The sequence below is a fragment of the Martes martes genome, assembly GCF_963455335.1.
Source record: "Martes martes genome assembly, chromosome: 7".
Lineage (NCBI taxonomy): Eukaryota > Metazoa > Chordata > Mammalia > Carnivora > Mustelidae > Martes > Martes martes.
Genome location: NC_137894.1, coordinates 68,197,262 through 68,773,977, shown reverse-complemented (window position 1 = coordinate 68,773,977; position 576,716 = coordinate 68,197,262). Strand labels below are relative to the sequence as shown.

General features: G+C 39.0%; 8 protein-coding genes across 13 annotated transcripts; 6 read left to right on the top strand and 2 right to left on the bottom strand.

The window, feature by feature from the left end:
• Positions 1-59,657: 59,657 nt before the first annotated feature.
• Positions 59,658-109,856, top strand: SPPL2A (signal peptide peptidase like 2A). Of its 2 annotated transcripts, XM_080807888.1 has the most exons (16): positions 59,658-59,891; positions 76,117-76,236; positions 76,554-76,736; positions 77,391-77,480; positions 77,954-78,087; positions 86,878-87,029; positions 89,983-90,079; positions 90,518-90,619; positions 91,555-91,636; positions 92,375-92,449; positions 96,172-96,228; positions 96,424-96,477; positions 96,906-97,008; positions 99,887-99,964; positions 101,451-101,611; positions 109,556-109,856. In XM_080807888.1, the coding sequence occupies exons 1-16, from the start codon at positions 59,826-59,828 to the stop codon at positions 109,628-109,630; spliced, it is 1,629 nt and encodes a 542-aa protein (XP_080664014.1). In that variant the 5' UTR covers positions 59,658-59,825; the 3' UTR covers positions 109,631-109,856. The 2 variants fall into 2 exon arrangements, with proteins under 2 accessions (XP_080664014.1, XP_080664015.1); XM_080807889.1 differs by lacking the exon at positions 96,424-96,477 and having other exon boundaries at positions 59,661-59,891.
• A 19,785-nt stretch (positions 109,857-129,641) lies between these two features.
• Positions 129,642-242,702, top strand: TRPM7 (transient receptor potential cation channel subfamily M member 7). Its single transcript, XM_080807310.1, has 39 exons — positions 129,642-129,899; positions 149,601-149,680; positions 157,233-157,271; positions 160,674-160,872; positions 163,365-163,578; positions 166,656-166,780; positions 167,698-167,869; positions 170,051-170,225; positions 171,188-171,311; positions 173,225-173,297; positions 175,080-175,180; positions 181,836-181,970; positions 184,593-184,646; positions 188,503-188,643; positions 188,954-189,088; positions 189,665-189,945; positions 191,639-191,867; positions 192,920-193,075; positions 193,152-193,295; positions 195,320-195,448; positions 198,085-198,363; positions 204,078-204,252; positions 206,160-206,286; positions 207,368-207,552; positions 208,364-208,496; positions 209,128-209,843; positions 212,115-212,185; positions 216,605-216,701; positions 219,356-219,426; positions 221,784-221,818; positions 223,903-223,928; positions 226,255-226,305; positions 226,387-226,452; positions 227,034-227,317; positions 227,451-227,533; positions 227,825-228,030; positions 232,697-232,748; positions 232,857-232,963; positions 241,212-242,702. Exons 1-39 carry the CDS (start codon positions 129,897-129,899, stop codon positions 241,340-241,342), a joined length of 5,604 nt encoding a protein of 1,867 aa, XP_080663436.1. The 5' UTR covers positions 129,642-129,896; the 3' UTR covers positions 241,343-242,702.
• Positions 242,703-255,310: 12,608 nt separating this feature from the next.
• Positions 255,311-288,939, top strand: USP50 (ubiquitin specific peptidase 50; the record flags this gene model as incomplete). The annotated part of the gene is made up of 7 exons (XM_080809586.1): positions 255,311-255,363; positions 256,546-256,740; positions 257,026-257,221; positions 259,372-259,581; positions 261,350-261,492; positions 266,359-266,491; positions 288,748-288,939. 7 exons carry the CDS (start codon positions 255,311-255,313, stop codon positions 288,937-288,939), a joined length of 1,122 nt encoding a protein of 373 aa, XP_080665712.1.
• Positions 288,940-289,879: 940 nt separating this feature from the next.
• USP8 (ubiquitin specific peptidase 8) lies at positions 289,880-364,338 on the bottom strand. Its single transcript, XM_080809585.1, has 20 exons — positions 364,178-364,338; positions 343,411-343,579; positions 340,411-340,555; positions 334,914-334,999; positions 333,480-333,642; positions 331,174-331,216; positions 328,725-328,869; positions 324,294-324,456; positions 321,031-321,175; positions 320,508-320,731; positions 303,614-304,195; positions 300,804-300,890; positions 298,939-299,016; positions 298,262-298,524; positions 296,028-296,240; positions 295,368-295,578; positions 293,900-294,136; positions 293,113-293,255; positions 290,909-291,041; positions 289,880-290,723 (listed from the first exon to the last, which is right to left on the bottom strand). Exons 2-20 carry the CDS (start codon positions 343,512-343,514, stop codon positions 290,538-290,540), a joined length of 3,351 nt encoding a protein of 1,116 aa, XP_080665711.1. The 5' UTR covers positions 343,515-343,579; positions 364,178-364,338; the 3' UTR covers positions 289,880-290,537.
• A 22,949-nt stretch (positions 364,339-387,287) lies between these two features.
• On the top strand, positions 387,288-387,722 carry LOC308346676 (peptidyl-prolyl cis-trans isomerase A-like; the record flags this gene model as incomplete). The annotated part of the gene is made up of 1 exon (XM_080809725.1): positions 387,288-387,722. One exon carries the CDS (start codon positions 387,288-387,290, stop codon positions 387,720-387,722), a length of 435 nt encoding a protein of 144 aa, XP_080665851.1.
• Positions 387,723-401,406: 13,684 nt separating this feature from the next.
• On the top strand, positions 401,407-466,662 carry GABPB1 (GA binding protein transcription factor subunit beta 1). Of its 4 annotated transcripts, none has more exons than XM_080808794.1 (9): positions 401,407-401,601; positions 438,582-438,689; positions 443,804-443,971; positions 445,296-445,490; positions 446,752-446,863; positions 447,246-447,359; positions 454,985-455,170; positions 457,959-458,074; positions 465,153-466,662. In XM_080808794.1, exons 2-9 carry the CDS (start codon positions 438,582-438,584, stop codon positions 465,303-465,305), a joined length of 1,152 nt encoding a protein of 383 aa, XP_080664920.1. In that variant the 5' UTR covers positions 401,407-401,601; the 3' UTR covers positions 465,306-466,662. The 4 variants fall into 4 exon arrangements, with proteins under 4 accessions (XP_080664920.1, XP_080664919.1, XP_080664922.1 ...); XM_080808793.1 differs by having other exon boundaries at positions 446,752-446,899; XM_080808796.1 differs by having other exon boundaries at positions 457,959-458,093; positions 465,153-466,658.
• Positions 466,663-488,685: 22,023 nt separating this feature from the next.
• HDC (histidine decarboxylase) lies at positions 488,686-512,581 on the top strand. 2 transcript variants are annotated; one of them, XM_080808635.1, is made up of 12 exons: positions 488,686-488,760; positions 491,298-491,470; positions 495,080-495,193; positions 496,158-496,280; positions 498,634-498,768; positions 499,023-499,166; positions 500,064-500,130; positions 500,955-501,117; positions 501,209-501,299; positions 505,582-505,680; positions 510,981-511,082; positions 511,226-512,581. In XM_080808635.1, exons 1-12 carry the CDS (start codon positions 488,730-488,732, stop codon positions 511,973-511,975), a joined length of 1,992 nt encoding a protein of 663 aa, XP_080664761.1. In that variant the 5' UTR covers positions 488,686-488,729; the 3' UTR covers positions 511,976-512,581. The 2 variants fall into 2 exon arrangements, with proteins under 2 accessions (XP_080664761.1, XP_080664762.1); XM_080808636.1 differs by lacking the exon at positions 505,582-505,680.
• A 3,580-nt stretch (positions 512,582-516,161) lies between these two features.
• On the bottom strand, positions 516,162-559,728 carry SLC27A2 (solute carrier family 27 member 2). Its single transcript, XM_080809406.1, has 10 exons — positions 559,069-559,728; positions 550,142-550,351; positions 545,956-546,114; positions 543,356-543,480; positions 529,446-529,640; positions 526,404-526,494; positions 523,757-523,955; positions 521,871-521,968; positions 517,672-517,802; positions 516,162-516,625 (listed from the first exon to the last, which is right to left on the bottom strand). The coding sequence occupies exons 1-10, from the start codon at positions 559,544-559,546 to the stop codon at positions 516,449-516,451; spliced, it is 1,863 nt and encodes a 620-aa protein (XP_080665532.1). The 5' UTR covers positions 559,547-559,728; the 3' UTR covers positions 516,162-516,448.
• Between the last annotated feature and the right edge of the window lie 16,988 nt (positions 559,729-576,716).

Genomic DNA, 576,716 nt, shown 5'->3' with positions numbered 1-576,716 from the left:
AAAGGGATTCAAAGAAGCAAAGGATATTGGGATTTTTTTTCCCTCTTAGACTCTTTACAGCTGTGCTACATGTATGTTGCACAACTACAGGGGGCACCATTCACCCTACAGTCATGAGATTTATGTAGTGTAATAACAATTTTCCAGCAGATGGCGGTAAAGTATCTGGAGGAGTAAGGTCCTTTCCTAACTCACACAAAGTCATATAGGCTAGTAAAAGCTCTGCTCTTTTTCCTTCTCCTCCACACTCCCTCAAGTCAAGTACACAGAATTCCAGAACAATCTTCACAGATGTTGGAATTGCCTGAAACAGATGAGACTACCATCTCATTCCTTGGTTGAAAGCTGGCTGAGTTACAGAAACTCTTGGGCCTACCCCAGGGTACTTACTACCAGAGCAGAGCAGAGAGGCCTGAGAGAGCTTGACAAGGATCCCAGAAGTCTTAGACTTAATGCCTGTTCTTATCTGGAGAAGTTTGAAGGCAGGAAACTGGCTAGAACTACTATGACATCAAGACAAGGAGAGGGGAGTTAGAGTTAGTTGCACTGCACTACAACCACTTGACATGTCAAAAGTGCATGAATTCCTTGAGCCAAATGGACACCCTGGCTATAGGTAGCCAGGTGTGAACTCTCTGAAAGAACCTTGTCTGAGGTAACTACCTCTGACTGACAGCCGCCACACCCTCTCACCCCCTCATCCCCCACCTCCACCATCCCAAAAAGAGATGTACAACTAGAGGACAGAAAAGGTGAGGGGAGATCACCAAAGGTTACCCAGAGGAAAGATTACCTTTGGCATAAAAAGATATGTGGAAGTCCACCACAGTTTTGCCAAAGAACTCATAAAAGTGTTCCACAAAGGAGAGACATTTCCACAACTATAAGAAGACTATAAATTGCACCAGCCTTTGCCCATTTACCTGTTATCCATTCATCCCTCCCAACCCCGGAACAGCCAGAAGCTGAAAAAAAAAAAAAAAAAAAAAAAAAGCAGGCAGAGAAGGAAAAGTAAAAATGAAAAAACATGTTCTACCTCCCTTTCCTCAATGTGGGTTCCCAATTTACCAATCAAGCCTAAGGAATTGCTACTCCCATATACACTTTTGTTCTGTCTGAAGAGAACCTAGATTTTTATGTGGTCTTCTCTCTCCCATGCAACTCATGTGCATTAGGGGAAGTGAAACATCTGAACAACAGCAACCCACTCTGTACCACCCCAACACTAGTTCTTATACTCTGACAACTATTAAACATAGTTCAAAGAAACTTTTAAAGATCTAAATAAATGGAAAGACATCTCACGCTCATGGATCAGGAGGCTTAATATTGTTAAAAGAAAGCAATTCTCCTCAAATTGATCTACACCTTTAACACAATTCCTGTCAAAATCCAAGCTGGCTCTTTTGTAGAAATTGACAAGTTGATCCTAAATTTCATGTAGAAATATAAGGAACCCAGAATCACCAAAACAAGCTTAAAGGAGAATAAAGTTGGAGGACTCACTCTGATTTCAAAATTTGCTACAAAGCTACAGAAACCAAGACAGTGTGGTGCTAGTACAAGAAGAAGCATATTGATCAGTGAGGTAGAACTGAAAGCCCAGCAATAAAACCCTCACATTCACAGTCAATTGATTTCCTCCAGGATGCCAAAACAATCCAACCTATTCTTGGAAAAGAATAATCTCTTCAGCAAACCGTGTTGGGATAACTGGATATTCTCATGGAAAGAAGTAAACTGGATCCCTTCCTCACACCATACACAAAATTTAGTTTAAATAGATCAGAGACACAATTACAAGAGCTAAAATTATAAATTTCTTAGAATAAAACACAGAGGGGCACCTGGATGGCTCAGTCAGTTAGGCATCCAACTCTTGATTTCAGCTCAGGTCATGATCTCAGTGTCATGAGATTGAGCCCTATGTTGGGTTCCACACTGGCTGTGGAGCCTGCTTAAGAATCTCTCTCTCCCTCTGTGTCTGCCCCTCCGACCCCTCTCTCCCTCCCTCTAAAAAAAGTGACAACATGGGGTAAATCTCCATGACCTCAGATTTGGCGATGATTTCCTAGATATGATACCAAAGCACACATGACAAAAGAGAAAAATAAATAAATTGGAATTCATCAAGATTATAAACCTTTGTGCCTCAAAGGATATCATCAAGAAACTGAAAAGACAACCCACAAAATGGGGGAAAGTATTAGCAAATTCTGTATTTGATAAGGAACTTGTGTCAAATATATAAAGAACTCTCAACAACTTAATAAGAAGAAAACCCAATTTTAAAATGGACAAATAATAAGCTTTGTGCAGTGGCAGTATCGTAGCCAATGAGGTTTATCTGAGGTGTGATTATTGCTAATTAAAATGGACAAATAATATTAATAAACATTTCTCCAAAGAAGACAAAATGATCCATAAATACATGAAAAGATGCTCAATATCATTAGCTTTGTGGAATTGCAATTTGCATATGGGAATCCAAATCAAAACCACAATGAAATACCACTTCGAATATTAGCCATTAGGGAGGCGCCTGGGTGGCTTAGTTAAGCGTCTGCCTTTGGCTCTGATGGTACTCTTGGGGTCCTGGGGATTGAGTCCCACATTGGGCTCCCTGCTTGGCCAGAAGTCTGTTTGTCCCCCTGCTCCTCCCTCCAGCTTGTTCTCTCTCTCTCTCAAATAAATAAATAAAACCTTTTTTAAAAATAGCCATTAGAGGGCGCCTGGGTGCCTCCGTTGAACATCCGACTCTGTCTTGGCTCAGGTCATGATCTCCCGCGTGTGGGATCCAGACCTGGGACTCTGTGCTTAGCCAGAGTCTTTTTGGGTTTTTCTCTCCCTCTGCCCCTCCTCCCTTAAATGGATGAATAAATCTTAAAAAAAGAAAAATAGCCAGTAGGATGACTGTCGGGACACCTGCATGGCTCAGTCAGTTAATTGTCTGGCTTCCGTTAAGGTCATGATTGTGGGTCCTGGGATGGAGTCCCGTGTTGGGCTCCCTGCTCCGAGAGTAGTCTGCTTCCCCTCTTCCTCTGCCCCTCTTCCCCTCTCATTCTCTTTCTCTCTCTCAAATAAATGAATAAAAATCTTTTTTTTTAAAGGATGATTACAATGACTATAATTTTTAAAAGACATGATGAATGAGGATGCAGAGAAATTGCAAACTTCATTCATTATGCATGAGAACATAAAATGGTACAGACACTTCAGAAAACAATCGGACAGTTCTTCAAAAGATCAAGCACAGAATTCTCACATGACCCACCAATTCCATTGCTGTGTATACACTCAAAAGAAATGAAAAATATATCCACAGGAAACTCATGCATAAATGCTCCTAGCAGCATTATCTACAATAAGCAAAAAGCAGATAAAACCGAAATGTCCATTAACTGATGAATAGATAAATAAGCTGCTGCCTTTGGCTCAGGTCCTGATCCCAGTGTCCGGGGATCAAGTCCCACATCGGGTTCCTTGCTCCGCAGGGAGCCTGCTTCTCTCACTGCCTCTGCCTGCAACTCTGCCTGCTTGTGTGTACTCTCTCTCTCTGACAAATAAATAAATAAAATCTTAAAAAAGAAATATCCAGATTAAGAAAATCTATAGAGATAGAAAGTAGATTAGTGGTTGCCTGGGATGGAGGTCCCTAGGGGGAAATGAGAATAGGGTTTTTAGCAGTGATGAAAATGCTCTTAAAACTGACCTTGGTGATGGTTACACAAGTTGCACTACTAAGAACCACTTAATTCTTCACTTTATTTTATTGTTTAAAGATTTTGTTTATTTGAGAGAGAGAGAATGAGCAAGAGAGAGAGAAGGGGGGCAGAGGGAGCGGGAGAAACAGACTCCTCTTGGGACTTTGATCCCTGTTATGCCCCAATAACGGGTCCGTGATTAAAGGAGCGAGACTGATATAAAGCGAAGGTCAAGCAAAGCTTTATTTCACGCCAAGCATCAAGAATCTAACCGAACGTTCGGGGACGCACCTCTTACGAGAGAGGGCAACCCTTCTCTGTTTCGCAGACTAGCTTTTAAGGGCAAAGGCCATGCGGTCGGGCCTGGCCATGCACAGGTGGCCAATGAGATTGTAACACACACAGGAAACTCCACAGTGATGCTGGGTGACCAAATGAATTACAATTTACCCTAGTAGACATTTGAACCAACCTATTATACCTTGATTAGGATTGGCCCCAAAAAGGTTCCCAAAGGGCGGGGGCCCTTACTCCTTGGTAGCTAGGGAGACAGTATGCAACCCCCTACTGATCGATGTCTCCACCTGGCCTGACCCACCCTTGTATCTGGGCTTTGTTACCTGAGCTGGTTTCTGGGACTTGTTTTTAAGTGAATCCCCTGGGGGAAGGGGAGCAGGGACAGTTTAAGGGTAAAACAACAAGGTTTTTGTTTAACCTCAATGAAAGCCTCTTGCTAAAATATAAAAATATATAAAATAGGTCCTTACAATCCCAAGACTCTGGGATCATGAACTGAGCCAAAGGCAGATGCTTAACCGACTGAGCCACCAAGGTACCCCAACTGTTTACTTTAAATAGGTGAATTATATATTAATTACATCTCCATAAAGCTGTTTCATATATATTTTAATTTTGAGGTCCATCCCTAGAGATTACAATTTAATTGTATTGGAGCATCAGGATTTTAAAAAATTTCTCAGGTGACCCAAATGTGCAGCAAAGCTTGAGAACCACGGATGTTAACTAATCATGGTTAGTAACTTACTGAGATTGGTTTAGGTTTGGGCATATATACAACTCTTGACAACGAGATATAAGAAGTTGGCTTGGATTTCTTGGAAAGCTATCTATGAGAGTTAAAGGAGAAGAAACCTCCTTTTTTGAACATTATGTTTGGAACTGCAGCAGCTGTCTTGTAACCATGAAAGGAGTTAATTCAAGGACAAATCTGACATACTAAGGATGGCAGAGAAGAAATATGTAAAAGTAACTGGGACCTTGATTACTTAATTCAGCTGCTGAATTATATTGTTTCTATGTCATTTACTTCTGTTCTAATCTTTATTATTTCCTTCCTTCTGCTGGATTTTGGTTTTGCTTGTTCTTCTTTTTCTCGCTCCTTTAGGTGAAAAGTTAGATTGGTTGTTTTGTTTTGTTTTGTTTTAAAGATTTTATTTATTTATTTATTTGACAGAGAGAGATCACAAGTAGGCAGAGAGGTAGGCAGAGAGAGGGGAAGGGAAGCAGGCTCCCTGCGGAGCAGAGTCCGATGCAGGACTCAATCCCAGGACCCTGAGATCATGACCCAAGCCGAAGGCAGAGGCTTAATCCACTGAGCCACCCAGGTGCCCAAAAGTTTGATTGTTTATTTGAGATTTCTCCTGCTTCTTCAGATAGGCCTGTATTGCTATAAACTTCCCTCTTAGAACAGCTTTTGCTGCATCCCAAAGGTTTTGGACCATTGTATTTTCATTTTCATTTGTTTTCCTGTAATTTTTTATTTCTTCTCTGATTCCTTGGTTGACCAATTCACTGTTTAGTAACATGTTATTTAACCATCATGTATTTGTGGTCTTTCCAGATTTTGTGCGTGTGTGTGTGTGGTTGATTTCCAGTTTCATAGCATTGTGGTCAGAAAAAATGCATGGTATGACTTCAGTCTTTTTGAATTTACTGTTTCGTGGCCTAATATGTGATCTATTCTGGAGAATGTTCCATGTGCACTTGAAAAGAATGTGTTTTCTGATTTAGAGGAATGTTCTGAATATATCTGCTAAATCCATCTGGTTAAGTGTATCAATCAAAGCTACTGTTTGCTTATTGATTTCCTGTTTGGATGATCTGTCCTTTGATATAAGTGGGGTGTTAAAGTTCCCTCTGTTATTGTATTACTATCAATTAGTTCCTTTATGTTTGTTATTAACTATTTTATGTATTTTGGTGCTCCCATGTTGTTTGTATAAATATGTATAATTGTTACGTGCTCTTGTTGGATTGTCCCCTTTATTATTATATAGGATCCTTCTTTGTCTCTTGTTATAGTCTTTGTTTTAAAGTCTATTTTGTCTGCTGTAAATATTGCTACTCTGGCTTTCTTTTGACATCAATTTGCTTGATAAATGTTTCTCCATCCCCTCACTTTTAATCTGCAGAAGTCTTTAGGTCTGAAATGAGTCTCTTCTTAGGTAGCATATAGATGCATCTTTTTTTAATCCACTCTATCACCCTATGTCTTTTAATTGGAGTGTTTAGTCCATTTACATTCAAAGTAGTTACTGACAGATAATGTCTTCATTGTCATTTCATTACTTGTTGTGTGGTTGTTGTTGTTTTTAAGATTTTATTTATTTATTTGACAGAGAGAGCACAAGCAGGGAGAGCAGCAGACATAGGGAGAGGCAGAAGCAGACTCCTTCCCGAGCAGGGAGCCCAGTGTGGGGCTGGATCTCCGGACCCCGAGATCACAGCAGATGCTTAACTGACTGAGCCTCCCCTGTTCTTTACTCCTCTCCCCTTCCACCATGTTTTAGGTATATAGTGTTATATTTTAACATTCAATGGACATTTGGGCTCTTTCCACAGTTTGGCTATTGTGGACATTTCTGCTATGAACACTGGGGAAAGAATCCCTTTTAATATTTCTTGTAGGGTTAGGTTAGTGCTCATGAACTCCTTTAGTTTTTGTTGGTATGAGACACTCCTATTCTGAATGATAACCTTGCTGGGTATTCTTGGCTGCAGATTTTTCCTTTCAGCACATGCCACTCCTGTCTGGCCTACAAAGCTTCTGATGCAAAATCTGCTTTTGTCCTTATGGAGTTTCCTTTATATATAACTGTCTTCTCTTGCTGCTTTAAATTTTTTTTCTTTATTACTATTTTTTGCCATTTTAAACACTTTGTGTCTTGGTGTGGACCTTCTAGGGCTGAATTTGGGAGGAGGAATCTCTGTGCCTTCTGGATCTTGTTATCTGTTTCCTTCCCCAGATCAGGAAGTTTTCAGCTATTATTTCTTCAAATAAACTTTCTGTCCCCTTTTCTCTCTCTCCTTCTGGGATCACTATAATGTGAATAGCATTCCACTTGATGGAATCACTGAAAAGACTATTTTCAATTCACATAATTTTTTTTCCCTTTCATTTGCACAGTTTGGTTCTTTCCATTACTCTGTCTCCAGGTCATTAATTCATTCCTCTGCTTCCTCTAGCCTGTTATTTTATTCTCTCAAATGTACTTTTAATTTTATTTATTTTGTTCTTGATGTCTGATTGATTCTTCTCTTTTTGTTAAGTCTCATAGATGTTCTCCACTCATTTCTCAAGTCCAGTGAGTATCTTTATGATCATTACTTTAAAGATTTTTTAAAAGATTTTATTTATTTATTTGAGAGAGAGAGAGGAGGGGCAGAGGGAGAGAAGGAATCTCAAGCAGACTTTTTGCTGAGCACGAACCCAACATGGGGCTCAACTTCACAACCCTGAGATCATAACCTGCACCAAAACCAAGAGTAGGATGGTTAACTGACTGAGCCACCCAGATGTCCCTTCATGAACCTTACTTTAAATTCTCTGTCAGGCACATTATATCCATTTTTGCTTAAGTCTCTTGTTGTGGTTTGGTCCTGATCTTTCATTTGGGACATATTCATCTGTCTCCTCATTTTTTCTAACCCTCTGTGTCTATTTTTGTGTGTTAGAAAGTCAGTTACATCTCTTGCTCTTGAGAGTAACACCCTTATGAAGATAAGGTCCTATAGTGCCTTGCAGTGCAGTGGCACCTGTTTCCCTGGGCCTGATGCTTCAGAGAATATCTCCTATGTGTGTGTTGTATATACTCTGCTTTTAAGTCTTAGCATCATTTTCCTCCTTTCCAGTTGTTTGCAGGGGTTCTCTTTGCTTGTTGTGGGGAATGTTTTGTCCCCAGCAGGAGTAGGGCACTTTTTAACAAAGTGTGTGCTGGTCTGCCTGTGAAATAAGACATGCCACTGCACCCTGAACTGAGGTCCCACAAAACACATGGGTTTGGAGTCAAGGTGTTATTTATTCACATGCTAGTTTGTAAAAATTCGTAAATACCATAATTATTTCTCCCTTATTAAGCTACCTGTTTAATTTTTCTTTTTTCTACCTATCTTGATTTTATCTTGGGGGCTATTGGTTTCTGTCAGTTTTTTTTTTTTTCTGTTTGTATTCATTGCCTTTGTTTCTTGCTATTTTGTGCCTTTATGTTTCAGAGGTATTTTCTTTCCAGTGTGGGAAGAAGTCATACACAGTACCTATCTGGAGATAGTAATATTTTAAGATGTTCCTTTAAATCTATAATGTTTATGGAAGTAAAATCCAGGGTATTTTCTTGTCCTTGGTATCTGTGAGTGACCATTCATCCAGAGTAATCAAAGGTCTGAAAGTTTCTCAATTCTTTTTGGTGTTGATAACAAGAATAACAAACTTGCTTGAAGGGTTACTTTAAGTATAGAGTGACTTCAACCCACTCAACATGTACCCTCCAAGGTGTTGGCTCCTAGTTAAAAAATATCCTCTAAATGGAGACCATGCTTGCTAAGGGCTATTCTGAAATTCATAGTATGGATTTGAGCCCAAAGTCTAAAACCCCAGAACTATAAGCAGGAACCGAACTGGAATGAGTTACTGCATTAGCCCTGAAGGTGAACATGGAGTAAAACAGGACTTGTGGAGGCTCTGGAAATGACACGTGCCCTCTTCTCTAGAAAGATTGCACAGCAACCTCCCTGAGTCTTCCTGACACTAATGGCTATTGTCTACTCAAAAGATCAAATCAAATAGAATTTCCCTTAGGAAGAAAATCTTGATTTTACACTATGTGATACTTCCTTTTTATTTCTTCCCTCCATCCCCAAAATAGAGGCTTTTTTTGTTGTTGTTTCCTATCTCTGTTTGTTGACTGCTAAACCTTCTCGTACCTGCCAGGCTAGCTGATCAACAAACATCTATGTATGTGGTCCTATGCTGGGAGGATGGCCAAGAATTCAAGGAGTTGGAAACCCTTCTGATAGGGGTGGCAAACTTTCGGGAAAGGGGGAAATGTTTCTTCCCAGAAACCCAGCAAAGCTTAACTACAATGTCACAATTCAGGTTGCCCTCCCACTCCATGGTTCTTAACCCTGATTGCATATTAGAATCATCTGAGAAGCTTCCCACTTCCAGACAATTGAGTCAGACTCTCTGGAGTTTGAAGTCCCCAGGATGGTTATTTTATTAAAGCTCTCCAAGTGATTCCAGTGTGCAGACAGAGTTAAGAATCCCAGCCTTAAATTTAAGGATGTAAGTTCATATGCATGCTATGACTGTGTCTACTGCCTAAGCAGAAATCATTGATCACCCTAAGAAGCACATGGAGAGATTTTCATTCTCTTTGTTTCTTACCATATAAAAAAAACTACCCAAACCAACACTGCTCAGCACGACACCACTGGCTGATGCAGCACATTCCTGACAACCATTATCCCGAGGTCCCTGTGAATCACTACACAGGTTTTTTTAGTTAGCCCTATTCTCCCACATGGGAGTAGGAAGTAGCTGTCTCCTGCTGCAATAAGCAGCAGACTACCCAGGACACAGAAGGCTTGGATTCTAATCTCATTCTTCCCCTAACTAGTTGTAAGGCACAAGGCAGATCATTTTAATATCTCTGAGAGTTTATAAAATGGGATGACTTAACTGTCTGGCCTATTTCACAGACTTTCATGAATATCAAATAAAATGAAAACAATCATAAACGATAAATTGCCATGTCATGATAACAACATGACTATGCTTAAGATCCCCTGGGACAAAGCAGAGTTCCTTCTTCCCTTATTTTCTCTAGGTAGTTCCCAATGCAGTGTCGCCTTTACTCTTAAGGGAGAGCATGTAGAAAAAGAGGTGGAGAAAGAGGGGCACATGTATAAAAAGGCATTTTTGCATAGTTTAGGAAAGAATACCATGTACCCATTGAGAAAATGAGATTGTTCTTTATGACACACACAGAATGATGTTAATGATACATTGTTAGGTGAAAAAACTAAGTTGCAATATAGTACGTAGAGTATGATCTCATTCAAAACTTATATAAGAAAAAGTTTGTTAGTGCATGAACCACATCTAGAAGTATACATTCCAATCTGTCGACACCAGGATTTTTTGAGAGGGAGATTTTTATTTTTTCTTTGTTTATTTCTGTTATATTTGAAGAGTTTGATGATGAGTGTATTTCATTTTCATAATCTTCAAATACATACTGAAATGCAAATCAAGGGGAAAGAGAGGTGGTGAGGATTTTACAGCCTAAGGTTAGTAAAGAGTCAGAGAAAATGTAATTGCCTTAAAATTGTGCTCATGTTGTGTCCAGACAAAGCATGTTCCAAAATTGTCCAATTCTCACAGTCCATTTAATCAACAACTTTTAGAATTCGCAGAGAAGATAAGAGGGGGCAGAAGGCTGAAAATGGTCAAGAGTTCTGCTTTTCAAGAAGGAGGAAAGTATACATTCTGGAAATCACAAACTACAAAGCTTGAGACTGATCAGGAAAAATCTAGAATGGATTATTAAACAATTGGTGAACATTTAAAAGGGCATATGGTGATCATCAGCTGACATGGATTCACTAGGAACAAACCAAGACAAAATAACCCATTTCTTTTTGGTAGATTGACTAGATTATCATAGTAGCTCAGGGGAATATCACAGACTTAGTATATCTTGATTTCAGCAAAGCTTTTCACAAAATCTCTTACATCATTTTGGAAAATATGTGAAATGCAAATTATTAAGTGATTCATAGCTAGTTAAATATCATATCCATATATGGGGGTATATGTATCCAAGAGAGTGCTGGTGTTTGGTCCCATTTTCTTTTGCATTTTTATCAACAAAATAGACATTGATGACACAAAGATGGGAGAACTAGCTCACTAGTTAAACCTATATTCAAGATATTCTTAGTTTATTTGAATGTCAAGCTGAAACCAGTGAAGAAACTAATGGGTTATAGGATGAGAAATTTCCATTCCATGTAAGTAAGACTTCTTAACTACAGTTGTCCAACAATGGATTAGGCATAGGTTTTCAGTCAAAAAAATCAGGAGGGTGAGGGAGATGGGCCTATCAAATGTTCTGCAAATGCAAAATTGTGTGATTCCAACTAGAAAATTAATAACAGACACTAAGTACCAACAGACTGCAAAGATAATGAAAGACAATATAGGGCATAATGTTTGTTTTCATAGACAAAATAAATCTTGAATGGAACCCTGAAGAATCAGTAAATGGGTATAGATACATGGAACAGGGTATGTTCCATGTATCTATACATAGATAAAGCATAGAAGCAAGACTAACATGGCATTTTCCAGAATTGGGAAATGACTGACCTGGCTATGGCTTTGGTGAATAAGAGAAAATAAGGCTGGGACTAGATAGAGAAGATCTGAAACCAGGAAAGAAGTTTATTCTTTGTACAATGGAGAAGGGATCAGTCAGGCTCTGCTTTCAAGCATCAGAAACCAAATCAGACAAACTTCAAAAAAGGAGTTTACTGGAAAAATATCAGGAGCTCAAACAATCAATGGGAAGGTTTGGAAACATTAGAAAGCAAAGTAACCTCCGAGGGCTAAAAAGCAGGAACCAGAGGAGTGGCCTTGAGGCAGGCCATGTTAAGGGTAAATGAATACCCAATAATGTTTGATCTCTTTATCACACTACTAAGGATTCAAATAGATGGATAGAGGGCCCCTGGGTGGCTCAGTCAGTTAAGTGGTTGTCTTTGTCTCAGGTCATGATCCCAGGGTCCTGGGTTCGAGCCCTGTATCAGGCTCCTGGCTTGGCAGGGAGCCTGCTTCTTCCTCTCCCTCTGCCCCTCCTGCTTGGTCTCTCTCTAATAAATAAATAAAAGCTTTAAAAAAGAAACCGAATAAATGGATAGAGAGTTTCAAAGTCCTAGCTTGGGTCACATGCGCTTCTCATTGCTGAGGAAGATGAGTACTGAATTAAAAGTTTTTCCAGACTACATCCAATGACAGATAATTCCCCTGAAGGGAAATGAGGCATGAAGGAGAAATAAGTGCTGAGCAGCTAAAGACAATAAAATCTCACTACTGGCACCATCGGCAGCTTTGAGCAAGGTAGCAATGCTTTGAAAATAGTGCTATTGGGAGATTTGGCAATTTGCAAATGGACTAGAGTAATGGAAACCAAAAAATGGGGGGTAGAGGCTAAATAGGTGGAGCACAGAGGATTTTTAAAGCAGTGAAACTGCTCCACATGATACTGTAATGATGAATACATGTCATTGTACATTCATCCAAACCTCTGGAATATACACCATCAAGAGTGAACTCTAATGTGAACTATGAACCTTGAGGGGTTATGATGTGTTGGTGTAGGTTCATCAGTTTTAACAAATGTGAGACCCTGGTTGGGGATATTGATAATGTGAGAGGCTATGTATGAGTGGAGGCAGGGAGTATACAGGAAGTCTCAATACATTCCTCTCAATTTTGCTGTGAACCTGAAACTGCTGTTAATAAATAGTCTTTTTATTAAAAAAAAAAAAGAAAGTGAAGGCAGATAGTGAGTTCTCTAGGTTTAGAGGCTCGCGATGAGAATAAGATAACAATGACGTTAAACGTAAAAACAGTAAGTCTTAATAACTACCTAGATGTTCAGGACAGGAGAGGTACGTGTTGAAAATAAGAGGAATGGAGGACTGGAGGAATGATGAGTCTTGAGACTGGAGGAATGATGGTGGTAGATGTAAGAAAACCTGAAAAGACAGCAGTATCTAGGGTGGTGCTCACGGTGTTGAGTTTTGCCAATGGTGAAAATGTGCAGTAGGAAGTAAGAAAACAGGGTATCCATGAGGACTTGTTTGGAGATACAGTTGTAGGACAATTTGGCATACAGAAGATAATTTAAGTCAAATGAAGCTATCTTAAAAATATGTAAAATGGTGAACAGAAATAGTGACAATCCTCCCTCTAAAATGTGAAAAAGAAAGAAAGAAAGAAACAGTGAACCCCCCCCCAAAAAAAAAGGAATCAGTAGAAAAGGTTTTGGGAATTTAGAATGAGAACTTTAACTTTTTACCATGAGCAGTATTACATTTTTCCATTTTTATTCCTTATTCCATTTTCTCCCTCTACCCCAAACACCCAGTCTAATTATATGTCCATATGCATGCATATATTCCTGTAAAATATGTGGGGCTTTGTGACATTTTTGTGTTTGAATGTAAGTAAGTGGAATTTGCTGAAGAACTCGTTGTGTTATTTCTTCAATCACCACGTCATGTTGCTCTAGGGACAAGAAAGCCAAATTGCTCTTAGACATAGCTGTAAAGCTCACATTTCTATCAGCAGATTATGGGAGCTCCCATTTCTACACGTTTCTGCCAATAGTTAGTAATATCTAATTTTTTGGTGTCTATAAAGTTGTAACTTGTTGATCAAAGTTAATTTTTTTTTCCTAATGAGTTTGAATATCTCTTAAGATTTCAAGTTTCTCCTTTAATAAACTGCTTCATTTTATCCTTTCCTTATTTTTTTCTAAGTTTGTTTGTATTTGTTGATTTCCATTGGTATTGTTTATGTTCCAGGGCTGTGTATTTCAAAATAGTAGCTACTAGCCATTGACCATTAACTATTCAGACATGAGCTCTTGGGTACATGAAGTATGGCTAGTCCAAGTTGACATGTACTGTAAGTGTAAAATACACACCAAGTTTCCAAGAGTCAATACAAAAACAATGTAAATTATTTCATTACTAATTTTTGTAATGATTGTGTGTTATAGTTGTAATATTTTAGATATATTGTGTTAAATTAATTTTATGTTTATTTTTACTTTTTATAACATGGCTATTAGAAAATTTAAAATTATATAAGTGGCTGGCATCTGTGGCTTGCATTGTATTATGTTGGACATAATGTTCTAGATACTCTTAGTTGGTTTTAGATGTTGAAATATCTTCTCTTACTCTGTCTTCCATCTCAAGTTCATTTACTGTCTTTCATGAAATCCATCCTTTTTTCACTGGACCACCACATTACACACTCTGGGGGAAGCATTCACGCCAGGATCTATGTAAATGGGCCCCTGGAGTTCTGCAGTGGGTAACATGTGTAGGCATACATAGCCCTGATGTTTTTTGTGAATTGCACTTTGTGTCTCTTGTTTAAGAACTCCTTCCCCACAATCTGATCACAATGATATTTTCTTTGTATTATTTGTATAATTTAAAAAGAAACATAGTATGGTGTTGTATCATAAAGAAGCCATTAAAGAGAGTGGTTTATAATGCTAAAAATATGCAGAGTTCAGCCAAAAAGGATGACGGTAGAGGAAATAATTATGTTGGATTTTATGATTTTGACAGCAATGTTATCTTTCTAATTATGTTTTGTATAGGCAAGTGTTAAAATTTGCATTCCAAAGAACATGTTAACAGATGGTGGGGAAGGCAGGCCACAAGCATGCTGAATGACAGGCTAATTCCAGTTTTTAGTCTAAATATCTGCTGAAGTTAATTGTCACAATAAACAAATAAGCTTGATATGGATCATAAAGACTTGGTTGTAATTATGAAGCTTATAAGATAATGATTGGATTTCCACTTATATCATTCTGAAACATCATTTGGGAGTTACTCAAATCTGTCAGTAGAAACACCTATAAACTGGCACCATCCTGTTTCCCATGTCTCATCTCCCAAACAGATTGTATATTTGACGCAGTTGGTACCATGTATTACACTCATACTTCCTCATCAACAACCTGGGAGATGTCATGGTTAAAAACTGCAGCATCAGGCAAATAGGACACTATGCTTCTTAAGTTAACTAAAATTCACTAAACTATTTGAGTAAATGCTTTGTGCTTAGCATGAAATGGCAAAATTTATTTGAGCAACTGTCTTCACCTTGAAGTAACTCACCTGACCTCATACAAAGAAAAATGCTAATGGCATAAGCGAGTAGAAAATAACATGTTCAAAATGAGATATCAAATGATAAGGTATTAAAAGGTTGAGGTCAACCTCAGAACTGCTAATATGCCCATTACAACCACAGAAATACAGGTTTACAGTAAAAAGATTGTAGTCTTCTTTAAACCCTTTAATTCAAGAAAGAGGCTGAAAGGTTACAAAAATGCCAAAGGTAGTGAGGATAGACTCACATCAGACCAAGTTTAGGATGTTTAGGAATTGAGGTCATTTATTCTTGATTAATACTGGGAATTCCATCTCACTTTAGGTATTAGCACTTACTGGAATTTATAACAGTGACGTCCACATTAAAAGCTGACCTTTCTTTTTACTCAGCCCCCAGCTATAGGCTTAATTATGATTGTGTGAATGTATAATTTTCATTTTGAAGGGTTTATGATACTTGTGGTACAAGTCTGGGCATTATGTTAAGAAAACCAAATGTTTTTTATCTGTCTCATGACAGTTATAACTTCAGTGTCTACAGAAAAAAAATGTGCAGAGACAAGAATTTGTCTATCAATATTATATCTGACATTGAATAGAAATGCATTTCCAAAAGCAAAATTAAAATTTACACATTTTTAAAAATTGAGCTGTGATTTTTTCCCCCAAGTTCAGTGATGTTTCTCCAGGTCCACTCTTCCTTCTGGATTCATTCATTTTTTTTTTCAAGATTTTATTTATTTTTTTGAGAAAGAGAATTAGAGAGAAAAAGAGAGAGCCTGAGAGGGAGGAGGGTCTGAGGAGGGAGAAGCAGACTCCCTGCTGAGCAGGGAGCCCAATGCGGGACTGGATCCTGGAACTCCAGGATCATGACCTGAGCTGAAAGCAGTTGCTTAACCAACTGAGCCACCCAGGCACCACTCTGGATTCATTCTTCTTGCTAAAATACATTTTCTGATTTTTTTTTCATCAAGTACCTATGGATAATAAATCCTCTTAGTATTTGTGTATCTGAAAAAGTCTTTTGCCTTACTCTTCAATGATAATCATGGTATAGACTTTTATTTTGATAATCACTCAAAACAAAAGTATACATTCACATACATTCACACAGCCATAATGAAGCCTCATCACATTGAAGATACTAGTCTGTTTTCTGGCATTTATATTTGCTGATAAGGAACCCAATTGGTTTTCCTCTCTAGTCAATCTTCTATTAGTTTTAAAAGACTTTTTCATTGATATTCTCCCATTTCACTAGGAGGTAATTAGGTGTTAATTTTTAAAAATGTAGCTCAAACATAAATGTATTCTTTATGGATTTTATATTTTTTGTCTGAGAGTTTCTCTTTAGATAGAAATATATGGTGTCCCATGAGCAGCAGGGTGTTGGAAGCTTTGTATGAGATGGTTTCATTGTTACTTATTTCTGAGCTCTATGGGTTTCACACATTTTTTTATTTGTTTCTTGGCTTGAGACAGTCCTCGTTTAGGATAACTCCCACTCTGAGTAGTCCCTGAGGTCTCCTTCACTTGCACGCCATCCTATTTCCATCCATGACAAATTGGCTCACATTTGCAATGACTCTCAGCCATTGGGCTTTCCTGATCCCCACTCTTGGACAGCGTAATAATATCACAGCTCCCTACAGGCCCAGCACCTCGGGTCCCATACCTAGATTTGTCCAACCCAAAGGCAAATGTCAGTTTGTTTCCTCCTCAGAATGGCAAGGCTTCAGCTCCTTTTCCCTACTATGTAGGTTTCTGGAGGAGCTTTTTTTCCCTTTCTTTTGAGCTTGGCTATATAGATTCCTCAAATTAGTATGTTTTTTAATCCAGCATTTCTGTGTGTGAAGTAGGGCAAAAAAGATTCTATTCAGTTCACCATCTTGGCTAAATCTTTCCACATTACCTTTTCCACTGTGGTACAGATAATCTTGAGAAACCATAGCGTAGATCCAAGAACAAATGTTAACTGGGACTTTCTGTCTGTCTGCCTTAGCCATCAAAGCCATCAAAACAAAATTGGAAGACTTTTCCTTTACAGGACCACCATAAAATCTGAAGACATCTTATTAAAAGTGACAACTGTATGATAGTAGAAGCATTCAAAGCATTTTTTTTGGCAATTATAGATGTGTTCAAGTGCAAAATGTGTCTAAGGAGCAAAAAGTTTCTGAGATCAATCATTTCATTCTGATTAGTTGTTAGTTAAGACCAAAATAGAAGAGAATAAAAGCTAATCCTCACATCAAAATTAATGCAATGAAGAGTAGTCTTTTGTTGAAGCACTGATGAGATCATGTCTAGTCCAAGCAGAAGCCTGTCAATCTCATACTGTGGTTTATGTTTAATCAGGTCTTTGTTTTCAAGTGCACAAATAATAGAATTCAGTCTAAAGATTTACACATTGCTGACTCAAATTTCATTAACTTGCAGCTTTAATGTTGTGTCTGCTTGTCCATGGAGCATGTGGACTTACAGTCTGCATAAAGTTGATCAAAATTTTTCTTGGAGTGCCTGGGTGGCTCAGTCATTGGGTGTCTGCCTTCAGCTCAGGTCATGATCCCGGAGTCCTGGGGTCAGTCTCCGCAACAGGCTCCCTGCTCGGCAGGAAGCCTGCTTCTCTCTCTCCCACTCACTCTGCTTGTGTTCCCTCTCTCACTGTGTCTCTCTCTGTCAAAGAAATGAATAAAATCTTTTTTAAAAAATTTCTTGATGATATGTATAAATCAAAGAAATACAAACTAAGAAGGCTTTTTTAAAAGAAATGTTTTTATTTCAGGGGCGCCTGGTTGGCTCAGTGGGTTAAAGCTCTGCCTTCAGCTCAGGTCTTGATCCCAGGGTCCTAGGATAGAGCCCCACATCAGGGCTCTCTGCTCAGCAGGGAGCCTGCTTCCCCTCCTCTCTCTCTGCCTACCTCTCTGCCTACTTGTGATCTCTGTCTGTCAAATAAATAAATAAAATCTTTAAAAAAATGTTTTTATTTCGGGGCGCCTGGGTGGCTCAGTTGGTTAAGCGACTGCCTTCGGCTCAGGTCAAGATCCTGGAGTCCCGGGATCGAGTCCGGCATCGGGCTCCCTGCTTGAAAGGGAGTCTGCTTTCCCGTTGACTTCTCTCCTCTCATGCTCTCTTTCTCACTCTCAAATAATAGATAAATAAAATCTTTAGGAAAAAAAGTGTTTTTATTTCAAATAATACTAACTAATATTATTGAATGCTTACAACACGCCAGGTGCTATATTCTGTAGAAGGCTTTGGTGTACAATTATATACCTATAAAATTGCACAAAGAAATTAACACATGAGACTAATAAAGTATATATTCAAATCTTGTTAATAAATTCCTACACCTCTTTTGGAAAATAATATGGCAACATAGGTAGCAAAAAGCATAATGTTTATTTTTTTAAATCATTAAGAACACTTCTGAGAGTATATGCTATGGAAATAATTCAACAGAAGATTACAACTATGTGCATAAAACTGTTTGTATATAATAACAAACAATCAGAAACAAGTTATGAGTTACACTCTTTTAAGTTTCAAGCCATGTTAAGTAATGGTGGGGTTTTTTTTTTTTTTTAGATTTCATTTATTTATTTGATAGAGAGAGATCACAAGCAGGCAGAGAGGCAGACAGAGAGAGAGAGGAGGAAGCAGGCTCCCTGTCAAGCAGAGAGCCTGATGCAAGACTCCATCCCAGGACCCTGAGATCATGACCTGAGCCGAAGGCAGAGGCTTAACTCACTGAGCCACCCAGGCGCCCTAACGGTGGTTTACTGAAAGTTAACAACATGGCTTATAGGAACAGCACACAGTTACAAAACTGGAAGGTCTTAAAATATAAGACATTTAGTTATATTGCCTTCATCAGCACACCATTAACCTCTCAATACTCTGGTACTCTGCTTTTAAGGAGACTTGGATACTATTTAACTCTATTTCTGCTATTCCACTACTACCGCATTATATCTGTGAGTTCTCAAATTCAAATGCCCTCAAAAAGACTATCTGATTGTTTTGGATATTCACTATGCAATATTGGGGGTCTTTTTTGGGTAGAGCTTTTACAAAAGTCTATACCATAGACCTCTGACCAGGGTCCAGTATCATAGTCCTGATCCAATTAGGAGTAGTAAGGTTAGTAAGGTCGTATGATACACTTTTTTCCTTTAATCTTGAAGTTACATTATTTTTGTAAACTAAAAGATAAAATAAAAAGTTTCTTATGGAACATTATTTAGTTATATACCTAATACAAGTTGCCCTTAATTGTTCATTTTAAAATAAAAGTATGATCATACTCTGTTCAGCATGATTCATATTTGTAGAGAGACTTCTGAAATTAGGAAAGGTCATAGCCCAGCAGAGAGAGACTTCATTATATAACAATTACTGAGATTCTATAACAAGAAAATATAGTGCATTCATTTCTCATCTCACGGACCTTAATAAATCTGTTCCTGATATGAATCCTCAAACTGTAATTAGAGGAAAAGACAAACTCTTGTTAGATAGAAGAAAGAATGCTAAGCGAGATTTACTCGTACCGTATCAGAGTAAAATATGTCTAGAAAAGACTTGACCATGTCATGGAAGGGCAAGATGAAAAGAAAATTTATGAAAAATACCAAGCATGAGCAAGCTAAAAGAAAACACAAAGCGAGTGTACTCAGCAAAGAAAACAGTAATAAGCAGAGGATCGTGGCATACCAAATGAGGTCTGGAAAACATAAAGAACAGAAAAAGTGCAAGAGTTCTCTGTGCTGGCATGTTTATGATAAGATAAGAACTTATTATAAAATGAAATAACAAACAAAATGAGATCTGTAAAAGAGAATTTGTAAAACAAATTAAGACAGTATCAGTCAGTATTCAATTACAAGCCAGAAACCATTAGTTATTCTAACCAAAAGAGTTAAAGAATTATTAACTAATTACTGAAATGTTAAAAAAGAAAAGGAGAACACAGAGATTATATGTAAGATATATATTAGAACAAAATATAGATACAGATATGTAGATACGCATACATTGCAAGAAGGAGTTTCCACCCCAGAGCTGGGGAATAGAGGGAAGAAGTTAGAATAATTAAAACTTAGAAGCTTTGAGAAGGGGCCCCAAGGAACTTAATACCAGACCTCTGAGATGGGAGTGTTACCTAGCTGGTGCTGGGATCTCTTAGCTCTCAGAGGGGCTCCATAGAACCGGGACCCAGAATTCTAAGAGGGGGTACTGGCCAGCTGGCCCTGGGGTCTCTGAGGGACTGTGATGAGGCTGGTTCCACAATGTTAAACAAACTCTGACTATAAATGGGACTGTGTAACTGGCTAGGCTCTTCCTAGAGCAAAGTGACACACCCAGGGTGGATAAATGAAGCAAGGGTACCATGAAAAAGAGCAAGAGGGGCGCCAGGGTGGTTCATCATTTGAGTGTCTGCCTTTGGCTCAGGTCATGATCCCGGGGTCCTAGGATTGAGCCCCAAATTGGGCTCCCTGCTCAGCGGAGAGTCTGCTCCTCCCACTCCCTCCCCCCCACAAATAAATCAATAAAATCTTAAGAAGAAAAAAAAAACAGAAAAGAAAAAGGACAAGAAGTCAACAGGGAAGAAGGAGGAAATCCCTTCTCCTCTTTCGGACTTTAATTCTCTCTCCGATACTTCCTATAAGAAGCACCTAACAGAGAGAAACTGACAAAGCAGAAATGTGGTTTCCATGGTCCCAGCCCTGGCCTCACAAAACAAGAGTATAGAAGGGTGGGTGGGGAGGTGAGAGACAGTATTTAGTAACTGGCACAAGGGCCAAACCAATATCATTACAGAATTAATAAAATTGGAACAGCTAAGGACGGTTTATCTTGTTGACCACTGTACACCCAGTGCCTAGCACAGTGCCTGGCCCATACCAGGCACCCAATAAATATTGAAAAATAATGAATGTAGACCTGGACCCAACTCACATGTTTTTTTGGTTTTGTTTTTTAAGGCACAATTGATTCTAACACTAAATTGCTTGAACTACATTTTCACTCTTCTGTGAGAATGGCTTCTCCTACAATGCTGGGGGATATAATAGCCAGCAGAATTTCCATCAGTTATAGACTGACCTTGAATAACCAAAACAGACCATATCAGAACCTTAGAATCATCCTCTGTATCAAGAGAGACCAAAAAAAAGGGGGGGGGGAATGCATAGTCTCTAACAGTAACTTATGAAGGTCTCACATTCTATATTGTCAGTCATGAATCTTACTGATACTGTAGAATGTATTTCAAAATTTTTTCCTGTGGTGTTCTTTACATTCATTCTAATATAATACTATTCTTTGTTTTTCCTGCAGTGTGATTTGCAATGTTTATTACTATCAGTGTTACCTTCTTCTTCTTCTATGTAACATTTTTTTTAAAAGATCCTACTTATTTATTTGACAGACAGATATCACAAGTATGCAGAGAGGCAGGCAGAGAGAGGGGGAAGCAGGCTCCCCGCTGAGCAGAGAGCCAGATGCGGGGCTTGATCCCAGGACCCCGGAGATCATGACCTGAGCCGAAGGCAGAGGCCCAACCCACTGAGCCACCCAGGTGCACCTCTTCTATGTAACATTAATCTACAGTCCAGGAGAAAAAATAAGTAATCAAGGGCTTGTTTTATGGATTTTTAAAATTATTATTATTATTTATTTATTTATATTTTATGGATTTTTACGTGTATTTTTAAGCCTTGGGAAGTTTTTGTGTCATTCCAATGTTGAACCCTGTGTTCAGGTTCAAAACTGAATTTCACTGGAGTGTATAAACTGTCACAGTTAAAGGAGTGCTTCATTGTTTTTTAATGATAACTTTCATAGCATAGAATCGAATGTTGGAATCTGTTTCCTTACCTGTTCAGATGACTACCAAATCAGAAATCATAGTTTTCGTATTTGACAATTTTTCACCTTCCCGGAATTCATATAAACCGTGCTGACTTTGTACATAAAAGAAACAAATGTAAATGGATCTTATTTTTTTTTTAATTTAAAGTTCTCCTGTGGCAGTCTGTTTTTTTTTTTTTTTAAGATTTTATTTATTATTTATTTGACAGACAGAGATCACAAGAAGGCAGAGAGGCAGGCAGAGAGAGAGAGGAGAAAGCAGGCTCCCTGCAGTGCAGAGAGCCCGATGTGGGGCTCGATCCCAGGACCCTGGGATCATGACCTGAGCCGAAGGCAGAGGCTTTAACCCACTGAGCCACCCAGGTGCCCCCAGTCTGTTTTGAACAGATATTTTGAACAGGATATTTTGCCATAGGTAATTACTGCAGAATATTTGCAACAAAAAAAATCACCCTCAAATATGCAGCTGCATATTAGCGAGTGACAATTTGAGAGGAAAGGAAGGCTAGTAAGAGAAGAAGAATGGGGTGGAGCAGGGAGGAAGAAATATCTGGATAATTTTAACACCTTCTACGACAATTACCAGATAAAGACGAATTTCTGCTGTGAATCACTTTGCTACTTAGCCATGGAGCTCCTTCCATCTGCCCGGATCTTTGAGGGTATGTCACAGCCCAGATTCACTTATAAGGACCAACAAGTTTAGAGCTTCAAAGTAGAGGGAGCACAAATATATCTAGAACCACTGCCTACTCCTTCCCTCTGACAAGCTTTCTCTTTTCTTTATCCTTTCCTGTTCCTCTATTCTTTCTAGAAAGAAACTCTAGAAACTTCTTTTCTGGCCCTTGGAGTTCTGGGTGTTGGCAGATACAGGTATTTAGCATTTTATGGATATTTCTCCCTAAATTCTTGAGTGGACAGGGATACAGTCTACTGGAGCTGTGTCTCAAGACTGTCCAATGTTGTACCACTGGTGAGAATAAACCCTGGGACAGTAAGGGACTGTTGATTTTTCTGACAGTGCAGAAAGCCCTCAGACCATCTGAAGATTACCATTTCAGAACTTTTATGATAAGTTATAGCTCATCTTTGAGGGCAATGATTCCATTATGTTCACTGCTATATCCCCAATACTTAGAATAATGCCTGGAATATACTCAGTGCCCAACGGATATTATTTCTTCTCTCTTAACTTTATTCTTTTTCTAGTAGAATTTAACTTGTATGATCTACTTTGGTTTGAGAACTTCTAAAAGCTAGGGCTATGAGAAAGCTATTATTCAGAGAACTCATAATTCTTTACATCATATATCAAATCCATGAGCTATTCATTGAACTTTTTTGTCAGTTATTGAAAAAATTCCAAGGAAAGGGGCACCTGAGTGGCTCAGTGGGTTAAGCCTCTGCCTTAGGCTCAGGTCATGATCTCAGGGTCCTGGGATCGAGTCCCGCATGGGGCTCTCTGCTCAGCGGGGAGCCTGCTTCCTCCTCTCTCTCTCTGCCTGCCTCTCTGCCTGCTTGTGATCTCTGTCTGTCAAATAAATAAATAAATGAAATCTTAAAAAAAAAACCCAAAACTTAAAAAATAAATTCCAAGGAAAACAAAAAAAATTTCAGTATTGTGAATAATGTATTTTAAAAGTTTCAGTGTCAAAAAAAAAAATAAAAAAAAAATAAATAAAAGTTTCAGTGTCAATTATACTCAAATAAAAAATTTTAAACAAGCAATAACAAAAAACTTTTAGCAAGAAATTAGTGGTAAAAATGTTGAAAAAAGAAAACTATATGGCAGTTCCTCAAAATACTAAACAGAGAGTTTAGCATATGATCTAGCAATTGCCCTTCTGGGTAGATATCCAAAAGAACTGCAAGCAGAGATGTGAAGAGATATTTGTATATTCCTTTTTCATAGCAACATTATTCACAATAGCCCAAAGGTAGAAGCAACCCAAACATCCGTAAAAAGATAAATGGATTTTTAAAATATGGTATACACATACAATGGAATATTATTCAATTAAAAGGAATGAAATTGTGACACATGCTATAGCATGGATCAACCTTAAAGAAGCCAGTTACAAAGAGACAAATGCTATATGGTTCCACCTGTAGTTATAGGTATAACATACCACCTATGGGGTACCTACAAATAGTCAAATTTATAAAGACAGAAATAGAAGGTGGTTGCCTGAGACTTGAGCAAAGAGGGAAGGGGAGTTATTGTTTAATGAGTATAAATTTCAGTTTGGGAAGATGAGAAAGTTCTGGATATGGGTGGTGATGATGGTTCATAACAATGTGAATACATTTAATACCACGGAGCTGTACACTTAAAAATGGTCAATTTTATGTCATATATATATATATTTTTTTTAAAGATTTTATTTATTTGACAGACAGAGATCACAAGTAGGCAGAGAGGCAGGCAGAGAGAGGGGAGGAAGCAGGCTCCCTGATGAGCAGAGAGCCAGATGTGGGGCGGGGGGCCAGATCCCAGGACCCCCTCTGAGTCACCCAGGCGCCCCTGTCATATATATTTTACCACAATAAAAAAATGTTGACAAAAACTCTTAAAGAATATTGGTCATTAGAAAGTATCTTATCTGATATAATTTTAGCTCTTTATTTGTAGCTTTGGACTATGAATAACCCATTTTTCCAGTTCAGTAGTCCTCAAAGTGTGGTCTGGGGACTCTTAAAGGTCTTCAATATCTTTACAGGAAGTTCATGAAGTCAAAACTATTTTCATAATAATACTAAGATGTTTTGCCTTTTTTTACCTTCATTTTCCTACGAGTGAATATTAAAGTTCTGCAGAGGTCATATGATACATATTATCACAAAAGACTGCAGAAGCAAATATGAGAATTCAGCTGTCTTCTTTTATGCCAGGTATTAAAGAGATTTTTTTTTAATGTGAAGCAACGCCACTCTTCTCATAATTTTTTTTTGTTTTGGAAAATACAGTTATTTCATAAAATATGTTATTTATGTTAATGGAGTTATTATCATTATTTCAAATGAATTAATAAATACTTTTAAAATTTCTCTGCTTGAATTGCTAATATGGAAAACAGTGATAGATAAAACCAACATAAACAAAAGCTTGGGCGCCTGTGTGGCTCAGTTGTTAAGCGTCTGCCTTTGGCTCAGGTCATGATCCCAGGGTCCTGGGATCGAGCCCCACATCTGGCTCCCTGCTCTATGGGAAAGCCTGCTTCTCCCTCTCCCACTCCCCCTGCTTGTGTTCCCTCTCTTGCTGTGTTTCTCCTTATCAAATAAATAAATAAATAAAATCTTAAAAAAAAAAAAAAACACCACACACACACAAAAACAAAAGCTCTTTGGGGTCCTCAATTTTTTTTTTAAAGATTTTATTTATTTATTTGACAGACAGAGATCTCAAGTAGGCAGAGAGAGGAAGGGAAGCAGGCTCCCCGCTCAGCAGAGAGCCCGATGCAATGCTGGGCTCCATTCCAGGACTCTGGGATAACGACCTGAGCCAAAAGCAGAGGCTTTAACCCACTGAGCCACCCAGGCGCTCGGTATTTTTTAAGAGTATAAATATGTCCTGGGGCACCTGGGTGGCTCAGGTGTTAGTCGTCTGCTTTTGGCTCAGGTCATGATCCCAGGGTCCTGGGATGGAGCCCTACATTGGGCTCCCTGTTCAGCAGGAAGCCTGCTTCTCCCTCTCCCACTTCCCCTGCTCGTGTTCCCTCTCTTGCTGTGTCTCTCTCTGCCAAATGAATAAATAAAATCTTTTTTTAAAAAGAGTATAAAGAGGTCCTGAGGGGCGCCTGGGTCACTCAGTCCGTTAAGTGTCTGCCTTTGGCTCAGGTAATGATCCCTGCTTCTCCCTTTCCCTGTCCCTCTGTATCTCCCCCTGCTTGTGCTCTCTCACTCTCTGTCAAATAAATAGATAAATAAATAAATAAAATCTTTTTTTTAAAGGGGGGGTGGTCCTGAGACCCAACAGTTTAAGAATCGCTGGTCTAGTTTATAAGGTGATTAAACTAACCCCATTAAGATGCTAGCAAACTGACATTTCTATCCCAAAATTCTATTACTTCAGATTTATCAAAGTTTAGTCAACCTCTTCTAAATTCAGATACCTAAAATTGACTGTGAACGTAAACAGTTGTGTCAAATGTGGGTTAAGTACTACTTGCTGGTAAATAATTCTGAACCTGCAGACTTCTGGGCCTGACTTCATTGCTACTAGATCAAAATTCATGCCTGCACATAGAGAATGGTAATTTAATATCCTAACACAAATTAGGGGTTTGGAAGGAATGTGCTCTTTAATTGTGCACCTTATCTATTCTGTGGTTGCTTAAATATAACCCACTAACTATAGAGTTCTTAGTCTACTTAGACGTGCAATTTAAAATTCATTATCCAGCAGTATAATTCGCAAGGACTGTGTAAAGACTGGTTATGCAAGAGTGACATCAGAAAAAGAGTCATAATTTAAGGTGGGTCACTCGGTCTTCTCTTTAGTTGGTATGACCATGTTTTGCTTTCTGAAAGATCCCTAAGAAAAGATGTTACAAGTAAATGCTGACTGCAATGAAATATCTTTTCTTCCTTTGTAGGAAATCAGGTCTTATCAAATCACCTACTGACATAGTGGTTAAAAACATAACCTTGGGAAGTAAACAGACCTGTATCCCAGTCTCAACTGACATACTTAGCATGTGTGACCTCATGCAAATTATTTACCTTCTTTAAATCTCAGTTTACCTATCAGTAAATTAGATACACTAATACCTTTATCCAATGGATTAAGAAAGAATTAAATTAAGTAATAAGTATAAAGAAATAGTCCAGTGCTGAATTTATACTAAACATCTGATCAATATTAGCTACCACTTCAAATATGATTATTGGCCTCCATTACTCTATTGAGCTAGTTCTTTTAGAGTAAGATAGAAACCCAAGTCCTTTCTGTTACCATTTTTCCTTTTCCCTTAGGAAGTGCAGAGACTGACAGGACTCAGTACTATAGAAGGGAACAAGTGGGTACTCTTCTGTCTGTCCTGTAAAAGCAAAAGACAGCCAGAGGAAAGGATTAAGCCAAATCATGTTTCTTGCAGTCCCATTTCTTCAATTCTAAAATGAACACTTATTTCACATTGCAACACCTCTGCAATTTGGGTTATGTCTTACAATTGAAGGTATTGCATTGCTTTACTGGAAGTGTTTTTTCTTTCTCAATGCTGAATAAAACAATGGCAAATTTTATAATTCATGGCATCTGAGATTTAATGAAATATAGTAATTGAGCTTTCTACTAAAAAATACTAAAATCACCCTAATAATCCCCCAAAGTGCACCCTTTATCATTGTACTTATCACACTATCTTCTGATCTGTTCTGTCAGCCCTCAACCCTTACAAGCTTGTCATCTGGCACACCCAGATTGTTTGAATGACTGCATGCAAGGGCTTGATCTGACCTTATTCATCACTCATACTCTGAGTCTTTGAAAAAGTATAGCCAAAGGGAGTCTATTTCTCTTTTACCGGAATCCAACAGTCTCTAATTATATAGTGTTGCTCATACTTGTTTCACACATGTGAATTTCATCTAACCAACTACAGTGTAAGCATCTCAAGATAAGGACTGAGTCAGATAAGCATTTTTGTCTTCCCTATAGTCCCGGTGAAATAGTGTATATTTTTAGCAACCAATTGCCTGAAGGTTTTTTATTCTACATAAGGACCCACGACCATATTCCTACCAGTCTGACTCCCCTAGAATCTTGAGTCGGGCGTTCTTTAAATTTCATAGGCTATTCTAACAATTCAAATCACCAAGACCCTCTTCCTCCACCACCACTGGGTGTTGGAAACGTTTTGTCTGTTCATCAGAAGAGTCAAACGTACAGTGAAAGAGTTACAAACTATAGATCATCTCTGGCAAAGCTGACGCTCTCTGTGTAACACTCACAGCCCTCTGATCCTTTTTGATCAATTCTGGGGGCCATCTCCCAGCTTCTGTTTGCTTTGCTTCTAATGAAACTGCTTTGCCAGTATTGGGAGAAATTCAGAATTGCCCCAGGGGAAACATAGCTATTGATCGATGCCTAAATATGAAAGCCCAACTTTTTCTACTGAAGGCTGGATAAACCCTGAGGTGTAAGTTATGCTGCAGAGCTCCCCATAGGATCAGACAAAGGCCAGGATCTCATGAAATTGCTTGGCGCCTTTCCCCTCTTCCCTAGTTTATTTCCCCTATTCACTTTTTGTTTTAAATTTTTTATTAACACATAATGTATTATTAGCCTCAGGGGTACAGGTCTGTGAATCGCCAGGTTTACACACTTCACAGCACTCACCATAGCACTGTCCATAACCCAACCACCCTCCCCAATGTCCATAACCCAAAGACCTCCCCTCCCCCCCCCACTACTCCGCCCCACCAACCCTCAGTTTGTTTTGTGAGATTAAGAGTCCCTTATTCACTTTTTAAGTGTGTCAGCAAGGCAACTAGGATCTGGATTTGGTGGTGTCTGAATTTTAACATAAAAATAGTGGGGAAAAAAGTTTTGTGTTCCAAGACTTAGAAGTTTACAGTATAGTGAACCCTTGTTCTTTGCCCTGGGTGATTATTCTTGAAACTCACAATGAACATTATAAAACCACCAACAAAACAAGACCTGGGAGTCATTCTGCCCTGCCCTTTAGGAGAACACAGCTGCCCTGAGCAGGACAATAGGAATAAGGAAACAAGAAGATGGCAAATAATAAGAACTGACCAAGCAACATTTTTGTAATCAATTCTACTTTATTTACAAATTATGTTTATTTAACTTTATGTTTGACAATGTCTGGCTTTTTTTGCTGAACATTTTAGTGACTTTTTGGAACTAAAACAGTAATGCAAAATGAGTTGATTAATTCCCTAGTGCTGTCCAGCATACAGTCCATATCTTGGTAAAATGCTGCAAGATCATATAATAGAAATGTGTCCTTTAACGGGCCCCAATCCCTCTCTCATTGCATCTTCTGTAATGCTCTGGAATCTCAAAACACAAATCTCAGGATCTATTCTAATGAATGGAACAGGTACACAGATTATACTCTTTTGGCTGACAGTTTCATAAATTTTTTGTAAATTTCTTTAAGGCTCTTAGGTGTAGCAGATGGTAGTGTGGATAGGGAAAGAGCACGGCCCTTGAAGTGAGAGAACTCTGAATTCTTATTCTTCTCTCTCTTTTATCGCCTTCGGTATCATTTTCCCAGTAAGACTGTTGTAAAGAAATGAATAAGACAATACATATAAGCATACCTCATTTTATTGCACTTTGCCTTCTTTGTCTTGCAGAAACTGTGTTTTTTACAAATTGAAGGTTTGTGGCAACCTTCTGTCAAGCAAGTCTATTTGAGCCATTTTTCCAACAGCATTTGTTCACTTTATATTTCTGTTTAATATTTTGATCATTGTCACAATATTTTCAAGTGTTTTCATTATTATTGTATTTGTTGTGCTAATCTGTTATCGGTGATCTTTAATGTTATTACTGGAATTTTCTTCAGGCATCATGAACGCACCTGTAGAGGACAGCGAATTTAATTGATAAAAGCTGTGTGTATTCTGACTGTTCCACCGAACCTGACATTCATCCATTTCTCTCCCTGTCGTTGGGCCTCCTTATTCCCTGAGATGACAATATTAAAATTAAGCCAATAAATAACCCTTTAGGGGTTCTTTGGCCTCTCAGTGTTCAAGTGAAAGGAAGAGTCTCACATCTCTCACTTTGAATCAAAAGCTGGAAATGATTAAACTTAATGAGAAAGGCGCATCAGAAGCCCAGATAGGCTGAAAGCTAGGCCTCTTGTGCCAAACAACCAAGTTGTGGATGCAAAGGAAGAGTTCTTGAAGGAAATTACAAGTGCTACTCTAGTGAACACATAAATGATGATGAGGGCAAACAGCCTTATTGCTGGTATGGAGAAAGTTTTAGTGGTCTGAATAGAAAAACAAACCAGCCATAACATTCCCTTGAACCAAAGCCTAATCCAGAGCAAGATCCTAACTCTCTTTAATTCTATGAAGGCTGGGAGAGGTGAGGGAAATTTTGAAGCTAGCAGATGTTGGGTCATGAGGTTTAAAGAAAGAAGCTGTTTCATAACATAAATCTGCAAAGTGAAGCAGCAAGTGCTGATGTAGAAGCTGCAGCAAGTTATCTACAAGATCTAGCTAAGGTCATTAATGAAGGTGGCTATACTAAAAAGATATTCAGTGTAGACAGCCTTCTATTGGAAGAAGATGTCAGGGAGGGCTTTCCTAGCTGGAGGGAAGTCCGTGCTGGGCCTCAAAGTTTCAAAGGACAAGTGACTCTCTTGTTAGGAGGTAATGCAGCTGGTGACTTTAAGCTGAAGTCAGTGCTCCATTGACCATTCCAAAAATCCTAGGGCCCTTAAGAATTGGGCTAAATCTACTCTTCCTGTACTCTATCAGTGAAACAACAAAGCCTGGATGACAGCACATCTGTTCGCAACATGGTTCACTAAATATTTTAAGTCCACCACTGAGACCTACTACTCAGAAAAAAAGATTCTTTCCAAAAATATTACCGCTAACTGACAATGCATGTAGTCACCTGAGTTCTGACTGAGATGAACAATTAGTGTTGTTTTTGTGCCTGCTAACATGACATCCATTCTGCAGCCCAAGGATCAAGGAATAATTTCAACTTTCAACACCTTATTATTTAAGAAATATATTTCATAAGTCTATAGCTGCCATAGGTAATAATTCCACTGATAGACCTGGGCAAAATAAATTGAAAACCTTCTGGAAGGTGCTCACTATTCTAAATGCCCATAAGAACATTAGTGATTCATGGTATTCATGACCTATTCATGGTAATAGGTCAAAATATTGACATTAATGGGAGTTTGGAAGAAGTTGATTGCAGACTTCATGGATGACCCTGAGGGGTTCAAGACTTCAGTGGAGGAAGTAACTGCAGGTGTGGTGGAAATGGCAAGAGAAGTAGAATTAGAAGTGGGGCCTGAAGACATGGCTGAATTGCTGCAATCTCATGATGAAACTTTAATGGAGGATGAGTTACTTCATACAGATGAGCAAAGAAAGTGGTTTTTTATAATAGAATCTGATGGAGACGCTGTGAAGATTGTTGAAATGACAAAAGAAGATTTAGAATATTACATAAATTAGTTGATAATGCAGCAGCCGGGTTTGAGAGGATGGAATCCAATTTTGAAAGATGTTTCACCATCAGTGAAGGGCTATCAAACAGCATCACATCCTGCAGAGAAATTGTTGGTGAAAGGAACAGTCAGTGGATTTAGCAACTTCGTTATTGTCCTATTTTAAGAAATTACCAGAACCTCCAGCAACCACCACTTTGTACAGTCAGCAACCATCAGTATCGAGACAAGACCCTCACCGCAAAATTTTATAACTCACCAAAATCTCAGATGATGGTTACATTTTTTAGCAATAAAGAACTAGGCAAAGTACATTGTTTTTTAGACATAATGCTATTTCAGACTTAATGGACTACAGAATAGTGTAAACATAACTTTATATGCACTGGGGAACCAAAAACTTCATTTGAGTTGCTTCATTACAGTATTTGCTTTATTGTAGTCACCTAGAACCGAACCCACAATATCTGCATGAATATCACCTATATTTGGTTGGGCAGCTGTTTGAGATGTTAATCTGTATCTTGCTCTGGGGGCAGTAGGTGTTTTTGTCTCCCTCACCCAAGGGAAAGTAGCCAAGTCTGCCTCAGAGAGTGCCTAATGGCTTTAATGTTGCAGGACCAAAATTAAAATTTGCCTGACACTCAGAACACAACTCAGTCTTAGAGATGATACAGTCTTAGAGATGTTCCAGGAGCTAGGAGATACCAAGTGTTAGAAGAAAAAGAAGTGGACAAACATTAGAGAGAAAATGATTTGGGGAACAGCTCCCTGACTTTAGGGGGATGTGTTTATGGGTTCAAGAGACTCAGGGACATGTGTCCTACTCCCACACAGTAGTTGGATCCAGGGCCTCTGATGATGCTGGCTGACTTGGCAGTGTGCTCCATCTCAGGGGGCAAGTCTCCCAGTTGTAGACTGAGACTTCAAGTCTCCCAGTTGTAGATCCCTGGATCAAGCCTTGCTTAAAGTAGTGGAATCACTCACCCACAGGACAGTATCATGTGTAGATCTGGATGAGACAAGCTCCCACCCTGCCTCCAACACTTTTGAGGGCCCCATTTTTGCCTTCCATGGGCTGCATCCCTCCTTAGGGGCAGGAGGTCTTCAAGGGACATGTACATGCAGACCCCCCACCTCACTCTTTTAGACCATGTTCCACATACCCCAGAATTTCCAGGCCCACTTACCCTGAACTATGTCCAAGCTCTGCACCAGCATCTTTGCAGGGTCCATCTGCCTAATGGCAGCCATGGACCTGTATGTACACCCTCACTCGAGAGATAGTTAAAATGTGACCTTTTGGCAGAGGTAGGGATTGGCAAACAGAATTCATATATGCAGGCTGGACAATACACACACACACACACACACACACGCACATGCAAGTTCCTTTATTGTGCAGGACAGAGCGGGGGTAGGAAGCGAAAGAGAGCAGGCCACAGCTAGGGCCAGGAGCCACCTTTCCTACATCACAAGAAGTCCCCAATTTTTTAATTCAAACCAGACCTTCTAACTTGTTACAAAATTATATTTATCAAGGTAGAATTATAGAATCTATTTTACTTAACAGTTTTTCAGGTTGATTTATAACTTTAAAATATTTAATACATGCTATGTGAACCTCTATTTGTACTCTTGTTCTAAGCCCTATAACTTTTAGGGGTGGCCTGGGACCATAAGAATTTGGATGACAAATACCCCTAACATAGTCTGAAGACCAGAGGGCATGTCTCATAATATTCCAGAGTATGTAGCACCTGGAAGAGGTACAGACACCCCTAATGAATCCCCTCTCCTAAAAATAAACGTGGCAAATCCTGGATTTCTCATCTCCCTTGACCAGGGTGGCTTAGAGCTAGATTTAACTTCATTTAGAATAAAATAGGATAGGGATTTGTCTGTCTTGTTCACTGCTTTATCACTAGCACCTAGAATACTGCCATCACAGATGTTGAATGAATGGATTCTTGCTCCCAGCGCAAAGACCAAACTCATGTCTGCCACATGAATAAAGTACCTGGTTTTATGAATGCCATCACAGAGTAAGTGTCAGTGTTGGATACTCAGTTTTTGCCAAACACATATAGTACTTATTTGTATGTAATTTGTCAGAAAAGCCTAGAATACCCTGTTGGTTTACTAAATTGTTTTACCACTGTTAGCACCATCTGCTAGGCCTGTACTCCTATGTGTACCTTGCCTGCTGAGTTTCCTCACTTCCTTATTGTTGTAAGTCCTCATCCCATTTTCTGGCAAAGCCCCTATCTATTAAAAATTCAGAGCTTCTTGGGTCCTGAATGTGAAACCAATTCTGTTTCATAGACTACGGATTTAAGGTTCTAGATCCTTTTCCATCTATATGTGACTTTTCTGCCCTTCATAGTACAGTTTTATTCATTGGCCATACCCACATCTAACAGAGTACCTGCCTCCTCTCTCATCCTAGATGCAATCTGAGAGTTAGAAACCCCACTTACCAACACCACCAGCAGCAGACACACTCATTGATCTCTGGGCCAGAAAATGATAGTCCAATTGTCACCCTTCAGGACACTTTATTCAGGGAAAGGTTATAGAAAGAACAAGTTTGTTTACAAGTTATCTCCTTTCTTAGCAGCCTGAGGACTGAAGGATATTGGTTTTTAAAAATTCTTTATTTAAATTCAATTTAGGAACACAGAGTATATTACTAGCTTCAGAGGTAGAATTTGGTGATTCATCAGTTGACTATTAACACCCAGTGCTCATTATATCAAGTGCTCTCCTTACTGCCCATCACCCAGTTATCCCTTCTCCCCACCCTCCCCTCCAGTAACTGAAGGGTGCTGTTTTAAAGCCTTTTTAAAGTCTCCATGTACTTCTGCGTTTCTCACCTCCTGCAATTTGTAGAAGGTATGCCTATTCTCAGACCGTAAAAACCATAGTCTCTACCCTTTTGGTGGACCGTAATCACAACTGTGGCTACAGTTTTATTAGTCTGAGTTTGACCTTCCTTCATGTTCACCAGCTTAGTGATTTAGCTATGCTGAAATTTTAGTAATACCAAGCTCAGTAAGCTCCCAGCCTGGACACCGGAGGCTCCTTGCTGGCAAGAACGGTGCCTTTTGGTTTTGTATTCCTAGCACCTAGCATCCTGCTTGTTATGTAGTATTGTTCAGTGAAATCACCCTAGAGAGAGGCTCTATTAAGAACTGCAGAGGGTCTGAGTTTTGCCCTACTTGCAAGTTAACAACTTAGCCTGTCGCTGTTTCATGGATGGGAGAAGATAAGAGACTCCTGGGTCAGAGACAAAAATAGTTTTTTACTCACAGTGATAGTAGTTGCTACAGTATCTGCATTTTGTAAAAAAGATTTTATTTATTTATTTGACAGAGAGACAGATAGAGAGGGAACACAAGCAGGCAGGGGGAGTGGGAGAGGGCAAAGCAGGCTTCCCACCAAAGCAGGAAGCCCGATGCGAGGCTCGATCCCAGGACCCTGGGGTCATGATCTGAGCAGAAGGCAGACGCTTAACGACTGAGCCAGCCAGGTGCCACAGTATCTGCATTTTTTAAAGCCAGTTCCCCCCAAACTTAGTTTCTACCAGGCAATGTGAATACGGCCAGTTAACACTGGTTAACATGAAAAACTGAGGGACGCCTGGGTGGCTCAGTTGGTTGAACGGCTGCCTTTGGCTCAGGTCATGATCCCAGCGTCCTGGGATCGAGTCCCGCATCGGGCTCCTTGCTCAGCGGGGAGCCTGCTTCTCCCTCTGCCTCTGCCTGCCACTCTATCTGCAGATCTGGCACTTGAATCTTTTCTATACCCTGTTGTCAATGCCTCTGGGTTTCTGCCAGTTATGCTTAATTTGACATATGAGTCTGATGGTGCCAGATGAACTTTTTGGTCTTCTTTTTGACAATGTTGGGCTTCGTGAGGGGTCTGAAAACAGTCATGATGCTGGGTTGGAGGTGGCTGCTACCTCTCTTCAATCTTTTATAATGGGCAGTCAGCATGCCTGTCCTTTGCTCCCGAGGGACACACTAACACTATCAATCATCCTCGAAAAGTTAGTCTGAAACAAAATTTAACCAGTGCCTTATCTGCAAGATATGCAGAGATGTGAGTGGCCCACAGAGAAATGTCTCAACAGGAGCTGACAGGAGGCAGAGGTGACAACAGCCTGAACACTTGCCCTGCCCACCTCAAGGAAAAGCAGTTTTCTCAGTGCTTCACAAGCACACTGCTTCTTCCAGCTTCTACTTGACTGATGGTCCATTACTCCCTGCTTTGAATGCCCTTTCTCTACTACTCTTATTGTGGAAACACTATTCATTCTTCCAGGTAAGATTCAAATTCCACCTCTCCCACAAAACATTCCCTGACCAGCCCAACTCACAGTGATTTCTTCTTCTCTAATATTATTATCTATACCAATCCTATTGATACTTAAGAAGTAATAATAGTAACAACAAGAACCACCTCTGACATTCGTAACTTATTTTACTTTCTACAAAATGTCTTTACATTAAATATTTCCTTTGGGGGCGCCTGGGTGGCTCAGTGGGTTAAGCCTCTGCTTTGGCTCAGGTCATGATCTCAGGGTCCTGGGATCGAGCCCCACATTGGGCTCTCTGCTCAGCGGGGAGCCTGCCTCTCTGCCTACTTGTGATCTCTTTCTCTCTCTCTCTCTCTCTCTCTCAAATAAATAAATAAAATCTTTAAAAAATAAAATATTTCCTTTGGCCCTCACAGGAATCCATGAGACAGACAAAGGAAAGTATTATTATTCTCTATGTATAGATGAAGAAAAGCAGAGATTTAGAAATTTGCTCAAGGTCTCCTAGTTCATAAATAGGTCATCAGGTTTAGAGTTAGTTCCTGAACTCACAGTGGCTGCACTATACTATTTCTTATTGCTACTTAAACTCCCAAATGGGTTTGTGTCATGTGATATTAAGTATCAGACTTGATACTTTCTCTCTGGTCAAAGATTAGGGAAGGAGAGTAAAGTTACAGCAGAGTCTAGCGGTTATGAGTCCTGCATCAGGCAAACCTGCTGTGGAGAGATTTTTTGGGTTCACCAATATGCGGATTGCCTCTTCTTCTGGAACACAGAGCTAAACCAAATTTTACAAGTTCCCTTGCAGCTAGGTGAAATCATGTGACTGAGACCCACCTATGGAATATGTGCAAAAATCATGTCGCTTCTTCCAGGTGTAGCCATGAAACATCCTATTCAGTTTTCCATGCTCTTTCCATCACTCCATCAGGCTGGTTGATGATAGGAAGGTCTTAAAGCTACAACATGCTCAAGCCATGAAATGGAAGGGGCCTGGGTACATGAGTCACTGCTTACAGGTGAGTTGCCTAAGAAAGCCACCTGACGAGGTCCATCGATGCTGCATGTTGCCCCAGAAAGAAACAAATTTTACTGTGTTACATCACTGTGATTTTGGGATTGTTAAACTAGTTCTCTTACCCTAAAACACTCAAGATTAAATCTCAGCACTGCAATTTACCTGTGTGATGTAACCTTCTGCATGACACTTAGCCTCTATCCATTTGTAAAATGGGAATAATAATAATATCTATCTCACAGGATGCTTGTGAGTATTCAGTGAAACAAATTATGGAAAGGGCTTAGCATATGTGCCAATATACAAAGTGTCTAGTACATAGTATAAATGCTATTTAATCAATAAATATTAACCTTTCATGTTATTGCTTCCAACACATTTTCTGCTGGTTCCAAACAGAATTTCAAAATTCTGCTTTTCCAACTTGTGTTGGAGGAGTAAGGAGGGTGCTTTCTCCTACTCTGATTACTTTATGACAATGAGAAGGCTCAGAACTAGTCAGGACTAGAATCAGTCTGCACACAGACCTTGTTTTTTGGACACTCTGCCAATCTATCCTTTCCTGCTCCTGTGAATTTTTAAATTTCAATGAGAAATAACCAAGGAGGGAAAAAAAACCCTCAAAAAGTGTAAGGCTGTTTCCATTGGTGGGGGTGGGGGGATGGAATACCCTATTAAAATCTTTGGAAACTCTCTGCATATCATTCTAGAAATACATATCTCTAACTAAAGGCTATATATTTGATAATACTTAGTCTGAATATTCACAACAAATGCATCGGTTGTGTGGTTGGGTCATTTGGAGTCAGACAACTAGATCTTTCAAGCCAAAAAAACTCTATTCTTTGAGTGATAAGGATTTGTCTGTTAGGTCCACCAATCATGACAAATGTACCACTTTGATGGGGGTTATCGATAATGCGAGAGGCTATGCATGGACGGGGGCTAGGAGGTATATGGAAATGCTCTCTACTTTCCACTCAATTTTGCTGTAAACCTAAAACGGCCCTAAGAAATGAAGTCTCTTTAAAATAAAATTCTGTTCACCATTACCGGATTGAACTTCCCATTACAAACAGTCTAATGGGATAATTATGTTATTAAAAAGAAATTAAGGGGGGTGCCTGGGTGGCTCAGTGGGTTAAGCCTCTGCCTTCAGCTCAGGTCATGATCTCAGGGTCCTGGGATTGAGTCCCGCATCCGGCTCTCTGCTCAGCAGGGAGCCTGCTTCCTCCCCATCCCTCTCTGCCTACTTGTGATCTCTCTCTCTCTCTCTCAAATAAATAAATAAAATTGGGACGCCTGGGTGGCTCAGTTGGTTGAGCAGCTGCCTTCGGCTCAGGTCATGATCCCAGCGTCCTGGGATCGAGTCCCACATCGGGCTCCTTGCTCCGCGGGGAGCCTGCTTCTCCCTCTGCCTCTGCCTACCACTCTGTCTGCCTGTGCTCGCTCGCTCTCTCTCTAACAAATAAATAAATTTAAAAAAAAAATAAATAAATAAATAAATAAATAAATAAAATCTTTAAAAAAAAAAAAGAAATTAAGGTGGTTTCGTCTTTAAATAATTGGCAGTCTGTTCCCAGTACTTTATTTTTTCTCTAGTTGGTGGCAACACACACTTGAAGCACAGATTGAGCCACATCTCTGGCACTTGGGAGGCTGATGACAGGGCACAGAAAGGCCTGTCACAGCTGATTTCATGTTAGGACTTGTTAATGTGTCCAGCCCACCCACTCTTGCAGTGGTTCAGGGAACTAATTAAAAAAAAAAAAAAAAAAAGAATCCCCAAGGGTATGCAGCAAGAACATTTCGTGCATGAGCAGATCAGGAAAATACAGAATGTTTCTTTGAAGTTTTTGCTTGATGGCCCAGATTTAAATATACACTAGAAGGTAAAGAATAACTTTCATTCACCCTCTTGTCAATTATTGTGCTGCTGACTCTCACTTTTGTCCACTGAATAAGTAAGCCTGGAAAAAGCTATGGGCCCTGAAATCAGTGAGCCTTAGTTTAAATTCCAGCTTGATGCCTTGGCTAGGTTATTTAACTTTTCAGAGATTTGCTTTCCTGTTTGTGAAACAAGAGTATTATAGCACTGATCAATGGTGAGTACCTAGGAATTGTGTTGTGGCTTTGTTGTTTTTAAAGTAAGATTAAGATTACAAACTTCCACACAAACTTGGAATAAGGAAAACACACTACCAAAAAAACTCCTGAGGGATTAATCACAAGACCAGAAAAAGGAGATTTTAATACAGATATTAATTTGTAAATAAAATATTGTAAATAAAATAAAATAAAATCTATTTATTAATCTCTTCAACCTCTTGCTAACCCTTCACCCTTCTAACACTAAAAGTTATACACAAAATTTTGGAATGTAGAACACTTTATCAAATATACAACTTCATCATATTACTAAGGAACTCTGATCATGGAATTACTTGCATTTTTTCTAATCGTTACCTTTAAACAGTCTATTGAGAGATTTATAAACACATGAAAATCAAAGACCATTTCTATTTTCATTTTAAAGCTGATTTACCACACAGCATTTTATGAAAAAAACTTTCAGGGGCGCCTGCGTGGCTCAGTGGGTTAAAGCCTCTGCCTTCGGCTCAGGTCATGATCCCAGGGTCCTGGGACTGAGCCCCGCATTGGGCTCTCTGCTCGGCAGGAAGCCTGCTTCCTCCTCTCTCTCTCTCTGCCTCTCTTGTGATCTCTGTCTGTCAAATAAATAAATAAAATCTTTAAAAAAAAAAACTTTCAGTGAAATGATATAAAATACCCCAAATTTATCATTTTATCTGGTCTAAGTGTTGTCCTAGTCCAAGTTAACCTATGTTTCACAGAGCACAGTGATTCGGTTCCAGACCTCCTTAAGGTTTGGTCTGAAAGTTTGGTCCTCTCTACAGGCTCAGAGAGACTATTACAACTTTGGTTTGGCCTGGAACTGATCTCTACTCTCCAGAAATCCTCCAATAAGAATTTACTTGAGATAAGTTAAAATCAGAACAGTCTCCAAGGTTTAGATCAGGAATCAGAATTTTTTACTTTGTTACATTCGACCTTCATTTAAACAAATAAGCTAAAATATTATTTTGTGCAGAAATGCAAAATGCCGCAGACGGTAACACCACAACACTTTCTCCCATACTCTGCCTAGTCCATAGCCATTGGTTAGAGCCCTGTGACTAGCTCTGGTCAGTGTGCTGTGTGGGGACTTGATGTGTGTCCCTTCTGGGCTGAGGCAGAAAAAGGCTGACTGATGCCTGATTCTCTCCTTTTTCTTCTTTTCCACTCTGACTTGAGTGGCCTCATAGGTCCCTAATTGACTATGTGGAGGAAAACCCACTGCAGCCCTGCCTGGAACAATGTATCAGTGAGAAGGCAATTTCTGTTGTGTTAAGCCACTGAGATTTGGGAGTTGCTTTTTATAACTTAATTTAGTCTGTCCTAATTCACAACAGTTTCCTCAACGCAACATGTTCTTTTACTGTTCGTGCTTTTGCACACACTGTTCGCAATGCCTAAAAGGTCTTTGCACCTTATTCATCATTCCAACTCCTGTTTATACTCTGAGATCCAGCCCCGATATCTTCTCCTGTCAATGCATCTACCATAGAGAGGGAAGAGTGTGGGTTTCAGAATTTGCTAGGCTCAGGTTCAAACGTAGGTTCCAATCTCTTATAAACTAAGCAACTTTAGGAAAGTAATTTAATCTCTTTCTGCTTGAGTGTCCTCATCCATAAAGTGAGAATTATAACTTCATTGGATTTGGCACCTAGGAAAAAAAATCAACAAATACTAGCTGTGTTCTCAGGCCACTATAACCCCAGCTAAATTCGGATGTATTTTCCTCTGGGTTCCCATACCACCTCTATTATAACACTTTACCATCTTCCAGTATGTTTTTTTGTTTTGTTTTGCTTTTTAGTTCAAGCCCCACTTTGGGTGTAGAGCTTACCTTAAAAATGAATGATTAAAATATTTTTTAAAGATTTTATTTACTTATTTGTCAGAGAGAGAGAGAGAGAGCGTGAGCACAAGCGGAGGAGTGGCAGGCAGAGGGAGAAGCAGACTCCCTGAAGAGCAGGGAGCCCGAAGCAAGACCCAATCCCAGGACCCTGGGATCATGACCTGAGCTGGAGGCAGATGTTTAACCCACTGAGCCACCCAGACGCCCCAATGAATAAAATATTTTTAAAAAATAAAATAAGGGACACTTGGGTGACTCAGTGGGTTAAGCGTCTGCCTTCAGCTCAGGTCATGATCTCGGGGTCTTGGGATTGAGAAGCCCTGAGATGGCCTCCCTGCTCAGTGGAGAGCCTTCTTCTCCTTCTCCCTCTATTCCTCCCCCTACACTATATGCTCTCTCTCTCAAATAAATATAAATAACATCTTTTTTTAAAATTGAAAGAGACAGGGTGCCTGGGTGGCTCAGTGGGTTAAAGCCTCTGTCTTTGGCTCAGGTCATGATCCCAGGGTCCTGGGATGGAGCCCTGCATTGGACTCTGCTCAGCAGGGAGCCTGCTTCCCCCTCCCTCTCTGCCTGCCTCTCTGCCTACTTGTGATCTCTGTCAAATAAATAAATAAAATCTTTTTTTAAAAATTGAAAGAGAAAAGAAAAGAAGAAAAGAAAAAATTTAACCTACTTGCTTTAAGACATCTCATTCCTGCTGCAGCCTCTGCCTCCTTCTCTTATGTCAGACAAGTTATCTTTTCATCACTATTTGTGTTCTCTGCTATAGCACACTTCTGGAAAACATTTATCAGTTCCCTTGCAACTAGAAAGAGCTTCATGATTAATTCTCACCAATAGAAAGTAAACAGAAATGATGTACCTGCTTCCAAGCCTAGCCCAAGCCTATACCTGTCTTAAGGTTCTCCCTCACTCTTTCCGTCCCTTCAGTTGGATGCAGAGGAATCAGTGGAGAATTCCAAGGCCCAAGAAGATGCTGGAACTATAGATGGGAAATCCTTGGAGCTTCAGTCCCTGAATGACTGTGTAAGCTTCCACTCACCTGATCCCAAACAATTCATGTTGGACTGTGACATGAATAAGAAATTATTGTGTTTAGCTATTGAATTTGGATTCTTAGTAACACTCAAAGCCTTTTATTCACTCATCCAAGGGCTAGGATAAGAAGCACTTAGGCAGCTTGGTGCACTTCAGTCCTCACCCCGCATCTATAAGGACCTATACCAGCAGTCCTCTGGTAGTGCCAACCACTGGGCTCTTGTGTTGCCCACCACTTCCTCCTTGACACAGATCTAACCTGGGACCTGGACGGTGCTGCCCAGGAAAGAACTAAGGGGTTGTATTTCTTCATGCACCTGAGCTGCCCTGTTCTGGTAATGGGTACTGCTTCTTGAGTCTGAGTTTCACTACTTTCTGTGATGCTTAGTCCTGCTTTTAGAGTTTGTAGCTTAATATTCCAGTAATAGACCTCGCTTTGCTTTTGCTGGGTCCTGTGTGAGAGCTATAAACCCTTCTCCAGAGACCATCCCATGCTGATTAACCACTGTAAGCAGAATAAACCAGCTTCCTGCCCATTTGGAATCTTGAGTCTCACCTACCTTCTCCATACCCTGCCTCCCCCAGTTACGATGGGAAACTGTTCTACCTTGGTGCTCTAGTTGGCAGACCAAGTATTTAGTTCAACTATGTCTATTTTGCCTGCATTTCACTGGGCCCCTTTGCCCTTTTGAGCGCCAGGGTCTTTACCTTCAGCTGGACCCACACCTACCTTTTACCAAGTATCTTCCTGACCTTTCTCTCCAGCCTACATAAATCCATGGGGCCTCACAGAGGAGTTCCAAGATAGCACAGTTTAGAGGTCATCAGGGTATTTTGTTTTTCTTTGGCCATTTAGTATTTTCTTGATGCTTTTTGTGATTAAAGTGTTTTAATCATAGAATATCACAAATACATTAATGGTTTAGGGCCTTATGCTTTTATAAGATAGAAATACCCTGCATTTTAGTGCATGCCTGCATACCCACATTATTTTATTGTCCTAAATAAAACCTACCAGGACCTCAGGCTAACATCTGATTACTCAATATGCAAGTTTACAAAAGTCCCAGCCAGCCGTCCTACTGCACAGACACCACAAACACAAGCTTTTAAAGTGTCTTCCTTCTTTAATCTCACTTTTTTCCTTCCTTCCTTCCTGATATGCCTTGCTTTCATTAGCTAGCCTGTATCTTTACCCTCCAGCCAAATAGACCTGGTTGTTTCTAAACAATACCTTCTATTACTGAGCTCAAGGAAGTTAAAAAATAAAATCAAACCTTGCTCTCTGTAGGTGCAAATTGTCAATTGCCAATTCTTAGGAAAACAGCTGCTAGAAGGAAGAGTCTGTCCTACACTCTTGGCTACAAAAAAGACAATAAAAGCCTCACCCTGCAGAGGTCCTGGAAACACCCAGTTCCCATCCTGGAAGGGCAGAGCACTGCACCTGCACTCAGACTTCACTCCCTACACTAAGGATGTTCACAGACTCCAGTAAAGGTAGGGCACACTGAGGACTAAACATGTGCCAGACGCTGCAGCGCCCATTTTATGTCCTCACTACTCACAGCAGCATTTTTACAAGGCAAGTACTAGTCATAGCACTCCTATTTCACAGATAAGGAAACTGAGGTTTAGATGCCTTACATAACTTGGTCAATGTCACAATGTGTCAATTAGGATGAACTCAGCTACAAGAAATAAAAATTTGTGACATGTGGCTTATACCAGTGCTTCTTAAATTTTAATGTGCATAAGAATTATTGGGGATCTTGTTTAACAATTCCAGTTCAGTAGTTTGGGGTGGGAGTGGGATTCTTCATTTTTAAGAAGCAACCAAGTGATGCCAGTGCCACCCAGCAGACCATATTCATGTAGCAAGTGTTTAATCACGAGAACATTTGCTGTTTCCTTAATGAGAGGTTTGGAGGTAGGCGGTTCGAGGACTGATTCAGCAGCTCCACAACATCCTTCAGCACACAAACTCTTTCCATCTTTCTGATGTGCCGTCATAAATAAGGTGACTTTTTTTTTTATCTGAGGCTATTTCCTCATGGTCACAGGATGGCCATCACTGCACCAAATGTCACACCTGCATGTGGCTACAGACACAATTCATTCCTTGAGACTGGACATGTTGCCAGCTCAAAAATATGTAGCAAGGAAGACATGGGGGTGGGTGTGGCTGGAAGTGGGGAAATTGGAGATGGGTAGGCATTATAAAGGGTCTGCCTTGGCCAGGAAATAGTATAACCAGGATTCAAACCTATCTGTGACCAAAGCAATACTACCTTCCATCTGCTTAATTAAGTGTAGCGGAGGGGGCTTAGAGTCCTCTCAGAAGGCAGGCCTGGAATGTGATTGTTCTAAACACGCTCAGTTCTGATGACTTGTACCATGCCAGCCTGAAGAATGAATGCAGAATCAAAAAAAAAAAAAGAAAGAAAGAAAGAAAGGAATAGATCTGTTTGGAGTCTAGAGGTGAAGAGCCAAATGAGCACTATGTAGTTATAAAGATTTTGCTCAGCAGACAACTGTTCTTCTATGGGTTGGAGATTTTCAGCTGAATTAGACATACACTTTAAAATGATTTATCTTGCCTCCATGTTCACGAGGAAAATTTCTGATTTATTATTTGATCTGCCAGGTGGTCAGACACCAGGAAGAGGGAGTGGTTCCCTGGTGAGTCTACACAAGTTACTGTTTCTCTGAGAATATGTGGTTTTCGCTGAAAATAAGTATTTGGACAAAGAGAAGAGCTCAGAGATGTACCCAAGGCCAAACTGAAACTGAAGCAATGAAAGTGGAACCACAAATCACTATACAAGGAACATACTGTTTAGGAAATGTTGGGAAAACTTGCTCCCCATTTGGGAGAAACTTTTTAAACAAAATTTCAAAAAGACAATGAGATATCAGTCTCCATCAGTTAGACCAGTCTCTCAGGGAACATGGAAGAGGGTGTTCACTGCAATGTTGTTTATGGTGCTGGGGAGTCGGAGGCAACGTGAGTTGCCATTACTGAGAGAGAGACTAGATGCAACGGACTATACATAACACATAACAATAAGAATAGGTCTTTAAAACACAGTAATGATGACAAATAGAATGTAATAGAATGTAATGTGAACTAAAAATACAAGCACATAAAGTAATACACAATTTGCATAACACATTCAAATAAAAAGTTACGCATAAAATATATTAAGGTGCCTATGGGTATAGAGTATGATGATCAAAAGGAATGGAGGGATGAATGGTTGGGTGGATATAAATAGGACAGCACGGTCTTGGAGGGACCAATAATGATAACATGCCAATAACTGAAGACTGGCATTAACTCAACCTTAAAATCCCAACAAATAAATCAGCACATTCAGGCAAATACATACACAGATATATATTTATCTATATAGTATCCATATATAGATAGAAATTTTTAAAATCTAAAAATCAATCCATGGAGATTTTGTTTATTCATTAGTTTTCTTGTGACTTCCTATAGATGTCCTGACAAAAGAAGGTCTCAGGGCCTGCAAAGCTGTGTCAGAACCCAGACCAGGCTCGAAGACCCAGTGAAGTCAACTTCCCTGAGTAATCTACCTTCCTGGTCTACAACCATTATGTCTCTAACTACAACCATAAATCTGGGAGGTTTTTTGCTTTTGTTTTAAGATTTTTTTTTTTTTAATTTTAGAGAGTGTGTGAATGAGCACGAGTGGGAAGGGCAGAGAGGAAGGGAGAGAAAATCTCGAGCACACTCCATGTTGAGCATTGAACCCAACGAGGGACTCAATCTCATGACCCTGAGATCACAACCTGAGCCGAAACCAAGAGTCAGGAGCTTAACTGACTGCTCCACTCAGGCACCCCTAGGAGATTTTAATTAGTAAAGTAGAATATCATCTTTCTGTCTAGTTAGAATATATCTTTCCTTCCCTCCAGGGGATATACTATTCATTTTTATTTTTACTCAGTTACCATTTCTTTGTCTAAGTTCTTCAGTTAATGGAAAAGGGCAGACTGTTAATATCTTCTCATTTGCACTAATACATTGTTTTCATATTGCTTTTACTGCTATAGGTAATTTTCCTGGCCTATGTAGTTTGTTTGTTTGTTTGTTTGTTTGTTTGTTTGTTTTTGGTATAATGGTAGATGTAGTTTCATGTTTTAGAAATAACTGCTGGTATTTAAGGGATAACATTTAAGGCAAAGACGCTATAAATAGAAAACTAGCTCACTGAATTGTAAACTGGCATTTGGAATGGAAAAAAAAAATGAGTGTGTCCTTAAGTGGACGAGAATGTTTGCACGGGAGGCCAACTGTTGTTTTAAATTAACCTTGATGCTAGGATTTAACCCTTTGCTCCAGAAAACATTAAATAGGTTAATTTCTAACCAATTGGAACCAAAGGGTTACAGGAGCAAAATTATGAAAATTCCTCGGTTGTGCTTGAATTTGGAAATTCTGTAATCTAAGGTGCTAAGCAAAATGTCACGACAAATGCTTTTTGGCCCAGCTTTTTACAAAAGTAAGTTGTAAGATGTATACCAATATATTTAAGAGAAACTGCTGCACAAGCAAAGAGAACTGTTAAAATATCTCCTTAATACAAAAATCCAAATGCATGTGCATATACTTTCAAAACAGCCAACAGAGAACTTAGAATAGCTAAAAATATAAGTGCTTGCATGGTGTGCTTCTTCTAGCTTCAGTCCCTCTCTAAAATAACATCTTGACTTTGTGGCTTTATGCTTTCTTCTTCTTAAAATGCCATTTATATGCATGCAGGCGTAGCTCACTGCTACTGACTGGTGTTCCAGTTTGCCTTTAGGCTAGTCTAGCTGGGAATGAGCTTTACAGAAGCCAGATACTCCAGGCTCTTATCTCAGATAAGATATAGAGTGAAACGGCAAGATCGTAACATTCTCATTGCGTGCCCTTTGGACAAAAATCTGTGACCAAAGTCACTGTAGTTCTAGAAATAAAAAATGGAATCAATCTGATCAAAATGCCAGTGTGAGGAAATAATGCAATAAAGGGTAGAGGAAGTATGTTTTCCTAGACAAACATAAAGAGAAATATTTGAACCCAGGACTATTAAGTTGATAAGGAGTAGCCTGAGAAAGAGGCACATCTTTAGGATTTTATTCAAAGACCAAAATTGATTATGTTAACCAACTGCTGAGAAAAAGAATATGCCAGGTACCATCATTTGTCTTTAGTGCTCTCTAAGTTGAGAATGAAATTTGAAAGGAAGGGAAAGGTATAGAAATCATTAGGGGAAGCTACCTCTAGGAAGTAAGTTTGAAAAGATTATGCCTTATACCTACTCTCCAGACTTTAGGCAAAGAAAGGGCTATTAACAAGGTGACCATTTAATTTATCATCCAGATATTTTGAGAGTGAAAGGGAACACAGTAAATATGCAAGAGTATTAGGTATAAACCAAGACTGTCCCAGCCAAACTATATATAGGTGTACTCTGACTATAAACATGGTGTTACCTCAGAGGCACTAGAAAGATGCTTAGCCAGTACCTGAATTTCTACAATTAGATCTCTATTCCTTTGACTTATACCAACAAGGGGATTATCTCAATTTCCATAAAATTACTTCTGGGAAAAGTAATCACTAAGTCATTTATATTTTAATAATTAATATAAAATATAAATATATTTATAATATTACTATATAAAACATTAATATTAATGGGAAATATATAAAATATATGTTTATTTATATAAATATATGATATAGGGGCGCCTGAGTGGCTCAGTTGGTTAAGTGACTGCCTTCAGCTCAGGTCATGATCTTGGGGGTCCCGGGATCAAGTCCCACATCCCTGCTCAGGTGGGAGCTTGCATCTCCCTCTTCCACTCTCCCTGCTTGTGTGCTCTCTCTCTCTGTCAAATAAATAAATGAAATCTTTTTTAAAAATAAATAAATAGGGACACCTGGGTGGTTCAGTTGGTTAAGCCGCTGCCTTCAGCTCAGGTCATGATCCCAGGGTCCTGGGATCGAGTCCCACTTTGGGCTCCTTGCTCAGCAGGGAGCCTGCTTTTCTCTCTGCCTCTGCCTGCCGCTCTGCCTGCTTGTGTTCTCCCTCTCTGTCTCTCTCTGACAAATAAATAAATTAAATCTTTTTAAAAATAAAATAAAATAATAAAATAATAATATAATATATTAATAATTAATAAATAAACTCTTCAGATTCTTCCCAAAGGGCAAGTATGGAGGGAGGGGAAAGCCAGAATGTAGAACTCTGCACTTTTTGTTCAGTTGAGGGAAGAGGAAAAAAAATACTGCATGTGAGAATAGCCCTCCCATAAGACCCAGCCTCGACCCTGAGAAATACCCAAGGAACCGCAGGGGCCAGCAGAGCCTCCTCAGCCCAAGGATCTATGCTTATCCAAGCCAAGGGGACACATGTTCCCCTAAAGATCCCATCTCTCACAGGATATAAAGAACGCTCACAAATCATTCTGCTCCAAGTAACCCAGCTTGGAAGCTCACGGTATAACTGCCATTTTTATGATGTTCAGAGAGATTGCTTTCCCTCTACCACACAGAACCAGCTAGAGAAATGTCGCTGGTCGATCAAGTTTTGAGGGTGCCACACTCCATACAGAGTGGGAGTACTGGGGAAGCATGGGGTGAAGAACCCTGAGTTAACCCTACAAATCATCCTTTCTCATGGAAAAGAGTAAGGGATTGTTTAGCATTTCTTGACTCTGATCAGTTTATATCTCAGATTTAATCACTATTTAATGTGAATCCGTAGTACTGAAAACAACCACAAAATAAATAAATAAATAAAGTCTCTAGGCTGTAATTTGAGCTGTTTTTGACCAGTAATTTGCATCAACCCCATCCTTGCTTTTCACAACAACAGGTTATACAAGCAAGGTAATAGCCAGTGACCATTCACTTTTTATGAATATATAATTGAACTGAAGGATGTCTCTGGAGAAGATTACAGGTTTTATGTAAAGCTACTTTCCGAAATAAGGTCCTGAAATAGAAACTTACAATCTGAGCAGAAATCAAATGGCTCCAGAATGCCTGTACTAAGGTGTTCTTGTCAAAAGGGCTGCTAGGGTAATCGCACCATCCACAGAGGTGAAGAACCAGAGCCCAGACTATACTAAACCCCAGCAAGATTTGCTGCTTAAAGCAGCACTGTCCAATAGAAACTTCGGCAGTGATGGGAATATTCTATATCTGTGCTGCCCAACATGGTAGCTATTAGACTCACGTGGGTATTGAACCACCAAATTACAACTGAAGAAATGAATTTTTTTCAAAGATTTTCTGTATTTATTTGAGAGAGAGAGTGAGCACATGAGTTGGGGGGGGAGGGGCTGAGGGAAAGGGAGAAGCCCCGACATGGGGCTCGATCCCAGAACCCCAGAATCATGACCTGAGTTGAAGGCAGATGCTTAACAGACTGAGTCATCCAGGTGCCCCAAGAACTGAATTTTTAATTTTATTTTAATACTTTAATTTTATTTAAATTTAATTAGTTTTTTTATTTTATTTGAGGGTAGACACACCATTACATTAATTTCAAGTGTACAACATAGTGATTTGATAATTTTACCCATTATGTTGTTCTTATCACAAGGATAGATACCATGTGTCACCATATAACACTACTATGATATTTTTTACTATATTCCTTATGCTATGCCTTTTATTCCCATGTCTTATTCATTCCACAACTGGAAACCTGTATTTCCCACCCACCTTCATCTATTTTGCCCATCCCACCATGACCCTCCTCTCCAGCAACCATCAGTTTTGTTCTCTTATTTACAGTTCTGATTCTGCTTTTTGTTTATTCATTTGGATTTTTAAAAATTCCACATATAAGTAAAATCATATGGTATTTGTCTTTCTCAATCTGACTTATTTCACTTAACATAGTATCCTCTGGGTCCATCCATGTTGTCACAAATAGCACAGTTTCATCCTTTTTGTAGCTGTGTAATATTCTATCATACATATACCACATCTTTCTTATTGATGGACTCTTAGGTTGCTTCCATACCTTGGCTATTGTAAATAATGTTTCTGTAAAAATAGGGGTGCATATATCTTTTTTATTTAGTGTTTTTATTTTCTTTGGGTAAATACCCAGTAGTGGAATTTTTGGATCATAGGATATTTCTATACATAATTTTTTGAGGAATCTCCATTCTGTTTTCCACAGTGGTTGCACCAATTTACATTCCCACTGACATTATGCAAGGATTCCTTTCTGTCCACATCCTCACCAACACTTGATATTTCTTATGGTTTCAATTTTAGCCATTCTGACAAGTGTAAGGTAAGATCTCATTGTGGTTTCAATTTTCATTTCACTGATATGAAATTTCATTGATTTAAATTCAAATACTTACCTGTGGCTAGTGCAACCAACTCAAGTCTAGAAGTTAAACCAGTGTAAAGTAAGCAATTAGGACACTACCTTTAAATTCAGCAAGAAGGGGCAGTTGGGTGGCTCAGTTGGTTAAGAGCCTAACTCTTTATTTTGGCTCAGGTCATGACCTCAGGGTCGTGAGATGGAATCCACGCCCAGCACGGAGCCTGCTTGGGATTCTATCTCTCTCCATTTGTTCCTCTCTCACATCCCCTCCTGCAACATGCATGCACACATGCACTCATACTCCCTCTCTCTAAATAATAATAATCATAATCATAATAATAATAATTCATCAAGGGATCTGGCAAGTTACTATTTGATACCTTTACATTTTAACTCTGTAAAAACTGCAATTGCCCTTATTAAGTTCTCTCAATTCTTCACAGTGGCCTTCTAGGCCTTTCATTATCTGGTCTTCCACCCTTCCCCACCTTCACCCATTACCACTAAGATCTCCGCTCTTACTACTCTTCCCCTTCCTGGCTTGCAACATTCCTGACTCAGGGTCTTTGTGCTTACTCTTCTCTCTGCATAGACCATTCCTCTCTTAGCTACCTGCATGGGTTACTCCTTCCTCTCTTTAAAATTAATGCTCAAAAATATTATGTCCTCAATGAGACCTTTCCTGACCACTTTATGAAGAACTGCAATGCTCACCACCCCCACAACACACACTTCTTCTCTTTGCCCAATTTTTGTCTCTTTAGTGTTTATCCCTTTCTGACATACTTCTAACATAATTCACTTACTTCTCTTGTCTCTCTTCTCAATTAGAATGTGAGCTCCATGAAGGCAAGGATTTTCATTTGTTTGGTTCACTTCTGTAGATGGTGATGTGCTCAAAATTTCTAACAATCAGCTCTTTGGAGGATGAGGAATGCCTTGATTTGTAGCATTTGCCAATTTTTGTGGTATAAATTTTCCTACTATAACAAACTTCAAGCTACAAGCAAGAAGTTATCAAACATGGAGCTGGGAAGAGATCTGTACAATCAGCTGCAATTCAGTACAGCTCCAGCACACCAGCAGCTGTAGCTCAAGCTTCTAAAACACTTCAGATTTCCCAGTAGCCTTTCCCACACTTTGCTCTTGATAACAATCACCTGGGGCTCGCAAAACTTAGCCAGGCTAAAACCTAGAAAATCCTCTCTGCTGGGCATTCTGACTAAGAGGATCTGGGATGGCAACAGAGAATTTATATTTTTAAACTAATATACTAAGTGCTTCTTACATTAACTTAGTCCAGTTCATATCCATATTTCAACTCAAGTTAGTCCATCCAAACCTGAAGAGCAGACTTGGGTCAAAGGAGATGGAGAAACCAGTCTATTATCCAAACAAAGGTAGATAGACTCAGGTGGGGAAACCCCTGAGGTCCGTTAGCACAACTGTTTTTTCCTCTCCTCCCAGAGGACTTGGAGATGGGGGACACACTGCAGACATGTTTTGAACCTGGCCTCACAATGGTCCCACTTCTCTAATCCAACAAATATAAAATCTCACTGAAACAGCAAGATACTATGTTTCAAGAATGATGTTGAAAAAGAAACATTTTCCAGGGTGCCTGGGTGGCTCAGTCAGCTAAGTGTCTGCCTTCAGCTCAGGTCATGATCCCAGTGTCCTGGGGTTGAGCCCCCCACTGGGCTCTCTGTTCAGCAGGGAATCTGCTTCTCCCTCTCCCCACTGCTCGTGATCGCTCTCTCTCTAAAAAAACTGAGTAAAATATTTTAAAAGATAAATGTTTACATTCAATTTCTGTATTTATTAAAATTGAGGAAAAATTGCATAATGACCATATCGTGTCCTGTGTCTGTAAAAGTTCACCGGGTCTTAAAATGATGCATGTCTATCATGGATTAATTAATTATTGGTTTGTAAAAAAAAAATAAATATATTCAACGAAACCTCTATTCACACTGGGGATGGTATACACAGTAAGACACATCCTCTGCCCACAGTCTCCTGGGGACACATGCAAGTAAATGGGCAATGCAGAAAGATAACCTATACTAGCAGTTTAGGGGAAGGGAGTAGCTTTCTGGAAGAAGTGGCATCCAAACTGAGGCCCAAAGGAGGAGTGGGTATTATCCAGGTTAAGGCATAGGTGGTGGCAAATACAGATATTCCAGAATGTGCAGAGGCCGGGACCGACTGGAACTTTCAGTGAGATTGGGAAATGACAAGACCTGAAATTGGAGGAACAAGTTCAGGTCAAGTTTTTCATTATTTAAAACTCAGGCTTTTCCTTTTTGAATTAATGAAAAGTAGAGGATTACCCAAATGCTCATAAACAGAGAATGGATAATAAATTGTAGTATATTCACTAAATGGAATACAGCAATTGAATCAAGTGATCCACAACCATATGCAACAAGATGGATGAATTTCACAAACGTAATGTTGAGAGAAAAGCAAGACACAAAAGAACACAAGTTATATGATTACAAATTATGCGAAGTTTAAGAAGAGACAAAATATGTGGTGATAGAAGTCAGAAAGCCATTCCCACAGACACATAAAAAGGTGCTCAACGTCAAGAATTATCAAGGAAATGCAAATCAAAACCACAACAAAATACCACCTAACTCCTGCTAGAATGGCTATTATCAAGAAGACAAAAGGAACAGCTGGGTGGCTCAGTCAGTCAAGCCTCTGCATTCAGCTCAGGTCATGATCCCAGAGTCCTAGGATGGAGTCCTGCATCAGGGTCCTTTCTGGGTGGCGCACCTGCTTCTCTCTCTGCCTGCTGTTCTCCCGCTTGTGCTCTCTGACTCTCTCACTCTTTCTGTCTCTCTGTCAAGTAAATAAATAAATAAATCTAAAAAAAAAAAAAAAAAAACTAGAGATAAGTGTTGGCAAGGAGAAAAGGGAACCTTTGTGCACTCTTGGTGGGAATGTAAATTGGTGCAGCCACTGTAGAAAACAACAATCCCACTTCAGGGCATATAACTGAGGGAAGTACATTATTAACTCGAAGAGCTATCAGCACCCCATGTCCAGTGCAGCACTATTCACAATAGCCAAGATATGAAGACAACCTAAGTACCTGTCAATAAATGAATGGATAAAGAAAATGTGTGTGTGTATATACACCTATATGCACGAAATATTTTTCAACCATAAAAAAGAAGATCTTAGCATGGAGAACATGGATGAAACTTGAGGACATCGTGCTAAGTGAGTATAAGTCAGAGAAAGACAAATACTATATGAATTCATTTATATACAGAATCTAAAAAAGCTGAACTCACAGAAACTGTAGATGGTAGTTGCCAGAGCCTGGGAGATGGAGGAAATGGGGAGATGTGAGTCAACGGCACAAACTTCCATTTATAAAATGTCTAAATTCTGGGGATCAAATAAATGTACAGTATGGTGACCATAGTTAACAACACCGTTCTTTATACACGAAAGCTGCTCAGAGAGTAAAGTAGTAGTTCTCACCACACACACACATAAAAGATAACTATATGAGGTAATGTATGTGCTAACTAACCTTATTGTGGCAATCATTTCACAATATATATGTATATTGAATCATCATTTTGTAGACCTTAAATTTACACAATGTTATATGTCAGTTACATCTTAATAACACTGGGGGGAAACAGAAGTCAATATATAGTTACTCTTGGGTGCAAATAGTAGCTAGAAGGAAATACAATAGGGACTTCGGAGGAGCTATAATGCTAGTTTCTGATCACGTTCTGCGTACACAGACATGTGGAGTTTGTGAGAGCTCATCACAGTGAACGTTTACAATATGTGCCCTTTCCTGGGAGTATAGTATAATTCCAGAAAAAGTTAAAGAACATACAGTGTTCTTTTATCTTTGCAAATTGTAAAATACCTCTCTCACTCTTCTCTATTTCCTATGCTCTTCTCTTTCATTATTGAATTTTAAAGCCATGACCTTTAAGTCTCTATCTCGTGACAGTGGGTCACCAGCCTCATTTAAATTGGTGTTCCCATGTCAGCTGATCTGAGTGGCTGGAAATGACCAGCTGTAGTTACTGACTGGGTTGCACACTAATGCCTAGACTGGGCTGGCGATGTCTCGTGGCCCTATCACCGCGATCTCCAGCATGTACACCTGACATAGAATGACAGGTGTAGGTTAATGAAAAACATGGAAAAGAAGGCGAAAGCCTAATACTGTCAAGGCTCTGTTAATGAGAAGACATAATTATATGCTTTATATTTAAGGCAAAGAATTCTTGGCGATCAGCCTACACATTGTTGTGAATGTAACATTCCTGCCAAAGCAGACAGTTCATTAAATGTTGACTTAAGATATTAATTTATTTTTATTAATCGTTGTCAGCACTGAACTGGGGAAAGCAGAGCACTGGTTAACAAATGTAAATTTTCCTTATTTACCTGGCACATAATAGGAGATCAATATAATTTCCTGAATTATACTGTTAGTCGGAAGTCCTGAGTCTGTCCCCTTGAGCAGCTAATAGTTCATAGATTCATAGCAAAATAGAGCCAGAAAGGTCCTGTGGAAACTATTCTGTTGTATAATGAATGGCACCTTAGAAGCTTGCAAATATCCTTGTGTGGCAAGATCTGATTGCATTTACTTGCTGTAGATGACAGTTTATTAATCTGGAAGCTCCTGTAATAAAGTGACTCGGTTTTAAAAGCCTAGAGCAGTCTCAACATGCCAAGAGATAATACTGTAGTGCCCAAGCTAGAAAACCACGTCAATTAATTCATCTAAAGCCAGAAAGGGATTTTAGTAACATGTGATTTCAATCTGCTCTGCCTGGGAAGCTTGGAAATGCTCTACACTTTGCCATTCCCAGCAACATCTAAAAATCAACCACTGCTTCAAAGTCACACTGATTTATATAGACAATAGCACCTCTTGTTATGCCCCAACACCAGGAATGATATAACTCTAGCTTACAGTACATTTGCTTTCAGAAATTTTTTTGTAAAACAATTTATTCATTTAAAGAATTCATAAGTATTCTACCTATAATGTTATCATACATACATATCAAGTTATCTTTATTCATTTTTAGTGTAAAATATAACCTGGAAGGAAAAAATCTGCTATTATCAGGCACTAGCTTGGTAAATTCAAGCTGTTCGAAAAGTTACATTACTTTAAAATACATGTATTTCTGGGTTTAATAATCTTATGGCCCAAAAGAATCATCTTAATATTGATTCTGCTACTTAAATTTTTCCTCCTTATTCCCAATAAGAAGACTTTCAGATTTTTTTAAGCAAATCAAAATAAAAGAACTGGGGGCATCTGGGTGGCTCACTCAGTTGAGCATCTCTTGGTTTCGGCTCAGGTCATGACCTTGGGGTCAAATACCATGTCAGGCTCCAAGCTTAGCAGGGAGTTTGCTTAAGATTCTCTCTCTCCCTCTCACTCTGCTCACACCTCTCTCTCTTTTTCTCCTCTCTCTTTCAAATAAATAAATAAATCTTTGAAAAATTTTTAAAAATAAAAGAACTGACTTAAAAAAATTAGTCCCAGTGGTTCCTCAAAATCTAGTTCTATTTAAGCTTTAGAAGACACTTTAGAAGTAATTTAGTTGAACCTAAAAATACTCAAAACAGCAACACAGGCTTCTTAATTATTGGCAAAAGTTCTTAATTAAGCAAACATTTATTGAGCACCTATAGTGATACAAAGGGGAATCTAATTTACAGATTCTGGATGCTCCCTACAGCTCTGTCTTTCCAGAATCCTATCTCATTGGATTTAAATTCCTGCTCCATATCTTGTGGAAGATTTCTTTTTTTTTTTTTTAAGATTTTATTTATTTATTTGACAGATCACAAGCAGGCAGAGAGGCAGGCAAAGAGAGAGGGGGAAGCAGGCTCCCCACTGAGCAGAGAGCCCAATGCGGGACTCGATCCCAGGACCCTGGGATCATGACCTGAGCTGAAGGCAGAGGCTTTAACCCACTGAGCCACCCAGGTATCCCTGTGGAAGATTTCATATGAGTGTTTGACCTCTATACTTCCTCATCTGCAAAATGAAAGTAATAAGTTATCTCATAAAATTGCTTTAAATGAATTAGATAATGTATGCAAAGAACACTGGTATAAATGTGAGCTTTAAAATAATAATAATAATAATAGCTTATAAGACAATTTTATTAAATTTTGCATGACGTTGCATTCAAGAAGTTCCTTGTTGAGGAGCCTAAGTGGTGCAGTCAGTTAAGCACACGATTCTTGGTTTCATCTCAGGTCGTGATCTCAGGGCCCTGATCTCAGGATCGTGAAATGGAGCCCCATGGCTCCATTGGGCTCCCTGCTCAGTGCAGGGTCTGCTTCAGACTCTCTCTCCCTCTGCCCCTCTCCACTGTGGGTGCGCTCTCTTTCTCTCTCTTTCAAATAAATAAATCTTTTTAAAAAGAACAAGAAGAAGAAGGAAGAGGAGGAGGAGGAAGAGGAATTTCCATTGTTTCCAGTTTACAAGATTTCCTAAGAGAAGTGACCAGAGCTTGAATTTTGGTCTATCACCTTGGGTCACATGCTGCTCCACAACTGTGAGCTTTAGGAAATTTTTTCTCTCAATATTTTCAACTACTGAATACCCTTCTGCCCTCCCTAAGATTCAAGTTAAATTTCAAGTCGCCTCTTATGTAGGAAGTGGCAACTATATTTGACTAATTGACATAACTCCAATGGGAAGGGATTCTGTCAATAACAGAAATAAAAAATGTGAACAGGTGAAGAGAAGATCTAGTGATGAAACCATAGCTGTTGGCTCGCCTCTCTGGTCCTAGTCACCTCTTGTGAACCAGGAACCATTTAAGTCACATGTTCTCTCAAGGAGAAATGCCTCATAAACAGGTACTAGAGAGGAAAGCATTTAACCAAAGCCAGGTAGTCTTTACAGAAAAGCAATACCAGGAAACTCTAAGCAGCTTTTTAATCTGTGGACAAGATAATTACTGAGACTGAGGTGGTAATCGTTATTCCCATTAAAAGAGTGATAAGCACAAAAATCAACTCAAAATGCTCTAAAGACTTAAAACATAGACCACAAACTATAAAACACTTAGAAGAGGGACGCCTCGGTGGCTCAGTGGGTTAAAGTCTCTGCCTTCGGCTCAGGTCATGATCCCAGGATTCTGGGATCGAGCCCTGCATCCGGCCCCGCATCCAGCCCCGGCCATCTGGCCTCACATTGGGCAGGGAGCCCGATGCAGGGCTTGATCCCAGGACCCTGGGATCATGACCTGAGCCAAAGGCAGATAGTTAATGACTGAGTCATCTAGGCACCCCTGTAATTGGATTTTTATACATAGTTTATTTGTGGAAGAAAAATATTGGCTAAAACTTATGCTGGTATTCTTTATCATACCTAATACTTGCAGGGAAATTCATGTGTTACAGTGGTGTCCTCCAAATAACTGTTAATAGCCCTACCAGTAGTCGAATCATTACACAAGAATCTTTTCATCTTCCATTAACTCTCCCAGTTTCCTTCACCTCATCCTGCATAGGGACTTTGACCAAAGAGATACCATCTGTCAGGGGAATTATGACAAACAATGCTGATACTTCAGATGACAGCAATAACACAGCCTTCTATCAGTCTTTTCTTTCTCTTTGACTCCTTCTCCTCCTCCTGCTTAAAAAAAATTATTTTTCAGAGTAATTTTACCCACATTACAAATCAGATAATTTTTACAAAAATCATGCAAGGCAGGCAGTACAGGTATTACTGTCCATATCTTTCAGCTGAGAAAACTAAAGCAGGCAAAGAGAGATTGTACAAGGAACTAGCCTAAAATAGTTTCTTTGGCTGCAAGCAAAAAATTTTCTCCAATTGAGAAGGAAAAGTGGGCATAAATATAGACAGGAAAACCAGAGATCTTCAGACAGCCTCAGGAGCCACGCTGGAGATTCACTAGGCAAAGTGCCACTATGGGCAGGAGGCAATATTTAGAGATGAAGTCATCTAGTCCAACACAGCTATTTTACTGAAGTGGAAACTTGCTTGCCCTCAGCAGCCAGAAAGGGTGAAAAAGAGTCTATGATATACAGGCAGGAGACCTATTTCCTGGCCTCATTGTGCCACGAACCTTAGGACCAACCTTCCTAGCTATCAACCTGGAGACATTTGACTTGGATGTCCTACAAGAATTTCAAAACATGTCCAAAATATTTCCCTCTGCATGCCTGCCCACCCAACCCCAACTCTTGTGGTGATCATCTCAATAAACGGCCCAGGACAGGATCCTAGCAATCATCCCTCTCCTCCTCTCCTTCATCTCCCATGTCCTCTCAGTGACCAAATTCTACTACAAATCTTTCAAGTCCATCTCCTCCTCCCCATTTCTCCTGTCACTGTCTCGGTTCAGGCCCTCACTATCCCTGGCCCGGGTTAGGTTACCACAGCTGTCCAAGAGGTTTCCTGGCTCCCACTCTCGCCCTGTTTCAAACCAGCTGCCACCCCGCCTGCCACCAAGAGAGCTTTCTAAACCAGAAATTGTCACTGCTCTAATGATTAATCGGTTTTCCACCAACAATTGGATGCAGCCTAAAGTTCTAAGCAGGACGTCCTAATCTGTTTGTGATTTGGCCTCTGCCCTCTTCTCTCACTTCATCTTTCACCACTCATAACTTCAGCCAAGCCCAAGTTTTGCAGTTCCTCCAATGTCACCTTTGGCTTTGACACTAATGGTTCACTCTTCCTGGAAGTCTCCCCCCTTCCCCTGCCCATTGCCTGGCTAAAATTAATTCACCCTTCTCGACTCAGCTTAGGTTGGAATTTTTTTTGGCACCCCTTTTACATGTTCCCTTGATACTCCCACGGCATCTTGTGCAAACGAAAGAGTCGCTATTTATCCTGAACTATGTTTGTTCACACATCTGTGTCCCTTGCTAAACTCAGCTGTGGGATGGCAGGTACAGTATCCTATTCAGTGTTTAGAATTACATATCAATCCAACAAACATTTGAGGACCTACTTTAGGCCAGGTATTATAGATATGAGAGATATGGCAGTGAACAAAGCAAAGACACTCCTTGCTATTAAGTGGGAGGAGACATCACAGATAAATGAACTCATAAATAAGAGAACAGTAGAGTGAAAAGTGCTTTACAGAGTAAATAAGCCACGTGGTGAAGAAAGTGACTGGATGGCTCCTTTAGATGGGTTTGTCTGGAAGTTCCCTCTGGGGGAGTGACATTTAAGCTGATGAGGGAATGCCAATGAACCGGTATTGAGAAAGAAAAACCTTCCAGGAGGAAGGACTACCAGTACAAAAGAACCAGAGGGTGGCCATGTGGGTGTTACAAAAGCGTGGGAAATAGTGAAGACGGGGTCAGAGAAGAAGACTGGGACCATATATATACACTTTGCAGCCAGAGTAGATTTTTGATTTTGTGCTAAGTGTGATGGAGAGTGACATGATCTGATTTATATCCAGAACTGGTATGTGGATAATGGGCCGCCCGGAGTCTTAAACACATTAGTCTGGAGGAGAGAAACGTCTGGGTACAGAGGCGCAGCAGTTTGGGACCCAATGGACGTATCTGGGATATACGTGTGAGTGACCGGGACCTGCCGGTGGACAGATGAATTAAGGCTCAGCGCACGCAGATTTTCCGCCCGCACGCCCAGGCCGGTACTGCAGTACAGGGCAGGCGCCCGAGGACTCCTAGGAGGAAGAGGGTATTGAAAAAGTTGCTCTGGGCGGGCCCCCCCCACCCTCTGGACTCTGGGGAGAGTTCGGGTCAGGCAGCTAGAAAGAGCAAGACACGCCCAGTCCCACAGTCCTCCGCCTGCCAGCGCCGGGACCACACTGCACCGAGCACCCGCCTGACTGGCGGCGCGCGCCGACCTGGCCTCCACGTGCCCCGCGCGGGGGTTTCCGCGTCCTCTGGGCGGAGCCGGAAGAGGAAGTCGGCGCTACAGCGGCAGCCCCAACAGCAGCGGCGGCCCGCGCCTGCCCGCGCCGTCCGCGCCCGTCTGACCCGGCCACTGAGGCAGCGCCGCGGCGGGACCCGGAACCTGTGCCCGCCGAGAAGCGCCGCGCAGCCGAGCGCCCAGCAGTCCGATGGGGCCGCAGCGGCCGCTGCTCACGGCCGCGACCGTCCTGCTCTGGAGCTTCCTGCTCCCGCTGGTAAGGGGGACGGCCGGGCGCTCGGGCCTCCCCGGGGCGGGGCCGGGGCTCCCTGCCCCTTTTCCTCCCCACCCCCGGGCTCCCGCCCGGCGACTCCTTTTCCAGCCCACTACCGGCCTGCCCCCTTCCCGTTTCTCCATTTCCTTCCAGCCGCCCTTTCTTCGCCCTCTCTCCTCCAGTCTTCCCACCCCACCCCCATTCCCGGCCTTTGAAGTCCTCGAAGTACCCACCCCGAGCAAGCTCTCTGCGGAGCCCCTCTTGCTGCATTGACCTTGAGCATTCACCATAGTTTTTCATGGTTCCGGGCGTTCTAAATTGACCTAAGTTCTATCGTCAACCCTTTCTTAAGACATCTTGATTTCTTCCACCGTCCGGAAGAAGAAAAAAATTATACGTGCCCCCCGGGTGTTTAGCGGTTCAAAGACTGCGCTTTAGTTTAATTGCTCGAATACAGGTGTTTGTTTGTTTGTTTTTTTCTTATTGTTTTTTTGTGGTTGGTTGGTTGGTTTGCTTCCTCTAATGTAGTTCCTGCTTCCCCGTAGGGCTCATTCGATTTCATTGTGTGTGTGTGGGGGGGGGGGGTTGATAATAGTAATAATTTCAAGTAATTTTTAAAAAGACTTCACACTGTATACTCTGGTTTTCAGTTCTCCACCTAGTTTAATGAGGAGGGGAGTCTGTTAAGTAACAGTAGCAAATAATGTGTTCAGAAGTGTGTTTCCATAATTAGGAAAAGCAGTAATGTTTTAAAATTCAGCATCAACAGGGCACCTGGGTGGCTCAGTCGGTTAAGCGTCTGCCTTCGGGTCTTGATCCCAGGGTCCTGGGATGGGCTTCCTGCTCAGCGGGACCCCTGTTTCTCCCTCCGTCCCCCAGCTTGTGCGCTCTCTTTTTCTCCCTCACTGTCTCTCTCAAGTAAATAAAATCTTTTTTAAAAGTTAAACATTAAGCAACCGGAGCTTCAGCGAATGGCCAGGACACTAGTGTTCCGTGTTTCAGTTTTTATTTCTTGGGAATTTCATTAGGGAGTTTGAGGTCAGAAACTCGTGAGCTCTATCTACACGGAACTGAGCTCTATCTACACGGAATTTGATACCGGTGTATTCCTGTCTAGTTCTTTCCATTAGAATATATAACTTCCCTGAAAGAGTATATTTTGCATCCTCTGCTATTAAAAGGTTTAGTGTTAGTGAATATATTTAATATAAAGGTGTCTTTGACATTTTTTAAGAAACCAGAATCAAAATCCAAAATGGTTAAGTGCCTATGGTGTACTCCTAACTTTGCTAGGCAACATTAGGAACATGAACGAGATGATGTGTCTAAAAATTGCTTTTGTGGGATGAAAGGGAAGTACAATATTAAAGAGAACAACAAAGTCACAGTGTTAGTCTGAATCTTTGAAGTGTAGTTTACCATGTATCATATGTCTAAAGAATAACAATTCAGGTGGTATGTAAATACACATGAAACTGTAACCTAGATATATAGATAGATAGATAGATAGATACATCTCTATATATATCCTATTCATCATATTCCCAATAATCTTTTGCCAACACAGTAATTGATTTAATAATATATCAATTGCTGATAACTCACACTGGAATTATAATCAAAAGCCCTGAACGCTCTTGCTAAAAAATGTGAGCAAAGTGATTTCAAGGGCTTCACAAATCTAAAGGTCACCCCTGTTCTAAATCATAGCTAGCGTATATCTCCCACAGTGTAGATTTTATTCTTTTTATATTGCACATTTATATTTTGTTGTATCTCACTGTGCTAATTCTTGGGAAGATCTTCTCAGGGCTATTGTGGAACTCAGTAAGGTGTTTTTTCCTCTGCAAATATGTAGTGTGCATCTATTATATGCCAGGCACTGTTCCAGTGAGCATGAGTAAAATGGCAAGATCTTTTTGATTTGTAGAGTTCTTTTTCAGGGCCAACCACTGTTAAAGATTTTTCTGTTGTTGGTTTCTCAGTGGGTCTCTTTTCTTCTTGACCCTTCCTGAAATGATCGCTTTCCTTTTCTGAGGAACTCAAATCTGGTGTACCTTTCCTCAGCAGTCGCATTATTTCTCCCTTCAGCCTACTTACTGGATACCTACTTCCTTTGTCTGGAGTCTTTTGACTTTTTTTTTTTTCTTTTTACCATTTTGTCCCTGAAGCCCTTGCTTGTTCCTCTTCCTTAATCTTATAGCTCTAAGTGGCCTCTCTGTGTTCATTTGAATGAATAATGGCAGTTTAATCATTTCATTTCTCCTTTCTGGGCTCTTGAAGCTGGCACTGATACCAGCTTTCCCTTTAGTTATGTAAGAACAAGGCTACTTTCTTCATGTAGAAGCAGCACACTCCAGAAACCACTGCCTCATCTTTTAGAAAAGGAAGAGGGATTAAGTATTGGAAAGGCCCTTTAGCATCATGTAGCCTACCCTCTTCATCTTGTCCTCCTCACACCAGTTGACCTCCTGTTAAACTCAAGCTATAGTACATCTGGCTATTTTGATGATTTCTAAACCCATTAAACATTTAAGTCTAGAAATAAAAAAGAGTGTGTGGCACATAGTTAGTGCTCTCTTGGCCTTGCCATGATTCCATTTCAGTCTTCCTTCCCCAGTCCAATCCCCATCCCTAGCTGCGACTGTTAGGGCTTTATTTCATGGTGGTATTTGGACCCAGTCACAGAGTTCTGTTTCAAAAACAATGAGTAAAGTTTAGCCTGGGTCTGTTTTCTAAAATTGCTTCAAAGTTCTCTGAAGAATCCTGAATCTTTCCCATAATGTTTTTACAAAAGTTCTGTTCGTTTTTTTTTTTTTCATTACTTCAAAGAATTTGATGTGTTACATAGTTACATCTTGAACTTATTACAGTGAAGTGATAATCAGGATCCCCAGCAGAGAAATCTCTTGCTGAAATCTGCATTCCTTTGGTATAATACACCAACTCAAAGAATCTTCTCTAATTCCCTCTCTTCTGTGCTCCTCTCTCATCCTCTTGGGGAAAGAATGTATGTTCTGCTACCCGAGCTGTCAGGGACGTGCTGAGTTGCTGTGTTGTAGACTGAATTGTGTGTTCCCAAAATTCATATGTTGAAACCCTGGCCCCCAGTGTGATGGTGTTTGGAAAGGGCTTCTCTAGGAGGTAAGTAGGTTTAGAGAGGTCAGAGGATAGATCCCTTGTTATGGATTGATGCCTTGTAAGAAAAGACACCAAAGAGCTTATTCTCTCTCCCCTAATACCCATCCCCCCACACACATACCATGTGATGACCCAGTGAGAAAGTGTCCATCCACAAGCCAAAAAGAAAACTCTTACCAGAAACCAACCATGCTGGCACCTTTATCTTAGACTTCTAGTTTCTAGAACTGTGAGAAAATAAATTTCTGCTTAAGCTACCCACCATTTGGTATTCTGTTGTGGCAGCTCAAGCTGACTAAGGCAGATTTGGGCAGGAGAACAGTGCTGCAACAGCGAATACCTAAGCATGTGGTAGCGGCTTTGTAACTGGGTAGAGGCCAGAAGAGGTTTGAGATGCATGCCAGAAATACGGACATTAAGGACAGTTCTGGTGAAGTCCCGGAAATGCGGAACATGTTATTAGAAAGTGAAGGAAGCACAGTCCTTATTCTAAAATGGCGAAGAACTTGGCTCGACTGTGATGTAGTGTAGTGTTGTGTAGAAGGAAGAATTGTGAGCAGAGCAGTTAGATACTTAGCTGAGGCGATTTCTAAGCAAAGTGTTGATGGAGCAGTGTGAGTCCTCCTGACTGCGTATAGTAAAGTGTAAATGAAGGAAGGCTCTTGGGCTTCTTGGATTTGACGGGTGGGATGGTGGAGCTCTGTGGCTCTAGACGCGTGGATTATTCTTCAGGACGGAGGAGAAATGAACCCAAAGGCAAAATCAGAGATCAGGCCACTGCCTCAGTTTCAGCAGGTCTTATGGCCTCTGCTTGGAGCCTTGGGGGACTCGGTGGGCTTGACTACCAATGTGCCTGGAAGGTGGGGCGTTGAACCAAAAAGGATTATTCTTGATCCTTAAGATCTAATGGAATTTATTTTGCTACGTTTTAGACTTGTTTGGGTCCTGTCACCACTTTCTTCCTTCTGATTTCCCACACATACACACCTTTTTTTTTTTTTTTTTTTCCAAGAGAGAGGAAGTGTCGGGGATGGGACAGAAGACGGGGGCAGAGAGATAGAGAGAGAATCTTAAGCAGGTTCCATGCCCAGCACAGAGCCCAACTTGGGGCTTAGTCTTCAGTCTCAGGACCCTGAAATTATGACCTGAGTGGAAATCAAGAGTCTGATGATTGAGCCACCCTGGCGCCCCTCCCTTTTGGAATGCAAATGTCTACCCTGTGTCTGTCCTACCATTGTATTTTGGAAGCGTATAACTTATCTGGTTCTGCAGGTTCATAGCTGGAGAGGAATTTTGCCTCAGAATGAACTGTATCTTGAGTTTTACCCATATTTGACTTAGATGATATTAGATGAAACTTTGGACTTCGGAGCTAATGCTGGAATGAGTTAATAAGCCTTTGGGCGCTGTTGGGATGAAATGAGTGTATTTTATGTGTGAGAAGAAAATGAATTTGGGTGCCAGGGGCAAAAACGCTATGGACTGAATTGCCCTCAAACTCAGGTTGAAGCCCTAACCCCCGGTGTGACGGTATTTGGAGACTGGCCTTTGGGAGATAATTAGGTTTAGATGAGGTCATCAGCTCAGGGCCCTTATGATGGGATTGTTGCCTTGTTCTCTTTCCCAACCATGTGAAGAAAGCAGCCATCTACAAGCTAAGAAAAGATCCCTTACCAGAAATCAATTAAGGACAAGTATGTTTGCACCTTGATCTTGAACTTCTAGGTTCCAGACTATGAGAAAATAAATTTCTTTTGTTTAAGCCACTCAGTCTGTGGTATTTTGTTACAACAGCATGATATTAGACATACTGGTTCTGTCACATTCCTTCCTTAACTCTTAGATTCTTCACAAAATTTTTTTTAACCTTCTCTCCTCTAGCCTACCTCTGAGGATTCTGCATCCCATTGTCTGCTTTATCAGTCACTGATGGCTGTGCTATCTCTTTCCCAAAATGTAACCTACATCTCCTCTCAAAATAATCCTGAAAAGGTTCAGGAAGATTATGACTTGTCCTAGATCATACAGAAAGGCATGAAAAAGAGAACTAGAACCCAGGGTTTCTAAACATTCCTTGATATTTTTCCACTAAGTTGTGCAATAATGTTTTCTTGTGCATCAAGAATACGTCAGAAGACTAATTGGAGGGGCGTCTGGGTGGCTCAGTGGGTTAATCCTCTGCCTTCAGCTCAGGTCATGATCTCAGGGTACTAGGATGGAGCTCAGGATCCTAGCTTGATGGAGTCCGCATCAGGCTGTCTGCTTAGCAGGGAGCCTACTTCCCCCCTCTCTGCCTGCTACTCTACCAACTTGTGATATCTCTCTCTCTCTCTCTCTCTCTCTGTCAAATAAATAAATAAAATCTTTAAAAAAAAAAAAAGGAAAACTAACTGGGTAAACTTGTGAATTTATTCGTATGAAAGAGTTTAAAGATAGAAGTTATGTATATTATATATTTGATAACTTTGGCTAAAAATCACCTGAAATTGGGTCTGTTTATAGAACTCTAGACCATAAAGTCTCCAGATACAGATCCTTACTCCAAAACACTAAGATTTTGTTAAAAATTTTATTGTTTTTAGGTCAGAATTTGCGAAACATCACTATGCACTATAATCTTAAATCAACTTTTTATGTTGCCTGGCCTTGTAGTCATTTGAATTTGTGAATTCTGGTATAAATCACAAATTCTCTAACAGTTGAGATATATCATTAAGTAGTAAGATTACTTACGGAAAACCAAGAAGAAGGATAGATCTAAGTAACTAGTAAAAAAAGGAGCCCCTTGAAGGGGAAACTTCACCAGCCTCATTCTCTGCTGTCTCCCCTAGCATCTCATAGACTGCAGAATACTGAATAAATGAATGTCTTCTCCCCACACCGTAATACCTCTTTGCCTGTATGTTACAATCCCCAGATTTTCTGAGTGCAAGGATGATGCTGGCTCGGCTTTTCCCATGGCCCACAGACTCCTGATTCCCTGTAAATACCTGTTCGATGCCTTAGCACCCGCTGAGCCACTAATTAAATGGTTAAGATCACACTTAATCTTTATGGGTCTGGGTCTAGTCACTTTGAGTACATCATTTCCATCAACCTTGAATCCTGGAGGTAGGAGTAGAAACAATGCAGGTTGTTAATTATATAACTTATTAGGAAATAGGCATAGAAAATACATAATAATGAATGATCAGAAAGTTACCTAGGGGGCACCTGGGTGGCTTAGTCGTTAAGCGTCTGCCTTCAGCTCAGGTCATGGTCCCAGGGTCCTGGGATCGAGTCCCACATTGGGCTCCCTGCTCATCGGGGAGCCTGCTTCTCCCTTTCCCTCTCTCCCTGCTTGTGTTCCTCTTTCACTCTCTCTCTGTCAAATAAATAAATAAAATCTTAAAAAAAAAAAAAAGTCAGTTACTTAAGCCTAACTTTGGAATGTGTCGTTCAAGACATACAACCTCAACTCTTGTCTTTCCTATAGAGGCCCCCTCCTGCTCTTACTGTATTGCTATTAACTCTAGCTGTGTAAAGGGAAAGATGTCTATAAAGAAAGGGATGCTTCCTACATTGCTAGGATATAAGGGTGATGGGGTAGGTGACTATTGCTCCTGTTGCATTTAGCATTCATGATTGCATTGCAACTTTTTATCTTCTGGTTTAGGAATATAGCATCTTTAGTTGTTTATTTATTTATTTTGCATATAGTGTCTTTTTTTTTTCATTTTAATTTTTTAAAAATTTTTATTTATTTGACAGAAATCACAAGTAGGCAGAGAGGCAGGCAAAGAAAGGGGGGGAGGCAGGCTCCCTGCCAAGCAGAGAGCCTGATGTGGGGCTCAATCCCAGGAGCCTGGGATCATGACCCGAGCCGAAGGCAGAGGTTTAACCCACTGAGCCACTCAGGCGCCCCTGGAATATAGCATATTTTTAATTGCTGGTTTTTGTTTATTAACAAAATTTATCCCTAAGCCCCAGTTCTTGTATTTGGTGTCTAAACATGCAGAAATAACTTAGTCTGTAGTTTTCATGAGGAAAGATTGCTGGGGGGTTAATTGGAGAGAGAATTATAGTCACATTTGTACATTGCCCCTTGAAACTAAAGGATGTTGTATGTCTAATGGATAGCAATACAAATAACATGAATCTGGTTTGATTGATAGACTGTGAAGGGGTTGGGGGAAGCTGGGACCCAGGGATGCATATACTGAAGAGTTTTGAAGGAACTCATGGGTGAGTGGAACTCCTGGCCAAAAATATGACTATTGGCTATGCCAGCAGAAGACTGCAGGTACAGTGTGACTCACTTCTTGAGAAAATTCCTGGGAGGACCCCAGTAATATCTAGAAGACTTGTTAGTTTCACCACTATTCATGATGCAGTGCATAACCATGTACTCCGTATAACCAGAGCCTATATAACCATAACTCTGTATAACCAGAGTCTCACCTGGAAGCTTATTCAAAATGCATGATCATAAGCTCCACCCAAGAGCTGCCAGATCAGAATCTGCATTTAACGAAAACGTTAAAGTTCAAGAGGCACTGATCTATAATAACAGCTAAGAAATTGCTGTACAGAGCATTGAGCATAATCTCTAGGAGGAAAGAAGAACCATGCTTAACAAATCTGTTGTGGGTTTTATTTTTATTTTATTTTTTTTTTAATTTTATTTATTTATTTGACAGAGATCACAAGTAGGCAGAGAGACAGGCGGAGAGAGAGGAAGGGAAGCAGGCTCCCCGCCAAGCAGAGAGCCTGACACGGGGCTCGATCCCAGGACCCTGGGACCATGACCCAAGCTGAAGGCAGAGGCTTTAACCCACTGAGCCACCCAGGCGCCCCCTGTTGTGGCTTTTAAAGGGAATTAAATGTACACATGGGAAGAGGTTAACATTGTGTTACTCAGAGTTTTACTTCATCAGGTGAAAACGAGCCAAGATACAGAGTTCTGGCAGACCCGAAGGGTTGCATGTATACAGGATAGGAGGGAGCACAGTAGAGATTTTTTAGTAGAGATTTGTTCTTTTCGAGAAGAATATGTGAAGACTTCAATTTGGGAAAGAGATCTGCTAGAAGATACTGTTTGAAGAAGAAAGAAGGGTAGAAGGCAAACCAAACCTGTGAACCAGGGTCAAAGAAGAATCCTTGAACTGTGCTATTAGCTTGGGCAGGAGTAGAGCAGTCCTGTTCTCACGAGGTTAACATTGGGCTGGTGAGTCAGCATCAGGAGGCTGTTGGAACAGAGGCCTGTAATTCACATGCCCAGGAAGACGAGCAGGTACAGCATGGCCGTACTCCCAAAAGACAAGGACATGAAGGTCAGTGCAAGGCTTATTCCCCGTAAGTATACAGACGTGGTCAGGCTCCTCCTATACGTGTCCCTTTAGTTTACGGTCCGATGGTCTGAGAAGATGGGGAGCTAGTACGTGTGCAGGCATGGGAGTGTAGTAGACATCATTGCACGTGTTCCTTTTTAGGCTTTTGGTAATCATTTGACACCTGTCATACCGAAAACTGTTGAGAAAAATGAGCAAAGGCATAAGTCACTGTAACATTAAGATAGATTTAGACACCAATATTTTTGGTTTGAAAAGAAGATGATAGGGAATATGACTGAAGTCAAGTGATCTAGATAAAGTAAATTCGGAACTGTTTGTGAGCAACAGACATCCCATGAAGTTTTAAGGAGGTAAACTTGGGGCAGAAAAGGAAGTACTACTTCACTACCATGGGCTAGTCAAGTTATCTTGTCTATGAGGATCAAGTAAGATGTGAATATGAAGGCACCGCTATAAAACTGATGATTTGATGATCCTGGAGAAAGCCTGATACCACAGTCAGTACTTGTAGGACCTGGTGTGAAGAGGGAAGATGTGGGGGAGCAGTAAGGCGTTGTCCTAGGAAAGGATATTGCGTGAAGCTCTAGAGACCTAGAGTTGGGAGTATTTAGAAGAGTGTAAGGAAAAGATGTGGGAGGAACTAATTGGGTATTAGAGGAATTTGGGGTAGGAGATCTACACCGGTATCACAGATGAGGGAGTGAATAGCCAATGTAGAGATCCATGTGACCAGTATAAAACTGGAGGGTGCTGGTTGGGCACTAAGAGTTGCTTGAGGATGAAACTGCAGGAAGCAACTTCAAATGGTAGCAGAGTTGAAAGAGTGCTGGTCTAGGTTTTGGAGAGCTGAGTTCTAATCTTGGCCCCTGAGACCACTTCATTTTGGTCGTTTTGGACCTGTTAGAGCTATGAAATAAAGGGCCTAGAGTATTATCTCTAAATCTGTTTAAGCCCTTGATACTAAGCTTTTTACTAAGAGAATATTTCCATTACTGACTGAAAATGCAAACATAATTTTTAAAGGTTGCATAAAGTCATGGAAGACCGGACCACAGTTGATTACAAAGGAAAACCCAGTTGGTGTGCAGCATGTCTCTAACTTGGAAGATGTGAAGGAAGATATCCTGTGCTTCCATCGTAGGATCTTCGTCAAATGATCTAACACTGACATGTGGGTGGACCACAAGCCTCACCTAATTTGGTGTTTGTAATGCTTGAAGGGTCACTGAGTTTCAAGCCTTTTCTTTATGCTTCCCTACTAATTGACCCACAGTAATGTGCTTTCCACTACTCTGTTCTCTTAGGGCCTTGCTACTCAAGGTGTGGTCCGTACACCAGCAGCATCAACATCACCTAGGAGCTAGTTAAAAATGCAGAATCTCACACTCCACGCAGACCTACTGAGTCAAAATCTGCATTTTAATATGATTGCTAAATGATTTGTATGCACACTAAATCTTGAGATGCTCTGCTTCTCAAACACACGTAACAGAATCTCCAGAAGGACTTGTAAAAATAAACTGCCTGCCGATTTCTGATTCAGTAGATCTGGAATAGGGCCCAAGAATTTGCATTTCTAACACCATAAGAATTATCACAGTTTCTATTAGAGATTCTGACTTTAATCACATTCTGTTTCTGATTATTTCAGGTTGGTTTTTAATCTTCATAGTAAGACTGTAATTTCTTGTGTAGTGTTTCTCCGGGGGAAGGCAGGTTTATTGAGATGTAATTCACATAGTATGTAGTTTACCTATTTGAAATGTACAATGCACTGGCTTTTAGTATATTCACAGATCTGTGCAACTGTTAACACAGTCCATTTTAAAACATTTACATCACCCCAGAAAGAAGCAAATAGGTGGAACACGGAGGTTGTTTACAGCAGTGAAACTATTCCTTACTCTGCAGGTTACTGTGATGGTGGGTACATGTCAAAATGTATGGAATGTCCTCCCTTCTCTCTGCCTGCCTCTCTGCCTACTTGTGATCTGTCTGTCAAATGAATAAATAAAATCTTTAAAAAAAAAAAAAAAAGGGGGCGCCTGGGTGGCTCAGTGGGTTAAAGCCTCTGCCTTCGGCTCAGGTCATGATCCCAGCGTCCTGGGATCGAGCCCCGCATCGGGCTCTCTGCTCAGCAGGGAGCCTGCTTCCTCCCTTCTCTCTGCCTGCCTCTCTGCCTACTTGTGATCTGTCTGTCAAATGAATAAATAAAATCTTTAAAAAAAAAAAAAAATGTATGGAATGTACAACACCCAAGAGTGAATCCTAAATGTCAGCTATGGGCTGTGGGTGGTAATGACCAATGTAAGTTCGCTTATTGTAACAGATATACCCCTCTGGTGCAGATGTTGATAATGGGGGAAGCTGTGCATGTGTGTGTCAGGGGGTACGTGGGTAAAGAAAGAAATCCACATTCTTTAGCTATCACCTCGTATCCCCATTTCCCACCAAACCCTAAACAACCATTAATCACCTCATATTTTTTGTGCATAATACAAGTACTTGGCAGGTTGCTAGATGTCTTATTAATAATAATAATAGTTACCATTTTCTAAGAGCTTAATATGTGCAAATATTTGCGTTACCTCAGTCTTCATGACAACTGTGTGTCAAAGCTGAGGATGTTGAAGCTTAAAACAGGTCAGGTAACTTGGAACATGGGCAGTAAATGGTGAAACCATTCTGTCCCAGGGCTCTTAATTCCAAAGCTCATGATATCTGTTGTTAATAAACTAAATTTTTTTAATTTTTTTTAAGAATTTATTTATTTATTTGACAGAGAAAGATCACAAGTAGGCAGAGAGGCAGGCAGAGAGAGAGGAGGAAGCAGGCTCCCTGCTGAGCAGAGAGCCCGATGCGGGACTCGATCCCAGGACCCTGAGATCATGACCTGAGCCGAAGGCAGAGGCTTTAACCCACTGAGCCACCCAGGCGCCCGATAAACTAAATTTTTGAAGCTATACAATCTCCGTAAGAAATTTACTAAGATATTTTTTAAAATATAGTGGTGGTTCGCCAGGGTGACTCAGTCGGATGAGCGGCTGCCTTCTGCTCAGGTCATGATCCCAGGGTGCTGGGATCAAGCCCCACATCGGGCTCCCTGCTTGTGCTTGTGCTCTCTTTCTCTCTCTCTCTCTCTCTGTGTCATCTAAACAAATAAAATTTTTAAAGTGTTTTAAAAAATATAGTGGAAATGCTGAAGTTGTTCAAGCATGGTAGTTTGCTAATGAAATTTGCGGCATGTTTCACATCGAATACTAATTATTCTACAGTTGTGTTTGGTTCTACTTTTTTAATACTAATCTTCCACTGAAATTTATGTTTTGCCTTCGTAATTCCAATATCAATGAGTTTCGCTTTATTCAGGGTTGAATTTTCTTCAGTTGTAGGGATGATTATAATCACTTTTTTAAAAAAAAGGCAATAAATCTTACCTTTTTGAATATCTTTGTACTTCCTTGAACATTTAAGCTTTTTAAAAATCTCTTAGTTTTAGTAATTATAAAAGTAACACTGAATGTTATATATTGTGTAGAAGAAGGCAGTGTGTGTCAATATGGAAAATCTATTTTATAAATTTAGGAATGTATAGAAAAGCCACAGAGCTGTATAGTTTGACCTCATGTATAAAACTATACATATTTGAGATATGTATCCATGTATTCATATATATATATATATTCATGTATATTAAATGTATATGGGTAGTGTCTGGAAACATATGAAAGAAATTCCTGTGTAAATATGTGACTGAGAGCCAGGATAAGAGGAGAGGGACTTCATACTTTTCTGTTTTTGAATGTTTTTCCTTTTTAGTTTCTCCAGTCTTTTCACACTATTACCTTTGCCTTTTTCTCTCTCTCTCTTTTTTTTGAAAATAGCCTGGTGTGTGTCTCTCTCCACATCTTTAAGCTCACATAAATGTACAGATACATATAGGGAACTTGGGGTGGGAGATCACTTTTTTTTATAATAAAAATTGGTTACATTGGGGTGCCGACTGAGTCAGTGGAGCGTGTGACTTGATCTTTGGTGAGTTCAGGCCCCACGTTGGGCATAGAGCTTACTTAAAAACGATCATGCTGTAAGTATCTGTCTGGGACATGCTTTTCTCACTGTGAACATCTGTTCCTGGATCTAGTTCTTTTTTTTTTTTTTTTAAGATTTTATTTATTTATTTGACAGCCAGAGACACAGTGAGAGAGGGAACACAAGCAGGGTGGGTGGGAGAGGAAGAAGCAGGCTTCCCGCCGAGCAGGGAGCCCGATGCGGGACTCGATCCCAAGACCCTGGGATCATGACCTGAGCCGAAGGCAGATGCTTAACAACTGAGCCACCCAGGCTCCCCTAGTTCTTTCTTTTTAATGGCTATGTACTGTGCATATCATAATGGAATGGGCTCCTTATTAGTGAAAGTTGTTGACTTTTTTTTTCCTGTAACAAATGATATTGTGAATATCCTTACACATTTTTCTGTGTGCATTTGGTTTTTTTTTTTAATATATTTTTATTTATTTATTTGACAGAGAGAGATCACAAGTAGGCAGAGAGGCAGGCAGAGGGAGAGGGGGAAGCAGGCTTCCTGCTGAGCAGAGAGCCCAATGCGGGGCTTGATCCCAGGACCCTGAGATCATGACCTGAGCCGAAGGCAGAGGCTTAACCTGCTGAGCCACCCAGGTGCCCCATTTCTTTTTTTAAATTAAAGTGTCATTAACATACAATGTTGTATTAGTTTCAGATATATAATATAATTATTCAGCATTTCTGTACATTGCTCAGTGCTCAGCAAGATAAGTGTACTCTTACTCGTACCCTTTATTTCACCCATCCTCCTACCCCTGGCAACCTCCAGTTTGTTCTCTGTATTTAAGAGTTTTGGTGTTTTTTTTTTTTTTACTTTGTTCATTTATTTCTTAAATTTTTACATATGAATGAAATTATATGATATTTGTCTTTTTCTGATTGACTTATTTTGGTTGCATAACACAGTCTAGCTCCATCTACATCACTGAAATGGCAAGATTTCATCCTTTCTGATGGCTGAGTAATATTCCATTGTATATGTGCGACATCTTTATCCATTCATCAGTTGAGGGACATTAGGGCTCTTTGTATAATTTCGCTGTTGTTGATAATGCTGCTATAGACATTGGGGTGCATGTGCCCTTTTGAATCAGTATTCTTTTGTCCTTTGGGTAAATACCTAGTAGTGCAGTTGCTGGGTCGTAGGTAGCTCTATTTTTAACTTTTTGAGGAACCTCCATACTGTTTTCCAGAGTGGCTATACTAGTTTGCATTCCCACCAACAGTGTAAGAGGGTTCCCATTTTTCCACGTGCACGTCAACATCTTTTATTTCCTTTGTTTTTTATTTTAGCCATTCCTACTGGCATGAGATGATACCTCATTGTAGTTTTGATTTTTATTTCCCTGATGATGAGAGATGTTGAGCATCTTTGCATGTGTCTGTTAGCCACCTGGATGTCTTTTTTGGAAAAATGTCTATACATGTCTTCTGCCCATTTCCTAATTGGATTATTTGGTTTTTTGGGGTGTTGAGTTTGATAAGTTCTAATAGGTTTTAGATACCCTTTATCAGATATGTCATTTGCAAATATCGTCTCCCATTCAGTAGGGTGCCTTTTAGTTTTGTTTTTCCTTTAATGTGCCAAAACTTTTTATCTTGATGAAGTCCTTTTTTTTTTTTTTTTAAGATTTTATTTTTAACTAATCTCTACATCCACAGTGGGGCTCAAACTCACAATCATGAGATCAAAAGTTGCATGCTCTACTGACTGACCATCTAGGCGCCTCTTGATAAAGTCATAGTTCATTTTTGGTTCTGTTTCCCTTGCCTCTGGAGCTGCATCTAGTAAGAAGTTGCTATAGCCAGTGTCAAAGAAGTTGCTGCTTGTGTTCTCCTCAAGGATTTTGATGGGTTTCTTGTGTCACATTTAGGTCTTTCATCAATTTTTAATTTATTTTTGTGTATAGTTTAAGAAAGTAGTCCAGTTTCATTCTTCTGCATGTTTTTGTCCGGTTTTCCCAATATCATATGTTGAAGAGACTTTTTTCCATTGGATATTCTTTCCTGTTTTGTTTTTTGTTTTTGTTTTTTGAAGATTTTATTTTTATATTTGAGAGAGAGCACAAGTAGGAGGAGAGGCAGAGAGAGAGGAAGAAGCAGACTCCCTGCTAAGCAGAGAGCCCTATGCAACATGGAGCTCCATTCTAAGACCCTGAGATCATGACCTGAGCCAAAGGCAGACTCTTAACCCACTGAGCTACCCAGGTGTCCCTCTTCCGTGCTTTGTTGAAGATTAGTTGACCATATAGCTGTGGGCCCATTTCTGGGTTTTCTGTTTTGTTCCATTGATGTGTGTGTATTTTTGGGCCAGTACCATACTGTATTGATGACTGTAGATTTGTAATAGAGCTTAAAATCCATCATTGTAATGCATTCAGCTTTGCTTTTCTTTTTCAAGATTGCTTTGGCTATTCAGGATCTTTTGTAGTTCCATACAAATTTTAGGATTGTTTGTTCTAGCTCTGTGAAAAATGGTGTATTTTGATAGGGATTACACTGATTCTGTAGATTGCTTTGGGTACTATGGACATTTTAACAATATTTGTTCTTCCAACCCATGAGCATGGAATATTTTTCCATATCCTTGTGTCCTCTTCAATTTCTTTCATTAGTGTTTTATAGTTTGCAGAATATAGTTTTTTCACCTCTTTGGTTAGATTTATTCCTAGGTACCTTATGATTTTTGGTGCAATTGTAAGTGGGATCAATTCCTTGATTTCTCTTTCTGCTCCTTTATGACTGGTGTATAGAAAGACAACAGATGGGACACCTGGGTGGCTCAGTTGGTTAGGCATCTGCCTTTGGCTTAGGTCATGATCCCAGGGTCCTTGGACGGAGTCCTGCATCCGACTCCTTGCTCACCAGGGAGCCTGCTTCTCTCTCTCCATTTCCATCTGCCTGCTGCTCCTCCTGCTTGTGCTCTTTCTCTAAATAAAATCTTAAAAAAAAAAAAAAGCAACAGATTTCTGTGTATTAATTTTGTATCCTGTGACTTTATCGTTCTGGCAACTTTTTGGTGGAGTCTTTTGGGTTTTCTACATAGAGTATCATGTTGTCTGGGAATAGTGGAGATTTGACTTCTCTGCTGATTTGGATACCTTTTATTTCTTTTTTGTTGTCTGATTGCTGAGGCTAGGACTTCCAGTGCTATTTTAAATAACAATGGTGAGAGTGGACATGCAAGGCAAGTTGAGGGATTTCAAGTGCATTTTCTTTTATGCTACGTAAACAATGAAGTAATAACTCATAAGAGATTGGGAAGGAAAGTTTCAGGGTGTGAAGAGAATATTGAAGTTATTGCATAGCAACAGTCCTCTGTAGGATACAGCCCTTTTAACAAGGACCATAATTGTGTCCCCATAAGAAAGTGACTTAATACATAAGTCACTTAACACTTAACACATAAAATAATACTTAACACGTAAAATACTTAACACATGTGTTACTTAACACATGTGTTAATAATACTTAACACATAAAAGAATGTGTTCTGGGTGAATGTATATAATTTCAATATTTCCTCAAACAAGAAGAAATAAATTCATTGGAAGACCTTCCCTCTTAAGGAACTGTGGTCAAACCTATATATGAATAGCATTATTAAAATCCTTAGTTATTGACAAAGCAAATTATTACCAATGTGAAAATTATCGTTCATGTCCTAGACAGCTGCTCAGGAAGCAATCCTGCATGCGTCTGGAAATGGCAAACCTTTACCGTCTAAGGACTACTGCATGCTGTATAACCCTCATTGGACGGCTCTTCCAAATACCCTAGAAAATGCAGTAAGTAAATCACAGTTATTATTTATTTGTAAACATAAAATTATTGAAAGGTGAGAATGAGTGATAATTATGTTTTAGTGTGTGAACTAGTTGTAATATAAAATGATCAATAAACAGTAACTTTTATTGTTTTGGCTTAAGTATTTTTCTCTCTGTGGGAAAAACAAATTAGGGAATTTTAAAATACCTCAAAGCCTGGTTGTCATAAAATACTTATAATTTAAAAGAACCTGGTATTAAACCAATATTGATACTTTGTCACTGAATGCATTTTTGTGAAATATGTTTATTATGTTAAAGACATTTCTTCTTCCCAGACTTCCATCAGTTTGATGAATCTGACTACCACACCACTATGCAACCTCTCTGATATTCCACCTGATGGAATAAAGAGCAAAGCAGTTGTAGTACAGTGGGGAACCTGCCATATTCTTGAAAAAGCCAGAATTGCACAAACAGGAGGTGCTGAAGCATTGTTGGTTGCCAATAACAGTGTCCTAGTAAGTTTTAAAACTTTACTAACTTTTGAGCTCATGAAAAGTATCAAATTTCATAAATATTGAACTATCTTTTTGGTGTGTAGTTTAGGGGCTGAGTTTTGAATAATCTGATGGTAGGGTTCTTTTAAAATAAACATTCTGGGGGCACCTGGGTGGCTCAGTCAGTTAAGCATCTGACTCTAGATCTCAGCTCAGGTGTTGATCTCAGGGTTGTGAGTTCAAGCTGCGTGTTGGGCTCCATGCTGTGTGTAGAGACCACTTAAAAAAATAATTGTAATAAAAATTTAAAAATAAATAAAATAAACATTCTGGCTTTGATAGGCATTTAGTTGGAAAACTTTTTAATGTCTTTTCTGTTCCTAAAGTGGACAAGACTTTGTTAGGAATAAATGTGTTCAAGTTTAATTAAACTTCAGTGTAATCACGCACACACACATGTTTGAAATACCAGTATAAAAATCAGTTTAAGTTTATGCTAAAAGGATTCCCATTTGAGGACTCTTACTATATAATATCAAGGCAGAAGATAGGAAACTTTGTTTTGGAATTTTAAAAAGATACAATACTTAAATTTAAAGGAATAATTTGTATTTTATTCTGTAAATATATTAGTAGCTCATAAGTTTTCATAATATGTTTCTTTTTTTCTTTTAGTTTCCTCCCTCAGGGAACAAATCCGAATTTCATGATGTGAAAATACTGATTGCATTTATAAGCCGCAAAGACTTTATAGATATGAAGCAGGTAAATTAGTAATTACATACTAGACAAAGTTTATACATAGTACAATTCTTTACTTTTAATCACTGGTATTTAATTTAAATTATGTATGCTCCATTTGCTAACAAGAAGCTATAAAGTCCTATCAAGTCTTTGTTTGAGAAGCATTCACCTCTCAGCACAGGGTGTTTCTGAGCCCTGACTTTAGAAAGGATATTTATTTGTTTTGACTTCTTTAATAGTCTCCATGTTATGTCATTTATCTTATCCTTAAATCCCTGAACAGGATATGACTAGGTGAAACACCAAACTTTGAGGATTTAATAAACCAAAGCATAGTCTCATAATTCTGACAAGAGAATACATCATGTAGTCAAAAAGGATTCTAGTGTTCTTGACTCTGTCTTATCCGTTTCAGAGTGAAATTGTAATATTGCTACCATACACTGGAAGAGAAAGAAAACTAATTCTGGTTTTATTGTTATTTTGTCTTTCAGACTCTTGGAGATAACATTACTGTAAAAATGTATTCTCCATCATGGCCTAACTTTGACTATACTATGGTGGTTATTTTTGTAATTGCTGTGTTCACTGTGGCATTAGGAGGATACTGGAGTGGACTAATTGAATTGTAAGTTTAATTAAACTTCAGTGTTTTTGTGATAAGTGGCTAAAAAATTGTCTGATACTCAGTTTAATCATGTAACAATAATTAAAATACACCTGACCTCAGAGTATAGTGCTGTTATGATCAGATTGCAGGTTTGTCCTCCTGTAGGTCATTTAACTTCTCACTGAGAAGAGTTAGCTTCTGCTAAGTCTCCTGCTGGGGGCTAAGATTCCATATTTTAAGAAGCTCCCAAGTGTTTTTGCTGGCCTACAGACCACACTTTGAGTTAGCCAGGCAAGCTTTTCCTTAAGAAAACTGGAGATGGGAGAGGAGTACATAAAAGCTTTTTTACTCACAAAACAGGATGATGGACAAAAACAGAGAATGTGTTACCTTCATAGCCAAGTTGGAAGAGAAGGAGTTCTTTACCTGCAGGAATACGGAATTTAAAATTTTTTACTTTAATTCCAGTATAGTTAACATATTGTGTTATATTGGTTTTAGGTGTGCAGTACAATTCAGTGCATTACTTAGTGCTCATCAAAATAAATGTACTCTTAATCCCCTTTATCTGTTTTGCCCATCCTTGCACCTTCCTCCCCTCTGGCAACCACCAGTTTGCTTTCTGTATTTACAAGCCTGTTTTTTTTTGTTTTTTCTTTTTTTTTACTTTGTTCATTTGTTTCTTAAAATTTTATGTGTGAGTGTAATTATATGGTATCTATCTTTTTTCTGACTTATTTCATTTAACATTATACTCTCTAGGATCCATCCATATTGTTGCAAATGACATTAGCATTCATTTTTAGGGCTAAGTAATATCCTATCCTATTGTGTGTGTGTGTGTGTGTATGTATGTATGTGTGTGTGTATGTATATATATACATATACATATATACATATACATATATATACACACACACATATATGTATGTGTATACACACACACACACACACACATATACATATATATATACACACCACTTTTTCTTATCCATTCATCTGTGGATGGAAACTGAGGTTGATTGTTTCCATGTCTTGGCTAGTGTGAATAATGCTATAATAGACATTTTTAAAATAAATATTTTCATTTTCTTTGGATAATTTCTGGATCATATGGTAATTCTATTTTTAATTTTCTTTAAAGATTTTATTTATTTATTTGAGAGCAGAGGCAAGAGACAGAGAGCGAGCATGAGCGGGGGTGGGTTGTGGGATAAGGTCCTGTGTCCATCTAGGACCCTGAGATTATGACTTGAGCCAAAGGCAGATGCTTAACCGACTGAGCCACCGAATCACCCCTCTATTTTTTAATTTTTTAAGGAACCTTCGTGTTATTTTCCACAGTGGTTGCAACAAAGTGCATTTCCACCGACACTGCACAAGCGTTCGTTTTTCTCCACATCCTCACCAAACTTGATAGTTCTTGTCTTTTGATCTAACCCTTCTGACAGATGTAAGGTAACATTTTGAGTTTATTTTTGTGTATGGTGTGAGAAAATGGCTCTGTTTCATTCTTTTCCATGGAGCTGTTCAGTTTTTCTGGCACCGTTTGTTGAGGAGACTTTTTCTCGTTGCATATTCTTGCCTCTTTTGTCAAAGGTTAATTGACCATGTAATTGTGGATTTATTTCTGGGCTCTCTCTTCTATTGATCTATGTGTCCTCTTTTGTGCCAGCACCATACTGTTTTGATTACTATAGTTTTGTAGTATATCTTCAAATCTAAGATTATGATATCTTCAGTTTTGTTCTTTTTCAAGATTGCTTTGCCTATTCAGGGTCTTGTGTGATTCCATACAAATTTTAGGATTGTTTGTTCTAGTTCTGTGAAGAATGTTGGTGATATTTTGATAGGAATTACACAAATCTGTACATTGCTTTGGGTGGTATGAACATTTTAGCAATATTTTTTCTTCTAATCTGTGAGCACGGAATATCTTCCCATTTGTGTTGTCCTCAATTTCATTTATCAGTGTTTTATAGTTTTCAGAGTATAGGTTTTTGACCTTTTTGGTTAAGTGTATTGCCTGGTATTTTATTATTTTTGGTATAATTGTAAATGGAACTGTTTTCTTAATTTCTCTTTCTACTACTTCATTTTTTTTTTTTTTTTAGTGATTTTATTTATTTGAGAGAGAGAGTGAGTGCATGGGGAGAAGCAGAGAGGGAGAGAGAGGGACAAGCAGACTCCATGCTGAGTATAGAGCTTGATGGGAGGCCCAGTCTCAGGACCCTGAGATCATGACCTGAGCCCAAACCAAGTGTTGGATGCTTAACCAACTGAGCCATCCAGGCACCCCTCTCCTACTTCATTATTAGTATATAGAAATGCAGTGGATTTCTGTAAATTGGTTTTGTATCCTGCAACCTTAACTGTACTGTTTTCAGTACTAAGTTTTTCAGGATTTTTTATATTTGATATCATGTCATCTGCAAATAATGAAAGTTTTACTTCCTCCTTACCAATTTGGATACCTTTTACTACTTTTTCTTGTCTGACTGCTGTGGCTAGGACTTCCAGTACTATGTTGAATAAAAATAGTGCAAGTGGACATCTTTGTCTTGTTCCTGACTTTGGGGAAAAACTTTCAGTTTTTCACTATCAAGTATGATTATGGCCTTGATTATGTTGAGGTATGTTCCCTCTAGACCTACCTTGCTGAGAGTTTTTATCACAAATGGATGTTTTACTTTGTCAAATGCTTTTTCTGTGTCTATTGATCATATAGTTCTTATCCTTTCTCTTACTGATGTGATGTGTCATGTTGATTGATTTGCAAGTATTAAACTGCCCTTGCATCCTGGAGATAAATCCCACTTGATCATGGTGAATGATTTTTTAAAAATTTATTGTTGGATTTGGTTTGCTAATATTTCATTGAGGATTTTTGGATTTATGTTCATCAGAGATACTGGCCTATAGTTCTCTTTTTTTAAATAGAGTCTTTATCTGGTTTTGGTGTCATAGGCTGAATTTGGAAGCTTTCCTTCCTCTTCTGTTTTTTAGAATAGTTTGAGAAGAATAGATATTTACTCCTCTTTAAATATTTGGTAGAGTTCACCTGTGAAGCCTTCTGTCCTGGACATTTGTTTGTTGGGAATTTTTTGATTACTGATTCAATTTCATTGCTGGTAATCAGTCTGTTCAGATTTTCTCTTCCTGATTCAGTTATAGGAGGTTATATGTTTCTAGGAATTTATCCATTTCTTCTCGGCTGTCCAGTTTGTTGCCATGTAATTTTTTATGGTATTCTCTTACAATCCTTTGTATTTCTGTGGTGTTGGTTGTTACTTTTACTCTTTCATTTGTGATTTTGTTTGAGTTCTTTTTTTTATGAGTCTGACTAAAGATTTACCAATTTTGTTGGTCTTTCCAAAGAACCAGCCACTGGTTTCTTTAATCTTTAATCTTTAATTGGGGTTTTTTTAGTTTCTATTTCCTTTATTTCTGTTTCGATCTTTATTATTTCCTTCCTTCTACTGGTTTTTGGTTTGTGTCTTCTTTTCCTATCTCTCCTGCTTCTTGAGGCAGGCCTGTATTGCTAAAAACTGCCCTCATAGAACAACTTTTGATGCATCCAAATGATTTTGGACCGTTCTGTTTTCATTTTCATTTGTTTCCATGTAATTTTGTATTTTTTCTTTGATTTCTTAGATGACCCATTTGTTGTTTAGTAGCATGTTCTTTAACCTCCATGTTATTTGTAGTCTTTCCAGATTTTTTCTTGTGGTTGATTTCCGGTTTCATAGTTTTGTGGTCAGAAAAGATGTGTGTGATATGACTACAATCTTTTTGAATTTATTGAGACTTGTGGCCTAATATGTGATCTCTTCTGGAGAATGTTCCATGTGCACCTGAAAAGAATGTGTATTCTGCTCTTTTAGGATGCAGTGTTCTGAATATATCAGTTAAATCTATCTGATTCAGTGCATCATTCAAAGCCACTGTTTCCTTGTTGATTTCGTGTTTGGATGATCTGTCCTATGAGTAATTGGGATGTTAAAGTCCCCTGCTATTACCATATTACTATCACTTATTTATATTTGTTTTTAACTATTTTATGTATTTGGGTGCTTCCATATTGGCCTCATAAATATGTACAATTGTTACAGCTTATTACTGAATCCCCTTTATTACTATAGAATGTCCTTCTTTGTCTCTTGTTACAGTCGTTATTTTAAAGTCCATTTTTATTGCTATCCTGGCTTTCTTTTGATACCATTTGCATGATAAATGGTTTTTCTTCCCTTCACTTTCAATCTATGTGTGTCTTTAGGTCTGAAATGAGTCTCTTGTTAGGCAGCATATAGATGGATCTTGTTTTTTTAATCCATTCTCTCACCCTGTGTCTTTTGATTGGAGCATTTCATCCATTTACATTCAAAGTAATTATTGATAGACATGTACTTAATGTCATTTTGTTACTTGTTTTATTTTTGTTGTTGTTCTTTTTCTAGTTCTCTGTTTCTCACAATTAGTTGGCTTTCTTTAGAGATATACTTGGATTCCTTTCTCTTTATATCTTGTATATATTTCACTGGTTTTTGATTTATGGTTACCATTAGGTTTGTATACAACATCTGCATATAGCAATCTATATTGAGTTGATGGTTGCTTAAGTTTGAACTCATTCTTTACTCCTCTATTTCCCATGTTTTAGGTATGTGGTATCATACTTTACATCTTTTTATTTTGTGTCTTAACTGATATTTTTATATATACTTATTTTTATTGCTCTTGTGCTTCCTACTTTTCTTCTACTTATGGTTTTTCCTTTCCGCTCAAAGAGTCCTCTTTAACATTTCTTGTAGAACAGGTTTAGTGGTGATGAATTCCTTTAACTTTTGTTTGGGAACTTCTTTTTCTTTCCTTCTTTCCTGAATGATGGCCTTGCTGGACGGAGTATTCTTGGCTGCACAGTTTTTCCTTTCAGTACTCTGAATATATCATGTCATCCATTTCTGGCCTGCAGAGTTTCTGTTGAAAATCAGCTGATAGGGGTGCCTGGGTGGCTCAATTGTTAAGCATCTGCCTTTGGCTCAGGTCATGATTTCAGAATCCTGGAATCGATCCCCGCATCAGGCTCCCTGCTCGGCGGGAAGCCTACTTCTCCCTCTCCCACTCCCCCTGCTTGTGTTCCCTCTCTCACTATGTCTCTCTTTGTCAAATAAATAAACAAAATCTTAAAAAAAAAAATCAGCTGATAACCTTAAGGAGTTTTCCTTATATGTAACTGTTTTCTCTTGCTTTTATTTATTTTTTTTAAGATTTTATTTATTTATTTGACAGAGATCACAAGTAGGCAGAGAGGCAGGCAGGTGGTGGGGGGGAGCAGGCTTCCCGCTAAGCAGAGAGCCTGATGTGGGTCTCGATCCCCAGGATGCTGGGATCATGACTGGAGCCAAAGGCAGAGGCTATAATCCACTGAGCCACCCAGGCGCCCCTCTTGCTGCTTTTAAAATTCTCTCTTTCAGGATTATGGATTTTGAAATTGAGGTGACTGATTCTAAAAGTAGGATAAAGGTAGAACTAAGTGTATGTGTGGAGATGGTTGGGGCGGGATTTATATATAATATACATCCGCGGTGGCTGAGAGAGAGCATGCATGTGGGGGGATGGGGGAACAGGAAGAGGGAGAAGCAAACTGCTTGCTACAGCTGGACTTGGGGCTCTATCCCAGGACTCCAGGTTCACAACCTGAGCCAAAGGCAGCTGCTTAACAACTGAGCCACCTGAGTGTCCCAACAAATAGGAGGGACACCTGAGTGGCTCAGTTGGTTAAGCGTCTGCCTTTGACTCAGGTCATGATCCCAGGGTCTTGGGATCAAGTCCTGCATTGGGCTCCTTGCTCAGCTGGGAGTCTGCTTCTCCCTCTGCCTTCCGCTCTTCCTGCTTGTGCTCTCTCTCTTTCTCTGTCAAATAAATAAAAATCTTTAAGGAAAAAAAAAAAGGAAGAAAGAAAGAAAAAGAGAAGGGGAAAGAAAATAAGGCTTAGGAAAGGGAAAATTTGCCAGAATCAGAACTCATATAACTCAGAATTACCCTGCCAAATGAAAAATGTACCTTATGCAAAAGGGAAAGATGTCTTGGTTCCATAGAAAACTTCTTAGTAGAAAGTTAAAGTCTTACTATAATGAAATCATTGGTCCTCAAGCTTCATAAACTCAAGATAGCATGAAAGAAAGCTTAGCTTTCCAGAGCTACCCTGTGACCCAGCAATTGCACTACTGGGTATTTACCCTAAAGATACAAATATAGTGATCCAAAGGGGCTCGTGCACCTGAATGTTTATAGCAGCGATGTCCCCAATAGCCAAACTATGGAAAGAACCTAGATGTCCATCAACAGATGAATGGATAAAGAAGATGTGGTGGGTGTGTGTATACACACACACACCCCGGAATACTATGCAGCCATCAAAAGAAATGAAATCTTGCCATTTGCAACGATGTGGATGGAACTAGAGGGTATTATGCTGAGCGAAATAAGTCAATCAGAGAAAGAATTATCATATGATCTCCCTGATATATGAGGAATTTGAAAGGCAAAGTGGGGGGTTTGGGAGGTAGGGAAGGAAAAAATGAAAGAAGGTGGGATCGGGAGGGAGACAAACCATAAGAGACTCTTTTTTTTTTTTTTTAAGATTTTATTTATTTTTTTGGAAGACAGAGATCAGAAGTAGGCAAGAGGCAGGCAGAGAGAGAGGAGGAAGCAGGCTCCCTGCTGAGCAGAGAGCCTGATGCGGGGCTTGATCCCAGGACTCTGGGATCATGACTTGAGCCTAAGGCAGAGGCTTTAACCCACTGAGCCACCCAGGTGCCCCCCATAAGAGACTCTTAATCTCACAAAACAAACTGAGGGTTGCCTGGGGGAGGGGGGTAGGGAAATGGTGGGAGGGTTCTGGACACTGGGGAAGGTATGTGCTATGGTGAGTGCTGTGAAGTGTGTAAGCCTGATGATTCACAGACCTGTACCGCTGGGGCAAATAATACATTATATGTTAATAAAAAATGAAAAAAGAAAAAAAGAAAACTTAGCTTTCCATTATATGTGGCTCTTGAGCTGATTAGGGGTACAATGTTTTAAAAAGATGATTGTAGTATTTTTATGTGATACAAATCTAGTACATTTCCTTTCCAAAAATTGCCTGTGCTTCTTCCTTTGCCAGATTTATCTTTTCCTTTACTTATTTTTTAAAAGTTTTTATTTATTTACATGAGAGAGTATAAGCAGGGGGAGCAGCAGAGGCAGAGGGAGAAGAAGGCTCCCACTGAGCAGGGAGCCTGACCTGGGCTCAATCCCAGGACCCTGGGATCATGACCCGAGTCGAAGGCAGATGCATAACCAGCTGAGCCACCCAGGCGCCCTTATCTTTTCCTTTAGAGGAATCTACCTGGAGAACTGGTGTACTAAATAAGAATATATAAATCTTTCATTATGACCTATATGAATTTATAAATTTTTCACTACAATAAAAATAATTTTATTGTTTTTATTTTTTAAAGATTTTATTTATTTATTTGAGAGTGAGAATGAGAGAGAGCATGAGAGGGGAGAGGTCAGAGGGAGAAGCAGACTGCCTGCAGAGCGGGGAGCCCAATGTGGGACTCGATTCCGGGACTCGGGATCATGACCTGAGCCGAAGGCAGTTGCTTAACCAACTGAGCCACCCTGGAACCCCATAATAAAAATAATTTTAAATGTATCTGTTTGCAATGACAAATACCAAAAGTTGGCACCTTTTTCCACTCAGATACTACTTTCATTGACACTTCTGTTTAATATTCTGTCATCCAGCTGTGCAGTTGCTCGAATGTGCTAGTGTGACTGTCCCCAAACCTTCTCCATGCTCTTTGCCCAGGCAGCCTCCCTAGAGTCAGAGATGCTTAATACAGTGACCATCCCATTTAACAGTTTTCTAGTAAGAAAGTGGTATGTTGGTAAATAAGCAGTCTGGCAAATGTACAGTTTGATAGAAATAAACTTTTTTTAACCTAATGTTTATATTAAGCCCAGACCTGGTGAGAAAGGTCAAGGTGTATGCCATGGGAAGAATTTAGTTGGTCAGAGTTGAAGGGACTGGAGGTGGAAGAGTATGTAGTAGGCTCCATGTAGCTGGGAGGAGACAACAAGATGACAGAACAGAGACTGCTCAACAAAGAACACTACTGACTCTTTGCTCTTCAACTTTTGTCTCTGCCTTTTTTTAGCTGTGTGACTTAAGAAGGGTTGTTGAGAGAATTAAAAACAGTATTTTGCTATCTTAACTCAAGGTAGATAAAGCTATGTCTTGAACTTCTTTTGAATCCTTTGTAATACACTGATAAGCACAGAACAGGCATCCAGTTAGTGCTGAGTTGATTGAAAGAATTTTGTGTTTACATGTAAGAAAAGCTAATTTTAGGAGTACTTTGCTCTCTGTAAGTTGGTAATAAGTGTTGAAAAGAAACTGGTTATCATCTGAAATTTGTTACATCAATATAAGTTTTCAAATTAGATCATATAAACATCTGCAGACATTAATTACTTCATTTATATGATAAATGTTCTCTGTTTCAGCAGTTTCACTTCCAGAAAAAAATGCTTTTTCAAAAGTTAGTGGTTAATAACAGATCATCTCTGGAGGGTGGAATTATAGGGACCTTTTACTTTCTAGATTAAGTTATTTTCTGTTATGTGTGCCGGTTTTTTTTTTTTAAGTATATTACTTTGTAGTCAGAAACAAATTTAGGTCGGTATTGGAGATAGATTTTAAAAATAACCGTTCTTGGCAGAGATTTGCTGAAGTTCCTGTGTATGTTTATACAGGGAGAGCATGAAGGCAGTGACAAACACTGAAGACAGAGAAATGAGGAGAAAGAAGGAAGAATATTTAACTTTTAGTCCTCTAACAGTTGTAATATTTGTGGTCGTGTGCTGTGTTATGATGGTCTTACTTTATTTCTTCTACAAATGGCTGGGTAAGAAGTCGTACTTTATATTTGCTACTTTCAGCCTACAAGTTTTTCATTTATTTTATTAGATTGAAGGTATTATACCCAGAAAGCTTAAACAAATGATTGAAAAGTAATGTTAACTCTCTAAACTGTCAGAAGTGCTAGATCCCCATCACTCTAGGATAAAAAATATAAAAATATTCAGATTAAAAATATCCTGTGTCTTTGAGATAAGAACACTTCTTCATGGATGACTTGAAAGAACTGCTTTGGCCCCTAAATTTCCATCTCTGCAGATAAAGCTGGAGAGCCCAGTATCTAAGCAGCAGACTAAGGACTTCTTGGTGACTGTATTTAGTTACACGAAATAGAAGATTATTCAAATTACTGATTTATTGCCTCTGCTTACCCCTAAAGTGTGCTTTGTTCTTTTGTCAGGGTCCAAATCAAGACGTATTGCTCAAATTTTGTTTTACTTGTGTTAACAGTCAAGATTGTACTACATCTAAAGACACACAAGTACTTGCCTGTGGTCTAAATAATAACAGGTACTTTTCCTTTAAGAAGGTAGGGGTAGAAATTGTAAGGGCTTGCCCATCCCCTGAGCAATCGTGTTGGTGGTCTGAAAGAATGGAAATTTGCCATCTCTGGGCAATGCACAGCACAAAGAGGAGGAGACCAGGGAAAAGGGAAGTGCCCTGGTAAGAACTAGCAAAAATCCTTCGTGAAAACCACCACAGGCTCCAGTGCTTATTTGGAGAACAGTAGCACAATTTTCTGGACTAGAAAACTGAGGTACTCAGGTTGGTTTCAGCTTATTGTCCAATATTTCCTGTCCTGTGGCAGCATTAAAAACTAGACCTCTGACCTATATTTCCAATTAGAAAAAGAATTATTTGAATGTCACTCATATTTCAATGTCGTGCTGGGGGAGTAGATGTTAGGATAGTTATTTGTATTTACATTGTCATTGTGCAACTGATTTTTCTAATTTAATACTTAGCCTTCACTCATTTGTGTCTGACCCTCAGTCAATTAATTAGTGGTCTTTGATCGAAAAAAGATTCCTCTACCCTACCCTAAAGCATGCTTTCATTTGTGGTGAGAAATTTCCTTAAACGTACGGGTATTTAAAAAGTTGACATTGCTTATCAATGTAATTTTTTATGTAGGAGGCAGATCATTAAACCTCCTGGTTATCCTAGGGCATGGGAGTTAATTATGACTTTTACAAAATCGATGTGGTATTGCAAGACATAATGTACCTCCAAATGGTTCCTAATGGCTAAAGTTGCTGCCATTTTTAATTTACAAAATATATCAAATTGGTAAGGTTCCCCTTACCATTTTATGTTAAATCATGCTCAAGAAAGTAAAGATGGTTATATTAATCAGATGCTTTCTCATACCTAATCATTTTCCTAGTATACTATGACATTGAATGAAATAAAACTCTGTTAGGGTCTCAAGAACATGCTTTCTACCTAAGTTTTAAAACTTGGGTTGGCAGCCTTTGGTGGATAACTCACCAAACATAACTTGGCAGTCTTTGACTGTCTTTCTTTTACTGCTCACATTACCATATGTAACTAGTAATAACAAATAAATAATGACAAGAGACTAAAAAAGTAAATTCTAGGGAGGGTATGTGCTATGGTGAGCACTGTGAATTGTGTAAGACTAATGAATCACATCCTGTACCCCTGAAACAAATAATATATATTAATTTTAAAGTAATTTGTCCAAGTTCACCAATTAGAAAGTGGCCAGCAGCTAAAAACAAGGATATCAGAAAATTTTTGAATGGTATCCGTGTTTCTGAAAAAGGAAGATTTCTGGAGACTCATGAATAAGATCTAAGTTGTCCACCTACATAAACAGCAAGATGCCGGATGATTTTTCACACTCTGCTGTGACATTTTAAAGATATAATAAAAGCTGTATTGATTTAAAAAAGAAGAAGAGAGAAAGTGGCTATCCCTGATTTATTATCTCTAGATTACTCTTCCTTTCTCACCTACAGGACAGTTATAATTTTCTGAAATTTAGTGGAATTTGAAAAATTCAGATAAAATTCATACTATATTTATATACTAAATTCATACTAAATTCATACTATAAAATAGTTTATTTTATAGTATAATAATTTCTATCCCTTCTTAAGAATAAGATTAGATGTAATTTTAAGTAATTTTCAAAAAAGTATAGCTAATATAGAAAAATATTTGTGAACATTAACTTAGTTTCATATCATAATAGAGTGGTTTGTTTAAATGGATTTGGTTTTACCACAGGTCAAATAATTGGAGATAAATTCCACCATAGGAAATATAGATAACTTGTCTAAGCTAGATGTCAGTTCTCATCCCTAAGGTGCATGTTTGTTTGTTTTTTTAAGATTTTATTTATTTATTTGACAGACAGAGAACACAAGTAGGCAGAGAGGCAGAGAGAGAGAGACAGGAAGGGAAGCAGGCTCCCTGCTAAGCAGAGAGCCCAATGCGGGGCTCGATCCCAGGACCCTCGGATCATGACCTGAGCCGAAGGCAAAGGCTTTACCCACTGAGCCACCCAGGCATCCCCCTAAGGTGCATTTTTTAAAACATTTCTACTGTTTACTTAATTCGTCCATTCCTTACATTTAAGTTCTTACAAGTGTCTGTATCTCACTTCATAGACATCTTCAATAGACATGTGAGTTTGAATCATTGAATGAGAAAATGTAGAGCCAGCCTTAGCCCTTAAGCAGTCCTACCAATGTGTAATGGAACCGAAACAACACATTAAATACTCGCATTTCAATAAAACTCAGGATCTAAATATTTTCAGCTTAGTAACCAATTCATATTATAATATGGTCACTGCACTGAAAGTATCATGATGCAGTAAGAAAGTTAGATTACTATTGCGTGTATAAATATTTTCTAATCACATTTCCTTCTGTTCGCATATAATTTAGTGTCTTCTTTTTTTCTAGTGTATGTTATGATAGCAATCTTCTGCATAGCATCAGCAATGAGTCTGTACAACTGTCTAGCTGCACTCATTTGTAAGATACCATGTGGGCGATGCACGTATGTATCTCTTACAAGGAATCCTGTAATGTTGGTATTTGTATTTTAAAACAATACAGGGAAAAGTAGGAATGGTATTTTAACTCTGTGTAGGCCAGCATACATGTGACTATGAAAACTTAAATTAACTAAAATTAAATAAATTTTAAAATTCAGTTCTACACTCTCATTAGCTACATTTCAAATGCTAACTAACCACATGTAGCTACTACTGGCTACTGTACTGGGCAGCGCAAATATCGGACATTTTCATCATGGACAGTTTTGTTGAACTAATGAATATTTTTGATGTATCATTTGTTGTACTTAAATTTAGGGCTTTTAAATTGATATTTTAGTAGCTTTCTTGTGACTATGGCTAACATTTGTCATTTCTCATGTTTAAGTGAACATTGTATTTCATCTGCAGAATAGATTAACCTATTTCTATTTTTTTAGGATTACATTTCGCGGCAAAAGCATTGAAGTGCGACTTATTTTTCTCTCTGGACTATGCATAGCAGTAGCTGTTGTTTGGGCTGTATTTAGAAATGAAGATAGGTATGAGTACTCAGTGTATTTGCTTTTAGAGTAAGGATGCATGATTTTGTATCTTGCTTGGTAGTTATGCATTATCATTATTATGGATTTTTTTTTTTTTGCTTTTATCCCAGAACACCATAGTCTTGAAATAAGCTAAATAAGACTCATAAGCAGATCTTGTGCTAATGGGTTCAAGGTCATATAGATAAGAAAATATGTACTATGGTTTAAATATCTAAGCCTATTTTGAAAGAGGCTTCAAAAATGTACTTATGGTGATATATCCACACAATGAAGTACAATGTGGCTATAAAGGATGAAGAAGATCTCTGTAAACTGATATGCAATGATTTCCAGGATGTATTTTTAAGTGAAAAAAGAATATATAGAGTATGCTACCTTTTCTGTAAGAAAGGAAAAATAATATACAAGTATCTGTCCATTTGCAGGAAGGATGACCAGAAAAAGATCTTAACTTTTTAATGGTTTATTAATAAAATTACTAAAGCCCAAAGCCACTTGTAGCCTAAAATTTGGAAGCAAGGATTTACAATTTAAGGTGGCTTCAGTTGATAAATATATGTATCAGTTCCTAGTAGATTATGTTACATAGTTCTCATTTCCTTTAGATTCCAGCTATCTGGACATACGTTAACACCAATATCTTTTGTTATGAGCTACCTTTCTAAAAGAAACATGTATATGTTCAAAGATTAAAGATAAGATGTATGTTCTGAGGTAGCCTTTCAGTTTTTCCTTAGTTATAGTAGTAGTCATTATTCTACTAGGACAGCAAATTAATATGGAGTATATGAGAGGTTTTATATTATAATTGCTGCTTAATCAAATAGTCAAATCATAACAATTGAATGATACTTTAATGATCTATTTCTTTTGAAAAGTCCCATCTAAGCATAACTACATAAACCAGTAGAGTATTCTTTTGATTTTAGGTGGGCTTGGATTTTACAGGATATCTTGGGGATCGCTTTCTGTCTGAATTTAATTAAAACACTCAAGTTACCCAACTTCAAGGTAAAGTGTACTGCTTTGCAAGCTGAAATAATTTTTTCTTTTTCCTTTTTTTTTTTTAAAGATTTTCATTTATTTATTTGACAGAGAGAGACACAGCGAGAGAGGGAACACAAGCAGGGGGAGTGGGAGAGGGAGAAGCAGGCATCCCGCTAAGTAGGGACCCTGATGTGGGGCTCAATCCCAGGACCCGGGAACCATGACTTGAGCCGCCCAGGCACCCCAATAATTTTTTCTTTTTAAAACAACTTTATTCAAGTATAATTTACATGTGGCAAAATGCACCCATCTTAAGTGTACAGTTTATTGAAGCTGTACAAATGAATAACTTTGTAGCCACCGTCTCAATCAATTATAGAAGATTTCTCATCTCTTTGAAAGCTCTGTCCTGTCCTTTTGCAGTCAAAACTAATCATCAGCTGTAGCAAACTACTGGTTTGCTAGCTAAAATATTTTTAATTATTTCTATAATATGCCAAATTCATAAAATCCTTACAGACAAAATATCAACAAAGAACATTTCTTTGATTTAGTGATTCTTTTTTTTTAAAGAATGGGTTAAAAAAGATAAAATTTTTAATGTGATTTGTAGAATAAAACTACAAATAGTAATAATTGTTAAATGCCTTAAAAAAAGTGTTCAAATGAAATTTCATTATGTTTATTTGTATTTGCAAAACCATATAATTTCTTCATTTACAGGGAAGTTTGACCTTTGAATTTTTTCTTTTTTTTCAACAGTCATGTGTGATACTTCTAGGTCTTCTCCTCCTCTATGATGTGTTTTTTGTTTTCATAACACCATTCATCACAAAGGTATGATATTTTTGAAATCCATGAGAAAGACGTTATAAGAAGAGAATCTTAAACCTATTCTTAGATAACTGATTTTGCAGATATTTACCATGGAGTGTGTGCTATTCTCTTTTGAAAATTGTCATTGAAGTTGGCCTTTTTTTTTCCTAATTATTTTTATTACCATATAATGTATTTTTTGCCCCGGGGGTATAGGTCTGTGATTCATCAGGCTTACACATTTCACAGCACTCACCATAGCCCATACCCTCCCCAATGTCCATAACCCAACCACCCTATCCCTACCTCCTCACCCCCCATGAAGCTGGCCTTCTAATAGATGATTTTTTTAAGCTTTTAATTCATTCTGCTAAATGAAAAATGTCTCCTGGCTGATCATGAGACTATCTATAAATTTTCTTCCTATCCATTTTAAAGTAACTTTTCTTTTTATAAAACAGTAGATACTTGCTATAGACAATATGAACAACAAAAAGAAGGAAAGTGCATCATTGCTGCTTTCATTTCTGTACCCCTAGTTTGAGACTAAGAAAGAGCTCCACACTAGAAGTCTGATGGCATGAAGTGTAGCTCTGTAACTGCTACCCTGGCAAGTCACTCACACTTTGTGCTTCCGGTTCCTAATCCATTGTGTGAGGGAGTATTGCTAGCATTCCAGCCTCCCTCTGCCATCAGTAGAATTCTTCCGGTTGAAACTGACAGAACCCGATCTAACCTTTCTAGACCACAAAAGCCCTTCTATCCAACCTGTGTATAGAAGCCAAGGTGGAGCTGGCCTCAGAAGAAACTAGACCCCGGGGCACATACTCTCCCTTTCCACTTCTGTCCATTTTGTTCATTGTCCCAGACTGGCTTTTTCTATGAAGTTAGAGTAATAGCAGCTAACAGGTCCTTGTTCACCTGTCCCCCACCCCTGCCATTAGCTCTTCCATAAAATAGTGATGCTGTTCCCAGAGTAAGGGAGAGGTGTTAGGTGAGTGTGCTCGTCCTTCATTATTTGCCCAGCTTTTCTGCTTGTCCCTATTTCAATCTCCTGAGTATTTTATTTTATTTTATTTTATTGCTCAGTTCTCCTGCTTTCCCCATTTTATGTTGAGTCTTATTTTGACTCAGTATTTACTGTTATAATCACTGCATTTTTTCCCCATTAGTTCTTTATCTCTTCTTTTAGCCCCTGCCATGTGTGAAAGAAATCACTGTAAAACTGCACTTCTAATATTTGCTATAAGGGCATAAACATGTGGCACAAAGATGTGCCCCACTGGGGAGCTAAAATGCAAGTAGGAGTTAATGTAGTTAACTGTCCCATATTACAGCTAACCAGACCATTTTACTAGCATCTTTCTGTGCCTTAATGATGATCCATTTGAGTCACTGACTTTGTTGAGCAAAAGTAACCTTTTTAAAGCATAGAATTAATATTATAGATTATAACAAAAAATGTCAGTTAATGAAAGCTTTCTATCTAAAGCCATCCCAGTTTGTATCAGTTTATTTAGTTAAAAAAAAAAAAAAGTTTCTGTAAGTCACTCCAGAGGGGTACCATAATGAAAGTAAAACATTCTGTGTACAAAACCATTCTCTAAGTGAGCAGATAGTCATAGCATATGGCCCATATAGTACACGGGGGCTATAGGTATGAACTGTATCCAAACCCTTTAAAATTTTTTTTCCATTCATTGTTTTTTTTGTTTATTTGTTGTTTGTTTTTTAGTGGGAGAGAGGTCAGGAAAAGGACAAAGGGAGAGGGAGAGCAAGAATCTTAAGCAGGCTCCATGCCCAGCACAGTGTAGAGATCATGACCTGAGCCAAAATCAAGTCAAATGGTTAACTAAGTTTCCCACGCACCCCTCCAGTTTTAACACTAGTGTCACTTTGTAAATGTTAACTGTCTGCTACAAACTATTTACAATCCCTACACATAAAAAGTTGCAGAATTTTAAAGATACAGGATAATAGTAAAGATGTCTTTGAGGCTCTTTGTTCTCTGCCTAGAGAATTTTTCATCTTTTTTTCCATATTTGTTCCCAGTGACTAATCTGATCTGGTAGAAAAGATTCGAAGTGCTCTTTAGAGTTCACTAGTGAAGATTTTCTTGAACACCTTCTTCTCAGTCTGGTTTGTTTTTTATTAAGACTATAGACTTAGTAAGTAACTCAATATGTAATACTTTAACTGAAAATTTTAAGGATTAAACATTGGACATTTTAAACATGTCTTTCAACTGGTGTTAGCAGAGTTTTAATGAATAAGCAGAGGAGGTAGCCACAGGAGTACAGGCAGTAAGGGGCACCTGGGTGGTTCCATCAATTAAGCTTCCAACCCTTGATTTCTGGCTTGGGTCATAATCTCAGGGTCATGAGATTGAGCCCTTTGTCGAGCTCCGCACTGGACCTGGAGCCTGCTTGGGATCCCCAACCCATCTCCTGCTCTTTGTCTCTCTCTTTCTCTCTCTCTGTCTCTGTAAAAAAAACCAAAACCAAAACCAAAAAACCTGTCTTCATTTATTTTCCATCCACCCCTGTAAATTCATATAGTAATTGCAAATAGTAGTTACTCAGATGTAGGAGAGGATGTCAGTGATGGCCTTCAGTTAAGTGTTTGAAATAACAATTAGAAAATGAACTACAATGAACTCTGTCTGGAAATTAAATCACATTATGGGAGTTTGCTGTGAGGAATTATATTTAATATTAGTCTATTTTCCTAAACTGCTGTGACTTAACCCTTCTGTAACCCGAAGCGCAACATGAGGGAAAGATTTCTGTAACTGGAGATTATCTCCTCCTTTCTACTCAGCTCAGATCATCAGTGAAGTCCTCTTAAAAACACCAAAGTGATTTTTGCTATGCTTCCCACCCACATGGGAAATGCTATAGATACTTGATCAAATTCTCCTTAAATTCAGCATTTATTTATCTTCCCACTACCTGTTTGATGATATATTCATCAGAATATAAAGCATAGATGGCATTCATGTAGTCTTCATTTGCTACCTCCAAATGTTTCCCCTTCACAACAGACTTGGCTATCAGGAAAGAATTATATTAAGGGGCTCCTCACACAGCCCACATAAAAAGACCTTAGTCAGACACAGTAAATTAAATTCAGCTGAGGTTAGTGTTTCGATTGGGACATAAAAAGCTGGCAGGGCTGAAACCGGATAGGAGACAGGGTAGAGAAGCTTCTCAGGTTCTTTAGAGCTGGGTCTTTTCAAGTTTGGCTTCATTCTTATGATGGTGAGTCGCTAGATCAAAGGTATCTTCATTTAAATAAAGTTACCAATATTTATTACAAATCTAAATACAAAAGATTTTAGTATTGTGTCTCTATTCATTGTTATTGCTAAAAATGACTAAGGACACATAGTACATGGCACAATGTAACTACAAGCACTTAAAATTTGTAGTCTATTAAAAAGGCTAGCTATTAGTTCTCAGTATAGATCAGTGCCCAAAGCTTCAGTTGAATAATCTGCATTTGGTTTATGTGCTAGTTAGTGATCATTGTTGACCTGTAATAGAATGGACCAAAGTGCTTGGTGAATTTTGTTTTGGATGGCTCCAATTATCATTAGACTTTTTAAGGAACACTGTCTACAGCCCATTTTTCACCAGTTTTCTGTAGGCCATTAGCCAGGGGATCAAATCATTCTTAAATACTGATAGATTGTTCTCTTTAAATGATTGGGCAATTTCTTTCATCTTCCTCCTGAATTTTAGAATGGCGAGAGTATCATGGTTGAACTTGCAGCTGGACCTTTTGGAAACAATGAAAAGGTAAGGATGTCAATTAAATAGAAATGGCTGTCAGTGTATATATGTGTGTCCAGTTAATAATTTTGCCTTCCTGTGTAATCCATTGGTCATGTAGTGCATGTTAAGGTATTGTAAAACTTTATTTCTCACAAAATATAGCCCTTTTCTTAGTTATTCTAAATTATTAAACACCTATTGACTTGGGTTTCATCCTAGAATGATGGAAACTTGGTGGAAGCCACTGCTCAACCCTCAGCTCCCCATGAGAAAGTAAGGATTGTATTTCAGATATGTTCATTGGACTTTAAATCATACCCTCTGAGACAAGACTCTTCTTTGGGGGAAAAAAATCCAGATTTAAAAAATTTTAAAAAAGTCTGTTTCAAGGCCAGGGTCCTATTTTTGGTAAAAAGGAAAAAAAAAAAAGGTTAGATATGGGGATACTGGACTAATACTGTTAACCCTCATTTGTTTTGGGTTTCATTTTTCCAAAACTATATCTATTTCTTTCAAGCTTTCTGTGCATTCAGAGTGTATATGTGTGTAGCTTAGGTTCTCTGATTTCAAGTTCTTCTAAAATGTCTATTTAAAAATGTTAAAACAATTATTCTCATATCAATCCTTCCCTTTCTAAGAGATATGGGTAAAGATTCGTAAGAGGTTTATTAGTGCCTTTTTTTTCCCCCCCATAATTACAGTTACCAGTAGTCATCAGGGTACCAAAGCTGGCCTATTTCTCAGTAATGAGTGTGTGCCTCATGCCAGTTTCAATACTGGGTTTTGGAGACATTATTGTACCAGGTAAGCCGTTGTTTGTAACAATTCAGTAAGAATATACTGATGGTTTAAAATTGCCAAATGTGGGGCACCTGGGTGGCTCAGTCATTAAGCATCTGCCTTCAGCTCAGTTCATGATCCCAGGGTCCCGGGATCGAGCCTTGCATTGGGCTCCCTGCTTAGCAGGGAGTCTCCTGCTCCCTCTCTCACTCCCCCTGCTTGTGTTCCCTATCTCACTGTCTCTCTCTCTGTCAAATAAATAAATAAAATCTGGGGCACCTGGGTGGCTCAGTGGGTTAAGCCGCTGCCTTCGGCTCAGGTCGTGGTCTCAGGGTCCTGGGATCGAGCCCCGCGTCGGGCTCTCTGCTTGGCGGGGAGCCTGCTTCCCTTCCTCACTCTCTGCCTGCCTCTCTGCCTACTTCTGATCTCTCTCTGTCAAATAAATAAATAAAATCTTTAAAAAAAAATAAAAAATAAAAAATAAATAAATAAAATCTTTTAAAATAAATAAAAATTGCCAAATATTTAGTATCTATTAAAAGTTACCTATTCTGTATTAAGTATTTGTGGCTATTGCTAGAGCTTGGATCAGTGATGAAAATAGAAAAAAAAAAAAAGCATTTCAAGGGGTAGAAGATAAAGCCCAAATCTCCCATGGCTCAAAAAATGTCTTAGAGGAAGTACCTAGGATCAATTCAACCTAATTCCCCAAGAAAGTACGTAACAAAACTCTTTAAAAGTTGAATTTAAGGGGCGCCTGGGTGGCTCAGTGGGTTAAGGCCTCTGCCTTCGGCTCGGGTCATGATCCCAGGGTCCTGGGATGGAGCCCCGCATCTGGCTCTCTGCTCAGCAGGGAGCCTGCTTCCCTTCCTCTCTCTCTTCCTGCCTCTCTGCCTACTTGTGATCTCTGTCCGTCAAATAAATAAATAAAATCTTTTAAAAAATAAGTTGAATTTAATAATACTAAATGTATTGCACTTTCTATGACTTCTATTTTAAAATAATAGTTATGTGTTAGGAAAAGTGGTTTATGATTACCAGGCAAAGTCATGATCAAGAGAAGAAACATAATAGAATGCCAGCTTGTAGGAAATTATGAATACAGCATATAGCATATCTTCTCTGACAGTTGCATTATTCTCATTGGGCTACCTATAGGATAAACTTAATCCCAGCCCAGGAATAATATAGCCTAGAAGTATTTACTAGTCTTTCTTAATCAGCCGAGAGTTTGTCCTTCTTCACTTTTCTTACAGTCTCTTTGTACTAACTGCCTGTGAAGGGGTAAAAAGTATGGGCTCATCTGCAAAAGCCCTTTCATTTACATAGTAAAGCCAGGCAGAGAGAGAAAAGCCAACAGCTTTGCCTTGTGAGTTGGCATGGCAAAGTCCAGTGTAGCAACTCTCTTAGTTCATTTTCTAGGATAGATCACGGGTTAGGCCACAGAGCAAATCTTAGCAAATTTAAGAAGATCGAAATTACATACCAAGTATATTTTCTGACCACAGTGGTATGAAACTAGAAATCAATAACAGGAAGAAAACTGGGAAATTCACAAATACATAGAAATTAAACAAAATAGTTTTGAACAACCAGTGCATCAAAGAAAAAATTAAAATAGAAATTTAAAAATATTTTGACAAGAATGAAAAGAGAAACAATATCCAAACACTTACAGGATGCAGCAAAAGGAGTTCCAAGAGGGGCGTTTATAGTGATAAGCACATATATCAAGAAAATAGAAAAGCAGAGAAGTACCCTAACTTTATATGTAAGGAACTGGAAAAGGAAGAACAAACTAAGCCCAAAGTTAGCAGAAAGAGGGAAATAGGATTCAGCAGAAATGGAGAACAGGAGAACAGTAGAAAAGATGAATAAAACCAAGAGTTGGTTATTTTATTTTATATATAGATTTTTAAAAATTTATTTGAGAGAGAGAGAACACGGGAGAAGAGGGGGGAAAGAGCAGAGAGAGAGGGAGAAGCAGACTCCCTGCTGAGCAGGGAGCTAACTTGGGGCTTGATCCCAGGACTCTGGGATCATAACCTGAGTTGAAGAGAGATGCTTAACTGCCTGAGCCACCCAGGTGCCCCAGAGTTGTTTTTTAAAAAGATAAACAAGGGGCACCTGGTTGGCTCAGTCATTAGGTGTCTGCCTTTGGCTCAGGTCAGATCTAGCCCCGCATCGGGCTCCCTGCTTAGCGGGAGGCCTGTTTCTCCCTCTCCTACTTCCCCTGCCTGTGTTCTCTCTCTCGCTGTGTCTCTGTCAAATAAATAAAATCTTTAAAAAATAATAATAAATAGGGACGCCTGGGTGGCTCAGATGGTTAAGCGTCTGCTTTTGGCTCAGGTTATGATCCCAGAGTCCTGGGATCTAGTCCTGAATGGGGCTCCTGGCTCAGCGAGAGCCTGTCTCTCCTTCTGCCCCTCCCCCTGCTCATCATGCTCATGTGCACTTTCGCGCTCTCTCTCTTTCACAAGTAAATTAATAAATAAAATCTTTAAATAAATAGAGACATAAACAAAAATGACAAACCTTCAACTAGACAAACCAAGAAAAAAAAAAGAGCCCAAATTCATCAAATCATAAATGAAAGAGGAGATATAACCACAGAAATATAAAAAATTTTCTCCATGTTGTGGAATATTAAGCAGCTAAAAAAAATCATGCTTTTAAACACTGTTAAATGGTTTGGGAAAATGTTTAGAAATGGCATTAAGTTAAAAAATATATATAAAATTTTGTCCAGAATTTGAGGTACCTTAATGTTCTCACGGTGTGAAAATGAGTGTTAAATACAAGGCAGCATGTACTGTTGCCATAGTTAATAGTTGAATTTGCATTGCTGTTACTGTTTTAAGAAAGTAATGTGTTTGGTGGGTTTTTTTTTTTTTTTTTTTAGGCCTGTTGGTTGCATATTGTAGAAGATTTGATGTTCAGACTGGTTCTTCTTCTATATACTATGTTTCCTCCACAATTGGTAAATTTTTGTTTTGTCTTCCTATTATGTTGAATTGTACTGTCTGTAGGAAAAGGTCGAGGTCTAAAAGTATGGAGTCCTGGACTCTGATTCTTCAGCATTAATTACTAAGTTTTCCCATCAAAAGGAATATTTTACTACCTATAGCATACGGTTTTGAGGTTTAAAAAATTATATGTGAAAGAAAATAATTGGATTTTCTATCTTAAATGCTTATTAGAGCATCTGGCACGTGACTAGTCAATAAATTATATAATACTAGATTTTCTTAAAATACTATATGAATGACAATGTATTTATATAAATGAATTTATGACACAATAACATCTCACCTGGGACAGCAGAAATAATTGTCATTTATCCCTCTATTTCTCTTACTGAGAATAGGAAGCAAGCCAAAAAATACTTTACTTCTAAACATATCAAACAGATATCTCAAAGTCCATACACCAGAGTTCTTTACTCTTAGGTAAGTGGCTTGCTCCAGAGCCATTTAGGTACTGTTCTGGCAAAGTTTTCAATTCCACAGTGGAGTAAAATGCAGTAAATTAAAAGTGTATACTAGTAGGAGAGAAGGTTATTATTAGGAATAGGAACCTGACAGCAAGAAAGAACAGCTAAGTGAATGAAAAGCTGATAAAAAGAAAAAAAAAAAACTATAAGGAAATAAGAAAAGCAGTTCAAGGCTACTGAGAATGGTATTATCAGAGGGCATGGATGTATTAAAGTCCAGCACCAGTCAGTGTGATAGAGTACAAGAACACTCAATGCAAAGGCAGGTAAGAGGGCTCTGTCAATTGTGCTGTATAACTTCAGCAGTTCACTTAACTTCCCTGGTCCTCCATTGCCTTGCCCGTCCTTAAAACCAGGAGGTAAACTGAGCTATCTATAAAGGCTCTGTTCTGAGATCCTGTGTTCATGGTGAGACGCTGAGTCATTAAGGAGAGATCAGATGATGTTTTGTGTGCCCTTGTTGAAGAAGTCCAGGAAGTATATAATCAGAATGAAGATTTTCCAAAGGAAATTTTGGTACCTACAGGTACAAATTTTAGTTATCTAAAATGTGCAAGAAACAACTCATTATCCTTAATGGTGACAGTTAATGGAGATTTCTTGAACTATTGTCTTTGTCAACGATTAATGATTAGGGTAATTATAATTGAAACACTAACCAGTTTCCAAACTTTCAAAAACAATGAGGTATGTCTCTGCTAATGGCTGTCTAGGAAAATAACAAAATAAGGGAAAAAGTCATAGGGCAAAAATTGTTCTCAGAAATATTTGAAAACACCACTTCAGTAAAGGAGTCAGAATCCACTTTGGTAGCTGCAGGTCTAAAGTCAGCTGCCGCCCCTCTGCTTCCATTCTCCTGAAGCTGACTTGTTTGTGCCTCATTCTTCCGTGTGCCATTGGGAAGTGGCAAGTGGTCATTGGAAAGCAGCAAGTAACATGTAGAAATGACTGATAATTGGTGTTCTTCTTACAGCCTATGCTGTTGGCATGATACTCACATTTGTTGTTCTGGTGCTGATGAAGAAGGGGCAGCCTGCCCTCCTCTATTTAGTTCCTTGCACACTTCTTACTGCCTCAGTTGTTGCCTGGAGACGTAAGGAAATGAAAAAGTTCTGGAAAGGTAGCAGCTATCAGGTATGTGCTTCTATCTCAGTTACCAAGCTATGACATAATTCACTGACTAACTTCAGCTGGGACCCACCTATATATAGCACAGCTTTTATGTGCCCTAGAGTTTCCTTGGATCTGTCAGGACGTCCCAGGTTTTTTCCACCATTACCACCTCACTGTCCACCAGCTGCTCAGCAGTTCTCATCCCTACGGTGGTCTGATGCCAAAACCCTGGTGATTCAAGCCAAAGCTACCAAGAAGCAGTGGGAGGGCATCAGGGAAAACCAGAATAGCATTTCAACATGAGTTTTCAAATCCACACACAAACAGATTTCACAAAAAATAATACTGTGTCAAGTCTGAGAGACTGCTGCTCTTTATAGTAAGAGTCCTGAGGTTTTGCAGATAAAAAGCATGTACTCTCGGGGCACCTGGGTGGCTCAGTGGGTTGAGGCCTCTGCCTTCAGCTCGGGTCGTGGTCCCGGGGTCCTGGGATCAAGCCCCGTGTCAGGCTCTCTGCTCGGGAGGGAGCCTGCTTCCCCTCCCCTGTGTCTCTGCCTACTTCGGATCTCACTGTCAAATAAATAAATAAAATCTTTAAAAAAAAAAAAAAAAAAAGCATGCACTCTCTTCAGCACCTAATTGGGTCTACCTAAATTAAATAGGGTACCTATTTCAGATTTAAATGGATCAAGACTGACTTCCCTGGAACAGAGAAAATCGTGATAGCAGAATCTTTGGTGTTTGAGTTTTTTCTTCATTGAAGTTAAAACCCTTTCTTTTCCTGAATGTTCTTGATATTCCAGTTAAATTTGTTTCCATTGAAATTAAAGAGCATTGGGAAACTCCAGCCTGTTAAAGGTCAGGGCTGTGGCATCGATCCCTTCATGAGGCAGTTAGCTCTGCTTTGCCCTATTACAACAAACTACCTTCCTCCATCTGCCCTCGTACATGCATGTTAGTGGTCACGTGAACAAAAACAGAAGTACTTTGGGTGGATGCCTGCAATTCTGTTAGTAGATAAGCAGTTCAAAGTTCACATCCATCTTGGATGGTTGGTCTGTAGCATCATCTTTATTTAACAAGAGATGATAAACATACAAAGTTATGTTTGGAAGAAGCACTGTCTAGAATTCTTTTGGGTAAATCTTGTAATTCCTTTGAAATTTGGTTAAAATAATAATACCTGCTCTGTCTACCTCACAGTGCCATTGTCTCAACTTACATATTGTGCACAAAGAAGTATGGCTACAAGGCTCTTAACTAAATGAGTAAGATAGCTCATAACTTTTATATGAAAAGGACACCAACATAGAGTTTTTTATTTATTTTAGATTTTTAAAAATTAAAGTGTGTTCTACAACACACCTTTGAAAGTCACATCCCAAAAAGTACTCTTCACAATCATTTTCTTAAAATAGTGTTGTATTTCTTCATTTAGCAAATGTTAGTTGAGCAGTTCTGTGAGCCAGGTGCTATTTTAGGTGCTGTTGATAAAAGATGTTGAGAAAAGGCTTACTCTCACGGCCTCTTGAAAGTTAGAGGCAAGTGGAGGATGCAGATAGTCACTGACAAAGTGTGATAAATGTATTTATTAGTTATGGTAGGGTGCCATGAAAGCTAGCAACAGGACACCCAGTGCTTGTCATTTTGTGACAATCAAAGGTGATTTAGGGAAGACTGCTTTTTTTTGTTTGTTTGTTTAAGATTTTTATTTATTTGAGGGGCACCTGGGTGGCTCAGTGGGTTAAGCCTCTGCCTTCGGCTCAGGTCATGATCTCGGGGTCCTGGGATCAAGCCCCACATTGGGCTCTGCTTTGTGGGGAGCCTGCTTTCCCCTGCCTCTCTGCCTACTTGTGATCTCTTTCTGTCAAATAAATAAATAAAATCTTTACCAAAAAACAAACAAACCAACCAAAAACTTAAAAAAAAAAAAAGGTTTTTATTTATTTGAGAGAGAAATGAATGGGAGGAGGGGCAGAGGTGGAAGCAGAAGGAGACTTCCTACTGAGCCAGAATCATGACCTGGCACTTAACAGACACTTAACTAACTGAAACACCCAGGCACCCCTTAGGCAAGTCTTCATAAAGAATGTTAAATTTATGTTGAAACTTTAAGATTGAGCCATGTGTTCCATATGGAGGGAACCATGTCTTGAAATGCTCAGAGGAAAGAGATCATGGCACATATAAGAACTAAATGAAGGGGCACCTGGGTGGCTCAGTGGGTTAAAGCCTATGCCTTCGGCTCAGGTCGTGGTTCTAGGGTCCTGAGATCGAGCCCCGCATCGGGCTCTCTGCTCAGCAGGGAGCCTGCTTCCCCTCCTTCTCTCTCTGCCTGCCTGCCTCTCTGCCTACTTGTGATCTCTGTCTGTCAAATAAATAAATAAAATATTAAAAAAAAAAAAAACTAAATGAAGTTTAGGATGACTGTAATGTTGAGTAACAGCAGGAAATGAAAACTGGAGAAGGATACTAAATAAAGCAATTGATGGTAAGAATTCATTTTAAAATATCTGAAAAGTTAAGACAACTTTAGTTATACACTTCTCACTTTTGTAGTGTGGTCTCATAATTTTATTAGGTAAAGACATTCAAAATATAAAATAACACCTAGTAATAAAAAGTGTGCCGTCTGGTACCATACTGCCTAAGTTTAAGTCTTGTTTTGTTATTAGCCACATAACCTTAGGCAAGTTACTGGCATCTTGGTGCCTCAGTTTCTTTTAATGTAAAAAGGAATAATCATCATCCTATTTCAGAGGGTTGTTGTAGAATATGCAAATTGCTTAGAATGGTGCGTGGCACATCATAAACACTGTGCATTTGCTATTATTTATAGGAATCAGGGTTTTTTGTTTTGGTTTGTTGGCGTGGTTGTTATTTTTCAGTTCATTAACTAGGTTTCCATTTTCCCAGTTTGAATATTAAAACTTCAGGTCTTTGTTAAATCTGATTTTTTTAACTTATTTGCAGAAAGATTTGATAGCCATCACAAGCCTCAGGGGGAAAAAATCTGTTAAATGCAGCCATTTTCCCACTGTACACTAGATTTTTTAAAACATGAAGAACAGACACATGCTGAAATTTAAGGCAAGTTAGTTGCAGAATATTATAAACTACTGCCAGGAGAGATTTTTTTTTTTTTAAAGAAAATTAGCATTTTCAGAAGTCATAGAATGTAATGCCTTCACAAAATTATTCCCCTGTTACTGTGAAAAAGGAAATCTCATTGCTTCTGTCCAATCTTCAAAGTCAAAAAATCAATTTAGCTCTAATGTTGCCATTTGTGGGAGATAGTATCTTTTAGGCTTTGGAATCCGTTCTGGCAAGTCACTTGGTCTGTTAAGACTGTCTCCTCGGGCGCTTGGGTGGCTCAGTGGGTTAAGCCTCTGCCTTTGGCTCAGGTCATGATCCCATAGTCCTGGGATCGAGTCCCGCATCGGACTCTTTGCTCGGCAGGAAGCCTGCTTCCTCCTCTCTCTCTCTCACTCTCTCTCTCTGCCTACTTGTGATCTCTCTCTGTCAAATAAATAAATAAAATCTTAAAAAAAAAAAAAAAGACTCTGTCTCCTCATCCATAAAATGAGGTTGGATCTATAGGCAGTTAGAATCTGTAATTAATAGTGGTGGGTTACCACAGGGCTTGGTAGGGCAGGGGGATGAGATCAGGTAAGTCTAGGCTGAGGCTTTGAAAGTGTAACTTGGAACCTCAACAAGTGTGGTAAAGGAGAGGGAGACTAGGTATCAACCCAGTGTAAGGACGGCCTGGAGTCTGGCCTCAGGCCATTCTCATTCATCTCATCTCTCAGGGTAATGTGTTATAACCTTTTCCCTCCTTTCCCCTGCCTCCATTATGTTCATAGTATTGCCAGACTGTTTCCAAAATATGCCTTATATTATTCCCAACTCAGAATCTTCCTTCTCCAAGCAGATATCTAAGAGTTCTTCAGTTGAAATTAGGTTCACCTTTCCCCATATTTTTTATGGACTTTGTACTTTTTTTTTTTTTTTTAAGAGTATTTATTTATTTATTTGACAGAGAGAGAGAGAGAGATCACAAGTAGGCAGAGAGGCAGGCAGAGAGAGAGAGAGGAGGGGAAGCAGGCTCCCTGTTGAGCAGAGAACCTGATGTGGGGCTCGATCCCAGGACCCTGAGATCATGACCTGAGCCGAAGGCAGAGGCTTAACCCACTGAGCCACCCAGGCGCCCCGGACTTTGTACTTTTAATACTTACTAATAACATCTGCCTTGTAGTGTAGACATTTATGTCTGCCTCCCTCAGTAAGTTGTTATCTTCTAGGTATTAGGAACCTACAGTGCTGATAACAGTGTTTTATGTACTATAAATTCTCAGTTAATGTTAGGGAAATTTTTCATGCAAAGCAACTTTAATGTTCAGTCCTTAATCCACTGACCTTTAGTCACTTCTGTGTGTATGTGGATAAGCTTGTGTTTTAGTAGCCCTCATAGAATTACCAAAATTATTACAAGGTTTGTAAAAGTGAGGCCCTTTTAAAGCATTAAACCAGACTTGTGTCTTTACAGTCTTTATATATAATCATTTTTTTCGCAAGTGCCAAAAGTTTTTGCTACTATTTGATAAATCAAATATAAAACAGATAATACAAAATAAAACCAGAATCTAAGGTGATGGCACACTTGTTTATGCTGCTCATCATTTGGTTCATTCCAATGCCTGGTATTGGAGTGAATGCAAGAATAGTGGTAGCAGGCCTTTGCACTAAACACTTTTTAAATGTCATGGTTTAGCCCTGATAGCCTTTTTATGCTTTTTTCAAAGGGGAAATTATACCCCATTTGTTGCTGAAACATAGAGACTTTGTGAAAGAACTTTAGTATTTTATTTAGTCTTTCAGCCCTTTCCATGAATTTTTCTGATCAAAAGAAGTAATATTTCTATAGGATTTCACTGAAATAGTACTGATTTGGAAATCCTAGTTGTATATTCTATAACTTAAAGCTACTAACACTATTACTTGCTATGAACTTTTTTTCTTGACTGCTTCAGGAGCTATGATACTCAGTTCCATATGATTCTACCCAAAGTCTTAAGTTCTGATTACTGTAGAATAAATAAAGATGTTTCTTCTCTAGAGAGAAAAATCAAGCAGTAGCCTAATTACTTTGGCATAAAGAACAACTAGGAGACATCATCATTTTAGGGGATTTTTTTGTTTGTTTCTAATACTAAATCAGAGGAGTTAGATTTATGTAACAACCTCCAGTGGGCTATTTTACTCTGGGTAGGAAGTAAGTGTTCAGTTTGTTGATAGCCAGTAAACAGTGGGTTTGTCTCTGTTAAATGTCACTAGTGCTTCTAATTATTTTTAGAAGTCACAAGCTGTAACTGACAAGTCAGAATACAGAGATACTTAGAACAACGCTGCTTTAATATCAACAACTCTCCAGTTACTCCCCTTTAATGAGAGTTTTAATAGAGTGTTTCTGGAGATTGGTCCAATTATAAATAAGCAGAACTATCAGAAAATGCCAGGCAAGCCAACCCAGTATCAGAGGACATCTTTCCAAACTGAGCTTGCTTATTTACAAATGTTATAAAAAAACTATACCAATTTTGCCAGTCAATTTTATTATCTATATTAATTTTGTTACGTTTTTAAAAACCTAGTCCAAGGTTGCACTTCATGTTTCTGTATTGCTTTTCTTGAAAAGTCAGTAAAGAGGGCCGCCTGGGTGGCTCAGTGGGTTAAAGCCTCTGCCTTCGGCTCAGGTCATGATCCCAGGGTCCTGGGATCAAGTCCCACATCGGGCTCTCTGCTCAGCAGGGAGCCTGCTTCCTCCTCTCTCTGCCTGCTTCTCTGCCTACTTGTGAACTGTCTGTCAAATAAATAAATAAAATCTTTAAAAAAAAAAGAAAAGTCAGTAAAGAAATGTAAATACAGAGTATAGATCTTCTTAATAAGTTGATTTTGAAAGTTTTTTTTTTTTTTAACAACTACATTCACATTTATGGTTAGGGATTAGATTATAGTGGCTGAAGTCCTGGAGGATTAGGAAAGAGAGGTCCCGGAGGATTAGAAAAGTCAAGTCCCTGAGGATTAGGAAAGAAAAGGTATGTGATAACTTAGGGGGTGGAAGCTGTGAATTCAGTAGGGTACAGGTGCCAGGGCAAGAGGCTTTCCCCACCATCCATTCTGCTGAGGCTGCCTCCATTCTCTTTCCCCACAGCTCCAACCTCTCACACCCAGAATTTCTAAACTGCTAGAAGAAAAGGGACCTAAACATATCTTACATGCTTTTCCATGCTCTCCCTCATTTAAATGGTGACTATAATCAACTCTTCAACAACATTCATATGTTTTGTGTGGGAAAGTGTTTGATAAATGTGTTAATCTGTCTCAACTGGGCTTTTGTCTCCTCCTCCCCACCAAAGTGGTACAAACATGTAACTATCTTAATCTTGGGGATATGTTTGGCAAATACAGGACCTCAGAATTGATTTTGAGGGGACTTGAGATGACTCATAGAGTCCTGGCAGGATTGGGCTTTATAAGCTGTCTCCGTTTCTTAGGACAGTTGTCAGCTAAAAGCCTCAGCTCTTGTGGTATTCTTGTCTGGCGAGGTCAGAGACCCCATTTGGGTATGATCCCGCTGTCTGCTTCCTTTTCCAAAAAACACTAAAGCTTTTAGAATCACTTTACAAAAATGGGAACATTTATCTTGCTGGTCTTTCTTCTAATTCTTGATAAAGAAGGAAAAATGTGCATCACAGTACTGAAAATCACTCATCTAAAAATCTTTGACAATCTTCACAAAGACATTAGGTAGATACTTTTTTCTAAGTAATTTTATGTGAAGAACACAATGAAAACATGTAAGCAGTTTCTTCTTCCTTCTGCCTTCATCCCAAATGTAAAAAAATTTATACAGGACTATGGATGAGCAGAGCTGAAGTGACTAAAAAAAGTTTAACTGGTAATTCCTCTAGAGTAGTCTATAGCAAATGTATTCTTGATTTTATTTTCAGAGGATCATTTGACCTTAAGTTCCTTCCATTTATTTGGTTTTGGTAGAAATATTTGTTACACAGTATTTCCAAAATTTCATGTATCATTCTGAAATTATTTTACAGTCCGTTTAAGGTGTCAACCAGGTTACACTGTCCCCAAACTAGCAGGTATTCTCACAATGACTTGTGGGGTCATTTTTAGTTTTTTCACCTTTAACAGTGAATAGTGAACACGGCCTGGAATCACATCCTAGAATGAGCATCAGGAATATCTTCCTTTGGTGGTAGAGTTTCCACTGCCATGAAGGGCAGTTCATATTGGGAAATAGAAATAGTGGAAGATTCAGAGAAAGCGTTTATCAGATTGACCCTGAGTCAAATGATTAGGCTTCTCATGTCACCCTGACCATATCCTCAGGAACGTGGATATTAAACCAGTGCATTGCTGTAAAGGGAATGCCCAGTTCCATGGAGTGCTCCCTTGTCTCTTTAAGATTTATTTACTTATTTATTTGAGAGAGAGCCAGCATGAGTGGGAGGAGCTGGAGAGGGAGAAGCAGACTCCCCACAGAGCAGGGAGTCAGACGTGGGGCTCCATCCCAGGACCCCAGGATCATGACCTGAGCCACAGGCAGACACCTAACCCACTCAACCACCCAGGCGTCCCCTCCCTGTCTTTTCTAAAAAGTGGGAATCCGGGCGCCTGGGTGGCTCAGTTGGTTAAGCGACTGCTTTCAGCTCGGGTCATGATCCCAGAGTCCTGGGATCGAGTCCCGCATCAGGCTCCCTGCTCCATGGGGAGTCTGCTCCCTCTGACCTTCTCCCCTCTCATGCTCTCTCTCACTGTCTCTCTCTCAAATAAATAAATAAATAAATAAATAAATAAAAAAAGTGGGAATCCTTTGGCCAAATTAGTAAATATTGAGGGCAAGTTGAAATTTTGCATTTCCTGACATTTTTTATTTATGCCTAGGTGATGGACCATCTGGACTATGCAACAAATGAAGAAAACCCTGTGACTGCTGGGGAACAGATTGTTCAACAATAATATTATGTAGACCTGCAATAATGTGTCAGTTGATTTTCTATGAATAGTTTGACTATTTAAATTGACTTTTGAATTGACAATCTTAATGAATCTTCAATGATACGCTTGCAAATATATATTTTTAAGAGCTGGTACTGACAATTACATCAAATAATTGAAACACATTTGCTTTTAACTATGTTAAAGTTGTGCCTTCACATTAAATAAAAGCATATGGTCTGTGTAATTTTGAAGATCTGTTATATACAGTATATTTTTCTAAAGAACTGTCTTGACCCACCCCATACTTTCTTACTGAAATGTTTCTTTCAACTCCTAGTAATAGATAAAAGTATTTCTGTCAGAGTGAGTTTCTGAACAGATTTTACTGTCAAGAATTATGCAAATTTTATGCTCTGTAGAAATAACTGCTTAAGACCATGTTAGAAAGCAGTTCAGTGATGAAATTTTGGACCTTTTCACTGCAGAGGTTAGAAAAATATAATTGGGGAATATATATAAATGGATATTTTTATAGCTTAAGTTTTTTTTAAGTCCCAGTCTTTTTTAAACTTGAAAATCTAAATTAATTTAGTCTGCCTATGTATTATATTAAAATATTTTTCAGATGTAAAGAAACATAATATATAGAACTAGTCATTAAAAGGACACAGAAACTGAAATCCGCAGTTTTCAGTGGTCTGTTTCTCTTGAAGAGGTAGCTTAAATTTCTGCACTAACATTCAGTTTTGTCATGGTATTTCTTATCTCTGAAATTTGGTTCTGTTGATGTTCAGGCTTGAAATTTGTAAAAAGTATTTATCAACTTCTGTGTTAACACGTGTGGCTCATTGTGGGAGTACAGCAGCCCTAACAGTCTCTCCTCACCCCCTCAACCACCACCTTTTTTTTCCCTAATTCCCATCCTTCCCCTGTAAGAAACCAATGTTAATCTTTTAATATTTTGATGAAGGATGATTTAATATGCAAAGTGTGCTTCAGAGGAAAGAATTGGAGACAAATAGGAGACTGGGTTAGTCCCAATTTACTGATAATACAAGAATCTGAGTAAATTATTTTAGCTCAAAACCCTTGTATCTCAATTTTCCTATCTGCAAAATGAGTAAGTTAGAACAACTAACCACTCTGGTACCTTCCAACTTGAAAAATATCTTTCTCATTCTTTGCTGAATCTCAGTGTGACCTTGAATATTATCCTGGAAGTCAGAGGTCAAATTATCTTTCCACTGTCTTTTGTTTTAAGAAATTCCCAAATGATGAGTGATTTCAACAGCAGCAGGATTTTGCATTTCTCTCTAAGTAATGTACATGATTGTGAATAAGTCTGTGATCTTTCATTCTAAGGCCATTTCAGCTGATAAAAAGATAAAGCTAATGCCTTTTAAAAATGGATTCAATCTTTGATGTTTGTAGTAAACTTAATATTTGAGGGAGTTAGATTTTTAATTTTGTTTCATTAACTTTTGCTAAATAAGCTGTAGATAGAGAAGCTCCCTGACAGTCTGCCCCTCTTTCCACTTGGTGTATTTATGGGTCCTTTGATTTATGGCAAAATGACGGGTAAGTATCTGTCAAGTAAGAGTTAATTTTGCCTCCATAATACTACGTTTGGATTTTTTCCAAAGAATCTAATTTATTTGGCAGACTCTGATAGAACAGATTAAGTGCCATTTTAAAGCTCCAACTATATTTTCATTTATAATATCAATAAAATGTTTGCCAAAATACAGTTTTTTTAGTAAAATTATCTGTACTCATCCCAACTTTATGATATTTAAAAGCCTCAACCACATTTTATGAAGAATATTAAAGAAAATTTTACATCTAGAGATGTGAAATCTTAGTTCTTTGATACAGAGTCTACTTTATCCAACCATAAGTTATCAGAGGTAAAACTTTATTCTAGTTTGCTATTGAGATCTTATTGATTAAATGAAAATAAGAAACAAAAAGTGAAATTCCACAGGTTTCTCCATTCTCAGTGTCAACTTTATTTGTATTCAAAGAACACTTCTAGCAACCTAGCTGAAAATATTTTGAGAAATTACAGTAAAGTACAGAAATATTTTGTTTTGGAAATCAAAATGAACAAAAGGTGAGGGAGATGGAGGTTTGGCTTTAAAAGGCTGTGTCATTTCTTCCCCTCTCATCCTCCCACCACCTATAACTTGAAGGGGAAGAGAGTTGTTTTTTTCCTAAACTTGTCTTTAAAAGAATGAGATATATAGTATTATTACTTATTGCAAAAAAATAATTGATTACTTTTTAGAAAGTGTCAATAAATATTTTGTAGTTTATCAAACAAAGAACTAAATAATCTCAAATAGTAATATAGGTGATTTTTACTTCACTTTAGGTCAGCAAAGGTAAATATGAGCTTTTTGGTGAAAGACCTTGGTATTCTGATACACTCTATTTTCTTCCAGTTTGTAGATTTTTAGATTAGCAGTACCTTAGTAGAATCTGTGATTTACTTTTGAAGGAAGAGAATTTTAACCCATGCACTATTGGCATTTATTGATTTTAGTTTCGTGACCATAGAGGTTTTGGTAATATGGTACATTTAAAGTAAATACTCAAATTGAGCTTTCCCGTTTTACTTTGCTCTTTCAATTTCTCCCATAGGTATAATCAAACATTATATTTCTACATTTGACCAAAAAATACTTGAACTAATTTTACGTAAGCCTGGTTTCTAGAATTTCGACCTGATCTCAGCCAATGAGATTTCAAAAACACAGGAATTGCATTTCAGACCAGTGGAATGCACTAGTATGAAAGGGTTTATGTTTTCCCATTAATAAGGAGAAAAGTTGAATGATGCCAAATAACCAAGTCTGCAGTTAAAAATTTTTATTTTCAGTGCTCTCTTTACCTCAGAGGACAATTCTAAAGGGAGGGTGGTTAGAATAATGTAAATAAAATCAAAATACTGAATATAAATCACTTTTTGCTTCCTAGTAGAAAGATACTCTGTAAATTCAAGTTACCTGAATCAAATTACTCAACCTTTTGGAATTGGAAAGAAATTGTGTAGTACTCACGGTTTGTTATGTTTCTTTGATTAAGCATAAAAAATATTATAAACTTCTATTCCTTTGGAATATGGATTTTTGTGATATCTAAAGTTTATCTGGTTAGCCTGCAGAATTTCCTAGTAGAACAAATCTGTGTCAAGTTTTTGCCTATTTTATACCTCTTGTATTTTGTTCTAATGAGAACCTTTTTAAAAATACATATGATTGAATTTTTACTTCTTAGAAGATGGTTTGAGTGTGGAATTTTTTTTTAACATTTTGATATGTGAGTTGGTATAAATTAATAATTTTGTAACACTACTAGGCTTTATTTTTTTTATGGAACATGATTTAAAATATAAAATTTTTTGAAGTGTTAATTTAGCAGTGCTTTAAAACTTCATTATGTGCCAATACTGATAAGAAAAAGTTTTTTAATGTATTGAATTCACTATGGTATTCAATAAATTATATTTTAAAATAAAATTTTAATTTGTTTTATTTTTAATGGTGAAATACAATTGGAAATGAACTTAAAAGTATACAAGATCGTGTTCACATAGAGTATAAATGGTAATAGTCTTTAGGAAATGGGGCGCCTGGGTGGCTCAGTGGGTTAAGCCTCTGCCTTCAGCTCAGGTCATGATCCCAGGGTTCTGGGATCAAGCCCCGCATCAGGCTCTCTGCTCAGCAGGGAGCCTGCTTCCCTTCCACTTTCTCTGCCTGCCTCTCTGCTTACTTTTGATCTCTCTCTGTCAAATAAATACATAAAAATCTTTAAAAAAAATAGTCTTTAGGAAATTGTGTAGTAAATTTAAGTCTGACAAATTATCCGTGAAACCTAGATTCCAGAAGTGTCATTTACTGGAAATTTATACTGATACATAATACCGCTTCCTAAGTATTTATTGAATGCATGGACTTTTTTTTAAACCAAGAAATGTTACCTGTTACAGTGAATACTCCTAGCATCTGCAGCTTTGCTGCTGTTCTCACAAATTCCTAAGACCCCTGCTGCCATTGTACTGCCCTTTTAACAAGCTTTACAGCTCCTCTTTCTCATGCAAACATGTGAGACCCAGTACCTCAAACTCACCTAGAAGCCTGGTTGAACTCCAGATTGTTGGGCTCCAGTCCCAGATTTTCTAATTCAAGTCTGGGGTGGAAGCCAACCAAAAATTTCCATTTCTCACAAGTTCCCAGGTGACGGTACTGCTGGCCTGGGGGCCACACCTTGAGAGCTACTGGTCTAGGGAGAAACAGAGTGTAATAGCTGCATCAAGGGCCCACCATGAGGTTGGTTTTCTTAAATTGAAAATGATTATTCTGTGTTTGTGTGTTTGTCTAGCCACGTTCGGTTTACACAGGTACAATAGTGAATGTAATGAGGACTGTGATTTAGCCAAGCAAGGTCAAGAAACTTAAAGACGAACAAGGGAATTTGGGATGTATGTTGAAGCAGTGAATATAACTTACTCACTATGAAACTTAAGCTGGGAAAGGAAGGACATGAGGATTTGAGGGGTGATGGAATGATAGTGAAAAGGTGTGGGGATAAATGCATTTTAGGTCCCCATATTGTTGAGTGACTGTTGGGTTTAGAACATCAGAAGTTGGGATAGATGAGCAGTAGTGATCAGAGTGGACTGTTAGAAATTGAAATTATGAGGAATTGCCATTACTGGCAATGACAAGGTCATTGTAGGCTTCTCAGATAAAATACAGGATGCCAATTTAAATTTGATTTTCAGATAAATAAGGGTCATTTTTTAGTTTAAGTGTATTCCAAGGTATACTTAGAGCATACATATTATGTATATGTATATTTTTCTTGATAGCTTATTCCCAGTGTGAGTCTATTTTCATCCATTATACTGATCACCCAATGAGTCCTTTCAGTCTACTAATCTCTGTCCTTCAATTTCAGAAAATATTTTAAAATTATTTCACTCATTATTACCTCCCCTTCATTTTTTCTGTTCTTTCCTTCTGGAAGCCTTGATATTTTGATGTTATACCTCTATTTGTCTTCTCTTTCCTCTCAAATATTCCACCTCTTATTTTTGCCCTGTTAATCTAGAATATACCCTTAACATTATCTTCTAATCTTTTATTGCATTTTTCATTTCTCTTAGCATGTTTTTAATTTCCAAGAGCACTTTTTTGCTCTCTGACAGTTTATTTTTTATAGCATCCTATTGACATTTCATTGATGCTGTATATTCTCAACTCTGAAAATAGTAATGACAGGGCTTTTGTTTGCTTGTTATTGAAACTCATCTATAACCACTGCTTTCTTCCAGTTCCATTCTTACGCGTTGTATCTTACAAGCTTTCTTCAGAGGATAGGGTATTTTCAGTTTTCTGCCAATGTTTAAGAGTGAAAAACTAGGGACACCTGGGTGGCTCAGTGGGTTAAGCCGCTGCCTTTGGCTCAGGTCATGATCCCAGGGTCCTGGGATCAGGCTCCTTGCTCAGCAGGGAGCCTGCTTCTCTCGCTGCTTCTGCCTGCCTTTCTGCCTGCTTGTGTGTACTCTCTCTCTTCTCTTTGGCAAAAAAAAAAAAAAAAAAAATCTTTAAAGAATTCCTGTTAAAATAAAAAAAGAGTGAAAAACTAAAAACCCAATTGGATACCCTGAGCACATAAGTGGGGCTTAAAGAAATTTTTGTTTTTATTTTTATTTTTATTTTAGCAAGTTAGAGCAAGTAAGCAGGGAGTCCAATGTGGGACTCCATCCCAGGACCCTGGGATCATGACCTGAGCCAAAAGTAGATGCTTAAGTGACTGAGCCACCCAGGTACCCGCAAGTGGGTTCTTACATGAAAGGTACATTATAGGATGATCTGGCTCTGCTGCTGGGAAAGCCTGATGCTAGTATCTTTAAGTGCCTTCTTATGGGATGATCAGATTCCTTAAAAAATCTCTCCCAATCTCCTGGAGTCATGTGGTTGGAGAAAATGTTGACAGTCTTATCATTCTGTATGTAAACATTCACTCAAATACCATTTTCAGTGTATTACCTATGCAAGCCCTCAACCGTGACTGGATCCTGCAGGCCAGAGACCTGTTTTACTCTCTCCAAGGATGAAAACTACACTTTTCTGCCAGTCAGGAAGGGACACTTGCCCACCTGCATGAAGTAGGGGAGGAGATCTGGCTCTTTGTGGATTAGAAAATAGCCATGTTATTTTCATCCCAAAAGAAACTGGTTTAGCCAATGATGATCAGTGTATGAAACCATTAGATAAAAGGAAGGTTTAAACTGGCAGCACCTGAAATCATTGGTAAATCTTAACATTACTAAAAGTGGGAAAACCAGACATTGCAGGCCTTTCAACATGATGCAGTGTGAAGCACAAAGCACCATGAACTGTTCTTGCAAAAAAGGATAACCTGGAATCTGATCAAATCTAGAGCATGAACTTCCGCCTACAGGCAATATGGAGGATGAAGAAATGAGTTAAAGAACGCTCAAGGGAGCAAACTTGCAAATAAAGAATATGCAGCATTCTAAAGGACAACTGAATTGGTTCTCGTAATAAATCAATAGCATAGGGGTAAAGTGAGGAAGGAAGGGCTGCTCTAAATTAAAAGAAACTTCTGTGACATGACATCCAAATCCCTTTTGTAGACCTTTGTTTGAATCCTGATTCAACAAACCAGCTAAACAAGACATTGGTGGGCGCCTGGGTGGCCCAGTTGTTAAGCTTCTGCCATCGGCTCAGGTCATAATCCAAGGGTCCTGGGATCAAGCCCCTCACTGGGCTCCTTGCTCAGCGGGAAATCTGCTTCTCTCTCTCCTGCACCCCCTGCTTGTGCTCCCTCTCTATCTCTCTCTGTCAAATAAATAAAATTCTTCAAAAATAAATAAATTAGACGTTGTTGAACCAACTAGGAAAATTTGGTTATGAACCAGATAAAAGACAATACCAAATAATTACTATTTATTTTTTTAGATGTGATAATGGCATGATGTCCACTTTTTTAAACAGGTGTATGTCAAAATAAAGAGCAAAATGATACGACGTCTATGATTTCCTTTAGAGTAAATCAGCTTCAGCTAAGAAAATAAGAAAAAAGAAAAAAAATAAAGCAAATGCAGTAAAATCTTGTTAATCATTGAAGCTGGATAATGGGTATTTGTTTCTACTCTGGTGTATGCATGAAATCCCCCCTACCTGCATGAAATTATTTATTAAAATTTTTCATTTTTCATTTGAGAACGTTTCGTGTAGCGTTGCAAGGGAGCAAAATTAGGTGTGTGTGCAATTTCCTTTCATGTGTATCTCTCCTTACATTTTTATCCTTCAGCTATATGTTTGTAATCATTCGGTATTAAGCATATACATTGTATTTAAATCTTTTTCAAAGCACAGAGTCAACCCAATTAATAGCTGGTTTTTTGGTTATTTTGTTTTTATGTATTTTAGTTTTCCTTAAGGTGTTATGTATACTGTAATGGCTTGTGTGATCTTGAGGTATATTAAGTTAGCTACCAGCATGTTATCCCTTTGAGATTTTCATGAAACAAGACGAAAATCTCCTAAGAATAGTGAGGCAGGTATATACACATACACGTACTCACACACGTAAATGGACATATATACTTACAGTAATTCCATTTTAATGCCATTTAACTTCCATTGTAGGACCTTCCTTAGATAACCTTATAATGTTAAAATCTTAATAAATCTTTATTAAGTTAGGAGATATGTGTTAGCAATGTTGATATTTAATAGAAATAAAGATATCCAATACCAGAAAAAAAGATCTTTTTATGAGATCCCTTGTTTTCAATATTTTAAAAATATGTGTTTGTTTAGTTTTGAGAGACAGAGAAAACATGCAAGGCTGGGGTGGGGGTCGGGGGTTGGGGAGGAGGGAGAGAGAGAATTCCAAGCCGTCTCCATGCTCAACCCCAACATGGGGCTCAATCTCACAACCCTGAGATTATGACCTGAGCTAAAATCAAGTGTCAAACACTCCACTGAACGAGTCACCCAGGCATCCCTCCTTGTTTTCAATTTTTGCCAATATCCTATATAAAGAAAACCTTTTTTAGCAAACAAGGTTATCAAAGCAAAATGCTGTTTCAAATTAGATGATCAAATTTAAACAGACTTATCTTTTTTTTTTAAGATTTTATTTATTTATTTGACAGAGTGATCACAAGCAGGCAGAGAGGCAGGCAGAGAGAGAGGGGGAAGCAGGCTCCCTGCTGAGCAGAGAGCCTGATGCGGGTCTCGATGCAGGGCTTCATGCGGGGCTCAATCCCAGGACCCCAAGATCACGACCTGAGCTGAAGGCAGAGGTTCAACCCACTGAGCCACCCAGGCACCCCTAAAGACTTATCTTTTTATATGTCTTACTACTTGGGTTTGCTCAGAAACATTGATATGTCTATGCAACTTAGCAACAATTCATAATTAGAACCACCAATTAATAATTTAAAAATTGACCCTGAAAATTATATCTGCAGAACAGTCTCATGATCTCTAAAATCCAAAATCACCAACATGTACAACCTGATTATTCATCCCTCAGTTTTATGTGATTAAGTCTCTGCCTGAGACTGAAATTCAGAGATTAGTTTTTTACATAAACTTCACAAGTTTCGTTTGTTTGTTTTTACTTTCTCAGGAAGCAGTTGAATCAAATGATTTAGGGATAGCTGCAACATCAAAATTAGTTTTAGGAAATTACCACTGTTCATCATAGTTGGATACATTTAGTCTCAGACCCCTCTAAACTCTCCTCAGCCAAAGTCATCCATTCATTGCAGACTCACATACACTTCAGAGAAGTTTGTGTAGTCCCAGCAATAACATTCTTCATCAACACAAAGGTTTTGTCCAAGTCAAAGAGGCATTTCTCTCTATGGCTACTAGTAATTGGTTCTAGCTTCTGCCCAAATACAGTCATTTGGGGCAGAGTTTCAAAACTTAGGAATATTTTTTTTTCCTTTAAAAACAAAGTAGGGCTGGGGCGCCTGGATGGCTCAGTGGGTTAAAGCCTCTGCCTTCAGCTCCAGTCATGATCCTGGGATCCTGGGATCAAGCCCTGCTTCGGACTCTCTGCTCAGTGGGGAGCCTGCTTCCTCCTCTCTCTCTGCCTGCTTCTCTGCGTACTTGTGATCTCTGTCTGTCAAATAAATGAATAAAATCTTAAAATATATATATTTTACATATATATATGTGTGTGTATATATATATACACATATATACATATATATGTAAAATATACACATGTATTTACACATATATATACACATATATATATGTAAAATAAAGACAAACTAGGGCCAAAAAAAAGTTATCAAAAAATGTTTATTATTTGTGTATTACATAACTAATTGGCATGTTTGCATGTAATAAGGTTGAAGAGGCCCAATTTTCATCCTGTCAGTAATTCAAGAACTATTTATTGACTACCAATGATATGCCAGGCACTGTACTAAGCTATCAGGGTTAGAAATTAATATTTGAAATATTCCAGGTATTTTTAGTTGCCATTTTATAAGCTTTCCCCTTGCAAACCAGGTTAATTCTTTTGAAAGAATGCCTCAGGAAGAAAATCCATTAATCCTCTCTCCAAAGTACAACAAAATTTGTTGGAACTGGTTTAATCATGCTTTGCTTATATAAACAAAGGATTTTTCCAAACATTTATAAGTGTCTAATTTAGGCGACAGGGAAATTTTACATAAAATAAACATTGCATATATTGACTTTCTTTTTAGTTTTTTTGATGCTTTAATCGATTTTAATTATTTTCATGTTGCCAACGTTCTAAGTTGTTCCTCTTCAGTTATGAGATGCATCGCCTCTTTCTCAGTTCCCTGGGGACTTTTATTGGTGGCAAATCCATTCAGGGAGAAGTCAAATCATAATTAGTGTGGAAACAATCATATAAGCCAGCTACTTGGGCCTAGTAAAGAAAACAAAGATCCTGAATTAGCTGGTTAAATAGTTTGAGGGAAAGATTTTGTGAAAAGACTGAATCATATGCAATCTGTTGTTCTCTACTATTAGTGACCAGTTTCTCAGTTTTTTGTTTTTGTTTTTACTGTCATAAGGGGCAATACAGAGTAAGGGTTAAGGCAATTAGAATCTGGAATTAGGCTGTCTTGGTTGTAACCCTGACTGTGCCCCGTGTGTCAGTTTCCTCCTCTGTACAGGAAAGATGATAATAATAGTACTTAGCGGGGTACCTGGGTGGCTCAGTGGGTTAAAGCCTCTGCCTTAGGCTCAGGTCATGATCTCAGGGTCCTGGGATTGAGCCCCACATCGGGCTCTCTGCTCAGTGGGGAGCCTGCTTCCTCCTCTCTCTCTGCCTACTGTGATCTCTGTCTGTCAAATAAATAAATAAAATCTTAAAAAAAATAATAATAGTTCTTAGCTGATAGAGTTGAGAGGATTTAATACATGTTAAGTGAGTAGAACAACGCTAGGCAAATAGAAACCATTCAACAAATGCTAGCTAGTTATTCACATAGGGAGGTAAGGACACCGAAGCTTTCAAATTGTTTAACTGTAAACCTGCTTTACTCATCTGAATATAAACCTCTATATTTGTGTGGATGTCAAGGTTTGTGAAACACATATTAAAGAATTGTGGGAAATCATAAAACCTGACTGATGTCACAGATAGTAATCCTTCATAAATGGTACTTCTAGGCACTTCATTTTTTCAAGATTTTACTTAAAAGTAAAAATTTTTTTAAAGATTTCATTTATTAATTTGATAAACAGAGAGCACAAGTAGGCAGAGAGGCAGGCAGAGAGAGGGGTGGAAGCAGGCTGCCTGCTGAGCAGAGAGCCCGACGTGGGGCTTGATCCCAGGACCCGGAGATCATGACCTGAGCTGAAGGCAGAGGTTTAACCCACTGAGCCACCCAGGTGCCCCTAAAGTAAAATATTTATTTTCAGTATTTGAAATATTTGAAAAATTATATAAGATAAAATAAAAATTTCATCTTATAAAAATATTTCATTTTTAAGGAGAGGGGCAAAGAGAGAGGGAGAGAAGCAGGCTACCTGCTAGCAGGGGATCTTATGCAGGGCTCTATCCCACCGTCCTGAGAACATGACCGGAGCTGAAAACAGGAGTCAGATGTTTATCTGACCAAGCCACCCAGGCACCCCTGCTCACTTCCCATATAATATGACTTACAGTAAACTCAGAATATTCTAAAAATATTTTTTCTAGGTTAAAATTAATCCTCTTTATTATTAAATACCCTAAAACCACAGAAAATCTACTAATATTTAAAATGGTTGTTTTGCAAATTTCCCTATTGCAGCTGTTTGAGTTTAAATCAGTGAAATGTGCTTCTAAAAGTTTCTAAAGGCAAATGCAACACCAAGTGTTGTATATATATATATATTTGTTAACAAATTTAAATTACAAAAACAAAGAAGAAATTTTCTTTTTTTATTTTTTTATTTTTTTATTTTTTTATTTTTTTTATTTAAAGATTTTATTTATTTATTTGACAGACAGAGATCACAAGCAGGCAGAGAGGCAGGCAGAGAGGAAGGGAAGCAGGCTCCCTGCTGAGCAGAGAGCCCGATGCGGGGCTCGATCCCAGGACCCTGGGATCATGACCTGAGCCGAAGGCAGAGGCTTTAACCCACTGAGCCACCCAGGTGCCCCGAAATTTTCTTTATTACTATAGCTACGTAGTAAGTCTTGAACGGGGGTAGTATTTTTTTTTTTAAGATTTTATTTATTTATTTGACAGAGATCACAAGTAGGCAGAGAGGCAGGCAGAGAGAGAGGAGGAAGCAGGCTCCCCACTGAGCAGAAAGTCCAATGCAGGGAGCTTGCTTCCTCCTCTCCCAGGACCCTGAGATCATGACCTGAGCTGAAGGCAGAGGCCTAACCCACTGAGCCACCCAGGTGCCCCAAACTGGGATAGTATTACGTCAGCCCTCAGTTTTGTTCTTCTCCTTTAATATTGTGTTGGTGATTATCAGTATTTTGCCTTTCTATACAAACTTTCGAATCAGTTTGTTGGTATCCACAAAATCACTTGCTGAGTTTTTGAATGAAACTGTCTTGAATTTATAGATCAAATTGAGAAAAACTGATATCTAGACAATATTGATTCCTTCCTATTCATGTAGACGGAGCATCTTTCCATTTACTTAGGGCTTCTTTGATTTCTTTCCTCAGAATTTTGTAGTTTTCCTCATATGAATCTTGTATATATTTTGTTAGCTTTATACCTAAGTGTTTCATTTTTTTGGTACTAATGTAAATGGTATTGTGTTTTAATTTCAAATTTCAATTATTCATTTCTCATACACTTTTATCAGGATAAAAATCTTGAAAATCTTTTGTTGACCACACTGTTGTAATTCTCTACAACAAAATTGTGTTTATATCACTAGATTGAAGCATTAAGATGGAAGACAGATCTTATTAGTCGGGATTCTGCAGAGAACGATTCCACATAACTGATATGTATATATATACACATATATGATCGGCTCATGCAATTATAGGGTTTGAGAAATCCCTCTATTTGCTGTCTGCAGGACAGGAAAGCCAGTGGTATAGTTCTTAGAACCAGAGGCATGATGTGTATTTGCAGTCAAGAACATGGGAAGACTGGTGTCCCAGCTCATCCAGCAGGCAGAGAACAAATTCTCTTTTCCTCTGTCTTTTTGTTCTATTTGAGTCCTTAGTAGATTGGAGAACAATCTGCTTTATTCAGTAACCCAATTCAAGTGCCAACCTCATACAGAAACACCTTCACAGACACCCCCAGAAATCATGTTCAATCTCCATGTCCATGTTAAGTTGGTCCCTAAATTTAACCATCATAGGGGTAATCAGAATTAGTGGTCCTCACACTGAGATATAGATACATGCCCATGGTGATAAATGAGGACATTCCAAGGGATACGGATAGTATTAAGGGAATTGATGTTTAAGAAATTGATTTCATAAGAGTAATTTTATTTCATATTCCTTTTTCATCTTCTTTTTGTCTTTCTTTTTCCCACCTTCATAGAGGGTATCTCATAGTTTTTCTACATACCATGTGCACTGGAGAATTGGACACTTAGAAACTAAGGCCAATGTAGTCAATCAGTTTTAGAAAAAACATTTAAAGAAAGAAGTACAAACAGTAGCACAAGGACTGAGCCATGTAAGGAAGTGACCTAGCTCACACTGTGTGCTCCACAGGAGATGCTCAACAAATACGAGGAGTAAATGGATGACTGATTAATTAAGCAGTAGACTATGAGAACACTGATTTCCATATTCTGCTCCACTTCTTGTAACCCTTTACTGTGTAGGAACAGCACTTTGTCTTAATGTGACAAAACTCTGCATGCCTGAATCAAAGGTTGGAGTTACATCTTTAGAATCGGGCCTCTCAGAGAGATTTTTTTTTTCTTCAACAAATATTGAATGATTCCTACATAAGTGTCATAGAGGTAGGATACTGGTGAATAAAATGGGTAAGGTTAGAATCCTCGAATGTTTAGTGGCAGGAAATGAGGGGATTGTAAGTAAGTAAGTAAGCTGGTAAGCTGGTAATTAGAGTACAGGGAGAGAAATGCTGTGATAGGGGATATACAGTATATAGTGGGAGCATATAGAGTGAGCACATAAACCAGATTGGGCGTTCTCTGTGGAGGAAATAAATGAATTCTTGAAAGAAGGAATTTACAAGTTGAGGCCTGATAATGGCCATTTGGAGAGGACAGGAAGTAGGCCAGAAGTAACTAGAGATAAAACTGGAAAAATAAGATGAGATTAGATACTAAAGTATCTGGACCTGTTATGAGAGCATTAAGAGCTCTTGAAGAGTTGGAAGTATAGGAAAGAGCTAAGGATCATTCTCTCTAAAGGAATTCTGAGAAAGAGACTGTTTAGCTTTATTACTGGAATCCCAGCACCTTATCATTTTAAGAGAGTTGATATGACATGATTATGTCTTTCTGCCTTTGTTTGAGTATTCTCTTGTTCTAGAACACGTTACTGAACTTCTATATATACCTTTCCAATTCTTCCCACAATACTCAATTCCTATTCTGGTGCCCTCAAGCTTTTCAGATATTCCCCAACTGGTGGTTAGATCCTACCACTGCATAGTGCCTTATTTGGGCTACATTTTAATCAGTTAGATATTGCTGCATAACAGATTACTTGAAGGAACAATAAACACACCGCTTCTCATAGTTCCCAACAGTCAGGAACTTGGGAGTAGCTTAGCAGTGACTTTGTCTCTGGGTGTTTCGTGAGGTTACAAGATGTCAGTTGGAACTGCAGTCATCTGACATCTGGGGTTGAAGGACACACTTTCAGGATGGCTTACCCATACGGCTGGCAAATTGGTGCTGGCTGTTGGCAGATTTCATCTCCTTGCCACTTGTACATCTTTATAAACAGCCTAAGTGTCCTCATGGCATGGCACCTGACTTCCCCCAGAGTATTCTAAAAGAGTAAGGTGGGGACCAAAGCGTCTTTCATGACCAAGCCTTAGAAGTCTGACACATCGTCATGTTCACAATATCCCACTGATTACACAGGTCAGCCCTGTTCAATGTGGCAGGTCACACAAGGGGGAGAAAACCAGAAAGAGAAAAACATGAAGGGCCCTATTGGAGGTTGGCTAACGAAGCAATGATAACATTTATCTTCATTATGAGGTCGGCTTGTATCTAACTCTGTTCCACTAGATCAGTGATTCTCATTCTTTTTTTCATTATCACTCCACTATGCAGTCTTTTCAGATATATTTTTCCTAATTGTACCTCCCCTCATGAAATTGTAATGTTTATTTATGTACTATACATATATCTGTGCTTTGTATATAAAAAGAGTAGTGTTTTTCACACACACACACACACCCAAGAATCAATTTTCACTTCCTTGAAGTAACGGATATCACCCCCTTTGATGTTGAGAATGCAGCACTAGACTGAGAGCTGAAAATCCCAGAGTGGCTGCCTCCAGTTTTCTTCCAGGGAAAGAGCTGGGGCAAGGGTGGGTGGACGAAGGGGGAGGGGGTGGCAAACTCCCTACAGCTCCCACATACTCTCCCAAGGCAAAAACATTTCTCCCTGCTCAGCAGGGAGTCTGTTTCTCCCTCTGACTCTCCCTCCTCTCATACTCCCTCTCCCCCACCCCCATAAATAAATAATTTTTAAAATTTATTTTATTATTTATTTTTATTTTATTTTATTTTTATTTTATTTATTTATTATTTATTTATTTCCTAGAAGATGCCTGTCATTCTTTGGAATTCAGTTCTCTTGGTTGCCTACCATGACCTCAGTTCTCTGATGAGTTTTGAAAATTATAGTTTTGCAGTTGTCTGGCTTTTTTTCTTGTTAGAATGGGAGTGACATTCTCTTGTGGCTTTCTACCTCCTAGGAGTAAGTGGAACTCTTCTTTTTCAGTTTTATGCAAATAATCAAAGGGGTTTCCATGCACTAAATGTCCTGAGAGTGATTCCTACTGTCTTCTAAGGCAACGTCTGTAGCTTCCAGTGCCTCACGGATTTCCTCATTTCTTCAGAGTTTGCGTTGTTTGCAGTCATGTGTGTAGCTGACATTTACTGAGCCCTTACTATGTTCTAGCACTGTTCGACACGCATTAGTTCATTTCAAACCACCCCTGACTCCTCTTTTCTCTCACGCCCACATCCTATCTGTCCCGTAATCCTTTGGCTCTATCTTCAAAATATAACCCATTCCTCTAAAACTAAAAATGGACTCATGAAGGGTCTAACAATTGCATTTATCTCAGAGAAATGAAGAGTTATTTTTTTTTAAGGTTTTATTTATTTATTTGAGAGAGAAAGAGAGCATGAGAAGAGAGAGGTCGGCAGAAGCCACAGACTCCTTACCCAGCAGGGAGTCTGATGCGGGACTTGATTCCGGGACTCCAAGATCATGACCTGAGCCGAAGGCAGTCACCCAACCAACTGAGCCACCCAGGCGCCCTGAAGAGTTATTTTCATGGAGGAACTTATACACAAAGATTCAGAGCAACTTTTGTTTGTAGTGGTCCAGACTGCCCACATGCCCTTCAAAAGATGAGTGGACAAACTGTGGTGATAAAGGATAGTTGGAAGAAAGGAAGGCAGGGACAAGGGAGGCACTGCCCTAAGAGGAAACCACCCTTAAGAGGATTTTCCAGCACCCTGGAAGGAGCCCTCCCCTCTTTCCCACATGGTAGATAGATGGCAAAAACCTGATTAGATGACAGGCACAGGGAGGGTTAATCAGATTAAAACAGCCCTGTAGGGGCACCTGGGTGGCTCAGTGGGTTAAGCCTCTGCCTTCGGCTCACGTCAGAATCCAGGGTCCTGGATTCGAGCCCCGAATCGGGCTCTCTGCTTAGCAGGGAGCCTGCTTCCCCCTCTCTCTCTTCCTGCCTCTGTGCCTACTTGTGATCTCTCTCTGTCAAATAAATAAACAAAATCTTAAAAAAAAAACAAACAAAAAACAGCCCTGTAATGAGCACATAAAACCCGTAGACTTAGAACCTCCAGCGGCAACCCTCTGTGGTCCCCTCCCTTTTTGGGAGCTTTATATTCTATCATTCAGTTAACTTTATTATTGCTCAACAAACCTTGCTTTGCTGCCCACTACCCTGTCTGAAGCGGGGTAACCAAGAACCGTGGGCACTGAAGGAAAAGAAATCCTATAACTTTGGTACAGCCAGATCACGGGGGCTATTCAGTAATGAAGAAGAATAAATTGCTGGTGTAAGCAACAACTTGGATGAACCTCCAGGGAATTATGCTTAGTGAGGCTAACCACAGGGGGATACATACTGTATGATTCCATTTATATAACAATTGTGAATAACATAATTATGGAGCTAGAATTACAGACTGCAGGGTGTTAGGTTAGGTGTGGGATGGGAGGGGTGTGGCTATAAAGGGGTAACGTGAGGGATCTCATGGTAATAGTGTAAGTATCTTGATTGCTTCCATGGTTACTCCAGGCTACACATTGACAAAGTTGTATAGAGCTACACACAAACATACACACAAATGAATGCATATATAACCAGTGAAATTCAAGTAAACTCTGCAGATTGTGTCAGTGTCAGTTTTCTGGTTTTGATATTGCGCTGTGGTTAAATGAGATGTTGGGGGGGTGGAAGGGGAAAAGATATTGGGGAAGCTTATTTGTACTTCCTTGTGTATTTCTTTGCAAACCTCCTGTAATTCTACAATTATCTTAAAGTAAATTCTAAATACACAAAGAAGAAAATCTAAGAATTGGTGCAATGCCATGCTTTCTCACCCCCCCCCTTTTTTTAGAAGATTTTATTTATTTATTTGAGAGAGAGAGAGCCAGAGAGAGAGCAAGTGCATTAGTGGGATGGGTGGCAGAGGGGAAGCAGACACTCCCACTGAGCAGGGACCATGACCTGGGGCTCAATCCCAGGACCCGAGCTGAAGGCAGAAGCCCAGCCCATCAAGCCACCCAGGCGCCCCGCTTTTTCATTTTTATTTATTTTTTTTCCGCTTTTTCATTTTTAAAAAAAGATCACGTATAACACTTCACTTACTACTTTAAACAAACTGTAGCAGTAAATGTTTCTTGAATCATTGCAAATAATTGGGGGAAGAATAGGGAGGGGAATGAGTATGTGATCCAGTGAGAGTGGGAATTAGAGATGTCATTGACCAAAATGGAAACAGAGCCCCTATGGAAAAAAGGGAGACAGAGCATTTAATGAACATTTTCTGAAACACTGAATGTATCCATCTTGTTCATCACTGAACATTAAAGAGGGCTGTTTCTGATATAGTCTTACGAACTCAGTACTTTTTTTTTAGTGAATAAATTCATTCCCCAAATTGATTTTTTATGAATAAATTCACTGAAAGTCAGCATGTGCGAACTTCAGGGCTTCTGATAACTTGTGAATTAAAAATTTTCATTAGTTCAATTAAAGAATAATTATATTCCTCATTTCTTTTTTTTTTTTTAAGATTTTATTTATTTATTTGACAGACAAAGATCACAAGTCAGCAGACAGGCAGGCAGAGAGACAGAGAAGAAGCAGGCTCCCTGTCTTGTAGAGAGCCCGGTGGGTGCGGGGCTCAATCCCAGGACCCTGAGATCATGACCTGAGCCGAAGGCAGAGGCTTTAACCACTGAGCCACCCAGGCACCCCAAGAATAATTATATTTCTCGTTTCTAGCTCTAAACTAAATGCTCCAAGGGGCACCTGGGTGGCTCAGTCAGTTACATGTCTGACTCTGGATTTCAGCTCAGGTCATGATCTCTGGTGGGGCTGTGAGATTGAGCCCTGTATCTGGCTGGGCATGGAGCCTGCTTAAGATTCTCTCTCCTGTCCCTCCCTGCTCCTGCTCTCACTCTTTCTCACAAATAAATAAATCTTAAAAAAGAAATAAACTAAATGCTCCTATTTAGCAAGAGTTCGGGAGATCAAGAGCCATGGGGCTATTCTTACTACCTTTCTACATCATCCAAACAAGGGGTGAAACACTTGTGGGTACAAAAAAGGCCAGAGTCACAAAGACTCAGGAAAACAAAGCACTCTTATCTCATTGTATTTTGATCTTCCGGTTTGTCTCCACTTTCTAGATTACAAACTCCCTTAAGGCAAGAAATGTGTAGGCCTAGCTGAGATCTAGAAAATAAACCTTTATTGAAGGGACGCGTAAATTAGACAGAATCCCTGCCCCAAGGTGCTGATAATCTAGTAGGAAAGGTATGACACATATAATAAAACATTTTTGTTTTAACCTTGGTCCTGCTGGATCCGCCAGATAGGGAAGGAATACAGAATACTTGAAGACTGTTCATAAGCATGGCCCAAGTTTGTTAGGTAAAGCAATGGGCAGATTAGTTTTGTTGGAGAGAAGATCCTATTTCACTGAACTGTGGGTCATAACATTATGCCCAAAGAAGCCAGAACAACAAAAAGTACATACTGTATGATTCCATTATATAAATCCCTGAAATATGCAAATTAATCTATAGTGACAGAAAGCAGATCAGTGACTGCTAAGGGATGGGAATGGGGAGGAACAGGATGGAGGTATTACGAAGGAAGGGAAGAAACGTGGGGGGTGATGAACATGTTCACTATCTTGATCCTGGTGATTTCGGTCGTGTATACACATGTCGACACTTGTGAAACTGCACATTTAAATATGTGACGGTTCTTGTACATCAATTATTCCTCAATAAAGCTGTGTTTAAAAAAGGGGTGCGATAGAGTCAGGTAATAGAGATCAAACCGACAAACTTCTTCCTTGGGAGCAGAAAGGTCTTATGCGAAAAACAAGTTAGTAACCTAACGCTGTTAGTCAAACCCGGGCTTAGCAAAGGAATGCAAAAAGCAGAAAGGCTTGTATTAGGCCCAGGAACAATCCGCAGCCTTTGGTTAAGGCGGGTGGTGTATGCGTTGTCTGTGGGGACATCTCTGGAGGAAAGGATGGAGCCCACAGTTAAATGTGCGAGAATTTTTTTCTGGCAGAAACAGAGGAAGTTGGAGGAAGAACGTGATCTGGGGTGAGATGATGATGTGGCATTTTGGACGAGGAGAGTAAGACTTCTCGCTAACGCACAGAGAAGAGGCTGGGAAACGCCGCAGGACAGCGTAGGCAGGGGCCAGGTCCAGTTGGTGTAGCGGACGGCGGCCAGGCCCAGCTAGCGGAGATGAGACCATGCCGCAACTCCAGGCTGGATCCCAGAGGCCTGGAACCTTAAGCCTTCACTATAGCTCCCTCGAGTTCTATTCCCGGAGGGGAGACACACGTCGGTGCTAGTCCCGCCCAGGTAGCCAATGGAGACCCTGAGCAATCACCCGACCCTCCACGGGAAACCCGGAGCGGTAGGCGGAGGCGCCCGTGCCCGGCGCGTGCGCGCGGCGCGGAGGGAGGCGGCCTGGACGGGAGGGAGCGCGCGCCCTTCACGTGACCCAGCCCGCGGGCGGCGACGCACACGACGCGCCCCTCACGTGGTCTGTCTCCAGCCCCGTCGCCGGCGGAGGCGGGCGCGGGCGCGTCCCTGTGGCCAGTCACCCGGAGGAGTTGGTCGCACAATTATGAAAGACTCAGCTTCTGCTGCTAGCGCCGGAGCTGAGTTAGTTCTGAGAAGGTTTCCCTGGGCTGTCCTTGTCCGGCGGCCTCTGCTGCCGCCTTCGGAGACGCTTCCCAATAGATGGCTACAGGCCGCGGAGGAGGAGGAGGTGGAGTTGCTGCCCTTCCGGAGTCCGCCCCGTGAGGAGAATGGTACTGGACCCATGCAGGCCCCGGCGGGGGAATGGCCCTGGGGGGTGGCTGGCAGGGAAGGGGGTTGGACCTGACTGGCAAGTGTGCGTCCGGAGCCGTGCTTCCTGGGGCGAAGGAGCCCGGAATTGCCTTGAGGCTTCCGGGCTTGCCCTGGCGGGACGGGAGTGCAGTTCGTTCGAGGGTGAGGGGCAGGAAGCAGGTAGCAAATCTGGCACGACAGCTCGCCGCGGGAATGCCCCGAGAGGGGACCTGGCTCCAGCGAGGGCCCCTCGAGGCGGCAGAGGCGCGAGTCAGGGAGTACCTGCTAGAGCCGAGCGGCCACAGCGCGCCAGACGCAGCGCTCAGCCTTCAAGCTCCGCATCTCCCGGGAGCGCGTTCCTCCTGGCGCCAGTTGCTGGCAGATAAGGGAGCCAAATGCTCTGCTCAAGTTCGGCTTGGAAAGGGAAGGAGGGCTGGGAGGAAACACAAAAGGGATAGAGGACACGGGATTGGAGCTGTGCCGTATTTGCTTGCGCAGCGGATACTCCACAGGTACGTTTTCCTTCTGGAGCCAAAGAGGAGGGATTTGACGATATTGATGGTAGATCTGGTTTCCAGTTTTCCTTAGCAAGAATTAAGGATTTTTATTGGGACGCTGCTGTAGGTACCGAGGTGATGTGTTACTGGTATTTATGTCAAACTTTCTCATCCGTTGCCCTAGAGAAGGGTTTTAAACCTACCATGTACAGTGGAGACAGGGATTCGGTGCATTGCAGCTTTTGATGGAGCTTTTTGTTGTTGTTGTTAAGGCCAGGAATCAGATTGAAGTTTACAAAGAAAGTAATTTAGATCAGGGACTTGAAGAGCAAAGTGTTTTTCTGGTCAGTCCTTGATAGGTTTCATGCAAACGTCTCTCCCTCTGCTGGAGTCTGGCAGGTTTACTTTTCTCCAGAAGTTAATTCAAGTGCCATACAAAAGTGAAACCACGAATATTGTTATATTCTGAATAAATAGTGCACCTTACACTATTTTCCACCTCCTATGATAATGTAAAGTCAACAAAAGCGTCATTTTACTTTTTCCCTTAATTTTAAAAAAAGGGTTACTGACATCAGATTTTTAAATTTATTAATTAAAGGGGTGTTAAGAGAATCTATTTTGGAGGGAAAAGTTGAACCATAGTGCCTTTTTAATGGAAAAAGCAAACCATTAATACTGACTCTTCAGTTATGTGTATAGATTTTTTTTTTGATGGTAAATAGCATAAATCTGAGCACACACGTTTCACTATTTTGAAAAACGTTTTTAGGTACTTTAGAAAATGGAAATCAAGATGATTTATCATCTTCAAACCAGATAGCTTTATTTCTAATGACTTTCTAGTGAAAGTCTATAATTCCTTAGTCTTACCTCAGATGCTCTTCTTAAATTCAGCCTCTTAATGTCTTTTTCATGCCTGCCTTGAAACCCAACCTTCAAAAATTAAGATGTGGTGTGAATTTCTCCTGTTTCTGCTGTCTTTTCATTTATGTCCAAGTTTTTTTGGTGTCAGATGCCCCCCTCTCCCAACTTAAGCTTGTTTACATAAGTTGTGCACTGTCTGTGGCACATAATATTAACTCAGTGTTGATTGTACATGAATACAATCCTGTTGATTCTCCAGGGAGAAATTTTCATTGTAAAATTTGAAATTGAGGGTCTGATTTTATTTTTTACATTGCTTGAGTCCTGACTGCTGCTGTGTGGTTTTTTTCTTTCTTTACAATTTCCAATTAAACCATAGTGAAAACTTAAAACTGAAAACTGAGGTTGTACAATAATGATAATTTGTTGAGCCTCCTCAAATTTTAGGTCAAAGTGTGACCTAAAAGTTCAACAAAGTGTGTTGTATCTACACTATAGTTCTTATTGTAAACTATTATTTAAAGTATTTGATTCTGGGGGCCACCTGGGTGGCTCAGCTGGTTAAATGTCTAACTTTTGGTTTTGGCTCAGGGTCCTGGGATCGAGCCCTGTGTCAGGCTCCCCACTCAGCGGAGAGTCTGCTTGTCTCCTTCTCTCTGTCCTTCCCCCAGCTTGAGCACTTGGCACGCTAGCTCTTTCTCTCTCCCTCAAATCAGAATAAATCTTCAAAAAAAATAAAGTATTTGCTTCTGGTAATCAGTTTTTTTTGACACTAAAAGAAAGCATACAAAATTTTCCTGCATTTAAAAAAAAGCATTTTAGCAGCCAGCCAACCAAAAAAACCCAATACAAAACAAACAAGATACAAAAACAAAGTTAAAAACTGGAGTGGAATCAAATTTTGTACAGAATTGTCCACCATGGCTACAGAAATATTTGTTTTATTCATTTGGTAATTGGTTATTTAGTGTTTAATATATTCTTTTTTTAAAGATGTTATTTATTTGTCAAAGAGGGAGAGAGCACAAACGGGGAGCAGCAGACAGAAGGAGAAGTAGGCTCCCCACCGAGCAAGGAGCCTGATGAGAAACTCAATCCCAGGACCCTGGGATCATGACCTGAGCTGAAGGCAGATGATTAACCAGCTGAGCCACCCAGGCATCCCAGTTTTTCATATATTCTAAGCACTGTGATAGGCACTGGAGTGCCATGTGTTAGACAAGTTTTCCGCTTTCAAACAGCTTGTGTTCTAGTTATTTATAAAAGATCTAGTTGTTGTCAGTGGAAGATGCATACATCATAAAACAAAAATTTAGTGTCTACTATATTGCAGACACTGTGGTACTTAATAGTTTTGAAAGGCAGTACAGATAGGCAAAAGCCAGATGGGTGGTATGATACTATTGCATAGATTACTTTGAAAATATGGGGTAATAAAGGAGAGAAAGGAAAGTCTGGGTGGGTTTGCACAAAATCTGATAGTAGAGGTGAGTCTTACAGAGTTGGTAGGAATTGGAATTAACCTGGAAATACGGGCATTGAGTTGGTGGTTTTAGTCCAAGGAAACTGAGCTTTAGAAGAGAAGAACATCCTTAGTTTATTCTGGGAACTACTGTACATGTACTTTAAGCAGTTTGGAATGAGTGGAGTATGGGATGATATTGGGTACTGGTGGAAATGTTTTAGAGACAAAGACCAGATTCATTTTTCTTTTTTTAAGATTTATTTATGTATGGGGAGCCTGGGTGGCTCATTCGTTAAGCTTCTGCTTTGGGCTCAGGGACGATCCCTGTATCTGGCTCCCTGCTCCGCGGGAAGCCTGCTTCTCCCTCTCTCACTCCCCCTGCTTGTGTTCCCTCTCTCACTGTGTCTCTCTCTGTCAAATAAGTAAATAAAATCTTAAAAAGAAAAGACTTATTTATTTTAAAGAGAGAGCATGTGTGGGTAGGGGCGGAGGACAGAGGGAGAGGGAGAGAATCTCAAACAAAATACCCTGCTGAAGACAGACGCTGATGCAGGGTTCGATCTCAGAACCCTAAGATCATGACCTGAGCCAAAACCAAGAGTTGGACCCTCAACTGACTGAGCTGCTCAGGTGCCCCAAGGACCATATTTCTGAGGACAATGAATGTCATAAAAAGAAGTTTGGATTTCATACTGGAGATGTTGGGGATCCACTTAAGGAAACAATATGGGGGTGAGTGGAGTGTGTTTAGATTGGAAAGAGAGACCCATAAGGAGGAGGCTATAGCAAGACTCTGACCAAGTGTCAAGGGTTTGAAACAAAGAAGTAGTGGAAGGAGGAACAGATTGAGATGTTTAGGATTTCAAATATTTAGAACTTGGTTACTTGGTTACTTTTGTGTGCTCTAAAGTATGTGTGTGTATTGGCAAATGTCAGTAATAAGAACCAGACATAAAATGAAAGCATGTTTTACTTGAAGTCATTACTTAAAATATGCAAATATAATTCTTAAAGGCAATATTTAAAATGTACATTTTTGGTTTTTATTTTATTTTTTTTAAGATTTTTTTTATTTGACAGAGAGCAGGAGAGTACAAACCGGGGAGCAGCAGAAGGAGAGGGAGAAGCAGGCCCTCTGGTGAGCAGGGAGCCTGATGCAAGGCGAGGGGCTCCAGTCCCAGGACCCTGGGATTATGACCGGAGCCCAAGGCAGTCGCTTAACCAACTAAGCCACACAGGTGCCCCTGGTTTTGATTTTTTTTTTTTTAAGATTTTATTTATTTGTTTGACACAGAGAGAGAGATCACAAGCAGGCAGAGAGGCAGGTAGAGAGAGAGTGTGGGGGGGCTCAGTCCCAGGATCCTGAGACTATGACCTGAGCTGAAGGCAGAGGATTAATCCGCTGAGCCACCCAGGTGCCCCCTGGTTTTTATTTTTAAATGAAGGTCTGTTGAGGTGCAAGCAGTTGCAAAAGTTCCACCAATCATATGTTTTTGGTCTAGTGCTCTGATATTCTCTTTATCATTCTAATAGAGAAGATTTCATACATAAAGAAATAAAATAGGAGAATGATTCACCATACGTCCATGACCAGTTTTGACAGTTTGAAATGTGTATTTTGTGTCTTCTGTTACTCCTCCCATTCCTCCTCAAATGGATAACTTAAAAGCAAATCTCAGATATTTTTTATCTGTAAATACTTCATTGTGTATATCTCTAAAAATGATTCCTAACACATCCACATTACTATTAGCACACTTGAAAAATTAGTAATTCTTTAATTTTATTAAATACTCAGACTATTTCCCTGATTGTTTCATGTTTTTCTTCTTTTGGTTTGTTTATTTAAATCAGCATCCGAAGAATTCCATACAGCATCTGGTTGATAAATAAATCTTTCAGTCTCTAGCAGCCCCCTTTTTTTGTTTGTGTGTGTTGTCACTTACCATTTATTTAGTGAGAAAAATCCAGATCATTTGCCCTATAGAATTTCCCACAGTTTGGATTTTGTTGGATGCATCCATATCGTGTGATGTAACTTGTTTCTCCTCTATTTCCTGTGGTTAATCTGGGGATTTGATCAGATTGTAGTATGATATTTTGGCAAGAGTACTTCACAGGTTGTGCTATGTATCTTGTATTGTATCACAAGAAGCACATGCTTTCTGGTTTTTTTGTTGTTGTTGTTGTTTTATGTTAGGATTGACCAGTGGGTTTGCTGTTGTTAGCTGCCTGATCTTTCAGTGGTAAAGTTCTTCATTAGACATTGACGCAATAGTTTTAGTAGTAGCCATTGATGATTATTGCCATTGATCTGTTATTTCATTCTAGGTTTCTCTTTCCCTTATTTTATTTTATTTTTTTAGAGGTAGTAGGGGAGGGGCAGGGTGAGAGGGAGAGAGAAAATCTCAAGCAGGCTCCACACCCTGTGCAGAGCCTACGTGAATCCTGAGATCACAACCTGAGTAGCAGTCAAGAGTCCAGTGTTTAACTGACTGAGCCACCCAATGCCCCACCCCTTATTTTTTTGAGAAACCTGTCAGTATATGATAAATTTTACAGTCTTTTTTTTTTAAGTGACTCCTCCTTAAGTGCCTGTTTTTTGTTTTTTGTTTGTTTTTAAAGATTTATTTATTTATCAAGAGCACTAACGCTTGAGTTGGGGGCAGGAGCAGAGGGAAGGGGAGAGAATCTCAAGACTCCCTGCTGAGTGCAGAGCCCTATGTGGGGCTGGATCCCACGACTCTGAGATCATGACCTGAGCTGAAATCGAGTGCCACGCTTAAATGACAGCCATCCAGGCTATTAAATGCCTGTTTTAAGCTTGGTATCTAGAGGTACCCAAATTCAGAAAAATAGAGATTAGTTTAGAGTGAGCATTATTTGGCTATCTGTGGGTCTTGATATGAGTTACATATTTGAGTTGATATAAAATAACTTAGATATATATCACTTTTAGAAGGAGTTTTGCAACTATTAGATTAGTTTGAATATGAATGAAATATTTGACTTGGAAAATTGGACCTCTTCTGTTTTTTTTTTTTTTTTTAAAAGACTTTATTCATTTGAGAGAGAGAGACACACAGAGCACGAGCACAGGAAGAGGCAGAGGGAGAGAGAGAAGCAGACTCCCCACTAAGCTCAAGTCCTGACATGGGGCTTGATCCCAGGACCTGGAGATCACAACCCAAGCCAAAGGCAGACGGTCACCCACCTAAGCCACCCAGGTGCCCCTGGTTTTTCTTTATAAAAAATGATTGGTTCAAATTTGAGTTAAGCTGGTAACTTCCAGTCATTTTGTTGATTCTTTGGTTCAGTTTATCTTAGATTTGGAAAATTACTCTGGGTCTTTTGAGGGAATGTGTATTTAGTTTCTTGACCATTTAAAGATTTTAGAAACTTGTTGAAGAAATTTCAGTGTATGGAGGTAAGCAATTTTTTTGAAGTTGGTAGACCTGGCTCTTCACATAAGCATCTTTGCCCAATCACACTTTTTTTTTTTTTTTTTAAGATTTTATTTACTTATTTTGAGAGAGGGAAAGAGGGTGTGCAAGCAGAGTAGCAGGGCTGGACAGAGACAGAGGGAGAAGCAGACCCCTTGCTGGGCCGGGAGCCTGATGTGGGACTTGATTCCAGGACTCTGGGATCATGGACTGAGTCACCCAGGCACCCCCAAATCAGACTCTTTTATGAGCACTACTGTTATCCTCTGTCTGTAAAAAACAGATGATAATCTTTCTTCTACTTGATCTAAGGAGCAATTATAGTATTGAATTTGTGAAGCACTATTAGTCCCACCTTGCATCATGAAAACATGTTGATAACTTAACACCTCAACTGTTTAGCTACCAGACTGCTGGAAACCACAACTTGTGGAAACCCAGCTCCTCATGGAAAGAAAAAAACTTCTGAGTTAGCCATTATTGGGAATATAGCAACCTTTAGCCCAGAATTCACTGTTTGAAAAATACAAAGTGAAATTTATTAAGTTTAGTTACCTATTTTCCTGTGACAGTTTGGTAGTACATTGGGAATACATAGAAGGAAAGTTATCTGAGAGGCACACTGTTACTGTAAGACTGAGGAAACATTAACTAGGCTGGAAAGATAGGGTTGTAAATTACTCTTTAGTATGTGAACCATTGGTCTTCCTTGTCTTGAAGGGTATAATATATAATACCTAATACCCAGAAGGCACTCTTGATTAAGGAAAGTGTGTAATAGGCTTTAGATAGATTTTCATGATATTAGCTAATGTGTATTAATATTTAGCTGTGGTCATTGTTCTAAATGCTTTACATATATCATTGCATACGTTATGCTCAAAATTCTATGAAGTAGGGGCGCCTGGGTGGCTCAGTGGGTTGAAGCCTCTGCCTTTTGCTCAGGTCATGATCCCAGGGTCCTGGGATCGAGCCCCGCCTCGGGCTCTCTCCTCCACGAGGAGCCTGCTTCCCTTCCTCTCTCTGTGTGCCTCTCTGCCTACTTGTGATCTCTATCAAATAAATAAATAAAATCTTAAAAAAAAAATTCTATGAAGTAGGTACTGTTTTTTCCTCCATTATTTATAAATGTAAGTAACAGACAGGCACAGTCACTCCCTAAAGGTCATAAGGCCAATAAGTGGTAGAGTAGGTACTGACTCATCAAATTAGGCACTTGGAGAAGGACCTTAATATTCAGAGGCATGTGTATTTGTGAGATCTAAGATGGCCGATGTTGTAAGTAAAAAGTTAAGGTCATTTAATTGTGTCACCTTAAAATTTATCTTACCATATTTTTTCCTCAGATGCTATAAAAGTTAGAATTTCCTTTATTACCAAGTTCCTTTTTTTTTTTTTTTTAAGGTTTTATTTATTTGTTTGGCAGCACAAGCAGGGGGAGTAGCAGAGGGAGAAGCAGGCTCCCTGGTCAGTAGGGAGCCTGATGTGGGGCTTGATCCCAGGACCCCGGGGTCATGACCTGAGCCAAAGGTAGCCGCTTAACCGACTGTGCCACCCAGGCACCCCATTACCAAATTTCTATGTAATAATCTTAGGAGAGATTGTTCAAAATTCAGTTATATACATTATATTTGACAATTATATATATATACACATTATATTTGACAATATATTGACAAGTACAGAGAATTACTAGTCAGAGGGCATCATTAGTAGTTGAAAAAGTTTTTAATTAAACTAAGTAGATTTTTATGATGGGTCGAACTCCTGAGTAAAAACTCCAGAAACCTAATATGAATGTTATCAACAAAGTATCATACTACTTAGGGGTAATAGTTTAATACGGTTTACTGCATATGAAGGCTGCATTTTATAATACAGAATGTTCTAATATTTTCTTCAGATTTCTCTTTTTCAGTTTAGCTTTTGTGGCATCATCTGAAACATATCAGTTGTTATTAGATTAATGTGATGGATCCATTTAATTCAACAGATTTTGTCACTTTGGGAAAAATATTTTATCAGGCAACAAGGAGCCAGGAATAAAAGTGAATAATTTAAATTGTACTATTTGCTGGCATGTTACATTTTAAATTAAATGTGTATAATTTGAATTCTTTAGTAATTGGTTTTTGCTATGGAATCCAGTTAGATGAAAGTGTGATCATAATATAATAGGCATCCATGTTCCTACCACACAGCTTGAGAAATAAAATACAACAGATAAAATTGAAACCTCCTATGTATTCCATCTAAAATCCCATTCCAGGGGCACCTGGATGGCTCAGTGGATTAAAGCCTCTGTTTTTGGCTCCTGTCAGGATCCGAGTGTCCTGGAGGAGCCCCCTATGGGCTCTCTGCTCGGCAGGGGGTCTGCTTCCTCCTCTCTCTCTGCCTGACTCTCTGCCTGCTTGTGATCTGTCTGTTAAATAAGTAAATAAAATCTTTTTAAAAAATCCCATTCCACTTTCCATTTCTGCAGACATAACTATCATCCTGTTGTTCCTTTGCATGCTTTTGTAGTGTTGTCACCAATGTATATATACTCACATACATATATGCATACACATATGTCTTTAGAGAGAGAATATATAACACATATATTTGGTTTTTGTAAGTTTTTGATATTTGTAAGTTTTATATATATGGACTTTTTGTGGACTTTGTTGTTTTTTAAAATCAATATTGGGTTTTTGGAGATTTATTCATCTTAATACATGTGAAGTCTAGTTTACTCCTGTTATTTTTTTAAATTTATTTTTCTTTGTCTTTATTTCCATTCAAAGTTAACAGTCTACTTCTCTGCAGAACAGCCTTGCCATGCATACTTAGTTTGCCTCTTCTAACTGCTGTGTATTATATGAATATACTGTTGTCCATTTTACTGTTATTAGGCAGTTTGATTATTTCTAGTTTTTTACATATAATGATAAAGCATTCTTGTATGTATCATCTTATGTACAAATGGGAGAATTTTTCTAGGATTGGAATTGTAGGATAGGTATATCTTCAATTTTATAGGTATTGCTAAAGTGTTGACCAAAGTAGTTGTATGGTTTATATTTCCTGTAAAGTATATGAGAGTTCCTACTTCTTTTGGTATCTTTGCCACACTTCATTGATTGGGTTCTTTTATTTTGCTTCACTCATGAATATGAAATAGTTCCCCATTGTTTTAATTTGCATGTCACCACTAATACTGAGTATTTCAGGTTATGGGTTTTTGGCGGTGGTTCCTTCCTCTCTGGTGAATTGCCTATTTATAATCTTTTCTCAGTTTTCTATTGGATTATCTTTTTCTTATTTATTTACTTGTAGAAGTTCTTTAGGTATCCTGAAAACTTTGGGGGATAGTGGTTTATGAGCTGCAAATATCTTCTCCAGCCTGTAGCTTTTTAATTTTTCACTTGGTTAATGGTAGGCTATTTACTTATTTTTTTAGGCTGTTGATGTTACATTGGTTTTTAATTTAGTGTAATAATTTATCAGTATTTTCTTGTTGTTTTTTTTTTTTTAAGTTTTATTTTAGTAATTTCCACACCCATTGTGGGGCTTGAGCTCACAACCCCAGCTGAGCCAGCTTGTGTCCCATCATTGTTTACTTTATAGCATATGCCTTTTTTCCCCTGAGGTCATAAAGTTACTCAGTGTTTTTTTTTTGCTAGAAATTTTATTTTATTTTATTAAATATTTTATTTATTTTTTTTGAGAGAGAGCAAGAGAGAAAGAGCACACAAGCAGGAGGGAGGGGCAGAGGGAGAGGGGGAAGCGGACTTCCTACTGAGTAGGGAGCCTGATGCTACCTGGAGTCTGCTCCATATACACATACGTTACAGGTCTGCTAGAGATTTGAGCAGAGTTAATATGCAGTATTTAGGATACCCTTTATGTGACTTTCTCCTTTGAAGACCTTTTCCCATCTCTTCAGCTGCTATTGTCACCTTGGACTTGATATTGTGTTTTTTTAAGCCAGTAAGGTTGTGAGATTTCTTTTGGAATTTTAGCTGTTCAGTAGTGTGGAGCGGAGCTTGTTACCAGGCAAAAAGCCTTAAAAAATAGGAAGGTCGTTCAGTGCTATTCTTTAATTTAAAGTGTAGGCTCCAATCAATTTCAGTCTGCTTTTGGTCTTTAGTACTGTTAATTAGTTGTTTTTTTTGTTTTTATTTTATCCAGAGTTTATGGTTGTTATCTGTAGGAGGATTAGTCTGCTAGAACTAACATAGCTTGCAGCTCCTTTCTAATATTAATATGTAGAATCATAGAGTATTTAGTTGTGAAAACAGACTGATTTCCACTTACCTGGAAGAAGAATATTTTTTTTAAAAGATTTATTTATTTATTTGACAGAGAGATCACAAGTAGGCAGAGAAGCAGGTAGAGAGAGAGGGGGAAGCAGGCTCCCTGCTGAGCAGAAGGCCCAATGCGGGGCTTGCTCCTAGGACCCTGAGATCATGACCTGAGCTGGAGGCAGTGGCTTAACCCACTGAGCCACCCAGGCGCCCCTTGAAGTAGAATTTTTAAAACAATCTTTAATTTTTTCCCCCAATTTTTGGCGTTCGCATTTAGGCAGGAAGGATATGCTGGTACTAACTTATGGAGAGAGTGAAATGTTAGAAGTTTTGTTTATAATGTATGTGCCCCTTATTGCTGAAAGACAGGAAGAATTTATAACTTAACAGAATTTTGAAGCATTAAAAAAAATTGTTGAGATTTGACAGTGTGTCATGCATTGTGCTGAAACACCTTGCATGGATCATTTTATCTGTAGAGCAGCCCTCTGAGGTAGGTGGTATTATTAGGTCAGGTCAGAAACTTGTTTTAGGTTCCGTGGGTAGTAAATAACTAAGCTAGAGTTCTAAGTTAGGTTACTCTGACTCTAGAATTTCAGTTCTTTAACCACTGAAGATCACAAATCTTTATGTTTCTTTTTAGGGCTGGGGTGCCTCGGTGCCTCACTCTGTTAAGTGTCAGACTCTTGATTTCCCTCAGGTCATGATTTCGGGGTCTTGAGATCGGCCCCTTGTTGGTCTCTGTGCTGGGGGTGACGCCTGCTTAAGATTCTCTTTCTTCCTCTCCCTCTACCCCTCCTGCCCATTTGCTTTATCTCTCCAAATAAATAAATAAATAAATAAAATCTTTAAATAAAAGTTTCTTTCTAGTGCTAACATTCTGTGTTTGTATTTAGTTTTTACTTCACTTAAAACATTTAAGTTTAGGAATTTTCAGGTTTGTGGTTAGAGTGTGCCACCTCTTGGTAAAATTCAGTAATGCAGGTGAGCAAAAGAAGTATAAATTGGAATTTATGTGTTGAGAATTAAGGGCACATTTCATTGGGTATCTGATGGCAGAGCAGAAACAGAATTTCAAAAAATGCAGAAACCTATTATTGGAAAGGATTTATCACTGTCACCTGGGGTATGTGGCTATCAGGTGTGTGAAGCCAATCCCTAGTGCAATAAATGAGGGCCATGAACAACAGGAATGCTGTGTGTGGGGAGAATATATTTACATTTGACAACTACACAAACAAAGTGAAAGGCAGTAAGCCCTTGAAATAAACAAAATTGGTGAATACTTAATGTTGAGGAAGCTGTAAGAGATAGTCTTGAAACATACAAATGTAGGCACAAAATTTGGTAAAAATTTGTGAGCATCAAGAGTGATAACAATTTAAGTGACTTAGCAGACCATTTCATTAAAGTTTTGGATTGATTTGCCAATTAGAAACTACTATGGAAGATTTGAGGTTGTGAAGGGGTAGTACCGGCTGTTTGTTTAGAATTAAGAATGGTAAAATGAAACTAATCTGTGAGCAAGATTTGTACTAAGACCTGAAATCCCGACAGCATTCCTGTTTTGAGTAGTTATATATTTTATCAAAATACTCAAAAAAATGAATACCTAAAGTGACTGAAGGGTCTTAGGTTGATGGTGATTAGAAAAGACCAGTGTTTCTGGAAAAAAGCTAGATATTTGTACTCAGAGTACTAGATTTTTTGCTCACTGGTGTTCAGGTTTTATGGGGGTGTGTGTATGTGTGTGTGTGTGTGTGTGTGTAAATATGTAATGTATGTATATATATGCTTTATTTAAATGCTTTTGGGAGTGGGTAGGGACAGCACAGAATCTGATGTGAGGCTCAATTTCATGACCCTAAGATCAGACCTGAGCCAGAACCAAGAGTTGAATGCTTAACTGACTGAGCCACCTAGGCATCCCTTAAATGCTTTTTCTATTGAAATTGCTGCAAGAAAAATAATTAATGAACACCTAAAATTCTTTAACCCTACCCTTTCTTCCCCTGTCACTGAAAAGCAACTCTTACTTAATACAAGGATCTGCTGGGATGGTAGAAGTGGGTAGAGGTATATTAGTGTTGAAGAAACCATGTAGAAGAATATGAAGGGCTTGGTACATGCTTGTTGGATTGAATTGACTGAGAGGAACATGAAAAGATTCACGCTTCTGTGGGATTCAGAGCATGGGTTGATATACCATGCCATGTGGGCCAAATCTGGCCAAGGCCTGTTTTTTATGACACATATATACCTGTGATTCATTTTTAGAGGTATTTCAGTGAATATATATCCAAAGTTTTGCAAACCAGCATTTAGACTTAACTGGGCCATTAGTTCATTGCTGTAGAGCAGTCATTTTGAAATCTGTTGATCTGATTCCTCCATCCCTACCCCAACCCTATTTGAACTATTAGCTAGCATTGTTTCAGGCAGGCTGCAGCTAAGGAGCAGAATAGGGGAAAAGCTAATACTAGTTAGCAGTAGTTAGTAATTAACAGTACCTTTTAGGGAGAGACAGAACTGAAAGACACTATGAGAAGAACTTGCCTTCCTTAGCCACTGATCCTAGAAAGAAAATGAGACATGCTTGGAGTTCTTTTGAGCCAGCTGGACATGAAGCTGAAAGTGGAGGTTGGGTCTGCAGCTGGCTGCCAGCCCAGCAGAGGTAAAGAAAGGAAGAAGAGATAAGGGATCTGAAGATCAGAGAGTTTTGGAACTTGCCTGGGGTCACAAAGAACGTAAGCAGCAGAGCAGGGGTTTGAACCTGACACTCTGACTCAAAAGCCTCAACTCTTTAACTACATAGCTGCAGAAAAGTGAGGAAGTATGCTCATGTTGGGACTTTGAAAAACAAAAACAAGGAAACAATGCCTTTTAGAAGTATGTTAGCCCTTCTGTTTTCTTTTTTCCCATGTTCAGAAAATTATATACAGAATGATCACATAGGAATTCCCCCTTTAATGTATTTCTGCTCAGTGGCTTATTTAAAGCATGTCATCAAGTGGTCTTGAAATTCATATTTTAAATTTTTCTTTAAAAATCAGTAGAGGTTTTGGAGTCAGGGCAAACTATTAGCTGTGTGACTTTGGGCAGTTCCCTAACTTCTATGTCTAAGTAGTCTCTGCATCTATAATGTGGGGATACTAATAGTACCCAACTTATAGAATTAATGTGAGCATATGATGAGTTAATACATATAAAATATTTAGAACAGTGCCTGACAAACACACTGTATCTACTACCTAAAGTTATCTCTTGTTATTTGTATTTTGGGCAAAGGGTTTACAAAAGATGCAATGTGAACTATTTTTTAAGGCAGGATCTTTTATGTGATATATGGGTAAATTATATGTGGATCGGGAATTTATATCTAGTAATAGAGGAGTCATAGCTTTGGGTTTCCCTTTGTGCAGTGACTCCTGAACCTGGACATTTCCCTTGTGGAGGACTTGGAAATCTACTACTCATTGTGTATCTTATCATCTTGCACCTAAGCTGTCTGCTGCATGGTTGATCTAGGGTCTCCCACCAAAGCGGAATAGTTGACGCTGCCTTGTGTGCAATCTGTGATCCCAGTTTGTTTTTCTGAGAGACCATGCCAAGTGTAGCTTGTGGTATTATGGGAGTCTTTATTTCGTTAGCACCTAGGAAGACACCCCCCCGTGGCCCCCCCTTTCCCTTCCCCAATTTGTACTCCTTTGACCTTCATTTGTTATACAGAGCAAATTCTAAACAACCACTGTCTGGGGTGCCTGGCTTGGCTTAGTCGAAAAGCATGTGATTCTTGATCTAGTGGTTGTAACTTGGATCCTCATGTTGGGTGTAGAGGTTACTCAAAACAAAACAATAAAACAACCACTGTTTTCAGGGAGTTTGCATTTGAAAACATATGCTTTAGGGCATTTTATGAACTTGTAACTGTAGTAGATTACTTCTGGAATATTCTATCTCTGACTTACTCTAAATTAACTGTATTTTAAGGTTTTTTTCTTTATCTTCATGTTGGGTTCTCAGAATCTGCAGATTGGTGTTTTTCATCAGTTCTGGGAAAGTCTTATCATCTCTTTATAAACATTGCCTTTGCCCATTCTTTCCCTTTTCTCCTTCTGGAACTCTGATTAAACATTCATTTTACCTCTTCATTCTGTTTTACATGTTTCTTAACAACCCTCCCCTGCCTTTCAGACAACTTTATTTTGGTATAATGCACATATTCTAAAATTTGCCCTTTGTAAGTATATATGTTTGATTTTAAAAAAATTATTTATTTGAGAGAGAGCATGAGCAGGGTGGCAGGGAGGGAGAGAGAGGGAGAAGCAGATTCCCTGGCTGAGCGTTGGGGGAGGGGAGGCTGGATCCAAGGAACCTGGCATGGGGAGCTGAGCTGACGACAAACACTTAACTGACTGGCCCATCTAGGCATCCCTTGATGGTTCGTAATACATTTATTTAGTTTTATAACCACCACAATACAGTTTTAGAACACTTCTGTCCTCTCACAAAGTTCTCTTATATTTGTTGCAGTTTATCACTGTTCTTACTTTCAGCCCCAGGCTTTTATTAAACATTGTTTCTGTGGTTTTGTCTTTTCTAGAAATTTCATGTAAATGCAATTATGTGATCTTATGTGCCTTACTTTTTTTACTTAATGTTTTTGAGGTGTAGCTATGTTGCATGTTATCCTTAGCTTGCCCCCCTTATTGTTATAAGTAGCTAAAGCCAACAGCACCACCCAGGCAACCCTATATATTTTTCAAAATATTACTTTATGCTTAAGACTTAGCTAGGTTTCCATTTAGATCTTCATCTCTGTTGCATGGAAGAAAGTTGGAATCTTGGCATAGAGTTGTATGACATATAAGATTTTGTGCATTAATGATTGTTAAAATAATTTCAAATTGTTGTATATCCAAATACACACCAAATAAACTCTTTATATTCTTTCAAAGGAAAAATATTACTTTATCTCTGATGATGAATAGACTGTAAGGTGGCAAGGGTGACATGAATGGATTCTGGTAAGCCAGGCAAGAGTGATGATGGCTTGGCCTAGAATAGTAGCAGTGGAGGTGTGGGAAGTGGCTGGATTATGGATATGTTTTGAAGGCAAGTTGTCAGGTTTTGCTCATGAGACTATTTATGAAGTCGATAAAGAGAAAATCAAGAATGTCACTAAGATTCTTGCCTTAAGAAAATAGAACTGGAGGAATAGAGTTGACATTTACTAAGATGAGGAAGACTATAAGAAATGAGTAGATGAGGGGCGCCTGGGTGGCTCAGTGGGTTAAAAGCCTGTGTCTTCGGCTTAGGTCATGATCCCAGGGTCCTGGGATCGAGCCCTGCATCAAGGCTTTCTGCTCAGCGGGGAGCCTGTTTCCTCCTCCCTCTCTCTGCCTGCCTCTCTGCCTACTTGGGATCTCTGTCAAATAAATAAATGAATAAATAAATAAATAAATAAATAAACAAACAAAATCTTAAAAAAAAAAAGAAGATGCCTGTTAGACATCAAAATGAAGCTATTGAGTGGGCATTTGGCTATATGAACATGGAGTTTAGGGAGGGATCTAGCATGGAAATACAGATTTGGGAGTCATCCAGTATATTGTGATAAACTGTATGTGAGCACTGAAAGAGTGAATGTAATTGGGGAAAAAAAGTCCAAAGTTTGAATGAATATAATTGGAAAAAAAAGTCCAAAGATTGGGGAGAAAGAGGGTGCCTGGGTGGCTCAGTCGGTTAAGCATCTGTCTTCTGCTCAGTTCATGATCTCAGGTTTGTGGGATCAAGCCCCATGTTGGGCACCCTATTTAGTAGGGAGCCTGCTTCTCCCTCTCCCTCTGCGGTTCTTCCTGCTTGTGCGCACACATGCTCTCTCTTTCAAATAAGTAAATAAAATCTTAAAAAAAAAAAAAAGAAAACAGAAAAAGATTGGGAAGAAGAGTGGGGGGATCAGCAAGGGAGATTAATGGAGTGATCAGTGAAGAGAAGACCAAACTAACTGATGAAGATGTTTAAAGAAGGTGAGAGTGGCAACTTTGTTAAATGCTGCTGGATAGATCAATGAAGATGAGCCCTGGAAATTGAAGTTTGGATTTAGGGAGAGTCATTGGTGATCTTGTTGGAGCGTCTTTCTTTCTTTTTTTTAAGATTTTATATATTTGAGAGAAAGAGCACGCACAAGCAGAGGGAGCAGCAGAGGAAGATGGAGAAGCAGGTTCTCTACTGAGCAGAGAACCCGATGTGGGGCTCATTCCCTGGACCCTGGGCTCATGACCTAAGCCCAACGCAGATGCTGCACTGACCCAGGCATCCCTTGTTGAAACTTACTTAGAGAGAGTGGTTGATTTGAAAGCCTAACTGGAGTGAGTTTTAGAAAGCATGGGAGGAGAAGAAAAGGGAAAAACTTCTACCAGTGATCTGTACTGTAGATGGAGGCAGAGAGACCCAGGCATCCCTTGTTGAAACTTACTTAGAGAGAGTGGTTGATTTGAAAGCCTAACTGGAGTGAGTTTTAGAAAGCATGGGAGGAGAAGAAAAGGGAAGAACTTCTACCAGTGATCTGTACTGTAGATGGAAGCAGAGACACGGAGTGTTAGCTTGAGGGGAAGGTGGAGTCAAGCAAAAGTTTGTTGTGTTTTGTTTTTTAAAATGAGGAGAATAACATGTTGTGTGCTGATGGGAGTGAGTTAATAAAGAACAAAAAAAATTAAGGAATTGGTGGAGAATGTCCTTTAATGAGATGTATGGGATTTAGGGCACAGGAGGAATGGTTGGACTTAAAAAGAAGTACGTATAGTCACAGGAAAGAAGGCAGAATATCTGGGTATAGATATTTATGGTGGATATATATGATAGAAACTTGTCCTTGTTCTCTTCTGGTTGTTTAAGTTTCTTCAGTTAAATGGGAAGTGAGTTCATCCTTTGAGAGTGAGAATGGAGAAGGAGGTTTGGAGGTTTAGGAGAGAAGGATGTAGTGTGAAATCATATAGGAGAATGACGAAATGGACTAGGGATGTATAATGTGATTATTGGGCATCATTAAGGAGCATTTGAGGTTTGTGGTCCGTGTTTTAAAGTGAAACTAGAGGGCATTGTTCTCTTTTGTCTAGTTACATTAACAGTAAGTAAGCAGTTACAGAATAATTGGGCAATAAAGTTGAATCAGGGTTGGGTTTGCCAGGTGTATTCTAGAAGCAAACACAAATTTTTGGTACAGTGATTCTAGAGAGAGTCCTACTCCCCCTGCCCCCAGGTGTAGGGAAAGCAAGTTTTTCAAAGGAATACCAGATTTTAATTGGAATAGAAAGGTGGTGGAGGAATTATGCTAAGTGAACTCTAGTATGTAGTATATTTTGCTGATACAGGGCCCTGTGTTCTAGAGGTTATTCTTTGATTTTTATAACTAGGGTATCATGATGTAATTTGTTCCCACCTGAGTGAGTCTATTTAAAGAACCATTTAGGGGACCTGAATGGCTCAGTTGGTTAAGCTGTTGCCTTGGGCTCAGGTCTCGATCCCAGGGTTCTGGGATGAGCCCTGCATCAAACTCCTTGCTCAGCAGGGAACCTGCTTCTATCTCTACCTGCTGCTCCCCTTGCTTGTATGTGCACACACACACTCTCGCTCTCTATGACAGATAAATTTTAAAAAAATATATATATATTTTTTAAAGATTTTATTTATTTGACAGAGGGAGACGCAGAGAAAGAGAGGGAACACAGGCAGGGAGAGTGGGATAGGGAGAAGATGTCTTCCCATGGAACAGAGAGCCTGATGCCGGGACTGTATCCCAGGAGAGATGAATTTTGGCAGAATTTACCAGAATTAGCAAGCATTAGGGGAGTAGACTAAGGTTTATTATTGGGGTACCTGAAGGTTTTGAGAGGAACCTGCAGACCTTTACCAATCATGATATTGTCTAGAATGTCTCTTCTCTCAGAGGTTTCTTTTTAGAACATGGGCTCTTCCTTTTTGGACTGTCCTGATGATGTTGTATAGAGGATGGATTCTGTGGTTTTTAATCTACTCTGTTATAATTTATAAAAGTTTCATCTGACCCAGTACATAATGCCTCTTCCTTTTTAATCAGTCACAAGTAGCGGATGAGGATCCAGAGTCTGAGAGTCTAAGGATCTAGGCAGAAACTTAAATAGTGGTATAAAAAATTAATTTAAAAATACCTTTTAAGGGGCGCTTGGGTGGCTCAGTGGGTTAAAGCCTCTGCCTTCAGCTTAGGTCACGATTCCAGGTCCTGGGATCAAGCCCTGCATCGGGATCTCTGCTGAGCAGGGAGCCTGCTTCCTCCTCTCTCTCTGCCTACCTCTCTGTCTACTTGTGATCTCTGTCTGTCAAATAAATAAATAAAATCTTTAAAAAAAATACCTTTTAAATTTTAAATATTATTTCAGATTTACAGTAATTGAGGGAAATGTGTTAATCTTCAATTGGATCTTAGATTTGTCTTATGCTGTTAATTTTTTGCATTATGAACTTGCGACTATTTGGTTATACATATTTAAGATTGTAACTGCAATCTGGTGAATCAAACATTTGTAATCATGTAGTAACCTACCCTATCCTTGTTGATGTTAGGGTCTGTTTTTCCTGATATTATTTTTCTTTTGATTAGGAGTTGCTTGGTATCTTTTTTTTGTCTGTATACCATTAACCATCCATGCCATTATGTTGTATTTATTTCAATTAGAAATAAAATACAACTGGGTATTATTTTTTAGTTAAATCTGACAATCACTTTTAATTCGTTTCTAAGTGATCCACTTCCTGGGATCATACCAGCCCCTCTTGAGGTATTTGGCCCATATTGGGAATCTGAAACTTGATGTTCCTCTTTTCATTATGTGATGCAACAGTATCTTTACAGTATGTTGATTTAGTAATCTAAATCACAGTGGGCTTGAATAGAATGATTGTTATATTTAGGTGTGTTGTCTTGAGTAAGTCTTTACTATATACTCTTGGTAAATGTTTAGTGAATGGAAAAAAAGTTAAATAGTATAGAACTATTTCTTTTTATGTACTTATTATTAAATTATTTCATTGTACTATCAGTGGGTTAATTTATAAACCATCTTTTAAAACTTTTTTGTTTCAGTCCCAGAAATCCTGGATAGAAAGCACTTTGACCAAGAGGGAATGTGTATATATTATACCAAGTTCCAAAGACCCTCACAGGTAAGCATACCCTTGTTTTTTGGGTTCTTCTAGAAATTTAGATGTAAATTATGTTGCTGTTTGCTTATTAAAAACCAAAATTATTAAAGTATTTATAACCAAAATTATTAAAGTATTTGTAGCTACTGTTAACTTTTGTCTTAACTGCTGTTAACTTTTTGTCCATTTAAGATTGAGAGGAGAGGGTGCCTGGGTGGCTTAGTTGGTTGACATCTGCCTTCGGCTCAGGTCATGATCCTGCGGTACTGGGATCGAGACCCATGTTGGGTTCCTAGCTCAGTGGGAGCCTCCTTTTTCCTATCCCTACTTGTGTGCTCTCTCTCTCTCAAATAAAAAAAGTAAAATCTTTAAAAAAAGAGAGAGAGAGAGAGAGAGAGAGAGGAGATATCATTAGCACAGTAAAGGTATTCTGGAGTTTTTGATGACGTTTGCAGCATAAAACCTCTGAATTCTTCAGAGTATTCCTTTATCCCTAAGCTCCCCCAGATCATACTGGTATATTACAAAGATAGGGCAGTTAAGACTCTTTTAACTGATCCACTGATTTTGAGAACTTAAAAATGTGTATTTATTTATTGAACATCTGTTGAGTACCCAATACTATGGTTTGTTCATGTTAAAGAAATCAATACAAACCTAATAGTTCCTGTATTTGTCAGAATGTAGATACAGCTCAGCATCTGCTAAAAAACCTATCATCAGAGATTGTAGACAATTCTGACCGACTTTGATGTTTCACATGGCTTTGATAATAGAAAAATTTAAGACACTAGTTAAAATTTAAGAAAAAGTTGACCTCTTGAGGTATTTATTGAAGTAACATTTTTCATAAATTTTTTTTCCTGAGGCCTAAAAATAGATAAAAACTTAAAAGGGAAATCAAAGAAAGAGTTATTTTCTGGAATACGGAGAACCTCTCTTCATAGACACTTAGGAAAAATTCATTGAGAAAGGCATTTACAAGATTTTTAGATCTTCTTGCCTTTCTCATTTCCTATCAAACCTTGTTCTCTATCCAGTTAACTTCTCTGCAACTTTTACGTCTATTTGATATATGACTGCTACAAAAACAGCGAAATTCAGAGCTAGAACAAGTTAATCCTGAAATGAAACCACATAAGACCCTGTGTAGCCAAAGCAGTCTTGAGAAGGGGGAATAAAGTTGGAAGTTATCACAATCTCGTTTTTTTTTTTTTTTTTTCAGTTTTTAAAAAAATTTAAATCCAATTAACATATAATGTAGCATTGATTTCAGAAGTCACGGTCAGTGTTCATCAGTCTTACATTAATACCCAGTATATCACATGCCTTCCTTAATGTCCATCACCCAGTTAACCCATTTCCCAATTACCCCTCTCCCCTCCAGCAACCCTCAGTTTGTTTCCTATGATTAAGAGCCTCTTATGGTTTGTCTTCCTCTCTGATTTCATTTTCTTTTAGTTTTTCCTCTCTTCCCCTATGATCCTCTGTTTTTTTTTCTTAAATTCCACATATTGAGTGAGAACATATGATTGTCTTTCTCTGATTGACTCATTTCGTTTAAAGTAATAACCTCTAGTTCAGTCATGTTGTTGCAAATGGCAAGATTCAGTTTTTTGATGGCTAAGTAGTATTCCATTATGTGTGTGTGTGTGTATAACACTACATCTTCTTTATCCATTCATCTGTTCGTGGACATCTGGGCTCTTTCCATCATTCGGCTATTGTGGACATTGCTGCTATAAACGTTGGGGTGCAGGTGCCCCTTTGGATCACTACATTTGTATCTTTGGGTTAAATCCCTAGTAGTACAATTGCTGGGTCATAGGGTAGCTCTATTTTCTACTTTTAGAGGAACCTGCACACTGTTTTCCAGAATGGCTTCACCAGTTTGCATTCCTACCAGCAGTGTAAGAGGGTTCCCCTTTCTCTGCATCCTTGCCAACATTTGTTGTTTCCTAACTTGTTAATTTTAGCCATTCTGACTGGTATTAGGTGGTATCTCATTCTGGTTTTGATTTGTATTTCCCTGATGCCAAATGATGTTGAGCATCTTTTCACGTGTCTGTTGGCCATTTGTATGTCTTTGGAGAAATGTCTATTCATTTCTTCTGCCCATTTCTTGACAAACCCAGATTTCAAGATACACTACAAAGCTGTAGTAATCAAAATAGTATGGTACTGGGATGCCTGGGTGGCTCAGTCAGTTAAGCATCTGCCTTCTGCTCAGGTCATGATCCCAGAGTCCTGGGATTGAGTCCCACGCTGGTCTCCTTGCTCGGTGGGGAGCCTGCTCCTCCCTCTTCCTGCAGTTCCCTCTGCTTGTGCTCTCTTTCTTTCTGAGAAGTAAATAAACATCTTAAAAAAAAAAAATATGGGGGCTCCTGGGTGGCTGAGTGGGTTAAGCATCGGCCTTCGGCTCAGGTCGTGATCTCAGGGTCCTGGGATCCAGCCCCGCATCGGGCTCTCTGCTCAGCAGGGAGCCTGATTCCCCCCCCCCCCCGCCTGCCTCTCTGCCTACTTGTGATATCTCTCTCTTTCTCTCTCTCTCTCTGTCTGTCAAATAAATAAATAAGTAAATCATTAAAAAATACATAATACATATTTTATTTATTATAAAAATTTACTTAATTAACATATAGTATATTATTAGTTTCAGAGGTAGAGTTCAATGGTTCCTTAGTCTTATATAATACTCAGTGCTCATTGTATCACATGCCTTCCTTCTTGTCCATCATCCATTTGCCCTATCCCCCACCCCCATTCCTCCAGCAACCCTCAGTTTGTTTCCTATGATTAAGAGTGAGAGAGAGAATCTTAAGCACTCTCCACACCAGCGTGGAGCCCAGTGCGGGGCTGTATCCCATGACCCTGAGATCATGACGTGAGCCAAAATCAACAGTCAGACCCTTAACTAACTGAGCCACCCAGGTGCCCCAAGGCAGTTATTATTTTTATTTGTTTATTTATTTATTTATTATTTTAATAACATTTTGGTGCATTTAATTGTAATAGTTCCTCAGTGGGTTTTGATTTAAAAGGTTGCTACATTCAGTCTATGTAATATACTGTATGTGCTCTTTTATAAAATGTTATAATATATTTTTTGATATTGTAGATATTTTATAAGAATGGTTGGTTGGTATTCTGTTAGTGTATATGCCACAATTTATATACCTGTTCCATTATTGAGCAAAATTTGGGTCGTTTTCAATTTTTGATAAAGTAATGAAGACCTTAGTGGATAAAACTTCCTTTGTGTTTAGGTTTTTTTTTCCCCCTCTTAGCGTATGTAATGCCAGAAAGCTTTCCAAAAGGAATAAAGCAATATATGTTATTACCAGTAATGACAAGAATGCCTGCTTTACTGAATATTGACTAGAATAACATTTTTTTTGTCCGCAAGGAAAAGTGATTAGTAGGAGATAGTATGTCTCAAATTAACATTTACTTGATTATTGAGAAAATATTTTTTTATGTTTTTTAATATTCCTTCAATTTTTGGTAGATCTGGTAAATGTTAGATAATTAAAACAGATATCCTTGGGGCGCCTGGGTGGCTCAGTGGGTTAAAGCCTCTGCCTTCGGCTCAGGTCGTGATCTCAGGGTCCTGGGATCTAGTCCCGCATTGGGCTTTTTGCTCAGCAGGGAGCCTGCTTCCCTTCCTCTCTCTCTGCCTGCCTCTCTGTCTACTTGTGATCTCTGTCTGTCAAATAAATAAATAAAATCTTTAAAAAAATAAATAAAACAGATATCCTTAATATCTCTTCCAGTCATTCTGTGAATTTTTAAATTTCTTATTAAAGATGTTTTGTTACAGGGTACCTGGGTGGCTCATTTGTTAAGTGTCTGCCTTCAGCTCAGGTCATGATCCCAGAGTCCTGGGAACGAGCCTCACATTGGGCTCCCTGCTTGGCGGGGAAGCCTGTTTCTCCCTCTCCCTCTTCCTGGCTTGTGTTCCCCTTCTCACTGTGTCTCTCTCTGTCAAATAAATAAATAAAGTCTTTAAAAAAAAAAAGAGATGTTTTGTTACAATGTAACATTACATTTCTTTCTTTCTTTTTTTTTTTTTAAGATTTATTTATTGGGGTATGTAGGTAGCTCAGTCCTTTTGACTTCGGCTTGGGTCATGATCCTGGGGTCCTGGGATTGAGCCCGAGCTCTTTGGCAGAGAGCCTGCTTCTCCATCTCCCTCTGCCTGTGCGTGCTCTCTCGCTCGCTCACTCAAATAAATAAATGAAATCTTTAAAAAAAAAAAGATTTATTTATTTATTAGAGAGTGCTTGCATGTGAAGTGAGGGGTATAAGGGAGAGAATCCTTAAGCAGACTTCCTGCTGAACGCAGAGTCTGACATGGGGCTTGGTCCCAGTTACATTATATTTCTTAACCAGAGAGCAGAAGGGACATTTCCAAGGTCACATGGCTAATAATTCATAAAGGTGGAATTAGAATTTAGATCTCCTTAGTTCAGTGTGCCAGTTCTAAAGTAAGATACTGTTCTTTCTTTGGGAGAAAATTAAGGTTTTGCTTTATTAAAAAAATAGCTAATATTGTTGAAGAGTTATTTCCTATACTTCTGTTCATTTTGGTTCATTTTGTTCATTTCATTTTGCCATAGAAATTTAACATTAGGTGTTAAATCTCATTCTGTTACTAAGTATCTTTGGCTGTAGCCTCCATAGGAGACATAGTTTTCAAACACTGGTAGCTGGTCATTTCTTTCTGTGCTAGTTGAAATTTTTTTTTTTAAGATTTTATTTATTTATTTGACTGAGAGAGAGATCACAAGCAGGCAGAGAGGCAGGCAGAGGGGCAGGGGGTAGTAGTAGGCTTTCTGCTGAGCAGAGAGCCTGATGTGGGGCTTGATCCCAGGACCCTGAGATCGTGACCTGAGCCGAAGGCAGAGGCTTAACCCACTGAGCCAACCGGGCACCCCTGAAATTTTTTTTATAAGATTTTATTTTTAGGGGCGCCTGGGTGGCTCAATGGGTTAAAGCCTCTGCCTTCAGCTCAGGTCATGGTCCCAGGGTCCTGGGATCGAGCCCCACATGGGCCTCTCTGCTCAGCAGGGAGCCTGCTTCCTCCTCTCTCTCTTTGCTTGCCTCTCCATCTACTTGTGATCTCTGTCAAATAAATAAAATAAAATAAAATAAAATAAAAACAAGATTTTATGTTTAAGTAATCTCTACATCCAACATGGGGCTTGAACTCACAACACTAAGATCAAGACTAACACTAGTTGAACTTGAAATTAGTTTAGTTTTGTTATTTTTTAAGAATTTATTTATTTTTAAATTCTTAAAATATTCTTAAAAATATTCTTAAAAAATTCTTTAAAAATATTCTTTAAAAATTCTTAAAATATAAAATTTTAAATTTTATATTTTAAATTTAAATAAATTTAAAAATAAATTTTAAGAATTTATTTATTTATTTGACAGAGAGACACCATGAGAAAGAGAACACAAGCAGGGGGAATGGGAGAGGGAGAAGCAGGCTTCCCACCAAGCAGGGAGCCAGATGCGGGGCTTGATCCCAGGACCCCGGGACCGTGACCTGAGCTGAAGCCAGATACCTAATGACTGAGCCACTCAGGCGCCCCGAAAATTAGTTTTTTATGGATAGGTTAATACATGGATTTACAAGATACCAAAATTTATAAGTGAAAGCCTCCTTTCTACCACTGTAACTTAACTATAAATTCCCCTCCCTAAAGAAAACCAGTGTTAACTATTCTTTGGAATACCTTCTAGAAATAGCTAGATACAGTCTTTGCATGTCCTAGCAGATGTATATTTACTCCTCTCTCTCTTATTTTAAGTACATACTGTTAAACCCATCATGTTTATTATCTTGGCAGTAACCACTATTTTTAGTTATTGCATCCTTTTAAATTATATATCTGGATCATAGTTTGTTTTAGTAGTTCCTTAGTTTCTTTTTAAAGATTTTATTTATTTAACAGAGAGAGTGCGCACACAAGCAGGGGCAACAGCAGGCAGAGCAGGCAGAGCAGGGAGCCTGCTGAGCAAGGAGTCTGATGAGGGACTCAATCCCAGGACCCTAGGATCATGACCTGAGCTGCTTAACCAATTGAGCCACCCACGCTTCCCACCTTATTTATTTATTTTTTTTAAAAGATTTTATTTATTTCTTTGAGAGAGAGGGAGAGAGAGAAAGCACAAGTAGGGGGAGCAGCAGAGGGAGAGGGAGAAGCAGGCTCCCCACTAAGCTGGGAGACAACGTGGGGCTTGATCCCGGGGCCCTGGGATGTATGACCCAAGCCAAAGATAGACATTTAACCAACTGATTCACCCAGGCGCCCCTTAGTAGTTCCTTACTGATGAACATTTTAGCTATCCTGTTTTTCTTTTTGTTACTAGAAAAAAAAAATGCCATAGTGAATAAATAACCTTGTACATTAATCATTTTACACAAGTGCTACAAATATTTTTCAGCTTATAGTTTTAGTACTGGAATTATAGTTTGAGAGGGAATCTACATTTTTTTCATTGTGATGAGTATAACCAAGTTGCCTTCCATCAAGATTATATCAGTTTATACTCCCACCAGCATAAAAGACTATTCTATTCCTTAAGATAGTGTCTTAAAGGATCAAAAAAATCTTTTATAATCAAATGGTCTTTTCATATGTATGTTTTTTACTTGTGAACTATTCATGTTTTCCTTTTTTAATGTAGATTTGATGAAACTCTATATATATTAGGGAAGCTAAGCTTTTTTTTTTTTTTTTTTTTTTTTTTAAGATTTTATTTATTTATTTGTCAGAGAGAGAAAGAGCGAGAGAGCACAGGGAGACAGAGTGGCAGGCAGAGTCAGAGGGAGAAGCAGGCTCCCTGCCGAGCAAGGAGCCCGATGCGGGACTCGATCCCAGGACGCTGGGATCATGACCTGAGCCGAAGGCAGCTGCTTAACCAACTGAGCCACCCAGGCGTCCCGGGAAGCTAAGCTTTTGCCTGCAATAATTTTTTCCTTTTTTGTCTTGAGACTTTGGCATATTTTTGTCATGTAGAAATGTTGTATTTTTGTGTAGTTAAATTTGCCAGTCTTTTTCTCTTTAGGTTTGTAACAACTACTTGTACTTAAAAAAATGGAAACTATTTTAAGTATTAGGTGGGTGAGGGAATGGGTAAAATAAGTGAAGGGGGGATTAAGAGGTGCAAATTTCCAGTTATAAGTAATAATGGAGATAAAATTACAGTATAAGGAATGTAGTCAATATTACCATAGTAATATTGTATGGTAGCAGATGGTGACTTCTCTTTATCTTGGTGAATACTGAGTAATGTATAAAATTACTACATACTGTGTTGTGTACCTGAAACTAATGTAACATTATATGTCAGTTACAACAAAAAAATGTGGAAACTATGTAAGTTTAAAAAAATAGTTATTTGAGTGTATAATCAAGGTATAAATGACCTATGTTATCTACTGAACAATTAGGCTAAGATATAGTTTTCCTTTGTTTTGTACTATTATATGGATTTTATGTAGTTTAAATTAAAAAAAAATTTTAATGTTAAGTAATAAATTTACCTTGTTTTATAGATGCCTTCCAGGATGTCAGATTTGTCAGCAACTCGTCAGGTAAGTTTAATAACAAAACTATTGTACAGAGTTTGAAATATAAAACTATTTTATTAGAAGCATTAGTTAGATGGGATAAAACTCACAGGTTATTACATTTGAGGGTTACTTTACTCAAATTTGGGAGTTGAAGGATTGGGCGAGGCTCCTTGAAACTCAGTGAAGCTAGTTTCACTGAAACTCTGCTCAGTGAACAGATTTCTGAAGTTGAATGTGAATTAGTTAGGTAAAGATTGATTGAGGAAAAGGGATTTAGGCAGAGAGAACAGGATGTGGGAAGGCCTGGCAGTGAAAGAGAGTATGGTTCTGTAAGGAAACTGCAGAATGTAGAATATAACAGGGATATTGGAGAGATTTGATCTGGAGAAATAAGTAGGGACTAGATAATTTAAACTTGTGTACTATGTCACATAGTTTTGTTTTCATGTTAAAAAGATACACAGGGAAGTAAATTGCTTAGCTTTTCTTCTTTGGTAAAAGCAGTTGGCATCTTGTGGAGATTTGATTAGGAGAAAAAATAGTTTGGAAGGTTTTGTAATAATTCTGGAAAAAATGAGAGCCTGAATTAAGATAGTGGCTGTGATATGAAGAGAAGTACACGTATTTGAAGGGATTAATAACATACACTGAATAGGATTTGGTGAATCCTAATTTTCTTGACCAGATACCAAGTAAATACTAATGTTGTTCATTAAGATCTGATGAAGGAATATAAGACTTAGAAGGTCTCTGGTAGGTAGGCTAGGAAGAAAAGTGCACAGAGTGAGTTCATTTTAGATATATTGAGTTTGTTTCCTGTCCCATTCATTCCTTCATTTAGACGCAGAGTTCCAGGTGGTATCTTTCCGCTCAAACCAAAGATCTTCCTTTAGTATTTGGTATAATGCAGATACAATAGAGATGAATTTTCTCAGATTGGTTAATCTGAAACTATGTTTTCATATTTTTATTTTTCATGTTTATTTTACTGTCTTTTTGAGAGCTGTTTTCCCAAGATACAGAATTTAGCTCTTTTGAACTATTGGACTCATGGGACCCATGCCCGGGCCATGGCCATCTTTGCCTTCCTCTCGTAGCAGATTGTCTTTCCTCATTTAAACTCTATACTACAGGTTTTTATCCTATATATATATATTTTTTTTTAAAGATTTTATTTATTTGTCAGAGAGAGTGAGCACAGGCAGACAGAGAGGCAGGCAGAGGCAGAGGGAGAGGCAGGCTCCCTGCTGAGCAAGGAGCCCGATGTGGGACTCAATCCCAGGACCCTGGGATCATGACCTGAGCCGAAGGCAGCCGCTTAACCAACTGAACCACCCAGGCGTCCCTATCCTATATATTTTTATAGTGTCAAGTATATATATGACTATGCTTTTACAGTAAACACTGTATAGTTGCATCCCATATGCTTTGATATTATTTTTATTTTCATTTTCATTTTGTTGCACATATTTTCTAAGTTCTTCTGTGACTGTCTTTTATCTATGAGTTAATAAAAGTGTGTCATCTAATTTCTAAATAGTTGAAGAATTTCCCAGTATTTTATTTCCTTTTAGAGAGAGAGAGTGCGCACAGGTGAGTAGGGGAAAAGACAGGAGGGGCAGAGTGGGAGAGAGAGAGAATCTTAAGCAGCTTCCACACCCAGCACAGAGCCCCATGGAGACTTGATCTCATGACCCATGAGATCATGACCTGAGCCGAAATCAAGAGACAGTTAATGGACTAAACCACCAAGGAACAACCCTCTCCCTTGTATTTTCTTTTATTGGTTTCTAGTGTAGTTTCACTGTGGTCTGAGAAAATACTTAGTATGATTTCCATCCTTATTCTAGTTTATTGAGACTTATTTTATGGCCCAGAATATGTTTAATCTTGGTAAATATTTCTGTGCACTCAAGAAGAGTTTTTATGGGGCGCCTGGGTGGCTCAGTGGGTTAAGCCTCTGCTTTTGGCTCAGGTCATGATCTCAGGGTCCTGGGATTGAGCCTGCATCAGGCTCTCTGCTCTCTCTCTGCCTACTTGTGATCTCTCTCTGTGTCAAATAAATAAATAAAATCTTAACAAATTAAAAAAAATTTGATGTTATAATTTGGGTGAGATAAGGGATGCTACACAGAGAAGATAAAGGTTGACATCCTATTCCTTTTGTTCCTCCCCTCCCCCCGTCTTTTCTTTCTGTGTTTCATTTCGGATAGATTCTATTTTGTTTCAAGATTTTATTCATTTATTTGATAGAGTTTATGTTTTTAGAGTGCTGGGTTTTATCATTCTGTTAGGGGAATTTTGACTTGTTTTAGCATGCAATTAAGTTACTTTGGGCTAATTTGATCCTTTCAAATATTGCTTGTGCAGTGTGTCACGGCACATAGTGGTGCAGGTCTAATTTAGCCCTTCTTGTTAGGCATTGCTGTTCTGAGGACCCTTTTGTAGGTCTTGTGTATTGAGATCTCTTACTCTGGCTGGTAGCAACACAGACTATTCTCTGCCCTTTATGAACTTCAGGAGGATTTAGCCTACTGTTGTCTAGTAGTTCTTACGTTCGCCTTGGGTAGTTTGTTCTTATTTATGTTTAAGAAGATCCTTCTGCATGTATTGGGAACTCTCATGTAGCTCCTTCTTGTTTCTTGCCCTGAAAACTCTAGCTCCTTGGCTTCTACAGACTGTGATAAGATTTTTTTAAAAAGATTTATTTATTTTAGAGAAAGAGAGGGCACGTGCACATAAGCAGGGGGCTGGGGGAGAGGGAGAGAATCTATAAGCAGACTCCCTACTGAGGGGGGAGCTGACACAGGGGCTCATTCCCAGGACCCCAAGATCATGACCCAAACAAATCAGGAGTCAGATGGCTAAAGCAACTGAGCCATGCAGGTGCCCCTGTGATTTTTTTTATCAAATTAGTGAGACTACCTGGCTCCACTGGGACCTGCTTCCTACATGGCAGTATCCTGTAGTGCTTCTAGGTAGAATATAGTTGCTTTCTGCCCTTGACTCTGGGCAACCCTTGTCATCACTGTATAGATTAGTTTGCATTTTGTTGAATTTTGTATACATGAAATCATAGAAATATGTACTGTTTGGCATTGGATTCTTTCATGAAGCATGATAATTTTGAGATTATATTGTGTTTAATATTCTAATATGAGATATTCCCATGCTGAATACTATTCTGTTATATGGCTATACTACATTTTGTAGATAACCTCACACTAGATATGGAGGACTGTATCATCAAAAAAATGTACTTATACTATTTTAATGCTATGTTAAAAGTATTAATTCACTGTTATTGTAAAATTAAAAAGTTAAATTATTTTTATACTCTTAATTGGTTTGTTCATTTTAATTCAGTTTTCCATTGACTAATTTTTTGAAAGGTCTATTTAAAATTTCATTTCTTTCCTTTAGGTGTTTTTGTGGTCGCTTGGTCAAGCAGCATGCTTGTTTCACTGCAAGTCTTGCTATGAAATACTCAGATGTGAAATTGGGTGACCATTTTAATCAGACATTAGAAGAATGGTCTGTGGAAAAGCATACAGAACAGAGCCCAACAGATGCTTATGGAGTCATAAATTTTCAAGGGGGTTCTCATTCCTACAGAGCTAAGGTATGTCACATATTTGATTTTTAAATTTCATTTATCTTGTTGTCTAAATAATACATAATACATATGTTGTCTGAAAATTTATATAGCAGTAGATCAGAAAGTTAGTCTCAGTCATTTCTTTATATATTTTAAAGTTTTTTGTGTAGGTGCATATACATATAGAAGTGTTACATCTTGGTGAATTGAACGTTCTATCATTATGAAATGTCTTTAATCTTGTCAATTTTTTTTTTAAGATTTTATTTATTTATTTGCGAGAGGGAGAGAGAGAGAGAGAGCACGAATGGGGGGAGGGGGAAAGTGAGAAGCAGAAGCAGACTCTCCCCTGAGCAGGTAGCCCAACATGAGGCTTAGTCCCAGGATCCTGGGATCATCACCTGAGATGAAGGCAGATGCTTAACCAACTGAGCCACCTAAGTGCCCCTAAGTGGTTTCTTTATAAGCAACACATAATTTTTTTTTTAAGATTTTATTTATTTATTTGAGAGAGAAGGAGATCACAAGTAGGCAGAGAGGCAGGCAGAGAGAGAGGAGGAAGCAGGCTCCCTGCTGAGCAGAGGACCCTGGGATCATGACCTGAGCTGAAGGCAGAGGCTTTAACCCACTGAGCCAGCCAGGTGCCCCTAGCAACACATAATTTTTAAGTTTATTTTATATGTCTCACTTTTTCTTTGTTCCCTTTTCTTGTTTGCTTTGTTTTTTAAAAGATTTTATTTACTTATTTGACAGGGAGAGAGAGATCACAAGTAGGCAGAGAGGCAGGCAGAGAGAGAGGGCGGGGAAGCAGGCTCCCTGCTGAGCAGAGAGTCCAATGTGGGGCTTGATCCCAGGACCCTGAGATCATGACCTGAGCTGAAGGCAGAGACTTAACCCATTGAGCCACCTAGGCACCCCATCTTGTTTGCTTTGGATTAAGTATTTGCTTTGGATTAAGTATTTTTTATTTCCTTCCTTATTAGCATGTTACTTATATATTCTTTTTCCTGTAGATTAATCTTATAATAAACACTGGTTAAACACATTTTGATTTATAATAAATTTATTTTTTGGACAGTGCGAGAACCTTTAGAATACTTGTAACTACATTTATTTTTCTTACGACTTATGTGCTTTTGTTGGCATAATTTTATTTTATTTAAAGATTTTATTTATTTATTTGACAGAGAGACAGCGAGAGAGGGAACACAAGCAGGGGGAGTGGGAGAGGGACAAGCAGGCTTCCTGCTGAGCAGGGAGCCCAGTGCAGGCTTTGATCCCAGGACCCTGGGATGGAATCATGACCTGACCCGAGGGCAGCCGCTTAACGACTGAGCCGCCCAGGTGCCCTGTTGGCATAATTCTAAACCCCGCAAATACTATTTTTAATTTATATTTATCAACATTTTACCTGTTATATTGTCTTTGTTCTACCTGCCTCCCTGCCTTGATGGGAAAAGACTTGGTATATCTCATTACAAACATTCTTCTTCTTCTTTTTTTTTTTTATATTTATTCGAGAGAGAGAGGGAGCACTACCAAGGGACTTGGGGGTAGAGAGAGAAGCAGATTCCTTGCTTAGTGAATGGGGAGGGGGAGCCTGATACAGGGCTGGATCCCAGGACCTTGAGATCACTTGTAATGTCACTTAAGACAAAGATACATTTTTTAATCCTGTAAACCAGAAGAAGTTACTTCACAGATGCGACAGCTTATTTTTTATAGAATTTTTTAAAAATTAAACTTGTAAATCTATCTGAACAACCTTGAAATATTGAGTAGAAAATATCTTTGTTATTTAACTGCATAGTCACAATTCTGTTGTAAATAGACCAGATCATTGACAAAACTTTCAGATAAACAATATTTGTCTCTCCTAATAGCAAGAGTTGTAGAAGCTTCCATTTTTTTTCATTCCTCTTTCTTTCTTTTTTAAAGATTTATTTATTTATTTAGAGAGAGAACACAACTGGGGAGGGGCAGAGGGAGAGAGAGAAGTAGACTCCCCACTGAACAGTGAGCCCGACTTGGGGTTCGATCCTGGGACTCTGGGATCATGACCTGGCCTAAGGCAAACCTTAACTGACTGAGCCACCCAGGCACCCCATTCTTCTTTCTTTTCCCTTTTCTTATCACGATAGCTAAGCTTCAGCAATTTGTACTACTGCATGTTCAAAGTTAAGTCAGTAAATAACTGGATAAATTTGCAAGTTGAATGAATGGTAATCAAGTTTATATAAATTGGAAGAGGAACATATTTATGTTTTAAAGGTTAGCAATTAGAGTATCACTGCTTCTATAGCTCTTACAGAATCATTTTCCAACTTTAAGGTCATTTGTTATTGCTTATTATTGTTATTGCTTATTCCTACGAGTGTTAAGTATATTAAAAGTAATCTATCAAATCTACTTCATAATAATCGGATCTAAGTAACATTTTTGTAATATTGTATAATGTTGCATTATGAAACCTATGAACATATTCAGTTATTTTGTCCTTTAAAAATCTTTTTTAGTATGTGAGACTATCATATGACACCAAACCTGAAGTCATTCTGCAACTTCTGCTTAAAGAATGGCAAATGGAATTACCCAAACTTGTTATCTCTGTGCATGGGGGCATGCAGAAATTTGAGCTTCACCCACGAATCAAGCAGCTGCTTGGAAAGGGTCTCATTAAAGCTGCAGTTACAACCGGAGCCTGGATTTTAACTGGAGGAGTAAACACAGGTAATGTGATGATTATAGCAATTTTATTTAGTGTGTTTGTAAATGTTTCATAATATCAGTTAAATACTTGAAATAATAATCAACACCAAATAGCAATATAAGCAGTTTTTCTGTTAAATAATATATATAGTTCCTGAGTATAAACGGTAACTGTAAAAGTATTTGGTTTTCATTTATTTTTAAAAAATAATACACTTTAGGGATGCCTGTGTGGCTCAGTTGGTTAAGCCACTTCCTTGAGCTCAGGTTATGGTTCTAGGGTTCTGGGATCGAGTCCCGCATCGGGCTCCTTGCTCAGCAGGGACCCTGCTTCTCTCTCTGCCTCTGCCTGCCACTCAGCCTGCTTGTGCTTTCTCTCTCTCTCTGACAAATAAACAAAATCTTTAAAAAAAAAAAAATACACTTTAGAGCAGATATTGATAAACTATAATCCCATGCACCAAATCCAACCCATTCCTTTTTTTTTTTTTAAGTGAAGGTTTGTTGGAACACAGCCACACTCATTTGTTTTTGTATTATATATAGTTACATTTGTGCTGCCACAGTAGAGGTGAAGAGTTGTGTCAGAGACTGTTCACCTTGCAAACACTAAAATATTTACTATATGACCCTTCACAAAAAAAGGTGGTTGATCCCTACTACAGAGCCAGATGTTATTTCTGACTTCTGGTAAATTGATAAAAGAATGGTAATCCATTGCCTAGACAGTAGTAAAAAGTAGCTTTCAAAATTAATTATTAATATACTATAATTTTTCATTCCAAATCTTCTCTGTGACATATACAGGTTAGATAAAAGAAAAACAAATTAGTGGTGCCTGGTTGCTCAGTTGGTTAAGCAATTGCCTTTGGCTCAGGTCATGATCCCGGAGTCCCGGATCGAGTCCTTTATCGGGCTTCCAGCTCCACAAAGCATCTGCTTCTCCCTCTGACCTTCTCCTCTCTCATGCTCTCTCTCACTGTCTCTCTTTCAAATAAATAAGTAAAATCTTAAAAAAAAAAAAAAAAGCAAATTAACTTTAATGTCTAAAGTAAAATGTAGTTATTATTTAAGTTAGCTTGCAGACATCTGATTCATTATGAACAGCTTGGTTTTTTGTTTGTTTGTTTTTGTTTTTTTAAAAGATTTTATTTATTTATTTGACAGACAGAGATCACAAGTAGGCAGAGAGGCAGGCAGAGAGAGAGGAAGGGAAGCAGGCTCCCTGCCGAGCAGAGAGCCCGATGAGGGGCTCGATGCCAGGACCCCGGGATCACGACCTGAGCCAAAGGCAGAGGCTTCAACCCACTGAGCCACCCAGGCACCCCTGAACAGCTGGTTTTTGAGCCTCATTGTGTGTCAGGCATTCTTCTGGCTGCTGAAGATATATTATTCCACAAAACAAAGAAAGTGTTTACCTTCATGGAACTTGTATTCTAGTGGAGGAGATGTAGATAACAAACAGATAACTAAATATATTATATGTTAGATGATAAGTGCCATGGGGACATGTGAAATACAGAGAGAGGATGGTGAGGGATGGTAGGGGGGACTTCATTAATAAGGTGACATTTGAGTAGAGATTGAAGGAAATGAGGGAGCACGATAAGGAAAATGTGAGGCAGAGCATTTAAAAGAGAAAAAAACTGCAAGTGTGTTGGAAGAATGGTAAGAAGGGTCCAGTGTAGCTAAGTGGAATAAACAAGGAGTGCTGGGTGATGAGTTTGGAAAGTTAATGGGGTATGGTAGGGGGTGGGATGGGGTGAGGTGCGGTAGGGTGATGAATAGCAGGGGCAATAGGCACATCATTATATAAAGCCATATAGGCCGTTATAAGCACTTTTGCGTTTACTCTGAATAAGAAGGGAAGATTTTAAGCAGAGTTGACAAGAGCAAAGATCACTTGGATGATATTTTGAAAATAGACTGTGAACAGGCAAGGCAGCAATTGGAAGACCAGTGAAGATGCTATTTCCATAATCCAGGTGAGGAATGAGATCTCATGCATTATAAAAACCAAATTGAGTGTTGTATTGGTTTTCTAGGGCTGCCATAACAAAATACCACAGACTGAGTGACTTAAACAAGATTAATTTATTTTCTCACAGCTTTGGAGGTCCAAGATCAAAATGTTAGCAGGTTTGTTTCCTTCTGAGGCCTCTCTCCTTGGCTTGTGGACGGCCACCTTCTCATTGTGTTTTCTTCACCATACATGTGCATTCCTGGTGTCTCTTTTTGTGTCTAAAATTTTGCCTTCTTAGAAGGACACCAGGCAAATTGGATTAGGTCCCACCATAGTGGCCTCATTTTTAAAAGTACAGCCTCTTTAAAGGATCTGTCTCCAGATAAGGTACCACACTGTGAGGTACTGGGATTAGGATTTCAACATACGAATTTTGGGAAGGATACAATTCAACCGATAAGTGATAATGAGGAGTCCTATGCTCTTTTGAATTCTTTTTCTACTTTTCTCCTAATTTTTGATTCAGTTGGACAACTTTTTTTTTTTTTTAAAGATTTTATTTATTTATTTGACAGAGATCACAAGTAGGCAGAGAGGCAGGCAGAGAGAGAGGAAGGGAAGCAGACTCCCCGCTGAACAGAGAGCCCGATGTGGGGCTCGATCTCAGGACCCTGGGATCATGACCTGAGCCGAAGGCAGAGGCTTTAACCCACTGAGCCACCCAGGTGCCCCTCAGTTGGACAACTTTTGTAGTTGCTTGTTGTATGTGTGTTTTGCTTATGGTCCTGAGCCATACTCTTCATTTTTTTTTAGATGATGTGTAGAGCAATAACAAAAAACTACAGTTACTTACAGGAGGAATCTAAGAGAGGACTAGGCCTAACAACATGGTAAAAGTTACTTTTACGTGTGTTTCAGGCAGTTGTAGTGATTTGACATTGTGGGGTTTTTTGTTTTGTTTTGTTTCCTTTTTGGTCCTTGTGTTTTCTTTTGTAAGTTTGTCTTTTGGACCTTGTTGATTTTTATCTTTGTGTAAAGAAAAATATCAACAATTATAATGTTATAGATTGAGTATAGGATTATTATGAAAACAGTAACTACTTTCACATAAAGTAACTGAATTTTATATGAACAGGTGTGGCAAAACATGTTGGTGATGCCCTCAAAGAACATGCTTCCAGATCATCTCGAAAGATTTGCACTATTGGAATAGCACCCTGGGGCGTGATTGAAAACAGAAATGATCTTGTCGGGAGAGATGTAAGAATGATTTTTAAAATTTGTTACATTTGAACTTCTATAAACAAAATTAGAGCAAGAATAGTGCAAGTTACCTTAAGCTATTCGCGATCATACCATACTTTTCAAATTATGTTTGAGAAATACTTTCCTGAGGTCTTTTTTTTTCCCTTTCTTCCTGAGGTTTTCTTACGATCCTTCCAAAAATGCATTTATAGATATAAATAATTGTCATTATAGTATTAGTACATTTTGGTTTTGGCCTTTCTCTATAACTGTTTCATACTTTTCCAAATCATGCCAGTCTTTGTAATTAAATTTTTAATGACTATATGAGATTGAGAATTAATTTTACTGTCACTAGGAGTAGTAATCAAATGCTAGCATTTTATTTCAGTAGGTTAAGGACTGTGAATTGATTATAATTATCAAGAGAGTACTAAAAAGGAATTACTGAATTATAATGATCACTCAGATTAAATTTCTAATATCAGTTTTAAAGATTTATGAGGGCTAGAAAAATAGAAAAATATAATTGATATTAGATTATTCTTATTCAGTGTCCCTTGTATATTGCACTTTATTCATTAATAACCTAATCATTTCTTTATGCTATATACTCATTTATTTTGTTTCCTTTGCATGTGATAAAATAATAATATGTATTTTGCAATAGGAGTTGAAATACAATTGTATGGTCTGTCCCATTATTGATTAATCATCAGCTGGCTTGAAAACTTGTGCTTTTTTTTTTTTTTTTTTTTTTTTTTTTTTTTAAACTTGTGCTTTTTGACATACTTTTTGATATTTTCTATTTGTTACTATATTGTAAATAGAATTTTACCTCCTACTTGCCTTTACACATTATTTCAAAGTTTATATTTTCTCTATATTATATTTAAGCGTGCCCACTAACTCTTATATTTGCTCTTGTTTAGGTGGTTGCTCCTTATCAAACCTTGTTGAACCCTCTGAGCAAATTGAATGTTCTGAATAATCTGCATTCCCACTTCATATTGGTGGATGATGGCACTGTTGGAAAGTATGGGGCAGAAGTCAGATTGAGAAGAGAACTTGAAAAAACTATTAATCAGCAAAGAATTCATGCTAGTAAGGGAACTTACAAATTTGTTATTGTTGAAATTATTCTAGGTATATTAATGGCCAGTAACATTCTAAAAAGGTTCTTTAAAGTGCTCATTGCCTTTTGTAGCAAGACAACATACAAAACGACAAAAATGACTGATGTTAAACAAAATAGAAAATTTAGAGCAAGAAGTCTGAGGCCAAATAGGGTACTCAGATATTGATTCCAAAGCCACAGAGGTTCATTGGAAGCTCTGTTGCTATGTAATCCTATTGCAGCCCAAGGATTTCAGAAATACTCGTAATGTGGGGTGCCTGGGTGGCTCAGTGGGTTAAAGCCTCTGCCTTCAGCTCAGGTCATGATCCCAGGGTCCTGGGCTCAAGCCCCGCATCGGGCTCTCTGCTCAGCAGGGAGCCTGCTTCCCTCTCTCTCTGTCTGCCTTTCTGCCTACTTGTGATCTCTGTCAAATAAATAAATAAAATCTTAAAAAAAAAATACTCGTAATGTGTGATATATTCTAATACATGACTTGAAATTCAAGATTGAATAGGAAAAAAGAATACTTTATTGCAAAGTAAGAATCATCTTGTTTAAAGTTTATAACATGAATAGGTATCACACTTCAGTAGATAAGTCTTTTTTTTTTAGATTTTATTTATTTGACAGAGATCACAAGTAGGCAGAGAGGCAGGCAGAGAGAGAGGGAAGCAGGCTCCCCGCCGAGCAGAGAGCCCAATGCGGGGCTCAGTCCCAGGACCCTGGGATCATGACCCGAGCTGAAGGCAGAGGCTTTAACCCTCTGAGCCACCGAGGATCTCCAGTGGATAAGTCTTGAAAGTTAGTATTCTTGACACTTGTCTTCCGTTCCAACCACAGTCGTACTTTCTGGTTCAACATCTAGATTTTTCTTTCAAAGAGAAGTAATTTTATAAGCCTGGGATGCCAAGAAGGTGGGCTCTCTGACAAAATGAAACAGAAATACAAAATTATAGAGTGATGCATTCAGATATGTTGGAGTCATATCCTCTCCTAAAATTCAGGACCATTTTAGAATCCTACAGTTACTTGTATTTCAGATTCTCTCACTGCATTGCAGGTTATTGTAAAAACAAAAATTGGTATTCTTCACTAAGTCTTTTCTGTCACTCTTGAAGAGGTTCTAGATTTTATTGATCTGTTCCATTTATGTAATCCTGACTCTGTCATTAACTTCTATATTAATGTTTCAGTGCATTTGAAATCTGAAATACACATTTTAAAAGTCAATAAAAACAAATATACATTAGAAGTTCAACTCATTCATTATTGAAAAGCAGACTAGGGGTGCCTGGCTGGCTTATTTGGTGGAGCATGTGACTCTTGATCTTGGGGTGTAAGTTAGAGCCCCACTGATTACTTCAAAAAAATCTTTAAAAACAAACTAAAGGGGCGCCTGGGTGGCTCAGTGGGTTAAAGCCTCTGCCTTTGGCTCGGGTCATGATCCCAGGGTCTTGGGATGGATCCTGCATCAGGCTTCCTGCTCAGTGGGGAGCCTGCTTCCTCCTCTCTCTCTGCTTGCCTCTGCCTACTTGTGATCTCTCTGTCAAATAAATAAATAAAATCTTTTAAAAAAAAAAACATACTAAAAAACGAATTGGTGTTAGAAATTTCTTTTTTTTTTTTTTTAAAGGTGAATGACCTTTAAATTTTTTTTTTTTTTTTTTTGAAGATTTAAGTTACTTTTTTAACAGAGCTACACAGAGAGAAAAGGAACCACAAGCAGGGGGAGTGGGAGAGGGAGAAGCAGGCTTCCCGCTGAGCAGGGAGCCCGATGCGGGACTCTATCCCAGGACCCTGGGATCATGACCTGAGCCAAAGGCAGACACTTAACGACTGAGCCATCCAGGTGCCCCGGTGTTATAAATTTCTTGTGAAGATTTCAATTAGTGAAATATACAAAATAATTTTTACTTTTCAGTGAATGTAAATTCTGGTGCGTGCTTAATCATATATTGTATCTTCTAACTTTGTCATTTAGAACAGACTTCACTCGGTATTTGATTTACTTAGGCTAGATTGCTATCACGTTGAATGCTTGAAATGAAGTCAACACAGTCTTAAAAGAAATTTTATTTTGGCTTTTTATTTTGTGTTTTGATTAAGTAAAAAATAAGATTGAATTACTGTATTTTGCCTAATATCTTATAACCTTTTACTTTTTTAAGGAATTGGACAAGGTGTCCCTGTGGTGGCACTTATATTTGAGGGTGGGCCAAATGTTATCCTCACAGTTTTAGAATATCTTCAAGAAAGTCCTCCTGTTCCAGTCGTCGTTTGTGAAGGAACGGGCAGAGCTGCAGATCTCCTAGCATATATTCATAAACAAACAGAAGAGGGAGGGTAAGTGTGTGATTACAAAAAGATTTCAATAGCTGTGTATAGAGGCTTGTGGTTTTCAGAGTATTAGATTCATTTCATCATTTTATGAACATGAAAATTTAAAGTTTAATATAATACCTTATTATAGTTTGAGGAAATAGCTTATCTAATACATTATTGGAATGAATTAAAGTATAACAGTCTACACAGAGGACAGTTTTGCAAGATCTGTCATACAGGGCATATATCTTTGGACCCCTTAGTTCCATTTCTAGGAATTGTTTGTACAGATATACTTTTTCATACATGTGAAATACATTTTTAAAAACATGAAAGTCACTCATTACGATGTTTATAAAGGTAAAAGACTGGAACAAAATAGAATGTGTCAAGAAGGCTAGATAAATGATGGTGCATCTACATAACAATAGTTTGTAGCTAAGAAGTGTTGTTATCTATATGTACGATTCGGGGAAATTACCAAAGTATATACATGGAAAAAGGAAAGCAGTTGACATGGAACTGGGCGGATGGAGATAGTAGGAAGGACTTTCACTATGAATTTCCTTTTTTATGTTTAATATCATATTTTTGAGCCATATAAATATATTACCTGTTGAGGAAAAGAGAAAAATATGAATGTGCTCATGTGTAAGACATCTTGGCGAAGTATTTCTTAATACACCCTAATATCTTAAAATTATCTTTAAAGAGTATCTTATAAAATGTGAGTAGTGCTGTTGCAACACATGCCTTGTAAAAGAACTTAAAATAATTTAAAGAGAAAAATAACTCCCATTTATTTTTCCCCCATAGGACTTATAGTTGGGAGTCTCATAAGGGACAATATTTCACTCAGGGTCAAGTATTTAATATTAATACATTGTCTCTAAAGGTCTTACATGGATTCACTTATACTTCATATTAGATTCTACAAATAATAGAAATTGAAATCAGTGAATTTACATTTTCTCTCACTCCAGCAATCTTCCCGATGCAGCAGAACCCGATATTATTTCAACCATCAAAAAAACATTTAACTTTGGCCAGAGTGAAGCAGTTCACTTATTTCAGACACTGATGGAGTGCATGAAAAGAAAGGAGCTTGTAAGTAGATTCTGCAGAATAAGACTTTTTATTTCATTCAAAGCGTGTTATAGATTGGTGAAATACTTTTTTTTTTTTTTGAAGATTTTATTTATTTATTTATTTATTTATTTATTTATTTATTTGGCAGAGATCACAAGTAGGCAGAGAGGCAGGCAGAGAGAGGGAGAGGAGGAAACAGGCTCCCCGCTGAGCAGAGAGCCCGATGTGGGGCTCAATCCCAGGACCCTGAGATCATGACCCCAGCCGAAGGCAGAGGCTTTAACCCACTGAGCTACCCAGGTGCCCCGAAATACTTTTTTTTTATTAAAGATTTTTAAAATTTATTTAAGAGAGAGAGAGAGAGCACGAGAAGGGGAGGGTCAGAGGGAGAACCAGACTCCCTGCTGATCAGAGAGCCTGATGTGGGACTCAGTCCCAGGACTCCAGGATCATGACTTCAGCCGAAGACAGTCACTTAACCAACTAAGCCACCTAGGCACCCCAATACTTTTTTTTTTTAGATTTTATTTATTTTAGGATGTCTGGGTGGCTCCCAGCTCCATGGGGTAGTCTGCTTCTCCCTCTCACTTTCTCCCCTCTCATACTCTCTTTCTCTCTCTCTCAAATTAAAAAAAAAAAAAAAAAGATTTTACTTATTTTAGAAAGAGAGTGCTTTGGGGCAAAGGGGGAGGGAGAGGGAGAAAGAGAAAAAATACGAAGCAAAATCTGCACTGAGCTCGGAGCCCTATGTGGGGCTCCATCCTGCAGCTCCATCCTGTGACTGTGACTGTGAGATCATGACTTGAGCCAAAGCCAAGAGTCGCACACTTAACCAACGAAATGAGCCCCTCATGCACCCTGAAATACTTTTGTTTTTAATTTGGATTTAAAATTTTGTAAAATATTTTTAACCATGTAAAAATGTGATTTATTGTTTTGTTCAGGCAGAGTGATATCAGAGAAGGATTATGGTTTTTAATATGGTATTGAGACATAGATTGCACTTCTGTTTCAGGGAAAGTTAATAACTGGGCCTCAACAGAGTATATCTAGAACCAAGGAAAAACTGTAGAGAGTATTTCTCTCTCTCTGGCTTCTCGAAAATGTATTTAGAGGGGTACCTGGCTGTTTCAGTTAGTAGAGCAGTGCAACTCTTGATTTCAGGGTTGTAAGTTCAAGCTACACGTTGGGATATAGAGATTACTGGGGGAAAAAAATCTCAAATAAAAAAAGAATATATTTGGAAAAAAGATTATTTTACTCTGATTGGTTGCTCAAATTAAATTAAAGATCAGTGTTGCTTAATTTCAGTTATCTAAACATGAGCTTTAGTTTTCAGAGATAAAATTTTTTAACAGTGATGATAGGTAGATGATGACATGGTTTGATCTGTTTTTCATGCATTTCCTTTGTACACAATAAAGTTGCAAAATGTGTATGGGGTTATAATAGTTTTTTACTTTATGAAGAATGTTATTAGATAAAAACCTCTCAAGTGGCAATTTACTTAAAATAATTGAAAGAAATTTCCAGTAAAAGGATTGAAGAATACATTTTTCATTCAAGAATATACACACACATATATATTACTTGAATTAAATGTTCACTCTGTAGAAAGAACATCAGGATTTACCCAGACACATATATCTGTAGTCTTAGGCCATAAGTTCCTTACTCTAGTAAAGGACCTAAGATAGGTCAAGAAATGAATATAATGTGAAACTAAATATTTTTAGGATACTTGCCGTTTTTATTTGGTAAATGATAGGTTTTTTTAATTTTGTGGGGATTTTTGTTTGAAATGAAGTAATTTCTGATAAAAGCCGCCAAAAACTTTATCTTCCAGGTAGTTTGAAATTACTTTTTGTTTTATATGCCTTATGCCTTAGCTTTGAAAATACAAAGGTATAATATTATGAATTGATCTTTAGATCACAGTTTTCCACATTGGATCAGATGAACATCAAGATATAGATGTAGCAATACTTACTGCACTGCTTAAAGGTAAGATTTAAGAATTTAAAAATTTTCAGTATCTTATTTATAGCCTATTTATGTAAGATAGGACTTTTCAGTATAGGTAAATGTTTGGGACCGCATTTTTCAATAATTGTTCTTTGTGGAAGGCACAGTGGTAGCTTTCTGTGACAGTAAATGGGTTTTTGTTTTTGTTTTGTAGAAATTTAAAAAAAATTTTAATGTCTAGCAGGGTTTTTGTCACCAGACTCATTTAAATATAGTATTAAGAATGTTTCACATTTTTAATTGGCGGAAAGCAAGTGTTTAAAGGTAATGAGGTCTTGATTGATAGAAATTAAAGCATTCTTAAACATGCTGTTTTCATTCTGAAAGGGAGTTTGGAAAGAAAGCTAGTGGTATCTTTGAGGACCAAAGGGTCAGTGCACATCACATTGAACTGTGTTGTCCTCTGATCTTGCCAGAGACATCCAAATGATAAACAGAATTACAGTGAAAAATCTTTCCAAAAATTAGAAGCTGAAACTGTTCCATCTGGGTGGGTACTTGAAAGTTCCAAGTACACAGTGAAGTGGCGGGAGCAGAGCAAGAGGACACTATGCTGTTGTCATTCACAAGAATTTCCCAAATACTAGACCATGATAAATTGCCAGTAAATCAAACATTTAAAAAATACTATAATAAAATATATGTACATCTTGGAAACAAGACATAATAAGTAATAGAAAATCCAGAAATGATAAATGGGATTGCATATATACAAAAAATAAAATGAGAACACCTAATATTTGCTATATACTTTCTTTCTGCTAGCCACTGTTTATACTGTTTATCATTTAATCTCACAACAACCCTAAAAGACAGATTTCCTTTTATTTTCTCATTTTATAAATGAAGAAATTAAGGAGTAGGAATTTATAACAGTTGTTATAAATGAATAGTAAGATGATGAATACCTCATGGAAAAATGAGTTAGAATTTATGTAAAAGATGTTAGCAGAATAATATAAATGCTTGGGGAAAATATGGAAAGATGGTCAATATTATAATTAAAACAAAGTGAATCTTAATACAGAAGCTTTTTACTCCGCTATTGGGTATTCTTAAACCATTGATAGATGGTATCACCTTTTTGGAGCATATTTTGGCCGTATATCAAAAGTTTTAAAGTATATATTCTTCACCCAGGCTTTTGGCTTCTACAGAATTATCCTATTTAAATAATCAAGCACGTGCATGAAAATATACTCAATAAAAAATTTAAAATAACCTGAATGTCTACTAGAGTTATTTGTTGAAGCAACTTATTTCACCTTTAAAAGGTATTATAGGTATATAAGGTAATAGGTATATAAGGTAAATTTGTATGCATTGTTCTACAAAACTAAGGTATGATGTTAAGATACATAAAGTAGGCTACTAAATACTTTGTATAGTATCACTTTTGCTTAGACAGTTTAAAGTATTTGTATGAATTTATAAATGTACAGAAAAGCACCTGTAAGTGTGTTTTTCAAATCTTAACATGGTACTGTCTCTGTGATAGAAACATATCATCTTTGCTTTATTCTTACTGTTCTGCATTCTGAATTGTTTGGAATGAATGAGGGCTATGTGTTTTCTGTAGTTGGAAAATAGAAGCCCTCAGCCTTGGGGTAACCTTATCTCTCTGAGGCAGGCTACCTCTGAACAGTGACTGAAATGAGCTGTATAAGTTAATTAAAAGGGAAGAGGGAGAATTCATAAGTGTTCACATTTTAATGGAGATAAATTAATTGAACTTGTCAACCGTTTTCTTTATTCAATAAGGCACTAATGCATCTGCATTTGACCAGCTCATCCTTACGTTGGCATGGGATAGAGTTGACATTGCCAAAAATCATGTGTTTGTTTATGGACAGCAGTGGCTGGTATGTAAATAATCTACATACACTATGTAATTAAATCATACTGTGTAATAATAAAGTATTTGCTGGAACTGTGATCTAACTTGACATTTTTTGCCTGCCTAAAATGCAGAATTAGTTTAGTTAACATTTCTGTAACATCCAAATCCATTTAGGATCCTAGAAATGAAAGAAGTCTTAGAAATAGGGCCTATATATCTGTGTTTATCAGGGATATTGGCCTGTAATTGTCTTGGGTTATTATCTGATTTTGGTATCAGGATAATGCTAGCCTCGTGGACTAAGTTTGGGAGAGTTGCCTCCTCCTGTATTTTTTGGAAGAGATTAAGAGGATTGGAATTAATTCTTCTTTGAATGTTTGGTAGTATTCACCAGTGAACTGTCTGGTTCTGCTCTCCTGTTTGTTGGTAGGTTTTGATTATTGATTCAGTCTTTTACTAGTAATTGGTCTGTTCACATTTTCATTTCATTGTGATTCAGTCATGGTACGTTGTGTTTTCCTGGGAATTTAGCCATTTCTTTTAGATTGTTCAATTTTTTTAAGCTTTTGTTTATTTATTTGAGAGAGAAAGAGCATAAGCAGGAGGAGTGGCAGAGGGAGAGGGAAAAGCAGGCTCCCCTCAGAGCAGGGAGCCCATAGGTTGTCCTTTTTATTTTTTTAAAGATTTTATTTATTTGAGAGAGAGAGAGAGAACATGAGAGAGAAAGCATGAGCAATGGGGAGGGGTAGAGGAAGAGGGAGAAGCAGACTCCCGCTGAGCAGGGAGCCTGACTTGGGGCTCAGTCCCAGGACCCCAGGATCATGACCTGAGCTGAAGGCAGATACTTAACCAACTGAGCCACCCAAGGCCCAATTGTCTCAATTTTGTAGTGTATAATTGTTCATAGTAGTCTTTTATAATCATTTGTATTTCCGTGTTATTAGCCATAACATCTGTTTTATTTCTGATTTTGAGTCCTCTCCTTTTTTTGTTTGTTTGTTTGGTGAGTCTAACTAAAGGTTTTTCAATCTTTTGTTTATCTTTTCAGTGAATCAGCTCTTAGTTTGATCTTCTCTATTGTTATTTTAGTTTCTATTTCATTAATTTCTATTTTAATCTTTGTTATGTCCTTCTAACTATGGGTTTTGTTTATTCTTTTTTTAATTCCTTGAGGTGTAAAGTTAGGTGTTTGAGACTTTGAAGATTTCTTGAGGTGTAGGCATTTATTGCTGTTAGCTTTCCTCTTAGAACTACTTTGGTCCATTCTACAAATTTGGTATGTTGTATTTCCATTTTTAATTGTTTCAAGGTATTTTTGTTTGTTTCTTCTTTGACTCAGTGGTTGTTCATAGCATGTTGTTTAATTTTCACATATTTGTAAATTTTCCAGGTTTTTTTTCATATAACTAATTTCTGGTTTCATACCACTGTATGTTTCCTATCATTGAAAAGATGATTGATATGATTTTAGTCCTCCTAATCTTACTAAGACTTGTTTTATAGCCTACTATATGATCTGTCCTGAAAAATATTCCATATTCACATGACAAGAATATGTGTTCTTTGGTTTTGGATGGAGGTGTTCTGTAAATAACTGTTAAGTCCATTTAAGGCCAGTGTTTTCTTACTGATTTTCTGTTTGGATGATCTAGCTATCATAGATAGATAGGGAGGGGGGAGTATTAAACTATCCTATCATTACTGTGTTGCTGTCTCTTTCTCCCTTTGTGTCTTTTAATATTTCCTTTATATATTTAGGTTCTCCTGGGTTGGATGCATAAATATTTACAAATCTTGTATCTTCTTGTTGGATTGACTCTTTTATTATTATGTAATGCCTTGTCTTATTACAGTGTTTGTTTTAAAGTCTGTTTTGTCTGAGAAAAGTATTGCTATTCCATCTATCTTTTGGTTTCCATTTGTATGGAATATCTTATTCTGTCCCTTCACTTTTAGTCTATGACTTTACGTCTAAAGTGAGTCTCTTAAAGTCATCATATAGGTGATGAGTCTTGGTTTTTTAATCCATTCAGACATTGGTTTTGGCTTGATGGATGAGTGGGTAAGGAAATTGTGTATATATATAATGGAATATTATTAAGCCATAAGAAAGAGTGAAATCCTGCCATTTGCAACAACATAGATGTACCTTGAGATCACTATGCTAAGTGAAATAAAATACCATATGATCTCTTTTATATGTGGAATTAAAAAAGAAAAATCAAGCTTATAGATAGAATAGATTAGGGGTGGGGAAATGGGGAAAATGGGTAAAGAAGGTCAAAAGGTTAAAAGAAGAAAGGGAGGGAGGGTGGAAGGGAAAAAAAGAAATAGTCCGCTGCGTACAAGAGAATTCATTACAGTATTATCTTAGATATTTAGACCAGTTCCTTCTGTGGTCTTTCCCATTTTTCTAAATGGCAGCAACCTTTTCCCAGTTTGGGGGATAAGAAACAGTGTCATTTTTAAATTTTCTCTTTTTCATATATTCTAGTCCAGTTCCATTTGTAAATGTTTTCAGATCTACTTTCAAAACACCCAATTTTTTTTTTTTTTTTTTTTTTTTAACCATCCTGGTCCATTCTACTATCATCCTTCTATATTGCTTAGTAGCATCCTGTTTGGTTTCCATGTTTTCATTGTTCCTCTCCCTCCGGACAGAAGATGGATCACATCACATTTATGCAGATCATAATCCAGAGCCCTTATGGTGGCCTGTAGGGCTTCGTATCTTCTGCCCTATTACTACCTCTCTTACCTTACATGTTAATACTATTCCCTTTGCACTCTTTTATGTTGCCATAAATTGGTATGTTCTTAAAACATACCAAGAATGCTCCCCCCATGTTGATACTTGCTGATTTTTCTCTCTGGAACAGTTTCCTCTAGATGCCTACCTGGACTTGATTCCTTTTTTTTCATTTCCTTTTTATAAAAAACATTTGTTTATTTAAATAATGTCTACACCCAGTGTGGGGCTCAAACTCATGACCCTGAGATCAAGAGTTGCATATTCTTCTGTCTGAACCAGCCAGGCACCCCTCTTTCTGGTTTCTAATCAAACATGTTCTTCTCAATTAGGCTTTTATGGTTCACCCTGTTTTGTTTTGTTTTTAAGATCTTTTTTTATTTATTCATCAGAGAGCAAGCGAGAGAACAAGGGGAGCAGCAGGCTGAGGGAGAAGCAGGCTCCCTGCTGAGCAAGGAGCCCAATATGGGACTCGATCCTCGGACTCCAGGATCATGACCTGAGCTCAAGGCAGACACCCAGCTGACTGAGCCACCTGGGTGTCCCCACCCTATTTTTAAATTTTATTATTTCAGGTTTATTTACTTTGAGAGGGAGCACGCTGGAGAGCACCAGGGTGTGGGTCGGGATGGGGCAGAGAAGAGAGGGAGAGAGAATCCCAAGAAGATGCCATGCTGAGTGCAAAGCCTGACTGGGGGCTTCATCTCATGATACTGAGATCAGAACTGGAGCCGAAACCAGGAGTCAGTCTCTCAACCAATTCCACCACCCAGGCGTCCATCCACCCTACTTTAATAGTACTCCTCTGTGACAGCATTTTCTGTGTTTTTTGCCATTTTTTTCTTTAGCATTTATCATCATATATCTCAGCTATTTTTTTTCTTTCTACTCCTAGAAAGTAAATTTTACAGAAGCAAGAATATTAAAAAATAATATTTTTGTTAACCGGCTGTATTCACAGACTGGCATAGTAAACACTTGACTGATTTTTGTTACATGTCTGAATTACTCGGAAGCTTGGCAAAATAAATGTTCATCCCCACCTTGGATTATTTTACCCAGTCTTTTATAGAGGATGAGCTAGATCTTACCTATCTACAAAATGTAAACAGAAAATTACAGAAAAGTGTACATAGCATGAACTTCATTGTAGCAAATTCTGTTTATCGACATACATACATTCAGACATATCTACAGGCACTATGCAGTCATAGAACCTTTCTGAAAACTGTTATTATGGGGTATGTTTGTAGAGATGAGGGCCAGAGAAGACAAAGCATCCTTTTATATCACTTTGGTATTTGATTATTTTTTTAAACCATGGAAATGTATTTCCTATAAATAATAAAAAAGAATAATTAGTCACTTCCATTCTTACAGGACTACAGAGGAAAAAAATTAATGTTAGTCAGCTGTGTTAAAACTGTAACAGTAAACCAGCCTTTTGTTCCCATGAATAGTTTCATTGGGTTTTTTAATCTCACATGTAAAGGCTTGGACGAAGCCTTTTTCTTCTGTGTATATGTGGTCTATCTCGTGGATTTGTTCTGCACAGTATTATCTGTTTGATTTTGTGCTTTCCTTCATGCTAGAATTTGCAGCATAATTGTTTTACTCTTCATTTTTTGGGAGCTCAGAACGTACCGAGTATATGAAGAAATGTGGAACAAAATAGATACTTTTTATTTAAATATCTTTTTCTCAGATGTGGAAATTTTGTCAGGTTTTATTGTTTTAAGGCAGCGGTTATAAACCTAATTCAGATAGAACACTTCTTTTTGTTCAATTCAGATAGAACATATCAGTTTTGTTATGACATTTTTATTTAATTATTATATTTTTAAAAATATTTAATTTATTTATTTGACAGAGATCACAAGTAGGCAGAGAGGCAGGCAGAGGAGAGAGAGAGAGAGAGAGGAGGAAGCAGGCTCCCTGCCAAGCAGAGAGTCCAATGCGGGGCTTGATCCCAGGTCCTGGGATCTTGACCCAAACCGAAGGCAGAGGCTTTACCCACTGAGCCACCCAGGCGCCCCATGACCTTTTTATTATACGAAAATTGAGTTTCATTGAGTCCTTTCTATACAAACTTTAAAAAGGCAATATAATGCCTTATTGTAATAAAGACAAATCAAAGTGATTTGTAATAAAAATACTCACTGCAGAGGTGCTTAAGAATGCAACATATAGATGGCGTAAGTAATTAGATACTTGCACTTACTTTATGTAGAATCAGTGTAAATCCTGCAGTTGTGATGCACACTAATACAGGAGTGTTGTTGGTTCTTAAATTCCATGGGAGCAGAAAAACACCCATTACAAGTACAGGACCAAGGAAAGAGCAGGAAGAAGACCAGATAAGAATTAGAGTAAAAATAGTTAATGTTAGAATAAGAAATAACTTATCAGAATTATTTGTATGTGATAAAGACTCTTAACTGAGAGGAATAACACGCCATGATTAATTACCAGTTGTCAGTATGAGAAAATAAAAAAATGTTTTACAGTGTTACTAGTTAGTTTGGCCTCATCTTTAAGTGCAGTGTCAGAATATTTCCCTTGTTATGACATAGAACCAAGTGCTAAAAAAAATACTGCAGAAAAAAGATCTTTCATCTTGAAAACCCATCATGTATAAGGTTTGCATTTAGTCTGTATCTTTCAAAAGATCTTGTGACCAAAACCTTTGCTGAATGATGAAAATAGAGGATAGGTTGGAGAAAGAAATGTTGTAGAACCTAGTCTGTAGAAATTGTGCAGGTGTCTAGTAAACTTCTGAAGACAGAGTAAGATTGAAAAATGAGAGGTTAAAAAAAACCCAATCATTTTGATACTGATTTTTCACCACGAAGTTTTCTCTTATCATATGGTATATCATATGTATAAAGTATATTAACATTAAATATATTATGTTCTATTAATAAAATACTCCTTATTAACAATACTTAATGAAATCTCTATATTTGTGTCTCCACTAATTTAATAGCATTTGATTGAGAGTTTGTTGAAATCTATATAAAGAGTCCCTAAAAACTTGAAAGGTACAGCTTGTAAATGTTGACTGATAACGCATGTGTTACATTAAACTCAAACAGCACAGATGGTGTTGCTATTAGGAGATGTAATTTTTCTCTAATAGTGAATAATTTCTGTTAAAGTTCTAAAGAAGACTAAGTACCATCTTATCTAATTTATATGGTAGTTGTATTTTTGGAAAGTTCATTTTATAAAACAAACCATGACAATGCTTTGTGTTTATATGTAAAGCAGAACTATTGCATTTTTATTCATGAACATCTAACAGGATAACAAAATTGTGTGAGATATGGGACAGTTCCTTTTTGAGTGAAATTGTCTGGCATGTTGTATGATCTCTGGTATCCTTTGAATGTTAGTAATGGCGCCCCCAGTTATTGAAATGATCCCTCCAAAAAAACCTTTCCTAAAAATTAGGAACTGTTGCTCTAAGGTATTTTTCCCCTAAATTTACTTGATGGATTCTCTCTTTTTTTTTAATCCCTATGTAACTCTCCTGCAGAAATACTGCTTATTAAATGTTCTTTGGGGAATGCTACTCTGTAGAGGTCTTTTCCGCTATTCTCTTTATACCTTAAGTCCTTGCCTTTTACTATTTTGTGTGTGGTTTTTTTCTTTTGAGGTGGGGGAGGGGCAGAGGAAGGAGAGAATTTTAAGCAAGCTCCACGTGCAGCGCAGAGCCAGATGCGGGGCTTGATCTTAACAACCCTGAAATCATGACCCAAGCCAAAATCAAAAGTTGGACACTTAACTAACTGAGCCTCCAGAGCCCCTATTTTGCATCTTTTTAACTTTGTTCTAAAACCATTCAGGAACAAATAAGGACTTGTATTTAGAACTATTTGTGTAATTGGACTATGAAACATGTTAATTAACATTTATATTCTTTTAGGTTGGGTCCTTGGAACAAGCTATGCTTGATGCTCTTGTAATGGATAGAGTTGCATTTGTGAAACTTCTTATTGAAAATGGAGTAAGCATGCATAAATTCCTTACCATTCCTAGACTGGAAGAACTTTATAATACAGTAAGTGTATGTTAAAATTCTTTGTTGACTAAAAGCTTTTTCATCTTTGGCAAGTGTCATTTTGCCTGAACATACCCAGTTTTGCTGCTAAAACCTTTAATGATTTGCTTGTTACTTGGAAGAAGTAAAGCCAGTCTTAGGGTGGATTGACAGTCTGAAACCCTTTCCTTGTTTCTGGAGATTTTCCCTGTCACCATAGTCACATAGGAAGGAGGTAAATTGTTACTAACCTTGTCTTCCATTCCTTCCTCTCACCCCTTTTTAAAACCATAGGATCAGCTTTTTTTTTTTTAAAGATTTTATTTATTTCTTTTACAGAAAGAGAGACACAGCAAGAGAGGGCACAAGTAGGGGGAGTGGGAGAGGGAGAAGTAGACTTACCGCCAAGTAGGAAGCCCAATGTGGGGCTTGATCCTGGGACCCTGGGATCAGGGCCTGAGCCGAAGGCAGACACTTAACAACTGAGCCACCCAAGCACCCCTAGGATCAGATTCTTAATTACAGTTATTTTATTTCCTTCTTTTTCCTCTTGGTAGTCATTTGTTACATCAAACTTCTTTTGATGCCTTTTCTTTTTTTTTCTTGATGCCTTTTCTTAAAGGAGAAACTGCACGTTGTTTTTTCTTTTCTCCTTTTTGTTTTTTACATTCATGATTTTGACCTTGTGGTATTCACCTTTTAGCTTGCATACCATTTTTCTTTTTTTTTTTTCTAAAGAGCTCCTGAAAACTATTACCTTTACAAAACCTTTCTCATTTCACATATCTAGCATTGGAGAGAGTAAATACTGCCCTTGTTACTGGTTTTCCTTGTTAACAACATTAATATAATTGTATTATATTTTAAGGTAAACTATTACCAAATCCTTGCTTTCTAACTTTGACTTCTCTGCAGTGCTGTCTGTTCATTCATCAGTTTCTGCCTGTTTATCTCCTCCTTTTCATTCTTAATGTCTTTGTACTTTTTTGGTAATAGTCATACTACTTCAGTAATCTAATCTCCTTGTCCTTTATTCAAATCAATTTTTAAACTAGTTATTATAATCCTATGTTTTACCATATCTTTCCCCAGTTAAAAAATTTTTGATAGCTCCCCAGCGTGTATAGAATAATACCCAAGCCCTTAGCTTGAGTTCCAAATTTCTTTAGCTTATGATATTTTGCCCTAGCTAACTCTTAATTGGCCTTTTTTTCCCACCCCCACCTTCCCATACTGGATGTTTCAGTTATGTTGCCTACCTACTGTTTCCCCCAAACACAAATTTTTTAAAAAAGCATTTCTTGTTTACACACTGCTGGTGTGTGTTTTTCTCTCAGCTACTCTCTACTTACTGGTATTTTATTCATTATTTAGAATGTAGTTCTAATGCCATGCCACTGCCTCCATGAATCCATTGGCATAGTTAGTTGAGGACAATTATACCTTCTCTGTGGATTGTAGATTTCTTTTGAGTAGGGAGTATATCTTTATTTTCCCCCATTTTTTAAAATAGTATCTAGCAAAATTAGATTGAACTTTGTTAGCATTCTACTCTTTCTAGCAAACAGATAAAAAAATTAAAAGGATTATTCATTGTGCTAAAGTAATAAGGTTTATCCCTGAAATGTAAAGCAGATAAAAAAATAATAACTAAAAATTGATCCCATTAACAAGGCAAGTAATTTTTTTAATTGTGTAACTCAGAGTTATTAAGATGATAGTTACTTTTCAGCATCAATTATTGATAAAATTTTTTTTTAAGGTTAAAGGATTATGTAACAAAGTAGTGGAGGGTCTGCTTCTCCATTTCTCTCTGCTATATTCATGCTCTCTTTCTCTCAAGTAAATAAATTTTTTAAAAATTTAAAAAAAAGAGAGTGTATAGGTCCGTTATTGTTTTTTTTCTTTTTCCTTTTTTTTTTTTAAGATTTTATTTATTTATTTGACAGAGATGGAGATCACAGGTAGGCAGAGAGGCAGGCAGAGGGGGTGGGTGGAGCAGACTCCCCGCTGAGCAGAGAGCCCGATGTGAGGCTTGATCACAGGACCCTGGGATCATGACCTGAGCCGAAGGCAGAGGCCTTAACCCACTGAGCCACCCAGGCGCCCCTACAGCTCTGTTATCAATGAAAGAAATGTAAATTAAAGATAGAATTAAAAGCTTGCAAACTTTGCGTGATTTATTTATTTATTTTTTTTTAAACTTCATTTATTTGACAGAGAGAGACACGGGCAAGAGAGGGAACACAAGTAGGGGCCGTGGGAGAGGGAGAAGCGGGCTTCCCGCCGAGCAGGGAGCCTGATGTGTAGGGCTCGATCCCAGGACCCTGGGATCATGACCTGAATTGAAGGCAGACACTTAATGAATGAGCCACCCAGGCGCACCAGTTTGTTTGTGAGATTTAAAATTTGTGTTTTTGCATAAATAAAACATAACCTAAATTATACATGTTATTAAAGGTGAGTATGACAATATGAAATGGTTTATCTTTTTCTTTGCTCCATTTTATGAACAGAACTTATTTAGCTGAAAAACAATGTAATTTGAGCAGGAAGGTTCATAAAGTCCTATAAGTAACAAAAAAGTTGTTATATTATTTTAGAAGAAAAATAATAGTTTGCTTTAATTTTTTCTCTTTAAAGAAACAAGGTCCAACTAATCCAATGCTATTTCATCTTGTTCGGGATGTCAAACAGGTAAGTGTTTCTTTTTATTTTTGAAAATTCTATTTTAAAAATTGGTTACATTTCATCTGTTTCTAAAACACATTTAAATATTGTACACCTTAAAAATAGCAATAAAATGATATTTTAAAAAAGATTTTATTTATTTATTTAACAGGCAGAGAGGCAGGCAGGGTGGCGGGTGGGGGGGGGCCGCGGGAAGCAGGCTCCCTGCTGAGCAGAGAGCTCGATGTTGGGCTCAATCCCAGGACCCTGAGATCATGACCTGAGCCGAAGGCAGAGGCTTAACCCACTGAAGCTACCCAGGTACCCCATAAAATGACATTTTTTAGAACAAGATAAAATAGGGGCTAAATCTGTGGTGACATGGAAGTTAAGAGCGTAATGTATCAGAAATCAAGTAAAAGAAAAGTTTATGAAATAAGACCAAGTTACCTGAGTTTCTGGTTATCTGAGATTGAGTGTGATGAATTTCATAATGCTCATTGGTCCATAAAGAAAGATCACTGATAGAATGTTATCTTTCTCTGTGTTCCAAAGAAACTTGTTACCTTGACCTGTAAAGGATATTGTGAGTAAACACATTGAAGGAAACACTGGATAGTGATCTTCATGGCATATTTTGCCAGGGAAAATGCTGAGATGTTGAAATCATCCATGAATGCTCTCTTAATATCCATACTGGCCATGATTAAATAGACAACACTGTTACATGATCTAAAGCCATCCTGTGGTAACCAAATTTGATGTACTAATATCCCCCTTCTCTTCTGTTGGGATCCTTTGTGAATTAATAGTTTTGGACATTTACTTATTTATTTTTTTTTAAAGATTTTATTTATTTGATAGAGACAGAGATCACAAGTAGGCAGAGAGGCAGGCAGAGAGAGGAGGAAGCAGGCTCCCTGCTGAGCAGAGAGCCTGATGTGGGGCTCGATCCCAGGACCCTGAGATCATGACCTGAGCTGAAGGAAGAGGCTTTAACCCACTGAGCCACCAAGCGCCCCAGTTTTAGACATTTATTAAAAATGTTATAGTCATTTAAAATACTGGTATCTAATAGTTTTGCTTTCCTAAATGAAAAGATAATCATTTAATTAAATGAAATATTTTTTAGTTTCTGAGCTAAAATATTTGTTTTCTAGAATTCTTCATTCAAACTTCTACTTGCTGTTAAATGGAGTGTACTATTAAAAAACTGAAAAATTAAAATAGAAATGTCATTTTGTTTTAATTTTTTGTTTTGTCATTTATTTAATACTAAACTAAGATCCCATGGGAAGAACCTAGACTTTATTATATTTAAAAACATTTTTTCTTTAATTCAGTTTTTCAATGTGTTATTAAAACATTTCACATATCATAAAATTGATCTATTTAAAGGGTTTAGTTCAGTGGCTTTTAGTATATTCACAGTTTTGCAACTATCACTACAATCTAATTTTAGAGTAACCCTGTACTCCCCCCATTAGTAGTCACTCCCCATTCCTGCTTTCTTCTCTGCTTCCTGCCACTCTCCTGCCTTAGGCAACTGTTAATCTACTTTTTATCTGTATGGATTTGCCTATTCTGGACATTTCACATTGAATTGTGGTTTTTTTGGTTGTTGTTAAAATAATTAAGACTCCCCCCCCGCCCCCCGAAAGCTTGAGTGATGGAGAAACCTTCAGTCCAGGGCTTTCTAAAACACATTTGCATTATGATTTACTTATGTGGGTTAGCAGAAGGAACTATAGTGTTTTTAATTGTAGAAACAAGTAAGAGATTTGTTATAGATTGACTATCTTTACATTGTTGGCTATACTAAATAAGTCAAGTTTTTTTATTTCTGTAAGTGAAAAATCCTAAAGTAAAGGCAGTAATTGACTATTTTCTGATTCAAATTAATAAGTGAGTATTGTAAGTAGTATTTGTATAGTTTGAGAAATTGCTTATAATACTTTTTTTTTAGGTAACTCACATTATTTCCCTTAATATAACTATTTCCCATTTAAGTGGGGTCATATCATGGTATTTGTCAAATTTTTTTAAAAGATTTTTATTTATTTATTTGACAGAGATAGAGACAGTGAGAGAGGGAACACAAGCAGGGGGAGTGCGGAAGGAGAAGCAGGTTTCCTGCTGAGCAGAGAACCTGATGTGGGGCTCGATCCCTGGACCCTGAGATCATAACCTGAGCCAAAGGCAGACGCTTTACAACTGAGCCACCAAGGCACCCCTTTGTCAAATTTTTTAAATTTATTTTTAAATGTTTTTTTGTCAAAATTTTTTTTTGTCAAAAATTTTAAAGAAAACTAAAAACATACATGATAATCCTCATTCATAAAGCATATTTTGAGGTTGCTCAAAACAAAATAAAAAGAAAAATCTTGCATTTAAGGTGAAAAATGCATTTTAAATATTTATTTTAGAGAGAGAGCATGTGCAGGGGTAGAAGAAAAGGAGGAGCAGAACCCCCACTGAGCAGGGAGCTGCAGACAGGACTTGATTCCAGGCTGGATGGGATCATGACCTGAGCCAAAGGCAGACGCTTAACTGATTGAGCCACCCAGGCATCCGAAAATATTTTTTGATTAATTTCAAATCAGAGATTTAAGGAATATAAGTATTTAGAAATTTAAAACTTCACAGATGAAACCAAATTATAAAAGGTATAAATATTTTTTAAAGTTCTGCAGCACCTAGGGGCCCTGGGTAGCTCAGTCAGTTAAGTATCCATTTTGTAAAGATAGATTTTTCTTGATTTTGGCTCAGGTCATGAGCTCAGTCAGGGTCATGAGATCCAGCCCTGCATCAGGCTCCACACTCAGCATGGAGTCTGCTTGAGATTCTCTTTCTCCCTCTCCCTCTGCCCCTGCTGGCCCCTGCACTGTATGTGTGTGCATACTTGCGCACGCTCTCTCAAATCTTAAAAAAAATTTTTTAAAGTACTAATTTTATGAAGTTATAATTAGGGAAATGGAAAGAATGGTGATGGTAGGAGGGCAGAATTGGTTGATACATGTAAATTATCTAATGATTAAACCCTTTTAAGATTATTTAATGAGATTAACCAAATATTTGATTCTGAACAGGCAATCTTCCAAACTCACAAATGGCTCAAGTTCCAAAAAATTGTTGCCCTGGGAAAATGAATTTTTAGTTCTATACAGTGTTATAAGTGGGGGTTTAAATTTTAGATGAGGCTATAGAAACTTGTGTATTGTATAATATAACCTATATATATATATATTTTTTTTTTAAAGATTTTCTTTCTTTATTTGACAGACAGAGATCACAAGTAGGCAGAGAGGCAGGCAGAGAGAGGAAGGAAAGCAGGCTCCCTGCCGAGCAGAGAGCCCCATGTGGAGCTCAATTCCAGGACCCTGGGATCATGACCTGAGCTGAAGGCAGAGGCTTAACCCACTGAGCCACCCAGGCGCCCATATAACCAATATAATTTTGGCTAAAAAATACTTACAAGTACTTTTGGGCCTGTCTAGAAACATAATTAACATTTATAGCATTGTTTTTGCAGGGAAATGTAATTTATGATAACGTGCCACAGTGAAAATAGAGTACTTGGCTCTTGGAAGCTCCTTTGCCTCTATGTGTGAAGTATTAGGACAATGGAAAGATCGAATGATGTTACTGCTATAAGCCATGCTTCTGTCCTGAGCATACCTTTGTGACTTTAAAACTTCAGAATTCCCTCTTTTTACAGAAGGAAATGAGAAATAGTTACTTCCTTCTCCTGTAAAGATAGCTGCTGGCAACCCCAGCTTCCTGTAACAAATAAACATTTATCATTTTGGAGAGTAGGTGCATTTCTAGGCATGCTTGGAAATATTGAGAAATATCCTATTTAAAACTAATGTTTTGTTTCTAGGGGAATCTTCCTCCAGGATATAAGATCACCCTAATCGATATAGGACTTGTTATTGAATATCTTATGGGAGGAACCTATAGATGCACCTATACTCGGAAACGTTTTCGATTAATATATAATAGTCTTGGTGGAAATAATCGGGTATGTAATGTTTTGGGGGAAGTCTATGTATGTACTTTGTATTGTATACTTTATAAGCTAAAAATTCATAAAAACTCATATACTTTAAAAGTTTAAAATTACTGATATTCTTAGAATGGTGAAAGTAGCATCTTAAAAAATGATTATTTTCAACTGTAAGACTACATAGAAATATTTTGTAATTGAAATCCAAATCATTTTTTTCTGTGTGTGTATAAACACATTTGTACATATGTATGAATTAATTCTTGAATTTTTATGACATCGGTATATTTAAATCTGTAAAAACTTAATAAACTTTCATTTTCAGAGGTCTGGCCGAAATACCTCCAGCAGCACTCCTCAGTTGCGTAAGAGTCATGAATCTTTTGGCAATAGGGCAGATAAAAAGGAAAAAATGAGGCACAATCATTTCATTAAAACGGCACAGCCCTATCGACCAAAGGTATGTTCACATAAATTTTACCTTTTCTGGATTTTGTTCTATCTAATTTACTAGTATTTATGAAACAGAAAACTATTTGTTTTAGCAAGAATGAACTTTTGTTTCTAGATAGATCTTTGATTATTCAGTTTGCCATATACAGAAAGATATTTATTATGAGTTAACAATTCTATCAGGTTTTTTATAGTTAGTTATAATAAAAATTTTTAAATGTTTTGATAAATGCTTAAGTGCCTCCTTTTATTCCACTTTAACTTGATTAACAACATGTAAGGTAAGTGTTTCAGGCATACTGTTCTTCCATTAAAATTATGTTTTATCAGATACTAGTTGAAATATTTAGACCCTTCAATTTCAGAGAACTTTATTATAGTGACTTTTTTTTTTTTAGAAATACCATTTCTATAAAACCTGAGCTGTAATAAAGTATATAAAATTTATACCATTTTGATTTGTGCAGCTATATGAAGTTGAAGAAAATGTATAAAGGAGACTTTATAAAAATTCTCACATTAATGTCATATGGCCTTATTATAATGAATCCTAAACAAATGAATCATTTGTTTTTCCTTGAAGATTGATACAGCTGTTGAAGAAGGAAAGAAGAAGAGAGCCAAAGATGAAATTGTAGATATTGATGATCCAGAAACCAAGCGCTTTCCTTATCCACTTAATGAACTGTTAATTTGGGCTTGCCTTATGAAGAGACAGGTCATGGCCCGGTTTTTATGGCAGCATGGTGAAGAATCAATGGCTAAAGCATTAGTTGCCTGTAAGATCTATCGTTCAATGGCATATGAAGCAAAGCAGAGTGACCTTGTAGATGATACTTCAGAGGAATTGAAACAGTATTCTAAGTAAGTTATATTTTCATTTCATTTCATTCAAAAATTTCATATATTTTTCATTTCATTTCAAACATTTAAGAAATACAAGATCATGTTTAAGTGGAGGTTATAGTGTCATGCAATAAATGGCTATATAGGTATAATTTTATTGGCACAATTAAAATGTATTAGGTAATATTTATTTATTTTTCTTACTGAAAATAGAGGGAGCGGGGAGAGGGAGAGGAAGATAGAGAATCTTAAGCAGGCTCCTCACTGGGGCATGGACTAGGGTGAGTCTTGGGCTTGATCTTCCAACCCTGAGATCATGACCTAAGCCAAAATTGGGAGTTGAAAGCTTAACTGATTGAGCCACCCAGGCACCCCAAAATTTATTAGGTAATTCTTAAAATTCAGAAGGAAACTTTCCTGTTTATGCATGTAAATAGAAGTTACTGTTTACAACTCAAGAGTTAAATATTTTGGCAAGAAAGAAGAAATGCCAGAAGTCAGTTTTAATAATTGCACATACTAGCAATTAATTAGATTAAAAGTTCCATTTGAAGTGGTAAGGAAAAGAAGAAAGTAAGGTTTTTGAGCTGTGTTCTAAGGAAATGAATTGAATTTAACCGGAATGTCATTTCAGAAGGTGTATGTACATCTATGGAAGAGTAAAACAGTTCACAGATATTTACACTTAGGGTAATAATGAATATTAAGCTGGAAAGATGATTTGTAGGAAACTTAATGATAGAAAATAGGACTTACCTCTCCCAAAGTGGGCTGTCTTTGGAAGAGAGTAGTGTTACTACTGAAAATAACTCAAGCAGGGAGGGGTGCCTGGGTGGCTCAGTCAGTTAAGCATCTGCCTTCAGCTCAGGTCATGATTCTGGAATCAAGCCCCACATTGGGCTTCCTGCTCAGTGGAGAACCTGCTTCTCCCTCTCCCTCTACTGCTCCCTCTGTTTGTACACTCTCTCTCTGTCTCTCTCTCTCTTTCTCTGTGTCAAATATATAAATAAATAAAATCAATTCAAGCAGGAATCTTATGATCACTTAACTCTGGGGAATCTAAGATTCAGATATTTTTCATGATTAGGTTAGTGTCTATTCACGTTTTTCTTTCTACTGGGTACCAAACCTCTCTTATTTATTTATTTTTAAGAGATTTTATTTATTTATTTATTTGAGAGAGAGATAGAGATGGCAACAGAGGTAGTGAGAGAGAACACAAGTGGGAAGGAGAGGGAGAAGCAGGATCCCTGACGACACGGGGCTCCATCCCAGGACCCTGGGATCATGACCCGAGCCTGAGGCAGATACCTAACCAACTGAGCCACCTGGGCACCCCTGTGTTTGAAATACTGTATAGAGAAGAGTTTTTGTAGAGAGCAGCTTAACATTGTCAGTTTGGGTTTCCTGTGAGACTGGAGTTTTTATTTCCAAGACCAATGGAAGATGCTCTGTAGTCTACCTTTTCAGTCTTGTTCTTAATGTGACATATTTTAATATTTTGTGACATCTGCGTAGTAATAGATATCTGGAAACAGAGCCACTGTGATTCTAATGCCTTAAAATTCCCTGAGTGTATGTTAAAATATTAAATGCAAATGTTATTATATTAAATATAAATATTAAACATAAAATGTTAGAAAATGTATAAAAATAGTGTCTAAAACTGCAGTTTGGTAATACGAATGTTTTGGCTTTTATCTTTTGATAGTGATTTTGGTCAACTAGCAGTTGAATTACTAGAACAATCCTTCAGACAAGATGAAACCATGGCTATGAAATTGCTCACTTATGAGCTGAAAAACTGGAGTAATTCCACCTGCCTCAAGTTAGCAGTGTCTTCAAGACTTAGACCTTTTGTAGCTCACACCTGTACACAGATGTTGTTATCTGATATGTGGATGGGAAGGCTGAATATGAGGAAAAATTCCTGGTACAAGGTATAACTTAGAAACAATTATATAAAGTATGTGATTAGATAAAAAGAGGAATTAGCCCAGATATATAGTAAAATGCCTTGATTTATGAGGGTGGTGAGGGTGGCAGTGTTGGCATTTTATCTCTGGTGGCATGAAGTAGCCTCTTTTTTCCTTCTGTTCTTCACTCTGAATCCTTTTCAGTTATGATTATTGCCCCTCTCTGAGCCAGAAGCATGAGGGCAACAAAGGAAGTATTGGTATTTACAGCCCTGAGCAGCCATGAAAAAAAGTTGCTTCTTTATGAAAAGATGACTGCCAGATTCTAAAATTGGGCTCCTGTCTGCTAACTTAATAATTTGTTACTTTTTTCTTAAATAATTTACATGAAGTATATTGGATATGTGTAGTTTTGATGGTTAAGAATTTGGGTAAAATGTTGGCTGGTACTTTTGGTTTCATCATAGTGAGAGATACTACTTTAAACTTTCCTTTTCATTATCTTATATCTTAAATAAGGTACTGAGATGTAGAAGGCAGAAATCAGGCAAGTGGTTTAACCATTGTAAGTAGATAACAAATACTGATCATCTAATAAAAATAATGGTGAAAGATTAACCAGTATAAACCCTGATACTCAATTATAATTTCTTTATGCTTTAGGATTATGCAGGTAATAACATAAAATTTTACAAATAAACCTCTTTGTTTATAGAGGCACAAGCTGAGTAAACATGTGATGACATGGAATAGTTGCAAAGAGATTCAGGATAAAATTATGCACATAACTTCATAAGGCTTGAATTTTCTTTAAACAAAAATGTATTTTCTGAACAAACAAATCATTATTAGATCTTTTCTATATCCTCACATCATAGTGCTCAAATGTTTTGTTACTCCTTAAATCAATTCAACCTGGGCCTCTTTAAATATTATATGCAAGTATAAAAAGAAGTTCTTGGTTTTTCCTATACTAACAGGGGCAGATTGGCTAACAATCAAAATATTTAATACCTTTTTATTCTTGAAGATAATTAATTTTAAAATGTAAACTTAAATGTTTCTAAAATTTTTAGGTCATACTAAGCATTTTAGTTCCACCTGCCATATTAATGCTGGAATATAAAACAAAGGCTGAGATGTCTCATATTCCACAATCTCAAGATGCCCATCAAATGACAATGGAAGATAGCGAAAACAACTTTCAAAACATAGCAGAAGAGATTCCCATGGTAAGGAGGAAGAATATTTTTAAGTAAATATAAGCTTTTGTGAATAAATATATGATAAGTGTTATTTTTATTTTAGGAAGTGTTTAAAGAAGTAAGAATATTGGACAGTAATGAAGGAAAGAATGAAATGGAAATACAAATAAAATCAAAAAAGCTTCCCATTACAAGAAAGTTCTATGCCTTTTATCATGCCCCAATTGTAAAATTCTGGTTTAATACGGTATGTTTCTTAAGTTGTATGAGCATAATGTTTTTAAAGGATAAGCTTTAAGGTACCTTGTTCTAAAGTCGATATTCATCTTGATATAACTTAGATCGTTGACAAGCCATTTTCCACTTAAAAGCATAAGTTTAACTTAGTTTTATTCCAGTTGCCATCATATATAATGATAAATGCTAACAAATCTTAATTCTGATTGGAACTAGAAATTGACTAAACAGAAATGTGATAACCATATGTCTTTGTAAGCAGGTATCAAATACAAATCAAATCTATCAAATCGACCCATAACATTGGTGAGGATTAACCAGAGGAGACATTGATATATCTTTGTGCTTTAGGGTTTTGCAGAGAATGTATAAAATTTTTGAAATGAACCTTTTTGCAGTGTTAATTTGAAGGTAAAAAGTAATCTGGGTTATTCATGAAGTTTGTTTATCAGTGGCATAATAGCTTATTTCCTTAATCATATTACGGTACATATTATATCTGACCCTTAATTGGCTTTTCTTTTGTTTTATGGAAGAACGGTTTTTTCTCTTAGATCTAAGAGTACATAGTCCATGGGGGATGGACTAATCTCAGGAAACACATGAGATTAGCCCCAGCTTTTAACCATGGGTTGAATGAGTTTTTATTCCCCTTCCCAGAAAAATTCTTAAGTTGTGTATTTTCTTAGTGTTTTTTGTTTTTCATTTTCATCATGTTTGCATTCATGTGAATGACTGTTTAAAAATGGACCTGGGGCATCTGGGTGGCTTAGTCAGTTACGGCTCAGGTCATGTTCTCAGGGTCCTGGGATCGAGTCCCATGTCAGGCTCCCTGCTCAGCAGGGAGTCTGGTTCTCTCTTTCCCTCTGCCTCTCCCCTGACTTATATGCACACGCTCTCTCTCTATCGCTCACACTCTCTCAAATAAATAAATAAAATTTTTAAAAAAGAAGAACAACCCTGTTGGCCAAATAGAAATTTCTTTTTTTCTTTTCTTATTTGTTGGAGTTTCCTGCCCTGCCTTGCCATAGCTTAAATCATGAATGTGATTGTTTTAATGCTGGTAGAGGCAAGGAGACTGATGAGAGGATTCTTAGATATAATTGTCCAAGGGTAGACAAATCTGGGTTTTTCTCTGAAACGAGGATTCTTAGATATAATTGTCCAAGGGTAGACAAATCTGGGTTTTTCTCTGAAACGAAATAACTCTTCAGATGTTATTATACATAGAGCTTACATAGTATAATCTCTTTTGTTGAGAGTATCAAAGGTGGTATTTTCCCATACCTGGGGAAAATGGTTTCCATGTCTGTTTTTATTTCTTGGGATTCAACCTCATTGACTAGGATTTAGGAGAATACCAGTTGTGTGCTTAGTCTTCAGCAGCACATATACTAAAATTGGAAGGAAAATACCAGTTGTCTTTCCTGGGAATAGTATTTGATTGGAGGAAGAAGGAAGCAGGTAGTATGTGTTTCTTGATGATGATGGGGATGAAGTTCTTTAGTATACTTAATATGATACTTTAGGTATAGTATAAATTAAATGGAATTATATAAACTATGCTGAGAACATAAATACTGTATTATAAAATTCTTCTTATAGGAAATACTAAAAAGTCATCCAAGTTCTAGAACACCATAGTGTTCTCATCCAGGAACCATTTATGTTTTGATTGATAAATGCAGTGTCTGTACAGAAGTTACTTGTAAAACTTTTTTTTAAGACTTTATTTATTTTAGAGAGAGAGCACACACGAGCAGGGGGAGGGGCAGAGGGAGAGCGAAGACTCCACCGCAAGCATGAAGTTCTTCTCACAACCCTGAGATCATGACCTGAGCCAGAACCAAGAACTAAGAACCAGACGCTTAAACTGACTGAGCCACCCAGGCACTCCTAAAACTGATTTAATGAATGAAGCTTGGAGATAGTTCACAGGGGTTTATTTAGTCTCTCTTTTGCATGTTGGATTGAAAATTTTGATAGTAAAAAATTTTATTGTGTAATTAATATTCATATTTTGTGCTTTTCTAGTTGGCATACTTAGGATTTCTGATGCTTTATACATTTGTAGTTCTTGTACAAATGGAACGATTACCTTCAGTTCAAGAATGGATTGTTATTGCTTATATTTTTACCTATGCTATTGAGAAAGTCCGTGAGGTATGTCTGTAGTTTTTGTACCAGTTACTTACTGTATATAGGGAGGGTGTTTGGTTTTTGACATGTATATGGGTATATGTATGTGTTACTCATAATCAGTAGGTGATAACATAGAAGTGTATAACATGTTTATTTTTGATATTCTAAAAATTACGGCATAAGAATAGAGACTAGTAAGTTAACTTTGTCAGTTACAAAGTTGATGATTTGTCTCAGAAACATAGCCTAGATCTGTTTTGTTTTGTTTCCTCAACATTTATATTAATGCTCTTTGTCACTCTTCAGAAAGTATTAATTACACATATAGCCAATCAGGTAGGTAAATTATAAATTGGTTTTTACTTTGATGTTATATTGAATATCCCACTGAAGTGTGCTATATTGCCTATTGAATTGTCATTTAGATTCCTGTGTCTGTCCACGGTTTTCAGTTTAAATTTTCTAATAATCTTGATTTTGAAAAATTCTTTTTTCCTTAAATGTTTATACTTTTTATTCAAGCTATTAACTGCATAATTACAGTTTTATAATACACTGACTTAAATACTTTTGAATTATTTCATGTCTTTGCTGTAGATTTAGAGAATATATTATGCTGTAAAAACAAGTGAAAGCCTTGTACTTCCTTCCACTTGGGTGTCATAGGAATTTGTCTTCTTAAATAGTTTATTGTGCATTTTTAATTCCTTTGAGTGCCATGGTTTATATGTTTATGAAATCTGTTGTTTTACCAACATGTTTAAAATATTAAATTGTTAAATGATAAAAAAGTTTCAAATAATTTTTTAAATGCATATTCAGAAAAGAGTTATACAAGGACTCATTAGATTGTAACAACTGGTTGCCTTTAGTGTGAAGGGAAGTTAATTGGCTAAAGGAAGAAGAATGGAAGGGAGACTTTTCAGTGCTTATTTTTATATACACTATGATTTTGAATCTATAAATGTATTACCATTTCCCACGAAGAAGAAATTTTAAATTTTTTTAAGATTTATTTATTTGAGAGAGAGCAAGTGTGATTGGGAGGAGGAGCAGAGGGAGAGAAACTCAAGCAGACTACCCGCTGAGTGTGGAGCCCAGCAAGGGGCTTGATCTCATGACCGTGAGATCATGACCTGAGCCAAAATCAAGATTCAGTCACTCAACTGACTGAGCCACCCAAGCAATGCAAATTTTTAATTTTTATATTCAAGAGAAGAGATAAGTACCGATACTTAAACCATTGAGTTGTTTGCTTTCTGTAAATAAGACACCTTTGGAAGATCCTATCAGGATATCCTGTTGTTTCAATGAAAAATAAAACAACTTTCAAGACTATCTCACTTTCTAGAGAGCTCTGTTCTTTTTTTTTTTTTTAAAGATTTTATTTATTTATTTGACACAGAGAGATCACAAGTAGGCAGAGAGGCAGGCAGAGAAAGAGGGGGAAGCAGGCTCCCTGCTGAGCAGAGAGCCCGATGTGGGGCTCGATCCCAGGACCCTGGGATCACGACCCGAGCCGAAGGCAGAAGCCTAACCCACTGAGCCACCCAGGCGCCCCTCTAGAGAGCTCTGTTCTAATTTAAGATTTTCAGCTTCTTAGTAGAATGACCTTGGTTGAATAGGTCATTTATTTGTGGGTACACACACACACACACACACACACGTATGTAGAATGAGGATATAGAAGTATCTGTCTCTGGTATCTTACTGAATTGTTTTAGTGATCAAATACATCATCAGATCCCAAGATAATCAAACATACTTTGACAAATACTATGTAATTTAATTTATATATGAGATTTAAGAAACAAAAGCAGAAACAGACCTATAAATACAGAGAACAAAATGATCATGGGGAAGGAGGAGAGGAGAGATGGGTACAGTGGGTAAAGGGGAGTGGGTAGCACAGGTGTTTAGTTACGGAATGAATAAGTTCCAGGGATGAAAGATAACAGCACAAGGAATATATAGGCAGTGGTATTGTAATAGCATTGTATGGTAACAGATGGTTGCTGTACTTGTGAGCAGAGCATAATATATAGAATTGTTGAATCACTGTGTTGTATACTTGCAACTAAGTTTCACACTAACGTGTGTTAACTGTACTTCAGTTTATTTTTTTATTTTTATTTTTTTTAAAGATTTTATTTATTTATTTGACAGAGATCACCAGTAGGCAGAGCGGCAGGCAGAGCGAGAGAGAGGAGGAAGCAGGCTCCCTGCTGAGCAGAGATCCCGATGTGGGGCTTGATCCCAGGACCCTGAGATCATGACCTGAGCTGAAGGCAGAGGCTTTAACCCACTGAGCCACCCAGGCGCCCCTGTACTTCAGTTTAAATAAATACTTCGAGCGGTGCCTGGGTGGCTTATTGGTTAAAGTGTCTGCCTTTGGCTCAGGTCATCTGGGATCGAGCCCTGAGTTGGGCTACCTGCTTGGCGGGCTGTCTGCTTCTCCCTTCTCCACTCCGGCCTTGCTTACTCTCTCTTTCTCTCAAATAAAATCTTAAATGCAAAAATACTTTGAAATACTAAAAGATATATAAAATTCTATTGTGATATTATAATTGAATGCTGATACATGTTTTAATAGGAAGAAATTGATATCTTAAACAATTCAGTTTAATTTCTTTTTTCTTTTTTTTGTAAACCTGTAGATCTTTATGTCTGAAGCTGGAAAAATAAGCCAGAAGATTAAAGTGTGGTTTAGTGATTACTTCAATATCAGTGATACAATTGCCATAATTTCTTTCTTCATTGGATTTGGACTAAGATTTGGAGCAAAATGGAACTTTGAGAATGCATATGATAATCATGTTTTTGTTGCTGGAAGATTAATTTACTGTCTTAACATAATATTTTGGTATGTGCGTTTGCTAGATTTTCTAGCTGTAAATCAACAGGCAGGACCTTATGTAATGATGATTGGAAAAATGGTAAGTTGAGAGGCATCTGATAATACTTATGGGTTTATTGATATTTTTTCTCAAAATCCTAAAAACCTGTCCTTAACATAGTTTTATTTGAACTGGAGTATGTTATTTCATGTTTATTTGCCTCATACTTCAAATTGGCCGATCCTCAAGACACTGAATTTTGAAGAAAATATGTGATGGGATAAGATTAAGAAAACCATATTTTATTCGTTTTATCTTAAAATGTCTTAGTTTTTAAATGCTACTTTCTAGGGCTATTTGAGATCAGAATGAAAAAATACAAATTTGTTAGCTACCATTTGTGAAATTATTTTCATCTTTACTAATGCTACCCTAGTCATCTGGCACCTTCAGCAATCTAGTAAAATCTGTTTACTTAACAACCACTGCAGCCTATCTTCAGTCTACATTACAGCTAGAGTAATTTCAAAATGCATATCTGAGTATGTTACTTCCCTTCTTAAAAAAATCATACGCTTTCACATTACCCCTAGAGATCAGTATACTTAATGAAATCCATGAGTTCTGCCCAGTTTGACTGTTGCTTTTCTTTATTTTTCCAATAGGAACATCTTTGCTTTCTTTTAAAGTGTCATCTCTTACCATTTTGACCTCTGATCTATGCTATAGTCACACAGGCCTTTCTATGTTTTCTTCAACATATCCCCTACCAAGGTACCATAAACTCATGTTCTTCTTTCTGCCAAGAATGACTACCCTCATCTACACTCAGATCATTAGCTCTTTCGGTTACATACAGATCACATTTTCAACATAATTTTTGTTTTGGGGAGAGCTTTTTTGGTCCTTTCCCACTAGATCAAGTTTATTAGCTTTGAAGTTTTATGGGACCTATGTTCCTCCTCTACAGAATGTTTATCTCTGTGTCTAACCATATTTTAAACTATTTTTTACTAGATTATTTATGTACTTCTCTAGACTATAAACTCCTTGGAGTAGGAACCTTGTCTGGAAAAAAAGACATAAAAATAGTGAACATTCATTGTGTTTTAATAGGTTGATTTCTCTTAATTTTACACGCTTAGCAGCAGATTATAAATTTTAAAATCTATATCTTCCACCAAGTAGTTTTTAATGTTTATTTTATTCTCACTCCTGCGCAAGATAGTATAATAATTATTAGGATAGTGCCTCTGAACTTTGTGAAATTACATATCTCATTTTTTATTTTACCAGTCCTATAGTTATTTTAAATAATTGTATAATCTAGTTTGGAGCTTGTCCTACATAAGTATTTTTAGGAGATTTTATATGGTATTAGTAAACTATCCTTGTGGTTTATTGATGAAATTAGTGAGTAGGGGACATAGGGACTCGTGGAACAAGATAAATCTGGATGCTTTTATTAAAGTAGTGGGATATGATCTGTTCTTTGAAAGCTTCAGATAGATAGTAAAAAGACACAACCTGACTGGAGCTTCTTTTATGATAAGGAGTTGCTGGTTAGCTGTCAAATTGGATAAAAGGGCCTAGCCTGCATATCATGAAATATTGAAAACTGGGACCTTAGGAAAGGATAATATAGGGGAAACCACTGAAGAGTTTCTCCTCCACCAAATTTGATTTTTCTTTTCCATAGAAGTGAGTTGACATTTCTTTATCTTCCCTTACTATTTTGGATAGTCTTTACAGTGCATGGATGCTGAAAGCAGCTAGTCAGATTATTTGTTAGATGATGATTTTCAGTCCTTGGGGAGAGACTGAAAAAATCTCCCAAGTGTTTCTTTTGCTGGGCTCAGGTTCCTCACGCTAATCTTGTTTCATTATTATGTATTTGCAAGATAATGCTAGCTAAACAATACTACCTGTGGTTTATGTTTTTAGGTTCCTCTTTCCTCCTATCTTCACTGATTCAAACTATTTTTTAAAGGTACAGCCAGAACATTTTTTCCTGATATAAGATGTCCAATATCTTGCTTTCTTACTGGCAGGGTGGTTGTTTTTTTAATGTAAATGTCAGGTTTAATGTGTAATTTCTTATGCATTGAACTGAAAAATCTTAAGTGTGTTGTCCCTACTTCTGCCATAAATTGCTTTCAGTTTCCAGTGGTCAAAAAGGCAAACACTGTTATACTATTGTTTGTTTTAATTTTATTTTTCAGAGAGGGAGAAAGTGCACAAGCAGGGGGAGTGGCAGGCAGAGGGAGAAGCAGACTCCCTGCTGAGCAAGGAGGCTGATGTGGGACTTGATCCCATGATCCTGGGATCGTGACCCAGGCCAAGGGCAGACTCTCAACAGACTGAGCCATCCAGGCTTCCCTATACTGTTGTTTTTGTAAAAGTAACTTTTCCTTCCTTATTCTAAATTTATTCATTGTAGAAAATTTTAGTAAATACAAACTACTGTCCAGAGGCATCCACTGTTAACAGTGTGGCATATACTTTTTCCATCCTTCAGGACATACAGGAATACATGCTTGTGTGTTAAACTCCACACAAATAAATGTATATAATAGCTTTATCAAAGTAGACTCGTTATATGTGCTGTTTCTCAATTTTTTTTAAAAGATCTGCTCTCTTTTAATAAATATAAAAGTCTATTCCTAGAGTTTTTGAAACCCTTTTCCTTAATTGTGGAAAATCTTTGTCTTCTAATTTAAATTTTCCTTCTGAATAATCCCACTAGCTCAAAGGATTATTACCATTATCAAAATAGGATTTTTAAAAAGTTTTCTAAATATAAAGTTTAATTATTTGCTTTTTCAGGCTACACATTTCCCTTCCAGTAGAATGTGTCCTCTGTTTCCCCGATCGAGAATTACTGGTTTACTATTTGTCATTTCAGAGAAGTACTCATTATTTATCCATTTTATATTCTTTCATAAAGTTGTGGTGTTTGCAGGAAAAGTTAGGGGATTTAGGCCTGTGGGAAAGAATTAGTTTTAGCGGGGCACCTGGGTGGCTCAGTGGGTTAAGCCTCTGCCTTCAGCTCAGGTCACGGTCTCAGGGTCCTAGGATCAAGCCTCACATGGAGCTCTCTGCTAAGCAGGGAGCCTGCTTCCCCCTCTTTCTCTGCCTGTTTCTCTGCCTACTTGTGATCTCTCTCTGTCAAATAAATGAATAAAATCTTTAAAAAAAATTAGTTTTAGCATGCAAAAAGGTGCTCCAGCTTTCGTTGCCTACCAAATTATTTAGTGATTTAGTGGCATCAGGTTAATGTAATGGTATTGTACAGTAAATTAGAGGTATAGGAAATACAGAAGTGAACAACCGTAACAATAAAAGATGGAAATTGGGAAAGTAGGGAGAAGCCAGGAGAAAGAAATAGAAGCTGTCTGGATTTTCATCTGAATCTTGTCTCTCATGTGCTTCCAGCACTCCTGCCAGTTTTCCCATCTAAGTTATGAGGAGTTTGAATATATATTTCATTTTCTTCTTTATCTGTGATCTTTAGAACTATCCTCCACCAGGATTATTTGTCTTTCCCCTCTTCAGCCAGTCATTTATCACATCATTTTCTGTTTCTCCTAGTGCCATTTTCCTTTTCTACCCCCTTTAGAACATTCAAAATGGTTAATATTCTAATTACCTGTTTAACTAGGTGCTGCAGAGTGTAAGAAATTCTTCATTAAAGTATACCTTTAAATAATAAAGGAGATGAATTTTATAATAATAGGTTCCTAGATTAATTTAACCTTGTTTCTTTTGTCATTATGTATCTGTTATATGCTATGCACTATACTAAGCTGAAACTACAAAGATGAATAAAACATGGTGCAGAGCCTCGTAGAACTCACAGTTTAGTACATAAGACAAGCATGTGAACAGATAGATAGCTACAGAAAGATAAACTTGTGTGAAGATTGATGAGATAGTACCTATTTCTGTCATGAAGGCTTTCACAAAGAATATGGTATTTGAAAGTTTGGCAAATAGGAACTTTTCCTGAGCAGGGAATTTCTAATCAGAGAAAAAGCTTTGAAAAGTTTAAAGATACAAAAGATGAAAATAGAAGAAATATTCCTTTATTAATATCATTAATAAAGATCACACTTAGGGAAACTGCGTGGTAAATGCTAACCTTTTCCCACTCACTCCATGTATCTGTATATTCAAGCTAGAAATCTTCATTTTATATATGTGAAAATGGGATATTTAAATATTTTTAATTAATTAAATTTAGATCAGGTATAAGGAAGGTTTTCAAATAGGCTTTATGTGAAAGGTGTGAAATCCAGAGACATCTGTGAATCATTAGTCATAGACTTTGAATAATTTTAGGATACCTCAGTACATATTTGAATATAGTATTGAATTTTTGACTTGGCCTTTTTGTTTAATTACAGAGAAATATTTGGATTCCATAGTATTTCAGATGTCATGAATAATGTTTTGATGATTTGCCTTTTAAAATATTTTATCCCAAGATTTTGTTGAAACCTTGTTATGACAGCATACATTCTCTTTAATATGTATGTTAAACCCTCAAAGAAGGCATTATTTGACTATTTTACAAATAAGAAAACTGAATCTTGGAGAGTATTAGGACTCTTCGATTGCAAGTCTCAGAGACTCAACTCTAAAAAGGAAATTAATAGGCAGATTTGTAAGAATTGTTAAGATGAAGAATCAAGTCTAAATAATTACATATAAATATTTTGTAATTTTAAAAATTAAAAAAAAAAGCAAAACTATGGTCTTTACCTTTCACATTCCTGCCTTCCATTTCTACTCTCACTATATATTCGTTTGAAAAATTTATGTAAATGTCATAATACTTTTTTAGGTTATTTTATTGCAATTATTTGTTTTTTAGGTTGGTTTATTGTAGTCATTGGTAAAGTACAGATTTATTGTAAATGTAGTCTACCTTGATCTGTGTGGATTTTCCCCTCATAGATTATTTGTGGATAAATACTACATTGTTGGAATGAGACAACATTCATTTTTTTAGATATAAATGCTGAGCGCTTGTACCCCTAATTAAGTGGATAGAAATTGAAGTTCTATTATGGGATTTCAATTCACTTTTAGGTGTCTTGAGTAGTGATTTCGAAGTGGACAATTTGGCTTAAAAAAATTATTTTTCATTGATTTATTAGGTGATAGTCCAATTAGGCTTTTTTTTCACCTTTGTTTAAATTAAAGAATTGCAGACTACCTGATTTGTAAAAGGACTTTTTAACCAGTTAATTGGTGTCACTGATTTTTTCAACACCCATGCTGATAATTCCAGTTTATTATTTTATTTAGCTCCTAGAGGTTTTCACAGCCCAGGATAATGGATCATGGTATAGGGTTCAAGATGAGTGAGAAGAATGTCTTTCTGTGTATGAAGTAGGCAAAGGACAGTTATCAAAGGAGGTAGAAAAGTGAGTCTGAACCTCCAATACAACAACACTACAGTTTTAGGAAAGAGCACTTACAGAAATTGATTCCATGAATCTGCTCATGTATCTATACCTCTTTAAATCTTCATGGACTCAAGATAGGCAGACTCCAGTTGGAACCAATGATACAGTTCGTCATATAGAATGTGCCTCTGACCTGTCTAGCTTCACACATCACCTTTTACCGTAATCTTGATGTTAAGATTTATGTCGTGATGAGATTTTCCTGAATGCTAGTACTAGGAGTGAAAAGAAACTCAAAGACTCCAGTTATTTATTAGGACATTAGAACTATTTTAAGATGAAAAAGTTATCATTGTTTTTAAATTCCCATGTTTTTTAACAGTGTTCATTTTTTAACAGGTAGCCAATATGTTCTACATTGTAGTGATTATGGCTCTTGTATTACTTAGTTTTGGTGTTCCCAGAAAGGCAATACTTTATCCTCGTGAAGCACCATCTTGGACTCTTGCTAAAGATATAGTTTTTCATCCATACTGGATGATTTTTGGTGAAGTTTACGCATATGAAATTGACGGTAAGGGTTTATGTTTATAAATTCATCTTTTGGTTATTTTGTGTTTTAAAGTCATAATTGCATTACAATAATATTACATATTTTCACAGGTCAAACTGTTATTACAAACCTAAGCCCTCCCAAATACATTCATTAATAAGCCCAGAAAAAATCTATAAAATTGAATCCAAAAATGTATTTTAGAATTTTTTCAGCCACAAATGGGAATCTGGCCTAACCTGCCTTATACAATAAGGATATTTATTAGCTCATGTAACACAAAGTTCAGAGGTAGAATGGTCTTTGGAGTTTGTTAATTCATAGTTAAGAACACCTGTTCTTTTTCATTCTACTGCGTTGTAATCACAGTGTCTGATTGATACGGGTTTCCTTTCTGATTAGAGGACTGTCACTAGCAGTGGGAGGAAAGAGACAGTGTTTTCCATGGTTCTCTTAAGGGTAAAAAGTCCCTTTCTCAAAAGGCTCCTAGTAAACCTATTCCTTAAATCTCATTAGCTCAAATTGGCTTTAGTCGTATCTATGAAACAGTTGTGACAAGGATGATAGGATTATAGTGATTAGACCAGTCATGGTAGGTTGGATAAACTCTTAAAATAACAAAATCCAACTGTGAATACATTCTCTGCATAAGGTAATAATTTTTTTAAAAAATTGTTTTAGCTAATGAGGCTAGATAACTTGTGGACATAGGTGATGCTGCTGGCTTTCGGGGATGTTCTTCTACTGAGGTCCACAGTTGCACTTTAGAATCTTTATTTGGTTAGTTTGCTCTTGATCTCTTTTGCAGTTTCTCTCCTGTCTTTACTCCTCCCTTACCCCACACAGTTGTTTCTCCCTACCTACCTATTTACAGGTGATTAGGTCAGGGGATGGGTACCTAGTGGTCTTTAGTTGTTATCAGGTTTTGCTTAAAACAGTGAAGTTTTACCAGCCTGGTCAAACTTTGTGTTCAGTGCTTTCCTGTTCAGTGTCATTTTCAGGTTTTCATTTTCTGCCCTTTTTCTAACGTGGCTCTGGTTTAGTTGTTATAAAGCATTGAATGTAACTTTTTAGTCTCCCTCATTCTCTTCCTTGGGTATTTGCTACATCATACAAATCTGAATAGAATGGAAATGCATTGATAAAACTTTTTAAGATTGAAAGAACCTTGTGCATTCATTTGCCTGTGAAACAATTTGAAAGGAATGATATTGCCATAGAGTGTTTTAATGGTGTGTATGTTCTTAAATGATTGCTATAAAAATACTAATTGTATTGTAAGCATTTATATAAAACTTGTCACTAATTCATGATTATTTAATTCTAATCCTTACGCTACTTAACTTGTTTTGCTTAATTCTTTAATACTCCGTTGGGTACTAAAGCTCTTGTTTTCCTTGCTTTTTTATTCAGCTGTGTTTTGGCTTCAGAAACATTCCTGGTGGGGTTAATGAAAAGCAAGGAATTCAGACCTAATCATTGTATATATTGACCACTCTTTCAGCTCTCTTGTGACATAATAAGATTAACTCAGTGATCTTTATATTTGTAAATTTACTGTGAGTTTACTATACTATTTTATAGTTCAGTTATTTTTCTTACAGAAATGATAAAGTGTGGCTGAATCTGGAGATTTTATTCTACTTACTGTTCCTCAAGCTAAACTTTGCCTTGAAGTGCAAATATAACACACAACTATGTACCTCCTCCTCTGGAATAGAGTAGTAGAACAGATACCCATATCCCTCACAAAATTTTTCTGTGTTGGAGTATTTTTAAGTTTGTATTCCAAGTGCTTGCCCATAATCTTTTTACTGGAGTCTGAAACAGATTTGTACATATTGAAACTTCCTTCAAACAAACAAATACTAATCAAAAATAGTTACTGGTGTGATTACTGTATCTAATTTTTGTTCTTCTTTCTAAAGTGTGTGCAAATGATTCCACTATCTCTCAAATCTGTGGTCCTGGAACATGGTTGACTCCATTTCTTCAAGCAGTCTACCTCTTTGTACAGTATATCATTATGGTCAATCTTCTTATTGCATTTTTCAAGTAAGACTTTTATTCAGTTGCTTATTGTAATGAGATTTAATATATAATTCTTATTTTGAAGGAATTATACAAAATTTCAAATCTAAAGATTTCCTTGAAGTTTAAACTACTATAATTATCTTTGAAAATTACAAATGAGAAGGCATACTTTTTCAAATTAAATGAGACTTTAAATTTGAGACTTAACTATCTTTCAACATGCAGTTCTTTTATAAATTTAACTTTTATTTGGGAGTTATACTAAGTTGCCAAGGAATACACACGTTCAGTATATAAAACAAAAAGGCAAGTCACCAGTAATCTCATTAATATTTTGGCATACATCTTTCTGTTTTTTTATGAATATATATGAATCATTTTTTCTCTTCAAAAATAAAATTCTTAATATTTTGTATACTGTTTTTGACTAAGCAAAACTTGAATATTATTCTACATTAATAAATATCTCTCTCTTATTTTTAATGCCTACCTGGTATTCCATGATGTAGAGACCCTAATTTTTCAACCAATATGATAACATTGTTTAGTTAGGTTGTTTATAATTTTTTGTTCCCCAAACTATGTTGTGGTTAAATTCTTGATCATTCCTTAATTATGTCCTTAGATTGTTTTCCTAAAAGTAGAACTATTCAGTATGCATTTTTAGGACTTTGCATTTAAGCTAAAGTAGGCGTGCATCCCCAAATCTCTGCCAACACTAGGTATTATTATCTTTAAATTAAGGTTGCTGATTTGGTAGTACATAAGATTATCTTGTTTTTGTAGGCACGTATTTTGTTGCTACTGAGATTGAATATTTTCTTATAGTTTTATTATTTACATATAACTTTAAAATCTTAAGATCATATTTTCTGCCCATTTTTCTGGGAGTTTGTAATTATAAGACCCTCAACAATACCAAACTTGTGCCTTATACTTACTGCATATGTTTTTTCCAGTTTTTCATTTGCTTTTTAGTCTTGTGTATGGTAGAGTATTCTTTTGAATCCTTATTTAGAGCAGAATTGCAGTAAAATCTTTAGTATTTAAAATTTTATTATGTGATTTAGCTATGTTTTATTTTTATTCTTTGTTATTCAAGCAATGTATATTTACAAGTGAAGGCAATTTCCAATATTGTATGGAAGTACCAACGTTATCATTTTATTATGGCTTATCATGAGAAACCTGTTCTGCCTCCGCCACTTATCATTCTCAGCCATATAGTTTCTCTGTTTTGCTGCATATGTAAAAGAAGAAAAAAAGATAAGACTTCAGATGGACCAAGTAAGTAAAATATATTAAGGGAAATGTTTTTATTTTATCACTTAATCAGTATTATACTGAAAGTTAAGTATTAATTTTACTCAGAAGACTTAATTGGTTAATTTTACTGATAAAAAGCTTTTGTTGAATTTGCCTGAGCATAAAGGAATTTTAAGTACAATACAGTATCTATAAAAGCGTATTTAGTATTAAACTTCTTTTTGAATATGGCATGTGAGTTTTTGTTAAAATGGTAATATAAACCATGACATTTGCTGTTCTACAAACCATTTTTTTGCTGCTCTGTAAACAACACTTTCAGTTTTTTCTGTATACTACATGAGACTAATCATCATATCTGTGCTTAAAATTTTACAGTGACTTTCTGTTCTACAAAGTTGATTCTTAAATCCTCTACCTGGATAAGTGAGGGAGAGGAATAAAGAGAGATAGGGGAAGAGTGGTTTTTTTAAAAATTATTTTTATTAACATATGTATTATTTGTCCCAATGGTACAGGTCTGTGAATCACAGGCTTGCACATTTCACAGCACTCACCATAGCCCATACCCTCCCCAATGTCCATAACCCAACCAGGAGAAGAGTGTTTTGTAGGAAGAGGAAATTAGAAGAAGAAAGGTACCTGAAACTGTTCTGCTGCAGAAAAAAAAATGGAAATACTTGTCCAGTGCTTTAGAAACATTAGAGTAAAAAGAGAAAAAAATTACAGATGATGGGTATAGTCTTATGAACCCTAAATCATGAGACTCATGAGCTGTAATTTGATATCTTGATAGTCTTCATTGATTTTTTTTTTTCTTTTCCCTCCTTAGAACTTTTTTTAACAGAAGAAGATCAAAAGAAACTACATGACTTTGAAGAACAGTGTGTTGAGATGTATTTTAATGAAAAAGATGACAAATTCCATTCTGGGAGTGAAGAGAGAATTCGTGTCACTTTTGAAAGGTTCAGAAGTTCTTTAATTATAATTGATTATGTCACAGTGGGTTCTGATATGCCTTATACATGGTCATTGTTCAATTTACGTCAAATAAGTAAGCTTAGTAATAGTTCTATATATCAGAAGACAATTCACTTCTTCTAATATTTAGTATAAGTCAGTAAGTCAGTTTCTTATTATTTTTTAACATTTGTTACAGAGGACAGAAGAATTAATGTTCTTTACTAGTCAGTGAAGAAAAGTGAAACTAGATCTTAAAGCTTTTTTTTTTTTCTCTAATGGCTTTGCTACATTCTGGAAGCAGATAGTATAGTTATAATAATGGTAATGGTATTTCTATGTATATGTAACTTTATACTCATTTTCATGTGTCTTACTTTGATGTGGGCAAATTATAATAATAACAAAAATGTTTTTTGAAATCTTGATTTTATCATAATAAAATCAGCACCAGACCCTTTTTAAACATTAGGTGTGTCTTTTATAAAGAAATAAATAATCATTTTATTTTATATCTTAGCTTATTTGAGTGCATGTAAAATTTCTTTTTACTGTTGTCATTTATTGAGATTACAAAAAGAGTCTCTAAAACATTAATTTTTAACATTTATAAAAAGCCTGTGTTTTTCCCTACAGGGTGGAGCAGATGTGCATTCAAATTAAAGAAGTTGGAGATCGAGTCAACTATATAAAAAGATCATTACAGTCGTTAGATTCTCAAATTGGCCATTTGCAAGATCTTTCAGCCCTGACTGTAGATACATTAAAAACACTCACTGCCCAGAAAGCTTCAGAAGCTAGCAAAGTTCACAATGAAATCACACGAGAATTGAGCATTTCCAAACATTTGGCTCAAAATCTTATTGACGATGGTCCTGTAAGACCTTCTGTATGGAAAAAGCACAGTGTTGTAAATACACTTAGCACCTCGCTTCCTCAAGGTGGTCTTGAAAGTACTAATCCCTTTCTTTGTAATATTTTTATGAAAGATGAAAAAGATCCCCAATGTAACATATTTGGTCAGGATTTACCTGTAATACCCCAGAGAAAAGAATTCAATTTCCCAGAGGCTGGTTCCTCTTGTGGTGCCTTATTCCCAAGTGCTATTTCTCCTCCAGAACTGCGACAGAGAATACATGGGGTAGAAATGTTAAAAATGTTCAGTAAAAATCAAAAATTAGGCAGTTCTTCAAACAGCATACCACATCTGTCATCCCCTCCAACCAAATTTTTTGTTAGTACACCTTCCCAGCCAAGCTGTAAAAGCCACTTAGAAACTGTAACCAAAGATCAAGAAATTGTTTGCTCTAAAGCTGCAGAAGGGGATAATGTAGAATTTGGAGCATTTGTAGGTAAGTTTGGCAAACTAATATTTGTATATCAATATTATTCCTTTATTAAAATTAACACCTTAGAGATAAAATAAATAGCTAATTAATAAAACCATGCACTTATATGGTAAGTGGGGACTGCATTTCATAGAATATAGTTCTAAAACTTTTAAAAGGAATCAGGTGGGGGAAAGAGATTGAATTGAGCTGTAATAGTTCTGTTGGCACATAACCTCTTCAGTGAATTTACTATAATAACATTTGCATATAAAACTTACTTGGTCTCTTACTTTTGATTTTGAGAATCTTATTGAATTTGGTTAACTTTTTGAAAGAACCTGAGTGATTCATAAATGTTAGATACTTAGGGAATAATAGAAAGGTACAGGGGAGGCTAGATAGAAATAACTGGAAAAGAGCAGTGTCTTATAAATTGGGTGACCATATAATGTTTCATCTCAACCTGTACACTTTTGATAGTGAAAGGGTATGCTAATAATTACAATTAGGGTAATAGGGAAAGCCAGGACTCTACTTGGAAAGTGAGGATTTATGGTCAGACCACTATTACCCAGAGAGGAGAGCATTTCAGAAAGGAATGATTCATTCTTACACTTCAGATAGCTAAAGTAAAATAAGGACTGAAATATATTTATTTTGGCAGTGATAACAAATTAATGGCCTTGGTGGAATCTGTTTCAGTAAGTGGTTGAGGGAGAAGCCAGATTATATTGAAATAAATTGTGAATGGGAGGAGGGAATGTAAAGAGGAGTACTTGGAGAGCAACTATAAAGCTCACTGTGAAGGTAAAAAGAAAGAAATAACTATACCGTGGTTTGTAGGTAAGGTTTTTTATTTGTTTTGTTGTTAATGATGGGGGAGACCTAAGCATATTATAATATTGACAGTGTGCCATACGGAAGAAGGTGAAGAGAGAATACTTCATAGAGCTAGCTAGGTCTCTAGTATTTGGGAGAATATAATGTTGTAACAGTCTTCCTATTAGATTAGTAAAGTTTAAAGTATTTAACAAGTTCTTAGATGGGGCGCCTGGGTGGCTCAGTGGGTTGAAGCCTCTGCCTTTGGCTCCGGTCATGATCCCAGAGTCCTGGGATCGAGCCCCGCATTGGGCTCTCTCCTCAGCGGGGAGCCTGCTTCCCCCTTTCTCTCTCTCTCTCTCTGCCCAGTCTCTCTGCCTACTTGTGATCTCTGTCTGTCAAATAAATAAATAAAATCTTTAAAAAAAAAAAAAATGTTCTTAGAAAACAACTTGGGTTGTTTGTGGGCATGACCAGAATGTTCTGAGGCATGAATGAGGCCCTCTGTCTCTTCAGGTTTGAATTTTTCCATCAGGTAGCTTCCTAACCTGGTCTTAACACTTGCTTGAGCCTTCCTAACTTAGAAGTTTACCTAGGAATGAAACATGTATGGAGATTGGTCAGAGAATATGGTATGTCTATATAATCTCCACATTGAGGTCAACCCTGTAAGTTATCTAGGTACTGAGCATCCTGATCTCTACTGCTAGACTGTGTGCAGTTCACTGTGGATTTATAGAGACAACTTTTCCTACATAAAATCTATCGCAATTTATCTTTTAACAGTATGATACAGTCTGTGTGTTAGTATATTGTCACTTGAATGAATATGCATGGATACCTACGTACTTATTTCTAGATACGGTGTGTGTGTGTATAGTGGATATATTATATGTGTGTGTGTATAGTGGATATATATGTGTAGTAAATATTATATATGTAATTTTATATTTTTTAAAGTAATTTTAAAAAATTTTTTATTAACATATAATGTATTATTAGCCCCAGGGGCACAGGTCTGTGAATTGCCTCGTTTACACACTTCACAGCACTCACCATAGCACATTCCCTCCCCAATGTCCATAAACCAACCACCCTCTCCCTACCCACCCACCCCCCTGTAACCCTCAGTTTGTTTTGTGAGATTAAGAGTCTCTTTGTAATTTTATATTATTAATAGTGAAAATAATTTCTTCCTTTTTTTCTTTCTAATTTCAAGCAATTCATATCACATGTAGGATTGTTTGAGGAGGCCTTTGACTTTTGCTGTTACTGTATACTGTACTACTCATCTTCTCTAGCTTCTTGACATATTTTTAGTATATATCCAAAGATCTACAGGAAACTTCAGACCCATCAAAACTACTTAGAAAACAATACAAATCACTTTTTTATGTAGACTTTAGGCAGTGACATTATTTTGATAAGAAAAAAGTATTTATTTTTTGTTGTAATTTTTTTTTTCTCTTTAAGGACACAGAGATAGCATAGATTATTTACAGAAGTTTAAAGAAGCCTCAAACAAGATAAAAGAAATATTATCGGTAAGTAAATCCTTACAACAGCACAATTAAATCTTATTTTGCTATTTGGGGATTTAGTTCAAAATAGAATTAAACTTTTCAGTAAAAACAGTTTTAGCAGAGACCATCACTTAAAGTATTTCAAGTATTTAAAAGCTGTACACCATTTAAAAAGAAGAAACAGGGCACCCAGGTGGCTAGGTCAGTTAAGCATCTGCCTTAAGCTCGGGTCATGATCTCAGGGTCCTGGGATCGAGTCCCACATCAGACTGTCAGCTCAGTGGAGAGTCTGCTTCTCCCTTTCACTCCCCCTTTGTGCTCCCCCCCTTACTTGCTTGCCCACTCTCTCTCAAATAAATAAAGTCCTTTAGAAAAAAAAAAAATAGAAAAAATCTGCAAATAACCTGCATTTTTAAATTGATGAAAATAAAAAACACCTATTTAACATTTCTCTTTTTAAAAATGCTTTTCCCTATATATTTCCCTGTGACTAAATACTGAACTGAAGTCTTTCCCAGGCCCAGAATTTTATTAGACCATAAACCTGTCTATCAGGGAACCTGTAGCCAAGCAGTAAAAAGCTATTTATGGCAATAACTACAATATAATGTGCAGGTGTAAGATATTCAATAAATGTTTGTTAAATAAATTTTTAAGTTTATGGCATAATGAGTAAGAAGTATTTCTTAACCGTTGCTTTCGTAAATACCCATAATGATAGTCTTAATATGAGGGAAAGGAACGAGTAGGGAATCCAGTTTGTTTAAAGTTGTATCTCTTGTTTTATCTTTCAGTTTCTTACAGGGAGGGAGGGCTGACTGGGAATTACAATTTAAAAAGCAAGAAGATATGGATGGAGTGAAATTGAGCATTCAGATGATAAGGATTAACAAGTATAACTTCTTTTATGGGAAGACTGACAAAATTGTTACACAGGTGTTTTGAGTTGGAAAGAAAGACTGCTAAAACTGTTCTCTGACTTACCATTTAAGAATCTGTGTATTTCATCCTATATAAACTATGCAAACCTTTTTTAATATTAAAGGGATAAAAAAAAAGTAGTCTGGGGAGGGTGCTTGGGTGGCTCAGTTGTTTGGGCATCTGCCTTCGGCTCAGGTCATGATCCCAAGGTCCTGGAATCAAGTCCTATATTGGGCTCCTTGTTCAGCGGGAAGCCTTCTTCTCCCCCTGCGTGCTGCTCCCCCTCCTTGTGCGCTCTCTCTCTCTGACAAATAAATAAAATCTTTAAAAAAAAAGGTGATCTGGGGAGTTGTTGGTACTCTGAAGGCATTTGTTTTTCTAGTAAGGCTGGTGGAAAGCACGATGGAATACATGAGAAAGAGAAGGTTCAGGGTAACCATTGTGTAAAGTTATTAAGAAGTCAAGAGAATACCAGGAATATAATTTCTCAGCTATAGAGTTGAAATAGCATGAATTTTTTTATTAGCCATATCAGCATTTGGATTTCTGCCAGGAAAACCGAAGACAAGGAATGGGTATGGGGAAAGTAAATCTTTGGAGTGATTCTGACTAGAGGATTGGCATGACACCACAGTAAAAGATTAGAACTGCTAACTAATTGGAAATCTTAAAGAGTTGTCAAACTCAGCAGTCAGAACCTCAAATTCACCATCTTCTTGCTCAGCAGACATATTTCTCCTCCTGTATTTCCTGCTTCTGTTAATAACATTAACATTTTGGTTTACTAGGGCGAAACTGCACTCCTACTTTCTTCCATTTAATAGCCAAGTCTAAGTCATTTTGCTCCCTAAATATTTTTTTTAGTGTATCTGCTTCTCTCAGTCCCCAGTAACAATTACAGTTACTCTGACTGAGGCTGTCATTCTCTAATACGTATTTCATTAAACTTTTTTTTTAAAAGATTTTATTTATTTATTTGACAGAGATCACAAGTAGGTAGAGAGGCAGGCAGAGAGAGAGGGGGGAAGCAGGCTCCCTGCTGAGCAGCAGCCCAATGCAGGGCTTGATCCCAGGACCCTGGGATCATGACCTGAGCCGAAGGCAGAGGCTTTAACCCACTGAGCCACCCAGACGCCCCTTTCATTTCAACTTTTAAAATGTCTCTACACGTTGTCACAGTGGCAGTTGAAAGAATTGATTCAGCACATTCTCGTGGCGTCATTTTGCTGTAATGACGCAGTTGGTGTACACAGGAAGTCATTTAGGATAAATGGATGTTCCTTAATGGGGAAGGGTATATGTGAAGGTTTCCCCACAGATTCTGCCTTTTAACAACGAACCTATTAAATGACCTTAAAGCCAAGACTATGCTAAAAATTTATAAGTGGGCAGGTAACTTGCTGGTAAAAGTAAGAAGAAATTAAACATTTCTGTGAGGAGGCAGAAAACTGGTGACTGTGTTTTGAATTAAACAATTTTGAGTAATTTACTTAGAGAAAAAGAACTCAAACTGTAATAATAGAATAATGAGCTCTAGCTCATGGTCATCTGAGACTTGGAGTTCTTGAATGTTTATGATTTATACACCCCTTTGAAAATCAAATGAAAGCTATAGACCCTCTTCCCAGAAAAATGCACCTACACAAAATTTTTATCTGTTAAGGTATATGGAGTTTTACAAATACCTTGAAGCACATCACCAATCCTGCACTAGAATTTCTGTCACTAGAATGAAACTGATATGTCATTGCATCAAAGAGTATATATCAAGGAAAGCACTTAAATAAAACAAATAAAAAATAGGTAAAACTGGTTCCAAAAGAAACAAATCAGAAAAGAAATCGGAGTTGCTTTGTGACTGCAGGTAAAAGTGAGAGCACTCTCACTTGGCTGTATAAGTCATCTATATATGAAGAGCGCAGAGCATCAAAGGTAGAAAAGCCTAATTTTCTTGAGATGTAAGCTAAATCTACTTAATAAAAGTAATAGTTTATTGTAGTAACATTTTAAAACTCATTGTTTCTGAAAGGTGGTAGAGGTTTGGGAATATTTTGAAGTTGCATAATAGTGTGTGACCTGTTTATAGTTGAAAAGAAAACAGTATGAATGTATTGGATTGTCCCCACATTAGTTTAATGCAGTTTGTTCATCTAGGAAAAAGTACAGGTAAAAAGAAGAAAGGAAGGGAAAACTAGACTATAAAATACTATTTAGGTAGAACAGTTGAAATAATGAAGATTTAGCTAAACATTTTGGTGACTCCAAAATAACCCTTCTGCAAATAAGAATTTTTTTTTAAAGATTTTATTTATTTATTTGACAGAGAGAGATCACAAATAGGCAGAGGGGCAGGCATGGGGGTGGGGGTGGTGGGGGAAGCAGGCTCCCTGCTGAGCAGAGAGCCCGATGTTGGGGGGGGGGGCTTGACCCCAGGACCTAAGCCGAAGGCAGAGGCTTAATTCATTGAGCCACCCAGGCTCCCTGCAAATAAGAATTTAATAGGAAGGATTGGATTAGAAATTGTTGAGAAGGAAAATGCTTTGTCAGTAAATACAAATTGGATAATTGAGTAGAAATTTGGAAAAGTCTGTTTATGTTATTTTTTTTTTTAGGATTTTATTTATTTATTTGACAGAGAGAGCACAAGGAGGCAGAGTGGCAGGCAGAGGGAGAGGGAGAAGTAGGCTCTCCCCTGAGCCAGGAGCCTGATGGCGGGGCTCAATCCCAGGACTCTGGGATCATGACCTGAGCCAAAGGCAGCCACTTAACTGACTGAGCCACCCAGATGCCCCTGTTTATGTTCTTCTGTCACTTCATAAGCTCAGATGAATTCTAACTTTAAACGTTAAAAACTCAAATCATTTAAGAAAACAGAAATATTAAGTCAGTAAAATCAGGAGGACTTTCTAAACATTCAAGGAATTGACAATATTAAAGGAAGGATGTGAAGAGATTTAAGTACCAAAAAATGGAAATCATAGATAAGTCAAAACAGATCTGGAAAAAAAATTGAAATGTGACAAATAATGATCAAATAGATCTTTGTTATATAAGCAGCTCATATAATCAGTAAGAAAGCTACCCAAAACATCCCTTCTTTCCCATAAAAACCACTCTTCCACCCTCTAAACTGTTATAATCTGTCCATGTTGGTGTAAAATAGCTTTTTGTTTTTTAGGTGAGCTGATAAACGTTTTATTATTTTCCCTACAGTTTTTCATATTATCCCCCAATTTTTTATAAAGTTGTATCACTATGAAAAACAATTCATTCAGATGGATTTATGAACAATAAGCAAGTAGGATATTTTGATGTAGCTTTTTTAGATTGTCATTGAAGAAAATTAACTGTGACCTTTTTGGACACAGTTAATTTACTTTTTGGTATAATTTACTCTTTGGTGTCCAGGTAGATAAAGCATATTGAGCTAAATAGATACAGAGACTCATTTGCTACTTAGAACAATTATTTGAAATTCAGTTTAATTGTTTTTAAATTGTGTATTTGTACAATATGCAGAATGATGTTCCTTCTGAAAACACTTTGAAACATGTGAGTTCTCATGGTGGATTTACTGAATGTTGCAAAACTTCTATTCCTCTTCATTCAGAACAAGGTAATTTTTGACTACATGAATTATATTACCAAACATGCTCATTTAAGCTTTAAATGTATTTTATGTATGTCACAGACCTGAGGAGTAAATGTTTTCAAGAGTCAGAAAGTGATGATTCTGGTCCATCACTGTTGCTTTAAGCTTGAATAAAATACATAGTCCTAATATTCTTCTTTTTTTTTTTTTAATTTTTTTAAACAAATTGTTCAGTACCTAAAGATGAAATATATAAAGACTTGATTTTTAACGAATCTGCTGATTTTAACTTTTATAAGTGAATCTGTGTTTTAATCTGTATAGTCATTTAGTCAACATATTTTTCTAATTTAACTTTTAAAAATAGCTAATACATTTATTTGTTTCAGAATTGAAATACAAACACATTCAAGCAGTTTGAAAATAGCCTCTCATTTCAGCCTCACATGTAACCACTTATTTTTATTTATCCTCTAGAATTTCACACTTATGCATCTTACACGGCAGAAGTCTTTTCTTCCTCTCATTTTTTTTTTTAAGATTTTATTTATTTAATTGAGAGACGGAGAGCACAAGTAGGCAGAGAAGCAGGCAGAGAGAGAGGAAGAAGCAGGCTCCCTGGCTGAGCGGAGAGCCCGATGCGGGGCTCGATCCCAGGACCCTGGCATCATGACCTGAGCCGAAGGCAGAGGCTTTAACCCACTGAGCCACCCAGGTGCCCCTCTTCCTCTCATTTTTACACAGAAAGTAACATACCATACATGCTGTTCTGTACCTTTAATTTTTCACTGGGTAATATAAAGGCCTGGGGATGTTTTTATATCATACTTTGCTATGAATCAGTTATATATGTGTATAAATTTATTAATCACCTTCTCATTAATGTGCATATAATCTTTATAAGGTTCTTTAAGAAAAACATCACTACCATGTCCACCTGACCATCATTTCCCTTTTCATTCTCTTTTGGTATAGATCAGTATCAACTTGGATGTTTTCCAGGAGTGCAAGTTGGTTTAACATTAACATAAAAAATACAATTGACGAGGGGTACCTGGTTGGCTCAGTCAGTAGAGCATATGACTCTTGATCTTGGGGTAGTGAGTTCAAGCCCCATGTTGGGTGTGGAACTCACTATAAAAAAGTACACACACACACATATACATATATATGTATATATATTTTATCTCATTTAAAAATAATTATTTATTTGTGTGTGTGTATGTGTAATTGAGGCATGATAGAGATTAGAGGAGAAAAATCGTTTGATTGTTTCAGTAGCTGCAGAAAAGGCATTTGATGAAATTCTGCATCCATTCATTATTAAAACTAGCAAAGTTAAAATGAAGTTTCCTTAATATGAATAAAGGATATCTATAAAAAGTTATCACAAATACCATATTTCATAATGATACGTTGAAAGTCAGGTGGGGAATCAAGGCAGGGATTCTGGCTATTATCATTTCTATTTAACATTATAGCTGGAGAAATAAAGTAAGAAAAAGTAATGATAGAAGGGTTAGGAGGGAAGAAATAAAACTCATTTTCAGTAACATGGATATTATTTCTAGAGTTAGCTTGCTTCTAATTTTGCATCCTCATATTTCAGTTTTAGACAATAACTATTGACCTCCCATTAAAGAAGGCAAGGATAGAACTCTTCCTTTCCTCTCTCTGTTCCCCAGACACACACACACACACACGTTTACTCTTTCCCACCAATATAGTCCTGTTGTAATTTTGGCTAGATCAACACTAGATTCTCTGCTGTTTAACTACATTTCTTCAAGATACTTAGATACATAATACATCTGTCAGTTTCATTATCTTGAAAAAGTTTTGCCCAGACTCTCTTAATGAACTTCAATCTGACCTTCCCTCCCTACATTTGGAATACAGGTTTTGTTCTAAGTTTCTCCATCACATTCATTCTGAGGTTTTTCTTTACTATATCATAAAGTTGTGAATTCTAAGGTACTTTAGAATTGAACATCCTGGCTTTTTAAAATAGGCTTAATTCTAAAGTTTATTTAGGATAAAAAAAACCAAGATATGATAAAGATGGCATCTTAAATCACAGGAGAAAAGATGAGGTATTTTTTTCCGTTACTGTAAAATGATGTATACATAAGATTATTAATTGCAGGGTTGTAATGGCAGGAGATTGAAATCATACCAAATGTCCATCAATAGGAGTTTGGTTATTATTCTGTACTATTACTGTGTACCCATAGTATGAAATTCAATATAGCATCAAAATAGAATAGAGAAATTTTCTGCGTACTGATAATGAAAAGATCTCCAAGCTTAAAGCTATAAAGCCAACAAGAAAAAAACCCCAAATATATAATAAATATCATCCTACCATTTATGGTTTTAAAAATGGTAGGTGTGCACACACACAAAATATTCATGGTAGGATATACAAGAAATGGAAATACAAAGAGTAAGACTTTTTCCTTCATACTCTTTTTTACTGCCTTTTTACAAAAATAAATTAAATAATTTTGATGTCCGGTAAAAAGACCTCTGGCCTTATGCAGTTCTTATCTTCAGCAATGTTGGGGAGAGGATAAATTATCTTACGAAAGTTACAGTGTGTAGAAACACTTGTGTTTGGTAGTTAATATTAAAAAAAATTTTAGTTTTGTAACTTATGTTTTAAATTTTTCTTCAAGTGGAAAGTAGCAGTAGAAGGCCATCTACAGAAGAAACTCATGAAGTAGATTCCAAAGCAGCTTTACTACCGGTTTGTACATTTCAATTAAATAAATGTGTATGTTAAGGTACATACTTATTTATGTATTTAGGTATATATGTATGTATTACTATTTTTATACTTTTATGTATTTCATCATGATAAATGTAGTCTTTAATCCCCACCCTCTATTTATCCCATCCTCCCACCCATCTTCCCTCTTCCCAAACTATTAGTTATTCTCTATAATTAGAGTCTTGGTTTGTCTATCTCTGTTTTTGTTTTTTTTTCTTTGCTCATTTATTTTGTTTCTTAATTCCACATATGAGTAATCATACAGTATGTGTCTTTCTCTAACTTATTTCACTTAGCGTTATATTCTCTAGCTCTATCCATGTTGTTGCAAATGGCAAGGTTTTATTTTTTATGAGTAAATAATATTCCATTGCATATATACCATATCTTCTTTATCCATTCATCTATCACTGGACACTGGGCAGCTTCCATTGTTTGGGTGGTATAAATAATGCTGCAGTAAACATAGGAGTGCATATATTCCTTTGAATTAGTGTTTTGTATTTTTGGCTAAATACCCAATAGTGCAGTTACTGTATCACGGGGTAGTTCTGTTTTTAGCTTTCTGAGTAACCTCTGTACTGTCTTCCACAGAGTCTGTGTCAGTTTGCATTCCCACCAGCAGTACAAGAGAGTTCTTTTTTCTTCACATTTTCACCAACAGTTGTTTCTTAATGTTTTTGATTTTTGGCCGTGCTGACAGATGTGATGTGATACCTCATTATAGTTTTGGTTTGCATTTCCCAGTTGATGAGTGATATTGAGCATCTTTTCATGTGCCTGTTGGCCATCTGTATGTCTTTGGAGAAATGTCTTTTCATGTCTCCTGCCCATTTTGATTGGATTATCTGTTTTGGAGCTATTGAGTTGTATGTCTGTATATTTTGGATGCTAACCCTTTATCAGTTATGTCATTTGCAAATATATTCTCCCATTCCATAGGCTGCTTTATAGTTTTGTTGATTGTTTCCTTTGCTGTGCAGAAACTTTTTGATGTAGTCCTAGTCGTTTATTTTTGCTTTTATTTCCCTTGCCTCAGGAGATATATCTAGAAAAATGTTGCTACAGCCAGTGTCAGATTACTGTCTGTGCAGTAGTTAGAAAATTTTAAAGAAACGTTTATGCAAAAGAAAGAAAGGCAAGAATCTCTTGTTTGTACTGGAACTAATTATATGAAGTCATTCCCAGCCAACTGAAGTAATATTTGATTTTACAAACACTCTTTAAGAGCATACTCTGGCAAGCAAGACAAATAGCTTGGGAAAAAGCAGAAAAATTGCTCCTTTAGTCAGTCAAGTATAGAAATCACTAAAAATTTTTCTGGATCATCAAGAACATTTTAACTTATATTCTTCTATAAGGAGATAGATAATATTATTGAAAATCCTGTTATCAAAAAAATTATTTCAATGAGGAAGGGGAGTTAGTGAACACAGTTTCACAGTAGCAGTTCCTCCTATCTGGAAGGACCCATTGTGAACCTAAGCAGCACAGTTTTGCCACAAATAAAGTTCCATTGAAGATGACTTGAAAAATGCCAAATAACAAACTTCTGGGATTTGAGTTACATAAACAGTATTGAGCCTCTAATAACTTAAGATAGTAGAATTATTGGCTACAGATTTAAAACAAGTATGATTAAAGTGATTAAAACTATAAAGAAAAGAAAAGATACTATTCAAAAAGTTCTGGAAAATTAGGGAAAAAATCTAGAATAAAAAGGAACTCATTGGGAGATACGATAACATAGATCAAGTATAGCTGAATAATTACTAAATTGGATCAGAACATGCAATTATGATTTTATTTAGTCCTATTTCCAACTTGCTGTTGAATAAATTTATTCAGAGATCTACTTTGACACTTTAGCTAGTTATATAGTTAAAATTGGATGAAAAATCTACAGAATAAAAACAGTACACACATATACAGAAAAGAGCTTCAGTGAAATATGCCTACATGTTTTTGGTAATTTGTTTACAGTGTGCATGATTTTAATTTTACTCTTTAGGTTTTGTTGTGTTTTTCTTTTGACAGTGGGCACATATTATTTAAGAATATAAAATTGTCATCAGAAAAAAACTAGCCAGACTGTAATTATGTTGTAATAAATAACAATCATGAAATTCTTTATTCTGTCTTGTGGAGTGGCCTTAGGGCAGTTATATCCATTTATTATTTTATTAGTTCAGTTGTATGAAAGTCTTTACTTCACATTAATTTTTCAGCCTTTATTCTTAAAACAGTGTAGGAAACAAAACAGGGTTAACCATTTACGCTTCATCTAAAGATTTTTTTCTTTAACCTTTGTTTTGTGTTTGTTTTGACTAAAGGATTGGTTACAAGATAGACCATCAAACAGAGACCTGTAAGTAAGCCTTTTCTTATCATTAACCTGAAAGTATCATAGTTATTGGATGTTGTCTTTTTTCTGTTCTTTGTGCCATTTCTTAAAATACTCCTTTATATATGGATGATGATGATTTATTTTATTACTGTTTTTTAAAAGATTTTAATTTATTTGAGAGGGAGAACAAGAGAGAGAGCACAAACTAAGGGAAAGGCAGAGGGAGAAGCAGACTTCCTGCTGAGCAGGGAGCCCAGTGTGGGTCTCAATCCCAGGACCCTAGGATCATGACCTAAGCTGAAGGCAGACACTTAACCAATTGAGCCACCCAGGTGCCTGATGATTATTTATTTTAGTGCCTTTTGTTTCTACATAGACGAGATTGGGAAAACTCATTTTTTATGAGTTGACATATACATTTTAGTTATTTTGTATAGTTACACTGTTATAGCCATACTGTAATTACTACTCTCCTAAAATCTTCCTTTTAATGGTACAATTATGATTTTATTTAGTCCTATTTCCAACTTGCTATTGAATAAATTTATTCAAAGATCTACTTTGACACTTTAGCTTTGCAGTTGGCTGACTTCTGTGCCCATCATAAGCAACAAGCCTTGCATCTGCTTTTGGAAAGATAATTAGAGTAGTAATTACATAGTATACATTAGAAAGTCTGCATATAGGGAGATCCATGACAAAGTTGACATGGTAATCCAGAATCCAAAGTAGAAACAAAAGGCAATCTGATAGGTAATCATCCCAGCAAAGTAAAAATTTTTAGTACAGATTAAGCATAAAGATAAAGAATCAAAGATAAAGTATGTGTTTCCAGCCTGAGAATTAGTATTATAGAATTCTAAAGAACATTAAAAAAAAAAAGTCCTCGTGTTTTGATGCCCATTTAATACAGGAAGCATGGTTGAGTTACTTTCATATATGGGCTACCTGAGAAAGAAATTATATATTCCACAGTGTTCCCTATTTTCTTCTGTCTCCCAGAAATATATGTGAATATATAGAGAAAAAAGTAAACCAGGTGCCACATGGATATGCAGTATTCGGGTTCTTTGGATATTCTGGGCTTGCATGGCATTCAGAAGACCAATCTATAGTTAGATCTCTTCAGAGTGTACGGTCTTTTATAACCAAAACCATAGGATGTAAATGCAGAATAGGTACTTGAAGTTAACATTCACTCAGCTAACAAAAGAATGTCTCATAGAATGTTGAGCCATAGAAATACCTAGAAAGGTGGAGTTGGTTAGCACTCTTTGGTTCCTGAGAAAAGAGTAGTTCATTAGCAAGGGGATGGGGGTGGGATCAAAATACTTAGTATGCTAAAATATTTATATTAAGGTGAAAATCAATGGGAAACATCAGGATCACATCAAAGGTAAGAACTAGAAAGAGATGCAAAAGTTCCCTACTTCAGGGGACCTTTCTGAATCTGGTCTTTTTAGTCCTGAGCAAGGCCCCAAAGCAGTATGATGGGAAAGCTAAGTGTCTAACCCATTTTGTTTGATTCTTACTGCATTCTCCTTTCTATTATACCTGTCTAATTTGCACTGGAATTCATGGAATTAGTAGACCCTCCACTTGATATCAGTATATGTTGTTATAATTAAATATATTCAATATTGGAAAACATTTTTCAACATTATAAATTAAGCTATGCCAAATGATGGCTGTTTGCTGTTCTCTCAGTTCTTTGCCCATCAATTCTGTTGAAGTATTCTTAGAATTTTGAAGTTATTTCAAGGCATTCTTAAGGTATAGTACAGAATTAATCTCCATGAATAGAGAAGTCATGGAGCAATTTATTAGTACTGGAACCTTCAGTTTGGCAGCAAACCACTAATAATATTTATGTAAGCATAAATTGGAGGTACAAGTTGATAAAGTATGTGTATATTGATATTCATATCTGTGTATGAATTTGGCATTGGCTTGAGGGAAATGGCATATACTCAAACAAAAGTGAGTCTGGATCTCAGAATTACTCTATTAGTATTCTATTAAATAATCATAATAACTATAAAATAAAAAATTGTGGTAGCCAAAACAAAAATTGTGTCACGACTTATATTTTTGGTTTTCTTTAGGCCAACTGAAGAAGGAACATTAAATGGTGAGTCCATGTGGTAAATTTAATGTAAAAAAATGAGGATTATATGTGTTCTGTTATAGCAAATACCTCATTCTAGCCAAGAAACTTTAGACTTCATGTTTGAAAGAGCCAAGGTAGTAAAAATTTCTTCCCTCAGCTAGTTTTTCTTCTGGCAACTTCACAAATACATGAACTCTCCATGTAGATGCTACCATGTCTTTACTGTCACCCCCCCCTTCATCCCTGTGACATAGTATGCACTTTCCCTTGTAGTCCCTGTTTTAGTGAATGATACTCTTTCAGTCAGTTGGGTCAAACCCAAGGAGAAGTTATTCCTGACCCCCTTGACCTTGTACTCACGAAGTCCTTTTGTATTTACCTTTTAAATATCTCTAGAATCCATCTTCCAGTATACATCATGCTGCTGTTTTCCATTCACCCCCTTAATCATTTTTTAAACCTTTTACTGAAGTGTATAGCATGCATACAAAAAAGTAGAGATAAACCTTCACCTCAGTGAATTCTCACTAGGTGAGTATATCCATGTAATTAGCACCCAGATCACAAAACATCTCCTCATGTCCTCTTCTTGTTGTAACCTCTGCCCCTAAATAACACAGTGTATTAGTTTTGTCTGTGTGTATGGAATCATAAAGTGTGTACTTTTTTGTCTGGCTTTTTCCTCCTAACACATGTTTGTGAGATTCATCAGTATTTTTGTGTGTAGTGGTAGTTGGTACATTGCCATTACTACATAGTATTTCCTTGTGTGAATATATCTAGCATATCCATTCTGTTATTTGATGGGTATTTTAGTAGCTTCCACTGTATGATTATTATGAATAGTGCTGTAGTGAGCATTCTTGTCCGTGTTGTTTGGTAAACATATGTATTTTCTGTTGGGCATGTACCTGGGAATGGACTTCATAGGTTGTAGGGTATATATGTGTTCACATTTAGTAGATAGTGCCACGTAGGTTTTTTCCTTTTTTTTTAACTATGTTATATTAGTCACCATACAGTACATCATTAGTTTTTGATGTAGTTTCCCTGATTCATTGTTTATGTATAACACCCAGTGCTCCATGCAATACATGCTCTCCTTAATACCCATCACTGTAGGTTTTTAAGAGTTGTGCCAGTCAGGTTCCCTTGCATTCTGTCTTCTGTGCTGCCACCAGACTGAATCTCTTCTGCTTTACATTTCCCCCCTGTCATCTCTTCCTTAACATGGCATATTTGGTTCCTAACAATTAGGTATTCCGTGATTCTGTAGCTTTATTTCCTATAGGTATGCCTGTACTCTTGCTCATTAATTTGTAGTCTTGGTTACATATCCAAGTACTTGTGGAGAATCACTTAATGCCAACACATAACTACAGAATTAGAATATTTTGGAGTGATATGTGGGCAGGTGCACATTGAAAAAGCCCCACAGGTGATTCTGATTTGTATTTATTATAAATTATATATCATATAAAATTTATATATAAAATTAGTATTGAAAACTGCTGTTCTAGTCATACTAAACTACTTGCAGTTTCTCAAGTATAGCATGCGCTTTAACAATTCCATGCCTTTGCAGATGTTGCCGTGACCACACCACTGCCTTCCAAACTACACTCGTTTTGCGCTTCTCTTTTCTGAGACATTCTTCAATCTTCTTTCAAGCAGGAGGCATTTGGTACCCCTCCTCTAAAGTCCTATTAGTATATATACATCATATATACACGTGTATATGCTATAGTCCATATATATGTATATATTATATATATAATGTGTATATTTTGTAGTTACTACATGTATTAAAAATGTTGACTGACTGCCTTCTCTTGCAAGACAGTATTTTCTTTTTCATTTATAGTCTAAAAACTTAACACATAGCAGATTCAGTTTATTCTCCATTCTCTGTATTATCGTTAAAAAGTGAAGTCCTCAAATACATTTAAATATAGAGCGGGGGTTTTGGGGGTATGTTTCATATTCCAGAGTTCATCTTCTTATGGTCAGCCCACTTAAATTGGTTACTTGGTTACAGGCCCCACCTCCTAAAGGTTGGAAACTAAAAGATACTTTTCTTTTTGACCAGGGGAGTATAGGAAGAATACAGTTTATGACAGGAGAGTGTCAAACGTGCTTTTTTTCTTTTCAGGTATCCCAGTGCACAGTTAGGACTAATCTGGCATAATAAAAAAGAGTAATATAGCAAACATGTGATGAATATATTTTACTGTCTTTCTCTGTTTTTGAGAAAAGCGCTTACATGAAGGAACTTAGGATGATTATAAGAGAATAAGCAAAAATTAGTACTTTTAAAAGGGTTTCATTTGTTTATTTGCCATTTTAGGTCTCGCTTCTCCATTTAAACCAGTTATGGATACAAATTACTACTACTCAGGTCAGTACTATTAAAAAACAAAATCTTAACAATATGTTGAGCTTTTAGGGATTTCATTATTTTTCTCTCATTTTTGTGCAGCTGTGGAAAGAAATAATTTGATGAGATTATCCCAGAGCATTCCATTTACTCCTGTGCCTCCAAGAGGTAAATCCTAAAAGTAAAGAAGTGAAAGGGAAAATAAACCTTTTATTAATAATGTGATATTTAACTATTATATAGAACATGGGTGGTGACAGAAGGAAGGGTCACATTAAGTATCAACTACATATAAATTTTAATTAGCAAGAGTCAAGTATGTTTTAAACAGAAGAAGGAATCATCAGAATTATTAGATTTCTCTGTTTCTGGCTTATCTAGAAGTAATAGTGTATTCTAATTCAGCAAGGGTCTTAATCCATTGTCTAGTAAAGAAAGCATAGATAATTTGACATCACAGGATTTATGGAACAGTTGCTTTCTTAAAAAGTTTCTCTTGGAAATGTTCATAATTTCAAAAATGCTTATCATTACTAAATACACATGAATTTTAGAAATATGTTAGAGATTTTAGAGATACTGAGAATTTGTTGCCCTTAAACTTCCTTTATAAAATGACAAACGACTTTGTCCAGTTCACTTTCTGTTCCTTACTTAATCTTAACAAAAGATACCTGCTAATTTTTGTCTACTTTGTCATTTTAAGAGAGTCATAATTTGACCTCAGAATGTGTCCATTCATCTTGCAGGTGAGCCTGTCACAGTATATCGCTTGGAAGAAAGTTCACCCAGTATACTGAATAACAGCATGTCTTCTTGGTCACAGCTCGGCCTCTGTGCCAAAATAGAGTTTTTAAGTAAAGAGGAGATGGGAGGCGGTTTACGGAGAGCTGTCAAAGTACAGTGTACCTGGTCAGAACATGATATCCTCAAATCAGGTCATCTTTATATTATCAAATCTTTTCTTCCTGAGGTGGTTAACACATGGTCAAGTATTTATAAAGAAGATACAGTTCTGCATCTCTGTCTCAGAGTAAGTGCTAGTGAATGCGTAGCAGTGGAACATTATTCAAGGTTCATCTTTTCACTTCTAAAGTTTGTTAAACCAAATAAGATCTTAGTTTCATTGTTCAACAAGGTGTTTTTTGTGTGGTGTTGTTCTGTAGGAAATTCAACAACAAAGAGCAGCACAGAAGCTCACATTTGCCTTCAACCAGATGAAACCCAAATCCATACCATATTCTCCAAGGTAAATCTTGAAATATTTCTTAACATCTTTTGGTTTTATGTGGGTAGCATTGTAGCATTCTTTTGACCTTCATTGTTAATGCTGAATATTTAATTATTTACCCATTTTAAAGCTCAATTATAATTTTGTTCTAATTTATTTAACTATTAATTAACTATTATAGTTAGTTAAAATAGTTAAATATAGTTAAAAATTCAACTATTTAAATTAAAGCTACTTAAATTTAAATAGCTAGAAATTTATTAATTATAAAACTATTAATTTCTAATCTATTTAACTATTTTTCATAAGGTTCCTTGAAGTTTTCCTGCTGTATTGCCATTCAGCAGGACAGTGGTTTGCTGTGGAAGAATGTATGACTGGAGAATTTAGAAAATACAACAATAATAATGGTGATGAGATTATTCCAACTAATACACTGGAAGAGATCATGCTAGCCTTTAGCCACTGGACTTATGAATATACAAGAGGGGAGTTACTAGTACTTGATTTACAAGGTAAATTTATTAAAGTATTGCTAAAGTGAAATTGTACAGTAGATTCTCACCTAGTCATATGTTATGAATGATAAACAGAAATCCACTAACTTATAGATAGGTAAAACCATGGGTCAGTAACGAAACTATTACTAAAAAGTAAGTAACAGCCATAGCATATAGCCATCAGGGCCCTGAATAGTGGCACCTTGTTATTTCAATTGTTATTTAGGTAATACAGATGTTTTGATAAGCAAAAACATATGCAATCCACTATTCTACTCTTAGATGTGTATGTAGCCCCAGTCTTTCTTTTCTTTTCTTTTCTTTTTTTTTAAGATTTTATTTATTTATTTGATAGAGAACACAAACAAGGTGGTATGGCAGGGAGAGGGAGGAACAGGCTCCCCTGCTGAGCAGAGAGCCTGGTGTAGAGCTCGATCCCAGGATCCTGGGATCATGATCTGAGCCGAAGGCAGATGTTTAACCAACTGAGCCAACCAGGCACCCCGTAGCTTCAGTCTTTTAAAATTATAAAGAGGGGGCGCCTGGGTGGCTCAGTGGGTTAAAGCCTCTGCCTTCGGCTCAGGTCATGGTCTCAGGGTCCTGGGATCGAGCCCTACATCGGGCTCTCTGCTTAGCAGGGAAGCCTGCTTCCTCCTCTCTCCCTGCCTGCCTGCCTCTCTGCCTACTTGTAATCTTTGTCTATCAAGGAAATAAAATCTTTTAAAAAAAATTATAAAGACTTTTTTGAAACAGTAACAAGTGTATCTGTTGTTCCTGATGTTTATGTTATATATTATTGTGACTTAAACTACCTAAATACTTAGTGGATTAAAACAACCATTTTATTTGCTTACAGTTCTTTGGTTCAGGAATTTGGATGGGACATAGTGAGGATGGCTCATCTCTGCTGTCTTCTCAGAGGGTTTGAATGGTTAGAGTGTAAGCATGGACAGCTTGCTGGAGTCAAATGTCTGCGGTTTCTGTTCACTGACATCTGAATCCCTCAGTTCTCCACCATGTGATCTCTCCACATGGCTGTTTAACTGGGGACTTTCTTTTAGCATGGTAGTTTCAGGTAGTTAAACTTTTACATAGCAGCTAACTTCCTCCAGAGAAAATGCAGTAACTCTTAGGACTAGGTCCAGAACTGGTGCAGATCTCTTCCTCTGCATTTTACAGTCCAGGTGATAAGGATAGCTCAGATTCAAGAGTTGGTGAATGGCTTCTGAGTAAATACTACTTGAGTAAAGTAGCGTGTATACAAAGAAGGAAAAACTGATCATAACCGTTTTTGCAGACAGACTCTCATACAGGTAAAAAGGGGGAAAAAACAGAAATGGTGGCTTGGAGAGGGCCAATTTGCTTACAGTAATGTCTGAAGCTTTACAACAGGGTCAAAGGAAAGTAAAATTTTATGAGTAATTTGCCAACTCTGCCTGAGTGGTACTTTCACATGATAGCTTCCATAATTTGTATTTCCTTAAAGAGCAGCCTTAATTTCAAATGTCAACACAGACCAGATTTCAAAATCACAAAGATGATTATTTAGAATGTTTATCACTTGATGACTTTATTATAGACATAAGTCACAAATATCAAGGATTGTGCTGAAAAGCAAATGGCATTGATTCAAGCTCAAGAAAGAAAATCTGTGTAAAAATAACTATCCTTTTTTTAGTAGTTCACCATTTTATATAAATGATTCAGTAGTAGATATAGTGATAACTGGCATATATTATTAGATGAGTCAATCCAGTTAAGTAAAAAGGATCTTAAAGTTTATTCTTTTTTTTTTTTAAAGATTTTATTTATTTGACAGACATAAATCACAAGTAGGCAGAGAGGCAGGCAGAGAGAGAGGAGGAAGCAGGCTCACCACTGAGCAGAGAGCCCGATGCGGGGCTCGATCCCAGGACCCTGGGATCACGACCCGAGCCGAAGGCAGAGGCTTTAACCCACTGAGCCACCCAGGCGCCCCTTAAAGTTAATTCTTAAATAAGTGTCATTTAATTATCTTCAAACATGCATAGGAGGTAAAGCCAAACTGTTTTTGTCTGAAACAGTCAATTTGAAAGATGAGAGTTAGTGTGCCAGGCTGGGTCATTTAGTAGGACTTGCAACTCCTTTTTTTTTTTTAAGATTTTATTTATTAATTTGAGAGAGTGTGTGTGTTTAAGCGGGGAAGGGGCAAAAGGCAATGGAAGCAGGGAGCCCAACACAGAGCTCCATCCCAGACCCCCAAGATCATGACCTGAACTGAAGATAGACACTTAACCAACTTAGCCACCCAGGCACCCTAGGACTTGGCAACTCTTGATCGCAGCATCATGAGTTCAAGCCCCATGTTGAGAGTAGAGCTTACTTCGAATAAATAAAAAGATGGAAGTTCTTTTCAATAAGCAAAGTAGTTGTGATGTTCTTTACATCATTAATATGTTCCTGGAGCCATTTTTCTTAGGAATATTTGACACAGTTACTACAGACAAGTTAAGCAATATAGAAATACATAAAGAACAGTTTTCCATCTTTACTGTTTTCTCTACCTCTGTGAAGACAAATACACAGAGGCTTCTTTTTTTTCCTTACTTTTTTTTTTTTTGTCTTTTTCTTAAGAGAGAGCGCAAGTGGGGAGGGGCAGAGGGAGAGAAAGGATCTTCAGCAGGCTCCATAGTGTGGAGCCCAACTCAGGGCTCAATCTCACGACCCTGAGATCATGACCTGAGCTGAAATCAAGAGTTGGACACTTCTGACTGAGCTACCCAGGCACTCCTTTCTGCCTTATTTTTAAATCATTTTGTTTTGTGTTGTGATTTTCCTCCAACTAGGATGATGCTGTGTGTGTGTGTGTCTGTGTGTGTGTGTATTTCACTTGGTTTTTTTCCTAATAGTATATCATGGGCATCTTTTGGGTCATTACTGATAAATCTAAGTTATTCCTTTTAATATCTGCATAACTTATAATATGGAGGAGTGACATTATTAACTTTTTTTTATTTTTTTTTTTGCTACTACAAACAATGCTGCAGCAAGCATACTCATGGACTACTACTTTTATTTCCATAACATAGATTCTTGAATTGGCTTAGTAAGAAGAGTTGAGTGCAATTTTTTTTTTTTTAGATTTTTTTTTAAATTAAATTTTTTATTTATTTTCAGCGTAACAGTATTCATTGTTTTTTCACCACACCCAGTGCTCCATGCAATCTGTGCCCTCCCTAATACCCACCACCTGGTTCCCCCAACCTCCTGCCCCCCGCCCCTTCAAAACCCTCCGGTTGTTTTTCAGAGTCCATAGTCTCTCATGGTTCATCTCCCCTTCCAATTTCCCTCAACTCCCTTCTCCTCTCCATCTACCCTTATATTTATTTTTGAGAGAGAGAGAGAGAGCCAGAGCACGAGCAGGGGGCTAGGGTAGAGGGAGAAGCAGACTCCTTGCTGATCAGGGAGCCTGATGCAGGATTCACTCCCAGGAGCCTGAGATCATGACTTGAGCCAAAAGCAGACAGCTAACTAACTGAGCCATCCAGGCGCCCCAGATGAGTACAATTTTAATAGCTGCTGCTGAGTTACTTTTCTAAAAGGGTAAGAGCACTGGAATTCATATGTAAGACTTTATGTGAGTGCCCGTTTCTCCGCAGACCTTTTTTTTTTTTTTTTTTTTAAAGGATTTATTTATTTATTTTATTTGGGAGAGGGGGAGAGAGAGAGAGCGCGCGCGCACACGTGGAGAGGAAGGGTAGTGGGAGGAGGAGAGAGTCAAGCGGACTCTGCACTGAGCATGATGCCAATGGGCTGGGGGCTCAATCTCACAATCCTGAGATCAGGACCTAAGCTAAAACCAAGAGCTGGGTGCTTAACTGACTGCACTACCCAGGTGCTCCTCCACTATTGAATATTCGTAATCTTTGCCAATCTGATAAGTAGTAGGTCAGTACGTAGTCTTTATTTATATGAATAAATAGATAAGAGAAACTGAAAATATTTAACTACACTTTTAATACCGCTGGGAAAGGATGAAGGTAAAGGAAGATGTTTGCAATCTTATTCTTCATGTAACCTGAATCTTGCAAGAAGATATATTCATGTGTTAATGTATGAGTTTTAAATATCCAAAACACTTTTAAAATGGCCTGTAAATTAGCTAATTGTTCTTTGCTAACTAAGTTGAAAAAAGGGATGGGGCACCTGGGTGACTCGGTTAAGAATCTGACTCTTGATTTCAGCCCAGGTCATGAGATGGAGCCCTGCATCCAGCTCTGTGCTCAGTGGGGAGTCTGCGTGAGGATTCTCTTCCTCTCCCCCTCTCTCTGCTTGCATTTGCTTGCTCTCTCTCTCTCAAATAAATAAATCTTAAAAAAGGTGGGGTCTCGAGATCATGTAGACCTTTTTTTTTTAACATAAGTAGATGTTTATTTGCAACTTTGTCCCTGTTTGCATCACAAGCAAGTGCCATTGACCAACTCTGACAGTTAACTCTATTCCTGGTGTAGGAGCTGTTTGTCTTTGGTACAGTGTTAAGGTCATAAATCAGATTATGAAATAACAAGAGAGAAAAACTACAGTCTTGAATAGTTTTAACATACATGTTTGATGCTGTAAAAATCTCATGATTTTTCATTATGCAAATGTCAGCGTTTATAACAATCATATAAATTGTCTTTTTTTATATATACATATCAAGGTGTGGGTGAAAATTTGACTGATCCATCTGTGATTAAAGCAGAAGAAAAGAGGTAATAAATTTTTAAAATTTCATTAAGATACTTTATAATTTTAAATTCTACATTTGTTTGCATCAACTGCCTTTTTTTTTTTTTTTTTTTAAACTACCGATTCCGCAGATCCTGTGATATGGTTTTTGGCCCAGCAAATCTAGGTGAAGATGCAATAAAAAACTTCAGAGCAAAACATCACTGTAATTCTTGTTGTAGAAAGCTTAAACTTCCAGGTAAACATTTTCTTAACCAGTCTAATTTATAAGTTGTTAGGAAATTTGGTTACTACTATACTTCATAAAACCAAGGGCACAAATACACATTATTTAACAAATGGCTCTATGCTTTCTTTAATTGTTTATAAAAATACAAAGTTCTTTGATTTAGTACATATTGATGATGTGTCTGTTGGATGCCAAGAATTGTACTAGATGTTGACAATACAGTAGTGAACCAGACAAATGCCCTCTATGGAATTTAGTCAAATCTTTAATACTGACAGGATTAACAGGGAATTTTAGGACTGTATAAATGCCAAACAGAAGAACTAGAACAGATTAGCAAATCACTTAACACAAACTTAAGAGGTTGGGGAATCCTACCTGGGGAATTGACAGACTGCCTAAAATTGGAGGTTGAATAGACTTTCAAGTTAGCCTGGCAGAGTTGGAGAAAGAGTAGTCTATGAAGCAGGAACAGATATATTCTCTCAGGATTGTAATTTTTTATATTTAAAGAATTATAAATTATGATTGAATCTAAGAGCACAAACCAGTGGTTCTCACCCTGTGGTGTGCATCAGCATCCTTGTGGAACTTCTTAAAAATTATAGGTCTCTGGGACTCACCCTTGAGTTGTATTTTTTAAAGTCCCTGTCATTATGACCAATAATGCAATAGTTAGAACCAGACTGCATGGCTCCAGAAAATACCTACATTATAGAGGTGTAGTTTTTGTTTGCTTATTTGTTTGAGGATTAAATGAGTTGGTATTTGTGAAGTATTTAGAACAGTGCCAGGTATATAGTAAGCATGTAAATGGTATGTTTTTTAACTTCTTAGTTGTTCGTTATGAGTATACAAGAAATACCATTAATTTTTATGTTTGTTTTTTGTTTATTGACTTGTATCCTGCAACCTTTCTAAACTCACTTAATTCTAGGAGTTGTTTTTGTTTTGTTTTATAAACTCCCTGAAATTTTCTGTGTAGATAGTAGAGACAGTTAAATTACTTCTTTTCCGGGGCGCCTGGGTGGCTCAGTGGGTTAAAGCCTCTGCCTTCGGTTCAGGTCATGGTCCCGGGGTCCTGGGATCGAGCCCTGCATCGGGCTCTCTGCTCAGCAGGGAGCCTGCTTCCTCCTCTCTCTCTGCTGCCTGCCTCTCTGCCTACTTGTGAGCTCTGTCTGTCAAATAAATAAATAAAATCTTTAAAATTAAAAAAAAAAATTCCTTCTTTTCCAACCTACATACCTTTTTTTTCTTTTTCTTGACTTTTGCACTGACAAGGAATTCTAGTACAGTGTTGAATAGGAATAGTGAAGGTAGACTCTGCCTTGTTCCCAGTCTTAAAGGGAAAGTGTTCAGTCCTCCACCATTAACATGATGTTAGCTTGTAAGGGTTTTGTAGATGTACTTCATGAGGTTAAGAAAATTTTCTTCTACTTGTTTCTTGAAAATGCTTATCCTGAATGATGTTTAATTTTGTCAGGTTTTGTTTTTTTTTTTTACATCTATTTATATGATCATTTGTTTTTTCTTCTTTAATAGGTTAATATTACATTGTATTGCATTGATTTTTGAAATGTTGAACCAGTCATTCAGGACAAGCTGCTTTGTCATGATATATTATCCTTTTTTATGTATTGTTGAACTCTGTTTGCTCATATTTTGTTGAGGGTTTTTTATCTGTGTGCATAAATAATATTGTTCTGTGTTTCTTTTACCTTGTACTGTCTTTTGGTATCAGGATAGTACTGACCTTAAAAATAAGTTAGAAATGTTCATACTTCTTTTGTTTTGGGGACTCTCCCCCTTTTAAATGTTTGGTAGAGTTGTCTAGTGAAGCCATCTCATTGTAAACTACTTTGTCAGATTGTTTTAAATAAGTTTAATTTTTCAGGCAGATATATGACTATTGGGGTTATCCATTTTTTTTTTAGTGAGTTTTAGTAGTTTGTGTCTTTTAAGGAATTGGCTTATTTAAATTGTCAAATTTATGGGCATAGGATTATTTATATACTAATCTTATATTTTTAATGTTTGGGGTCTCTTGAATCCTCTCTGTTATTATGGTAATTTGTCTTTTTTTGTTTCTTCATTATTCTGGTTACAGTGTCAATTTTATTGATACTTTGAAAGAACGAACTTTTCATTGTTTTACTCTACTTTCTGTTTTCAATTTTACTGATTTATTCTCTTTCTTATTTCTGTTTTTCTACTGGCTTTCATCTAGTTTGTTCTTTCTCTCATTTGTTAAGGAAAAAAGCTTAGATTATTGATTTAAGACCCTTTTTTGTTTTTTATTTATTTTTTATTTTTTTAAAGATTTTATTTATTCATTGACAGAGAGAGACAGCAAGAGGGGGAATACAAGCAGGGGAAGTGGAAGAGGGAGAAACGCAGGGCTCCATCTCAGGACCCTGGGATGATGACCCAAGCTGAAGGCAGACGCTTAACGACTGAGCCACCCAGGCACCCTGAGACCTTTTTTAAAAAAATTTATTTATTTATTTTTATTGACATAATGTATTATTTGTTTCAGGGTTACAGGTGTATGATTCATCAGTCTTACACAATACACAGTGCTCGCCACAACACATACCCTCCCCAGTGTCCATCACCCAGCCATTCCATCCCTCCACCCTCCTCCAGTCCAGCAACCTTCAGTTTGTTTCCTGAGATTAAGAGTCTCTTATGGTTTGTCTCCCTCTCTGGTTTCATCTGTTTCATTTTTTCCTCTCTTCCCCTATGATCATCTGCCTTGTTTCTCAAATTCCACATATCAGTGAGATCATACGATAATTATCTTTCTCTGATTGACTTATTTCCTTTAGCATAATATCCTCTAATTCTGTTGACATTGATGCAAATGGCAAGATTTCATTTTTTGGTGGCTGCCTACTATTCGTGTGTGTGTGTGTGTGTGTACATCTTCTTTATCCATTCATCTGTTGATAGACATCTGGGCTCTTTCCATAGTTTGGCTATTGTGGACGTTGCTGTAACCATTGGGGTGCACGTGCCCCTTCGGATTACTACATTTGTATCAATGGGGGATTTGAGACCTTTGCTAAGAAAACATTTACTGCTATAAATTTCTCTTTAAGCATTACACTGTTTGCATCCCATAAATTTTGGTATGTTTTATTTTTAGTTTTATTAAAAATATTTCTTATTAAAAAATAAAAAATAATAAAGTGTTTCTTATTTTTCTTGACCTTGTTTTCTGACCTAGGGACTATTTAGAAGTGTTTTTCTTAGCTCTCAAATATATGTTAATTTTCCAGATAACTTTCTGTTGTTGACTTTTTTTTTAAATTCCATTATAAGAGAGCATGCTTTTTTGTATGATTTCAATTTTGAAAGTTTTTTTTTAACCTTAATATAGTTTCTCTGTGAATGTTACATATCTACTTGAAGAGAATATTATAATGTTGATGGAATGTTCTATAAATGTTAATTATGGAAAGTTTTTTGATAATGTTCAGGTTTTCTGATATCCTTGATGTTTTGTCTCCTTGTTCTGTTGATTACTTAGAAAGGAGGTCTTGAAAGTACAGTTATGGATTTGTCTGTGTTGCCTTTCAGTTCGTCAGTTTTTTCTTCATGTGTTTCAAAGTTTTGTCCTTAGGTACATACACATTTACAGTTGTTATGTCTTCTTGGTGAATTGATTCTTTTTATTGTTATGGAACGCCATGGTAATTTTCCTTGTTCTGAGAAGTCTGCTTTGTCTGATATTAACATAGCTACTCCAGCTATTTTTTGATAAATGCTTTTATCAAATATATTTTCCCATTCTGTTTACCTATATATGTTAATTGTATTTAAAGTGGGTTTCTTTAAAAGAAAAAAGGTGGGATCCAAGCATACAGTTGGGTCTTAGGTTTAATTTGTTTTTTGTTTTTAAGTTTACAGTTTCCATTTTTAACTGGCATTTCAGACTTTATACATTTAATGTAATTATTGATGTGGTTAGATTTAGGTCTTATTTTCTTGTTTTCTGATTGACGCCTTTGGTTTGTTTATTTTGTTTGTTTGTTTCCACCCCTCTTTTCTGTTTCAGTATTCTGTTTTATCTCTATGTGTAGTTTTTTAGTGCTTGCTCTTAGTTTTTCCTAACAAGAATATGTGTGTTTTGCTTTTTGTTCATGAAGGGTATTTTTACTGGATCTAGAATTTTAGGTTGATACTATTTTCTTTCAGGGCTTAGAAAATGTTCTGTCTCTGGCCTGTGCTACCTCTGATGAAAATTCCACAGTCGTTTGAATTGTTCTTTCCCTTTGTGTAATGTGTCATTATAATCTAGCTCCTTTCAAAATTTGAATTTTTAGTGGTTCAATTCTGATACGTCTACTTATAGCTTTCTCTGAGTTTATCTTGATTCAGGTTGACTTAGCTTCTTGAATTTATAAATTTACGATTTTTACCAAATTTGGGGAGTTTTTAGCTCTTCAAGTATTTGTTCTGCATCAGTCTCTTTTCATCTCTTTCTGGAACGCCCATAAGAATATTAGACTTCTTGATACTGTTTCGCAGGGACTTGGGTCTCTGATTTTTTTTCTTAAAAATTATTTTTTATCTGTTATTTATATTGGATAATTTCGATTGATGTATCAAGTTCATGGACTCTTTCCTTATTCTTCATTTTTTGGTTCTCCTACCCATGCACTGGATTTGTTGTTTCAGTTATATTTTCCAGCCCTATAACTTCCTTTTGGTTCCTTTTAAGCTGATATTTCTCTGCTGAAAACTTGTTTTTCTATTCTTCTTAGGTCTGTTTGCCCTGTGTCATGGAGTGTGGTTATAGTAGCTGGTTTAAAGTCTTTAATCGTTCCATCTCAGTAATCTTGAGGTTGGCATGTCTTGTCTTTTTTTTTTTTTTTTTAAGATTTTTTTTTTTTTTTTTTTTGGACAGAGATCACAAGTAGGCAGAGAGGCAGACAGAGAGAGAGAGAGAGGGAAGCAGGCTCCCCGCTGAGCAGAGAGCCCAATGTGGGACTCGATCCCAGGACCCTGAGATCGTGACCCGAGCCGAAGGCAGCGGCTTAACCCACTGAGCCACCCAGGTGCCCGGCATGTCTTGTCTTTTTTGAGATTCTTTGAGATATTTCTAGTTCTTTGTATCTCCAATAATTTTAGCTGGATATTTTGAAATTATGAGATTCTGGGTCATATTAAAAATACTCTAAAGAGTGTTGATTTTTGTTGTTTATGTTAGTAGGCAGCTCAGTTAAGCTCAGTTTACAATCCCCGTCTACCTTTTGTATATGTGATTCCAATGTCAGTTTGGTTTTCAAAGCCTTTGCAGTATTACTCTGATTTCTTTCACTGTAAACAGACATGGTCAAGTCTAGGAACTGACTGGAGGTTTGCACCGTAAGTTTAGCCCTCAAAGCCTCTCCTGTGCTATCTTTCCAAATCTGTGCCATTAGAGGGTGAACTTGGGATTTCTTATACAAATTTAGAGTGCCCCTCTCCATTTTCTTCCATTCCATGATTTCTTCCATATTTTGTGATTCTGAAGGGCCTCTTTTGGGGCAAGGTGGAGGGGCCGGGGACAGAGCAGGTACTCTGATTAGAAAGCCAGGATTGTGGTCTCCCTATATTGTCGTACATTTCCTTCAACTGAGTCCATTTCTGATACTAAGTGTCAAGGAAAAAGAGAAACTTTTTAAATCATAAAGATAGTGATTTTTAGTTCTTGTGGTCCCAGGGAAGGGCTTTTATCTTGGAATTACAGGTACTTGCTCAGCTGCCACCACCCTGAGTCCCTCTCTGTGACTGGGGGTTGTCTTAGGTAACATCCAGAGGAGCAAAAAGAGAAAAATAAGAAAGAGGGCATTTCCCTCAAGATTCTCCATTCCACAGAGTCCTCCTTCCTGATCCTCTGGCCAGGAAATTCTAGAGTTTTTTCTGTCCATGCTCACGGTACATTTCTGAGATCAAGCTGTATGTAATTCTAAGCCTGGAAATAAGAGAGGGGGAAGAAACCCCAGAACACTAACCACTAATCGAGGTCATTCTTCAAGTTTTGATCCCCTTCCTCGATGTGTTTGCTCACTCTTTTCAGGAGTGTCAGATAGTGGCCTTATGTTTATGTGAAGGGTTTTAACTTGTACTATGTGGAAAAAATAAAATTGAATGTGCTTAGTCCGTTTCAGCCAAAACTAGAACATAACAGTGGTGAATTTAACAGGCAGCCCAGATAAATTTTTATTTGGTTATTATACAGTAAATTATATTACTTAAAATGGTATATAAATTATGTGTCATTTGGAGCCAATGATATTTTAAATGTAGTATATGTATTTTTTAAATTATTATTATAATCAGGATTTTATAGCTTGAAAGAGACCTTAAAAGCAATCCAGTCAAAATCTGTCGTTGTCCAGAACATATCATTAGAAGTCACATGATTTGTCCATGGTTACACCATAAGTTAACATTTTCAGGACTTGAATTATAAGTGGGTTTCTCTTCATTGTTCTTGGTGTATGATATAGCTATAAATTAATTTGCATTCCCTAAGACCATAGTGACACAGTCTTGGAATTAAAAATTTATCGAAACTTACTCATATAATGTAGCAAGTATGTATTTGTTTATTGAATACAGGCTATCACTCAAAATAAAGAGTTCATATTCTGAGTGCCAGTTCTATTTTATGTAGAGATAAAGAAGTATATGGATATATGTAGGACTGTGGTTAGTTTTAAGTTAAATTTGTTATTATTGCATTGTTTTCCAATTCTGCAGCCATTGTCTATAACTCCCAAAGTGATTTCATCCTATCCCATATCTATAAATGTAATCCAAATACATTGATAATATCAAACTGAACTGAAGACATACTGTCTTTCCTGAGCTCCTGTTTCTGTATTCAGTTTCCTACATCTCTGCTGGGATACCTTACAGCATCTTTATAAGTAGTATGTCCATTGTAGAACTCCGGACTCATTTCTCACCCCTACACTTCCCTATCTCATTGTTTACCCAGTTGCTCAGGCTCAAAACTTAAACGCTGATTGGTTTTTCTTCTCTCACCTTTCATAGCCAATCTGTCAAATTCTGTCTACTCTTTTTCTGAAAGAAGTCTTCCTAGAATTCATCTGTTTCTCTTAATCCTCATTGCCACCATTCGTTTCCTGTGTTCTTGCTAAATGCCCTTAACAAGACTTCACATGACAGTCAGAATAGTCACTTAAATTTGATTATGTTTCTCCTTCAACACTATTTAATACCGTCAGGTTCATACTTACCATAGCTTGCATCCCATAGATCAGGGGTCAACAACTTTGCTGTAAAAGGCAAAGTGGTAAAGTATTTTAGGGTTTGTGGGCCATATGGCCTATGTCACAGCTCCCTGGCTCTACCGTGGTAGTGCAGAAATAGACAAAGGCAGTCTAAACAAATAAGCATGGCTCATTCCAATAAAACTATTTACATGGTGGACATCGGGGAGGGTGTGTGCTATGGTGAGTGCTATGAATTGTGTAAGACTGATGAATCACAGATCTGTACCCCTGAAACAAATAATACATTATATGTTAATTTTAAAAAGTTAAAAAAAAAAAAAAGGCAGCAGGTGAGATTTGGCTCACTTACTGTATTTTGATAACCCTTGGCCAGTAACTTCTGCTTGACCCGATTTTCTACTAGTCTTCCCCTTAGTTACTGCATTTGAGCATGCTGTCTTCTTGCTATTTGTAGGAAACACCAAGTCCATTTCCTTTTTACAGTCTGCAGTTATCTTCCCTCTACCTAGAACACACTTCCTGGAGCTTTGAGTCCTGTCTCAATATTCAGGTCTTCACTCACATATGACCTCCTGTGCCTCTTCTGCCTAACCTTAAAAGAATCAGCTTATACCATCTTCTCTCTGGCCCTCATCATACTGTTTCCTTCAGAGCCCTTATTATTGCACAATTCTGTTATTTTTTTGTTTCTCTTCAGCCACAAGAATATAAGCTCCATGAGAGCAAGGACCTTGTTTGCCTTGCTTATTACTGTGTTTCCACTCTTACATAAGTTACTGACTCATGGTTAGAACATAATACTTATTTGTTGAATGAATTCATTTTTATGTGTGTAAATTTTGTGACTTTTGGATTTAAAACAATCTGCTAGACTATAGATCTGGCACATTTGGAAGAAAATTGGTTTAGAAAATGTTAATTTTTCATTTCTCTGAAATACTGACCTTTTTTTTTCTTTCTTTCTTTCTTTTTTTTTTTTTTTTTTGTTGTGGGTATGAATATAGATCTGAAGAGGAATGACTATACTCCTGATAAAATTCTATTTCCTCAGGATGAGCCTTCAGATTTGACTCTTCAGCCTGGAAATTCCACCAAAGAATCAGAATCAACTAATTCTATTCGTCTGATGTTATAATATTACTGAATCATTGGTTTTGCCTACACCTCACAAAAATGTTACCTTGTCATTTTTCCTTCAGGAGGAAATTGTTGAGTAATAGAGAAAAATGTGTGCAAATGAACGTGCTAATTCAGGCACAGTTAAAAGGTTAATATTCTTTTGACCTGATTAAAGTTGTCAGTCAGGAACTCCCTCTAGGATACAGCTGGCAGCTGGTAAATTTTTAAGGTAAAGGAAAATTAGTATTTATAACTTTTTAAAGGGCTCTTTTTAGCAGAAGATTCATTTGACTTTGTTCTGATGAGGGTGATACCCTCTGTCATGCGGTGCAATACCATTAACCAAAGTTAAGTGTCTGTGCAGATTTTCTTGGCAGCTGGTTTACTGCCATTCAGCTAGTGAAATGAAGAAATCACCCAGCCTTTTGGTTAAATGGCAAGATGTCTTCCTCAGTGTGTTTTAGTGTGTTCAGTGGTGATGTCACTAGTTCCCAGCTAGATGCTTATTGGCCATGGGAAAGGAGATGACTTACTATTCTAGATCCATAGGGACACAAGAACCCTGAGCTGAAAACCATTTTCTAAGAGGGATTTTTGTGAATCAGGATTAGGCTCCATATTTAAAGATGGAGGCGGGTTTTTTGTTAAATAGAGCCCAAATTGTGCAGAAGTATTAGGTTTTTTTTTTGTTTTTTTAACATTGTTTTATCAAGTCCTTGTTAAGTAGAAGAAAGCCATGGTAGACTGGTATAATCTAAATATATCAGAGAGAAACTTAACTCACTGTTCAAGAGAAGCTACCTTGTAAAAAAAGTTCAAGTGCTTTTTTCCTATCTCTATTTGTAGTGACAACCTGGAAGCTACATACTTCTCCAAAGATTTTATTGACCAGTATATCAAATCAGAATGTAAACATAAATTCTTGCATATATTTAAAATTGTGTAGGAACATCTGAACATGATTATTGTTTGTGGTACTTACTTAAGAAATTGAGTTGCATTATCATTATGTGATGTCGGGAGATTGCAATGTAACTTTATGCAAATAAAATGTAATTTAACTGCCCCAGATATTGTTGAATACTCAACAACAAGAAAAGCTTTCATCTGACTAAAGTTTTATGCTTTTTTTTCTTTTTGTTTGTTTCCTAGGTACTAATTTTAATTTTTATTTAGGAAGGAGCAGTGTAAATCTTACTTGTATTCAGTAGTGTATCTCATAGATACAGACAAGGCAAGAAGAGATAAGCTGTTTAAATAGTGTTTAATATTAAAGGGGGGGAGAAAAAGTGTATTAAAGATATTATACTATATACATTTTGTATATCATAAAATCTTTAAAAGAAATTAAATAAATTTATTCTTGTTTACAAATGTTTAGTGAGTTTAATCATTCTGAAAAATTGTCTAATGTTTTCAAAGTGTCTTGGTTTTTTTATTTTCAGAGTATCAATGTTTTTAAATGAACCATTTTGTATACTTAAGCTTTTTCACTTCCTGTCCTGTATATTGTTCAGAGTGGTCTTGTTTCCTACCCTTTCTCTCTTTTTTTAAAGATTTATTTTTAAAGAGAGAGAGAGATCAAGCATGTGCAAGCCAGGGGAGGGTTAGACGGAGAGAATCTCATGCAAACTCCCCACTGAGCATGGAGCTCGATGTGGGGCTTGATCCCACGACCCCGAGATCATGACCTGAGCTGAAATCAAGAGTCAGATGTTTAACCAACTGAACTACCCAGGGGCCCCCCCACCCTTTAAAAATCTGTTTCTTGTTATGTCAGATATAGAGATATGGGTTATCACTATGTTTAATTTTATGTTGATTATTCTCACCAGATAGTAGTGAACATTTATGTAGTACTTAATATATGCCAGGCATTAATTCTAAGTACTTTACATATGTTTACCCATTTAATCCTTAAAACAGTCTTATGAAATAGCTATTATATTATCATGAAATTAGAAAATAAAAGCGTTAGGTAAAGTAACTTTCCTAAGATTCTTATAATTAGTATGTAGCAGCACTAGGATTCAAACCCAGGAAGACTTGCTTTTTTTGTACGCTCCTGAGCTTCATGTTATGTTGACTTTGAAGCATAATGATGAATCATTTCTGTACCAGTTCCTGCTTTCTTTTATAAATCTACTCCATAACTTCTCTTTGCTAATTCTGGAGAGTAACAGTTTTCCTGAAAACCCTATTTCTCATTCCAAAGAAGTGTGATCTTTAGATTACTGGATTTCATCCTTATTACTCTGGTCCAAAAGTGTCTGTTTGCTTAATTTCTGTAACATTTTTTTCTCAGGTTCATCCTACTGAGAACAAAGCTCCATCTCTTTACCAAATTACTTCTTAAAACACTGCAGATGTTCTTTGATAATATGCCTTCATCAGTTTGGTTACATATGAGCCATCATCATTTTAAAAGTAACGTGTGGTTGGTTGTATTGGAACATAAGGTAAAGATTCTAAAGTGTAAAGAAAAATATAAAAATTACCCTCATTTCCCATCCTTAAGTTGAACTGTGTTGTTTTATAGTTACATCTCTTTTTACCCCATTAGATTATACAACTTCACAGAGGAAAGAACCCCTTCAAGTTTTTCACTCCTATAGCGCCCAACACCTTACATAGTACATGATTTGTGATAGGCACAGCATTTAGAAGAAACTTTTTTAAAAAATGTTTTTCTGCAATACCAGACTTTGTCTTGAGGAAGATAGATCATAGTGATATATAGTCTTTTGTGTTTAAGTGGACAATCAAGGCAAGAGTACCCAATAAATAGCCATTTGTCACTCAGATCAAGTAATTACTTGCAGGGAAGAATACATCTACAGGCAGGGATTTTTGTGATCCTCCTCATTTACCGGATCTGCTTTCATTGTTCCCTAGCTAGGTTTCACACAAGGTATCTGTATTTGAGGAAACTGGCCCCTCAGATCTGTCACAACTAGCACTATTAATGTAATACTTAGTCATTATGTACTGGAGTGAAGTCTCTCAACCACTCTGTCTCTGAAAACTTGGTCTGTGTTACCAGCTGAGAGCTGTCTTACTTATTTTTGTATTTCCCTTAGTGACTTGCTGGCATGTGTGTCATAGACTATAGATGCTCAATAAATACGTGTTGAAGAAGTACCACAGCATATTTCCAATATTAGACCATCTGTGAGCTTTTCCTTAGGTAAAATCCCAAGCTGTTGTTTTGAACCTCTCTGAAATATGTTTTTCTTCTCTTTGGAAATTGCTCAAACCGGAGTTTCTGACTGGGGTCCATGATAAGGCCTTAGTGTTCATGGGCAGGAAGCAGGGAGGGAGAGCACATGGTTATTCTTAAGAAAAGCTGCATGCTCCAGTCCACAATGAAGAGCACCAGTCAAAACTGCGTGCTTTCATGTGTTGCCCCACTGCACACGTAGCCCTCTCCTTTACTGTTCTGTTCTTGGGATTTCTATGTAGTCTGCATCAGTGGAACTTCTCTTCCTTTTTTTTTTTTTTTTAAATATGAGGAAAACTATTTTTTTAAAGATTTTATTTATTTATTTGACAGATTGCAAGTAGGCAGAGAGGCAGGCAGAGAGAGGAGGAAGCAGGCTCCCCACAGAGCCAAGAGCCCAATGTGGAGCTCGATCCTAGGACCCTGAGATCACAAGCCAAAGGCAGAGGCTTTAACCCACTGAGCCACCCAGGCGCCCCTCTTCCATTTTAATTATAAATGTCTTAGTATGTGTTTCTAAAATATGAGAACTATGATATATTTACACCTAAAAAATTAAGTTCCTTAATACCAGAAAGTGTCATTCTCAAAAAAAAATTTTTTTTACAATTTGGTTCAGTCAGGACCCAGTTGAAATTTATTATACATTGCAGTTGCTTGATTTGTCTTTAAAATTTTAATATATAGGCTTCTCTTGCCATCTCCCCCGCCCACCACCACATAGTTTATTTTTTAAAGAACCCAGTTGTTTGTTCTAAGAAGTTTCCCACATTCAGGGTTTTGCTGACTATTTCCCTTAGGTGCCATTTACATGTTTCTGTTTCTTGAATATGCCGTGAACTATTAGGTTTAGAGGTTTGGTCAAATTCAAGATTGAATTTTCGTCAAGAATATGTTATCAGTGGTAGTGTATACTTCCATTAGGAAATGGAGGAAGTACACACTTTTTGATGGGCATTAATTAGGTCAGTGATTCTTAAAGTACCCCAGGGTACTTTCAGGGGCCCACAAGGTCAAAACTAATATAATCTGGGGCGCCTGGGTGACTCAGTTAAGTGTCTGCCTTTGGCTCAGGTCATGATCTCCGAGTCCTGGGATAGAGTCCCACATGGGGCTCCTTGTTCAGCAGGGAGCCTGCTTCTCCCTCTGCCTGCCACTGCCTCTGCTTGTGCTTTCTCTCTTAAAAATAAATAAAATCTTGGGTTCCTGGGTGGCTCAGTGGGTTAAGCCTCTGCCTTCGGCTCAGGTCATGATCTCAGGGTCGAGGGTCGAGGTGAGGTCGAGCCCCGTGTTGGGCTCTCTGCTCCGCAGGGAGCCTGCGTCCTCCTCTCTCTCTGCCTGCCTCACTGCCTACTTGCGATCTCTGTCAAATAAATAAATAAAAATCTGTTTAATTAAAAAGTAAATAAATAAAATCTTAAAAGAAAAAGCTGTGAGCACAAATGTAAAGCTAAAACATCAAGATAATTCAAATAAAGTAACATATGAGTGCTCAATCATAACACATGTAAGAAAGTAAAAAACTGGAAAATATTTGGTAAGAGTTGAAAGCACAGAATAAATCCAAGTGATCAATAGATTGTAAGCTATGTGAGGGTAAAGATTTGTATTTTATGCTATTAAACATCTAGCAGAGTGACTGACATGAAGTAGATGCACAATAAATATTTTCTGGATTAATGAATGACATTCAACAACTATTTGATGCAAGACCTAGAAAGGAGGAAATAAAAGTCACCTACTTCATGCCACAGTTTGGTTAACTCTGCAAATAATGGCAAAAATAGTAATGAGTTTACAAAAGAAAAAAAAATTGGATTGACAAAAGAATTCTCACCTGTCATATAGTATCCAGGAGGTAGGAAAGCACAATTATTAGGAGAAAGGGAGGTTTTAAACACAGCCATGTGATGGCATTCCCAGAAAGTTTACCATTTTCTCAGAAAATGTCAATCGAGGATATACTCAAGCAAAAAGAAAGATAGGATCCAAATAGGAAGACATGAGATAAAAGAGGCAAGCAAATATTCATAAAATATACAAATTCTAATACTTGCTGGCAAATACTTATACATGGTATAAAATTTTAGAGTAAACTAGAATAAAATATTTTTAAATATTAAAAGATTCACGGGAAGATGAAATGGTCTCATGTATTTGGGTAAAGTTAACTGATTTTAATTGATCAAAAAGTACTTTTAAGTATGGGTACTATCCTACACTTGATCTTAGCCAAAACGCCGAGAAGCGATGTGTAGTATGGGTACTATCCTGACTGATTATATGATCTCAAGGAACTAAATAAAATTTCACACACAGTCATTACAAGCCATCTAGAGCTTAAAAACCAAGTAGACTGGCAAAATAATGGTATCCCTTGTTATTTAAACTTTGGACCCAAATAGATGAAGGTAACAAGGGGCTACTTGTACATTTGTTGAAATGTTTAAAATCCAAGAATATAAAAACAATGTATGACTTCTAGACAAGAGTTGGAGGGGAGGTTTTAAAAGTTAATCCAGGGGCGCCTGGGTGGCTCAGCGGGTTAAGCCTCTGCCTTCAGCTCAGGTCATGATCTCAGAGTCCTGGGATCAAGCCCCGCATTGGGCTCTCTGCTCAGCAGGGAGCCTGCTTCCCCCTTTCTGCCTACTTGTGATCTCTCTCTGTCAAATAAATAAATAAAATCTTTTTTTTTAAAAAAAGACAGTTAATCCATCAAAGAAAGAAGCAAAAAATAACAGAGCCAGATTCCTTTCTTTTCTTCCTTTAGACATTCACAATTTGGTTTAAAAAACATTAGTTCAGACCAATTTTGGTGGGCCTGGGATTGTTGCTAAGCAGCAGTGATCTAGTATGAGGTGTCAAGGAAGCCGGGTGAGGATGAGGTGTGTGTAGTGTAATTGTCGGGGGTGGAGGGGGGCAGCAGCAGGAGATCAGTTACATGCCTAAGGGTTGATCAAAAGGAAACATACTGAAGATAACAGCAAGCTATGACTCTGTAATAGCATGAGTACATCTAGCTTCTAGATCTTGGCTTCTATATACTAATCTCTAAAAGGAACCAGGGCTCTTAGAGAAATGACTAACTTCAGGCCTGGGGCAGGTTAGTCTAGAAGATCTTACTTCGCCAAAAGTAAGGAAGTGTTCAAAGAATGATGGGGACATGTCAAACAGGTACAGAAAACATCTTTTTTCTTTTTAAGATATTTATTTATTTATTTGACAGAAAGAGACAGCAAGAGAGGGAAGGCAGGCTTCCTTCCGAGCAAGGAGCCTGATGTGGGGCTCGATCTCAGGACCCTGGGATCAGGACCTTAGCTGAAAGCAGATGCCTAACGACTGAGCCACCCAGGCTCTTAAAGAGCCCCTCTGCTGGCTAATCTTGAAAAAATTTGTGTATCAAAAATAAATGTTAATGGATTATAATCTACTGAATAATGTAGGAATTCATGAGTCCACACTGATTTATTTTTTAAATCTTTGAAGATTTTATTTATTTATTTGACAGAGAGATCACAAGTAGGCAGAGAGGCAGGCAGAGAGAGAAAGGGAAGAAGGCTCCCTGCTGAGCAGAGAACCTGATGCGATGCAGGGCTCGATCCCAGGACCCTGAGATCATGACCTGAGCTGAAAGCATAGGCTTAACCCACTGAGCCACCCAGGCGCCCCTACACTGATTAAAAGAATGGGGAAAAAAATTCTCTTTATAATAGGTTACCAGCTGACGAATGTAGTTGGAATAATGGCATTAGAAAAATCACCATTTGGCAAGCACTATAGTTATAATTAATCCAGCCAAGCAACACCAATTAATGTTAAAACTAGTTTGTGAAAGTTTGATGAGAAACAGATCATTTACATTGTCTCAAAGTTCTCCCTACAGAATACTGATTAGAGAAGGAAAAAGTAACTACAGTAAAGGAAACTGGCAGACTTTTTCACTTAATCACTTTTTTTACTTAATCACTTTTGAATGATTTTGAATGATTAGCCAGTGAACATCAGTGTTGGAACAGTTCAAATTTGTGTAGTACCTAGTACAATGCAGTAAGAAGAGCACAGCATTACTACTGTGATATTCTTACTAGAAATGCATAGTGTGAACCTGATCATGAGCAAACGTCAGACAAATTCAGGGATATTCTTCAAAATAGCCAGTAGCTTTCAAAAGTGTCAAGTTCTTGAAAGTCAAGGGGATGCTTAAGAAAGGTTTCAGGATAAAGGACCCTAAAGAGATAAGACAACTGAATGTAACATGTGATTCCAGCTAAGCCATGCCTGGACCCTGACCTATAGAAACTATAGATAATCGACATGTATGTGTGTGTTTTTTAAAGATTTTATTTATTTATTTGACAGAGATCACAAGTAGGCAGAGAGGCAAGCAGAGGGAGAAGAAGGGAAGCAGGCTCCCTGCCAAGCAGAGAGCCCAATGTGGGGCTGGATCCCAGGACCCTGGGATCATGACCTGAGCTGAAGGCAGAGGCTTTAACCCACTGAGCCACCCAGGCGCCCCTTGTGTTGTTTTAAACCACTAAGTTGGTGACAATTTGTTACACAGCACCGAACACTACTACATGGGTCATTTTACTCATGAACATGGATATAAAACTCTTGAACCAAAGATTAACAAATAGGAAGCAGCAACTCATGAAAATGATACTACATCTCTAACAAGACAAGTTTATCTGAGGAATAGAAGACTGGTTTAATATGTGACCCATCAATTATTAACCACAACAACAGACTAAAGAAGAAAAATCTCATGATTAAATCAAAAGATACAGAAAAACCTGATCACACTCAATGTCTGTTCATGATTACAACTCTCAAAAAAACTATGCCTTTAGGGGTGCATGGGTGGCTCAGTTGGTTAAGTGTCCCAACTCTTGATTTCCACTCAGGTCGTGATCTCAGGGTCTTGAGATCAAGGGCCACATCAGGCCTCGTGCTGGATATGGAGCCTGCTTATAAGATTCTCTCTCTCTCTCTGCCCCTCCCCCCTCTCACTTTCTCTGTGCCCCTCCCCATCTAAAGAACAACAACAACAAAACTATGCCTTCATTCATACTTACTGGTGAATTATTCAAAGCCTTCCCTCTTAGTTCAAGAGTGAACTAAGGGTGACTACTATCCCCACTTCTATTCAGCATTTTACTGGAGATGCTAGCTAGTTCAAAGGGTAAGAAATAAAAAACATAAAGATTGGAAAGGAATAGAGAAGACTGATTTTTTTTTTTTTTTTTTTTTTGCTGATAACTTGAATGTTTGTAGAAAATCCAAAGAACCTGTATAAAAATTAGACTTTAACCCCCAGGGGACTTAAAAACAAGTCCCGGAAACCAGTTCCAGGTAACAAAGCCCAGGTACAAGGGTGGGTCAGGCCAGGTGGAGACACCCGATCAGTGGGGGTGCATACTGTCTCCTAGCTACCAAGGTGATGGGCTAGTTTCCATGGCTACTATGGGGTGTATTGTAATTCAATTAGCCACCTGTGTGTGGCCAGGCCCAACCACATGGCCTTTGCTCTATAAAAGTTAGTCTGGAAAGCAGGGAGGGGTCGTCCTCTCTGTAGGGGCGTCCCCAACCGGTCTGTTTGACAGTCAGTCTGATTCTTGATGCTTGGCGCGAAATAAAGCTTTGCTTGACCTTCAAAAAAAAAAAAAAAAAATAGACTTTGAGTTTTGAAAGGCCCCTGGATATGATAGTATCAACATATGAATATGAGTTGTGTTTTTACCTGTAAGTATCAATCATAAAATGAAATTTTAACAAGACTCCATTGATGAGAAACTGTAGTATTTGGAAGAAGTTCACTGACCGAAGGAGGAGCAGGGTGACAGGTTTTAAGCCCTGCAGAATCACCACTGAGGTGACTTCATGAAATCCCTTTGTAAATAGACCACAAATACAAAATAGCTATAAGACTCAGCACCTCTAGTTGCCAGGATCCCTTATACAGGCAGCAAAAGAATGATCGCTCTTAATGTCTCTGTGCAGTCTGACATAAATGCATTTGGAGATAAATGGGGTGACTGCTATAGACAGACTCTTTCAGAACCTTGCTTTTATGACTGACCAGTAATATATCTTGGAGATAAATCCATACAAAAATGATATTTACTACATTCTTGTTTCTTTGAACTTTGTAGTTTGAGATAATTTCAGACGTAGAGAAGAACTGCAAGAATCATACAAAGAAATCCTATACTTTCACCCAGATTCACCCATTGCTGACATCAGGCTCTATTTGCTTCATCTTTGTTTTATCACTTTATCCCCTTCTCTCCTTTCTTCATGTGCATCTATGTCTCTGTGTGTTTCCCTGAACCATTTCAGAGCAGTTTGCATATATCAGGTCCTTTTAGCCCTAAATCCTTCAGTGTGTATTTCCTAAGAACAAGGACATTCTCTTTCATAAATGTTAGGGTCCGTGATCAAAGGAGCGAGACTGATACAAAGTGAAGGTCAAGCAAAGCTTTATTTCGCGCCAGCATCAGAAACCAACCCAGCCGGTAGGGGCCGTCTCCTACAGCTCTCCGACTCCTACAGCTGACAGCTCTTGCTTCTCCGGCGAGACCGCTCCCAATGAGGCTCACAGCTCCCACTCCCACAGGGGACAGCTCCTACTCCCCGGAAGGAGGCTGCTCAGGCAAGGCCACTCCCCAGAGGGAGGCTGCCCTGGCAAGGCCACTCCCCGGAGGGAGGCTGCCCTGGCAAGGCCACTCCCCGGAGGGAGGCTGCCCTGGCAAGGCCACTCCCCGGAGGGAGGCTGCCCTGGCAAGGCCACTCCCCGGAGGGAGGCTGCCCTGGCAAGGCCACTCCCCGGAGGGAGGCTGCACTGGCAAGGCCCCCCGATAGCTCTTACTGCTCTTACTGCTCCGGGGAGACTGCGAGAGACTGCTCCTACTGGCCTCACAAACCAACTTTTATAGAGGCACTTTTAGCCGGGCTATACACAGGTAGCCAATGAGATTGCAATACACAGAGAAAACTGCATAGTCATGCTAGATCTGCCACACACACAAAAAAACTGCTAGGTTACACACGGGCGGCCAATTGAATTTCAATATACCCTAGTAGATATATGTGTGCCCCTCTGATTGGATGTCTTCACCTGGCCTGACCCGCCCCTCCATCTAGGCTTTGCAAGGAAGTTCCTCTGGGAGGGGCAGGGTCAATCTAAGTTCACTGCAACAATATGGCTCCCCCTGCTTAAGTAAGCCCTTACATACCCCCCTTTTCTTTGGAGAATAGTCAAATCCTTGACTTTTCAGCCAGTTCTATGTTATCGCTCTAATTTTCTCTTATTCAAATGAAAAAAAAACTCAGAATAGATATGGTTAAATATCAAGTGATGACCCTTATCAAAACATTGAAACTTTAGGAAATGTATAGAACCTCTGGAGTAGTTACAGCATTTACCCAAATGTAACCCAAGGTTTATCATTGATTTAGCAGTACTTTCTGAGTAACTTAGCATATCAAGGAAAAGCCTTATGAGTCAAAGAGATCTCATTTACAATTCTAGGCGGGCAAAGAGAAAACCATTTACATTTTCTTAGAAACATCTCAATCTCTAGTGAAGACTAAATATTAACCAATTGTGAACTGTTGCAACAGCAGTTAAGCACAAAACATGTTTACCAACAGATTTCAAAAGCACAAACCTAGTTCCAGCGACCAGCGCTCTAGCATTTTATCCCATTTGGTTTAAAGTTTCAGGTTAGCAAAGACTTTAAAAACTACTTTAACAATTACCCATTAAAACTTTTGAGACAGACAATTAACCATCAGCCCAGCCATCCCTCCGCCAACAGACCTCATGTTCCACCTGGGCCCATTCCACTTCAGACACCATGCTTTCCCCGCCAGCAAGTGGGAGGGGCTAGGCAGTCCACGTCGGGCCAGAGAAAGCAAGGAATGTCCCCGAAACAAAGTTTGTTTCAGCAGCTGCTTGGGAATATTCCTTAAAGTCTCTGTCTCGAGTTAGACTAACCCCAGCTGGTTCCAGTTATAGCCCTAAACACATGAAATGAGTGAGGAAGAAGCCCCACATCTATTAGGAGGAACGATGAAAGTTAGAGTCCCCTTACTCTGCTTGCCCCATTCCTTCAAACACAACAAACAACAAAAAGACAAGACAAAGACAACCGCAAACCCAGCAGCACTCATCCAGAGCCTGCTGCGGGTGGGGGTTTTCCCGGCCCCTACAGGGGTTACCTGGCCCCCATACAGATGCTCGCTGGGACGAGCCACAGATGCTCGCCAAGACGAGCCACAGACCAGAACCAGACCCAGCGGCCCTCACCAACTGGTGGGGGTTACCCGGCCCCCTACAGACCCAGATGACCGCCTAGGGGGGACTCGAACCCCCAGAGACAGCCCAGGGGGACTTGAACCCCCGACCATCTAGGGGGACTCGACCCCCCCGACTGCCCAGGGGGACTTGAACCCCCTGTCGATCTACCAGCAGAGGGATGGGGCATCCCCACATCCACCCCAGCCCTGGGGAGCACGGCTGTGTCCAGCCTCTCCCCGGTGGGCCACACCCCAGAGCTCCAACCAGACAGACAGACAAGATCCCAATACCCAAGATCCCAATACCCAAGATCCCAATACCTAAGATCCCAATACCTCCAGAGGCCCTTCCCAAAAATTCCGATGCTGGCTCAGTTCCCATCCCTTGATCCCGGACAAGCCCCCCAATGTTAGGGTCTGTGATCAAAGGAGCGAGACTGATACAAAGCGAAGGTCAAGCAAAGCTTTATTTCGCGCCAGCATCAGAAACCAACCCGGCCGGTAGGGGCCATCTCTTACGAAGAGGCGGCCACGAGGACCCCCGCGAGGCCGCTCCCCGGATGAGGCCGCTCCCAACGATGAAGAGGCAACGACGACGAGGACGACTACAAGGACGACAGCCCCGATGACGCAGACTCTGCTCCCCATGACGCTGCTCCCGGCGAGGCCACTCTGGACAAGGCCGCTCTCCGACAATGCCGCTCTGGACAAGGCCACTCTGGACAAGACTGCTCCAGACAAGGCTGCTGCCGACGAGGCTGCTTCCCAGATGAGGCCACTCCCCGGAAGGAGGCTGCTCTGGCAAGGCCACTCCCGTCGACTCTTACAGCTCTTACGGACAGCTCTTACTGACTGTTCTCACAGCTCTCAACGACTTCTACAGCTGTCAGCTCTCGCTGACAGCTCTCGACGACTCCTACAGCTGACAGCTCTCGCTGACAGCTCTCGACGACTCCTACAGCTGACAGCTCTCGCTGACAGCTCTCGACGACTTCGACGACTCCTACAGCTGACAGCTCTCGCTGACAGCTCTCGACGACTCCTACAGCTGTCAGCTCTCGACGAGGCTCACAGCTCCTGCTCCTACAGGGGACAGCTCTTACTCCCTGGAAGGAGGCTGCACTGGCAAGGCCACTCCCTGGAGGGAGGCTGCTCTGGCAAGGCCCCCCGATAGCTCTTACTGCTCTTACTGCTCCGGGGAGACTGAGAGAGACTGCTCCTACTAGCCTCACAAACCAACTTTTATAGAGGCACTTTTAGCCGGGCTATACACAGGTAGCCAATGAGATTGCAATACACAGAGAAAACTGCATAGTCATGCTGGATCTGCCACACACACAAAAAAACTGCTAGGTTACACACGGGCGGCCAATTGAATTTCAATATACCCTAGTAGATACATGTGTGCCCCTCTGATTGGATGTCTTCACCTGGCCTGACCCGCCCCTCCATCTAGGCTTTGCAAGGAAGTTCCTCTGGGAGGGGCAGGGTCAATCTAAGTTCACTGCAACAATATGGCTCCCCCTGCTTAAGTAAGGCCTTACAATGAACAGGATACCATCTTATAAAATTCAGAGGATTCGGGGCGCCTGGGTGGCTCAGTCAGTTAAGCCTTCGGCTTGGCTTATAATCTCAGGGTCCTGGGAGTGAACCCCTCATTGAGCTCCCTGCTCAATGGGGAGTCTGCTTCTCTCTCTCCCTTTGTCCCCCACCACTAGTGTTCTGTCAAATAAATAAATAAATCTCTTAAACATTTTCACAGGATTCAACATTGGTACAAAACTATTCCTATATAATCCTATTTAGACTTTATCAATTGTCCCAATAATGTCCTTTTATAGCAATTTTTTTCCTGATCTAGGATCCTACTCAGGATTGGGTACTATATGTAATTGTCCTGTTTCTCCAGTTTTTGAATTTTATTTATTTGTTTGTTCGTTTATTTTTGAGAGAGAGAGAGCAGGAGGGGAGAGGGAGAGAGAGAGCAGGAGGGCAGAGGGAGAGAGAGAACCCGCAAGCAGCCTCCACACTAGCACGGAGCCCGATGCAGAACTCGATCTCACAACCCTGAGATCATGACCTCAACCAGATGCTCAGCCAACTGAGCCACTCAGGTGCCCCTCCAGGTCTGAAACCAAGAGCTGGATGCTAACTAACTAAGCCACCCAGGCGCCCCTGTATCTAATACTTTTAAAGTTTTTAAGCATCTGAGTAATGGTCTCTCATGGCAACATGCTAGAATCTTGAGGGTGAATGGAAATGATTATGATGCGTGGGAAATCCAAGTTGGAAGGTACCAGAGTACAGAGAGAAATCAGTCTGCAGCTCCTACAAGGGGAGAGAAACACATACATTGTTGATTACAAACAAAAAGAGCCAAAGTAACAGGCTTGGAGAAATGAAGTTAAAAGGATTCGATGCAGCACCTGAGTAGAAGTGAAAGTCCACTGTGGTCTCACTACAATGACTTCACGGAGGCCCCTCCCTGCAGATGACTTCGGCATCTACTACGTCCTGTGAGCCACTGTCTACTACAGCTTTCTCAAGAACTCGGGGGGTTTGGGGGGGGAGGGGAATGCCATGTCAAAGGAGTCAGGGGGTACATGCTGCATTTGGAAGGGTTCCCTCAGGTTTGACCCCGTGGAGGTTCCCCAAGAGGAAGGGAAGATGCTCTTTGATATTTAGGCAATAGACACCCCTAACGAGGGACCATGGAGGACCTCTGAAGACATCAGAAAACAAACATGAATATGACCATCTGGTAATAGCAGACATGTTCAAACTGGCAGAATTGTAAATAGAGGTGCTGAGGTGAGGTAACAGTCTCACGGAGACCCAGTTTTAGATCCTGTACATGGGAAGAAAAGTCATAAAGGATGCCAGGCTGCCTTGAGCAATAGTCAAAGGACGAAAGGAAGCTGTGTGTGGACAGAGGAGGCCCCCCTGGGAGCCTCTGGTGCTCTCTCCTCTGCACAGGGCTGGCCCCTGCAGAGCACTCTCTAACTCCATAGCTTCCTGTTGAGGATATCCTACATCAGTCACTTGGTCAAAAATTAAATGGGAAAATGCAAAATCCATCCATAATAGCTCTCGTTATTACTAACTACTATCTATTGCTGTTATTGTTACTACTAATAATAATTAAATTACTTGCCCAGAAAAAAAAATACTTTGGTATTGATTTATTTAAGGTTTATTTATTTATTTTAGAGCAAGGCAGAGAGCATATGGGTGAGCAGGGGGAGGGGGAGAGGGGGAGGGAGAAGCAGGGTCCCTGCTGAGTGCAGAGCCCCACAGGGGGCTCAATCTCACAACCCTGAGACAATGACCTGAATTGAAATCAAGATAACCGAGCCACCCAGTTGCTCCAATACCTTAGTATTTGGAAGGAAATTCTGCATTTTTAGCCAAGCAATTCTAGGTCTCTGAAAGGCCACTATTTTCTGTCCTCTGGCTGTGGTTTCAGGAAGAGATTTTTACCTCTGCTTCTTTGGCCGCCGGCACTGTTCAGAGTTCCAGAATAAGTGATGGGATTTTAGACTCGGGTTCTAATACTTCTGTCCCTGGTCAGGAATGTCTTCAACAGAAGTCTTGCTGAGAACTATAGGTGGCATGGACTTGAGAGGGCCTTACGATCATGGGTACATATTTTGGTCCTTCAAGATGCTTTCCTTTCCTCCCACATGGCGCCCACACAGTGCAGAGTGCACAGATCATTATGATAACTGCCCTGTGAACAAGGCCGAGGAGAACCAGCCCCATTTCCAGGGAGTGACCGGCCTTCGGAACTTGGGCAACACGTGCTACATAAACGCCATCTTACAGTGTCTCGGCAGCATTTCGCCGCTGGTGGAATACTTTCTCTCGGGAAAGTACATTACTGCTCTTCAAAAGTAAGACCATTTGTGTTCCCTGCCACCCAGCCCCCACTCCCTGCTCCCCCAAGGTGAGGTTAGAGAGGGAGCCCTCCGAAATTCCTACTCAGGGCTAACCAAGAGCCCCAGAGCCCTCTGGAGACCATTGCTGGGGTAAGTAACGACGAGGGAAATTCAGCTAAGAAAGGAATTTTTTTTTTTTTTTTTTTTTTTGGTCTGACACCGCATGCTTGAGTTTTTAGGTGCTTTCCTAAAGCACCTAAAATTGAATCAGCCGGAAACATTCTCTGTCCCTCTTCCAAGGGAGTGCAGTGAGGTTGCCACTGCTTTTGCCTATGTGATGACAGACATGTGGCTTGGAGACTCAGAATGTGTCTCACCAGAAATATTTCGGTCAGCTCTTGGCAACCTCTACCCAGCATTTATGAAGAAGACACAGCAAGATGCTCAGGAATTCTTGATTTATGTCCTGAATGAACTTCATGAAGCCCTGAAAAAGGTATGTAGAATTAATGGCCTTTGAAATAAGAGGGACCCTTCAGCTCTGTCAGCAACTTTCGTTTTTTCGTTCTTTCATCTGTCCTGTCAACATTGCCCCCTCTCTGCCAAGCACAGGTCCTGGAGTACTGCGGGGCACATTCAAGTTAGTATTTGAATTGGTCTGTGTTTACCAAATAATCATCAGAATCACCTGGGAAGAGTTTTACGATACACATCCTAAGCCCCTCACTCGGTGTTACTGAATTAGAATGGCTTGGGCTGTCCCTTGGGAAAGCTCACGTGGTGTTTCCAGTGATCAACAGATGTGGGAACCACCAATCTGTTCCCTTTGCAAATAACATCTGCACAGACTGGTTCTTTTTTGAAGTGAAAATCTCATTTTTAAAAAATATATTCCTCACGAGATATACAGAGCTTTACAATATACAACATACAATATAACATACAGAGCTTTACAATATATGTTCTTGGTAACTACAAACCCAAGAAAATATGAAGCTGGGTATCAAAAGACACACCTAAACTCCAAAGTTTCATCTTCATGCCAAACATTCCAAACTGGAGTTCTTCACCAATCAGGACATACCGCCATTTAATAAAACATGAGCTGGCCAGTTACGAAGGGTTTTACTCTTCTTTGTAAGACTCATTGCCTTCAGCCTTGATCTGAACCACATACCCTCCAAAGATAGGTCCTTGGTTTTATGCGGTGTCCTTGTGCTGACGTTAGCTTACCTCATACTTCCCATCCAGGAAATGCTTTGGCAAAAGATCGCAAACGATAGCCATTAATCATTCTCATCTGCAATCCTCAGTTCCATTTTTCATTTTTATTGCTACTAAGATATTCACGGTAGCACTTTTTTTTTTTTTTTTTTTTAAGCCAAAGGGTAGGGTGGTGGTCAGCAAAAACACATAGGTCCTCATCTGCAGCCAATCTGAAATAAATAGCATTCTCACTGCCAAGACCAGAGCTGGAATTAGGGGCATCAGAGGACCATCAGGTGGAAGACCTTGGCAGCAGAGCCTGATGAAAGCAGCAAGGCAAAGCGGGGACAGTGTGCTTGGCTCAAAGCAGAGCTGGCTGTGGGCTAACGTGTCTTCCAAATGGACTGTCTAGTGAGGCTGTTCAGACACTGAGAAGTCAGGCTACGCTCCCGGAAATGGTACCCTTCAACGTGAGTTAAGTTCAAATCAGTCTGCAAGGCTAACTTGGGCTGCCTTAAGAATTTAAGATTTGCTCTTTTAAAAAAGTGTTTTCTAACAATAAAAGTAAAAGAGGGCAAATCTGAAGGGGCTGGAAGGAGGACAGTTTCCTCCATTTCAGTCCTCCACCAGTCTGCATGACCGAAAGCTAGTTCAGAACCCTACTCAGCCTCTTCACAGTAAGAACTGCCTCTAGGAGCCTGTGCCACGTTATCACAGGCTGGAGGCTTCTGGGGCTCGGACATGTGTTCTCACAGGTTAGCGTGTCATCATCCTCAGCTTCACTTAAGGAGGAAAATAATTGAATTATCAGAAATCCAACCTAATATATACCTTTTTAAAAGGTTTTATGTATTTATTTGACAGACACAGAAGAGAGGGAACACAAGCAGGGGGAATGGGAGAGGGAGAAGCAAGTTTCCTGCAGAGCAGGGAGCCCGATGCGGGGCTCGATCCCAGAACCCTGGGATCATGACCTGAGCTGGAGGTAGACGCTTAACGACTGAGCCACCCAGGTGCCCCCTAATATATACCTTTTTAAGAAAGATTTATTTATTTAGAGAGACAGCATGATGGGGGGAGGGGCAGAGAGAGAATCTAAAGCAGACTGCTTCAGACTCCCTGCTGAGTGTGGATTTTTTTTCCCCATGCAGAGCCCACTGTGGAACCCCACTGGGGCTCCACACAGGGCTGGATCTCACAACCCTGAGACCATGACCTGAGCTGAAAGCAGGAGTCGGAGGCTTACCCTACTGAGCCACCCAGTTGCCCCACCTAACATGTATCCTTAAGAGGATCTGACTCTCTGTATTGTCTAAATTCAAAACTAACTGGTTTCTGGTAGCAATGTAGCATTCTGAGAGAAGAAAATATCGTCATTCTATCAAATGCTTTTTTTGATAACCAAGAGTTGATTCGGGGCTAATTTGTTCCTTGATTCAGTACCATCGGAGAAGATCATACGAGAAAGGGTCTATTCCAAGGTGCTGCAGGAAGGTGATTGCCAATGAGTCCTCCATCATCACACAGCTGTTTGAAGGGCAGCTCAACTACAGCTTCATGTGTTTGAAGTGTGAGAGCTGCACCTACAAGAATGAAGTCTTCACTGTCCTCTCTCTCCCCATTCCATCTGAATATGAGTGCTCTCTTCAGGTAGGGAGCGATTCTTGCTCCTGGATGCCCCCTTCTCAGAGCTGTTCCCCACACTGTGTATTATGAGGGTGCTGCTTTGTCACTTAAAGCAAATTGGAAGCCCATGAGGACAACATTTACAGCCGAAAGTGACTGTGAATTTGGTTGTAATCCTTTTTTTTCAGTTTTTAAAAATTAACATAATGTATTATTTGCCCTGGGGGTACAGGTCTGTGATTCATCAGTCTTACACAATACACAGTGCTCACCACAACACATACCCTCCCCAATGTCCATCACCCAGCCATCCCATCCCTCCCAGGCCCCTTCCCCTCTAGCAACCCTCAGTTTGTTTCTTGAGATTAAGAGTCTCTTATGGTTCGTCTCCCTCTCTGGTTTCATCTTGTTTCATTTTTTCCTACCTTCCCCCATGATCCCCTGTCTTGTTTCTCAAATTCCTCCTATCAGTGAGATCATATGATAATTGTCTTCCTCTAATTGACTTACTTCACTTAGCATAACACCCTCTAGTTCTATCCACATTGTTGCAAATAGCATGATTTCATATTTTGATGGCTGAATGATATTCCATTGTGTATGTATATGTGTGTGTGTGTGTGTGTGTGTGTGTGTGTGTGTGTATCACATCTTCTTTATCCATTCATCTGTTGATGGACATCTAGGTTATTTCCATAGTTTGGCTATTGTGGACATGCTGCTATAAATATTGGGGTGCACGTCCCCCTTCGGATCACTACATTTGTATCTTTAGGGTAAATACCCAGTAGTGTGATTGCTGGGTCATAGGGTAGCTCTATTTTCAACTTTTTGAGGAACCTCCATACTGTTTTCCAGAGTGGCTGCACCAGCTTGCATTCCCAGAATTCAGTGGTATTTCTAAATGTACTCATTAAAACAGCCTCACTGTAAAAGTGAAATGGCAGGTGGGCTTTATTCAGTCTACTGAGATGCCTTGGTGCATATAGGGAATTTACCTCTTGAATTTTATTCACCATCATACCTAAGATTAATCTGTAAATCGGGGTGGTGGTAGAAGGCAGAGAGCAATAAGTTTCCTTGCAGAATAATACCCATTTGATTTTTCTACCTAAATTATGAAAGCACATCTACTGCAAAAAGCTTTCACATACCAGAATTGGAGAACAGAATCCTACTACTTATTTAGAAGTGGGCTTTGTTCTCAGAATAAATTGTTAAAGATGACTGGAAACAAATTCCCAAAAGACTAACATGTATACTGAACACATGATCTGTGCTCATCGTCCTCGTTAGGTTAGTGGCTGGCAGAGCTGGGGGTCTGGCTATACTCAGGGTGGCTCCCATGCGCACGGGATCAAATTCTGTCCATTCTGCTGTCTTTATTACGGGTCACCCCCCCAAAACACTGCATATGGTCGTTTTTCAGTCTCCGGATCCCTTCTGTAATGAGACGCATAACATAAAACAGCTGCCTGACTTGGTTAGTGGAAACTGCACCGTCAATATTATTCTGAAATAAACCAGAAAGATTAAAATGCTGACCCAGAGATTGGAAGTGAGATGGGCACTTGGACCCATTTCAGTAATTGAGGGAGAAAGAAGCCCCTCCTTCATCAGGTAGACTTTATAGCTGTGCAGGCTGCTGCTTGTGACGCTGGGACCTCCTGGGTATGTTGACTTTGAGGAAAGTGCTGAGGATCACTTTTCCACAGCTGTTGCAAAGTTGTAAACAGAGAGCCCAGGCTGCCCTTGATCCAATGTAGTCACCAAATGCGTTTTTCCTCCACAGGACTGTCTCCAAAGTTTTTTTCAGCAAGACACCCTGGCCTGGAATAACCAAATTCACTGTTCCTTCTGTGAAACCAAGCAAGAAACAGCTGTAAGAGCCAGTATCTCCAAAGCACCCAAAATAATTATCTTTCACTTAAAAAGGTATGGATTTTGGCGTTTTGTGAGATTTTTTTTTGAAGCCTTTACCAAAATATCACATATCATGCAGCTCACCCATTTAAAGTGTATAATTCAGGGGTGCCTGGGTGGCTCAGTCTGTTAAGTGTCCGACTGTTGGTTTTGGCTCAGGCTGTGATGTCAGGATCATGAGCTCGAGCCCTGTGTTAGGCTCTGAGTGCTTGAGATGCTCTCTCCCTCTTCCCCTACAGCTTGTTCATGCTCTCTCTCTCTTAAATAAATAAATAAAAATAAAGTGTCTAATTCAGTGGCATTCAGTTTATTGCATTAATTTTTAAAAATCTGTGATAAAATATATGTAACATAAAATCTGCCATTTTAACTTTTTTTATTGAATTCGAACAGTGTTATATTAGTTTCAGGTATACAATACAGTGATTCAGCAATTCTATACATTACTCAGTGCCCGTCATGATAAGTGTGCTCCTAATCCCCCCTCACCTGTTTCACCCATCCCCTACCCACCCCTCCTCTGGTAACCATTAGTTTTGTATTTGAATCTGTTTTTGTGTGTGTATGTGTTCGTCCTTTGTTCATTTGCTTTGTATCTTAAATTCCACATGGGGTGGAAATTATATGGTATTCGTCTTTCTCTGACTGATTTCACTTAGGTTTACACCCTTTAGATCCATCGTGTTGTTGCAAATGACAAAATTTCATTCCTTTTTATGGTTGGGTAATATTCCACTGTATATATACACCACATTGTCTTTAGCCGTTCATCTATTTATGGACACTTATGTTGCTTCCATATCTTGGCTACTGTAAATAATGCTGCAATAAATATAGGGGTACATATATCTTTTTGAATTAGTGTTTTTGTTTTCTTTGAGTAAATACCCAGTAGTGGAATTACTGGTTCATATGGTAATTCTATTTTTAATTTTTTGAGGAAACTCCATACAGTTTTCCCCAGTGACTGCTCTAGTTTGCATTCCCACCAACAGTGCACGAGGGTTTCTTTTTCTTCACATCTTCACCAACACTTGTTATTTCTTATCTTTTTAAATTTTAACCATTCTGACAGGTGTGAGGTGATATCTTACTGTGGTTTTAATTTGCATTTCCTTGATGAGTGATGCTGAGCATCTTTTCATGTGTCTGTTGGCCATCTGGATGTCTTCTTTGAAGAAATGTTTGTTCAGGTCCTCTGCCCTTTTCTAATTGGGTTTTGTTTTGTTTTGTTTCTTTTTAAGTAAACTGTACCCTGAGACCAAGAGTCCCATGCTCTACTGACTGAGCCAGCCAGGGCCCTGGGATTATTTGCTTTTTGGATGAGTTGTGTAAGTTCTTTTTTGGTAGTTAGAAGTCTAACGTGGGTGTCACAAGGCTAAACTCAAAGTGTCTGTAGGGCTGCATTCCTTTCTAGAGGTTCTAGAGAAGAATCTGATGCCTTCCCTTTCCAGCCAGAGGCTGCCCAAGTTCTTTGTGTTGTGACCCCTTCCTACCATTTTCAAACCCTCAGCCATTTTAAGTGTATAATTCATTGACATTCATTACATTCACAATGCTGTGCAAAAATTACCTCTACTTCCAAAACTTTTTCATTGCCCTCCAAAACAAGTCTGCAACCATTAAGCCATAACTCCCCATTTCTCCTCCCCCACATCCCCAGATAACCTCGAATCTACTTTCTGTGTCTATAAACTTGCTTAGTCTAGGTGCTTCATGTACATGGAATCATACACTGTTCATCCTTTTTTTTTTTTAAGATTTTATTTACTTATTGGACAGAGAGAGAGGGATCACAAGTAGGCAGAGAGGCAGGCAGAGAGAGAAGGGGGAAGCAGGCTCCTTGCTGAGCAGAGAGCCCGATGCGGGGCTGGATCCCAGGACCCTGAGATCATGACCTGAGCCGAAGGCAGAGGCTTAACCCACTGAGTCACCCAGGTGCCCCACTGTTCATCCTGTTTGCTGGCCTGTTTCACTCAGAATATGTATTCAAGGTTCATTCATGTTGTGATGTGTACTGAAGTTCATTTATTCTTATGACTGAATAATATTCCTTTGTGTCTATGTCATATATGGCTTTTTGTTTGTTTGTTTGTTTGTTTTGTTCTGTTTTTTGTTTTTTTTTTTTTTGTTTTTTTTTTTTTGTTTTTTTTTGTTTGTTGATGGACATTTGGCCCTCCCTCTGAGGGTTTTCTAAAAAATAAATCTGGCTCCACCCTTGGGAATTCTGTTGCCACAGGTTTGAGGTGGATTCTTTTTTTCTTCCTTTTTAAGATTGTATTTATTTATTTAACAGACAGAGATCACAAGTAGGCAGAGAGGCAGGCAGAGAGAGAGGGAGAAGCAGACTCCCTGCTGAGCAGAGAGCCCAATGCAGGGCTCAGTCCCAGGACCCTGAGAGCATGACCTGAGCCAAAGGCAGAAACTTAACCCATTGAGCCCCCCAAGTGCCCCTTGAGGTAGATTCTAAGCATCATGATTTTAATTTTTTAATCCCCCCATTTTTGTTTTAAAAAGCTTCAAATATACAGAAAAATTGAAAGAATATATAATGAATATCCATATAACATAGAATCTTCATTAGTATTGGCGACACTTGGTCATATTTCCATTCTCTTTCTGTCTTTCTGTCTGTCTCTCCATCTTCCTCCCTCCTTTCCTTCATCCCCTCCATTTTATTAGCTGAACATCTGAAGTAAGAAGCAAACACCATGGCATTTAGTGCTTAAATACTTCAGCATGTATCACCTGAATACAAGGACATTCTTCTACATAATCACAACCATAATCATGCTCAAGAAATTAAACAATTTCCCATCACTTACGATCCAGTCCATATCTAAATTCCCTCACCCCCAAAAAGCCTTTCATAACTTCTAATCCAGTATCCAGTCGCGGATCATTTGGCTCTCTCTTTAGTCTTTTAATCTAGAACAATCCTTCCCCATTTTTATATATTTAAACATTTTCTTCTCATATTAACCCTTGGAGAGTCCATTGTTTATATTATGTCCCCCATTCTGGATTTATCTGTTTCCCCATGGTGAGATTCAGGCTAAACTTTTTTTTGTAGCAGGAATCCATCTGAGGGGATATTCTGTATTTGTCACCACATTATATCAGGAGGGGCATCGTAAAAGTTTGTCTCACTATTGGTGATGTTAAGTTTGACCCTGAGTTAAGGTAGTGACTCTTAAGACCCCACCATTCAGAAAGGTATAGTTTCTCCTCCGTAATCAGTGTGACTCTGGACTCTCGGATATTTTTAAACTTAATGTGCTTAACATCCATTACTATTATCATTCTTAATGTTTAAATTGTTCAAAACTGGCCTGTGGGAACTCCTTCAGGTCTGTTCCTCTGAGCTCATCAGTTAGTATATGTTTATTAAAGTATAATTGCAAGTATAAAATGTATCCTTCTTAGGCATACAGTTCTGTGAACTGTAAAAATCCTTGTAGTCCTGTAACCATCGCAGCCAACATAACAGACTATGTCCATCTCCCCAAAAAGTTTCTCATGTTTTTTCATAATCCACCCCTTCTCCCACCCTCAGTCCCTGGAAAAGTCTGATCTGATTTCCATCTCTATAGTTTTGCCTTTTCCAGAATGCCCTATGTTATACCATATGTTTGTGTGGTTTATTTCTCTCTCTTCTTCTTCTTCTTTTTTTTTTTTTTTACTTAAACTTCTTTCACTTACCATAGTGTTTCTGAGATTAATTCATTAGTTAGTGGTATAAGTTAGTTGTTCTTTCCTTTTTATTGCTGTGTAGAATTCCCTTTTGTGAATGTACCACACTTGTTTTTTTTTGAAATTCAGCAGGCTTCACGCCCAGTGTGGGGCTTGAACTTGTGACCCTGACATCAGGAGTCACATGCTGTACCAACTGAGCCAGCCAGGCACCCCTTATATCACAATTGTTTATCCATTCATCAGGTGATGAGCATTTGGGTTGACTCCAATTTGTGGCAGGTATGAATACAGCTGTTGTAAACATTAGCTTATAGGTTTTTATGTGGGTATAAGTCTTCATTTCTTTTGCTGTGATTCATAGGCATGGGATTGCTGGGTCAGATGGTATCCCTTGGTTTTTGCAAACAAGTTTTCTTGTTTTCTGGCATGAGATTGTCTCAGGTTCACACACTAATTTCCCTGCACTAGACCTAAATCAGCCATTCAGTCATTTTTCCAAAAAAAACTTTATTTATTTATTTACTTACTTCCCTACTTATTTACTTAGTTGGAGGGGGGAGGGGCAGAGGGAAAAGGGGAGAGAGAGAGAGCGAGCGAGCATCTTAGGCAGGTTCCATGCCCAGCTCAGATCCTGAGCTGTGCCAACCCAGAGTTGGATGCTTAGCTGACTGAGCCACCCAGGTGCCACCGAAAATTATTTTTTAAAAAGCTCCAGGGAGTCTACTATGAGTTCATATTTGGGAGCTGCTGATCTATATAGCAAATAGAGAATGTGACAAGATTTTCAGAAAATTTTATCTTATTAAAGATATACTGAAACCTCATAGCTGGGAAACAGGACGCTGCTGAGATAACAACGTGTTAAAAACTGAGTCAGTCAATGTGATTCCTACTCCCTGCCAAGCCTGGCTTTGTCCCTGTCTTCTTTTGTGCTGGACTCTGCACCGTCTCACCCCTGGACTCACAGCCCTGGCACAAACAGTTTCATTTCAGGTGACACTTATGGAGATGCACATTATAAATACACATAGATAAGAAAGAAATGTATGTACAGGTCTGTGCCAAAGTTGCTTTCCAAGAAATTACTTCTAACTGTAGTTGGAATTTACCAAGGTATGTAGACTTCATTCACAAATGGTTTACAAACTTACTTTATATTTTGCACATTTATTCTCTCTCCAGATTTGACATTCTGGGTACAATGAAAAGGAAACTGAGAACAGATATTCATTACCCACTCACTAACTTGGACCTTACCCCTTACATTTGTCCAGTTTTTCGGAAACACCCTAAATATAACCTCTGTGCAGTGGTGGTGAGTAAAATACTATTTAAAACAGCATAAATTTAAAGAAAACTGAAGCATTATCTACTTGAACGATTTAAAACAGCATAAATTTAAAGAAAACTGAAGCATTATCTACTTGAACACCTAGTTTCACTTTTCCCTCGCTTCTCCTATATTCTCTTTTTTAAAGCAAAATAGATAGCTGGAACTTTCTGTGTTGACTTCAAACAGTAGAATAACGAAAGAATAAAATGTTCTGTCCACAGCTTCGTCACTTTCCCTCCACTCACTGGCTATTTCAGATCTGGGCATTTGCAAGTTGGGCTGTGGGGACAGCAGAAGTTAGTATGGATAGCTTTATGTTGAATATTCGTGAGCCATTCTATGGCCAAAGTCCCCTGACGCTCCACACAGAATAGTCCCAGAGTCACCGCCTGTGTGCGTCCAGTCCTAAGGAAACTCTGGCTGGGTGGGGGGGAGGTCCCCTTTGGCTCTAAGTCAACCATCACTATTGAGGATTCCCTGAAGGAAAGAAAACATGGAGTATAATTCAAACCAAATCACCAAGAACTTCCCACAACGTCAGACAGCCCCAAGCACCAAGCCATTCTCTGGGTTTCTGTTCGGGATCACAGTGTTAACAATCTTTAGAACCTGGAGGTCCAGTGGGGTGCACAGCAGATGGGAGGGATCCCACCAGAACCCAGTATGCTTCCCCAAGGGTCCTCTGATGCACCCAAGTCTCGTTTGCCTATTCAGCTTGTTGAATTAACACATTGTAAAATGTTAGTCCCGCTCTTTAACCTCTTTCATATCTCAGAACCATAACTTCAACCTTTAAATAATAATCCTTTTTTTTTTCTTTTTATTTCAAGCCTTGACATTCCCCCTCTTTCTCATTTATCCTGACCTCATAGGAGTTTTTCCTTCTCTCACTTCCCTCCTGGAGATCTAAAGTGATGTCCTCTTCTCTGTCATATCAAATATAGACTCTACTGTGGATTCCAAAATGACACAGGAGCCGCCTCCCTTGTATTTCACTGTTTACGTTTTTCATTACATGTTTCTTCTTTAAGAAAACCCGAGAGACAGAAAGCTGAATTTGTTTAAAAAAATGTAATTATCTACATTATGAGAAGATAGACATTTGTAAAAAGAGTCACCCCAAGCCTCCTATAAATTTGTGATCTTTTTAGTGTTTAAGTTATTATTAACTGGGAGGCCAAAACTTGGTTTCAAAAGAGAAATAGATTTAGAATTTAGAATCAACTGCCAGATGATGATGGGAAATCAGCTGATAATCTTATTGGGGGTCCCTTGTATACAACAAGCTGTTTTCTCATGCTGTTTTTAAGATTCGTTCCTTATCTTTCCCTTTTGACCTTTAATTTAATAATTTAATTTTTTTTGAGGTGGGGAGGAACAGAGGGAGAGGGAGTAAGAGAATTTTTTTTTAATTTACTTATTTATTTATTTGACAGAGAGATCACAAGTAGACAGAGAGGCAGGCAGAGAGAGGGGGAAGCAGGCTCCCTGCTGAGCAGAGAGCCCGATGCGGGGCTTGAACCCAGGACCCTGAGATCATGACCGGATCTGAAGGCAGAGGCTTAACCCACTGAGCCACCCAGGTGCCCAGGAGTAAGAGAATCTTAAGCAGGCTCAATGTCCAACACCAATATAGTACAGACCCAACGTGGGGCTCTGTCTCAGGACACTGAGATCATGACCTGAGCTGAAATCAAGAGTTGGACTTTTGACCAACTCTTTTGACCAACTTTTGAGCCATCCAGGTGTCCCCACTTTTGACATTTTAATTATAATGTATGTTGGTATGGGTCTCTTTAGAAATCTCTGGACCTGGATTATCTGTTTCTTTCCCCAAGCTAGAAAATTTTTCAGTCATTATTTCTTCAAATAAGTTTTCTCCCCCTTTATCTCCCTCTTCCTTCTGGGACCCCTATCATGCAAATGTTAGTCTGTTCGGTGTTATTCCATAAGTCCCTTAGCTCTCTTCATTTTAAAATTTCATTTATTTTTGTTGTTGTTGCTCTGACTGGGTGAATTCCACTGCCCTGTCTTTAAGTTAACTGATCCTTTTTTCTGCCCCTGCTAGTCGCTGTTGAACCCCTCCTGTATTTTTAGTTCAGTTACGGTGTTCTTCACCTCTATGATTTCTGTTAGCTACTTTCTTCTATTTTCTGTTTGTTGAAGTTCTCACTGTGTTCATTCATTCAGTTCCTGAGTTTGGTGAGCATTTTTACGACCAATACTTTAAACTCTTGATAAGGTAAATTACTTATCTCTGTTTCATTAAGGTCTTTTCTGGGGTTATCTTGTTCTTTTAAGACCTATTTCTCTTTTATTTTGCTTAACTTCCTTGTGTTGGTTTCTGTTTTTTGTTTTTTGTTTTGTTTTTTTTAAATTATTTATTTATTTGACAGAGAGAGAGCAGGAACACAAGCAGGGGAGTGGGAGAGGCGAAGGGGACTTCCCGCTGAGCAGGGAGCCCGATGTGGGGCTTGATCCCAGGACCCTGGGATCATGACCTGAGCCGAAGGCAGACGCTTAATGACTGAGCCACCCAGGTGCCCCTGGTTTCTGTACAATAGAAGCAACGACCACCTTCTGTAGCCTTGAAGGAATGGCTGTGTACAGTGCAGGAACCTTACTGTTCGACCGTGCCCTAGCTTTTGTCTTTCAATTCTTTGTGATTGTCCAAGCAGCCTATTTGATTTTTGATGGTTCCCAGTAGTTGACAGTGTTAAATGTCCCAAAGGAGAGGATCTTGGTCAGCAGCTAGATTTAGGCATACTGGAAGCCAGACCCTCAGACAGCAGCTTTTAAAGTATGACAATACATACCTACAGTTCCGTGGGACCACATGCATAAGGCTCGCTGGCCACCAAAGCCCGGACAATCTGGAGGTGTTCCTTGGGCAACAGTTGGGGAAATCAGGGTCCCAGATGAATGTAGAAGCTCCCTTCTGAGAGACGGAAGTAAGTTGTAGCAAGGCAGAGGGAGAACACAAAGAGGGCATCTACCAGCCCAGGGCCTGGACGGCACCTCTGCTGGACCCTAGTTGTGTGCGAAACCTAAAACCTTCTCCTCGGGCTTCATGAAGCCCCAGGACAAGCAAATAGGCCTCTTTCACAGAAAGACTGGGTGCGTGTCTCATTCAGCCATCTGTCCTACCAGTGCCCTGGGGGCGATAGCCGGCCAGGAACTGTCTCTGATGATTACAATCCTGTAGGACCCAGGAACGCAAGCCGCCATGGCCATCAGAGCCAGGCAGTTATAGAGAATCCCTTGGTTGGCATTCACAAAAACCAGGGCATCAGACACAGGTTAAAGCTCCACTCTGGGAAACATTAGCACTCTGGAGCATGGCAGGGGGAGCTCTTGAAGATGGCTCCCGCTGGCCAGCAGGACTCTCCACGTGTGCTGCATTAGATGCCTGCCTTTCAGGCCAGGGCTTTAAAATTAGCAAATGAGCCGCATTCACCTAAAGCTGAAATTGGCTGCCTCTGTGTTGCACCCTGGGACAAGCGAGTTTGAACCCTTTAAGAGCCACGATAGCTCGCTATAGCCTTGTGGGGCTCATGGATGCAAGCAGTGCTGGGTTTTGGTGTGTTCCTGGGAGGAGGTGAGCCCAGGATTCTACATCGCTGTCTTGGGTGAGTATCTCTTTTTTCTTGATTTTCTAAAGGGAATAATCAAGACTAATGCTTGTTGTGTTTTAGTAGCTGTACTTTGTCAGGTAATTGATACTTCCTTCTATTTTGGTTTTGCTAACACTTTTTGTGCGTGTTTGTAAAGGTGGTGATTTTATTAAATCTGTGTCTCTACAACAATTAAGAAATGGCCCTCCTGAACCCTTTTTAATTCTGTTAATATGTTGAATTATATTTATAGATGTTCTAACTTATCTACCCTTTACTTTTGCTACCCTTGCGCTGCTGGGATAAATACTATTTGGTCATTGTTATCTGAGATGTATTTTGCTTGATTTGGTTTACCACACTTTAAGATTTTTGCAATAATCTCTTGAATGAGCCTTATCTCTGCTTTTCTTCCTTATACCCTTTGTCTAGTAAAAGTACCAAAGTTAAACTGACCTCCTGAGTTAGAGGAGCTTTTCTTCCTCTCGCATAGAAGTTTGTGTATAAGGCTATGATAAGTTTCTTTACAAATTGATAGAACTCATCTGTAAACACACCTGGGCATGCATTCCCCTTTGAGAGGTGATTGTTAACTCCTGGTATAATTTCTTTAATGCTTGTAGGTCTATACAGGCTTTGTATTTTCTTTTTCCACCAGTTTGGTAAGTTATAATTTCCTTTGTGTTTGTCCATTTCATCCGAGTGTTCAGTTTTCTGGCATAACTTTTTTGGGTATTAAAATTTTAAATTTCTGCTGGATCTGTAGATATCTGTACTTTTTTCATTTCTAATTTTATGTACTTAATATTCTATTTTTTCTTGATTAATCTTATGTCTATATTGTTGAAGCCTTTTCAAAGGACCAACTTTTGATTTTTGATCCTCCTTATTATATCTTTGTAGGCAGAGAGGCAGGCAGAGAGAGACAGGGGGAAGCAGGCTCCCTTCCAAGCAGAGAGCCTGATGCGGGGCTTGATCCCAGGACTCTGGGATCATGACCTGAGCCGAAGGCAGAGGCTTTAACCCACTGAGCCACCCAGGCACCCCTGGAATTGTTTTCTTAATTTCACTTTATTCTGCCTCGTTATTAGTGTATAAGAATGCAGCAAATTTCTGTACATTGATGTTTATATCCTGCAACTTTACTGAAATCATTTATCAGTTCTAGTAGTTTTTTGAGTGGAGTCTTTAGGGTTTTCTACATGTCTTCTGCAAATGGAGTTTTACTTCTTCCTTACAGATTTGGATGACTTTTATTTCCTTATATTGTCTAATTTCTGTGGCTAGGACTTTCCTGTACTATGTTGAATAAAACTGGTGAGAATAGACATTCTTGTATTGTTCTTGACCTTAGGAGGAAGCTCTCATGTTGTCCCCACTGGGTGGCTCAGATGGTTAAGCCTTTGCCTTTGGCTCAGGTCATGATCTCTGGGTCCTGGGATCAAGCCCCATGTTGAGCTCCCACCTCAGCGGGGAGTCTGCTTTTCCCTCTCCCTCTGCCTCTCCCTCTGTTCCTGTGCTCTCTCTCTCTCTCTAATGAATAAATAAAATCGTAAAAGAAAAAAAAAAGGATAACGATTGTTAGCAACCAATTATACATTTACTATGTGGCAAATATTGAGTGCTTTATATATTCAAAAAATATGTTGTCTCTGGATTTTCATTTATGGCCTTTATTATGTTGAGATTATTGTTCCCTCTAAGCCTACTTTGCAGAGTGTTTTTATCATGAGTGAATAAGGTACTTGGTCAAATGCTCTTTCTGTATCTATTGGAATGATCATATAGTTTTTATCATTTCTCTTACTGATGAAATAAATCACATTGATTGTTTTGCAAATTATGAATGACCTTGCATCCTAGTATTGAATCCACTTGTTTGTGGTGTATGATTTTTTTAAATATGCTGTTTGATTTGGTTTGCTAATATTTTGTTGAGGATTTTTAGATCTATAGTCCTGAGAGATATTGGCATATAGTTTTCTTTTATTGAGTTTTTTTTTTTTAACTGATTTTAGTATCAGGGCGATACTGGCCTCATAGAATGAATTTTGAAATTTTCTACCCTCTTGAATTTTTTGGAATAGTTTGAGAAGAATGGCATTAGCTCTTCTTTACATGCTTGGTAGAATTCACCTCTGAAGCCATCTGGTCCTGGACTTTTGTTTTTTGGGCAGTTTTTTGGTTACTGCTACAGTTTCATTGCTGGTGATTGATCCGTTCAAATTTTCCATTTCCTCTTGCTTTAGTTTTGGTAGGTTTTATGTTTCTAGATATTTATCCATTTCTTCTATGCTGTCCAATTTGTTGGTATACAGCTTTTCATAATCTCTTACAATTGTTCCTATTTTTGTAGTGTTGTTCCTCCTTTTTGTTAGTAATTTTCTTTATTTGGCTTCTATTTTTTTTAAATGAGTCTTGCTAGAGATTTATCAAATATGTTATCTTTTCGAAGAATCAGCTCCTGGTTTTATTGACCTGTCTTATCGTTTTTTTAGTTTATCATTTATTTCTGCTCTAATCTTTATTATTTCTTTCAGTCTGCTGTTTTGGGGTTGTGTTTGTCCTTTTTTCTAGCTCCTTAGGCATAAGGTTAGGTTTTGAGCTTTTTCTTGCTTCTTGAGGGAGGCCTGTATTGCTATAAACTTCCCTCTTAGAACTGCTTTTGCTGCATCCCAAAGATTTTGGACCATTGTTTTCATTTTCATTTAATTCCATGTAATTTTTTAAAAAGATTTTATTTATTTATTTGAAAGAGACAGACACAGCAAGAGAGGGAACACAAGCAGGGACAGTGGGAGAGGGAGAAGCAGGCTTCCCACTGAGCAGGAAGCTGGATGTGGTGCTCGATTCCAGGATCCTGGGATCACGACCTGAGCTGAAGGCAGACGCTTAAGGACTGAGCCACCCAGGCATCCCTCCATGTAACTTTTTCTTTCTTCTTTGATTTCTTGGTTGACCCACTCATTGTTTAGTAGCATTGTATTTAACCTCCAGGTATTTGTGCTCTTTCCAGATTCTTTCTTGTTGATTTCTAGTTTCACAGCAATGTGGTCAGAAAAGATGCATGGTATGCTTTGATCTTCCTGAATTTGTCAAGACTTGTTTTGTGATCTAACATGTGATCTATTCTGGAGAATGTTCCTTCTCCATTTGAAAAGAATGTGTAATCTGACATTTTAGGATGGAATGTTTGAATATATCTGGTGAATCCATCTCGTCCATTGTGTCATCACTCAAAGCCATTGTTTTCTTGATTTTCTGTTTAGATAATTTGTCCATTGATGTAAGAGGGGTGTATAATAATATACGATTATATTATTATCAATTAGTTCCTCTAGTGTGTTATTAACCGTCTTATGTGTTTGGGTGATTCTATGTTGGGTGCATAAGTATGTACAATTGTTAGAGCCTCTTGTTGGATCATCCCCTTTATTATTATATAGTGTTCTTCTTTGTCCGTTAGTCTTTGCTTTAAAGTCTATTTTGTCTGACGTAGGTACTGCTACCCCAGATTTCTTTTGGCAACCATTGGCATGATAAATGTTTCTGCATCCCCTCACTTTCAATCTACAGATCTCTCTTGGTCTGAAATGAGTTTCTTGTAAGCAGCATATAGACGGGTCTAGTTTTTGTATATTTGTTTTGTTTTGTTTTTTATCCATGCTGTCATCTTATGTCTTTTGGCTAGAGCATTCAGTCCTTTTACATTCAAAATAATTAGTGATAGATATGCATTTATTGCTATTTTGTTACTTGGTTTTTGGTTGTTCGTATAGATATTCTCTGATCCTTTCTTGACTCTTTAATGTTTTGTTGTCTTTCTTAGATATATTTGGATTCCTTTCTCTTTATTCTTTGCATATACAGCATTGTTTTTTAATTTATGGTTACCATTAGGTTTGCATATAACATCTTCTGCTAATAGCAGTCTATATTAAGTTGATGGTCACTTAAGTTTTTTTTTTAATATTTTTATTTATTTGACAGACAGAGATCACAAGTAGGCAGAGAGGCAGGCAGAGAGAGAAGGAGGGGAAGCAGGCTCCCTGCTGAGCAGAGAGCCCGATGCGGGGCTCGATCCCAGGATCCTGGGATCATGACCTGAGCCGAAGGCAGAGGCTTAACCCACTGAGCCACCCAGGCGCCCCTGGTCACTTAAGTTTAATCCCGTTCTTTTCTTCTCTGCCCCCACGTGTTAGGTATATGATGTCATATTTTGCATCATTGTATTTTTAGTGCCTTGACTGATTTACAGAAATACTTATTTTTACTGCTTTTGTGTTTCTTACTTTACATATTCTCGCTGATGGTCCTTTTTCCCACTCAAAGTGTCCCCTTTAATGTTTCTTGTAAGGCTGGTTTAGTGGTCCTGAAGTCCTTCAGTTTTTGTCTGTGAAACTATTTATTTCTCCTCTTTTGAATGATAGCCTTGCTGGATAGAGTGTTCTTGGCTGTAGATTTTCCTTTTTTCAGCACTTAGCAGGCCAAAAGGGAGTGGCATGACATATTCAAAGTTCCTGCTGAAAAACCCTCTTACAGGGGTGCCTGGGTGGTTCAGGGGGTTAAGCCTCTGCCTTTGGCTTGGGTCATGATCTCAGGGTCTTGGGATTGAGCCCGTGTAGGGCTCCCTGCTCAGCAGGGAGTCTGCTCCCTCACCCACCGCCTGACTATCTGCCCACTTGTGATATCTTTCTCTCTCTGAATGTGTCAAATAAATAAATAAAATCTTAAAAAAAAACCAAAAAACAAAACCAAACTCTCTTACAGCCTTATGGGGTTTCACATGTATGTAACTGTCTTCTTTTTCTTGCTTCTTTTTTTTTTTTAAAGATTTTATTTATTTATTTGACAGATAGAGATCACAAGTAGGCAGAGAGGCAGGTGGAGAGAGAGGGGGAAGCAGGCTCCCTGCTGAGCAGAGAGCCCGATGCAGGGCTTGATTCCAGGACTCTGGGATCATGACCTGAGCTGAAGGCAGAGGCTTTAACCCACTGAGCCACCCAGGCACCCCTTTTTCCTGTTTCTTTAAAAAACATTTTTATCACTATTTTTTGCCATTTTAATTACCTTTTGTCTTGATGTGGACTTTCTTGCATTGAATTTTGGTGGGAAATCCCTGTCCTCCCTAGATTTGGATATTTGGGTCATTCCCCAGATTAAGGAAGTTTTTTAGCTATTTGTCAAATAATTTTTATGCCCCCCTTATCTCTGTTTCTTCTGAGATCCCTATAATGTGGATGTTATTATACTTGATGGGAGTCACTGATTTCCCTAGGACTACTCCCAATTTAAATAATTTTTCTTCTCCTTTGCTCAGCTTGGTTACTTTCCATTATTCTGCCTTCCAGGTCATTAATTTGTTCCTTTGTTTCATCTAGCTTGCTATTTATGCCATCAAGTGTATTTTTAATCTCATTTTTTGCATTCTTCATTTCTGATTGGTTCTTTTAAAAAAATATTTATAAGATATATTTATTATTTTTCTGACCAAAGTACAATGATTTTTTTTTTAAGATTTTATTTATTTATTAGTCAGATAGAGAGAGAGTGAGCACAGGCAGACAGAGTGGCAGGCAGAGGCAGAGGGCGAAGCAGGCTCCCTGCCGAGCAAGGAGCCCGATGTGGGACTCGATCAGGTCACCGGGATCATGACCTGAGCCGAAGGCAGCCGCCCAACCAACTGAGCCACCCAGGCGTCCCTGATTTTTTATTTTTAAATCTCCTTAAATAACCAAAAATGTATTCAAGAACGTAAAACACAAATAGGAAATTAAACATTAGATGTTTTTACTTCATACCAACCCGACATTTAGTCTAGAAAATAAACAAAAACATGTGGAACGAAGTGTTACTAAAATGCTAACAAAATCATTTTATCATAAACCTAATACATGCACTTCAAGGTTCGACTGCTAGGAATTTTCAGATCAGGTTTAAAAAAAAATTTTTTTTTTGGTAATTTATCCTTTTGGTTTTTGTTTTTCTTTTAAAAAATTTTTTTTAATTATTAATTTTTATTAACATATAATGTATTATTTGCCCCAGGGGTACAGGTCTGTGAATTGTCAGGCTTACACACTTTACCGCACTCACCATAGCACATACCCTCCCCAATGTCCATAACCCAACCACCCTCTCCAACCATTCTACCACCAGCAACCCTCACTGTTTTGTAAGATTAAGAATCTTTTATGATTTGTCTCCCTCCCGATTCCATCTTCTTTCATTTCTTCCCTATCCTCCCAACCCCCCACTCTGCCTCTCAAATTCCTTATACCAGGGAGATCATATGATAATTGTCTTTCTCTGATTGACTTATTTCGCTCAGTGTAATACCTTCTAGTTCCGTCCATGTTGTTGCAAATGGCAAGATTTCATTTCTTTTGATGGCTACATAGTATTCCATTGTGTACATATACCACATAATACCAGTTTAATCATTTATAACAGTATATAATAAAGCACAGGAACACATGCCCATAGATGTAATCCTTGCCCCTTCCCCTCAGAATTATGTCAGAATAAAGCTGACAGTTTTGCCAGGCTCTGAATACCCAGTGACCCCTGTCCCTGGAAGCAAAGAAGATACTCTGTCCCTCAACTCCGTATAAGCTGTGATAAAACAAAGCCTAAGCTTTCTTACCTTCATAAAGGAAATGGCCAGTTTTTGGTTTTTTTTTTTTAAAGATTTTATTTATTTGACAGATCACAAGTAGGCAGAGAGGCAGACAGATAGAGAGAGAGGGAAACAGGCTCCCCACTGAGCAGAGAGCCCGATGCGGGACTCGATCCCAGGACCCCGAGATCATGACCCGAGCCGAAGGCAGTGGCCCAACCCACTGAGCCACCCAGGCGCCCCAGTTTTTTGATAAATACCGAAACACTCTAGGAATTCACTTTATGAGTTTCCTAAACACATTTTGCAAGAACCAACTACATAAAAGGTTCCTTTGAAATTTGGTCTACAAATTCACTTAACAGATTGGAAATTCAAAACCTATAAGATAATGAGAAGTAGGGAATCCCTAATTCTAACCTGTTGCAATTATTAAAGGGATATACACACATACTAAAAAGTTTTGCTCATGGAAGGCACAAACTAAAAAAGGGATATGCTTTTTGAGTAAAAACAAAGAACTAGCCCATATCCTTCTTTGTTTAAATCTCTGTGTTAAGGGTCTCACAGATGCCCTCCACTCCAGTGAATTTCTTTGTGATCATTACTTTAAATTCTCTATCAGGCATATCACTTGTATCCATTTCACTTTGGTCTCTTTCTGTGGTTTGGTCCTGATCTTTCATTTGGGAGATACTTCTCTGTCCCTTCATTTTGTCTAACTCTCTGTGTCTATTTCTGTGTGTTTGAAAAGTCAGCTACATCTCTTGCTCTTAGTGGTAACAGTTCTATGAAGAAGAGGTCCTGCAGCACAGTGTCCCCTGTCTCCCAGGACCTGGTGCATCAGGGAGTGTCTCCTATGCATGTTGTGTGCGCTTTGCTGTTGAATCATGACCCCTTTTTTCTTCAGTCCAGTTGTCAGCAGAGGCTGTCTTTGCCTGTTGTGGGTGGGCCCTGAGGTGTGTCTGCTTGCAAAAGGAGACCTCCCCCCACCACTGCTGGAAGTGATATCCCGTGAAACACGCAGTTCAGGAGATGTGGGGTAACAGGTTTGCGATGGTCTTTTGCAGGGCCTGACCGATGTGAGTGGGCCTGGGAAAGGTAGATCTGCCCAAGCGTAAGGGGTTGGGGCTTGATGCAAGCATGCTAGGATCATCGGTGCCGTGCTCTGACCTCCATGTGGCCTCTTTTCTGTCTTTAGTTGTGGAGTTTGTGTTGGCAGACTTTGGGTTGTTTTTTGGGTGATTCATGCTGATATGGGTGTTATCTGTGAGATGAGCTCAACTTCAGGTCCTTCTACTCCACCATCTTCCCAGCCCTCTGGGTATTAGTTTTGTATCCTGCAACTTTACTGAATTCATTTATTCCGGTTGCTTTTTGGTAGAGTCGTTAGGTTGTCTATGCATAGCTGCATGTCATCTGCGAATAATGACAGTGTAACTTCTTTACCAATACAGATGCCCCTTTTTTCTTTTTGTTGTCTGCTTGCTATAGCTAGGACTTCCAGTATTATGTCGGATAAAAGTGACAGTGGGCATCCTTGTCTTGTTCCTGATTTTAGAGGAAAAGTTCTGTTTTTCACCATTGAATATGATGTTAGCTATGGACCTGTCATATATGGCCTTTGTTATGTTGAGGTATGTTCCTTCTAAACCCACTAATGAGACTTTGAAAAATGAATGGATGTTGTACTTTGTCAAATGCCTTTTCTGCATCTATGGAGGTGATCATATGATTTTTATGCTTTATTGATTTGTGAATATTAAACCATCCTTGCATCTCCAGGATAAATTCTACTTCATTGTGGTGAATGATTTTTTTTCCTTTTTTTTTTTTTTAACAAAGTGTCACAAATTTGAATGTTGTTCTGATGCAGGGGTCATTGCTAATCCCTATCCTTCCAATTTTAGTATATGTGTTGTTGAAGTGAGCATAGTGAATAAGCCTTTTAACATGTATTTGATGCAGTTTAATATTTTGTGGGGGTTTTTTAAAAAATTTTTTATTTATTTGAGAGAGGATGAGAGAGAGCAAGTAAGCACAAGCATTGGGGATGGGGTTTGGAGGAAGGGCAGAGGGAGAGGGAGAAGCAGACTACCCAGTGAGCAAAGAGCCTGATGGGGGCTTGATCTCAGGCCCCTGGGATCATGACCTGAGCTGAAGACAGCCACTTAAGGACCGAGCCACCCAGGTGCTCTTATTGGGGGGATTTTTGCATCTATGTTCATCAGGGATATTGGTCTGTGGCATTTTTGTGATGTCTTGGTTTTGGTATCAGGATGATCCTGGCTTCACAGAATAAATTTGGAAGCTTTCCTTTGTCTTCTATTTTTTTGAATAGTTTGAGAAGAATGGGTATTAATTTTTCTTTAAATGTTGGGCAGAATTCCCCTCTGAAGCCATCTGGTCTGGAGTTTTAATTTTTTGGTAGTTCTGTTCTTTTTTTCTTTTTTCTTTTCTTTTTCTTTCTTTCTTTCTTTCTTTCTTTCTTTCTTTTTTTTTAAAGATTTTATTTATTCATTTGAGAGAGTGCACAGCACCAGCTGTGGGGAGAGGCTGAGGGAGAAGCAGATTCCCTGCTGAGCAGGGAGCCAGATCCCAGGCTTGATCTCAGGACCTGGAGATCATGACCTGAGTGAAGGCAGATGCTCAACTGACTGAGCCACCCAGGCGCCCCTTTAGTAGTTTTTAAAATCCAATTCACTTTTGTTACTAGTGATTGGTCTCTTCAGGTTTTCTATTTCCTCCTGATTGAATTTTGGAAGATTATGTTTCTAGGAATTTATCCATTTCTTCTAGGTTTGACTAATTTTTTGTGTACAATTTTTCATAATTTTTAAAAAGATTTTTATTTGACAGAGATCACAAGTAGGCAGAGGCAGGCAGAGAGAGAGGAAGGGAAGCAGGCTCCCTGCTGAGCAGAGAGCCAGATGGCGGGGCTCCATCCCAGGACCCTGGGATCATGACCCGAGCCGAAGGCAGAGGCCTTAACCCACTGAGCCACCCAGGTGCCCCATCCCTTTCCGTTTTTGTTTTTTTTTTAATCTCTATACCTCTGTTTCTGCTCTGATCTTTATTACTTTTTTCCTTCTACTAAAGTTGGGCTTTATTTGTTATTTTTCTAGTTTCATTGGTGTGAGATTAGATTATTTAAGATTTTTCTTGTCTTTGAGGCAGGCCTCTATTACTACAAACTTCCCTCTTAGAGCTGCTTTTGCTGAATCCCAAAGATTTTGGACCATTTGTGTTTTCATGTATTTTTTTTTAATAACTTCTTTGATTGCTTCTTTGACCTATTTTTTGTTTAGTATCATGTTTATTGGCCTCCCTGTTTTTTGTGTTTTTTTTTTCCAGGTTTTTTCTTATGATTAATTTCTATTTTCATACTGTTGTGGTCTGAGAAGACGAATGGTATGGTTTTAGTTTTCTTAAATTTACTGCCACTTTTTTGTGGCCTATCATCTGTTTCAGAGAATATTCTGTATGAACTCCAATGTGTATCCTGTTGTTTTGTATGGAATGTTTGTTTATATCTGTTATGTCTGCTGGTATAAGGTTTCATTCAAAGACATGGTTTCCATATTGATTTTTCTTCCTGGATAATCTATCCATTGATGTAAATGGGGTTTTAAGGTTCCCTACTATTATTGTATTAAGTTTTCTCTTTATGTCTGTTAATATTTACTTTATATATTTAGGTACTCCAATGTTGGGTGCATAGATATTTACAATTGTTATGTTCTCTTGTTGAATTGATCCCTTCCCTGTTACATAATGCCCTTCTTTGTCTCTTCTTAGTCTTTGTTGTAAAGTCTGTTTTATCTGTGATAAATATTGCTACTTTGCTTTTTTTCTTGGCACTTCCATTTGCTTGGTAAATGTTTTTCCATCTCTTCACTTTCAGTCTATATGTGTATTGAGGTGTGAGGGGTCTCTTATAGGCAGCATGTAGATGGTTTGTGTTGTTGCTGTTTTTAATCAATTCCACAACCCTATGTATTTTGATTGGAGCATTTAGGCCATTTACATTTAATTATTGATAGGTATGCATATGTTTTCTGGTTGTTTTTGTAGCTTTGTTCTGGTCCTTTATTGTGACTGATTTTGGGGTGTGTTATGTTTGACTTTTTTACTCTTCAAATTTTGTGTTTTTTTTTTTTCTTTTTAATTTTTTTTATTTATTTGACAGAGATCACAAGTAGGCAGAGAGAGAGGGGGAAGCAGGCTCCCTGCTGAGCAGAGAGCCTGATGCAGGGCTTGATCCCAGGACGCTGGGATCATGACCTGAGCCGAAAGCAGAGGCTTTAACCCACTGAGCCACCCAGGCGCCCCAAATTTTGTGTTCTTAAAGCAGGATGTCTGTTTCCTTCCTTAGGTTAGGGAAGTTTTCAGCTATTATTTCTTCATATAAGCTTTCTTTTCCTAAAAATAAAATCTTTAAGAAAAAAGGAATCTTTATATCCAACATGGGGTTTGAACCCACAACCCTGAGATCAATGTTGTATGTTCTACTGACTGAGCCAGCCAGGTGCCCCTCCACCAATACGTTTTCTGCCCCTTTCTCTTCTTCTGGGATCCCTATAATGCAAAAATTCACTTGATGTTTTCCAAGAGATACCTTAACCTATCCTCATTTTAAAGATTCTTTTGTCTTTCTGCTGTTTAGCTTGGGTGCTTTCCATTACCTTGTCTTCAAGATTGTTGATATGTTCTTTTTCATCTGCTAATCTGCTGATTGCCTCTAGTATATTGTCTCTAGTATTCTTCAACCCTGTTTTTTTTAAGAGTCCCATGCTCTACCGACTGAGCTAGCTGGGCACTGACAACTCCTTTTTTTTTTTTTTTTAAATAAATATTTTCTATTTCTTTATTGAAGTTCTCATGAAGTTCTTCTACTCTTCTCTCCAGCTCACTGAGTATCTTTACAACCATTATTTTTGGTTCTTTTTCATTTTGCTTAGCTCTGTTTCATTTGGTTCTTTTTCTGTGGTTTTTGTCTTGTTCTTTCTTTTGGAGCATATTCCTGTCTCCCCTTCTCTTGACTTTCTGTATTTGCTTGTATGGCTTAGGTGGAATGGCTGTTCTCCTAATCTCGAAGGAGCGGTCTTGTGTTTGTTAGCTGGTATGTTGACTTTGTGTGCTTGGGGACTTATGCTGGCTGGTTGGAACTGTGGATGGTGTGGGCCGAGGGTTCTGGGGCTCTTGGTGTAGTGGGAGCCGTGGCAGGACAGCTAAAGCTAAAGTGAGTAGATTGTTTCTCTGTCCCTGGATTCTCTATACAGTAGGTGCCCTGACAGGACAGCTGAGGCTAAAGTGGGTGCAAGCCAGGGTATGCTGAGGCTCAACGCATAGAAGCCACCTTAGCAGGGTAGCTGAGGTTAAGGTGGGTGTTGTCCAGGGTGTTGCAGGGCTCTCTACACAGATGGTGCCTTGAAGGGTGACAGGAACAGATGCAGTGTGGGCCAAGAGGCCCGGGGGCTTCTGCACAACAGGCACCCCAGCAGGACTGCCAAAGCTGACGTGGGTGCAAGCCAGGGATGCTGTGGCCCTCCATGCAGTGGGGCCCCTTTTCAGGCCAGGCAAAGCTGAAGCAGTCCTGGAGCAGTCTGTGCAGGTGGTGCCTGGCAGGGCAGCAGGAGCTGAGGTGCTGTGAAGGTTGGGTGGTCCCTGGGTCTCTACACAGGGGGTACCCTTGGAAGATAGCTCAAATGAAAGTGAGTGCAAGCATGGGGGCCGGGGCTGTATACAGGAGGGCAGCTTGGCAGGGTAGCTGAAGCTGGAATGTAAGCCTAGGGTGTTTCAGGAGTCTCTGCTGGGGTCGAGGTGGAGTACGGTCACAGAAGGTGCCCTGGTAGGCCAGCTATAGTTAGAATGGGCATGGGCCAGTTTGTAGGCCCTGGGACCTCCCCACGCAGTGTGTCCTGGCAGGACAGCTCTGAAGTGGAAGTGGTTGCAGGCTGAGTTGTCTTAGGGCTCTTCCCACCAGTGGGAAAGCTACAGCTGAGTGAAGTTCAAGCTAAGGTTTCCCAGAGTGTTCTGTGCAGGGTGTGTCTTGGCTGAGTGACTGGAGCTGAGGCTGGTGTGGGCAGGAGCCTTCCAGGGTGCCTGGTGCTGTGGGCCCTGGCGGGGTGGCTGGGACAGAGGTAGACAGGAGCCGGGTGCTCCCGGGGCACTCCCTGCAGATCTGCAGTAGACGTCCATTGGCAGATTTCAGAGAGGTCTGCATCCCAGGGGCCCTGATAAGCTGCGTGAAGCTGAAGTGGTGTGGGCCTGGAGTACCCCAGTGTGCTTTGCGCCTGGGTCACTTTGGCATAAATGCTAGAGCTATCGTGAGCACTAACCAGGGGGGAGTCCCGGTATGCACTGGCTGTGTCCCTAGTGGGACAGCTGGGCCTGGCACGGGCTAGGCCAGGGGCAAGGTGATTAGGGTGCCCGGACTATGCACTGGTCTATGCCGTCAGTGTGGAAGGCAGCATAAATTGTGTCCAACAGCCCCTCCCCTGAGAGTGTTCCAGCAGCAACCCTGCTGTTTGGCAGTTTTAGGGCTCGCTCTTGTATATGCTAGTTGCTCTCTTAAAATGCTAGGTTTATTTTTTGTGCCCAAGGACAGAGGAATCTGTTCCCGGTCCCTCAGTATTCCTCTCCACAGACCCTTCATTCCTGGGTCCCCATTTTTCTTGCTGTTCCCTTTTGCTCTTCTCCTGTGGTGCAGAGGCTGTTCAGTTGGCCCTCAGGTCTTCAGGAGTTGCTCTATAAATAGATGTAATTTGGTGTGTTCTGTGGAGAATGTGAAGTCAGGGTCTTCCTACATCACCAGCTTGGATTGGATCTCCCCTGGCTGAATTTTTTATGCTGGCCTTTTTTTAAAAGGATTTTATTTATTCATTTGACCAGAGAGACACAACGAGAGAGGGAACACAGGCAGGGGGAGTGGGAGAGGGAGAAGCAGGCTTCTCTCAGAGCAGGGAGCCTGATACGGGGCTTGATCCTGAGACCCTGGGATCATGTACTGAGCTGAAGGATGCTTAAGGATGGAGCTACCTAGGTGCCCCTTATGCTGGCTTTTAAGGGCGAGGACTCGGTCTCTGATTTCCTATTTCTGGCTCTCCTAGCATTAAGTCCCATTGACTTTTTTTTTTTTTTTTTGAAGCTCCCAAAGTAAATCCGCACTGGTTTTCAAAGCCAAATGTTAGGAACTCATCTTCCCAGGGCAGGTCCCCAGTGCTAAGGGTGCGAGGTGTGGGGTCTGATCCTCTCCCTTCTCTGTGCTCGTGGTATCCCTCCTGTTCGTGGTTAGTCCTGCCAGGGGTAGGTTGTCTCCATACCTCCTACCCTTTTTGATGTGTGGCCTTCCCTGTAGATAAACTGTGGAGGGTCTCTTCCCGTCTTCAGCTCATTTTCAGAGCTTGTCGTATAGGTGGAGCAGTTATCTCATTGTGTCTGTGGGTCAAGGTGAGCTTGGGATCCTCTCAATCCACCATCTTCTCTGACTCCCTTTAATGTTGGCTTTATATATCTGGTTGCTCCTCTACTGGGTACATAGACATTGACAATTGTTAGGTCTTCTTGTTGGTTTAATTTCTTATTAGGTAAAGTCCTTCCTTGTCTCTTATTATAGCCTTTGTTTCAAAGTCCACTTTGTCTGATACAGGTATTGCCACCCCAGTGTTTTGTTTTTGTTTACATGGAATATCTTTCTCCATCCCTTCACTTTAAGTGGTTTTTGTTTTTTTTTAAAACTTTTAAGTAATCTCTACAGCCAACACGGGGTTCAAACCCAGCCCCGACATCAAGAGTCACACACCACCCCAACTGAGCCAGCCAGGGCCTCATTCTGTGTCTTCAGGTCTGAGGAGAGACTCTCAATGGGCAGCATATAGACGGGGCTTATTTTTCATGCGTTCAGTCCTGCTGTCCTTTGTCTGGCTCATACAGTGCATTTACATTTGAAGTGCCGATAGGTACTTATTGCTAGTTTGTGCACTGCTGATTGTTTTTGTAGTTCCTCTCTATTCCTTTCTTCTTCTCTTGCCCTCTGACTTTATTCAGTGTTATGCTTGGGCTACTTTATTTTTTGTGTATTATAAGTTTTTGGTCTGTGGTTAGCATGAGGTTCCTGTGTAACATCCTCAACAGTCTGTATTAAGTTTGATGGTTAAGTTTGAACACATTCTAAAAGCACATTTTACTCCCTCCAAGTTTTATGTAATATCCATGTCCTATTTTACATCCTTTTTTATATTCCTTGAGTAACTTATGTAGATATAATTTATACTACCTTTGTGTTTTAATCTTTATACTAGCTTAATAAGTAATTGATCTATTACCTTTCCTGTGTTTGCTTTTTAACCTGTGAAAATTTTTCCTTTCATAATTTTCTTCTAGTTTATGGCCTTTTCTTTTTCACTTAAATTTAGTCTCTAACCTTGCTTGTAAGGCCGGCTTAGTGGGGATGAACTCCTTTCACCTTTGTTTGGGGAAATTCTCTCTCTCAGGAACTTGCCTGTCATCTTTGTGCAGAGGCCACACTCAGCTTCTGTCACGCCCTGGTGTTTAGTATGCGTTCTGCCAGGCACCCAGCTCCCGTCCAGTTTTTTTTTTTTTTTTTTTAATTTATTTACTTGGCAGAGAGAGAGAGATCACAAGTAGGCAGAGAGGCAGGCAGAGAAAGAAGGGGGAAGTAGGCTCCCTGCTGAGCAGGGAGCCTGATGCGGGGCTCGATCCCAGGACCCTGAGATCATGACCTGAGCCGAAGGCAGAGGCTTAACCCACTGAGCCATCCAGGCGCCCCTCCCGTCCAGTTCTGAGTGATGACCTTGCTGGGTGGAGTACCCTTCACTGCAGGTTTTTTCCTTTCAGCATTCTGAGGATATCAGGACAATCCCTTCTGGCCTGTAAAGTTTCTGCAGAAATGTGTACTATCCTTTCTTTCTGGTAGTCTTCAAGATTTTTCTTTGCTTTTGTTGTTCTGCAGTATTATTTTTATTTACCCTTAGTGTTCATTGTATTTCCCAAATTTGAAGATTCATGACTTTTATTAATGGTTTCCAATCATTATTTTAATACGGTCTTGCTCCTGTAATACAGTTTTCTTTTACTACTAGGCATACACTGAATCTTCTTATTCAATTTTCCATCACTACTGCATTCAGGGTAATTTCCTTAGCTTCATTTTTATAGTTTATTCACAGTCTCTCCAGTTCTGTGTACTAATTAATTTCTATACCAACTTTTTTTTTTTTAAAGATTTTATTTATTTGACAGAGAGAGATCACAAGTAGGCAGAGAGGTAGGCAGAGAGAGAGGAGGAAGCAGACTCCCTGCTGAGCAGAGAGCCCAATGTGGGGCTCGAGCCCAGAACCCTGGGATCATGACCTGAACCAAAGGCAGAGGCCTAACCCACTGAACCACCCAGGCGCCCCATACCAACTTTTTTATATTGAATTTTGAATTATTTTTCATTTCTGGAAGTTCTCTAGCTTTTTGTTAGCTTCCTTAAGTATCTATCACTTTATTTTTATTTTTTTTTTAAGATTTCATTCATTTATTTGACAGAGAGTGAGCACAAGCAGGGAGAGCTACTGGCAGAGGGAAAGGGAGAAGCAGGCTCCCCACTGAGCAGGGAGCCCAGTTGCGGGTCTCGATCCTAGGACCCTGGGGTCATGACCTGAGCCAAAGGCAGATTAACCAACTGAGCCACCCAGGTGCCCCTATCACTTTAAACATGCTTTTTTGATAGTCTCTGTTTGGTAAATCCATTATGTAGTTCTCGGGAGGGGGAGTTAATCATGCTCTTTATTGCCTTCTGACTCTTACTCACGGAGGGGTGGGGGGTGTTTCCATGTTTGTTCTGTAATTCTGAACCGTAAGCGGAACATCACTGTGGTTTTTATATGTGTGGATCTCGTACAGCCTGAATTAAAGCACACCTATCTGGAAATAGAATGTAATTCTCTTTTCTTTTGCCAAGTGCCCCTCAAATAATTCCCAAAATAACACCCAAAATAAATTCACAGGCTTCTGAGGCCATGCAGGTAGTATAATTTTGAATCTCAAGTAAGTCTGTGCCCACAAATTCTAGGACTGACTGACTCTGCACCAAGAGCATAAGCTAAGACAAGTACAGTTTATCCTTTACTGAGGGTGAGTGTCCGTAAGAATCCTGGCTATGTCTGTGGCTCTCAGTCCAACACCCCCGCTTGCAGAAACCTAAGACTTCACCTCCTGTGCATGTGTAACCTTTGAAACGTAGGCACCCTGGTTCCAGAGACCAGGAATGGTCTTTACGCCCAGGCAGTCATGGCATCAACCAAATAGTTGGCTCTTTTATTTCCTGTTTTTGGCCCCTGGGGATTACTCTCACCATAAACTCTTTCAATACCACTCACGGATTTCAAAGGGTGTTTACCAAGTTTATCCAACTTCCCTTAGTTTTGTAACTAAGGCTTTCACACTGTCTTCCATAACTGCTGGAAATTCAAGTGTAGAAAGATGTTATATCTTTTATGTCAAAAAATTTTTTGACATTAAGTTATCCAAACTGAATGTAACACTCCAGCTGTGATCAGCTTGATCCGTTCCGAACAATACTTCATCTTCTGGACACTACATATCCACCAGATTTTTCTTCCTCAAATTATCACACTCTCATGGGCATCATTTTATAAATAAGGAAGCTGAAGCATATCAGCTTAAGGTCACAGGGCAAGGACCAGGACTAGAGCCTGGATCTTTTAAGTGTCAGCTTTGGGATATTTCTGTAACCTGTAATGTGAGAGGTAGGGAAGATGAAGGTCTAAGGGAACATTTTAAAGTACCTCCTACATGCTAGTTCTGTAGTATCAAAGATACCTGATAACTGCTGTGTAAGACATGTCTTACTACCCCATTTTCATAGGTGGGGAAATGAAAGCTCAGAAAGTTTAAGTAATTTCCTTAAGGTCATTGTATAGTATTAGACCTGAATTTACAGTCAGAACTAACTATATAAAAATCCATCTTCTGGGATGCCAGGGTGGCTCTGGTGGTTAAGCGTCTGCCTGCTTCTCCCTCTCCTTGTAGCAGCTGCCCCTGCTTGTTCTCTCTCTCTCCCTCTGAGAAATAAAACCTTTAAAAAAAATCCATCTTTCCCCCTCTATACCAGGGGTCAGCAAACTTACTCTATAAAAGGCCAGATAGTAAATATTTTAGGCTTCATGGGCCACATGGTCTCTTTCGCAACTATACAGCTTTACTGTTGTAGTGTGAAAGCAGCCACTGAGAAACGTAAAATGAATGAGGATGGCTGTGTTGCCATAAAACTTTATTTACTGAAATTTGAGTTTTATATGATTTTCATGTCACAAAATATTTTTCAACCAAACAAAATATGAAATGCATTCTTAACTCATGGGCCACGTGAAAACAGGCCACATTTGGCCCATGGGCAACTGGTCAGTTACCCCTGCTCTTCACCCTCCACCTTCTGCGAAGTGGGGCTCTGCGGGGTCTGTTCCGCACATTCCTTTACTGGGTGAGAGACACGGGGAAGGGAACGGAACAGGCTCTTCTTTGGACATTCCATGACTGAGGGGGTGTTGCTGCCCAAGTTCCTCATGCAGTTGTTTAACTGTCTTTTTTTCATGTCTCTCCTTAGCCTACCTTCAAAATTAAACTGTAAGCTCACTTAGGAAAGAGCACACTCTTCTTATTTTACAATTTCCTTTAGTCTTTAACAGTCTATGTATAGTAGGTGCTCAGTATTCAATGATAATTATTCGATGCTGCCAAACACTATCCTATTTCATTCACAGATTCTTTACATAGTCAATGGGCCCAATTTATAAGCAGTTCAATGAATGAAAAGTAACACAGCAGTCAGGCCATATGTAGGATTTAACAATATTACCACTACCTTTTAATTTAGTGTAAGGGACAATTATGAAGAATATTCTTGGCCCTACTGTTTTGTCCCAATAGAGTTATTTGCATGTGAATATTAAGTCTGACATTACTTCTTCCCCTAGAACCACTTCGGTGACCTGGATGGTGGCCACTACACTGCTTTCTGCAAGAACTCAGTGACCCAGGCCTGGTATAGCTTTGATGACACACGAGTCAGTGAGATTCCAGATACTTCAGTTCAAACTGCTACAGCCTATCTCCTGTTCTACAGCTGCCAGCCCTTTTCTATACCTATAACAAAATGCAAGTGCTAGGAAAAGGGGTATTTCCCAAAAACTGCAAAACAAACGATCAGAAACTGGTACTTAAGTTTTGCTTTGTCATTAAACTCTTGCAACTTATTTGCATCACTGGCATTTTTAAGTCTTTCTGGTATATTATGTGCCCTTTTACATAATAAGGCTCTATGACAGACAGGTCTGGGCTTACTGAAAAAGGCAGCATGAAAATGATGAAATGCTACTCGATGGGGGCCTTCAAAGCACTGCAAATTATGTATAAATTTCAGGTTTCAAAATTCAATGTTTATTAAGGTGAATTTTTTTATCATAGAGTATCTCAATTTATATATATCCAACAAATTATTTTCCAAAGAGACTTCATGGAGCTAAACCAAAGTAATTTTTGTTCAAGTGGCTTTGTGACCTTAAGAAATTAATCAGACAACTTAGCCAAGAACTCTAATCAGTCTCTTAGACCAACTGCAGGACAGGAAAGGCTGCCAACCTCACAATTCAAAACCCATCCTTTCATCCTTTCCCGGACAGTCCACCAATAGTGACATCTTTCAGAAGCACCTTTTACAATCTTATTTTTATACAGAGAGTTTTTATTTAATCTATAGCAACTGAGTCCATGAGGTAAATCATAAGTTCTATCTCTTTGAATACATCATTTTGTAAAGATGTGGTTCTTAATGTAGTTCACTTTGCAGTCATGCCTGACTCCTGACTTTCTATTTTAACTCTGACTTCCAACTCTGAGAATCATATGCAGTTTTGGATCAAGTTGAAGGCAGAATAAAGTCAGGTCCTAATGCAACAGTATAGGTGAACTAAACATTCAGTCAATATAGTAGGATAAAGTGTGTGTGTCTAAAATGGTTTGCTAATATAAAATTAAAGACAACACTTACAGGGTTTTAAATTATTTTTCTCATTAAGATTTTAATGTAGGTGTAAATGAAAATTCTCATTTTAAAAAATTAAAGAAAAGTTTCCATTTATTTTTTTAGAATAAAGATTTAGTGCACAAATACAGCCCAAAGCCAACAAAAAAATAGCTTTGCCCTGTCATTTCCCTAAGAAAGCACTGCAGTTACTCAGAATTGGCCAAAAGAAAAACAAACAATCCTCTGAGTTCTAGGCTTCACAAAAAGACCACATATTATATTATGTACATTGATTTGATGTGCAAGTGTGCAATAAATATATACACATACATTCCTATCTGCTTTACATCATTCTAGAGTATTCATAGATCAAGCTGGGATTTAGAAATGTGAAAAGGCCTTAACAGTGAAAAGGAAAATAAAGATATAATGGTTTTTGGAATAGAATGCTATAGAATAATAATGCTTAGCTAGTTAAGTACTTTAACTTTGGAGCAAACTATAAAGGTTTTGAAATAAATGGTACCTGTAAGGAGTGCTTACTGCGATACTTGTTAAATATTATTAGTCAGTTTTTTCGATAATAGCACTGACCTAAAATATATGGTGATAGTAACACAGCCCTCACTGTCCTAGAATTCCTCTACAGGGCCAGCTACAGCTATCCAGTATCTTTGTAAGTATGTCAAGAGTGGTGTTGCGCAGCTTCTTAAAAGACAACTAGCTTAAACCTACTTGTCCTTATGTGGCTACGTCAGTTGCTCGTGGTCCCAATGAAGTATAAAAGAGGATATAAGCTGCCGAAGACTTCACAGAAGAAACCGAGATATCGGAAACTTCGTGATCATCGAATTTAAACCACCGCTGTCTCGCTGCGTTTTTACAATAGGCGGTGTAGTGGCCTCCATCCAACCCACCGTAGTGATTCTGTGCCAAAAGAGGTTGAAAATCAGTTTGAATTATTTAGAATCTGTTGATAATTTCAATTTAAAGCTTTGTTCTTAAAAAAAAAAAAAAAAAAAAAAAGCTTTGTTCTTTTCCTATGAAGGAACCACTTGAACCTCTTCTTTATAAGCAAAATATGAAAATATTAAGTTCAACAAGATACTTACTGAGACAGAAAACAAATTATATTTCTTCAAACTGTTCTTTGGACCAATAACATACTGTGACAAGTCAAGATTTTCTAATGGGAAGTCCACAGAGGTCTGTAATTTTTGTTTCCACCTGCCATCATAGGAAAAACTGCAGAGCAAAACATGACAGCAATTATACCAACAGACCAAAAATCTCAGAAGGACTCTTAATTCATTCTTTAACATTCTAGATTTTTAGCCAGGACCATAAACCATTTCAAACACACTCGTAATTTCAGTAGTGGAAGGACCTGTAAAGACGTGTGGCTTCGTTTCTACTTTACAAATGAGAAAACTGAGGCATACAGATATGAAATGACTTGCCCTAAGTCAAACAGCTAAGGGGAGTAAAGACAGAGTCCTACTCCTACCTTGGTCCCTTGATCCCTAAGCCTTTGGGTCTACAAAGGCAACAAACTGATGTCCCATGTTTATAATGCTAGTCACCACCCAAGTACAGAAGAAAGACTGAGGAGAGCAACTCTACATTTAAGATGGTACTACTGGGGACACTGGAGCTGGAAACTGCAAGCATGCAGACTACACAGGACCTCCCTGCTTCTCGAAAGTCGGTGTGACACTGCTTTGTTTTACGAAAGACTTGGATTAGTACCTGTTTTTGCTAACCAAAAGAAATCTAAAGAGGCTTTCTGCCTTTAAGAAAAAAGGTGAAAAGCTCAGCAGCATGTGTTTTGCAATAAGCTGGTGGGGGCAGCAGGTGCCCAGCCAAGCAGCAAGAGTGGCCCACCAAGCTCCTGCCCGGAATATTTGGCATTAAGATGCCGCAGCTCTGAACTGTTGGCATCCATGTTGTATCTTAACTTACTCTGTGCATCTGTTTGCAAGCTATGTCCTAAGAAAAGCCCAAGAGAAGGTTATTTCTGGGGTCTGGAAATGTTCAAAGACTTTCCATGTAAATTAATAGTAACTGCTTCTTTGTTTTTTGCCATTTTGGCTTATGAAAGATTTCATAGGAATACGTCTTCTGCATAGCAGGGGAAAACTGTAATGGCATCCCACTGTCCTGACATACTCAAAACGCCAAAATACTGGTATGTTATAATATTACATATAACAATATATATTATTACAATATTAATAATATTATTTGAGTTAATTTTCAAACTGAATTTTGAACCATTTATATTTTTAGATATTCTGCAAAGAATATGCGTCATTAAAAATTTTAACAGAACAAATGTATACTCATTTAAAGAATGTTTCTCTACACCTCTACAATCCTCAAGAGAAAAACTGATGTAACAAGCTTTTGTTAGAAAATTTACATGAGGAATTTGAACACATCAATGCTGAAATGATCGTATCTGCCAAAGAATCTTCAGTAATACAAAATGAAACAAATAAGAATAGAAATGCTTTCTTTGAAACAAAATTACAGCTCTCAATAAAAAGATGAAACTTTTAACAGTTTTTGAAGATAATGACTCATAGTTATCACTCCATGGATAGACTATATATAAAGACAAAAAAAAAAATATCAAAAGACCTGAGACATGTTTTACAACTCTCCGCTCTTCATCCTTCTATTATAGGGTCAGGTCTTTCTCACAGGCTGGAAAAATCTGGACAAAAAGGTCTGCACCCAACAATGGCATCTTTAACATCTTTAAGACTACATTTTAAAAACATCCTGTATTTCAGGGGCACCTAGGTTAAGCGCCTGACTCTTCATTTCAACTCAGGGTCTTGAGGTTGAACCCCACCTTGGGCTCCATGCTGATGGGGGAGTCTGAGACTCTCAAACTTCTCAAGACTTTCCCTCTGCAGGTGCATGCTCGCTCTAAAATAAATCTTTGAAACAGTCTATATTTCATTTTCAGCACATGATTAAATCTTTTTTAGTTTAGTGTTTGATAAATTTTATTGGCTATTTTCATTTGATATTTTATAATGATGTAAAATTCTACATTTGAAATGCAATAATTTCATTTATTAAAAATTGAAATTAAAAAAACTGAAATTACATGAAAGAGTCATGTTAACATTTTACGCTGTTACTGCAAACACTAAGGTAAGGAACAAGAGTCTCATTTCTGCCTTATTTCCCTAATGAGATAATTTTCCTTTGTAATGCATCCTTAGCAGGCAGTACAACAAAATTACTTGAAGGATTTATTTATTACTTCATCTAATATTATAGAAAAATTTGTTTCCTTTACCGTTTCAGATGCACTAAAAGCACAGGCGGCAATTTCCAGATTTCTATCTTTTTTAAAGAATCCCGTCGAGTTCTGCAATGACTGCAGTAAAACCGATTGTTATCTGTGAGCTTCTCTTCTTTGGAAAATAATCTAAGGCAATCCTGCAGGCAAAAACAAATAGTTACTCATTAATTCATTTCTTCACAGTATCACTCGGCATCTACTCAAGAAATTACTCGGTGGGCAGGACAGATCCAACAGTGAACAAAGAAAACAGTCCCCTCATAAAGGTTAGGACCTAGTGGGGAACCCGAGGGAAGAGCCGACAGTAAGAGTGCAGTGCGTGGTGAGTGCTGCCTGTGGTGAGGGAAGCAGTCCTGTGTGTCTGCCCTCTACCTGATGCCTCAGGAAGTCTGGCTGGAAGAAAGGACATTCTTGAGAAAGTGAACACAAAGGTATCAACAAGCTAGTGTGAGGAAAAGAGCTATTTATTTGATCCCCAGATAGAACAAATTCTTATAAAAGTGAACCTAAATTAGAATCAATATACAATTTTCAAACTTCTTCAAAGTGTAAGTTTAAAAACCATCAATTCTGAAAGAATATTTAATAGGAAAATACCTTTTAAAAAGGAGAACTTTAAAAAAAAATCTTTAAATTTTTCTAATCAGACATAATTAAAATTTATGTGAGTTTTACCTATAAAACATTTATGTAAAGAGTAAAGAGCAGAAATTGCTGAATAAAGTTTGTTTGTATGCATATAAACAGCATTTATTCAACAATCATTTTCCCTCAAGCTTACCTGTAATGTACATTTACTTGTAGAAGCTAAGGGTAGAGACAAATACATGAAGGCCTCAAATGTCCTAGACTTTTTGTGACAGGTGAGGCACTGTACCGTGGATTTAAACTGGCCCTGAAAAAGTGCGACAATAATAGATTCATTGAGCTGCTTGTGTTTCTGCCAAGCATGCTCTGCAGCTTTAAAGTCATCAAGGTGATCATTATTTTCTTCTTTATGTCTCTTCCGATTATCAGCCTAGAAATAAGATTAATATTAAAATTTATATTACTATCTCAAAGTCAACATTTAAATACAGAATTGAAAGACTATATGGCATATACTTTGCAGATTTAAATACTTCTGCCTCCTTTCATGAAGAAGTTCTAATCTCATTAAGTACTACCAAAAATTCTAGCTAAAAACCCTCCCTCAACCCTACTTTGTCAGCAGGGTATGACTTATTTTAATTAATTTATTAAATATTTTACATACTTAGTGTGTGTGAAAGAGAGGGAGAGAGAATCTGAAGCAGACTCTGCACTGAGCACAGAGCCCAATGTGGGGCTCGATCCCACAACCATGAAATCATGACCTGAGTTGAAACCAAGAGTTGAATGCTTAAACAGCTAAGCCATTCAGGCGCCTTGCAGGACTTCTTTTATAAAACAAATTAAGAAAATGTATTTTATTAAGGGATGGGGATTAAGGAGTGCACTTGTCATGATGAGCACTGGGTCATGTATGGAAGTGCTGAATCACTATATTGTATACCTGAAACAAATATTAACTAACTGGAATTAAGATAAAAATTTTAAATAAAAATGTATTTTATTTTTTTTAATGTTGAAAATTTTGCTTTTGAAGAGATGATATCCTAGATAGAATTTTTGTTGTCCTAAGCTCATGGATGAATACTTTATATATATTCATATATACATGTACACAAAATACATATTTACATGTACATGTATGTGTGTATATATCTATATAGATATGTGTGTATATATATGTTCAGTGGTAATAGTGATCCCAAAGGTATTTGAGAGATATGTGCCTCAGTAACTTTTCATGTGAGTCCTCTAGTTATATGAGGTAATTCTTATTTTAAGAAAGAAGGATAAAAATATCAAATACAAAAAATATAGAAAAATACATTAATAAAGATATTCAGGTGGTCTACAGCTAATCTTTTATAAAATTTGTGTTTATGATTTACTTTCAAATACATGTGGTCACAGTCATCTCTTTTTTAATATTTTTAATTTCTTATAATACAGCCTACCATTTTAATAAGCAAATATATATTTCTTTTAAAATATTAGACCTATCAGATATTTGTTTTATAGTTCCCTGCCTTACTACAAAGTCGCTAGATTTGAATAAACTAGCACTGAACAATTCCCAACTACAATTTTGAATTGCTATAAAAATTAGTGTTGAGCAACCCTAAAGAGTCTTCACAACTTAGAAAAATCAGATTTCTTACTTTATTTAGATCTTCATGGAGACCATCCATTAGGAACAGAAGCAGTTCTTGTGAATCTTGCTGGCTATATCCTGCAAACTGGTCATTGATCTTCCCAATGGTGATTTTAAAGTCTTTTGGACTGATATACCTGTACTGTCCGGTCCACAGGGCTTTCATAATTATGCCAAATTCTTCAGCCACTTCACCTTTATGCCCCAACAAATTTGACCTTTGTAAATACAGTTAAAATAAAGGTTTGTTTTTTTTTTAAAGTTAAGGTACAGTGGATTCCTGAGGTCAATATTAAATTCTTCACAGACTGTAACCTAATACTATTTATTTATTCACAGGTTTATTACCAAATACTCATCTGAATCTTACTTTGATTATACCCTGCCACAACTTGCTTCTTTTGGGCTGTGAACCCTGCCCCATCTCTTCCTCCTCCTCAAAAGACTGCAGTTTATGACGAAGGTTCTGCCGCGGTTCTGCCTTCGTGCACTGCTCCTCTCCTGTCTGTCCTTTACCAATCAGAGACGGCTTTTCTCACATTTTTCTTTAGAATAAAGATGTTTTTTCCCCTTTCCTAATTTGACTTCTCTGAAGCTGGTTAGTAAGGAAGTGTTACTTAGATCACCCTTTTAATACTACATTGCAACAAGTAGGAAATTTCTTTACCTGTTAATATCATCCTGGTAACAGTTTCGGTTGAAATAATCAGCCAAATGTGGAGCATTACATAGGCACTGCAGTATTGAGTTCATATAACAAGTATTTCCTAAATTACGAAGTCCAGTGAGAGCTGGTCCAGATCCTCCAAAAACAGGATTGAGGTTCCGAATCTGAGAAGCAGAAAGCCTTGTGATCTCAGCTTTAGGATAGCATGTTGGCCTGAGGAAAAAATGTACATAATGTCTTAAAATGCACCGCATCTAAAATTAAGGTTCATACTACAAATGGTAGCCAACAAGTCATAAAGGTACTAGGTTTTACAAGACATTTATTATCTAGGTAACACCGGTTATATTCTGTGACCCTCCCAATAAACAAGTACCTTTAACCTCTTATGTGCGTCTATGGTTCTTACACCCTGAGACAGATTCCCTGGCTTCTCATGAACAGGTAGCATCTTCTGGTAGAGAAGGCTCTTTCGAATTCTTTTAAATAATCCTAGGAAGTTTAGCATTACCGAATGTTGAACTCAACCAGAATGCCAAACAAAGACTAAAAAGTTTATTACTGTGGAATAGATATCAAAAGAGGCAGGGATTATTTGGGTACCATTACCTGAAACATAAACATGTGCTGACAATGTGGAAGCCACTGGCCACAGGGAGCTATTTAAATTTAAAGTGAAATTAAAAATTCCAGCTCCTCAGTTATACCTGCTATAATTCTAAATAACAACTACCATACTGAACAGCACTGGACTAGAGAATGTCTTTAAGACTTTTGTTATGTAGTGTATTGGACTTATATGCAGAGCTTCTAGAATTGCTACAGCATTAAGAAAAATCTTATTTTTTTTATTATTGATTATAAGCATACTTTCAATCCTGAAATATTAAGAACAGATTAAACCATGTTTCAATCAGCTTTTCTTTACACGTTTTATGCTTAAGCTTCATTCTTTACATGAATGCTCATGTATGCATTCATGTACTCCTCTGTTGCATACATATAAAAATACATATAAAAATACTGCATGTGTGATTGTTTTCAAAAACTTAAAATCCTTAAGTTAACAAACTTTAATAAGAATGATGATTCAGGGGCGCCTGGGTGGCTCAGTGGGTTAAAGCCTCTGTCTTCGGCTCAGGATGACCTAGGGTCCTGGGATCGAGGCCCGCATCGGGCTCTCTGCTCAGCGGGGAGCCTGCTTCCTCCTCTCTGTCTGTCTGGTTCTCTGCCTACTTGTGATCTCTGTCTGTCATATAAATAAATAAAAATCTTTAAAAAAAAAAAAAGAATGATGATTCAATAAAGAATTAAATCTTACCATTTTTTTTTTTTTTTAAGATTTTACTTATTTATTTGACAGAGACAGCGAGAGAGGCAACACAAGCAGGAGAAGTGGCAGAAGGAAAGCAGGCTTCCCACTGAGCAAGGAGCCCAAAGACGTGTGGGGCTCCATCCCAGACCCTGGGACAATGAAGGCAAATGCTTAATGACTGAGCCACCCAGGCACCCCTCTTACCAGTTTTAATAGTGAGTCCTAATATAAACCCATTTATGTGTACTTCCATCTATCCCTTTCCCCTAAAAGTAAGCATTAGAAGTGATAGGCAGATTTGATAATTATCTCCTCATAATCTTATCAAATCATAAGCCAGGAGCATTGGAGATATCACACCAGGAATACATCTAAATGAGATATTGGTTTGGGAAAATTAATTGAACCTACTGATCAATCACTACTTGTGAACAGCAAAAATGCAATGAAGAAAAAGGGAACAGAGTAAGGATGAGGAGCTGACACACACAATACCTGTTATTCTAATACTATTTAAGTTTGCTTCCACAGTACAGCTGAAGTTAAAAAGTTTGGAATTTGAGAACTGCAACAAGACAAACTCAACAATTCCTCTTTAGAGGAATTTAGGGACCATGGAGATTTATGAAAAACTTCTAGGTAGTCTATACCATGCTGCCTTAAAATATAATAATGTATATTCTTTTATATCTACAATAATACTTATTATGATAATCTTCCCTGATATATTTAGGTTAGTATTTGAGATAAAAACCAAGGAATGTAATCCTCTCATTTTTTCCCTCTGTGCTAAATAACAATGGCCACTATAGCCATCCTCAGAAATTTCTGACTCCCTGCTATTAATAAACTGGTATGTTTAGAGAAGAAGTTTTCAATATAGCAAATTATTCTAGTTCTAAGAGTTGGATAAACTTACTTGTTTTCCCGATTAACTGCTGGAGTTACTGTTGGCTTCCTCTTTTCTTCCTCTTGAATGGCCTGGGTTATATCTGGGGAGGAGTAGGAGCGCTTCAGTTTGGACGGTTCCCTATCCCGCTCAGCAGGAATCTGTGGCTTGGCTTTATGAGTTGGAGGGGTGGAAGGAGGTGCAGATGAAGGAGCCATTTCCGGCGGATACATATGAACAGTGTTGGTGGGTGAATGATAATAACGAAAAGTTCCAGTGATTGGGTCAAGAAACTTAAATGGAAAAGAGACAAAAACAAAAAACAGGTCAAAGAACAATGACCATTACAAACAAAAAAAGTCACTCAAAAGTTCCACTGCTAAATTTACTTTTGGATTAAAATAATTTGATAAGATGGTAATAATTACTTCTATAATAAAACTTCCAAAGAACTTTAGGTTATTAAATAAACTGTTTCTAAATGACAAATGCCAGATATGCTCTCATATATTGTAGCCGACAGCTCAGATTGGATATACTGAGAAATCTAAACATGCTGTAATTAGGGAAGTGAGCTATATCTTCCATCATGAAGAAACAGAACTGACTCTGCATTAGAGAGGACATAGAATAAACAACAAAAAAAAGCTTTTTAAATCAGAACACACGACCATGTTATTTATTTATGTGCTAATTTTGAGTTTTACCTTGGCCCAGCCTGAAGGCAGTCCTGGTACGATCCTTCCCATTTCTTCACTTCGTGCTCTTGTCAAAGGCTCTCGAGCCTAGTTTAAAAAAAAAAAAAAAAAAATTTTTTTTTAAATTAAATTGTGCCATATACAAACTTAAGCTACCTGTCCAAAAAATCAAAAAGCCTTGTGTTGGCTGCCCTTAATATTTTTATTTTTATTTTTATTTTTTTAAAAGATTTTATTTACTAGACAGAGATCACAAGTAGGCAGAGAGGCAGGCAGAGAGAAAGAGGGAAAGCAGGCTCCCCGCTGAGCAGAGAGCCCAACATGGGGCTTGATCCTAACACCCTGGGATCGTGACCTGAGCCGAAGGCAGAGGCTTTAACCCACTGAGCCACCCAGGTGCCCCCCCCTTAATATTTTTAAAATCAAGTTTAAAAATGAAGAACTAACTACATGTGGTTTTAAATTCCAAATATTGCTTGCAAAAGGAAGGGAAATGTGTGTATGCACAAGCCCATAATGATGGTGGTTTTTAAAGTTTCCTTAAAAAAACACAAACACAATTTCACTGCTAGGTATCAACACAAAAGAAATGAAAACACATATCCACACAAAGATTTGTATGCAAATGTTCACAGCAGCATTATTTATAAAAGCCCAAAAGCAGGAGAAGCAATCCAAATATCCATTAACTGGTGAATGAATAAAATGTGGTATATCCACATAAGGGAATACTATTCAGCAAATACAAAGGAATAAACTGATACACATTATAACTGGATGAATCTCAAAAAATTATATTAGCTAAAGACAAATGCAAAAGACCACACACACACACACACACACACACACACACACAAAACTACATTTAAATGATATGCCCAGAAGTGACCTAGCTATGGAGACAGAGTAGATCATGGTTGTCTGTGGCTTTAGGACAAAAACAAGGAATTTAAAATGTTCTAAACCTGGGTTAATACTTGTTTTGTAATTTAAACTGCAATCACTGAACTGTAAACTAAAAATGGGTGGATTTTATGGTATGCAAGTTATACCTCAACAAAACTCAAAAAAAACAAAGGCAAAAATATCTTATAAGACCTAAATATTTTTAAAATTGTGATGAAATACACATAGAACAAAATTTGTCATCTTAACCTATTTTAAGTGTATAGGTTAGTGGCATTAAGCATCATTTGCAGTGCTGTGCAACCAATTTCAAGAACTCTCTTCATCTTGCAAAATGGAAACTATGCACCCAATTAAACAACTCTGCACTTCCTCCATTCACCTGGCAACCACCGTATATAAATGGAATCATACAGTATTTGTCTGTGACTGGCTAATTTCACTTGCAAAATGTCCTGAAGATTCATCTATGTTGTAGCATGTGTCAGAATTTCCTTCATTTATAAAAGGCTAAATAATACACCACTGTATGTAAATACCACATTTATTTATATATTCATCTGTGGATGGATATTTGGGATGCTTCCATCTTTTGGCTATCAGGCTATTGTCAATAATACTTCTATGAACACAGGTGTGTTAAGTATTTCTTCCAGACCCTGCTTTCAATTCTTTTGGGTATATACCTAGAAGTAGAATTGGTGGATCATGTAGTAAGGTCTAGGTATTTTCTATTTTCATAAAATGAGTAGAATATACTATTGTACTTTAAATAGGAAGACAAACATCTACACCTCTTAGCATATAAATGGCTCAATCATGTAAAAAAACAAACAAAAACACAGTTATGGAAAATAAATCTGCTTTTCCTCAGAAAGCAGATCTTAAGATGGAGGATGACAACATGGTAAAGACAACCACATGGTTAAAATCCATAGGTTCCCCCCACTCAACACACTACCACTTACTTTATTTCTTTCAGTGTCTTCTGTATTCTCTCTAAAAGTTCCAGTTTTCAGAATTCCACTTTCTGGTTGTCCTTTAATCTTAGCAGGCTGTAAAATTATTAAAATTTCAGAAGTGAAAGAAAACTCAAACTATCCTCCATGATAGACTTGCCTGTCAATCACTAGCTAATACAAGTAAATCCATGAGAGTGAAAATATAATAGGAGAAAAAAAATGAGATCTCTGCAAAGTTTATTTAATTTTATTGTCAAAGTAGATATTCTTAATTATCTATGTGGGATTTCCCAACACTAAAGATAAAGGAGAAAATAAACTGATGAATCAATGCGGTGGGAGAGGGAAGTGTGCAAATCGCAGTGGATAGGGAAGCACTGATTCATAATACACGGCCAAGTGTGTTGCTGGTCATCAGTGTATATTCACCATGACCTCCTTTAAACGCTGTCCTTTTTTTTTTTTTTTAAAGATTTTATTTATTTATTTGACAGAGATCACAAGTAGGCAGAGAGGCAGGCAGAGAGAGAGAAGGTAGCAGGCTCCCTGCTTAGCAGAGAGCCTGATGCGGGACTCGATCCCAGGACTCTGGGACCATGACCGAAGCCGAAGGCAGACGCCCAACCGACTGAGCCACCCAGGTGCCCCTTGAACACTGTCTTTTTATTTTAATCTCACATGATTTGGTTGCTTTCAAAGTGGTCATGTTCTCCCAAAATGAACATATTAAAGAGAATGAATAGATTATGGGATATTCATACAGAACAATGTTCAAAAGTACAAAATCCATTTTATATCCTCTTGGAATCTATCATAGGTTCCTTTAAAAATTCACTTGAACTTTACAGTTTATTTAAAAAATAACTACAGTAAAATAAAAACTTCTAAGTATTTGTGACAATTTTAATAAAATTTATTCCAGAATAAATCACATATTTTGCTTACTTTTAAAAGAGCATACAATAAGTAATATATATATATATATATAGTAACTTTTTTCAATGTGTTATATATTATAGGAAACATCAAAGACTAATGTGATTATCTCAAGGTTAGATTTGTAGAGCTATTTAGATTTGTATTTGGCACCTATATCGCTTCTCGGCCTTTTGGCTAAGATCAAGTGTGGCACCTATACTGAAAGGCCCCAGAAACATGAATGCTTTAAGTTCTTAGGACTGTCTGCCTCTAAGTGAAGCAAGATAGAGAAGAAGTGGCTTTGGAATCTTATTGCACATGGGCTCCTAGGCAGAATACTTAACCTCCAAACTTCAATTTTATTTGCAAACTGAATACCTCATGGACTTATCATTAGAAGAATAAGATAATGTAGGAAAAATACTTGGTGTATAATAGCTACTCAATGAATAATATTTAAACTGTAATAGCTCAACAATTCTGAGTCTCCCATGAATAGTGAGACAGCATTTTAGTACATGGGCTTCATTTCTCTAACTTTAGGTGTTTAGAAGGCTTCTGTATGATACTGATACACACACACACACACACACACTTTTTTTTTTTTTGAGAGTGAGCATGAATGATGTGAGTGGGGTGGGGGAAGGGTTGAGGGAGAGGGAGTGAGAGAATCTTATGCAGGCTCCATGCCCAGCACAGAGCCTAACATGGGACCCAATCTCACAACCCTGAGATCATGATGTGCACAATGCCACTCAAGTGCCCAGAGAGCTTTATTTTTGATAGTTAAGGTTACTAGATAAGTGTCCCTGGATAAGCGTGCCATTAATATGAATTGTTAATTCTGGTCTGTGCCTGAACTGCTGCTTCAGAAGTTATAAAGATTGACATTCTGTAAAGATGGTATTTTGCCTTCTATCCGAAGTCTTTTTTACACTACCAAAAATATATTTCCATTTACGTGTATATAAAAAGGGCTATAACGGTTCCTGCTATTATAGAAACTTATTTGTTGTTCAAAAGGGAAAAGCACCGTTAACTGTATAATACAGGAAAAAAAAATAAAAAGCACATATGATATCATTAGGTTAAAGAAGAATAACAACGAAAAATGTTCCCCCAAATTATGGGAGTCAATCTTGGGGAACAGCCAAGAGCAGAAAAAGGCAATACTAATGGGATTATTGCCAGTATTATTGACTAGATGAAGCAACAAACAAAATGCCATAGACATGACCACAAAAAATCACTATACGCAAAGAGAAATGTTGACGCATTTAGATGTCACTCATTTTGGACATATTCTAAGCAGGTACAAGCTCTATCATACACACATTTGACACCTAACTCCTTCACACTGAGAGGGAGGTTATATTTCACATTTTTCTAGATAAAAAAAATTTTTTTTCTAGATAAAAATTTTCTAGATAAAAAAATTCCATAAAAATGAAGACTGCAGCAAGTTATCTCAATTGCTAAAAAAATATTGCATTTCACAGACATAAAAGCAATCCCATTCCCAGTCAATCAAAGGAGAGTGGGTGAGCTACAAATGTAGATGGGTCAGTACAAATCTATCACCCACTAGAAAATCACTTAAAAGGTCCGCCCTATTTATGGAATGCCCCTGGTGTCATCTTTTTTTTTAAAAGACTTTATTTATTTATTTGACAGAGATCACAAGTAGACAGAGAGAAAGGCAGAGAGAGAGGGGGAAGCAGGCTCCCCGCTGAGCGGAGAGCCCGATGCGGGGCTCGATCCCAGGACCCTGGGATCATGACCTGAGCCGAAGGCAGAGGCTTTAACCCACTGAGCCACCCAGGCGCCCCTGGTGTCATCTTTTTATCTAACAATTTATTTCACTTACTTGCCAGTTTGTACTGTTTGTTTCTGCTTACCTTGCCTGAATTTGAATCTCCTGCCACTGAAGCATGGGGCACATCTCCCACTGCCTTTTGCTGCAGTTCTGGGGTGGGACACCTTTTGCCCCTGTCTTCTGCAGACTTCTTGGCATCGGTAGTTTCATGTTCACTTTTACTTTGTCTTTTTACTCCTGTTATTTCTCTGCCCCTCTTTGCTGAAATTTCTTTATCTTCTTTCTTGGCCTCACTTTCTCTCTTCTCCATTTCTTCTTTTGCTTTCTGTTGCTTTTCTGTGATTTCATTTTCTTCAGCTTCTTGTTTCTTTCTGGCTTTTTGTTCTTGTTCTTCTCTCCTCAGTTTCTCTTTCTGTTCTTCTTGCTGCCTTTCTCGGAGTTCTTTTTCTTGTCTGTTTTTCTCCATTAGAAGAGCGGTTTCTGCATGAATACGAGCTTTTTCTTCATCTGTTAACATGGCAGTTGGAGGGGGAAATACTGGCTTTGTGGAACGATCAGGAACAACTTTCCCATCCTGAGGAGACTGTTGCTCATGATCTTTATTTTCAGATTTTATTCTATTATCTTCAGGCAATCTGACTGCTGGTTTTTTAGTACGATCAATCTAGATCAACAAAAACAGAGCAAAACATTCTTTTGTCAAAATCCAGGAATGTAATCACAGTTCTTAAAATCAACTTGTTGTAAAAGAACCATCACTTTGTGGAGACAACACGTGCCAGAGGATCTATTTGTGTCTGTCAAGATTTCTCATAAGGCACTTGGCGCTTACTTCCTCTTGATTCCATACTTTCACTATACCATGATAGGTTATGTATTTGGAAGAGTTCATCTAAAACATAAAACCTAGACCTGGCCATATCTAAATTTAAGTTCCATTTCCACATATCCGATTGCCTACTCAATATCTCTATGACAGTGTCTCACGTATATACCACAAACCCAACATGGCCAAAACTGATTACACGATATTCCCCCTACAAACATGGTCCTTATCTTGTGGATGTAACCACTATCCAAACAGTAGCTCACACCAGAAAGCTGAGTTTCATGTGTCCTCCCCCTGCCCTAGTGCAGTCTGATGATTTTCTTCCTCTATCTGTCCCTTTCCACTAGCACCAACCAAGTCCATGCCAACTTCCTCCCTACACTGTTTCTAACTAGTTGCCCCATTTCTTTTCTTGCTTCCCTTCTCTTTCCACACTGTAGCCAGAATAATCATTTTAAAACAAATATGACTATGTTCCTCCTGTATGTAAAACACTACTTATTTTTTTAAAAGATTTTATTTATTTGACAAAGAGTGGGAGAGAGAGTGAGAGAAGGAGAAAGAGCACAGGTGGGGGAGCAGCAAAGGGAGAGGGAGAAGCAGGCTCCCCACTGAACAGGGAGCCTGATGCAGAGCTTGATCCCAGGACTCTGGGATCATGATCTGAGCCAAAGGCAGACACTTAACCAACTGAGCCACCCAGGCACCTGTAAAACCCTGTTTTAAATAGCTACTCACTGTACTCAGATGACATCTAAAGTCTGTGTGGCCCTGTGTGGCCTCATCATCCCACCTCTACCTATCCTCTACCTATCTCTCTATCTTATCTCAGACTAATCTACACATAAGCCCACCCCCATCCCTGCCTTTTTAATTCCTCAAAGATGCCAAGCTCCTTCCCAACTCAGGCCTTTATACCAGCTGTTCATCTAGATAACACCTACTACAACTTTAGGTTGTGGCTTAAGTATCTCTCCCTTAGGAAAGACTTCCTAAATTCCCAAAGTCTCCTGATACATGCTCTCCTAATATCCTATTTTTTCCCCTCATATATTTATTGGGATCCTTGATTAAATAACTATAATTACTTGTTTAAAAATCTTTCTTCTGTCCTAAACTATAAACTCCAGGAGGGTAAAGACTGTGCTTGAGACATAGTAAATAAATATGTTGCCAAAGGATTGGGTAAAATATTCCACAACACCTTTCATAACAGGTAAGTTACTGAATTAATGAGTTAAATGTTCATTCCCTCAATTTAATGGGATACTAACCCTACAGAATTGTTAGAAATGACCCAAATATCTTTTTTTCTTTTTTCTTTCTTTCCTACCTTCCTTTTTTTTTTTTTTTTTAAACAAATTGAGGGTTTTATTTACATAACAGGACAAGAAAAGTATACAAAAGACTCTTGGTCAAGTGTGTAAAGACAAAGCTCTAAAAATTTGCAGTAGGGTGTGGAACTGGACATTAAAAAAAAAAAAGAAAAACTAAAGACAGAGAAAAAGGCAAAAAGGTAATCTGCAACATGGATGTCCTGTCAGGGTGAAAATGAGCACTCAGTGACAGCTGGGACAAGTTTCATCTGTACACAGAAATCTGGCTCTCGGGACAATTCCTGTAAGGTTCTGACTAATGAAATTTCTAGGTTCTTTCTTTTTTTTTTTTTAAGATTTTATTTATTTATTTGATAGACAGAGATCACAAGTAGGCCGAGCGGCAGGCAGAGAGAGAGGAGAAAGCAGGCTCTTCACGGAGCAGAGAGCCCAATGCGGGGCTTGATCCCAGGACCCGGGAATCATGACCTGAGCCTAAGGCAGAGGCTTTAACCCACTGAGCCACCCAGGCACCCCTCTAGGTTAATTCTTAATCAGACCATTCAAATTTCGGGGCCAAATGTGCTTGGCCTGATATGTCTACATTCCGGGGATGGGACAGGGAAGGTCTTTGCCAGATAGGCCTCAGCGGCTCTGGTCCCTTTCTGGGTCACACTTCCATTCCCCCATGGGGACTCAGTAGTCTTCTCTGGGGTATGTCAGCATCACTGGGCCACTGGGGAGGGACATCCTCCAAGCCTACCACAGGCTCCTCCCTCCCATCACCCATGAGCCACAAAGGCCTGGCTCGCCCATTAAACTATGCTTGACTTTTTCTTCCACTTACATCTCTTCCCCGAGTCTCAGCATGACCGGGCAAACTGTAGTTACATGTGTGAAAATGTGCCATTATTAACTTTCATCATTTGAGTTAAAACAAGACTGTTTTGTCTTTTCCTCACAAATATTAATGATGCAGAACTGGATCCAAGTTCATCTTCAACATGAGCCTCCAGAATGTCTAGCTACAACTTTCTCCTACACTGGTTCCTTTTTCTGTACATTTGTCTTTCTTCCCCACCCACCTTCTCCAAACGCTAGTGCCACCTGGTTGGCTTGAGCAGTGAAGCATGAGCACTGAGGCCTCCTTTGCAAGGCCTGGGGAACTTAGGGAAACATGCAGGTGTTGCTACCCATCCTACAGATTGATCAGCAACAACTATTTGGACTTCTGGATATTCTGGAAACAGAACTGTGGCCTATCACAGAGGTTGGTGGAGGGGTATGTTAAAAGGAGTCTCCTCTTTTTCACCTCCCTGGCCAATGGTCCAATGGCAGTCTCAGGGTTGTCCTGGTGGAGCATCCAGCTCAGGACCCATGCGGTGCTGATCTCTGAATCCAGGTGAGATGCAGACAAACTTGGCAGCACCAAAGAGGAAAGGATGCTACAAAGGCAGTCAGTGAGAGCTCATGGGCTTCAGAGGGATTTAAAGCACCCGTAGCCACCCATCATCCCTTGTCCCTGCACAGAACTGATTAAGCCCAATTAAGATTCCCCAGGGCTCATAAACCAGACCTGGCTGCCCTACTTCCACTCCTCCTGTTCACCGTCTTTCTTGTTTTTACTTCCAGCACACCTGTCTCCCACTTACTGGTTCCTTCCCTAAATCACACACTTTCCTTGCAGGCGTAGTGTCTCCCTCTCTTCCAAGACAAAGGGCCTTTGGTGGCTTGGTGAAGAGGTGTTGAACAGTCAGGAGTAGGCGATGATGGCCAACAGTTGAGGTGTACAGCTCCAAACACAGAGCCAGACTGGGCTGGCTGAGTATGACAGGAGCACTTGCTCAAGCGACCTCTTCAATCCAGCCTGCGTCTGACCTCCCTCCTTCCTTCACCACTACTGCACATTTGTGTCATGGGCGGGGGGGGGGGGGGGGGAGGTGGGAATCACAAGTTTTATCTGCTTTAAGCAGTCATGCACGTCATCAACAGTTTTCAAAGCATCACAACCTTCAAAGAGATTTTCCTTCCTTCCTTCTTCTCAAGACCATAATTAAACTCCAGGTGACAAAGAGGTAGAGGCAGAAGCTGGGGTGCATGACTGACAAACAGCTCCTTTGCTGCCCCCAGAACAGAGGCAGCCAAGGGCTGTGAGTGCCGTGTCAGGGTGACCTTTCCAGAACATAACAGATCATCTTAGCCCAGGTCAAAATTCCCTTTCTCCCTTATAATCACCACTCCGCCACCCACCCAGAGTGCTCCCCTTTGTCAAGTGTTTGCCTCCACGCCAGCCCCTGTGGGTTAGCACACTAGAATACCAAACCTAATGTGGGCCTAATTCTCTGCAGGACTGTCCATCGGAGTCACCTGTGTGCTAGTCATGAAAAGCTCAGAGGATGGGCAGCGATGTTCCGTTCATAACATTCATCCAGTTCACTGAGGTCACATTGTTTTCCTCCAAGGATTTTGTAGGTTCAGGGCTGAAATGGTCCTGGATTCGCAGAGCTCCCAGAGCAGAGCTTTCATCCATTTTTGTGTGTTTGCCCTCGCAGTTCCCTTTGGCGGAGGAACGAGACCAGGCTTGGTGGCTACTCCGAACAGGGCAGAGTAGACCACAGCAAAGCCGGGCAGGCCAATGATCATGTAGTGGCTTCCTTTGTTGATGACCTTCCCAACATTCTTGCTGTAGTTCTTCAGTTTGGCAGGTACCTCCTCTTGGGCTTCTCGCCAGGTGCTGGCTCCTCCAGGGGCTTGTAGCGCTCCAGGAGGACAGGGAGGTGCACCTTGTGCACGCTCCGGACCCCTGGGGGCCCCTTGCTCACACCGCTCACCATCCTGTCCTTGCGTACCGGCTGCTCCAGGAGGGCGGCTGCCTCTTCGGCCCACTCTGTCCACATTCACCACCAGGGCCTGAGGCCAAGGAAGCCACTCGTGGCCTTGCTTTGGAGCCTGTCATGATGCTGCGGCCCCTCTGGCAAAGGTCGGGGTGAGAGGACACCAACCCCCAATAACACATTTCTTGAGAATACAACTTACTGAAACAAGTATAAAAACTTACAAGAATATTTGCCAATAACAACCTGTATGGTTTTTACAAAACATATTATAAATTCTGCAACTAGAAAATACCACCACAGGAAGAATTAAGTGAAGAAGTCATTCCTTTGCTTCTCATTTCTCTTCTTGCCTCTTTACTTTAAAAATCTATTCCCTCCTCTTATTTTTCCACATTTGAGATTGAAGTAGGAAGAACCACTATAAGGATAAGGAAAATAAAAGGTGGACAGGAACCAAAAAAATGTTTCCATTTACATTTTAACAATTCCATCCATTTCCCCCCTAGTTTTAAAGGCAAAATTATGCTAATGTTATTTTCAACTTTAAATTCTCTAAGTTTCCTTGTGCCTACAGGATAACTCCAATTTGATCCAAGTATCTCTTGACGACTCTTGTCCATCTTTCTGACCTTATCTACTATCATACTTGTCTAGACAGACAACAGAGAGCAGTGTCCAAGCATGTTAAAACTACTCATTGGTCCCAGAGCATGCTTTGTTCCTTTAGTCACAAAATCTTCTACTTGTCTCTTTAATCCTCAAATCCTATTGTACTCTTATAGCCCGGATAAAATATGTCCTGTTCCATGAAGACCTCTCTGATACCCGCAGTCAAAATTTCTCTCCTTGCTCGTGCTCCAATGACTATTAGAGCAATTATGACGTTCTACCTTCTATTTTGGCTGTCTTTGTATAAGTCTCTCTTTCTAAACATCAGGTAGAATCCATAGCTTAATCGTATTTGTAAACCTTCATGTTGTCTTTCACACAGAAAATCCTCAAAATATGTCAGACAAATTGCTCGCATCTCAGAAAGTAACAAGAGGATTACGGTTCAAATAACATGTTCATTAAATTTAAAGGAAGTACGATAACATAAGCTCTTTTTTCAATTTCTTAAAATGTATGTCTTAAGAAAAGTTGCCTAATCAAATACTGTTTAGTCTTAAGATTTAGTTTGAAATATTTAGAGCAGAAGACCTAAAAAATGAAGCTATGAACCATCTCATTTCATAATAAAAAAAATGAGTTAAGTTTTCTACTCACAGCCTGTTGCACAAATCAAATGGCATCCACTTCAAATGTGAAATGCTGTTGAAATGTATTGGAAAAAAATTAAAAATGAAGGCTATAAAAAATCTCATTGGAAACTTCATAAGGGAGAATGAGTTTACCTTTCTTTGAGTAAAATGCAGAGGAAAAAAGCTGCATTTTTTGGTAACATACTGGTTATTTAAGATCATTTAAATAATTATTGCTAAACATGCTTGTTGGAGATGGGATCAAGATGGTGGAATAGGAAGATCCTGAGCTCACCTCCTTTTAGACACACCAAAACTACAACTAAATGTAGACAAACTCTTGGAGAATGACCTGAATACTAGCAAAACAGCTCTTCCACAACTAAAAATATAAAAAGCCATGTTCAGAGAGGTAGGAGGGGCAGAGGCACAGTCTAGTCAGTATCCAGACACCTGGAACAGCAATATACAAATGGCAAGAATAATCACAAATATGGAGGTCCTCCCGAGGAGCAAGGGGTTTAAGTCCCACATTAGGCATCCCTAACCAAGGGACCTGTATAGGAAAGATGAACCCCAATAATGTCTGAACATGAAAATCAATGGGGTTTATATTCAGGATAGCAAAAGGGCTATAGGACCCTGAGACTCTGCTTTTAAAGGGCCAGGCCACAAACTCACTTGTTCCCAGACCCAGTACAGAGGCAAAAGTTTGAAAAACACCTGGGCCATAGGTGAAGGAAAGTTATTAACTAATTTTAAGGTATTTACAGGACGGGTAGGGATCTATAATGACATTCTGTAGGAATGGAAGTGCTTGTAGGCACCACGTCTGATACTCTCCATGTGCCCTGCTACTACCATTCATCCCACTTGGTATTCCCCCTACCCATGGATCAGCCCTGCCCAAGTGCATACTTTGGCAGGTACCCATCCAAAGTGGTTCCTGCTCAGCCACACTTGGCAGGCAGCCTAAGACAAGATGATAACCCCACAAAGCAGTTTCTGCTGGGGTGGGGAAGGTGTCAGTTTTACCTAACAGCATGCCCTGAACGGCTGTGACTGGGCCTCTCAGCCACTTGCACCAGGACTAGTCCTGCCCACCAGTATGCCTATAGCAGTCTCAACCTAGCCATATCAGAAGGGCACACACAGCCCATACAGGGGATATCCCTGGAGTGCCTGGTTCTGGTGACCAGGGCGAGATTGCACACCCAGCCCCCAAAGGGCACCTTCTACATAAGGCCACTCCTTCAAGACTGGGAGATGCAGCTGACCTATTTAACACAGACAAACAGAGAGTCAAGCAAAATGAGGAGGCAGAGATATACTTCAAAACAAAACAAGATAAAACCTCAGAAAAAGAGCCAGAGATAAGCAGTCTTCCTGATAAAGAGTTAAAAGTAATGGTCATAATGATATTCACTGAACTTGGAAGAATGGATGAATGCACTAAGAACTTCAACAAGGAGGTAGAAAATATAAAAAAGAACCAATTAGAGCTGAAGAATAAAAGTAACTAAGATGAAAAATACACTAGAGGGAATCAAGAGCAGCTTAAAAGATGCAGAAGAACCTATCAATGATCTGGAAGACAGAGTAGTGGAAATCACTCCAGTTGAACAACAAAAAGAAAAAAAGAACTTAAACAAAAGAGGGTTAAGAGATGACTGGGACAATAGCAAGTGTACTAATATTTGCATTACAGGGTACCAGAGGAAAAGGGAAAGAGAAAGGGGCAGAGAAGTTATTTGAAAAAATATAGCTGAGGGGCGCCTGGGTGGCTCAGTGGGTTAAAGCCTCGGCCTTCAGCTCAGGTCATAATCCCACTGTCCTGGGATCGAGCCCTGCATCAGACTCTCTGCTCAGTGGGGACCTTGCTTCCTCCTCTCTCTCTACCTGCCTCTCTGCCTACTCTCTCTCTGTCAAATAAATAAAATCTTAAAAAAAAAATATATATATATATATAGCTGAAAACATTCCTAACATAGAGGAGAAAACAGAGAAACTAGGTCTAGAAAGCACAGAGCCCAAAAGAAGATGAAAACAAAGCAATGTGCATCAAGACATAATAATTAACATGTCAAAGGTTAAAATTTAAGAGAATTGGGGCACCTGGGTGGCTTAGTGGATTAAGCATCTGCCTTCAGTTCGGTCATGATCTCAGGGTCCTGGGATCAAGCCCTGTGTCAGGCTCCCTGCTCAGCAGGGAGTCTACTTCTCCCTCTGCCTCTCCCCCTGCACGTGTGTTCTCTCACTAAATAAAATCTTAAAAAGAAAAAAAAGATAAAGAGAAGTTTTAAAGCAGCAAGAGAGAAGCAAAAAGTTACCTGTAAGGGAAACCCTACAAGGCTCTCAGTTGATTTTTCCATAGAAACTTTGCAGCCCAGAAGGGATTGTCATGATATAGTCAAATTGTAGAAAGGAAAAGCCAATAATCAAGAATACTCTACTTGGCACGGTTATCACTTAGAATTAATTAAGAGATAAAGAGTTTCCTTGACAAACAAAAGTTAAAGAAGTTCACCATCACTAAACCAGCCTTATAAAAAAGGTTAAAGGAACCCACGTGGAAAAGAAAAGAAAAGGCCATAACCAGAATTGACATTTTAAAAGAAAAATGTCACTGGTAAAAGCAAACATAGTAAAGGTAGTGAATCAACCAATTCTAAAGCTACTATGGAGATTATGACAAAAGTAATAAAATAAAGTATATTTATAATAAAGAAATACAAAAATAAAAAATATAAAATATGTCAGAAATATAAAATGTGAAGGGGTGCCTTGGTGGCTCAGTCAGTTGAGTGTCCAACTCCTTGGTTTCAGGTCAGGTTGTGATCTCATGGGTGGTAAGACTGAGCTCTACACTGGGCTTCATGCTTAGTGGGGAGTCAGCTTGAAGATTCTCTCCCTCTGCCCCTCTCCCCACTTGAGCACACAATCTTGCTCTCAAATAAATAAATCTTAAAAAAAAAAAAAAAAGAACACAAAATATGGAGAGGATAAGTTAAAATGTAGTGATTTTAAAATGTATTTGAAGTTAAGTGACCATCAACTTAAAATAAACTGCCATATATATGTAAGGTGCTATTTATATACCCCAAACATATAATAGGTAAACAAAAAATAAAGAGAAAGGAATCTAAATAAAACACTAGAGAAAGTCATAAAATCACAAGGGAAGAGAGCAAGAGAAGAAACAGAAAAAAGCTATAGAAACAATCAGAAAAGATTAAAAAAATGGCAGTTAGTACATACCTATCAATAATTAGTTTGAATGTAAACAGACGAAGTGCTATAATCAAAATACAAAAGGTGGCAGAATGGATTAAAAAAAAATAAGACCCATCTAGTATTCTGCTTACAAGAAACTTCAGACTTAAAGACACATACAGACTAAAAGTGAAGGGATGGAAAAAGACAGTCCATGCAAAAAGAAGCTAAATAAAGAAAGAAACAAAGAAAAAAGAGCTGGGGAAGCAACATTTTTATCAGACAAAGTAGACTTTAAAACAAAGACTGTATGTAACAAGAGACAAAGTGGGGCATCCTATGATGATAAAGGGATCAATCCAGCTAAGAGGATATAACAATTCTAAATATCTATATACCCATCTCAGGAGCACCTAAATATATAAAGCAAATATTAATACACAGAAAGGAAGAAATTCATCAGACTACAATAAAAGCAGGGGATTTTAACACCATACTTAAATCAATGGCTAGATCATCCAGACAGAAAATAAGGGAAACAGCAGCTTTGAAGGACACATTAGACCACATGGATCTAACAGACATATATAGTACATTGCCTCAAAACAGCGGAGTATACATTCTTTTCAAGTGTATATGAGACCTTCTCTAGGACAGATCACATGTTGGGCCACGAAGTAAATCTCAATACACTTAAGAAGATCAAAATCATATCAAGCATCTTTTCCAACCACAACGGTATGAAACTAGAAATCAATTATAAGGAAAAATCTGGAAAGAATACAAATATAGAGAGCTACTAAACAACAAAGGGATCAACCAAGAAATCAAAGAGGAAATTAAAAAATACATGGAAACAAATGAACATGAAAGCACAATGGTCCAAATCTTTGGGATGTAGCAAAAACAGTTCTAAGAGGGAAGTCTAGACAGATAGAGGCCTACCTTAAGAAATAAGAAAAATCTAAAATAAAAATACCTAAACTTATACCTAAATAAACCAGAAAAAAACAAAGCCCCAAACCAGAAGGAAGGAAATAAAAAAAAGTAGAGCAGAAATAAATGAAACAGTAGAAGAATAGAAGAGATCAATGAAATAAGAACTGCTTCTTTGAAGAGATGAACAAACCTGATAAATCCTTAGCCAGACTCATCAAGAAAACATGAATGGTCTCAAACAGAATGAGAAATGAAGAAATAACAATTGACACCACAGAAATACAGAAGATTACAGAAGATTATGAAAAATTATATGTCAACAAATTGGACAACCTAGGAGAAATGGATGAATTCTTTAAACATATAATATTCCAGACTCAACCAGGAAGAACAGAAAATCTTAGCAGATTAATTACAGGTATACTTTGCTTTACTTCACTTCACAGACACTGTATTTTTTAAAAACCAAAGGTTTATGGCAACACTGGGTCAAGCAAGTCTTAGTGCCACTTCTCCAACAGCATTTGCTCACTTCATGTCTCTGCATCACATTTTGGTAATTCTCACAGGATTTCAAACATTTTATTATTACTTTATGTCATGGTGATTTGTGATTAATGATCTTTGATGTTACTATTTTAATTTTTTTCCAGTGCCATGAACCATACCCATATAATTTAATAAATGTTGCATATGTTCTGGGGCGCCTGGGTGGCTCAGTGGGTTAAGCCTCTGCCTTTGGCTCAGGTCATGGTCTCAGGGTCCTGGGATCGAGCCCTACATCGGGCTCTCTGTTCAGCAGGGAGCCTGCTTCCCCCCCACCCCCCTGCCTATCTCTCTGCCTACTTGTGATCTGTCAAATAAATAAAATCTTAAAAAAAAAAATGTTGCATATGTTCTGACTGTGTCATGGACCAGCTGTTCCCTAGTCTCTCTCCTTCTCCTTGGGTGTCTCTATTCCCCAAGACACAATATTGAAATTAGGCCAATGAATAACCCTGCAATGACCTCTTAAGTGTTCAAGTGAAAGGAAGAGTCACACATCTATCATTTTATTTTTTTTAAGATATATTTGTCAGGGAGAGAGACACACACACAGAGAGAGTGAGCAGAAGCATGGGGAGTAGCAGGCAGAGGGAGAAGCAGGCTCCCTGCTGAGCAAGGAGCCCGATGCAGGACTTGATTCAGGACCCTGCAATCATGACCTGAGCCAAAGGCAGATGCTTAACCAACTGAGCTACCTAGGCGTCCCTACTTAGATTTTTTTTTTTTTTTTAAATTTTAGAGAGAGAGTGTGATGGGGGGTAGGAGCAGAGGGAGACGAGAGAGAGAATCTCAAGGAGATTCCATCCTGAGCATGGAGCCCAATGTGGGGCTAGATCTCACGACCATGAGATCATGACCTCAGCCAAAATCAAGAGTTGGATGCTTAACTGACTAAGCCACTCAAGCGTCCTTACATCTATCACTTTAAATCAAAAGCTAGAAACAAGTTTAATGAGGAAGGCATGTCAAAAGCTGAGATAGGCCAAAAGCTGGGCCTCATGTCAAACAGCCAAACTGAAAATGCAAAGAAATTCTTGAAAAAGAAAGAAAGAAAAAAAAACATGATGCTGGCAAAGGTTGAGTCATGAGGTTAAAGGAAAGTAGCTGTCTCCATAATATACAAGTTCAAGGTGAAGCAGCAGGTACTACTGTAAAATCTGCAGCAAGTTATCTAGAAGATCTACCTAAGATAATATAGATGAAACAGCTTTATACTGGACAAAATGCCATCTAGGACTTTCACAGCTGGAGAGCAGAAGTCAATGCCTGGTTTCAAGGCTTCAGAAGACAGGCTGACTCTCTTGTTAGGGGTCAGTGCAGCTGGTGACTTTCAGTTGAAGCCAGTGCTCACTGACAACATACCTGGTAACTTAAGAGTTCTGATTGAAAACATTAATGTTTTCATGTTTGTTTTTTGTTTTGTTTTGATGTCTGTTAATATCCATTCTGCAGCCCACTGATCAAGAAGTCATGATAACTTTCCAGTCTTATTACTTAAATTCATTTTGTGAGGCTAAAACTGCTTAGATAGTGCTTCCTAACAATGGATCTAGGCAAGGTCCACTGAAAACCCTCTGAAAAAAGATAAACTATTCTACATGAAGCTAAGAACATTAGTGATTCCTAGAAAGATGTATGTCAAAATTTCAACATTAACAGGACTTTGGAAGAAGTTGATTCCAGGCCTCATGGATGACTTTGTGGAGTTCAAGACTGAAGTGGTAGAATTAACCTCAAATGTGCTGGAAATAGCAAAAGAACTAGAATTATAAGTACAGCCTGAAGATATGACTAAATTGCTGTTATATCATGAAAAACTTGAACGGATGAACAGTTGCTTCTTTTAGATGAGTAAAACATCTGGTTTCTTGAAATGGAATCTACTGGAAGATGTGGTGAAGACTGCTAAAATGACAACAAAGGATTTAGAATATAACATAAATGGACTCCAATTCTGAAAGAAGTTTTATTGTGGGGAAAATGCTATCAAATAGTATTGCATACTACAAAGGAATCATTCATGAAAGAAAGAGTCAATTCATACATCGAACTTCACTGTTGTCTTATTTTAAGAAATTGCCACAGCTACCCCAAACTTTAGCAACCACCCCTTATTAATCAATAGCCATCAGCACTGATGTAAGACCCCCTCACCAGCAAAAAGATTACATCTTGCTGAAATCTCAAATGATGGTTATCATTTTTAGCAGTATTTTTCAATTAAGATATGTACAGTGTTTTTTTAGTCATAATGCTATTGTACACTTAATAGACTACAATACAGTGTAAAGGTAAATGTTGTATGTACCAGAAAACCAAAAAATTCATTGGACTTGCTTTATCATAATATTCACTTTACTGTGGTTGTCTGGAATGAAACCCACAATATCTCAGCTGTATACCTGTACTAGCAATGAAACTGAATCAGTAATCAAAAACTCCCATCAACCCAAAGTCCAGGAACAGATGGTTTCACATGTGACTTCTACCAAAGAAGAGTTAATACCTATTCTTCTCAAACTATTCCAAGAAATCAGACAGAAGGAACACTTCCGAATTCATTATACAAGATGAGCATTACCCTCATACCAACAGCAGACAAAAACACTACAAAAAAGAACATTACTGGCCAACATCTCTGATGAACTGAGATGTAAGATCTTCAACAAAATATTAGCAAGCTGAACTCAACAATACATTAAAAGGATCATGCACCACAATCAAGAGGGATTTATTCCAGGGCTACAAAGATGGTTCAATATTTGCAAATCAATTAACAAAATGAAGGATAAAAACCACATGAGCATCTCAGCAGATGCAGAAGAAGCATCTGACAAAATGCATCATCCATTCATGCTAAAAACTCAACAAACTGGGTATATAAGCGAACATAACTCAACATAATAAGGAAGTATATGACAAACCCTCACCTAACATCACACTCAATAGTGAAATGCTGAAATATTTTCCTCAAGATAAGAACAAAAAGAATGCCCACCCTCCCTTTCTATTTCTGACCAACATAGTACTGGAAGTCCTAGCCACAGCAATCAGTTAGGAAAAATAAATAGAAGGCATCCAAATTGGTAAGGAAGAAGTGAAACTGGTACTATCTATAGATCACAAGACATTATATATAGAAAACCCTACACTCCACAAGAAAACCTATTAGAACTAATAAATGAATTCAGTAAGGTTGCAGGATACAAAATCAATATACAGAAATTTGTTCTGTTTCTATACATTATTAATGAACCATAATCAAAAAGATTAAAATGCTTATGAATAAATTTAATCATGAGTTAAAAAATGTGTACTCTAAAAACTTTAAGACACTGATGAAAGAAACTGAAGATGAGTTAAGTGCAAAAATACACCACGTCCATAGAGTGGGAAGAATTAATATTGTTAAAACATCAATGCTACCTAAAGCAATCTACAGATTTAATGCAATATCTATCTAAATACCGGGGTGCCTGGGTGGCTCAGTGGGTTAAAGCCTCTGCCTTCAGCTCAGGTCATGGTCCTAGGGTCCTGGGATCGAGCCCCGCATCGGGCTTTCTGTTTGGTAGGGAGCCTGCTTCCTCCTCTCAATCTGCCTGCCTCTCTGCCTACTTGTGATCTTTGTCTGTCAAATAAATAAATAAAATCTTTAAAAAAAAAATACCTATCTAAATACCAACACCATTTTTTCACAGAACTAGAACAAAAAAATCCAAAATCTATATGGTACCACTAAAGATCCTCAATAGCCAAGGCAATGCTGAGAAAGAACAAGGGTGGAGGTGTTGCAATTCTAGATTTCAAGGTACACTACAAATCTACAGTAATCAAAACAGTATGGTACTGGTACCAACAAAACACATGATCAATGGAACAGTATAGAGAAACAGAAATAAACCCACACTTGAATGGTCAATTATCTATGAGAAAGGAGGCAAGATTATACAATGAGGACAAGACCGTCTCTTCAATAAATGGTGCTGGTAAGACTAAACAGCAACATGCAAAAGAATGAAATTGGACCATACTTTCTTATATCGATACGAAAATAAACTCAAAATGGACTAAAGACCAAGATGTAAGACCTGAAGCTACAGAACTTAAAGAAAACATAGGTAATAAATTCCTGGACACTGATTCTAGCAATATTTTTTGGATGTGTCTCCTCAGCCAAGGTCAACAAAAGCAAAAATAAACAAATGGGACTCATTCATCACAATAAAAGGCTTTTGCACAGTGAAGGAAACCATCAACAAAATGAAAAGGCATCCTACTGAATGGTAGTATATATTTGGAAATTAATATCCAAAATATATAAAGAACTCAAGCAACTCAACACCAAAAAACCCAAATAATCTGATTTAATAATGGGTAGAGGACCCGAATAGACATTTCTCTAAAGAAGTCATACAGTAGCCAAGAGACACATAAAAAGATACTCAACATTACTAATCATCAGGGAAATGCAAATTAAAACCACAGTGAGGTATCACATTTTTTTTTCAATTAGCAATAACTACGACTTGGATAAACCTCATTGGCTACAATACTGCCACTGCACAAAGCTTCACGTTCTTTTTTAAGATTTCTTTATTTGAGAGCGAGCGAGCAAGCACATGGTAGATAGGGGGAGAGGGAGAGACAAACTTAAGTATAGTATATGCTGAGCATGGAGCCCAGTGTGGGGCTCGATCCCCAAATCCTGAGGATCATGACCTGAGCCAAAACCAAGAGTCAGAGGCTTAACCAACTGAGCCACCCCAGTGCTCTGAAGTATCACTTTACACCTGTCAGAATGGGTAAAATCAAAAAGAGCAGAAATAGCAAGTATTGGTGAGGATCTAATGAAAAAGAAATCCTGGTACAGTATTGGTGGGAATGTAAATTGGTGCAGCCACTAGAGAAAACAGTATGGAAATTCCTCAAAAAATGAAAAACAAACCATACGATCTAGTAATTCCCCTTCTGATAATTCCATATATCTTAAGAAAATGAACACACTAATTCAAAAAGATATATGTACCCCATGTTAATTAAAGTATTTACAAAGCTAAGATATGGAAACAACTTGTGTTTATCAATAGATGAATAGATAAAGAACATGTGGTGTATATATGGTGATACAGTACGCATCCATAACAAAGAATAAAATCTTATCACTTGCAATGCGTGGACGGACCTCAAGGGTATTATGTTAAGTGAAATAAGTCAGAGAAAGACAGATACTATATGATTTCACTTATATGTGTAATCTAAAATGCAAGACAATCAAAACAAAACCGAAACAGACTCCTAAATAAAGAGAACAAACTGTGGTTGCCTAAGGGGGACGGGTTTGAGGAGGTTGGATGAAACAGGTGAAGGGAATTAAGCACAAACTTAGAGTGAAGAAATGAGTCACAGAGATGTAAAGTACAGCACAGAAAATATAGTCAATAATATCTTAATAACTTTGATGACATGGTATCTAGACTTGTGATGATTTCATAATGTATACAAATGTTGAATCATTGTATTGTACATCTGAAACTAATATAATATTGTATGGTAACTATACTTCAATAATAATGAAAGAAGTAACAATAACAAAAAACATGCATGATATTTCCATATCAAATTCTAAGGAAATGGAACTGCAGTATTATTTTGAAAGCAAAATATTGATACCACATATCTATCATCTTTAAGCTAAACTATTTGGGAAAATACTTAAATTGTTCAATTTTACATTTTACAACTGTTAAACTGTAATACAAGAAAACACTGAAAATGTTCACATTTACTGTGGTAATACAATCTTCTACTGGTACTGCCTATAGTAAATGGGCTGCTAGCTGGCTGTGAAATCTTGTGAATTATTTATTCTAATACTACAACAGGACTGAATTATAATGAAAAATCTTTACAGCCAAAGGCACCAAAACATAAATTTTCTTCACTGGTATTTTTCTTTATAAAATATAAAAGATTATATATAAAACTTCATTTGTATACTATGCATTTAATATTTTAAAAAGAGAAACAATATAGCTAGAAGAAATCAAGAACATACCTGTGGAACATTCTTTATAATAGGCACTGGCTGAATTATGGGTAAAACATCAGATTTAGAAGCAGCAATTGGCTCAGCTGGAGTTGGTATGTTCAGAGGTGCCATTCTCTCATCTTGATCATTTATCAGTTCTCTATTTTCATCCACTTCTACAGAAGGAGGTGGCATCCGGGCAGTAGGTTTAGAAGGAACTGATTCTTCCAGTGAAGGATAAGTAAAATCCACTAAAATTCCCAAAAGAATAACATTTTTCAAAGAACAGCAAACACCATAAATAATACTTACATATCTCATGCATGTTATATGTAATAATTAAACGTAAAGTAAATGAGATGACAATCACAACAATCTTTAAGAATTACTGAACTTCCAGGTTGTGGACCTCTTCTATTTTTTAAGCCTGAAAACAAACTGCTATCCAATAGGACAAGTACACACACAACGAAGAACATTACTGAGAACATAAATAATTAAAGGTTTATTTTACCAAAGCAATACTAAACAAAAATTTTCACATACATACATGAGATAGACACCTCTTCATTCTTGCCTCGTGGGGGTGGAGTGACTTTAGCATTTGTAGTATACTGAGGATAACAAAGGAGCCAGTTTTCATAGCCTCCTTCTAAAACCAAAGGCTCATTGCGCAGGACAGTTTTACTTTCCCACTATAAAATAAGGAAATAGTATTTTTAATATGGCAGCGGTCTCTTCACAGTTAAAAACAGAAAAAACTGAATTTTAAAACTGTTTTCTTAAAGATTCATCTTTGAAATGGTAAAAAAACAAGAGCTGAATTCAAAATTCAGCACTGAATGAAAGAAATCGGTTTTTAAAACAACTAATTCAAGATCTTAGAAGAAAGTTATGAAAAAAGTTCATATACAATAAAAGTCATCCATAATTTAACCACCCAGAGATACCACTTAAATATTTTAGGGTTTATTCTTAGAGTTTTCTATGCAGATGTATACCTTTTAAATTTTATTTTTATGAAAAGTGAAACTTCTACGCTGCTGCTTTTCTCTTTCATGAACACTTTTTATTAAGTTATATCACCATCTGTAATGACCTGATAATATTCTATTTTATATACACACACACACCACCCCCAAACTGAATCAATCACTGGAACACATTATGGTTATTTTCCCCATAAACAAGGCTGAAATAAACACTGAAGATCCTTATATATGCAAACACCCAATCAACTCCATTAGGGAAAATCCCCAGAAGTGGTGTTGCTGAGTCAAGGCACATGAACGTTTTAAGGCTTTTGGTATACACTCCTAACTTTTAAATCATCTTTAAAAATATATATCCATGTATTTTAATAGGGTAATTTACTAGAACTAGAACTGCTGTATTAAAAATTTGGTAGATGCTGCCAAATTACCTTTCAAAAAGATAATGCCAATTTATTTATTTGCCAACAGTGTATGAGAATGCCTATTATAAATCTTCATAATTTTTACCAGACTGGTGGACATAAAATGGTATCATGTTTTAATTAGCTTTTATTAGTGAGGCTGCACATCTTTTAGTTTATTTATTAAACATTAATATTCTAGGACCTAACTAATCTCCCTTGTCTATTTTTCAGTGGAGTTTGCTATTTTCTTGGTAAACAGTGAACGTACTCTGAATATCAAGAAAAACAGCTCTTTGTCATGTATGTTACAATTATTTCCCCTGATGGACTTTTACTTTACTTATGGGATTTTTAACACAGTCAAATATATAGATCTTCCTTTGCCGTGTTTTGACTCAGGATCAAGATAATAAAAATTACCTACAACAAATGGTTTTTCCTAGTATTTCCTGTTTCAATCAACATATTTATGCCATTGACTCATTTGGAGTATACTGTGATCTAAGAAGTAAGGTAGGAGTCCCCCTTCTTTACGTAGTGGCTAGCCAGATGTCCCCAAACCATTCATTTCAATACATCTTTTCCACAATAATTTGTTATGTCATCTTTATCGCACACTCAACTTCCATTTACCCTAGGCTGTACTTTATGGAACTGCCACTTTTGCAGGTAAAAACTAGTTGATTATTAGCAGTTTCATATTTGAAATACACTTGTGTGTATTTCTAGATTCCCTATTATTATTATTTTTTTTAGATTCCCTATTTTAAAGCATGAATTGCTTTAAGCCTTTAAGATTGCCCTCCTGAAGGGTTATGTTCCATCAACTGACCTTCTACCAGCACTAAGTTTAATCTTACCAGCATTCAGTGCTATCAGTTTAATAATTTAACAAATTAAACTGAGCGTTATTTTTACCTTTGTTAATTTAATCAGCAAAATGGCATTCACTATTTCAATTTGCATTTCTACTAGTAAAGATGATCATTTTTATGTTCTGTCACTTGTTCAGGTCTGTGTCCACTACTTATTTTACTATTTCATCTTAAATAATTTTCTTATTTGCAAAACTATAGTTGACTGTTGAACAACATGGGTTTGAACTGCGCAAGTCTACTTACACACTTTTTTTTTTCTTTTGAGTTGACAGCAAAAGCCACAAACATTTATTTACAACTGCCCACCCCAGTCTCCATGGAAACAAATCAAAAGTGACTGGTGCAGAGGTAATGCCTGCTGCCCACTGAATACCTGGGGGAACCTACTGAGGCTGTCAGCAGCCCTCAGTAATCTCCAGGAGCCCCGAACTGGACAGGGCTAGAGATCACCCTGTGACAACAGAGTGGTTAGGTTGAAAGCCCTAGGCTGGTAGGCAGGAGGCTGGGCTGAAGTGGAGGAATGCACCAAGAGGGCAGGACGGTGCTGGTTCAGGAAGCCCAGTATCCCTGACACTCCCCCCTCCCAGCTCTGGTCCTCTTTGGGTTTAGGACCCTCTCTTGCAGGGGCATATCACTTGCCACAGTGGTTCCTGAAGGCCAGAACACACTTGTGCGGCTGTAGCTGCCAATAGCCAAAGGCTGGTGGTCCATCTCTAGGTAGACGGGGCAGCTGTACACTGTGCTCCGGGGCACTGTTGCTACTTGCACGCCTACCTGGCAGCTGCCACTGCTGAGCAGAGGCTACCAGGCTGTGGAACACTGCCATCCCAGGGCCAGACCCACTATTGCCACTAACCTTGTCCTGACACTGCCCCTCCACTTATATGAGCAGGTAAATATATGCACAATATATGTACAGTACTATAAATGTAGTTTCTTATGATTTTAATAACATCTTTTCTCTAGCTTACTTTACAGTAAGAATACAATGTATAATATACAAAATACGTGTTAATTGACTATTTATGTTATCAATAGGGTTTCTGGCCAACAGTAGGCTATTAGTAGTAAAAGCTGGGATAAGTCAAAAGTTGTGGCAGGGTGTCAGCACCCCTAACCCCTGTGTTGTTCAAAGGCCAACTGTACTACCATATTTGTTGCAAGTATTTTCCTGTTTGTCTCCTGCATTCTAATCTTATGATATTTTTTCACACTTTAGCTTTATTTTATCAAGTCAATCTTTTTCTCCTTAGGGACTTCTTTCTTTGCTTTTATGTTTTCATAGTCTAATTAAAACAAAAAATAATGCTTTTTTCAGGTAATTTATGTTCCTGGAAATTCTAATCCTACATAACATAGATCAGTTTATTGTTAGTTGGTGATTTAAAACTAGTCTTTCAGGTCTGAATTTTAAAAAAATCTACAACCAAAGCTGATGGATCTTCTTATCCTTAAGATAAACAGCTAGTTGATATACCTTTCTAACAACCAAATAAGGCTTACAATTATAGTAAACTAACAAGGAAACTTGCTAACCTTGAAAAGTGCATCTTTCAGACTCCGTAGAATTGTTCCAAGTTGTAAATCTTTTGTAGAACTAAACCAGTCAAGAAGTACCACATATTCCACATTCCCCCTCTTCTTCCATGTGTCCTTAGAGTCATCTGGGAGTTTTGCTTCAATCCAACTAGCAGTGACTCTGAAATGTATTAACATTTGTATCGGGGCAAAGGTAGACAAGAGGTCCTAATATACTAATAGAAGACACTGAGTTTTCTTCTAGTCTGTATCACACCATAGCAAACTTTTTTTTTTTTTAAAGACTTTATTCATTTATCTGACAGAGATCACAAGTAGGCAGAGAGGCAGGCAGAGAGAGTGAGGGAAGCAGGCTCCCCGCTGAGCAGAGAGCTGGATGCGGGGCTCAATCCCACCCTGGGATCATGACCCAAGCCGAAGGCAGAGGCTTTAACCCACTGAGCCACCCAGGCGCCCCACACCATAGCAAACTTTAAGAAATATTTCCTTCTAAGGCCAAACTGTGTATCAGGGTATTAAATATCCCAAAATATTTAGCAAGTTCACCTTTGCATAACACTGGAATTTATTTTAGTAATCAGCAGAAACTAAAAGAAACAGCCTCAACTCTGATCCTTCACAAAAAAGGGGCCAAAACTGAAAATACAGGAAGTCATCTGAGCATCTCTCTCAGCCACATGTAAATAACTGGCGGGGGGTGGGGGGTGGGACACTTGAGTATCATTATTTATATTTCAGTTTTCTTATACCTACATAATTAATAGTTAACCAAATACCAAAATGTTTATTTCATACGCAGAGCATTTACTATGTGCCAGGTACTATTATAAATGCTTTATTCTCATAGAATCTGACTGAATCCTCATTACAAATCCTATGAAGTAGAGATCCCTATCTCCATTTTATAAATGGAGAAACTGAGGCACAAAGATGTTAAGTAACCTTATAACTGCTAAGTCAAGTAAAACTCAAACTCAGGGAATCTGGTTCTTGTCCATGCTCTTAGCTGCTTTGCAGTGCTGCCTCTTATCATCAACTGAATAATACCAACTCTATTAAAAGCATGTTGTTCACATCCTCTTTTGCTCACATAAAAGTCAAAAGTTCTTACCTAAAGTCTTAAGAATGGGCCTGTAGCATGCCCCCCCCATCCTATTATACCAACCCCTCATCACTAACTACTTGCCCCTTTACTCCATGCCATGCCAGCCACTGGCTTCCTTGTAGTTCCTGGTTATCAAGGTACTCTCCTACCTAAGGGCCTCTGCTCCTGCTGCCCTTCTGTTTGGAATCCTTTTCCCTCAGATAACTGCATTACTCATTTCCCTTATCCCCTCAAGATCTACTCAGTAATAATTTCTCTGTGAAGCCTTTCTGTATTAAAATTTTAATACCTATCCCAGTGTATACAGTTGGCACACCCACATCCATAGCACTTATTAGTAGCAGGCATACATTTTAAGTTTTACTGTCTGTTTTGCTACCCCATCTCCCTGTTAAAATACAAATTCTGTGAAGCAAAATTTTTGCTCAACAGTTAAGCCCCAGCACTTAGACCATAGCAATCCAGCCCAGTGTAAACTAATGCTCATTAAATATCTGCTGAATGACTGAATGAATAATACAGACTTGCTCCTCCAGGTAAGGAACTCCATATTAATCCTGGCAAAGCACCTAAGCATTTTAATATTTAAGTGATGATAATGACAAAGCAGGACTGGTGTACATTTATTTATAGACAGAATGGTTTAGATTATTTGAAAGGAAAAAACCAACCTTGTTCCTGTATCTTCTAGGAAATAAAAAGAGAGATATAAAATACTGTCTCATAATATTCTCACCTGATACACAGTGATCAGAAGGATGTCTGGTCAATAAAGAATGAAAATATTGAAATGTTATATTCTTTTTTTTTTTTTTTTTTTTTTTATTAAAGATTTTTATTTATTTATTTATTTGACAGAGAGATCACAAGTAGACAGAGAGGCAGACAGAGAGAGAGAGGGAAGCAGGCTCCCTGCTGAGCAGAGAGCCCGATGCGGGACTCGATCCCAGGACCCTGAGATCATGACCTGAGCCGAAGGCAGCGGCTTAACCCACTGAGCCACCCAGGCGCCCCGAAATGTTATATTCTTAAGGACTATTTCTGACTCTAGGGATGTATTTGCCTAAATATTCTTTGTCTAAAAACTTGAGATCAGTATTCTATAAAAAAAACTTTAGGAAATAAAAGTATCAACCAGTATTTCCCAAATTTCAGTCTTTCATGTGTCATCTTCATAAGCTAATTGTTTTGCTCTACTTTGCCTACTATTTAATATTCAACTTAATTATTTACTTAATTACTCAACTGAAAGTGATCCTTAACTTTAACAGGAAAATGTATATTCTCATATACATGGAAAAACAGCATATCAAATAAAGGACAATCATAAAAATACAACAGATCAGTAAATTATGTTATATTCACACAACAAATCAGCATATAGCAATGAGGATAAATGAACCACAACTATACACAATAATATAGATGACTTTCACAAACACAAAGTTTTTATTTTTTTAAAGACTTTATTTATTTGACAGGGAGACAGAATGAGCACAAGCAGGGGAAGCAGCAGGCACAAGGAGAGGGAGAAGGAGAAGCAGGCTTCCCACTGAGCAGGGAGCCCGACACGGGGCTCCATCCCAACCTGAGCTCAAGGCAGATGCTCAAATGACTGAGCCATCCAGGTGCCCTCACAAACACAAAGTTGAGTATAAGAAGCCAGACATAAAAGACTATAGATTGTATATTTCCTTTTATATAGAACACAAAAACAGACAAAAATAGATCTGTTAGGAAGCTGGTGGTTCCCTCTGGTGGGTGGGGACATGGGTAGTAACTAATACAGGGCATATGAAAGGCTTGGTAATATTCTATTCTGTGTTCAGATGTTAGCTATATGGGTGTGTTCGGTTTCTGAAAATTCACTGGGTTAAATTCTTAGGAACACTTTTGTATGTATACTATACTATATCAAAATGCTAAAAAAGACAATGAAGGAATATAGCAATCATCATCAGGTAGCTGCAAATACCGTTACCTACGAAAATTTCTGCTAAGAAAGGAGATTAGCAAATATTAAAAAGGAATGCTAACACCAAACAGACTTCTTGTAACTGCTTCTGAAAGACTAAAACAAAAATTAAAGGGGAATAATTTTCTTGGCATGCAGTTCATTGTTCTTTAATCTTCAACCTAAACTCATCATGAGTTTCACAGCAGTCAAATTTCTTGTATTTTGGGAAACATTTAAGCTCAATAAAAACCTCAAACTTTCTGCTACTGCAGATTAGACCATCTAAAGATTAATTACAATTTTGTCTTTTCAAATCCTGGAAATATATTCACACCTACTTGATTACACTAAGCATTCCAGTCTCACTTTTAAATAGCATATTTACAAGGTGCCCTATTCTTCAAGTCAAACATTTGTCAAGCATCAACAGTGTGCCAAAAACTATGCAAATTTTATTATCTAATTTAAAAAGTGTATCTTTTCAATGTTGTGTTAAGCCTTAAAATGGGCCACAGATTCTAACTAATCCAAGTCCATAAACTAAGACCCAGAGACGTTATGTAATTTATATAACACTCAAAACAGTAAAAATAGCTCTGGATATGGACTTTTAGCTCTGTTGCTATTATGATACTTTTTAATATATAATATATCCATGCAAGTAACTTTACAGATTAAAGCCTAATCAAAGAAGAAAAAAAACTTTTTAGTAAGCCCCTACTAGTGCCAGCCACTGTGCTAAAGTGTGTGTGTATAAAATTTTTCACTTAAACTTCTCAAAACTTCTGAAATACATAGTTTTACTATCCCTATTTCACAGATGGAAACATAGACTTAGACAGGTGGGGTCAATGGCTAGAAGTAATGTAGTTGATAAAAGACAGTTATGATCTGAATATAGTCTGACTTTAGAGTCTATTTGCTTATGGAATCATTTGGCTATTACTGCCTTCCCACCCCGCCCCTCACAAAAAGTGTTTGTGTACTCTTTTACCACAGATAATAGCATGGGGTATTTCAAAATAAGAAACAATTAGTTCACAATTTTAGTCAATTTGGTGCACATGCTTCACAAGCTCAGAAATAGAAAATAACAGGAGAAACTAGTCAACAAAAAGCTCAGGACAGAAGGCTCACAAAGGCAGCTTCATTTCTTTTCTAATAAGACTAAAAATGCCACAAATAGGAGAAAATAGCCAAACCATAATGTCCTTTATACCACCCCTCAGAGAAAGGGTAGAGTGTGCCATTAAGGAGCAATAGGAGGAGAAAAATCTACTTTATCATATGTAGCTTGGATGCTAAGTAATAACATTAACTACTGTCCACAGTTAACCATTTTACCTAACTAAATACGATGACTCACCCTGGCCTGATGGCTTCTTCAGGAACACTGAGAGAATTTGAAATATGGGAATCCTGATAATCCTGCATTCTTCGAGCATCCATTATAATCAAGCTGATGTTTTCATCCATCATCATTGCGTATAGCTCCTTTGCTGTGATTGTTCCTTGGAATCAAGAGAGACAATATAAGCAACGAGAAACACCTAGTTCTGTTCAGTAAACACAGAATAATCATTTCTTCTTCTAGAAGAATGAAGGGTACTAGGTATCATATACAGGATAGGTATATGATATTATGTTAGGTATATGATATTGTGTTATATGTTATATATAACATTACATATAATTTGTGTTTTTGACATTTATCAAGAAACTAGTTCAATGTTGAAGGCTTAAAACACCAAAACTTGCTCTTGAGGTTACAACTACATCTGGTGCTGGTTCTGCTGCTGGAATAAAATAAAGGAAATTAATATATGCATCTCATGAAAATATTCTTATTCTCAGTAATTAAATCATTTAACAAATGTCAACGAGAAGAAACATCTATGGTTCAAAAATTCTTTTTTTTTTTTTGGTTCAAAAATTCTTGACAGGTTCTACATTCTTTTTAAAAAGTCTCTGATGAGGTCTTATGGGGGGTAATTGTGCTCTGAATCAGGGGTTGACAAACTATGGCTACCTGTTTTTAGTGGAATATAGCTGTAGAAAAGTGTTTACATATTGTAAATGGCTGTTTTCTAGCTGAGACAGCAAGAATGACAGCATCCCCCACCCCCAAGCCTAAAATGTTTACTCTCTAACCCTTTAATATTTAGCCAAAATAAATATTTGTTATGTTGCTATCTTTCTCTTCCAGCATCTACCACCTGAAAGGGAAGATTAAAATACACAACAAGGTCAACTATACTTCAATAATAAAAACTTTAAAAATAAATTAAAAAAAAACAAGAACCAAATAAAGATTTAAAAAAATAAAAAGCTATTACAAAGGAGCTTAAAATGTAAAGAACTATTTTGGCAGTGAGCTTTGAGAAGAACATAGTCACAATATCTCCTAAGCTAAATTACCCACCTGCTAATAACCACCCTACTTCCCTCTCTAACCATCAAGATCATTTTGACATCAAAATTACCCAAAAAAGTTGGGAACAAACCACTTAGAAAAGTAACACCCAAGCAGGATGAGATACAAAAAACATAGATAAAAACAAATCTTGGAATGAATTAATAACAACTTTTAGGAAGGTGTCTTACTACACTATTTTTTTAATTGTTGTATGGTAGTATTTAATTTTTTAAAATATTTATTTATTATTTTAGAACAGGGGAGGGGGAGAGGGAGAGAAAGAGAGAGACTCTCAAGTAAATTCCCCTGCTGAGCACAGGGCCTGGTGCAGGGCTTAATCTCATGACCCTGAGATCATGACCTAAGCCAAAATCAAGAGCTGGATGTTCAACTGGCTGAGCCATCTAGGTGCCCCTGTTGTACAGTAATTTTTTTTTAAGATTTTATTTATTTATTTGTCAGAGAGAGAGAGAGAGAGCACAAACAGGCAGAATGGCAGGCAGAGGAAGAGAGAGAAGCAGGCTCCCCATGGAGCAAGGAACCTGATGTGGGACTCCATCCCAGGACCCTGGGATCATGACCTGAGCCAAAGGCAGCCACTTAACCGATTGAGCCACCCAGGTGTCCCTGTACAGTAACATTTTAAATAGAGAATTCACTTTAATGTTACATACAATTGATATTTAAGCTGAACCTTTCCTGAGAGAGGAAAACTTACACAACTGTCCAAGTTTTGCTGTTTAGGTCACATTTTTGTGACTGGAATATCAATATCACATACGGATAACATCCAAATTACTAGTTTGGATTTTTCTGAGGGAAATGGAAAAGACTTTCAAATAATTAGGTCTACAAACTAGAGTCATAATAGTAAATACACAAATCCTTTTATAAAGTTCACTTATATAAAGTCACTAAGAGTTTCACACATACTAACTTATTCAATCTTTACAGTAAGTCTATAGACCAGATACTACTATTACCCTCACTTTGCAGGATGGGGACATTAAGGTAGAGAGGTTAAGTAACATGCTCAAGATCACATGAAAATTCAAAGGAGACAGTATTCAAACTCCAGGCAGTCTAACTTTGGAGAGTCTGTGCTCTTAACCGCTTTGCTAAACTGTATCTTGGAAAAAAAAAAAACAACACTGAAAAGTACAAACTGTGGCTTTGTTTTTAATCACAATTTAACATAAATATTCCCCATGATATATGCAGAATATAAACACGTTTTCGATATAATTGCACAGACTAAGAAAAATGATAAAGCTTACATACAAAATGTATGTAAACATTGTTCACTTACATACATGTAAATGTAAAATCTGAAGCTTATTTGCATTAAAAGATCTCAATAATGACCCAAAAGAACTCCCTCCCTTCTGTACACACTTACCTTTCTCTGTGGTCTCATTTTTTTCATTCTTTTCACCATTTATCTGTTTCACAGAAAAAGAAAGTTTCAACTTTAACAGAAGTAAAAATTTTTTATAGAAACAGAAAGTTCAACTCTACTACTTCACTGAAACTAAAAGCCCAGAAAATGAAGTGTGCAAAGTACTGGTATTTTATTAAAATAACAATGAAGAGTCATGGCTTCATCAGGTTATCTGGCAGCAGAAAACAGCTAAAATAACTAGCAGTACAACAGAATCATGTAACACCTCCTTGAAATTTTCTTCAGTTAAAGGCTAAATATAAAAGCACAGTCTGTTAAGAAATTTAATATTTAATTCAATGACAGAATATTTCTTACAATGAAATTAAAATTCTGGCTATTCCTTTCAGAGTTCAATATTACATAGTTGAAGGAAAACAAAAATTTGTAATAATATAATTGTATTTTCTAACCAAGACAACGCGGGTTATTTCTGTAAGGTACTAACTCATTTTATAGATGAAAAACCAACAACCACTTGAGAAGTGATCAATTTTAGCATCACTAAAATTAAAAAAGGAATGTATATAATGTGCCTCCTAATACGATGCAGTTATGAAGTGCACAGCATCACCTATGAAGTACACTTGCCAAAAGCAAAAACTGAACCTGTATCCCATTAAGCTTCTAGGTTGAACTTCTAGCCTACAACAAATATAGAAGATAGATGTATAGATTAAAATGATACAAGATGGAAACAATTAGACAAATCCAGACTGTGGTTGGTTCATTTCACAGACCTGATCTATATTAAAAAGTCAAAGGCAAGAAATTAAAAAAGTGAAATGGGGGACTAAAGCAGAGAGTACTACAGAGACTTAATTTAAGAGACAAAACAATCAGAAGACTACGAGTGGACCTTGTCTGGATCCTAATTCAAACAAATCAACTCTAAAATATCATTATGAGACAGTGGGTAAATGTGAATATAGACTGGGTATTAGATTATATCAGGGAATTATTGTTAATTTTATGAGGTGAAAAAATAGTATTGTCATTAAAAAGAAAATGTCCCTTTCTTTGAGATGTACACTGAAACATTTAGTAGTAAAATGGTATGTCCTCTATAACATGCTTTGAAATAATCTAGCAAAAGGGGGAAGTGCAGATACAAAATGTGACAAGTGTTAGGTGAGAAATGTTAGCTGATTATTGACACTGGGTAACAGTGTCTAATTATACTTTTTTTTCAGTATAAAAAGGCTAAACAAAAGTAAAAGTAATAAAAACTAGTTGGCTCTCCTGCTGGAAAGGCAACAAAATAAAGACATTTTAAAGTCCCTTTCACACAGTTCTTTGAAGTTTTGCTCTTTATCTGTATCCGTCATTTGACCTACAAAAGAACATCCCGCTAAGGCAGTGTTACTTATCTTACATTATGAGTTCCTAAAATCAACAAACCATATTTCTTCACTTCTTTTTAAAATAGTGCTTAGTACAATGTCACAAGTAATTCAACAACTATTTCTTAATGAACCGATGATGATTCACATACAAATGACAGCTGAAAGCTACAAAATCCTTAAGAAAAAGTAATTTTGAATTTTGACAGTACATAAGAAATTGTATTTTAGGAAACACACATACACACAAAAGAAAAGAAAGAAATTATATTTTAGGAAGAGTAGCTTCTCAGAAGGTAAAGGGAAGGAGATACCACTGGCAGGTACAGACTGAGTCACTGATGGTTCTTGCCAAACAAATGATGTGGCTAGATTACAAGTAGTCACTGAATAAATGGAACAAATGAGGAAAAGGAAAGGGAAATGGTCAGAAAGGAAGAAAAAGCGAGGGAGAGAGTATGAGACCCTACAAACACGTAAGGTTGGGCATCAAATAAGTAGTAACCAAATCTTTTTCAATTTAAGTTACATTAGAAAAAAGAGACCTTAAAGATCATCTATTTCAAGATCTTCATTTGGCAATGAGAAAATGAAGTCCTAGAAGGGTGAAGCAAGACTTGACACGGGACTGGAACTCAGATATACTGAATTACAACTCAACTGCTTTCTACTGCTCTAATCAAGTTGATAATAACTGTACAAAACTAATTAATGCACAGAACAGGGTTCTGTAAAGCTCCAAAAGAAACACAGAATCAAATGAAGCTAGAATATTTAATTCAATTTCTAATAAAAACACTAAATTAAATTTTACTCTTGTTGCCTAAAAGTGTGTTGTAGCGGTTATCTCAATTTGCACTGAGCAAATTATCTGGGGGAAAAAAAACAATCTTTTTACTTCACAGAATAAATCTGAAATACCTTTTGGGTTTTGTCTCTGGAATCCATTACATTTTCCAAGGAGCTTTTAGGTGATGTGCCACCATCCTCTCTCCCTGCGTCGTGCCTTTTCTGTTTCTGCAGCTGCTCTTCCTCCTGTCTGTCCTTTTCTTCAAGTTTTTTCCGAACTTCGGCTTCTTCATATCTAGTTGAAAAAAGAAGTCAAGATGTCTTTTACTGGCACGATCATGAAAAATAAAGAGTTCCAGTTCCATAAAATTAGTACCCTACTGTGGGGTATTTTATGGCAGCAAACTTCCACCCTCCAGCTGAAATTTGATTCTGCCAGTGTTCTGTTCCAAACCACAACTCATAACTTTGCCCTCTGTAGATTTTAAATTGCCCAAAAATCTTGAAAAGAAACACTATGCTCTGAAGTTAAAGTTGTTTAATGCTCTTTTTGTTCTTTCCTCCGCACTAATTTCAACCCTTAAAAAAATTCAACTCTCCTGCAATTCCTTTTTCAAAGGACTTACACTCTTTAAATGAACTAATTCACTTATAAAGTAGTCCAAAATATAAAAAGGTAAAGACAGCAAATAAGTGAGAAAATGGCTTACATGACCAAAAGATAAAGGAGTATCTCTGGTAACAGTACAAGTAGGGAAAAACTAGACAAATTCAAGAGAAACATCAGTGCCCAAAGATTAGGAGAAATTCTGTTCTACTCAGTTGATTAGCTGGTGAAAGGAGGAAAAGAATGGTGATTCTAAATTGTACCAACCACCCTAACATATTCCAGCCCCAAGATTAGTAATTTCTGAAAAGGATAAAAGGAATATATTAATTCAAGAAGATAATTTCTAAGTAAAGACTATGATATCTATAACTAGAATAGTTCATTGATTCAACTGTGAAAAATCAGTTAGAAAAATAGCTCCCTTTTTATTCTGTTAAAGAATGATTAATAACTAAAAATTAGAACACACCATTTTTAATTTCTTATTACTTTATAAGCCTGGCAAGCCAGTCACGGTAAATACTAGAATTAGATCTGTTTTTAAACACAATAGCTACTGCAAACTAGGCAGTTCAAAACTAATAGTAAATACTTCATTCCCATAAGACCAGTGTCCAGTAGCACATTACAACCTGGGGCATATGAGGAATTTTATTTTTCTAAAAAATCCTGTCAGTGTTAGGAAAACCTGAACCTGAGCTCTGATGTACTACACCAAGGCTTACCACAACAATCTATCATTCTAAACATTTTCAGATTTTCAGTAAAAAATATGAATGTAACACATAAACATAATAAAGGTAATATGGCAGAAGATTCTAATTTTTGTTAATGTAAGATTTATTTCTAGGAACTCAGATTCATACGCATGGTCAGATATAAATGGACAAGTTCTAAATATTATTTTTATCTTCTAAATTTATGTTCTTTTAAAGATTTTACAATAATGTCTGTACCTGAGTTTAAGGCTTTCAGAGAGTCTTTCAGCTTCTTCAATAGCTTTTTTGATGTTTGCAAGTCCAAGTATTGAGTGAAAGTAGTCCTAAAATTATAAGAAAACCATCCCATACTTTTAGTACTGGTCATTGTACACAGCACTAATGCTAAAAACGTTAAAATCATGGTGCTATGTGAAGGAAAGATTGGATGAAAACATGACTGAACGAAGTTTTTCTTTTTTTCTTTTTTTTTTTTAACTTTTAACCTACATAAACATACAACTTGTTCTCCAAATGTTTCAAAAGCATCTCTTCATACAATTAGTTTGCACAAACACACACAAAAAAAACCAAACAAACAAAAAACCCCAAACCCTAAAAGGTAATAATTTTATTTATTTGGAAGACACCTTTCAGTATAAATACTGGGGGTGCCTGGGTGGCTCAGATGGCTAAGCATCTGTCTTTGGCTCAGGTCATGATCTCAGGGTCCTGGGATGAAGCCCCACATCGGGCTCCCTGCTCAGCTGAGAGTCCGCTTCTCTCTCTCCCTATGCCTCTCTCCCTGCTTGTGCACACACTCTCTCTCTCTGTCTCAAATAAGTAAAAGTCTTAAAAAAAAAAAGTATAAAATACTATTCCTATTATTTATGAGTAAGACCAAAAAGCAAAGCTTTCAGGAAAAATATGTATTTTCCTATTGCAAATATGTTACTTAGTTTTCTTTCTCTAGAATCAGAAGCAGTAAAGCAAATTGTATATTGACCTACAGCATGGTATTTATTTTGTTTTCCTTGTTTTAAACTGCGATGTTTTTGCCTCCACCTTTATAATAGGAACCCACCTCTCAACTGGAGTCAAAACAATTTTGACATAAAACACTTGAGGAAACCTTGAGTAAGTATCAGATGATGGAAATAAATCATTAATAATATAATCTTTAAAAAAAACACAAAACATTTGGCACATAACTTAAGCAGAATAAAGTTAAGAAAAATAACTTCTCTAAGAGGTCATTGATTAGATCCTGCAATCAGTGATATTTTCAAATTAAGGTTGGCTGAACATGACAGTAGCACAGTGAAACTCAGCTGATTTTTGGCTCTAATTATCTAACTGGCCACAACTTGTCAGTGTGACTCTGAAACAGAGCCTAGTAGCACAGTTCATCACAAATGATATAGTAATAAAAAATTAATAAAAAGAAAGACCAAGAGGCAAGATATGCACTGCTGGCTCTTTGAAAAGCAGTCACTAAGAGCTGGTATGGGGTAAATCTATTGATAACAGCTACCATATGTCTGTTTAGCCTAAAAGAAGATCATGTTTTGGGGCTCCTGGCTGGCTCAGTAGGTAGAACAAGCAGCTCTTGATATCTCAGGGTTGGGGCTGTGAGTTTGAGCCCCATATTGGATGTAGAGAATACTTAAAATACATAAATAAAGTACATCATGTTTTAGGTTAGGCTTATTCTTCTAAATAAAGACTAAATAAATTAAAAGGCCCTTCATTACATAATTTCAATAAAAGTAAAGTTTTTTTCAATATTGTATCAACCGAAAACTTTAGCTGCCACAATGTCCAGACTTTTGATGCAGTATTTTTTTTTTTTTAAGATTGTACATATTTATTTGTCAGACAGAGTGAGAGAGCATGAGCACAAGGAGAGGGAGCAGCAGGCAGAGGGAGAAGCAGGCTCCCCGCTGAGCAAGGAGCCCGATGCGGGGCTTGATTCTAGAACCCCGGGATGATGGCCTGAGCCAAAGGCAGATGTTTAACTGACTGAGCCACCCAGGCATCCCGATGCAATGTATTTTCAACAGAAAACAAAATTTAATCATTATTATAAGATTTCTCTCATAAAAATAAAACACAAAAATTACTGTGACTTGTTTTTTAATTTTTTGACATGAGCTTATTAAAAAAAGCCAGCCTATAAGCCCAGCTTAACCCTGTTTAAATTCTGAAAAAATTGTTTGTGTTTAGGCATGCCTGTTACAAACTTCTAGAAGACACTCCCTAATATTAGGGAGGTTTTTTGGTCAGTAATTATCTCTCTCTGTGTTCTTAAAGGAGAACAATTAATATTTTCAAGTTGGCAGAATAGAAAAATAACATCCAATTTTTACACAACTAAAATGTTTGTTTCTCAGGTTTACCCAAATAGAACTTTCTTATTCCTGAACATAAAAACTCAAGTCTCATGATTTCACAAATAAAAAGGCTTACCAATAATATTTAGGATTAATTATCATGTATACCATGCAGATTTGAAAATATAATTCTAATTTATCTAGACTTTACTACACTAATATTTTAATATTATTTCCCTTTTCAGATAACCCTGAAAAAATTATTCATAAAGGGATTTTCAATGAGTAAGAAATGTAAAATCCTTTACTAGTGACCTTGCTAAATTAACATTTTATCTAAATCTTAAATACTCCCTCATGTAAAACAAGAGTGAAAGATACAGGTTTCTGAAGAAGACTAGTGACATATTCTGCCCCTACCTGATTTAAAGTGTAAATCCTAGAAAATGCCTAGTTGGTAAATTTAACACTTCACATACTTGAAGTGCACTGGAGATGTTGGGTTAAATAAAACAAAACAGTTCTAAGGCAGAAGGAAATATGTACCCTGGACAGAAGCAAATGAACAACTCCAGTGCATGAAGTAACAGCCTGAGTTACCTGAGCCTTGGGAGGGAGCTTCCTAAGCTGAACAACTCCTGCAACTTTCAACTACTCCCTCTGGGAATGTCATAGATACTCTGTGGAAATGGAAAAAAATTCTTATCGATTAAACTTCACTCCTAATCTTCTCAAGTTAAAAAAGTAGCTACAAGAACACTCCCAATCTTTTCAAAGAAAAAAGGCAACCACTAACTTAGAAAATTACAGCAAAAAGTCAGGGTGCCTGGGTGCGCTCAGTTAGTTGAGTGGCCACCTTTGGCTCAGGTCATGATCCCAGGGTCCTGGGATCAAGTCCCACATCTGTTTCTCCCCTGACTCTGCCTGCCCCTCTCTTTCTGTCAAATGAATAAAATCTTAAGAAAAGAAAAAAAGAATGAAAGAAAGGAAATAAACTACAGCAAAAAGTAAATACATAAAAAATTTGCCCTACCACAACAGACAAAACAGCAGACACCAAAACTACCAAGCTATCCAAAATTGTAAATCTTTCAAAAAAATTTACTTTACTAAACACTTTTACCCTTCTTTTAAAAGTAATTCCACTTTAATAGATATTATAAAAACCATCAAAGAGTGTACAGAAACTTGTTTGAATTTGGGCAGGCCTCTGTATTTGCAGATAGGTATGTTCAAGAATGTTCTAAGATTAGGACCAATCTAGCCAACTGTGGACAGAAGGAAGAACCTCACATGCAAGGGGCCACCTTTCCAAAGCTACATCTAAATCCCTGTAACTATTATTAACATAACTTTGTTGGTGAAAAGAAATACCAGCAATGACTTATCACTATTAAATAAAACACTAAAGTCATCCCTTAACCAACAACCAAAAGAAATTATATAGGTCACACTGCTCTGGGGGAAAAAAAAAGTTATTTCAGGGGCACCTGGGTGGCTCAGGGGGTTAAGCCTTTGCCTTCGACTCAGGTCATGGGATCAAGCCCCGCATCTGGCTCTCTGCTCAGTGGGGAGCCTGCTTCCCCATGCCTCTCTGTCTGCCTCTCTGCTGGCTTGTGATCTCTCTGTCAAACAGATAAATAAAACCTTTAAAAAAAAAATCTTAAAAAAAAAACTTAAAAAAAAAGTTATTTCAAAGAATAAGAGAACATTTTTCACTTCTGTAAGTCAATTTAAATAAGGCAAACCAATTCAGTGAACAACAACAACAAAATCTCAATATTAATTCAAGAAGGCTTCTCAACCAGGTGAGAAACCTATTCACAGTATAAGTTGCTGCTGCTTATTGTCTGGCAGCAAGACTGCTGGTGGAACCACCAACACAATATTCCTCCAATTTCTCTAACCTACTCGCTGTGTTCTTCTTTTGTCCGATTCTGGTACAGCTGAAATGCAACCATGTTCTCTAGCAAGACATACCTAGTTATTAGTTCTCTTTATCCATTTATATCTCTCCCACCTTCCCTCCTTTCCCACAGCTTCAGCAAAAGAAAGGAACTTGCTCAAAGGATAAAAAGGAAAAGTAATAGTAATAATAGTAAATAAAAATGGAAGCAATCAATATTAACTGATTCTTTTTTTTTTTTTTTTTTAAAGATTTTATTTATTTATTTGACAGACAGAGACCACAAGTAGGCAGAGAGACAGAGAGAGAGGAGGAAGCAGGCTCCCTGCTGAGCAGAGAGCCTGATGCGGGGCTTGATCCCAGGACCCTGAGATCATGACCTGAGCCGAAGGCAGAGGCTTAACCCACTGAGCCACCCAGGCGCCCCAATATTAACTGATTCTTTAACACAGCTACAATGTCACTCAAATATAAAAAGTTGTCACATAAAAACAAGAGACTGACCAACCAGAGACTGACAAATGAAACAGGAAGATGTGGTGTGTACACATACACACACACATACACACATATACATACATACACTGGAGTATTACAAAGCCATAAAAAGGATGAGACTGTATAATTTGTGACAACATGTAGTCAAATGCTCTACCACTGAGCTATACCCCCAATTTGTGACAACATGGATGGACCTAAAGGATATTATGCTAAATGAAACAAGTCAGATAGAGAAAGACAAATATCATATGATTTCACTCACATGCAGCACCTAAAAAAAACCCCAAATGAATAAACAAACAAAAAGCAGAATCATACCTGTAAATTTAGAGAACTGATAGTTGCCAGAGGGGAGGGGGGAGGGGAGGGGGAAAATGGGTGAAGGCAAGTGGGAGACAGGCTTCCAGCTATGGAATAGATTAAGTTACAGGAATAAAAGGCAGAACATAGGGAATGTAGTCAATGATATAATAGTGTTGTATGGTGACTGATGGTAGCCACACTTGTGAGCACAGCATAATGTATAAATTTATCTAATTTATACATCTAATCACTGTTGTACACCTGAAACTAATGTAACATTGTATTCAACTACACTCAAATAAAAAAGTAAAAATGAAACACATACACACACATTACTTGACAAAATCCTGAATCCTGAGAAAGTATGACTACAGACACATTTTTCGTATTTAATGCATGAGTAAACTGAATCCTTCCACTTGATCTGGTGATCATTTACTGTAACAGAAAACTTAGGCATCTTTACATTGCTATAAACTTGTACTAATCCAAGGCAAATGAGGTATGTGTATACAGTGTGATTACATCCACATACATACAGTTAAAAATGAAGAAACTAAACATTTAGTTTACTTTTTATAGCTGCATAAGAGTTTGAACTTGGTGCTACATAGTGTGACCTAATTTCAATATCAGTTAACTTTTAGAGGAAATCAGTAGCTCTACTGTGCAAAAATAACTTAGCAAATAAAAATGCAAAAATGAAAGGTACCTGCTGTTGCTTGAAATCAGGCCTTTTTTTGATAAGATTATAAACAGTCACATATTTCATATATAGTACATAAGCCTTTTCCTCATCACGATCTAATCTGCATTCTTCTGCTGTCTTGAAGATCTTCAGGGCACTCTGTACATAACTTCAATTAGAGAAAAAAATAATTAAAACATCTGACATAAAGGCAGGGGGGAAATCATGATAAGGTCTACAGAGAATCTTGGTAAGTGAATTTCATAATTCAGACTGCATGACTTTGTAAATGATACAAAGTTTCATACATGTTTGGATGCAACCTGAAAATTCCCCTATCCTACTAATAAATACTTCTGCTTCCTAACAGTCGTTTATATACCACTGAACTGTTCAAAATGCACTGAGCCCAGTTTTAAGATTTGCTATGATAGATAATCCTGAGACAAGTGGTCCTTGGGCAGTCATTTAATAGTCATACTCTACGATTAAGGAAGATAACTCCATACCACTTGCATTGAAGTAGGAGAGCTAAAATCTTTAGTTAATGTTTAATGTTAAGATATTTTTCAATTCTCCTCACCCCTTTCTAACTATGCTGTAAAAATCTCCCCACCCAAAAATCCAAGAAACAAGGGGCAGGGAAAGAAACATGAGTTCAATCTTTTTACTTGGTTAAAGTCTTCTACAAAATGACCAAATTGCACTCTGATTCACTGGTGCTGGAAGGAAAAGAGATTTAAAGTCTAAAAATAAGTGATCTTAAAATTCCACTTGGTAAATTTGAGGATTCTGTGGCATTCATTCTAAGGTCATCTGCCTGGTTAAGTCTTTAGAAAGCAAATTAATAAAATGGGCATTTCTTTGAGAGGAATTCAATCACTGAGGACTAAAGTTTTGGCAACCTAGTTAGAGTACTAATGCTCATGTATAATGTGCTTTATCAATTTTATCTATACAGGGCAGTGTTTCTTGTTTTCTGTAATTTTCAATCTGCTCCACAACTAAAACATGAATTAATGATGAAGTTGGCCAGGCCAAGAACACCACATAAAGAACAGAGCCAAAGTTATATTTACGACCAAAGATACACCCTGCTTAGCATGTGTACACCTGCCTAGCATGGCATCATGGTCCTAAAATACAGATAAATCAAACCAAAGCTAGTGAGCAGATTCTCTTTGGAAGAGTTTAGGAGTGGAAGCAACAGTCCTTGGGTTTTACGTAAACTTCTTTCTCAACTTTTATCTAAACTTCTTTCACTCTGATGCATGTATATCTCACAAGCTTATACGTAGCAGACCAAGCTGAGATGGTCACAGAGTCACTGTGAGTACAGTGAAACAGCTAAAAATCCTAAAAGGATCCTATCCTTCTTCAATTAGTGCTATGCCATAGCAAGAACATGAAGAGGTATATTTAAGGAAGTCCTGCTGACATACCACTTCCTATGGGATCAAGGTGGTCCCAGAGCTAACCCAGACATGGCTAGAATGAATTGATCTGTCTCAGGATTATGTGAAGATCTCTGAGAAAGCTTCAAGGTGGCTTTATCTTTCCCATTGTTTTCTATTTGAAAGTCATTCAGCAGAAATTTTTTGTTTATTTTAAATTTTTTATTTATTTTAGAGAGCACCTACTCGAGAATTGGGTTGGGGGGACAGGGAGAGAGAATCTTAAGCAGGCTCCATGGGGGAGGGGGCAACTCCTCACAGGGTCCAAAATGGGGTTCAATCTCATGACCTGGAGATCACAACCTGAGCCCAAATCAAAAGTTGGAGACTTAACAGACTGAGCCACCCAAGCGCCCCATCAACAGAAGTTAAATAGAACTGTTTTCTCTGTTACCCACCAATACTACCAACTTAGGTCAAGAAGTAGGCCAATCCTTCTCTTATTCTTCCTGTCCCTGAAAAGATTGTCTTTTTAAAAGACCCTTTTTGTCCACTGTAATGGTTAGAAATATCAGTTCATTTTGGGATTTTCTTTTGTGACCTTCTTTAAAGTTCCTACTGTTCTCTCCTCTTCATCCCTGATGTTTTGTTTTCTTTCCAGCTTCTATTTCCTTTAGAAAATGATGCATAGGGATGTCCCTGTGCATTCACAGGTCTCTTCAGATACCTCTTCACAGATTCATCTGGGATCATATATACCATTTTTTTAGAGCCTCCCATTTATGGAGGAGCCATGGAACACCTCTTTTCTGCTTTCTAAAATCTGCTTGCCCCAAGTCTGGGATATATGGCTGACTAAATCCACCTTTTTTTCTGAAACCTCTATTTCCAACTCTATTAATTATGTAGTTACTTATCTCCAAATCTTCTCCTTTGTCTGTCAAAATTAATTCAGAAGAAAATTTCCACTATTGCCTCTTGTCCCGTATCAGAGATAAAACTATCAAGTTAACAATTTTACTGATATCCTATTTTTAGCAATATTACTTTCAGTAAATACCAAAATACCTGGACCTCTCCCCATTATATTTTATCTCAGGAGAGATTTTATAATCATTATCAGTGAAGTATCATCTCTAGCCTTCACCTTAGCAGGTAGATAGACTATGTGTCTTCAAAAATAAAAACACATATATCATTACATTGAAAGTTCATGTCAAATTGGCACAAATTAATACTCTGCTAAATATTAGACAAAAAATATATGTTTCTCCTCTTTTAATCAAAGAAAGACTATGCTAGGGTCATATCTTAAATGTGAAATATACATGGATAAAAATGATCTTTAATTAAAGTATATCTATACTATTTTATGAAAAGACATTAACTGTGGTTGAATGAGTTTTGTGGAAACCTTGGTAGTCTTTACCTCTTAAACTTATAATTGTTACACTGTCCAGAGAACAGAAAATATGCGTATCAGAACTTCTCTAAGGAGGTCTTACTTTATTCATGTGATGATGCCATTTTTCAAACAAACTTCAAACTGACTACTTATCTAACCCACTTTATAATATGGAAATGAACTAAAAATTAATATGATTCAGTGAAACTAGCAAAGGATACATACTTCCTCGTGCTTATTTTCTCTGGTTTAACTTCTGTCTTCTTGTTGAGGTCTTTTAGTGAAGAACTGAGGTAGAGTTCTTTAGGAACTGAAGCCACAGCAGGCATGATGAATAATCTTTACTTTTCCACTTTCACAATGGATGGTGTACCTCATTAAAAGCAGTTCTTTTCTGAAACAAAATGAACACAAATATTTCCAATTAACAACAAAATAAATGAACAGTTAAAAAGCATCAAAGTCCTAAACTAAGGTGGGCACATGTTGTAATGAGCACTGGGTGTTATATGCAAATAATGAATCATGGAACACTATATCAAAAACTAATGATGTACTGTATGGTGGCTAACATACATAATACAAAATAAAATCTGAAAAAAAAGAGTTAATTTTAAATTATCTTGAGTATCCATTTTGGGAATTCAAGATATTCAGGTTATAATAAATTAATTTTTTCAAATGTTCATTAACTAAATGAATTATTGTTTGTATCACTTTGTCTTAAGTATTAAGAATTTTCCTGTCAAAGGACTTAACAGAGTAAGAACTTTTATATTTTTCCACTGCTAAATCTGTTATTAATATATAGATCACAAATAGAAAGAAGTTTCATTTAGAAATATTTCCCTTTCTCATTGATAATACCGGTTAATAAAAACAAGCAAGCTGGGGCGCTTGGGTGGCTCAGTGGGTTAAAGCCTCTGCCTTCACCTCGGTCATGATCCCAGGGTCCTGGGATGGAGCCCCGTGTCAGGCTCTCTGCTCGGCGGGGAGCCTGCTTCCCTTCCTCTGTCTCTGCCTGCTTCTCTGCCTACTTGTGATCTCTAGCTGTCAAATAAATAAATAAAATCTTTAAAACAAACAAACAAACAAAAAAAAAACAAGCAAGCTGAACAAGTTAGTGGGGGATGGGGAGTAGGCAGGGCCAATTTATACAGATCTAGGGATATATGAACAAAATACACCCAAGTACTTTGGTTTCTCTAAAATTCTTTGATGCTTTATTACGTTCTTTGTTCCTCCCATGCTCTAGTAAATTCTGACAAAGGAGATGGAGAAAGTATTAAACAAAATGAAGACAAGAGGAAGAAAAGCTGAGTATCAATTAAGCTGTGTGTGTACATGTGCAGGAATGCATACAGATGCATATAGGAGATGCATAGGAGAGGACACCAAACAGGGAGTCCTGGCAAGATCCCAAGTGTTACCAAATGAAAACTTCAGAAGAATCCAGTTAAATTTATACCATGTTTCTGCTTTAAAGAACTAATTACAATTCAAATAAATACAGGTATACCTCATTTTATTTTGCTCCACTTTACTGTTCTTCACAGATACTGATTTCTTTACAAACTGAAGGTCTGTGGCAACACTGCATCAGGCAAGTCTTTTGGTTTCATTTTCCCAGTATTTGCTTACTTTGTGTCCATGTATTACATTTCAGTAATGTTCACAATATTTCACAATATTCACAATTTCAAAACTTTTTATTATCGTATTTGTACACATATATATCACTAATCACAAATATAGTGATTTGTGATTAGTGATTTCAACTTACTAAAAGCTCAGATCATGGTTAGCATTTTTTAGCAATAAAGTATTTTTAATTAAGTTTTTAATTTTGATCCAGTTTAGTTAACATACAGTGTTCTATTTAGTTTCAGGTCTACAAAATAGTGATTCAACAATTCTATACATTAGTGCTCTTCATGATTAAGTGTACCCTTTACTACATATTACGCATTTCACCCATTCCCCCACCACCTCCCCTCTGGTAACCATCAGCTTGTTTTCTATAGTTAAGAGTCTGTTTCTTGGTTTGTCTCTTTTTTTTCCTTTGCTTGTTTGTTTTGTGTCAGTGAAATAATACAGTTGTCTTTCTGAAAATTTTGCTTATGATTATATTCTCTAGTTCCATCCATATTATATTGTAAATGAAAAGATTTTTTTTTAAGAGAGCGAGAGAGCATGTGATGAGGTGGGGGGGTGGAGAGGTGAGGCTGGGCAAAGGGAGGAGGAGGAGAGAATATCCTAAGCAGGCTCCGTGCTTAAGATTGGAGCCTGATGCAGAGCTCCATCTCATGACCCTGAGATGATGACCTGAGGTGATTATCAAGTCAGATGCTTAACCAACTGAGCTACCCAGCAGCCCAAGATTTCATTCTTTTTTTTTATGCTTGAATAATACTCCATTATATATATACACACACACACACACATATATCATATCTTCTTTATCCATTCACCTATCAATGGACACTTGGGCTGATTCCATAATTTGGCTATTGTAAATAATGCTGCAATAAACAGAAGTGCATATACCCCTTTCAATTAGTGTTTTTATATTTGGGGGGTAAATACCTAGTAATGCAATTGCTGGATCACAGCGTACTTCTATTTTTAATTTTTTGAGGAATTTCCAAACTGTTCTCCAGGGTGGCTGTAGCAGTTTGCATTCCCACCAACAGTGCATAAGGATTCACTTTTCTTCACATCCTTGGCAACACTTGTTTCTTGTGTTTCTGATTTTAACCATTCTGACAGATGTGAGGTGATATCTTGCATTTCCCTGATGATGAGTGATACTGAGCGTCTTTATATGTGTCTGCTGGCCATCTATGTCTTTGAAGAAAAGTCTGCTCATGTCTTCTGCCCATTTTTCTTTTAAAGATTTTTATTTGATAGAGAGAGATCACAAGTAGGCAGAGAGGCAGGCAGAGAGAGAGGGGGAAGTAGGCTCCCCGCTGAGCAGAGAGCCCGATGCAGGGCTCAATCCCAGAACCCTGAGACCATGACCTGAGCTGAAGGCAGAGGCTTAACCCACTGAGCCACCCAGATGCCCCTCTTCTGCCCAGTTTTTAATTGGATTATTGTTTTGGGGTGTGGGGTTGTAGGAGTTCTTTATATATTTTGGATACTAACTCTTTATTGGATATGTCATTTACAAATATCTTCTGCTATTCAGTAGGTTGCCTTTGTTTCCTTCTTTACCATGCAGCTTTTTATGTTGATGTAGTTTCAACAGTTTATTTTTGTTCTTTTCCCTCTTGCCTCATGAGACACAGAAAATGTTGCTATGGCCAATACCAGAGAAATTACTGCCTGTGATCTCTTCTAGGATTTTTAAGGTTTCGGGTCTCACAGTTAGATCTTTAACCCATTTTGTGTGTGTGGCTAGAGAAAGTGGCCCAGTTTCACTCTTTTGCATTTAGCTATCCAGAGAGCCCAAAACTATTTGTTGAAGAGACTGTCTTCCCCCCGCCCCACATATGCTGTACATTCTTGCCTCCTTCGTCAAAGATTGACCATATAATTGTGGATTGGTTTCTGGGTATTCTAGTCTGGTCCACTGATCTACTGTCCATTAGTCTACTGTCAAAACAGTATCATACTGTTTTGGTTACTACAGCTTTGGAATATAACAAGTCTGGAATTCTGACATCTCCAGTTTTATCTTTTTCAAGATTGCCTTGGTTATTTGGGGTCCTTTGGGGTTCCACACAAATTTTAGGATTGTTTTAGTTCTATGGAAAATGTTGTTAGTATTTTGATAGAGATTGCATTAAATCTGTAGATTGCCTTGGGTAGCATAGACATTTTAACGGTATTTGTTCTCCTATCCTATTGGCATGGCATGTCTTTCCATTTCTTTGTGTTGTCCTGAATTTTTTTCATCAATTTTTAATAGTTTTCAGAGCACAGATCTTTCACATCCTTGGTTAAGTTTATTCCTAGGTATTTTATTGGTTTTGGTGCAAATATAAATGGAATTCTTTTTTTTTTTTTAATTCTTTTCTTAATTTCATTTTCTGTCGCCTCATTATTAGCATATAGGTATGCTAACAGATTTCCATATATTGACTTTGTATCCTGTCACTTTACTGACTTATCAGTTGTAGTTCTTTTTCGGTGAAGTCTTTAGGGTATTCTATATATAGTATCATGTCATCTGCAAATAATGAAAGTTCTACTTCTTCCTTATCAATTTGGATGCCTTTATTTCTTTTTGCTGTCTAATTCCTGTGGCTAGGATTTCCAGTACTATGTTGAATAAAAGTGGTGAGAGTGGACATTCTTGTCTTGTTCCTGACCTTAGGGGAAAAGCTCTCTGTTTTTCCCCAGTAAGGATGGACATTACCTGTGGGTTTTTCACAGATAGCCTTTATTAAGTTGAGGTATGTTTCCGATAAACCTACTTTATTGAGGGTTTTTATCATGAATGGATGTTATACTTTGTCAAATGCTTTTTCTGCATCTGTTGGAATGACTATATTGTTTCTATTCTTCTTACTGATGTGATGTATCACGTTGACTGGTTTGTGAATATTGAGCCACCCTTGCATCCTAGGAATAAATCCACTTGATTGTGATGTATGATTTTTTAAATGTATTCTTAGATTCAGTTTGCTAATATTTTGTTGAGGATTTCTGCATCTATGTTTATTGGGATATACTGGCCTATAGTGCTCTTTTTTGGTGGTGTTTTTATCTGGTTTTGGTATCAGGATGGTACTGGCATCACAGAATAAATTTTGAAGTTTTCCTCTCTCTTCTATTTTTTGGAATAGTTTGAGAATAATAGTATTAACCTTTCTTTAAATGTTTGGTAGATTTCTCCTGTGAAGTTATCTGGTCCTGGACTTTTCTATGTTGGGAGTTTTTCCATTACTGACTCAATTTCCTTACTGGTAATTGGTCTGTTCAAATTTTCTCTCTTCCTGTTTTTATTTTGATAGGCTAAATGGTTCCAGGAATTTATCCATCTCTTCTAGGTTGTCCAATTTGTTGGCATATGATTTTTCAAAATATTCCCTACAATTGTTTTTTATTTCTGTGGTGTTGGTTATTTCTCCTCTTTCATTTGTACTTTTTTTGCTTATTTGGGTCCTCCCTCCTTTTTTGTCTGACCAGAAGTTTATCAATTTTGTTATCTTTTCAAAGAACCAGCTCCTAGTTTCATTTATTTGTTCTATTGTTTTTTTAGTTTCTGTATCATTTATTTCTGCTCTAGTCTTTGTTACTTCCTTCCTTCTGCTGTTTTTAGGCATGTTTGTTCTTCTTCATGCTTCTTGAGGTAGACCTGTATTGCTATAAACTTCCCCCTTTGAACTGCTTTTGCTGCATCCCAAAGACTTTGGACCATTGTGTTTTCGTTTTGTCTCCATGTAATTTTTTATTTCTTTTTTTTATTTTTTGGATGACCCACTCATTATTTAGTAGCATTTTATTTCACCTCCATATATTTGTGGTCTTTCCAGATTTTTTCTTGTGGTTGACTTCTAGTTTCATAGTGTTGTGGTCAGAAAAGATGCACAGTATGACTCTGATCTTCCTGAATTTGTTGAGACTTGGTTTGTGGATTTATATGCAACCTATTGTGGAGAACGTGTATTCTATTGTTTTAGGATGGAATGTTCTGAATATATCTGGTATATCCATCTAGTCCAGTGGTCATTTAAAGCTACTGTTACCAGGTGCCCGGCTGGCTCAGTTGGAAGAGTCAGTGACTCCTGATCTTGGGGTCATGAGTTTGAGCCCCATGTTGGGTGCAGAGATTATTTAAACTGTTAAAAACAAACAAGCAAATAAATAAATAAAGCTACTATTTCTCTGTTGATTTTGTCTGGATGATCTCTCCATTGATGCAAATGGGGTGTTAAAGTCCTCCTATTGCTACTGTATTACTATTGATTATTTCCCACTGTTTTATGTATTTGGGAGCTCCCACGCTGGGTGCATAAGTATTTACAACTGTTATATCTTCTTGTTGGATGGTCCCCTTTGTGATTATTTAATGTCTCTGTCTCTGTTATACCCTTGTCTTAAAGCCTATGTTGTCCAACATAAAGTATTGCTGCCCTGGCTTTCTTCTGACATCCATCTGCATGGTAAATGTTTCTCTCCATCCCCTCGCTTCTATTTATTTATTTATTTATTTATTTTTAGTTTATCAGAAAACGATGGGTTTATTCGGGCATAGCAGAGAACTGCAATCTGAAGAAGTTACCTGCGGCAAACCCATAGGCACAGCTACCTCCATCCCCTCACTTTTAATATGCAAGTGTCTTTTGGTCTAAAATGAGTCTCTTGCAGGCAGCATCTAGATGGGCCTTGTTTTATTAACCACTCTGCCACCCATGTCTTTTGATTGGAGTGTTTAGTCTACTTACATTCACAGTACTTATTGACCGATATGTAATTACTGACATTTTGTTACTTGTTTTGTACTTGTTTTTATAGATGTTTCTCTTATTCTTTCTTCTCTTGCTCTCTTCCATGGTTTGTTGGCTTTCTTTAGTGATATACCTGGATTCCATTTTCTTTGTTTTTTGCATATCTATTACTGGTTTTTGATTTGTGGTCACCATTAGGTTTGTATATAACATCTGCATAGCTGTCCATATTAAGATGATGACTGCTTAAGTCTGAACCTATTCTTTACTCCTCTCCCACCCCATGTTTTAGGTACACGGTGTCACAATTTATATCCATTTATTTTATGAATCTTTTAACTGATTTTTAAAGAAATACTTATTTTTACTGCTTTTCTGTTTTAAAACAAAATTTTATTAATATATAATGTATTATTTGTTTTAGGGGTACAGGTCTGTGATTCATCAGTCTTAACACAATTCATAGCACTTACCATAGCACATACCCTCCCCAAGGTCTATCACCCAGCCACCCCATCCTTCCCAACCCCTCCTCCACTCCAGCAACCTTCAGTTTGTTTCCTGAGATTGAGTCTCTATGCTTTGTCTCCCTCTCTGGTTTTGTCTTTTCATTTTTCCATCCCTTCCCCTATGATCCTCTGTCTTGTTTCTCAAATTCCTCCTATCAGTGAGATCATAAGATAATTGTCTTTCTCTAACTTATTTTGCTTAGCATAATACCCTCTAGTTTCATCCATATTGTTGCAAACGGCAAGATTTCAATTTTTGATGGCTGCATAATATTCGTGTGTGTGTGTGTGTACAACACATCTTCTTTTGGGTAGAGTATTCTTGGCTGCAGATTTTTTCCTTTCAGCACTTTGAATACATCATGTCACTCTTTTCTGGCCTGCAAAGTTTCTGCTGCAAAAGATGCTGATAGCTTTATGCGATTTCCCTTTTCTCTGAAGCTTTAAAATTTTTTCTTTACTACTACTTTTTGCTTTTTTAATTACCATGTGTCTTGATGTGGACCTCCTTGCATTGAATTTTTGGGGACAATCTCTGTACTTCTATACCTGGGTATGTATCCTTCCCCAGATTAGGAAAGTTTTCAGCTAATATTTCCTCAAATAAGTTTTCTGCCCCCTTATCTTTTCTTCTTCTGGGATCCCGATAATGTGAATGTTACTAGACTTTGATAGAGTCACCGAGTTCCTAAGACTTCTCAATTTACGAAATTTTCCATCCTCTCCTTTGCTCACCTTGATTAGACACCATTACTGTCTTCTTTTCATTTCTCTGCTTCATCAATCCTGCTACTTATTTCGTCAAATGTGTTTTTAATCTCATTTATTGTGTTCTTGATATCTGATTCTCTTTTCTCTTTACTAAGGGTCTCACTGATGTCCTCTACTCTCTTCTCAAGTCCAGTAAGAATCTCTGTGATAATTACTTTGAATTTTCTATCAGGTGTATTGCTTAGGTCTCTTGGTGTGGTCCTTTCATTTGGGACATATTTCTCTATCTCCTCATTTTGTTTAATTCTGTGTGTCTGTTTCTTTGTGTTAGGAAAGTTAGCTACATCTCTTGCTCTTCACAGTAATGGCCTTATGAAGAAGAGGTCCTATAGTGCCCTGTGTCCAATGTCCCCTGTTTCCCAGAGCCTCGTGCTTCAAGAATTGTCTCCTATGTGTCTTGTATGTGCTCTATTATTGAGACATGACCTCTTTTTCCTTCAGTCCAGTGGTCAGCAGAGGCTCTCTTTGCCTGTTATAGGCAGTGCTTGGTCCCAGGTTGGGTGGGGTATGTTTTAACAAGGTATGTGGTGGTCTGCTTGCAAAATGAGATGTACCACTGCTGCTGCCAGAACTGAGGTCCCACAAAATGCAAGGGTCAGGAGACAAAGTGTTGGTGGGGTTTTCACTAGTACTCCAAGGCAGGGGGACTGCAGTGCCCAGACCAAGCCAAGTGTGACTGGAAAGGGCAGATCTGCTGAAGCTCAGGGATAGCACTTAGTGTAAGTAAGTTAAGCAGTGAATGTTGGTACTGTGCTGGTTATTGCAGCTGGCAGTGTCTTTATACTGGGGGGTAGGGGAAGGAAATGGCATGTGCCAGCTCCTTTGTTCCTGATGTGGTATCCCTGCGATCCCTGCCTCTCCAGGCCACACTCTGAGATGAGTAAATCACTCTCCCTCCTGTTTGCCTCCAATATTTTTCAAACTACTGCTTCCAGGCTGTAGCTCCGCAGACTGTTTGTTGTGCTGTCTCTTTAAGGTTGGGGACTCCACTTCCTAATGTCCTCCTGGCTCTTCCAGAACCAAGCTGGCTGATTTTTAAAATTCCAGGTGTTAAGTCCCACTGGTTGTAGGAACTCACAAAATGCAGCTCCTCTCACTTTCAAAGCAAATGGTAATGGGAAATCATCTTCCCTGTGGGCTCACTGGTGTGAAAGTCTCTTCCTTGCCCTTCTCACCAACAGTTCCCTCCCCACCACAGACAGCTGCAGTCCATTTTGCTCTCGAATCATGTCTTTGCCCTTCCTACCATCTTTGATGTGGCCTCTTCTGTATCTTTAGTTGTGGAGTTTGTTCTGCCAGTCTCCAAACTGTTTTCTGGGTTATTTATACTGATGTGAGCGTTATCTAATATTACCCCTGGGACAAGGTGCACTTAGGGTCCTTCTATTCCACCATCTTCCCAGTCAGCAATAAAGTATTTTTTAAATTAAGGACTGTATATTTTTTTTAGACATAATGCTATCACACACTAACGAGACTACTTTACAGTGTAAACATTACTTTTATATGTACTGTGAAACAAAAAAATTCATGTGATTCTTTTTATTGTGATATTTCTTCTATTGCAGTGATCTGGAACTGAACTCATAATACCTCCAAAGTATGCCTGTAGTTACATAAATGCATTTAAGAGATTATAACTTTTTTCCCCTATCACCTCACTATCTTAATGTTCTTTATTTTACCAATTCACTTTTATTAGATGAATGGTCATCCACGAATATCTAATCCTGAAAAGCTGAGTAAGGGGGGAAAACGCATCTGTTCACCTATGTGAAACTCCAAAGGTGTCCTGATTTCCTTTGATTTGAGTCATGTTTTATACTAATACTCTGGATTTCTTGAAAATCATCCCTTCTAACCCTGTGAAATTAACCCACTGTCTTAGTCACCAAACCTAGCTATTTTTCTTCAATATGTTACATTTTAAAAATGGTTATTTTTTTCCATCTATACTTACTCCATGTGTCTACAAACATATGCTCAACCAAACACTTTATTTAGTAATTTCAGATCTATGCATTTAGAGACTATGATCTCATATGTAAGTACTTTCTATGCTTTTCCCTCCAGTCTGCAATGCGTCTAAAGCTACAGTAATAGGAGAGGAAAAAAACTTCTGGACCACACCATCAAACCCAAATGGATCAACAAACGTTAAATATGTCCTTCTAGTTAGATATCTAATTCATTAACAACTCATCACCAAACCACCTAAGAGTGCCCAGTAACTAAAGAGTATGATAGGGATCCCTTGGATTTCCTCACAATTACAGAGACAACAGCATCATCTGAGTATCTTAACCTGCAAAAAACACTATGCTATGTGTTAAAGACATAACAAGTATATAAGACATGGTCCTTGACATCCCAGGATAAACAGTTTAACCAGAGAACACCCTCTCATCCCACACCCACCACATTCTCACATCCTGCCTATCCCCACAATGAGTGAAAAAGTAGGAATACATATAACATCATTTGTATAAAGTTTAAAAACAAATGAAATTGAACAGTGTACTGCTTACGGATACAAATAAGGTATCCTATAAAGATAGACAGGAAATGATAAACAGAAAATTCTATTTCTGGGGAGGGAGAGGATGTAATCAGGAGGCACACATACAAGGAGCTTTAGGAATATCAGTAAGGTTTTATTCCTCAAGTTGGGTGGCACATTCAAAAGTGATCACAGGGTAATTATTTTGCTATAATGCTTTATAACATATAGAAGAATATAAATAACATACTTTACATATACTTCATAAAAAATTTTAAAGAAAACTATTAACTATATTGCATAATAATGCAAATACAAATAAAAATGTGCAATTACTTATAAACATGAAAATACCCAGACACATGTGAAAGTTAGGAAGTAAGGGTAAAACAAGTGAACACAAAATATGTATGTTTTAAATAATGATTTAGGTGTGCCTGGGTGGCTCAGTGGGTTCAAGCCTCTGCCTTCAGCTCAGGTCATGATCCCAGGGTCCTGGGATCGAGCCCCGCATCAGGCTCTCTGCTCAGCGGGGAGCCTGCTTCCTCCTTTCTCTCTCTCTGCCTGTCTCTCTGCCTCTTGTGATCTGTCTGTCAAATAAATAAGTAAAATCTTTAAAATAAATAAATACATAAATACTGATTTAAAAAATATATTTGAATACTGGAAGAGCCTGATACATAAAACTTTTGGGGTACAGACAGCTTCCGTACAGTGGTGTGAATGGAAGCAAGAATATGAGCATTAGGGAATAAAGAAATGGAAACAACAACAAAACAACAAACACACTGGCAATAAAAGAGACTGTTAGGATAGAGTGGGATGGTGCTCCAGGAACATGATTTCTACTCAAATATAAAAAGCAACAGTTGAGGAGAAATACATTTGACTAAGGGAGACAAAGTAAGGTCAAGATACTATCTCTTCAGGGAGGTGTTTAAGGAAACCTGTGGTAAAGGCAGGGCACATTGGAGTTGGGACTATTATGAGGGCCAGAGGACAGTAAGATAATAGTAACAAGAACTACTCTTGACTTTTCTGGCCTCAACCAGTTCAGCTAAGATCTGAAGCTTACTTAAGCAACAGAAAGCCAACATTTGCTCCCTTGATAAAGGCTACCTTGCGAAATGTAATTCCCCAAGAGCCCAATCACTTTTTGTTGGTGATACCACTAAGTGTACTAAGAAAGGGACTGAAGTCAGAATTAGGCAGATTAGCCAGGTACCAGAGTCTGAGAGTAACTGTTTTTCCAGTTCTATCTTCTATCTGGGTCACAAGTGCTAGTGGTCTAACCACAGAATGTATGTTCAAAAAGTCAGAGTCTATTTTGTTGATTCATGATAATTAAGTTTCTAATTGGGAAAATTAGGCTTTTCTAGGCTGGGAAAAGAAAGCTACTGATTCAAACCTTTTAAAATAAAGGTCTAGAATATATTCTCAGGTGAATCTGTTTTTCATGATTACCTTTAAAGCTTGGATCCTTGAAAAACAATGTAAAATCTGCATGTGCTACCTAGATAACTTAAAATAGTAAACCACTAGCTATCTCAAGGTTCAATTCAATTCAAACATTCACAGATATCCTGCTGTATAGAAAACATTGTGTTTCCGGGAACTCAAACATTAGATGTGATACCTTTCCCCAAAAAGTTTTAAAAAAACTAATGTGAAAGAAAAAGTTGTAAGCAGTGGTAATATAACACAGTAAGATATCCAACTATAATGAGTTAAAGATAATGTACAATAAGAAAAATTAAGAAGGAAGATAAAGTATGACTAGAAGCATCTTAGAAAAGACAAGCATTTTGTGACTCTTGGTAGGAGAAAGGCTTTTGATAGAGAAGACGAACCATATGAGGGGGAAAAAAAAAATCAAGGAAGTAAAGAACATCTTTAGGAACTAGCCAATACAGAGAATGAACAAGGGTCTACTAGACAGGAAAGCCTGAAAAAATAGTCAGGGAAGAGAAAACAGAAGACCCTGAATGTCACAATAAAGCATTAACTTTGTTTTCTAAAGGTAATAGAGAACCATAAGGTTCTGAAGAAGAGTCATGTGATCCAAGAGTCATGTGAAGCCTACAGAGTTAGGCTTCAAAAGACAAGACAAGGAAGATGCCAGTAATCTATATAATGATCCTAAGGAAAGATGATGAAGGTCAGAACTAGGGCAGGAGAGATGGAATGGAGGAGGCAGATACATGAGACACTGCAAAGATAGAGGCCTTGGCTAACAATTAGACACATGGAGGGAAGGTACAGGGATAAGATTATAGTGACAAAGTTTTTACTCAGAGTTTATTTATTTTTTCTTAAGATTTTATTTATTCGACAGAGAGAGAGATCACAAGTAGGCAGAGAGGCAGGCAGAGAGAGGGGGGGAAGCAGGCTCACCGCTGAGCAGAAAGCCCGATGCGGGGTCTGATCCCAGGACCCTGAGATCATGACCTGAGCCGAAGGCGGAGGCCTAACCCACTGAGCCACCAGGTTTCCCTTTACTCAGAGTTTAAAGTTAACTTTTCTATCCTTACTTTATTTTTAAAAAGTTCTTTTTCTTTTTTTTTTAAGATTTTGTTTATTTTAGAGAGAGGGAGGGAAAGAGTGAGCACGAGCAGACAGAGGGACAACCAGACTCCATGCTGAGTGTGGCTTGATCTCACAATCCTGAAATCATGACCTGAGCTGAAATCAAGAGTTAGACGCTCAACTGACTGAGTCAGCTAAGTGCCCCTCAGTAATCTCTACATCCAGTGTGAGGGTCAAACTTACAATGCCTAGATCAAGGCAGCATACTCTACTTACTTGAGCCAGGTAGGTGTCCCTGTCCTTACATGATTTTTGAGAACGGCTGAAATAAATAACAATTTTCTCTGATAATGTCATCAAGGGACCACAGTTGTTTTCATTTTCTTTCACAAAATTATATAAGTTACTGTCAAATAAGATGCCTGGTGTTAAAAATACTTACAGCATTGCCTTAATTACTGTTTGAGCCTCTACAATCACAGATTTCTGCAGAAGCCAAAGTATAATATAAAGGGTATTAATCAAATGAGAAAGCAAAGAAGGATACACATACAACCTAAATCTATGTGAAATTTAATGTGTTAAATTCCTGATAAGTCATTCTGCTGCACTTTGTCTTTAAAACGATTTCAAAATAGGGGCGCCTGGGTGGCTCAGGGGGTTAAAGCCTCTGCCTTTGGCTCAGGTCATGATCTCAGGTCATGATCTCAGGGTCCTGGGATCGAGCCCCGCGTCAGGCTCTCTGCTCAATGGGAAGCCTGCTTCCTACTCTCTCTCTGCCTGCCTCTCTGCCTACCTGTGATCTCTGTCAAATAAATAAATAAACATCTTATAAAAAAAAAAAACGATTTCAAAATAGGCTGACATAAAATAAATTAAGGCCAGTATGACTGAATGAATTCACAATTTCTTAATTTTGGCTGCAACAGTAAAGACAAGGAAAAGAGCAGCAACAGTTTTTTGTTGTTATAACAATCCTACTGTATATACAAAAGAATGTTCAGTAAGTATAGAACTCAAATAATTTATAGAACCTACTTGTTTATATCTAGAACTAAATACAACATATAACCTATTAAAACTGTGTTATGCTTCAAAAAGGAGAGTTAAATAAAAACAAAGTACATGTGAGAAAAATTAAAGTTCTTCTAAAAATTAATTTTCTTAAGATGTGTAAATCTGATAAAGGTGAAATACTTCAGCTTTAGTCACACAGCAATGTTTCAAAAGTGAAATCCAGACAGTGCTGAAAATTAGTTAACAAAATCGGGGGGAAAAAGAAGGCATATGTATCCCCCTCTCTGTTGATGACAGCCTTCTGATTCTTCCAAAAGAGAAAGAGCAGAGATTGGATAGATGACTTGAACCACAGAGTGAAGACTAAAAAATAAAAAGGTGAAGACTGAGGTTTGTAGTCATTCAAATTGGTCCTGATATCTTAACTAATGCTTCACACCAGCCACAACCTAGGTCTTTGGCAAAGGAGAGCAAAGTCTGTCTCCAATAAAGTATTAAGAAGGCTCAACCCTTTCAAGAATTAGTCACTGCTAAAACCTGGTATTTTCTGAGCATCTACTATGTGTCTAGCGCTGAGCTAATAACTGTGAGAGCAGTGTTGTTGTTGTTTTTAAGATTTATTGATTTTAGAAGGAGAGGGAGGCAGAGAAAAAAAGAGGGAGGGGGAGAAGAGGCAGATGAAGAGGAGAGAATCCCAAGCAGAATCCCCACTGAGCACAGAGTTCAACACAGGGGCTTGATCCCACCACCCTAAGATCATGACCTGAGCTGAAACCGAGTCGAATGCTTTACTGACTGAGCCACCCAGGTGGCTGGAGGGCAGTGTTTTCAAATCCATTTAGAAGGTCACAATCAGCATTTAAAAAATAAAATTGAAGAGAAAATATCAGAGCATGTCACATACAGTAAGGTTAAGTATTGTTTCATGAAACTTCAGTTGGGTTGTGTATGTGTATGCATATAACACTGGGTTGAAAGGTAAAATGTATTTCTTTCCATAGGTTACAACTGACAAAGTGTAAAAGTTCTACAGAGCAATGCTACTTCAAGTGTGGCCCACTGACCAGAGACAGTTGGGGGACTGTTACAAGTCTGTGACAAAATAAGAAATTTATGACAGATATGAATCAAGTAAGCACACAGAACTTTTCATAGTAGCAAGAACTTTCTGTGAAGAAAGCAGTCTACTAATTTATATAGGCTTCAAGTCTGTAACACAGACTGGCTACTTTGAGTGACACTGCTCTAGGGGATAAAGAGTACCATAGGGCTTCTGATCCAAATGTCTTAGTTTAGTTACCAAGACCAAACTAATAACTATTAAATAATAAGCCAACAATTAATTGCTATGCCATATATTAATATGTGACTCCAGTCACTGGGAAGTCTAAAGAAGGAGAGAAAATTTGGTGTAGCTTCTTCCAGCCTAGAATGCACTCTCTTTGTGCTATTCCCTCTTCCTTCAAGGACCAACTTAAGTTCTACTTCTTCCATCCTTGATAGTCCCAGTTATGGGGAGTTCATTTCTTGGTCTAAATTTTACGGTATGTATAATCTGGTATGTATAATGTAATGTATGGTATGTATAATGTCATTGACTCAGTATTGTATTTCAAACAAATGACAATTATGACTAGTTTTTAAGACCCTCATAACTATGAAGTGCTTATGATAACATGATGAGGCAGAGACAGAAACTAGCCCTAAAGGTAAGATTTAGCTACGGACTGAGTAAGAAAGAGGGGTATTCCAGAAAAAGGAAACCCACATGAACAAACACACAAAATGAGGAATTAGTATGGGAACGCAATGAGAAAAATAAGGAATACTATAGGGATTATAAATCCTTCTGAATTCATGATGGGGTTATGTCCCAATAAATCCATCATAAGTTGGGGCGCCTGGGTGGCTCAGTGGGTTGAAGCCTCTGCCTTCGGCTCGGGTCATGATCCCGGGTCCTGGGATCGAGCCCCGCGTCGGGCTCTCTGCTCAGCAGGGAGCCTGCTTCCTCCCCTCTCTGCCTGCTTCTTTGTCTACTTGTGGTCTCTGTCTGTCAAATAAATAAATAAAATCTTAAAAAAAAAAATCCATCATAAGTTGAAAATACTGTTAAGTAAAAAAATATGTGTAATACACCTAATCTAACAAACATCAGAGCTTAGACTAGCATTACCTTAAACATGCTCAGGACACTTCATTAGCAAAACCACCTATCACAAAGCCCATTTTATTATAAAGTGTTAAATAACTCATGTACTTTACTGAATAATATACTAAAAGTGAAAAAACAGAATAGTTGGAAGTTTATCAGTTGTTTACCCCCACCATCACACGGCTGACTGGGCACTGTGGCTCACTACCACTGCCCAGTACCACCACATACTGCTGCCTGGGAAAAGATCAAAATTCAAAATACGAAGTACAGTTTCTACTGAACATGTATCACTTTTACACAATCATAAAGTTGAAAAATCCTAGGTCAAACTGTTGTAAGTTGAGGACCATCAGTACAGGGAAATAATCAATTTGATCAAAGGATTATGAATACATATCTTCTTTACATGTCACTACTTTGACATGCTAGATCCCTAGTGCTGACCTCAGTCCTTACAGTCAACACTTATTAACTGTTGGCTAATAATAAATTATATTAGGTAAGGAGATAGAGTCATATTATGGAGGGCTTTTGAAGCCATCAAGAATTGTTTATAATTTATTCAGCAGGAAATAAGCCAGTTCTTGAAGGGGAAAATGATACCTCAGGGCAGGTCAAAGTGGGAATATGCCAGATGGATTTGAAGGAAATAGGAACAAGGAATAATACTTTGGATAAGAATATCCAGGCCACTGCAGGCCACTGCAAAAAAGAACACAAAAAGGTAGAAACGTGCTTTTGTTTCTGACTGACTGAAGCAGAAAATCTTCTCCTGTGCATACACACAAACAGAATGGTAGTGCTGTTAACAAAAACAACAACAACAAAAACAAAACCAACATTAGTTTAAAAAACTGATTAGTTTATAGCAGCATTTCTCAACTGGGGCACTACTGCTATTTTGAACCAGATAAAACTTTGCTACAGGAGGCTGCCCCGTACATTGTAGGATATTTAGCAGCGCATATGCCTGGCCCTACCCACTAGATGCCAGTAGTAATTCATTCCCCTCCAGTAGTGACAACCCAAAATGTCTCCAGACATTACTGAATGTCCCCTAGTGGGCAAAATTACTCCCAAATAAGAATTTTGAACATGTACGCAGAAGGAACAACATCTAAAGATGCCGTGACAGAGATGTAAATGTAAGTAGAGATTGGGTCCACAGAGACACCAGACAAATATTAAACCAACTATTAAGGCATTAAAGTTAATTTTAATAATCCCTATTGTTTTGGGAAATAAAGTACTGACACTTAAATGATGTATTATCTAGGATATGATATCTTTCTTATGTTTATGTATATTTTTAAACTTCTAGTTTTTAAAACACCGACATTATTTATACTAGTAACTAAAATCAGGAGAATGAATCAACAAGGAAATGAGATCTTGTTTCTCTACAGCTGACAAGATATTTGAAAGGCTTGGTGGGGAGGAAGATGAAGGGGAATGTTCCCCCAAAAAGGAAGAAAGAGAAAACCAGGAAAGTGCAATATGATGGAAACCACAGAAAAAGAACTTCAATCAACTTTTATAAAGTTCTTACAAAGCAAAAAAAGAAAAAGTAAAGTAACTAGTCCTAGTTCTGAAGATTAACTATATAAACTATCTTCTTGGCAAATACTTGGAGAACCTACATCTATTCAAGCTGCAGTGTCAGGAGCTATGGGGAATATAAAAAAATATACCTTCTGGGGTGCCTGGGTGGCTCAGTAGTTAAGTGTCTGACTTGGTCTCATCTCAGGTCTTGATCTCAGGGCCGTGAGTTCAAGCCCCATGTGGGGTTCCACGCTAGGTGTGAAGTCTACTTAAAAAAAAAGAGCTAGGTGTGGAGTCTACTTTAAAAAAAAAAAAAAGAATATATATCCCAACAAAGTTTCTACCTCTTAAGGTGAAAGGTAAGCTAACAATGTTAATACAAAGCAAAGTATCATCAGATAGGTACTAACAAACCATGCCAAAATCTGTAGCTTTTATTAAGACTATTCCTAGAAAAAATGCAGAAGGGTAACTGTTTTCCATAACAGGTGTCTACTTACATTATAACCCTAATCCATTTCATAATTCTCTTACTCCTTATCTCCTTAAATTTTTTAGCACATGCAAAATAGATGAGTAGTGAACCAGATCATACTTAGTACATAGGAAAAAAAAAAAAAGACATGGTTCTCATTCTTGGCCATGTATTAGAATCACCTACAGAACTACAAAATAGCAATGCCCAGAACCTACTCCTAAACGGTTAAATCAGAATCTCAGAGCATGGGACTTGCACACAGATATTTTTTAAAAGCTCCTCAGGTAAATTCTAACACACAGTCAAGACAGAGATCCATGGACATAAAAAATGGATATAAACATGTTACTAGAAGTAGTAAAACAGTATGAAGATGACAAATAGGTTCTAGCTGAAATCAACATTTTAAGTCATTTAATTTCCAGGATATAAAAATTATGAGAAATCATTTTCATTTTTAAAATTCTGTAACTGAGAAATTAAAATAAAACTTTCAAGATTCCTAGATGAATAACTTTTTAAGGACTCTTTGTTTCAAAATTGGTATTACAATGTGTAACAATTTCATTTCACTATATTAGAAAGACATACATTATTTGTATGTTTCAGAGAATTTAGGACCATGAAAAACTAAACTGTAATTTTCAGAGGAGACACTGACTTTATTCACTACACATGAGTATGGTTTTATTTGAATTAGTATGGTGATAAATATGGAATTCCAAAGAAGCTTAATTATAACATTTATTAATTTACTATAAGCTTTATATTATAGAAGCATTGTAGGTCTTAGTCTCATTTTCCATTATTATATGACTTTGAGCAAATTCCTTAAATCCTCCTCCCAACACTAATTGCTACTCTTCAGTTTACCTCCATGTGCAAAATGGGAAACAATTATCTGCTTCTACAGAGTTCTCATAGGTATCAAACGAAAAAGTACATACAGAAAAAATGCTCTGAAAATTATGTGCCATGAAAATACAAAATATTATGGTTAAAGAAATCAGAAGCATACCTTATACCTTATCCTGCATCTACTATTAAATCCAAAATTACTTTAATACAACTTTATCAATAAAATTATGGTAGGCTAAAGATGGCCACAAATTCTTTGATATTCTTCTCTCCAAAGTATCTAGGGGTTTATCATCTGGTGGGACAGAGGGCTCTGATTGCTCTAATAGAGAATGTTGGAAGTAATGCTATGCCAATTTCTGGGTTCAAGCTAAGAGACAGCTTCCACTTCTGCCTCTTTAAATACTTGCTTTTCAAACTCAAACTCATGCTATGAGAAGTCCAAGCCCCATGAAAAGGCCATGTGCCAGCACTCCAGGTGACATCCCTAGCTGAACTACCAGCCAACATCAACTGCCATTCATGCAAATGAGCCTTCGATGTCCAACTCAGTTAAGCTTTCAGATAACTTCAACCCTAGCTGCCCCACAAATGCATGAAACTCTTAAGTGAGAACCAACCAGCTGACTCCAATTAACCCAGAGACATATAACAGATAAAACATAATAGTTTGAAGCTACTTTGTTTGATTTGTTATACAGCAATAGGTAATAAGGACAATAACCAAGATTTAAAAAAAAATGTTTCCTTAAGTATATCCAATTTGATTAGCAACTCATATTTGATGGGCACATTTTCCCTTTAATCTCTACAAAAATAACTGCATCTTCATGATGAAAAATTCATAATGGAAATATAATGCTAGACATTTTATGGAAAAAATTTGATGTGCTGGATTTATTTTCCAACTACCTTACTTTACAAAAGCCATTTTGGATCTTTCCCAGTATGTTCATACTAATAAACAAAGAGTTACAATGATTATTAAAGGTTAAGTAAACATATAAAGTTAAATACTGAAAGACATCTTTAAAATGTTAGTTTTTCTCATGCATTGTTTTCTCAAAGAATACGACACATACCTACATATTTATATGCAATTAATGCATATTTATGTCATTAATAACAAGTTGTTGTTTTACTATTACAGGGTTCCTACTATCTAATTTTAAAGATGCACCCAATGTGTCACAAGAAAAAGAATACACATTTCAAGGCAGCCATAGCAATAGAATAAAGGCATAACACAACCTACATCACCTTTCAGATAAAATGTTCCAATACTGTGGAGTCATGACAAACTATCTGCAAGACATTCAACCATGAATCTTAACCAGAATCTGTTGAAATGCAAAATCTGCTTACAAAGCAAAGCCGCAGACCAAGACTAGAAAAGGTACAGTTCCTTAACAAATACCACCTGACACTTTTAAAGGCTGCAGCAAAAGATATACAAAACTAAGACTGCTTGCAGATTCAGAAAGAGTAACATTCCTTTCATCTGAAACCCTCAGGGTGCTTAACAAATATTAAATACCTTCAGGTAAATATTTTGTTAGTGATTAAGTGACTTGCTTCAAGGTCACAGAATGAACTGGAGAAAAGAATTAAACCCAGAAGTGTAGTCTGCAGCTCAATGTATAAATGAACAGCACTGCGATTCAGGGTTCTGAAATTTCCAAGGTGGAGTGGAGGTGAAATTAACTTGTCCCACAACTCTAGGAGAGGGACTACATTTTAGCAAAGAAAAGCTTTTTTTTAGAGAAGTCATAGTTTTAACTGATGGGCTTATACCTGGACTTCATTAAAACTGGACCTGGACTTCATTAAAACTAAGTTTGATTGGGTCAGAGAAGATATTGGGAAACCCTCGGAGGGTCTGTATTAAAGGCCTGGGACTGTAGTTCGATAGCAGAAAATTAGAAAACGGAGGCCAGAGGAAGGAGGTCAAAGTCGGGTCTAAGTGTTGAAAGAGAACAAGGAATGGTCAAGGCCACCTTCTAAGGCCGAAAAACCTGAAAAAACTACACGAAACTCACTGGACAACCCTAGGTAGGCAGCGGGAAAGACTCAAGATCGGGCCCTTCCTCTAAAAGCCGATTCTAGGTTCGGGGTTGTCCCACCCCTCTCGGCGGACAAGGCTTGTCTCCCCGGTGACCAGCAGCTTGTGAAAAGAAAGGGTGTCCAATGCAGCCGGCTTCCCGAGGAACAAAGGCCAGGACCCAGACCCACACTCACCGTGGCGCCGGGAGCGCTTGACTAACGCCGCCCTCCTCTCCAAAGGCCCATCTTCCCGCAATTCGAAGATTTAGCCTCCCCCAGCCCGACGGAAACCAGTCCAGCTCATCCCCTTTTCCCAGTCTGCACTGCGTTGCGACGCGTCGCGTCTCCGACGTCACGAATGGGAGGGGATACGCGCGCGCGCCCGCTTGTGACTGCTTCCTCTTCCGCAGTCGTGCTCACAACAGGGAGGTGGGAGGGTTAAAGAGGACGGCGAGGGCAGGGTCCAAGCTAGGCTAAGCTTCCCTGAGCTTTCCCACCGGTCTCGTTGGCCCAGTTTTTGTCGGCTTTTTCGATCACCCAGGTGTTTCTCCTATTCTGGCGTTTGCTGCAGCGGAAGCAGGGACTCTTGTGCCTCTTACCTACGTAGTTTACTTTTCAGAGTGGACATTTAGGACTAGAAAAGGGATTTGAAATCCCTCAAGTTCTGACTAAAAGCTAACATTCTCCGAAGCCACGCCTCTGGTCAAAGAAGAAACATGATCCTAAACACATTATATATACACATCTTAACACCAGTGAAAGGCCCAGTCTTAGGGGCACCTGGGTGGCTCAGTGAGTTAAAGCCTCTGCCTTCAGGCTCAGGTCATGATCCCAGGGTCTTGGAATCAAGCCCCGCATCGGGCTCTCTGCTCCGCGGGGAGCCTGCTTCCTCCTCTCTCTCTGCCTGCCTCTCTGCCTACTTGTGATCTCTGTCAAATAAATAAATAAAATCTTAAAAAAAAAAAAAAAAGCCCAGTCTTACACAAACAATACAAGAGGTCTGAACTTTCTCGCAAGGTGATCTTTGTACTCTCTTAGAGAAAAGTGACTGGATGTTCCAATTATCTGTAGACAAAGTTGCGTGGATGGAGTTGCTGACCATGGTCACAAAGTCCCCAGGGACAGGCCAGGTGTCTCATGAATGGGAAAACTGGAGGGTGAGGTCTAGTAAATGCCTTAAGTAAAAGTGTCTGCCAGATAGGGGTCCAATAAATTTGTAATTTACAAATAGAGTAATTTACATATAGTAGTAACAGTAAATGTTAATTTCCTTTCTGTTACAATGAAGTACCCGCAAAAATATGGTAGCTCTTTTATACCTAAGTTATACACTGTTTTCCCAAAAGATTTAAGACTGATACAATATGAAATATACTGTACTGCTTAGAACTACTAACTAACCTTAGCAAACTTCTTCATAACTAAGAAAACAATTGCATCTCCTTTGAAGATGGGCTCTTAGGAAAGGAAGTTAGTTGTTGGAGTTGTTTTGTGTGTTTTGTTTTTTTCTGCTGAGCGCCTACATGAATTTGAGTATTAAAAAACAAAAACACTGACCCAGAGCTGAGTTTGGAAGTAGGATCCAAAGACAGAGAGAAGAATGTGAAATTCTCTGGAGACGTCTCAGAGACAAGAAATCAGGAATGTGAGGTGATAGAGAAAAAGAGAAAGAATAAGAATGAATTAACCAATGAAGAGTCTCTTATGGTGGGGTGGCAGAAAGAAATTAACAAACAGGACTCTTTAACATTCACCTAAAGTTAATTTTGTTGCTCAGACTGTTCCAATTCCACCCCATAAGTGGAATTGTCCCCCATGTCCTTAAGGTGTCAGTAAAATTCGCTTGAGTATTTTTGAAAAGTAAGAAGTTCCACATGTGATTCAACAGGTGCAAAAGACAAACCAGGCAAGATGATGAGATGACTGCAAAACTGAACTAAGGTGGTGAAAGCAGGAAAAAATCAGAACCATCCTAGGAAATTCACAAAAATCTGGGGGTGGGCTTTGGACTTTTCAGTATTAGCAGATGAGAGTGCTTAAGGGGCACACTTAAGGGGCACTTGATGAAACTGTTTATTGAATTGAATCATAAGCCCCAGGTCTTCTTCAAATTTGTGTTGTAACAAACCAAGCAACAATATCTTTGTTATCCAGAATCTAAGTAATGGATCACTAGCTGTTTAGAAGGCATGGCTTGTATCTGACCATACCTTTGCCATCCAGCATAAGAAGAAGCCCAAAATTTACTAAACTTGGTTCATCCTCCACCCATTCAACAAGTATTTACTGAATGCATGTTCTATGCCGGGCATTGTTTTGGACTTGGGATATAAAGTTCCTCCTCAACACAGAGCTGACTTATGTTGTAGTGGGGGAGACATAATAAGCAAATATGTATATACTATGTCAGGTATTGTTAAGTGCTAAGAAAAAAAGAAAAACAGAGTAAAGGACCAGCAAAAACAGGGGTATTTTTGATGGGAAAGTCAGGGAATAGCTTTCTGACAAGGTGAGATTTCCATAGAACCTTTGGTGAAGGGAGGGAGCAAGCCATGGGTAAGTGTAGAAAAAGAATATCCAGGCAATGAGGGCGGCACATGTGAAGGCAGTGAGGCAGGAAAAGGTGAGTGTTCTAGAGGAACAGCAAGGAGGATAGTGATAGATGATGATCTCAGAGGGGTGGGGAGGGAATGATACACAGATTACATAGGACCTAGAGATCTATAGAACATGTTTATCCACAACAGTGCAAAATGTGAATCACATGCTAATATTACATGAAAAATTAGTTTTCATGGGTGCCTGGGTGGCTCAGTCATTAAGAGTCTGCCTTCGCCTCAGGTCATGATCCCAGGGTCCTGGGATCAAGCCCCGCATCAGGCTCCCTGCTCGGTTGGAAGCCTGCTTCTCCCTTTCCCTTTTTATGTTCCCTCTCTCCCTGTGTCTCTCTCTGCGTCAAATAAATAAATAAAAATCTTTAAAAAAAGAGAAAAATTCGCTTTCATATGAATGATAAAATTTACAAATTATGTACAAACGTCCATTACAATTGTTTGCACAAGTATCCTGTGGTTCTTTTACTAGTTTATATTTCTCTGTTCGTCCGGTTTTTATTTGCTAAAATCAGAATGATTACCACATTGGCTGGTTGTATGGGCCAGCAAACATTTTTTATCTCTAGGGTTTGTATCACTAGACAAGAGGTGGCCAGTCTTGGCTATCTTCTTGGATACCAACTTCTGAGTTTAGGAACTTACCACTCTCTGCACCTCACTAAGACTCTATCAGCTATTGGTTTATCTTAAGTTGTAAATAATCAACTATGTCACACTTAGAGTAATCTGAGTTTTATTTTTTACATGAGTTATACTTCTAATTAGCTTAAATTTATCTCAATAAAGTTTTAGAGATGCACTCTCATTCTATGATTTCAGGATTTAGTGAACAACTATGATTACCTTTTTCATCCCTTTATGGTTTCACACATAGGTCTTCTCTCCTTTTTTGTCTTTGTTTCTCTGAAGTTTTTTTTTTAATTTAATTTTATTTTTTCAGTGTTCCAAGATTCATTGTTTATGCACTGCACCCAGTGCTCAATGCAATACGTGCCCTTTCTGAAGAGTTTTAATCAGATTATCATGTTCTCCTTAGGTAGTTTCCCATTCAAGTTGTTACTTTGTCTTTTTTTGGATCTTCCCCCCTTCCATTAGATTTCCCTTACAGATGTAATACTCAGAATACAATATTACAAATGGTGATACACATGGTTTTATCCCAACAAGAGACAGTTTTCAGTCTGTTGACCCTATCAAGAAATTTTCACTTACTTGACTGAGGTCATCAAAGAGTTACTTAAACTTCTTAAGAATTATCTCTGCAACTTTGTCATGCTAATATTAACTGGAAAAGGGAGACTCTTATTTAATAGACACAGGAACTGCTAGCTATAAATGTGTTGAACTGAGACCATAGAATCAAAACACATGCTTAAGACTTTGCTACATTTTTCCAAAAAGAAATTATTAAGTTTTAACTTAACGAAGAATCTAATTTAAAGTAGATAATTCTTTAAGTAAAACTTCCAAAAAATATTTCTGTGAATTATTTATTCATATGCAATTTATTTCACTTCTATGACTCCAAACTATCCAGTATAAGTCATCTATGGGAGTAAGGGTATGATTTTTTTTAAGAGAAAGGTGTTTTTCTTTCCATTTTAAAAAAAATTATGTATTTGTCAGAGAGAGAGAGAGCAGGCAGGCAGAGTGGCAGGCAGAGGCAGAGAGAGAAGCAAGCTCCCTGCCAAGCAAGGAGCCCAATGCAGGACTCGGACCCAGGATGCTGCGATCATGTCCAGAGCAGAATGAAGGCAGCTGCTTAACAAACTGAGCCAACCAAGCGTCCCAAGGGTATGACTTTTGAGGGACTGTTTACTTCTTCCAAATCATGGGTAAATATATTAAATAATACACAAATAGTGGTTTTCAAACTTTGGTATCATCAAACAATATGTGGCCTGAATAAACACAACAACACACAGTGCAGGCCTCACACAAAAATTTACAGACTCAGAGCTAATTGAATTCACAGGATCCCCCAGCTATTAAATTCATGGAGAGCTGTGCCTGGGCTGGCACAACCGGATGCACTTTGGGAAATATTCCAGAAGATGAATCCTGACTCCCTGCCACCTCACGTAGTCATGAAGAGTAGGGAAGGAACAGGAATCACCTAGTCGATTTGGAAAACTTTGTGCTTCTCTTTTGGGGTTGCAACCTTATTTGTTGAGAAAACAAGCTCTTGACACCAGTTGCCTGAAGAGTTTTTCTTACTAACTCCGGTTTCTGTCTGCAAGCCTCAGAGCCTCTCTGCTGAGCCAGCTTGTTGTGAGGCTGCAGAAAAAGAGTGAGCAGCCGAGTACCTGCGTCATGCGGGAGACAGGAGACACACTCGAGTGGGGAGTCTGCTTAAGATTCTCTCTCCCTTTCCCTTTGCCCCTCCCCCCTTTTGCATGTGCCCTCTCTCTCTCTCATAAATAAATAAAATCTTTTTAAAAATGGTTTCAAACTGAGGAAGGTAAACCTTTGGCCAGTCCTAAGAGAAAATCTCAAACTTAGAAGATAGAAATCAACTAGACCGTGCAACTTGCTATGCTTAGGCGGAAAAGCTCTTTCACTTTTCTTTGCCTCTTTTTTTCTCTTTCTTCCCTTCTTTCTTCCTGATACTGATTCTACAGGTATATTTTGAGGTCTACAGCAAATATTTCCTGGATCAAGTGGCAGAGCTGTATAGGGTAATATTTAAGGGCAGAGACTCTGGAACCAGATGCCTGTTTTTTGAATCCTGCCTCTGCCAGCTAGTAGTTATGTGACCTTGGCCAAGCTTTTTCACTTCTCTGCACATCACTTTTGTCATTTGTCGAATGGAAATGATAATAATAGTATCCAATACCCAGAGTGGCTGTGAGGATTAAATTATTCATTAACTAAGAAGTACTTAACACATAAGTGCTCCCCGCAAATATTAGCTACTGTTAGCTGCTGCTTAATTCTAGATGACTAATGGGAATTAATTAGGAGTGCAGTGGAGTGGAGTGAGGGGAGAGCTTTCTGGGTAGAGGAAACATTGTATTTGCAGTCCCTGAGGCAGGAAGGAGGTGCTGGGTATTAGGGGAAGCAGTAGGAGCTAAGAATGTCTAGAGAGGTGGGCTGTGCCAGGTCATTCTGGACCCTGTAGATACCGGATTTAGGATTTAGTTTTTATCCTAAAAGCCACGAGAAGTCTCTTGAGGATTTTAATCAAGGGGAGGACATGAAGCAATTTGCTTTTAAAAAGTAAACTCTGCTGCTCTAAGAGAGAATAGTTGGGAGGCAGGTGAGAGGAAATGGGGTGGGGAGAGTCAAAGGGGAGGAAACATGATGATACTGAAGACTCTCACTTGTGCCATGGGGTGGATGATGGAGACATTTATTAAGATGGGGACACTGGGGATGCCTGGGTGGCTCAGTCAGTTAAGCATCTGCCTTAGGCTCAGGTTGTGATCCGAGGTCCTGGGATCAAGCCCCAGACTGGGCTCCTTGATCAGCAGGGAGCCTGCTTCTCCCTCTGCCTCCCTTTTCCCCCTGCTTGTGCTCACCCTCTCTAACAAATAAATAAAATCTTTTAAAAAATGGGGGCACTAGAAGAGGACCAGGTTGGGGAGAGGAGAGGAGAGGTTTCAATATTGAATGTGTGGATAGAACTGACCAGCCAATTACAAAACGGAATTAGATATTTAGAGAAGCTGGATATATGGGTCCAGGACTTAAGAGATAAAATGTGACTTGGTCTTTCTTAAATTGAAAGAATCAAGGTCAATAGGGAACTTCTCATTCAAGTTAAAATTGACAGCTTCAGTTAACTAGAGATGGAACAGTGATGAGCAAATAAATACATCTGGTAAGAGGGGGAAAACATTCCCATGGCTATTGATTGACACAGGAGGGACAATGAATGTAGAAAAGGTGAAGCTCAAGCAAGCATTTCAAAAAGTGACAATTTAGCCTTTAATAACCGTCACATAAACAGCTTATCAACTTAAGGAATATTTTATTTACTTGAAGAAAGGAAAAAAGGGGGCAAACGGAGAGTTTCTGTGTCTAGTTTTGAAACAAGTTTTCTGCTGCTGGTCAGAACTTACCAACCAAGAACTGTTGCAAGATCTTTTGCAAACTGAAAACTCCCACAGTCTTACATTTTAAGTGGGTATTAGAGGTACTTGAGGTACGATTCTCAAGTCTGAGGTATCTCTATTAATCTTGCTTAAACATTCCAGGTTAAATGAGCAGAGTCTTGTATTTATTGTATAACTTTGAAGTCAGTCTTTTAGAGACTCTTCAGGCATTGGACTAAGTCTTTTAGAGATCTTGAGAACAAAGTGCCAATCATAGTGAAAGACACGGATTCATTTAAAGACAGAGCAAGCTGTATAAAATATTGTGTCTATAAGTGTGTCGGAAAAGATACTTTTATTATAGAAAACGTCAAACACAAAAAAGTAGAGTATTACAATGAACACCTGTACCCATACCTAGCTCCAACTACCATCAATTGTCTGCTTGTAAGATACACTTGAAAAATATTTTTTTTTCTTTTGCAAAAGTAATATTTATTCATTGATGGAAATAGAGAATATACAGAGTAGGCAGAAGAAAATGTGTACTGATCACAGTCCCAGTCCTTCTGGTAGGGCTCTCAGTAGTAAAACTGATGCTTTTGAATAATTCAGAACAAGGTTCCTTTTCCCTTGGCTATGTGGCCCTGTGCATATTATGTATGATAAAAACCACCGAATATAAAAATATATACCCTTTTGGATTTGTCACATAAATATTAGAGCACATCCATGATTAAACTTCTTAGAATAAATTTTCAGAAGTGAAATTCCTGGGACACATGGCCTGGCAAATCCCAAGCTTGTTTTATACCTATCACCAAACTGCCTTCAGTGAGGTTCAATCAGCTCATACCCTGACATGCTTTTGGTCATTTTCCCAAAACCTTCTTAACATTAAACATGATGATGAAATGTATGGATTTATATTTTTAAAATCAAAACTCCAACACTTCCTCACGTTGAGTATTGAAAAATAGTACCCCATGTTGCTTTGTGTGGGTTTCTTTTTGAGTGGCAAAGTGAAAAGTGTTTTTATACATATATTTGTCATTCTTCCTGAATTTCCCACATGTATCATTTAACCTTTAGCGCTTTTCTACTGGTCTATTTTTCTGATTTGAGAAATCTCTTTGGATAAAAGCTGAATATGTGTTGTACTTACTCAGACACTACTAAATGTATAAAAAGGCAATTTTTAAGAAATTTTAAAGAAGCAACACATGCCACATTTAAAGAGATGTATTTTTTTTTATTTGTTGGCAATGAATATCTTGAGGGAGGAGTCATATATTAGATTGAACCATGTGAAATTCCCAACCCTATGTGGTAGTGATTCTCAAATTGTGGTCTGAGATACCAGGAGGGTCCCAATTCTGTTTTGGGGGGACCATAGGTCAAAAGTACTTTCACAATAGTGTTAAGACACCATTAGTGCTTTCACTTTCATTTTCTTAACAAATGTACAGTGGACTTTTCCAAAGGCTGTGTGATGTGTGATATTCTAACAAACTGAATGCAGAAGCAGAGGAGAACCCATTTGTCTTGTATTAAGACAGACATTGAGGAGATTTGAAAAAAAAAAAGTAAAACAATGTCACTCTTTTTTTTGGTTTGGGAAAATAGAATTGTTTTTCATAAAAATATATTATTTGTATTAACATGCAATGGGTTTATTATTTCTAAATGATGTAATATTTATTTTTTCAGCTTTTTAACATTTATTTTATTTTTTAGGATTTTATTTATTTATTTGAGAGAGAGAGAGCAAGGGGAGGGGCAAAGGGAGAGGGATAAGCAGACTCCAAGCTGAGTGCAGAGCCCGACGTGGGGTTTGATCCCACCACCCGGAGATCATGACCTGAGTGGAAATCAAGAATCAGATGCTTAACCAACTCAGCCATATGGGCACCCCCATTTTTTTTGTTTTTGTTTTAACTTAGATTTCAGTGAATGTTGATAGATGTAATCTACATAAACAAAAGCTCTTTAAGGCCCTCAATTTTTAAGTGTGAAGGGGTTTTGAGAACCTCTGCCTTGTGACATCTGAACAAACTGGCCTTTTGTTTCAGAGACAGAGCACAAGATGTGAAATACTTCCCTGGGAACTAAATGAGTTTAATTATGGGATTGACTGTTGCAGGTTTCATCCAATTCTGAGTGGCAGAGGCACTTGAGTGTTCTTTAACATATATATATATTTTGGTTGGGAGAATATGGACCCCTCTGCTGCATGGAACACACAGCAAAGACCCCCGTTTCCTGGACTTAAAGGTGGTGCTATAGAAGAGCAATAATAATGAGAAAATTAGTTTATTGGAGATATTAATATTTTCACCCCAACCACAAAAGTGGTAAAACACAACCATGGGTTCCTTTCTTGCCTTTGTCCCAGTCAAAATAAAAATACAGATTTATCTAAGGTTATATGAGTAAGAAGAGTTTGTTCCTTCCTGAATTGTACTAGGAGATGCACAATTTAAAGAGGAAAAAGGAAAAACTCCTTTGGGAGCAGAGTTCCAGGAACCTCACAGTCTTCACTTAGGTTTACTTAGAAATGAATTAACCTAATAAGAAACAGGCAGGGTCTAAATGAGGAATCTTTAAAACTTTACATGAAAGAACAGGAGAATAAATGAAAAGACATATCATGTTGCTGGATTAGAGAATGGAACATTATTTAAAATGTTTATTTTTAAAAAAGATTTTCTAGTTATTTATTTGAAAGAAAGATGTGTGAGAGAAAGAGTACAAGCAGGGGTGAAGGGCAGAGGGAGAAGGAGAAGCAGACTGCCCTCTGAGCAGACTCCAACGCAGTGCTTGATCTCAGGATCCTTAGATCTTGACCTGAGCTGAAGGCAGACACTCGACCAGACTCAACCACCTACATGCCTTAAAAATGCCTATTCTCTCCAAATCACATTTTGGGTGAAACACAATACCAAACAAAATTTGCATACCTTCTGAACCAGCAATGTACTATTTAGAAAATCAAATCCTCATGATGTTAAGCTTAACATTACTCTTAAAATCTTAGTTCTTGTTTCATTTTTTTAAAAAGATTTTATTTATTTATTTGACACAGAGAGAGAGAGATAACAAGTAGGCAGGGAGGCAGGCAGAGAGTGGGGGCGGGGAAGCAGGCTCCCCGCCAAGCAGAGAGTCCGACACTGGGCTCGATCCCAGGACCCTGAGACCATGACCTGAGCCGAAGGCAGAGGCTTAACCAACTGAGCCACCCAGGTGCCTCCTTGTTTTACTTCTTATTTCTTTTTTTTCTCTAGTACCTAGATGTCCATATTGAAGGTATTTTTGCATAGTTGTCTCTCCTGAATGGTGAATAATTTATTTAAAAAGGATGCTGCCAATAACAAGGAATTCCTGACTTCAATCCTCCTTCCACCATCTTTATATCCTCTTGAGCTTGATGGTAATGTCCAAATGTCCTCAAGGAGCCTGGAGGACTAGAATGTGGCAGCAAAGCACCAAGGTACTGACCGAATGTGGATGTCTCTAATTAGAGTAGTGCTGGAGTGTGAACTCCAAACTAAATGGGTGTTATTATGCAACTAGTTATCCAAGCAATTTCATAATTGGTGTGGATTTTAAGGGAGATAACCTGTGCTCTATCACACAAAAGCAAAGACCACAAAGTACAGAACCTGCTGTAATATTCTCTTGTGTGGAAATTACTAAGGAGTTCTAGGATGTGAGGAACCAGGCAGTAAGAGATTTGGAAGGTAGAAACTAATGAGAGGCAATGACACTTTTAATAAATAGATAAATCAGAGGGAAAATGGTAAATTACAATTGTGATCTTGTCTTTATTCAAACCTGTTATGACAGACTTCAAACTTCTGACTTAAAAAAAAATCTTGTGGTACAACATACATAAAGTGCACAAATCACAACTGTACATCTCAATGAATTTTCAGAAGTTGAACAGAACTGTGTAATGACTGCCAGATCAAGAAAGATAATGTTACTATACCCCAGATACCTCTCTTGCTTCCTTTTCTAGTTACTACACTGCATATATCAAGGATTACCACTATCCTTTTTGTTGTTGTTGTTGTTAAAGGTTTTCTTTCTTTATTTGACAGAAAGAGAGAGAGGGCACAAGCAAGGTGAGTGGCAGGCAGAGAGAGAGGGGGAAGCAGGCTCCCTGATCAGCATGGAGCCCGATGTGGAGCTTGATCCCAGGACCCCAGTATCACAACCAGAGCTGAAGGCAGATGCTCAACTGACTAAGCCACCCAGGCGCCCCTCATGGTCCTCTTTTCTAACAGAATAGATTATCTTTGCTTATTTTTGAACTTTATACAAATGGATTCTACAGTATGAACTCTTCAGTCACTGACTTCTTTTGCTCATCATGTTATATAATTCATCTATATTCTTGTATGTAGTTGTTCATCAATTCATTCTAATAAACATATAATGTATTTTTATCCCCAGGGGTACAGGTCTGTGAATCGTCTGGTTTACACATTTCACAGCACTCATCATAGCACATACCCTCCCCAATGTCCATTTCCCCACCACCCTCTCCCATCCCCCTTCCCCCCCGCAACCCTCAGTCTGTTTCTTGAGATTGAGTCTTTTATGGTTTGTCTCCCTCCCAATCCCATCTTTTCATTTTTTCTTTTCCTACCTCCCCCCAAACCCCCCCACCTTGCATCTCCACTTCCTCATATCAAAGAGATCATATGATAGTTGTCTTTCTCCGATTGACTTATTTCGCTAAGCATGATACCCTCTAGTTCCATCCACGTCGTCGCAAATGGCAAGATTTCATGTCTTTTGATGGCTGCATAGTATTCCATTGTGTATATATACCACATCTTCTTTATCCATTCATCTGTTGATGGACATCTAGGCGCTTTCCACAGTTTGGCTATTGTGGACATTGCTGCTATAAACATTCGGGTGCACGTGCCCCTTCGGAGCACCACGTTTGTATCTTTAGGATATATACCCAGGAGTGCAATTGCTGGGTCGTAGGGTAGCTCTATTTTCAGTTTTTTGAGGAACCTCCACACTGTTTTCCAGAGTGGTTGCACCAGCTTGCATTCCCACCAACAGTGTAGGAGGGTTCCCCTCTCTCCGCATCCTCGCCAGCATCTGTCATTTCTTGACTTGTTAATTTTAGCCATTCTGACTGGTGTGAGGTGGTATCTCATTGTGGTTTTGATTTGTATTTCCCTGATGCCGAGTGATGTGGAGCATTTTTTCATGTGTCTGTTGGCCATCTGGATGTCTTCCTTGCAGAAATGTCTGTTCATGTCCTCTGCCCATTTCTTGACTGGATTATTTGTTCTTTGGGTATTGAGTTTGATAAGCTCTTTATAGATTTTGGATACGAGCCCTTTATCTGATATGTCGTTTGCAAATATCTTCTCCCATTCTGTCAGTTGTCTTTTGGTTTTGTTAACTGTTTCCTTTGCTGTGCAAAAGCTTTTGATCTTGATGAAATCCCAATAGTTCATTTTTGCCCTTGCTTCTGTTGCCTTTGGCGATGTTCCTAGGAAGAAGTTGCTGCGGTGGAGGTCAAAGAGGTTGCTGCCTGCATTGTCCTCAAGGATTTTGATAGATTCCTTTCGCACATTGAGGTCCTTCATCCACTTTGAGTCTATTTTCGTGTGTGGTGTAAGGAAATAGTCCAATTTCATTTTTCTGCATGTGGCTGTCCAATTTTCCCAGCACCATTTGTTGAAGAGGCTGTCTTTTTTCCATTGGATATTCTTTCCTGCTTTGTCGAAGATTAGTTGACCATAGAGTTGAGGGTCTATTTCTGGGCTCTCTATTCTGTTCCATTGGTCTATATGTCTGTTTTTGTGCCAGTACCATACTGTCTTGATGATGACAGCTTTGTAATAGAGCTTGAAGTCTGGAATTGTGATACCACCGACTTTGGCTTTCTTTTTCAATATTCCTTTGGCTATTCGAGGTCTTTTCTGGTTCCATATAAATTTTAGGATTATTTGTTCTATTTCTTTAAAAAAAATGGATGGGATTTTGATAGGGATTGCATTAAATGTGTAGATTGCTTTAGGTAAAATAGACATTTTCACAATATTTGTTCTTCCAATCCATGAGCATGGAATATTTTTCCATTTCTTTGTGTCTTCCTCAATTTCTTTCATGAGTACTTTATAGTTTTCTGAGTATAGATTCTTTGCCTCTTTGGTTAGATTTATTCCTAGGTATCTTATGGTTTTGGGTACGATTGTAAATGGGACTGACTCCTCAATTTCTCTTTCTTCTGTCTTGTTGTTAGTGTAAAGGAATGCGACTGATTTCTGTGCATTGACTTTATATCCTGACACTTTACTGAATTCCTGTATAAGTTCTAGCAGTTTTGGAGTGGAGCCTTTTGGGTTTTCCACATATAGTATCATATCATCTGCAAAGAGTGATAGTTTGACTTCTTCTTTGCCGATTTGGATGCCTTTAATTTCTTTTTGTTGTCTGATTGCTGAGGCTAGGACTTCTAGGACTATATTGAACAGCAGTGGTGATAACGGACATCCCTGCCGTGTTCCTGACCTTAGCGGAAAAGCTTTCAGTTTTTCTCCATTGAGAATGATATTTGCGGTGGGTTTTTCATAGATGGCTTTGATAATGTTGAGGTATGTGCCTTCTATCCCTACACTTTGAAGAGTTTTAATCAGGAAGGGATGCTGCACTTTGTCAAACGCTTTTTCAGCATCTATTGAGAGTATCATATGGTTCTTACTCTTTCTTTTATTAATGTATTGTATCACATTGATGGATTTGCGGATGTTGAACCAACCTTGCAGCCCTGGAATAAATCCCACTTGGTCGTGGTGAATAATCCTTTTAATGTACTGTTGGATCCTATTGGCCAGTATTTTGGTGAGAATTTTCGCATCTGTGTTCATCAAGGATATTGGTCTGTAATTCTCTTTTTTGGTGGGATCCTTGTCTGGTTTTGGGATCAAGGTGATGCTGGCCTCATAGAATGAGTTTGGAAGTTTTCCTTCCATTTCTATTTTTTGGAACAGTTTCAGGAGAATAGGAATTAATTCTTCTTTAAATGTTTGGTAGAATTCCCCTGGGAAGCCGTCTGGTCCTGGACTTTTGTTTGTTTGGAGATTTTTGATGACTGTTTCAATCTCCTTACTGGTTATGGGTCTGTTCAGGTTATCTATTTCTTCCTGGTTCAGTTGTGGTAGTTTATACATCTCTAGAAATGTATCCATTTCTTCCAGGTTGTCAAATTTGTTGCCATAGAGTTGCTCGTAGTATGTTCTTATAATTGTTTGTATTTCTTTGGTGTTGGTTGTGATCTCTCCTCTTTCATTCATGATTTTATTTATTTGCGTCCTTTCTCTTTTCTTTTTGATAAGTCTGGCCAGGGGCTTATCAATCTTATTAATTCTTTCAAAGAACCAGCTCCTAGTTTTGTTGATTTGTTCTATTGTTTTTTTAGTTTCTATTTCATTGATTTCTGCTCTGATCTTTATGATTTCTCTTCTCCTGCTGGGTTTAGGCTTTCTTTGTTGTTCTCTCTCCAGCTCCTTTAGGTGTAGGGTTAGGTTGTGTATTTGAGACCTTTCTTGTTTCTTGAGAAAGGCTTGCACTGCTATATATTTTCCTCTCAGGACTGCCTTTGTTGTGTCCCACAGATTTTGAACTGTTGTGTTTTCATTATCATTTGTTTCCATGAATTTTTTCAATTCTTCTTTAATTTCCTGGTTGACCCATTCATTTTTTAGAAGGATGCTGTTTAGTCTCCATGTATTTGCGTTCTTTCCAAATTTCCTCTTGTAATTGAGTTCGAGCTTCAGAGCACTGTGGTCTGAAAATATGCAGGGAATGATCTCGATCTTTTGGTACCGATTGAGACCTGATTTATGACCCAGGATGTGGTCTATTCTGGAGAATGTTCCATGTGCACTAGAGAAGAATGTATATTCTGTTGCTTTGGGATGGAATGTTCTGAATATATCTGTGATGTCCATCTGGTCCAGTGTGTCATTTAAGGCCTTTATTTCCTTGTTGATCTTTTGCTTAGATGATCTGTCCATTTCAGTGAGGGGAGTGTTAAAGTCCCCTGCTATTATTGTATTACTGTCGATGTATTTCTTTGATTTTGTTATTAATTGGTTTATATAGTTGGCTGCTCCCATGTTAGGGGCATAGATATTTAAGATTGTTAGATCTTCTTGTTGGACAGACCCTTTGAGTAGGATATAGTGTCCTTCCTCATCTCTTATTATAGTCTTTGGCTTAAAATCTAATTGATCTGATATAAGGATTGCCACCCCAGCTTTCTTCTGATGTCCATTAGCATGGTACATTGTTTTCCACCCCCTCACTTTAAATCTGGAGGTGTCTTCGGGTCTAAAATGAGTTTCTTGGAGGCAGCATATGGATGGGTTTTGTTTTTTTATCCATTCTGATACCCTGTGTCTTTTGATTGGGGCATTTAGCCCATTAACATTCAGGGTAACTATTGAGAGATATGAATTTAGTGCCATTGTATTGCCTGTAAGATGATTGTTACTGTATATTGTTTCTGTTTCTTTCTGATCTACTACTTTTAGGGTCTCTCTTTGCTTAGAGGACCCCTTTCAATATTTCCTGTAGAGCTGGTTTGGTGTTTGCAAATTCTTTCAGCTTTTGTTTGTCCTGGAAGCTCTTTATCTCTCCTTCTATTTTCAATGATAGCCTAGCCGGATATAGTATTCTTGGCTGCATGTTTTTCTCGTTTAGTGCTCTGAATATATCATGCCAGTTCTTTCTGGCCTGCCAGGTCTCTGTGGATAGGTCCGCTGCCAATCTAATGTTTTTACCCTTGTATGTTACAGACTTCTTTTCCCGGGCTGCTTTCAGGATTTTCTCTTTGTCGCTAAGACTTGTAAATTTTACTATCAGGTGACGAGGTGTGGACCTATTTTTATTGATTTTGAGGGGCGTTCTTAGCATCTCCTGGATTTTGATGTTTGTTCCCTTTGCCATATTAGGGAAATTCTCTCCAATAATTGTCTCCAATATACCTTCTGCTCCCCTCTCTCTTTCTTCTTCTTCTGGAATCCCAATTATTCTAATGTTGTGTCGTCTTATGGTGTCACTTATCTCTCGAATCCTCTCCTCGTGTTCCAGTAGTTGTTTGTCTCTCTTTTGCTCAGCTTCTTTATTCTCTGTCATTTGGTCTTCTATGTCACTAATTCTTTCTTCTGCCTCATTTATCCTGGCAGTGAGAGCTTCCATTTTTGATTGCACCTCATGAATAGCTTTTTTGATTTCAACTTGGTTAGATTTTAGTTCTTTTATTTCTCCAGAAAGGGCTTTTATCTCTCCGGAGAGGGTTTCTCTAATATCTTCTATGCCTTTTTCGAGCCCGGCTAGAACCTTGAGAATTGTCATTCTGAACTCTAGATCTGTCATGCTACCTATGTCTGTATTGATTAGGTCTCCAGCCTTCGGTACGGCCTCTTGTTCTTTTTTTTGAGGTGAGTTTTTCCGCCTTGTCATTTTGTCCAGGTAGGATTTGCTTTCTCCTGCTGTGGAATTCCGCTGTTCTTGGTGACTGAAGTTGGTTTTGGATGGTTTCTTGTTGATCTTCTGGGGGAGGGGCCTGTTGTAGTGATTCTCAAGTGTCTTTGCCGCAGGCGGAATTGCACCGCCCTTGCCAGGGGCCGGGCTAAGTAATCCGCTCGGGTTCGCTTTCGGGAGCTTTTGTTCCCTGAGTGCTTTCCGTAGAGTTCCGGAGGACGGGAATGAAGATGGCGGCCTCCCAATCTCTCGGCCCAGAGGAGCAGATAGCTTGGGGTTCCGCTCCTCAGTGCGCTCTCAGAGCAAAGCGCCCAACAGTCCCGCCTCCCTGGCTTGCGGTCGCGCCTCGAGGAAAGCAGTCAATTGTTGGAGCTGGAGAAAAGCGCCGGGTCGCTTTTGTCTCCGTGGCCTCCGGCCGCGCTCCGAGCCCACCCAGCCTGCGACCGGCACAAGGTAACCCCGGGCTTAGAGCTCACTCCTCGGCTTTGTCGCTATAGCCGGCTTCCCCGCTCTAATACCTGCAAGCTCTGCGGCACTCAGACACCCCCAGTCCTTCTGTGACCCCGCGGGTCCTGGGGTTATGCTGACCCCGCCTGGGTTTCCCCCCAGTTTAGCCTCTGGAGCGATGTCTCCCAGTGGAGCCGACTTTTAAAAGTCCCGGTTTTGTGCTCCGTCGCTCCGCCGCTTGCCGGGTGCCGGCCCCTCCCCCCGGGGTCTATCTTCCCGTCGCTTTGGATTCACTTCTCCGCAGGTCCTACCTTTCAGAAAGTGATCGATTTTCTGTTTCTGGGATTGTTGCTCTTCTTCTCTTCGATTTCCCGTTGGATTTATAGGTGTTCACAATGGTTAGATAAGCTATCTAGCTGATCTCCTGCTACCCGATGTCGTCTCAGCCTGCTACTTCTCCGCCATCTTGACTCCTCCCAGCCCATCAATTCATTCTGTAGAATCATATTACATTGCATGAATATACCACACTTACTCATCTCTTCTACTGTAGGACATTTGGGTAGAATCCAATTGTTTCTGGTGGGTATGTACCTAGGATTGGAATTGCTGGGTAACAGAGTATATGTTATTTGTTCAGCTTTAGGAGATACAACCTGTTTTCCAAGGTATTGTAGCCGTTTATACTTTTACCAGGTAAGTATGAGAGTTTTATTTGCTCCAAATACTTGTCAACACTTGATAACTTCTGTTTTCATTTTAGCCATTTTGATGGCTAAAATATCTTGTGGTTTTAATATACATTTCTTTGATGACTAATGAAATTGAGTATCTTTTAGGATGTTTATTGGTCCTTTGAATAGTCTCTTTTATGAAATGCCAATTCAAATTCTTTGCTCATTTTATGATTGAGCTATCTTTTTCTTATTAACTTGTAGAAATTCTTTATATATTCTGGCTGTGCGTCTTTTTTATTTACATACTGAAAACATCTTTTTTCCCCTGTCTCATCTTTTTTTTTTTTTTGGTCTTATTGGTTTTCTTTTGATAAAAAACTTGTAATTGTTCAATAGTTCAATATATTACATTCCCCATCCCCCCTTTATAGTTAGTATTTTTAATGTCCTACTTAAGAAATCTTGGGTCAAGAAGCTATTCTTGTATGTTTTCTTCTTGAGGACTTATTGTTTTACTCCTGACTTTTAAAATGTCTGAGTTGGGAAAGTTATGAAAATCAACATCTATCCAAATTGAAGAGCTATTTTTGAAGACCCAGTCACAGAGCACTGTGATATCAAATCTGAAGTAGTTGAACAAGCAGCTCTCTGCAGCAGGAATACTGGGGAAAGCAATTACACAACTCCCACTCTACTTCAGCAAAGTGTCTCTTACTAACTAGGCCATGTTGCAAGCTAGTCAGAAATTAGTTTAATTGCCAAGGGACTGGAAAAAAAATAAAACAGGGTGAGATTTTCCACACAGTAAGGAAAAAAAAAAAAAACCTTGAGATCATCTGAGGTAGGATCTGAGATCCTTTATCTCTTATGCCTGGAGATTCTTGTCACAGAGGTATTTCATATCTTTTCCTCCACGAATATCTCTCATCCTATGACCTTGCTCCATCACTTAGCCTCTCCTCTTTGCCCTTCAGTTTCCACTCTGCTCTGTTTTCCTTTTTCATCTACAAACTCAGTCTCGCCGGTATGTCATACACTGGAAGCCCTTGACCCCTCTCCTCCTTCAGGCTTTTCCTTCATTTGCCAAAGTCGGCAAAAAGCAGTCACATTTGCTGCCACTGTTTTCTCACTTCCCCTTTCCCCTTAACAACTTGTACCATGTTATCTATTGTTTCTACCAGTCTGTGGAAACAGCTCTCTTTCCAAGATTTCGAGAAAACTATAAATCTCTATCTCCATCAAGTTCAACAAAACCCAAGCACAGGAACCATGAAGAAAATGACAGTAAGCCATATCATAATAAAACTGTTTAAGCATGTATTAAAAGGAAAAAAGACACAATCCATACAAAGGAACAAAAACAAGGGTAACAACAGTCTTCTTGTTGGAAGCAAAGCAAGTGAGAAGATAGTGGGATAACATCTTTTTTTTCCCCTCAAGCAGGTGGAGCAGCAGACAGAGGCAGAGGGAAAAGCAGGCTCCTCATTGAGCAGGGAGACCAATGTGGAACTCAATCCCAGGACCCTAGGATCATGACCTGAGCCGAGGTCATGAGCAGCTGCTTAACCAACTGAGCCACCCAGGCACTCCCATCATAAGCAAGTATAATCTTAATCTTTGCATCCCCAGTGTCTAACCTAATACTTCGCACAGAGACATCTATGATCAATATCTATTGACTGAATTAAGTAAAACCATTTTTTATCTTCTCTGGCTATAATTTTTCCTCATTAATCTGATACAGGATTTTAAAATATACATCTCTTTTATGTCATATCATCAATTTCTACCCTGTGTGATTGTTATCTATGTATGTAGCTTATATTCTCTGATAGATGGTTATCATCGAAGGGCCAGAGACTCTCTCTTGTCATATTCATTACACACCTCCATCATTGGCACAACAAGACTTGGCTTTCGATCAGGACATACTATGACACACCTGAAGAGCAGAAGGTTAGAGACAGGACAAGGCAAGCTACTAAGAGACCCGATTTGCCCCTGTCTTCAGAAACAGGTAGTGCAGGTTTCTATAAATAAGATGAGTGTTGCTGCTTGGGAAAGCCATTTATTTGTTTTTTCATTAATTTGTAAACCACTTTGTGGAAAAGAAGGGGGATGTGTCTGGAACAGTAATTATATGCCAGGGATTTTCACGTACTTATCTCAATCACTATAATGACATTATGAGATTAGCACTATTCTTCTGAATTTATAAATAAGGAAAACAAGACTCAAAACTGCTCTAGGGACTTAATTCAATATCATGGAGCTGATAAGTGACAGAACTAGGATTTGGAAGTAGGCACGTGAAACACTAAGGCACGTGAAACACTTAGGTGTAAGTTCTTTTCCACCTCAGCATGCAATACACTCAGGTTTCTGGAGGAACCCTTTAACCAAGGGGGAGCATAACCTGTCAGGACCAAGGGTCAGGCCTGTATCAAACCTTTTGTTGAGGAAATCCTGAGAAACACAAATAAACTTGCTAAATTTTATCTTGAGAACCAGGGAAATACCTGCTTCCCGGCAGGCTTAGTGTTAGAGTATGGGAACATTCCCAGAAGGGATAGAGGCAAGATGGTAGTTATGGTTGTGGGAAAAGGAAATGGACGTTATCGGATTTATAATTGGGAATCAGAAACATTAGAACAGTTGGGAAATCAGGTGAAACTCACTCTAGTGGGAAACACATCAGAGGGGACACATTTGGAACTTAAATGTAGTGTGTGCATGGTCCTAGACATGTTTGGTTCAGTTCAGTTAACATTAAATGTGCTGGGTACTGTAGCAGGTACTAGGAATACAAAAGAACAAATGGTTCCTGCCTTCCACACACTAACACTCTGGCGTGGGGCAGTCTGTTGATAGAAGTAGGAGACAGGGTGCCAGGGAAGAGTATTTTCTAGAAGGTTCCTGAAGACCCAGAGTGATCCATCTCCAGAAGTACCATAGAAGGGTTATCTAGGAGTTATTAGGAGCAGGCAGGCCAACATCGCTCAGTTTACGTAGAACTGGGCTTGATGATCAGTAGTCTTGTCCACCTAACACCTATAAACGAGCTGTAGGATGTATGTTACCCCTGCTTAGGCCTTACCCCAAGAAAAACAGTTAAGAAAGTAAATTTAAATATGACTTTAGGTGAATGAATTAGAGGCTTTATTGCTTTATGCTCCATGTTTATTCTTATTTATTTTTAAATATCTTATTTATTTATTTGAGAAAGAGAGAGAGAGAGAGACAAAGATAGCAACAGAGAGCACAAGAGAGCACAAACGGGGGAGGGGGAGAAGCAAGCGAGCCACACATGGGGCTCAAGCCCCGGACCCTGTGCTTAACTGACTGAGCCACCCAGGTGCCCCACGTATTCAATGTTTAGAAGAAGGATTAAAACTTCTACTTCCACTTCCAGTATTCTCATCCACAGACAGGCATTCATGAAACCCAGCACCGTGCCTGACATTTAGTGAGTATTTGATACATTGTTGAACAAATGAACAAAGCAATTATGGGCCACTGTGCGAAGCGCTGTAGGAGATACAAAGAAATATTTTGAAGATGTAAACATTATACATGAAATAATCAGAAAACAAGGCAAGACATCAATGAGTTGGTAAAAAGGGAGACCAGCAAGGGTTAGAGTAGATGGCATCTATCAAGAGATTGAAGAGAAAGAAATAGAGACAGAGAAGGAAAAGTGCTCATCAAGGGAACTGTATTCTAGTTCCCTCATAAACAAGCGATGTCATCTCATGCGGAACACTTCCCCCTTATATTCCTTCCTTTTCTCACTTTTACAATGAGGAGACTTTTAGGTGATTGCTGAAGGCCTTCCCAACTCCTAATTTTTATGTTTCTACTTATAGTTGGGGACTCCCCGTTCCCTTTTTAAAGGAAATGCATTTATATGGTTAAAGAAAAACAATTATCAATAAGTACATTGAAAAGTTCTGCTCCCATCACTGTCCAAGGCGCTAACCTTTATGGCTAACCAGTTTTATCATCATTTCAGGGATCCTTTGAAGGTTTTCAAAATATAAATAAAAACAAATACATATTTCCATCTCCTCCCTTCTTAAAGTAGTGCACTATGTACAGTTTTGCACTTTCCTTTTTAAACTTAATGATATAGGGATGCCTGGGTGGCTCAGTTGCTTAACCATCTGTCTTCGGCTCCGGTCTTGATCCCAGGGTCCTGGGTTTTTAGTGCCGCATCAAGCTTCCTGCTCAGCGCAGAGGCTGCTTCTCCCTCTGCCTACCACTCTTTATGAGAGCTTTATGCTCTCTTTAAAAAAAAACACAACTTGGGGCACCTGGGTGGCTCAGTGGGTTAGAGCCTCTGCTTTCGACTCAGGTCATGATCCCAGGATTCTGGGATCGAGCCCCGCCTTGGGCTCTCTGCTCAGCAGGGAGCCTGCTTCCTCCTCTCTCTCTGCCTGCCTCTCTGCCTACTTGTGATCTCTGTCAAATAAATAAATTAAAAAAACACAGCTTAATGATATATATTTTTAAATATTTTATTTATTTGACAGAGAGAGAGTAGGAGAGCACAAACAGGGGAGGCGTAGAGGGAAAAGTAGGCTCCCCACCGAGCAGGGAGGCTGACGTGGGGCTGGATCCCAGGGTCCCAGGGTCCCAGGTGCGCTGAAGGCAGATGCCCAACCGAGCCACCCAGGTGCCTTAAACTTAATGACATATTAAGTTTATATGGAGTTGGAGATGTTTCCCTATCAGTGCTTATAGGTTTTTCCCCCTATCAATAGGGCTATACACTGTAAATATTTCCCCCAAATTCATGTTGAAACCTAATCCCCAAAGTGTAGGTATCTGGAGGGTCCTCTGAGAGGTGTTTAAATTATGAGGGCAGATTAGTGCCCTTATTGAGGCTTTAATATCTAATATCTAGCAGATGCCAGTCTCCTTACCACTATTCTTTGCCAGGGCTTTCTGGCCATTAAAAAAAATATTTTATTCATTTATTTGAGAGAGAGAAAGAGAGTGCATCCATAAGTGGGGGGAGGGGCACTGGGAGAGGGTAAGGGACAGGCAGACTCCCTGCTAAATGCAGAACCTGATGTGGGCTCTATTTCAGGACCCTGAGATCATGACCCAAACCAAAGTCACCGGCTTAACCAACTGAGCCACCCAGGCACCCCTTTCTGCCATTTTTATATGTATATTTCTCCTGTATGAGCTTGAGAATCAGCTTGGCTAGCTCCCTTCCACCCATTTCCTTTGCTTCCCAAAAAGCCTTGTTAGTATTTTGACAGGTTAAATATAGAAACAATATTTTTATGAAGTTCAATTTCTTAGCCAAGAACAAAGTATGGTTTCTATTTGTTCCTAATCTTCTGCCCTTGAAGACTGTGTTAAAATTTGAAGGCAGAATTTGAATTTGTTCATTTGCTAGATTTGGAGAGTCAGAAAATTATAGAGTGAATACATTTTTTAGAGGGAGAATAATCCATGAGGCAGATAGGACCATTGTTAGTTTTGGGGTAATAACCTGGTAAGAGGAGGGGAAAGAAGCTAATTCGTGTCTGCTATGTGCCAGGAATTATGCTGGGTGTTTTTCACATTCTATCATATTTCATACTTAATGGTAGACGTGCCCAAGCCTAGATGGGGCCAGATCAAGGATGAGCCTAGACGTCCTCCTAGATACTCTGTAGGGTAATGCTCAGAGAAGTATCAAGATGAAAGCAATATTTGAGGATGATCATAGTGGTAGTGAGACAGAATAGTCTAGGAGTGGGTAGGAAAGGTTAAATTCAGAGGGCAAAAAGATTCAGTAATCTGAAAGAAAAGAGATAAAGTCTTATTAGGATGAAGCCCTTATCTTTGGAGATAAATGTATAAATACAAAAGTGATTTCTTTCCAGGGAGGACAAGCAATCTAGACTGAGGAATTAATAAAGTTTAGGCTTTGTAGATGCCCATGCCGCCCAGAGTCAACCCCACCATGTTCTACTCGACATTACTGTTTATGGCAAGCCCCTAGGCTATGTCTCCATTGAGCTTGTTTGTAGACCAAGTTTCAAAGACAGCAGAAAACTTTCATGCTCTGAGCACTGAAAAGAATCTGGTTATAAAGGTTTCTGCTTTCACAGAATTATTCTGGGGCTCATGTGCCAGGGTGGTGACTTCATACACCACAACAGCACTGGTGAGAAGTTCACCTGAGGGGAGAGATTTGATGATGAATTTCATCCTGAAGCATATGGGTCCTGGCACCTTGTCCATGGCAAATGCTGGACCCAACACAAATGGTTTCCAGATCCTCAGGTACGCTGCCAAGACTGAGTGGTTGGATGGCAAATATGATCTTTGGCAAAGTGGAAGAAGGAATGAATATTGTGGAAGCTGCAGAGTGCTTGGGTCCAGGAATGGCAGGACCACCAAGCAGCTCACTACTGTCGACTTCAGACAACTCCAATGAATTTGACTTGTGTTTTACCTTGACCTCCAATCCATTCCTTCTAAACTCAGGAGAACACTTCCCCACCCCCATCTGTACATTACATCCTATAACCTTTGTGCTCTCACTGCATTTCTTTGGGTCCCATATTTTTCTTATTCCCCTTCAAGTCTAGCTGAATTATAGCATTAGATTTATGATTATGAAAGAAAAACTAAAGAAAAATAAAGAATGTTTTGGGCCTGGACTTTTGGAGAAGGGTGGTACTTTGTTAAAGAAGTCGGGGAGGGGGAAAGCAAAATGAGTTTCATCTGAAGAGTTTAAAGGGAAGTGGGATCCTCAAGTTCCTTCTTCTAGGTCCTATATGCAATTGAAGTGTGTGCAGTTGGCAGAGAACAAATCAGTTTTTAGTACAAAAATCTAAATTGAAACCAAAACTTTGGGCTTCACCATTTTACTAAATAACATATCACCCCACCTATTGTTGCTGCTGGGGGTGGGGAAGGGTTTGGGTTAGCCAAAGGGAAGAAGGGAGCTCTCAGCTTTCCATCCTACTGAAAGCCTTCTCAGAGGGTTGGACAGTAGCATTTTAAAATTCATGCCCTTACATACTCCACAGGTATTCTCTTGCTCAAACCCGCTGAAACTCAGTTTCTCATTTCCTAGTTTTCTCTCTCTTTGGGATCAAGTATTAAATCTTTTTTTTTTTTAAATAATCAAACATGATATAGCTTCTCCAGTGATTTAGTGTTTTCGCCTCATCAAGTGTGGAGTTTGTGCTGTTATCAGTTCAGTCATTTTATCTTTCCCTGGCCTGGAGATGCAGCAATCCAGGGCCTGGGCAAGTATACCATGGAGCTGCAAGTCTATCTCATACGAACTACTTTGTGGGTTAGTCAGCAAGGAATTTTTCTAAGCATAGTTGAATCTAGATTTACCTAAGTATGGTACTTTTTATTTGAGGGGATAGATGCATGAGGGGGAATATAAATATCCAATTCCCACATAAGGCCTCAATGATAGACAGACCCTTTTCTTGGATTCCAGTCTTGCTTTAACCGTCAGTGCCTATAAAACCTGGTCTCCTCCCTCCACACACTTCAAGGTGGGACTTTTGTTAGGGTCTGCCATACTAAAGCAGCTTTTTTTTTTATAAATTTTTAAAAAAATTTTTTAAATTTATTTATTGGACAGAGAGAGGGGGGGAAGCAGGCTCCCCGCCAAGCAGAGAGCCTGATGCGGGGCTCAATCCCAGCACCTTGAGATCATGACCTGAGCCGAAGGCAGAGGCTTAACCCACTGAGCCACCCAGGTGCCCCCTAAAGCATCTTAAAAAAAAAAAAAAAAGACATTTATTTACCCATTTTAGAGACAGACAGAAAGAGTGCGAACGGGAGGAGGAGCAGAGGGAGAGGGAGAGAGAAAATCCTCAAGCAGACTCCCACTGAGCAGGGCTCACTCCCAGGACCCTTAGATCAGGACCTGAGCCAAAGTCAAGTGTTGACCACTCAACCGACTGAGCCACACAGGCACCCCTGTACCTAAGTATTTCAAAAGCTCCATTGTTAGAACCAGTTTGGGAGTTAGGGGTTGTCCCAAGTACCCTTAGATTGCAAACTTGGCATGTCCTTACGAAGAGAAAGGAGAAAGGACTGGGTGGGCTGCTCAGTGTTAGCTGGGTGATATTTCTACCTTGCACTTACTCCATTTCTGAGGTGCTTAGGCACGTCTTATTAAAGGGATGTAGTTGAGAGTGGGATGCAGGAGGGAAGACAGGGTTAAATATGTCAGGATTGAGCCCCACCCCATCCCCTCAGCTTTTTTTAAATATAACTGGTATATAATACTGCATAAGATCTACAACACAATGATTTGATACACATCTACACTGCGGACTTATTACTACAATAAGGATAGTTAACAAACACATCCGTCACCCTACATATTTTTTTATTTGTGGTGAGAACTTTTAAGATCTACTCCTCTAGTAAGTTTCAACCATAGATTATTTATAGTCACCAGGCTATACATTAGACCACCAAAATTATTCATTCTTGTAACTAGAAGTTTGTGCCCTTTGACAATATTCACCCATTCCCCTGCCTCCTCTCCACTCCAGTCCTGGCAACCACCAATCTCTTCCCATGAGTTTGGTTTTTTAGATTTGATATATGTGAGATCATATAGCACTTGCCTTTCTTGTCTGACTTATTTTATTTAGCATAATGTCCTCAAGGTTAGCATAAAGCTCTCAAGGTTGAGCTCTTAATTTATGTTCTGAAAGTGAGATGAGACTATCAGTTCAGTATTTTGAACAGTGACCAATGCAAATATATGTAGTAATGGTCAAATGAATTCTTGAAGAACCAATGCTTGGTGAGTTAGGTCTGGAATTTTATCAGCTTAGTGTCCCATGGTTTTCTCAAGGTGTAGTATACCCTTAACTCCTAAGTTGGGACTCTAGTTGCCTTAACAGGAAAGGAGAGGACAAAGACCCCAGAAATCTTTCACATTTTCACATAAGTTTGTCTACCTGCTGTGCCATGCTTTCACTCTTAAAGGAAAACAGCATGGAAGAAAGGTAGTCAGTCACGTCTGAGAAGCAGTATGGCAGAGAGGAAATAAAACATGAATTTTGGGAGGTAGACCAACTGAGGAAAAATATCCAAATTCTTCTATTTTCTACCTGTACATCACTAAAGTCTGTATTTTCTCATTTGTAAAGTGGAGATAGCACCTATCTTTCTTTAAATTTTTTTTTATTTAAATTCAACTTAAATGTACTGTGTTATTAGTTTCAGAGGTAGAATTCAGTGACTCATCTGTTGCCTACAACACCCAGTGCCCATTACTTCAAGTGCCCTCCTTAATGCCCATCACCCAGTTACTCTATCCCCCCACCCTCCTCCAGCAACCCTGTTTGTTCCCTATAGTTAAGAGTCTTTTATGGTTTGCCCCCTCTGTTTTCCTCTTATTTTCCCTTCCCCTATGTTCCTGTTTCATTTCTTAAACTTCGCATGAGTAAAATCATATGGTATTTGTCTTTCTCTGACCTATTTTGCTTAGCATAATACCCTCTAGTTCCATCCATGTTGTTGCAAATAGCAAGATTTCATTCTTTTTGATGGCTAATCAAAATAACAGTAGCAATATAATAATAATAGTAGCAAGTAAGAATAGTAAATAATAATACACACACACACACACTACATCTTCTTTATCCATTCATCTGTCAATGGACATCAGGGCTCTTTCTATATTTTAGCAATTATGGACATGGGATAGCACCTATCTTTGCAGAGATTAAATGAGAAAAATATATTGGAATGCACTTAATAGTTACTAAATAAATGCATGGTAAATGAAGTCCAATGTGTACTAATGTCTAGCATTTTAATTTGTATGCTTGGTAAGTTGAAGTTTCTTTAATGTTAATTTTAGCAGGTATCATCAGAATCACCCAGAATAATGGAAGGTAAGAAAATGAAAGCATAATTGCAATCACTAGTTATACGCAATCAAAATTATTTTAATAATCTTTTTAGTACAAAACATATACAAAAGTAGAATATAAAGAACCTCCATGTATCCATCATCTAGCTTAATTATCATTCTTTGACTACTTGTTTCCTTGATACTGCCAACAATTCGTACCCTGTTGCAACTCCAGATTATTTTGAAAGCCCAGATAAAACATTTCCTCTTAAATTTCAATGTTCCTCTACGAGATTCTTCAAAAAAATTAATCATAACAAAAGTAATCTGATTCTTGGGTACCATCAAATATCCAATCACCAGTGTGCAACACGTAAAGCCCATTAAGTGAATGAATTTACATCTGCATTATATACCTTTTATTTCAACCCAAGAGACAAAAATATTCCAAATTCCAAGCCAATCCTGAGATGCAAATTAAAATTTAGGGATACTAAATTGAAGGATTTCTCTACAGTTACTTGCCATGCCTGAAGGTGTCACTGTTTGCAAATTGTGCAGGAAGTACACAAACAATATTTTGGTTGTCAATAATTTGAAGAAAGACAAAACACTGTTAATAGGGCAATTTTTTTCAATGAAACTTTATAAATCTGCAGGAAACTAGAGATAACGCTCTTTCCCAAGTTGGGCTGCCATAACAAATTACAACAGACTGGGCGGTTTAAACAGCATAAATTTGTTCCTCATAGTTCTAGAGGCTGGCAAATCCAAGATCAAGGTGCTGGCTAATTTGGTGAGGGTTCTCTTCCTGGCCTCCTCACTGTGGCTGCACACGGCCTTTCCTTTCTGCCCAAGCTGCGATCTTTCTCTCTTCCTCTTCTTATAAGATTAATTCTATCATGAGAACTCAACTCTCAGGACCTAATTTAACCCTAATTACCTCCCAAAGGCACAATTTCCAAATACCAGCATGTTAGGGGTTAGGGGACATGGATTTTGGGGGACACATTCAGTCCATAACAAGCCTACACATTTATAAAATGATTACGAAGTTCGAAAAGTTAGTCAGCTAGCATGCTACATCTAACTCTTTTCCTTTCCTTAAGTTACTTTGGCTCTAAGAATCTGAGATCATCATTCCTGGAAATCTTTCTTCACACCCTAATATAACCCCTCAGGGTAGGTGGAACCGATAGCCCAATATTCTTACATTCACCCTCCATGTGCCACCTTAGCACCAAAGCAAAAGTAAGTAAAAACCACTTTTAGCTCTTATCAGGGTAAGTTTGTCAGGAAATGAATGATTTTTCCTCTCTTCCTAGGTTCTCTATATCAAACAAAAGCTGAAGGAAAGGATCTTTTTAAATCCTGCAAAGCTTGCAAATTTGCAAAAAAAAAAAAAAAAAAGTGTGGACGGAGCTGTTTGTAGTCATCCTTGGCCCTTCTCCAGGTTTGCTGGCTGCTATGACTGCATAAGCAACCGTGTTTTTACTAGTTATGTGTGTCGCTGCAGGAGCTGCAGCAAAGAATTTCGGTATCCTGAAGAAATCCTGTAAACCAAAACCCAGTTTCCCCAATTGAACCGAATGATTTTGTTGTTGGTCCTGAAAATACCAGGTAGGATTTGAAATAATCTGCCCTTCAAAAGTTGGCAGGGAAAAATCCAAAAATTTGCTAACACTCTAATATATTGACAATGCTGTGGAGAAACATCTGGTACAGGGAAGGCAACAGGGCAGATCCGATCAAAATTAAATGTACATATATGCCCTTGAGCAGAACAATTCCACTCCAAGAATGGAAATGAGACATACTTGAACATTCAAGAAAACAAGGTGTGTGTACGAAGATATTTATCCAAGCACTAATTAGAATATAATTTAGAAATTCAATGGCTCTCAATTGGATGATGACTGGTTAAATAGTCTGCAGGGTTAAGAAAAAAATGATGTATCTTATGCATCGATATGAAAAAATCTAAGATGTCTTAAGTGTAAAGTGCAGAAAAATATACAAGGCATTCTTCCTTTTATATAAAAATTGGGAAAAATAAGAATATTCTTTCTTACATGTATAGGGATGAAAAAAATTCTGGAAGAATACACAAGAAAGTAAGAGTAGAGGTTACCTCGGGGGTGGGAAATGTATGAATGGAAGACAGTGGTGACATTTAAAAAGTTTTCTGTACTAGTGGATGGATTATCTGTTCAAATAATTTTTAAAAATCTGGCTGGAAACCATAAGCAACCAACAACTATTAAATGCTCACCCTCTTACAAGAATGGTTAAGACATAAAGTTACCCAAGGTTGAGTGAAGTGGCTGTACCTAAGCAATTCCTCAAAGTTTTTGGTGCTTCTGGGGAATTCTGAGATCAATGACTTTCCCAAAGGACTTTACTTGTTTACTGGAGGTCTTCTCTACCACTCAGAAAGAGGGGGTAGGGAACGATAGAAGACATCATGCTTTTGCATTCAATTTTAAAATTCTTCAGCAGTCTGCCAAAAATGCACACTATTCATCTGTAAGTCTAAAAACATGTAGGAAGAAGTCAGTAATCGTATTGTGATGGAACATTTTTCTCTTTTCTTAATGTTAAAGTATTATCTTAAGAGTAAACAAAGTTTTAGTAAACCTAGTAGGTGAAAGCCTTGTTGATTACAGATAACTCAGTTTTGAGGAGATACTCCTTTTCAAAAGACATGTGTTCACCACTAGCCTTAATTATCTCTCATTCCCAAGTTTTTAAAATTAATTAATTAATTTGAGAGAGAGAGAGAGAGATATCAATCACAAGTAGGCAGAGAGAGAGGGGGAAGCAGGCTCCCTGCTGAGCAGAGGCCAATGCGGGCCTGGATCCCAGGACCCTGAGATCATGACCTGAGCTGAAGGCGGAGGCTTAACCCACTGAACCACCCAGGCACCCCTCATTCCAAGTTTTAAAGACTTTAGCTGACAAGGCCATCTTGATCTTTTCCCTTAGAATTTCAGGTGACTATTACGTAACATTCCAGTGTTTCCCAATGTCAATTACTTGTACCACTGGTGATACTCCTGGGCCTAGGCAGTACATGAAGCAGCGAATAATGTCACATCATATAGTGAGTTATTCCTGTTTCTTTCAAGCCTTCAGAGTCAAAGCACTTGGCTGGCAAGAGTGTTTAGTCTTAATAATTGACCTTGTTTTCATTTTACTAATTTTTAGATCTTTCTTCTTATTGCCAGAGGTCTAAGGCACAAATGTTTGTCTGGATTACCCGTGTTCACAGAAGCACAACAAACAGGAGTGCAGGTGCTGCTATGTATGTTTCAGGAACTCCTTGGTCACAGATTACAATAACCCAAAGGTCTTTTCTCTGGGCTTATCCTTCCATGACTCAAATTCTCTCCATGGGCTTCGTAAGACACTTGGTTCTCCATTAATGGTGTAGTGCACCATATATACTGGAGTCATGCTGGTTTTATTATTATTTTTTTTAATGTAGGCTCCATGCCCAGCAAGGAGCACAATGCAGGGTTTGAGCTCACAATCCTGAGGTCAAAGATGGACTGAAATCAAGAGTTGGATGCTTAACCAACTGAGCCACCCAGGTGTTCCTCAAGCTGGTTTCAGATGCTGCTTCTTTATCTTGCTGTGAGTCTACAGTCAGCCTACCAATTGAGGACAAATCCAAGGCTACCTTGGAATTGGAGGGGAATAAAGGGTTACAGTATAGCAGCTGGCAATGCAGTTTAAGTGCTGATTTCCTCTCTTCACTTCTTTACTTTTCTCCTCTATTTTCTCTATTCTCTCCCAATGATCTCATTCACTCCCAAAGCTTCAATTATTACCCTGATGTGGGTAACTCTTAATTTTCTATCAGCAATTCTGAATTCATTTTCAGGGAACCAAACCTTAAGTTCTGTATCTGTTTAATAGCGCCACCCTGATGTTCTGGCACGATGTTAATCTCAACGCATGTAAAATAGAGTATCTTTCTTCCAATCTACTCCTCTTGGTTTTCTCATTTTGTTCACGTTATCACTATTCTCTCTTTTGCTCAGGCTTAAAATCTGAATCATTCTCACTCCTTCCCCCTTTCCCATTACACTGAATCAGGCACCAACAAAAATCTTGTAAGGCATTTTAATAGCTTGGGGGTTATAAAAGTCTGTTTCATGAACCTTCCCTCCCTGCCAAGTGAGAAAAAGGAAATTAAGGCAAGTTAGGAGGTATGCCCAGGACACATGCCTAGAGTGGTTAGAGCCTAGACTAAAAACCAGTTAAGACTTGAACTTGGGGCTCCTCACTCCTAACTATTAGGGTCTTTCACCTTCCCCTACTGCCTCACGTTCTGCAGTATTTTTGCATCTGTCTCTCCTCTTATTGCTACTCCCAGAATTCTGGACTACCTTATGTTTCGCGTTTACAATGTACAGATAGAAAGACTGGCTCCATCAGTGAGATAATAATAGTTGGTAATATGCATCCAGCATTGCCCATGAAAATTTCTCCCTACTTGTTCATTCCAATAAATTTTTTAAAACCATGAAATACATAATATACATACTGAAAAGTCACCCACCCCAAAACCTACAGCTAATGAATCACAAAGTGAACACCCATGTAACCAGCACTTATGTTAAGAAACCGAACATTGCCAGCACCCCAGAGGCCCCCTCGTGCCTCCTCTCAAACATTACTCCCCAACCCAAACTATGTCTTTTCTTTATAGTTTTTACTATCTAAAATATACCCCTAAATCTAGTTTTGTTTTGCATTTTTTGAACTTTGAACTTTCCAAAGTGGCTAGACTAATATACATTCCCACCAGCAATATATAGTTTCGGTTGTTCTGATTCTTGGCCACATTTGGCATTTACTGTAATGTCCATTTTAGCCATATTGTGGATGTGCAGTCATATCTCCTTGTGGTTTTAATTTACATCTCCCTAGTGATTAGAAAAGTTTGGTGACTTTACACGCTTATTGGCCATTTAGATACCCTTTTTGGTATCTAAATGACTTTTGAGGCCTTTAACCCATTTTTCTATTGGGTTTTTATTTTATATTGACTTGTGGCAGATTATAAATTCTAGATAGGAGCAAAACATATATTTCTACTGTAGAACACATTTGCCTGGTGCCATTAGAATACCACCATCTCCCTTTACTCTGGCCCCAAATTCCCTAATGAATCCTCTGGGAGGTAATGTAGTCGACTTCGTGTATTCTCTCTAAAACAGAGAAGAGCCATTGTGCCACAGAATTTGCTAGGTCCTGGGAATATAATGGCCAAAAAAAAAAAAAAAAAAAAAAAAAAAGGGACTAAAAACAATACCCTTGAATGAGACCTGTATTGGAATTCTGTCTAATGTTTATCAGCTTCATGACATTAGGCAAGTTAGTTAGCCTATTTTGGCCTCTGTTTACTTGCTGGAAAAAATGGGGCATTTAACACCTATTTTTTAGCACTGCTGTGAGGGTTAACTGAGACAATACACATAACACACTTTGCACAGTGGCTGGCAAACAGGCACATTTACTAAGTAGTAGCCATTATAAATTTGGTTATTTCCTTGCAGCCTCCCAATTCTCTATGGAGGGAGAAACTGAGTAGACAGATGTCCATTTCTTTCTTAGCTGCTATAGTTCTCACTATAAAGTATTAAAAAAAAAAAAGCACTTGTTTTAGGTCATCTGGGAACTTGGTCCTTCTGACTCCCTTCACCATTGCTTCTAGAGCAGTACTTCAAAAATTACCTGTGGCACAGTGTAGAAGATTGGGTAACTGTTGCATGACAAACCGAGGGACCACGAGAAGAAAAAAATATGGGTAACGTAATTTGTGAATTTATATTTAAACCTGGTCATCCAGGAGGTGCTGGGGCTGAGTGGTGATGGCCTAGAGCATGCTCAGGAGCATGTGATGCAGAAGGACAATCTCCCCATCACCTTGCTTATACAGAAAAATGCCCAACATTTGCAGTCATTCTGAAAATACAATAAATCAAACAGGTCTGGAGACAACAAACATAGTACAGTGAGGAGCATAACTGTGTGGACCAGGGCCAGGTGACATGTGATCAGGTTAGTGCACTTAAACCTGTGATTCAGAAGTGTGCAGATGTGAAAGGAAAATAAAGGAGTTGACTGAGATTTCACTGACAGCTTGAAAAAAAGCCAGCATTTAATAGTAACATTAGAGAAAAAAAAAAGATGATCTTAAAGGCATAGAGGATATATAGTTCCACCTCTGGGGGGGGGGTGGAAAAAACCCCAAAACTTCTCATCATTAAAAAAAAAATATTATCTCTGGTGAAAGATCACAGGCACATCTATTAAATATGAATTACTAGTAAAGGGAAATGAAGACATACACAGCAATACAGATACACAGACATGAAATTACTCTTAAGTTTTGCAAGCTTCTAAATTCTTACTCAGTATCTGTAAATAACCTTTTCTAGGACCAGTAACAAAGGGTTTGCAGACTGGCACTGGCGTATGGACCTCACTTTGGTGGCACTGCTCTGGAGCATTGACAAAAATCAGACTTTTGAATCTGAAGGGCTGAGGTTAGAGCCTGGAATGTGGGAACTCAACTGAAGGGTTGCTCTTGGGTCCTGCGCCACCAGTGGCCACCAACTGGTCTTTTTCTCACCTTAAGCACAACACTGAGTCACTCCCTAGCTCAAAAATCATCTATTGTTCCCTTTTATCTAGGATAAAATCCCAAACCTTTAACATGGCATCCAAAGCATTCCAGGCTGGTTCCACACAACTTTAGTCTGATTTTCCACTACACTGCACTGTCCAATATAGTAGTAACTAGCCACATGTGGCTATTGAGCATTTAAAATGTGACTAACTCAGGAATTAAAATTTTAATCTTTAAAATTAAATTAAAAACCCGATACATAATTAAATTACTGCAAAACTTTTAAGTATGGTTGGAATGACTGGGGTATGTTAACCTAGTTTTTCAACTGTAAATTTTATGGAATCAAGTATAGAGATATGCTCAAAGTATAAAATACATACCAGATTTTGAACTCATATTTAGTAATGGGGAAAAAAACTGTAAAACATTTAAAAAGATTTAATACTTGTCAATATTGATCACATATGAAACGATACTATTTTGGCTATATTGTGCTAAATAAACATTAGAATTAACATTTTACTTTAATGTGGCTACTATAAACTTACATATGTGGTTGGTGTTATATTTATATTGGACAGTGCTAGCTTAGATAATCAATCATGCCTAGGAATCACTCTTGATTCCTCCTTTTCTCTCACTCATGTTGACTCATTAGCAATACAAATCAGGTCTAATCACCAAATATATCTTTAGTTCATCTACCTTTTCTCTGCTGCTACTATCCACTTTCCTTAAAATCCTTCAATGGCTTCTACAGCACCTCACTTAAACTTACCAAGGCAGCATACTTCTACTATTTCTTTCTTTAGTATCTAAACAAACTCTTTCTCACCTTAGGATTCTGTTCTGCTATTTCCTTTGGTCTCAAATACTGCCCTTAACTTATTCCCATTGAGGTCTTAGTTCAGAGAATACCTTCTCTGTGAGGCCATCTCTCATCAACCTCCACAATTTTGCCTCTTCTCTCCCCCAAATAAATGCTTATTCCAATACCCTTTTATTTTCTCAAGGGAGCATATTATATGATCTTTCCTCTTTTTTTTTTTTTTTCCTTAAAGATTTTATTTATTTGAGAGAGAGAGAGAGAGCAGGAGCCAGGTGGGGTGGGGGAAAAGGGAGAGTGAGTAGCGGGCTCCCTGCCTAGTCTACTCATCTTGGGGCTCCATCCCAGGACCCCGGGGATCATGACCTGATCCGAAGGCAGATGCTTAATCAACTGAGCTACCCAGGTGCCCCTTATCTTTCCTCTTTCATAAAACTTTTTTTTTTTAAGATTTTATTTATTATTTATTTGACAGACAGAGATCACAAATAGGCAGAGAGGCAGGCAGAGAGAGAGAGAGAGGAAGGGAAGCAGGCTCCCTGCTGAGCAGATGCGGGGCTCCATCCCAGGACCCTGGGATCATGACCTGAGCTGAAGGCAGAGGCTTTAACTCATTGAGCCACCCAGGCGCCCCCTCTTTCATAAAACTTTTTAATGGTCTGTTCCCTCCACTGGCAACAGGAATAGAAACCTTGGTTGGTTCCTGTTGGTTTTGTTGCTGCTTAATCTATTCCAGTATTCAGAACAGTGCCAGTTACAGATGGGTGCTCATCAAACAACTTAAATGAGTATCTAATTGCCTCCCAGACATATCTGCTTAGTTGGTTCACAAATACTTCAAATTCAACAAGGTCAAAGATGTCAAAGATGACTCCCTCTTAGTCATTCCCTTACCGGCTCAACCAAGTCACCAAACTCTCAGTAACTACTTTGGTCATACTCTTCATACTATTTGCCACTACCTCAGTCCAAGGCATTACTCTCTCACAGATTATTGTCTTTTCCAAGCTCCTGAGTTCGGCATAACAGTCTGTCTAAAATGCAAATTCAACCCCGTAACACTTAAGCCCCTTCAAGTTTCCTCTTAGCTCTCAAAAATCTTATTTGTGCACATGGCATTCAAGGTTTTCATGATTAAACCTCTTCAGGAACAACTCTAGGCACTCCTGAAACAGCATTATCTTCTTTACTCGGTAATCTCTCCAAACTTTGCCTCCTAACCTTTATATGTATGGCTTCTTCTGTCTAGAAGGCTCTTCTCCAATTCCCTTATTAAAGCTAATTGCTTCTCCAGTCCCATTTCATTCCTCCATCCCAGGTGAGTAAGAGATTTCTTCTCTATGAGACTTCGCAGTATTCAGCAGTTTACCCTCATTACACTACTAATGATACCTATTTACTTGTCTGCAGTCTACAGTATAAGATCAATGAGGGCAAGGATTCCATAGCAATCATTAGCTCAATGTTTACTCAAACTCAGTGTTTAAAAAAAACAGAACAAAACAGCACAGGCTATCAAAAATTTGACAAATTTTAACCAATCGAAGCACTGAAAATACTGTATCAAAAGAAAACAATAGGGCTCCTATAACATTTACTTCGCTTCTCTTTCAGGCAAATTGCTTTAATAAGTTACACAAAGACTTTACAACCTTTACCACCTCAGTATCACAAAAGGATAACTGGAGAGAGAAAATTACTTTTCTGAGGCCAAACAGAATCAATGGGTAATATGGATTTCACTTAAGCTTGCAAACATTGCTGGATTAAATTCTTGGCGCTGTCTCAGATATTCCCAACTCCTAACTATAGGAAGCCAGGAGCTGCAAGTTAGCAGCTTGGGAAAGCCACGTGGGAAAGTTATTTCCAGGCTCACCTGTTAAAAACACACCAATGTGTTGGGGTTCTTAGCAAATCATCACAAGTAAATTAACTTCCAAAGACTATCTCCAAACTTTTGCGCCTGCCTTAATAAAATACAACACCACAAAAATCTTGACATTGCAGCCATGAAAAAACAGACCTCTACCTCTGAGGTGACAGAAATCCAAGGCAATTCAGTGAGCAGTTATCACGGTCTATTAAGTACAGACCCTTGCGACACCACCAGCATGTTAAAAAAAAAAAAAAAAGCTACAGGAATAACTACATCTTCGTCGTGAACCTGAATGCTCAGTGTAAGCGATGAGAAGGACCATCCTTCGTTCCTCCCCTTGTACCTCAACCGCCACTCCTGTCCCACTCGGCCTAGATGAATCTAGAGGCACTTTAAGTTAAATCCTAGCTTCCTGGCCGCCCTTCCGTCTCCCAGCACTCTGCTAGGCGGCTCAGCTTAGCCTCGGAGCTCGGATTCCCCCTCTCTCAGCCGTCACGTCGCAGAGCTACGAAGGGAGGAACACGGACTTTAGTTTCCCAACTGCCAACCCCCGCAGAAAGAGGCGGGAAGGCTCGGCCGCCAGCCGGGTAGCTCCGCCGCGCACATGGCCGGCCGCAGCTCCCACCCCCGTGCCGCGCAGGCGCCGGGCGAGCCGGGACTTGCGGTCGCCGAGAGCGGATCATTCCGCCGCTTTCTTTGTGTGGCTCAGGCTCTACAAATGGCATATTCCTCTCCATCCGTTAAAAACAAAAATCAGATTCTGTCGCACCTTTTCCCTCGCCGGAATGGGGTCGGGGAGGGAGTGGGAGAGCGATCTGCTGCGGAGCGCAAGGGCGGAAAGGCTCAGGCGCGGGCTTGACAGGGGCCGGGTCCGGGAGGGATGCTGGGAGCTTTGACTCACTCGCACACCATGTGTCCCTCCGCGCGCAGCACGGGGGACTTTTCGGTGGGGATTTTGGGCGCCGACCAGACGCGGCATTTTCGGAAAATAGCGCCCTGTGCAGCTGAAGCGCTTTGTGTGTAGCGGGGCCGCGTCAGCCCGGCCGGGTACGAGGCGCCTCGGGTCCCCGCAACACCTCCTGCTGCTCCCCCGTCGCCGCTCCCGAAGCTTTTCCAGGTCAGTGCGGGTCTGTGTAGGGCCCTGTTACCACCGGATGTGGAAGTTGATCTCTTCGCTGGTAAAAAATAATTCCACTTCCCCCGGAACCCAGATCATCCCCGCGATTTCCTGTTTATTGCATTAAGGCGCCGGGTTTCCGGGGCTCCTGGCCCCGCTTATTCCGCGGGGGTCGGCGGGGTCGGCCTGGGCGCCCGCTCCGCCCGCGCCGCCGCCGCGCTTTGTCCGCTGGGCACCCCGCTTCTGGGAGGGGCGGGCAGACATGGTGGCGGCCGCCGCCCCCTCCTCGGCCCCGGCGCGCCGAGGCCTCCCAGCCGGCCCTGGCCGGAGCGGCGGCCCCGGGGCGGGGATGGGGTCGAGCCGGGGCGGCGGGGGCTCTGCGGGCGCCGGGAGGCGGGAGGTGGGCGGGCGCGGGAGGGAGACAGGCTGATGCGGCCCCTCCCGGCCTCGCCGCCCGCCACCCCGGGAACTGCCGGCCTCTTTGTCTGGGCGGCCTGGCGGCCCCACCGCGCTCTCCGGAACCGGGAAGGGGCGGCAGGGGCGGCCGGCCCAGGGCGCGCTGTGTCGTGGGGCCTGCGCGGCCGGGAGGCGCTCGGGCCGCGGCGGGAGCGGCTGGCCCGGACGGGGTTAAGTGGAGGGCCGGCCCGGCCCGCGCGGGGCCGATCGCGGCTACTGCCACGACCTCGGGGACTCAAGTCCCTGAGGGGACAAAGCCCGGCGCTCTGGATGCTCGGGACTTATGCTCTTGGGACTTGGCCGGCGGGATCTGCGGGTGCACTGCTTCGGGAAAAAGTTGAGAATTTTGCCAGGTCATTTCTGCCTGGACACAGTTAATTAGTGTGTATTTAGTGTGCATCGTTGAAGCTGTCCTGCCGTGTTGAATCAGCGTGCATAGCCTCGGGGGTGCATCGTGAAAACTGAAACCAAAGGAATTATATAGGCCTGCTTTGTGTGTGTTTTCCCACTTTAAGCTTGTTTTCAGTACACATACTCTTGCCTTAAACCTGATTGGACTGTGGCGAGCAGACATCTGTTCAAAGGAGGGGTAGCGACCACAACAGTACTTTGGAAGGGGGCTTGGAAATGTGGAAATATTTTAAGTGCTTTCTCCGAACACTGATTTGCTGTCTCGATTCAGGCAAGTTACTTTATGAAGTATAATTTTTATCTGGAAAATGTTTTGATGTAGTAAGTAAAATGATCCTTGTAAAGTAATTTTCCATTCCAGGATTAAAGATGCACTGTAATTTATAATGCACATGTTAGTGGTCAAAAATTCTTTATGCAGATAGTTATTTCACATAGAGACCCACCCAGCATAATTTAAATTTCTTTGCATTGACCTATAACCATCCGCGTTGACACTTCCACTTTCAGGTTCAGACTCAATTTAAGGAAATTAAAGATGGCTTTATGCTTTTTTTGTTAATTTTTCTCTTTTTAAATATTTCCCCTCAAATAACAGCGGAAAGAAAAATTCATTGCATGTTAATACAGTGCCATATTTGTTAAGAGTGACATTGTTTTCCATTTCTTTAAGTCTTAAATGTCTGGTTTAATAGAAGACATGTAGATTCTTAAGTCTGCTGCATTAAGTCTGTTGTGGTATCATACCGGGTAACCTCTGGGAAACTCCCAAAACTCCATTGTCTGATTATGCCTTTTTTTTTTTTTTTTAACTGAAAGATTTGTCATTTCTATCATATTACCATACAAGTCAAATAGGATATTATACAAGACCCATTTAGAAAATATGGATAGGGTTGATTTCTGTACTTTCTTCTTGCGCTTTTTTTTGAGTTTGGGATTTAGATGGATAAACAGTACTAAAAGTAAAGATTGTGTAATCTGTATATGATCCTGGAGACTTAGGAACATTTGCAAATACTTTAAGTGACTGAACTTAATTTTTAATTCCACAACTTAGTTATGTATGCAAGTAAAATGTGAATTTCATTTTAGATGTGCTTGTGAAAGCTAGTGTGTAAAAGTAATATTTGAAGATAGGACACGTCAAAGCACTCCAGGAGCTGCAGATTTAAAAGGAATCCTGCAGTGATACATTTGGTCAAACAATACTTTTGTAATGCGTATACATACCTTTAGAGTTAACTCTCCTAACTTAGAGTTTGAGTTCTCGCTTTCAGTCAATCTGGGTATTTTAGGTTGGAGGCCAGTAACACTGTAAATGTGTGAAAATGTTATGGCCATACTTTGAATTAATGGTTTTGAAATGAAGCTAAATTCATTTCCAGTTGTTTCTGTGAACTCTACTTTGATTCTGTCAGACTGTAGTTCTCTACTGTTCCATCAACAGGAAGCATCTGGTCATTCTTGACATAATTGTTTGAAAATGCCAGGTATATTTTTGATGTTTGCTATGCAAATGAAAATAAATATCAGATTTGATCTTGGTTAATTTTACTTGTCTCCCTTTCCTCAGCATCTCTAAGATGTATTCATGATGGACCTCATCTGTAGAATGCACCCCCCCCCCGTTTTATCCCCCCACCCCCTTGAGTACCTCCTAAGTTAGGAATAGTGACAGGTAAAGCAAACAGGTCAGGAAAATCAGAAGACATTACATGAAATTTTGAATCATGAATTTATTTTGAGAGTGTATTTTCGGGGGTGCAGTTCCCTTTGCAAGTAGTCTGAGTGTGGGTGAACTCACTAATGGATCCATCTCCTCTCTATCTCATAAACATTAAAAAGCAAACAAACAAAATGTTAAGATCAGGGTAACTTAGTTTTCTAATGAGTATCGTTTCTTTGGCCCCAGAGCTTTCCAACTAGTAATCGTAGGTTTCTGTAGTATTAGTATGTCTATCATGGTATTAAACTTTTTTGAAGTTGTTTGTTCCATCATGCTCTTTAGAAGGTCTGTCTGCTAATATTAAGGACTGTTTCCCCGGTGTGTGGACAGCAGTGCTTTACATATAGAAGATGTGTTGGTGCGGTTACCTGTCAGGTCAGTTGTTGGTGGGCTAGTTACTATATTTTCATTTAGGCTAAGTATGTCCATGAGGTAAGTGTAGAGGCTAAAGCTTGAAACGATTTCTCCACTGAAGGTAAATCATAATGCAGAGCCATTGATATATTTAGAAATAGGAATTTGAAACTCTTTGTCCTGGTTCTCTTACCTTTTAATGGGAATAATTGGAAAGGCTAGCAGTTAGGGCCCAAGATGCTAAAGCACAAATACAATAAGAATCAATCATTTTAACTACATTTAATGTGAATCAACATTATGGTATAATTTTTTTAAAAGTAAATGTCATTTTGAAGTTGGTAGAATACATAGAACAGGTATTGGGGCACATGGTGGCTCAGTCTTAGGTTAAGGGTTTGACTCTTCATCTCCACTCAGGTCATAATCTGAGTGTGGTGAAATGGAGCCACAGGTCTGACTCTGTGCACATGGTGGAGTCTCATGGTGGAGTTGGCTTGAGATTCTCCCTCTCCCTCTGCCACTCCCGCTCCTGTGCTTGCACGGTCTCTCTCTGGAAAGAGAGAGCACGTATTTAGCCACACTTTACTTTGTACTTGTTGTATTATACCTGGAATAATTATATTGTGTCAGCTTTATTGTGCCGGCTTTTTTGGTAGCATACTGTCACATTATGAGTGGGCCCTTATATCAGTTCTCTGATTTTTTATCAGAATCACCTGCAGAGCAAGAACACGGAGGCCTAAGCTTAAGTAGCATAGCTGGGACCTAGGCCACCATATTTTCCCCAAGTTCCTCAGGTGATAGACACTCGGGTTTAAAGAGCACTGAACTATAGAGCATATCCAGAGGACCTTGATCATGGGGAGAAAGGACATGAAGAAAGGAAGGGCTGAAAAATTCGATGTTTGGCTCAAAGAAGAGAAAGAAGCTCATCTAAGGAATGATAGCTATCTTTAAATTTAGAGGTCTGTCACACAGATCAGGTTTGATCTGCCTAGAAAGAACTAGGATGCATGGGTAGTAGAAGGAGGATTTCAGCATTCTTTCAAGATAAATTTCCACAAAACAGTAAACATGTAAGGGTTGGGTTTGGGTGGTAGGCTCTAAGTTTTCACTGAAGATGTTCAAGTTAGGGATTCTAGGGTGGTGGAATTCATATGCTGAATGAGGAATTGGGCCAGGAGTCCTAATGTTCTCTACAGACTTTAGAGATTTTATGATACTTGTCTAGGTTTGCAGGTACAGCAGTAGGAGAGCAAAAGCCATTTGAGTGAAACAAGCTGGTTAGCTTAACTGGATCATAGTTTTCACCTTCTTGGTTAACGAGAAATAAGTTTTAAGTGAGAGAGCTATTTGATGAGAGCTTTAAACCCAGCTGTAGGGGCGCCTGGGGGCTCAGTCTGTTAAGTATCTGCCTTTGGCTCAGGTCTTGATCAGGGAGTTCCAGGATGGAGACCATGCCCTGCTCCCTGCTTGGTGGGGAGTCTGCCTCTCCCTCTCTCTGCCCTTCCTCCTCCTCCTGGTCCTTCTCTCTTTCTCTCTTGCTCTCTCAAATAAAATCTAAAATAAATAAATAACCCACTGTAATTTGGGAGACTCAAACCTTAACAATGGGCATATCTTCTGACATGGAAATTCTCATTTAAGGGAATTTATCTTGATGTAATAAGGATGTGTGCAGAGGTTTAGCTGTGAGCATCCTGATTGCAGCACTGTTGATAGTAAAAGCTGTGTATTAACATTTGACCCTGCTCCCACATTAATCATATGAAGTAGATAATATTATCCTCCATTTTTCAGCAGAGAAAACAGGCATAGGGAAATGAGGTAGCTTGCCTAAGGTAGCAGAGTTAGTATGTGATAGAGCCAGAGCTTGGATCCAAGCAGTTTGACTCTAGAGTCAGTAACTCTTGGTCACAGTGATTGTTAGGATATATATTCACAGTGGGGTGAATAGTGCCTAGCTGTTAAAATGATGTTAGAAGAATGTGAAGACATGAAGAGATGTCTTGGTATATGTCAAGTAAAAAAGTTTTAAAAACACAATTCCGTTTTGGTTAAAAAACAAATATACAGTTGATCCTTGAACAATAGGGCTTTGAACTGCATGGGTCCACTTATACACAGGCCCTTTTTTTTTTTTGACAAATACAGTAGAGTGCTGTAAGTGTATGTTCTTAATTTTTTTCCTAACATTTCCTTTCCTGTGGCTTGCTTTACTGTAAGAATACAGTATATAACACATACACAGAATATGTATTAATCCGTTGTTATGTTATTGGTAAAGCTCCTAGTGCCAGTAGTCTATTAATAAGTTTCTGGGGAGAGAAAAGTTATACTCAGATTTTCAACTGTATGTGTGTGGGTATGGGTGGGTGGGTATCTGTACCCCTCAGCCCTGCATTGTTCGAAGGAAAATTGTATTGATGTCTGAAAGGATATATGTCCCAAATTGTTAAGTGGTTGTCTCTGAGTGGAGTTTTATAAATGATTATTTTCTTTCTGCATATCCAAATTCTCTGATTTCTACAGTGAATATATATTTTTATGTATTAATTATAATCAAAAGCATATTAAATGTCATATTTCAATAAGAAATTAAAGATTAACATAAACTGAGAAGCTTGGAGTTTTTACTCTACTTTATGCAATTTGACTTGGGAATTGCACATAAATGAGAATTTGTAAGCACATGAAGTGTTTTGTGTTTTTTTAAGTTTGATTCCTTACTGTTGTAGAAGTAATATGTTAATTGGGTAGAGAAAACAGTCATGGACTCCTACCATCCTATCATTAATCACTTCTCAATTTTGTGTTTTCTCCCTCTTCTGTGTAATATTTTAAACGTTGTATTCATCCCAGCTTAGTCACTCTCTGGCTTTGTGACATTAGGCAATTTACTTAATTGCTCTGCCTCAGTTTGCTCCTTTCTAAAACTGGGTAATTATAATAACTACGTTTTGGTGCTTGGGAGGATTAAATGAGTTACTGCATGTAAAGTGATCAGAACAGGGTCTGACACACATTTTAATAGCTCAGCAAATGTTAGCAATTATTATTATAGGATCATAACCCACTAAAACCCTTGGGGTCTAATAGTTTTTGGAATTAAGAATTTTTTGAATATAGGCAAGATAGTAATGTAACCTTTTGACAGAGTCCAGTCCACTTCAAACACATTACTATTTCTGCAGCAACACATATGAAGGTTTATACCAAACAGGGTAAATGAAGACTGTCAGTGCTTCATGTCAGTGCAGGTAAGGTTTTGCCACCCAAGAGTTTTTGTATTTTGGAATTGCAGGTAAGGAACCTGTAGGATATTTATTAAATTTTGAGTCCTATTTTATTTTAATGTTAGAACACATACCTTTTCATGTTATTATATAGCTTCATAATCCATGGTAATTAAAAAATTAGAAAATAAAATGAGCGCTTCTATTTCCTTTTATTATAAAATATGCTAAACCTCTACCAAAATTGTTGATTCTATTACATAGTGTTGTATTTTTCTAGAAAAGGCTTGAGAGTTCCTCTAACCCAATTAGCTTTTTTTCTGTTTCATTACACTTGAGGAACAAGACATTTCTTTTTTTTTTTCCTCTTTTATTTAAGTTTTTAATTCCAGTTAACATACAATGTTGAATTACTATAGTACACCTGAAACTAATATAATAGTTCCATATATCACCCTATGCTCATAAAAACAAGTGGGCTCATTAATCTGTATCACTGATTTAACCCATTCCCCTATTTGCCTCTCCTCTGGTAACCATCAGATTGTTCTCTATAATTAAGAGTTTGTTTCTTGGTTTGTCTCTCTCTCTTTCCCTTTGCTTACTTTTTTTTTTAAATTCCACTTATGAGTGAAATAGTATGGTAGTTGTCTTTCTCTAACTTATCTTACCTAGTATTATACTCTCTAGCTCCATCCATGTCACTGCAATTAGCAAGATTTCATTCTTTTTTATGGCTGAATAATATTCCATTGTGTGTGTGTGTGTATATATATGTACAAACATACATAAATGTATACACATATATATATACACACACATATATATAGTGTGTGTGTGTGTGTGTGTGTGTGTGTGTGTAGACACACACACACCTTCATATCATCTTTATCCATTCATCAATTGATGGATGCTTGGGCTGCTTCCATAATTTGGCTGTTGTAAATAATGCTGCTATAAACACAGGGGTGCATATGTCCTTTTGAATTGGTGTTTTTGTATTCTTTGGGTAAATACAGAGTAGTACTGTTACTGTATGGTAACTTGGTTTACTACAGCAGTAATTTTTTGTAGGAGGTGAGTGGAGGCCACTAGGGTACCTCTGTTTAACATGCTCTCCCATTCTGTAGATGTGGGAACTGAGGTGGATATTTATCCTAAGTCATAATACTAATTATAGAACTGAACATTGGAATTAGGTCACTTCCTCTCATGTTAAAATTATTGGCTGTGCAGCCCTTCTGATTCCTGTACTCACTTTGTGTCTACAGCACTTACCATGTATCCAGACAGAAGAAAAAAATTTAAACAGTGCCTTAGTCCAAGCTGCTATAATAAAAAGCTGGAGGCTTGGTAGCTTATAAACAACAATTTTTTTTTCCTCTCAGTTCTCTGAAGGCTGGGATGTCCATGATCAAGGTGCAAGCATGGTTGGTGATAAGGACCCTCTTCCAGTTGCAGGCTTCTCTGTTGCATCCTCACATGGAGGAAGGGGCATGGGAGCTCTCTCAGGTTTCTTTTTATAAGGGCATAAATCTTAATGATCCTTCCTCATGACCTAATCACCTCCCAAACATCCTACCTCCTAATACCATCACTTTGGCCATTTGGAGTTCAACATACAAATTTGAGGGGGTGGGGGAGAGACATAATCATTCAGACCTTAGCAAACAGTATGGTGTTTAAAGGAATGATCTGAAAAATTTCCCTTACATCCTAACTGGTATGTATGAACTCTTAACATCTTTGCCCCTGTGATTACTTCACCCATGCCTTGAGCCACTTCTTTCATACAGACTCTCAGCTTCTCTCCCTTTATTGCTATGTGCGTTAGATACAGACTTGACAGAACTTGACACCAGTCACTTCTTTCATATTTACCTGTTGTCAAATCTTTCTACCATCTGTCTCCTCCCCTGTGTCCCCCACCCAGGTCAGCATATTTATGGAGGAAGGTGAGTGATTCTGAAGAATTTCTTGGCCATTATGAATTTATACTGAACAGTTCCCAATGAGCCCTTGCTATTCTTGGCTATTATTTTATTAATCTCACATTTTTCTGTTTTCTTGTATCTTCTTCCTCTCTCTCAAAAGATGACATTGATTTCTACTTAATTGAAAAAGCAAATAGGGTACACATTTGCATTTGCATTTTTTTTTTCATCATCACCACGATGAGTCTATTCTTTCATCTTATTTTGTGAACTGAATAGAAGGAAGAGGATTCTTGTGCTTTTCTAGGAATCTTGCCACACTTTTCCTCTCTGATCACTTCAGTTGTTCTCTGCAATGGTTTGGTAATAATAAATCATCATATTTAAATTGTAAAGTTTTTGTAATACGTGTTTCTTTTACTATTTCTATCCATTAGCACAATTCTTTAGATTACTCTTTACTGGGTGTTAGTTTGTCTTGAGGCTCTGCAGTGCCTCTTATTTCCCATTTTCACTTTGGAGTCTCTTCCAATCCATCTTGCACATGACTGCCAGAATAATTTTCCTAAAACTTTTTTTGAACCCATTGCTTTTAAACCTGAACAGCCAGTGGAGAGAACATGTGCTGTTGACCTTTGCACTCTCCATTGTGCCAAGTAAAGTGAATTGAACTTGTACTGGATAAATGTTTGAATGGATCACCGTTTGCTCAGAACATTGACTTCCAGTTGTCTGCAGAATAAAGTCCAAACTCTGCTTTCTGGTTTTCAAACCTTTCATGTTTGGCTTCTTCAACCTTACTTGAGTCTTGTTTCCTTTGTAATATACCATGCTCAGGTACAACTCCCTGTGTTCTTCCTTTTCCTTTTCCTTGATAGGCCTGTCATGGCCTATTCGGAAGTGTTTGCTTTATGCCTGTACTGCCTCTGGTATTATAGTAATGAAAACAGAAGACAGTCTGTGATTTGGGGGCTGGCATTAGGGAGGAGGGGGAAGGAAGTGCACGGTAAATATCAGGTGGTAACGAGTGGCATGAAAAGGAATAAAACTGGATAACGGATTAGAATGGTGGGAGATGGTTGCTATTTTAGGTGGTCAGGGAAAGCTCGTTCTGGGTGTCCTGGAATGAGGGAGTAAATGATGGAGTTCCTTAAGGAGCTTTCTGGGCCAAAGAAACATGTTTAAGACCTTGAGGTGAAAACATGTTTGGCTTGTTGGAATAATTCCTGAGGCTTGTGTGCCTCCAGCAAAATGAATAAGGGGAAGTGATAGGTGAGATTAGAGAGGTAGTGGAGAGCTAGACTGCTCCAAATGTCTTTCATTGAAGAAACCTTCCTTGACTACATATTTTTGTTTGTTGATTTAAAGCTTCTCTGAACCCATATAGTAACAATGGAAATCGCTTTCAAGTTATTTTTTTTACTGTGACCTACAGTAAGAAATGTATTTTGCATCAATAACGTATATACGCATTGTTGTTTGTGTGTGTGTGTGTGTGTGTGTGTTTGTGTGTGTGTGTGTGCATGTGTGTGACTGGAACAAAGGTTTCATGAAACAACATAGCTTTATTACATTTGTTATATGCTGACATTTTAAAAAATGTTGGCTTTAGCCCACTAAATGATTTCACAGTTAAAAACTTAATACTTAAAAAGAAAAAAAAAACTACAGACTGCTTTTATTATAATCCACATATTCTTCCAGGTTGTGAAATATCTTCAGTTAAAGATCATGATTTCAATTATTTTGTGTATAGGTTTTTAATGTTAACTGCTGAATAGAGAGGACTTGTTTAATTGGCAAATAGCTATTGAGTGGGACACGAGAAACTGCTGAATACTAAATACATAAGAATAAGATAAAGTGGGCCTGCCTTCCCGAGGCTTATAGGAGAGGAGAGCTTATAAACAAATCCTTGTAACAGCGTGGACTCCACATATTAATGAAAGGTTCAGGGCGCAATGGCAAAATAGAGAAATGATTAATTCTTTTTGCTGAAAACGTCAGTGGGAGCTTGTTGGAGGAGGTAATGTCTGAACTGAGTTTTGGAGGAAGAATGTTAAGTATGTGGTGGGGTAACTTGGGGTGAAGAGAAGATTTCTCAGGCAGGATAACACATAAAGGAATGGTGTAACAAAACAATAGGATGTAGGGGTAATTATAGGTCACTATATTGTTGGAGTATAAGTGCAAGTGGCAAGTGGTGAGTTATGAGGCTTGAGTGAGGCACTGGCCAGATCCAGAAAGTTCTGAAATGCATTGTAGGAAGTTGCTACATGAGAAGTAGAGATACCGTCTCAATAAGTCCAATGCAGCCAGTTTTTCCTCACATGATGAAATATATTGCTGTTTCCTCAACTGTGCCCTAGAGGAAGTTGGCTTACATTTATGGGCTATGTTGTACCAGAAAAAGTTTTTTTAAACATTAAACTTTCACTCATTGCAGTGTTAAGTTTACTCTGTAAGCATTTGAGAATGGAGATGTACTGAGGAAATAGGAGATTCACAGTTCAGGGTAATTCTGGAATTTATGTTTATGAAATAGAATGATAGGGGGCCAACTATTTAAATTTCACTTCAAGTTAAATATACATATGGTTAAATTCTATATTCTGTAGGTCTTTAGAATACATGATTGTATGTTTTAGTATTTCGATAAATTTGATAAATTTGACCAAACCACAGAGTAAGACTTTATGACAATGTGACATAAACATAAACATAGACATAAAAATGACAAAAACAGAAATTTCAAGTAGACTGGGAGGAGTATTTGTAACACATATAGCAGATAAGAACTATATATGATGCCCTTCTACAAAGAAAGAGTGGCATAGAAAAACAAGTATACCAACAGGTAGTTTCAGGCGAGGAAACAAATGGCCAACAGATACTTGGAAAATTATGCAATCTTACTGGTAATTTGAGAGATACATATTAAAACAAAAGTTTATACAGGCAAAATTTTAAAAGCTTGCCAATGTTAAAATTGGCTGTATTGTGAGGAAATAATAAACATTATAAGCTGTTGTTGGGACTATAAATTGGCTTGGGGGTATAAATTGATGTGGGCAGTTTGTTAGTATTAATTTGAAATGGTATTCCCAGCAAATCTGCCCATTTTCTGTACTAAAGGAACACTAGTATATGTGCATAAGGAAGCACATGCAAGTATGTTCTTGCAGCAGTTTATAGTAGTAAAAAAAAAACGTGGAAAAAGAAATAAAACTGGTTACATTACTAAAATGACCAAGTAAATTGGTATATTCATACTATGGAATAACATAATAATTTGAAGAAATGAATATGACATATACTGAGTACTAAGTTTTAGAGCAGTATATACAATATGAGACTATTTATATACATAAGGAAAAAAAACCCAGAACAATGCTATGTTTTGGAGGGGTGCAAATGCAAAGAACATGGTCTGGGTAATCCTGAACTGATAATATGCTTATGTCTTTGGTGATGGGTAGAGGCTTGGGTTTTGGGAGTAGAGATAGGGAGGGATGATTAGAGGGAACTAGCTTTTTCAGTAATCTTTGGAATTTTAAAGTTAGAATATCGTAGTGTATATTTACAAATTCATTAAAATAATAATGATCAGTTGACAATAGGAAGGATGATCCGTTGGGGAAGGAAGGAAACCAGTTAAGGAGGTACTTCATTAATATAGGCATGAAAATGCAGTGGCAAAGGTGGTGAGAAGAGGACTAATTTATAAATGACTGGAGGGTAATTTCACAGTGTGTATCAAAATTAGAATTGTATTTAGTTTTGTCTCAGCAGTCCTACTTCAGGGAATTTATCCTACAGTTACATGAAATGATACAATTACACAGATATTAGTGTTTTATGCAGTGTTGTATATAATAGTGTCTATCCATAATAAACTAAGACCTATCTACACAATAGCATACTAAGCAGCTATAAGAAAATGAGAGAGCTGTTTAACTAATAGGAAAGATCTCCAGGATGTGTTAAGAAAAGCAAGTGGAGAACAGTGTATGTAGTAATGCTGTCTTTTGGTAATAATAGAAATAACGGAAGGATACCCATGAAACTCGCAAAGGGGATTATTTGTGTCTGAGGGGAGTGGTAATAGTGTAAATGCTTCCACTAAGACTTTTCAGTGTAAACATTTCTGGGCTTGGATTTTTGAGCTATATAAAACTATTGGCTATTGAGAAAAAAGAATTTCAGAGAAAAAGATGCAGAGTAGACCTTATAGTATTTGATGACCCAACTGCATGTAAAGACATGAGGGACAAGAGAAAGTTAAGGACAGCTCTCAGGTTTCTAATTTGAGAGGTAAAAAGGGTGGTAGCAACATCAGGGAATATAGGAGGAAGGTTAAGTTTTGGCAGGTGCTTGAGACATGCTACTTGATGAATCCTTAGTCCTCCTTAGTTTAGTGTTTGGGTATGTATATGTGTCTGTAATTCATGTGCTTCGGATATGGAACTTGAGCTTATTTATTTATTTATAAAGATTTTGAGAGAAAGAACACAAGTGAGGTGTAGGGGGAGAGGGAGAAGCAGACTCTCCACTGAGCAGGGAGCCCGACATGGGGCTCAGTCTCAGGCCGCTGGCACCCTGGAACTTGAGCTTATTTTAAACATGAATATTAAAAAATATTAAATAATATTATCTAATAAATATTAAATGATATTTACTAAATATTAAATAGTCCTCAATAAGGTTATCTGGATGGCTCAGTCAGTTAAGTGCCTGCTTGCCACTTGGGTTATGATCCCAGGGTCCGGGGATCAGATGCCATGTTGGGCTCCCTGCTCTGCAGGGTGTCTGCTTCTCCATCTCCCTCTGCCCCTCCTCCCATGCACATGCTCTCCCCCCTCAAATAAATAAATATAAAATAGTCATCAGTAAATATTTTTTATCCCAGATTATAGCCATTTATATCCTAGGTTTTATGGAGAACAGCTTTGTAATGACATCATAATTTTACAGTTAAATAAGGACGTTGGTATACACAGAATGTAGATAGAGAAATAGAGAATGTGTATCTGATAAATACATAGCTTATGTGGGGATCAGGAACTTAATTTATTAGCATGGTTCCATCCGATTTAATTATGTCTTTTGGTATCTGAAATTCAAAGAAATAAAAATAGCTTTGTATAAGGATGTGCTCTTAGATAGTCTTAGATAATCTCAGGGTAGCTGAGATTATACTGTAATATTTAAAACAATATTAAAACTGGTTTAGAGAAGTTTATAGTAGAGCATGAAAATTATTTTTTATATAGCACATTTGGGAGTAACTGTATATTATACAAAACAAGGAAGTTTAACCTAATGGAGAAAAGGAGTCCCAGCATTCTGAGTGCTGCCTAAAACAAGGTCTTGCTATATAGTTTGGGATTTAAAATTTATTTGAATGAGTTATATTTCAGAATCTGATTTTGAGGCCTTAATTTATCTATACAAGTTTTACCTGATTTCTATTTGGCCAGAGTTTTAAAAAAAGGGGGGGGTGGGGAGGGAGAAGCACAAATAAAGCACATACATGCCAGGACTTGCAGATGGATTTAGTAAATCTTTTCTAGGTTTATGTTAATAAGGATTTGGGTGTAGAATAGCAATAAAATAAAGCTGGTAAGTAATTCTTGCTTGAGAATGGTTAAAATTTTAACCATTTTATATCTGAAGAAAAGACATTTTGCTGGCAATAGCTTTCTTTTAAAAATTACAATACGGGGCGCCTGGGTGGCTCAGTGGGTTAAAGCCTCTGCCTTCAGCTCCAGTCATGATCCCGGGGTTCCGGGATTGAGTCCCACATCAGGCTCTCTGCTCAGTGGGGAGCCTGCTTCTCCCTCTCTCTCTCTGCCTGCCTCTCTGCCTACTTGTAATCTCTGTCAAATAAATAAAATCTTAAAAAAAAATTACAGTAGTGTTATATATATAATCTTGTAACAGTTGGAGATGGTCTTGCTTCAGTGAGAGTGAAACTGTTTTGTCACCACCAACCTAAGCTTACCTGTTCACCACTGTCTTTCTCCGCACTGCAGTCCTCTGGTGCTTTGGGAAACAATTTGAGAAATGCTCATTTGGGATTGGCTATGGTTTGGGTTTAGATGGATTCTTAAATCTTCTGTATCTTTGTTGTGTCCAGTTGAGTAAAAGGATGGTAATAGCACAGTATATAGAAATTAACTTTAAGAAGCATTAGTGTCCTCAGTCAGGGATATTTTACCCCTGAGAGACATTTAGCAATATCCAGAGACTTTTTTTTTTTTTGATGTCATAAAATGGGGGGCAGGATGGTGCCACTAGCATCTAATGCGTAGAGACCAGGGATGCTGCCTGATATCCTACAATGCATAAAAAAATCTACAACAAAGAATTGTCAGACCCATTATGTCAGTAGTACTGAGGTAGAGAAATCTTTAGTTAGTTGAATACCAACTATGTGTGCAACAGTGTTATAAAGTACCTATGGGTGTAAATGGCACTAAAAGAAAGCCTTGTTTATACCTTTAAGAAACTTATAACCTAGCTAAGGCATCTCGAACTTAATAAGTGTGTGACTAAACCCTTAACACCTGACCCACCCCATCCTACTTTGCCCACCAAAATAATCCTACTTTTCACCAATTTATTTAAACCAAAAATCTAAATGTCATCTCTGACTCCTCTTTTTCTTGTACACTGATATCTAATACATAGGGAAGTTCTGTTAGCTCAACTTCAAAATAGATGTTACCTCTGGGTAATGGTGGGCTAGATTATTTACCCATCCTCTTCTTGAAAAGAATTGAAAATGTTGGATAAGATCTATAAACACCACCTTAAGAGTTTTGAAGAACTGGAAAGATAGGGGAATTTGAAATTCTGGAAGAAAGCCCAAACCAAGAGAGGCTAGCAGAATATCTGGAGAACTGAAGCCACTGTTGGTCCAAGTATGTTTGCAGATTTCAAGAACGTTAGGTTTCTTTTCATCACACTTGTGGGGAGAGGTGGACAAAAATCAAGATTCAAAGCCTACCTGACATGTGGACATGTAAAGTTTTACAAGAGATCCTACCAAATTAGGCTTAGACTCCATATGTCTACACCTGCAGGAGAAGGATAAATCAGAGCTAATTCCTGTTCCCCTTTCATTGTTTACTTTCCAGCCAAGTATGAAGGGACTGCAGGTTGGTTTGGTGCTGAGCAGAGCAGGAGAAAAAAGAGAAAAGAAATAAGTCTGTAAATTGTGGCCATAGCCTAGCAGGGAAAGGCAAATTTAAACCATGACTTAATTTAGGGCAGTCCCTCATTCGTAGTGTCCCCTAGGTGCTTGGCAGAAGCAAATGCAGATGTTCCCTGGAAGAACAGTTCTTCATTTTAGATGTCTCTACAAATAATTTTTTAAGGACACTGACCAGCACGTAGTCAAAGATAAGCTGGCATACGAGGAGACAAGGAAACATGAACAGAAACAACAGCAGAAACAGTTATTCATAGGCATCATTTATAGAATTAGAAGATACATGATAGAAGAACCATGCTTATGGGAGTCTGGGTGACTCGGTTGGGCAACTGCCTTCAGCTCAGGTCATGATCCTGGAGTCCCAGGATCGAGTTCTGCATTGGGCTCCCAGCTCCATGGGGAGTCTGCTTTCCCCTCTGACCTCTCCCCTCTCAGGTTCTTGCTCTCATTCTCTGTCTCTCAAATAGATTAAAAAAAAAAAAAAAGAACCAGGCCTACTGTATTTACAGAAATAAATGGCAAATTCAAAGACAGGAAACAGGAAACTATAAAAGGATATCAAAACAGGATACAAAAGTTCTGGTGAGTGCTAATTAGGATAAAAATAAATCCATATCTAGACACATCATGATGAAATTCCAGAAAACCAGTGACACAGAGAAAAATCTTAAGACTCTCTGGAGAAAAAAGATAACCACCAAAGGAGTGAGAATTAGACAAACAGGTGATTTTTCAACAATAGCAATGGAAGTCAGAAGATAGTAAAATGATGCCTGCAATATGAAATGAAAAAAGTCTTGCCAACCTAGAATTTTATATCCAGTGAAAATATCTTTAAAGAATGATGGTGCAATTAAGATATTTTGAGAAAAACAGATTGTCACCAGCATCTCATTCATTAAAGGTAATTTAAATCAACACTCTTCAGTAGAAGTTGCTGTGATGACGGAAATATTCTTTATCTGTGCTGCCCAGTATTGTCATAAGCCACATAGGGCTGTTGAGCACTTGAAATGTGGCTAGTGTGATTGAGATGAAGTCTTAATTAAATTTAAATAGCCACATGCACCGTATTAGTGCAGTTCTATAGGATATACTTTGGGCAGGATGAAATTGATTACCATGTGGGAGGAAAGAATTGTATGAAGGGATGAAAAGTAAAGAAAGTAATACGTGTTTGAAAAATGAAAGTGAATCTTGACTGCATACAACAGTAAGAATGTCTAATGGATTTAAAGACAAGGCAGTAGCAGAAGGGGAATAAGTTGGATTCTAGGTTCTAGAATCTAGTTCTAGTTTGTGTTGTCTAGGAGGGTAAGTTTTTGAAAAACCCTTTGTATGGAAAACTATGTAAAAGCAAAGGAGAGTATAATGAACTCCCATGTATTCATTACCCACTTTCAACAATGATCAATTCAAGACTACAGTGGTTTCTTACACATTCCTCAGTATTTTGAGAAACACATCTCAAGTAACAATTATTTAATCCATAAGTAGTTTTTATCTCTAAAAATATATAAACCTAAACTATAATACAATTATATCCAGAAAAAAATGAACATAATTCCCTAATATCATTACATATTTAGGCAGCGTTCACTTTTCCTTAGTTATCTGCAAAATGACTTTTTTTTAAAATACAGCATTCACCTTTATTGGAATGTATTATGGAACAACAAAAAAAGGGAAGTACTGAACATCTAACAACAGGGAACTTTATTAGGTATTTCCTTAACTATCCAAGATGATTATTTTAACATTTATGATTTTTTTGTAGGGCAGTTTTAGGTTTACAGCAAACTTGAGGGGAAAGTACAAAGATTTCCCATACACCAACTGCCCCCATACATGGATAACCTCCCCCATTATCAGTATCTGCCACCAGAGTGGTACATGTGTTACAATTGATGAACCTACACTGGCACATCATAATTACCCAAAGTCTGTAGTTTACATTATGATTCATTGTTGGTCTACATTCTTTTGAGTTTGGGCAAGTATCTGATGACATGTGTCCATCATTATGGTATCATACCAAATATTTTCACTGTAAAACTTAAAAAAGTTTTTAAAAAATTTACATTTAGTTTCTTCAAATTGGAATCCAATCAGGGTCCACGCGTTGTCACTGGTTGATGCTTGCTTAGGTATTTTAAAACAAGATTTTGAATTAATTTCAGACTTTAATGCATGGTATAATTTCTAGGAAATAACTACAAGAACAAAAATAGAGAACATAACTTCCAAATCAGTAAGAGAAATAGGTAAAATGTTAAAAAAGAATCAGTCCAGAAGAAGGCAGGAGAGAAAAGAACCTGAACAGGTAACGAATAGAGAGCATAAAATTAGATGCTAGATTTAAACTTACATATATAATAATTAGAGGTAAAAAGTTTAAATGATTATGTAGGTATCAGCCTAGCCTAAGGCAGTATCAGCTCTTGCCTGGAATAATTTCCTAACTAGTATTTCTGCCTCAATCCTTGCTTTCCTCTATGAACTACCAATATAAAACAGTAGTAATTTAAAAAAATATATAAATCAGCTCCTTCTACCATCTTTCCATAATGGTACACATGAATGTCCTGGCAGATTCTCTCAAGAACATTAACAATGCCAAAAAGAGAGGCAAATACCAGATTCTTCTTCTTATTATTAAATTATTATTATTTCTTTTTTTTTAAAGATTTTTATTTATTTCTTTGACAGACAGAGATCACAAGTAGGCAGAGAGACAGGCAGAGAGAGAGAGGGAAGCAGGCTCCATGCTGAGCAGAGAGCCCGATGCGGGGCTCGATCCCAGGACCCTGAGACCATGACCTGAGCCGAAGGCAGAGGCTTTAACCCACTGGCACCCAGGCGCCCCCTTTGTCTGGTTTCTAACTGTGATGATGAAGCATGAAGCATGGTTACATGGGTACATTTGAAATCATTGATGATGACAGAGCTGGGGAAATTGTTGTAAGCCTCAAGGGTGGGTTAAATAAGTGTGGATTGATCAGTCCCAGATTTGCTGTGCAGCTCAAAGATCTAGAAAAATGGCAGAATAATCTGTTCCCATCCTGCCAGTATGGTGTCATTGTACAAAGCATTGTACTAATCATGGACCACAAAGAAGCAAGACAGGAGCATGCAGGTGGGAAAATCCCAGGATTCTTTTTCCAGGGATGTAAAACATATGTGCAAATAAAATGCCTCAATGGAGAAAACACACACACACACACACACACACACACACACACACACACAAATCTTATCACAACACTCTCCTGTTTAAAACACTACAACAAGTTCCTAGTAAACTCAGTGAAATCCAGGCTTCTTACTAGTTCCAAAAAGCCCTGTGTGATGTGGCTCATGCCTGTCTCTGTGATTTCATATGCTGTCCTTTTTCCCCCCTAGCCCAGGGCCCTTATACTTGCTGGTCCATCTCCCTGGATCATGAGGAACAGTCAGAATTCCTAGTTCTTAAAACAGAAAACCCCAAAACCCCCAAACTTTAGTTCTAAAAACTGAAAACCATGTCTGGTTAATTTAGCAGAAAAGGAATTATTGCAGAAGAAACCACTACCAGTACTGTCATTGGAATTTGCTTTCACCCTTGCCATAATGGATTCAGTATACTTCCTGCCTTTTTTTTTTTTTTTTGCATTATCTTCTAAGTTAAAGTCCAGCATGGATGCTTCTTTGTTGGAAGGAGGTCATAAGACTAGCTGTATGGGGGGCTGGGGAAGCAAATACTTAGCTTCACTAATAGGTGAAGGTTCTGGCTTCTGTCAGGACTCATCAGAGGGGAATTCCCTGGGCATATGAGGGAATTCCCCTCTGATGAGTCCTGAATGTTCTGATGCTGAGCAACCAAAAGAGTGAGTGACCTGTCCTTCGTGATGCTTTTCTCTGGAATCCTTCCTTGCTCTCCTTCCTCCCTTAATTCATGTTTCTACTCAAATGTCCTCTCCTCAAAGAGGCCTTTTCTTAACTTTGTCTAAAATGGCAGTTCCCCATCTCTGATCCAGTATTCTCTTTTCTTAACATGCCTTACATTTTCTTCATAGCATTTATCCTTACCGGTACTGCTATTATTTGTTGGTTGATTGATTTCTATGCTTCCCCCAAGAACACAAGCTCTGTGAGGGTAGGGACTTGTCTTTGTTCATTTTCTGTTGGCAAATATATGCTCAGCAAACATTTGTTTAATGAATGAAGGGAAACATGGACTATGGTATAAATCCCTGAGAAAATTTAAAGGGAAGCATAGAGGAATTAGCTCATTTAGGGAAGGCTTATTAGAAAAAAGAAATGTTTGAAATGGGCTGTAAAGTACCAGATTGGGAGAGAAGATATGTAGCCACCAAAACTGGGCAAGTAGCACAAGGGAAGAAGGCATTGGGTCTGGAATAAGGTGAGCACATATTTTTTTTTTTTAAGATTTTATTTATTTATTTGATAGACAGAGATCACAAGTAGGCAGAGAGGCACGCAGAGAGAGAGAGAGAGAGGAAGGGAAGCAGGCTCCCCATGGAGCAGAGAGCCCGACGCGGGGCTAGAGCCCGACGCGGGGCTCGATCCCAGGACTCTGGGATCATGACCTGAGCCGAAGGCAGAGGCTTTAACCCACTGAGCCACCCAGGTGCCCCAAGGTGAGCACGTATTGAATAAGGAAGAATTGTTTAGAATCTGATAGCTGCTGGGGTCCTCTATGAAGTGGGAGTTGAGAAAAAAGGACGAGGTGAAGGTGCAAGTTTGGAGCAGTTGATGAAGGCCTTGAACTGTAAGGTGATCTTTTGGCTTGATTGCTAGAGTGTAAAAGATTCCTAGTTTTTAACTATGGTGTTTTCATATAGTACTCTGCAGTTATAAAAGAGAATGAGGTAAATCTCTGTGGAGAATTTTCCAGTATATATATTAAATGGGGGGGGGGACAAAGCGCAGAACAGTGTATGTAGTATACTCTTTTGGTGTAAGAAGTGTGTTGGGGGGGGGGGCGCCTGGGTGGCTCAATGGGTTAAAGCCTCTGCCTTCAGCTCAGGTCGTGATCCCGGGGTCCTGGATGGAGCCCTCCATTGGGCTCTCTGCTCAGCAGGGAGCCTGCTTCCCTTCCTCTCTCTCTGCCTGCCTTTCTGCCTACCTGTGATCTCTGTCAAATAAATAAAATCTTAAAAAAAAAAAAAAGTGTGTGTGGGAATAAGGATACATAAACTAATTTGTTTCTTTTGCAAAAAGAAAGACTGATAATATAGACCAGAAACTAATAAAATTGTTACCTGGTGGTGGGGGGAGAGAGTGAATGGGAAAGATGGGTAGGAAACAGGAATGGAAGTAAGATTTCTGAGTGTATTTGGTTTTGACTTTTGAATTATGTAAATATTTTACACATTCAAAAATTACAACTAAATGAAAATAAAAATCTCTAAAATTGAGAGCAAACTTGAACAAATGAACCTATGTGTATATCAAAATAGTTGCTTAAATACATGGAGGAAAACACAATCTCAAGTGACTTTTGAGCTCAATATCAAATGGCATATATGCTAAGGACAAAAAGAACTGAAAGAAATCTTAAACTTCACTCGTTTTATTGCTAGTTATAGTATTGGTATTTTTATTTATTTACTTTTAAAGATTTTATTTATTTATTTGACAGAGAGAGAGAGAGATCACAAGTAGGCAGAGAGTCAGGCAGAGAGGCAGAGAGAGAGGGGGAAGCAGGCTCCCCGATGAGCAGTGAGCCCGATGCAGGGCTCGATCCCAAAACCCTGAGATCATGACCTGAGCCAAAGGCAGCGGCTTAATCCACTGAGCCACCCAGGCACCTCGGTATTTTTATTTTTGTATCATTTGATACATGTTGTAGGTTAAAGCCAGTAACTTTTTATGCTTATATGTTAGAAACCAATAGAAATGTAAGTATAAAATCAAAGAAGCTAAGCAAAAAGAACATAGTGATGTACTTGAATTATAGATGTCAGTTTGAATTCAGGATTTAATATATATATATATTTCTTAATTCCACCCAAATATGTATTTCTTTCTTAGCTCTGTCCACTGAAAGGATATAGAAACATACTATGTTACTTTGCACTTGATCTTAGCCAAAAGGCCTAGAAGCGATTATACTATGTTACTTTGGTAGGTATATTTGTATTACACCAATTTTGGTCTTTAAATACTTCCATTTAGAATCCTTGAAGAAATGACTGATTGCAGTACTGGAGCAGGGAACATACCTAGTGAACCTGGAAAATCTTGTGCCAAAAGCAGAATGCTTTCAAAGACACAACAAAAGCCTACCCGAAGAGGCCCTTGTTGACCAAAGTTGGGACAGTTTGAACATAAAGGAGAATAAGGAGAGTAATTTGAAACAATATATAACAATTTAAAAAAACAAGGCAAATGGAGATGGCTGTTACACCTATCCTTTTCTCTGAAAATTGGTAATTTAACATTTGAACTGCTTTTTTAGTAGAAATTATTACAGTTAGTGAGGAATGCCAGATGATAAATATAGAAAGAATTACAGAATCAGAAAGTCACAATTTGTTAAATCCTTTTATGAAATATTTGACTTGGGCCAGGATCATTAGTGGGTGCTGAAATTGTTAGGCAAAAGGTTCATTGGGAATTGGATATTTGCGTGGTCCCAAAATACTCCACAGAGTACTAGTTAGTAGTCTCAGAACAATAAAACTTTACAGTGGAAGGATTGGGCTATTACCAGCCTAATTATTAATCCTAGTATCACTAAAAATGAACCAAAAAATATGTTCTTCCTGATGTGATTCAGTATCAAGTATAGTGCATCAACTGAAGGTTTTTTGTACCAAATTTAACTTTTCAGACTAACTTTCAGTTTATAAGAAATATGGGTGATGAAAGAAATTAAGTACTACCTTGGGTGAAGCAATCAGAAAAATACAGAATGTGAGATACAGATAAACTGGCCATTTAATGTCATGGGAGAGGAAAACAAGGGTGGGGTGGTGGGGGGAAGGGAAACTGTCCGAGAATATAATTAATCTAGATATATAACAACCAAATGCAGCATGTGCCAGCTGTAAAGTACATTTTTTTAGAAAGGAGTAGGATGAAGCAAGATGGCCAACTTTAATTTAGAATGTGGGTGATGGGCATATGTGTGTGTGTGTGTTTGTGTATACACACATATATTCATTTATATGCATACACATACACTTTTCTATATTTGAAAGATTTTATAATGAAAGCTTAAAAATATTTTTCTGTTGATGGACACTTAGGTTGTTTGTAGTTTTTTTTTCTATTATAAATAATGTTTCTGTAAATGTTCTTATACATGTTTCCTCTCTTTGCGTGTGTGTGTGTGTGTGTTAAGGAGATATGGCAGCTTCCTAGTAGTGGAATCCCTGGATCAAAGGGTAGACATACCTTCAGTTCTTCTGGATATCAACAAATTGTTCTTCAAATGGTTGCACGGAAGAGGACTTTAGATAAAGGAGTAATGAGATATATGTCTTCTCTACTAGGTGATGAATTTTTCGAGGGTAGGGACCATGTAGAGAGATTCATACAGAAGTATTTGAATTGAATGAAATTGTATTTTAGTGAGATTGCTTGGCAGTAGCATGCAGAAATTAGAGTTAGGTCAGCCAAAAGGCTATTGTGATGTTTAAGGTATGAGGCAATGAATGTGTAAGACTAGAGGTAGTAGAGAGGAGGGGATGAATATGAGAAAGCTTGAAGAGAAAGGATCAAAGTGTATATATTCTTATTGTTGGGGAGGATATTGATAATTCACTGTTGTGAATAGTTTGTTGGCTGTATTTTATAGTAACTAGGTAAGTTATGCTTCCCTATTAATTCAAAACCATCTACTGGCTTAGTTCCAATAGAGTTCTAATCTTGTCTTCATCTTCTGCTTGTACTCTTTTTAAGCCTCAGTCTCTTCCTGGGATAAATCTGTGTGATTAGAAGAGACTAGTAGTTGAATGGGGTAAAGGGGCAGTGGGTTGCAAAGAGAAGAATTTATGTAGTAGTATGGGTAGAATTTATGGGTAGCTTCATCCCCAAGTGAGTTTGTGAAGTTTTCCAAGGACAAAAGATACCTTCCTATAGTTTTTAGAGGGAAAGTCTATCCAGTGTTATAACAGGGATAATTCATCAGATACAGTTTTTCTTAGAGAATGTCCTATCTATATTTTATTTTCAAATGTTGCAGCTTTTTGTAAATTCTAAACTTGGTGCCTTTAAGCAGTTTTGTTTTGTTTTTTGTCTTGTTTTTAAGTTTTTTGTTTTTTTTTTTAAGATTTAAAAAATCTTTTTTTTCCCCCTAAAGATTTTATTTATTTATTTGACTGACAGAGATCACAAGTAGGCAGAGAGGCAGGCAGAGACAGAGAGGAGGAAGCAGGCTCCCTGCGGATCAGAGAGCCCGATGTGGGGTGATCCAAGGACCCCGGGATCATGACCTGAGCCGAAGGCAGAGGCTTTAACCCATTGAGCCACCCAGGCGCCCCTAAAAAATCTTATTTTTTTAAAGATTTTTATTTATTTATTTTAAAAGATTTTATTTATTTATTTGACAGACAGAGATCACAAGTAGGCAGAGAGGCAGGCAGAGAGAGGGGGAAGCCGGCTCCCTGCTGAGCAGAGAGCCTGACGCCTGACGAGGAGCTTGATCCCAGGACCCAGGGATCATGACCCGAGCCGAAGGCAGAGGCTTCAACCCACTGAACCACCCAGGTGCCCCATATTTTTATTTATTTAACAGAGAGCACAAGCAGGGGGAGTGTCAGGCAGAGGGAAAGGGAGAAACAAACATCCTGCTGGGCAGGGAACCTGATGTGGGGCTTGATTCTAGGGCACAGGGAGCTGAAGGCAGACGCTTAACCAACCGAGCCACCTAGGTGCCCCAGGAAGTTTTGATTAATGGTTCTAGAATAGTTCTGTCCAATAGCAATATAATATGAGCCATATATTTAATGTTTTATAGCAGCCACGTTAAAAAAAGAAACAGATGAAATTAATTTTAATAACATTTTATTTAATCCCACATATCCAAAATACTACCATTTTAACATGTAATTGATAGCAAAGTTATTAATGAGATACCTTACATTCTTTTTTGGTACTGGTGTGTTACACTTAAAGCACAGCTCCATTTGGACTGGCCACATTTCAGTGCCTAGTAGCATTATGGCTGGTGGCTGCTGTATTGGACAGCTTAGTTCTAGATAGAACATACTCAGTTGAAACCTTTGAATTCAGTTTGGTACTGATTTGACCCACGGTCATTATGGTGACCATGAGCTGATCTTGCTTCAGAGACTGTTGCTGGTTATTAGATAAACTCTGGCTTCCTGTCCACATTTTTTATACGAATGTGGCAGGTGCAAGAGTGATTTTTGAGGGTCCCAGACAAAGCCATTATCCAGATTTACAGATTATGTTCACAGTTTTCCCTTTTGCCTGAGAAAACATAGAACTGACCTCATGTTTTTTTGGATCAGATCTGTCAATTTGATTAGCTGCCAATAAAAAGAATATTCAGGAGAGATCTAATCTCATTCATTCGTGAAAAATTTAGTTACAATAAGGCTGAGAGGAATTCAGCGAGTATTTTATTAATTGTGACTTCCTAGAATTTGTGAAGCTGTCATTTTAATTTGCATTTAAAAATTCAAATGTTATATGACTGTTGGTTATCCCAAGTATTTCTGGAGTTTCTGCTGTGTGTCTGATGTTTATTTATTCAATCAGTGCTTGTTGAGCCATTTACCAGGCACCATCATTCAGGCACAGTGACAACAAGTAGCCAAGTAAACAGGCACATGTAGTGTGGTCTGATAAATGCCATTATAGAAGAGAAACTTAAGATGCTAGAAGAATACACAGGAAGGACACTTCATTTAGTTTGGGGGGATCAGGGAAGGCTTCTTTGAGGAGAAAAGCTGAACTCTGAAGGACAGGTAGGAATAAATACAGCGAAAGTGGGCATGGAGAGAAGAACATTGTTCCTGACAGAGGGAATGTTTTGTATTGATGTCCAAAGGTGAGAAAAAAAGCTGAGTAAAACATGTCTGGAGTATAGAGGTTAGTGTGAGGTGGTGAGTGGTATAAATGGGGAGATGGCAACAGATGCCAAGTGTGAAAGGCCTTGAATCTAATGGCAAAGAGTTTGATTTTATCTGAGGTAACTAACAAGGGGTCTGAATTCTGTTTAAGGATGACTAAGAAGTTTGGTAGCAGAATGGAGAATAAATTAGAGAAAGGTAAGACTGTGAAACATAGACACTAGTTTAAAGTTGTTCTAGGAGAGAAAGGATGGAGGCATGAACAGAGTTTGTGGCACAGGAGAAAAGACTGTCAACATTAATTTATTTACTTAAAAGATATTATTTATTTATTCATGAGGGACAGAGAGACAGACAGAGGCAGAATGCCCCCATGTAGCAGGGAATCTGACACAGGGCTTGATCTGAGATCTCCAGGATCACGACCTGAGCTAAAGGCAGATAGGCAGATGCTTAACTGATTGAGCCACCCAGGTGCCTTTATTTATTTACTTATTTTTAAAAAGATTTTGTTGGGGCACCTGGGTGGCTCAGTGGGTTAAAGCCTCTGCCTTCAGCCCAGGTCATGATCCCAGGGTTCTGGGATCGAGCCCCACATCGAGCTCTCTGCTTGGCGGGGAGCCTGCTCCCCCCCTCTCTCTGTCTACCTCTGCCTACTTGTGATCTCTCTCTCCCTCTGTGAAATAGATTTAAAAAAAAACTATTAAAAAAAAAGATTTTGTTTATTTGACAGACGGAAATCACAAGTAGGCAGAGAAGCAGGCAGAGAGAGAGGAGGAAGCAGGCTCCATGCTGAGAAGAGAGCCCGATGTGTGGGGCTCGATCCCAGGACTCTGGGATCATGACCTGAGCCTAAGGCAGAGGCTTTAACCCACAGAGCCACCCAGGTGCCCGTATTTATTTATCTTTGAGAGAGAGAGAGAGAGAGAGAGAGTAAGTGAGCTTGAGCAGGCACAAGCAGCAGGGGAGGGGCAAATGGGGAGAGAGAAGCACACTCCCTGTTGAGCGGGGAGCTTGATTCAGGGCTCGATGTGGGGCTTGATCTCAGTACCCTGGGATCATGACCTGAGCTGAAGGCAGACGCTTAACTGAGGGAGCCACCCAGGTGCCCCCAACATATATTTACTGAAGACCTACTCTCTATCATTGGAAAGACGTAGAAGGATTTAAGAGACATTTGGGAGGTAAAAGTGACAAGTAATGACTGATTGGAATTGAGGTGGGTGGAAGAAGGGGTCCAGAAGGATTCCAAAGTTTCTGAACTAGGGAACAAGCCACTACTTAGTTTGACTTTTGAATTGCTTGGCATCTACTGGTGGAGGTATCTATCCAGTTGAATATTAGGGTCTATCTAGCTTGGATTGAGGCCTGGACTGAAGATAGATTTGGAAGTCATCAGGTAATCATGGCTAAGAAAGATAAACTTGCTAGAAGATAGAACGGTTGTGTTCCTTCTGGAGGTTCCAAGGGAGAATCTGTTTTCTTTCCTTTTCTAGTTTTTTCAAGGTGCCTGCATTTTTGGCTGGTGCAGTATTCCCCCACCCCGCCATCTTCAAGGCAAGCATCTATAGCAACTTCAGATCTCTCTCTCTCTCTCTCTCCTCTGATCTCTGCTTCCTTCTCTCTGATCCTGACCCTCTTCCATCCTACTTACAAGGACCCTTGTGATTACTTTTGCCCATCTAGATTATCCAGGATCTTCCTATCTCAAGATCCTTCATTTAATCACACCTGGAAAGTCCTTTTTGCCACATAAGCTAACATTCACAGATTCTGGGAATTAAGATCTAGACATCTTTGGGGGGGCCATTATTCAGCCTACCATACCTCTGTGTAGCTAGTAAAAAATATGTTTTTATCTGTGTGCCTTTAGAAAGATGTCACTGATAAAACAAGGGGATCCCTGTTGAGCGCAAAGAAGCGAGTTGCAAAACCACTATGATATGATCCCTTCTTTTGTTTTTTATTTGTTTGAAAAGAAGCATTGTGCCTGTGTGTGTTTTTATAGGCATAGAAAAGATTTAGAAGGCTACACACTAAACATTTAAATAGTGGTTATTTCTGGGGAGTAAGACCAACAGGAAGTGCGGGTATGACTTTGAATTTGAATGATACATTTTTTTATATAAAGTGAACATACATTTGTTTATTGTACTTTTATTTTTATTAAAGTATACATGTATGAAGTTGAAAAGTAAAAAAATACAAGGTTTATGGTCAAAAACAACAACCCTGAGTCCCTTGTGTTATTCCTTCCCACCCCAGAACTTTCTTTCCAAGGCATCCATTCTCTCTTTGCTGTTTTTTCCCCCAGTACTTCCCTCCATATTTCTAAATAACCTGCTTATGCTTTTTATTGATTTTTCTATATATATATATCTTTGACTTCCTAGTTATGAAGATGAAGCTTTGGCTATCTTAAACCAAACCACCTCTAAGCATATTTTTCCTTATTCTTCATCTTTTTTAAAAGATTTATTTATCCATTTTAAAGAGAGAGAGAGAGAGAGAGTGTGTGTGTGTGTACACGCATTAGCCAGGCTTGGAAGTGGGGAGTAGGAGCAGAGGGAGAGAATCCCCAAGCAGACTTCCCACAGAGTGGGGAGCCCAGTGCAGGGGCCCTGATTCCACCACCCATGAGATCACAACCTGAACTAAAACCACGAGTTGGACACCCCCTACTGAGCCATCCAGGTGCCCCTCACTCTTCATCTTCTTAATAGAAGTACACCAAAAATTTTGCTTGGATTATTATTCGGGGGTTATTGCAGTCCTGGAACTACTCTTCTTCACTAACCCGTGCCATGTGTGTATACTGGGATTACATTTTCTTTTTTGTGTAGGTTTTTTTTTTTCCCCTTCCCTCTGAAAACTAAATTATGTACTTTTTTCTTTTGCTTACTGTTCTTGTATCCATCATTAACCCATGTCAGATTCCCCACTGGAGATCCCATTCTTTTCCTGGGAGTCTTATCAGCCTATATTTTCCTTGGAGACCTCCTTTTGGAACCTCTGTCCTCTGGTTCCAATCTGGATTTGCTTTCCAGGTTTCTGGTACAGCACCTCTTGGGGTCTCCTTTATCGTCATCTTGGGGATCCTCTTCCACTCTAGTTACATTGGATCCCTTATTTCCTGAAGCCCTTGATTCTAGTTTTTGTTTATTCCTGGTCTTGGAGGAGTACATCTTCTGGTGGTTTTCTGAAACAAGGGTCTATGGGAGATGATTTTTCTTTAGAGACTTTGTTTGAAAGTTGTCATTTTTAAGTTAAAAAAAAGGTAAAAAAAAAAAAATAAAAGCCCACTGGACAAAATGGAAATGGGAGAAAATTCCAAATATACCAGAGTTCATATGATTATTTTTTCTTCAAAGGAGTTGCAGAGAGAGGGACTTGAAGGGCATGTTCTTTTATATCCCTGCAGATTCCCAATGTTCTCTAATTTAGAACACAAGAGTTAAGAATATGGGTCTTATCTTTAGACTAAAACTAGTGCTCTTTGGTAAGTCCTTTTATTCTTTGTCTCCTTTGCAAAGTGGAGACCATAACTGTTGGGGTAAGTCTGTTTAGATTATATGAGACTAGGTAATTATTTAGCAAGATGCCAGGTACTAGTTTTATTATCCAAGTTACTGTCTTTTTTCTCCCTTCTCTTAAAATAAGATTTTATTTATTTATTTTAGAGAGAGAGAGGGCAAGAGCGGGGGGCCAGAAAGAGAAATAGATTCCCTGCTGAGTAGGGAGCCTCACGACATGGGGCTTGATCCCAGGACCCCGGGATCATGACCTGAGCCAAAGGCAGAGGCTAAACAGACTGAGCCACCCAGGCACCCCTATTTCCTTACGAGAATGTAGGCAACTAAATTCTCATGCCCAAGAATATTTTTGTATGTACAGTTAAACACATGGTTATAATATGCTTAATTTTAGAGTCATCTTTTACGCTTTTACTATTAAAAAATAACTTTCAACATCTAATTTCTTACATTAAAAATGTTTTTTTATCTGTAATCTCATTTTGGTGAAAAGCTTTTTAATAAAAGGTTTCTGTGCTTATTCATGTATTTTTAACTAGGATTCTTTACAACATTTTACTTGTCTGATTTATAGATCTATTAAATGCAGGATATGAGATACTCATTTTTTTCCATTCATTTTTTCACTGAAATGACATTACTAGATACAACAAATTTCTATTACTATTAGAAACAACTAATAAAAGTTTATTTTTAATTACAGGAGTAATATGTGCTCATTATAGATCACTTATGAAATAGAGAATAAATGGGAAAAAGGGAAAAATTTCTCATTTTCATTATCATGGTATATTGTATATTGCTTCTGGGTGCTTTTCTATGCACTTTTTACATAGTTAGGAATATGGCGTGTATTCATTTTAGAGGCTTTGATTCTAATACTGCTGCATATTATTTATAAATAATCTTAAATGACTGTAGTACTGGTTATCTTTTAGACATACATACTGGAATATTTACAGATAAAATAATGTCTGATATTTGCTTCAAAATGTGTGTGGGTGGGAAATGGGCTGTCAGTAAATTGGTAATATTGAAGCCAGTTGGTGGCTGTGTGGAAGCTCATTATACTGTTGTGCCTGTTCTTGTATTTGCTCAAAATTTTCCATAATAAAAAAAATAAAAACTTGCAGTATCCATTATGATCTATCTTAATTTCTTTTCTTTTCTTTTCTTTTTTTTTTAAGATTTTATTCATTTATCTGACTGAGATCACAAGCAGGCAGAGAGGCAGGCCGTGGTGGTGGGGGGGGGGGCAGGCTCCCCACCAGGCAGAGAGCCTGATGCAGGGCTCGATCCCAGGACTCTGGGCTCATGACCTGAGCCGAAGGCAGAGGCTTTAACCCACTGAGCCACCCAGGTGCCCCTATGCTGAAGTTTTTAATGAGGCAATCAAGGTTTATTATTAAGTGTATTGTAATAGGATTATATTTTCTAACTTTTTTTTCATATTCTTTCTTAGGAGTGCTAGTAACAATTCATATAGAATTAGTACTTTACAGTTTTATAGAGAGTTTTCATTTCCAGTAGATATTATAATCCTCAAAACAGCTCTATGAGCTATTAATTACAGAAATTCAAAACAAAATAGACTGTAAGCTTTAAAAATATAATTATAGGGCACCTGGGTGGCTCAGTTGGTTAAGCAGCTGCCTTTAGCTCAGATCATGATGGGATCAAGCACTGCATCAGGCTCCCTGCCCAGCGGAGAGCCTGCTTCTCCCACTCCCTCTGCCTGCTGGTCTGCCTACTTGTGTTCTTTTTCTGTCAATAAATAAATAAAATCTTAAAAAATAAATAAATAAAAATGTAATTATAGTTAGTAATTCCTGTTACCACTAGATGGCTCTCTCAGCATGTACTTTTAAGGAAAAGGAGCTAGTTTGTGGATGTTTTGAAATTCCCCTGTAGATCTCAAATTCCTATTATGGAAGTTAAAAAAATAATGGTCTGTATCAGATTGTGATAAAATTTTTGGAAGTAGTAAAAAAAAATTCAGGATGGAATTTATTACAGTGAGTTTTTAGATTACTTTTCTTAAAAGGAAAGGGGTATTAAATGGGATGGCATTCAGTGCCATCCATACAGTGTTTTTTCAGTAAGTATATTTAACATTCATTAAAATTTATTGAATTGAATTATGCCTCTTTATTTTCTTGGGCAAAAGTTTTTTTACCATACTAAAAAAGCAACATTTATTGCTAGGCCCTTAAATGGTTTTATGTAAATCTAACTCTTTAAAGAGTTAATGAGCAAAGTTGATTGAGGCGGCTCTATCTGGAGCTGTGGTCCCCTCAGTCAATTTGTTGTCTTAATGCAGTTGAGTTCCTCTGAGGATTAGAATTATGCTGAGTGTGTGTTGTTCCCCTTAAGTGAGAATCAGAAGTTGAAATTGCTACATTCTGGTATTTTCGTTGTTTTACAAATTACTAATTATTTTGACAAAAACAGTAAGAGTGCCTTTGATTTCTGTCTTATTTGATCTCATTTGTATTTTCTTCCATTGATTTTTCAGTCTTATTAAATCCAGTACTGGCTTCCTATAAAAAATGTTTGTATTGCCCCTTTTAGTAACTTGAAATGAAAACTATGGTTATTATTACCTATCTGCATAATTTCAAAAAAATCCTTAAAATATTTAATTATAAAGGAGAAATGGAAGGAAAGCACTTTTTAAAAAAATATTTTATTTGAGAGAGAGAGAGAGCACGAACATGCACACAAGAGGAGGACAGAGGGAGAGGGAGAAGCAGACTCCCCACTGAGCAGCGCCACAGGGCTCCATCCCAGGACTCTAGGATTATGACCTGAGTGGAAGGCAGACAGCTAACTGATGGAGCCACTCAGCCATCCTGGAAGGAAAGCACTTTATAATAAATTGTATATTTCAGTATGTAAATCCTCGAGCAGACCACCCTGGATGACACAGGAGATTGTCAAATGCTTGCACCTATACTATACATAGAATCACTGTGGAAAGTGATAAGCTGTGAGAGCTGATTGATACAGTGTTTTATATTGGTAATTCAGATAACCAAGTGGCATCAACATTGGTGACATGATTTTTGAAAATGATGAACAACTCTTAGTAAAGTTTTGACCAAAACAAATAGATTTATAGTAGAGTTGCATTCTGGAAAATTTTGGATACATTAATAACTATGAAAAAATACATTTGTTTACCTATCAGTTAAGTTCTAGCCTTAGATATATTCAGTGGACCGTTTGAAAGTCACCCAGAACATGTGACAATTCTTTGCCATACTGGATTGTTCCCTGCATTGCTGGACCTCTAGTATCCCAGACACATGCCCTTTTAATGCTAGTAGAGCCTTCACCCCACTCCTCCCCGCATCAGACTCCAAAAATGCCTCTGTATATATCCAGAGGGCTCTCTAGGGGGCAGTACTGCTACCATTTTGGGATCTGCTGATTTAAAAGTATTCAACTATTTTTTTTTTTTTTTAAGATTTTATTTATTGGGGCGCCTGGATGGCTCAGTGGGTTAAAGCCTCTGCCTTCGGCTCAGGTCATGATCCCAGGGTCCTGGGATTGATACCTGCATCGGGTTCTCTGCTCGGCGGGGAGACTGCTTCCCTTCCTCTCTCTCTGCCTGCTTCTGCCTACTTGTGATCTCTGTCAAATAAATCTTAAAAAAAAAAAAAAAAAAAGATTTTATTTATTTATTTGACAGAGGGAGAGAGATCACAAGTAAGCAGAGCAGCAGGCAGAGAGAGGAGGGGAAGCAGGCTCCCCGCCGAGCAGAGAGCTCAATGTGGGGCTCAATTCCAGGACCCCGAGATCATGACCTGGGGTGAAGGCAGACGCTTAATCCACTGAGCCACCCAAGTGCCCCATCAGCTTTTTTTTTTTTTTTTTTTTTACTACATAGTTGTGTTGCTTATGGAACTTTAAAACCACAATAATTTAAGTATCCTGAGTCCTTGATGTGTTTTGAATAATTAAGAAGTTACAGAATCGTAATAAAAGTTAAGTGCCTCATAGTTTTCTTGCCATTCTTGTAATCAGATCAGTAATGCTGTTTTAAAGTACCCAATATCATGCATTTTCTTTATTTTTTCTACTTTTCCTATTTAGTAAGTCAGTATATAACTTTCTTTAATGTCAGCATTTAGTTAGTTGATAATCATACAATGTAATTTGTCCGCTTAAAAAACTAGTTTTTGAATTAGGAAGATAATTTAGTAACATTATAGAAACTTTGTAAAATGGAGGAAAAATTTCCTATAATCTTGTTACTCTAACAGTTGGTATTTTTTGGTGTTTTGTTCTCTGTGTATTTTTGACGTTCAGAAATTAGTTTTGTATCTCTTTATTTAATGTGGCATAACTTTTTAATGTTATGTAACTTTCAACTATTATTTTAAATTACTGTGTTTTGTTCAGTTAGATTCCACATTTCCTTCCTCTAGGTTGTTTACATGATACAAATGATTGTGTATAATATATGTAGATTTATGTGTATATACATGTATACATGTATTGATAAATCTGTTTCAATATGTTTTTATTTTTTCTTTAGGATGCATCTCAGAAGTGGGATCATTTATTGGTCATTAGGCTTGAACATTTTGGTAACTTTTATGCAGTCAAATGCTCTACCCCTGAGCTATACCCCCTATTTTGGTAACTTTTATGTATTGCCCAATTGACATTTAAAAAATGCTGATCCAAAAAACCCCAGCTGATCCATATATATTGCTATCAATATATATAAGACGTCAGTATGTAAAAGTATTAGTCTCACCTCATCCTTTTTTTATATTTAACTTTTAAATTATTTACATTTATTTGACTCTTAGTGATACTGAACATTTTTTATGTTTGTGAATTGTTTTCTCTTTTGGAAAATATATGATCATGTCCTTTGACTTTTTTCTTGAAGATTGAATTGGATTTTTAAGTAATTCATGAACTGGACTAGTAGAAAGGAGCTCTGAGGAGGTGTACAGAATGGAAGGTCTTTATAGGAAGGAGGGTGGGCAAGGAAGTTATTAGCAAAAGAAAAGATTGTTCCTGGCCAAGACACCTTTTTTTTAGGCAGGGAGGGAACAGCACCTCACTAGTGCTGATCAGAAAATTTCAGGTTGGCTTCTAAAAAGGTTACCTTCCTGGGACAGGTTGAAACTGTAATGAACTCTTGGTTTGCTGTTGTGGGGAGCAAATGACTCCAATGTGGGCTTGGTTTTTTTCCTTTTTTCTTATTTTTTAAAGTTTATTTGTTTAAATAATCTGTACCCTTAACTTGAGCCACAGGCCTCTGAGCTCAAGCTCCAGTGTCACATGCTCCTCCTCAGACTGATTGAGCCAGGCTCCCCTGGGCTTGGTTCTTTCATTTTGTTTTGTTTTGTTTTTTTAAACATCAGGTTGCATATTTGTCATGGGAGTAAATCTGATTTAACAGGGTAAATACACCCACTGGGCTGTGGAGGGAGGTGTCACTAGCCCGCATAGACCCAATCAGTCACCCTACTCTCAAATTTTAAGTTTAGATTTCATTCTAGAAGCAGAAGGTAGTGTGCAATTCCAGAGGCCTTCCTGAGGCCCTCTCCCATTATGTTTCAGAGACATGCAAATTTGGACCCAGATGATCCTAGAGTCCTCATTATTATTTCTTGCTTTGTCCTTTTACTGTTGCTCTGTTGGGTTCATGGTGTTTGTTTTCCCTTCTCATTTTGAGTCAGACCTTCTACATAATAAAAATTATTAATGTTTCTTACATTCATTTTTGTGGCAGACATTCCTTTGCTGTCTTTGATTTTATTTTTGTTTTTTAATACATTAAAGTTTCATTATCCACCCATAGATGATAGTATGTGATATCAAGGAAGTGGTAGAGAGTCAAAAAATCAGGATTCTGGAAGGAGATACTTAGAATACATATTATATCTGACAAAGCACTCCTATGCAGAATGTATGTTACGAATGCTAGCAAATCATTAAGAAAAAGGCAGACAACTCAGTTTCTAAAAATGAGGAAAAATCCTAAACCACTACCACAAAGATACCCAGATGTCTAAACCATCTGGCAGTATGTATGCTGAATGAATGCAAACTGATTTTGTATTACCTGTGTAAGACATAAAAGCGTATATTTTGGGTGAAGAATTATTTTATTGTAAAGCCACATTTATATTAAATTTTGGTCATCCAAGTGTTGTCAGTGTGTTTGCTAGTGTGGCCGGTTTAGATTTTACTGTACTTTTGTGAAAGATAGGTCAGTTTCTTTTTGCTTTATCCTGTTTTTCAGAGGAAATGATTCCAGGTTCTTTGCCTTTTGACTATGATGTAAATTTTTACTATCCAGCTGGCATATTTCCTAGGAAAAATCCTTCATTAGAGATCAGTAATCTCTTTAGATCTTAATGTCTTTAGCATATGATTAAGGAGTATCCTGGGTTCCAGTGACTCAGTCAAGATATGAGAGAGAATGGGAGGAAAACAGAAAGGGTGAAAGTGTTGTGTCACAAGAAAAAAATACATGTAAAACCCCTACATAAAAACACATAAATTCATGTGGTTGTTTTTCTTCTTCACCATGGGATATATTATGAATTCTTTTTATCCTTATAAATGGAATAATTACAAGAAATTCTTTCCTGCTTGTAACAAATGCCTGTTTTGGACATATTCATCTCACTTAATCTTGTGCAGGTCTCCCACCATTGTCATCTGTTACTGGTTACTCTATGTTTGGTTGTTCCCATGTTCTAGAATCTACTAACAGATATAGTAATGCAAACATAAATCTGTTCTTTCAAGGGATATATCTAGGTATATAGATACATATATTTTGGTCAGCCCTTTTACATTCCCTAACATTTTTTCTAATTATACAATGTAGTCTATCCTTCCTGGAATCAATAACTTCTCTAATCTCTAGCTCCCTTCTTACATACATGCATACATACATACTCCCTTCCCCTCCTTCTTGAATAATAGCTGTTCATATAAGATTTGAATACACTAATCAACCTGGCGTAAAATTTCTTTCCCCTTGACTACTTATCCAACTTTCAAAGGGTATTCCCTTTTTGAGGCAAATTCATACCTCAGGCACATTTTTTTCTTGTATAAATCTAGGGGTTCAGTATCTTCCCTTCCTCACAGGCCTCAACTTCTACCTTTGCCTTCGCTGAGGATACTATATAACATTAATGAATAGTCTTCCAGCTGAATAGTCCTCCTGAATTTGGGACCTTTCTTCTTAGAACCATCATGCCTTGAATTTGAGCATCTCTAATACATTCAGATCTCTTTTCATCTATGTACTCTTGTCATGATCTTTCCTGAACATGTATTTCAGTATTTCTGATTCAAGAAGACACTCCCCCGCCCCCACACACCCCAGACTGCTGAACACACACTCACACATACTCTGACTTGTGACATTAGTCTTTTCAGGTATCTTGAATAAAAGATACAATGTTGCACTTACTTTCTAGCTTCTCAGTGAAACACATAGCCTATTGATAATACTGTAAGACTTTCTTTCCAGTATTTCATTGAGTGTGAATTTTGTCCTTTTCTGGAAGAACCTGAATGTATATTGACTGTGCAATAATTGAAAATATTTGTTTGTAAATTCTGAACACATTTTCTGATTTACTGTTGCAAAAAACAGTTACAATATATTTATTGTAATTTGCACCAGTTACAGAGGATAGTATCTCGTACCTTTTTTATGTTTACTTTTATGAAAAACTTTATTGCTGCGCTCCTCCAGTGAAGACAGTTTCTTGCCAGTTTTAAGTATTAGACAAGCCTTCTCTGCTACTTACCTCATTATCTTTACCAGCTATGTTTGGAGAATTCAAACTAATTTTATTATCCTAGCTAAAAACTTAATGAGAAAGGAAAATCTGTTCCCCAGATTCAAATACAAATTGCTTTTGCATGATCTGTAGTTTGAAATTAACCGTATCACAGACTTTTAGAGGGATAATTGAGAATTGGTATTAATAAAGATACATGGGGGAAAAGTCATGTAATACTATATTAATAGAGATGTTAAATTCATCTTTGTTTTGTTTAGATGTCCCTGGTAGATTTGGGAAAGAAGCTTTTAGAAGCAGCACGTGCAGGTCAAGATGATGAAGTTCGTATTTTGATGGCAAATGGAGCTCCTTTTACTACAGACTGGGTAAAGAATGATTTTAATGTTGTGCTATTTTTTTTTTAATTCTTCTCATTTATTAGTTTTTCCAGATAAAAATTCAGTCAGTATTGTGTTTATATGTGGCAAAAAATTGACTTTTTTTGCAAATTGTTTGTAGTTTTAGAATTATAGCCATCATTTAAAGAGAATGTTTTGTATCTTTATGTATGTCATATTATATATATGATAACCTTATTCAGGTCTTCTGTCCACAAAAAGGTTTTTCTTTTAAATTATGGAGTTCAATATTGTAGGATGAATATAAAATGTAGCTGCTTAGAATTTAATTTAAAGGTCATGAATAGCACAGGTGGAATTTATAATTCAGAAAATAACAACTAAAGATCCTGATTAATGTTGTAATTGCTTCTAAAAAGGAAAAATGTTTCCATTTCCATTGATACTTACAATACTATTGCAAACGTGACCAGAGAGGAAGAAAGGAATGGGAACATGTTCTTAGTAACTATAGAAGGCAATTGTGAGGACAGCAAAAACCATAACTGTACTTAGTTCCCAGGGTGAGTCAAAAGAGATGGTCTTGGCAGCATAGAGGGTTAGGAATCTGGACTAACCTACCTACTGGTAACAACTAAAAATTTCAGATTTTAGCTTTTGTTGTCTTTGGCATATTTTTTCTATGTTCTTCTTTATTTTTCATTAAAACAATATAAAATTTTTTATTATGGGAATTTCAAATATCCTTCAGCCAACTTCAAAAATGATCAGATCATGGTGAGTCTGTTTGCTCTGTAACCTCATCCACTTTCTTTGTTCTGTATTATTTTAAAGCAAATTCTTTTTTTTTTTTTTTAAGATTTTTTTTATTTATTTGGCAGAGAAGGAACACAAGTTGAGTGAGGGGGTAGCAGAGGGAGAGGGAGAAGCAGGCTCTTTGCTGAGCAGGGAGCCCAATGCAGGGCTTGATCCCAGTACCCTGGGATCATGACCTGACCCAAAGGCAGACTCTTAACCGACTGAGCCGCCCAGATACCCCTTTATTATTATTATTATTTTTTAAAGATTTTATTTATTTATTTGACAGAGATCACAAGTAGGCAGAGAGGCAGGCAGAGAGGAGTAGCGGGGGGTGGGGAGAAGGCTCCCTGCAGAGCAGAGAGCCTGATGTGGGTCTTGATCCCAGGACCCTGGGATCATGACCTGAGCCAAAGGCAGAGGCTTTAACCCACTGAGCCATCCAGGCGCCCCAAAAGATAAGGGCTTTTTGATTAACTATTAGAAAAAAAAAATCTTTCGTGCATTGATAAATTAGAAAGAAAATAAAGGACTTTAACATGAAAAACTAAGTGAACACTAGAACCTAAGGAAATTTCACTCTAAGAATATTTGTTGAACTCAGTGAATTTGCCTGTTGGTTTTCCCACCTCACTGGCATGAGTTGCTAAAGACGGAGACCTGAGACTGCTCCTAGAAGTCTCCTAGGAGATCCTCTCCTCTTAATTCAGTAATCCTAAAGAGATATACCTTCTGTATAAGGTAAACCAGAAATACCCCCTCCCTTGTCTTACCTGCTCCTGCCCCTGCCCTTGTTGCTAGGGTACTCTAAGGAAAATGAACTGCCTGGAAACAAGTCAACAAGTGGAGAAAAAAAAAAAATTATTGATATGGATTTGGAGTCACAGCTATCCCTTGCACGCATTTGTGACCTAAACTCATAAATACTTGTGCATAATTGAATTTCAGGGGATCTTTGGACTTAGGGTTACCCCAGGGTCCTGGCAGAATCAAATTAATATTCTTTCTGGGGGAAACTACATTCATCCCAATATCCACAAATGAAAGTCCAAGGAAAATAAACAGTCAGAAGCAACTAAATGCACAAGGACACAAGACAACTTGGACAATAACCCACTGAAACAACTAACAACAGAAGCAGACTGACAAGGATTTTAGATAAAGTTTTAAGCAGATTAGGAATAGCTAAAGAGAAAATTAGTGAACTGAAAGATATGGGAAAAAAATCCAGAAAGCATTATAGAGAAAAATGGGTAGGAAATTTAAGATCTCAGGAGTCATGAAGGCTAGTGTGAGAAAATGTAACATATCTAATAAGGAGAGTGAGAATAGGGAAATAATTTTAAGACATAAAAGATGTTTTTCCAGAACTGATAAAAGATTGCAGCTCAGAATCAGGTAGCCCAAACTAATCTCAATTAAAGAAGTCCATATCTAGACACATCATAGTGATACTGTAGTATATCAAGACAAAAAGATCTCCATAGTAGAGGATTAGTATCTGTTAGAAGGATTAGTATCTGTAATACATAAGAAATTGCCATCACAGCAATAAAAAGTCAAAGAAGACTGGGCAAATGACTTTATCAACTTTACTTACCAAAGAGAAAGTTCAAATGACCAGTAAATGTGAAAAGATGCTCAACTACATTAGTAGTTGGACAAATACAAAGTGAAATCATGAAATACTATTGCTTATCTACGAGATTAACCAAACAAATTCTAGCAGTATCAAACATTGGTGAGGATGGTTGTAAATTGGTGTAAACATTTTGGAGTACACTTTGGCAGTACCTAGTAAATTTAAACATGCACATACATGACTTGTGATGTAGCCATTGAACTTAAAAGAATATTCTCCAAAGAAACTCTTGGCTCATGTACTTGAGATGTATACAAAACTGTATTTAGTGTTAGCATTATTTGTAATAATAAAAAAAACTGGAAACTACCCAAATGTTCATCAGATTGGTTAAATTAATTGTGATTTATTTATTCAATAGAATTTTATAGAACAGAGAAAATTGATGAACTATACTTATATTCACCAACATGATATGAATCTTACTAGTATAATGTTAAAAGAAGGCAAGTCACAGAGAAATACATGCAATATGATTATTTAAATAAAGTTGAAAGCAAGTAAAACCAAAGTATATTATTTAGGGATATATAAGTGGTAAAAAACAAAACCAAAGCAAAGTAAAACAACTTTTACTACAAAATTCAGAATAGTAATTACCTCAGGTGCTGAGAGAGGGGTTTGTGATTAGGGAGTGGCATGTGGGAAAATTTTAAATTGCTGGCAGTGTTTTATTTTTAGACTGTGATTGTGTTTTCATGAGTGTTTGCCCCTTTTTTTCTTTAAATTATGTGTATGTGTGTGTTTTGTATCATCAACCAAAATGGTTAGTTCTCAAGAAGAAAAAAACACAAGTAAACCCTAATATTTCACTGAGCAAAACTCATGATTGCCCAATGGGCTGTTGAGAGACTTCATTAAATATTAGAATTTAAGAGTATAGAGAGGTCTTTTATAGGAAAATCTGATAAGGCATGGAGAAATGATTGTCAGGAATCTTTTATCTGCTAGAATGACCTTCCATTAAAAATACAAGGTTTTTGAGAGTGACAAACCATAACAGACTCTTAATCTCACAAAATAAACTGAGGGTTGCTAGGGGGTGGGGAGGTAGAGATAGGGTGGTTGGGTTATGGACATTGGGGAGGGTATGTGCTATGGTGAGTGCTGTGAAATGTGTAAACCTGGCGATTCACAGACCTGTACCCCTGGGGCAAATAATACATTATATGTTAATAAAAATAATTTTTAAAAATACAAGGTTTTTAATAGTAATAAAATAGTTATTTCCAGGGTAAGTGATTTTCATTTTTACCATGTATTGAAAGCATATGCCTGGCTTTGTATTAAGACTTATTTGATATGTGGCTTCAGGCAAAATAGTAACCTTTTAGTGCCTTACATTCTTTACTATCAAATGAGGATAGTAATAGTACTTTTTTTTTTTTTTAAGATTTTATTTATTTGACAGAGATCACAAGTAGGCAGAGAGGCAGGCAGAGAGAGAGGAGGAAGCAGGCTCCCTGCCGAGCAGAGAGCCCGATGTGGGGCCCGATCCCAGGATTCCGGGACCATGACCTGAGCCGAAGGCAGAGGCTTTAACCCACTGAGCCACCCAGGCGCCCCTGTAATAGTACTCTAAGAGGAGAGTAAATGAGATATCGTATGTTTAAAGGTCTTAGAATAGTGCTTACCATGGAAAGTGCTTTAACAAAAACCTTAGTTGTTATTATTAAAGTAGTGGTCTTAGCAAATTTCATGTTCTAGTGAACAATTTTTTTTTTTTTTTAAGATTCTGTTTATTTATTTTAGAGAGAGAGAGAGATGGCTGCGTGAACATGGGGAGGAGCAGAGCAGGAGGGAGAGCCAAGGGGGAAGAATTTTAAGCAGATTCTGTGCTGAGCATGGAGCCTGATACAGGGCTCACAACCCCAAGGTCATGACCTGAGCCAAAACCAAGAGTTGGATGCTCAACCACTTAACCAACTGTGCCACCCAGACTCCCCATCTAGTGAACTATCTTTGGAACATCAGTGCCTTGATAATCAGAGTTATAGGGACTTTTTATGCCTCTAAATGCATGTAACTTAAATCTAATTTCTACCTGTTATGCCTCTGATAAGGTTCTTCACTTATATTTTACAACTTTCCTTCCATATTGTGAATGTAGTGTTAATGTAATGACGATACCACATGAAAGCAGTTTCAGGGAAAAAACTGGGTTCTGTTTTGGTTCTCTCCTGACTCACTTGGGCAGGTGTACCTCAGATCCCATTTTTCCCTTGAAAAATGACTATATAAACTATTTTAAAAGATCATTAAATTGCTTTAATTAATTCCTACAAAACAGTTTAATGTAAAAATCTACACTATTACATTTATTTGATACGAATTTCATAGATGAAAAGAAGTTTTGTGTGATTGATATGAGGAAAACATGCAGTGCTCAGATTTCTCAAACCTTGATTATCTCTAATTCCTGACTAAATTAATTTTATTCAGGCTATTTATCTGTTAAAAAATAAGAAAGCAAGATTGAATTAAATGAAATACTGACTTTGCTTTCTCATTGAGAAGTGTATGAGGATTCTTGAAAGCTTCTATGGAGAGAATATGATAAGCATATGTTATTATTTTCTTGAGTTTTGAGTTACTATGTAAGCAGATAATCTTTGCTATGTAAAAAGAAAATATAGAGGGTAGTAATGGGAGTGTGTTAGAAATGATTATAAATGTGGATTTATTTTTTCTTGTGGGGTAGCTGGGAACCTCTCCACTTCATCTGGCAGCACAGTATGGGCATTATTCCACCACAGAAGTACTACTCCGAGCTGGTGTAAGTAGGGATGCAAGAACCAAAGTGGACCGAACGCCATTACATATGGCAGCTTCTGAGGGCCATGCCAGCATAGTAGAGGTTTTGCTTAAGGTATGTGTTCTCTTTTTGCATTCAGTTTTTGAAAGTAAGCCCACAAAGGATTTATGGTTTCATAAGAGGGAGAAGGGAACTACTTTTATTGACTGTCTAGGGTTTTCCTAGGTTTTTCCCTGTGTTAGCTCATTTGTCTGTGTGTAAGCCCATCAAATGAAAATTATCTTCAAGTTTTCCTTTGTGGGGGAAAAAGAACTTCTTCTAGGTGTGTTCTTAGTTAATTCAGACAGAGAGCTGATTTCTTAGACTTTGGTTTCCATTATATGAGGGTCTACAGCTTTGTCTTACTGGACACAGTTAAAATGCTTATGGAAGGAAACATAAGGCTTGGATGATTAACAGACAGTAATACAAATAAGGATTTTTATTCTGGCCTTAAGATCAGCCTATCCAAAAGACATACAATGTCAGCCACAAATGTGAATCACATGTGATTTAGATTTTCTGTTAGCTACATTAAAAAAAGTAAAAACTAATTTTGGTATATTTTATTTAACCTCATATGTACAAAATATTATCATTTCAACATGAAATCAATATGAAAATTATTAATGAGCTATGTTACATCCTTTTTTTGGTGTTAAGCCTTTGAATTTCAGTATATGTTTAAATATATAGTACATCTCTGTTGGGACTAGCCGTATTTCAAGTGCTTAATAACCACGTGTCCAGTGGCTGCCATATTAGACAGTGCATCCCTGATAGCTCCCTTTTGATTATTTATATTGTACTGGTTTTGAAAGCAAAGGATATTTTTATATAAATAAGGAACTAGAATTAAAGCGTTCTGGAAGAATGCTCATCGTTTTCCTTCACTTTTTTTTTTTTTTCTTGAGAGAGAGAGAGCGTGCGCATGAACAAATGGGGAGTAGAGGGAGAGGGAGAGAGAGAGAGAGAGAATTTCACGCAGGCTCCACACTCTGCACAGAGCCTGATGCAAGGCTTGAAATCAGGACCCTGAGATCATGCCCTGAGCCAAGATCAAGAGTCCGATGCTTAACTGACCGAGCCACCCAGGCACTTCAACTTTTCTTCACTTCTTATGCCATTCTATCCCCTGGTGCTTACAGCTTGGTGACTGAAAAAATCTTTGCTACACTCCTAAGAAATTAGAAAGAAAACAATTAGGAAAGTTAACATGATAGAAAGCTGATTAAGTGACATGTGTGGAGATTCATACAGATTATTCAACACAAAAAATAGAGAGCTGATCATGTTGATAGCAGATTACTGCTTTAAAGCATAATGGCTGGTATTTTTGTATTAGAAATTCGTTGTATTTTATATTTTAGAAATCTCTTATTTTTCAATATTTTTATAGCATGGTGCTGATGTTAATGCAAAGGACATGTTGAAGATGACAGCTCTACATTGGGCCACAGAACACAATCATCAAGAAGTGGTGGAACTTTTAATCAAATATGGTGCTGATGTACACACGCAAAGTAAATTTTGTAAAACTGCATTTGATATTTCAATAGATAATGGGAATGAAGATTTGGCAGAGATATTGCAGGTAACATTTTAATTTGAGAAAATAAAAGGATCTCTGTCTTGTGAATGATTTGAGCTGTTTAACTTTTGGCTTTTCATTTTGGACTTGGTTATTTTGAACAGTTATTTTTCCTCTTTTATTTCCTCTTTGTTCATTTACTATTCATTTTTCTGATTGTAAGACCATAGTCTTTATATGTAACATTAGAAGATTAGATAAGGTGATTACTTTGTGTTTTTAAGTTCCTAAATTCGCCTTCTGGACATTTTATTCTATTATTTTTGTTGCATATTTGGATATAGTATGGTTTTTCAAAGTCTGTTAAGACTTCCACTAAAATTTGCCTTTAGTAGCTATAATACTGTCCCCTGAGTGACATAGTCTCTATCACTTTGATTGATTTCTTTTATTTTTAATCATCCTCAAAAAAAATCTGGAAGCGTAGTTGTTTATGGCTTTTGGGCATGTTTCTTTTCTTTTCTTTTTTTTTTTAGTTTATTTAATTATTGAAGGGAGGGGCAGTTGGAAAGGGAGAGAGTCTTAAGTAGACTCTGCGCTTAGTATGGAGCCCCACACAGGGCTCAGTCTCACAACCCTGAGATCCTGACCTGAGTCGAAATCAAGAATCAGATGCTTAATTGACTGCACCACCCGGACCCCCCGGAGCAAGTTTTTCTAATAGCCAATACTTCGGCTGTACAACTTTGATATAAATTATCTCTACTCACTGCCTCTTGCCTATCTTCTTGTTCTCCATCCCAGTAGAACCCTTAGTTAAGACCATCTGACTCTATTGAATTTCAGCTAGTTACTTAAAATATTTTATATGTCCAGGAAAATGATTATTGTGATGCCTCTTGTAGTTCTTTCATTCTTAGGGGGCTAGGGTTGAAGATTGAAAACAGTTAATTAGGAAGGACATGGATTTTATGTATAGTGATATATATATATATTGCTGAATATAGTAGAGGAAATATTTGAGTAATTTGATTTCTGTAGCTACAGGGCAGCAAAATCTTTCAACTGTGCTCTATAAAAAGCCTTCCAGATATCCCTTTCTCTTCTCATGGGATTTTGCTGCTTTTTACCTAACAGGAGAATTAAGATGTAAATTCCTGTCTGTGATTTACCCCTGCACTCTTAGTAGACCGTATACAAAGATTTCCATTTGTTTTATATGATTCTTCTTAAGTTTTAGAATTTCCTGTATGTTTATGATTGCACTACATTGCTATATGTTCCAGTTGTAATTCTGAAAACGCCATGTTGATTTGTGCCCTAGATTGCTATGCAGAACCAAATCAACACAAACCCAGAGAGTCCGGACACCGTGACGATACACGCCGCCACACCACAGTTTATCATCGGACCTGGAGGGGTGGTGAACCTAACAGGTCTGGTATCTTCAGAAAATTCATCCAAGGCAACAGGTATTGAGATGCATATAGGATAGCTCTTGGGACTTTATGCTTTAGTAGGTATCCTCCTTGTAAGAAAGAAGTGTTGGAGAATGAGGGTAAGAGTATATCCATCACCTTGGTTTTCTTTGGTATCGGCAAAAACCAGTTTTTAGGAGACACAAGAATTTGAAGAAAGGTGATATTGCACAATTTACTGCAATATTATCTTCCAAAAAGTAATGCTATCCAAGCCTGTTTTTCACAAAACAATGATCCAAGCTTCATTTAAGAGTTGAATAAAGTAAAACAGAGCATCAGAAAAGTGCATTAGCTTAAGCTCCTTTAAAAGATAAATCTGTCTTCTCTTTTGTCACAGATGAAACCGGTGTATCTGCAGTTCAGTTTGGAAACTCATCTACGTCAGTATTAGCTACGTTAGCTGCCCTAGCTGAAGCGTCTGCTCCGCTGTCTAACTCTGCGGAAACACCAGGTTAGAGAAACAAGGCAATGTGCATGTTAAAAGTTGGAGACTCAAATATTTGCAAAGGCTAGGAAGGTAATATTAAAGGCTAATGTGAGCAGATTTCCGATGACGGCCTTCTGAAGATGGGAGCCCAGGGCAGGGGGGCATCTGCTATTTAGCTCTAGCTGATTATGGTCCTATGTGCGGTGTTGCCAGATTCCGTCTTTCGTGGAAAGCTGAAAATCTGGATTTTTAAAAGAATGTTAAAACTTGTCAATTAATTAAAATCTGATTAAGATTAAAAACAAACGTGTGGTTCACAGAAAAGCATGTCTCTATACCCAATGGCCTTTGTTTTCACTAGTCTGTGACTTTTTATATAAAGTAAATACATATACGAACTTGCTTTTTCATAACTTTTAATTTTTGTCAGTTCTATTAGAATGATATAGAATCTTACGGACAGACAGAACTAGGAGGTAGCATGCCCGCATCACCATTAAAGGATGACCTGATGGTGAACGATGAAAACAGTATCAATAGCTGGTTTAGACCAGGTTTTACTTTGACACTAGTAAAGCAAACTAGTAAGCAAAATAGTTCCTGCTGTAATTATTATGTAAGTAAATGTCTTTTCATTTTTATTTTATTTTTTTAAGATTTTATTTATTTATTTGATAGAGATTACAAGTAGGCAGAGAGGCAGGCAGAGAGAGAGGAGGAAGTAGGCTCCCCGCTGAGCAGAGAGCCCGATGCGGGGCTCCATCCCAGGACGCTGGGATCATGACCTGAGCCGAAGGCAGAGGCTTAACCCACTGAGCCACCAAGGCACCCCAGTAAATGTCTTTTTAATTAGGGAATTTAAAAAACTTCATAAAATTATTATTCTTACCATAGTTTAGGCCATTATGTTTGGCTTTTAAAAGTGCTTATAAAAGAATAATTTATTGTCACTCATTATTTAAATTTGTGTTTTTTTTTCAAATTGTGCCCAATAATAAAGTAACGACAACAGATCATTGAGTGCTTACTTGTGTGCTGTGCCCTGTAGTAAATGTTTTACTTACAGTCTCACTGACTCCTCACCAAGAAGCTTGAAGATCTGTATTACTGGATTTGACTTTTTTTTCCGAGAGAAAAATGTACCTATTTTTCTCTTCTTTCTCTTTCTCTCTCTCACTCCTTTCTTTACTAACTAGTGATAATAAACATTTTATCTATTCTCCAGCTTCTTTAGCATCACAATCAATTTTGGAATCTAAGCCCTTGTATTTGGGAGTTGTCAGATTTTTCAGAATCACTTTTGGCTGTTAGCAGTTATGTGCAGCATCATGTTGGATTTGCTGCTCTTATAACCTGCGCCTGGATCAATTTAGCATCTTTGTCACTGCATAAGCATAGCAAAGAAAATTAATTTTATTGGTGGTTTCTATTTTGGTAAACTTTCTAATTTTTTGTCTTTAATTAAAGGGTGTATCTCTGAAAATTAAGCAACTTTTCTTGAAGGTCACCTGAAATTTTGACATTTAGATGTTTGGCTCCATGAATTAGCCATACCAACTTCTCTGACTTCTACTTTTGAAAATGTTATATACGGTTTAGTCTGAGAGATTAAGAATTTCAGTTGACTTTTATCGCATGTGATTTACAATCTTTTGTGAGTGCAGTAATTTTTCATTTCACTGCTACGTCATAGTGGAATCTTTTTGAAGATATTTTAAGAGCTTGAATTAAGTTAAAGTTCAGGTGAGTACATTGCCACCAGTGTAAATAAGTCAGCTGAGGTGTGTAATCAGACAAGGAAATATCTTCTCACAGCTCAATTTCCACATGCTCACACTAATTATTTCTCTGCTTCATGGCTCTTCAGTTTCTCTTAACATCACTTGTCAGGCTCATCCTAATTTTATAAAATATTTACATATATTTTTTCAAGGACATCCTAGTTAGGATCTGGGAAGTAAAGTAGTACTCTCATTTTTTTTTTTTAAGATTTTATTTATTTATTTGACAGAGATCACAAGTAGGCAGAGAGGCAGGCAGAGAGAGAGGAAGGGGGAAACAGGCTCCCCACTGAGCAGAGAGCCTGACCTGGGGCTCGATCCTAGGACCCTGGGATCATGACCTGAGCCGAAGCCAGAGGCTTTAACCCACTGAGTCACCCAGGCGCCCTTAGTAGTACTCTCATTTTATATGTGATGAAGAGCTGAGATGTATGAGTTTAAATAATTTTTCCCAAAGTAGCATAACCATTAAATGGTGAACAGAATTTTGTGCTCAAGGTCTGATTGATTCCCAAGTTGTGTGACTGTGACCACTATTAATATATTGCAGTTCCTTGGTGATCAGTGGACTGGTCTCTTCTACAATGTTTATAATTTGGTTTGTGATAGGAGTAACTGTTTATGTGATTATCATTTTGTCTTCTACCAAACAAAAGCATCACTATTCTTGCCTTTCCTCCTGAGGTGTGCCTGTTGAAGCAGTCTGCTGAAATAAATGTTTTGTTCCCTTGTCCTTCTTTAATGGGTGGGATGTAGGGATTTAGGTGGATGAGAACTCATTCCAGTTGATTCCATTTTGGAAGTTACTCCAAAATGAAGATAAAAAAAAAAGTAAAAAAAAAAATTATTTGGGAGATTGCAGCTGCTTTTTTTCTTCATGAGGAAAATCACAGCCATATAGTGTATACTCTTTATTAATGAACAGAGGCGGTTACGTTACCTCTTTCTACCAAAGGTTATAGCCCCCTCTGTTACAGGTATTCTCTCTTTGAAAAATCAAAACTCCAGGAAACTCACACTCTTACTCCCTTTCTTTTTGCTTTAAAACAAAACAAAAATGTGCAAACAAGAGTTCTTGGAAGGATAGATCATGTTTTGGGTTAAAGAAATAACTCAAAGCTGTTCTTGTGCTAAAATTTCCACTTACACATTTGTAAACAGCTATTCATTTATATTGAGAAAAATTATTTATTCATGCACTGAACAGATTTTTGTTGAGTGTCTCTCATGACCTGGTTACTCTGCTTGGTGCCAGAGAGAAAATAGTGGACAATCAGATTCAGTCCCAGCCCTTGTTAAACATGTGGTCTTTGGGTAGAACAGGATGTCCAGCAGTTACCCAGGTAAATAACTGTGATCAGTGCTACCTGTAAAGAAGGCAGGATTTTCACCTAGTCTGGTGGCTCAGAGAAAATTCCTAGAGGAAGAGATATTTTAAAATAAAGATGAAGTAGAAATTAGTAGAGCAAACACTGGAGGAAGAACATTTGAGAAAGAGGGACACTTGTAAAGCTTTTGAGGTCAGGAGGAGCTTGTCCCTTTCAGGGCACTTCAGAGGCCCGTGTGGCTAAGCCTAGTGAGTGGGAGAGTAACTCATGGTGGTTGAAGGTAAGGTATGAAGGACTTTGAAAATGATTATGTAGGCAGGCTCTGAAAGGGCATTCAGTTAGGACTCTTAATGCAATCAACTGGGAAGAGATAGTGGTGGCATGGATTAGGATTTGGCAAAGAGACAAGAAGTGACAAGATTTGAGACTTGTTTTTATAGAATTGGAAGTTGTAATTGATTAGATGTAGGCCTTACATCCGCAATGTAGTTTGTCTGGTCCTTTTAAAGTAAATTCTTTCATAAAATGCTATTTTATGGCTCTAGCCTGAAGTCCTATATTGATTTTGTTTTGCTTAGCCTTATTCTTTTTTGTGGCCCAGCTATATAATCTCTTGATTAAATAGACATCTGTGACCATCCTTCCTTTTTATCTTTAGAACAACTTCTGTTAATTGTTCATATGGTGTTTTTCCAGAGGAGTAATGCATCTGGTAGCTGTTTCCCTCCTTTCTCCTAAGAGTGAAATTTGAATCAGGTCCCCTCTGCACATTGTTTTTCTGCTGTTCCTAAAATAGAACAGTAAAAGTGAATTGTCTTTAAGGGATAAGTGCCTGGACTTGATAAGGTTGTGTTGGTTTTGCTTTTTTGTTTTTAATTTCATGTTCAGTTGTAGGACCAATACCTTTGAAATGTTTTCAGTGAACAGTTTCTCACATTGAAACATTTATATGTAGAATTTTCAGTCCTCAGATCATCTTAAAGACAGGTTTTTTTCTGTGTTATTTGAATTCTGTGGCTTTATATTTAAGTCTTGTTCAACAAGAGATCTCCGATATTTTCAGTGATGATGTAGGCTATCTAGGCTTTCTTTATATATTACAATCTAACTTTTGATTTAGATCAATGAGTATTACACTTATTTATTTATTTTTTTTATCCAGGGGGAGGAGGGGCGTGTGTGTGTGTGTGTGTGTGTGTCTTAAATAAGTCTTTTTTAAAGGTTTTTTTTTTTTAAGATTTTATTTATTGATTTGACAGAGATCACAAGTAGATAGAGAGGCAGGCAGAGAGAGAGAGGGGAAGCAGGCTCCCTGCTGAGCAGAGAGCGATGTGGGGCTCGATCCCAGGACCCTGAGATCATGACCTGAGCCGAAGGCAGAGGCTTAACCTACTGAGCCACCCAGGCATCCCTAAAGTTTTTATTTTTTCTCTTTTGTTCTTACATGTTTTAACATTTCACTGTTGGGTTGTTCTTAGGATTTCTGAGGGACACTTTGTCTTCCTACATAATTGGTTTCCCTATAATTTTTTCTCAAATTCCTTACTATAGCACAACTTAAAAAGAAAACTTTTCAGATGAAAGGGAGGAACTCTATTATTTTAATGATAGTCATCGAGAATAGCGCAAAGATGAAAGTTCTTGAGTTGTGCCTTGATTGTGTGTGATCTCAGAAATCTCTTTTGTATGATTATGTTTTAAAGTATTTACTACTTGTAGTTTAGCATTCAATCAGACTGAACATTTCTTTTTCATATGGATATTTTTAATAAAAAATCAAAGCAATAACTAATGTGTTTGAAAACCTTAGCAGTAGTTCTTTTGAATATATTACTGTTTTATGTCCTACATTTCATTTTATAATTATCTTCCTGAAATTTTCTTAAGTGCTTGGTGATAAAGCCTAATTATAGTTTAAGAGAAGCAAAAATGAGAGAACTCGAAACATAAAGGTGTTTTGTATTTTCAGTATTCTGTTCTGCAGTTTGTACTGTGACCCTTAGTTATCACAAATTCCAGAATCACAGGGTTGCAGCCAGGTCTGTGGCTATACCGGGAGTACATCTTTGAAAACTAGGGTACCCATACTTGTCTTTTTTTAAAAAGGAGCTCACTAATACCTATGATGTTCTGCTGGCAGTTGGTAGCCATTTAGCATGTTTCAGAGCACCCGTACGTCTGAATGGTAGGTAACAGGGCTCAGGAGAGAATGGTTTTATTTAATTAAGCTTTTTGTAAAGTGTTCCCTCAAATAATCCATTAAAAAAACCCATATTATTTAGAAACAGTTTTTATGTGATTTCTTTTTTCAGAATTATATTGAATTGTTCTTTATTTTGTACAATTATTTATAATTATTTTTCAGAATTATATGTATTAAATGTTATATTAAGACTTTTTTTTAGATTGACAGTTTTCAAGCCCATAGAAAAATTGGAGGATGAACTTTATTTATACCTTTCACCCGTCCTCACCACCTGTTAAAACTTGCCACACTTGCATGTACACACATGGGTGCACTTTTATTATCCCCAGTTATCTGCAGGTGGGCAGATATCATGACATCTCACCCTTAAATACTTCAGCATATATCTCCCAGGAACAAGGACAGCCTGTTACATATTCATGACTCACTGTATTTCCTAAAAACATCAACATTAATTTAGTAACAGTATCTGACATGTGGTCCACATTCAAGTTTCCCCACTTAGCCCCCAAATATCCTTTAGAAAATGTTTGTTTTTCACCCAGGATCCAAAGTTCACGCATTGTATTTGGTTGTGTCTCTTTGGTCTCCTCCAGCCTAGGGCAGCCCCTACCACTTCCGTTGTTCTTTTTGACATTGAAATCTTTGTAGACTCTGTGCCCATTGTGTGCACAGACATTTCATTCTGGATCCATTTGTTTAGTAATAATTAGATGCAGGCCAAACATTTTTCAGGAAGAATACAAGTGATGTTTTGTAATGTCCCGTTGCATCACATCAGGAGGCACTTGTCAGGCCATCCTGATCGTGACTGGTTGGTGAGAGTGGTCACTGCCAGGTCCTTACAGGTACCTTTCCCCTACTAATCATTGGCGTGATACTTTGAGAATATATGAATATCTTGTTTCTTGAAATATTTCAGTGGTTTTAACACCTATTGGTGACCCTTGTTTGAATTGATTATTACATTAGGGTTTATAATGATAATTTTTCTTGTTTTGTTAATTAGATGTCATTCTTCTATCAAGATCTTTCCTCTTTCCCCCTTTCTGTCCTTTTTCTTGAAGTATTATTATGGGCAAATGGATTTTTAAAGATTCATTGTGCTATAATCCATTATTATCATTCTGTTTTTTTCCTTTTTTTTTTAAAATTAAGTTCAGTTAGCCAACATACAGTAGATCATTAGTTTTCGATATAGCATTCAGTGATTCATTAGGTGTGTATAACACCCAGTGCTCATCACATCACGTGCCCTCTTTAATATCCATTGTTATTCCTTTGGAATCCATTTTCTTTGTTGAAGTGTAATATGCATACAGAAAAATGCACAGCTAATGAGTTTAGAGTATAATGAATTATGTCAGTGTGACTACTCCTGTATAATCACTGCTTAGTTCATAAGTGGGAAGAGTAGAGTATATATTTTGTATCTGACTTATATCACTGAGCATGGTTTTTGTCAGATTTATCCATGTTTTATATTTAGTTTTAATTGCTGTGTTGTATTCCATGGTATTAATCTACCATAGTCTGTTTATCCATCCTCCTTTTGATGGATATCTGGTTGGTTTCAAGTCTTTTACTATCATGAGTAAAGCTGCTATGAATGTTGCTGTACATGTGTCTTTCGGGAGCAGTAGTTGGGCCTAGGATTGCCTGTGGGAAAGGATTTTGGCAGCATTAAACTGTGATTTCTTTACCCTTGCAAAGGCATGGGTGCTGTTTTCAGCTGCCAGAATTCTCTCTGAGCCTCTCACAAAATATTAAGAACATAGTTTGAGATTTTATTTAAATAAATGTTAATATATTACTCACTATCACAGAGTACTCAATCTGTGTGCCACTTACCGTCAAGGCAACTCCAAAAAGGGAAAACTGTTTATTCTGCTTACTTGAAAAATACAGATTTTCTTGTTTCATCAGGTATGGAAATGTGTATCTACTCATGTAAATATAAATGGAGTATAACCACATATAAAATTCTCTTTTTGGATTACAGAATTTTCTTAAGCAGATGTAACTCTTGTATCTGTGACCTTGGGAGGTTTTATAATTTCTGTACCTCGTATAACTAAATGAAGAGATACTGTTTTTTAAATATACACATGCACAGCCAGAACTCACTTAATTGTAAATTGTGGGACTTGTAGGTGATGGTTTACATAGATATGTACAGCACCACTGCAGAGTGAATTTAATAAAAACCACGTAGTAGCTTTTCTGTGTCACACCAAAAAAGTAGGGAAAACAAAAGCAGCAAAGCAAAAATAAACTTCTAGTCATACTTTTGTACATGTTCACTGATTTTTACATATATATTTTTTTTTCCAGTAGTGGCTACGGAGGAGGTAGTTACAGCAGAATCTGTGGATGGTGCCATTCAGCAAGTAGTTAGCTCTGGGGGTCAGCAAGTCATCACAATAGTCACAGATGGAATTCAGCTTGGAAATTTGCACTCCATTCCGACCAGTGGAATAGGTCAGCCCATCATTGTGACCATGCCAGATGGACAACAAGGTTGGTGTTTATAATGGTGTGCATAAAGTTTGAATTTATTCTCAATGCTCGGGAAATTGTGGTGTTTCTCAAACTTTTTATTTATGCCTTAAATTATGTTTTGTAACCTTTTGCAACAGACGTGATTGGCTAATTTTATTTGCTTGGATTAGTATTGAACTGAACTTGCTATCTCTGAGTATATACTAGGTGGTAAAAAGAATTGGCTCCAAAGTATTCTGGTTGGAAAAAGTGAACTTAAGTAAACAATTCAGAATTTGCTTTGGACAATAATTCCTTATGCCATTTATTGCAATTCAGATATCATATAGTCTTTTAAAAATACCATGTTAGAAAAGGCTCCTTAAAAGAAGTTGGGCTTAGGACTTGTAGTAGGAATGTGGTAGCCACTATTAGCAGCTTTGTTGATAACATTCCCATTTTTTTCCCTCTTGGAAACCACTGAAAGTAGTAAGGTAGATTAAACAAAAGGCTGAGAAAACCATAAAATTCCATATTTTAAGTGCTCACAAACCATCTAAGTCCATTAGCATCAGGGCAAGAGAACCTTCATGAAAACCCACAGTGGTGCATCAAGAAAAGAGAAGGGATTGAGCTCAGAAATTCGCAATACACACACACTCAGCAAGACAGGGCCCAGGCTATGTAGGAGGTGCTGTAAGCAGGGCATGAATGCTGGAGGAAGCAGAAAGAGAAGGTGCCGAAAATTCCTATCTGAGCAAGCATTGCCAGGTACCCAGGACCCCCGCCCCCAACAAAAAAAAAGTGTGTGCACATGCATAACCTTTTAGAAAATGATTAGGATTGCAGAGACTGTGTGTCCCTTCATGGCTAGTGAAGGAATTGGGGGAGGGAGGGGCTAGAGCTAGAGGTTTGGTTTAGAGTGACAGAGGAGGTATGGCACTATAGGGTTACCAGGTCTCAGGGAAAAAGTTTGTCTCTATAGCAGAAGAGGAGCCCTTTGACCTGTGAAGCCTAGGAGGCCATTCTCTTCCATTCTGCAGAAATCTGCTGATGGCTAGTCCAAAATTTGGGTCAGGCCCAGATGCTTTCACAAAGCTTCAAAGAACTGATTCTAATTTTATAGAAATAAGAAAACTTTCACAATTTGTATGAAGCAGATACAATGTTTCTAATACCTGACCGTTATACAGACAGACTACTCTCATCCCACGAACAAATGGAAAGAAATGTCATGTTTTTGGTTGAGAAGATTCACTCTCATAAAGATCTCCATTCTCCCTGAGTTAATTTATAAATGTAATACGATATAGAAAAAAAAAAAAAAACTTTTAGTTTGCTAGGGCTGCCACAGCAAAATACCACAGACTGAACGACTCAACAGGAATTTATCTTCTCACAGTGCTGGAGGTTTGAAGTCCAAGATAAGGTGTTGGCAAATTTGGTTTCTTCTGAGGCTTTCTCCTTCCTTGGCTTGCAGATGGCTGCCTTCTCACTGTGTCCTCATGTGGATGTCCTTCAGTCTGTGTTGTCTTTGTCTTAATCTCTCCTTCTAAAATGACAACAGTCATACTGGATTAGGGCCCACCCACATGACCTCATTTTACCTTATTTACCTCTTTAAAGGCCCAATCTCCAAAAACAGTCACATTGTGAAGTACTGGGGGTTAGGACTGAAGTATTTGAATTTTGAGGAGGACACAATTCAGCCCATAACAGAGACTAACAGGTTTTTTTCCTGTAACAAGTCAAACAGGTTCTGAAGTTATATTAGTGGATGGAGAAGGGAAGAAGATTAAGGAAAACTCTGGGAAAGAAGAGCAATGAGAGGCACTTAATGAGTATTAAGATAAAGTTTTAAAGCCTCTGTAATTAAAAAATGTGTAACTGACATATGAATATATGCAGACTATGCAGACAGTCCAATGAAACAGATACAAGGTTCTCAATTCTTTAGGGTTAATTTATAAGTGTAATGTAGTATGAGTTAAAGGAAATAAAAGACTTTAATTCTCAAGATCACTAATGTTTTAAATTCCAGTGTACCAGAAATTTTACTCTTTTCATTTCTGCTTACATTTATAACTGACAGAGTTTTTAATATTTTGATAAAAAAAATTTAAGGGCTATTACACAATTAGAATTTTCCCCATTGATTATTAAAATTGCTTTGCATGGTTCCAGCTCTCACAGTCATTTCTATGGTCCATACTGCTTGCTATGCGGAGCAAGGACAGCCTCTCTCTCTCTCTCTCTCTCTGTACGTTTATATCTGTATAAAGAAATACTAAAAATTAGGGACAAAGTCCAACAAGCCAAAAGAAAAACAAGCAAAGGTTATACACAGACAAGGTTCATAATGGCGTGTCCATGCTGTGGACTGTTATGTGGCTAGATGAAAGTGAGCACTGTATGTGCTGATGGAAGATACCTCGGTACATGGAGTGAAAAAAGTGGAGGGAGAACAGTGTCTCTATTGTATGTATGCTGTCTTTTGTATAAGACAGAAAAATGAAAATGTGTGTTATATAAGTTAACACAAGAACAGTAATAAGAAACCAATAAATGTGATTCTCTATTACGCTAATTGGTTTTTCACCCATATGGTGAATATGTCATCTGTAAAATTTTTTAAAAAATAGGTACTTTAAAAATAAATAGTATTCTTTAAAAATGCACCCTGAAGACACATATGGATATCCTCATAAAAAGAAAATTAATGCTTTTAAATTATTATTTTGGGACATCTTTATTTTAGATGAGTTGCATCAACAATGTTACAACTAGTTTTATGAAATGAAGTAACATACACTTTTTTTAATTTTAGTATTAACAGTACCAGCAACTGACATTGCTGAAGAAACTGTTATAAGTGAAGAACCACCAGCCAAGAGACAATGTATCGAAATAATTGAAAACCGGGTGGAATCTGCAGAAATAGAAGTAAGGAGTCTTTTACCCGGTGTGTTTTGCTGCAGTCATCCAAAATAAATTCAATTTGCTTTTCTATATATATATATTTTTGGTCTTTTATATTTATTACAGTGTTGTTTTGATACAGAATGAAAGTACATAGTACTATTTTGTCTAATTATTTGCTTATACATAAAGCAAGCCCTCAATAAATACATATTGAATGAATGAATGAATGAGTGAAGAATTTGTTTATAACAGAGTCTGTCATCATGGTAACATTGTAATGAATTTGGTTCTTGCACTCCATCCTTTATTTTCTATTAAATTTACATGCATCGTTCTCACAAGTCACTGAAGGAAATGTCACTATATATTGACAAAAAACATTCTTTTCTTTCGAAAGTGAAATACAAATGCCTGTTTGGGCTGGAGGATCCTTTTAAAGAAGGTTGATGTTTGTTGACTAGGTTATTTTTTAAAAAGCCATACATAACTGCTTATTTCATAATTAAGTTCTTTAAGAAGGAATTTAAATTTAGATTAGCTGTTGATGGATTCAGCTTTTTTCCCCTCCTCCCAAACTAGTTTGGAAGGGTAACCAGACCAGAATGCCTCACAAGTTTTTTGTCTCACATGACTGTAAATAAAACTGTGCTCCCTGAATTTGATATTAACTCATACAAAGTGAAAACAAAATTATTCTTGAATAACTTCAAAAGATCAATTGCAGTATTGAGGACATTGGACTTGAAATTGAATGAGCTGGATTTGAATCCCACCTCTTTCCCATGTTAGCTTTGAGGCAAGTTATCTTACCTTCCTGAATTACAGTTTTATTTTCTTTCAAATTGGAGTTTTGGATAACTTTCTGCATTTTGGAGATTTTATCAGAATTAAAAAGTCAGCATACTCATTATACACATACTCATAATACCTGATATATGTAACCAGTAAATGTTGTTTAATATCTTAAATAATAATAATGTTGGTGAATGTCTAGGAATTCTTAAGTGTCTTCTTTCATCGAAAAGAGGACTTTTTTTTTTTTTTAAGTCACTAAAAAGCAACATAATTCTGACTGAGGACAACTAGAATGTATCTTTGCTACAGTTCGTGTTAAGTGTAATGCTCGTATATCTTTAAGCTACATTCACAAAGAATATATTATTGAGTTAACAAGAATCCAATTCATGGCTTAGCCAGAATGTTTGCTAAAAGTATGACTTTAATTATTGAAGGTAAGTTGTTTTGTTTCTTCAAAATTTAAAATGATATTCAGTAGACAGAAGTTCTTACAGACTAGCAATTTTTTTCATTAACAGTATCAATATACTTGTTATTTAGTAACCTTTAAAAAAAAGTTTTTTTGATGTCAGACGATCTTTTCTGGCACATCAGGTGAAAAAATTGTGTCATGTACTTTGCTTTTTTTTTTTTTTTTTTGCTTTAACTGTTTAATAAAATCTTTTTAAATTACTTGAATTTTTATTAAACATAAGCTTACTAAATTCAACAAAGTATATATTTAAAACAATGAATGTGCATCTTGTACCTTTATTTACCTAATAACGCATAAGTGTTGTTTTCCTCAAAGGTCAGCCTGATCCCCCCTTCCCTGACTTAGTTTTTTTAGAGACCTGGGAGCACAATTACAGATAATAGGAAAGTATGAATTGAGGTATGTAAATTAACTAGAACCAAGGCTAGTACTTCAGGGAGATGGAGTTTTAGCTTGGTTTAAAAAAGTGTTTTGTTTTGTTTTTTGTAATTAGAGCTTTCTGGTCATGGAACTCTCATTCTCCATCACCAGAAATGTTCAAGCCAACATTGCATGATCTTTCTAGAGCTCTTACAGAGAGACCTTGAAGCTACAATGAGTCTAGATGGTAGAGGGGGCTGGGGATATAGGATGAAAAGAGGCCTCCAAGTGTTTTCATCAAACCAGGTAATCATTTCCTTATAATACATAGAGTGGTGCTTTTGAACTTATTTCTTAGATGACCAGTGGAGCTGTCTTGGGGGCAGACTTTTCTACTCTAAGTGACAACTTAACCATTAACTAAGAAAGTTTCTTGCAGGCAGTGATTCTCAGCTGGAGCATTGTTGATCCCAGGGGACATTTGGCAATGTCTGGAGACATTTTGGGTTGTCACAACTAGGGGCATGCCCCTGACCTGTAGGGGATAGAGGCTGGGCCTGCTGCTAAACATCCTACAATGCACAGGACAGCCCCCATAGTTAAGAATTATCTGGTCCAAAAACATCCATGTTGAGATTGAGGAACTCTGCCCTATGGGAATTAAAGAATTAACTCATTATTCAGAATCTGACATGTTTGAGTTTTTTCTGCATGTGTGTGTCTACAACTACCAAAGAGAGTGTTTATAAGTCAAGGGTTAAGAATTTATATTTACAGTTTCCCGACTAATATTGGAGAGGTTTATTAATAATCTCTACAAAATTGGTTTAAATTGTAGAAAATGTATTATAAATGCTACAGCTTTTATATCTGCATTGTAACAATATAGGAAATGAAATAGATTTGTTTTTCAAAGGGGAGGTATGAATAAGACACCAAATTGCAATAATGTATATCATATCACCCCCTTGATATTACTGCACTAAAGATATTTTTAGAAGCAGTGTGCTATATGTGGAATCAGTGAATTCTTTTGTAATCTGGGAGGGAAGAAATACAATTAGCGTATTAGGAGTAACAGATTTTTTCCTGTTATTTAGTTGTGTGAATTCAGGAAATACCTTTACCTTTTCTTGGCTATGTTTGTTAGCAACTTTATTTATTTTTTAAACTTTATTTTATTTTTTAAGCGTTTCAAGATTCATTGTTTATGCACCACACCCAGTGCTCCATGTAGTACGGGCCCTCCTTAGCAAGTTTATTTTTAATGAAATATTTGTGTCTTCTAACCAGTGATGGATTGAGATCCTTAGTGTTCTTTTAAAAATTGTTTCCTGTAAACTTTACAGTGTTTGATTTGATGCAGTTTTTTTCAATCTATTTTCCTTTTATTGATATTCTTTTGATCTACCAGAGTTGAAAATTTTCTATACTCCTTTTTTTTTTAAGGTTTTCATTCATTTGAGAGAGACTGTGAGCAAGACAGAGAGAGAGAGAGAGAGAGTGGGAGCATGAGCTGGGGGAGGAGTAGAGGGAAAGGGAGAAGCAGACTCCTCTCTGAGCAGGAAGCCCTACTCAGGGCTCTATCCCAGGACTCCAGGATCACAACCTGAGCCAAAGGCGGACGTTTAACAGACTGAGCTACCCAGGCGCCCCTTCTATCCCTTTTAGATAAGATTTTTTTCTTCAGGGCTGGAGTAGGCAAAGGGCCAGGTAGCAAATACTTTTGGTGTTGTGGGCTGACCAGTCTGTGCTTCTTTACTCACTTTTGCCATTGTAGTGGGAAAGTAGCCATTGACACTTTGAAAATGAGTACGCATGCCTTATTTCAGTAAAACTTTATTTATAAAAACAGGATCGTATTTGGCCCTGGCACTTGGAAAATTGATGTTTATACACAAAGAAATAGCTCACACACTCTGCCCAGTTCTTCTCTCTTGTTAAAGATTTTGTTTTTGACAGAAAACGCAAGTGGTGGGGGGAGGGGCAGAGGGAGAAGCAGACTCCTGGCTGAGCATGGAGCCCAATGTGGGGCCGAATCCTGGGACCCTGGGATCATGACCCAAGCTGAAGGCAGATGCGTAATCAACTGAGCCACCCAGGTGCCCCAATTTCTCTCTCTCTCTCTCTTTTTAAAAAAGATTATTTATTTATTTATTTGACAGAGATCACAAGTAGGCAGAGAAGCAGGCAGAGAGAGAGAGAGAGGAGGAAGCAGGCTCCCTGCCAAGCAGAGAGCCCGATGCGGGGCTCGATCCCAGGACACTGGGATCATGATCTGAGCTGAAGGCAGAGGCTTTAACCCACTGAGCCACCCAGGCGCCCCCAATTTCTCTCTTTTTAAACAAATATTTAATGGTTAAGAATATGGATATGTTTTGTAATTTTCTGATTGTGTTATCTTGGTCAGGTTTAAATATTTAACCTTTTAAATCTTGGTTTCCCCATCAGTAATAGGGAAGAAATATAAACAGCACCTATATTATCAGATTTTTGTAAAGTTTAAATGAGAACACATGTAAAGGAGTAGAATTTATAATAAGTGCTCATTGTTAGTTGCTTTTATTATCTTCCAAAATTTATAGAGAAGTATGGTAAAACATGAACCACTATACTGATATTTTGCCTTATAATAGCTAAGGTAAAAATAAATTTGAATACTAGAAAATTAAAAATGATATCACTGTTTCGAGAGAATTGCTACCAGCTGAAGCCAAATTCAAGAACTTTTTTTGAAGATAAAAAAGCAAACTCAAGTCTTCCCTTGCCCTGTTATTCCATTGCTTGGGTTTGGAGTTGTGGTGTAAGATAAATATATCTTCTCAGTTGCTACCAAATTGTGATTTTTGTCAGAATTTACTTTTTTGGAATTCTTCAGTGTTAGACTGTTAAAGGAAAAATATTTTAGTATTACATATTATTAGGTGAAGGTGTGTTTATTTACAAATGTCAAAGTCCTTTTTACTGTGCTTTTATTGGAAAAGGTCAAAGCTATAGGATTGGTATTTCTATTTAAATATAAATCCTCAAATGTCAGTCTGTTGGACTATTCACATGTGAAACAACCAAACTACTGTTTATGTTAAGAAAATGTCTCATATATAATGTATGTTCAGTAAACATTTAACAAATAAACTTGTAAACAAAGGATCTCTGAGTAAAATAAGAAGTGATATTTTCCACTTTTTAGAGATTTTTATTTGCTTTGACAAGTGAGATGGCAAGAAGATTCTCTCCCCAAACACCTATATTCTTGAGAAGTAAAAAACGGAAACACTTAAAAAAAACACAAAACTTTAATAATGTTAAGTGTGCTTTTCAGTCTGGAGGACTAAGTATACTTAGATAAGTATACTTATCTTTCAGGTTTTACAGATACAGTCAAGAAATGGCAGTGTAATATGAATCTTTTATTTGACCTGGTAGGCAAAAGGGAGCCATCTTTTCACTTATAGGAAGATATACTCTAATTGAAATAAAAATATGCTATAAGGAAAATAAACTGTATTTACTGTTAGACTACCTCACTCAGTTTGCTTTCATCTGCTGAGTGTGAATCATTGCTGTTCCTAATGTTAATGAAGAGCTAGTACAAGGAGATGCCTTAGAGTTAGAGAGTGTATTCCAGTATTTCCTACCAAATTCAAAACTTGCATTATCAAAGGATCTTATTTCTTAACACATGTAAAATTTTAAAACACTTAATGTGCGGCCATGAATGCTCCTGCCAGAGGTGGTGGTCTAGCTCCTGGAGACGCAGCCCCCTTCTCCCGTTCTTTCTATTGGCGTGCTCTGAATTCTCCAGAGTTCACTGCCAAGGTAGTGGTATTGATTATTACCTGAGGCTCGTCTCTTGGTTGTTGTCTTTTCTGGCTTGTTTCTACTTTGCCATCTTGCCTGGAGAAAGGGTAAGAAGGGGATAAGAAAAGGGTAGCAGGGTAAGGCGTGGGCATTTCTTAAATTGGAGATGAAGGGCGCATATGTTTCTTGTACGTTTTGTGTAAATGGAAGATTTGGAGACTACTAATGTGATCAATCATTCCCACATTTGGTGGACTCGGGAAAAATACAGGATGGATTTAGCTTCATTCCCAGTATGGGGAAGGGAATGGAATCGAAGGAAGGAAGGAGTCTTACACTTGCTCCTCCTTGGAGATCATGTGAATAGTGAAGGGGTGGGAATCTTTTGGTGTTCACAATGGACAGGAGTCAAGGAAGTAGAGGAAGAGACCCTCAAACTGTCCTTTTCCCCAGTAGGCTCCTGACCCTCACTTCAGTTCCATCTAGTCAAGTGTGTTGTCCAGTGTGACCATTTCCCCCGCCTTTTTTTTAAGTATTTTATTTATTTGACAGAGATCGCAAGTAGGCAGAGGCAGGCAGAGAGAGGAGAGGAGGAAGCAGGCTCCCTGCTGAGCAGAGAGCCCGATGTGGAGCTCGATCCCAGGACCCTGAGATCATGACCTGAGCCGAAGGCAGAGGCTTAACCCACTGAGCCCAACCCTGGCATTTCTTATGATCATTCATAGCCCTCCTACCCTGAGCCCTCATCCCCCTAAAAGGTTGTGGGCCTCTGTAATGAGGTTGAGCTTGGGCCTGTGTCTGTCGATCTTTTGTCCATGTGCCTACTAGAGGTATGAGAAAGGAGCCTTTGAAGTGTTTTCCCTTAGGCAACTGAGTAGGGACAGAGTGAAGAGAAGAAAAGGTATCATTTTCACTGGACTAGATTTGTGTTTAGCTCTCAGTTTATTGAGGAATTTAATACATATATTTTTTATTTGTATAATTTAATGAATTCCACAATAGAGAAATTAGTATTTTATTGGTTTGTAAAATGGGATAATTTAGGAAATATTAATCTAAACGAACATTCTTCATTCCACAGATGAGGAATCTAGCTTGTTACCAGAGAGGAAGATAGTATTAAAAGCAGTAATATTAGAATCTCATAAACCCAACTGTGCTACTGTGGAAAGGCTACATCATCTCTGAGCATCGTTTTCCTCATCTGTAAAATGGGCACAATCTCTGTCTTACAGGCTTGTTATTGGACATCACCTTGTTTAGTTATATAATGAGTGCTCAATAAGTACTAACTTCTATAGTTTGGTATACCTTCACATAAAAACATCACAGAGATGTGAAGAGGTATATTTCTCTCTTAAAGCTCTTCATTGGTCTTTGTGGACCTCTACTTTTATATGTATGACAATCTGGGTTCATTATGTTAATCCTACTTTTAATTAGGGAATGCTTTCTTGAGGTCAGAAACTAATTACTGTCAGAGTGTGGAGCACAAAATTTGGGGCTTTAATTATTAATGAATTAGTTGACAAGGCAAGACATCTTGGAAATATCAATAGGTGGCTACATCTAGCTCCTATAGATTTTTCAGTTTGAAGGATGCGTGCTTATGTGCGTTAATCATGTATTCATGCAAACATTGAAAAAACCTTTTTTTTCAATTAGGAGAGAGAAGCTCTTCAGAAACAGCTGGATGAAGCAAATCGAGAAGCACAAAAATATCGACAGCAGCTTCTAAAGAAAGAACAGGAAGCAGAGGCCTACAGACAAAAATTAGAAGCGATGACTCGTCTTCAGACTAATAAAGAAGCTGTTTAATTAACTACGAACATGTAGTTTGATTTACTTTTGGTTAAGAAAGAACACAGTCTTGAACTGTACACAACAAGGCGCAGTCGCAGGAAGCCAGGAGAACAGAGGAGACTACGGATTGACGATCGGACTTAAGCCATGCGCTCTGAATCCTTGTAACATAAAACTCTACTTTAGAAGTTGTGAAATGTATTTAAAACTGAATTCTGTAAATAGTTTTTGTTTTTTTACAGTTCCAGATGAGTTATAAAGATTGTTGAAGAGATCCAAAAACACAATAAGCCACTGTTTTTGTGAATTCTTTTTGATTTTAGTATGAACCTTAATTTCTCAGAAACAGGACAGTTTTAAGGGTGATCGTTGTCGATTAGACCAAATGTTATGTAAAAATTATGTGGTGGACTGATGCTGGAATTACTCCTGTAGGTATAAACTTCTATATGAAGAGAAGATTTCTCCCAGGAAATCTTTGTACAGCTTTAAGTTGTCTCAGATTCTCTGAAAACATTTTTTAGAAAGCAAATTTTTATATTTGTTCAATTTCAGCTATACCCAAGTAGATTTACATGTATATGAAGCAAATATTTTTTAAACTTTCTGTTTGTACATATTCTGCATGTTTTATAATTTCAAAATGCATCACTTGCATAGGTGTTTTTCCCACAAAGATGATGAAAGTGAACTAGGGGAAAAAATCCTTTTATTCTGTAGGTCATTGAAAGTTAAGTAAGCTAGAAGCTGGTTTTATTGGGATGACAATGTTCTTAGAAGGAGCAGCTTACAAGGTAACTTGAATTTGCAAACTGCAAAAATCTATGCTTTTTTGAAAATTTCATAGTGGGGACGTGAAACTGTATTCTGTGCCTTCCATCATGATTTCCACATGAAAGCACTTTAAGGCACTGGATTTTAAGATAATGTTTTTGGAATACTCAGAGCATATGGGTTTCTGAAATATTTCATGGACTCATTTTCCCCCAGGAAATTATTCTTATGGAAAAAAATGCTTTTGTATGTAGAACAAGAACTTTTGTACTACAGTGATGCTAGGTATGTCTAACATAACTTTTACTTTTCCCTGTGAAAGCTGTATGTCTGTGCTGTGACTTGCTCTCATCACAATATTGTTGAATTCCACAATGTATGGACATTAAACTCTGACATACTGTTCATTCTTTTTTGTAAAACATAACTTCAAGCTCTTTTTTCTTGCTTTATTTTTTAATGTCTTATTGCTTTATGAAAATGTTTAACCCCAAAACCCTTCTAGATTACCTATCTGTATAAAGAAGCAATTACCCTTAAAACTGTACTCTGGCCTACTTTTCTATTTTACAATTAAATATCTTTTCCACATACATTCAGTGTAGACTTATATTTTGACCACACATTAAAAATTTTGTTCTTTATGTTACAGCCATATTCCGCCAGAATGAGAATATATACATTCTCCACACTGTGTCTTACAAATCCTGGAGGTAATCTCTTGGGAAGTTGCTAGCTCTCTCACGGGCATTATTATAGTTGTTAAGGTAATGAAAGGATCTGTGACCCATCAGCCTGATATTTGATATTTGGCAACTTAGAAAGGTTCGAGAGCAAATTTAAGAAGTCTAGAAAGAAGAGAAAAAGACCTTTAAAATTTACCACTAAATTTGACATATATTTCAAATTACCTAAAACTAGGTTTTACAAATGCTAGACCATATTTTCAGTAGCATGAAGCTACTTTTTCTATGTCTTATTATTTGAGTGCATTTATGGGTTGGTTAGGCAGTGCCTTTGACATATGCAGAGCTGGAGTGGAGAAGGTCCAGTAGGTTTACCCCAAAGTGCAAGCCACTGTAGACTTCGCTTCCAGATCAGCTTGGCCCCAAAGAGCACTGAGACAGTTGGAAATGAGCTCCTGAAAGCTGATTTCATACTCTTTTTGATTCCTAGTCTCCTCTTGTGCTAGGGATTTTACCTGGTACAAGAAGGAATTTTGATTTATAGTAACATTTGATGTAGACGGGAGAAAATAATTGGTACTTAAAAGGAATATATCTATGATAATATCAGGTAAATTACTCAGGTGTCTTTGGGAGATGTTCACTTTTTTCAGAGTGTTATGTTGGACTTGTATAATTCCTCAGTCATCTATCCCTGATCCAGTGTGCTGTGAAATCAACAGACAAGAATTTATAACACATTTCAAATGTTTTTGTTTGTTTGTTTGTTTGTTTAAGCTTCTGTTTTCAGGCAGGCTGGAAAAGCTTTGCAGTCTAATTCTTGGTGGTGTTTTGAGCAGAAGATTAAAGGATCTGACAGGATGAAATAATACAGAAGTTTTTAGAAATCTATACTTAATGGGTTTCCTCTAATGATGGCTTTGTAGTTAAAGATCATTTGGTTACCACATCGATGGTTAATTATTTCCATTGATTTGTGAACAAAGACCTTTTAGAACAGCCTTGCTCAACTAAGGTTCTGGGAGGGAATCAAGCCCTCATGTCCTAGATGTTAGGGCCTACAGAATTAACATCTTGTAATGAATTTGCTTCTTTCCTGTGCATCTAGAATAGTTACATACTATCTAGACACGGAGTTCATTAGAGGTCTTGATTACCTAATCACTTGGTTCAGATTTAATACTTCCCTGTGTATAGTCATTGGAACTCAAGGACTACAAAGTCTAAGTTGGATCTGTGATGCTTCCACAAAGTCTCCTCGGGCGAGTAGTATCTGCAGGGACTGTGCTTAACTAATTTTAATTTATTGTTATTTATTTTTGTTTATATCCTGATTACTTCCCATTAGGGCTTGTAATACCGTTTGTTTTTATTGACTTTTAGAAATAATTTTCTTACATCCATCTTTCATGATATGAATGGCAGATTAGTACTCTATTTTTTTACTGAATTGCTTTTTCTTTATGGTGCTGGCGTGCTGGGAGTTGGGAAGCTTTTCTCTGTGACAGCCAAAAGAACGAAGTTAGATGGACGAGGGAATAAATGCGAAGTCCCGTGCCATTTTTGTTTATGACAAAAAGATTTGTATGTATTGTTTTATCCAAAACATATTGCTAATGAAAATCTATGCAGTATATTTTTCTCCAACACAATCATTTATTATGTTATTTATTGAAAATTAGAAGGAACCCTTGCCTATAACAGGAACTGATGAGTTGATAGACCTATTCATGGATGATTTGTGCTGATATGACTGATTTTTTCCTGTTTTACATAGTTTCTCTCTGATAAAATCTATAAAGTTGTCTTTGTACTTTAATACCTAGAAGACCTTGAGAACTGACTCAAAATGTTTATCAAGAAGAAAAACCTTTTCAGATATAATCACAAAACAATTGGAGGAACCTTTGTAGATGAGATCCATATGGAACCCATATGGATGGGTTCCCAAGGCACTAGCACTCAGGCTTATATAGCAAATAGAAAAAAAAATGTTTTTTCTATTCACCTAGCTTCTGTTGAGTAAATAACTCCTCCAGCATGTCAGATCAACTTAGGAATGAACTAACTAATAAATTTGTTATTTCATTAAGTAATATTTACTGTACTGGGATTTCATTATAGATAGCTAGTCTGTTGTAGTTTTGAATAATGTTTGCTATTTGCTTTCTCGGTGTTAAATGAGAACATCTCAATGCACGTGGATTCAGTTTGACGTAAGTAAGCTCCCTGAATTCATTCTCAGGTTACTTTGTGGAACCCATGGTGGAAAACAGTATTATCACTGAAAATATGCTTTGGTTCCAAATCAAAAATATTGTATCAATATTTTTAAGACTTGTTAAAGCTAGTTTCCAAATATAGAGATATACAGAGAGATGGTCTTAAGAGTTTTTGATCATTTTGATACCCTGAGCACCTTTAAAAATATTTCAACTTAAAGATGATAAATATGGGGTGCCTGGGTGGCTCAGTTGGTTAAGCGACTGCCTTCGGCTCAGATCATGATCCCAGAGTCCCAGGATTGAGTCCCACATTGTGCTCCCAGCTCCACGGGGAGTCTGCTTCTCCCTCTGACCTTCTACCCTCTCATGCACTCACTCACTCTCAAAGAAATAAAATCTTTAAAAAAAAAAAAAAAGATGATAAATATGGGTGTATTTCCTGAAGGCTCTTCATTTTAATTTTTATTTATTTGAGAGAGAGTGAGTGTGGGAGTTGGGGGGAGGGGCAGAAGGCAAGAATCTGAAGCAGAACCCCCCGTTGAGCTCAGAGCCTCACATGGGGCTCAATTCCAGGACCGTGAGGACACATCCTGAGCCGAAATCAAGAGTCAGCCTCTTAACCTACTGAGCCTCTCAGGTGCCCCTTCATTTTTAGATAAATACTGTAACTTCCAAAAAACTACTTTTTACTTTCTGAAAAATTCAGATGTGGTCTCTGCAGTTCTGTCCACTATGCTTTATTAATTGCTTACCTAGTTTTTCATTTAAGTAGTTTAGATCTCATGTGCACAGTTGGTATATAATATGTTTTCTAGATTACTTAAATGTCTGACTTCTCTGAAAGAAAATAATTTTCTTATATATTTGTGTGTCAGTCACTTTTGTATTTCCGATTTTCATAATTACTCTAGATTTGCCTTCCTTATCATAACTCAGGAGTTATTTCAAGTTTAAAGTACATTCACTTATTTTGCTATAGAAAAATCGTATATATTATGAAAGCTTATACTTGAGGGAGCCTAGTCTCCTTTTTAAAAAAATTGTTGGTCTGCCAGAGAACTGACTCTACTTCCAAATATTTCTGTCTAGTATCATAGAGACTTTGGCATCAAACACTGAAGCATATTATTAAGTGTCATCACTACCTTTGTTAGGTACAATTCAATACTCATTAGTTATGCTGTTGGCTTAACGAAAACTCTAGAAGAGCACAGAACAACAATATAGCAAACGTCATGTACCTGCTGCCTAAGTTTAATAACTCTTACCTTGTTTGCTTCAAATCCTTTCAGACAGAATGTTCTAGATGTAGTTGAAGTCCCTTTGGTCCCTTTCCTTATCCCCATTTTCCCCCCTTCCACCAGAAGACAGCTACTGTCCTGAGGTTGAGATGTTTCGGTCTATCCATATTTTCATGTTTTTACTACACACCGAATTTTTTATGCTTATGGTAGATTTTTGTGTGATTTTTAAACTTTAGCAAAGCTGTCATTCTATACATATCTCATTCTGCATTTTGAGTTTTTCAGTTCATCAGAATTTTAGACATTTATTCATATTGATACTTGAATACTTACTCATTGTGACTGTTATATAAAATTAAATAAGAATATACCATAATTGAATTGTCCTTTGTTCTATGTATAGATATGTCACTTCTAATTTTTTTGCTATTACAAATAGTACTCTCTGTACTGTAGGCATACATGTGCTAAGTTTTCCCCAGAAAATGGAATTGTTTGGTCTAGGGTAGTCAGTTTTACCAAAAACTGTCAGATTCCTTTCTAAAGTGGTTATGAATAGTGAAGAGTGATGAGATGATAATTCTCATTTTCTCATATTTTACCTACACCTTATTCTGTCACATTTGAATATTTTTGGCAACCCTCATTGGTATGAGATTGTTCTCGTTATTTGCAGTTTCCTATTACTAGGGAGGTTGAACATTTTTACCCTGTTGTTTCTTGTCCATTAGTGTTTATTCTCCTGTGAATTGCCCGTTCATGGCTGTTTTGTTTGTTTGTTTGTTTGTTTGTTTTTTGTTTTTTTAAGTAGGCTTCACACCCAGCTTGGAGCCCCGTGTGGGGCTTGAACTCACAACCCTGAGATCAAGACCTGAGCTAAGATCAGGAGTTGGATGCCTAACTGACTGAGCCACCCAGGTGCCCCTGGAAACTGATCTTTCACTGGTTGTATGAATTTTAAATATTTTCTCCCACTGTCTTTTTTAAAAAAAATTTGTTTATATGATCTTGATTAGTACATATATACTGGATGTCTACTATATGTGATTCTCAGTGCCAGGCTGAGGGAGAATCCCAAGTTTGATAGGAGTCTTAACACTCAAGGAGTCTATAACTAAAGGTGGGATGAAATTTTAATATGTAATTTGATCCCTTTTCTTTTTAGTTTGGTACAATTTCCTTTTTATTATGTATGTGGTAAGGGAAAGATTTAAGAGATGTAATATATTACCTAAGATAATTTTTTTCAATTCTTTTTCTAACTTTTGATATTTCATATCATTTATAAATATATAAAATATATATATTTTATATATAGATAGATTTAAGAGATTTAAGATAAGATAATCTTTTAAGATAAAAGATTTATCTTTTATCTTAAATATATATATTTTATATATTTAAATATATGTATTTTATATATATATTTAAGAGATTTAAGATAAGATAATCTTTTTTTTTTTTTTTTTTTTTTTTTAAATTTTTTATTTATTTTCAGCGTAACAGTATTCATTGTTTTTTCACCACACCCAGTGCTCCATGCAATCTGTGCCCTCCCTAATACCCACCACCTGGTTCCCCCACCCTCCCACCCCGCCCCTTCAAAACCCTCAGGTTGTTTTTCAGAGTCCATAGTCTCTCATGGTTCACCTCCCCTTCCAATTTCCCTCAACTCCCTTCTCCTCTCCATCTACCCTTGTCCTCTATATTATTTGATATGCTCCACCAATAAGTGAAACCATATGATACTTGACTTTCTCTGTTTGACTTATTTCACTCAGCATAATCTCTTCCAGTCCTGTCCATGTTGCTACAAAAGTTGGGTATTCGTCCTTTCTGATGGAGGCATAATACTCCATAGTGTATATGGACCACATCTTCCTTATCCATTCATCCGTTGAAGGGCATCTTGGTTCTTTCCACAGTTTGGCGACCGTGGCCATTGCTGCTATAAACATTGGGGTACAGATGGCCCTTCTTTTCACTACATCTGTATCTTTGGGGTAAATACCCAGCAGTGCAATTGCAGGGTCATAGGGAAGCTCTATTTTTAATTTCCTGAGGAATCTCCACACTGTTCTCCAAAGTGGCTGCACCAGTTTGCATTCCCACCAACAGTGTAAGAGGGTTCCCCTTTCTCCACATCCTCTCCAACACACGTTGTTTCCTGTCTTGCTAATTTTGGCCATTCTAACTGGTGTAAGGTGGTATCTCAATGTGGTTTTGATTTGAATCTCCCTGATGGCTAGTGATGATGAACATTTTTTCATGTGTCTGGTAGCCATTTGTATGTCTTCATTGGAGAAGTGTCTGTTCATATCTTCTGCCCATTTTTTAATATGATTATCTGTTTTGTGTGTGTTGAGTTTGAGGAGTTCTTTATAGATCCTGGATATCAACCTTTTATCTGTACTGTCATTTGCAAATATCTTCTCCCATTCCGTGGGTTGCCTCTTTGTTTTGATGACTGTTTCTTTTGCTGTGCAGAAGCTTTTTATCTTGATGAAGTCCCAGAAGTTCATCTTTGCCTTTATTTCCTTCACCTTTGGAGACATATCTTGAAAGAAGTTGCTATGGCTGATATCAAAGAGGTTACTCCCTATGTTCTCCTCGAGGATTCTGATGGATTCCTGTCTCACGTTGAGGTCTTTTATCCATTTCGAGTTTATCTTTGTGTACGGTGTAAGAGAATGGTCAAGTTTCATTCTTCTACATATAGCTGTCCAGTTTTCCCAGCACCATTTATTGAAGAGACTGTCTTTTTTCCACTGGATATTTTTTCCTGTTTTGTCAAAGATTATTTGACCATAGAGTTGAGGGTCCATATCTGGGCTCTCTACTCTGTTCCACTGGTCCATGTGTCTGTTTTTATGCCAGTACCATGCTGTCTTGGTGATCACAGCTTTGTAGTAAAGCTTGAAATCAGGTAACGTGATGCCACCAGTTTTATTTTTGTTTTTCAACATTTCCTTAGCAATTCGGGGTCTCTTCTGATTCCATACAAATTTTAGTATTATTTGCTCCAGCTCTTTGAAAAATACTGGTGGAATTTTGATTGGAATGGCATTAAAAGTATAGATTGCTCTGGGCAGTATAGACATTTTAACGATGTTTATTCTTCCCATCCAAGAGCATGGAATGGTCTTCCATCTTTTTGTGTCTTCTTCAATTTCTTTTAGGAGTGTTCTGTAGTTCCTCGAGTACAGATCTTTAACCTCTTTGGTTAGGTTTATTCCGAGGTATCTTATGGTTTTTGGTGCTATAGTAAATGGAATCGATTCTCTAATTTGCCTTTCTGAATTTTCATTGTTAGTGTATAAGAAAGCCACTGATTTCTGGACATTGACTTTGTATCCTGCTACATTACTGAATTGCTGTATGAGTTCTAGTAGTTTGGAGGTGGAGTCTTTTGGGTTTTCCATATAAAGAATCATGTCATCTGCGAAGAGAGAGAGTTTGACTTCTTCCTTGCCAATCTGGATACCTTTTATTTCTCTTTGTTGTCTGATTGCTGTTGCTAGGACTTCTAATACTATGTTGAACAAGAGTGGTGAGAGTGGGCATCCTTGTCGTGTTCCTGATCTCAATGGGAAGGCTGCAAGCTTTTTCCCATTGAGGATGATATTTGCTGTGGGTTTTTCATAGATAGATTTGATGAAGTTCAGGAATGTTCCCTCTATCCCTATACTTTGAAGCGTTTTAATCAGGAACGGATGCTGGATTTTGTCAAAAGCTTTTTCTGCATCAATGGAGAGGATCATGTGGTTCTTCTCTCTTCTCTTATTGATTTGTTCTATCACATTGATTGATTTGCGAATGTTGAACCATCCTTGTAACCCAGGGATGAATCCTACCTGGTCATGGTGGATAATCTTTTTAATGTGCTGTTGGATCCTGTTTGCTAGGATCTTGTTGAGAATCTTAGCATCCATATTCATCAGTGATATCGGTCTGAAATTCTCCTTTTTGGTAGGGTCTTTGCCTGGTTTGGGGATCAGGGTGATGGTGGCTTCATAAAAAGAGTCTGGAAGTTTTCCTTCTGCTTCAATTTTTTGAAACAGCTTCAGGAGAATAGGTATTATTTCTTCTTTGAAAGTTTGATAGAATTCCCCAGGGAATCCGTCAGGTCCTGGGCTCTTGTTTTTTGGGAGGTTTTTGATCACTGCTTCAATCTCGTTACTAGATATCGGTCTATTCAGGTTGTCAATTTCTTCCTGGTTCAATTTTGGGAGTTTATAGTTTTCCAGGAATGCATCCATTTCATCTAGGTTGCTTAGCTTATTGGCATATAACTGTTGATAATAGCTTCTGATGATTGTTTCTACTTCCTTGGTGTTAGTTGTGATCTCTCCCTTTTCATTCATAATTTTATTAATTTGGGCTTTCTCTCTTTTCTTTTGGATTAGTGTGGCCAATGGTTTATCGATCTTATTGATTCTTTCAAAAAACCAGCTTCTAGTTTCGTTGATACGTTCTACTGTATCTCTGGTTTCTACCTCGTTGATCTCTGCTCTAATCTTGATTATTTCCCTTCTTACGTGTGGAGTTGGTTTGATTTGTTGTTGATTCTCCAGTTCTTTAAGGTGTAGAGACAGCTGGTGTATTCTGGATTTTTCAATTTTTTTGAGGGAGGCTTGGATGGCTATGAATTTCCCCCTTAGGACCGCCTTTGCTGTATCCCATAGGTTTTGGAGTGAAGTGTCTTCGTTCTCATTGGTTTCCATAAATTGTTTAAGTTCTTCTTTGATCTCCTGGTTGATCCAAGCATTCTTAAGCAAGGTGGTCTTTAGCTTCCAGGTATTTGAGTTCCTTCTGAACTTTTCCTTGTGATTGAGCTCCAGTTTCAAAGCATTGTGATCTGAGAATATGCAGGGAATCATCTCAGTCTTTTGGTATCGGTTGAGCCCTGATTTGTGACCCAGTATGTGGTCTATTCTGGAGAAGGTTCCATGTGCACTTGAGAAGAATGAGTATTCTGTTGTTTTAGGGTGGAATGTTCTGTATATATCTATGAGGTCCATCTGGTCCAATGTGTCATTCAATGCTCTTATTTCTTTATTGATTTTCTGCTTCGATGATCTGTCTATTTCTGAGAGAGGCGTGTTAAGATCTCCTACTATTAATGTATTCATATCAATATGACTCTTTATCTTGATTAATAGTTTTCTTATGTAATTGGCTGCTCCCATATTGGGGGCATAGATATTTACAATTGTTAGATCATCTTGGTGGATAGTCCCTTTAAGAATGATGTAGTGTCCTTCTGTATCCCTGACTACCGTCTTTAGTTTAAAATCTAATTTATCTGATATGAGAATCGCTACCCCAGCCTTCTTTTGAGGCCCATTGGCGTGAAAGATGCTTCTCCATCCCTTCACTTTCAGTCTGGGTGTATCTTTAGGTTCAAAATGGGTCTCTTGTAGACAACATATGGATGGGTCCTGTCGTTTTATCCAATCTGCAACCCTGTGTCGTTTTATGGGTGCATTTAGGCCATTCACATTGAGAGTGATTATTGAGAGATACGTTTTTATTGACATTGTGTTATCTTTGAAGTCTTTCTTTCTGTCGATTGTCTCTATATTTCTGTTCAATGCTATTCTTAGGATTTTTCCTCTTTTATAGAACCCCCTTTAATATTTCCTGCAGTGTCGGCTTGGTGGTTGCATAGTCTTTCAAGCCTTGCCGGTCTTGGAAACTCTTTATCTCTCCATCCATTTTGAATGTCAGTCTTGCTGGATAAAGTATTCTTGGCTGCATGTTCTTCTCATTTAGTGCCCTGAATATATCTTGCCAGCCCTTTCTGGCTTGCCAGGTCTCTGTGGACAGGTCTGACGTTATTCTGATGGGCTTTCCTCTGTATGTAAGGAGGTTCTTTGTCCTAGCGGCTTTCAAGAGATTGTATCTACAATTATGATTCCTCAATTTTACTATGAGGTGCCTGGATGTTTTTTTTGAATTTATAATCTTGGGGGGGGACCTTTCTACTTCTAGTACATGAACACTTGTTCCATTCGCAAGGTTGGGAAAATTTTCATGAAAAATTTGTTCCACTATATCTTCTAGACTTCTTTCTTTCTCCTCCCCTTCAGGGATTCCAATAATTCTGACGTTGGAACGTTTCATGGCATCATTTATTTCCCTGATTCTGTTTTCGTGGCTTCTAAGCTGTTTGTTCCAGGCTTCCTCCTGATCCTTTCTCTCTATTTGTTTGTCCTCCAGATCACTAATTCTAATTTTAAGATAAAAGATTTAAGAGATGTAATATATTACCTAAGATAATTTTTTTCAATTCTTTTTCTAACTTTAGATATTTCATATCATTTATAAATATATAAAATATATATTTTTTATATATAAATATATATATAAATATATATAAATATATTTATATATTTATATAAATATTTATATATTTATATTTGGATATTTTATATTTGTCTATTTCAAATTATATTCGAAAGAACAATAAGTATTTGGATTATTGCACATGATGTTTAGTAAAGTCTTTGGGAGCTTTGAACAGAGCCTCCAAAAATTTGAATTTCACTAGCCTTCTGCTCCTAGAGGTCTGGTGTCTTAAGAGTACCAGATTACAAAATTGAGTGACATCTTGGCATGACGGAAAGAACATGGGTATTGGATCAGATAATGCTACGTTCAGACTTTAACCCTTCAATTATTATTGTGTGTAATTTTAGCCAAACATTTTAATGGCCTTGGGACACAGTTTCTCTAAGATGAGCTAGAAGATGACTTTCACAGGTGGTTTTGAAGACTGAACCCAATCGTGTGGATAAAAACTACAACGCATAGTGGTCAGTACTGAGTCAACATTTGTTAACTCTACTTTGAGGAAATACTTAGAAGAGGCAGAACTCTATTGAAAGTATGCAAAGGGCAGTTATTCTAGCTTGACCCCATCCCTCTGGACAAAAAAGGTGTGATTTTCTGCTGTCCGAAGGCGGTATTTGCCTACCAACTCTATTCTTTTTTTTTTTTTTAAGGATTTTATTTATTTATTTGACAGACAGAGATCACAAGTAGGCAGAGAGGCAGGCAGAGAGAGAGGAGGAAGCAGACTTCCTGCTGAGCAGAGAGCCCGATGCGGGGCTCGATCCCAGGATCCTGGGATCATGACACGAGCAGAAAGCAGAGGCTTTAACCCACTGAGCCACCCAGGTGCCCCTACCAACTCTATTCTTATGCTACTTTCCCAAGTGAACTCCTAAGCCTGAATACTCTTGGTGCAGTGGGCTCCTCCCCGAGAGAAGGTGGACTTCGTCTTCCTCCCCACCATGAAGTCTCTCGTAGACTGACCCCAGCTCACATCTGGACCCAGGGCTTATTTAGGGAGCAAAATACAATGTTATATGTCGATTATATTTATAAAGCTGGGGAAAAAAGAGGTGGCAGGAATTGAAATAATAATAAACATGAGCTAGCTCCCTCTATTTCTTACCAAATCCAGTAATAATAGCAAACAATTACATAGCACTTGCCTGTTCTGAGCCCTTTCCGGATATCAGCTCATATCTAACATGACTTACCCTTACTCAGGTGTCCAGACATACAGCCCAGGAAGTCTCTTGTACTTGCTCTAATCTCTTTTTCCACAACACCACACTCAAACTAAGTCTTTGCTTTTTCTTCATCATCATTTTGAAAGATAAGTGCAAAAATCAAACTATAAGGATGCTCACTGCTGCATAAGTCATAGCAGTAAAATACTAAGAACAACCTAAATGCTCAAAATAGGGATTGGCTAAGTAAATTATGACTATTAAAAAAGGTGCTGTAACGTTTCTCCAAAGAAGACATACAAATGGCCAAGAGACCCATGAAAAAAATGCTCAATATCATCATCAGGGAAATACAAATCAAAACCACAAGGAGATACCACCTCACACCTGTCAAAAAGGCTAAAATTAACAACACAGTAAACAACAAGTGTTGGCGAGGATGCGGAGAAAGGGGAACCCTCCTACACTGTTGGTGGGAATGCAAGTTGGTGCAGCCACTCTGGAAAACAGCATGGAGGGTCCTCAAAAAGTTGAAAATAGAGCTACCCTACGACCTAGCAATTACACTATTAGGTGTTTATCTAAAGGATACAAAAATGCTGATTTGAAGGAATACATGCACCCCAATGTTTATGACAACATTATCAACAATAGCCAAATTATGAAAAGAGACCACATGTCCACTGACTGATAAATGGATAAAGAAGATGTGGTATATGTATATATATATATTATAAAGGATGAAATCTTGCCATTTGCAATGACGTGGTTGAAGCATTTCATTATAAGTAAACATGCAAAATGAAGTAAGTCAGAGGAAGGCAAATACCATAGGATTTCACTTACATGTGGAATTTAAAAAACAAAACAGATGGGCATTAGGGGAAGGGAAGGAAAAATAAAATAAGATAAAATCGGAGAGGGAGGCATACCATAAGAGACCCTTAACTTTCAGAAACAAACTGAGGGTTGCAGGAGGGAGGTGCGTGGGAGATGGACTAGATAGGGGATGGGCATTAAGGAGGCCCTTGCGATGAGCATACTGGGTGTTATATGCAACTAATGAATCACTAAATTCTACTCCCGAGACTAATACTACACTCTATGTTAATGAACTTGGATTTAAACAAAATCTTGGAAGAAAAACAAAAGATGCCCTAGAAGAATATCATTGATAGCCAAAGATATTCAATATACATAGTGAAGTAAACACTTCAGCTTTACAGAACAGGAAACGTTCGGGATATCCAGGCTGGTATGCTAACTTAAGTGTATGAAACAGTAATCTCTTTTGTTTTTTTTTTTTTTAAAGATTTTATTTATTTATTTGACAGACAGAGATCACAAGTAGGCAGAGAGGCAGGCAGAGAGAGAGGGGGAAGCAGGCTCCCCGGCGAGCAGAGAGCCCGATGCCCCTCTTTTTTTCTTTTTTTAAAGTCATGTACATACATGTATGGTTTAACACCCAGGTTAAATAATAGACTCTCAGGATTCCAGAAGCAACGTCTTTACTCTCAGACCTCAATATGCTTCTGAGTTTTGACTTTGTGATAATCATTTCCTTGCCTTTTTTGTATATTTTTAGCATCTGTGTGTCATCTCTGAGCAACCGTTTGATCTCTTTCTGAACTTTACTTAAATGGAACCATTCTTTGGTAATTTGCTTATTTGATTCAGCATCAAGTTCGAGATTTATCCATGTTGCTGCTTAAACCTCTGGCTGTTTCACTGCTGTGAGGTACTGCTCTGTGATATCGACAGTGTGCCCGTTCTGAGATTTTCTGTTATTTCCAGTTTTTGGCTGTCACAAACAAGGGTACTATAAATAATCCTGTGCCTGTTACTGCACACATAATTTTTTTAAAAAAGATTTTATTTATTTATCAGAGAGAGAGAGAGGGAGAGAGAACAGCAGGAGCAGCAGGCAGAGGGGGAAGGAGGCTCCCTGCTGAGCAGAGAGCCCGATGCGGGGCTCCATCCCAGGACCCTGAGATCATGACCTAAGCCGAAGGTAGACACTTAACCGACTGAGCCATCCAGGCATCCCTGCACACATAAATTTTAATGCCCATGTTAAAATGGTTTACATCCCCATCCTTGATCGCACACCCCAACCTCCATCCCCACCCCCCACCACCACATCCAGTCTTTCACCTGACTCTTTTCCTCAACTCCCTGCCAGTGTGTTTTTGGAAATTCCCCTGGAGTATGCTTGCTCTAGTTTCATATTCCTCAAATCTGTGATTATTTACCTCCTGCTGGCTCCAAACTGGCTGATGGCTTTAGATGACATCCTGTGGCTAGGTTTTTCTTGTAGGCTGTTCTCCTCTCTTGTTGTCCATAAGCCCTTCTCTCTTTCCCATCACACAGCTGAAACCAAGCTGTAACTTGTACAACAAGATTTTTTTGGAGGGTAGGGGTTTCAGAAGAAAAGCACAATGTAGTAGGGAGAGAGGGAAAGAGAGTGGGGGTGGAGAGAGGGAGACAGAGACAGAGAGAGAGATAGAAACAGAGAGATAGATAAGGAAACACAGAGAGAAAACTTCTCATTGCCACCAGATGTGAACCCAGTTGTATCTAACCTTTTCAGGGATTCCCATGGCTGTGCCCCACCCCTCCAACCCCGGCCCTGGGAGTTCTTGATCTGCTGTCCTGTGCAGCCAGTCCACCTCCCCACACTGGGAGCATGTCCCCTGAGCAAGCCAACAACCTCTGCAGACCCATGTTCAATGCTCTCTGGTCTAGTATCTCCCTTAGTCCTAATTTCCTTTCTTCAGGAGGATGGCCACTGCATCCAGGGATAACCTCTTGCTTCCTCCAGGGCAATTTCTTCCAGTAGTTCAGTAGCTTCAGATTTCCCAAAGTCTGGTTGCTCGGTCTCCAAAAACTCTGAAGGTGGCATAACCAGGATCAAACTGAAGTGAGCTGGACCCGGGCCAGCCTGGTTCTTTACCATCTTTCCCTCCCGGGTGAGGTGGAATGGAGCCTGCTCTGATCCTCCCTTTCCTGCAATCCCCTGCTCTCAAACTTTCCCCATGGACCCTGGGTGACTCTGACCAGATCGTCTATGCCTAGGCTCCTGGAGGTCTGACTATAGACACACGGAGGATTTCTTTCTCTCAGACAATCACAGACTTTTTCCATCAGAGGCTGACTTCTGCAACCTCTCCCACTTGTACTCAGAAAACGCTCACATCCATTTCCGAGGGTCTTCATTGTTCTTTTGTGAAACTACGTGGCACATTTGAGTAATCTTGTAACAAAGGAGAGAGCCATGGGAAGACAATTGGACCTCCACTTCCTAGAAGTAACAGTTGTTGCCCTTGTCCTGCCCTCCTTCCCCTTCTCTACTCTTTGCCTCCAACCAGGATTTTAAAAATTTCTATTCAACTAGTATTTATTAGTCACCTACTTTGTGCAAGATGGAAGGCGCTAAAGTGGTAAACAAAATCCATATGGGCCTCACTCTTAAAGAATTTACACCCCCGAAGTTGTGGGTTAGCCATTAAACCAATGGTTAATTGCAAATTAAGCCAAGTGGTAAAAAGGGAAAAAAGAAAAGGATGACAATAGCAGGAGATAGTGATGCAAATTTTTAGAGTGAGGAAGTCAAGAAAAAAGCCAAGGAGAGATTTTTAAGTTGAATTTTGAGTTCTGTCTGGCGACAGAGTCCTTAAAATGAGAAATAAATCGACCTCCTCTTTGAGGAGGTGAGAGCAGGTCTGAGGCTGTGGCGAAGTGAGCAGGGTGTGTGTGTAGGGTGGTCGGGATAGGAGCCGAGGGGAACAGGGGTCAGGCCGTGAAAATCCTTCAAAGCCATTTTAAGTAAGTTAGGTTTTATTATAATTACAATATAAAAAATTGTTTGACTCAATTTTTAATAGGTAGTAAATTCTCATTAAATAAATAAGTAAATGAGCATATTAAGTAAGTCAGTCAATAAATACAGTAAAACATAAAGTTGTAAAAGGCATCTGTGAGAAGTCCTCCTCCTACCTCCAGGCCCCATCTGCTCAATTCCTGTTGCAGGTAACTGCCATTATTAGTGGCTTTCAAGAATTCCAGCAGATTTTCTGGGGACATAAAAGCTGTATTCTCATTTACTCTCTCTTTTTTTTTTTTTTTTAAAGATATTAGTACTTACTTATTTGAGAGAGGAGGAGCAGAGAGAGAGGGACAAGAAGGCTCCATGCCCAGCGCAGAGCCCGACCTAGGGCTTGATCCCACCACCCTGCCTGAGCCGAAATCAAGAGTGGGACGCCCAACTGACTGAGCCACCCACGTGCCTCTCTCCCCGTTTCTTTACACGAAAGGGAGACAGTGCTCAGCAGCTCGGCATTTTCCTTGATGTTCCTTGGAGCGGTTAAGAAGTAAAATTCAAGTGAGTTAATTTTAAAGATTTGCTGGCTTTGTTAACAATTCACGAATTGGACCATATCCCTCCTGGCAGACAGATAGGAGCTCAGAGTTGCTCCACACAATAAAGATTTTTACAGGCAGGAGGGAGTGGGAGAACGATGTTGGGGATTAGAGTGGCAAGGTCACCTTCCTTTAGGGGATGGCAGAAGTCAGCCACTCGGATTACCTACCGAGTGCTGACCAAGGAATTCCAGGATGACTGGTGTAAGATCCCAGTTCCTCAGAGGCTGAAGCTGTAATTAAGTTTGGTATTAAGTCTTATTCAGATGATGGGGAACTGAGCATAAGTGACTCTGTTTGGGGCCCATTGTCTCTTTTTTGACAGAATGTGCTCATTCTTTTGTGTGGTTATGTTGTATGCACGTGCCCTTGGTTTACTTAGTCTCCTGGCTGTGGACATTTGGGTGGTTTCCAATGTTTTGTTGTTACAACCGTGCTGCCACAAAGAAGGACACTTGTCCTGTCACACACGTCCGAGTATATCCTGAAGCAGAATAGGCAGGTACGTTTTCAGTTCTGGTGGGTACTTCCAGAATGCCCTGCAGACACCTGGGTATGAGAATGCTTGTTTCCCTGTGGCCTCGCATACAGAGTGTATTAGCAAGCCTGTCTTCTGCTATTCTGTTAGGGGAAAAATTGGTGGCTCGTTGTAGATTTAAGTTGATGTTCTCAATTATGGGTTCTTTATTTCCCTTTCTGCTCATTGTTACTATTTTTTTGTCCAATTTTTTTACTAGGGCGCTGGTCTTTTTCTTCTTGCCCTTGTACTGTGAGTTGCAAATATTTTTTTTTCTCTATTTGTCATTATCTTTTGACTTGACTTTGTGTGTGTGTGTGTGTGTGTGTGTGTGTGTTTTACTATGATTGAATTTATGATTTTTGGATTTTGAGTCATAGGATATATTCTTCACTTTGAGGTTGAGCATCAGAGCTCCTAAATTTTCTCCATGGTATTTCCATCTTAATTTTTTTTAGAACAGCTTCATTTAAGTATGATTTCTGGCATCTAAATGTGGTATCTCCCAATCAGATGAGGGCCCTCAAATGTGGGGTGACGATCCCGGGGAAGCCCAGGAAGGGAGAGCAGGCAGTGAAAGAACTCACTGGAGGCAGAACAAAGTAGAAGTTTACTGAATACATCACAAGAGAGCTGGGACAGAACAGAGGAGAGGCTATCTGCCACAGAAGCAGTGGGCGGGGGCTGTTTAGAAAGAGGGAGGGTGAGGCAGTATGGCCATGTATGGAATTTCCCCCTTTTTGATAACTGTGCCTAGTTTTAAGTAGCCCGTGGGTCAGTTAGGGCTTATGGAGATTTCCAGGTGAGTCAGCTGGTGGGGCCTGTCTGTATTCAGCCAGGGGATCCCTGAGGGCTCTTTTCCACATTCCTGTTGCTCAAACCTGTTTGCCAAAAGTGGCCTCTACAGAATTGATATACCAAAAATTGCACATGTTTAATGCATATAATTTGATGAATTTGGACATAGGCATACATCTGTGAAACCGTTATCTTGATTATGGTGATGGTTTCATGTGACTGTATGGCTTTATGTTTTAAGTTTAAATATTTGATTTAAAAGAAAAATCTAATTTCTTGGTGTGAGGAATCCAACTTAGTTTTTTCCAGATGGCTCTCCTTGTTCCTATTTATTAAATAGTTCATCTTTTTCCCTCTGATCTTCTTGTTGCTATTTATTAAATAGTTCACCTTTTTCCCTCTGAGCTGAGATGTTATTTTTATATGCTAAATTTTATATGCATATATTTTTATATGCTAAATTCCTGTATGTATCTGAATTTATTTTTCCTTTTGTCTGTTCATATATCAGTTTCTCATTCTTTTAATTATTGAGGATTCATAATATATTTTAATACCTTCTTGGTAATAGCAGAACCTGCTGATTACTTTTCTTTTACAGAGTATTCCTTACTATTTTAGTTTATCTATTTTTCCTGTGAATGATAAAAGTAGCTAATGAAATCCAGAATAGAGTATCTAAAATGCTTACTGGGGTTTTCACTGGGAATGTGTTAAATTTATAAATTGACTTAAGAAAAATGGTATCTTTGGGGCGCCTGGGTGGCTCAGTGGGTTAAAGCCTCTGCCTTCGGCTCGGGTCATGGTCTCAGGGTCCTGGGATCGAGCCCCGCGTCGGGCTCTCTGCTCAGCAAGGAGCCTGCTTCCCCCTCTCTCTCTGCCTGCCTCTCTGCCTACTTGTGATCTCTCTCTCTGTCAAATAAATAAATAAAATCTTTAAAAAAAAAATGGTATCTTTGTGATCGTGGGTTTTCTCTCTGAGGATGTGGTATGTCTTTCCATTTCTATGAACCTTTTATATTATTTAGTGGCAATTTAAAAAAGTTTATTATGCTCAAGGAAATCATAGTCAAGATGAAAAGATTTGGTAAGGAATTAAAAATTGTAAAAAAAGAACCAAATGAAAATTTTACAACTGAAAAAGTACAATAACATATTAAGAAATCAATACCCAGATTTATTATCATATTAGATACATCTGAAAAGAGAACTCAAAGATAGGGCAGAAAAAATTTTCATCTGAAACTCAGAGAGGGAAAAAGATAAAAAATAGAGAAAAGAATATTATATATATATAACATATCTATGTAATTTATATAACATATAATACACACATAAATACTATATATATTATGTATATGAGGTAATGGAACTGTAAGGGCCTATTTAGCCGAGTGATTCCATCCGGTTAAACAGTGATTTTGTTGTTTATGCAGTAAAACTTAAACTGACCCTGCCCTCCCTCACCCCCAGGAGACTTACTTAAAAACAAGTCAGGGAAACCAGTCCTAGGTAACAAAGCCCAAATACAAGTGTGGGTCAGGCCAGGTGGAGGTATCCAATCAGTGGGGGCGCGTACTGTCTCCTAGCTACCAAAGAGTATGGGCCCTGCCCTTTGGATGCCTTTTGGGCGCCATTTCTGACCAAGGTGATAGGCTAGTTCAAATATCTACTATAGGGTAAATTGTAATCCAATTGATTCAATTGGTCACTTATGTGGGACCTAGCATGACTGTGCAGCTTTCTCTGTGTGTTACAATCTCATTGGCCACCTGTGCGTGGCCAGGCCCAACCACATGGCCTTTGCCCTTAAAAGCTAGTCTGTAAGGCAGAGAGAGGTCACCTCTTTGTAAGAGACGGCCCTGGACGGTCAGTCTGATTCTCGATGCTTGGCGCGAAATAAAGCTTTGCTTGACCTTTGCTTTGTATCAGTCTCATTCCTTTGACCATGGACCCAACAGAACAAAGTTTAACATAGTGTAACTGGAGTGGCAGAAGGAGAGAAGAGAGATAATGGACAGATACAACACTTGAAGAGAAAGTAACAAACTTTTCTATTTAAAATGCCTAAGTTGGGGCTTGGTGATTTTTAGGTGCTAGATAAATGTCAGCTGTTTACACCGTCAATATTACTTCTCTACCCCTGGTCCCAAGAAAGATTTATACCATTCGCAGTATTGCTGGAGTCCAAATTCACCAGGCCATTTTTTTCCCCCAAAGACCTATGGTTCCCCATGCATACTTGTTCTTTTCCATCTGTTTTTTTTTTTTTTTTTAAATCAACAGCTTTTTTTGAGGTATAATTCCCAAATAAATCCCCCATTTAAGATGAATAATTCAGTGCTTTTTGTATGTTCACAGAGTTGTGTGGCCATCGCAAGAATCAATTTTAAAACATTTTCCTCACCCCTTCCCCCCAAAGAACGCTGTTCCCCTTAGCTGTCAACTTCTGACTCCTTCCCCCCAAGAACCCCAGCTCTTGGTAACCAGTCACATGCTTTCTATTTCTATAGATCTGACTATTCTGGACATATCATAGAAATAGAATCATACGATATGTGGTCTTTTGTGACTGGCTTCTTTCACTTATCATGATTTCAAGGTTCATCCACGTTGTAACACGGATCAGTGTTTCATTTCTTTTTCTTATGGAATAATATTCTGTTGTATGGATATACCACATTTTATTTATCCATTCATCCGTGGATGGACATTTGGGTTGTTTCCATTTTTTGGCTATTATGAATAATGCTGCTGTGAATAACATGTATAAATTTTTGTGTAGATATAAATTTTCTTAAGGATATACCTAGTGGTGGAATTGTTGATTCATAAGGGAATTTTATGCTTAGCTTTTTGAACAACTGTTTACCGAAAGGGCTATGTCATTTTTACGCTCCCACCGGCAATATATGAGGTTTCTAATGTCTCCACACCTTCACCAACACCTGTTATTATCTCTCTTCTTTTTCTTTTTAAAGTAGTCTCTACATATAACGTGGTGCTTGAACTCACCACCCTGAGATCAAGAGTCGCATGCTCTACTGACTGAGCCAGCCAAGGGTCTTAACTTTTTTTTTTTTTTTTTTAAGATTTTATTTATTTATTTGATGGAGAAAGCAAGTGAGAGAGACAGAGAGCAAGCACAAGCAGGAGGAGGAACGGCAGGCAGGGAAGAAGCAGGTCCCTGCTGAGCAAGGAGCCTGATGCGGAACTCGATCCCGGGACTCTGGGATCATGACCTGTGCCGAAGGCAGCTGCTTAACCAACTGAACCACCCAGGTGCCCCTCATCTGTCTTTTTGATTATAGCCATCCTAGTGGGTGTGAAGTGATATCTTACCATAAATTTTTCAGTAGCAATTTGAAAAAACCTTTTATTTCAAAATAATTATAAATTCAGAACAAGTTGCACAAATAGTGCAGAATCCATGAATCATTCTGTTACCGAATGTTACCTAATGGTAACATCTTACGTAGCTTTAGTAAAATGTCAACACTAGGAAACCGTCTGTACAATACAGCTAATAGGCCTAATTCAGATTTCACTAGTTTTAAGATGCACTCTGTTATGGACTGCCTGTTCAAATTCATATGTTGAAGCCCAACACCCAAAGTGATAGTATTAGGAGAGAATTAGGTGTAGGTAAGTTCTGGAGGGTAGAGCCTTCATAAAGGGATTGGGGTCTCAGAGAAGAGGAGGAGACTAGAGCTCTCTTTCCTCGCCAGGGGAGGATATAGCAAGAAGGCTGCCAGGGAGAAGCTTTTCCTCCCATACAGAATCTGTTGACACCATGCAGACGGATGGCCAGGGAGGCAGTTGGATAAGAGATTTTGGAGCTTAGAAACTGGGTATAAATTTGACATGGGCTCTGTATCTATGTGGATATCACAGAGGTAACATTTAAGCCACGAAAACAGATAAGGCCACCTAGGGAAAAAGTTGAGAGTAGGGCAGTGCCCTGGAGCATGCCAACGTCTACAACCTGATCCGAGAGGACAGCAGAGAGGTAGAAGGGAGGGTGTGACAGGCCATTTCCGGAAAGCCCCGAGAGGTTGTATGCCTCAAGGACAAGGAAGTAGTAGATGGTATTGATGTCCAATATTGATGTCCAATACCATCAAGTGGATAAGAAAGATGAAGATTAGAAACAAAAACTTCTATTTGGCAATTTGAAAGCATTTAATCACTTAAAAAATATATTTATCTGAGAGAGAGAGCGGGGGGGAGCACAGGGAAGGGGGCAGAGGCAGAGGGAGAGATACTATCTCAGCCGACTCCCCGGTAAACCCAGAGCCTGGCATGCGGCTCCATCTCTCAACCCTGAGATCATGACCTAAGTCCAAACCAAGAGTCCAGAGCTTCACCGACTGACCCCCCAGGCTCCCTGCATTTGATCACTTTTTACTTTTTCTGTCTCCACAGAAATCTTTAGCAAAAGGCAAGAGATTTATGCCATCTGAAGAGAAACCAGAGCAGGCATTTGATGACCCCTTTCTCCTCAGAAGGAGGTTCCAAGTTATGTTGTCCTCCTCACAGTAGTGTCTGCATGCCCTTTCTCTCTCTCTCTCTCTCTCTCTCTCACACACACACACACACACATTCATCCTTTCAAATGCTAAAAGCAATGAAGTCTGGATGATGTTTCCATTTTTATTCTTTTTGCTTATCTGTGTTTTCTCATCTCTCTACAACAGTAAGTTGTTATGTAGTAATTTAGAAAATTCACTGTGTTACCTGATAGCATCTGCGTGTCCCTGAGCACCCTGTGGCCAGCAGGGCCACGGCTCTCTAAGTGCCTGTCCCTCCCTCCCTCCCTGCTGCTGAGAGAGAAGCAATAGCAGGCATAATACCCATCATTCCGGCCACTTACTCTGCATACCCTTGGCTTTGTTCTTGGCTACGGAGCCTGAGCTCTATCCAAGGCGGGGTAGGGGGGGTGAGGGGTGGGTTCTGCGGTCTGAGGTCGGGGGTGGAAAGGCTGCCTGGAGGTTTGGGTTGCTAAGTGCACTGTTTAATTTAGAAGGGCCTTTTATCCTCGATCTCTTGATCAGAATTGGGGAAAAAAGGGGTGGGGTTCATGAAGCCTAGAGGAAGGGCCTTTGAAGGGTGGGGCTAAAGTGGAAGGAGGGGGAACCCTTTAAATAAAGGTCCCACACTGGCTGCCCAGGAGTACATCCTCCACCTCCTTTGAGTCTGTCTGTGAGAAGGCAACGCAGCCGCAGCCGCAGCAGTAGCCGCAGCCCCAGGGAGATGATGGAGCCCGAGGAGTACAGAGAGAGAGGTGAGGGGGGGCATCCCTGTTGCTCTCCAGGAACAGGGCTGGTGGTCTGCCCTTAGCCTGGGGGGGCGGGGGGCTGTCATTTGACTGGAGCAGTAGAATAGCCCTCTGAGAGTTGGTTTCCACAGAATTTTTCCTGAGGAAGGACTGCGGGACCCCAGAATTGAAAACTTTCTCAACCTCTCTTTCATTCTCCCTCTCCCTGTCCTTCTCCCACTCTCCCATGTTTCAGTTGTCCTGTCCCCTTTCTCACAAAGAGAGGATTTGGATTCCTGATCCACTTAATAGGGAAAGGGGATTATTCACATTCTGAAGCAGAAAAAAATTTCTCCAAGTGTTCTGTAGTCACTGCAAAAATCTTTTCTGTATATTCATGTCTCTATGTGTGACTCTGTCAGTGCTCTTCTTTCACTTAGTCCTTTGTTTCATGAGTATTTAGTGAGCAGCTACTATATCGTAAGCCTTGAGGAATGGGAGAATCCAAATGGTTAGGCTGTTTTCCCGGCATTGCTCCTTAAGAGGGCAGGAGGTAGCGGCTTCTAATTTTTCTCGTTTGGACTTTTTATATCCTCCCTCCCAGTGATAAGTTATGTTGCCTGAAATTTCTTTGTCTTAAGGTATTGTCCCATGTTAGGTCCAGCTTTTCCTCTCTCCTCCATCCGCACCTAACTCAGTAAGTAGCTAGCAGTCTTTGCAGTCAAGCCTGCACTCGCTTATTCCCCGGGCTTCCCAAGAGCCACAAGCAGGTTCTCACGGGCATCCAGGCTCTGTGTAGAGCACAATTACATTTCCTGTTGCTCCTGGACCAGTGATGGGCTAGGTCCAGTGTTCTAGAGCCCTGCTGGGGTGCTCCTGCAGTCATGAGAGGCATTGGCTGTGGGAGGATTGGAGGAGAGGGAAGGGTGTTCAAATCTCTCTTTGTCCCTTTCACAGTTTATTTCTGAGTTTGGTCCTGCTCATGAGAATCTTGTGTGAGCTGGTGCAGAGGCAAGAAATCAGGTTCCTTCTTCTCTCTGTTTTATCTTATTTTATTTTTTTGCAGGGGAAGAAAAGCCTAAGGAATACTAAGAAGCGATTATAGATATTGAGAGAGACAGGGAGAGAGAGAGATGAATGCACAGACGCAGAAAGGGAGAGAAGCAGAGAGAGAGAGACAGAGAGACTTAGAGGGAGGGAGAGACACAGGCACTCTATCCGAAGACTGAAGCCCTGTCCTGGAGAAATGAAAGGGGAGAAAAAAAGTAAATAATTTAGAGGCGGTTCAGAGTATTTGGGTTGGTTATTTTTCTTCCTTATGTATTTGTTCATTCATTTGATTTTTTTTTTTAAGCATCTAAGAAATGTCCTAAGCATTGAGGTATTGGTGCAAACAGAGGGAGGGAAACTGAGTTATTAAGACCTGGTCTTGCATACTCCCCAAACGAATAGTACACTATATGCCAACTAGCAGGAATTTAACACTTGACACAAATAAACAAAAAGACATTGCTTTTCCCCAGAACTTCAGGCTAGTGCAGAGTTCCTGGTCTGGGTCTATGGTTGTGCTTTAGGGACTTCATGAACCTCAGAAATTATACACCGTTTTTTTCCCTGTGTGTGTGTGTGTGTGTGTGTGTGTGCAAGCCCATAGTTTTCATCAGATTTTCAAAGAAGTCCATGGGGTCCAAAAGTGAGAAATTACTGGTCCAATGGGAATAGTGAGTAAGTAGATTTTTCAGCTTGTGTCAGAACCTGGCAGGGGAGCTTAGCTTCTGTGCTAACGAAGAGTATAGTGTGTGTGTGTGTGTGTGTAACAGTTTTTGGACAGAAAGAGCTACAGAGTTTCTACTACACCTGTAAGGTAGAGAATTAATGAGATGTTCTGATTTGGAGAAGAAAAGAAAGGTAAGAGAGAGAGTCAAAGTTGATATGGATAAGGGAAAGGGGAGGAAAAGTAAGTATTTTACTTTAGTGCTTGAGTTTTATAGTTCATGATTTTCTCTCTTGTTCATTTGTTCACTCACACACACACCCCCCCCAGTCACTCATGCCCTCACTTATTTTTTCATGCATTAAAAAAAAAAAGATTTATTAATTTATTTGAGAGAGAAGGAGCGAGAGGGAGTTGGGGAGGTGTGTTGCGTGGGGAGGAAGATGGGGAGAGGGAAAGAGTCCCAAGCCAACTGATTGGCGTCTGATGCAAGGCTCAATCCCATGACCCTCAGATCATAACCTGAACTGAAACCAAGAGCTCATAGCCTAACTGGCAACCCCTCACCCATTTTTTTTTTAAAGTAATCTCTACCCCCAACGAACACTGGACTAGAACCCACAACCTTGAGATCAAAAGTCGCATACTCTACTGACTGAGCACCGCCACCCTCACTTATTTTTAAATTCTGAAGACACGGCTGATGCTAGGGATCAGGCCTTCTCCCCATCAGCCCACGAATCCACCTCCTTCTTCACTGGATCTCTTGTTCCTGACCCGAGGGGGTGGGACATGGATTGGCCAGGCCCAGTTGGGGGACATGAGGTGGCTGTCTCCTCCTCTCTTGTAGGAAAAGAGATGGTGGATTACATCTGTCAGTACCTGAGCACTGTGCGGGAGCGGCGTGTGACTCCGGACGTCCAGCCTGGTTACCTGCGAGCCCAGCTGCCTGAGAGTGCGCCCGAAGAGCCTGACAGCTGGGACAGCATCTTTGGGGATATCGAGCGAATCATCATGCCTGGGGTGAGATACAGTCACCACAAGGGCGATTCTGGGTTTCGGGGCAGTGGAGGGTGGGCAGTAGGCCTGAAGAGAGGCCTGCCATGGGTCAGCCTGCCACTTGGGCACCAACGTGCCAGCCTGTTGTGTGGGCATGTAGAGGGCCAAGACTTCAAACTTAGGTTTCTGATGCCAGGGCTGCCCTGTGGGGCTGGATGGGAGGCCAGAGGGCGTTAGCACGTCACCCCAGGGGCTCGTTTGACGGATGCATGGAAATTGATTGGGATGAGGTAAGAATGAAAATTGGGCTTGAGGGGAAAGGCCAGTGTGGAGAGCAAGGCAGAGAGAGGAGGCTGGAGACAGTCCCTGGAAGTCCCACAGAATGCAGAGACTGGCTGAAGAGAGGGAAGGAGGCAGAGACGACACCCTCCCTGAGGGTGCCCTGATTGTCACCTAGAGAGGCCCAGGGAGCTGAGTGAGACCTGTCACCCCCTCCTCTCTCCTCCCAGAGGCGTGAACGGTGTCCTTCCCCACCAAGGGGAGGTCTCACGCTTGAGCTGCTTTTCAAGAGTAGAAAGGAGCTTTCCCTGAATCATCTGTACTCCCTGTGACAAAGAGTCCGGCCTGGTAACAGCACTGGTGGGGCCAGGGAGCAGACAGAGACCAGCTGTTGCTTGAGCTGTGACCTCTGTGGGCTGGTATGCTGTCCCTGGCCACCAGGGGCAAGGAGCTGTGCCAATGTGTTCATGCTAAAAGTGAGAACACCAGTCCTCCTCCCTCAGAAGGGCTGCCTTTTACTGAGCGCCGTGTCACACGCTGGGCCCTGGACGAGCCACGTTGCAGGCTAGCTTGTTCTATCCTATAGTGATCCTATACTCCCTGTTTCACAAATGAAGAAACTGAGGCTCGGGGATGTTAATTGTTTTCTCAAAGTTAAAGAATTTGTAGGCTGGTGGATCCAAGATTTTAGCCCTGAGCCAGTCTCATTCCACAGGCTCCTTCTCCTACACTGATCATCTGCCCTGACTGAGTGCTCCAGCCTGACCCTGTGCACCCAGGCGCCACCCTTCAGTGGAACGCCAACACACAGGCTGTTGCCTTCACTCTGTCTCCTTGGGGGATTGGTGTCCTGAACCGCGTGTGTTCAGAGACCTCTCAGGACTGACTTGGGATTTGCTTCCATCATCCCCTAAAAGCTTCAGATGGGACCGAAATATGCCCGGAGGCAGGGATGACAAGTTATCCAAACTCAGAATAGGTTTGTGCAGCCGTATCGGTTGGCAAGTTTGAACAAAGCCAATTACTCACCTCTCTCTGACCACTCAGCCTATTTCACAAGCATCTTTTGAAAATTTCCATATCGTAAAGCTTTACCCAGGAGGCTAGTGCCCCGATAAGATTATCTCATGGATTTCATTCTGTAAAATGTAATCTGTTGAGGGACCAACTGTAATTTGGTAGTGAGGCTGAGAGCAACTGTCAGAGGAGGCGGAAGTGAGCTGATTCATTGATTGCAATTCCAGCAGTTGCTGGGGGTGTGGTCAGAGAGGCTCATTTCTGGAAGGAGAGTTCTGTCTGTTCTTGATAAGGGTTCCTCTGGCTTATCTTATCATATTTATCTTGCAAGAACAGATAATTGTCTCTTGATAGGGTTAGGGGATGGAAGCCCTTCTTTGGAGTTTCCAAAATACTGTCACTAAGGACACCGATAAAGAGGGCCCAGTCTTCCAACGCCTCTGAGAGACGGCCTGAGATCGGTTGGCCCTTTGCTTTCTCATGTTGACCAGCACCTCATTGAAGACTGGACTGATTTTTCCCTCCCTGCCATCTCCTAGACACCAAGAGATGAAATTCCCTTCTGCTTTATTTCTGACTCTGGTTAGAAAAACCTCCTCTGCGATTCATGGGGGAGAGAGAGCAGCACAGGGAGAGAAGGCAGGAGGATGTCTTCTTGCTCAGGAGCTTGGGTCCTGGGGGCAGACAGCTCTGGGTTTCTGTCTTGGCACTGTCATCTGTCCCTGTGAGGTGTGCGTGATCATGGGGATGCTGCTTTGCACTAGCTGGCCCTGATTCTCCTCTGTGAAATGGGGGTAATGGGAGAACTTATCTCATGGGTACTGTGAGAATTAAATAAGATGAAGCATGGGAAAATGGAAGATACCGTTGTTACCTTCCACACATTTCGCCTAGCGAAAATCAGAGGAAGAGGTCTGATTATCTAAGAGTCAAGTCAGATTATAGGATGTGTCTATCACCATGTGATTAACTCACCATTAACATTAGTGCTTTACATTTTGCAAATTTCCTCCCAGACTGGTCCACATGACAACCCCAGGAAACATTTATTTTCCTGGATTTATTTTATGATGGGAAACTAAGATTAAGAAAGGTGCAGAGGAGTATCCTGTTTTTAATGGGATCTGCATCATATATAAATTTTGAGATCCCTTGTAAGAAAATAAAATTAAGTATCTTTCTCAAAAAGACCCATACCAACATGGGACCTTGGAGCTTAAGTTCATTAGCTTCACGATAAACCTACACAGCTGGTTAGGGACAAAGGTAGGACTGGAACCTGTGTCCTTGGACTTGAATATTACGCTCCTTCTACCACACACACTTTCTAGGACACTGTCCTTGCCAATGAGGGATTACAAGAATTTCTGCACACTAAATATTGATACACTAAGATGTTGACTAATGAGTTCTCAGTAGGATTGGACATCTAGAATGACAGGGTTCCATGGGTTCAAAGAAAAGTTCAGAGGGGCTGGGGAACTGGGAGAGGGTTTGTGGAGGAAATGAGTATTTTGTAGCTTTTTAGGAATTAGCAGGTTTTGGAAGGTCCTATCAGTATGGGATGGGCCTGCTTGTCAGGAGATACAGCATTGTTCAAAAGCATGAATGCAGAAATGAACAGGGCATCTTCATCAACAGGGAGATGAAGCCAGATTAGATAATTAATGAGGCCAACGAGCCTGTTATGGTGGGGCCCTTTCTGTCCACCTGGCTTCTGCTTTCACCTGGTTCTTCAGTCTGACTGTGGGCCCAGGGCTTAACTTGGAGGTGGGGGTCCCAGGCCTGTGAGCTGGCAGTTCCCTGCCCTTTTCTCTCTTCCCCAACCTCACTGGGAAATGAAGGACAGCTTTGAATCCATTCACACTGACCCTCTCTGCAGGAGCTGTGTGCCCAGAGAGCTTGGAGACCCACAAGACAATGGACGCTTTTTGCAAGAAACTGGATGGGACAAGCAACCTCTTCTTCTGGAGCTCATAGTCTCCTCTTCCTTTTATTTCTGGGCAGGAATGGCATGGGGGAAAAGCAGTGGAGACTAACATGAGCACTCTCCAAAATCCACAACTCTAATTACTATACTGATTTTCATTTTGCATATTCCCTTCTGGTCTTGGCATACATACACAGGCTCCACTGATGAAACAGCATAGAAGATGGGAAATGGGGGTGGGTGGCAAGAACACCATGAATATGTTTTGTTTTTATGGAGTTGTGTCATTTACTTGACTGTCTTACAAGTGTCAGCCCATCTCTAGAGTGGCCAGGGAAGGTCTCTGGTAGAGGGAAGCCTCCCAGACATGCCTCCTGGTGCCACACATGGACATGCTGTCCCTCCAGGTGGTACACTGGCAAAGCCCCCACATGCACGCCTACTACCCAGCCCTCACCTCTTGGCCATCGCTGCTGGGGGACATGCTGGCCGATGCCATCAACTGCTTGGGATTCACCTGGGTGAGTAACCATGGCCATAGCTGTTAACTGGTGGCTGCTGGACATGTAGCAGAAAGTGACATGCTGGGGCAGGCATATCTTGTCCTGATCTCTGAATGGGGGTTCTAAGTTAAATATGAACAATGGCTACATTCTTTGAGCTTGAACTTTATAGAAACTATCTCATCTTATCCTCTAACCCTAGGGAATCATGAGTAGTGGTCCATTTTTTTGTAGATAAAGAAATTGAGGCTTGGATAACTTCACCTCCCCAGGATCACACAGTGCATAGAGACAGAGATGACATTTGTACTGAGATCTGGTTATTGCCACAGTTTGTGATCCTCAGTAGGCACTTTGGCGCCTGTGGGTACAACTTCCTCTGCGCTCTTGTCTGTGAGGGTTTAGATTCTATCCTCAGGCTCCCCTTAATAATTCCCTAAGGACTGAGCAGCTTTAAATTGTGCCAGAAGCCTCCAAGAACAGATTTATATTTTAAGCCTGAACTGTTAGAGGGTGTGTCAGGGGGAAGGAACGGCTGGGAGCGGAGGCTGAGGGGAGCTGCTATCTTTTCTAGGAAGGAGTGCTTTCTTTCTTAGTCCTAAAGCTTGTCCTTGGCCTTCAGGATGCTCAGCTGGGTATTTTAGGGACTAGGGAAGCCAAATGCAAGCCATCATTTCTAGGGCTGTTTCTCCATAGAACTGCGGGAGTTAGGAAAGACTCCTGCTGGTTGCGGTGGGGCAGCTATCCAAAGCCCTATGTCTTTTCCCCCCTGCAGTTTGGCAGAGGATGGGGTGAGAATGGGGCATAGGGCCTGACACTGAGCCCTTCTCCAGGGGGAAGATAGGTCAGGTTCCCACTGATAGCATGGGGACCAGGGAGGGCCAGGGCAGAGACATGTGTTTCTGGGGCTGATGGGGCAGGGGGAGGGGTGCAATCTTGGTGTCCTGGGAATTTCTGGACGAAGCTGCTTTCTCTCTCACAGGCCTCCAGCCCTGCATGCACGGAGTTGGAGATGAACGTCATGGACTGGCTGGCGAAAATGCTGGGACTCCCGGAGCACTTTCTGCACCACCACCCCGGCAGCCAGGGAGGAGGCGTCTTGCAGGTTCCTACCTTGGCAGAGCTCCTCCCAGCTTGGGGGCAGATGAGTGAAAGATAAGCTGAACCCCACAGAGGGCCATCTCCTATTTTCCACAGAGGTCCCCCCGCGTCACCCCCTCCACCAATATCACTGCCATCATCCCCTTGCCCTTAACCGTCGTCATTATCCTGATGGCCGTCACAACTGCCCAGTCTGCTATCAGAGCCGCCGCCTCCGCCGCGGTCACCACTCCCACAGACGCTGCCACCTCCACTCTTCCTTTTTCCCTATTTTCTTCGAAAAAGATTCAGAAGTCCACCCATGATCACATTTCCAGTATTGCTGGATTCAGGTGTCTTTGTTTCTCACCCGACCCCTCCCCTTCCTTGTTTCATTTAACACCTTATGGGGAAAGGAAAAGAGAAGGCAAGTAGAGACTTCCTGCCCTCCCTCCTGGGTCCAGGAGACCCTGGGCAGTGAGAAAAATGAGCCCCATAAATTGATTTATCTTATCCTACAGCCCTATCATTTGGGTATCTGTCAAATGATAGTTCCTCAAAGATTTCTTGTATTGTTAAGAGCCATCCATATGGTATAGCTTGCTGGGTGTCTCGCATAGACTGTGCATACTGCTGAGTACTTCTGCATCTAGAAATCCTCTACATTTATGAGGGCTTGGTTGTGAGACCTTTGAGAACCCATCAATTCTTGACTTCTACTCTAATACACAATTTTCCTGGTTTTCTAAACTATAAGATAGAGATAATAATAACAAATAATATAGCAACAGTATTTTCCTCAGAGAGTGGATATGAACGTTCAGTGAGCCCTTTTTCTTCCTCCTCTTCCTCCTCTTCTTCTCCCCCTCCTCCCCTTCCTCCTCCTCCCCTCCCCCTCCCCCTCTTCCTCCTTCTTCTTTTAAAGATTTTATTTATTTATTTGACACTGAGAGAGAGAGAGAGCACAAGCAGAGGGAGTGAGAGAGGGAGAAGCAGGCTCTGGGACTCTGGGATCATGACCTGAGCTGAAGGCAGATGCTTAACTGACTGAGCCACCCAGATGTCCCTAAGTGAGACCTCCTTTAAAATAAAAATAGCCATGCTGCTCTGGGATGAGACCTGGACAGTTTGCTGGACTCATTGCTAGCTCAGTGACTCGCTCTTTCTCTGCAGTCTTGCAACGAGACTAAAGGAAAATTGCTGCATGCTGTGGACCTTCTGGGTTGTGTGGAGATAGTTACAACTTCAGACAGTGTATCTGGGGGACATGCTAAATGTCTGCTGTATGTGACTTTGCTTTTCATTTAATTATCTCAAGGACTCTGTAGGTAGATAGTATCATCACCAATCTTTGAGATAAGAGCACTGGAGCTCAGGGAGGTTGAAAGCCTGCCCCAGTTGATTGGCTGATAAGTGAAAGAAAGGATTTAAACACACACTCCTCTACATCGAAGGGACGCTTGCTCCTGTATCATCTGCCCTGCGAACTTGGTTCAGTCCTGTGACATCTCTGAGCGTTGCTGTCCTCGTCTGTAGATGGGAATCACAAGCACCTCAGAGCGGTTTATTGAGGAGCCAGTGGGATGACAGAACATTTTGTAAACCCTGGAGAGCTATGTAGATGGAAGGTAGCACTGTTATTCTCACTACTATTCTGCTATTAACACCTTCTGCTAGGTCTTTTTAGCAGGGAGCTATAGCGGTAGGAAGAGTTCAAGAAGAAAAGACACCAAAGACCGAGTGAATGAATGATGAGAAACCTTTAAGAATTCTGTGAGATTGCTGAGGGGCCCACAGGATGCCCACAGACATGGCCAGAACAAAATCCTATCCAGCCTTCATTTGGATAATCAGTACTCCCACTCTGGGAGGCAAGTGGAAGGGATGCTTTTCATTTTATAAATGGAAAAGAGTCTCCCAGAGGGGCAGTGTTAGCCTGAGATCACAGGAACCATTGGCAACAGAGCCAAGGCCAGAATGACCAGCCTCTCAAATTAAACCAGGACCCACTCTCTCAGGAATGTCCTTTTAGAAACAAACTCTATTTCCATGCCTAAAATGAATAAATTAAAGGCTCTTTATTTTTAGCAAGTTTACATGGGGAGCAAACATATCTATAGGCAAATTTCTATCTAGCAGAGGCTGAACATTCTCTTTTTGGTCTCTGTGGCCTCTCTAATAAAGGTGTTGGTACTGGGTGCAAATTTGCTTTCATTACTTCCCTGGTCAGTTGGAGGAGAGGCACAGGGTGCTGTGAATGGAGAATGTGGGACAGGTCTGTGAGTCGGGAGAAAGGACAGCCCTTTAGGCAGGAGCCGGGGAATATGCCCAGGCACCAGAGGAAGAGGCTGCCACTGATAATCCTTCTTCCACTACAGAGCACAGTGAGTGAGTCCACCTTGATCGCCTTGCTGGCAGCAAGAAAGGACAAAATCCTGGAAATGAAAGCATCTGAACCTGGGACAGACGAGTCCTCCCTGAACGCCCGGCTCATTGCCTATGCCTCTGACCAGGTGAGTTGCCCACTACAGGCCAAATCCTGAGGTCGGTGCTTGGCTTCTGGAGTCGTAGTTCTCGAGTAATTTTATTCTAGACACAAGTAGGCTGGAGCTCAGGACGGTGCAGGACTCAGAGGTCCTCTCCAGGAACCATGGGGAAGACACACAGCAAATGTTATTTTTGATTCGCCTAATCTGGCTTCAGCAGTTCCTGGGGTGTTGCGCAAGCTCAGGGGGACTCGGCTAACAGGTTTCCATGGTCCTTCTAGGCTCACTCCTCAGTGGAGAAAGCTGGTTTGATTTCCCTGGTGAAGATGAAGTTTCTGCCTGTGGATGACAACTTCTCACTCCGAGGGGAAGCTCTTCAGAAAGCCATCAAGGAGGACAAGGAACGGGGCTTGGTGCCTGTTTTTGTAAGTCAGAACGAGTTCTTAGCTTAGAATGATAGGACCTGGGGGTGAGGAAGGAATTTGGGCAGAATTTAAGCAAGTAACATGCTGAAAAAAAAAAAAAAGAAAGAAAAGCAAAAAAGAAAAAAAAGTACAACATTTTACAAATTACGAGTTGCTGCTCGTTGGTGTGTTAAGAAATAAATTTTGTGGGGCGCCTGGGTGGCTCCAGTGGGTTAAAGCCTCTGCCTTCGGCTCAGGTCATGATCCCAGGGTCTTGGGATCGAGCCCCATGACGGGCTCTCTGCTCAGCAGGGAGCCTGCTTCCTCCTCTCTCTCTCTGCCTGCTTCTCTGCCTACTTGTGATTTCTGTCTGTCAAATTAAAAAAAAAATAAATAAATAAATAAATTTTGTGGGTCATAATCCGTACAAGAAACAAATAAGAATAGAAACTACCAGAGTGCATTCCTGTAACCAGAGTAGTATGGTTTGGTGAAACTTTCCTTCAAATGCACATTTGTACTAGATTTTTTTTTTTTTTTAAAGATTTTTATTTATTTATTTGACAGACAGAGATCACACGTAGGCAGAGAGGCAGGCACAGAGAGAGGAAGGGAAGCAGGCTCCTTGCTGAGTGGAGAGTCTGACGTGGGGCTCGATCCCAGGACCCCGAGATCATGACCTGAGCTGAAGGCAGAGGCTTAACCCACTGAGCTACCCAGGCGCCCCTGTACTAGATTGTTATATAAATTGTATTTCTTACTATGGGTCATGGTAAAGTGTAATGTGAAATACATGCTGTACCAGTGGGATGGGTATCATAGATAATACTGTGGTTCAGTCTTTTTTTTTTCAGGCCAACTGTGTCACATGAGCGCACCTTCCCACATTAACCATTAACTTCCTTGATTTTTCTTCAGGTGTGTGCAACACTGGGGACCACTGGGGTCTGTGCATTTGACTGCCTGTCAGAGCTGGGCCCCATCTGTAAGTGTCTGCCCTGTCTGGCTAGGAAGACAAGTCATGAACTTTAGAATGTTCCCTTAGAGCAAGAACCTGAAACTAGCTCTGTGGCATTATCTTCCCCCTCTTGGGTCGGTGCAGAGAGCTAAAGAAGAGCCACAGAAGCCACCTGTCACAAGGGAGCCAGAGCACTGCTTTTCCCAGCAGTGGACCAGGGGTTAGAACTCCCCCCAGCCCTTTTCTTCATCCTCTCAAGGAAGCAACAGTGGGAGAGTCTCAGGTTTTCTTGTCCTCTCATGTGTATGTCCAAACCTAGAGTAGGCCATATGTGAAACACAGGGTGAAGGAGGCACCATGGAACATTTGCTATTCTAGGCTAAGGAAAGGAAAATGATAGGGTGGGGGAAACCACGGGGGAAGATATAGGTGGAGAAGAAACCCAAATGGGATTGCTTAAAATCCCCAAACAAGAAACTCACTAAGAGAGAGAGATACTCCCTCTGGAACATTTGTGTCAGATGCCTTAACCCTGCCCTCCGGGCCAGTAGGTAGTTGTTTTCTGTGCCAGGAGCTTCTAGGTTGATGCCCAGGGAGTGCTGACTCTGGCCAGTGAGAGCAAAAGGCCAGTTGTGACTCCATGGATTTTTCCCTTAGGAGGCCCCCGCCCCTGTCTCCACCCTCATCTCCCTGTGCCTTGCCAGCTCCTCCAGCCAGAGCGGGCCAGCCTTTCTTCTCTTCTCTCGAAGCCCACCAGCCACTGTACCAGACGAGAGATGACTTTGAGCTGGCTGGTGGCAAGCCCCCACCCCCAGTCCTGCCTCCCAGCCAGGCGACCTTTGCCTCCTCAGGTGCCAGTGAGGGACTGTGGCTCCACATCGATGCTGCTTACGCAGGCACTGCCTTCCTGTGCCCTGAGTTCCGGGGGTTTCTGAAGGGCATCGAGTATGCCGATTCCTTCACCTTTAATCCTTCCAAGTGGATGATGGTGCATTTTGACTGTACTGGCTTCTGGTGAGTGTGGCAGCCAAGCTTCCAGCCCTTGGAAAAGCTTTGCTCCCTCTGGAGAGGCCTCAGCCACTCATGCCTGCTTGGTAACCCACAGGGTCAAGGACAAGTACAAGCTGCAGCAGACCTTCAGCGTGAACCCCATCTACCTCAGGCATGCCAACTCAGGCATGGCCACTGACTTCATGGTGAGTGGCCAGAAGTGGCCTCTGGGATGGACTGCACCTGACCCCAGAAGGTCTCCTTGATGTTGGCTTCTGTCCGAAACTGGCATATCGTGAGCCCATTCCATAATATGTTGCTGTATGCCTTGGGTTTCTAAGCATATAGAATGAAACCTGGAAGATTGTTAAAAAGCCTAGAAAATGAGACCAACCTCTGAGGCAGTATGGCCATTTCCTGAATATGCGTGGCATTTCTTACTCCCCAGAGATGCCTCTTCTACCACGAGTGGGTCAATTCCCTTCTGTCTCCAGATTGGATAATCTGTTCTGCTTAGTGCCCAGCAGCAAGGTAGGGCGGAGAATCTCCTTGGGTAGGGAAAGAGGCTCCTTGCTTGAATCTCCTTCCTCTTTTGTCCCCAGGGTGTTGCATCACGGTGGGAGGCTCCACGGGAGGGGGTGGGGCACAGTCACCTTTCCTGAGCTTTGCCAACTAGTTGTGGCCTCCTCAGCTAGCTGCACCTCCGTCTCTTGAATCTGCCCACATTCTCAGCCTTACTAACTCCTGGGGAAATGAATTCTTGAGATTTACCCCTCAGTTTGAAGAGGAACCTTTCCTTTAGTTGTAGAGGAGACAGAGATGTGAACACGTTTTATCTGTGGCCAAGGGGAGGCAGCAGAGCAGAGTAGATGAGCTTGGTTTGAAATCCTACCCCAGCTGTGGGCCTTTGGGAAACTTAGCTGCTCTCTCTGAGCTGTGGCTTCCTCATCTGTAAGATGGGCACGGAGAGGCTGTGAGGGTGAAATGGGAACATACACGTAGATCACTTAACACAGTCCTAGGAATGTGGCAATTAATTAATGGTAGGGGTTTGCTAAAAATTCTTCTTTGAAGCTGCAGAGATTCGCTGGAGAATGGTTATGCATTGAGGTCCTTAAGTCAGCTGGCCTGTGTTTGAATCCTTGTTCCTCCATTTACTAACCTGTGTGACCTTGGTCAAATGACTTAGCCTCTCTGTCTTGGTTCCTCATCTGTAAAATGAGGATGATGATACTAGTATTGGGTTCTAAGGCTTGTCATGAGATTAAATGAATTAAAGCAGCGAGGCAGAGAGAACAGTGCCTGAGGTCCGTGATTCAGTCTGTAAAGAGAAGGTTCTGTCTTGTCTCCTTGGGCAACTGAAATGTCTTGGCCTTTTTGTCCTAAAATAATAGCTCTGTCGTCTCTTGATTGCATTGCTTATTCTCCCTCAGACCAGCTCGGGCTTCCTTTAGATTTTTGAGGCTGCTTCTTCTTCTTCTTCTTTTTTAAAGGGATCGAGATTTCCTTTATTCACAAGTGGTTGACTCTGGTTACCTTTAGAGGTGAGGTTCATGAGGGGAAGGGATCCCCAAAGGAAAAGCTTGGGCTTTTCACGGCAGATTTGTCAAGTCCATTATGATCAGCAAATACAAACTTCTTTTTTCAAGGAGGAGAATTTTTTAGTGAGGAAAATGCTTGCTAGCATACACTGTAATTGATGCTGTCACTTTTTAAATGCCCTTTGGAATCAGGTGTCAGCTAATAACAGACTCAAGATTCCTCCCTGCCACGTACCCCCCCCCCCCAACTGGGAAATTGTCAATGTCATCTATAATGTACATTGCCATATTTTCTTTTTTGATTGGAGTTGGTCTATAAGCTTACAGACCCCCTGAGAGGCTGATAAAAGTAGACGAATAATGGTTCTTCCATCTTCATTGCTCTGTCTGGTAGGTTTTCAGCAATTTTTTTTTTTAAAGATTTTATTTATTTATTTGACAGAGAGAGATCACAAGTAGACAGAGAGGCAGGCAGATAGAGAGAGAAAGGGAAGCAAGCTCCCTGCTGAGCAGAGAGCCCACTGTGGGACTCGATCCCAGGACCCTGAGATCATGACCTGAGCCGAAGGCAGCGGCTTAACCCACTGAGCCACCCAGGTGCCCTTCAGCAATTTTTTTTTTTTTGACCCTTCAGCAATTTTTTAATTAAAAAACATTTCCACAATATCCCAAGGGGCAGATCTCTTCAGGAATAATTCTAAGTTTCTTTCTTGGGTGTGAAATGGGAAATGATACTCATTCTCCTATAAGTGTATTTGGATCATCATCACTTAAGAGCATTATCTTACCTTCCTCCATTTTGGATCTCATGTTACTTTTTTGTTTGTTTGTTTGTTCCCACCAGTGTCCCAAGGTCTTTCTGTGGTTCGTTCCCAACAGTTTGGAGATTTTTATCGTGTTCTTTCTCTTCTAGATAACATTTTATAAAAAATATTGAATTCTACTTTTCTTAACAGTGGTTATTATTTATATTTCCCTCTCCAGAAGGTATGGTTTATGCGTTTCCTTCCCCTACCTCTAAATCTCTGGATTCCATTTCCAAGTCTCAAAGAAACTTCTAGAAAATGGAAACTTTCATCTGTTGTGATCCTGGAAGTCTTCACTCTGCTCTGACCCAGGCTCTTTCTCCCCAGGTGGCTGTAGCTTTAAATAGGAGCCCAGCCATGCTTGAGATGAGCCAGAAATAAGCAGCATCCTGGGAGAGAAGGCTTAGGAACTTCATCCCTGAGCCCGGGCACCACCTAAAATCAGGGCTACATTTTCTAACATCAAGCTCCCACTAGTGGATGGGGCATTGTCTTGCCTGTGGCTGGGGAGACCTGCAAAGCCTCGGAAGGACACAGAGGAGGCTTGGGGATGTCTTGAGTTCAAGAAGTGCCACGTCACCTTTTCTATGTCCAAATTTCCTGCTCTAACTGAGAATATCATCTCGCTGGGTCAGCATGGATTGGTTTTGGAATAGTGACAAGAGGAACAACCGGGGATACGAATAGAGTGTGAAGAAATAAAAAATAAAATAGTCTTTGCCTCTCGTTTTAATTTGCTGGTGAGGTAAAGTAGCCAATCATTTGGGAAGCCATGTTTTGTTATTCTCCTAGAGTGTTCCTCTAATAAGGGATGGAGTTGACTGCTTTCCCTGTCCCAGGGATTTTGTGCTCAGGTTTTGATGCCCTCTGCAGGTAAGCACAAGTCCCCAAGCTGGAAAACAGAGGCTTAGTACTTGACATAGGAGAAACATTGTCCATCCACAATGGAGCAGAGTCCCCAAAGGGAGAGTGCCCCTGCCCAGGTCAGGAAGTGAATGTGAAGGGTGAAGGTGAGCACATTTTCAAGGTTTTGGCAATCCTGTGGATGAGTACATAAATATCAGTGGGACAAATATTTATTTTCAGTCAACAGAAATTTTGGTGAAGCTTTCTGGCATTTGAAGAAGAGGTCACTAGAAAACACATTACTCATCAGGGCAACCGTCAGCGTTTTCCAAACCCTTTGGTCTGTTTCCAGATGTGTGAAACCGGTTTGAAATTGGTTTGAAAATGTTTCAATCTAGGGTGCCCATGCCTTGAACTTTAAGCTCTGTTCATTTGGTTACCAGGAACAAAGGGTCAATTTTAGTTTCTCAGGGGCCCAGATGTGGATGCTCATTTGAAACCTGAAAGCTAGAGTCATGGCTCCTGAGGGCACAGGAATGTCACAGGAGTGTCCCAGGAAGAAGTCGTGACCAGACAGTGAGATTAAATAATGATCATTGGGGCTCTAGGTAGAAAGACTGCTGTGATCTATCTGTAGCTCGCATTTTTATCACCTAAATAGCCTCCGCTTGCAGATGAATTCTGGCGAAGCTCTTCGCAATTGATTCCCTTCATGCCACTTCCATCGGAGGTGCTGCTCATTCTCGGTCTCATGAAGAGCTAGTGGGGTGGCATCACCACCCACTGGGTGGTGGGGTGGGCATCACCCAGGCATTGGCAGAGCCTGAGAAGAAACCCATGTGTGCAGGGCTATAGCGTCCCAGACCTTGACCACTGTTCTTTACATTTTGGTGTGTGTGTGGCGGGGGTGATAGAAATAGAACTTTATTCCCTGCAATTTGAGCAACTTAGGTTCTTTTCAAGAAGAAAAATACATTGCCCCATCTTGAATTTTGGCCTGAGATGAAATGTTGAAAGCAGCATTTGAAGCAAAATGGCTTCTCCTTGGTTCAGGGTCATGGACTCGGTTTCCACTTGCCATGCTCTTGGATAAGGGTAGCTATTGGCCACCTTCCCCAGGATTTGGTCCCGTGACAGACATCCTTTGGTTAACCAGTCTTGGCTTCTTCTTAGCAACAACTTCCAGAGTCATGGTGACACCGTCTATCCCTAGAGGGCAGGACAGGCGGGGTAAGGAGTGTGTGAGGGAGCAGGGTTCTTGCCTGTATTCATCTGCCCTTGTGCCTTTGTTCTAGCACTGGCAGATCCCCCTGAGCCGCCGGTTTCGCTCTATCAAACTCTGGTTCGTGATTCGGTCCTTTGGTGTGAAGAATCTTCAAGCGCACGTCAGACATGTATGTAGTCTTGCTGTGTGTCCTTGTGGGGAGGAAGGCTGGCTTCTGCCCAGGGGATCTGCGGTGTATGGCTCAGGTGTCTGGGCCTGTTCTTGGCTCCTGGGACTTGATTATTCAGGGTAGCCATTTCTTTGTTAGCTAGAGGGACCCTGAGCAGGAACACAACACGGGGGGGGGGGGGGGCTATCTGCTGTCTGCTCCCCTGCAGGAGGTCTCATTATTCCTTCTGTTAGTCACCATGCACCAGGGAGTGATGGCCTGAGAGCCTGTTTTGCAGAGAGAGAAAGAAAATAAATCAAAGGGCAGCTTGTTGTGTCCGGGTAGGAACATATCTTTCTATAAATTACTCTGATTATCACAACAGCCTGAAAATTTGTGTCCCTTATGGTTATGTCTGAGACATGGCTCTTCTGGCTTGGACATGTAGACCTACCAAGTCTGGAACAAACCTCTCTGCATCATATCGGTGCCTATTCACAGAAGGTCTATTTGGTACAATTTATTTTAACCCAAATCAACAACAACAGCAACAGAATCATTGTGCTAGAAATAAAACCCAGAAGTAAGTGAGACAGGCACTGTCTCTCTGTTGTATTCTTCATGATAGAGGTGGGATTTGACTAAGAATTTTGGCTAGTAGCATTTAAAAAAAAAAGATTTTATTTATTTAAGAGAGAGGGAGAATGAGAGAGAAAGGGGGGGGAGAGAGAGAGCATGAGGGGGGAGGGTCAGAGGGAGAAGCAGGCTCTCTTGCTGAGCAGGGAGCCCGATGCAGGACTCGTTCATGGACTTCAGGATCGTGACCTGAGCCGAAGGCAGCTGCTTTACGAACTGAGTCACCCAGGGGTCCCTGGTAGCATTTTTCACTCATTTCTCTGAGTACCTATGAGTAAGGCAAAGTCATTGATAAAAGCCATGGGGAAGTTCAAAGACATTGTCATTATTACTCTATTTGTCTTTCCCCCTTCCACCTTCCTTTAGGGAATTTCTTCCTCATGAGATAAACACAAAACCAAATGAAATGGTCGAAGCAGTAAGCATGGCTGGTTTATGGTTGGTGATTTTACATTTGTAATAAACATCCAGGTGTTTGTGACTGGATGTTTATCAGTAAGTGGCTGTCATGTGGCATGTAGTGCGGGACATCAGGCACTATGTCCTGTCTCTAGATCCTCAGACTCGAGACTGGAGGTAGTGGCCGGGAAATGAGACAGTGGAGGTTACAAGTCACCAGGAAAGCTCTTTGCTTACAACTTAGGACTGGATATCCAGCGTGTAGGTCTGGCCAACTCCCCTAATGCTCCTCTTGCAGTCAAAGCTCTGAATTCCCATCAGTTCCCCGACTCCCGACACTAGACCCACACTTCTGGGCTTGGCTGTCAAGGACCCGGGTAGCAGCCTCTATTTCAGCTCAGGCTTCTCACCGACCCGTTACAGCTGGGGTGCTCAGTCTGCCTCTGTACTTTCACCTGTGCTTTGCCCTTCTGGACTGCTTTCTGTTCTCCAAATGTTGTTTAAAGGCTTGTGTTTCATTTCTCCCAGGAGCTTTCCTGACTATTCTGTCTGCCACAGTCATGATCACTGCTTCCTTGGCATTCCTAAGATCACCTACTTAAGCACTCTTTTAAAACTGAGCTCGCAGGTTACCAATGTCCCACAACAGTAAGGGGTAGACCAAAACAGAGTTGTAGTGAGTTAATTTTATTTCTTCAACTTGACTGAGATCATAATTATTACTTGCATGGTGTCTTAAATTTTAAAAATACCTCCTAGTGTTTCATCAGATTCTTACAACAATGCTTGGAGTGGGCACCCTGACCAGCCCCATATTATAAGTGGGGCTCAGAGATGATAATTACGCTGCTCAAGAGTGGAAGGCCTTTTCTCTTCACAATTTTGGGTTATCTTGAACTATGTGAGCTCTTGAAGGTTATATAAAACCGAGAATGTGTATCTCTCTGTGATACAGTAATGCTTTAGAGAATGGAAACTGGGGTTGATTTTCTGTTCTACCCTTTACTGTTTGGTGACCTTGGGCAAATTACTTAAACTTTCTGTGTTTGGCTTCCTGATTTATAAGATGGGGAAAATGATAATACCTCTCAAAGGTTAATGGTGATGATTAAATGATAATACATATAAAAACCTTCCTTAGTAGAGGACCTAATACACATTTAAGTACTCAATGAATATTCTTTCTTTCCTTTCCTCCTCCTCCTCCTTCCTCTGCCTCTGCCTCTTTTTTCCCCTCCCCACTCCTCCATTTTCCCCCCTTCTTCTAATGATAACCTATGACTGTTCTCATTAACATCATCATCATCATCATTCATCATTTCCTACCACCTACAGTTGGGATTGGCCAACTTTTTCTGTAAAAGACAGACATTAACTGTTTTTGCTTTGTGGGCCATACTCTTTCTGTTGCAACTCTTCAATTCTGACACTGTAGCACAAAAGCCACGGTAGACAATACAAACCTAAAATAGGCGTGGCTATGTTCCAGCAAAACACTGTATTTGGCCTTGCAGCTCTAGTCTGCCCGCGTCGACCTAGATTGGTTTCAGGGCACGGGCAGTAGCCATGCTTTCTTCATCCATGAAGGTGGTTTCTGGTGGCAGGGACACTGAGCTTTTTCCCCTCTCCCCTGGCCCCTGCTTCTACCTTGTCACAAGCAGCTTACATTGTAGTCTGGGAGGTAGGAGAGCAAGCAGAACATGGTGGGAAGGGCACATACTTGGTGACCAGGAGACCTGGCTTCTGCTACCTGTACCTCGGGGAAGTCCCTTTCCCTGAGCCCCTCTTAGAACATGGAGAAGTTAAGACAGAAGAACAAGATGTGGCGTGAACATGGGGAAGCAAAAGAAAGTAAGAAAGTATGCGACCATGTAGGTATGATAAGTCTTTGAGATTAGATGCTTAGAATAGATCAAAACCTAAAAAGAAAGAAAAGAAAGACCCCAGTGTACTCAAGGAAAGAGAGGTCCTCCAACATCCTTCCTGCTTTTTCTTCTGGTATAACAGCTGGGCTCACCTGACCACATCCTGCTTGATATCAGCTTAATTTTATTATTTATTTATTTAAAGATTTTATTTATTTACTTGACAGACAGCGATCACAAGTAGGCAGAGAGGCAGGCAGGGTCGGGGTGGGGGGGGGGAAGAAGGCTCCCTGCCGAGCAGAGAGCCCGATATGGGGCTCGATCCCAGGACCCTGAGATCATAACCTGAGCCGAAGGCAGAGGCTTTAACCCACTGAACCACCCAGGCGCCCCTTATTTATTTATTTTTTTAAAAATTTTATTTATTTGACAGAGAGAGAGAGAAAGCAAAGAAGGGGGAGCAGGAGAGGGAAAAGCAGGCTCCCTGAAGAGCAGGGAGCCCAGCTTGGGGCTTGATCCCAGGACCCTGGGATCATGACCTGAGCTGAAGGCAGACGCTTAACCAACTGAACCACCCAGGTGCCCCTTGATATCAGCTTTATCAACTGTTCTATGAAAACCAAACTTGACCTAGTGCAGTCAGTGATGGACTGTCTGTATGCCAAGTGTATGCGTTGTATAACCGATTGTGTAATGTCTGAAATTGAGAAACTGGGGCAAAAGTGGTGTGATTAGCTAAAATCCTTTGAGTTCTCTTGAAATTGAGTATCAAGTCTGAGAACCAGGGGATTCAATGAGAACCAGGTGAGAGAAAGTAGCAAATATTTTACTGAGATCCTTCTGGATGCTTGAAGAGACTTTTTAGAAATGAAAGAAAATAAGTCCTGTCCTTGTTTAGTTAATAATCTTAGGTTTAAAAAAATGGAAATAAAAAAATGACATGAACTTCAATGAAGGATTAATATGGTACAAAGTTTTAAATTTTTTTTATTGTGGGAAAATATCCCTAATGTAAAATTGACAATTTTAACCATTTTTAAAAAGATTTTATTTATTTATTTGACACACAGAGATCACAAGTAGGCAGAGAGGCAGGCAGAGAGAGAGAGAGGGGGAAGCAGGTTCTATGCTGAGCAGAGAGCCCGATGCGGGGCTTGATCCCAGGACTCTGGGATCATGACCTGAGCTGAAGGCAGAGGCTTTAACCCACTGAGCCACCCAGGAACTCCCATTTTAACCATTTTTAAGTGTACAATTCAGTGACATTAGGTGTGCTCCCAATATGTACAACCATCATTACTATTTCCAGAACTTTCCCCCTCATCCCAAATAGAAATTCTGTGCTTGTTAAACTGGTGCAGAGAGCTTCCTTTCTTCCTTCTTTCCTTCTTCCCTCCCTCTTTCTTTCTTTCTTTCTTCTTTTTTTTAAATATATTTTTTTAAGATTTTGTTTATTTATTTGACAGAGAGCACAAGTAGGCAGAGAGGCAGGCAGAGAGAGAGGAGGAAGCAGGCTTCCTGCTAGCAGAGAGCCCGATGTGGGGCTCAATCCCAGGACTCTGGGATCATGACCTGAGCTGAAGGCAGAGGCTTTAACCCACTGAGCCACCCAGGTGCCCCTAAAATATTTTCTTTATTAATTTAAGAGAGAGAAAGACCACTGAGGGAGAGGGAGAAGCAGTCTTCCCTGCCAAGCAGGGAAACTGATGTGGGGCTCGATCCCAGGACCCTGAGATCATGTCCTGAGCTGAAGGCAGCTGCTCAATGGACTGAGCCACCAAGGTGCCCTGAGAGTTTTCTATGATGTATGTGGGGAGGATGTATAAAAATTATATTCCTTGTGGAATGGGAAAACAAAAGAGGGAGTCATGAAACAGCATGTGAGGTATAGGGAAGGTATGAAAAGGTTTGAGAGGCAAGGGAAAGACGTAGGCTTAGGATAAGGACAGGGCTGTTGAGAACCCTCATGGTGCCTCTACATACTGTGAAAACAAGAATCTCTTCCTCTGGGCAGGTCCAGCCTATACAAAGTACCTGGCTGGGAATGCAGACAATGGGCTGGACTTTGGCCCTCGCTTGCCACCTTGACCAGTCAGAAACCCGTGAAGCCCAGGATCTGAGGCCATATTTCACTGATGGCAAAACACATGCCTTCTGGCTCTGGGGCTGAGCTGAAAGAGGGCCCTCAGAAATGAGTTCCTGAGGTGGATCTGATGATGACAAGCCATAGGACATTGCTCACAGGAGGTTTCCCAGCTTGGAATATGAGCTACATCAAATGGAGAAAATCAGGCAGAAGCCATTCAGAACTCTGTGGCTCAAAGGTGTCATGTTTAAACCCATTTAGCAGTGTGAAACTTTATGTGGAATTGTCCCTTTCCTGATTATTAATCTCAGTTCTCTCTATATTTATGATTTTAGGGCACTGAAATGGCAAAATATTTTGAGTCTCTGGTCAGGAATGACCCTTTCTTTGAAATTCCTGCCAAGAGGCACCTTGGCCTGGTGGTTTTTCGTCTAAAGGTAATGCCAGTAATGCCGTATCCCATGGCTTATAATTATGTTAGTTGATGGTTGTTCAGCCTCTTGGATCTATAAATACTGGGCTTCTGGGGATGCTTAGGGGGACGTGACATAGATGTCATTTCTCTTTATTTTTTAAACAGGGTCCTAATTGTCTCACAGAAAGTGTATTAAAGGAAATAGCTAAAGCTGGCCGTCTCTTCCTCATCCCGGCCACTATCCAGGACAAACTGATCATCCGTTTCACTGTGACATCCCAGTTCACCACCAGAGAGGACATCCTGGGAGACTGGAATCTCATTCAAGACGCTGCTACTCTCGTCCTGAGTCAGCACTGTACTTCCCAACCTAGCCCTCAGGTTGGGAACCTCATCCCCCAAACCACAGGCCCCAGAACCTTGGCCAATGGAATGTCCCTTCAGTCTTCCAATGGGGTGGGCTCTGACCCAGCGCAGGCCAGGAAGATCATCAAGCAGCCTCAGCGTGTAGGAGCCAGTCCTATGAAAAGGGAAGACAGCTGCCATCTTGAAACCCTCCTGGATCCACTTGATGATGACTGCTTTTCTGAAGAGGCTCCAGAGGCCACCAAGCACAAGCTGTCCTCCTTCCTGTTCAATTACTTGTCCGTGCAAAATAAGAAGAAGGCAGTGCGTTCCTTCAGTTGCAACAGCATGCCTGTGAGTGTTCAGAAGCCACTGCCCACGGATGGCTCCGTGAAGAATGGTGGCTCCTCTAGGGCCAGAATCTTCTCTAGGTTCCCAGAAGAGATGATGATGCTGAAGAAAAGTGCCTTCAAAAAACTCATTAAGTTTTACAGTGTCCCAAGCTTTCCTGAATGTAGCTCTCAGTGTGGGCTCCAGTTACCCTGTTGCCCTCTGCAGGCGATGGTTTAGACCAGGGGTTTCAGCCAGAATCCAAGAACGTGTTTCAGGCAATTGCTGAGCCCTTCAAAATTATATGCTGAATTTGTGTGCTTATGTGTATGTGCATTTTTCTTAAGAGAGAGCCCATCGTTTTATCAGATTCTCACAGAGGTTCATGACCCATGATAGGATAGGAAGGGGAGCTTAACCCAGCATGGTACAGAAGGTCCCAGACATCTGGTCAGAGCAAAAGGACTCCAGGAAGGGTACTGACAGGCACCTTCTGTGGTTCAGCTTGTGATATGAGATACAATGTAGAAATAAATTGTACTTGTCCCTGAAAAAATATCCTGTGTGACTTAATTGACCACTGAGACATTGGCTAATTCATCAGAGCTCATCCTGGAGCCTTAATGTATGTGCTTACGGAGTCTACTTTTCGGGCTGTTGAAGATGTGGATTTAACTCCGAAAGAATGACTTTGGAGGAGCACTTGATATGAAGAAGGCAAGCCGTCTGAGTCAGGCACTGTGACTCACAGTTTATAAATGAGGAGACGGAGGCCCCAGGTCACAAAAGCTTGTAAATGGGCAAAGCCAGGTCTCCTTGTCTTCAATAAAGCCCATGCTATTTCCATCGTGCCATAGCTCATCAGAAGCTCACGGTCCAGCAGGACCCCCCAGTGCTTCAGTACATTTCAAGGTTCCCTCTTTAGATTTGGAACTTGTACATTTTCTCTCTTTCTGGACCCTGTTGTCAAATAAAAGCTATGCTCCCAAGGCAGCTTGTCCAGTTAGTTCATAGGTCAAAACCTGTTTCCTCCTAATTGAGATCGTTCTGAACTGAGTTAACAGTGTCAAAGACAAACAAAGCTGGACATTAGTTAAAGTGGTAAGGACAGATTTCAATTAGTAATATATTATTGCAGTAGGGAAAAGCATCCAGGATAAAGTAGACTCAACTTTGACTTAGAGGTGACTGGGCATTTTACAGGGACGATGAGGGGGTAGGGAAAGAGGCAAGCAGTAGAGTCAGGGACGTAAAAAATGACAAAAAGCAGGAAAAGGACATGGGTCTGTGTGAAATCCATCTGGGTTTGCTAACTAGTGCTTGTTGAAGTTAGGCTCCTATCTCCCACACGGGTTGGGAAACAGGCCCATCTTCAAGTGTTGGGTGGAACCAACAGAATATACTTTCTGGAAGCCGTGATTTTTCACAGGCAGGTACTTTAAGGGGAGCCAGAGTTATCCTAGGGTTGTGGCCTTGAGCTGTTAGAGCCCATGTTAGTGTTTGTTCATGTCTTTGTAGGCAAGGTTGAGGCCTGGTTGCCAAGATGGCTTGGAGGAGCCTGGTTAGAGTTTGGTCAAGGAGAGAGTTTTTATCAAGAGCATAAAGTTTCATGTTCACATTTCCTTCCAAGGGTCTTTCTGGTCAGCTTTCATTGAGGGTCTGACCTGACTTCCTTCCTCACAGAGGCTTGGAAAACTATCACACCAGTGCTCAGCTTATCTCTTGGTCCATAACAGGGACCCACTAAATGCTTATTGAGTAGAGGTGCAAATGAGCAACATGTGAACGAATCATCTCTTGGGTACGTCACTGCGCTTGGCTAATTTATCCATTTTTATAGTGATTCTCATTTGCTTTCATTTCTCATGCTGATATTTCCTAGTTTTATCCCCAAATTATTTTTGTGCCCTGAACATCCTATCTATGCACTACGACATGTTTCCAAACACTACGTTTGAAACTGGAGACCTGTTGAATGATTTACGCGGATATCAGCTTATGTTTTTAAAAAGTACCCATTTGTACTTTCAAGTGGTGATTTGTGCAAATGTTTTTATAGGCACAATTTGTGACCCTTCCAAAAGAAAAAAATTAGTCTTTGAAACTGATTATCTGTCACAGGTAATGCTTTCTTTTATGTACACACATGTGAACCCAGGGAATGAGGTTACTGTGCTGGTGCCTCTATCCATCACAGCAAACCTGTGGTACCTGGACAGAACCACAGAGCTTTGGGGAAGTGGGAGGCTGAGAAAGCCATCAGGCTGGAAAGGAGAGTTTCTGAGTTTCTAACTGGAAAGTCTAAAATGTGGCTCAAAGGTGGCTGGGCCAGGGTTCCTGGGTGGCTCAGTGGGTTAAGCCTCTGCTTTTGGCTCAGGTCATGGTCTCAGGGTCCTGGGATCGAGCCCTCCATCGGGCTCTCTGCTCAACAGGGAGCCTGCTTCCCTGCCCTCCGCCTGCCTCTCTGCCTACTTGTGATCTCTGTCTGTTAAATAAATAAATAAAATCTCTCTCTCTCTCTTTTTTTTTAAGATTTTATTTCTTTATTTGACAGAGATCAGAAGTAGGCAGAGACATAGGCAGAGAGAGAGGAAGTGAAGCAGGCTCCCTGCCTGGCAGAGAGCCCGATGCAGGGCTCGATCCCAGGATCCTGGGATCATGACCAGAGCCAAAGGCAGAGGCTTTAACCCACTGAGCCACCCAGCTGCCCCATAAAATAAATAAAATATTAAAAAAAAAAAAAAGGTGTTCGGGCCCCAGTAAGCTCTGGTTACAGACAAATGAATGTTCTGGATAACAGTGTAAGTACTGAGCTCTCATCTGAGAACACATGCTTTAATATAACCTCTGCTTACAACCAGAATTACTTTAACAAGATCAGAAGTCACATAATTGCACAATGTGATATTTTCAAGAACAAAAGTCATGTTCTCTCCCATCATTTGTATTCAAATTGTCCCTAGGAGATCAGTACAGCAAAGGCAGAGATTATTTAGAATTTTGCAAAAATTCTTAAGTGCTGACCCACAAGCAACAATGTTCTAAATTATTGGCAAAATTCACAAATACACAGGGGTATCTGGGGTTTTCCTGGGGCCATCCTCAGGTCCTTTAGGCATATTAAGTGCTCAGGAACTACTCATCATTGGGTATAATAAGTGGGGGCAAGGATTCTGGTCATGAGTCTTCTTAGTCACTTAAAAAAATGGAGAGAGTTTAATCAATATTTCTAGAACTGTGTTGGGGGTGGGGGTGGTGACCCCTCTTGTCATCTATCATTGAGGATCCCTGAATATGTTTTCCTGGGGCCTTATGAGGACTAAATTGGGGGAGCATTGGGGCTCCTTGCCAGCTCCTGGTCATCTGAAGATGTCCTCTAGAGAAGGAAATTCCACTTCTTTTAGGGAGACTGGGGTGAACCTGGATTACACTTTTTGGACATGGACTTAGTTACCATGAAGTTCCTGCTTCCTAGGATAAGCTCCCGTAAAGAATATGTTGTCTTGATTGCCACTACCAGGGACCTGCTCCCAAGACTGTACAACTGACACAGGCTGAGGTTAAAGACTTCTCCTCAAGAAGGGAGCTGGCTAAGTTTAAGGAGAAAGAGCCTGTCTGCAAGGCCTCCTCTAAGTTTCCCAACTCTCCCGCATCATGCCCAGGGGGCCTAGGTCCTTAAACAGGCTGCTTGGCAGGAGACTGGCTGTGGAGCGAAATCTTCTCAGGTTTGAGGAGCACGTGGGACTGGGGGTACTAACTGAAGACCTGGGACTTATCTGGCCCACAGATAACATCTTGTTCAGGTCCATGGAAGGCTTATAAAATCTGAGTCTTCACATTTAAAAAACTGGAGGATTCACAAATAGCTGGGTTTCTGTTTTCTGAATAATCAGATCTTAGAAGTGCCTGAGCTATATATACCCCCACAGGACAATCATCAGCCAACTGAAGCCCAGTAGTGGCTGCCCTCAAGTCTGCCACATTCTCGACCTGTTTATCTCATCCCCATTACTAATGTGAATCGTGAAGGCACGTGAGTGTACAATCCTTAATGTAGTTAAGAAATGTCTACTGACACCTTCCATGTATAGAATTCTGATACTGTTGGCTTAGGCTCCTTTAAGGGGTCTAGGTGGTCTTCTCACCTGCTGAAGAATGCAGTTTGTAGACAGTGGCCCAGATGCTATGAGGAGGGGAGAGTCGGCCTCACACTGGAGCTGGATTTCCACTGGACTGCTCATTAGTGACCCCGCCCCCTCGCCTTTCAGCTTCTTGCCATTTTAAATTTATTTTTGTCTTTATTTTTTTTTAACCTACAATGCCATTATGATGATGATGAGTTAGGACATGTATGAAAAGTTGCCAATGAGGCTGTTAGGCTCAGGGTTTTTGCACTTAAAATCAAGAAAGAGACAATGTCATCACATCGGTTGGCATTCATCTATTTTATTATATATTTTAGAAAAGAATGCACCCTCTAACAAGCTTGCTCTGCAAATACGAATGGTAGGTGCAAACTGAAAAATTACTTATCTCTAAATATTTTCACATGTCAAGGTTCAGGTGTAATTTTTAAAAAGCCTCCCTTTTTGGAATGCATAAAAAAATTGCATCTCGCAATCTTCAATCAAATTAAGGTGGGATTACACCAAATGGCTGTACTGGGTTCATTCAGTTTCTTTCTGGAAATGTGAGTTAGCCTCTCAGGAATATTCAGAGTTTCAGAACTTTATTATTGATGGCGTTGTAAATGTCCTCAGTCATCGGCACATACGTTTCTGCTTTGTCATCCAAGAAATACAAGGCATCTTTGATGACTGTCGGGTTAAACCCCTCCTCCACGAGGGTCACTTTGCGGTGTTTAAAAGTTCCCGTGATCTCAATGGTGTCCTGAAAAACAGCAAACAGTCCACATTGGTGGAGCGTTTTGTAAACAGACGAGGGTTCAGGCCAAGGGGCGGAGGTGGGACGGGAGGGCCGGTTCAGGTGGAAGCTGTCAAGGGCGGTTCCACGTATCAATACCTCGGGTTTACAGAAGCTCCACAAGGTGGCGGGGGTGGGGTGGGGGGTGGGGGGCGCTTTGTGGAGGTAGTTTTTCATTCCCCTGAGGCTTTAAGTTCACCTGTGGGGCACGAGGGGCTGTGGATGGTGAAAGGCAGAGTAGAACTGCTTATTGAGCTCCAGGTGTTACTAGAATATCCTAATTTATGGAGGGGCGGGGCTAGGGAATCATCAGACGGCTTTTTCTTTCTTCAATTGATAGGTGATGGCGGACCTGAGGGTATTTCAATGTTCACGTCTCTCAGCAATTCTCATCATAAAGCAAATGTCAGTGCTTTATGAACATCAACAGAAATAACCCTATAACTTCCGCAATAGCAGGTAATCTAATATTTCTTTTCTCAAGTCTCCAGCTACAGAATCATAGAGCTCATAGTCCAAAAGTGAGAGTGTTAAGCTAACCTACTGGTTAAGGTTTGAGAAAGAAAAAAAAAAAAACAAAACAACAACATCCCTCTTGTGGTGATAGTTAAGCCTTTGATAGTTCCAACCGGCTAATGATGCCCAATTAAATTTCACACCTTAGAAAGGTGTAGAACTACAGTGGATTTTTCCATTCTTTAGAACTGGAAACAACAAATAGGAGGGTCGGAGTGTTTCTTTTTCAAGTGCCTGTCATGCCTTGTCAAACACAGACTTTGTGAGTTATCTACTAATGTTGCTGCTGAGTGAACTGGTCTTTTTAGGGAGAAAGGGATCAGAATTTGGCTTCTGCTAGTTCTATTTTCTGATATTTCTGCTTTCTTGTTGAGCTTCCAGGTTAGGGGTGGTGAAAATTTGGTTAATAGGGTTGCCATGGTAGAAGGGAGCTGTTCTCTAAGAGACAGCTGTCTCTGAGAGGGAGGATAACTGAACTCCACAGCGAGAGGTCTCACCTGTATTCTTAGAAACCGGGGCCTTGCATATGTGGGCAGGTAATCGGCAACATGGTTAAAGATTTTCTTTCCATCGAATTCACAGTTTTCCTTCATTTTGATTGCGGCCATGCCAATTCGACCCTCATGACCTAGAAATCAAATGAGAAAACATTAGATGTGTTGTGCTATTTATGACGCTTTCCTAGTTCAAAGAAGCGGGGACTGAGAACACGGGTTTCTTTTGGATAGTTGGAATTTTTATTTCAGATATATGTTGAAGTCATTCTAAAGCGAATACAACAACAAGAGCTATATGCCAATTAAAATCTTCTTTTTAAAGGTTTATTTATTCACTTTAGAGAGGGAGAGAGGGGAGGGGCAAAGGGAGAGGGAGAGAGTAACTTTAGCAGACTCCTCACTGAGCTTGGAGCCCAGTGCAGGGCTCGATCTCAAGACGGGGAGATCGTGACTGGAGCTGAGACCAAGAGTAGGACACTCAACAGACTGCGCCGCCCTGGTGTCCCAATTAAATCTTTATCATACGCCAGACTCTATGCTAAGTGTGTTTTATGGACTACCCCATTTAACCCTCACAACAGCCTTATGAAGAGGTAGAAATACTATCTGCATTTTACAGATGAAAAACCTGAGGCTTAAAGATATTAAGGAATTTGTTAATGTTCACACAGCAAATAGGTAGAGTCAGACACTGGATTGAGACAAGTGGTCATCTTTCTTAGTGGCCTCCATGAAAACACCTGAGAGGGAGACAAGGTCCACTGGTGGCTCAGGGAATTTTGGTTTTTGGATTCCAGTGAAAAGTCCTTTGTCCCCTGTCTTGAAGCACGGGGCTCAGGGTGCAGCGTCAGGTCCGTTATGCTTCAGGCACAAACACCACCTTTGAGACTTATTTATTTAATCAAGATTCTTAATAGCTCTGCCTCTCTGCATTTCAGAGACGCTGTGGGTCGGAAGGGTGATGGGAGGCACAAGGGTGAGCTGCTGTGGGCCCTCCGGTTGATAAGCTTTACTCCCTTAGAGGCTGTGTCTCCACGGAGACCCAGCAGCTCTTTCCTCCCTGTCAGGCAGCAACGCAAGTGGAGAGGAGTTTAGAACAATTACGCAACTGTTTTCTTGTGAGGATAGTGGTAATTAGGTCTTAATACATCTTCTACCTGACCCAGCAGACCCAGTGGGAGTCTAGGTCCACTTCCCTGAACTACTTAGCTGTAATCAGAGAGGGGAAGGAGCCCGAGCTTCGTCACCTGGGCCCCAGCTTTCGAAACCTCTCCCATGGTGATTGTGTGTTTACCTGTGGCTCTAAAGAAGGTAGGAAGCAAGAGGAAACATTAAAAGAAAGAAGGTGCACCCCTATACAATTTGCCTCTTAGCTGAAGGAGGGAGGAAGGGCACTGGACCCTCTTTCTCTAGGGGTCCCCACCCTGGGAGCTCTCTCGAGAGCACCCATCTCAGGACTCTCGAATGTCTCTGGTAAACTTCTTTTAGAATCAAGGCAGAGGCTGATGCAACAGAAATCTTCAGCGCTGACTGGCTCCTTGCCTCTTGCTCTGACAGAGGCAATGCCCCGCTGAGACATGAATAGTCCTATTGGGTCTCTGGTCTCTGCCCAGTCTCCCAGGGCTTAGTTTGGGGCCGGTTAAGCTCGAGAAGGAAGAAGGTTCCGGTTTACAGCTGTTTTTGCCAGAGTCTCTATAGAGTTGCACTGTCCAGTGTGGCAGCCACTGGTTACATTTGGCCCTTAAAATTAATTATAATGAAATCCAATAAAAAATTCAATTCCTCAGTGGTACTAGCCACATTTGAAGTGCTTAGCAGCCATGATTATTGTCCACCATATTGGACAGTGCAGACACAGAACATTTTCATCATTGCAGAAAGGTCTATAGAGAACAAAAAGTTCTTGAGAGTAGCTGGGAAGTTCTGGTGTGACACCAAATAAATGTCAACCAGACCCAAACTTTGGAGTACCTTCCTGGTTGAAAGCTGAGATGTGTGAAGGTCCTGCTGAGCTCTCTGCTGCTGAGAATCACTCTGGTAGATTGGCTTATTCTAGATAGTCCTGCTACGTTTCTAGGCTGGAATGGGGTTGGCTGTGTGCCTGGTAGACCAGTCAGCCACAGGCAAGATATCGAAAATCACAGACTCTGAAAGCTGAGAGACATGTCTCAGCTCATCTCGAAGCTTTCAATGCTGCAGAATCCTCACAGGACCTCACGTGGACATCCAGCTTCTTCACACGTCCCAGTCGCTGGGACATTCCCCGCCTGAGGAGACAGCCTTTTCTCTTGTTGGCCTCTGGTTATAGGAGACATCTCAAGTGAAAGTTTGTTCCCTGATGTTGCATACTTGCTCCTTGTTCTACCTGACTGCCTTAAAGTCATTTGAAAACCATTAACCTCCTCTTCTTTTTGTTCTAGATGGGTGATTCCAAGATCTTACTAGTTGTTAGAGTCACTTGGGGATTAAAAGAAGGCATGAAGAGTCTTAGTCCCAAACCCTAGAGGTTCTGATCTATTAGATCTGGACTTTAAAAAGTTTCCCAGGTTGAATCACTATACAGTACAGCTGAGACTAATACTACACTGTACATTAACTAACTGGAACTTAGATAAAAACTCGAAACAAAAGTTTCTCAGATGATCCTGATGATCGGCCAGACAAGGCTTCAGTGCTTCTCAGAATTTAGAATTTAAAAAAAAAATTATGGTCACACACACATAACATAAAATTCATCTTAGCTATTTTAAAGTGTACAATTCAGCGGTATTTTGTACATTCACAACGTTGTGCAACCATTACCCGTATCTAGTTCTAGAACGTTTTCCTCACCTCCAAATCAGACTTCATTGTTTTTAAGAATCACTGGAGGGTTTGTTAAAACACAGCTGCCCAGGACCCATCCCAGAGATTCTGATTCAGTAAGTAGGTCTGGGGTCGGCCTGAGAAATCGCACTGTGAGCAAGCTCCCGAGTGACCCCACTCTGAAGAGCACTGGATTCGATCCTTCCATTCCATTCCCCAGATTCTCTCACCTTCTCATACACATTCTTTCGTGTGGTTAGCTAAATCCAGCATTCGGAAATGCATGCAACTTTTCAGTTGGGGGTCTGTGAGCGCCCAGCATGCCGTGATCGTGGACAACAAGGACATGTGTCCTTAAGTGAATTCAGCCCACGTTCCAACATCAGAGGAGTGTGCTGTACCCCTCATGCTCTGTGACCTGGGATGCAGCTGCACATCCCTTTATGGCACTGCCACAGGGTTGGAGAGGAACAGGCAAGAGAAAGTCTCAAATATTCTTAAAAAAATTAAAGACAGCCCAAAGTCATGGGAAACCATCACAGCTCAGGAAAGAGAGACTTTTGGATTTCCATTTGGAAAATAGGGAGAATACCAAATATTGAGTTCTGGGGGAATATTAATAACATCCCTAGCACCTTATATTTGGACAGTGATTTGCAGGTTTTAATCCTCTGTCATCTATAGTTAAAATGATTTCTTCCCATGACAACACTCCTGGATATATCTGGTAAACAGGTATTTAGTATTTATGTAGTTGAAATGAATCCATTCTCTTGACAATCTCAACTGCAGGGCTGGTATTACCCCAAATTTTAGTGATTTGCCCAAAGTCAAACAGCCAGTAGGTACTGCAGCCAAGTTCCCAAAGTCAGAACTTAGCACTTCCCACTCTGCTGACAGAAACAGATCTGCACATGAAGGCTTAGTGACCCCACTTTGTGTGATGATTCTGAAACTCATGGGGTGGGCTGAAGTCAAGGACCTGTTTTAAAAGAAGTCTGGACAAAGTCAGCTCCTTTTCAGTTTTTTTCTCCTAGCAATTCTACTTGTTTTCATTCGTAATTCCCGGTTCAGAGGCCAAGGTACCATGTCCCCGCTATCAAGCCTGAGGGGTGCCAAATGCACCTTGGAGAGATCCGGCTTGCATGAGAGCCCAAGGACAGCCGGGGAGCTGAACCACAGAAGGAGGCCAGGTTCAGACGTACTGACTTGGCTGATTTACAATGGAGTATAAGCCAGACATCAGCCCCTTACTGCCAGGTGGCTGAAAGAGTTGTTCGACTCTCCAGCTGACAGGCAAAAGTGATGACAAACTTTGCTCTGGGGTTAAAACAATGTTCAGTCACTGTATGGGTTTAGGCACAAGGCTTAGACTTATAACATATTGTGCATACCTGGCACGGACACTCCGTAAACATTTACTTCCTGGATGAAATCGACCAGTCCTACTATATCAGCAACTTCAGTGGTGGCCACGTTTTCCCCTTTCCAGCTGGAAGAAAAGGCAAGGTTAGCAGAGGTTACTGACGGTCCCTGGCCAGGTTGCCAGGACAGAGCAGGTGGTGCTGGCCCCAGACCTCTGGAGGGCGTCAGCACCTGTTTTCCACTCTCTTCCCCCAGATGCCCCTGACTCAGTCATGGGAGGGCACCCTGCTTGAGAAACAAAAGACAAAGGCGTAGAACTAAATAATAAGATGTGAAATTCCAACCTCACCACATGAAACATGACACAAAGAATGGTATTGTTCTAGTGTTGAAATACAGGTTTGGCCTGAGAAAGGCCCAGGAAATAAAAATAAGTCTCAACGACTTTTTGTTGTGTTTAGGTCTCTCACTTTTCTTACTGACTTTGGTTGCTATTTAATTCAATTTAATGGAATTTCGTCCTTGTATTTCAGGGTCTCATGGCAAAGGGAAAGCTTCGAATAGGAGATATACTTTATTTGCAGGGAGGCTATAATGTTAGTGCCCAACCTGGGGCTACTTGTCCACTTAATAAAAAATTAAAATTTGTCTTACATTTAAAAATTCTTTAGATCTCCCCGAAGTATCTTTTGAGTAACATGAAGGTGGCATAAAATCATGGTATGGATCCTGACTCATGGAATACTAGAGATGAGAGGATCACTGAGGTCCTTCTTTTCTTTCTTTTTCTTCTTTAAGAGACGGGGTCTCGCTATGTTGCCCAGGCTGGAGTACAGTGGCTATTCACAGGCAGGATCCCACTACTGATCAGCTCGGGAGTTTTGACCTGCTCTGTTTCCCACCTGGGCCGGTTCACCCCTCCTTAGGCAACCCGGTGGTCCCCCATTCCCGGGAGGTCACCATATTGATGCCGAACTTAGTGCGGACACTCGATCGATATAGCGAGCTACAGCCCAGGACTCCTGGGCTCGAGTGATCCTCCTGCGTCCCTCCCAAGTAGCTGGGACTACAGGAGTGCGCCACCTCGCCTGGCAGGTCCTTATTTCATGGGTGAAGGAATCGGGCTTGAGAACGGTTACCTGCCGTGATAGCTCAGCTGGTCAGGAGGAGAGGTGAGCTTAGGCGCTTGGTTCTCCTCATTCCTATTCTTGCTCTTCCTACTGCAGCCGGACACCTTCCATCCCTTCCTCATTCATTCATTCATTCATTCATGTGTGTTAAGCTCCCGGCTAGGTGCTGGGGGGTGAACCAGCAGGCACAGGGCCTGGCCTCAAGGACCTTACACAGGAAACAATCTGATTAAACCCAAGTGTCATGAGGCTGGGGGCCCATGCTGTGGCTGGGAATTAGTTTCATGGTCTTATTGTAACGACCTCCAAACTTCATGGTGCTGACTCGGGTTTCTGTGGGAAACCACCTGGTTAGGGCTGGAGCGAGCGAGGGAGGGCGGGAAACAGGTGGGGCTCAGAACACTCCACATGGGTTTGCCTTTGGTTTTATCTGAAGAAAGGCCCCGTGATTGGAAACAGTGCAAAAATTCCTGGGTGTCCTACGAGTGTCTGGTAATAACTGAGGATAAAGGAGAGGAGTTGGATGGACTATTAGGCTTCAAAAATCGGGCCCAAGTTTTCTGCCTTTTTCTCATCTGGTGTTGCTCAAGCAAGTTAACTGTGCATTGCAGAGTGACACTTTCTGTGTTTTGTTGCTTATTTTCTGGGAATACAGAAGGTTGAACTGCACCAAGAGATAGAAGGAAATGGAGCATCATAGCCAAAGTAGAATGCAGTTCCAATTTAAGAGACAGCCAAATTGTACATGTGTTAGTTTTCTGGCTCAATAATTCAAAGAAACCAACCGGAAAGTATCTCCAACTCGGTCGTGGAAGTAGATGAAATTGTCATGGTCAATCATTAAGAGATCTCCACTATTGAAATAGAGGTCTCCTTTCCTAAAGACGTCTCTCAGTTTTTTCTTCTCTGTCTGAGTATTTCCTCCAGCATAGCCAGAAAAGGGTGCAAGTTGTGTGATTCTGCAAACAAGGAGTCCAACCTCACCTAAGACAGAAGAGAGTAAACTGTGATTTTATCTGCTAGCAGCAGGCAAATTTTATTATTAACATTCTCTGGAAACTGTTGCCATATACTCAGAAAAGGACATCTTCCCGTGTGGCCCTTAAACCTGCTGAAAGTACCATTTTAAATGTAATTTTATTTATTTTATTTTATTTTCAAATGCCATTTTTTAATCTTATAGGGTCTGGCATTAAGCTTGTCTTCCACAATGAAAAAATTAAAGACTTTATTTGTAATTAAAATACTCTCAGAAAAATGTAGTGCGATGTTGTTCAGGTTGCATTTTCAGTTACCTTTATTAGAAATCATTTACAAAGCTGGCACAACATTGATCTCATTTTCCATGTACAGTGGCAACATTCAGATGCTTATCATTTTAATAATTTGCGTACAGTATTTGGAATCAGTTTTTGAACTTGCAAATGGAAGATATTTTCTCCTTTACCGCAACCTTTCATTTTCCACAACTTAAGACAACTCCCAAGTGAAACATCCCTATCATTCTGTCTTAGTTTTATAGTATTTCCAAGACATAAACTTATAAAATTCTCTTTCAATCTGTTTTGATTGACCAAATGCACAGATTTTCTAAATTCTAGATCTTGAAACTCTGTATATATCTGTTCCTCAAGTGGATCTTAAAATTCTTCCAAAAGTGACTGTGTTCAAATAATTCTTATCCCATTTTACAGAAGATATGCCTATCCCCGTGCTAAGTCCTGCCATGGACATTGCCCCAGTTATCAAATTAACCCCGGGCTGAAATTAGCATATATTTTTTTCAGACTACTCCCAGATTTTAAAATTTGTAATGAAATTGAAACTCATTGGTTTTCCTGTGCTTTTTCAAACTCTTGTAATTGGGTTTTGATCACATTTTATTTTAAAGAGGCTAATGCGTGGCTTAAAATAATAAAATCTCCCTTCCAAGTACTAACCAGGCCCAACCCTGCTTATCTTCCGAGATCAGATGAGATCAGGCGCATTCAGGGTGGTATGGCCCTAGACTTAAAATAATAAAATCTAAGTAACACCAAACTAAGAAAATGCTTTTAAAAACCTATCCTTTCCTGCCTATATTTATATATTTTAAAAGATTTTATTTATTTATTTATTTGAAAGAGAGAGTGAGAGAGAGAGACAGAGCGAGCATGAGACGGGGGAGGGTCAGAGGGAGAAGCAGACTCCCTGCAGAGCAGGGAGCCCGATGCAGGACTTGATCCTGGGACTTCAGGATCATGACTTGAGTCACTTAACCAAGTGAGCCACCCAGGCTCCCCTCTGCCATTTATATTGAAGTGTGTGAAACCTGGCTTTAATAGGGGGTTTTGAGGCGCCTGCCTGGCTCAGTTGGTTAAGCAACTGCACATGATCCCAGAGTCCTGGCATCGAACCCCGCATTGGGCTCCCTGCTTGGTGGGAAGTCTGCTTCTCCATCTCCCACTCCCTCTGCTTATGTTCCCTCTCTGGCTGTGTCTCTCTCTGTCAAATAAATAAATAAATAAAAATCTTTAAAAAAAAATGGGTTTTGGAACATGCCGGGTAAACCTAGAGTAAGAGTGACAGAGGTCTTGAGAATTTTCAATTAGCAACTTTGCTTTTTTCATTCCTTGATAGAAATGTGAAAAAATGCCTAGCTTTGGAGCAAAATAACACAATGATAAGAAGTGGTGAATGCAAGAGAACAAAAAAGAAAGAAACCAAGAAAACCAATCAAACAAACAAAACAACTGTTGCCATACAATCCATTGGCAACACGCTGGCTGTAGGAAGGGTCACTTTCCATGCCCATGTACATGTATATCCATACACAACATATGCGCATGTATAGACACTGTACACACAAAGTACAGAATTCTATGTGGCCACACATTTGTAATTCTAAAAATGTTAGTATTTTACCGAATAATGATTTACACACATCATTAGACAAATGCACGGTATTTTAAGCTTGAAAGTGAAGGAAGACCCACTAAAGTGAACTAGATTTTGCAACCATCATTCCATATCCCTTTCCACAAAATACCTCACAGACAGGAAGTTGTTAAGCTAGGTTTCAAAGTATAAATATGCTACATGTAGTGGTAAATTAATACCTTTTGGAATTCCTGGAATTAATTATTTCTGAAGGTATTAAATAAGTCTCTTTTTCTCCCCCACCCTAAAAATTTTTTTTTTTTACCACATATTCATTTTAGCAATTGTATGTTAGTTCTTTTTTTTTTTTTTTTTAACTTTTTTAAAAGAGCCTGATGCAGGGCTCAATCCCAGGACCCTGAGATCATGACCTGAGCCACAGGAAGACGCTTAACCCACTGAACCACCCAGGCGCCCCTGTATGTTAGTTCTTAATAGTCACTTGACAATGGTAAAAAAAAAAAAAACCCAGGTTAACCGAACAGAACTCTCCCGAACAGAACTCTCCCGTACCTTTGGGAACTCTGATGCAATATCCATTTCCATCTCGCACAGGCTCATCTTTCTCCACGTCATATTTAATCAGATCGTAAGCTACGACTTTCTAGAAAAATTAAAATACATAATTTTATTTTATTTAGTTTTAAAGATTATATTTATTTGAGTGAGAGAGAGTGAGAGAGCGTGCACACAGGAGCACAAGCATGGGGAGGGGTGGAGGCAGAAGGAGAAGCAGACCCCTGCTGAGCAGGAAGCTGGACTCGGGGCTCCATTCCAGGGCTCTGGGATCATGACCTGAGCTGAAGGCAGATGCTTAACTGACTGAGCCAACTAGGAGCCCCAAAATATATCATTTTAAATATAAATTTCTTCACATCTTTCCCCTTTTATTGTGGCATGGCATACATTAAGTACAAAAAGTACATAAATCTTAAACACCCAGTTTGGTAAAATTACATATGGACACATCCATGTCACTACCACTCGTCTAGCCACTCTGTTTTTTTTTCCCCAATGGTTTATTTTTTATTGCCACGGGATTTTCCTTGTAGGAATACACCACAATTGATCTATCTTCCTTCTTAATTGGCATTTGGACTGTTTCCAGTTTTAGACTTTTACAAATGATGATGTTGTGAACATTCACCCACACGTGTTTTGGTAGACATATCACAAGGGAGTTTTAAAAACCTGTATGCCACTGTTAGATGTTTCACGTTTCCACATATTTTCCAATATAGTTAAGGCTCAGTGCTATAATTATTTCATGCGTGTGGCTATCAAATGATTAAAACTCCACCATATTTCACATATACATTTCAAAGATATAAGAATTTAAATTTATGTAGTCCAGTAAGAGAAATAAACATGATTTTCTCTACTAATATTCTCTACTCTTATTTCCTCTACTAAATCTGACAGTATTTAGAAGTAATTATTAGCCAGGAAGACTGTGTCCACTTCAAATTTAAGTCTATATGATAAGTTAACCAGTCCTATGCCTCAATAATAGCAGATACCCATTACAAAGCAAGTAGCTTTCATAGTCTGCCAGTGTTAGATCTTGTTTATTTGCAAGGGTGTAAAAAATTGGGGGCTGGTAACTAATGTTTCTTTCCACATCAGTTGCAGGGGCATCTTCTCCCGCCTCCCACTTTTTTTTTTTTTTTCCAATTAAAAAAATACCTTCTTGTTTAAAGGCGAAAAAGTGACAATAAAACATGGCAATCAACGGATGAGAAGCAAAGAACTAAGTAATATATGGCACCAACTTCTAAGGTCCTCAGGTCTGGTTTAAAACGAGTTTCCCTGACATTTGTCTTTTTGAGGGTCAATAGTAATGACATGGACGTCTTGTACCATGTCTCAACCAACTCCGTCTCCTACCCTTTCTTGTTCTGAGTTGCATTCGACCCGGGTACCCGAGGTTTGGGCTGGTGCGGGTTGAACTGAAGCTAGCTAGAGAAGACTGACCTTATCAGGTATGGTTGCAGTGGGGAGTAAGAAATGGATTCTCAGCCCTGTAGCAGCGCTGCCCTGTAGAATTTTCAGCTATGATGGAAATGCTCTACATCTGTACTGCCCAACACAGTAGCCATGAAACACATGTGGCTACTAAGCATGTGAAACGTGGCTGGCAAGAGGGAAGCACTGAATTAAAAATGTCATTTACATCATTTAAATAGAAATGGCCACATATAGCTAGTGGCCACTGAGCCAGATGGCACACGCGTGGAGGACGGTGGCAGGACCTGTGTCGCATAGACGTGGCTGTCAGTGTCTGAGAGGTTCCTGGGGCTTGAGAATGCCTTGAGATAAGGCCAGAATGTGAGGAATGGGATGATAATAAGCACAATAGCTATAGCTAATAATTGTTCACGGCTATTATATGACAGGCATGGGCTATAGCCTCTAAGGACTTTTTCCCCAAGCTATTTAATTCTTTCAATAACCCTTTCCCCTCATTATAAATACAGAGTTTGGACCAGATGCACTAGGCTCTACATTTTCTCTTTTTATCTTTGTTTTGCAAACAATGAAAGGGAGGCCTAAGCAACAGAAGTGACTTGCTCAAGGTCGCCCAGTCAGTATGCAACGTGCTGAAATTTGATCTCTTGAGGCTGAGCTCTTATGCACACAAATTGCTGTCCTTTGTACTCTGAGGATTAGCCCATCCTGTTGCCTGGGAGCTCTGGTGTAACCGTTCAGGGCCAGGCAGGAAGGGCTGCCAGTGGAATAGTGGCAGCTGGGACTGCTCCAGCCAGTGGAGACTCAGCCTTCGCTGAAAATTCCTGGGATTGTTCAAAGACGGGATCACCCGGAAGACTGACTGCTCAAACACAAAAAAGGCAAAGAGACCGTCTGGAGACACTAGACAATAAACACCTGAGTGGGAGCGGAGACTGCTGTGGGAGCTGGCTGAAAAATAAGAACTAGCATTCTGGTGGAGTCATAGGGGAAATACGAATGTTTGTGAGATCCCAGAGCCGGGGCATGTTCCAGTTCTCTGGGAGGTCCAAATGGTGGTTCTGAATCCTGGCGTCACAGCTTTTCGCAAACACTGATGTGGGTGCCCTGCCCCAGAACCACGGGACCCAGAGCTCAGGGGATGGCACCCTGCCCCTGTAGGCGTACAAAGGACCCCCGGTCACTGTGACACACGGGACCGTGAGAGAGAAACACCCCGTTTCACAGTGTGCGGTCAACTTACCCAACCAGTAGGCTTCCGGTATTTGGTCATCTACACTCATAAATGCATTGGGAATGTTGCACAGAAGTTGCAGGTAGCAAAGGCGTAATAGGTTGTTATTACGAGAAATTGAGATTTAAAAATGAAAGAAATTGAGATTTAAAAATTGAGATTTAAAAATAAAAATGCCCTGTCACTTTGCGTTCACTGTCAAAGAGAATGAGCAGATCCTCTCTTGGAGACACAGATCGACCACGGCTCTGACCCGGTACTAGCTTCTAAGAACACCGTCATGACACAGCTTTTAAGAAGTCTCTGTATTCTGAAAGGCAGTCTTGTACGCTTTCATCTTTCAATGTACTTACTTTCTGTAGGTAGTTTACTCTCCCGATAGCACCAATTTTTCTTGGGTAATTCATAAAGGCAATATTGCCTTCAGTGGCAGCGTAGAACTCATAAATACAAATGTCCCCAAATCTCCTGATGAATTCCCTCCACACGTCGGCGCGCAAGCCGTTTCCTATTGCCAGTCTCACTTTATGGACGCGATCATTTGGTTTCTGTGGCGGGAGAAGGAGAGACCAAATTAAACCCTCTCTGGAGACTGTACTTATATACTTGTAATCGCATTTACGTTTCTACACATTTATGTTGGTTACGGATTCACCTCTTAGTGCACGCCTTTTCTGTTACTCACACCACATCACGCCCCCTCCTCGCCAACCCACATGGTTTGGGCTGACAGCTAGAACTCCGATTTAATAACCCAGACATGGCTTTTCCTATTTTGATTTTTAAAAGGTAAGGTGAGATGATTTGATAGAACTAAGTGAGGCCAACATTTATTCCACGTCCACTCTGAAGCTAGACTAAGGTACTGACTGTTTTCTTGATGGGGCTGGTGAATCTCCGTGAACTACCAAAGAGGAGGGATCACACGGGAAAGATCTATCAAAGGCTCACAATCGTCTCCACTTGACAGGGAAGAAGAAAACTGGGAACACAGTGTAAGGAGAGAGAATGATTTTCTACAGAGTGATTACTGTTAGGGTCTCAGGGGTGGAGAGAAGATTTTTTTTTTTAAAGATTTTATTTATTTGAGAGAGAGCAAGACGTCGAGCATGAGTGCGGGAAGGGAGGGAGGGGGAAAAGCAGACTCCCCACTGAGCAGGGAGCTGGATTAGGGGCTTGATTTGGGGTTTGATCCCAGGACCCTGGGATGATGACTCAAGCCAAAGGCAGACACTTAACTGCCTGAGCCTGCCAGGCGCCTCTGGAGAGAACACTCTTGATCCTGTCCTCATTTCATAGACCCAGAGGTCACAAAACCAGGTAAAGCTGAATCACGACGATGAAAATGTCCCAGGGGGACTGGGAAGGGGAAGAGAGAGAGGAAGCTGGCTCCCAGCTGCCTTGGGTGGCCTGGGAGGAATACGTTTTGCTATAAATAAAAATCACAAAGGAAAAATTGTTTTGAGTGTAAGAACTGAAAGGAGAGCTTGTGTCAGCGGGAGAGGTGGAGTTAGGACCCGGTTGCTTTCCATTCAGCCACGATGGCTTGTGAGGCCCCTACAAATACGTCCAAATCTGTAGTAATTTCAATGATATTTTATACTAATAATGCAATTTATGTCCTCCAGGAGATCACAGTCTGGTGGTGGGAGAGGAAGGTAAACAAGTATAATTTTAACCTGCAAATTCTGTTAATTCTATGACCTTTAACAGGAAATGGAATGGAATGGGCCAAAGTACTTGGTAACCAGACCTCTCACTTCAAATGTTAATTTCTTGGATGGACAACAAATTTGCTTAAGAGGGCAAAGCTTCTGAAGAGCATTTCTTACCTTATTTCATATTCTGTGAAATCACTCTGAAGTTATTTTGGGATAAGAGTTCCTCTTGGAAAAGAGCTGTTGGCATTGAGAGACTGGCGGTTCTCTGGTAAGGGGAGGGCATTTGATAAGATGGATAAAAACCAAACCAAAACAAAGCTTGAATTGAGTTCCACGTGAGAGGAGGCAGTGGGTCAGGGGAGCAGTATAGATGACTTTCATTTTTGAGTACTTGTTGGTGAAAAGTCAGGTGGTGTAGTGTTCTCAGGAGTCCTAACCAACAAAGTGGACAGATACTGGTTTTTGTAAAAACTGGGTCCCTTGTGTGGCCTTCTGAGGAGGAAATGTGTGTAGAGCCCAGGGGTCTCATGCTAGTAGCATGAACTTTGACATTCTGACTGAGCGGAACCTATTTCTCTTAATCAGCAAGCTAGGTCCATAGGTCACGGAATCTATAGATCTTCCTCGATTTCTGATGGCATTACATCCCAATAAACCCACCGTAAATTAATAATGTCCTAAGTCAAAAATGCTTTTTATTCACCTACTCTACCGGACATTACAGCTTAACCTAGCATCCCTTAAGCATGTTCAGAACATGTACATAAGCCTACAGCTGGGGAAAGCTCCAGCACAAACCCTACTTTATAACACTGTATTGAAGATGTCAGGTAATTGATTGAATACTGTACTGAAAGTGAGAAACAGAATGGGTGTCTGGGTCTCGGCTGTTCACCCTCACGATCGTATGGCTGACTGGGAGCTGTGGCTCACTGCGGCTGCCCAGCCTCACGAGAGAGGAGCAGAGTATCTACTGCTAGATGGGAAAAGATCAAAATTCAAAACTCGGCATATGGCTTCTACTGAGTGTGTACCACTTTCACACCACGGTAAAGTAAAAAAAAAAAAAAAATCATAGGTGAAACCATCATAAGTTGGGGACTATCTGTATTCCCTTTCAGAATTAGAAAGTACCTAGAAGCGGGGAGACCATATGCCTGGTTTTTCAGGGCCAGTCCTGGTTTATGCCCGTGGACCTGATGTACTTATTAATTACACTCCTTTCACTCCCAAGTGTCCCCTTTTAGACAGACAATTGGAGGGTCACCCTTCCACAAGGCACTCTTCCCAGTTAAGGATTGTCAGCTTTTCAGAGCTTACCCTCGCCTCCCACACTGCTGTCCCTCGCTGCCCCTCCAGGAATAAAACATCATAAATATTCGAAGAATACTGACTTTCGCTCTAAAAAATAACGTCCTGACCTGGGGCTAACCTGCTCCCAGGCCTGTGTGAGAAGCTCCGAAGTAGCATTCCAGTGTGTAAACCTGAGACTTGACTAAATCCACGTGCAGCCCGTAATCACCCTCTTAGATCATTTCCTTTTCTGATGGGTGGTGAACGTCGCTCTCCCCCATGGGATTATAAACTCCTCTGACGCCAAGCAGATCTCTCTATCATCGGCAATGCCTGCACCTGGACTCTGCATACAGTCCAATCAAAGAAGGAGTAACCTCTACCAGGAAGCCCTCAAGCTTTCTGTTGGACAGTAATGGCCCAGACATCAGCCCAAGGGCAGGCAGCCCAAAGGCAGTCTAGGGCACAGCAGGCAGCAGGTGCCTCGGGTGTCTGGGCAACAGGCCAGCCTGCCTCAGAGGTGCAGCTGTCACCTGGGGGTGGCAGTTAACTGGGGTGAGAGTCATAATACCACAAGCTTGGTTTTCATCATGAACTGAGGGATCTCATTACACCAGCAGAAGGGATTACAGCTGTAAGCTGGAGGTGTTTGTGTGCACCAACTGGGAGATCCTGGAACCTTCTGCCATGTCTGGTTCTCACCTAAGTTTTCCTCGCCCCTGGCTGAGCATACTGGGTGTGATTTGAGTTTTCCTTGCCTGTAGGAGAAACCATGTTTCCTTATCATCAAATTCACTCCTCAAGGGAGCTGTATTTTAGGTCAAGAATCATCTGCTTGTTTAACAGAGATCAAACTTTTGATTCCACATGAGAGAGGGGAGGGCACATGCAAACACACCCAGGGGACTGAAATCCACACTAGGATTTGATGACTAAAGGGTGAGAGGTTAGGGTGTCCAGAGAGGAATGGAAAGCACCAGGTAAACAGAAAACTTTTATCGAGGGTTTTACTACTACGTGCCAGGCATTTGACCTTTATGGTCTTGCACAGATTTCTATAGAATCCTACGAAAATGTGATAGATAATAAAAGTATTTGCCCCTGGGGTGCCTGGGTGGCTCAGTCGGTTAGGCGTCTTGACTCCTGACAGCTCAGGTCTTGATCTCAGGGTTGTGAGTTAAACCCTGCATTAGGCTCCAAGTTGGGTGTGCAGCCTACTTTAAAAAAAAAAAAAAAAATTGCCTCAATTACAGTTCAGGAATCAGAGTCTCAAAAAGATGAAAATAGTTTGCTGTAGATCACATAGGTAGCAACATAGTTCTCCAAGATTCAAATCCAAACGCATGTGACTTCAGAGAGAATGCTTTTTCTTGGTTCAAAAAAAAAAAAAAAAAAAGTGGCACATGCACAGTTTACATTCTAACAGTCCAAGCACTGAAAGGTTTTTAAATGGTGGATGCTGTCTCCTCACTTGCTCACTCCATCCTTTGCCTCCTCGCTACCACCTGGAGGCTTACACTGTCCGCTCTTGTAATCAGTGTCACTGTCACTCTTGAAATCAGTGCCAATCCAATGTCAACTTCTTCCTCTTCTCTCTGGCTTCTAAATTACATGCTTAGACTGCTATCTTTTTTTTTTTTTTTTTAAAGATTTTATTTACTCATTTGAATGGAGATCACAAGTAGGCAGAGAATCAGGCAGAGAGAGTGGAGAAAGCAGGCTCCCCGCTGAGCAGAGAGCCCGATGCGGGGCTCGATCCCAGGACCCCGGGATCATGACCGGAGCCGAAGGCAGAGGCCCAACCCACTGAGCCACCCAGGCGCCCCTAGACTGCTATCTTTTGATTAATCAATTTTAGATGTTATTTGTTGACTTTCTATTGTGCTGGAAACTCTCTATCATTCTCTTCAGTTTTTCCAATATCACAGTTTTTAGTTAACTCAGTATTCAGTGCTCACATTATTTTGCTCATTGTACACTACTGATGAGCCAAGGAATACATTATGATCCAGTTATTATTATTATTTTTAAAGATTTTATTTATTTCTCAGAGAGAGAGCGCACAAGCAGGCAGAGTGGCAGGCAGAGGCAGAGAGAGAAGCAGGCTCCCTGTGAACAAGGAGCCCGATGTAGGACTTGAACCCAGGGCCCTGGGATCATGACCTGAGCCGAAGGCAGCTGCTTAACCAACTGAGCCACCCAGGTGTCCCCTCTGATCCAATTATTGAGGCAATTTTTATTTTTCCTGCAATTCACTGCCACCTACCCATTTGCTTTGTTTTCTTTTTCTATTCACAGGTCTTTCCTCACCACCCAATACCCTGGAAGTACAGTGTTCTTTGTGGTGAAATCCACCAGATGCTCTAATTTCCTTTTCCCTTTATGCTTTCCTGTTAGCCCTCTGCTCCAATCTGGACTGGTTGCTCTCCAGGCCTGGGGATCCCTTTCCCTCCCTCTCCTGGCTCCTCAGTTCTCTCTTCTCATTGTCTTGTTTGCATGGAGCACTTTCTCTAGCAACTTCCTAAGGAGGGTGTATAGGAGGTAAGCTATTTTGAGATTTTGAATGTCTGAAAATGTTCTTACTGTACACTTGATTGATAATTTGATCAGATATGTAATTCTAGATAGGCAGAACTTTTTACTAAGAATTTTGAAGGCATTGATCTTTTGTCTTCTAGCTTCAGTACTGCTGTTGCCAAGTCAAATGTTACTCTTACAGACACGTTCCTCTCTGTCTCTGTCTCTCTCTCTCTCTCTTTTTTTAGTAGTCTTACATTTCATCCTGGTGTTTAAAATTTTTAAATTGCACTCATTTCATTGGGTACTCACTTGGCTCTTTCAATTTGTCCTTCACCTCTGGGAAGTTTTCTTTCCTTTTTTACTTTTATTATTATTTTAAAAGATTTTATTTATTTATTTGACAGAGATCACAGGTAGACAGAGAAGCAGGCAGAGAGACAGGAGGAAGCAGGCTCCTCACTGAGCAGAGAACCCGATGCAGGGCTCAATCCCAGGACCCTGGGATCATGACCTGAGCCGAAGGTAGAGGTTTTAACCCACTGAGCCACCCAGGTGCCCCTTATTTTTTTTTTAAATTTTAAAAAGCTGTTTCTCTTCAGCATTTTTTTTTTCAGATAGCCTGAAAAAAATTACTGTTTTCATTTCATTACTGTTTTCATTTCAAGAAATATTATTGTTGTTATTATTATTTTTATTTAAAGCAGGCTCCACACCCAGCATGGGGCCCAGTGTGGGCCTTGAACTCATGACCCTGATATCAAGACTGAACTGGAGGATCAAGAGTTGGATGCTTAGAAATAAGTCAATTGGAGAAAGACAACTATCATATGATCTCCCTGATATGAGGAAGTAGAGATGCAATGTGGGGGTAGGAAAAGAATAAATGAAAGAAGGTGGGATTGGGAGGGAGACAAACCCTAAGAGACTCTTAATGTCACAAAACAAACTGAGGGTTGCCGGAGGGGAGGGAGGTAGGGAGAGGGAGGTGGCGTTATGGACACTGGGGAAGGTATGTGCTATGGTGAGTGCTGTGAAGTGTGTGTAAACCTGGTGATTCACAGACCTGTACCCCTGGGGCTAATAATACATTATATGATAATAAAAAATTAAAAAAAAATTAAAAAAGAGTTGGATGCTTAACTGACTGAGGCTATTGCCAGTAGGTTCTGCACTGTTCCATGACAGGGTAGTTCTACCTGAGAATTAGACTTCTAGATTCTTTTGCCTACAAGCATAAACTGGCTACTGGAGTTCTAGAAGCTGTGCAAGGGAAGGGCACTGGCACCCTCTCTGGTTAATAAGTAGATATTTACTCAATCTCTGTTTTCAGTGTTTCACCCCTGCCCGCCTCGCCTTGTAGGGTCCTTGAGTTCAGAGCTCTTCTAGGTGTTCTCCAGAGAATAAACCTCCAGTCTACCACAAGGGTAGGAGAGGGGAGCAGAGGGTTAGGAATTTTTTACACAGATTTTCCAAAATCCTCCTGTTTTCAAGCTTGAAACCTCAGTCCCTCTCTAGTTGTATTTGGTGCCTCTGATTTCTCAGGTTTCAGGAAGTCAATCAACTTCCTTCTTGTTGCTACCAGCTTCTTAGCTTTCACCTCTCTCGATCCCATGATGTCACTGACCTTCATCTTTCAGTTCTCTATACTATGTAGTTTCCTGTTGCAATGTCTCTTAGTTTCTCTTTGTTTTGGGGAGATTTTTAAGAAATGAAAAAACAGAGGCACTCACCATCTTAGAAAATTTCTAGAGTCCCGGTTGCCTGGGTGGCTCAGTTGGTTGCGCCACTGCCTTCGGCTCAGGTTGTGATCCCGGAGTCTCGGGATCGAGTGCCGCATCCGGCTCCCAGCTCTGTGGGGAGTCTGCTTCTCCCTCTGACCTTCTCCCCTCTCATCTCTCTCTCACTCTCTCAAATAAATAAATGAAATCTTAAAAAAAAAAAAAAGAAAAATTCTAGAGTCCCTTATCTTTTTTTTTTTTTTAAGATTTTATTTATTTATTTGAGAGAGAGAGAGAGAGAGAGAAGGGGCAGAGGAAGAGGGAAGGGCAGAGAGAGGGGCAGAGGGAGAAGCAGACTCACTGCTGAGCAGGGAGATGGACACGGGGCTCGATCCCAGAACCCTGGGATGATGACGTGAGCTGAAGGCAGACACTTAACTGACTGAACCACCCAGGCACCCCACCAGAGTCCCTGATCTTAACAGCTAATATGCTACACTTCTGTGTGGATCCCTTAGGACAAAAGAAAACCCCCAGTGACAGGAATGAAAGGAAGAGGATCCCTTTTTGTGCTCTACAGAGAGGGCTTTCTCCCTCCAGTGCATCTTCTCACTGAAGCCAAAGGGTCTGTCTAAAAACATTGTCTCCCCATCAGTCTTCCATGGAAGGTCCTTCCATGCTTTGTCATGTTCACATTTAAGTCTCAGCATAGCAAAGCCCTTGTCACCTGGCCCCATCAACCAGTCTTGCCTCCTGCTACACTGCTTGCAGCTCCCGACATGCTAGTCCTTCACTCCACTCTGCACACCCTGTTCCAGGTAACCAGAAGCCCTTCTTTCATTGCACAGCTGGTAAGTTTCTCTGCACCCCTCGAAAATCACCTTCTGTGGTAAGCCTTCTCTGATTCTGCTCTCTTTACCTCTTTCATTTGTCTGCTTTCCTTTCCCTTTTCTGCCCTGCCCCCGCCTGTGCCTGAGAGGTCAAACTGGTCACTGTCTTCTCTGTGCCGCTAAATACCCTCCACTCTATATTCTCTCAGAATGGAGGTGATGCAGAGACAGACATGTTAGGTTGGGAGCTTATAATTTTGGAGGGAAGGCAGATGACTCGAGGAGATAACAGTAGGGAAGTAAGTTGAGCCTATTCAGCGGTCTCAGAATTCTGGTCGTTCTTATTTCCCCTTCCAAATACCATGACTTCTATGTGTGGCCCCTGGAACTCTTTACTGGTTCCCTTTTCCTTCTCCCTCTCCTTCCCCTGCCCTGATCATACATACACCTGGCAAGCAGTACAAAGCCTCATTTAGACCCATTCTATGGCTTAGTCCCGAACTGGAATAGAGAAACACTGAGCTTTAGCAGTATCTTGTTCCAATAAATTTATCTTTTTCCTAAATGGCATTGCTGTTTAAGCAACTACACAAAACAAAATGGGAGATGACAGCTGCATGCTGAACCAGACTGGACTTCCACAGTAAACAGGTATCCTGAACGCTAAGGCCCACACATAACAATGGAAGACAGGTAAAATGGATCAAGAAATTTCTATAGTAACACTGTAAAAGCACTTGTCAGCAGCTTTGTTATCCAAGCCCCACTCAACTTTAGATGAGCGTGATTGACTCATTTGAATGTCCTCTCATTTCTTCCTTCCCGCCCGTGGAGCAGAATTTTCTCTGATTCATTTGATGATAGATATGGAGCACCTACTAGGAGGTACACATTCTTAGGCACTGAAGAGGATGATGATAATGGCTACTTTTTGTTGATTATTTACTAAGCATCAGGTATTCTCTTCGGTACTTTCTTAATCATCTCGTTTTTGTCTTCACAGCCCCCTATGAAGTAGGTACTATTGTTTACCCTGCTGGAGGACAGGAAAGTGAGAGAGAGTTTAACTGTCCTGTTCACGTGGTCTTTGGTTTCAGGCCTGGTGACCCCTGAGTCTTGGCTCTTAAGCAATACATTCTTCCCTTGAGCCAAATCTGAATTCCTGTGCTAAGGGTGGCTGGTGACATGCCTCCCTAGTCTTCTGCTCTATCAAAGGAGCTAGTTACAAACTGAGGATTTTGGAGGGGAAGGGAGTGGGGGACTGGGTGAGCCTGGTGGTGGGTACTAAGGAGGGCATGTATTGCATGGGGCACTGGGTGTGGTGCATAAACAATGAATCTTGGAACACTGAAAAAATAAATTAAAAAAAAAAAAAGGAGCTACTGAATAGGATTAAGACAAGGGACAAGCAGAGAAGCCTCCACCTCCCTGACATTGTTCCAGAGTTTCTCGAGAAGCAGTGCCATGTCTGTGGACGGGGGTCATTTGGTTTATCTGCTCAGCTGAGGCAGGAGTTTCCTCCCTAATACCCACTGCTTGGGTTGGGGAGTGTTAGCCCCTCCAATGATGGCCTATTCTAGACAGCTCTAAGGAAGCAAACTTCCTGATTACATTGGTCCAGAGCCTTCCACCACCAGTTCTAGTTTTTTATCCACTTTTGTTTGAGAAGGCCTTTTGATGCAATCTTTCTTGAAGCTCCTTTAAATCCATAGAATTTGGGTCATCTATCGTGACCTATTTTTTAAAAATTATGGTTAAATACGCATAACAAAATTTCCTATCCTGCCCATTTTAAAATGTACAAGTCGGTGGTACTAAATACATTCACAATGTTGTGCAGTCACCACCACTATCCATCTCCATAACTCTTTCATCTTGTCAAACTGAAACCCTATACCCATTAAACAAGAACTCCCTGTGCTCCCCTGCTCCCAGCTCCTGGCAACACACCATTCTACTTTTTGTCTTTATGATACTGACTACTCTATGTACCTCGTATACATGGAATCATACTGCATTTGCCTTTTTGTGACTGGCTATTTCACTTAACACTGTCCACAGGGTTCACTTGTGTTATAGCACACTGCAGAACTCCCTTCCTTTTAAAGGCTGAGTAATATTTCACTCTGTGTACATACCACACTTGTCTACCCATTCATCCATTCTTGGGCACTTGGGTTGCTCCCACATTTTAGCTATTATGAATAACGCTGTTATGAACATGAATATACAACTACCTCTTTGAGAACCTCCTTTCAATTCTTTTGGGCATGGTACCCAGAAAAGGAATTGATGGATTACATAGTAATTTTATTTTTCATGTTTTGAGGAACTGCCGTACTGTTTTCCGCAGTGGCTGAACCAGTTACTTCCCACCCACAGTGCATGCGGGTTCTAATTTCTCCACACCCTCATCAATGCTTGTTGTTTGTTCTGTGTGTGTATGTGTTTAATAGCAGCCATCCTAATGAGTATGAAGTGGTATTTTACTATAGTTATGATTTGCATTTCCCTAATGATTAGTGATGCTGAACATTTTTTCATGTGCTTGTTGGCCATTTGTATATCTTCTTTGAAGAAATGTCTGTTCAAGTACTTTGCCTATATTTGAATCAGGTTGTTTGGTTGTTTTTTTTTTTGTTATTAAAGTTTAGGAACTCTCTATACATTCTGAATATGAATCTCATCCAAGATATATGATTTGCAAATATTTTCTCCCATCCTCTATGTTGCCTTTTACTCTGTTGATAGTGTCTTTTGAGGCACAGAATTTTGAAAGTTTTATGAAGCCCACTTTGTCTATTTTTTCTTTTGATGCCTATGCCTTCGGTGTCACATTCAAGAAATCAGTGCCAAATCCAATGTCATAATTTTCTGTTTTATGTTTTCTTCCAAGAGTTCTATTATATTAGGTCTTAAATTTAGTGTTTTGTTCTGTTTTTGAGAGAGAGAGAGAGAAAGACAGAGAGAGAGAGCAAGGTAATGGCAGGGGCATATGAAGAGAGAGAATCTCAAACAGGCTTCACACTCAGTGCTGAGCCCAGCATGGGACTCCATCTCATGACCTTGAGATCATGACCTGAGCTGAAATCAAGAGTTGGATAGACACTTAACCGACTGAGCCAGCCAGGTACCCCTAGGTCTTTTTTCCATTTTGAGATAGTTTTTTTATAAGCATGTTAGATAAGGGTCCAACTTCATTCTTTTGCATGTGGGTATTCAGTTTTCCCAGGACCATTTGTTGAAAAACTGTCCTTTCCCCAATGAATAGTCTTGGCACCCTTGTCAAAAATCATTTGGCAATGATTAACATTGACAAGGGCTTACTTCTGGGCTCTCTATTCTATTTCACTGGTCAATACATCTGTCTTCATGTTAGTGCCATATTGTTTTGATTACTATAGCTTTTTAGTAAGTTTTGAAATTAGGAAGTGTAAATCCCCCAGTTTCGTTCTTTTTCAAGATTGCTTTGCAGGTGCCTGGGTGGCTCAGTGGGTTAAAGCCTCTGCCTTTGGCTCAGGTCATGACCCCAGGATCCTGGGATCGTGCCCCACATCAGGCTTTCTGCTCAATGGGGAATCTGCTTCCCTCTCTCTCTGTCTCTGCCTGCCTCTCTGCCTACTTGTGATCTCTGTCTGTCAAGTAAATAAATAAAATCTTAAAAAAAAAAAAAAGATTGCTTTGGCTATTTGGGGTCCCTTGAGACTACATATGAATTTTAGGATAGGTTTTCTTCTGTATTCACAAAATATGTCATTGGGATTTTGATAGGGATTGCATTGAATCTATAGGTCTCTTTGGGTAGCAGCATCATTTTAACAATATTAAATCTTCCAATCTGTGAACATGGGGTGTGTTTTCATTTATTTATGTCTTCTTTAGTTTCTCTCATCTGTGTTTTCTAGTGTTCATTATACATGTCTTTCACCTCCTTGGTTAAGTTCATTCTTAAGTATTGTATTCTTTTTGATGTTATTGTTTTTGTAATTATCTTTTAGATTGGTCATTGTTAGTGTATAGAAATACAACAGGTTATTGTGTGTTGACTTTGTATCCCGCTACTTTGCTGAATTCATTTATTAGTACTAACGGTTTTGTTGTCTTAAGGATTTTCTATATATAAGCTTATACCATTTTTAAAGTCTTTGACTGAAGATTTTTCTTTCTTTCTTTCTTTTTTTTTTAGGTAACATTGATCATTCTTTATAGTTCTCATAAGTATTTTTAAGACAACCCAGAACTGAGGGGTGGGGGAGAAGCAAGAGCTAATAGAAATTCTGTATCTTCTAGATTTGAGGTCATCTGTGAATTATACAATAAATCATAATATATTTTGAAGATAGAAAGCCCCAATCGAATTTTAGTTTTCAGCATCTGAGACAACGTTATGAGGAAGGAGAAAGGTGGAAGTGTTTATATGTGTGAGTGTGTGTAAGCCTGAAAGAGTTACACAAACATGTTTATTTTCCTCAAGTCCACACACCCTCCCCCAGGAGACTTCTAACTGACAAAGGGGGCTTTTAAGGCAGAGAAGAAAAGCCAAACAGAAGGGCCCCATACATATTTCTGAGTTTTAATAGTGAAGCATGCAATCTTGAGGGCTAGATGGGATACTAATGTGAAAAAAATTCAATAATGACTTCAACAGAGATTGCTGTGAGAAATGTCCTAATCCAGCTAATTATGACTCTCATGAAGCTGGTGAGTCTGCTGCCCAGATCAGAATAATATGTGCTAAGTCTAAGCATCCCAGGGGAACTGTATTACCTCTCTGAAGTTAGTCATACATCTTTCAGGGGTCTGAATTTAGAGGTTCATTCAACGAAGTTTGTTGATGCCTCGAATATGCCACACACAGATCTCAGGGCTAGAGATCTGGCAGTGAACGAAGCCCCTGGTGTGTGGAACTTTCATGCAACTGGGGGAGATAGACAATAGTCACATAAACCTGTCCTATGTCAGGAGGTACAGTCCTATGAAAAGCAGTCACCCATGAGATGGATGGTAATGGGTGAGGTGATAACATTTGTTGATTAGTAGGAGGGGTCTCTCCGATGAGCTGACATGTGGGAAGAGACTGAATGAAGCGAGGAGGGGAAGAACGGGGGCCAGAGCATCCTATGCTTCTTCCTATGTCACGGCAGATGTTATATAAGTTGAAGATAACAGGTGCTTATAAATAACAATTTATCAACTTAGTGATCCTCTGAGTTTGTTCTGATTGAAAGGACTACAGGAAGCAGGATCTGGTGAGTTTACTGCATTATCTAGTCTAGTGGTTCTCAACTGGGGCTGATTTTGCTTGCCAGGGGACATGTGGCAATGTCTGAAGACATTTTGATTGTCATAACCTGGCGGGGGGGGGGGGAGGGGGAGGGAGAGGGTACTACTGGCATGTCCTGCATAAAGGCCAAAGACGATACCAAACATCCTACAGTACATGGAACAACTCCAGACAGCAAAGAATGAATGTGCCCCAAATGTCAGCAGTGCTGCTGTTGCAAACCCTTGATTTGGTCCTCAGGCAGGCTGTCAGGCCTCTGATAATACTTGAGGGGTGGGGCAGGAGAAGTTCTTTCAAAGAACCCCATCAATATATGTGGATATCTGCAAACAGGGTAGATCCCAGGCCTCTGGACTAACCTTGGGGCATCTGCTCAAGCCTGTTGACAGACTTAGTCAGATGGTTTCAAGGCCACATGGCGATTTATTCAAGCAACATTAAGTAAATGATTCCTGTAAGCCTGTGGTATAAGACAAAGTAAGGATACAAGATGTGGTCCCTGCCATCAAAGACTTTACAGCCTAGGGAGGATGGAAGGTGTGAAGACAAATACATGCAAGGTGACAGGGCCAGAGTGGGTAGAAATTAAATGATGTTGAGGGAAAGAAATCAAATGATGCTGGAGTGACCCAAATAGGTTTAACGTATGAGGTATCTTTTCAACTGGGCTTTGAGAGTGAGTAGGCTTTAGACAGTTAGGGAAGGAGAGGATCTGCTAGGTAGAGGGTAAGAATTGAGAACAGGTGAAAAAGTAGGCAAAAATAATATTAACAACTGACACCTAGTAAATCCCTTCTATAGGATAGGTGTGGTGCCATGCACTTTATCGCCATGAACAACTGTAGTCTAAACTGAAAACTGATAGATAGGTAAGTCTCAGCTGAAGCCCAGCATGACCCAGAGTAATGAGAATTCCCCTTACCCATCTCAAAAAGAATGAAACCTGGGGAGTGTTACCTGGGGTGAGTTGCATAAATACCGAAGAAGTTCACCAATATACTGAATGACAGTGACATTATACTTCCTGCAGTCATCCCAGAACTGGCTGGCTGAAAATTTGCTCCGCAAGACAATAGTAGAACCTACAGAGAAGTGTATATAAAATGTTAAAAAAGAACTGCTATGAAAAACTCCCTGGTTATATTTGTCATTTTTGAAAGGTAGAAACTTAAATATGAATTATATTCACAAACGAGTTTTGAATACTGCTTATAGTCAAGATGAAAATCAAGAAGGCATGGTTTTATCCTACAGAGGCTTTCAATCTGGTGGGCGACAGACACATGCAGACGTCTTTCTAACAAAAGTCAGTGTGCAATAAATAGGGTGTTCAAATGAATCTCTAAGGGAATGTGAATGAGGGTGTGTGTGTGTATTAATTTGGGGGCTTGGGGGTTAAGTGCTGAGAAGGGCACATTTTGGAAGAGGTAGGATTTGAATTATGTCTTGAGCAATGAATATGAAGAAAGATGAGAGAATTCCAGGCAGAGAAAACAATGTGAAACATAAAGACAGGGCAGTCCAGAAGGCGTGGGAAGATAGCCAAGACTCAGCTGGATCGTGACTGGAGTGGTGAAGAGTGGGTGAGTCATGGGAGAGGAACCTGGAGAAGCAGCTAGGGGTGCCATCATGGAGAACTTGGAAGTGCTAGGTGGAAGAATCAGGCTTAACTCTGCAGGCAATGGAGTACTAGGGTCTTGAGCAAGCAGGAAAATTGTTCTTTGATGGGTGAGGTAGACATAATGGTTCCCAAAGATGTCCCTGTTCTAATCCATAGGACCTGTGAATATGGTACCTTACATGGCGAAAAGGACTGTGTAGGGTGATTAAATTCAGGATTTTGACATGGGAAGATAATCGTGCATTACCTGGGTGGGCCCAGTGAAATCACAGCTGTCCTTATAACAGGAAGGCAAGCAGGTCAAGGGCAGAAGAAGATGGGATAATGGAAACAAAATGCTGGAATGATGTGTTTTAAGACTGAAGAAGTGGCCATGAGCCAAAGAATGCAGACAGCCTCCAGAAGCTGGAAAAAGCAAGGAAATGGATTCTCTCCTAGAGCTTCTAGAAGGGATGTAGCCCTGCCGACACCTTGGTTTTAAGACTTCTGACCTTAAAACTTGTATTCCTTTAAAGCCACTAAGTTTGTGGTAATTTGTTACAGTAGCATTAGGAATAGCAATAGCAATAGGAAATCAATATAATGGGTAAAAATAATATATATCAGACCCAACCTAACTATAGGCATGAAATGAAGTAAAGTGAAATTTAAAAACTCACATTTTTTTCATGCTATTAGTTTAGCTTTATTCCTAAGTATACAAAAGTCCACTATTTTAGAAGAGGAAACATTTTCAAAAATACTATTTTTTCTTCTTTAGAATGTATCTATGGGGAGCACCTGGGTAGGCTCAGTGGGTTGAGACTCTACCTTCGGCTCAGGTCATGATCTCAGGGTCCTGGGATTGAGCCCCACATCGGGCTCTCTGCTCAGCGGGGAGCCTACTTCCCCCGCCCCCCCTCCCCCCGCCTGCCTCTCTGCCTACTTGTGATCTCTGTCTGTCAAACAAATAAACAAAATCTTTAAAAAAAAAAGTACATTGCTATCACCTCAAAAGTCTTATTTAAAAAAAAAAAAAAAAGAATGTACAAGCAAATGTGTGAGAAATGGAGTTTTCCCTTTGGGACCTCAGAGGCCCTCTGTACTTGATGAGCCCAAGTATATGATCAGGTCCCATCCGTCATTCCTGGCCAGTGTGGAGATGGGTACTGATGCTGGGGTAAATATTTTATAACTGATAAATACATTGGTGAGGGAAAGACACAGAGGCTTGGGCCATAACACATGCACATACATATGTATATGCATATATATTATTATATATATGTTTATTATTAGTTAAAATGAAATGTCACATGGAAGAAAAAAATTAGGTTTTTTTTTTTTTTTTTTTTTTTTTTTTTTTAGCTTAGAGAGTTAGAGATGGCTTTCTGGGAGAGGTGGACATCAGACTGAGCCTTGATGTATACAAAGGGCATAAAGCCTACTGAAAGGAGAAAAGATGGTGACTCTAATTTGTATGGTAAAATTCTGGAAGAAAAGAGAAGGGATGGAAAGCCAGGTATTCTGACAAGAGCTGAAGAGCTGTGGGAGCAGAGAACAAAGTAGGATGGGAACAACTAAGGGGGAAGTTTAAATCAGATGCTGACGGGGGTCTACATGCAGATTTCTGAAGATGGAAATGACAGAGGGGACTTACTTATGGGACCTAAGAATCAAGTGTCTTGATCTGGATGAATACCCAGAACATTTTAAGGAAATTTCCTCCTTGATATCCTGAAAACTGTAGCGCTATATTATCAGATAAGCAGGCATGAGAAAATATAAATTATTCTAGATACTTGCTGGTGATGTGGGAGCCAAATACCTTTGTTACTAACACAGAATCAAATGCTGTTCCTGGCAGACAGGAAAGTAGCCGACTTTTGTATTATTTTCCCCGTGGAGCACGTGTGACTGTATACCAGACTCCAGTGCCTTTAGAGAAAAAGCTTACCAGTCAGGATACATCCGTGGAGACCAACCATCAGCGCAGCACTGTGGTACAAGGGCAGGGTGGTATAAATGACATCGTCTTCCTTAATCCCGCTGGTACTGACGAAGCCAGTCGCATACCACAGGCGTTGGTGATTGATCATCGCAGCCTTCGGGAGACCTTTGCAAAGATACAAGAGAAGGCAGGGTGAGCCAAGATTGGCCATTAGCAGACATGTGGTCCGGAGAGAGATCTGGCTTAGGAAGATCCATGGTCCAGTGGTTAGAGAATTGCATGGGGCCATAATCAGTTACACCAAGAGTCAGCAAATTTTTTTCTGTAGGAGACCAGAGAGTCCATGTTTTAGGCTTTGCACAGTCATAGAGTCTCTGTTATAAATACTCAACTCTGCTATTATAGCCGATAATAGCCAGCCATATAAAAGAATGAATGTGGCTATGTTCTGAGAAAGCTTTATTTGCCACAACAGAGAGGGGGTCTGTATTTGGCCCACAGACCACAGCTTGCTGAACCCTGAGTTAGATGGTTACTCCAGTAGTAATTTGAAGAGAAAGGCATGAATGTCTGTTGAATTTTTGCTCTAGGCCTGACACCTTGCAAGATATTTTCAAAATTTCAATTATTTCTCATAATTAGCAGGATCAGTAAAATTATATTCTCTAATCCACAGAGGAGAAGACTGAGATTCAGAGAGGTTAAATACTTTTCCATTCCTATCACTTTTCTTCATAACCACTTTTATGAATTTCTTAGGTCCTCTTCTAGAGTGTTTTTATATAAATACAAGCAAATAAGAAGAGTTGCTTATTTTGTTCTTGCCCTTTCCTCCATTAAAAAAATGGACAAATTTTTGCACTTTTCCCTCTTTGCTTAACATTGGATGGTTGAGAACTGTCCATATTTATACATTGAAACTTTCCTTATTCATTCATTCATTTATTCTTTCCTTCTCTCAGTTGCATCAAGTCTTTGTATTTGTGTGTTATAATTTATTTAACTCTTTTGCTATTCCAGCCTGGTCCACATGCTAGTTTATACTATGAGTGATGTTGTATTTGTAGGATAAATTTGCTTAAGTGAGACTGTAGGGTCAAAAGATAACATATCGTTGTAATTTTGATAGGTAGTGCCATATTGCCAGTTATAAGGGCTGTCCCAATCCACTCTCTCACCAGCAACATCTGAGGGGACCTGATCCTCATAGCCTTGCCTAGGTATGCTCTCAAATGTTGGAATTTTTGCCAAATTGAAAGGTGAAAAACGGTATCTCGGTGTAGTTTTAGTATATTGCAATTTCTTAAATATAATTTATATAGCATATTTGTAAAACTCTATTAAAAGGACTTATTTATATTGTTTCCCATGGAAGGTGACGCAGCCATGGGGGAGGTCCTGAAGCCATTATTAAGGGGCCAGGGCTAGAGGTTAAGACTTAAGTGGGTAAATGGGCTTTTTAAGGAGGAAGGCAGTTCATTGTAGACTCAGATCCTTCCATACTTACTTGATGGCACCTTAGCTAGGTATGGCCTAAATAATAGCAACTCATTATAAGGTAAAGCAGTGTGGTCAGAAACCTGTCATAACTGTGAACACAATTCAAAATTCATTTTCTTTGACAGTGGGCCAATGGCATTATGTTAGTATTAATGTTCCATTCTATACTAATATTAAGAAATAGAAGAAAGCATTGATAATCAATTGTATTCACCACAGAAAATAATTGTACAGATAGTAAAAACTCTAAAATATATATATAAATATTTTAAATCATTTTTTAAAGGATTTTATTTATTTATTTGACACAGAGAGAGAGATCACAAGTAGGCAGAGAGAGAGTGGGGGAAGCAGACTCCCCGCTGAGCAGAGAGCCCAATGCGGGCTCGATTCCAGGACACTTAAGATCACGACTAAGCTGAAGGCAGACGCTTAACCCACTGAGCCCCTAAAACATATTTTTAAAAAGGAAATACATATACTTTGTTGCTTTGAGGTACTTTCGGAAATTTCCTAATTTAAGATTTTGTATTAATGAAGAAAAAAGAATATATGGTAACTATTATATAATTTTGTACTAATGACTGAGGAACAGGGAAAACATCTTGTTTTCCAATTGCTTAAATGAGTTCTTTTTTTTTAAAACTTCTTTTTAAAGGCTTATTTGAGAAAGAGGGAGAGAGAGAGAGAAAGAGAGCAAGCATGAGTGGGAGGGGCAGAAGGAGAAGGAGAATCTCAAGCAGATTCCCTGCTGAACCTAGAGCCCAACACTGGGCTTGATCTCATGATCCTGAGATCATGACCTGAGCTGAAACCAAGAGTCAGATGTTTAACTGACTATGCCACCCAGGTGCCTCAAGTTCTTTTAATTAATTTTTACAGGAGTTTTAACAAATATTTTATTAAGAGATAAGGAGAAAAGCAAAATAAACATCAACCCAATCACCTTCCAATTAAATATAAATTCAGAATTATGGGATTAAATTAAGGAGAGTTCAATGTCTTTTAAAAGTGGGTTTTATATTTATATAAAATATAAAATATTTTATAAAATATCTTATATAAATGTCTTATAAAAGTGGGTTTTATATTTGACTGCCAAAAACTACATTGTGAAGTTCTATACTTGTGTAGCATTAAGACTAGAATTCCCCGTAACTAACCGAGGGCTGACTTTTTTCTCAATTATTTCCCAAAGTTCACAACTTAATTTTACCGTTCTATTAAGAAATGAGGATAAATGAGGATAAATTCCCATATATTAAGGTACTGTCTGTATGTTGGGGAAGCATTTGGTTAACTATGTCATCCCACCATTCTGATGGCATGGCAATATATAACTTCTGACAGAAAGAGGATAGACAAGCTTTGGGCACTGATTTAATATGTCATGCCCAGTCTCCCTTCATTTACTTAAAGAAAATACTTAATGAAAGTAAGTGTACAAAAGGGAGTCCATCTTGAGGTTAAACTCAGGTCTAAACTGGGAGAACAGATGGGTGCTGAGGGTCTGTTGAGGTAAAAGAAGGGAGTGTTTATAGGCTGGTGTTGAGATAAAAGGCTCAAAGGAAACTTTAGCCTTATCTATACCGCTCGATTGTTTTACAAGGAAATGCATGCATGTATTACCTGCTTAAATTAAATTAAAATTTTAATCAAAAGGAGAAATGATTCACATATTCAGTTTTCCAATATTAATAATAATCGTCAGCATGCTGGCACTGGCTTCTTGTCCTCCTTTTAAATATATCCATAAGGCCTCATATTATTACATTTTGATAATGATTTCTCTGGCCTAGAGCAGGCAAACACCACATTATCTGTTAAATCGAAGAACTGGGAGGTATTGTGGCAGAGAGGTCAGACAGGTCAGCTGTAGTGTCATCCGACCAAGGTGAATCCTGACAAATTACCTTGAGAAGTTCTTAATCTCTCTAAGCATGAGTTTCTGCATCTGTAAAATGGGAATAAGAACAGTACCCATCTTAAGGATGGTGGGAGAATTGTATGAACACAAGACTCTGAAGCTTATAGGAGAGTGCCTAGTATATTCTATCTTTGATATTGCCTGTTCCATATAGTTATTCCAATAACACTGTTAATTGGCAGTGTTTTTTTCTTTATGGCTCATAAAATTATGCTGCAGCTTATAGTTGAAGGTATCTTAGATTTGGTGAAATACAGTACTTCAGGCCCTGGGCTAGAGCCATTCTACACCCACATCACCAAACAGCTCCCAGTCAGTGTTGCATGGGAAGATAATGGTCAAAGAATTTATGTAAATACAACTCCGTTATTGTTCTCTCATATTCTTTGGTGCCCCATTTATAACTGGCTATACATTATGTATAGACTTGGGATATAAGATAATTGAAATCCAACCATCATTTAAAAAATTCCCAAAACCTATTCAGTGCCAAATTTCATCCATTATCATAACTATTTTTGTACTTCTTGGCTAACTTCTTTCTCTCTTCTACATACCAGCGAGGGGGAAATACGGGTAGCTTGGAGACACCCAAATAGGATCACATGCTATGAAATAAGACCAGTTCCCACAGGCAAAGAGCTAAATCCTCTAAAGTATTAGATATCCGATAAGTTTTGCCAAGGGAAAGAACATTTGAAAACCTAACCCAACATTTAACTCCTTCAGGGTAAGTCCATTTCTTTGAGAATCCTTTATTTTTACCTGTGGTTCCAGAAGTATAAATGTATAAGGCAGGAGTGGAAAAAGTGACTTCGGACTGCCAAGAGTCTGGAATAGCTTCTGTTGACATTTCATCTACTTTGTCTAGTAAAGAGTTGACCCCATCCGTGTTAGAAGTTCTGCTCACATAATAGACGGACACATTATCCTTTTTCAGGCTTGGCAGCACCTCTTCAACAGCGTCTTGTAGTTCTTAATGTGGAAAGAAAATCCAAATGAATTAAGTTAGTCCACTAAAGTTCTCTTAGTGCAACAGGCTTCATATTGATTTTGTTTCCAGCATAATTTTTGCTGAAATGTGTAGACATGACATGGGGTACTTATAGTTATACAGTTTTAAGCATGGAATTTGCTAGATTTGGAAATTTCACAAGATTCCAAGTTTTGGGGGAAGGCTGGGTTTTAATGGGTTCCTAGCATCAGATAGTTGGTTGAAGATTTCAAACAAACTGACACATGGATAAAAACCAAGATATATAAGTGCGTAACATATGCATGTCTGGTATATGTCTCAAAATACTCCAGAAATGAATTTGGTTATTCCCAACATATGTGTCCCAATGATGAAAAAGAAAAAAAGAAAATTTTAAGGTAGGAGACAAGAAACAAAAGCAAGGCAGCCATGCTAACGAATAATGATGACATAAGCCAACTTTATATATACACATACAGATATATTTCTTAACACATCAGGAACAAATAGTTTCCCTAGGAAAGTTCAACTCATCTGAGAAAGAAGCTCCAAATTTCATAAGCATATTTTCTGCTCGGAGAAAAAAAACAGGGCCAATTAGAGTGTTTTTCAAACTGTGGGTCACAATACAGTGGTGGATTTTTAAAATCATTTGAAGTGACCAAAATTTTAAAAATTCCAGTAGAATGAAATGTGTTTTCAGAGGATATCACACATAGGAAGAGGTAAATATTACTTTTTTAAAAACAGCTTTCAGTCAGTTGTATGAGTGTGTGTATACTGTCACAAACAAATACATTTTTCTACTGTAGGCCAACGTCAAAAAATTTAAAAGGTACTGATTTAATACATAAACCACATTTCATGTTTGCTGCTTGATTTCTGTGCCCTTCAATCACAAGATAAGATGGCCTTCCAGCTTATTTGTCTCGAACCTGTGATAACTGAACTGAATATACTCATTCTTAATAGGAAGGTGACCCAATACACTAGGGAATTACCTTGGGGAGGCTATCCCTAATTCATCTTATATGCTTTGTTTTTCAAGTGTTTACGTATGATGGCTCCATCAAAACAAGAAATACCATCAGTCCACATACATTTAAAAAATGTTTTTAAACATTTTAACCAGAAGCCTCATGCACCTGGTAAAAAGAAATCAAATAGTACGAAAGAGTTTATTATGAAAACCAACAGTTCCATTCCCCTTGCCTCTTCAAAACTAAACCTGCCACCTAGAGGCGATCACTTTCAAGTTTTAAAAATCTGTTTCTTCTAACAATTGCCTCTGTATCACCAAATAATGTGCTTTTCCTGCTACCTCTCGACCTATCAATTTTGATCCCCACCCTTGTTCTCCCCCATCCATCAATAGTCACTATCCCCACTTCCCCACTTTATGTTGTCTAGGTTCATAGAATTTACATCTTTTCTGAGACTGTAATTCCATCTTCCCAGCTTTGTTTACGGGTTGGCTCTAGAAGTGGGCACCAATAATCAGGGTCAATATGACTATGTAAATATTATTCACTGCAGAGCAGAGTAACACATTATATAATCATGTTTCCTTTCGTGAAGAGTTTTCTCCTTGTGTGTCTATTGGCTATCATCCTTTAAGATTCTATTGGCTTCAACTGTTTTCCATCTCCATCAGATCAGATTGCTTTCTAGTCCTCCAGCACTTCAAAATATTAACCCAAAAATACTCCTCTTATAAAAACTGCAATGGTAACACCCCACCCCTTGCCACTGCCTTGGTTCAGGTCCTCTTTATCGATCTTCCCGATAGGCTTCCAGACCAATCTCCCTGCCTCTACTCTTTCCCTGCTTCCAACTTAGCAGCTACACTATGATTTCTTATTACTGCCCTGCTTAAAATCTTTCAATGGCTGCTAATCCCTTATGGTAGAGTCTACTCTCCTTATGCAGCATGTGAAGTCCTGAGTTCATTCACAGTTTAACCCCTGGGGACTTTACTGATGTCATCTCCTAGTACCATCTCTTATCCCCTTTCCTCTAACCACATCGATCTATGTGAACTGAATGTACCCATACTCCCACATCTCATGACCTTTGTCCAGATAGTTTCACCTGCTCTGAGTGCCATCCTCTATCCTGATCACCTGGAAAACTCAAGCTCATCCTTCAAGACTCAGCCTTGGCAACACTTCTCTCTGTTTCCTTCCCTTCCCCTGCCAAGTGGGGTGCTCCCACAGGGGTGTGCATTAGTATTAGTACACTGTGTGACTTGCTTGTTCTTTTTCTTCTCTATTGGTGAAAATGTTGAGATTAAGGATCAAGAATTACAAAATCTCCTCTCCCTCCCCTGAAGCTATATACTCAAATACTGTGTTGTAATTCACCTTGATTAGTCTTTCCCCTTTGCCTCCCTCTTTCCCAACATTTATCCAACATCTGTTTGAATAGTGCTTCCTATGTGCCAGGCACGTTTCTAAGCACGGGATATAATGGTGACCGAAACAGATACTGTCCCTGTTTCTACAGAGCCTAATGGGGGAGGAAGCAAAGAAGTCATCCATTAAAGTAAGGTGTCCTAGGTGTCACAAGAGGGGATACGGCGTTTTGGGAGGGGCACAAAGACAACCCAGAGGCAGTATCATCTAAGTGGAGACCTGAAAGATGAACAGGAGTTGGCAAGTTGAAGACCAACTGAGATTGACCGAGCCTGTTTCTAGCAGAGTGAACAGCTTATCCAAAGGCCCAGAGGCAAACAAACAACATGGTGTCAAAGTAGCTGAAAGTGGCTAAAGTTGACTGGGGAAAAGAAGGTTGGGAGAAGAGTCTAGAATGTAGGTAGGGACCAAGTCCCTGGTGTAAGTCAGGGCAAATGGATTGCAGGTAAGGCCATGATACACTTTTCAGCCTGAAATTTACATTCCACTTTTTAAAAAGGTAAAAGGAAATGTAATTAAGTTGGTGTCATGCTAGATCACAGTTCAAGCAATTTGGCATCAGGCATCTTTTACTGCACTCATGTTGCTATCCAGCCCTCTGTAGGCCTTTAGTTTGTGATACCTTTCGTAGAAGTCATCTCATCGGAAGGGAAGGCCATTGACCCTGCCCAACAATTTCCCTACATGTCCTCTGCACTGCTGGTGTAGAATTTGCATTTGGGCATTGACTTGAGATTCCAGTGTCACCAACCATATTAGGACACACCTAACATACCCAATGGCAGCAGCCTTTTTTCCTTTAAACTAGAGATGCTGATATAAAAACTGAAATTTCAAAGGACATTCTGGATTTCTATTAACCAGCTACTTGATATTTAGTATCTTTCCTTAAGCCCTTTATAAATACAACTGGACCTATATGTTTTCTCCTTCACAAATTTTGTCCAATGTGTGTGTTATTACTGTAAAGTCTGCTTACTTTAAAGTGGCAACCAACCAGGACACAAAAGCTCTACTTGGCCCAGGCTGAGTTTCTGAGAACTCTCTGTTCTGAGATTTACATGCAGGAGTCCACTTGGCAATGACACCTGTCAGGTTGCAAGGGAAGCAGACTAGATAGAGGGCAAGGTTGAACAGCGATGCAGCCACACAGTGACCTCGCTCAACTGATTCTCTGATCCTATTGGTACTCTGGCACAGTGGCTCTCTTGAAGCAAGGGCAAGTCCTGGAGAGGGTCCTGGCTAAGAGATTCCACTGCCCATGTTCCCAGCAGCGGAGGAATGAGCATGTCAGTACTGAAGGGCGCATTTGGGTAGTCCATAACAACACCCACTATACCTTGCATCCTTACTGATAGCAAAGCCTTAATGTTTCCATTTGTACAGAACAGTTTGTATAGTAGCTTTACATATATCACGTCATATAATTTTCACGAGAACCCGGTAATACTGATACAGTCATCCTGTTTCTACAAATGAAGACAGAAACTCAGTGAGATTATGTATGGAAGGATACATACAAAATAAACAGAAATATATTGGGTTTATGGGATTCCTGCTGCATCCTTATACTAGCCATTCGGGCTCAAGTTTTGAGAGAGTGCCTTACTTTTTAGAGGATATTGCCTACTTGTCCTTCTGCTTAGTTCTTGTTAAATAAAGCACGTGGATCTACCTTTGAAGGGCAACATTGACAATCTCTTGTTCATCTTCTTTGAAAAGCATAACCTTGAGCTTTGTTGAAGCTTAGGTGTGAGAAACAGTATTCACAGAAAGGGGTCTGAATGGTATAGAGTAGATCTGTTGGTTCCACGTTAGTCTAGGTTTAAGTTGTGGAGTGAAACAGAACCTCAGAGAAAGCAGTGCATACTTGAGTGAGGGAATATTGAGGGATAACATTTCCCCTCCCTTAAAATCTGCCTTGTTAAAAAAAGAAAAAAGAAATCAAGGTAGCATATGAAGTTTCCCTCCCTCCCTTCTTTCCATCTTTCCTCCCTCCCTCCCTTCCTTCCTTCTTTTTCTTTCTTTCTTAAATAAGAGAAGAAGAGAAATTTATGAACACATGGCCCATTCCTAGAGAGCAGGGAGACATACAAGCTGGCGAGCTGAACCAGTCTTCGTCACCAAGGTGGCAAGGTGCTACTGGCTAACGCTGCAGCTTTCTGATGGGAAAGGCATTCAATCTAGCAGCTAGTTCTGCTACTCGATTGTCTCATTGAATGAGTATCTGACTGAGTTAGAAAACACTCCAAATGTTTATCAACAAAGTAGGATCTGAAAAGGAGGCCGTGAAAGGAACTGTGTTTTGATCAAAATCTCAGGATGATTGTGAAATGGCTGGTAGGTGCACAAGTCAGGATTGAAGGCTTATCTTTTCTTCACTCAAAAAGGCAACTGAAGCACAAACTGGTTCTTAACAATCTTTGGAGACAGTCTGAAAGCAGGTTTTCAAATGCCATTTGTAACTGTGATTTTGCATTTTTAACATTGGCAGTTTGGAAATTACAGCATTTAATAACCTATAGTCAGTCTGGTCTATATGTGAACATCATATGTGTTAGAACACCCTGCAGATAGAGGCATGCATTTACCCCTCCCCCTCCCCACACAATATAAATCGCCCTAAGGTCAGAAACATGTTTAATGAAGGTTAAGCCCCACCTGGAATAGGTAAATCTTTTTTTCTTTTTTTAAAGATTTTATTTATTTATTTGACAGACAGAGATCACAAGTAGGCAGAGAAGCAGGCGGTGGTGGGGGGGGAAGCAGGCTCCCTGCTGAGCAGAGAGCCCGATGTGGGGCTCGATCCCAGGACCCTGAGATCATGACCTGAGCTGAAGGCAGAGGCTCAACCCACTGAGCCACCCAGGCGCCCTGGAATAGGTTCTTTAACAGGGAAATAAACACTCCTCTTACCTGTATGCATGTATATAGCTTTGTAATACTATTTTCATTTCTCTTAAAGTTCTTACTTACGGGAACCCTTGCTTTCTAAATAGCCCTGGAATCAAGGTTAATTCTTTGTTAGGAGGCTATTAGGTCATATCAGGACTTACATAATTGGTATCCATAAGCAAACCTGCCACCTCTCTACTAGCTATCGGCTTCCTTATTTTTGGTCAGAGGCCGTGGGAAGGTCCTTTTCAGATACTGGCCACTTACATTCAACGTGCAGAATAATCTGAACCCTAACCTTCTTCAGTTTCAATAACAATAACACCTGGTTTAAAGTGGCTTTTGTTTTCACACCTTCACTCCCTCCTTGTTTCTAAAGAAAAAGAGCTGTTAGTGTTTGCAAATACACTGGCAATGCAGTAGTTTATTTTGAATGGAGATATACAACCCCCCTTGCAACCTTTAGTTATGAGGAAGGCAAGAAGAAAAATTTTAGAGAGCCTCTTTAAGCTAGCTCTCTGTTCAGACCTTGGGCATCTTGGGATCCCAGACTCCGAGTACATTACTCATTTGATTCCTAGGCTTTTGTCCTCCACCATCCTATGCAGAGACCCTCATGACTACAGTCCTAGCCCATCCTATGCTCATGACCAGTTTCCCCTCTGGCAATGAGACCCCATGAGAGCATCTCTCTCCTACACTCCATTGCCAGAGGTAAACTTCGAGGTAAACAAGTCTGGTAGGGTGAGGCTGGGCTTGGAGGGAGCTGGATCTAAATGGATTTTCTCAAATCGGGATATACTTAACTTTTTTACAACATTTTTCATGTCCTCATGCCTGACGCAACAGTTCTCACACTTCAGAGAAGAAAGCCTGTCACAGCCAATCAGGATAATGGAACTCATTAATCTGACAAACATTTGTTGAGTGACTACTACGTGCTAGGTATTACTAGAGCCTTCTTCAAAGATACAGGAGAGAATTCTAAGCCTTTGAGACAAAGTACACTGAGGCAAGGCATCTAAGTTATTCCTTAAGCAGCCCAGAAAGAGGAGTGGAGATGGGTATCTGTATGTCTTGACCCTTGACTAAAGTTGGCATTGGAAAATCATCTCCCTCCATGGAAGTGAGGTCACTGCTGTTGACCATTCTTTGAATTCTCTGAGTCCTTATTTTCTCTACAGTGGAGTCCCTTTTGTAAACAGCTTTTAAAAATTACCATTATTTAAGTCCAGCCTGCTGTTGTCCTCACACAGTAAAACTCTAATGAAGCATCTGTGCTATGAGCCTGATGAAAACTGCTTCGGGGTTCTCTTGCCTGGATGTTCTGTCCCCAACTGCACTTGCCAAGCTCAGTTGTTAATGTCCTCAGAAGCGTTCACCCTCTGTTCACCAGCCCCCACCCCGACCCCAGCACTTTGTATCTCTCTCAGCAGACTCAACATAATTTTACATCCTCCTGGATAGTCATTTGTATATGTGGCTTAGTTCTTTTACTGGACTATAAGATCCTTGAACAAACTCCTCTTCTTTCCTCCCTATCCTATCATGGCAATTAGCTTGTACCTTGCACAAGGTAATTGTATGAGGACTCCGTAATGTTCCTTGCTATCAAATTAAGTTGTTGGTCCATCTGCTTTTCTCAACCTGACCTCAAATTTGTCTGACAAGACTTCTCCTTGGTCCTGACACTAGTGTTTTAATGAAACGCTCCACCATTATAAGGACGCAACGCTTTTGAAAGTTATCGAAGGCATTTTCCTTCATCCCATTGTTCAAAGGAGGTCCAATTTTATTTTTTGCAACCTTGCAAAACCAGGTCAAAAGTAACCTGGACTATTTTACAGATCTCTGGATCTCAGTCTTATAATAGATAGTATCTTTAAGTGTTATTAGAGCCTATGAAAGAGGCTAAGGCTCCTAAGGGAGCCTTTCACAGGTATGCTGAGCCATGCACTGTAGGCCTGGCCAGTGAGCTGATGAAGGAGACCTAGGATAGCCTTCTAGTAGAAGAACTAATTTAATGATGATCTGATTGTTAGCATAAATGGCAACAGAGGAAATGTACTATTTTGGGGGTCCTCCAGCATGTTTTCCTATCTCACCCATATTCTGTTTGGGAAGTTGCTTGAAAAACTATCAGCCCAAAAAACTGTTTTCTATCAATGACAAAATCAATACGGGATATAGCTGAAGGCAATGTTTCCATGTAATTACTTCCATCATACCCTTTTATGGAGTAGGACCTGAAATGTACTACAGAGAGAACGTCATATTTTCTGAGTGATGGGTGCTTCTGTAGAGTAAATTCCAAAGCTGTAATTGGGTACTGATATTCCTGACAGGGTTGAGCCCTGTTAAGCTTTATCAAAAGTCACCAAAATTCATGACAACAGGATCAATCTTCATGATAAATGCCACGGTGCTGGTCTTTTGCCTAGACTCCAGAATCTGACAGCTAGTGGGAATTCAAGAGCTCTTACTACTCCACAGGCCCTAAGGCTGAAGTTCAAAGCACAGAATCAAACCCTGTTGAATGGTAGCCATGCCAGAATTTCCAATATAAGTCTCACTTTTATGTACTGACCCATAAAAGTCTCACTTTTATGTACTGATGTTCAGGTGGTGTAGTAGAGTAAGTGCCTTGGAAGTGAACAAAACAAGACAAAACATGTGGGTTCCGTCCCCAGCTCTCTGTTGCTAACCCACTATGTGACTCTGGGCAATCAATATCACCCTTCAGGGCCTTTGTTTGTTCAATAGAACCAATCTCTGCAGTTCCTGACATCCCTCACAGGGAGCCTGAAGTACTATGCAGGTAAACAGTATTTAAGTGTCCCCGGCCCAGTGGTAAAAAGATCACTGTGATAATAACTTTCTTTGGAAACAAAAGGTAAAGTAATAGGTTTAAAAGTTTTCCAATTACTAAGAGGTTAAGTTATCTCTTTGCTCAGGCAACTAGAAATTGCTGGCAATTTTCTTGAAGGGACCATCCCCTTTACGTAACTTGGCTGTCGTTAAGTTTACCCCGTTTTTTTTTTTAATTTTTTTTTATTTTAATAAACATATAATGTATTTTTATCCCCAGGGGTACGGGTCTGTGAATCGCCAGGTTTACACATTTCACAGCACTCATCACAGCACATACCCTCCCCAATGTCCATTTCCCACCACCCTCTCCCGTCCCCCCTCCCCCCAGCAACCCTCAGTCTGTTTTTTGAGATTGAGTCTTTTATGGTTTGTCTCCCTCCCAATCCCATCTTTTCATTTTTTTTTCAAGTTTTTTCTTTTCCTACCTCGCCCCAACCCCCAACTTCCCTTTCCAAAGCTCTACTCTACACCATGCAGCGGCGTTTGTCACGGCGCGAAGGAGCCCATTGCCAGGGCCGGCGCTCCCCGGGGCTCACCTGGCGAGGCCAGTAGCACCTTCGCGCCGCAGCACTGGAAGCAGTGCAACAGGGACTTCGCGCGGATGTTGTAGTTGAGGCACGCCATGGCACAGCCCAGTTTGAGCAGCCCCAGCCACAGCCACACGTAGGCTGGTTCGTTGCCCATGAAGACAGCCACGCAGTCTCCCGGGCGCAGGCCGAGGTGCTCCTGCAGCGCCCGCGCCACTTGGTTGCTGCGCCGGTCCACCTGCGCGTAGGTGAGCGTCTCGTCGCGGTAAAGCAGGAAGGGCTTGTGCGGGATCCGGCGCACTTTCTCCAGAAAGACGTGCAGGAGCGTGCACACCGGCCGCCTACTCCTGTAGCTGCGCACCCGCCGGGCCACGCCGACCAGCCGCAGGAAGAAACGCATGTCCAGGAACAAGTAGGGGCAGCAGAGGTTCACCAGCAGCGGCAGGAGCAGCAGCCCCGCCAGTGCCGTGTAGATGGCGGGCAGCATGACGGTGGCGGGGCCCCCTGTCCCCGCGAGGACAGTGGGTGCGCTCTGGGCGTGCAGCGCGGCGGCGGGGAGGGCTCCGGGCGGACGGCGTACTGGCTGCGCGGGGGCGCGCGGCGAGGCTGGGGCGACAGCGGGGCGCCTGGGGTGCCGACACCAAAGCGGGCTCTCGGGCAGGTGGAGCGGTGTGTGGACTGCGGGGACGCCTGGAGGGAGAGGCCGGCTGACCCCGCCCCCTTGTGGGTGTGCAGCCACCTGGGCGCCCCGCCCGCCTGGCGGTCCTCCTGGGGCCGGAGAGGCGGCTTGGCGGCTCGCCGGGGTCTCGGCCGTCGCTCGGCGCGACGTCGGGTCTCTGTCTTGTGACCGAGGAGCCGCAGTTTCCTTGTCAAATGGTGATGACAAGACGCACTTCGCGGACGTTGGGAAGATTAGAGGAGATAATGTAGGCGTAGGTTGTTACTTATTGCTGCCACCCGCGGAGTGCCTTATAGAAGTGACTTAGTATCGGTAAAGCGCCTTATAAATGTGAGAGTCTGGTTATTAATTAGTAACGCGTACCAGGTGCTACCGCGACCTGGGATTCCCACCCGTCCGTTCCTGGTCCCAGAGGCTTTCCACCTCATTTCTCTTTGTTTTTCAGATTTGCCGCCCCCACCCCGCCCTTCCCCTAGCCTAGTTGCTGGGTGGTCTCCCGTGGTGAGGATTTCAAGGTTGAAAAGAAGCATTATCGGTTTTCACCTCCATCCATTCCAGTCCCTGGGCTGTGCGTTAAGGACCCAGCCAGTCCAGATTGGACGTGAGGCAGGGCCACACTCTGCCAGCTGAAATCAAGCTCTGGCGATATTAGACTTTAATCTGTTTGTTTGCTTGTTTGACTTTTAATATTTTGCTCTAAGTGATTTTTCTCTCTTGTATGCTGAAGATTTTCAACTAGTGTTAGCCTAATTCAACATTTACTAAGGGGTTCTATCAGAGAACATTACAGCACAGAGGACATTAAGTAAACATTCGCATTTCTCAAAAGCCTTTGTGTGTGTGTGTGTGTGTGTGATCGTCTCTTAATTTCCCTTAGTGCTCCTTCTATAAAGGGAATACTTGCTGCTTGCTACTGAAGAGGGTCAGTCTTTAAGTAAAGCAGTGTTCTTTCTTCCTCTCCTGTCCTCCTACATTCATCGTCTTATTCTTCCGGGATAGCTACAAGTAATGAACACCTACTCTTGCCAGACACTCTGCTAGGGGGTTTCCTGTAATATATTTTTTTTGGAGCATCACAGTCATCTAAAGGGGGAACTTTTGTGCTCATTTACAGACAGGAAAGGGACACTGGGGTAAATTAAGAGAGCTAGTAAGCGACGCATGGGTTTTGAGACTGGTATCTGTTTGGCCCTGGGGCCCTTCCCTTAGCAACACCTTATGTTGCCCTCTTATTCTCTAGGTTTCTATCCATGTTCTTTTCAGCAATCTTCTTTTCTTTTCTTTCTTTCTTTCTTTTTTTTTTTTTTACAATCTCTCCCCCTCCCCTGCTCCTTTTTTTTTTTCCCTGCTCCTTTTTTTTTTTTTTTTCCCGCCCTGTTTTTACTCCTGGGACCTTCTCAAGCAACCTTTCCTTCCTTGTCTTTTCCTGAATCTTTCATGGCAGATCCCGCTACTCTCAAGTGACTGGTTGCATCATTTCTCTGGGGATGGGTTGGGGGTCTTGGTTATCCCTGAGGAGTGGCCTATAGTGTTAATCAAAGACGGGGTCAGGACAGAAACCATTCTTGTGGGCACCTTTTCTTTCATGTTGAAGCTCAGAGCCAGCCCTCCCTTGACGTCCTGATGCCACCCTTGTCCCCTTGACTAGTCGCTTCAGTAGCCTCCTAGATCTCTCTTGCCACGTCTTTGAATGGTACTTTGTGGAGTGCTGGATTACTGCAAAAGCTCCCTTTCTTCCCTCTTATTGTGAGGACCACTGTAGCCTTGTGCATCCGTAGTTTTTCAATTGCAAGTGAGAGAAGACAAGACCAAACTGGCTTATGTAGAAATAGGAATTTAAGCAGCAACTTCAGTCAGAGTCCAGGGGTAGGACAGGCTCCGAATGAGCCTTCATTTGTGGCTTACGTGCTAAGAGCTGGACCCCATTTCCCTTGCATCATTTCTTTGCTCCACCTCCTCTGTTCTCGTGTAGGCTCTCCCTCATCATCCAAAGATGCCTGCCAACCCTTGGGCTACATGATTCTCACGTCAACTTCAGACATAAATATAAGAATCTTTTTCTTAGTTCTTATTTAAAGAAAATAATTGGGTTCTGGGCCCATCCCCAGAGCAGTCTTTGTGGCCCAGGGAACAGTAATGTTGATTGTCTTAAGCTAATCAAGACTCACCCATGAAGCTGGGATAGAGTTAATCCTATACATCTTGGAACTCATGAGGATCTATTTCTTGTCCTGAACTTATAAACCCACCACACAGCTTGGCTTTTGATTTTGTGTCTGTTAGTTTTGCCTTTCCCACATAGAATTCAGCTTTCCAGAATAAAGTCGCAGAAAAGAGTATGAGTCTTGAAGTCAGAGGACCTGGGTTCAAGGGCTTGTCCATTACATAGTGGCTGACCTAACTCACCTCAAATTTACCAGAAAATGTTGATGCTGGTACCTTGTGTTAATTTTGTAGGCTCTGAGGTAGTGAATGCGCAGGGGCTATAGTCAGCAAAGATGTGTTTTGTATGTTATGAAGCCTGCCGTTTTGTGACTTTACTTAGTACACATAGGAATTTTGTAATTAACTCATTCAATGGCTTATGAGAAGGGTTATCTCCAACTGTGTTGCCTTCCATAAATCAATCACATTTCTTGAAACAAAGGGTGCCTACTGCCTGTGGAATAGCCAGCATGGGTGGCCTTTGGGGACAGGTTTACAGGTGTGTAGCTATTCAGAGAGGGAAATGGTAAAAGGTCAGTGGGGATGGCATATGCTGAGATTGGCCCCTCTTTTGGAGAAATGAAAGAGGGGAGAGACTGGGGACAATAGGTTGTTGGTATTAGACATGAGGGAGCAGGGCTCCTCCTCTTTTTTTTTTTTTTGGCATCCCAGTTGTGCTTGCTTACTACACAATCAAGACAAAATACAAGTTGAGAGGCATCTGGGTGGCTCAGTGGGTTAAGCCTCTGCCTTCAGCTCAGGTCATGATCTCAGGGTTGTGGGATTGAGCCCCGCATTGGGCTCTCTGCTTTCCCCCCTCTCTCTGCCTGCTGCTCTGCCTGCTTGTGATCTCTCTCTCTGTGTCAAATAAATAAATAAAATCTTAAAAAAAAATACAAGTTGAAAAAAAAAAGATATTTGTTCTCAGTAGTTCTGACCAGAATGCCTTTGATTTAGGGTGGAATTTTAATTGAGGGAAAAATCCTAGTGAAATGATTGGTGCTTCTAGTGATGGTATGTGTGTTTCACAAGATTTTTTTCCTGCTTATTAAACAGCTCTCTCTCCTTTCAACATCCCATTACAAGACACAGGCCCCCTTCCCAGTCACTCTTCTACATCCCTGGGTGGCTTGGTTAATTCTTTACTTTTTGGTTTCTTTGCTTTTACTTTACCTTTTCTTGAATTATCTTCTTCTTGTCCAGTTCTTTTTTTTTTTTTTTTTTTTGGTAGTTGAAGTATAGTTGACACACCTTATTGTTTTAGTTTCAGGTGTATCTTTTTGTCTGATTCTTAACTGGTAAGGTTCATAGGGTTGTTTCTTCACCTTTTTTTCTGTTTTTCTCTCTAGGTGGTCTCCCTTGTTCCTGTTGATGCTGAAGACTTCCGAGTCTGAGTGTGCAGCCCTAACCTCTCTCCTGAGTGCCAGAAATTTGTTTCATAATGGCAAACCAAACACCTCTGGGTGAATTCATTTATTCAATCACTCATTTATTAATTTATTCATTTAGCATTTATTTTAAGTGTACTAGATACACACTACTTCATAGGAAAAAAGGCTGGGCAGGTATTCTCATTTTCAGATGAGTGAAATAAGATTCAGGGAAGTTAACCAACATGCCAAAGGTCACACACAGCAAGTAAGTTAATTGTGGAGCAGGGACTAAAACCTCTTTTTCAGTTCATAGTTAGGTGTCATGGATGAATGATGCCTCCTCATCCATCCACCACCACCCGCCCCCACACACAAAATATTTACTAGTAGAGCTGCAGAATCTGTGAATGTGACCTTATTGGGAAAATAATTAACTTAATGATCCTGAGATGAGATAGTCCTGTACTAGCATGGGCCTTAATCCAATGATTAGTGTCTTTAAAAGAGAAAGGAAGGTGGGAAGATACACAGAAGAGAGGGGGATGTGAAAATGGAGGCAGAGATTGGAGTGATGCCTCTCTAATCCAAGGAATACCCAAGATTGTGGGCAGCCACTGGATGACAGAGAGGGCTGGAATGGATTCTCTCCCAGAGCCTTCAGAAGGAACCAGCCCTGCCAATAACTTGGTTCTGAATTTCTGTCCTCTAGAACTGTGAGAGGAAAAATTTCTGTGGTTTTAGCTAATGAGTTTGTGGTAATTTGTCACAGTAGTCCTAGGAAACTAATATACTAAGTCACATTGTGTTTCACATAAATTAGGATTCCTACCTCAGGACTGGGTGGCACAGTGGGTCAAAAGTCCAGCAGCTGACAAAAGAGAAAAAAGTATGAAGATCTAAAGTAAGTCCTACTGAGTTTACTGGAACAATAAGAATCTTCATGTAATAGGCTTCACGGGAAGTAAAATTGTGATCTGGGAGTCTGGTTTCCCACACGGTCTGGGATCGCTTTATTGACCCCTGAACTTAAAACTCATGGGTCATTTGCTGTCATGGTGATTCAGCTTTTCTCTATCCCTGTTTTGTAGTTTCTGCCACAAATTTTCCCTTCAGTTCTGTAAATTATTTCTCCTGCCTGTCCCATCAATTCTGTTTAAACTCGTGTCTTCTGTGGTCTAACAACATGTGATTACTTCCTTCTCCTTGCAGATCTTTCACCATTACCTTCCTTTTTGTTCAATTATATTCCCTGTTTTCTAGCTTGTATTCTTGAGTAGATCTGGTAGCCCTCAAAAATGACCCATAAACATGACTATATAGAATTCTTATATATCCAGGGGCTGCTTTCCAGCTTATAGATTCCTGTAATTGAGTAAGGTGCATAGTCCTGGTCCACTCAGCTGTGTGATTTGTAGGCACTCATGGAGCTGGGAATAGAGAGGCCAATGGAGTCTCCGGATTCATTACATAAACATGGTCCCTGTACTTAAGTCTTACTCACTGGTAGAGACTTGGCAGTTTTCCTCTAAAGGGACTACGGACATGGTAAAACACATTAATTAGCTTATCTTATCTTTCTGTTTATTTCAGATTATAATGTCTTCATTTGAGTTCTTCTGACTGCTACATATAGCAGTTGTGGAAAACTAACTTCTTTTAACTAATAAATTATAACTCATAATTTAGCATTTACTTACATGGCAACATTATTTGCGTAGATTCAAGTTTTGTCTGATGTCACAGTCCTTATGCCTGAAGAGCTTCCTCTAACATTTCTTGAGCTGTAACTATTCTGGCAATGAATTATTTCAGCTCTAGTTTTTCTGAAAAAGTCTTTCTTTCACCTTCAAGTTTGAATGGTCTTTTCCCTGGGTAAAGAAGGCTTGTATGTGGGGGGAGGAGTCAAGATGGCGGAGAAGTAGCAGGCTGAGACGACATCGGGTAGCAGGAGATCAGCTAGATAGCTTATCTAACCATTGTGAACACCTATAAATCCAACGGGAAATCGAAGAGAAGAAGAGCAACAATCCCAGAAACAGAAAATCGATCACTTTCTGAAAGGTAGGACCTGCGGAGAAGTGAATCCAAAGCGACGGGAAGATAGTCCCCGGGGGGAGGGGCCGGCACCCGGCAAGCGGCGGAGCGACGGAGCACAAAACCGGGACTTTTAAAAGTCGGCTCCACTGGGAGACATCGCTCCAGAGGCTAAACTGGGGGGAAACCCAGGCGGGGTCAGCATAACCCCAGGACCCGCGGGGTCACAGAAGGACTGGGGGTGTCTGAGTGCCGCAGAGCTCGCAGGTATTAGAGCGGGGAAGCCGGCTATAGCGACAAAGCCGAGGAGTGAGCTCTAAGCCCGGGGTTACCTTGTGCCGGTCGCAGGCTGGGTGGGCTCGGAGCGTGGCCGGAGGCCACGGAGACAAAAGCGACCCGGCGCTTTTCTCCAGCTCCAACAATTGACTGCTTTCCTCGAGGCGCGACCGCAAGCCAGGGAGGCGGGACTGTTGGGCGCTTTGCTCTGAGAGCGCACTGAGGAGCGGAACCCCAAGCTCTCTGCTCCTCTGGGCCGAGAGATTGGGAGGCCGCCATCTTCATTCCCGTCCTCCGGAACTCTACGGAAAGCGCTCAGGGAACAAAAGCTCCCGAAAGCGAACCCGAGCGGATTACTTAGCCCGGCCCCTGGCAAGGGCGGTGCAATTCCGCCTGCGGCAAAGACACTTGAGAATCACTACAACAGGCCCCTCCCCCAGAAGATCAACAAGAAACCATCCAAAACCAACTTCAGTCACCAAGAACAGCGGAATTCCACAGCAGGAGAAAGCAAATCCTACCTGGACAAAATGACAAGGCGGAAAAACTCACCTCAAAAAAAAGAACAAGAGGCCGTACCGAAGGCTGGAGACCTAATCAATACAGACATAGGTAGCATGACAGATCTAGAGTTCAGAATGACAATTCTCAAGGTTCTAGCCGGGCTCGAAAAAGGCATAGAAGATATTAGAGAAACCCTCTCCGGAGAGATAAAAGCCCTTTCTGGAGAAATAAAAGAACTAAAATCTAACCAAGTTGAAATCAAAAAAGCTATTCATGAGGTGCAATCAAAAATGGAAGCTCTCACTGCCAGGATAAATGAGGCAGAAGAAAGAATTAGTGACATAGAAGACCAAATGACAGAGAATAAAGAAGCTGAGCAAAAGAGAGACAAACAACTACTGGAACATGAGGAGAGGATTCGAGAGATAAGTGACACCATAAGACGACACAACATTAGAATAATTGGGATTCCAGAAGAAGAAGAAAGAGAGAGGGGAGCAGAAGGTATATTGGAGACAATTATTGGAGAGAATTTCCCTAATATGGCAAAGGGAACAAACATCAAAATCCAGGAGATGCTAAGAACGCCCCTCAAAATCAATAAAAATAGGTCCACACCTCGTCACCTGATAGTAAAATTTACAAGTCTTAGCGACAAAGAGAAAATCCTGAAAGCAGCCCGGGAAAAGAAGTCTGTAACATACAAGGGTAAAAACATTAGATTGGCAGCGGACCTATCCACAGAGACCTGGCAGGCCAGAAAGAACTGGCATGATATATTCAGAGCACTAAACGAGAAAAACATGCAGCCAAGAATACTATATCCGGCTAGGCTATCACTGAAAATAGAAGGAGAGATAAAGAGCTTCCAGGACAAACAAAAGCTGAAAGAATTTGCAAACACCAAACCAGCTCTACAGGAAATATTGAAAGGGGTCCTCTAAGCAAAGAGAGACCCTAAAAGTAGTAGATCAGAAAGAAACAGAAACAATATACAGTAACAATCATCTTACAGGCAATACAATGGCACTAAATTCATATCTCTCAATAGTTACCCTGAATGTTAATGGGCTCAATGCCCCAATCAAAAGACACAGGGTATCAGAATGGATAAAAAAACAAAACCCATCCATATGCTGCCTACAAGAAACTCATTTTAGACCCGAAGACACCTCCAGATTTAAAGTGAGGGGGTGGAAAACAATGTACCATGCTAATGGACATCAGAAGAAAGCTGGGGTGGCAATCCTTATATCAGATCAATTAGATTTTAAGCCAAAGACTATAATAAGAGATGAGGAAGGACACTATATCATACTCAAAGGGTCTGTCCAACAAGAAGATCTAACAATCTTAAATATCTATGCCCCTAACATGGGAGCAGCCAACTATATAAACCAATTAATAACAAAATCAAAGAAATACATCGACAGTAATACAATAATAGCAGGGGACTTTAACACTCCCCTCACTGAAATGGACAGATCATCTAAGCAAAAGATCAACAAGGAAATAAAGGCCTTAAATGACACACTGGACCAGATGGACATCACAGATATATTCAGAACATTCCATCCCAAAGCAACAGAATATACATTCTTCTCTAGTGCACATGGAACATTCTCCAGAATAGACCACATCCTGGGTCATAAATCAGGTCTCAATCGGTACCAAAAGATCGAGATCATTCCCTGCATATTTTCAGACCACAATGCTCTGAAGCTCGAACTCAATCACAAGAGGAAATTTGGAAAGAACGCAAATACATGGAGACTAAACAGCATCCTTCTAAAAAATGAATGGGTCAACCAGGAAATTAAAGAAGAATTGAAAAAATTCATGGAAACAAATGATAATGAAAACACAACAGTTCAAAATCTGTGGGACACAACAAAGGCAGTCCTGAGAGGAAAATATATAGCAGTGCAAGCCTTTCTCAAGAAACAAGAAAGGTCTCAAATACACAACCTAACCCTACACCTAAAGGAGCTGGAGAGAGAACAACAAAGAAAGCCTAAACCCAGCAGGAGAAGAGAAATCATAAAGATCAGAGCAGAAATCAATGAAATAGAAACTAAAAAAACAATAGAACAAATCAACAAAACTAGGAGCTGGTTCTTTGAAAGAATTAATAAGATTGATAAGCCCCTGGCCAGACTTATCAAAAAGAAAAGAGAAAGGACGCAAATAAATAAAATCATGAATGAAAGAGGAGAGATCACAACCAACACCAAAGAAATACAAACAATTATAAGAACATACTACGAGCAACTCTATGGCAACAAATTTGACAACCTGGAAGAAATGGATACATTTCTAGAGATGTATAAACTACCACAACTGAACCAGGAAGAAATAGATAACCTGAACAGACCCATAACCAGTAAGGAGATTGAAACAGTCATCAAAAATCTCCAAACAAACAAAAGTCCAGGACCAGACGGCTTCCCAGGGGAATTCTACCAAACATTTAAAGAAGAATTAATTCCTATTCTCCTGAAACTGTTCCAAAAAATAGAAATGGAAGGAAAACTTCCAAACTCATTCTATGAGGCCAGCATCACCTTGATCCCAAAACCAGACAAGGATCCGACCAAAAAAGAGAATTACAGACCAATATCCTTGATGAACACAGATGCGAAAATTCTCACCAAAATACTGGCCAATAGGATCCAACAGTACATTAAAAGGATTATTCACCACGACCAAGTGGGATTTATTCCAGGGCTGCAAGGTTGGTTCAACATCCGCAAATCCATCAATGTGATACAATACATTAATAAAAGAAAGAGTAAGAACCATATGATACTCTCAATAGATGCTGAAAAAGCGTTTGACAAAGTGCAGCATCCCTTCCTGATTAAAACTCTTCAAAGTGTAGGGATAGAAGGCACATACCTCAACATCATCAAAGCCATCTATGAAAAACCCACCGCAAATATCATTCTCAATGGAGAAAAACTGAAAGCTTTTCCGCTAAGGTCAGGAACACGGCAGGGATGTCCGTTATCACCACTGCTGTTCAATATAGTACTAGAAGTCCTAGCCTCAGCAATCAGACAACAAAAAGAAATTAAAGGCATCCAAATCGGCAAAGAAGAAGTCAAACTATCACTCTTTGCAGATGATATGATACTATATGTGGAAAACCCAAAAGGCTCCACTCCAAAACTGCTAGAACTTATACAGGAATTCAGTAAAGTGTCAGGATATAAAGTCAATGCACAGAAATCAGTCGCATTTCTTTACACTAACAACAAGACAGAAGAAAGAGAAATTGAGGAGTCAGTCCCATTTACAATCGTACCCAAAACCATAAGATACCTAGGAATAAATCTAACCAAAGAGGTAAAGAATCTATACTCAGAAAACTATAAAGTACTCATGAAAGAAATTGAGGAAGACACAAAGAAATGGAAAAATATTCCATGCTCATGGATTGGAAGAACAAATATTGTGAAAATGTCTATTTTACCTAAAGCAATCTACACATTTAATGCAATCCCTATCAAAATCCCATCCATTTTTTTTAAAGAAATAGAACAAATAATCCTAAAATTTATATGGAACCAGAAAAGACCTCGAATAGCCAAAGGAATATTGAAAAAGAAAGCCAAAGTCGGTGGTATCACAATTCCAGACTTCAAGCTCTATTACAAAGCTGTCATCATCAAGACAGTATGGTACTGGCACAAAAACAGACATATAGACCAATGGAACAGAATAGAGAGCCCAGAAATAGACCCTCAACTCTATGGTCAACTAATCTTCGACAAAGCAGGAAAGAATATCCAATGGAAAAAAGACAGCCTCTTCAACAAATGGTGCTGGGAAAATTGGACAGCCACATGCAGAAAAATGAAATTGGACTATTTCCTTACACCACACACGAAAATAGACTCAAAGTGGATGAAGGACCTCAATGTGCGAAAGGAATCTATCAAAATCCTTGAGGACAATGCAGGCAGCAACCTCTTTGACCTCCACCACAGCAACTTCTTCCTAGGAACATCGCCAAAGGCAACAGAAGCAAGGGCAAAAATGAACTATTGGGATTTCATCAAGATCAAAAGCTTTTGCACAGCAAAGGAAACAGTTAACAAAACCAAAAGACAACTGACAGAATGGGAGAAGATATTTGCAAACGACATATCAGATAAAGGGCTCGTATCCAAAATCTATAAAGAGCTTATCAAACACAATACCCAAAGAACAAATAATCCAGTCAAGAAATGGGCAGAGGACATGAACAGACATTTCTGCAAGGAAGACATCCAGATGGCCAACAGACACATGAAAAAATGCTCCACATCACTCGGCATCAGGGAAATACAAATCAAAACCACAATGAGATACCACCTCACACCAGTCAGAATGGCTAAAATTAACAAGTCAAGAAATGACAGATGCTGGCGAGGATGCGGAGAGAGGGGAACCCTCCTACACTGTTGGTGGGAATGCAAGCTGGTGCCACCACTCTGGAAAACAGTGTGGAGGTTCCTCAAAAAACTGAAAATAGAGCTACCCTACGACCCAGCAATTGCACTCCTGGGTATATATCCTAAAGATACAAACGTGGTGCTCCGAAGGGGCACGTGCACCCGAATGTTTATAGCAGCAATGTCCACAATAGCCAAACTGTGGAAAGCGCCTAGATGTCCATCAACAGATGAATGGATAAAGAAGATGTGGTATATATACACAATGGAATACTATGCAGCCATCAAAAGACATGAAATCTTGCCATTTGCGACGACGTGGATGGAACTAGAGGGTATCATGCTTAGCGAAATAAGTCAATCGGAGAAATATAACTATCATATGATCTCTTTGATATGAGGAAGTGGAGATGCAAGGTGGGGGGGTTTGGGGGGAGGTAGGAAAAGAAAAAATGAAAAGATGGGATTGGGAGGGAGACAAACCATAAAAGACTCAATCTCAAGAAACAGACTGAGGGTTGCGGGGGGGAAGGGGGATGGGAGAGGGTGGTGGGGAAATGGACATTGGGGAGGGTATGTGCTATGATGAGTGCTGTGAAATGTGTAAACCAGACGATTCACAGACCTGTACCCCTGGGGATAAAAATACATTATATGTTTATTAAAATAAAAAAAATTAAAAAAAAAAAAAAAGAAGGCTTGTATGTTAGTTTAATTCTGTGGTACTTTCAAGATGCCACTTTCTTGTCTTCTGGCTTGCATCGTTTCTGACTGCTGTAATTCTTATCTTTGTTTCTTCATACATAGTTTATTTATTTATTTTTTTATGGATATCTTCAAGATTTTCTCTTTATTTTTGGTTTTCAGCAGTTAGACTAAGGGTGTGTGTGTGTGTTTAATTTATCCTGTCTGGCATTCTGTAAACTTCTGGGTCTATGGCTTGATGTCGTTCATAATTTTGGAAAATTTCTTGGTCATTATCTCTTCAAATATTTCTTCTGCCCTATTTTCCCTTCCTCCCTCCCTCCCTCCCTCCTTCCCTCCCTTCCTTCCTTGTTTCCTATGATTCCAATTATTCATATATTGGGCCATTTGATATTGTGGAACAGTTTTTGGATGCACAGTTTTTTATTCACTTTTTTCTCTTTGCGTTTCAGTTTGTATAATTTCTTGACCTATCTTCAAGTTTTGCTGAGTTTTTTTCTTTCCCCCTCAGCTGTAATAAGTCTATCTAGATAATTCTACATTTCTGGTATTGTGTTTTTTATTTCTAGCACTTCCATTTGACTCTTTCTTATCATTTTCATTTCTGCTAATAGTCCCCATCTACTCATACATTTAAAAAAAAATGGCTGTTACTCTAAAGAGCTCCTCCCTATAGTTCTTTCCTACCCACATGAGTGGAGTTTGTTATGATCAAAGAGTTCTTCAAAGCTTAATACATATACACGCACCTCTCACCCACCACACGTGGCTTTTGTTTCATTATAATTTTAGTCATAGTAACTAGGAAAATAAGTCTGGTCCTGATTTCTTCAAGTATGGGGAAGTCAGTTACCCAAGATAGATTCAGAACTCCACTGGTGATGCTAGAATCTCCTTTTTATCTTCTAGCCTATAGCTTGCTCTTTTGTGTCATCCCTGTTTCATGCTTATAGTGTGACCCAGATAATATATAGGGACCTTCTGAATACCAAGACAGACCTAGCCAATCAATCTTAGCATTCTCTTTGGTTGAGCCTAAGCATATATCAGAATTTTTTGTTTTGTTTCATTTTCTTTTGTTAACGCAGTGCTCTAAGCTGCCATGACCAAATTATCAGATTTGACTTCTGAGATTAGTTTTGCTTATCATTTATATAGTATTGATCTATAGTTGGACAATAGAATTACCAGGGAAGCTTGCTTTATTTATTTATTTATTTATTTTTAAAAAGATTTTACTCATTTATTTGTCAGAGATCACAAGTAGGCAGAGAGGCAGGCAGAGAGAGAGAGAGAGAGAGAGAGAGAGGGAAGCAGGCTCCCTGCCAAGCAGAGAGCCCGATGCGGGGCTCGACCCTAGGACCCCAAGACCATGACCTGAGCTGAAGGCAGAGGCCCAACCCACTGAGCCACCCAGGGGCCCCTCCAGGGAAGCTTTAAAAACTGCATGTCATATTGTTATTTTTTAAGGTGCTTTTATATTTTTGAGATACACACAAAATATTTATGGATAGGATCATGTCAAACCATTTCAGAGATAGTTGTAGATATTGTGATTTTTTTTATTCCTAAATACTTCAGCCTGTATCTTATAAAAACAAGAGCATGCTCTAGTGTATCTAAAATAGAGATATAACACTTGGGAAATTTAAAATTGATACAATTCTATCATCTAATATATTTAATATTATCCCCAAACATGAGACTTTATTCAAATATCCCCAATTATCTCAATAATATCTTTTATTAGAATTTTATAATCACCCAAGAGATAATCAAGGATCACACACATCGTAGTTAGTTATCTGTCTCTTTTGTTTCCTTTAATCAAGAGCAGCTCTCCAGCTTTTTTATAGGCTTTTATGACATTGAAATTTTTGGATTTCGGGCCAGGCATTTTATAGAATGTTCTTTAGTTTGGGTTTACTTGATATTTCCTCAAGGTTAGACTCAGGTCATGAAGTTTTGACAGGAATACCACAGAAGTGACTTGTATCCTCAGTGTGTCATATCAAAAGGCAACTGCTGTTGGATTGTCCCATTAGTAAGTCTGGTATTAAGTTTGATCAGTTAGTCAAAGTGCTAACTGCCAGATTCATTGTATTTTTATTTGTAATTCATATATATTCTGTGAAGCAATACCTTCAGACTGTATAAATATTCCTTTATGCCCCAATTTTTCACTCAGTGATTTAAGCACACTTTGATGATTCTTGCCTGAATCTATTATTTCTACAGTGGTTCTAAAATGATGGTTTTCTATTTCTATCATTCCTACTACAAGCATTGGTTGGCATCCTTTCTTTTTCTTTTCCTCTCTTTCTTTTTAAGGATGGGTATAGACTCATGGATTTTAGTTTGTTTGTTTATTTATTTACTTATGTATTTATTGGTGTCTAGTATTTTCTTTTTCTTTTTTTCCTTTTTTTAAGTTTTTTACTTTAATTCCAGTATAGTTAACATACAGTGTTATATTACTTTCAGGTGTATAAAATAGTTATTCAGGAATTCTATACATTATTCAGTGCTCATCATGATAAATGTACTTTTAGTCCCCTTTACCTATTTCACCCATCCTTTCCCACTTCCGCTCTGATATGCTTTATTTTAAACACAGACCCTCAGTTAAAGTTATTAGTTTTTATTTTTTTAAACAGTTTTTTTAAAAAAAGATTTTATTGGGGCGCCTGGGTGGCTCAGTGGGTTAAGCCGCTGCCTTCGGCTCGGGTCAAGATCCCAGGGTCCTGGGATCGAGCCCCATGTCCGGCTCTCTGCTCAGCAGGGAGCCTCTTCCTCCTCTCTCTCTGCCTGCCTCTCTGCCTACTTGTGATCTTTCTCTGTCAAATAAATAAATCTTAAAAAAAAAAGATTTTATTTATTTATTTGACAGAGAGATCACAAGTAGGCAGAGAGGCAGGCAGAGAGAGAAGGGGAAGCAGGCTCCCTGCTGAGCAGAGAGCTCGATGTTGGGCTCGATCCCAGGACCCTGAGACCATGACCTGAGCCGAAGGCAGAGGCTTTAATCCACTGAACCACCCAGGTGCCCCAGAACAGCATCCTTTTTTGATCAAAGCTCTTCACGGTGTAGGGATAGATGGTACATACCTCAATATCATCAAAGCCATCTGTGAAAAACCCACTGTGAATATCATTCTCAATGGGGAAAAACTGAGAGCTTTCCCCCTAAGGTCAGGAACATGACAGGAATGACCACACTCATGACTGTTGTTCAACATAGTACTAGAAGTCCTAGCCTCACAATCAGACAACAAAAAGAAATAAAAAGCATCTGAATCAGCAAAGAAGAAGTCAAACTCTCACTCTTTGCAGATGATATGATATTTTAGGTGGAAAACCGAAAAGACTCCACTCCAAAACTGTTAGAACTTACACAGGAATTCAGTGAAGTGTCAGGACATAAAATCAATGCACAGAAATCAGTTGTATTTCTATAGACCAAAAACAAGAAAGAAGAAAGAGAAATTAAGGAGTCAATCCCATTTACAATTGCACCGTAAACTGTAAGACACCTAGGAATAAATTTAACCGAAGAGGCAAAGAATCTGTATCAGAAAACTATAGAGTACTCATGAAGGAATTGAGGAAGACACAAAGAAATGGAAAAACATTTCATGCTCCATGCTCATGGATTGGAAGAACAAATATTGTGAGAATGTCTATGCTACCAAAAGCAATCTACACATTTAATGCAATCCCTATCAAAATACCATCAACTTTTTTTTCCAAAAAAAAAAAAAAGGAACAAATAATCCCCAAATTTATATGGAACCAGAAAAGACCAAGAAGAGCCAGAGGAATGTTGAAAAAGAAAACCAAAACTGGTGGCATCACAATTCCAGACTTCAAGCTCTATTACAAAGCTGTAATCATCAAGACACTATGCTACTGGCACAAAAACAGACACATAGATCAATGGAACAGAATAGAGATCCCAGAAATGGACCCTCAACTCTATGGTCAACTAATCTTCGACAAAGCAGGAAAGAATGTCCAATGGAAAAAAAGACAGCCTCTTCAACAAATGGTGTTGGGAAAATTGGACAGCCACATGCAGAAGAATGAAACTGGACCATTTCCTTACACCACACACAAAAATAGACTCAAAATGGATAAAAGACCTCATTTTGAGACAGGAGTCCATCAAAATCCCTGAAGAGAACACTGGCAGCAACCTCTTTGACCTCAGCTGCAGCAACTTTTCCTAGAAACATTGCCAAAGGCAAGGATACAAGGGCAAAAATGAACTACTGTGACGTCATCAAGATCCAAAGCTTTTGCACAGCAAAGGAAACAGTCAACAAAACCAAAAGACAACAGAATGGGAGAAGATATTTGCCAATGACATATCAGATAAAGGGCTAGTATCCAAAATCTATAAAGAACTTATCAAACTCAACACCCAATGAACAAGTAATCCAATCAGGAAGTGGGCAGAAGACATGAACAGACATTTCTGCAAAGAAGACACCTAAATGGCCAACAGACACATGAAAAAGTGCTCCACATCACTCGGCATCAGGGAAATACAAATCAAAACCACAGTGAGATACCACCTCACACCAGTCAGAATGGCTAAAATTAGCTACTCAGGAAACAACAGATGTTTATGAGGATGTGGAGAAAGGGGAACCCTCCTACCTTGTTGGTGGGAATGCAAGCTGGTGCAGCCACTCTAGAAAACAGTATGGAGGTCCCACAAAAAGTTGAAAATAGAGCTACCCTAGGACCCAGCAATCACACTACTGGGTATTTACCCTAAAGATACTAATGTAGTGATCCAAAGGGGCACCTGCACCCCGATGTTGATAGCAGCACTGTCCACAACAGCCAAACTATGGAAAGAGCCTAGATGTCCATCAATGGATGAAGAAGATCTGGTGTGTATGTATATATATATATATATATATATATATATATATATATAAATGCAGTCATAGTAAAAAAAAATCTTGCCATTTACAACGATGTTGATGGAATTAGAGGGTATTATGCTAAGTGAAATGTATCAATCAGAGAAAGACAATAATCATATGATCTCACTGATAAGAGGAATTCGAGAAACAAAACAGAGGATCTTTGGGTGGGGGGAAATGAAATAAGATAAAACCAGAGGGAGACAAACTGTAAGAGACTCTTAATCTCAGGAAGCAAACTGAGGGTTGCTGGAGAGGAAAGCAATGGGAGGGATGGGATGGCTGGGTGATGGACATCGGGCAGGGTATGTACTATGGTGAGTGCTGTGAATTGTGTAAGACTGATGAAGTACAGACCCATACCCCAGAAACAAATAATACATTATATGTTTTAAAAAGATAGATATGTCACATGTTCAAATTATTTCACATTCAGTTACTACAAACAGTATTCAAAAAGAAAGAAAAAAAAAAAAGCATTTATTTCATATTTAGTGAAGTTTCCACT

Bases quoted from the DNA above. Each gene is read 5' to 3' on its own strand.
- SPPL2A (XM_080807888.1), top strand. From the start codon at position 59,826: ATGGGGCCGCAGCGGCCGCTGCTCACGGCCGCGACCGTCCTGCTCTGG. The intron at 77,481-77,953 runs GTAAATTAGTAA...TTTGTCTTTCAG, and splicing joins ACTTTATAGATATGAAGCAG to ACTCTTGGAGATAACATTAC. The intron at 87,030-89,982 runs GTAAGAAGTCGT...CTTTTTTTCTAG, and splicing joins TTTCTTCTACAAATGGCTGG to TGTATGTTATGATAGCAATC.
- SLC27A2 (XM_080809406.1), bottom strand. From the start codon at position 559,546: ATGCTGCCCGCCATCTACACGGCACTGGCGGGGCTGCTGCTCCTGCCG. The intron at 529,641-543,355 runs GTAACACTCCCC...CTCCCGCCACAG, and splicing joins ATTTATGCAACTCACCCCAG to AAACCAAATGATCGCGTCCA. The intron at 526,495-529,445 runs GTAAGTACATTG...TAATTTTTCTAG, and splicing joins GAGTAAACTACCTACAGAAA to AAAGTCGTAGCTTACGATCT.
- TRPM7 (XM_080807310.1), top strand. The intron at 181,971-184,592 runs GTAAGTGTATGT...TTCTCTTTAAAG, and splicing joins TGGAAGAACTTTATAATACA to AAACAAGGTCCAACTAATCC. The intron at 209,844-212,114 runs GTAAGTTTGGCA...TTTCTCTTTAAG, and splicing joins AGAATTTGGAGCATTTGTAG to GACACAGAGATAGCATAGAT.
- HDC (XM_080808635.1), top strand. From the start codon at position 488,730: ATGATGGAGCCCGAGGAGTACAGAGAGAGAG. The intron at 505,681-510,980 runs GTATGTAGTCTT...TTATGATTTTAG, and splicing joins TTCAAGCGCACGTCAGACAT to GGCACTGAAATGGCAAAATA. The intron at 511,083-511,225 runs GTAATGCCAGTA...TTTTTTAAACAG, and splicing joins TGGTGGTTTTTCGTCTAAAG to GGTCCTAATTGTCTCACAGA.
- USP8 (XM_080809585.1), bottom strand. From the start codon at position 343,514: ATGCCTGCTGTGGCTTCAGTTCCTAAAGAACTCTACCTCAGTTCTTCA. The intron at 335,000-340,410 runs GTACCTTTCATT...TTATAATTTTAG, and splicing joins CTGATTTCAAGCAACAGCAG to GACTACTTTCACTCAATACT. The intron at 331,217-333,479 runs GTATTTCAGATT...TCTGTGAAACAG, and splicing joins CCAGAGACAAAACCCAAAAG to ATAAATGGTGAAAAGAATGA.
- GABPB1 (XM_080808793.1), top strand. From the start codon at position 438,582: ATGTCCCTGGTAGATTTGGGAAAGAAGCTTTTAGAAGCAGCACGTGCA. The intron at 446,900-447,245 runs GTATTGAGATGC...CTTTTGTCACAG, and splicing joins AAATTCATCCAAGGCAACAG to ATGAAACCGGTGTATCTGCA. The intron at 447,360-454,984 runs GTTAGAGAAACA...TTTTTTTTCCAG, and splicing joins TAACTCTGCGGAAACACCAG to TAGTGGCTACGGAGGAGGTA.